General features: G+C 54.0%; 146 protein-coding genes across 146 annotated transcripts; 67 read left to right on the forward strand and 79 right to left on the reverse strand.

Annotated features, from left to right (window-relative positions):
- The first annotated feature begins 378 nt into the window (after positions 1-378).
- MYCTH_2308617 (uncharacterized protein) lies at positions 379-2,327 on the forward strand. The gene is made up of 4 exons (XM_003665124.1): positions 379-464; positions 647-1,166; positions 1,322-1,639; positions 1,774-2,327. Exons 2-4 carry the CDS (start codon positions 733-735, stop codon positions 2,204-2,206), a joined length of 1,185 nt encoding a protein of 394 aa, XP_003665172.1. The 5' UTR covers positions 379-464; positions 647-732; the 3' UTR covers positions 2,207-2,327.
- Positions 2,317-3,501, forward strand: MYCTH_2308621 (uncharacterized protein). The gene has a single exon (XM_003665125.1). It carries the CDS (start codon positions 2,449-2,451, stop codon positions 3,235-3,237), a length of 789 nt encoding a protein of 262 aa, XP_003665173.1. The 5' UTR covers positions 2,317-2,448; the 3' UTR covers positions 3,238-3,501.
- Positions 3,502-3,961: 460 nt separating this feature from the next.
- Positions 3,962-6,529, reverse strand: MYCTH_2308622 (uncharacterized protein). The gene has a single exon (XM_003665126.1). It carries the CDS (start codon positions 6,234-6,236, stop codon positions 4,173-4,175), a length of 2,064 nt encoding a protein of 687 aa, XP_003665174.1. The 5' UTR covers positions 6,237-6,529; the 3' UTR covers positions 3,962-4,172.
- A 2,136-nt stretch (positions 6,530-8,665) lies between these two features.
- On the forward strand, positions 8,666-10,480 carry MYCTH_2308623 (uncharacterized protein). The gene has a single exon (XM_003665127.1). It carries the CDS (start codon positions 8,842-8,844, stop codon positions 10,204-10,206), a length of 1,365 nt encoding a protein of 454 aa, XP_003665175.1. The 5' UTR covers positions 8,666-8,841; the 3' UTR covers positions 10,207-10,480.
- A 5,372-nt stretch (positions 10,481-15,852) lies between these two features.
- MYCTH_2308628 (uncharacterized protein) lies at positions 15,853-17,392 on the forward strand. The gene is made up of 2 exons (XM_003665128.1): positions 15,853-16,156; positions 16,258-17,392. The coding sequence occupies exons 1-2, from the start codon at positions 16,003-16,005 to the stop codon at positions 17,073-17,075; spliced, it is 972 nt and encodes a 323-aa protein (XP_003665176.1). The 5' UTR covers positions 15,853-16,002; the 3' UTR covers positions 17,076-17,392.
- Positions 17,393-17,809: 417 nt separating this feature from the next.
- Positions 17,810-20,048, reverse strand: MYCTH_2308630 (uncharacterized protein). The gene has a single exon (XM_003665129.1). The coding sequence runs from the start codon at positions 19,962-19,964 to the stop codon at positions 17,922-17,924; it is 2,043 nt and encodes a 680-aa protein (XP_003665177.1). The 5' UTR covers positions 19,965-20,048; the 3' UTR covers positions 17,810-17,921.
- A 1,380-nt stretch (positions 20,049-21,428) lies between these two features.
- Positions 21,429-22,999, reverse strand: MYCTH_88687 (histone 1-like protein). The gene is made up of 5 exons (XM_003665130.1): positions 22,778-22,999; positions 22,695-22,721; positions 22,503-22,525; positions 22,226-22,353; positions 21,429-22,171 (listed from the first exon to the last, which is right to left on the reverse strand). The coding sequence occupies exons 1-5, from the start codon at positions 22,868-22,870 to the stop codon at positions 21,873-21,875; spliced, it is 570 nt and encodes a 189-aa protein (XP_003665178.1). The 5' UTR covers positions 22,871-22,999; the 3' UTR covers positions 21,429-21,872.
- A 5,166-nt stretch (positions 23,000-28,165) lies between these two features.
- MYCTH_2308643 (uncharacterized protein) lies at positions 28,166-30,091 on the reverse strand. Its single transcript, XM_003665131.1, has one exon. It carries the CDS (start codon positions 29,954-29,956, stop codon positions 28,316-28,318), a length of 1,641 nt encoding a protein of 546 aa, XP_003665179.1. The 5' UTR covers positions 29,957-30,091; the 3' UTR covers positions 28,166-28,315.
- A 5,595-nt stretch (positions 30,092-35,686) lies between these two features.
- Positions 35,687-36,858, reverse strand: MYCTH_2112063 (uncharacterized protein; the record flags this gene model as incomplete). Its single annotated transcript, XM_003665132.1, has 8 exons — positions 35,687-35,872; positions 35,935-36,022; positions 36,060-36,121; positions 36,201-36,246; positions 36,355-36,428; positions 36,669-36,709; positions 36,768-36,788; positions 36,831-36,858. 8 exons carry the CDS (start codon positions 36,856-36,858, stop codon positions 35,687-35,689), a joined length of 546 nt encoding a protein of 181 aa, XP_003665180.1.
- A 5,993-nt stretch (positions 36,859-42,851) lies between these two features.
- On the reverse strand, positions 42,852-44,767 carry MYCTH_2308647 (uncharacterized protein). Its single transcript, XM_003665133.1, has 3 exons — positions 44,356-44,767; positions 44,176-44,293; positions 42,852-44,101 (listed from the first exon to the last, which is right to left on the reverse strand). Exons 1-3 carry the CDS (start codon positions 44,625-44,627, stop codon positions 42,944-42,946), a joined length of 1,548 nt encoding a protein of 515 aa, XP_003665181.1. The 5' UTR covers positions 44,628-44,767; the 3' UTR covers positions 42,852-42,943.
- Positions 44,768-46,154: 1,387 nt separating this feature from the next.
- Positions 46,155-47,865, forward strand: MYCTH_2308648 (uncharacterized protein). Its single transcript, XM_003665134.1, has 2 exons — positions 46,155-46,540; positions 46,592-47,865. The coding sequence occupies exons 1-2, from the start codon at positions 46,348-46,350 to the stop codon at positions 47,473-47,475; spliced, it is 1,077 nt and encodes a 358-aa protein (XP_003665182.1). The 5' UTR covers positions 46,155-46,347; the 3' UTR covers positions 47,476-47,865.
- Positions 47,866-50,776: 2,911 nt separating this feature from the next.
- Positions 50,777-54,914, reverse strand: MYCTH_2308649 (uncharacterized protein). Its single transcript, XM_003665135.1, has 3 exons — positions 52,673-54,914; positions 51,366-52,558; positions 50,777-51,184 (listed from the first exon to the last, which is right to left on the reverse strand). Exons 1-3 carry the CDS (start codon positions 54,498-54,500, stop codon positions 51,101-51,103), a joined length of 3,105 nt encoding a protein of 1,034 aa, XP_003665183.1. The 5' UTR covers positions 54,501-54,914; the 3' UTR covers positions 50,777-51,100.
- A 443-nt stretch (positions 54,915-55,357) lies between these two features.
- MYCTH_2308652 (uncharacterized protein) lies at positions 55,358-58,808 on the forward strand. The gene is made up of 2 exons (XM_003665136.1): positions 55,358-55,625; positions 55,725-58,808. Exons 1-2 carry the CDS (start codon positions 55,480-55,482, stop codon positions 58,684-58,686), a joined length of 3,108 nt encoding a protein of 1,035 aa, XP_003665184.1. The 5' UTR covers positions 55,358-55,479; the 3' UTR covers positions 58,687-58,808.
- Positions 58,809-59,262: 454 nt separating this feature from the next.
- MYCTH_2308654 (uncharacterized protein) lies at positions 59,263-60,059 on the reverse strand. The gene is made up of 2 exons (XM_003665137.1): positions 59,892-60,059; positions 59,263-59,587 (listed from the first exon to the last, which is right to left on the reverse strand). Exons 1-2 carry the CDS (start codon positions 59,983-59,985, stop codon positions 59,346-59,348), a joined length of 336 nt encoding a protein of 111 aa, XP_003665185.1. The 5' UTR covers positions 59,986-60,059; the 3' UTR covers positions 59,263-59,345.
- A 158-nt stretch (positions 60,060-60,217) lies between these two features.
- Positions 60,218-61,672, forward strand: MYCTH_2308655 (uncharacterized protein). Its single transcript, XM_003665138.1, has 3 exons — positions 60,218-60,409; positions 60,469-60,638; positions 60,778-61,672. The coding sequence occupies exons 1-3, from the start codon at positions 60,348-60,350 to the stop codon at positions 61,431-61,433; spliced, it is 888 nt and encodes a 295-aa protein (XP_003665186.1). The 5' UTR covers positions 60,218-60,347; the 3' UTR covers positions 61,434-61,672.
- A 550-nt stretch (positions 61,673-62,222) lies between these two features.
- On the reverse strand, positions 62,223-63,323 carry MYCTH_2112071 (uncharacterized protein; the record flags this gene model as incomplete). Its single annotated transcript, XM_003665139.1, has 2 exons — positions 62,223-62,662; positions 62,729-63,323. The coding sequence occupies 2 exons, from the start codon at positions 63,321-63,323 to the stop codon at positions 62,223-62,225; spliced, it is 1,035 nt and encodes a 344-aa protein (XP_003665187.1).
- A 452-nt stretch (positions 63,324-63,775) lies between these two features.
- On the forward strand, positions 63,776-64,920 carry MYCTH_116885 (uncharacterized protein; the record flags this gene model as incomplete). Its single annotated transcript, XM_003665140.1, has 1 exon — positions 63,776-64,920. Exon 1 carries the CDS (start codon positions 64,066-64,068, stop codon positions 64,918-64,920), a length of 855 nt encoding a protein of 284 aa, XP_003665188.1. The 5' UTR covers positions 63,776-64,065.
- A 51-nt stretch (positions 64,921-64,971) lies between these two features.
- MYCTH_2308658 (uncharacterized protein) lies at positions 64,972-69,750 on the reverse strand. The gene is made up of 2 exons (XM_003665141.1): positions 69,498-69,750; positions 64,972-69,436 (listed from the first exon to the last, which is right to left on the reverse strand). The coding sequence occupies exons 1-2, from the start codon at positions 69,614-69,616 to the stop codon at positions 65,284-65,286; spliced, it is 4,272 nt and encodes a 1,423-aa protein (XP_003665189.1). The 5' UTR covers positions 69,617-69,750; the 3' UTR covers positions 64,972-65,283.
- Positions 69,751-70,080: 330 nt separating this feature from the next.
- Positions 70,081-73,751, forward strand: MYCTH_2308660 (uncharacterized protein). Its single transcript, XM_003665142.1, has 2 exons — positions 70,081-70,443; positions 70,496-73,751. Exons 1-2 carry the CDS (start codon positions 70,207-70,209, stop codon positions 73,625-73,627), a joined length of 3,369 nt encoding a protein of 1,122 aa, XP_003665190.1. The 5' UTR covers positions 70,081-70,206; the 3' UTR covers positions 73,628-73,751.
- MYCTH_70818 (uncharacterized protein) lies at positions 73,689-75,085 on the reverse strand. Its single transcript, XM_003665143.1, has 3 exons — positions 74,754-75,085; positions 74,336-74,684; positions 73,689-74,253 (listed from the first exon to the last, which is right to left on the reverse strand). The coding sequence occupies exons 1-3, from the start codon at positions 74,860-74,862 to the stop codon at positions 73,872-73,874; spliced, it is 840 nt and encodes a 279-aa protein (XP_003665191.1). The 5' UTR covers positions 74,863-75,085; the 3' UTR covers positions 73,689-73,871.
- A 1,607-nt stretch (positions 75,086-76,692) lies between these two features.
- On the forward strand, positions 76,693-79,509 carry MYCTH_2308663 (uncharacterized protein). The gene is made up of 2 exons (XM_003665144.1): positions 76,693-78,211; positions 78,262-79,509. The coding sequence occupies exons 1-2, from the start codon at positions 76,759-76,761 to the stop codon at positions 79,374-79,376; spliced, it is 2,568 nt and encodes an 855-aa protein (XP_003665192.1). The 5' UTR covers positions 76,693-76,758; the 3' UTR covers positions 79,377-79,509.
- A 2,812-nt stretch (positions 79,510-82,321) lies between these two features.
- Positions 82,322-82,636, forward strand: MYCTH_2308664 (uncharacterized protein). The gene is made up of 2 exons (XM_003665145.1): positions 82,322-82,426; positions 82,479-82,636. The coding sequence occupies exons 1-2, from the start codon at positions 82,343-82,345 to the stop codon at positions 82,626-82,628; spliced, it is 234 nt and encodes a 77-aa protein (XP_003665193.1). The 5' UTR covers positions 82,322-82,342; the 3' UTR covers positions 82,629-82,636.
- A 1,330-nt stretch (positions 82,637-83,966) lies between these two features.
- Positions 83,967-85,872, forward strand: MYCTH_2308665 (uncharacterized protein). Its single transcript, XM_003665146.1, has one exon. It carries the CDS (start codon positions 83,981-83,983, stop codon positions 85,550-85,552), a length of 1,572 nt encoding a protein of 523 aa, XP_003665194.1. The 5' UTR covers positions 83,967-83,980; the 3' UTR covers positions 85,553-85,872.
- Positions 85,873-86,500: 628 nt separating this feature from the next.
- MYCTH_2308666 (uncharacterized protein) lies at positions 86,501-89,998 on the forward strand. The gene is made up of 3 exons (XM_003665147.1): positions 86,501-86,653; positions 86,825-89,025; positions 89,101-89,998. Exons 1-3 carry the CDS (start codon positions 86,535-86,537, stop codon positions 89,844-89,846), a joined length of 3,066 nt encoding a protein of 1,021 aa, XP_003665195.1. The 5' UTR covers positions 86,501-86,534; the 3' UTR covers positions 89,847-89,998.
- Positions 89,999-90,555: 557 nt separating this feature from the next.
- Positions 90,556-90,978, forward strand: MYCTH_2308667 (glycoside hydrolase family 3 protein). Its single transcript, XM_003665148.1, has one exon. The coding sequence runs from the start codon at positions 90,605-90,607 to the stop codon at positions 90,914-90,916; it is 312 nt and encodes a 103-aa protein (XP_003665196.1). The 5' UTR covers positions 90,556-90,604; the 3' UTR covers positions 90,917-90,978.
- A 75-nt stretch (positions 90,979-91,053) lies between these two features.
- On the forward strand, positions 91,054-91,367 carry MYCTH_2129052 (glycoside hydrolase family 3 protein; the record flags this gene model as incomplete). The annotated part of the gene is made up of 2 exons (XM_003665149.1): positions 91,054-91,235; positions 91,298-91,367. The coding sequence occupies 2 exons, from the start codon at positions 91,054-91,056 to the stop codon at positions 91,365-91,367; spliced, it is 252 nt and encodes an 83-aa protein (XP_003665197.1).
- Positions 91,368-91,448: 81 nt separating this feature from the next.
- MYCTH_116881 (general substrate transporter) lies at positions 91,449-93,789 on the reverse strand (the record flags this gene model as incomplete). Its single annotated transcript, XM_003665150.1, has 7 exons — positions 91,449-91,755; positions 91,856-92,537; positions 92,624-92,790; positions 92,856-92,935; positions 93,005-93,052; positions 93,164-93,362; positions 93,502-93,789. The coding sequence occupies 7 exons, from the start codon at positions 93,787-93,789 to the stop codon at positions 91,717-91,719; spliced, it is 1,503 nt and encodes a 500-aa protein (XP_003665198.1). The 3' UTR covers positions 91,449-91,716.
- A 2,179-nt stretch (positions 93,790-95,968) lies between these two features.
- Positions 95,969-96,794, reverse strand: MYCTH_2112081 (uncharacterized protein; the record flags this gene model as incomplete). The annotated part of the gene is made up of 2 exons (XM_003665151.1): positions 95,969-96,229; positions 96,318-96,794. The coding sequence occupies 2 exons, from the start codon at positions 96,792-96,794 to the stop codon at positions 95,969-95,971; spliced, it is 738 nt and encodes a 245-aa protein (XP_003665199.1).
- A 2,211-nt stretch (positions 96,795-99,005) lies between these two features.
- MYCTH_55803 (glycoside hydrolase family 61 protein) lies at positions 99,006-99,852 on the forward strand (the record flags this gene model as incomplete). The annotated part of the gene is made up of 3 exons (XM_003665152.1): positions 99,006-99,445; positions 99,508-99,604; positions 99,682-99,852. The coding sequence occupies 3 exons, from the start codon at positions 99,006-99,008 to the stop codon at positions 99,850-99,852; spliced, it is 708 nt and encodes a 235-aa protein (XP_003665200.1).
- A 472-nt stretch (positions 99,853-100,324) lies between these two features.
- Positions 100,325-102,820, reverse strand: MYCTH_2120042 (uncharacterized protein; the record flags this gene model as incomplete). Its single annotated transcript, XM_003665153.1, has 6 exons — positions 100,325-100,690; positions 100,724-101,149; positions 101,226-101,993; positions 102,045-102,335; positions 102,400-102,456; positions 102,728-102,820. The coding sequence occupies 6 exons, from the start codon at positions 102,818-102,820 to the stop codon at positions 100,325-100,327; spliced, it is 2,001 nt and encodes a 666-aa protein (XP_003665201.1).
- Positions 102,821-103,386: 566 nt separating this feature from the next.
- Positions 103,387-105,951, forward strand: MYCTH_2308677 (uncharacterized protein). The gene is made up of 3 exons (XM_003665154.1): positions 103,387-104,691; positions 104,742-105,055; positions 105,114-105,951. The coding sequence occupies exons 1-3, from the start codon at positions 103,520-103,522 to the stop codon at positions 105,716-105,718; spliced, it is 2,091 nt and encodes a 696-aa protein (XP_003665202.1). The 5' UTR covers positions 103,387-103,519; the 3' UTR covers positions 105,719-105,951.
- A 2,125-nt stretch (positions 105,952-108,076) lies between these two features.
- On the reverse strand, positions 108,077-109,995 carry MYCTH_2308679 (uncharacterized protein). Its single transcript, XM_003665155.1, has 2 exons — positions 109,327-109,995; positions 108,077-109,230 (listed from the first exon to the last, which is right to left on the reverse strand). Exons 1-2 carry the CDS (start codon positions 109,767-109,769, stop codon positions 108,261-108,263), a joined length of 1,413 nt encoding a protein of 470 aa, XP_003665203.1. The 5' UTR covers positions 109,770-109,995; the 3' UTR covers positions 108,077-108,260.
- Positions 109,996-114,085: 4,090 nt separating this feature from the next.
- Positions 114,086-116,051, reverse strand: MYCTH_2308681 (uncharacterized protein). Its single transcript, XM_003665156.1, has 2 exons — positions 115,454-116,051; positions 114,086-115,377 (listed from the first exon to the last, which is right to left on the reverse strand). The coding sequence occupies exons 1-2, from the start codon at positions 115,643-115,645 to the stop codon at positions 114,115-114,117; spliced, it is 1,455 nt and encodes a 484-aa protein (XP_003665204.1). The 5' UTR covers positions 115,646-116,051; the 3' UTR covers positions 114,086-114,114.
- MYCTH_2308682 (uncharacterized protein) lies at positions 116,052-120,027 on the reverse strand. The gene is made up of 5 exons (XM_003665157.1): positions 119,885-120,027; positions 119,470-119,815; positions 117,531-119,405; positions 116,722-117,473; positions 116,052-116,663 (listed from the first exon to the last, which is right to left on the reverse strand). The coding sequence occupies exons 1-5, from the start codon at positions 119,902-119,904 to the stop codon at positions 116,459-116,461; spliced, it is 3,198 nt and encodes a 1,065-aa protein (XP_003665205.1). The 5' UTR covers positions 119,905-120,027; the 3' UTR covers positions 116,052-116,458.
- A 124-nt stretch (positions 120,028-120,151) lies between these two features.
- Positions 120,152-120,850, reverse strand: MYCTH_2065824 (uncharacterized protein; the record flags this gene model as incomplete). Its single annotated transcript, XM_003665158.1, has 3 exons — positions 120,152-120,236; positions 120,293-120,553; positions 120,612-120,850. The coding sequence occupies 3 exons, from the start codon at positions 120,848-120,850 to the stop codon at positions 120,152-120,154; spliced, it is 585 nt and encodes a 194-aa protein (XP_003665206.1).
- Positions 120,851-121,449: 599 nt separating this feature from the next.
- MYCTH_2308686 (uncharacterized protein) lies at positions 121,450-124,436 on the forward strand. Its single transcript, XM_003665159.1, has 2 exons — positions 121,450-123,064; positions 123,121-124,436. Exons 1-2 carry the CDS (start codon positions 121,753-121,755, stop codon positions 124,266-124,268), a joined length of 2,460 nt encoding a protein of 819 aa, XP_003665207.1. The 5' UTR covers positions 121,450-121,752; the 3' UTR covers positions 124,269-124,436.
- Positions 124,437-125,018: 582 nt separating this feature from the next.
- On the reverse strand, positions 125,019-127,791 carry MYCTH_2308690 (uncharacterized protein). The gene is made up of 4 exons (XM_003665160.1): positions 127,496-127,791; positions 127,310-127,413; positions 126,532-127,192; positions 125,019-126,327 (listed from the first exon to the last, which is right to left on the reverse strand). The coding sequence occupies exons 1-4, from the start codon at positions 127,628-127,630 to the stop codon at positions 125,302-125,304; spliced, it is 1,926 nt and encodes a 641-aa protein (XP_003665208.1). The 5' UTR covers positions 127,631-127,791; the 3' UTR covers positions 125,019-125,301.
- Positions 127,792-127,802: 11 nt separating this feature from the next.
- On the reverse strand, positions 127,803-129,846 carry MYCTH_2308691 (uncharacterized protein). Its single transcript, XM_003665161.1, has one exon. It carries the CDS (start codon positions 129,622-129,624, stop codon positions 128,299-128,301), a length of 1,326 nt encoding a protein of 441 aa, XP_003665209.1. The 5' UTR covers positions 129,625-129,846; the 3' UTR covers positions 127,803-128,298.
- Positions 129,847-130,132: 286 nt separating this feature from the next.
- MYCTH_2308692 (glycosyltransferase family 71 protein) lies at positions 130,133-132,612 on the reverse strand. Its single transcript, XM_003665162.1, has one exon. It carries the CDS (start codon positions 132,218-132,220, stop codon positions 130,229-130,231), a length of 1,992 nt encoding a protein of 663 aa, XP_003665210.1. The 5' UTR covers positions 132,221-132,612; the 3' UTR covers positions 130,133-130,228.
- A 1,272-nt stretch (positions 132,613-133,884) lies between these two features.
- On the reverse strand, positions 133,885-136,600 carry MYCTH_2308694 (uncharacterized protein). The gene is made up of 4 exons (XM_003665163.1): positions 136,071-136,600; positions 135,329-135,967; positions 135,191-135,265; positions 133,885-135,116 (listed from the first exon to the last, which is right to left on the reverse strand). The coding sequence occupies exons 1-4, from the start codon at positions 136,102-136,104 to the stop codon at positions 133,966-133,968; spliced, it is 1,899 nt and encodes a 632-aa protein (XP_003665211.1). The 5' UTR covers positions 136,105-136,600; the 3' UTR covers positions 133,885-133,965.
- A 210-nt stretch (positions 136,601-136,810) lies between these two features.
- Positions 136,811-137,734, forward strand: MYCTH_2308696 (uncharacterized protein). The gene is made up of 3 exons (XM_003665164.1): positions 136,811-137,000; positions 137,077-137,229; positions 137,309-137,734. Exons 1-3 carry the CDS (start codon positions 136,842-136,844, stop codon positions 137,399-137,401), a joined length of 405 nt encoding a protein of 134 aa, XP_003665212.1. The 5' UTR covers positions 136,811-136,841; the 3' UTR covers positions 137,402-137,734.
- Positions 137,735-138,284: 550 nt separating this feature from the next.
- MYCTH_2308697 (uncharacterized protein) lies at positions 138,285-140,254 on the forward strand. Its single transcript, XM_003665165.1, has one exon. The coding sequence runs from the start codon at positions 138,808-138,810 to the stop codon at positions 140,056-140,058; it is 1,251 nt and encodes a 416-aa protein (XP_003665213.1). The 5' UTR covers positions 138,285-138,807; the 3' UTR covers positions 140,059-140,254.
- Position 140,255: 1 nt separating this feature from the next.
- MYCTH_2308699 (uncharacterized protein) lies at positions 140,256-141,193 on the reverse strand. Its single transcript, XM_003665166.1, has 2 exons — positions 141,165-141,193; positions 140,256-141,028 (listed from the first exon to the last, which is right to left on the reverse strand). The coding sequence occupies exons 1-2, from the start codon at positions 141,187-141,189 to the stop codon at positions 140,373-140,375; spliced, it is 681 nt and encodes a 226-aa protein (XP_003665214.1). The 5' UTR covers positions 141,190-141,193; the 3' UTR covers positions 140,256-140,372.
- Positions 141,194-142,342: 1,149 nt separating this feature from the next.
- On the forward strand, positions 142,343-145,963 carry MYCTH_55909 (uncharacterized protein; the record flags this gene model as incomplete). The annotated part of the gene is made up of 3 exons (XM_003665167.1): positions 142,343-143,417; positions 143,475-144,643; positions 144,701-145,963. 3 exons carry the CDS (start codon positions 142,343-142,345, stop codon positions 145,961-145,963), a joined length of 3,507 nt encoding a protein of 1,168 aa, XP_003665215.1.
- Positions 145,964-147,284: 1,321 nt separating this feature from the next.
- Positions 147,285-148,927, reverse strand: MYCTH_2067613 (uncharacterized protein; the record flags this gene model as incomplete). Its single annotated transcript, XM_003665168.1, has 4 exons — positions 147,285-148,275; positions 148,338-148,702; positions 148,775-148,810; positions 148,871-148,927. The coding sequence occupies 4 exons, from the start codon at positions 148,925-148,927 to the stop codon at positions 147,285-147,287; spliced, it is 1,449 nt and encodes a 482-aa protein (XP_003665216.1).
- A 1,378-nt stretch (positions 148,928-150,305) lies between these two features.
- MYCTH_54923 (uncharacterized protein) lies at positions 150,306-153,301 on the forward strand (the record flags this gene model as incomplete). The annotated part of the gene is made up of 3 exons (XM_003665169.1): positions 150,306-150,532; positions 150,652-152,637; positions 152,713-153,301. 3 exons carry the CDS (start codon positions 150,306-150,308, stop codon positions 153,299-153,301), a joined length of 2,802 nt encoding a protein of 933 aa, XP_003665217.1.
- An 898-nt stretch (positions 153,302-154,199) lies between these two features.
- On the reverse strand, positions 154,200-155,744 carry MYCTH_2308710 (uncharacterized protein). The gene has a single exon (XM_003665170.1). The coding sequence runs from the start codon at positions 155,628-155,630 to the stop codon at positions 154,284-154,286; it is 1,347 nt and encodes a 448-aa protein (XP_003665218.1). The 5' UTR covers positions 155,631-155,744; the 3' UTR covers positions 154,200-154,283.
- A 281-nt stretch (positions 155,745-156,025) lies between these two features.
- Positions 156,026-158,260, forward strand: MYCTH_2308711 (uncharacterized protein). Its single transcript, XM_003665171.1, has 2 exons — positions 156,026-157,820; positions 157,873-158,260. Exons 1-2 carry the CDS (start codon positions 156,249-156,251, stop codon positions 158,248-158,250), a joined length of 1,950 nt encoding a protein of 649 aa, XP_003665219.1. The 5' UTR covers positions 156,026-156,248; the 3' UTR covers positions 158,251-158,260.
- Positions 158,261-158,628: 368 nt separating this feature from the next.
- Positions 158,629-160,076, reverse strand: MYCTH_2315933 (uncharacterized protein; the record flags this gene model as incomplete). Its single annotated transcript, XM_003665172.1, has 2 exons — positions 158,629-159,822; positions 159,959-160,076. The coding sequence occupies 2 exons, from the start codon at positions 160,071-160,073 to the stop codon at positions 158,993-158,995; spliced, it is 945 nt and encodes a 314-aa protein (XP_003665220.1). The 3' UTR covers positions 158,629-158,992.
- A 487-nt stretch (positions 160,077-160,563) lies between these two features.
- On the reverse strand, positions 160,564-163,637 carry MYCTH_2308715 (uncharacterized protein). Its single transcript, XM_003665173.1, has 3 exons — positions 163,478-163,637; positions 161,692-163,389; positions 160,564-161,632 (listed from the first exon to the last, which is right to left on the reverse strand). Exons 1-3 carry the CDS (start codon positions 163,589-163,591, stop codon positions 160,868-160,870), a joined length of 2,577 nt encoding a protein of 858 aa, XP_003665221.1. The 5' UTR covers positions 163,592-163,637; the 3' UTR covers positions 160,564-160,867.
- A 261-nt stretch (positions 163,638-163,898) lies between these two features.
- Positions 163,899-166,306, forward strand: MYCTH_2308717 (uncharacterized protein). Its single transcript, XM_003665174.1, has 2 exons — positions 163,899-165,091; positions 165,252-166,306. The coding sequence occupies exons 1-2, from the start codon at positions 164,096-164,098 to the stop codon at positions 166,029-166,031; spliced, it is 1,776 nt and encodes a 591-aa protein (XP_003665222.1). The 5' UTR covers positions 163,899-164,095; the 3' UTR covers positions 166,032-166,306.
- A 1,113-nt stretch (positions 166,307-167,419) lies between these two features.
- Positions 167,420-169,828, forward strand: MYCTH_2308718 (uncharacterized protein). Its single transcript, XM_003665175.1, has 3 exons — positions 167,420-167,507; positions 167,568-168,016; positions 168,087-169,828. The coding sequence occupies exons 2-3, from the start codon at positions 167,653-167,655 to the stop codon at positions 169,535-169,537; spliced, it is 1,815 nt and encodes a 604-aa protein (XP_003665223.1). The 5' UTR covers positions 167,420-167,507; positions 167,568-167,652; the 3' UTR covers positions 169,538-169,828.
- A 4,148-nt stretch (positions 169,829-173,976) lies between these two features.
- Positions 173,977-176,556, forward strand: MYCTH_2308721 (uncharacterized protein). Its single transcript, XM_003665176.1, has 2 exons — positions 173,977-174,257; positions 174,801-176,556. Exon 2 carries the CDS (start codon positions 174,846-174,848, stop codon positions 176,262-176,264), a length of 1,419 nt encoding a protein of 472 aa, XP_003665224.1. The 5' UTR covers positions 173,977-174,257; positions 174,801-174,845; the 3' UTR covers positions 176,265-176,556.
- A 754-nt stretch (positions 176,557-177,310) lies between these two features.
- MYCTH_2095260 (uncharacterized protein) lies at positions 177,311-179,006 on the reverse strand. The gene is made up of 2 exons (XM_003665177.1): positions 178,548-179,006; positions 177,311-178,477 (listed from the first exon to the last, which is right to left on the reverse strand). The coding sequence occupies exons 1-2, from the start codon at positions 178,841-178,843 to the stop codon at positions 177,508-177,510; spliced, it is 1,266 nt and encodes a 421-aa protein (XP_003665225.1). The 5' UTR covers positions 178,844-179,006; the 3' UTR covers positions 177,311-177,507.
- Positions 179,007-180,399: 1,393 nt separating this feature from the next.
- MYCTH_2144787 (uncharacterized protein) lies at positions 180,400-181,460 on the forward strand. Its single transcript, XM_003665178.1, has 3 exons — positions 180,400-180,586; positions 180,641-180,711; positions 180,794-181,460. Exons 1-3 carry the CDS (start codon positions 180,412-180,414, stop codon positions 180,950-180,952), a joined length of 405 nt encoding a protein of 134 aa, XP_003665226.1. The 5' UTR covers positions 180,400-180,411; the 3' UTR covers positions 180,953-181,460.
- A 1,121-nt stretch (positions 181,461-182,581) lies between these two features.
- Positions 182,582-185,191, reverse strand: MYCTH_2315937 (uncharacterized protein). The gene is made up of 5 exons (XM_003665179.1): positions 184,795-185,191; positions 184,682-184,731; positions 184,501-184,624; positions 182,808-184,425; positions 182,582-182,655 (listed from the first exon to the last, which is right to left on the reverse strand). Exons 1-4 carry the CDS (start codon positions 184,984-184,986, stop codon positions 183,748-183,750), a joined length of 1,044 nt encoding a protein of 347 aa, XP_003665227.1. The 5' UTR covers positions 184,987-185,191; the 3' UTR covers positions 182,582-182,655; positions 182,808-183,747.
- Positions 185,192-185,466: 275 nt separating this feature from the next.
- Positions 185,467-187,184, reverse strand: MYCTH_2308733 (uncharacterized protein). The gene is made up of 7 exons (XM_003665180.1): positions 187,013-187,184; positions 186,895-186,962; positions 186,686-186,808; positions 186,501-186,612; positions 186,337-186,435; positions 186,155-186,280; positions 185,467-186,096 (listed from the first exon to the last, which is right to left on the reverse strand). The coding sequence occupies exons 2-7, from the start codon at positions 186,924-186,926 to the stop codon at positions 185,983-185,985; spliced, it is 606 nt and encodes a 201-aa protein (XP_003665228.1). The 5' UTR covers positions 186,927-186,962; positions 187,013-187,184; the 3' UTR covers positions 185,467-185,982.
- Positions 187,185-188,049: 865 nt separating this feature from the next.
- On the forward strand, positions 188,050-189,896 carry MYCTH_2308737 (aspartic protease). The gene is made up of 3 exons (XM_003665181.1): positions 188,050-188,456; positions 188,513-188,669; positions 188,740-189,896. Exons 1-3 carry the CDS (start codon positions 188,355-188,357, stop codon positions 189,672-189,674), a joined length of 1,194 nt encoding a protein of 397 aa, XP_003665229.1. The 5' UTR covers positions 188,050-188,354; the 3' UTR covers positions 189,675-189,896.
- MYCTH_2308740 (uncharacterized protein) lies at positions 189,897-193,069 on the reverse strand. Its single transcript, XM_003665182.1, has 5 exons — positions 192,566-193,069; positions 192,301-192,512; positions 191,902-192,235; positions 191,661-191,851; positions 189,897-191,601 (listed from the first exon to the last, which is right to left on the reverse strand). Exons 1-5 carry the CDS (start codon positions 192,926-192,928, stop codon positions 190,119-190,121), a joined length of 2,583 nt encoding a protein of 860 aa, XP_003665230.1. The 5' UTR covers positions 192,929-193,069; the 3' UTR covers positions 189,897-190,118.
- A 2,687-nt stretch (positions 193,070-195,756) lies between these two features.
- MYCTH_2308744 (uncharacterized protein) lies at positions 195,757-198,921 on the forward strand. Its single transcript, XM_003665183.1, has 5 exons — positions 195,757-196,060; positions 196,123-197,254; positions 197,305-197,766; positions 197,824-197,927; positions 197,980-198,921. Exons 1-5 carry the CDS (start codon positions 195,926-195,928, stop codon positions 198,298-198,300), a joined length of 2,154 nt encoding a protein of 717 aa, XP_003665231.1. The 5' UTR covers positions 195,757-195,925; the 3' UTR covers positions 198,301-198,921.
- A 246-nt stretch (positions 198,922-199,167) lies between these two features.
- MYCTH_2308748 (uncharacterized protein) lies at positions 199,168-200,794 on the forward strand. The gene is made up of 3 exons (XM_003665184.1): positions 199,168-199,342; positions 199,400-200,265; positions 200,351-200,794. The coding sequence occupies exons 1-3, from the start codon at positions 199,285-199,287 to the stop codon at positions 200,573-200,575; spliced, it is 1,149 nt and encodes a 382-aa protein (XP_003665232.1). The 5' UTR covers positions 199,168-199,284; the 3' UTR covers positions 200,576-200,794.
- A 271-nt stretch (positions 200,795-201,065) lies between these two features.
- MYCTH_2144795 (uncharacterized protein) lies at positions 201,066-201,810 on the reverse strand (the record flags this gene model as incomplete). Its single annotated transcript, XM_003665185.1, has 1 exon — positions 201,066-201,810. The coding sequence occupies exon 1, from the start codon at positions 201,780-201,782 to the stop codon at positions 201,066-201,068; it is 717 nt and encodes a 238-aa protein (XP_003665233.1). The 5' UTR covers positions 201,783-201,810.
- A 295-nt stretch (positions 201,811-202,105) lies between these two features.
- On the forward strand, positions 202,106-204,293 carry MYCTH_2315941 (uncharacterized protein). The gene is made up of 4 exons (XM_003665186.1): positions 202,106-202,212; positions 202,310-202,662; positions 202,722-203,094; positions 203,151-204,293. Exons 1-4 carry the CDS (start codon positions 202,185-202,187, stop codon positions 203,954-203,956), a joined length of 1,560 nt encoding a protein of 519 aa, XP_003665234.1. The 5' UTR covers positions 202,106-202,184; the 3' UTR covers positions 203,957-204,293.
- A 487-nt stretch (positions 204,294-204,780) lies between these two features.
- MYCTH_112204 (mitochondrial ATP synthase protein 9) lies at positions 204,781-206,268 on the reverse strand. The gene is made up of 3 exons (XM_003665187.1): positions 206,067-206,268; positions 205,636-205,976; positions 204,781-205,568 (listed from the first exon to the last, which is right to left on the reverse strand). Exons 1-3 carry the CDS (start codon positions 206,176-206,178, stop codon positions 205,563-205,565), a joined length of 459 nt encoding a protein of 152 aa, XP_003665235.1. The 5' UTR covers positions 206,179-206,268; the 3' UTR covers positions 204,781-205,562.
- Positions 206,269-208,027: 1,759 nt separating this feature from the next.
- On the reverse strand, positions 208,028-209,434 carry MYCTH_10609 (histone acetyltransferase SAS2-like protein; the record flags this gene model as incomplete). Its single annotated transcript, XM_003665188.1, has 3 exons — positions 208,028-208,377; positions 208,456-209,228; positions 209,274-209,434. Coding segments are annotated over 3 exons (1,284 nt in total), but the record flags the coding sequence as incomplete, so codon positions are not given.
- Positions 209,435-210,886: 1,452 nt separating this feature from the next.
- MYCTH_2095291 (uncharacterized protein) lies at positions 210,887-219,054 on the forward strand (the record flags this gene model as incomplete). The annotated part of the gene is made up of 4 exons (XM_003665189.1): positions 210,887-213,034; positions 213,101-213,988; positions 215,266-215,976; positions 216,361-219,054. 4 exons carry the CDS (start codon positions 210,887-210,889, stop codon positions 219,052-219,054), a joined length of 6,441 nt encoding a protein of 2,146 aa, XP_003665237.1.
- A 1,072-nt stretch (positions 219,055-220,126) lies between these two features.
- MYCTH_2308758 (uncharacterized protein) lies at positions 220,127-222,431 on the forward strand. Its single transcript, XM_003665190.1, has one exon. It carries the CDS (start codon positions 220,238-220,240, stop codon positions 222,113-222,115), a length of 1,878 nt encoding a protein of 625 aa, XP_003665238.1. The 5' UTR covers positions 220,127-220,237; the 3' UTR covers positions 222,116-222,431.
- A 27-nt stretch (positions 222,432-222,458) lies between these two features.
- On the reverse strand, positions 222,459-224,997 carry MYCTH_2308759 (uncharacterized protein). The gene has a single exon (XM_003665191.1). It carries the CDS (start codon positions 224,178-224,180, stop codon positions 222,936-222,938), a length of 1,245 nt encoding a protein of 414 aa, XP_003665239.1. The 5' UTR covers positions 224,181-224,997; the 3' UTR covers positions 222,459-222,935.
- Positions 224,998-225,225: 228 nt separating this feature from the next.
- MYCTH_2308760 (uncharacterized protein) lies at positions 225,226-226,777 on the forward strand. Its single transcript, XM_003665192.1, has 2 exons — positions 225,226-225,827; positions 225,898-226,777. The coding sequence occupies exons 1-2, from the start codon at positions 225,296-225,298 to the stop codon at positions 226,575-226,577; spliced, it is 1,212 nt and encodes a 403-aa protein (XP_003665240.1). The 5' UTR covers positions 225,226-225,295; the 3' UTR covers positions 226,578-226,777.
- Positions 226,778-227,692: 915 nt separating this feature from the next.
- MYCTH_2144800 (uncharacterized protein) lies at positions 227,693-230,052 on the reverse strand. The gene is made up of 3 exons (XM_003665193.1): positions 229,508-230,052; positions 228,118-229,445; positions 227,693-228,024 (listed from the first exon to the last, which is right to left on the reverse strand). Exons 1-3 carry the CDS (start codon positions 229,764-229,766, stop codon positions 227,881-227,883), a joined length of 1,731 nt encoding a protein of 576 aa, XP_003665241.1. The 5' UTR covers positions 229,767-230,052; the 3' UTR covers positions 227,693-227,880.
- Positions 230,053-231,502: 1,450 nt separating this feature from the next.
- On the reverse strand, positions 231,503-233,933 carry MYCTH_2308761 (uncharacterized protein). The gene is made up of 2 exons (XM_003665194.1): positions 231,961-233,933; positions 231,503-231,882 (listed from the first exon to the last, which is right to left on the reverse strand). Exons 1-2 carry the CDS (start codon positions 233,692-233,694, stop codon positions 231,625-231,627), a joined length of 1,992 nt encoding a protein of 663 aa, XP_003665242.1. The 5' UTR covers positions 233,695-233,933; the 3' UTR covers positions 231,503-231,624.
- A 921-nt stretch (positions 233,934-234,854) lies between these two features.
- Positions 234,855-236,023, reverse strand: MYCTH_2308764 (uncharacterized protein). Its single transcript, XM_003665195.1, has one exon. It carries the CDS (start codon positions 235,888-235,890, stop codon positions 234,940-234,942), a length of 951 nt encoding a protein of 316 aa, XP_003665243.1. The 5' UTR covers positions 235,891-236,023; the 3' UTR covers positions 234,855-234,939.
- Positions 236,024-236,396: 373 nt separating this feature from the next.
- On the forward strand, positions 236,397-237,132 carry MYCTH_2112126 (uncharacterized protein; the record flags this gene model as incomplete). Its single annotated transcript, XM_003665196.1, has 3 exons — positions 236,397-236,429; positions 236,707-236,945; positions 237,054-237,132. 3 exons carry the CDS (start codon positions 236,397-236,399, stop codon positions 237,130-237,132), a joined length of 351 nt encoding a protein of 116 aa, XP_003665244.1.
- A 987-nt stretch (positions 237,133-238,119) lies between these two features.
- MYCTH_2144803 (uncharacterized protein) lies at positions 238,120-238,904 on the forward strand (the record flags this gene model as incomplete). Its single annotated transcript, XM_003665197.1, has 2 exons — positions 238,120-238,202; positions 238,292-238,904. Coding segments are annotated over exons 1-2 (678 nt in total), but the record flags the coding sequence as incomplete, so codon positions are not given.
- Positions 238,905-239,149: 245 nt separating this feature from the next.
- On the reverse strand, positions 239,150-240,264 carry MYCTH_2315946 (uncharacterized protein). The gene is made up of 3 exons (XM_003665198.1): positions 240,089-240,264; positions 239,898-240,003; positions 239,150-239,832 (listed from the first exon to the last, which is right to left on the reverse strand). Exons 2-3 carry the CDS (start codon positions 239,943-239,945, stop codon positions 239,185-239,187), a joined length of 696 nt encoding a protein of 231 aa, XP_003665246.1. The 5' UTR covers positions 239,946-240,003; positions 240,089-240,264; the 3' UTR covers positions 239,150-239,184.
- Positions 240,265-241,390: 1,126 nt separating this feature from the next.
- Positions 241,391-242,887, forward strand: MYCTH_2308768 (uncharacterized protein). Its single transcript, XM_003665199.1, has 4 exons — positions 241,391-241,655; positions 241,770-241,838; positions 241,904-242,231; positions 242,326-242,887. Exons 1-4 carry the CDS (start codon positions 241,625-241,627, stop codon positions 242,696-242,698), a joined length of 801 nt encoding a protein of 266 aa, XP_003665247.1. The 5' UTR covers positions 241,391-241,624; the 3' UTR covers positions 242,699-242,887.
- A 669-nt stretch (positions 242,888-243,556) lies between these two features.
- MYCTH_2308771 (glycoside hydrolase family 47 protein) lies at positions 243,557-247,112 on the reverse strand. The gene is made up of 2 exons (XM_003665200.1): positions 244,360-247,112; positions 243,557-244,225 (listed from the first exon to the last, which is right to left on the reverse strand). Exons 1-2 carry the CDS (start codon positions 246,747-246,749, stop codon positions 243,919-243,921), a joined length of 2,697 nt encoding a protein of 898 aa, XP_003665248.1. The 5' UTR covers positions 246,750-247,112; the 3' UTR covers positions 243,557-243,918.
- A 1,401-nt stretch (positions 247,113-248,513) lies between these two features.
- MYCTH_2308773 (uncharacterized protein) lies at positions 248,514-253,775 on the reverse strand. Its single transcript, XM_003665201.1, has 3 exons — positions 250,874-253,775; positions 248,746-250,627; positions 248,514-248,644 (listed from the first exon to the last, which is right to left on the reverse strand). Exons 1-3 carry the CDS (start codon positions 253,602-253,604, stop codon positions 248,524-248,526), a joined length of 4,734 nt encoding a protein of 1,577 aa, XP_003665249.1. The 5' UTR covers positions 253,605-253,775; the 3' UTR covers positions 248,514-248,523.
- Positions 253,776-254,994: 1,219 nt separating this feature from the next.
- On the reverse strand, positions 254,995-257,369 carry MYCTH_55232 (glycoside hydrolase family 5 protein; the record flags this gene model as incomplete). The annotated part of the gene is made up of 2 exons (XM_003665202.1): positions 254,995-256,905; positions 256,986-257,369. 2 exons carry the CDS (start codon positions 257,367-257,369, stop codon positions 254,995-254,997), a joined length of 2,295 nt encoding a protein of 764 aa, XP_003665250.1.
- A 523-nt stretch (positions 257,370-257,892) lies between these two features.
- Positions 257,893-260,747, forward strand: MYCTH_2315948 (uncharacterized protein). The gene is made up of 4 exons (XM_003665203.1): positions 257,893-258,404; positions 258,456-258,647; positions 258,701-259,144; positions 259,213-260,747. Exons 1-4 carry the CDS (start codon positions 258,151-258,153, stop codon positions 259,874-259,876), a joined length of 1,554 nt encoding a protein of 517 aa, XP_003665251.1. The 5' UTR covers positions 257,893-258,150; the 3' UTR covers positions 259,877-260,747.
- A 1,140-nt stretch (positions 260,748-261,887) lies between these two features.
- Positions 261,888-264,885, forward strand: MYCTH_2308779 (uncharacterized protein). Its single transcript, XM_003665204.1, has 2 exons — positions 261,888-262,069; positions 262,127-264,885. Exon 2 carries the CDS (start codon positions 262,196-262,198, stop codon positions 264,815-264,817), a length of 2,622 nt encoding a protein of 873 aa, XP_003665252.1. The 5' UTR covers positions 261,888-262,069; positions 262,127-262,195; the 3' UTR covers positions 264,818-264,885.
- A 694-nt stretch (positions 264,886-265,579) lies between these two features.
- MYCTH_2308782 (uncharacterized protein) lies at positions 265,580-269,790 on the reverse strand. Its single transcript, XM_003665205.1, has 4 exons — positions 269,584-269,790; positions 268,016-269,520; positions 267,516-267,960; positions 265,580-267,457 (listed from the first exon to the last, which is right to left on the reverse strand). The coding sequence occupies exons 2-4, from the start codon at positions 269,171-269,173 to the stop codon at positions 265,653-265,655; spliced, it is 3,408 nt and encodes a 1,135-aa protein (XP_003665253.1). The 5' UTR covers positions 269,174-269,520; positions 269,584-269,790; the 3' UTR covers positions 265,580-265,652.
- Positions 269,791-270,856: 1,066 nt separating this feature from the next.
- MYCTH_2308783 (uncharacterized protein) lies at positions 270,857-272,027 on the forward strand. The gene is made up of 4 exons (XM_003665206.1): positions 270,857-271,166; positions 271,227-271,346; positions 271,435-271,629; positions 271,701-272,027. Exons 1-4 carry the CDS (start codon positions 270,986-270,988, stop codon positions 271,799-271,801), a joined length of 597 nt encoding a protein of 198 aa, XP_003665254.1. The 5' UTR covers positions 270,857-270,985; the 3' UTR covers positions 271,802-272,027.
- A 978-nt stretch (positions 272,028-273,005) lies between these two features.
- On the reverse strand, positions 273,006-275,242 carry MYCTH_2308787 (uncharacterized protein). The gene is made up of 3 exons (XM_003665207.1): positions 274,992-275,242; positions 274,637-274,923; positions 273,006-274,564 (listed from the first exon to the last, which is right to left on the reverse strand). Exons 1-3 carry the CDS (start codon positions 275,104-275,106, stop codon positions 273,329-273,331), a joined length of 1,638 nt encoding a protein of 545 aa, XP_003665255.1. The 5' UTR covers positions 275,107-275,242; the 3' UTR covers positions 273,006-273,328.
- A 1,135-nt stretch (positions 275,243-276,377) lies between these two features.
- MYCTH_2308790 (uncharacterized protein) lies at positions 276,378-278,080 on the reverse strand. Its single transcript, XM_003665208.1, has 4 exons — positions 277,838-278,080; positions 277,784-277,788; positions 277,167-277,728; positions 276,378-277,033 (listed from the first exon to the last, which is right to left on the reverse strand). The coding sequence occupies exons 1-4, from the start codon at positions 277,934-277,936 to the stop codon at positions 276,512-276,514; spliced, it is 1,188 nt and encodes a 395-aa protein (XP_003665256.1). The 5' UTR covers positions 277,937-278,080; the 3' UTR covers positions 276,378-276,511.
- Positions 278,081-278,984: 904 nt separating this feature from the next.
- Positions 278,985-280,857, reverse strand: MYCTH_2066622 (uncharacterized protein; the record flags this gene model as incomplete). The annotated part of the gene is made up of 3 exons (XM_003665209.1): positions 278,985-279,018; positions 279,076-280,593; positions 280,658-280,857. 3 exons carry the CDS (start codon positions 280,855-280,857, stop codon positions 278,985-278,987), a joined length of 1,752 nt encoding a protein of 583 aa, XP_003665257.1.
- Positions 280,858-283,709: 2,852 nt separating this feature from the next.
- On the reverse strand, positions 283,710-285,485 carry MYCTH_2308798 (uncharacterized protein). The gene is made up of 5 exons (XM_003665210.1): positions 285,242-285,485; positions 284,970-285,015; positions 284,822-284,851; positions 284,566-284,749; positions 283,710-284,496 (listed from the first exon to the last, which is right to left on the reverse strand). The coding sequence occupies exons 1-5, from the start codon at positions 285,283-285,285 to the stop codon at positions 284,357-284,359; spliced, it is 444 nt and encodes a 147-aa protein (XP_003665258.1). The 5' UTR covers positions 285,286-285,485; the 3' UTR covers positions 283,710-284,356.
- Positions 285,486-286,429: 944 nt separating this feature from the next.
- MYCTH_2308801 (uncharacterized protein) lies at positions 286,430-288,037 on the reverse strand. The gene is made up of 3 exons (XM_003665211.1): positions 287,644-288,037; positions 286,544-287,569; positions 286,430-286,487 (listed from the first exon to the last, which is right to left on the reverse strand). Exons 1-3 carry the CDS (start codon positions 287,855-287,857, stop codon positions 286,441-286,443), a joined length of 1,287 nt encoding a protein of 428 aa, XP_003665259.1. The 5' UTR covers positions 287,858-288,037; the 3' UTR covers positions 286,430-286,440.
- A 344-nt stretch (positions 288,038-288,381) lies between these two features.
- Positions 288,382-289,604, reverse strand: MYCTH_2135222 (uncharacterized protein; the record flags this gene model as incomplete). Its single annotated transcript, XM_003665212.1, has 3 exons — positions 288,977-289,604; positions 288,448-288,836; positions 288,382-288,392 (listed from the first exon to the last, which is right to left on the reverse strand). The coding sequence occupies exons 1-3, from the start codon at positions 289,225-289,227 to the stop codon at positions 288,382-288,384; spliced, it is 651 nt and encodes a 216-aa protein (XP_003665260.1). The 5' UTR covers positions 289,228-289,604.
- A 166-nt stretch (positions 289,605-289,770) lies between these two features.
- Positions 289,771-290,713, forward strand: MYCTH_2308806 (uncharacterized protein). The gene is made up of 2 exons (XM_003665213.1): positions 289,771-290,316; positions 290,489-290,713. Exons 1-2 carry the CDS (start codon positions 290,080-290,082, stop codon positions 290,606-290,608), a joined length of 357 nt encoding a protein of 118 aa, XP_003665261.1. The 5' UTR covers positions 289,771-290,079; the 3' UTR covers positions 290,609-290,713.
- A 698-nt stretch (positions 290,714-291,411) lies between these two features.
- Positions 291,412-294,772, reverse strand: MYCTH_2308809 (uncharacterized protein). Its single transcript, XM_003665214.1, has 2 exons — positions 292,486-294,772; positions 291,412-292,411 (listed from the first exon to the last, which is right to left on the reverse strand). The coding sequence occupies exons 1-2, from the start codon at positions 294,604-294,606 to the stop codon at positions 291,551-291,553; spliced, it is 2,982 nt and encodes a 993-aa protein (XP_003665262.1). The 5' UTR covers positions 294,607-294,772; the 3' UTR covers positions 291,412-291,550.
- A 1,655-nt stretch (positions 294,773-296,427) lies between these two features.
- MYCTH_2308812 (uncharacterized protein) lies at positions 296,428-298,550 on the reverse strand. Its single transcript, XM_003665215.1, has 2 exons — positions 297,909-298,550; positions 296,428-297,847 (listed from the first exon to the last, which is right to left on the reverse strand). The coding sequence occupies exons 1-2, from the start codon at positions 298,428-298,430 to the stop codon at positions 296,579-296,581; spliced, it is 1,791 nt and encodes a 596-aa protein (XP_003665263.1). The 5' UTR covers positions 298,431-298,550; the 3' UTR covers positions 296,428-296,578.
- Positions 298,551-300,593: 2,043 nt separating this feature from the next.
- MYCTH_103379 (uncharacterized protein) lies at positions 300,594-302,037 on the reverse strand (the record flags this gene model as incomplete). The annotated part of the gene is made up of 5 exons (XM_003665216.1): positions 300,594-300,643; positions 300,724-300,893; positions 300,982-301,016; positions 301,111-301,217; positions 301,341-302,037. 5 exons carry the CDS (start codon positions 302,035-302,037, stop codon positions 300,594-300,596), a joined length of 1,059 nt encoding a protein of 352 aa, XP_003665264.1.
- A 1,180-nt stretch (positions 302,038-303,217) lies between these two features.
- MYCTH_2308814 (uncharacterized protein) lies at positions 303,218-305,084 on the reverse strand. Its single transcript, XM_003665217.1, has 2 exons — positions 303,593-305,084; positions 303,218-303,500 (listed from the first exon to the last, which is right to left on the reverse strand). The coding sequence occupies exons 1-2, from the start codon at positions 304,799-304,801 to the stop codon at positions 303,339-303,341; spliced, it is 1,371 nt and encodes a 456-aa protein (XP_003665265.1). The 5' UTR covers positions 304,802-305,084; the 3' UTR covers positions 303,218-303,338.
- Positions 305,085-305,100: 16 nt separating this feature from the next.
- On the forward strand, positions 305,101-306,174 carry MYCTH_2308817 (uncharacterized protein). Its single transcript, XM_003665218.1, has 2 exons — positions 305,101-305,522; positions 305,582-306,174. The coding sequence occupies exons 1-2, from the start codon at positions 305,283-305,285 to the stop codon at positions 306,146-306,148; spliced, it is 807 nt and encodes a 268-aa protein (XP_003665266.1). The 5' UTR covers positions 305,101-305,282; the 3' UTR covers positions 306,149-306,174.
- Positions 306,175-306,379: 205 nt separating this feature from the next.
- Positions 306,380-307,768, forward strand: MYCTH_2308818 (uncharacterized protein). The gene has a single exon (XM_003665219.1). It carries the CDS (start codon positions 306,710-306,712, stop codon positions 307,562-307,564), a length of 855 nt encoding a protein of 284 aa, XP_003665267.1. The 5' UTR covers positions 306,380-306,709; the 3' UTR covers positions 307,565-307,768.
- On the forward strand, positions 307,715-309,736 carry MYCTH_2308819 (uncharacterized protein). The gene is made up of 5 exons (XM_003665220.1): positions 307,715-308,003; positions 308,065-308,349; positions 308,411-308,567; positions 308,636-308,807; positions 308,876-309,736. The coding sequence occupies exons 1-5, from the start codon at positions 307,864-307,866 to the stop codon at positions 309,535-309,537; spliced, it is 1,416 nt and encodes a 471-aa protein (XP_003665268.1). The 5' UTR covers positions 307,715-307,863; the 3' UTR covers positions 309,538-309,736.
- Positions 309,737-310,892: 1,156 nt separating this feature from the next.
- On the forward strand, positions 310,893-311,450 carry MYCTH_2308822 (uncharacterized protein). Its single transcript, XM_003665221.1, has one exon. It carries the CDS (start codon positions 311,236-311,238, stop codon positions 311,407-311,409), a length of 174 nt encoding a protein of 57 aa, XP_003665269.1. The 5' UTR covers positions 310,893-311,235; the 3' UTR covers positions 311,410-311,450.
- Positions 311,451-314,369: 2,919 nt separating this feature from the next.
- Positions 314,370-317,090, forward strand: MYCTH_2308823 (uncharacterized protein). Its single transcript, XM_003665222.1, has 3 exons — positions 314,370-315,169; positions 315,238-315,324; positions 315,388-317,090. The coding sequence occupies exons 1-3, from the start codon at positions 314,548-314,550 to the stop codon at positions 316,914-316,916; spliced, it is 2,238 nt and encodes a 745-aa protein (XP_003665270.1). The 5' UTR covers positions 314,370-314,547; the 3' UTR covers positions 316,917-317,090.
- Positions 317,091-317,893: 803 nt separating this feature from the next.
- MYCTH_2308826 (uncharacterized protein) lies at positions 317,894-320,433 on the reverse strand. Its single transcript, XM_003665223.1, has 3 exons — positions 320,037-320,433; positions 318,538-319,670; positions 317,894-318,424 (listed from the first exon to the last, which is right to left on the reverse strand). The coding sequence occupies exons 2-3, from the start codon at positions 319,549-319,551 to the stop codon at positions 317,984-317,986; spliced, it is 1,455 nt and encodes a 484-aa protein (XP_003665271.1). The 5' UTR covers positions 319,552-319,670; positions 320,037-320,433; the 3' UTR covers positions 317,894-317,983.
- Positions 320,434-321,758: 1,325 nt separating this feature from the next.
- Positions 321,759-323,210, forward strand: MYCTH_2120116 (uncharacterized protein; the record flags this gene model as incomplete). Its single annotated transcript, XM_003665224.1, has 1 exon — positions 321,759-323,210. One exon carries the CDS (start codon positions 321,759-321,761, stop codon positions 323,208-323,210), a length of 1,452 nt encoding a protein of 483 aa, XP_003665272.1.
- Positions 323,211-324,024: 814 nt separating this feature from the next.
- On the forward strand, positions 324,025-327,702 carry MYCTH_2308827 (uncharacterized protein). Its single transcript, XM_003665225.1, has one exon. The coding sequence runs from the start codon at positions 324,271-324,273 to the stop codon at positions 327,664-327,666; it is 3,396 nt and encodes a 1,131-aa protein (XP_003665273.1). The 5' UTR covers positions 324,025-324,270; the 3' UTR covers positions 327,667-327,702.
- Positions 327,703-328,358: 656 nt separating this feature from the next.
- On the reverse strand, positions 328,359-329,892 carry MYCTH_2308828 (uncharacterized protein). The gene has a single exon (XM_003665226.1). The coding sequence runs from the start codon at positions 329,781-329,783 to the stop codon at positions 328,377-328,379; it is 1,407 nt and encodes a 468-aa protein (XP_003665274.1). The 5' UTR covers positions 329,784-329,892; the 3' UTR covers positions 328,359-328,376.
- Positions 329,893-330,774: 882 nt separating this feature from the next.
- Positions 330,775-333,407, reverse strand: MYCTH_2308831 (uncharacterized protein). The gene is made up of 3 exons (XM_003665227.1): positions 333,072-333,407; positions 332,783-333,007; positions 330,775-332,725 (listed from the first exon to the last, which is right to left on the reverse strand). The coding sequence occupies exon 3, from the start codon at positions 332,313-332,315 to the stop codon at positions 330,798-330,800; it is 1,518 nt and encodes a 505-aa protein (XP_003665275.1). The 5' UTR covers positions 332,316-332,725; positions 332,783-333,007; positions 333,072-333,407; the 3' UTR covers positions 330,775-330,797.
- Positions 333,408-333,752: 345 nt separating this feature from the next.
- MYCTH_2308832 (uncharacterized protein) lies at positions 333,753-334,842 on the reverse strand. Its single transcript, XM_003665228.1, has 2 exons — positions 334,460-334,842; positions 333,753-334,352 (listed from the first exon to the last, which is right to left on the reverse strand). Exons 1-2 carry the CDS (start codon positions 334,731-334,733, stop codon positions 333,952-333,954), a joined length of 675 nt encoding a protein of 224 aa, XP_003665276.1. The 5' UTR covers positions 334,734-334,842; the 3' UTR covers positions 333,753-333,951.
- A 383-nt stretch (positions 334,843-335,225) lies between these two features.
- On the reverse strand, positions 335,226-337,115 carry MYCTH_108627 (uncharacterized protein; the record flags this gene model as incomplete). Its single annotated transcript, XM_003665229.1, has 3 exons — positions 335,226-335,782; positions 335,947-336,928; positions 337,083-337,115. The coding sequence occupies 3 exons, from the start codon at positions 337,113-337,115 to the stop codon at positions 335,628-335,630; spliced, it is 1,170 nt and encodes a 389-aa protein (XP_003665277.1). The 3' UTR covers positions 335,226-335,627.
- Positions 337,116-338,754: 1,639 nt separating this feature from the next.
- Positions 338,755-339,745, forward strand: MYCTH_54570 (uncharacterized protein; the record flags this gene model as incomplete). Its single annotated transcript, XM_003665230.1, has 3 exons — positions 338,755-339,390; positions 339,514-339,539; positions 339,649-339,745. Coding segments are annotated over 3 exons (759 nt in total), but the record flags the coding sequence as incomplete, so codon positions are not given.
- A 1,304-nt stretch (positions 339,746-341,049) lies between these two features.
- MYCTH_2308837 (uncharacterized protein) lies at positions 341,050-343,153 on the reverse strand. The gene has a single exon (XM_003665231.1). It carries the CDS (start codon positions 343,108-343,110, stop codon positions 341,233-341,235), a length of 1,878 nt encoding a protein of 625 aa, XP_003665279.1. The 5' UTR covers positions 343,111-343,153; the 3' UTR covers positions 341,050-341,232.
- Positions 343,154-343,853: 700 nt separating this feature from the next.
- On the reverse strand, positions 343,854-344,728 carry MYCTH_2112160 (uncharacterized protein; the record flags this gene model as incomplete). Its single annotated transcript, XM_003665232.1, has 3 exons — positions 343,854-344,203; positions 344,262-344,475; positions 344,522-344,728. The coding sequence occupies 3 exons, from the start codon at positions 344,726-344,728 to the stop codon at positions 343,854-343,856; spliced, it is 771 nt and encodes a 256-aa protein (XP_003665280.1).
- A 2,255-nt stretch (positions 344,729-346,983) lies between these two features.
- Positions 346,984-349,106, reverse strand: MYCTH_83595 (uncharacterized protein). The gene is made up of 3 exons (XM_003665233.1): positions 348,756-349,106; positions 348,310-348,640; positions 346,984-348,234 (listed from the first exon to the last, which is right to left on the reverse strand). Exons 1-3 carry the CDS (start codon positions 349,013-349,015, stop codon positions 347,569-347,571), a joined length of 1,257 nt encoding a protein of 418 aa, XP_003665281.1. The 5' UTR covers positions 349,016-349,106; the 3' UTR covers positions 346,984-347,568.
- Positions 349,107-349,863: 757 nt separating this feature from the next.
- On the forward strand, positions 349,864-351,369 carry MYCTH_2308841 (uncharacterized protein). The gene is made up of 2 exons (XM_003665234.1): positions 349,864-350,659; positions 350,794-351,369. Exons 1-2 carry the CDS (start codon positions 350,055-350,057, stop codon positions 351,239-351,241), a joined length of 1,053 nt encoding a protein of 350 aa, XP_003665282.1. The 5' UTR covers positions 349,864-350,054; the 3' UTR covers positions 351,242-351,369.
- Positions 351,370-351,512: 143 nt separating this feature from the next.
- On the reverse strand, positions 351,513-352,483 carry MYCTH_2120123 (uncharacterized protein; the record flags this gene model as incomplete). Its single annotated transcript, XM_003665235.1, has 3 exons — positions 351,513-351,800; positions 351,859-352,191; positions 352,238-352,483. The coding sequence occupies 3 exons, from the start codon at positions 352,481-352,483 to the stop codon at positions 351,513-351,515; spliced, it is 867 nt and encodes a 288-aa protein (XP_003665283.1).
- Positions 352,484-353,043: 560 nt separating this feature from the next.
- Positions 353,044-353,588, forward strand: MYCTH_2308842 (uncharacterized protein). The gene has a single exon (XM_003665236.1). It carries the CDS (start codon positions 353,224-353,226, stop codon positions 353,416-353,418), a length of 195 nt encoding a protein of 64 aa, XP_003665284.1. The 5' UTR covers positions 353,044-353,223; the 3' UTR covers positions 353,419-353,588.
- Positions 353,589-354,190: 602 nt separating this feature from the next.
- On the reverse strand, positions 354,191-355,324 carry MYCTH_2112164 (uncharacterized protein; the record flags this gene model as incomplete). The annotated part of the gene is made up of 3 exons (XM_003665237.1): positions 354,191-354,217; positions 354,499-354,974; positions 355,054-355,324. 3 exons carry the CDS (start codon positions 355,322-355,324, stop codon positions 354,191-354,193), a joined length of 774 nt encoding a protein of 257 aa, XP_003665285.1.
- A 679-nt stretch (positions 355,325-356,003) lies between these two features.
- MYCTH_95835 (uncharacterized protein) lies at positions 356,004-356,677 on the reverse strand (the record flags this gene model as incomplete). The annotated part of the gene is made up of 3 exons (XM_003665238.1): positions 356,004-356,036; positions 356,088-356,500; positions 356,590-356,677. 3 exons carry the CDS (start codon positions 356,675-356,677, stop codon positions 356,004-356,006), a joined length of 534 nt encoding a protein of 177 aa, XP_003665286.1.
- Positions 356,678-358,414: 1,737 nt separating this feature from the next.
- MYCTH_2308845 (uncharacterized protein) lies at positions 358,415-359,207 on the reverse strand. Its single transcript, XM_003665239.1, has 3 exons — positions 358,892-359,207; positions 358,764-358,836; positions 358,415-358,718 (listed from the first exon to the last, which is right to left on the reverse strand). Exons 1-3 carry the CDS (start codon positions 358,895-358,897, stop codon positions 358,594-358,596), a joined length of 204 nt encoding a protein of 67 aa, XP_003665287.1. The 5' UTR covers positions 358,898-359,207; the 3' UTR covers positions 358,415-358,593.
- A 106-nt stretch (positions 359,208-359,313) lies between these two features.
- Positions 359,314-361,218, forward strand: MYCTH_2308847 (uncharacterized protein). Its single transcript, XM_003665240.1, has 2 exons — positions 359,314-359,702; positions 359,753-361,218. Exons 1-2 carry the CDS (start codon positions 359,418-359,420, stop codon positions 361,046-361,048), a joined length of 1,581 nt encoding a protein of 526 aa, XP_003665288.1. The 5' UTR covers positions 359,314-359,417; the 3' UTR covers positions 361,049-361,218.
- Positions 361,219-361,848: 630 nt separating this feature from the next.
- Positions 361,849-362,046, reverse strand: MYCTH_2066278 (uncharacterized protein; the record flags this gene model as incomplete). The annotated part of the gene is made up of 1 exon (XM_003665241.1): positions 361,849-362,046. A coding segment is annotated over one exon (198 nt), but the record flags the coding sequence as incomplete, so codon positions are not given.
- A 1,022-nt stretch (positions 362,047-363,068) lies between these two features.
- On the reverse strand, positions 363,069-364,007 carry MYCTH_2308849 (uncharacterized protein). The gene has a single exon (XM_003665242.1). The coding sequence runs from the start codon at positions 363,851-363,853 to the stop codon at positions 363,152-363,154; it is 702 nt and encodes a 233-aa protein (XP_003665290.1). The 5' UTR covers positions 363,854-364,007; the 3' UTR covers positions 363,069-363,151.
- A 5,650-nt stretch (positions 364,008-369,657) lies between these two features.
- Positions 369,658-371,376, forward strand: MYCTH_2308851 (uncharacterized protein). The gene is made up of 3 exons (XM_003665243.1): positions 369,658-369,870; positions 370,029-370,636; positions 370,808-371,376. Exons 1-3 carry the CDS (start codon positions 369,817-369,819, stop codon positions 371,094-371,096), a joined length of 951 nt encoding a protein of 316 aa, XP_003665291.1. The 5' UTR covers positions 369,658-369,816; the 3' UTR covers positions 371,097-371,376.
- A 304-nt stretch (positions 371,377-371,680) lies between these two features.
- On the forward strand, positions 371,681-373,116 carry MYCTH_2308852 (uncharacterized protein). The gene is made up of 2 exons (XM_003665244.1): positions 371,681-372,484; positions 372,565-373,116. The coding sequence occupies exons 1-2, from the start codon at positions 371,933-371,935 to the stop codon at positions 372,988-372,990; spliced, it is 978 nt and encodes a 325-aa protein (XP_003665292.1). The 5' UTR covers positions 371,681-371,932; the 3' UTR covers positions 372,991-373,116.
- A 6,336-nt stretch (positions 373,117-379,452) lies between these two features.
- On the reverse strand, positions 379,453-380,111 carry MYCTH_83591 (uncharacterized protein; the record flags this gene model as incomplete). Its single annotated transcript, XM_003665245.1, has 2 exons — positions 379,453-379,873; positions 379,941-380,111. Coding segments are annotated over 2 exons (218 nt in total), but the record flags the coding sequence as incomplete, so codon positions are not given.
- A 15,217-nt stretch (positions 380,112-395,328) lies between these two features.
- On the reverse strand, positions 395,329-395,484 carry MYCTH_2031276 (uncharacterized protein; the record flags this gene model as incomplete). The annotated part of the gene is made up of 1 exon (XM_003665246.1): positions 395,329-395,484. A coding segment is annotated over one exon (156 nt), but the record flags the coding sequence as incomplete, so codon positions are not given.
- Positions 395,485-397,243: 1,759 nt separating this feature from the next.
- Positions 397,244-398,749, reverse strand: MYCTH_2308868 (uncharacterized protein). The gene is made up of 2 exons (XM_003665247.1): positions 397,610-398,749; positions 397,244-397,546 (listed from the first exon to the last, which is right to left on the reverse strand). The coding sequence occupies exons 1-2, from the start codon at positions 398,429-398,431 to the stop codon at positions 397,421-397,423; spliced, it is 948 nt and encodes a 315-aa protein (XP_003665295.1). The 5' UTR covers positions 398,432-398,749; the 3' UTR covers positions 397,244-397,420.
- A 1,177-nt stretch (positions 398,750-399,926) lies between these two features.
- Positions 399,927-401,854, forward strand: MYCTH_2140156 (uncharacterized protein). Its single transcript, XM_003665248.1, has 3 exons — positions 399,927-401,187; positions 401,309-401,565; positions 401,653-401,854. The coding sequence occupies exons 1-3, from the start codon at positions 400,374-400,376 to the stop codon at positions 401,719-401,721; spliced, it is 1,140 nt and encodes a 379-aa protein (XP_003665296.1). The 5' UTR covers positions 399,927-400,373; the 3' UTR covers positions 401,722-401,854.
- Positions 401,855-402,427: 573 nt separating this feature from the next.
- Positions 402,428-404,445, forward strand: MYCTH_2308872 (uncharacterized protein). The gene is made up of 4 exons (XM_003665249.1): positions 402,428-402,797; positions 402,914-403,052; positions 403,134-403,242; positions 403,357-404,445. Exons 1-4 carry the CDS (start codon positions 402,606-402,608, stop codon positions 404,210-404,212), a joined length of 1,296 nt encoding a protein of 431 aa, XP_003665297.1. The 5' UTR covers positions 402,428-402,605; the 3' UTR covers positions 404,213-404,445.
- Positions 404,446-404,593: 148 nt separating this feature from the next.
- Positions 404,594-405,142, reverse strand: MYCTH_2308874 (uncharacterized protein). The gene has a single exon (XM_003665250.1). It carries the CDS (start codon positions 404,847-404,849, stop codon positions 404,679-404,681), a length of 171 nt encoding a protein of 56 aa, XP_003665298.1. The 5' UTR covers positions 404,850-405,142; the 3' UTR covers positions 404,594-404,678.
- A 2,562-nt stretch (positions 405,143-407,704) lies between these two features.
- On the forward strand, positions 407,705-409,160 carry MYCTH_2308875 (uncharacterized protein). Its single transcript, XM_003665251.1, has 2 exons — positions 407,705-407,909; positions 408,042-409,160. Exons 1-2 carry the CDS (start codon positions 407,868-407,870, stop codon positions 408,963-408,965), a joined length of 966 nt encoding a protein of 321 aa, XP_003665299.1. The 5' UTR covers positions 407,705-407,867; the 3' UTR covers positions 408,966-409,160.
- Positions 409,161-410,553: 1,393 nt separating this feature from the next.
- MYCTH_2129148 (uncharacterized protein) lies at positions 410,554-411,805 on the forward strand (the record flags this gene model as incomplete). The annotated part of the gene is made up of 2 exons (XM_003665252.1): positions 410,554-411,130; positions 411,240-411,805. The coding sequence occupies 2 exons, from the start codon at positions 410,554-410,556 to the stop codon at positions 411,803-411,805; spliced, it is 1,143 nt and encodes a 380-aa protein (XP_003665300.1).
- On the forward strand, positions 411,783-414,490 carry MYCTH_2308878 (uncharacterized protein). Its single transcript, XM_003665253.1, has 3 exons — positions 411,783-412,667; positions 412,783-413,029; positions 413,176-414,490. Exons 1-3 carry the CDS (start codon positions 412,340-412,342, stop codon positions 414,473-414,475), a joined length of 1,875 nt encoding a protein of 624 aa, XP_003665301.1. The 5' UTR covers positions 411,783-412,339; the 3' UTR covers positions 414,476-414,490.
- Positions 414,491-414,946: 456 nt separating this feature from the next.
- Positions 414,947-415,315, forward strand: MYCTH_2129150 (uncharacterized protein; the record flags this gene model as incomplete). The annotated part of the gene is made up of 1 exon (XM_003665254.1): positions 414,947-415,315. One exon carries the CDS (start codon positions 414,947-414,949, stop codon positions 415,313-415,315), a length of 369 nt encoding a protein of 122 aa, XP_003665302.1.
- Positions 415,316-415,498: 183 nt separating this feature from the next.
- MYCTH_2308880 (uncharacterized protein) lies at positions 415,499-421,069 on the reverse strand. The gene has a single exon (XM_003665255.1). It carries the CDS (start codon positions 420,874-420,876, stop codon positions 415,609-415,611), a length of 5,268 nt encoding a protein of 1,755 aa, XP_003665303.1. The 5' UTR covers positions 420,877-421,069; the 3' UTR covers positions 415,499-415,608.
- A 328-nt stretch (positions 421,070-421,397) lies between these two features.
- MYCTH_33514 (uncharacterized protein) lies at positions 421,398-424,013 on the forward strand (the record flags this gene model as incomplete). The annotated part of the gene is made up of 4 exons (XM_003665256.1): positions 421,398-421,586; positions 421,643-421,966; positions 423,453-423,654; positions 423,712-424,013. Coding segments are annotated over 4 exons (1,017 nt in total), but the record flags the coding sequence as incomplete, so codon positions are not given.
- Positions 424,014-426,016: 2,003 nt separating this feature from the next.
- Positions 426,017-426,417, reverse strand: MYCTH_2129154 (uncharacterized protein; the record flags this gene model as incomplete). The annotated part of the gene is made up of 2 exons (XM_003665257.1): positions 426,017-426,301; positions 426,379-426,417. The coding sequence occupies 2 exons, from the start codon at positions 426,415-426,417 to the stop codon at positions 426,017-426,019; spliced, it is 324 nt and encodes a 107-aa protein (XP_003665305.1).
- A 353-nt stretch (positions 426,418-426,770) lies between these two features.
- On the reverse strand, positions 426,771-428,289 carry MYCTH_2129155 (uncharacterized protein; the record flags this gene model as incomplete). Its single annotated transcript, XM_003665258.1, has 3 exons — positions 426,771-427,493; positions 427,553-427,801; positions 427,852-428,289. 3 exons carry the CDS (start codon positions 428,287-428,289, stop codon positions 426,771-426,773), a joined length of 1,410 nt encoding a protein of 469 aa, XP_003665306.1.
- Positions 428,290-429,122: 833 nt separating this feature from the next.
- MYCTH_2112181 (uncharacterized protein) lies at positions 429,123-433,513 on the reverse strand (the record flags this gene model as incomplete). The annotated part of the gene is made up of 11 exons (XM_003665259.1): positions 429,123-429,233; positions 429,288-429,334; positions 429,393-430,478; positions 430,542-430,569; positions 430,635-430,659; positions 430,761-431,013; positions 431,069-431,218; positions 431,257-431,294; positions 431,555-431,578; positions 432,156-433,049; positions 433,122-433,513. The coding sequence occupies 11 exons, from the start codon at positions 433,511-433,513 to the stop codon at positions 429,123-429,125; spliced, it is 3,048 nt and encodes a 1,015-aa protein (XP_003665307.1).
- Positions 433,514-435,191: 1,678 nt separating this feature from the next.
- Positions 435,192-437,286, reverse strand: MYCTH_2095369 (uncharacterized protein; the record flags this gene model as incomplete). The annotated part of the gene is made up of 3 exons (XM_003665260.1): positions 435,192-435,978; positions 436,113-437,031; positions 437,203-437,286. 3 exons carry the CDS (start codon positions 437,284-437,286, stop codon positions 435,512-435,514), a joined length of 1,470 nt encoding a protein of 489 aa, XP_003665308.1. The 3' UTR covers positions 435,192-435,511.
- Positions 437,287-439,969: 2,683 nt separating this feature from the next.
- Positions 439,970-442,247, reverse strand: MYCTH_2308893 (uncharacterized protein). The gene is made up of 2 exons (XM_003665261.1): positions 441,790-442,247; positions 439,970-441,663 (listed from the first exon to the last, which is right to left on the reverse strand). The coding sequence occupies exons 1-2, from the start codon at positions 441,966-441,968 to the stop codon at positions 440,181-440,183; spliced, it is 1,662 nt and encodes a 553-aa protein (XP_003665309.1). The 5' UTR covers positions 441,969-442,247; the 3' UTR covers positions 439,970-440,180.
- Positions 442,248-443,155: 908 nt separating this feature from the next.
- Positions 443,156-445,877, forward strand: MYCTH_2308894 (uncharacterized protein). The gene is made up of 3 exons (XM_003665262.1): positions 443,156-443,656; positions 443,796-444,342; positions 444,509-445,877. The coding sequence occupies exons 1-3, from the start codon at positions 443,585-443,587 to the stop codon at positions 445,582-445,584; spliced, it is 1,695 nt and encodes a 564-aa protein (XP_003665310.1). The 5' UTR covers positions 443,156-443,584; the 3' UTR covers positions 445,585-445,877.
- Positions 445,878-445,940: 63 nt separating this feature from the next.
- On the reverse strand, positions 445,941-447,339 carry MYCTH_95817 (uncharacterized protein; the record flags this gene model as incomplete). The annotated part of the gene is made up of 5 exons (XM_003665263.1): positions 445,941-445,977; positions 446,098-446,296; positions 446,508-446,606; positions 446,959-447,167; positions 447,293-447,339. 5 exons carry the CDS (start codon positions 447,337-447,339, stop codon positions 445,941-445,943), a joined length of 591 nt encoding a protein of 196 aa, XP_003665311.1.
- A 542-nt stretch (positions 447,340-447,881) lies between these two features.
- MYCTH_108615 (cytochrome P450-like protein) lies at positions 447,882-450,148 on the forward strand (the record flags this gene model as incomplete). The annotated part of the gene is made up of 3 exons (XM_003665264.1): positions 447,882-448,284; positions 448,380-448,417; positions 448,529-450,148. The coding sequence occupies 3 exons, from the start codon at positions 447,882-447,884 to the stop codon at positions 450,146-450,148; spliced, it is 2,061 nt and encodes a 686-aa protein (XP_003665312.1).
- Positions 450,149-451,673: 1,525 nt separating this feature from the next.
- MYCTH_2308895 (uncharacterized protein) lies at positions 451,674-453,899 on the forward strand. The gene is made up of 3 exons (XM_003665265.1): positions 451,674-452,096; positions 452,283-452,789; positions 452,942-453,899. The coding sequence occupies exons 1-3, from the start codon at positions 451,912-451,914 to the stop codon at positions 453,891-453,893; spliced, it is 1,644 nt and encodes a 547-aa protein (XP_003665313.1). The 5' UTR covers positions 451,674-451,911; the 3' UTR covers positions 453,894-453,899.
- Positions 453,900-454,525: 626 nt separating this feature from the next.
- MYCTH_2135245 (uncharacterized protein) lies at positions 454,526-456,329 on the reverse strand (the record flags this gene model as incomplete). The annotated part of the gene is made up of 2 exons (XM_003665266.1): positions 454,526-454,981; positions 456,162-456,329. 2 exons carry the CDS (start codon positions 456,327-456,329, stop codon positions 454,787-454,789), a joined length of 363 nt encoding a protein of 120 aa, XP_003665314.1. The 3' UTR covers positions 454,526-454,786.
- An 883-nt stretch (positions 456,330-457,212) lies between these two features.
- MYCTH_56270 (uncharacterized protein) lies at positions 457,213-457,851 on the forward strand (the record flags this gene model as incomplete). Its single annotated transcript, XM_003665267.1, has 1 exon — positions 457,213-457,851. The coding sequence occupies one exon, from the start codon at positions 457,213-457,215 to the stop codon at positions 457,849-457,851; it is 639 nt and encodes a 212-aa protein (XP_003665315.1).
- Positions 457,852-484,646: 26,795 nt separating this feature from the next.
- Positions 484,647-484,909, forward strand: MYCTH_2066477 (uncharacterized protein; the record flags this gene model as incomplete). Its single annotated transcript, XM_003665268.1, has 2 exons — positions 484,647-484,794; positions 484,842-484,909. Coding segments are annotated over 2 exons (216 nt in total), but the record flags the coding sequence as incomplete, so codon positions are not given.
- Positions 484,910-497,369: 12,460 nt separating this feature from the next.
- Positions 497,370-497,711, forward strand: MYCTH_2066229 (uncharacterized protein; the record flags this gene model as incomplete). The annotated part of the gene is given in 2 exon segments (XM_003665269.1): positions 497,370-497,511; positions 497,530-497,711. Coding segments are annotated over 2 exon segments (324 nt in total), but the record flags the coding sequence as incomplete, so codon positions are not given.
- Between the last annotated feature and the right edge of the window lie 18,287 nt (positions 497,712-515,998).

The following is a 515,998-nucleotide window of genomic DNA, read 5'->3' on the forward strand; positions in this document are numbered from 1 at the left end:
GGCTGGGTGGGCGTGGATCACTCTCCCCGGTCCGGCTTCCCCCCCAATCCAGAACGCGCCCGGCCCACTTCGGGTCGATACCGCCCTACGCTAGCGTACATACAGCCGGTCCTCGGCCCAAAAAGGAGAGGGCCTGGAAGGCAGGCCAGCCTGTCGAGAAGCTTGTTACGCAGTAACTCAGCAGTGGACGCAGTAGTGTAAGCGCGAAACCCGCGAGAGAGATCGGTATCGGGGCAGCCACCGATCGGGAAGAGTCTCCCGGCCTCTTTTATATGGTGTGTACGTACATATATATGTACATACATACATACATACATAAACAGCAGGTAGTTGCTGGGTACGCAGCCGTTGTCGCCGCCGTTGTCGCACCCGGCCCGTCGAGCATCCACGCCCGGGCTACTCCCGATAGCTAGACCGCTAATTCCCCTGCCTGTCGCCATGGGAGTCTTTACTCTCGTGATCCAGTACAATTTTTTTTATTTTATTTTTTTTACAAAATTATCTTCCAATCTTTCTTTCTAACCTGGAGCATTTTGTAAGGAAACAAACATCGCTGCCCTGATGTCCCTTGCTGTGCTGCTATAGATGTTGCCCTGTCATTCTGCGTTTGATGTGGATGCTCGCTCATTCCTGGTCTTGAATTTAGCATCGCTACAACACTAAAGGGCCATTGCGCACTATATTAGCAGAGAAGAGGAAACGAGGCCGGCCCGTCTTCCCCAAGAACTCACCATGGCAGGCCTCGTTGAAGACGTAGAGAAGCAAGCCGCGGTCACTCCTCATCCAGGGACACTGGCCCCTGAGAAGATGAGCCTCTCAACCAAGGGAACGGGGCCCAGTCTCACCTGTTCCGACACGCAGTCCTCCATCGACACCGACCCCCTCTCACCCCTTCAACACGCCCTCGCCCTGCCCCTGGCCGCAGCCGAGGTTGAACAGATCCCATCAGACGACCTGGATGATGATGATGAGGAGGAGGAGGAGGAGGAGGATAACGATGGCAACCCCAATCACATCAGCAGGAGCAACAGCAACAACGTCAACGAGGACAATAAGGACCCCCTCCACCTCACCCGCACCCGCACCTCCGTCACCTCGGCTGCATCGAGACCTCTGGACTTTGAGGTCACCATCGAAGCTGACGACCCAGAGAACCCGCGCAACTGGTAATCCCTTCTCCCCCCCCCCCCCCCCCATGGTGCACATATATATATTATATATATATTATATATGTATATTAAACAAGGGGCAAGATGACTGACCAGGAGGCGTATAATCGGGTTACCATCCCGTTGAAATGAGGAATACAACCAACCAACAGGCCGCTCTGGTACCGCGCTTACACGGTGCTGTCGGTCTCGTACGCGACCTGGGTGGTGGTGCTCTACTCCACCAGCTACACGGCCACCATCCCGGGCATCATGGCCGAGTTCGGCGTGTCGAGCCGGCCCGTGGCCACGCTGGGGCTGACGACGTACCTGCTCGGCCTTGCCGCCGGCAGCGTCGTCGTCGCCCCCATGAGCGAGCTGTACGGCCGCCGCGTCGTCTACCTCGTCTGCCTGGGCCTCTTCGTCGTCCTGATCATCCCCTGCGGCCTGGCGACCGGCCTGGCCGAGCTGGTCGTCGTGCGCTTCATCGGGTAACGTCTTCCTTCCCTCCCTTCTCCTTCTCCCCGAGAGAAGCACCCCTCCCCCCTCTTTCTCCCCCGCGGCCCCCCCCCTTTTTTTTTTTTGTTTCCTAACTTTAAGGGTTTGGCTTTGGGGGGTGAAACAGTGCGGTTTTCGGCGCGGCCATGATCTCCAACAGTCCCGGCACCGTGGTCGACATCGCCGGACACGAGTCGCTGGCGCTGTGCATGTCGTGGTACAGCATCGCGCCGCTCAACGGGCCCGTGACGGGCCCGCTGATCGGGGGCTTCGTGTACGAGAACCTGGGCTGGCGATGGGGGAACTGGCTGGCCATGATCCTGGCCGGCGTCGCCTTCGTCATGCTCTCGCTCGTCAAGGAGACGTACATGCCCGCGCTGCTCAAAAAGAAGGCCGCCCGCCTGCGCAAGGAGACGGGCGACGACAGATGGTGGTGCCGCCACGACCAGCGCATCTCGACCCTGGATCTGCTCAAGACCAACCTCGGCCGCCCGTTCGTCCTGGCCGCGACGGAGCCCATCTTGTGGTTTTTCAACATCTGGTCAGTCAATTTTCCCTAACCCCTCCCAAATCAATCCCCGCCCCCTTTCCCCCCTCCACGCCCCTTTTTATTTTTTTATTTTTATTTTTTTTTTTTCGTCTCCCAAACATCCTCCCCCTTCGAAGCCATCGATCTCATGACTGAAGTCGGTCCGCCCGTCCGTCCGTTCCATCCAGGATCTCGGTCATCTACGGCATCCTGTACCTCTGCTTCGTAGCCTACCCGATCGTCTTCACGCAGCACCGGGGCTGGTCCGTGTCCATGACGGGGCTGGCGTTCGTGGGCATCGGGATCGGGACGCTGATCGCGATCGGCATGGAGCCGGTCTGGCGGCGGCTGATCAACGGGTCGGGCAAGCGGGAGGCGGACACGGGGCGGGCGGCGCCCGAGGCGACGGCGCTGGTCATGTGCATCGGCGCGCTGCTGACGCCGCTCGGGCAGCTCGTCTTCAGCTGGACTTGCCTCCCCGCGTCGATCCACCCGGCCGTGCCCATCGCGTTCGGCATCCCCTTCGGCATGGGCAACACGCTCTCCTTCATCTACGGCAGCAACTACCTGGCCGCCGCCTACGGCATCTACGCCGCCTCCGCCATGGCCGGCAACGCCGTCGCCCGCTCCGTCTTCGGCGCCGCCCTGCCCCTCGCCGGCCCCGCCATGTACGAGGCCATGACCCCCCAGTGGGCCGGCACCTTCCTGGGCCTGCTCGAGGTCCTGCTCATCCCCATCCCCTTCGCCTTCTACCGCTACGGCCACAAGATCCGCGACCGGAGCCGCGTGATACGCCAGATGCGCGAGGATAGGGCCAAGGCCGAGCGCCGCGCCGCCAGGTTCGCCGCCAGAAAGGAGAGGGCCGAGAAGATGACCGGGCTAGCAGCGACCACGACCGTGACTGCTGCCACTGCTGCTGCTGCTGCCGCCGCCACCACCATTATCACGACTGTGCCTACCAGCCCTGCCGCCGCCGCCGCCGCCGCCGCGGTTGCGATTACCAGGGAGAATGGAGAGGAGGAGAAGGAGCATGCCGCCGCTCAGGGGGCCAGGATGGCTTGATAATGTGGGTATTGAAAAAAAAAATGAAAGAAGAGGGGCGAAGAAGATGATGATGAAGGACAGAGAAAAAGAAAAGGAGGAAAGTGAAGACGGAAGAAAGCCTTTGTTCCCAGCATGGTTGGCGTTGGCTCTTATTATAATGTCTTTTATTTATACATGCATAAAGTGAGTGAGTTGTGGTTTGGCGTCGGGAAGGAGTTTGAATATGCATGTACTTTTCTGTTGGACATTTTTTTTTTTTTTTTAGATGCGGCAAGGGAAGCAAAAGACGATTGATTTGGTTGATCATGATAACCTTCTGTGAGATCGATATATATATATTTGGCGGCCGACTAGTGTTCCCTCTTCGGGCAATCAGACATGGTTACTGCCGCTTTCTCGAGCTAACAAAGCTCATTAATTCCAAACCCTGCAGGGGACGCTGCAAGGTGCACTGATTCATTGCTAATTAGATGCACGGCTCAGGGGAAAGGCGGTTATGCCCACTGACGCTGACGGGAAACCCTAAACCCCCATCCATCCCCATTGCCGGGGCCACTGTCGAATTCCACTGCCGAATTCGACTCCCTATGACAGCCCGGAAGAGCCTGTCGACGACTGTTTATTCCAGCCCATTGCAAACCTAGAGCAAAATAAATCACGGACAATGGAACCCATAAAGCGGAGAGCCCTTATCTCTCTGGCTGGACCAGACCAGGTCCAGCCTCCCCTCCCCTCCCCTCCCCCCCAAAAAAAATGCAAAGACGCTAACGACACGATGCCCCGGCCTGCAGGCAGATGCCTTTCCCCGTATAACCTCTCCCATGGATGATGATACACACACACACACACACACACATACACCCCCCGTGAGAACTCGATGCTAGACCCTCCCCCTTCCAAATTACCGTGTACGTACGTACAGCCACAAAAAAAAAAGGCCAAATATCACACAATCACATCGCCATGCTGGGCGTGGCCCCCTGAGTTGACGAGGGTGCACCAAGCGAGAGGAGGCTCGAGGCAGGCGAGTCCGTGCCCGTCTTGGAGGTGGTGATCTGGGCCAGCTTCTCGCGCTCCGCCTTTTCGCGGTCGCGCTGCTCCTTCTCCAGCTTCGTGATCCTCGGCTTCCGGACGGTGCCGCCTCGCGAGCCCGGCCCGCCTCCTCCCCTCCCGCGTCCGCTCCCCTCGCCCCTGACGGTGCCGCCGCCGCCGCGGCTTCCCCTGCCGCGCCCGCCGCGCCCCCGCCTGGGCCGCTCCTCCGACGCGGCCGGCTTCTCGACCTCGGGGATCAGCGGGCCCGAGTAGACAAAGAAGCCGTCCTTGCTCGCGGCGGCCTGCTCCTCCCAGAGCAGCTCCGAGTCGTCGACAAAGTCGTCGTCCTTGTCGTACTCGTCCTCCTTGAAGTTGCGCTTCTTCTTGGCCGGCTTGGCCGGCGCGCCGGTCCCGGTCCCGTTCCCGTTCCCTTGCATCTCGGCGTTGCTCTCGCCGGCATCGGACCCCTGCAGGATATCCTCGTCCATCTCCTCGGCGCTCGAGTCGCGGCCGCTGCCCGTCTTCTCGAGCGCGGCGGTAGCCGCGGCAATGCGCGCCTTGCGCTCGCGGCTGGCGGCCAGGCGCGGGTGCAGCGCGTCCCAGCCGTAGCGCTCCTCGGCCATGCGCATAAAATTGACGTACCTGTTGCACTCGCCCGGGTTGAGCGGGATGTGCAGCGAGATGTTGGGCGCCTCGGCCTCCTCGCCCGGGCGCGCCTTGCCGAAGTCGAGGATGGAGCGCTCGCCGCCGGGCAAGGGCGGGAGCGCGTCCTTGAGGCTGTTGAGCTTGGGGGAAGAAGAGGAGGAGCTGCGCGTCTTCTTTTGTGACTCGCGCTCTTGCTGGACGACCGCGGCGATCTTCTTGCTCGGCGCGGCCGCGGGCGGGGCGGCTGCAGGGGCGGCTGCCGCAGCGGCCGTCGGGGCGGCCGTTGGGCCGGATGACGTGGCGCTCGGTGCCGAAGCCATGCTAGTAAACGAAGTGGTCACTTTGGATTCCGGCTTGCTGGCCGTCGGAGGCGCCGGGGGAGGCGGCGGAGGTCGCCTGGCTTCGGTCAGGGTGGTGGGCTTGGCAGCCGACTGAGACGCGTTCCGGGCCACGTCGGAAGGTGAGGGCGGCATGGATGTCGAGTCTTGATAGCGCGGCTGAGACGTGGGGTTTGTGTAGGCGGGGCGAGGAGAGATGGCGCTGGGCGCCGGCTGGGGGTCTACCAGGCTGGCGATCGAGGGCGATGCGCTGGCCCGGTTGACCACCTGGGTGGGCGCGCGCGGCGAGCCATGGGGCCCCGTGCCGTAAGGGTCACGCGTCGCCACGGATTCCCTGATCGGGTCGTAGTTGCCCCTGATGGGATCAAACATCTGCCTGGCCGGCGGAGCGGGCTGCGGTTTCGGCTGGGGTTCCTCGTTGAGGAGGTTCATCATGTTCATGGACCCGGAGGCGCTCTCGCGCTTGGGAGCGGTGGGCGCGAACCCGATATCGGTGGGCGCAGAGCGCGCATCCAGGGCCATGCGCATTGGGGTGAGTTCGGTGATCTTGGTCTGCCGAGGGGGGCCCGAGGCCGATCGTGCGTCCATCTCGGAGTTGGCATCGCCGGCCTCGGTCGCTGCCGCCTTGCGCTTCCTCTGGACGGGAGGGGCGTTGGGGTCCTTGGGCTTCCTTGGCCGACGCTGCTTGGGCGCGTCGCCGTTGGTTGTGTTGGAGCTGCCGTCGGCGGGGGGCTTCGGCTTGACGGTGCTGCCCGGTTTCCGGCCGGGTTTCTTGCGCGGAAGACCGGCAGCGGTCAACGGGACGTTGGGGGCTTGTTCGGCGGGCTGGTGTTGCTGCATGATGGTGAATCGGGCTGCCGAGCTGGGATCGACGATGATCTCGTCCATCTCAATATTTGCTCGGCCGGCGTTGAGCACCCGCGTGGGGGACCCGGGCTCTGACAGTGCAGAGGGCGGTGACGATAGTGACGGCGACGAGCTGTAGTGTTCCTGTTGCTGCATTGCGGAATCTGATCCACCACTTGTTGCCATTCCTCAGCGGCTCGAATGCCACCAAAGAAGGAACAAGATCTCTCTGAGATGACCTTGAAAGAAAATAAGAAAGACAAAAAAGGAATAAAAACGGATCAATCCGAATAACCGGCACCCACCCACCCCCGGTTAACTACCCCGTTAGCCTGCCCGTAATTTTATCTTCTTTTTCTTTTCTTTTTTCTTTTCTTGTTTCCTTGACAATGGGCGCCCGGCAGCGGAGTGAAAGAGAGTCCAACAAAAGCGGCAGCAACTGCCCGCCGGCACAAGACGCAAGTATACACAGAAAGTCGCCGCCAATTGGCGGTGTTGTGGACGAGAAACACAGCTTCAGGGAGTCATGCAGCCCTCTGATAGGCCGCCTAATCTCCAAAAGGTAGAGAAAGTTGCTTGGGCTCTGCGGGGAGATGCAGAATCTCCGATGGTTGGCTGATTGGCCGATGGGGTCCGAGCGCCAGGGCCGGGAAAGGCAGCCGGGTTGTGACTTTGGGGGATCGAGCTGCAGTGTGGAGTGTGCAGCTTCCGAATGGCTTCAGAGATCGCGGAAACGCTGCAAACTCGACCGCGGGCGACGACCCAAAAAATAGGCAATAGAAACCCACGTGCGTCGATGCAGGCGATCAGCTTGGATAGATCAATTCAGCGGGCCTCGCTGAATCCGAATATGATGTTTGCGAAATGCAACAAGGGGGAAAATGGAGATGGTCGAGATGGGATTTGCACTCCACGAGCGAAAAAGTCGGTGGAAGTTGGGTGTGTTGGGAGGGGAAAAGAGGGAGGAAGAAAGAAGGAAAATTTGGGGTGCGAAGGGGCGAAGAGAAGAATGGGGATGGGCTCTGTTTTTGGCACTTGGATTATTTCGCAGCGGCCGAGGGAAAACCGGGGCTCTGGCCGCCTCAGACCGTCACGGACGCATGGGAAATTTTGGTCTGTAAAGAGGCGAATGAAAACACCAGAAAGCTCGCGGGCGGGCAAGCTCGACGGGCATCGCCGAGGGAGCCCAGGAGGGTTGCAGGGCAGTGGGAGTGGAAGGGTGGAGAGAGGAGAACGGGGGCCCCAACCTCTGAACAGGGGAAACAAGAATCACGACGAACAAACAACATCAACTGCCTAGGAGCCGCCGAACGGGATTGGGTCCTGAGCCAAGCGACGGCCGAGAAGGGAAATGGCATGGGAAACTGGGATCAGAGACGGACTAAAATGGACTTACGACCAAGCCGAAGGGCCTCTCTTCCTAGCTGTCAGCGGCGGGTCATCAGGTCGCGCGGTAATCTTATGTACAGTACGGTGCAGGAAAGCTAACGGAAGAACCAAGGCGCAAAAGAAGGGAAAGGGTGGAGGAGGGGGGAGCCGAGTGTCCATGGGATACTCCGTACCAAGTACGGATAGTCGTTCGTCAGCCGCGGATGCGAGTCGTGGATCCCTTCTGTCATCCGTCATCAGCGAACCATCCGACTGCAGAACAGGGCTGCACAAATCTTTTGCTGTTTTTCTTGGCATGCCCGGGAATCAATCTGTCGAGGGCATCTTTTTAAGGTATGACAGGGGTCTGGAAATGGGGACGTTCGTTCACGGCTTCGAGAGGGGTGGGTGGGGCGTCAAGCTTTCGAGCCGAGAATGGGGAAGAGGCTTGCCCGCCCGCCGCCGCAGGTGCAGGTGCAGGTGCTGCTGCACAGTCCACTGTTACACCACGAGGTACAGTACGTACCAGATACATCCCGCCGACAACCCCACCTCCGTTTCGAATCTGATGTGATTGGGGTGGTAGCGCTGCGTGACATGTCTGAGAAACTGCCTGTTCCACGGCGCCAAGAGAACAAAACAGCCGCGCTGCAGCAGGGGTGCGCTAGGCCCGGAGCACAGGGTTTTTTTTTTTAATTTTTTATTTTTATTTTTATTTTTATTTTTATTTTTTGCACGCAGCCACACCACACTTCGGGACATTTGGTCGCTCTGTCGCAATTGCAGCCTGGGCAATAAGAGGAAGACTCCCCGAAAAGCTAAAACTATACATCTTTCAAAAAACGATAGGCAAGCCTTTCTTGAAACCAAGCACCTATATACCTTTTTGATTCTTGGAGCTTGTAAAGTTTCAAGTATAGCCGTCTCATAAGTGTCTTTTGTTACCACTTTCAATGTACGGACGTATATTTAGTAAAATGAATAGTAGAGTTATTTAAAATGTTAGTTGATGCTCATCCCACCGTCTTCCCCACCCATTGTCAAAACAAACGGTGCATGTTTTGTTTTTGTGCACCTGCCTAGGTGTACTGTAATCCGTACAGTCCGTCTTGCAGCGTATTCTGTCATACTCTTTCGGCTTCGTCCGAATTCAGAGCTCAGCTTTCTGGAAGGATGCACGGACCTACCTGCAGCCTCTTCATGATCGATGCGGATCTGCGGGACACTGTGCTCTTCCGTGCCCCATCGCCGATAAGATAACAAGGCAAGGATTCACCGAGAGCAACCTCTTCTATTCACTCCGAACGTGACCGAAGGTGCAAGACAAAGCCGGAGCGTACGTGAGGCCCGACCTGGCAAACACACAGGAATCTATTGCAGTCAGAAAAGGAAAATGGAGGTCACTTTGGATGTCCTCGACGTCAAGGAAAGAGAAACCAGCGACGCTACCCCGCCAAGTTTCCCTACCGCACCTGCACCATCGGCCACAGGCTTCCCCGCGCACAAGAAACGAGTGTCGGCTTTCAAGCAGCAGCGGCAAAAAAAGCCCGCCGGTGCTTCGCCTGCCTCTACGTCTGCCGACCGTTCTTCTAAGCCATCAGGCCACGATGAAGCCCCCGCGAGGCATGCGACAACAACAACGGACGAGCGGCGAGCGATCGATGAGGAGAACAAGGCCGTCCTTGCCTCGATGTCGCCCGAGGAGATTGCAGAGGCGCAAAAGGAGCTCTACAACGGGCTAGATCCCAAGCTCATCCAGATGTTGCTGAGGCGCGCGAATCTCGATGAGCCGTCCGGGCCATCTCCCTTTGACGCGCAGCCTCCCGAGCGCTCACAGGATCCTGGCTCGCCGCCGCCGCCTCCGCCAGCCAAGCCGCGACAAGCAACAGTCGAAGACGCGCCCGAGGAACCACCTGCCGCCGGTCCGAAATCGCCTCCCAGAGAAGAGCGCGATGACAAGCCAAAGAAAACCGTCACCTTCGACGAAGATGCGCCGCCGCCGATGCCCCCGCCCGACCTCTTTCCAGTGACGTCCGCGGCCCGGCCCAAGCCCGCGCCCGCCCACAAGCCCACGCCCGCCCACAAGCCCACGCCCGCCCACAAGCTGTCGGCAGATGTCCCCCACAACACCCACTTCCCGCGCCCGCCGGCCGTGCCCGACCTGGACCCGGCGGACCCGAACTTCCTCGAGACGATGCACAAAAAGTTCTTCCCCGACCTGCCCGCCGACCCGTCCAAGCTCGCGTGGATGGCGCCCGTCCCGACGCCCGACTCGCCCGCCGACCGCGAGTCGCCCTACTACCCCGGCCAGGACTCGCTCCCCGTCTCGGCCCTCCGCTTCGACTTCCGCGGCGCCCTGCTGCCCCCGCGCGTCAGCCGCCGCATCCCCGTCACCAAGGGCCTGCACCACCACGGCGAGGCCCCCGAGGCCGCCGGCTACACCATCCCCGAGCTGGCGCGGCTCGCGCGCTCGGCCGTCCCCGCGCAGCGCTGCCTCGCGTACCAGACGCTCGGCAGGATCCTGTACCGGCTGGGCAAGGGGGAATTCGGGTCCGGCGCGGGCGGGAGGGACGGAGAGGAGGACGACCTCGCGTTCGCCCTCTGGCGCTGCTTCAAGGAGGGGAGAGTGATCGAGAGCTTAGAGCAGGAGGCCGGGCTGCCGGAAGGGAAGGGCCACATGAGCAGCAAGGCTTACGCGACCGAGGCCTTGTGGCTGTTTGAGAAGGGCGGGTGGAAAGAAAAGTGGCGAGGGTTGTAGTCAAGGAAGATAGAGAGCAGAGAACAGGACATGAGCATTTTCATGACGACATACAACCCAGCCAGCCCATCATCAGAAATCCCAGTCTCTATCCAGCCTCGTCTTCCCCCGTCTTTCCGCCCCTTTCATGGAGAAAACCAACCTCTCAGACCAAGAAGACGAAACAAAAAAAACCACCCAGATTCAATACGTTACCCAGCAGAGACGCATATCCTTCCTAACAAGCGACCCAAAGCAACCCCTTCCTAGCCCGAAACGCAAAACAGACAGACACACAGCGAGCAATTACCCCGGACGACGGATCGACGCAGGAGTAAGAGGATGATGCTAAATAGAGAACCCTCAATATTAACACGACTGCCAACACCATGGGCGGGTGGGGGGTAGGAAGGGGGGGGGAAACAAAACACCAAAACTCAAAAATTGCTTGTGTCATCATGGCATCCACATCTGTCTCTTCCATTGCCTGCCCACTTACCAAAGGCCCGACAGGTCTTGTTACAGATGGAAGGAAGACGGGAAGGATCCTTTGTGTGTATTCTTCATGCTCATCTCGGGCGATGCGGAAGAAGGATTGAAGGACGAACCTGTTGCTGTTGCTGCTGCTGCTGCTGCTGCTGCTGCTGCTGCTGCTGTTGTTGTTGTCCCCTCGCCTGCTGTCCATGTCCGGGCTGGTTCCGACCCTTGATGTAATCACGGTTCTCGATCGTCACGCTCTTGGTCATGTGGTTGACCTTGTACACGCCGACGAGACGGGAGGCCAACTCGAACATGTTGTTGCGCAGCGAGATGACGATGAACTGGGCGTTCTTGGTGCGCTCCTTGATGTAGTTGGCCACGATGGATACCTTTCGGTAGGGGCATGTCAGAATCTAATCATACCAATGCGCCGGGGAAAGAAGGGGAGGCGGCCGAGCCGAGTGACTCACATTCCTGAAATCCAACGCAGCATCGATCTCGTCCATGACGTACAGCGGCGTCGGCTTGTAGTGGTGCAGGGCGAACACTAGCGCGAGAGAGCTCAGCGTCTTCTCGCCACCGGACAGGTTGCTGATGTTCTTCCATGACTTCTTGGGCGGCATGACGCTGAACAGGATTCCCTCGCTGAAGGGATCGAGCGAGTCCACCAGCTCCAGTTCGGCGTTGCCGCCCATGGTGATCATCTGGTACATTTCCTTGAGCCGCAACGAGATGGTGCTGAAGCCTTCCATAAAGCCCTCGAGGCGTAACCTGCGGAGGTCGTCGCAGCGCTTCTTGGCTGCGTCGCGCTGGGCGACGGCGCTGGCAAGGTCTGAGGACCGAGCGGCGTGTTCTTCTACGCGGCGGCGGTATTCGGCAAGCACACCCAAGTCGACGTTGACATTCTGCGTCTTCTCCTCAAGCGCCGCAATCTCACCCAGGAGGGTCTTCTTATCCATGTCCGCAAGCTCGTCCTTGCTGTAACGCGGCAGCTCAAGCGGTGCCTTCCGGCGCTGCTCGTGGGCCGGCTGGGTCATGGTCGCATCTCCATCCTCATCCACATCCTCCTCGGCCTCGGCCTCGACTTCCGATTGCGCCGATGCGTCCTCCATTTCGACATCCTCATCGTCCTGCCGGGGGGTCTGCCGAGATTCAGGCCGTGCAGGAGCGGCGGAGTTAGTCGTCCCCGATTCTAGGTCGGCAATGTTCTGGAGCGAAAGCTTTGAGAGTTTTTCCTCCCAGTGGTACCGCTTCCGCTGGTTGTCCGCAAGGATCTTTTGGCTTTCCTCCAGCTTGTTACGCATCTCGATTTCCGCCGCCCGGGTCTCGTTCAGTTCGGCCGTCTTCTCGTCAAGCTCGGCCTTCATCTTGGCAAGCTCTCGCTTCTTAGTTGCCAGCGCTTCCTTGGCCTCTTCGACCCTCGTCTTGAAGTCCTCCGCCTTGTCTCCCTGGTTCTGAATCTCTTCTTCGAGCCTCTCGGAATCCCGAGTGGCAGCTTCAAGCTCCTTGGTCGCCCTGGCATGGTCCTTCCTGAGCTTGACTAGCTGCTTCTCCGCTTTGGCCTTGCGGACCTCGGCATTGGAGACCTCCTCATTATGCGACGCGATTTCCTCCTTCAGCGCATCAACCGTGGCTCTCTTGGCCCGGAGTTTCTCACCACCAATTTCCATGATCTTGTCTTGGAGGGCCTTGATCTCCTCCTCGACGCTCGAGGTTTCCTCATTGAGCTTCTCGATATCTCTGTTCAGCTTGGCGACTTCCTTCTCGAGAACGACGATGCGACTATCGTCGGTCTTGGACGGCTGGTGTTCTTTGGCGAGTTCCTTAACCCTGCGCTGGGCATCAGCCAGCTTCCTTGCCGAGCTTTCCACCTCGAGATTGATCTTTTGCATCTTGGTATCGAGTTCCGGGATCTGCTCCTTGAGGGTCCGTATCCTAGCCTCGAGCTCTCGCTGGCGCTCCTGAAACTCGTGGAATGCTTGCTCCAGCTCATCACGGTCTGCCTCAAACTTTGCGACCTGCTCCTTGCTGGTGCCGGAGACGAGCTTTGACGACATGAGGCCCTTCTTGACGGTGTTGCCGCCACCGGACATAGTACCAGACTTGTCGATCAGTTCTCCGGCCAAGGTGACCACGCGCCATCTCCTGGCGCCGTAGGCGATGCGGTTCGCCTGGGCCAGGTCCTGAGCCACGAGCGTATCTTGGAGGGCGTGGTAGAAGGCTGGGCGGAACTTTTCGTCCTTGGGCTTCACGAGATCAAACAGGCGTGGTGCGTTTTCCGGGGTCTGGATCGGGGATAGGTCGCGCGCTCTCAGCTTGTCCAGACAGATGAAGTTACCACGGCCGAGGTTGGTCTTCCTGAGATACTCGATGCATTGCTGGCCCGCCTCCACGGTGTCCGTGACGAAGTTGTCAAGCGCAGGGCAGGCTGTTGAGATGGCAACGTCGTACATCGGATCGATGGTACCTAGGTTGCCGAGGCGGCCGTGGAACCCGTCGATCCGGCCCGACTCCTTCATGCGCATCAGAGCAGTGAGAACGTTGCCCTGCGTCTGGGTAGCGGCGAGATTCGACCGGGCTTCGTCGGCCTTTTGCCGGGCGTTGGAGAGCTGCGCGCGCAGCTTGGGCTCCTCCTGCGCGAGCTTCTCCAACTCGGCGACCGCCCTCCTACCCTCCTTCTGCAGAGCCGCCTTCTCGGCCTGGCACTGCTTCAGCTCCTCCGCCTTTGCTGCCTGGCTCTCCTCGATGGCGGCAATCTTGGCCTGCATCTCCTCGAGGGCGACGGCGCCGGCGTTGGCCTTCTCTCGCAGAATGGCCATCTCGCTCTCGGCGACGGCGATCGCGGATTGCTTTTGGTTGATCTTTTCCTTCCAAGGCTCCAGCGACTTCTGCTTTGCGGCAATCTGGTCGGAAAGATGCTGCGTCTTGCCCTTCAGGTTGTCGCGAATGACGGCGAGCTCGGCCTCCTCCTCCTTGACGCGCTGCTCGAGCGCCGCAATCTCCTCCGCACGGGTCTCGATCTCGTTGGCGCACTGCTCGATCGTCTGCTCGGCTTCAAAGGCGGAACCCTCGGCATTTGCGATGGTCTTCTCCAGCTTCTTCCGCTTGTCCGCGAGGAACTTCCGCTTCTCGTCAAACTTGACGCGTTCTTGATCGAACTTGGTCATCTCCTTGATCAGGCCCTGCGTCTCCTTCTCTTGTGCCTCATACTCCCTGCTGCCCTTCGAGTAGCTCTTCTCCAGCTGCTTGATGATCTGCTCGCTGCCGTGGTGCTTCTCAAGCTCGGCATCGAGTTCGGCTTGCATCTGCCCAATCGCCTCCTCCGTGACGGCAATGTTGTCGTCGCATTCGGAGATATAGAGCTGGTATAAGGCAGACTGCTTCATGACAAGCTCGTTCTCGTCACGGATGTACGCCAACGCCTTTTCCTTCTTGTCCTCGAGGCTATTCTTCTCCTTTTCCACGTGCTGGACGCGGCCGCTCTTTTCCACGCAGACCTCGTTGAGGGTCTCCACCTCCGCAGCAGCCTCCTCAATAGGCGTCTTGTACTTGGATGTGCCGATAATGTCCTCCAGGTACTCGAGCAGGCCATCTTCATGTTCATTGGCGGCCTTTGGCTTCATCTGGGCAATAGACTCGACCTCGCCCTGGAGGATCAAGAAGCGTTTGTGGTCGAGATCCACCCCGCGGTCGCGGAGCAGTTGCGTGACGGTCGTGAAGTTGGAAGTCTTGCCGTTGATGTAGTACTGGCTCGAGTTGTTCTTGAACGCCTTGCGCGAGATGACCAGTTCAGAGTTTGGAATGACATCGTGGCCTCCTCCGGGCCGATCGAGGACTTCGCAGAAGTGCACGGCAACCTCGCAGTGGTCCAGGTTGGGGTACTGTGCAGAGTTGTGGATTAGGGCCGAGATCTTGCCCTGCCTCATCTTGCTGGCTCGGAAGCCAAAGACGAAAAGCAAGGAGTCGATGACGTTGGACTTGCCAGAGCCGTTGGGCCCGACCACGGAGGAGAAGGAAGCGTGAAAAGGTCCCACTTCCTGTCTGCCGGCATAGCTCTTGAAGTTGGTGAGGACGAGGTAGGTGATGACAATGCGGGGTTTCGGCCCAGTCTCCTCGACGGTAGGAATAGTCATGGTGCGCGACTTCAGCATAATGTCCATGGGCTTCTCAAGGATGGTGTCCATGGCCTTGATGGGCTTGGCGGCCGCCAGAACGGTTTCGTCTTCTTGGCGGCGCTGTTCGTTGGTTGCGGAGGCTGTGATGTCGGCAAAGGGAACACTATGGAGGTTTGCCGGGGACACGGATAGCTTCGGGGAGGCCTTTGGCGGTTGCAGCTCGGGGGTAGCCGACTTGGAAGCGCGGGGCGCCACGCTGCTCCGCCTGCCCTGGGTTGGCCGTTTGGCCGGGGCATCTTCCTCTTCGTCGGGCGCTGCAGCGGTTGTTGTCGTTGTGGTTGATGTTGTCGTTGCTGTTGATACTGTTGTCACCGCTGTCTGGTCGGGGTCAAACACTTCGCTGGGTTCAACGACGGAGGGGGCCGGTGTGGCGCTCTTCTTGGGCGGACGGCCACGGCGCTTGGGTGCAGGTGGTGGTGCCTGCGGGGGTGTTGGCGCCGGTGCCTCTGTTCTCTTCCGGCCGGATGTGGTGCGACGGGGGCCGGCAGCGGGCGCCGGCGTAAAGTCGTCACCGCTGTCGTCGGCTACTTGGGGCGCGTCGGGCATATCTTCGTCTGAGGACTCGACGATGGCGGTGCGCCGGGTGGCCCGCCGTGACGGTCGCGTCGACATGACTGCGGGAGGCGGGGATATCTGGAGGAAAAAGAAAAAGGGTAGTAGTGCAAAAAAAATAAAAAGAAAATGGGTACGTTACCGAATGAATGAATAAAAAAAGGTCGGACAATTGCGACCGCGCAACGTTTGTGAATCGCGCGGTCTCCAAATGGCAGGCGCGGAAAAAGGGATGCCGGTCGCTGCGTGCCCCGCTGCTGTGTTGACATTTGGCTGCGGTGATTGTAAACAACCAGCCACAACCTACGCCACACCGTTCGACCCCTCAACGCAGTGCGGCGCGCCTCGGTATTTGCATTCTTGTAATACCTGATCCGTATGCTGTACGGATTACTGCGTAGGCCAACACAGTTGTTCCAGTTATACGAATAACTAGCTAACCAAAAGGGTCGCAATCTTATCATTCAGCTGGCATCAATTGGAAAGCACACATAAAGTATCATTAGTAGCAGTGTACTGCACACCCCAAGCCCGAGAACCTGGGAGCGGCCCCAACTTTCCCTCAACAGCTGCTCCTCGAGGCACCTAATCCCTCAGCCAACAAACAAATATGCTAGACTTCACCCAATTTTCCGCGGCGTTTCCGACCGACGGCCCCAAGCCGTACGACCAGAATGGCATCCGGGAAATCGAGACCTTCCGCAAGTCGTTCGGCGGCGTCTTGTTTATCGATCGCGTCCTGAAGGCTCTAGGGCTCGGCGACAGTAAGTGCGCATTTTTCTTCCCCCCCCCCCCCCCCTTTCCTTCCGCATCCCCGCTCTGTTGTCCCCGCCTCCCCCACTGACGGGAGAGCTTTTACCTATAGCAGGCAAGGTGTACCCCCCCAAAGGCGATAGCGGCCTCCGGGCGCTGCACCAGCAGATCTGCGCCACCAAGGTTTCGCCGCACGCCAAGCTGTCCGTCTTCTACTACCTCCTCCTCGACTACGACGAGCTGCGGGGCGCGCGCTCCAACCTGGCCGAGGCGCTGGCCGAGGAGTCCGGGCTGCCGACCAACTACCAGCTCCTCATGCGGGGGCTGTGGCACATGGACCGCAAGGAGTTCAAGTTCGCGCTCGAGAACCTGGCGCACCCGTCGCTGCCCGCCGAGTTCGCCGACGACATCGTCACCGTACTGGTCCGTCACGCCAAGGCGGCGGCGGCGGCCCCCCAGAGCGACGGCGACGGCGACGACGACGACAACAACAACAACAACGACGACGACTACAGCCTGGCGCTGGCCTACTACCACGCGGCGCAGCCCGTGCTGCAGACGTCGGAGGCGCTCGAGCTCCTCTTCGGCGCGCTCGCACGCACCAGCGTCTCCGAGGCCCTCTACTTCTCGCGCCGGTTCCCCGACCACGCGCGCCAGCAGCTGTTCGAGAAGCTGGTGGCCTCGGTGCTGGACCAGGCCGCCGACGCCGCCGGCGCGCGCGGCAGGGAGCTGGCCAGCCTGCCGCTGACGGGCGCCGAGGAGAAGTGGTTCCACGACTACATCGCCGTCGGCGACGGCCGGAAATCTAAGAATGCCAAGACCGTCGCCCAGATGAGGCAGCTCGTCACGGGGAGGCATCGCGGCCCGATCCCGGCGGGCGGCCTGGGCGGCCTGGGCGGCCAGGGCGCGGCTGTCCGAGCAGCCCGGTAGACACCTAGGCTGAGAGAACGCGATCGTGGTTCTGGTGGTTTCCAATTATGCGTGCACCTGTACTATTAATAAAAAAAAGACGTGGGAACGGACGGCGGCATAGCGAACGGCGTTAGGGCGTTTTCTACCAATTACCGTGTTACGGAACTGGCAACCTACCTGCCTCTTACCTTCTTTTTTTTCTTCTTTTCTTCTTCTTTTTTTTTTAATGTCGTAGGCTTCATCAGACCTAAAAAGCACCAAGTCGGAAACGTGTCTCACGATATGTTGCTGCGGTATCGCCATCGGTTGTAGAAGTCTTTTACAGGGCAGGTGGCCGGTTTTTTTTTTTTTTTTTTTTTTTTTTTTTGGGTGGGGGGGGGGTGGGGGTGTGGGGGGAGGGACACATGTTGGTATTGTACATACATACAGGCTCATATGTGTTTCCCGACGTGTGTTCTAGGCGCCGGTCTCGACAGGAGTGATGACACCTGGATGGATATACACCTTCGCCATACACATGGCAGAGAGGTCTGCAGAGTACCAGCATAGGCACCCGACACTGATGAGAGTAAGTCTCGATCTTTCGAGCGTCGAATTCATCTTCAGAACGGCCGCGTAGCTGCCAAAGGAATAAAACCATGGTTATAATCGATATTTAAAATTCGCGCCTTGCTCGCCTTTCCATCGTTGTACATATATCTGATCTATGCCGCAGACAAAAAAAGCACCGACAAGAGGCAAGCTCGCCGCTTTGGGTCAATAGGACAACAACAGATCAAACCAACGGGAACAAGCTCAAAACAGAGTTTTAAGATCTCGGCATCTTCTCTTTCTTGTTCCGGGGTACGCTCTTCTTCCTTCTCCTTACCCAGCCTTCTCGACCTGCCCCCTCAAGGCATCCACCTCCCTCTGCAACGCATTTAAGTCCGCCAGTATTTCCCCGGCATGGGACTCCATCCCTGCGGGGCCCGAGTCGACCGACCGCTCCGCATCCGGGACGGGCTGCTGGCTTTCCGCCCATCCCGACGCGGCGGCAGCGCCTTCCACGCTGCTGCCCCTACTATTTCCCCGATCCCGATGTCTCGTTGGCGGGGGCGGCGGTTCCTTTCCCCGATTTCCGCTCCCGCTTGACCTCCTAGTCAAGCCCGACGCGTCGGGGGATGACGAGGATGGTGATGCGGGGACAGTCCTGCTCGCCGCCGGTCTCTTTCCGCGAACCGACGCGTTGCGTGCGGGCGGCGGCGGCGGCGGCACGGGCTTGGTGCCCGGGGCTGCGGTTGCGGGCGGTTGAGCCGGAGCTGGGGTGGAGCTGCCGCTGCCGTCGGGAGTGTCGTCGCTTACCGTGGCAGGTGAGGATACAATTGGGGCGCCGCCGGATAGGAAGATCGGTTCGCTATCCTCGCTTGGTGCGGTAGGAGAGGGTGGCGGAACGGCGTGCGAAATGGAGCCACGCGAGGCATGGCTAGGCCGCCGTGGCGGAGGTGGTGCCGGCGCATGCACGCCGACGCGGGCGGCGGCAGATGATCGGGATTTTGTCGAGTCGACAGATGACCGCCTGACTGGCAACTCCGGGTCGTCATGCTGGACCGCTGACACCGCGCCAGATGCTGTTTTGCTCCCTGAACGGACGTGGGGTTGTCGCCTGGGCGGCGGTGCCGGCTTCCTAGATGATTGCGTCCCTGTCACCACCGTCGCATGGGACGCGTTCGGCGGCGTTGGTGGCCTTGGTGGTATGACAATGTTGAGCCCCGGCTGTATCTCGGGCCCGAGCAGCTTGCCAGCCGCTTCGCGATCAGGCACACTGTTTGAGGCCTCTTCCGCGGGAGGCTCTTGAGACGCGGAAGAGAGTGACCTGTTGGCACTGTGCGGACTTGATGGGGACGCGGGAGTTAGGCTGGTGGTGGCCCTGCGACCCGGACTGGTCACCGGGCCTTGAGCCCCGCCTGCTGTCGGTTTTGACTCCGCGGCTGCCCCGGCCGGCCCAGGATTAATGAGCTTCCCGTGCCGCGAGCTCGGTGGGGGTGGCTTCTTCTTGGGATGGGGAGGAGTTGTCTGTACATTCGGCAGGGTGCTGGGCTGCACGCTGCTAACGGAGCCGCTCCCGTCGCTCTGACCTGCGTGCTCCAACGCTTCCCGGGACAATTGTGGCGTATCTTGTGCGACTTGTAACGTACCAGAGCTTGGGCTCCGCGGAGCAGAGGTTGCGTCTCTTGTTGTCGCACCATTGCTGTTTGGTGCTGGTGGGTGTTTGGTGTCGTGCTCGGTAATAAACGGCGACGCGGCCTGGGATGACGCTGCGCCCCCAGCTTGGCCCGTCAACAGCAACCGCCCGAAAGCGTCAACATCTAGAACACCCCTTGTTCCTGACGCCCTCTCAGGGCCCTTCTTCTCCGACCCCGCCGGTCCGACGTTTAGGTCTCTCAGGGTCTTTTCGAACGGGTTGGGCGGGGTTCGGTATGTTGGTAGCGGTTGAGGATCATCTTCTCCCTTATCCGACACGTCTGCCGAGTCTGTTGATGAGGCACGATCGAAAGGGTCCTCATGATTTCCAGTCTCGTCGCTGGGGCCGATACTGCTGTCATCCTCGTCTGAGCTGGCCGACGGGAACTGCTCGGGCACGCCGGACGAGTCGGGGGATGACGGGGGGGACTGCACGCGAACTTTCTTGACCACCTTGGGTTTCCGGAAGCTTGTCTCCGGGGGCGGTTCGGTGGAGGCGGAAAGCGATTGTAACTGGTGCCGAAACAGGTCTGCTGGCGGTAGATCGGGCTCTACGCCAGGGGTTGGGCCTGGTGACTCGTCAAGGTCGGCGAACCGTGGGACAGCCGCGGGTGGGGCAGCGGGCGCGGAAGACGCGGCTTTGCGGCGAAACGGATTGTTAGAGCTGAGGGACTGCTGTTGCGCCATGGCCGCAAAAAAGGACAGGGCCAGTCACGGATTCGGAGGGGATTGTTTGCGTGGATGGCGATTTGCACGGAAGAGTGCTAAAGATGGCAGCTAGGAACCCATTGCCGTCGGGTTGCGTGTTCTGATCCGGGGGCGGCTTCGCATCCGACTCGGCCGTTTCGGGACGGCCTAGAAAGCACCGCCGGTATGGCTCGATTGGTTCGATTGGTTGTAGTTGCTGGGACGTGGATCCGTGTCCTGCGGGCTTCTGCCAGCTGGTGTTTGCGATCGCTTCTGGAAATGGCTCAATGTTTTGATGCGTGGGTGCCCGTGCATCAGCCGTTTCGGGGCTTGCATTGAGCTCAGGTAGGCAATGTGCAACTTGGGTGCGGCGCGTACGTAAAGGACGGACGTACACTAAAGACCATGTCCCGCCCATCCCAGTTTGTCGTTGACGATGAGGTGGGGGGCTGAATCAGAGTGCCCGCTGCCTGAAGCTTCCCTGGCTGGGCACGGACGCTTGCGCAGGGCCAGCGCCGGGCCAGCGCCAACGCATCAAGCAGCCCCCCCCCACAAGGCCTGGTGCATCAGGTTGCATCCGTCAAGATGCGTGGCGGATCCACAGCGGGGCATTCGATAAGACTGCGGGCGCCCCACCTTGCAGATGAGGCTTATCGATCAACAGAGCTTCAACCGCAAACAAACAAACGGGCGGGAGCTCCATGGCCACCTTCAAGGAGAATGCCCAACGCAATGTTTGGCAGTGAGCGCGTTTTGAGCAACGAGTGGGGTCGGTAAGCAACACATACGGCCCTCGAAGCTGCCTCTGAGTTTTAGCAATGACAGCCATTGTCCGCGCTTTTGTTATTGCTTCTCAGGTCAGTCCAAGCGCGCTCCGACTGCTTTGCCCGATAATCTATTTGATGTTCCGCGATGGCCGCCTCCTCGCGAAACAATGAAAACAATACCGACGGGCCATGATTAGGGCAATACGCTACAACGTATTGGATAGTTAGTGTTACCAGACTTGGCTGAGTGTTATCCTACCTTTGTTCGGTTGTTTGCATGTACGGATTACATACAAAGGAAAGAGGAAGTAAACAGAGACGCGATGCGCCCAGGAGCTGCCTTGGCGGGGTGGTCGGAGATGCCGTTGTTGGGAAGCGCGGTAACTAGGGCCGTGGCACGCCAAAGTCTGCACACAAAACGAATGCCTTCCCCACCGGGGGGGGGGGGGGAAGGTGGATAACTGGGAGCCTCGCTTAACGGTGATTCATAGCGGAAAAACATTTGGTATAGGTATTGATTACAATCGACATACCCTCCTAGGAGGGCCCCTAAGCTTCGGCCCTTTCAGAAACTCGTGGTCCGCGTGATCCCAACGCCCACCGTTTGCCTCAAGTCTACTTCGCGCGCTGATCCGCCCTGAATAGTGGCAACAAGCCCATACTACTCGTCCGCCAAGGGGATGCGAGGGGGGCATTTGTATGTGCACGCCGATCTTTGGGGCAAACTCCAAACAAACCACGCTACCCAGAAGGGATAGAACGCGACAACCCAGAGCGCAAAAAAACGGCCAGTGCCTCCCCACCCCCTCCGCGCGCCAAATATCGAACGCGTCAGCGCCCAATGCTGTCCAAGATCATACCCGAAAACCGCCGGAACGCCAAACGAGACCAAAACCCAGACCCTCGCGTATCACAGGATAAAGAGAACATGATGAAAAGATGAAGACAGAAGAGCATCAAGCCTCAGTGGCCTCAGCCTTCTTCGGCGTCTCCTTCTTCTTAGCCGCGGCCTTCTTGGGTGCGGCCTTCTTCGGCGCAGCTGGCTTGGCTGCCGTCTTCGCGACGCGACCGGACTTGGTCTTGGTCAGGACGGTGGGCTTCTCGACGACAGCGGGGGCAGCCGCGGCCTGAATAGCGTCAGCTACCCTGAGCAGCAATGGTAAAAGCGGAGATGGAAGCTCCTGCTCACCTTCTTGGCCGCGGAGGCCTTCTTGGGAGCGGCCTTCTTGGGGGCAGCAGCCTTCTTCTCCTTGGTCTCCTTGGTCTCCTTAGCGGCAGTCTCCTTCTTGGGAGCAGCCTTCTTCGTGGCGGCCTTCTTCTCCTTAGGCTCCTTTGCGTCCTTGGTCTCCTTCTTGGCCGCTGCCTTCTTGGGCGCCGCCGCCTTCTTGGGGGCAGCAGGCTTAAGGGCCTTCTTGGCGAGCTTGGTGCCGCCGGAGGGACCTGGCGATAGTCAGTACACAGTAAAGACAAGGCGTAGCTTGGCGGGGCGCATACCCTTTGGCTGCTCAAAGATACCCTTCTCGACACCCTTCTTCAAAGCGTTGTTGAAGAGAGAGTCGAACATGGCATCGGTGGCGTTGATCTTGTTGTTGGCGCGGACATACTTCTTGAGGGATTGACGGCTGCGCGCGCGTTAGCACAATGACTGTAAGCTGCAAACGAAGTGGGTGGTGGGGGTGGCGGTGGTGGTGTGATGGTTGTTGCGACCGCACGCGCGCCGCAATGTTATGATGCTGGGGTTGCGACGCGTCAAAAGTTGAATAAGACTTACCTAGAACCGTTGCGATCCTTGAGCTATGTTTTTGAAAAGAAACATGTCAGTAAAATGTGATCTCGTCATGCCCGGGTCGCCAAACGCGCGCGCAGAGGCATGCGACAAGAGTCATGCGCGATGCCTCAATCCGCGGCGCCGACAGGGCGCCGACGCCAAATGCGCCGGAGCAAAGGGAACGGGATGAAATACCGCGATGATGGCATCAATGATCATGTCCTATGGTTCGTTAGTCACAGAACATAATTGCAAAAGCCGGTATCGTGGTTGCGCACCTGGTAGGTGTGTTGAGAGCCGGACTTGGGCTTCGGGGCGGCAGCGCCCTCGGCCTTGGTTTCGGTCTTGGTTTCGGTCTTCTTGGGAGGCATGGTGATTGATGTGTTGTAAGTGGGTCGGTTAGAACGGTGGATGAGGCTGGCTTGAAGTTGAAATGAATTTGAGGCCGGCTTTGGATGCGAATATCGCGTCGATGGCAATTCGAATGAGAAACCGGGAACAGGAGGGTGTGGGTGGGCGGTCGCGCTCGGGGGCGTGCCCCGGTGTTTATATGGGAAAGCGGGGGGGTTTACTGAGACGCGAGTGATTGCGCTGATTGCGCCTCCCGAGCCCGAGACTCCAGAATAGCTCCCGGCCATTTTTTGTCGTCCAACATGGCCCGTGCTTATACCTCAACTATACAAATTGACGGCTTCCTACCCAGTCTACTTCACTCTGTTCTCTCGACTGCTGGAACGCCTACATCGGTCAAGACTGTCTTCGCCCGCTCATTGACACACACTCTCTCAGCTCGCAGGTGTAATCCCCTCGGTCGGCGCAACCACTCAGATGGGACTCCATTCTCCAATGCAGGCTGACAGGGATAGAGGCCCAACCTTTGGTTTTTTTTTCTGATGCTATTAACTGCCGATTAATAGCTACGGAGTCGTTACCCTACTAGCGTCTGAGCATCAGTCAGATCGCCTTCATGATGTGGCGGCCCTCCTGTGAACGACTACACAAGACAAGCTGCACACTTCCATTTATGGATATCTGCTGAATCAACTTCTGGCAGTTGATTAGTTGCAAGGTTTTCCAACAGGTGTCGGTATTTTTCAAGCATGCACTTTGGATACGCATGAGAACTGTCCTGCATGTGCTCTGTTTTGCATAGCAGATGACATTGTTACAATATCAGGGCAAAGCTGAAGCTGCGAACGAAGCTGCTCGCAGACGCTGGCGATGACAATCATGGATGGGAGTCATGCGGGGAGACTTTTCCTGAACTGGCGATGTGGGTGCAAGAAAAGAGGTAGACCCTGGATCCTGCCAATTTTCCTGATTGGCCAGTCAAAAACGGCACCTCATCCACTTTGTACCTTCGATCATGTGCACCCATCACAGCTCGAGCTCTCCTCTCTGATCTCGACCTCCCCATCCCCCCTTGACCCTTCGGCTCCCTTCGCTTCTCTGTTTTCTCTCCCCCTCCTCTTCCGTACATTGATTGCCCCATCCGATGACTGGCCTCGCTATCTTATTACTTGTATAACCTTCGGCCCTAACATCGAAGTCACCCGAATTGGACACTGCTTTGAGGTTTAAAAATGCCTATGCGTATTCATTGTTTGTTGGGTCGCGTTTTCGCAATCCGCGTCGCCTGGTTGATGATAGATAGGTTTTTGCATTTGAGATAGCCCGCCGCAAACCCCTGCTTTCTTGCGTGAGAATGTGTTCTCTGCGTAGCCGGATTTTCGGGCTTCTTGATGCATTCTTATTTCTTCTAGAAGGCCCACGCTTTGGTCATGATACAGCCCCCAGTCTACAAAGTCACTCGTGTTACGAGCAAGGAGCAGCCGAGCGTCATGGTTGAAGCTATCCGCACCGCGACGAGCTTCTACCTTCATGTCGCCCAACATCAACAAACGCCAAGCTATCAAAACGTAGCATCAATCAATTCAACTTTCTTGGCTGTTTGACTGGATGGAGGTTTTTTTTTTTTTTTTTTTTTTTTTTTTTTTTGAAAAAAATTACGGCTTTATTTCCCAACATCCCCTTTTCAGTGTTGGGCATCTGCCGCATCGTTAACCGCTGTCGTGTCATGTCTGCCACCCATCACTGCGGGATTGGCCGCCCTAACCCACCCTTTCAGACTCGGACCAACAAGTTGCGAATGCAAGGTTCGCTGTTCGTAGAGTATCCATACCTTGCTTATCGGCCTTCTCGCCGTACTCGTTCCTGCAGGTGGTGACTTTAATCGCTTCATCACGCATTCATGGCTTGTGGTTTCGATGGCTAGGTACTGTACCTGATCCCAAAAGCAATAATGCCTGCCTTCCAGGTCACGCACCTCGTCGCTCACATATGCGCGCACAACACACGTCATTGCCCATGAGACTCGCAGCGCATTCGCCAGTCACCAACCCGGTGAGCCATGGGCATATTTCCATGGGCATATTTCCCCAAAGATCTTGTGCCTGCATCAGTTGGTCGCCCACGCCGCTTCTTTACATTCGGTTGTTTGAGTCAGCTCCAACCTGCGCTCAGGCCGTCCTTGAAACTACCCTGCGCCCACGTGCCGCCAATTTCCAGTGGTTATTCTCGAGACGGCCAGCCGGCACGCGCATACCTCTCTCATTGGGCTAAGTTTCGTTGAAGACGGCCAATGATAGCGATGGTCATCCCTTGCCTCGCACACTGATGGTTGCTCAGAGCCCCAAGGCCACGCGGAATCAGAGGTCGGTTAATCGTGCCGGCGCAAGACTGGAGCTTGTCCGTTGCAGACGTCAAGCAAAGCGTTGAGCAGCGAAGTGAGGGCCCAGAGGCTGGCAGCTATCCGCAGACGGTGTCTTCCGGGAGAACTGAGCATGGTTTGGGCGATAAGATAGCTTGGCTTAGTCAGACTTGAGTGATAACCGCCACGCACCACTGTTTGCGGTTACTGCCAAAGCTGCTGCGCTTGTTTCTCGACAGTTTTCGGTTCTTGGAAACCGTCCTCTTCCCTTGCTTCCACCGCAGGAAAGTTGATGCATGAAGGGCGGAGAGATGAGTTCGGGGTGGCTGTTGGCCGTCTTTATATTTGAAGCCTTCGCGACCACAACAGTAAACTGTTCCGAGTCAAGACGGCAACACTGCATCACTGCAACAGCCTTTTGGCGCAGCTGATGGTTGGTATGTATGTACATACAAGGATCCGAGTGCAATCCGTCGACCAGGACGCTTGGGCGCGAAGGTCTCAAACTATCGGCGCCTTGGTCTTGGAAGAGGCACAGCGGATGCGCAACGACTGGCACTCTTTGGTAGATGTGGCGAATGATGCGAGGCAGCGAGAGGAGCTCGCTGTTTTGGAAAAGTCATCATGACACGCCGCGCAGATGGTGTCCTAAAGGATGAAGATTGGTCAACGACCTTCAGTCTAAAAACACGCGACCAACGTTTGAACGCTACCAAGGGAGACTATGCCAAGAGCTAAAGAGAAGAAGAGAAGGGAGAAGAAATAGAAAGAGACAAATGATAAGAAAGGTACCAGTCAGGATTCGACTCCAAGGTTCTTTTTAATGTCCCATCAAGCGTTTCCCCCAGGGTCGAAAGGAACCAAAGTAGGTAAATTCAGTTTCCTCATGAAAAAGGAAGCGAGTTCTTGGTCATCGAGTTGTGTGCGGGGTAATAGGTAGCACTCACAACAAGAGGCAGTGAGCTGGTTTCTTCGCAGCGAGTGGATCGGCGAATCCTAACCTCCGTCCGACTTTAAATGCCAGTGATGGGAAAGAAGCTGTTGCACGACGAAACCAAGGAAGGGGACTCCTTATCCATCCGCTATGTTTACTTTGACAGGAAAATCTGCCGTTTTATCATGACCCACCACCTCGCCTCCTCCGTAGCTCTTGTGATGCATATGGTATATGCTCTCCCTCATCTGAGCCTGAGATAACTCTCAAGTGGTGCAGTGACTCATTATATGTGTTGACTCCGTCATCTGTGGTCCCAAACCTCCTGCGTCAGACATCTTCAAACAGGCAGCATCATTGTAGTTTTGCGCTTATATCATGAGAGAGGTGTTGAGAATTGGAAACGAGCGGCAGAAACAGAGAGGAATTCAACTAGTTAGCCAGCTTGAAGATAGCCGCTTGCACAGAGGTAGAGGCTCGATTCGCTTGGGGTGCCGGAGCTTTTCGGGAAAGGGTACCTACCAAGTCCCACTTTCGAACACGACACGTATGAAGAGAGAGGGCCAAAAGCGGTTTTATTACGTGTGATGAAGAATGGCTGTCCAGTTTCCCTGTCTGCAATTTCCTCGGTCACGCCAACCAACTCTGGATGATCGTGGAGGAGGCAATCTGGGGGATCCTGGGGGATGTCAACGCTATAAGCACGTCTCTGGAGGCTGTCCCGATTGCGGGGGCTCTCGGAGAAGCTGATAAATATTGAAGCGCTCTGAGCCTGATCTGCTATCATCTGCCAGAAGGCGGGCTTCAGCGATGTGTTAGTTAATGTGGCCTGATACCAGGGCCTCGGTGAGCGCTTCGGACGCCTCCGGGCCGAGCTGACCGGATCCTCCTCCAGCTCTGCACTCTGGTCCGACGCGGCGTATGAGAGGACGAACCTCTCGACCTAGCCGCCAAGATCAAGGGCTCAAAGCCACTGATGAAGTGCCCCTGATCGACAAGAAAGGAGCGCCGACGGTTCGAGTCGTAACACGAAGAAAAACGCTTCACTTACCTTTCCAGCTTCCCCCATCCCCCAATGTCGCGCGCCATCCAAAAAAAAAATGAAGTTTGTGTAATTCTACTATACTATTAATAAGCGAGCAACGCAGATGACAAGAATGCTACTGTGGACCACAAGGGAGCTCTTGCTACAATAGGCAAAGAATCGGGAACCTAACGAAAAGAGGAAGGCATGGAGGAATGGACGGCGAAACCTTCTCTGTTTGTGGAGGCCGTCTTTTCCTTTACAGCTTGTACCTGATGAAATCACGGTAGTGAACAGAAAGATAGACAGGTTATTCTAAGACTGCTGAGCCCTGCAACGTGAAAACCACCCAACCCCCTGTTGCCATTCTGCTTTCCTTTTCTTTCTCCTCTTTTTCTTTTTTCCCCTCTCCTTTCCTTTTGTTTCAGTTACTCCAGTTTCTTTGGAAGACAGGTGACACTTCTCTCGTCCTCGCGGAGGTGGAAAATAAGAGAAGAGTAGCGGGGGGTCGAGCATACAAGTCATCATCAATTCGCCCCATTAGACACACCATACTTCGGACTCTTCCATCAACTCAGTTCTTCGGAGACGTGCCTAACACTAAAAAGAAAGAAAGAAAGAAGAAAGCCAGTGTGACCAAATCATCTAAGCTAACTCCCTCCCTCCCCCCCCCCCTCCAAAAAAAAAAAAAAAAAAAACCAACGCCGGAGATGCATATACCCCTTTCTCCACCTAGTCTCCTACCATGCAGAATGACCCGGTAAAACTTTAGAAAAGAAGAACTGCCGTGGAGACCAAACCGGGAAAGACCCATATCCATTCCTGAAGCCGATTCGTTGAAGAACAGCACACAGATCGACAGTAAGCAGGACACATCATGGGTCAACAAAAACCGGATGAAGAAGCGTAGGTCACCGACTTGATCATCAGCACCCGAGTCGAACGACGACGACCAGAAGATCACTCCCTCTAGCCTCTCAGATCACTCTCCCTCCCTCCCCACCCCCTTTCCGCCGTTCATTCCCTTCTCGCACATCTCCCACTACTTTACTTGCCGTCCCTTTGTTCCTGACTACTTACTTCCCTCAGTCACTCAGGGCCATCTCCCCACCACCACTGTTGTCACCTCCCGAAACCCCTCAGAGCTCTCAAAAGAAATTCTTATTCAAGACGCCAATGGCCCTAGCATCCTCGTCGCTGGACCGCGAGTCCTGCCTGACCGTCGCCGACGGAGGCAACCCTGCGCCGGGCGAGCTACCCGCGCTGTTGATCCCGACGCCACCGCCGCCGACTGTGCCGGCGCTGCTGATAGGCTGAGCGCTGCTCGGCTCGGAGCTGCCGTGTGGTGGTGCGGGCGGCGGGATAGTCGAAGGGTGCAGGAGGGCCGACAGCGTGGGCCGCGTGCTCGCTGTGGTGGGCGTCGTTGTCGTTGGTGCGTGAGCTCGGCCGCTGCTGTCCGGCCTGCTGCTGCCGTTCGGGATGGGAGAGCCCGATGGCGCGTTGATGGTGGGGCTTGCAGTTGTGGTGGGTGGCGGCAGCGTTATCGAGGTGGTGGTGGTGGTCGTCGTCATCGTCGTCGCTGTTGCTGTCGTCGTTGTCGTTGTGGGGCTCCCTCCGTTCTGTTGAGGATGGGTGAGCTGGCCCGGGGCGGGCAGCGGGCTGTGTCGGTTGCGCGCTGCATCGATCGGGGCTAGCCGCGGCTCGATCTGGACGGCCTCCCTCGCCTTCGCTTGTAGATGCTGAGAACGGGGAGAGTCCAGAAGCGTGACCCGGGGCGGAGGCTGGGGGGATTGGTGCTGGTTCTGCGGGTATGGTGGCGGTGCTTGGATCGCTGCCCTGGGCGCAGGAAGTTGCGGTTGTGAATGCGGCTGCGCGTGTGAGTAGGATGGCGTGCTCGGATGAGCGGGCGCGTGCTGCGACGAATACGAGGGCGGAGGAGGTAGAGGTAGTGGGGTTCGTTCTTGGCTAGAATTCGATTCGGCGGGCGGATAGTGGTGATGCGGATGATGGTGCGAGGGCGGGGCGGGGAGGTACGGAGGAAGCGCTGGAGGAGGGTGATGCCCTTGAGGCGGCGGGAGAGCTGGCGGATACGAGTATTGACCGTGGCCGTATGGCGGCGTCCCGTCAGGGGAAGGTGGCCATGCGTGGCCCGGGTACGGGTAGTGAGAGGGGTAGCCGTGGGGAGGCTGCGGCTGGTGAGGAGGAGGCATGTAGGCCGGTTGCGGCAACGGTGCCCTTCCCGTCGTGGGCGGTGTTGTCTCAGTTAGGCTTGATTCTGGGTACATGCCCTTAGCCGGGACGATGTGCCTGAGCGAAGGGTCGGTTGTTGGTAGTGGTAAGTCGAGGGGCCCGCGAGCGTAGTAGGCTATTAGGTGAAGATGTTGGCCGGCGGCATTGGTGATACTGAATGATTGCTTCGTGAGCCCGTCCGGCTTGTACCTGTAGCCGTCCGGCTCCCCGTCGTCGTGATCTTCGTCGCTCCCACGGCCAGAGTCCGGTGTCTTTCCGGCGCCCCTCCTCCCGCCGAAGGCGTTGCCCCGTTTTCCTTCCATCTCCCTGTACGTCAGAAAACTGCCGGCGACGCGGCTCGCGCTCCATGATTTGCCATCCGTCCATCTCCGCATACCAGCCTCTCGCTCATCCCACACGAAGACGGAGCCGGACCGGATTGCTTGCCGCTCCTTTTCCGACAACCTCCTCTGCACCCGCGGAAGGAGTCCTAGTCTGCATGCTTCGAACAGTTTGATGGCGTCTGCGGGTGACCGCACCACGCCATAGTACGTTTCCATGTTTGGCAGCGTGCGAGAATTTAAGGCAGCCAAAACCCAGCGGCCATATGTCGACCGGGGAAACCTGTTTTGGGGGGGTGGGGGGTTTGGGGGGCTCGCCTCTATCGGCTCATGAGCACGATGAGACCTGAGAAGCGTGGTTTAATGATAGGCGTGCTCCAGGTATGAAGCCGCACGAAGTGCAGGGCTTATTGGGCAATCGCTGTAGGAAAAAGTTAGTTTTTCATTCTAGTGCAGTGAGAGACAATCTTCGAAAATAGCCCAGGCCAAAGCCGAAGTCAACTTGGGAGCCCATGGCATGGCAACGAGGAGGCCAAGATGAACAAGGCCCCAGCCACTTGGCGGGGGGATGGGAAACCAGCAGACAACTTTGGAGATCATCATAGCGGCCTCGCATGGGATGATCCGATGAAGCGGGTCGAAAAACAGCGGAGGCAGGTCAGGAGAAAAAAAGGCTTGAAGACGATGTTGAGAGCGGCCACCTAACGACGAAGAGATCGAGACGAGCCGGGGGACCAACGCAGGCTGTTGTCGAGTCGCCCTCTGTACTGGATATCGTGCTTCTCGACACATCCGCCATGTCCGGCTACCGGAAGCAAGAGTGAGAGAGAGAGAAAATAACGAAAAAGGTAAAAAAGAAAGGTTTGCATACCTGATATCAAATTGTTTCTCGTTCCTCTCTTGTGATTCTGTCTGGCCCCCCGTTGAACTTTACGCCGGATTACTTCCCGTCTTTTTCTTCCCACTTTGTTTTGTCTGAAACCCTGGAGCCGATGGGCAATGCGTTGTCCAGTGAGTTAGCTCCGGACGTGATGGAACAAATTCGGAGCGAGCGTTTGATATGGAGGTCGGGGCGGCGTTGCTGCGTTCGTAAGTTTTGGAAACCAGAATCGAAGGTCTGTTGCTGCATTCGCAAGATGCACGCGAGCCGGGGTCCCGATCCGCTTTAAAAGAGTGACCCGTGAAAATAAGGTCGACCGCGGCTAGCGGCTGACAAGGATATCGGCTGCAGGTCGATGACGCTGCAGCCCAGGGGGCGGGAATGTGGGAGCGCTCTCGAGAGGGAGGCGGCTCCAGCGGCCGGGGGGGGGTTTGCAGGTTCCTGCTCACTGTGTGCGACGAGCCGTGTTTACACTGTCTGCTGGCGACTCAAGCGTGTGCGCAGCGCAGTTCAGGTCGTGTAGTGTTGTGTACGTATGTACATACATACATAACGACATAACGCTCCGGGGTAGTACAAAGTAGGTAGGTAGCGTGGTGTTGAAGTCGGCAGGTGCATACACTACCAAGCAAGGTACCTTGCCTCTTGTGGTAACCTCACCCACACAGCTAATATTCACCAAGAGTAAGTGTTTCGTACAAACTAACACGTTTCCTTGGCGTTGAGCCGACTTGCTTTCGGCGCCTTCCTTGGCGACTCCCAACGGACTAGCTCTCGCTCAACGATCCGTTTGGCGGTCGCCCGTTGATTGAATCGAACAAGCCTTTGAGCCCCTGCGCCGTGCCGTCCGTCCTCCTCTCCGCAAAACCGACCTGAGACGAGGCTAAACAACGATTCGTACGCACCTTACATACCCGAGCGGTGGCCGTTTGCGAGTCGCCGAGAGGGCTGCCGGTCGAACGGTGCGCTCGGAAGGAAGAATGCTTGGCGACGAGAGACAGTGGAGCCGAAGAGCGAGGTTGTGTGGGTCGGTGCCCCGCCAAGGCTTCCATTCCGCTTTTGCAGTCGTGTTAAAGTTGGGACCGAGTCGCTTTCCGACTCCACACCCATTATTCAGCATCGATTCAGCATGGAAAACGTGCTATTCTAGCCGAGAATGGGAACCAAGCCCGACGCCTCTGCCCCAACCTGCGACCCGCAATTCCAGGTTTAGTGTAAGAGTCGGGTGTGTCTCGAACCAGCTTTGCTCCCCGAAAGCCAATGATGAAGATGCTAAGGGGCCGGGGCAGCCAAGCAGTGGAGCAGGCAAGAGCCAAGCCTTGGAAGGACAGAAGCGGTAAACTCGTCCTTAGCGTCCCCGCCGCTGTCGTAAGCTTATCAATAAATACTGTGTAGAATGAGGATCTCGACCGAACCTTCGAGTGTACCGAGTACACGCACCACACCACGCTGAATCCCTCCCCCCCACCCCCCCGGGCCCCCCCAAAAAAGCCAGGCATTTCGTACAGTACACTAGCGTACGCTTACTGGTGGTAGTGTACCGGGCTCAATACCAGAAAGCTGGCAACGAGCCGGTCCGGAAGGGTTTCCTCTTCTTATTGCTCGGTTCGTTTAGCGCCCACGTGTCCTTCTCCATCATGCTCACACTCGTTCTACTATGTATGTAAGGTATATATGTCAGTATGTACAGTACATTAGGTATGTAGTGCACGTACGTATAACATGCACTGTACGCTACAAGTGTGCACCAGCCTGAAGAATGCTGCATAGGGATGAGCATTTGGGACCAACAGGACTTGTTGGCCGAATCTTCCGTCTCTGCATTGTTCATCAAACTAAGCATTATCTTGTGAGTCACGGAATAAGAGATCAAGAATTGGGTTCTGACTGGGAACACAAGACCACCCCCCTTACACACCGTGTTACCCTTCCCTCCTCCTCCTCCTCCCCCTTCCCCTCCCAATTTCTGTTGGTCCCTTTTTTGGGAATCACATGGAGTCACGGCGCTCATGCCTGCCTCTTGTGGCGTCGAGGGGGCTGAACCGCCCCCAACTTCTCGGCGCCTCTCTACACTACATTACCTAAACTACGTACTGCGCCGTTTGTACGTACGCAGTACGTCCGTAAGCACCTCGTCTTCCCCCCTCCCCAAGAAGTCTTGGGAAGACAATAGTGCGGTCTTGGGGGGGAGGGGCTACCCCCCATGGAAGCCAAGAGGGCACTTGTTCGTCCGATAAACAGGGAGGCAGTGAGAAGCGGCTAGTGGAGGTGGGCGACCGGTGTCTTTTTTTTTTTTTTTTTTTTTTTTTTTTTTTTTTTTTTGCTTTCTTTCTTGCCTGGGAATGGAGCTGACCCTGCACTATCTCTTCCAGGCGCACCGTTCGCAACTATTTTCCCAGTTCATTGGAGCAGTGAGACTGTGTACGGAATAGTGTCGCGTAGTGTGCACTAGTGTAGTGTACATACTTGGTACGGATTAGTGTCGTATAATGGAGCGTTAGTGTACCCTTCGGGCGGATTATGGGGTTTTAACCCCGAGAGCTGTCGGGTGTTGTCCACCCCTCGTCAAGCTGAGGCATGGCGAGGGTGAGGGTGAATGAAACTAGAGTAACTACAGTAGTGTACGGATTACTCCGTACATACACTACACTAGTGTAGTCCCGTCATGTACTGGGCGCAACGTTTCCGCATCAGCAGGTCCCGGATAAGCAGGGGGAGAGGGTCAGCTTGACCAAGATCCCTGCATCCGCAGAACGGGATTGTCATGGAAATATAATAGGATTTCAAGCTTATTTCACGGCGCGCGCGTCGGAGTGCGCCCTTGGCGGGCTTGGCCCACCCCTTGTGACTAGTTCCTTGTGGAGAGAGGGGGGAGGATTTCGGTTCTGGCGGATCAGTCGGTCGGTCGGTGGCTCTGTTCGTACTGTAGTACTGTGTACGGATTAATGCCACACAACCAACCTACCCACAAATTTGGAAGTCCGGATTCCGTTCGATGGCCCACCACCACCACCAACACCCCGATGCTGAGCAAGCGACCGAATGGCGTGCGGCTCGTCTGATAACCCACTAATACTTGCTCTCGGATTTTCCAACCACCGGTTCCCCGGCTGGGTCTCGAAATGCATCAATGTCGAGAACCATTGCATTTTTTTTTTCCCTTTTTATTTTTCTTTTGGCGCACGCCACCCAACGGGGATAGTGTAGACCACACAGGAAATGATTGCCGTGGCTGTCATCCGTCATCCCGTTCACTGCTACTCTACATTAACTGTTCTCCATTACACTTCACACTACAATGCTACGGGTAGTGTAATCATTACGCAGTATGGAGCAATGAACGTCGCAACTACTGTCAAAGTGTGAGGCTCAACCGTGCCAACCATACCAACTCCTGTTTGGGACTTGGACCCTCCCGACTCGAGTTCGCACTTGGCGCACTTAGTCGGATCCTCTGTCGGTTAGTCCACTCACTGAGTCGTATTCGCTCCTCCAGGGGAGGGGCACCGCAAAAAAGCTCTGAAACCACGATCGGGCTCTACTACAGGAGCGGGATCCGTTACCCGACCTCCCCGGATACGCTTCCCTGATGAAGTGGAGGGGCCGAGCCCCTTGTTGGTGAAGCGCGAGGTGTGGTGTGGCATCAAAGGGCGTCTGTGTAACCCGACGGTATTTTTGTGCAACAAGCCAACAACCAAAAAAAACAGAGTCGAGGCTATTCTTTCTGCCCCGTCCGCCGCGATTTGCCTCGTGATTCGTTTGCTATTGGGCCAAGCGAGGTGCGAGGTCATTCGCCCAGAATGGCTGTGTCGGGTCAGAAAAAGATCCTCGCAGCATAGCGTTGCAGCCATGGATTTATTCTTCATCGCGGCCCTGGCATGCATGGGCCCAGGGCCCAGGGCCAAGCAGGACTTCTTTCTGAGAACTACAGAGTATGTAGTGTATACTTAATTAGTTGCAAGTTGAGAGATGAAAGAGGATTACCGATTACCCAGGATCGAATCTGACGGCCGGAAAAGTGGATGGAAAAGGTCGAACAAGTCGGTGTCTTGTCCATCACTGGTAGCCAGTCGTCAGTCCCTGTCGCAAAATTCACTGGTGCCTGATGCCCTTTTCATCCTACACGCCGGAGTCTGTAGGCATCCGTCTCGCGGATATCGTGTGCCTGGCAAGCCGAGCTTCGAAGAAGGGGGGATCCATCTTTTTTTCGCCGGTGCCTTGGATCCTCCAGACAACAACACACTGACTTGTTCCCGAGTCAACTGGACGAATTGACGGAAGGCGATGGAGCACGGCGGAGCTTTCGGGATCACGAAGTTCCAGTGATCCGTCCATCCACTAACGCTGATCCACCGGACTTGGAGGATTCTCTAGTGTATCGTCGGCCAGTTTTGCCTTGGCGCGCTCCCTTTCGTGCTGTTCGACGTGTATCCTCGTCCGGATACGCTCGGAAAGGCTGATAACAACGGACACTCACAACCCTTGCCTCGCAACGACGGGACGGGCTGATATTGCACCATTTACCAGTTTCCCCCCGGAACGCCAAGGCTCCCTTTTGCGGCCAACAGTCACCGGCCGCGACCCAAAGATTGGCTGGGTGCCACAACGTCAGCATCCCGGCCGGGGACAGCACACCCAACAAGCCAACTAGTGTATGTAGTGTACTGTATGTGATCCGCACACTAGCGAAGGGCGCAAAACAAATGCTTACTAGTAGTTAGCAAGAAGCTTGCCCTTTTTCGTGAACAGAAGATGATGGCCATACCCATGAACGCTAACCACCCGCATACCGTACGTATATGGGGTATCATACTGTATGCACGCTCCATCAACCCATGTTCGCACCTTATGTCATAGTAGGTATGTTTGTACACTACTTGGGTACGCACGTGTTAGATGAGGTTCGTGGTGGGGGGAAGAGGGGGGGAGGGGGGAAGGGGTTCTCGGGATCTTGGGGGGGAGGTGGGCGCTGTCGTTTGTTTAAGGTTAAAGTGAGCGAGACAAAACCAAAAATAAGCGCCGTCCTGACCTCTCTCTCTCTCCGACTCGGACTCGCATTCCGAGTGGCGTCATTCAACCAGTCGGCCAGCCAGCCAGCGAGCCAACTCGCGGTCAGTCAGCGTCGGAGACGAGAGAAGCTTCGGAGTTCTGACCACGTCCTGCCCAATAGACTTGATCGTGAGAGCTCCGGTGGAGAGAGTGTCGCGCAAGACGGTGCGATCCGGCGGTTGGCCTTGGGTAGTCGCATACATCATCTATTGTACCGGGTACGGTATGCTCTGTAAGTATGTATGTATGTTGTGTGTAGAGGGCGTACCGTACTTGCGCTTTCGTATTGCACTTTCTGTATGCATATCATCAGACGAAGAGGCACCTGGCCCAGCGACGGTGTCGTGTTACACGGGCTGGGTGTCAGCAGCATCACGGGGCAAACCAACGAACCATGTCCACACGGCATCTCGGACGTAAAGCGTGTTTCCAGGCGATTCCTGCGCCCGGCAGATCTGTTCCTTGTTGGAAGAGGAAGAAGTTCAGGGGCAGAGACGTTCCTGTCCTCGTGCCCCGGCCTCCAGCTTTGCTTACTCTGAACTCCTCGTTGACCATCCCCAACAAGGGCAGTACTGCGAGACTAATGCACGAAAGTGCGAGCAACAAGCATTTCTCGGCCCCCAACTCGAGGTTTACCCATGCCAGAAAAGCAACTTCGCTGGCGGGGGTGAACAGTCGTCTGACTGACTTAAGAACATCATCGAGAACAGACGAGGTCCTTCGCGCGCAGGTCGTGTAGTTTGCAGTGGTATGAATCGAGTACTGCTTGTATGCATGCGTGTATCTAATATGTATTTTGCACTACATGTCGAGCCTCCATGCAACCAGACGGCATGGGTGGCGCGCACGGGAGGGCGTTCTCGAGGCTCGATGTTGCTGTCGCAGCAACCACACCCACGGGCCAACACGCTCTGGCCGGGAAAAAAAGGAATGAGAAAAAGATTTTTTTTTTTTTTGGGGGGGGGGGGGGGGGGGAGGAAGCGAAAGGAAACCTACACATACTCGCTGGATATTCCAGGACTGCGTTACAATGAGTCGCTCAGCTACGGAGTACAGTAAGTACTCGAGTAAGGCTGGCGAGGTAGGTACGGATTACAATACATGCCCTAGGGTTCGGCCTACCTGGGCATGTACATACATACAGTAGAGTACTTACCTACACACCTAACCGGCATGCCACGATGCCTGGCATTGTTTAGCTGCCTTTGGTACGCGTATTGCACATCTCCAATGTTCTCTGGCGCAATGCGTCTTTGCCGACGATCTCTTTACGGCAGATTGCATCAAAACGGTGATAATGGCGTAGAAGTGAGATGAAAGCTGACGAGAGAATGAAGCGAATCGGACCGCATCAAATCGGACCGCATCAGAAACCTCATGAGAGCATGGAGCAACGTTGCTCCAAACGCGATATGTTTCCCCGATCCGAATCGGCACCGTTGCACTGCTGCTTGTGGCGAACTGCGTCTTGAACTGCGTGTTGAACTCTTGGGGGGAGAAGAGGACGGGGGTTGAACAATGACCCACGCTAATAAGGTTGAACAACCATGGATAACATACTCCGTACCTTACCTACTTTACCTTCACTACGTAACGTGGCGACGGAGCACCGAGCACGGATTACTCCTGCCCCACTACGTAATCCGTACAGTACTGTACACTATGTATGTCGGATATGCCGGGTATGTCGGGTATGTCACGTACTGTACATACGCAGTACATACATTACGCAGTTGTGCCTGAGGTCCTTGCAAGTGCCCGCGACGGCTGCTTAAGCTTAAAGATTGCTCACGCTGCGCTTGAGCGCCGACATCGTGCGGCTGGCCAAACCGAGCATGTCTTTTGGTTCGATCTTCATTTTTTGGTCGCACACATACACCATCTTATTTTCTTTTTTTCATTTTTTCATTTATATGTTTATTTATTTATTTATCTTTGAAGGAGGAGGAAAGATTCCCAAAGCCCTCGTTTCTTCCTCCTTCCCAAAATTCCTTGGCAGCGTGGTTCCAGGCCTCTACACCTACGCTAAACGCGAGCTAGCAAACCATTATCGCACTACATAAGTAGTACGCGGGGCACATTTTGAGGCGACATCATGGCCGAGAGAACGCCGCCAATGCAAGCCCGATGCGTCGTGCACCTTTACGCTCTCAGCCCGCGCAAAGCCTTCTCCCGGAGCGATCGATCATTTGCGGCAGCGGCGGCCGCTCGAACCAGTTGGTTCCGGCATTCCGTGGGGCTCTCCCGCCGGGTTTCTCTCGTGCACTGTACAAGCAAGAGTATTGCTCCCGCTCGCTGACGCGTCCCCGTATCGATATCTGCATGTTGGTTCATGGGCTGCAAATATCACATCGCGGCATAAAAAGAAGTTCTGAGGTAACCTTCTTCAACTGCGACGCCGGTTCGGGGTTCGGTGCCCGACCTGGAAGATCTTGCTCACAACCTGGACAGTGTTCAGACCAAACTCGCTCACGTTACGTACCTCCGTAACGCGTACTTGGTTCATTATTGGCTGCGAATCCCAGTGGGGCCTCGGTAAAATCGGATGAGATCGCCCAGGCCCGAAGTTTGTGCGACGCTGAGTTTCGCCGGCTATCCTGTTCCGGAGTTTGCCCTCCACGGCCAACGCCGGGGGTGTGTGCTTAAGGACAAATGATCAACAAACTTTATCAACAACAACCCTCTCTTGCCGCCGCCAAGCCGAGCCAAGAACCACATGGCCTGACAATTTTGTTGGTTGGGGACAAAGCTCGGGCGAGAAGCTCTCGAGATCTAGCCCGCCGCTGACTCCTCGGGCTTCGAAGCCAGATTCTCGGACTGGAACTGCGAGTCAAGGATGGCCAGCTTCTTGTCCTTCGGCACTTTTTTGGGGGGTGTCGCTTTCGTGCCCAGAGACCGGCCATCTGCACTACCGATTTGAACATCGCCGGTGAAATGTCGCTTTTCCCGCGGCCGATCGTCGTTGGTCCATCCCGTCCATGGTTGCACCGAATCTCGGCAGTGCATTAAACTACGCACTCATTAGTCAAAACTCCCCGATTTTGACGCACGATGAGGTACATACACTACACTAGTCGAGTCTTGTCTTAACCCTAGTGTGTGCTCGCGTGTCTGTTTTGGCAGAGCTGTGTGTAGGTGTACGGAGTACCGTGGTCGTGTTTGCACACTCCGCTCCGTCACAGCAATCTGTGAAAGGTTCATGGGAACAATCAGAGAGAAGCTTTGGTCCTTCCAGATGGTCGAGCTCGTTCGCGTGGAAACCCCCATACGACACGGAATCTTGCGCACTGGCTGGTCATTCTCTCCGTCCCATGAGAAACTCGGCTCGGTTTGGGCCGTCGAGAGAGCCAGCCCTCCCCCCGTTCCCTTCCACCTGCGTCCCCGTCTTGTGTCCGATGTGCCCAAAGATCAGCACATCGAACCACGCCTGGCGAAACCCACCCCGAATACACACAGTATACGAAACTGGGGACTTGGCAGCTCCTCGAGGTGACACAATACTCGATGCATTTCTTGTTGAATCATGGGGTGCGGGTGCGGGTGGATTTGGATTGTCGATCACCAGCAAGGGCATTGTGTCCCACAAGTTGACCCGTGTTTCATCCGCGGCCAAATGGCCAGTCGTTCGGTGGACGGGCCTTTGCCCTGGACCGGGATACGCCCCACAGAAAGGTCAAGACTGCCGTTGCCGACCGTCCGGCTTTACCGCGGACGATGGCGCCGAGGCTGTTTATTTTCAGGTTTGGAAGGTGGTAGTGCGTACCACCAACAGCGTACTTAGACTCTTCATCGTAGCAGTCGGGGCCCGCTCTCCTCCCGTGCCGGGTGGCATTCTATCCCACACCGAGATAACTACATACTACATACGCCGGGAGGCAAGGCGTGGGAGGGAGGAGAGACAAGCGCTGGCGCGATGCAGTGAGCTGGACGTCAAGCGGATGCGCGAAGGTCTGCGGCAAGCCTGGATCCATGGATCGTTTTGTATACGGATCCTGTCGGTGCGTATTCCTCCCTACTCCGTACCAACCTCCTTTTTTGCCTCACCCTGCCACCACGAAAGCTTGATTTGGACCATCCATCTGCCCCTTCTAGCAGCTTCACCTAACTACCACACATCCCGAGCCGTGACTCCCGTTGTGCTACCCATCACCAACACCAGACTGCTACTCTGCCATACGCCTCCGCCCGGAACATCCGGAGTACAGCCAGGTCGAGACACCCGCAGCCTTCAGCAAGCCCGGCCACGACACAGCTTGACGCTGGACCCAAGCGGGCCAAGCCCGCAACTGAGAAGGAGGCATCACGACATCCGTTCGGTCTGGGTAAGGTTGGACGATCGCGAATCGCCGCGCACGTTTAGCCTCCGCGGGCCGTTACATATACCTTAACAACCTTACCTGGGCACACATTGCATACTGTGCGGGGGGGATGGTATCCGTTTGGCCAAATGATACACAGTTTATGCATAGCGAGCGTGATATAACACCTCACACTCTGGATACCTTCTGGTTGAGAAAGCAAGGTAAGGTATCAATGCATCCGCCCCAATCATGGAGCATGGCGCTGTTCTTCTAGAAACCAAAGAGACAGGGCAGACAGAGACAAAGTGGGCTGGAGGGGGAAACAAAAAAAAGCAAAAGTGGCACAAAGAATAACGGTGGAGCGCATATCACCTCCTATCCCATACTCCGTACCCGTGACAAATAGGGGGTGAGGAACGTATCTGAGCATTCTCTCTAGGTATATACAGAGTATATCTGCCGAACGCGCTCTTAAAGCCGTTAACGCCGAACGCGCAACGCGCAAAAGAAGCTGTTGCATGCAAATTCGCCAGCTGGCTTAAGGGATAGGCGGTTGTCAACGATGCCACCGATGTACGGAGCCGTAGCGGTAGCCGAGCGTGTTGGCTGTTGTCGATGCTACCTTGGCGTGCCTTTGAGCGAGACAGCCAAGTCAGATTTCTGAAAATGCGGGCGCGGAAGCGGGAAGGGACGGGATCAGCCCGAAGATGCCGCTCACAGAGATGGTGGGACCCCCCCCCCCCCAAAAAACGAGGTCTCGCTCTCGGTTTGAACAGAGTATCCGCCGACAATGTGTCTTCCGATCGGATCTACCGCGGAGTATTGCTCTCGACTGCCCCCCGAGACAGCAGGGCGCTCGTCGCCAGAGCAAACCAAAAGAGGTGCCCCTTGTTTTGTTAATCTGTTAACAAGTCTTGGGCCGCTGAGCCGACACCCCGTTTCGCCCCAGAGAATAATCAGTCAGGCGCTCATATGCGCGGGATATTCGACGTACATACATTCCTGTACGGCACTTGCACGTCGGGTGTGCGTGTCGTTTTCCCCCGAAGCAAGGTTGCCTCATCCAAGGCGCATGTGGAACGGAACAAGAGGACCACTTTGCTTCACATGCCTGGTGGACGTACATGGTACTGTATGTACTATACATACCGGTCCCGGAAAACGAAGCAAAGAAAACTACCTGCCTAGACGCATGTGTTAGTTACCAAGGGGCATTTCGGACAACCCGCCTCTCCCGCATTCCGTCACGGTACCCGGGCAACAAGGAGACCGCCATCGCTCGACCCTCATCTACCTGGCCAGTAGGGGGGGGGGCCTAGGGGCCTACAATTATGAGTGAAAGTTGCGGGCCCCGGAGACACGGCACTGCGCGCCCACTCAGATATCTAGATAGATACCTTCGTATTTAGCAAACCTTGGAGGAAGGAACAATAACAGCCTGTAGAAGCATTCAAGATCAAAGAAAGCGTCCAAGAGAAGGCCTGTACGGGGGGTTTACGAACGGTCAGTCACCGGTCACCGGTCACCCAACCCAACCTCCCTTGTGACATCGTTCATGCCTATATTCTTTTCTATCTTTCTATCATCATCACCCATCACAACCCCTTCACGTCCGCTGGCCGCCCGCCACAGTTATGTCTCCCCGGATACGCTCACAGTTGCATCTCGGCCGAGATGGGTATCGCTATATGCTGCCTGCCGCTCTCTTCTACGCGTATCCCACAAGGATCTCGTCTATAAAGCGCGATCTGGTAAGGAGGCGCCATTCCCCCCCCCCCCCCCCCCGGGGGGGACGCCCACAACCTCGCACCGGGAACTCGTGGGCTCTCTCGGGCGGTGGAACAACCCCAACCGTGGAACATCCAAGGCGGACAATTTCGGATGGCATGGCCAACCACCGTGATTGAGGAGGGATCGATAGGTAACCGGGTTGAGGGGACGGGCGGATATTGAACAGCTCGTCCTGGTGAAGCTCGAGACCCGTCCGTCCGGTGGCCCGGAGAGGGGGGCGCACGCGCGCGCGGGAGAGAGCTCAGCGTTATGTGGTTTGACGCCATGAGCGGCCTTTCTGTGCGCGTAGGGTGGACGACCGCGTCGTCCGCGCCGGAAACTGTCTTTGTTGGGGAACTCTACGCAGTTTGGCGGCGGTAGCTCTCTTCGCTATCTGTAGAATGTATCTAGATTGCGATGGGCAGCAAAGAGGGGCAGGAGGTGGCAGACAGGCCTTTCTGTGTGCTTATACAGGCAGGAGAGCTTCCTTTGACACGGGGTTCTCCGAAGCATCTCGGGAGGGTGGAGGAATTGGTGGAGGAGTTGCTTCGTTTTCCAAAGTTTGTGTCGCCTTCGTTGAGTCCATGTTTCGAGTAGAATGAAGTAAAGATACGGGGAACACCTCCGTTGCCTTGTAGGCAGCAGATGGTCGAGTTCGTCTTTCGGGCAGATCTATTGGCTCTATCTTCATCAACAAAGAGTTGGTCATATTATGGTTATATTATACAGATGGGCTGGTAGCTACCCAAGGCCACCTTGTTTACTCCCCAGGGCCGAAACATCTCGGCTCGTGCATGCACGTAGCCGCGGTGAGAATACTGATCTGGCAGCATGTCTGTCATCTTGCCAGGATTCGTCGCGCCGAGGGGGGGATAAAGGCCGTAACATATCGGGACGGTAGCACACGGCCGAGTGTGAACAGTCGGGATCGTTGTGTGGGATATGCTTGCTGACTTGTCACCCCTCGGTGACATCATGTGTTTCGTACCAAATCTCTCGCCCGTTACAAAGGGAGATCGCATTCAGATCCGAACCATCAGACCACAGGAAGAGGATGCTATCCTCTGGCATGGAGATGCGGAGCGGTCTGTGTGCGACAAGAACGCTTCATCTGGTTCTATAGTGGCTAAGGAGTAGTGGGCACGGCAGAAACAGGGGAGCACGAGAGAGCCTTGAGAATCGTTGAGATGCTGCGCTTTCTTGTGTTCAACAGTCGCATCGCCCATGCCAGCGTGGGAACGCGACGATATCTCGGATTGTTTGGACACCGGATAGGTAGCTGAGGAGCCGGTCGAAGCCCACGCCGAACCCGCCATGTGGCGGGGAGCCCCAACGGCGGAGGTCAACGTACCAGTCTAGACCGCTCGAGGAGGATCCGTCAGAGGCCCCTTCTAGTGGTGGTTTAAGAATCCCATGCCGCTTCATCGCATCCAAAAGAGGATCCAGACGGTGCTCGCGCATTGACCCGCCGGCAATCTCACAGAACTCGGGTACCAGCAGATCAAAGCAATCGACGGTTGGTCCGGGCACTTGAGGAGATGCCGGTTGGGTTTCGCGCATGTAAAATGCCTTGATGTCTCGGGGATAGTTCGTGACGAAGACCGGCTTCTCACCGCCCCCAACGTACTCAGCAAGGAACTTCTCGTGCTCAGACTGCAGCCCGGCGCCCCAAGTCGGCTTGTGTTCAAAGAGATCGGACTTCTGCTGTAACAGTGCGACAGCATCTGAGTAGGTGATTCGAGGCCAGTCTTGACGTGTTAGGCCTTCCCAGCGGCGCCTAACCTCGTCGGCGGGTGCCAGATCCGAGCCGCTGTTGCGAGATCGGAAGAGAAGATCCCGGACCGTGGACGACTCGATAAGACTGCTGCTCAGGGAGCGTAGCATATCCTCGGCTAGATCCATGACCGGGCCAAGGTCATCCACAAAGCTCATCTCGGCCTCGAGCATGTAAAACTCGCTAAGATGCCTGGAGGTGTCGCTCTTCTCGGCGCGGAAGACGGGTGACAGAGTCCAAACATTGCCCACCGCCTGAGCAAGGGCTTCCAGATGGAGTTGCGTGGAGACGGTGAGATACTTCTTGGAGCGGAAGAAAAACGCTTGGGAGTTGTCCTTATTGCTGCCGGTCGCCGGAGCGTCGCTGGCTGGCATCACCGTGAAGACCTCACCGGCGCCTTCACAATCCGACGACGTAATGATGGGCGGATGAGTTTGGGTAAAAGATCGCGCTGCAAAGAATTGAGTCAAGGATGCGATAACCTCCGAGCGCAATCTCAACAGGACGCTGTTGACTGGAGTTCTCGGCCGCAAGTGCGGAACGGTACGGAGATATTCGGGGGTGTGGTATTTCTTCTGAATGGGAAATGTCTGCAAACTGTCAGCAACTGCGTTACGTTATCCCACGACCAAGAATCGGTTGGCAAGGACAGAGATTGGCAGACCTTTGCGTCGGACGGCCCCAAGACCTCGACCCGGCTTACATGCAACTCATGGCTCTGAGCAACTCCGGGTGAGGACACCCAGGAGCCGGTGAGACGGACGGCCGCGCCAACGGCCAAGCTGCGACGGCGGGTTCAGCAACAAGCTCTACCAGGACATTGTGTAATAGGGTATATGCTCACTCCTTTGCATCGTCCGCCTGGACGAGCGCTTGAAGCGGTGCAAGCGAAGATCCGTCGCCGAGCGAGACAAAACGATGCGTCTTCATGGACCGGACAGATCGGACGAACCCGTTGACGGTTACATCATCGACTTTCTCGGTCGGCCTCCACTGGAGGAGTTCGGCGACCGACCGGCTGGACCATTGAGATGCGCATTGGTGGAAGCTGGCGACGCGACGCGGGCCTAACGAACGCGAAACACTCGACGGCCGAAGCGCCAGAGCGGGCCGCATGGCTCCGAGTTCCCCCGAGCGTGCTTTCTCGGTGTAACGCTACAAATTTCTGAAAGGGGGGAAACTCGATGCGAATCTGAAATTTCCGGCAAAGTGAGGTGAAAGCCGTCTCCAAAACTCAACTCAGTTTCCGCACTGAAGGGCTCACTCGCAGAAAACGCGCCATTAAGCTTAAGCAATTCTCTGGGCTTGGCGCTTGGCGGTCAATCCCCCATCCACCTTCCCCTGTGGATCTTGGACCCGCATGACCCCACCACTGCTCTTGCCCTTCTCGAGACTTTGGGTTGCTGTAATTGGCTGTAACCGTGAACCCGCACCCATTTTCCCCCCTTGGCATATCAACACCACTGTCACAGGCAGGAAGGCGCTCTGCGGCCGTGTGTCTCATGCGGCAGCACCCGCCAATTCGTTGCAAGTGACTCCACCGCGGTAAGAGTATTGAGAACGCCTTTTGCTTCTCAGCCAATTCCGTATGCAGTGTTTCTCGAAAAAAACTGGTCCACGTTCTGAGCCCGCATCTCGCGCCCCCTTCCTTGGCTGGTATGTATCCAGCAAATTTGACGCTGGATCGAAGCCGAGGCAGGCGTTCGTCATTTTGCAGGATACGCCAAACATACCCAGACATGCATTTGTATAGCTTTTAGGCTTCATTTGTATCGGTTATTTCCGAAGCCGCGGCGCATTGCTTAATGCTCCATTGACATCATCGATAGAGCCGAGAACTCCTCCATCTCCCGGTCGGGACGCGGATCCTTTTAAAAGCCCCCGCGAGTTCGTCGACGGACTCGGCCACTCGTGAACCAAGTGGTTCAACCAGGTCGATTTTTTCTGGCTTGCTCTCGTCGGGGTTGAGCGCGACCGTTACGCCGCGTGCCGCAAGAGAGGGCAAGGTGTGTGCATACCAAACTCGAGCGACTATTGGTTTCAGCAGCTACCCGATTTTGGAGGGCTCGACGCTTGCACTAGGCGAGTCAAAAAAGGATTCATTCAACGGTTGCTGGCAGGGACCCGTCCCATGTCTCTGGTCCCAAGTGGCGCGGGAACACCAGATTGACCCAAAGTCAAGATGGCGCACCCACAGAGGTACAGGGTTCCAGCCTCGCTGTGCATTCTCAGGTTTTCCGAAGCTCGACACGGGAGGCAGCTCTTCTTTTAGACGGCTATGAGGCTGTTCATTCGTCGCCAGTGCTAGCAGCAAAGATGAGCTTTTTCTCCTTTCCACAAGGCGCTTTGCTCCGCGGTTCTCTGCCGAAGACGAAGAAGAGGTTCTTGTTTTGTCTGCTCGTGCTTGGCTGGGTGTTCTTCACAACAGCAAGCGCCTCGACCTTTAAACAACAGGCAAGCGCCCTTGTTTTAGTTGTCGACAGTAAAGCACTGAATGTCTTCTCAAACCCGGTTGCAAATAGATTTCTTTACGCACAGGGAACGCGGCACTCGGTAAGCTCGTCGAGCTGGCTGATGCGGCTCTCTAAAAAAAAGCATATAGCTTCATATCCCTGGCGGCTTTCCTGCGGATATAAAGCATCGGGCGGCTCCTCCCCCCCCCCCCTTCTCCCCTTTTCCCCCCACCGGGCCGCTCCTCCCAGCAGCTGGAACAGTCAGCAACATTCAGACTTGATCTTGGCCAAGCCCACACCCCTCAAGCCTCAAAATACTAACACACATCATCCACTTCCCAGTCTAGTTGAGCGTCCTCCCAATTCCGGAGCCGATTCGCGCGATGCCTTCTTCCGGCACCAAGTCCACCAAGCCAAAACCCTCCGAAGTTGCTTCCGAAGCTAAGAGGATCTACATTCCTATGATCAGGGACAGATACGCAGTGACGTGGACTACTTGCTCGTACATCTATCACCAGCCGCTGTTGCAAATCAACTTTACCGACCGGCCGTTAGATCTTTCGCCTCCTGTTTTCTGTGAGTATTGCCGCGTAATGCAGCGGTCGCGGGTCTAACATTCCCGCCTAGATGTTTCCGTCGGGGACCCGGTCGACACCGCTCTGAACTGGGTTGAGTCGGCACGTTGTGCCATAGCCTTCATCTGTGCCGCAAACGACAAGCGTCCCGGTGGCGATTGGGAGACGGGTGTGGTGGGCTACGAGGAGCGTTTATGCCGACGCAGCACCCTTGCGGCGTGCCTCGCAACCCCGGCGGATGGTTCTCCGGCCAACAGCCATTACCCGCTCCCGACATGTGCCGGGGTTCTGTCACAGCATGTCGGTGAGTCGGCTTGCTCGGGGAACTTTTCTGCTCGGCTCGTTAACCTGCCACACACAGTGGTATTTCGCGGGCCCCACGACAGATATGAGAAGCTGCCGACCGACCAGTGGCGGGCACTGCCTGTTGTGTCGGTCCCTCCGCCACGCTGGCCCAAGCTGACGCAAAACGGCACCAAGTACTCGTTTGCTGACGAGCGCGAGATGGTCAAGGAAAAGATGCGCGGTGCGCTTCGAATCTGCGCGTATAACAACTACAGCACTGTGGTGATAGGGAATTTTGGGCTGGGAAACGGCTACCGAAACCCACCTCAAGAGCTCGCCGAGCTGTGGCGGGAGGTTTGCCTCTATGACCCTGACCTCCGCGGTCGCATCCGCTGCGTGGCTTTCGTGTTTGAGGATCCCAGCCAGAGCACCACGCAGCTGATCCTGGACGACATTGCGAAGAAAGCCAAGGGCGGCGGTAGTAGTTCATCAGGCCGGTCCAAGACCAATGGTAGTTCAAGCTCAAGCTCATCGCCAGGAGGCTCGCCCGCAGACGTGGAGATTTTCTCTCGAGTTTTCGACAACGCTGAGATTCAAAGGTTCCTTGCTCAGCCGGATGCAAGGTACGGTCTAAGCAACTTGCTGGCATGATGGGCGTCAGCTCCACTATACCGTCAGGTTCTGGGCGTTCGGGGGATTCCAGAGACGGCTCATGGCTCGACGTTTGAATGGCTTGTTCGGGCATTGTTTTGCATTGTGTTGACTGATGTGTTGACTGATCTCTTTCTTGGCCTCGTCTCATCCCACCCACAAGATCAGCAGTCCAAGGTCCATTTTGATGATCACGGACAGGGTCTTACGTCCGGTTTTTTCCATTTGGCTGCTTCTGACATGCTCTTTTTTTTTTTTTCTTTCTCCCCTTTTCTCCCATTACCTTGGCATTTTTGTTTTCAACGATAATCTTAATGTACTGTATCGTCTGCCGGCTTCTGCCAAGCACGGTTCTGCCTCTTACCCATGTGCATCGAGCGCCAAGCGCGCTTGTTCACTGCAGGTTGGGGCCGTCCGAAAAAGCAAAAGGAAGAGACCGAGCCCCAGTCCCAAGGCTCGCCGAGGAACAGACGAGGATTCACGGCCCGAGAGAGATGACGTGCCGGCAAACAAAGGAAGCAGGCTAGCGTACGGATTACTCCGTAGTAGCGCACACTACTGCGAGTAATCCCGTCTACCACCCGCTCTTGTCCAAGGGAGGAGGAGAAGTGGGAGGAATCCTGGTGGCTGAGCTGCAAACATCCTTAATGTCTCGACTGGAGACAAGTTCACAAAATTCAATGATAACGGCCTGCATGAGGGCTGAAGCCGCGCTGCCGATGACTCGGCTCAAACGGGCACCCAGCTCCATATTCAGACGAGAAGAAACAGGCATCATGGGTTGTGTCTGGGGGCAAAATGTATGGCGCAGCCTCTCGTTGACGTGCACGAAACTCAAACAGGGGCCTCGAGCGGCCTAGTTGTTGCCTTGTTCTGAGGTGGTCGCAGACGTGGCAGCTTGGGCGAGCTCCTGTTGCTTCTTTCCTGACCCCACCAGTCCTGCCGACCTCGCTCACTGTGCTGTCAGGTCGGTGGGCTTAGTGGATGGAACGACCTGGGTCGTGGTGTGCTTTGCTACGACACGCTAGCCTAACGCCTCCGCGGAAGCGTATGCTCCCAAGAGGGGTCCGCGAGAGCATGCCCCAGAAGCTGCTCGGTGATTAGGAGAGCTGTCAGAGCCTGAACGGTATGAGATGCATATTGAGAACCAAGCACGACGTCCCACGGGATAAAAGCAGCCAGCCGCTGGTCTGATCGGGCCAAGGTGGAAAGGGGGAAGGTAAGAGACACCCACCCGTTACCAAGGCAGTTGGTGGTGACCGAGATCCGGTGGTGAGGGTGCGAGATGAGGCACGCAAGCGGGCGAGGTGTTCTTGTACAAACGCTACACCAGGGACACGCATGTACGGATTACACGTACAGTACACTACATACTGCGTAGTGTAGTCTGTATGTATGCAGACACCCACCCACTCACCTGGGGCCGTGTTTCAGTGGCGCCGGATGTTTGTGGTGCGGGACTCCATCTCCCTTCCTCCCCCGATCTATTAACCTACCCCCCATTTAGTGTACATGCTCCCCCATTCACATACTCCACCACTCACATACTCCCTTCCACATTTACTTTTGTGCACACTTCCCCGCGCCCCCTGCTTCGCTCCAATCAAGGCAACATGTCGCACATCTTGTAGGACTCGTGGCCACTTCCCGGATGCTTACATTCACAATACAGTCCTCGGGGCCATGTGAGTGAAGACGAGGAGGGAGTGGTGAGGTCTCGGGTGATGTTACACCGCAAACGTGGGCTGCCGATACCGTACTAGCATCCGTATAGCGGACAGACAGAAATACATTGTACGGTAATCCGTACACACATCGCGGACAAGTACATTCAAAACACAGAGTTGGGAGGTTTCCGCGGGAGATCGGGTCATACAGATCGTAGGTTGTACTCCGTGCACCACACCACAAACGCACCCTGCCATGGAGTGATCGGTTGTCTTGCTGTGTTTTTTTTCTCTCTCTACATCCTGCTACAGATAAGCATCCAAGAGGGTTTTCTCTTCATATGTCCATTTTCTTTCTTGTTCGTGGTTGGGTCGAGTGTTTTGGTTGTCCGGGTGGATTGAGGAGGCCGTATGAACATGTCCGCAATGGCGCACGCGCTCCCAGAGACACGCAAGGTGTGATATTATTAAGCCGGCCGTAACTGAGCATCGGATGGTGCCAAGAAACCGTTGTGGTCATGAGCTCAGGGGCGAAGTGAGATGCACTTCGCGCTCTTACTTCTCGTTGTGTTTCCGTGTCTCGCTGCCTCGCGATCTCGGTGTCTCTGTCTCTGTCTTCCCCCGTCTCACACACGAATGTAGTGTATGTAGGTCCGTAGTATACGGTATACACTAGCTTCCCATCTGAGACACTGTCTAGCTCATCCTTATCCCCCCCCCCCAGGAAGAGAGAGGGGAAGAAAGAAAAAGAATAATAGGATGAAAAAGTAAGTAATCAAAAACCCCTCAGGGGAGTCAGTATGTACGAACGTATACTAGTAACCATCAAGATGCAAGCCCTCCCCGGGGGTTTGTTTTCCTGTCTGCCCCCATGACTTTCATGCATTATCCACCGCCAGCCACACAGCATGGCCGGCACTGGGGCCATGGGGCGTTGCTTGACCCAGCAAGAACAGGTCCAGACCTGCAGCCCGAACATGAACACACACTCTCTCTCGGAAGATGGGGACGGGTTTTTGAAGGGAAAAAAAGTGACATGTCGCGCACCGGCCCGGGTCGCCCCTACGCTAGCGTTGTAAAATCACATCACGACGGGGTATGAAGGTATGAAACTAACTAGGTACAGTACTTTACAGGACAAGTCTCCTCCCAACCTCGACCGGATCCAACGACGGGTTTCCCCCCTTCGACGCGCTCCTCGTACATTGAGATTCCCGGAATAGGCGATACGGTTTGAGGATGGCCGGGAACAAAGTGAGATGAATGAGACGAATAGGAAGAGAAAGGGGAAAAAAAAGGTACCAAGGAACAGCGGAACCGAGCAGACGTGAAAATCCGTACTGTTGTATGTACAGTACATATCATATAGTCACGTACGGAGTACATCCACATGCGAAAGAAGAGGCGCCCGGCCGAAAAGCCTTCGGCGTTCCCCCTCCTCCCCCCCGGGGGGGCGTATGTATGTACTGTATGTATGGAGAAACGAGGGGGCGAAGGCGGGCTGCCGGTGGGTTAATCGAATCGAATCAAGTCAGGCAGACTTTAATTACTGAGAGTCCAGGTGAAACTAGCAGCTATTCCAGTGGGGCCGGTGGACAGTTGTGGCGGCCCCCGAGGGTCAATTAGGGGTCGAGCGCGTAGTGTATGCATGCAGGTATGTGTATGTACATACATACATATGGCCACACGCGAGACAAACATGGGGAAACCCGTGACAAGACGATGCGCCCCGCGATGCAAACCTCGCAAGTGTAGGGTATGGTATGGTACTAGGAGGGAGCAAGCACCCAGCAAACGTCCGATGGTATCACAATCATATCCGTATCTTGGTATCTCGATCGATCTGCTCTTAAGAGTCTGGAGACAAGCAGATGGACGTAATGTATGTACGTGTGTGTACTTTACCCGCTTTTCATCTTCCCCAACCCCCTTTTTCACCCAGCTCACAGGCTACCGGGCTACCAATACGAAGGCCTCAGCCCCGTAAAACTCGACAGCGCCGACGATTCGCTCGTGTCCTCCCGTTTCCTCTGGCCGGCCAGCTGTGTTACACATACCGTCAGCATTCGTCCGTTTCACTCTCGGGAAAAGGATAGAATAAGAAGAAGAAGAATAGATGCAAGGAAAAAAAACAAACTGAGGAATGAAGGAATGACTGAAAAAAAAAAGGACTTGAAGGAAAAAAAAAAAGAAAGGGGGTGGTGGGGTTTGGGAGGAACTCACCTCCAGCTGTACCCCCTTGTGCAGATGCACCAGCCAATCGACGTAGCTCTGCGCCTCGTTGTTCCGGTCCTCGACCAGCAGCCGGGCAAACTCGTACTCGGCGCCGTCGATCCCCTGGCGGGCGAGCTGGATGGTCAGGCCCTTGGAGCCGCGCATGGTGCGCAGGAACTCGATGATGTTGCGGACCTGGGCGTTGAGGTGGGTCTGCAGCACGGGTATGGACGACGTGTAGGCGTCGAGGCTCTGCAGGGACGTCTTGTCGTCGCCGAACAGGTCGGCGATGAGGTTGGGGGACGTCTGGGCGTGCATCCACAGCAGCGTCTGCTGGCCGTTGTCGACCAGGTAGACGCCGCCCGGCTCGACGCGCGAGAAGGACGCGCGCATGGCCGGCGGCATGCGCAGGTGGCCCGTCTGGGGGTCCGGGAAGCCCTCGTCCGGCTGCAGGTTGTGCAGGGGGATGATGCGGGGGTAGAGGTACAGGCCGAGCTCGAGCGCGCCCATGGAGCGGATCATGCGCATCTCGTGCACGCGCCGGTCCGTCGACTCGGAGCCGGCCTTGAAGGCGCGGCACTTGAGCAGGCCGAGCATGTACATGGAGAACTCCTTGAGCCGCTCGGGCATGACCAGCTGCCCGGGCGGGTGCGCCTGCGAGAGGAAGTTCTTCCGGTAGTTGGCGAGCACGTCGATGGCCCTCTCGGCGAGGCTCAGGCGGATGTCCTTGATCGTGTTGGACGTGGTGGCCAGCTTGGTCGACGCCTCCTTGGCGAGGAGCGTGTAGACGGCGTCCTGGTCGATGAACTTGATGCTGTCGCGGGCGTTCTCGCTGACGCCGGCGATCACGTTGATGCACCGCACCCTCCGCTGGCCCGACGCCGATGTGTAAAGTAGGGCGGCCTGGAAGTGCGTGTCGAGCTTCGGGTCGAGCTTGCCGTCGTAGGTGAAGGTCACCCCGAGGGCCTTGTCGGCATCGATGACGCCAATCTCGAGGTCGGCGCCGAAGGTGTGCTGGACAAAGTTGCCGTGGTAGCCCGACACCTGCAGCCCGTTGGAGCATCTGACCTTCATGAGCGCCTGGTAACCCGTCTCGCGCGTTACCGCGTGCTTGATCTCCAGCGCCAGCTTGGTGTTGTCTCGCGGGGCGATGAAGTTGGGGTAGTAGAACGTCTCACCGCCAGTGGTAGCAGACACGTAACCTTGGAGTAGTGAGGTGAGGTTAGTCAGAGCGAGGAGCACTTATTAAGAAGGGGAAAGCGTAGGGCAGGTTTTTTTTTTTTTTTTTTTTTTTTTTTTTTTTTTTTTTTGCTTACCGACTGTAGCAATATCCAGGTAGCCGCCCGACGGGGCGGCCATGAAGAAGTCGACGCCAACACCAACGGACACCATCTTCTCGGCCGTCTTCCTCCAGCCGGGATGCTCGGTGCTGAAGAGCTTCTTATCGGGCTCGCCGCTTGGATGCTTGCCGTCGTCCCGCAAGAACAGCCGGCCGGGGCCCCAGGTGGGAAGCGCCGACAGGGAGCAAAAGATCTTGCCGCCCGTCGCTTCCAGAGCGGCGACGGCCGCGTTGAGAGTCGACAGCAGCGCCGGCTCGGGGTTCTTGATGGTCGAGAACATTTGGGGCAGGCGAGTCAGCAGCGAGCTGATGACCGCCTTGGACTCGTACGGATCTACGAACAGGCCCTCGCCCAGGGGGACAAAGGGGTCTTCGATATCGGGCATGATCATCATCTGGGCCTGCTCCAGCGCCGGGCTGACGTTGTAGAAGTGGACTTCCTTGTCGTAGGTCACGAAGCCGACCTTGGCGCCCGCCGGGATCCGCCTCCTGACCTCGCCGTTCTCGTTCTCGTCCCTCTCGTCATCCCCGCCGCCGTACAGGGCGCGCAGGATGCCGTCGCAGAAAGCCTCGAGGAATCCCTTGTTGTACGACTCTTGGGTCACGTCGATCAGGAAGAGGTAGCGCATGCCGACGGGCTCCCTGGTCCAGTACTCCTTCGGCACGACGAACTCGACGGTGCCCCTGACGAGCTCCGGCCGCTGGTCGCGGTCGACGCGGACGCCCTGGGGGCTGGTTGCGCAGAAGTACTCGGGAGGCGTGTCGTTGGCGTAGCCGCACAGGTTGCAGACGAACTTGTTGCCGCCGGAGCGGAACATCATGAACGGGTTGATGTAGGCGCGGCACCTGTGACAGCGAGGCGGGCCGGCGTCGCCAAAGTCGAGCACGGGGATGTCGAGCTCGCCCGCCTGGAGCGGAGCCAGCGGCTGGAGGACGAGGCCCAGGGGCAGGCCTGTGCTCTTCAACCCGTCAGCCGTGGCGGGGATGTTGTTCAAGGTGAGGCGGGCGAACTTGGGTGAGGCGTTGCCCTGGTCGAAGGCGACGAAGGAGACGGTAGCCGGCGGCGGAACCAGTCGCTCAAAGGTAGGGTACACATTGCTGAGGAAGTACTGCTGGACCGAGTCGCGGGAGAGGGGCACGCTCGGCATCTCGTCGGGAGACACTCGGGTCTGCCCGGCGGCGGCAGGGACCATGCTCGGCGACGGCGCGGGGTCGGCATATCCGCTCCTGGCGGCGAACTCGGCAGGGGAGGCGGGGAAGGGCACAAAGGCCGGGCTGACGGGTGCCGGAAATTGGCTCATCTGCGGGGTGGGCGCGCCAGGGCCGTATCGGGAGGCGGCCGCCGAAGGATCGGCGTTCAGGTAGGGGGTGGCGGGCGTGCCTGCGGGGGGCATGCCGTTGAACGGCTGGGACGAGCCGGCGGGGGCCTCGACCGTGTGGTATGCGTGGCGGTCCTTCTTCTTCTTCCTGACCGTGCCGGTCCCTGCGCCGGTCCCTGCATCGGCGCCGAGGGTCATGCCACCCATCTGCGCGACCAAGCCTCCGTCCCCGGCAGGGGGCTGCTGTCCCTGCTGGGGGTAACCGCCGGGCTGGGGCGGCCCGTATCCCGGAGCCTGGGGCGGCACCAGGGAACCGGCCGGCGGAGGGGCGCCATAGTAGGGCTGCTGGCCGGCGGCTTGCTGATAGGGGTTCGGAGCAACGGGGGGTTGGAACTGCGGCGGGGCAGGTTGGCTCGTTCGGGTCGGGTCGTTGGGGTCGAGGACCTCGCCCTGGCCGAGGGCGTGGTACATGGAGTAGTCGGCCATCTCAGTCGCGATTCTCCCCCGATGGCTGTAGCCGGGTCAAATCGGCGAGTGGCGAGGGACGGACGACCTCGTTTGTCGGGCGGTGTTGGAGCAGTGTTGGAGCGGTCGGGAGCCACGAAATGCTCGCTTCGCACTGTGTCGTCGAGACTCGTCACCGGGGACCTTGTTCGGAGAAGATGACCTGGCTCATAATCAGAGACGCTTTGGGAACAATGCTTTCCCAAGAATCAGAATCCGGTGCGGTCGAGTGCAACTGAATTGCCGTTTGCGCCAGGTGGCCCGAAAGCAAGGTCTTGGGGATGCGGTGGCCGATCGAGTTGTGGATGCGTTCCACTTTCGGTGCTGCAGCTCCGTCGAGCTCCAGGCTGTCCTTTTTTGGTCCGGTCTCCTGCCCTTCTGGCCTCTGGCTCGGTCCTGGCCTTGGCTCGGCGCATTGAGCAAGGGTCTTCTTCCGTTGCGCTGCAGGGCGGCTCCTTCCCCGTCTCGACCGATGCGCATTAGGCTGCATTCGATCTCTGCCGTCTTTCACCGCCTTTTACGTACTAGTACTGTGTACGAAGTACGGATTAGTGTTAGGTAACTTTGCTGGAGCTTACTGACAGATGATTATTTTCATAGAAGCTTGGGCTTTGCTGGTCCCGTCGCGTGCGCCACTGTCCAACTTGACGCGACGACAAAAAGCCGGTTATTGGGGATTGAGCATCGATAACATACCTACCTACCTCACCCATTGACAAACTGAAATTTCCGGGGCTTTCTTGGTCTCCGGTTCAACCTCGCTCACTCACTGCTGACCCGCATTACGTTTGAACACCTGGAGCGCGCCCTTCTCGCTAGCCATTGCCACGCCTTGCACCGAGGTGATCGTCGTCGTCAAACCCGAAATCTCCAGGTCTCAATTGTGAAAAAGTTCTGGACCCAACAAGCCATGCCTCCTCAGCTCCGGTAGCGATTGATACAAAGCGACCACACCGCAGCCATGTTCACCTTCAGCCCGCTGCAGGGTGCCTTGACCGAGTCGGCAGCATCCCAGTCGCTCTTGGAGCTAGACGGCGGTGTCAAAGTGCTGGTAGACGTTGGCTGGGATGAGACCTTTGATGTCGAGAAGCTGCGCGAGCTGGAAAAGTACGTCTGTCGCATGCTGGGGGTAGCCCGCCCGAGCCGTTGCGTTTTGCGTTGCCGGAACAGAGAGTGAGAGATCGGTTGCTGACCTCATCGCCCCAGGCAAGTCCCCACGCTCTCGTTGATTCTGCTCACCCATGCGACCATCAACCACCTCGGCGCATATGCGCACTGCTGCAAGAACTTCCCTCTCTTCACACGCATCCCGGTCTACGCGACAAGGCCCGTCATCGATCTCGGCCGCACCCTGACCCAGGACCTCTACGCGTCGACCCCGATGGCCGCGACGACGATACCCCAGACATCGCTCGCCGAGTCTTCCTACTCGTATGCCCAGGCGTCGTCCGCAGACCACAAACTCCTCCTCCAGCCCCCGACGCCCGACGAGATTGCCCGCTACTTCTCCCTCATCCAGCCGCTCAAGTACTCCCAGCCTCACCAGCCGCTGCCGTCGCCCTTCTCGCCGCCCCTCAACGGGCTGACCATCACCGCCTACAACTCCGGCCATACGCTGGGCGGGACCATCTGGCACATCCAGCACGGTCTCGAGTCCATCGTGTACGCCGTCGACTGGAGCCAGGCCCGCGAGAATGTCTTCTCCGGCGCCGCCTGGCTGGGAGGCGGCCACGGGGCCGCGGGAGGAGCCGAGGTCATCGAGCAGCTGCGCAAACCGACGGCCCTGGTATGCAGCAGCCGGACGCCCGAGACGGCGCTCCCCCGTGGCCGGCGCGACGAGCAGCTGCTCGAGTCGATCAAGCTCTGCATCGCCCGGGGCGGCACCGTGCTGATCCCCGTCGACTCGAGCGCCAGGGTGCTCGAGCTTTCCTACCTGCTGGAGCACGCCTGGAGGTCCGAGGTCGCCAAGGACAACGAGGTGTTCAAGTCGACAAAGGTCTACCTGGCCGGCCGCAGCGTCGGCAGCACCATGCGGAATGCGAGGAGCATGTTGGAGTGGATGGACGACAGCATCGTGAGGGAGTTTGAAGCAGTCGCCGGCGGGACCCGGACCGGGAATAGCGGTGGCGGCGCCGGCAGCGGCGCCAAGGGAAAGGAAGCCGGCCCCTTCGATTTCAAGCACCTGAGACTGCTCGAGCGAAAGGCCCAGGTCGAGCGCGTCTTGCAGCAGGCAACAGCAACGGATGATGCCGAGCCCAGAGGCAGGGTGATTCTCGCGACCGACTCGAGCCTGGAATGGGGTTTCTCGAAGGACGTCATGCGAGCCATTGCCGAGGATCCGAGAAACCTCGTCATCCTCACCGAGAAACCGAGTCTCAACCCGGGCAAGCCGTCTATTGCCCGGATGCTGTGGGAGTGGTGGAGGGAGAGGAAGGACGGCGTGGCTGTCGAACAGACGAGCGGCGGCGACACGTTCGAGCAAGTGTACGGAGGCGGACGGGAGCTGGAACTGACCGACGCTACGCGGCAAGCGCTAGAGGGCACCGAGCTTGACGTCTACCAACAGTGGCTCGCGACGCAGCGGCAGCTGCAAGCGACATTACAGACCGGCGGCGCCGCGACGTTAGAATCAGCCGCCGACGTCGTGGACGACGCCTCGGAGACCACGACGGAGTCCGAGGAGTCCGAGACGGAGCAGCAAGGGAAAGCCCTAAACGTGTCCACGACGATCGGTCAGGCGAGCCGCAAGAAGGTGCTGCTCAAAGACGAGGACCTGGGCATCACCATCTTGTTCAAGAAGAAGGGCGTCTACGATTTCGACGTGAGGGGCAAGAAAGGAAGGGAGCGCATGTTCCCCATCGTAGTGCGACGGAAGCGGAACGACGAATTTGGCGAGCTCATCCGGCCCGAGGATTACCTCCGCGCGGAGGAGCGGGAAGATGCAGAGGCACAAGACGAGAGGCAGGATGGGCAGAGGGAGGAGCAGGGCCAGGGCCTCGGCAAGAAGCGAAAGTTCGACGACGTGGGCGCGGCCAAGGGAGGAGCCTCCGGAGCCAACAAGCGCCCTCAGCCCAAGCGCGCCGTCTCGGACGAGCCCGAGGCCGGCGCGCTATTGGACGGCCATGCTGGCGACGAGCTGGACGAGCTCGAAGACGAAGAAGAGGAGGCGGTGGTTGGGCCGGCCAAGCTGGTGGTCAAGTCGCAAACCGTCTCGGTCAAGCTCCGCATCGCCTTTGTCGACTTTAGCGGCCTGCACGACAAGCGCAGCCTCAACATGCTGATCCCGCTGATCCAACCGCGCAAGCTGATCCTGGTTGCGGGCGGCGAAGAGGAGACGCACGCGCTCGCCGCCGACTGCCGGAAGCTGCTCAGCGCGCAGCTCACGTCCGAGTCGTCCTCCCAAGCCGCGATCGACGTCTTCACCCCGGCCGTCGGCGCCACCGTGGACGCCTCGGTCGACACCAATGCCTGGGTGGTCAAGCTCGCCGATCCCTTCGTCAAGCGGCTCAAGTGGCAGAACGTACGCGGGCTAGGTATCGTCACGGTAACAGGGCTTCTGTTGCCTGGCGGAGAGATGGCCGTCCAAGACGGTGCGGCCGCGGAGGCCGGTAGTTCTAATAATAATAAGCACGGCAACGAGCAGGAAGAACAGGAGCAAGACGGGTCCAACAAGCGCCAAAAGCTCGACGGCACTCCCACGCCCGGCCCGGCCGAGCCGGACGGGACCGTCACCACCACCAACACCACCACCAACAAAAACAACAACAACAACACTTCCACCAGCGCATCTACTCTGGCTACGACGGACAAACCGGCGACGCTCCCGACGCTCGACGTCCTCCCGCCGGCCCTGGCGTCGGCAGTCCGCTCGGCCGCGCAGCCCCTCCACGTGGGCGACCTGCGGCTGGCCGACCTCCGGCGGGGGATGCTGGCGTCCGGGCACAAGGCCGAGTTCCGCGGGGAGGGCACGCTGCTGATCGACGGCATCGTGGCGGTGCGCAAGACGGCGACCGGGCGGATCGAGATCGAGAGCGTCGGCCTGCCGCTCGCGGCCGACGCCGGTTCCGGTTCCGGTTCGGGGGCCGCCGCCGCCCTGGCCGGGCTGGGCACGTTTTACGAGGTGCGGAGGAAGATTTACGAGGGGCTGGCGGTTGTCGCTGGGGCGTGAGAGGCGCCGCACAGAGAGAGAGAGTGTGAGAGAGAGAGTGAGAGAGAGGGTGCTGGTCCCTATACCGAGTTGGGCGGGAGAAAGAGATGGGGACTGGAAGGAACGGGCCTGTATGAGTTATGTGTAAAACCTTTCTTTTTTCTCCCCCTTGGTTTGTGATGATCATGGCTTAGGGAAGAAAGTCCCCGAGCTTGCTAGAAAGACAGGCCTAATTTCTGAAGTTTGGAATAGGCGAAATCAAGACATGAGAACGAGCTTCGGAGCTTTCTCAGGAAAGAATGCCGTCGACCAAGAGTTCACGGATTTGGGTCCTTTCGAATCCTCCCGGCGCTTACTGACCCTCCGCTATGCTCGATCGCCTGTGGCGTTTTGTTTACACGGAATTCTCGTCCCGGTGCAACAGTTGCCATTTCAAACTGACGCCCCAGACTTCGCGCGAGCAGGTAAGGTATGTACAGCTGCCTCACGGGAGTTGATTGAGAAAAGATGGAGGAGATTTTCAAGTGCGCCATATGAGGACTGGGAACTTCCAAGCCATGCCCCTGAAACCCGGCGTCGTTCTTGAATCAACCAAGCTGCTCCACACTGCTAGGGCACAGAAATGACAAAACCGCATCGGACCCCCTTTTTTTTTTTTTTTTTTAAAAAAAAAAAAACACCTAACCGTTCACGCCGGCCACCTTGCCGTCCTCGGTCCCGTCGAGGGGGGGGTTGTCGTCTCCGCCGGTGGCCGCCATCTCGCTGGCGTACTCGTCCGGGGTCTGGCACTTTGCGCTCCAGGCGTGGATGCGCGCGATCTCGTCCCGGAGCGCCGCGTTGACCAGGCGGTGCCGCTTGAGCGACGTCTTGCCGGCGAACTCGGGCGACACGATGAGCGAGGTGAAGGCCTGCCCGCAGCCGCCTGTCAAAGGAAAAATAAGCAGAAAAAAAATAGTCAGACGCGAGCCCCAAACAGAAAAATATAACGAAATAAAATAAAATAAACTGAAATAAAATAAAATAAAATAATAAACAAGCGGGAGAGGAGTAAAAACTCGCTAGTTTAAGCCCTGACTAGTCGGCTTGGTTGCTTGGTGCTGTCCTGAAATTCTTGAAATGACGTCAAGGGGAAGGGGAAGCGAAGCGAAGGTAAGGGAAGAGAAGGGGGGAAGGGGAAGGTGAGGGTTCGGGTTCGTATTTTCTTTGTATATAGATTCTGTTCTTACCGGACATGTCTTGGATCTCGACGTGAGTGACCTTGAGCCGCTCGGTGAGAGCAGCCCGGAGCGACTCCTCTGTTATTGGTGTCTCGGCCGCCATCTTTCTGGAGGAGGTGGTGAAGGTGCTGTGGTGGTAAGTGGTAGTGTTGTTTGTGAGGGGATGGATGGTTTGTGAATTAGTGAGCTCGGCCGAGTGCGGCACCCCGGCAAATTGGCAAGCAGCAAGGCGACTTGAAGAGTAGTTAGGGGTTAGGGTTATCTGGGCTCTTTTAGTCCCCCGTCATTCAACAAACCAATCCATCGATGATAAATAATATTTGCTATCAACTACCCTCTATTTATAAATAAATAAATAAATAAAAAGGCTTTCAGATGAGCCTTTACTCAAGGCTCTTGAGGTCAACAAGGCTTGCATCCTCGATTCTTGTTGCTCGACCGATTGTCCACACGAGGCCGTGCAGCATGGAACCCGCTCTGCAGAGCCCGCCCTTCACTCAGCTCGTCGTCAAGGCGATGCGGTCGCTGTAAGTCTCGGGGCGACGGTGCGATTTTGTGGGTATCACCGAGACTGAACAGGCCGCAGCTACCCCGAGGAGCTTGCCGACCGGGCGTGGGACAACGTTGGCCTGCTGCAGGAGAACATCGCCCTGCCCTCCGGTGCTGTTCCTTCCCGGGTGCTCCTCACCAACGACCTGACCCTCCGCGTCGCCGAGGAGGCCATCAAGAAGCAGGTCTCTGTTATTGTGAGCTACCGTATGTGTCCTTTTTCTTTTTTTTTCTTTTTTCTCTTTTTTCTCTTTTTTCTCTTTTTTCTCTTTTTTCTCGTTTTTCTCGTTTTTTTGAGCATCGCAGCATGGCTAACCACCCAGACCTTCTTCATCCCCCACAAAAGACCCCTTCATATTCCGTGGCTTGAAGTCTATCACGCTCGGCGACCCCCACCAGCGCATTGTTTTGCGCCTGGCCCAGCACAACATTGCCGTCTACAGCCCGCACACGGCCGTCGATGCCGTGCTGGGCGGCGTCAACGACTGGCTGGCCAGCATCCTCGACAAGGTCCCCGGCGGCACCAGCGACGTGACTGTCGTCCAGCCCGCCCGGGGCGCGACCGCGCCCTCCATCCCGCCGGGGTTCGACGGCGCCGGCTACGGGCGGCTGGTGCGGCTGCGCGAGCCGACGGACCTGGAGAGCATCCTGCGGGCGTACGCCGTGGCCCTGCGCATGCGGCATGTCATGGTGTCGCGGGTTGCTCCGGCGGCACCCATCCGCTCCGTCGCCGTCTGTGCCGGCTCCGGGTTCGACGTGCTCAAGGACGCCGACGCCGACCTGATCGTCACGGGCGAGATGACGCACCACAACGCGCTGCGCCTCAAGATGCTCGGCAAGTCCGTACTGACCGTCTTCCACAGCAACTCCGAGCGCGGCTTCGTCAGGGAGGTGCTGCAGCCCAAGCTGGAGAGGGCGCTGAGGGAGGAGGACGCGGTCGCCGAGGTGCTGGTGAGCGAGGAGGACGAGGATCCCTTTGAGATCTGGGAGGCCAAGGAGTAGGAAAAGAGCGATCCCGTTGGGGCGGGGGGGGCGGGGGGAACTGGTTCGGAGCACACGAGAGCTCTGCTTTAAATAACCAGGGAACTCGGAGAAGACCACTGCTTGACGGAGCGAAGAAAACAAAAGAAAGAAAGAAAGAAAGAAAAACCCTCGCGAGCCACCTCATTCATTGTATTTCCTAGTTTCCGGACGAAGCAGTAGACGTGGCTCAAGGTTGGGCGGCTGCCCGGGCCTCCTTGGAGCGTGCCAGAAAAAAAAAAAGGAACGGCTCCAAAAGGGTGTATCGGTTGATGATGTGTCTCGCTATTTCCACATTTTTCATGCGCAACCCGGCGTTCCTGGATTTGGTGGTGAACCTAGTCCGAGAAGATGGGGAGGATGGAGGCAGAGATGCTGCAATGTGCACTCGTACTCCGAAGGGTACATGCTATTGATCGAAGCCTTATCCGTACATTGATTTGGACTCACGAGAACCAGCGCGTACTTGATGGTTAAGCAACGAAACCAGTAGACACTGACTCACTCTGTTAGACACGAATGGCAGGCTTTCTGTTTGCACCTACTACTACCTTGATAAACCCAAGACGCATCGCTTTTCGAAAGCAAAGGGTATCTTCTTCCCAACGAACAATCCTGCTAACTTCACAGCAACTCGAGGTCCGTGATTCTCTGTAAGCCCAGGACTTAACATGGCGCAACCGCAATCTGACAGCAACCTCCCTCCCTCTTTACCCTATTTCCTCCTCCTCCTCCCCCCCTCCCCCCCCAAAAAAATAGAAAATAACCAGATTACGCGGTCGGGTCGCCGCCTTTATTCCCATCTGCTTCTACCGCTTTTCTCAACGCAGCATCGCCCTCCTCAATCAGCGCGGCCACGTCGTCCCCGCCGACCCCTAGCTCTTTCCACCGCACAAGCAACCTCCTCGGCATCTTCCACTCCCTCTTCGCTTCCTCCGCTTTCCCGTCCTCCACCAGCCTCCTCAACCGCCCGGGCACTTTGACCACCTCCCTAGCGAGCTCCCTGGTCCTCTCCCTCCTCGCCGCCTTCTCGTCTGCCTCCCCGTCTCCGTCCCCGTCCCCGTCACCATCACCACCGCCCCGACCGCTCCCTCCTCCGAGAGTGTCAGCCCGCGCCTGCGCGGCGACGCTGGCCCGCAGCTCCTCGCGCAGGTCGGCCGCGCGCCGGTAGATACCCTCGACCACGGCCTCGAGCGAAGCGGCCCCTACACCTACACCTACCCCTACCCCTACTCCCACCCCTCCCACCCCTCCTACCCCTCCCCCCGCCCCCGAACCCGGGCCCGAACCCGGGCCCGAACCGGAGGCCGAGTCGGAGGAGCCCTGCGCGCCGCGCATGCGCCGGATGGTCTCGGTGGCGGCGATGAGCTTGCTGTAGTTGTCGTAGACGAGCGCCTTGCGCTCGGCGTCGAGCGCGCGCATCTCGCCCAGCACCGTCGTGTAGGTCCGGAGGAGGTCGGCCAGCGACGAGGAGGCCAGCAGGTTGGCGACGTACGCCTGGGCGTCGAAGTCCGGGGAGTCGAGCTCGGACGGCGGGGTGGCGGCCGGGGTCGTGGAGGAGAAGGAGGGCGAAGAGGCGCCGCCGAGGTGGTCTGTTATCTCGACTGTTGGGGTTGACGGGAGGGGCTTGTTGTTGTTGTTGTTGTTGTTGTTGTTGTTGCTTCGCAGGTTGTAGTATTCGCGCAGGGCGGCGCGGTTGGCGCGTTTGTTGGATTGGGAGATGCTAACCGCCGACTGGTTCGGGTTGGGCGAGTTGGACACGGAGGCCGGGACATCGAGGCTGGGGCGGGAGGATGAAGTCGGCGTGATGACGGAGTTGGTGCGCCGCGGGAAAGGCCCCGACGGGTCTCGTGGAGATGCGATCGTAGACATGATGCAGGTATCGTACACGCAAAGGGAAAGGAAATGTATGTGGTATATGTGGTGGTGTTGAGTGGTGAGGTTACAATGAGATTTCCCTAGTCGGAGCTTAGGTTGTTGTTGCTGGCGATTGATCGGCGCAGTGGCAGTTGACAACTCGACCGACCTGAGCAGGGCAGAAAGTGGAGCTTCCCGCTGCGGTGGGTCGCGCCACAGGTCCGGGGGAGCGTTCCAGCGCTGCAGGGGCGCCCTCCCACAAGCGCGTTACCCCACTAAATTTCCCGATCTCGACCAGGGGGTTGAATGCCTCTGATTTGTTGCCGTCATTCAGCGCAACCAAGAAGCTTGGCCTCTTACATAATTATCGAATATTGCAGTTGGAGGGACCTACACAAGTATGGAATACAATACGATGATGTCTCTCGATCTGCCTAGATTCAGGGGCTGCTCCAGAAGCTGACGATGATGAATATGAGCACCCCAGTTAAACATCACTTGGTTTGCCTCGAACCATCCTCACTTTTTCTGAACACGGTGACACAACAAGAATCTCATCTCCAATCGCAATCTCATCTCGCAATTTGAGCTCACAACTTGCCCAAGCCCACTCAACCCGATTCCAACCCCCCTACGCTGCAACCCACCGCCACCAGACCAGCACCATTACAAGGAAGCTCAGCATTCGCCAAAATCGAACTTCGAATCAACTACTACCACCACCACCACCAACACCACCACCAAAACAAAGACAGACATGGACATCCCCCACCAACTGCAAGCCTCCCTCTCCACGACGAGCATCCCCGTCCCCTCGCTCGCCTGGCTCGAGGCGCTCGCGGGGGCGCGCAGCCCCGCGCCGCCGCTGGCCTCCCTCCTCGCGACGGCCCGCGCGCGCCTGCTCGCCAGCGACCTGACCGCCCCGGGCCTGCTGGACGCGCGGTACGCCGCCGCCCACAGCCTGCCCGCGCGGCTGGCCCAGACGCACGCCGGCACCCGCGAGGCCGCGCTGCCCCACGACGTCGTCGTCCAGGTTCTCGACGTCGAGGACGTCGCCCGCTCCCGCTGGGAGCAGGTCGAGGCCCTCGAGGCCCTCGAACGCGGCGAGGGCACCCGCGGCCGCGAGATCATCCGGCTCAACACCGCTTCTTCCTCTTCCTCCTCCTCCTCCGGTGCCGACGGCACCGCGGAGGGAGCAGAAGAGGAGGAGGAGGAGGAGGGAGGGAATGCTGCAGCCGGCGCAGGCGGGGGTGGTGGTGGTGGCGGCCGCGGTGGTGCCACCAGTACCAGCAACAACAACAACAACAACAACAGCAGCAGCAGCAGCAGCAGCAGCAAGAACGGCACGCATAAACTGGTCGTGCAGGACTGCAAGGGCCAAAAAGTGCACGCGATCGAGCTCAAGCGGGTGGAGCGGCTGGGCGTGGGCAGGACGTTCATCGGCGAGAAGATCCTGCTGCGCGCCGGGACCGTGTTGGCAAGGGGCGTGGTGCTGCTCGACCCGGCCCACTGCGTCGTGCTCGGGGGCAAGGTCGAGTCGTGGCACCGCGCCTGGCTGGACGGGCGGTTGGCGAGGCTGAAGGAGGCCGTTGGAGCCGACAGGAGGACGTGATTCAGGGGGTTAGTACACGAGAAGAAGAAAGACGAAGAAGCAGAAAAAAAAGGGAAAAAAAAAAGGGAAAGAAGATAAGAGACCCAGCAAGGTCATGGGCCGAAGGACAAGAAGTTGCCAGGAGGAGGCCAAAAGGATGGGAATAGTATCGGCAGAGGGCGACAGCGCGGCGTTACAGGCGGACTTGTGTTGCTCCGAGACTCGTTTTTTTTGTTCTTGATACCCATCTCCCTACATCAAAAGCTGACATGCACGAATCTATTCATGACCTCAGATCCCGAATCGCTGGTAACCCCATCGCACACCACGCTTTCTACGCGTACAGTATACATGCACACACACGCATCCATAGTCGTCGAACCTTCATCCCTTGACGACCTCACCCAACGCCTGCCACCCAGCCTTCTCCCATGGCGCAACCACAATCGCCCTTTGGGCATCCATAGCCCGGCCAGTCCCCGCATACGCCCTTGCCAGGTCCTCCGCCGCCACGTCTCCTCGGGGTGGCACCCCCTTCAACGCCACCCGCACCGCCATCTCGGCCGCGCTCTTCCCTTCCTCCCCTCCCGCCCCCCCGAGCTCCGCCCACCCATGCGGCAAGTGCGGGTGTAGCATGACATCCACCCTCGCCTGGTCCGCCTTGGCCTCCTCCTCCTCCTGTCCCTCCCCCTTGCCGAACGCCGCAATAGCCCTCAGCACCTCCCCGAGCTGCCTCTGGTCCGCTGGCGTCACGCCCTCGTCGCTCGCCCTCAAGCTCTGCAGCTCGGCCATGACCGCCTCGAGGCTCTCCTCGTCCTCGTCCAGGAGCGCGATGACACCCAGGAGCAGCACCGACTGCACGTGATGCGGCGATCGCTCAATGACCTCGAACAGCACCTCGCGCGCCCGCTCCCGCGCCTCCTCCTTGCCCGTAGCCCACAGCACCTGCGCCAGAACGCACGCCACGTCCGGGTTGCCGTCCGACTCCTCGATGGCGAGGTCGAAGCACGCCACCGCATCGTCGACGCCGTCGCCCTGTTGTTGGTAGTACTTAGCCAGCCCCATCGTCACGTGCGCGCTCAGCCGGACGCGCTTGCGCTCCTCGGCCGTCAGCTCGCTGCTGTCGTCGCCGTCGTCGGTGTTGCTGAGCTGGACGGCGAGCTCGGCCGCTTCGATGGCTTCCTCGTTGGACCCGATGGCGAGGTAGGCGCGGGCGAGGTCTGCTTTGGCGATGGCAAATCGCTTGAGGGATTCGGGCGACTCGGTGACTTCGTAATCCGATTCGACGGCGGCGCATATCTTTTCGAGGGTCGCAACCGTCCGGTCGTGCTCGTGGTTGCGCTCCTGGAAGAGGGCCGACAGGTGGCCGTAAACAACCTCTTGTGGATCGAGGCCTTGCAGCTGGCTGAGGGCGAGGATCGGTTGGACGAGCGATGTCACGGGCAAGCCGGACGGTGACTCCATGACGTGGTCAAACATGGAGATGGCAAAGTGCCGTCTGCTTGCCGTGGACGAGCTCTCCGAGATGTCCATGGCATGCGTGAACAGGCTGCGCGCTTCCTTCCGGTCACCGAGTAGCAGCGCCACCAAGCCCTGTCCGAGCCAGGCGTGTGCATAGTCAGGGTCCGCTGACTGTGCTTTCGTGAAGGCATCGTTCGCAAACTGGACGTCACCCTGGAGCAGTGCCAAGGTTCCGAGGTTCGTCCACGTGTGAGCGCCGCTCTCGTTCAGGTGCAGGCTGCGGACAAACGAGTGCTGCGAGACGGATGGGTTGACCACGCTGGTTACGACGCCAAGGGCGTTCCAGAATTCCGAATTGCCCGCTTCGAGCTCGATGGCTCGCTTGAAGCACGCGATTGCCGCTTTCAAGTACTTGGTCGCCTTCTTCCTCAGCCGCATGGGGAGACACATATGGGCCCGATGCTCAGCCCAGCCGAGGTTGTAGTATGCAACTGCCTGCGCGTGCGTGTCGTTGGCGGACACTTGTATGGCGCGTTTGTGGGCGAGTATGGTGGCATGCAGGACTTTGGTCAGCTCCTTTCCGATTTTGTTCTCGTCAGGGGTGGTCCCATTGACGACGGCGCCGACACCATCTCCTGACAGAATATCCGACTCGTCGACGCCGAGCAATTGCTGGACCGTGTCGGCAGGGAACTCGGACAAGCGGCCCTGAACGCTCGAGAACAATGAGCAGGCATCTCCCACGGCTTTCCAGTAGTTGAACGTCTCTTTAATCTCCTGTGGAGCCTGCACCGCGAATTCGATTGTCTCCACGGCAAGATCGATCGATTTGCCAAAAAAGCCCTTGTGCAGGCTGTCCAAAGCGTTGTCCACCGTGGCCTGCATCAGAGAAATTGCCACGCCAGCTTCGCCTGGACGGTCGGCGATTATACCACGGTAGAGGGTGATGGCCTCGTCAAAGTCGCCCAGCTCGCGGTTAACGTCCGCCAGAATGAGCTTGGAAAACCACGTCTCCCCGGGGATATTTCCACCAGCAGCCTCTTCTAGCTTCTGAGCGTTCAAGATAGCCTTTGTCGCTGCAATGTACCGTCCGGACCCGTGATAACTCTCGCCTAGCCCGACCCACGAGTGGTAGTCATCCGGCGAAATCCTGAGTGCTGCCTGGAATGAGACGATAGCCTTGCGGTAATCCTGCTTGTTGAGTTCCGCCACACCAAGGGCGGCAAAGGGCCAGCTGATACCTTTGCGCTTCGACCCAGGCGGAGGTTTGACCTTCCCCGAGTCAACCACTCTCTGCGCGACAAGCTCGACTCGGTCCCAGTCGCCGTCGTCTGCGAAAGACCGGGCAAGCCTCTCTGCCGATTCCACCTCGGATGCTGAGAGCTCAAGCGCTTTTTGGAAGCACCTGCGCGCCCTCTTCTTGTCCTTCGCGTAATCCGCGTAGTACTTGCCCAGGATCGTGTAGGCGGGCGCGTAGTTGAGATTGTTTTTAAGACAATCGAGGAAGTACGCGTAGGCCCCCGATCGACTCTTCCTTGCCGCCCTTGACGTGTCGAGGTTCCAGATACAGTATCCGATGCGGTATTGGGTCTGCGCGAGGAGCTCCTTGTTCGTCTGCCCTCTCTTCGTGAGAAGCGGGAGACAGCTCTCCAGCTCATTCCTACTTGTCTCGAAGTCTCCTTTCAGGGCTTTGACCCAGGCAGCTTCCGTCCTTACGCGAAGGTTGCCTGGGTCGCGCTGCAGTGCCCGCTCCAAGAAGTCAATGGCCTCGGTATACTCCTCTTCCTCCTCGTATATCAGGCCCACACCAATCATGGCGCCGGTTGAAGAAGGGTCGTGCGCCAGGACTTTGTCAAAAAGGCTCTTGGCCTCTTGATGGTGCCGCGGCGACTGATAGAAAATCAGCGCCGTGCCAAGATACAACGAAAGGGCGTCCTCAGTATTCCGGAACGGCAGTCCAGTCCTGGAGCGCTCTGCCTTCAGATGGTCGAGAGCCCTGCGCATAAGCTCGACGTTGCTCTCGTGATCCTCGATGTGCTGGTAGTATTCGCCCGCCAGCCGGAATGCGAACAGCGAGTCGGCGCTGCTGACACCCTCCATGATCATCAGCAGTCGATCGTCATCGGTTAGGGGAACATATGTCGTCGGCGCGCCTCCTCCTTCGTCGTCTTCACTCTCGTCCTCGCTCTCCGCATTTGTAGAAGACTTGGGTTGCTGCGCCGGCTCCTTGGGAAAGGGCGAGATGTCGCTGGTGAGGAAACCCATGATGACCCTATTGAGATCACTGTCCGGGAAGAAGGTACAGTATTGCCTCAGCACAGTGACGTCCCAGTCCCGTATATCCTTATGGTCCTGCCAGTTGATGGTGATGTCCCAGGCAAACTTGAACGGGTGCCTGATAATGACCATGTCATTTGCAAGTTTCTGGACTATGGCCGCTTCTCGTTCCTTTTGCTCGCCCGGAGGCCACGCCAGAAGCCTATCATAGCAGTATTGAATAAGCTTCTCCTCGTACGTTCGGCGCACATCGTCGTCGGTGGCCCAGTTGATCAGTTGTCCATAGATGTAACCCAGCTTGCTCTGGCTGTAGACCTCTCGTTTCACCTCAAGGGTCACCTCGCTAACTCGGGCGCCTATCCGGGTTCGCCGCTCGCCGATCAGAGTGTTAATCCGCTTCTTTTCGTCTGCCTCGACGATCTGGGCCTGAATCTCGTATGTCTTTGCCGGATGGGGGACGCGGCCCTCCAGGGCTGGGTAGATGGGGCTCTCGGGGAGAATCAGATCCAAGGCGTCCACATACTGGGCCCGCTCACCCTGTGTCCGCGCAAAGTCGATAAACTTGTCGACGACGTCTTGGCACTTGTACATCTCGTTGGCGTCACGGAAGATCTCGGCCAACTTGAGGGCAGCATGCTGATATTGTTTAAGTTTCTTTCCGCGTTGCCTCTGGTACAGCTTGATGAGGCCCTGCCATGCTTGGGGGTCATTGGGCTTTAACCTAGTCGCTGTGAGGTATGTGCTTTCTGAGCGGTCGAACTGGTTTGCCTTGTCCAGGGCGAAAGCGAGGAATATGTGTCTGGAGAGTTAGCACATGTTGCGCATCATCACCCTCGCAGAAGCTGGATGCATGTACATACGCTTGATAGTTCTTAGGGTCTTTCTGGAGAACATCCTCTGCAGCCTCGATAGCCTCAGTCCATTTTTGCTGCTTGATTGCCTCGTTGATCCCCTTCAGCAGGGCCTTGGTGCCTGACATCGTCTCTCTCGACTATGGAGTGAATATCCCGTCGAATCAGAGGGTGATCGGGAGATCTTGCAACGTCGACGGGTTCGGAGACTGTCCTAGTTTCTGATAGAAGTTCGAGAATAAACTGCTGTGGAAGAAGAAATGAGGTGGGGCTTTGGCAGGGAGTGACCTTGCTTTGGGAAAGCTTCGTGAACGTGATTCAGGAGAGTCGAGCCGAAACCAGACGGGAATCAAGGCCGACGCAGAAAATGCGCCTCATGCACAGTACCGTAAGCGCTTATGATATGTATACGTCAATTGATGCAGACATGTGTTTTGTCCGCCCTATGCAGCAGCAGCTCAAGCGAGTGGCTCGAGGTCTCGAGACCTTGCGATAGTGAGCTGTTGAGTGAGCATCATGATGTCCGGGGTGGGCTGGCGCCAAAAGCACCCCGCCAGATCCTGGTGGGGCGTTATCTTATCACACAGTGGGTCCGTCTTTATCGAAAAAAATATCCCCAGAAAAAGTCGCGGCAAGCAACGTTGACCTGACTTTTTGGCCGTGGAAGCTGCGTCTCTATGCGCCCAGCATCTTTCGGCACGACCTCGTCCCCCTAGCAATGGACTCGACACCGGCAAAGCGGAGGAAGCTTGACCACTCGCAAGATGATGCCGAGATCCTCTTGCAATCCGCAGCCTCAACCGGGATCTCTCGGTCTAGGGCCTTTATTCTCGAGACAGAAGAGCTACTAGATTCGGTGCGCTTGGATTACGAAACCGCTCTGGATGGCGCCGACAATCTTTTGCACCGGATTAAAGGCACGATTGAGGGCATTAAACCCCATGAGGCGCTCCCGGTACGAGAAGGAACTCTGCCACGAACAGGGCTCAATTGCTAACTGGCACCAGATCGCTCAAGCAGCGTCCAAGCTCGAGAAGACAACCAAGATTAAAGTTCCCTTCCCAGACCCGCAGCCGCAGGAGAACTCCAACTACAAGGTTGCATTTGCCAAACCAGCACAATTCAATGTTGTCGGTAGCTATGTCTCCAAGACGATGATCAAGACGCAAAAGGACCACGGCGTCGATATGGTGATCGTCATTCCCAAGGAGATCCTGCAAGAGAAGGATTATCTTCACCTGCGTTACTTCTACAAGCGGGCGTACTATCTGGCTGTCGTCGCCTCTTCGCTGCGGGAAGAATTCGGGAGTGAGGCCCAGTTGTCCTACGAATATCTCAACGGCAACCCTCTGTGCCCCGTTCTCGCCATCCAGCCAAACGTCTCGAAAGAAGCAGAATTGGAGACGTCGGGAAAAGGGAGGGTCTTGGATTTCAGGATACGGATTCTACCTTGCGCGCCAGACGGCTTCTTCCCAACAGCAAAACTCCATCTGGGGGCCACTCTCGTTCGCAAGAACCGCGATGGTGAATCGAATACTTCTGAACCCACGTCGTTTTACAACTCGACACTCGTTGCCGAGAGCTGCTTTCTGCCATACCTCAAGGTCCTCCGGCAAGCGGAAAAGAAATGCGCAGCCTTCAAGAACGCCTGCATTTTAGGCCGTATCTGGCTACAACAAAGAGGTTTCGGCGGGGACATTTCGCAGGGTGGATTTGGCCACTTTGAATGGGCGGTTCTACTAGCCCTCCTCCTTCAAGGTGGTGAGGCCAAAGCTCTCTCTCCCTCGCTCAGCGCCACCCAACTATTCAAGGCCCTCGTCCAGTTCTTGTCGGTGACCAACTTCGCCGAGAAACCTTGCGTCTTTGGCCCCGGGAAACCGGATCTGGAATCTTACTGTGAAGTCACCCCAATCCTCTACGATTCTGCTAGGCAACTCAACATTGCGTTCAAAATGGGTCCTTGGTCGGCTGCTTTGCTTCATCAACACGCGAAATGGACGAGAAGCTTGCTTGCTAACAGCTCGGTGGACCAATTCAATCCGACCTTCATTCTTAAGGCGGACATCCCATTACACAGCTTCGACCTGGTTGCGCGTCTGAAGATCGATGAGGCACCAGCAGACACAGGTGCGGACTCGCGGGGGCCAGCCTGGCAAGTCAGCAACAAGGCTTATCAGATCCTGAAACGGGCTCTGGTCGACAAGGAGATGGGGCAAAGAGCCCGCTTAATCCACATGCAAGTTCCGGCTTGCCACCGGTCATGGCCCCTGACTGAGGGACTCGGGTCGCAGGCCACATCACCAGTGGAGATAAGAATACTTTTTGACCCCATTAACATGGCGCGGACCGTTGACCGCGGCCCGTCTGCCGGACCAAGCGCCGAAGAAAAGAAGGCGTGCGAGAACTTCCGTAAGTTCTGGGGTGATAAATCCGAGCTCAGACGCTTTGAGCGTGACTCCATCCGGGAAACGCTCATTTGGACCTCGACCACGCCTTTCGGTATCTGCGAGGAGATCATTCGGTACATTCTCGGTCGGCACCTGCGCATTGGACACCTCCATGAGGAGATAAGCGTCTATGGCGACGGGCTTCCTGCCTTGTTATCCCTGAAGCCCGCCGACACAGCTTCGTTTAATGTGGCCAAGAAGGCATTCGGTGCCTTTGAACGCGATATTCGGGATCTGGATGAGTTGCCCCTCCGCGTCAGACAGGTCGCCCCCATTTGCCCGGAACTCCGGCAGGCGTCTGTCAAGACTCCAACATTTGGATCGTCAAAATCGGGCCCTCGGCCACTGGAATGCGTCATCTCATTCGAGGCGTCGGGCAAATGGCCCGACAGCCTTGTTGCCATCCAGCGGACAAAGATCGCTTTTCTCTTGATGATCGGCAGCCTCCTAGAGCGCAGCAAGCCCGGCGAGCTCAAGACGCACGTCGGGCTTGAGAACGCCAAGTATGAAACTGAGAATCTTGCCTTTCTAGACGTTATTTACGAATCTGGACCCTCGTTCCGTCTTCGGATACACAGCGATCTGGAGGAGTCGCTGCTAGAACGTCAGGTCAAGGATAAAACATCGGAGCAGTACCTTAGACAGCGGGCCACGACACTCCTCGCGACATTCAGGCGGCTATACACCAACCTACCTCTGCACAACCAATACATTTCCACTTGCGCCACGCGCTTCCCGGCCTTGTCACCGACGATTCGTCTCGTCAAACACTGGTTCAACGTCCACAAGCTGTCATGCCACTTTACCGAGGAGTTCATCGAACTCGCCGTTCTCCACGTCTTCCTCTCTCCATACCCTTGGGATGCTCCCTCGAGCATCAACACTGGTTTCATGCGAACCTTGTTATTCCTTTCCCATTGGGATTGGCGCTCAGAGCCCCTAGTGGTCGACACGAGCGGTGAGATGACGGCATCAGAAAGGGCATCGATCTCGACCCGCCTTGAAGCGTGGCGTAAGATTGACCCCAATATGAACCACACCGTTCTCCTTGTAGCCACCTCCCAGGAGCCAAGCGGGGTCGCGTGGACGACAGCAGATGGCCAGGCGAAGCCATCAAAAGTGGTTGCCGCACGGATGACGTCCCTCGCTAAGAGCGCCTCCCGTTTGATCAGGGAGCAGGGTGTGGAACTCGACCACCGGCGGTTGTTTGTGCCTTCGCTTAAGGAGTACGATGTCCTCATCCACCTGAACAGCAAGGCGTTCAAGAGCACGCTAAAGACGTATGCCAACATCGATCCCGAAGAGGAAGAGGAAGTCGCCCGGCCCAAATTCAAGAATCTTGACGAGCGGACTGGACAGGAGCCACTGCCTTTGGCGCAGCATCCTGCGGATCTGTTTTTGGAGCACCTCAATGCAACATACGGAGGACCACTCGTTTTCTTCCGTGGTAGTGTGGAGGACAACACCATCGGGGCGATCTGGAACCCACAGATGCAAAGGCGGAGTTTCAGGATTAACCTGCCGACTTCCTACAAGCCTGTAGCAGCAGGGAAGAAACAATCCAAGAGCGACGAACACGAAGATGATGAGGAGGCGGACTTAGTAGATGTCAACAAAGAGGCGATCTTATCAGAGATTGCGAGAATCGGGGCGGATTTGGTGGAAAAGATCGAGGTGAAAAGTGCATCATAATGAGCTGCCTTCGATGAGTGTACACTGAATAGAACAATCTCGGGGAAACCACCACAGAATTGCTTAGTGAACCACGTCAATTTGATCATCATACGCGAATCCCATCACACAAAATGCGAACCGTCTAGGGTATGAACTCAGCTCTCCAAACCCTCCTATCCCATACCAAAAGATACTCCGATTAGTATCCTCATATGACGGCGTCGATGTGCTTCGCTCTCGCCTCTTTTTTGGTGGTGACCGGCTAATGCACCATAGCCTCCGGCTGCTTGTGTACCGCAGGCTCGGGCCGGTCAACATCCATCTCATCACCCTCATCTCCCTCAACGCCTTCAGCGCCCTCAGCGCCCTCGCCGCCCTCTTGGTCGATGCCATCGTCCTCCTCCAAGATCTCTTCCTCGCTCTCGCCCTCAATGTCGACACTACCCTCGTCCGACAGGTCCTCTTCGTCGACAACACCGTCGGGTCCCTCTACGCCGTCCATCTGCGCGTCCCCACTGCCGTCGAGAGCCTCGGCCTCTTCTTCTTCGGCAAGCTCGTCGGCGCCGTACTCCTCTTCATCGGCGACGAGATCAGCCTCAGGCTGCTCCGGAGGGAACTCGGGAGGCGCCGAAGCTTCGGAATCCCTGTGAGGTCATCGTTAGCTTCTGTAACATCAAGGGGAATGGGGGGAGGGGGAGGGACAAGAGAATGCGTGTAACAGCATACCACTTGATAGCAAACCTCGTGACGCGTGGTTTGTTCGCGAGCACGTTGCGGCGAATCTTGTCGATCTCGGGCTTAGCGGGCGGGTTGTCGCGCAGCTCCTCGCTTTCGTATTCGTTGTTGACGTAGTAGCCGACGCGTACAAACTCGCGGCCGTCGTAGGCGCACGTCAGTAGGATCACCGTCACGCCGAGCAGCTCATCGATCGGGATGCGCTTCGTGTCAGGCGGATCCGCCTCGAAGACGAACTTGTTGATGCCCACGGGGATCGGCCCGACCAGCAGCGAATCCAGCTCCTGGTCGTAGTGGTCCGACTGCGCCGAGCCGACATACGTGAGTTTCCACTCGAGATCTGCCACGGGGGAGGGTTAAGTTAGTTGATCGGGCGTGTTGCGATAAGGCGAAGGAAACCCAAACGCACCCTTCTGCAGTGGCTCCAAGCACTCAAAGGTGATTTCGAACTCGTACTTGTCGGTGAACTTGGCGGGGTTGTTGATCACGTTAACCCCGAGAAGGGAGACGACAGACATCTTGGCGATAAGCGGTCGTGATGTGTGGTATTTCGGTTGATAATAGTGCGCAAGAGAAAGAAAAACCCGTGAAGCTGTTCCTCTGCAGAGACGGAAAACTAGTCTCGAGACACGAGTTTGGGCCGTTCGAGGCGCGAGGTGGTTGCGGCCAGGGAGAAGCGGTGTCTGAGGAAAGCGCTAGGGGAAATAGCCGTGTTTGTTTTGGCCGCCTTCTCACTCAAATATGGGACTCCGCGCTTTGAGGGGTCGCTGGCAAGGTGGGCTGCACACTTTTGGGGGGCCCTTCGGTCGAGGAGCAGTCGCGTTGCAGGGGTCAGGTCGCGTAAATTGAGCGCAGCCCAGAACGCGTCGATGGCGCCCGATCTTGCGGGAGACCCACAACTCTGAAGAATGTAGCTGGCTTAGCCGCAATGGTTGTGTACTCGTATGAGGAGCAGGGTGGCGTCCAGCCCCATTTGTGCCACACCATAGTGGGTCCGCCAGCTTCCCAGGCAAGAGCTCCAACCAGCTGTGGCTCCGGCCTCGTTTTTTTCCAGGCGCGAACCTGCTGCCGGTTGAGAGACCAGCAGAGCACAGCACAATAGCATCGCCGGCCATTGAGTAGGCTCATGCAATAGTGAATAGCATCTCCCACAATCAGCGCGCGGTCGCAATCGTTGCGATTACTACTTGATTTCATTGTGTGTTCGCGTCTTTATTCAAGCACAGCATGCAGCCGTCGCGTTTCCTTTCCACCCTTGACTAAAAGCAGTGTTCCGCCATCTCGAGCGAGACTGGAGCTCTTGAGAGAATCCGTTACGCCTATCTCTACAACCAAACCTCGGCTCCCCCAATCCACGGCGCCAACTCGATACCAGATCGCGATACCCAAGCCTCTCGCTCCACGCCGACGCAAACTCCAGCCGACACTGCAGTCGCCGACACTCGCCGCACCCCAACGCCGCTCCGCTGTCTTGACATTGTTGTCCTGATACATCGCTCTGCCTCCAACGAAAAGCGGACGTTCAACCGCGGCACTCCCTTGCGTCTGCGACCTGACCATTCGCCCTCTCAGGAGCACATCAGTCTACCTAGGCAATGGCTGAATACGATCCCGCTCACCAGGGCGCCTCGTGGAATGAGAATGGGGGCTATGAGGTGACAGTTGGCAACACTCAGGAGAATAATCCGCAGCATAGCACCGATCAAGATCAAGCAGAGTATTCCGTTGATTCGGCCCATCATGATCCAGGTGACGTCCCATCTCCTGGTGGTGCCACCGACGATGTGGGTGACTACGATCCCGAGTCAGTCACAGCTGAACCGGCTCCTGCTGCGGCGCCTCAGGTGTCTGCGAGCCCCTCAGCATCTACCGCGCCCCCCCAGCGTGCCGCTAAGCAAAAGCCGCGGACGGCAGGAGGCTTCCTAGTGGGAGACTCTGATTCTGAAGATGATAATGAGGCACCGGTTCCTGCATCGAGTGGTCATGTCCCCGACGCCGCATCACAGTCTTCTGTCCCACATGCTTCTCTTCAGCAGCATCCCATTGCTGCCAAACAGGCTACTGCCGCCTCGTCCACTGCAGATCCTGCCCCTCAGGTGAATGCTCCTCCTACCAATCAGCAGGAGAATGGAAACACCAGCGCTACAATCTCGGCCGCGGCTGGTCCAGCCACTGTTGACAAGATCGCCCAACTGGAGGAACGGGTCCGAGACGACCCCCGGGGTGCCATGGATGCCTGGCTCGCGCTGATCGCCGAATACCGGTCCAAGAACGACATTGAAAAGTCGAGACTGATCTATGACCGCTTCCTTGCGGTCTTCCCCCAAGCCGTAAGTCGATGCGCCCAATGTTGAGGACGTTGCAATTAGCTGATGTCGTTGAAACAGGCCGATATCTGGGCGGAATATCTCACAATGGAGCTCGACATGAATTACTTTCCAGAGGCCGAGCTTATCTTCAATAGGTCGCTCATGTCAACACCAAATGTTAATCTGTGGACCAAGTATCTGGACTACATCCGTCGGAGAAACGACCTCAATGATAGCACCGGCAATGCTCGCCAGACTGTCTCCCGCGCCTATGAATTCGTGATTGACAACATTGGCCTGGACAAGGATTCTGGCAAGATATGGGCCGAGTACATCCAGTTTCTCAAATTTGGACCCGGCACAGTCGGGGGAAGCCAGTGGCAAGACCAGCAGAAGATGGACCAGCTGCGCAAGGCGTACCAGCGGGCGATTTGTGTGCCGATTAGCAACGTCAATACCCTGTGGAAGGAATACGACCAGTTCGAGATGGGGCTCAACAAGCTGACCGGCCGCAAGTACTTGGCCGAGAAGTCGGCATCGTACATGTCCGCCAAGAGCGCGTACACGGCCCTCGAGAACATCACTCGGGGCCTGCAACGCACTACTCTCCCCCGCCTCCCGCCCGCTCCTGGCTTTGACGGCGATCAGGAGTACATGGAGCAGGTCGAGATCTGGAAGAAGTGGATCGCTTGGGAGAAGTCGGACCCTCTCGATCTCAAGGACGACAAGGAGCAACCGGGTCTCTACCAAAAGCGCATTCTCTATGTCTATAACCAGGCTCTCATGGCTCTCCGGTTCTGGCCCGAGATGTGGGTTGATGCCGCTCAATGGTGCTTCGACAATAACATCACGTCCAAGGACGGGAGCCCCACCGGACTCGACTTCCTCACCAGGGGTATTGAGGCAAACCCCGAAAGTGTTCTGCTCGCTCTGAAGCATGCCGACTACATCGAGTCTACCTATCCAATCGAGGAGACCGACGAGTCAAAGATTGCTCGCGGCAAGGCCGTTCGCGCTCCCTACGACAAAGTCTTGGACACGCTCTATGGCATCATCAAGCGCCTCAAGGAACGCGAGGCCGCGGAAATTGCCCGCATCGAAGAGGCTGCCAAGTCGGCTGGCGAAAACACCACCAACAACAAGTCTGACGACGATGACGAGGATGAGGATGACGCCGGATCCTCGGACAAGGCCCCGAAGAATAGCAAGGTAAGCGACCAACTTCGAGCTATCAAGCAGGGGTTCGCTGCGCAGACTCAGCTGCTCTCACGGACCATCTCCTTTGTCTGGATCGCCTTGATTCGCGCGATGCGCCGTATCCAGGGCAAGGGAAAGCCCAACACGGAGCTCGGCGGCATGCGGCAGGCTTTCCAAGATGCGCGCCATCGTGGCCGTCTTACCAGCGACGTATATGCTGCAGTTGCCCAACTGGAGTGGACCATCTACAAGGACCCGGCGGGAGGCAAAATCTTTGACCGAGGTGCCAAACTGTTTCCCGAAGATGAGAATTTCGCATTGGAGAACATCAAGTACCTCCATTCCCGTGATGACACCACCAGTAAGCAACCCACTTATGTGCTGCACTTGATCCATTCCTGACTTGCGTAGATGCTCGCGTGCTGTTCGAAACTGTCGTCAACCGCCTGACCCAGAAGCCTGAGCTTGTGCATAAGGCTAAACCTCTCTATGCCTACTTTCACAAGTATGAATCGCAGTTCGGAGAGCTGTCTCAGATCGCGAAGTTGGAGAAGCGCATGGCAGAGCTCTTCCCCGAGGACCCGAAGCTGGCTCACTTCAGTGCGCGGTATTCGACCGACAAGTTCGACCCGATCGCCGCTAGGATCATTGTGTCGCCCATGACGCAACTCAGGCCCAAACAGTTGATACCTTCGATCGAGAAAGGCGCCTCCGCTCAGGACTCCCCTCGTCCACCGCCTCTCGCGTCGCGCGCGAGTCCCGCGTCTCACACATTACCTGCGACAAATTCCCCAAAGCGACCTTTGCCCGCTGACGATTTCGAAGAGCCCCCACGCAAGATTCAGCGCAACGATTTCAGCGAGTTCCAGCGCGGCGCGTCGCCGCTTAAAGGTGCTGCCGGCCGCCGCCTGGACCAGCAGCGCCGTCTGCAGGGCCAAGGCGCTGCCTCATATGCCGCTGCGCCAGCTCCGATTGCTCGGGACATCACCTTCCTCCTGAGCCAGATCCCTCGGGCGGACCTCTACGACTTTCAACGCTTCAACCCTGCAAAGATGACCAACCTCCTGCGAGACACTCCGGTCCCCGAGTATACGGCTTGGAAGAGCATGCGTCAATCGTCGGAGCATACCGGTCAGTATGGTGGCTACCAGAGCCGCGACTCGCCTGCTCCCGTCGGTCGACCTCATAGCCCCTACGTCGGAGGAGACGGAGGCCGCGGGCGCATGCCGCCCGCGTCCGCCGTCCCCTACAGACAGGGCTCTAACCGACCCGGGTCTAGCGGTTCATACGAACCACCACCAGCTGTATACGCTCCAGGCCACCCTCCCCTTCCCCCTCAGGCAGGGTATGCGCCTCCGCCACCCGTTCAATACGATGGTGCAGCCGGGGCTGCTTGGCCGCCTTACCCGCCTCCGCCTGCCGCGCAACAGGGTTATGGTGGTCCTCCGCCGCCTCACTTGTACGGCCAAGCTCCGCCGCCCCCAGCTCAGGGAGGTTATCCGCGGTATCCGCCTCATCCTTACTAGGAGTATCCGCCGCATCCATAGCCGGCCAGGATGCAGTGTCTTCGTCCATACGAAGTTCATGGAGACGGCCTGCGTCTGGGGTGGGACCGTTATACCTTTTGTTGGATTCAGGCTGACGCAAAAAAGAGGGAGGGGGGATCTTGCATCTCCGAGTTCAGCCGGGCTGGGCTGTTTGTCCTGCGGCTATCGTCACTGCTGCCCCTTGTAACCACGAATGAAGGGGGGCCAGTGGAGATAGTACCTTTAATCATGTATATAACAGGGGTCATCGGCTATCTGTTGGCCCTCTTACTGGTAGTTTGGTGCATCCGGCGCTGAGTATGATGGTCTTCGGGGTAACTACTCTGCTGGTTTCCACTTTCCGAGCACGGGAAAGCGCCCATTGGTAAAGGAATGATTCAACTATCATGATTCGAAATAGCTGCTGATGGGACAGCAATACAACAAACGAATGGTTTCGCATGCGTCTTCCCGGGAACAGTCTCCATAGGCATTCGTTGGTCTCTCGGTCTTGATGCCGTTTGTCTCTGGTCATGGAATACATGCAGCGCAGGATTTCGGGCAACCACAGGTCAACCGGCAGGAGATGTTGACATAGATTATAGCATTGATCGTCACCCTGAAGGGAAAACAGCAGATGGCTTTTGAAAGGATTGGAGTTCGTGGCCCGTGATACAATATTATCTACATTCCCTGCACTATCGTGCTAGAATCCGTGATGGACTGACCGAGCACAGATGTAAATTATTATACAGTACGTCGATGCCCACAAACAGGCTTATATTGCGCAGGTGCACGTAGACGGATACACGAATACCCCTAGGTAAGGACGTGTAGTATATCGTAAAGAACAGGCCTGGCAAGGCCAAATGTTGAGTCCAGATAATGTGGAGATGAGTAGGTATCCATCCCTCTCTGTTTGCTCCTCCCTGGTTCTTTTGAGCACGTCCCGGGAAGACGTCTCAAAGTGTGCACAATTGGCATCGTCGGGCACTTGGCAGTGCTTCTGGTAATCACGCACAGGTAGGTGTAATAGTATGCCAAGTAAGACACTGTTTAGTTGTAGGGAAGTGAGTTGAGCTGAGATCAGCCTTGCCTGGGCACGATAGAGGCAATTTGTTGTTACCATGTCTTTTCTGATCCGAGTTAGACCCTGGCAGCCCAGCCAACTGAGAAGGCATCGCTCTGACTTCCTAGGCTCGTAAACTTCATGTTGTGTATCATCACCGTGAAGATATCGGTTTATTCGTGATTCTTTACCCTGACACGAGTGGTTCTCTACGTTCAGTGCCTATTGAACAGCCCGCCAGTGACCGGGCTTCCAGCCATTTTCCACGGCTATGAGTGCTTTGCTGGGGTACTTATCGAAAGTTCTCCCCTCCCCCCTCTTCTTCTTCTCTTGTCTTCTTCCAACTCGTCAATCTTGCAGCCCGAACCACCTACAGGTATCTCGAGCCTAGCTGCTTTCCTCTTCACTTGCGCAACCGTCAACAACTCCTCGACCTTATCACAGTCGTAAAGTAAGCACTCGAGTTCCATGGTTTTGCCCGCTTGCCGTTTCGACTTCTACCCTCTCCACTGCAACGAGAAATCGCGAGTCACTGCCGGCGGTGGTTTCTCGGGGGCTGTTCTTTCTTCCTTCCACTGCCTTCCTTCCTGATTATCGTTCAAGAGATCATCAAAGCGAAGCAAATACGAATATTCCTTCCTCAATCTCATTCAGACCGCAAACCCTGGCACGGTCATGCCCAGAACTCTGGCTTGACAAACAATCGCCTCAGTTTTACCAGTACTACACCCACTACACCCACGGGACCCCCGGGGTCTTCGGAAGCCGTTCTCTGCCTGCACTATCCAAAGTTAGCTCCTGCATTCTTCATTTCAGAGAAGGTGACCCTCTAAGTCTAGCACCAAGTACGATTCTTCCCCACTTGTTCTACCTTGTTCCTCTCCTCCCTCTCTTTTTTCCTTCTTCCAGATCCAGAACTTCGCCCGCTTCCTTCAGATCTCTCTTGATCAAACCTCATGCACCCTGGGCAACCCAAGTACTCTTATCCTCTCACACCGCTCTTACTGACGAAAAGAAGAGCCTCTAATCTGTTTTCGTAGCCGCAGAGCTTCTCGTCTGGTAGGTGACCTCTTTTTGTTCCTTATGGTGCCCCGACCTGCTAAAGAAATTCTAACCATTGACTCACAGTTCGTCAATACGAAACCGAGAGCAGACCTCGATTGGTATGTCACGATTTCCCTCTATCATCTATAATTTTCAGCCCACGCTCCAGTCGATGCCAGTTTCCCGATTTGAGTCATACTCCATCGCTCGAGGTACTTATTCTGAGCAACTGGTCCGCTTATGCTCTCATATCCTAAACAACCTTCGTACAGGCTTGGTCGATCACTTTCTCTCCGACTTGAATTACCTCGAAGCAACACTCAACTTCAGAAGCTGTGCTAACTGGAACAATCCAGTCCTCTGCAAGGATATACCCATCTCTTCCACGAGCAAATCGGTAAGTCCGGACCCCGTTGCCTTCTTTCTGTCGTTCCTTCCTCTCTTCACCTGTGTCGGCGCTTCCTAGAGTTGCCTGCCCACTTGCGCAAGCACCACCACTTTCATGGCCTTTCGTATTTATTCCTAGCTTCACACTACATCCCCTTCTTCCGCCTGCAAACCAACGGAAGTTTTCCATCTTTCCCTTCGCCACTCTCAAACTCCCCCCCCCCCCCAAAAAAAAACTCCCAACAGCGACCTTACCCTTCTTCGTTCCAGATCATCTACGACTAGAGTAAGTTGCCGTCTAGAGTCCTCGTTATCTTCCTGTCATCGTTAGCCCCTTTTCTCTTCCAGCTTGGTCGATCGTGAGAAGCCACGTTCATTTGCCTCATCCCCGGGAACCAAACAGTCGCAATCAGCCAGCTCATCAACCTTATCTAGCAGTCATTTTCGGCCCTGGCTAGCTGCCACAATGGCTAGCAACAAGCAGCGCCATGTTCTGGCGATTCCCGAGGGGATCAACAAGCGATGTGATCTGCCGCCCGAGGCGTACTTGGTAAGTTTCTTGTTTCAATAGTCCAGTCACTCGATGCTTATCTAGTCTTTAGAATCCCGACAAGGTCAACACTCCTTTTGCTGCCCGTCGTGGTTATAACACCTCCGGTCAGAACATCAACGTTTGCGCGAATCAGTTCCGCATCCAGAACGTCACTGGTAGAGACGTTTACCAGTACGACGTATGTATCTCGGAAAGGTGAACCAAACATCACAAGAAATGCACCGCTAACAGTTAGCTAGGTTGCCATCGTTCCGGAGCCCAAGGCTGCCATCGTGTACAAAAAGACCTGGAACACGAAGGCAGTTCAGGGCAAGCTGGCTCAGACCAAATCCCCCTGGCTTTACGACAATCGAAAGCTTGCTTGGTGAGTTGCCTAGACTTGCAGGATCTTGAATTTGTCGAGCGAAATGGCCAACATGTATCCACAGGTCAACGAGCAATATCCCGGGCTTCAAGTTGGAAGTTGACCTTGGCCTGGATGAAGGCCGACCCGGCCGCAGAAACAACATCGTCACCCTCGAGGTCAAACAGACATGCAAGGTCCGCTTGGAAGCTCTGAAGGGTTATTTGGAGAAGAAAATCGGCTGGGACAACACGGTTCTGGAGTGCATGAGTAAGTGGCAGACTTCCTCGTATTTTCTCCTTTACATTTCTGACATTTTAGGCTTTCTTGATCATGTTCTCCGTCAAGGCCCCTCGGAGCGCATGCACTTAATCAAGCGCACGCTCGTCAACGAATACTCAGAGACCAAGCGCCTCAATTCAGTAAATGAGGCCATTAAGGGCATCTATTCTGCGATCCGCTTGAACGACGTATGTGTTTTCGTCCTTAGACTTATCTTGGCCACGCTAACCACGCTATAGTCCTTGAGTTCTGGCGGCATTGGGCTCGGAATCAACGTCGACGTCGCCAATCAGACCTTTTGGGTTGGCCAGAAGTTCGAGATGCTGGCACGTAACTTTCTGAGTTGCATGGACCGGAAGTGGGAGAACCGTGAGTCCCCCAGAGCATGCTTTGAAGTTGTGATCTTTATCCATGGCCAAGGAGCTCACATCCACCAGTCGATTATGAGGGTCTGCGAAAGGCACTTATGCCAGTGAAGATTCCCGGGAAGAATGGTGACGCTCCGACCTGGGGCATGTCCGAGGCTTTCAAAGCGCTCCGTCGTTTGGCAAACATCCGCTTCGTGGTAAACCATCGCGGCTCATCCGATCCGCCCAAGCAGTACAAGGTCAAGGGCATCTTATTCAACCCCAAGTATGGCGAGTTCGGTGCCAATGCAAAAGCTGTAACTTTCGACAAGAAGATGCCGGACGGCTCCGTGAGGACCTATAGCGTCGCGGACTTCTTCATGCGACAGTACAAGACAAAGATTCAGCATTGGTACTTGCCTCTTGTTGAGTCGACAAATGCCGGACTCTTCCCCATGGAGGTTTGCGAGGTCCATCGCTTCAACCCTTATCCATTCAAATTGGACCCCAACCAGGTAGGCCCGATACAGCCAGTGTTGGCCAGAACTTGAAGCTCACAAGATACTGCAGACATCAGAGATGATCAAATTCGCGGTGCAGCGGCCCCCGCAGCGCCAGGCGCAGATCATGAAAATGGTGCAGAATCTGGAATGGGACAAGGATCGATATCTCTCCCACTTCGGCATCAAGATCAATCCGACCATGACCAAGATTCCCGCAAAACTCCTTCCCAATCCGGTCATTCAATATGGCAACAAGCCTGTCGACCCTAAGATGACAGGTCGCTGGGACCTTCGCGGCATAAGGTTTGCTGTTCCCAACCCACAGCCGCTTGTCTCCTGGGCATTGGTCATCATCGACAACTGTGTCGACAAGCCGTGTGCCGAAAATTTTGCCAAAACTTTCAGGAACGTCTACGCCAGCCATGGAGGTAGGATTGCGAACGATCCGATCATCCTGGCGCCCCCCAGGGGTACACCGCTCGAGGGCGTTGTTGGGGCTGCCTACGAGAAGTGCGGCACCAACTTCAAGGCTGATCCCCAACTCATGTTCTACATTTTGAGAGACAAAGCGGCAATCATATATGACCGACTCAAGGCGGCGAACGACTGCCAAGTGGCATGCCTGTCACAGATGGTACAGGCTCAGCACGTCCGAAAGGCGGCCCCCCAGTACTGTTCGAACGTCTGCATGAAGGTGAACGCAAAGCTGGGCGGACAGACCTCTAGGCTCGCCGTCAAAGCCAATCAGAAACCCTTGATCAACATTCCGACCATGATGATTGGTGTGGATATCTCTCACGGCAGCACGGCCGCTGGGAATGTCTCTACGGCCGCCATGTGCGTGTCGATGGATCGAGACATCGCAATCTATGATGCTGCTGTGCAGACCAACGGCCGGGGTGTCGAGATCCTGCAGCCCCACAACATGCACTCGATGCTCGGCCCGCTGGTTACCAAATGGCGGAAGAAGTTCAACACGGCTCCGCAGCACGTCTTTTACCTACGTGACGGCGTCTCAGAGGGACAGTTTGCCCACGTCATGGAATTTGAGATTGAGGAGCTGAAGAAGGTTTTCAAGGAGTCCATTGGCGTCATTCCCAAGGTTACCGTCATTATCGCGACCAAGCGCCACCATATTCGCTTCTTTCCGGAGCGGGGCGACAAGAACGGCAACTGCTTGCCTGGTACGCTTGTGGAGCGGGAAGTCACTCACCCGTTTCATTACGACTTCTACCTGTGCTCCCATGTGGCCATCCAGGGAACCGCCCGCCCGGTGCACTACAACGTGATTCACGACGAGTGCGGCTTGAAGCCTGATGACCTGCAGCGCATCTTGTACCATCAGTGCTACCAGTATTGCCGCTCCACCACGCCGGTCTCTATACATCCTGCGGTCTACTACGCACACTTGGCTGGGACTCGGGCTCGCCATCATGAGAACAAGTCGGCCAATGCTGAGCCGATGGTGGTGGATAGCAGGCATTTGGTATTGACCCGCCCAGGCCCAATGTCAAAGAGCGATAGCAGGACGGTTACCTCGCGCTCCGAGGATGATGTGGTTCCTCCCCCACTTCTGAAGGTTGGATGCGGCTCGAAAGCCCGTCCTTCTGCCATCAGGACTTTTGAAAACACCATGTGGTGGGTCTGAGGAGCCCCTACGGAGTCTATGCAGCAAGGGTTGGCGTGCTCATGCGAAGGATTTGAGGGATTGAGGAGGACGACTGATGATAACACGGTCTCTTGGCAGGCTGCGGATGGATGTTGTTTTGTTCTGCAGTGATGTATTCTAAGCTTGGCGGTGCCAGTTTCGAGGGCCCGAAGGCAGCGTGGCAATGCCCAGCGCCATCCTGAGGGCCCGAAGATGCTAAGCACATGAGTCCAGAGCGCAAAACAGATAGCAAACCCTCGTTGATTTACCATGACTCGTTCTCCCAATAGCACAAATCTAAGCTGCCATGTGAATCTGGATGTTCCGAGACGCAAAAGAGGCTCGGGATTCGGGAACTGAGAGCGAAACTGGAGCTGGCCAAAGGTGTCTGGGCTGGGGCAGCGAATGGATTCATATACGTCCTGTATGTATGTGCATACGCCTCGGCGGCCACGCGAGCAGTTTCTTTGTCAGTTTCTGACGCTATTTTGCCGTCTCGCAGTTGCCTCGTCGACTCAGCAGAATCACTCTGTAAACACGCTGCATATTGTCGACTGTAGACGGGCACATCGGCAAGGAAATTGGGGACCGAAGTATTCAGTACAGCTAAACACATCGCCTAAGCTCAATCAAAACAAACTAGGTGCCATCGTGGCTGGACGAGATTTGGAATGCGTATAACTTTAAGAGCTTATTTGACTTCAACAGACTCTTCACTTCACAAATTGGAAGATGCTGACATGCCCCTGATGAGATGCGCTGCCGAGCAACGGGCGCATCGGAGCGCACGGACAGCTCGCCGAGCCGGGATTCGGCACCCGGGGGGTGCTTGGTAGCGCGGGGCGGCAGGGATGCCCAGCCGTTTCACCCCACATGTCAGCAAACCTCACTGTGTACGGATTACTGTCGAAGCTCCCTTTTCGGTCGTTATCTTCTGACCAACCTGCCAACATCGCATTTTGGACAAAAAGAAGAAGAAAAAATGGCGGGCTTCTTGCGGGCTAAGCAAGCGGGTGTTCAGAAGGATCTTTCTGCAGGAATTGCCCCGGGGGCGTTCAAGCCTGATGAACAGGCTCGATATGGCATCTCTTCCCAGATCAGGTACGTTTTTGGAGACCCTTGTTATGATTTGATCGCGGGGCCCATGTCGTCATGCTTCCAACCTGAGATGCGACGACCACGACAACAACAGCGAGAATGGATAATCACCGCCAACTCTCACTCCCAACATCACCACTGGCTGACTTTTTATTTTTTATTTTATTGAAAAAGCTGCCTGACCTACGACCCGACGCAATCCCTCTTGGCCGTCGGCACGACAGCGTCCAAATATGGCCCCGCCCAAATCTACGTCTTTGGCGGCCGCCGCGTCGCACGCACCATCACCCTCAATCAGACCTCCGGTCTCTCGGCGCTGGCATCATCAATAGGGACCTCTGGCGCCGCCGCCCTCCAGCCGCCGCTCTCCGTCCGCTACCTCGCCTTCGTGGCCAACCGCCTGGTCAGCCTCGACAGCCACAACGAGCTGGCCGTGTGGGACCCGGATACCGGCCAGAAGGTGTGCAGGACAACGTACGGGCGCGCGTCGTGCGTGACGACGGATCCGGGCCTGGATTGGGCCTTTGTCGGGTCCGAGAACGGCGGGGACGTGTGGGCCTTTGACCTGGACCGCGGGACGCCCGCCGCCGGGTGGAGGCTGGGCAATCTCTGGAACTCGCCCGAGCGGCCCGGTGCGCGGACGGGCAGGCCTGTCTCCGCCTTCGCGGTCGGGGTGGTCAGCCTGCAGCTGCACCCGAGGGATATCGGCAAGCTGTTGATCGGGTATACCACCGGGGCGGTGATTTACTCGTTCAAGCAGAACGTGGCCACCAAGTTCTTCGAGTATGTCGTCCCCGCGCGCGCCAGGGGCGGGAACGGGATAGGCACGGAGAAGGAGAGGAGGCCGAGGCTGGTGCAGGCTGTTTGGCACCCTTCGGGAACGTTCGTGCTCACGGCGCACGAGGACGGGAGCCTGGTGTTCTGGGACCCCAAGGACGGGAGGCTGGTTGCTGCGCGGTCGATCTACCACACGAGAGTCAACGAACCGGGGGTCAATGTAGAGAAGAAGCCGACGCCGCTGGTGCCGTTTGGCAAGATTACGTGGTGCTGCAAGCAGAACCCGGACGACACGGCGCTCCTGATCGCGGGCGGGCAGGCGGTGGATGAGGAGGAGAAGGGCCTGACCTTCCTGGAGCTCGGGCCGACCCCGATCTATGCGACGTCGTCGTGGGAGGCGCTGGCGAACCATTTTGAAGGGAAGAGGCGCCTGACGCTGCCGATACCACCCGGGGCTGCCGTGGCGAGCTATTGCTTAGTGCCGCGATCATCGCCCTTCTTTGACGGCGCACAAGACCCGATTGCCATCTTCACCATGCTCACCTCGGGTGAGATCATCACCTTGACTTTCCCGTCGGGGTACCCCATCAGCCCGACCAACATGCTGCACCCGAGCATGTTGTTTGTGCATCCGTTCGTGCAGAAGATCGCGGTCAGCACGGTGCCGAGGCAGAAGTGGCTGGCGCTCGTCGAGACGCGCAATCAGGGAGGACCGTTCCTGCTGGGAGGTGCCCCCGCACCAAAGAGGAGACGGGTTGGTTGGGACTACCGCAACATCATCCAGGTCGCCCACGCCGACAGTACGATACGGATATGGGACGTTGGCCACGACGACGACATCGAGAACCAGGCTCAGCTGCAGGTGGACGTCGCTCGGGCGCTCGGACGCTTCGAGGATGTCAGCGTCACCGCCCTTTCCATGGCCGACGCCACCGGGGAGTTTGCGGCCGGCACAAGGACGGGAGAGGTGGTCATTTACCGGTGGGGCGGCAACAGGTATTATGGAAGAGACGCGACCAAGCCGCTCGATCCTAACCCCGGCGGTCTGACGGACATCTCGTCGCGCGCGGAGCCGTCGCTGAAGGAGGGCCTGCAGCCATTCGTCCTCTACGAGATGATGCAGGGCCCGGTCAGCGTGGTCACCGTCTCGGACGTGGGGTTCGTTGCCGCGGGCTCGGAAGGCGGCTTCTTCAGCCTCATCGACTTGCGCGGACCGCGCGTCATCTTCCAGGGCTCGCTGACCCAGTTCATCAAGGAGGACAAGCGGTCCTCATTCCTCAAGGGACATTCCTCCAGAGCATCTGCGACGCTGGAGTTTCCGACGGTCATCGAATTCGGTGTGTTGACTCTGGAAGGTGACGGTTATTCGAGCATTGCCTGCTTTGTAGGGACGAACCTGGGCCACGTGGTGACCTTCAAGATCCTCCCGTCGGGACAGACGTACACAGCGCAGTGTGCTGGCGTGACAAAGTGCGGCGGCGACAAGGTCGTGGGGATCAACCCGCTGAACGTGGATACCGCGCAACCAGCCAGCGCGACGGGGCTCGCAGTAGCCGGTCTGAGGGAAGGGAGGCAAGTGAATGGTGTCTTGGTAGCCGGTAAGTCTGACTGGTTCGGTCACTCTCCGCGCTTCTTGAAACGGTTCCGACTGACGAGAAAAAAAAAACACACAGTGACACAAACCGAGATCCGCGTCTTCAAGCCAGCGACCGCCAAGGGCGCCTCCAAGTCTTTCGACGATCAGCTCTGCGACGCTGCGCGCGTGACTGAGATCCCGCATGTTGGCGTCGCTCTCGTAGCAGTCTTCAGCGACCGCACGGCGCGCGCCTACACCCTGCCAGGCCTCAAGGAGATCGGCCGTGCCACGCTGTCCATGCTCGACCCGAGCCGCACCATCTCGGCGGTCATCTCGCGCACCGGCGAGGTCTTTGGTTGGACCGGCCCGTCCGAGATTGCCATCCTGTCAGTCTGGGGTACGGGGCAACCGCTGCCGCCGTCCCGGGATACGCTCATCAATCCGGAGCTCGTCCTGCCTCCACGCCCGACAATCAGCAACCTCCAGTGGATCTCGGGCACGCAATACGTCAGCCCGACGGATCTCGACTTGTTGATCGGCGGGGACGACCGGCCGCCGAGCAAGCGGATGATGGCTGCGGCGGCGGCCGAGCGGGGGATGGCGGGCGGCGCCGACAGTGCCGGCACCGGCGCTGGGGGCGCCAGGGCCGGGGCGAGTCAGGAAGGCTGGGGGGAGTATCTGAGTCGGCAGCTGAACGAGCGTGCCGAGAAGCTGACCATTGTGGATGACGCCGTGAATCGGCTGCAAGAGTCCAGTCAAGGATGGGCCGAGGGGGTGAACAACTTTGTCAAGAAGCAGAAGAGGGATCTATTGATTGGCGGGGTGAAGAAATCATTGTTCTGAGGCTCAAAAAAAAATGCGCGCGGGCTTGGTCCGAGCAGTATAATTAATGAAAGGGATAGTTTTGATTTGCTTCTCTGGAGGACTGGTTTCCTTCCTGGACGGAGTGTATATCGAAGTCTTCCTTTGTCGAGACTCCCTCTCTCACAGCTCGGGTTAGTTGTTTGCAGAGGCATTCTCAACTTGAAGACTTATTCCGGGCAGCTTTATACATGGTTTTGAAGCCAAGCGGCCATCGCTGTCCGGTAATCAAGTACAGGATGTACTTGGTTTCCAAGCCTGGGAGTGGTGGAACAGAAGAATGCGGGAATGATCGTCCCCGAAATCAAACACTATGGATGAATCACTGCAACTATCCCAATTCGCGAAGCACATGCTCGTTTCACGGCCGGCAGACCGGGTTAACGGCACATCATGATGGAGTAGCCGGTGTCCGGGCTGCGGGAATGAAAGCTACCATCCGTCGCCGGGCACAAAAAAAAAAAAAAAAAAGGCGTCGGGGTCAACCGCCCCGAGCGCCTTTACGACCGCTATTTGAGCACCTAGATATGATACCGGCCCGAGTCCAGCATTCCGAGCAATCCATCCATCACCAACTGCCAATGGCCCGGGGACATGAAAGATGACCCAGCTCTCTCCCAAGCTCACCATGGCCTCCGCCAAGGGCGTCGTCCTATCATTGTGCCTCTCCGTCTTGTCCGCGGCGGTCGCAAACACTGCGGACACCCCTTTCCTCGGCTATCCCTCCCCGTGGGCCGTCGATGCCGAACAAGCCGGACCCGTCCTGGGCCGCCGCCTACGCCAAAGCCATCGACTTTCTCTCCAGCCTCACCCTGACGGAGAAGGTCAGCCTCACGACGGGCACGACGGGATGGCAGGCGGATCGTTGTATCGGCAACATGGGGGGCGTGCCCCGCCTGGGATTCTCGAGACTCAGGGGCGAGGCGATCGGAGCCGAGTTCAGGGGTAAGGGAATCGATGTGATGCTCGGGCCGGTGTCGGGCCCTCTGGGCAGGTCGCCGCAGGGAGGAAGGTATTGGGAAGGGTTTGGGTTCGTCTCTCTTCGTCCCTAGGGTATGTTGTCCGTGTTCCTGTTTTCTGACGGCTGACGGCCTCGCAGCCCCGACCCCTATCTTGCTGGTGTCGCCATGGCCGAGTGAGTCCATTCGGGGGATTCAGAGCCGCGGAGTGGTGGCCACTGCCAAGCACTATGTACATCCTCAACGAGCAAGAGACGTACCGAGGGAGTGTCGACGTGCATGCAGATCGACGACCGGAGTGTGCGTGCGAGAATGAGTGGACGTCCAACTACCTGCTCAAGAACGAACTGGGCTCTCCGGGGTTCATCATGTCGGACTGGGGACCTGGGCATCCCTTCGCGGTTCCGACGAGGTCGAGCTGGAGCCGGGAGAGACCAAGATTGTCACCTTCAATCTGACGCGGAGGGACGTCAGCAACTGGAACGCCACCATGCAGCAACTGGGAGATCACGGATCGGGCAAAGACTGTCTTTGTGGGCTCTAACGTGAGCGAGGGACATACACCTGAGTTCGACACTGCCCGCGCCCAAAGGGATGTCATGGAGGCACGGCTGAGCCCATCATTGTATATACAGGATGAACGGCAACACACGGCTCTCCTGAATTCTTGGTATTACAACAACATCATCATCATCAGGTTGGCTGGCTGTACATAACAATTCTCCCGCCAACAATCCCAGCCCACCCGGACCAACGAAGCAGCTAGACCCAAAGAAATAATGACTGCGCACATTTGATTAATAATCTCGTTCAAGTCACCCGCTCATGTGGGTATATCATCACCCAACTCCTTCCTCCTCCTCCTCCTCCTCCTCCCCCCCCCAAAAAAAAATTCAGTAGGTGTAACGGAAACCAGGCTCATATGTATCGTCCTGTGAACAGAAGAAACAATGATTAGTCCACGCCCCAACATTCCCTCTCCAAAAAAACAGAACAGAACAATGACAACAAGGACGAGGATGTCCGACTTACCGAATCACACTCGAGCGGGACCTCGCCCCGGTCCGCCTTCTTGTTGAGCCGGCGGAATTCGAGACTGAGCAGGCCCACGATGACCAAGGTGAGCAGCGTGGTGGCGATGCAGGCGTACAGGCCCGGCTTGTAGCCCGGCTTGTCCTGGTTGCGGAAGACCAGGCTCCCCGCGATGCCGCCGATGCCGCCAAAGGAGACAAAGGTGGCGCTGCAGAAGGCGCGCTTCCACTGGCCCCGGATGTTGTTGGCCTGGTACGACATGGCGGCGGGCACGTTGGCGTTGGCGCCCGCGGTGACGAGGAAGACGCCAAAGTAGCGGACGGCCGCCTTCGAGTGGAAGCCCATGAGCGGCAGGCCGATGATGCACAGCAGGCAGTTGAAGGCGACGATGGGCCCGCGGATGCGGTACCTGTCACCGGCCCAGGCCGTGGCGAACATGACGATGCCGGCGAAGGCGTAGGGCGGCGCGACCAGGCATTGGGACGCCCCGATGCTGAAGCCCATGTTCTCCGTCAAGATGAGGGGCAAGAAGTACGCCAGAGCGTACGTGACGGTGGTCGTGTTGAAGAAGATCATGGCGTACGCCCACACCTTGATATCCATGCCGGCACGGAGATACTTGGCCAGCGAGAAAGGTTGTGGCTTGACGTCGCCGCGGTCGGCATTGACGCGAGCGCAAACCCTGAAAGAGAACCAACCCCCCCGTGTTAGCGAGAGACAAGGACAGACGACCAGGGCTACTACTATTCTTTCTCTCTCTCGACTTACCATTCACGCTCCCTGGCACCGAGGAAGCTCCAGTTCTTGCGAGTCGCATCGGGAAAGTCGACCAGCAGCCAGTAGCCGGCTATGCCAAGCAACACGGTTATGATGCCCTCAATGATGAAGATCCACCGCCAGCCGTTAAGCCCGGCGAGCCCGGCCATTTGCATGAGCTGCCAGCGGTTAGTTAGCCTGGTGCATTCGAGCCTCAAGAGCCAAGGGGTTGTTGCCCACTCACCCCGTAGGCCAGAATACCAGCAAAGGCAGAGGCAACACAGCCAACGAGGTAAAACACCGAGTTCCGCTTGCCAACCTCATCTGTCGGGCCGTCAGTCCCAAGCGCTCACCTTATTTCGCTTCACGATCTGGTGGGGAGGGGATGCTTACACCTCGTGTACCAGGTACTCAACAGGTATACACAGCTCGGGAAGAAGCCTTTATTCTCGTCAGTTTGACACCGGAGTTCGCACAAGGAGAAGAAGGGCCCGCGTGGGGGGGGGGGGGGGGAGGAGGAAGGACGGGGCCAGAGAGGAGTAATAAACCCACCAGCCTCTAGGAAACCAAGCAGCACCCGCAACCCCGCCAGCTGCCCCCAGTGGTTCACGAAGCCCATGCCGATCATGCACGAGCCCCAAAGGATGGTGATGGCGGCCAGATGGATCCTAGGTCCAATCTTGCGGACGATGACCGTCGATGGCGGCTGAAAGAGGACATACGTGATGAAGAAGACGAGGGAGACAATGCTCTATTTCGATTGCACAACCGAGATGGACCAAACGTCAGCACACATTGAACTCTGTGCGAGATTCCCCCAAGTGGGGGAAACCGTCCCTAGAGGTCCATCTGCCTATCGAAACTACCGAATAAGTCAAAAGAGAACTTACATATCGGTTCTCGATCAAGACCAGATCCACACCCATCCCCGCAATGTTGGCAGCGCCTAGGTTGGTCCGGTCCATCAGGCTGATGCAGTACATGGCGCCGACGGTCAGCACCAGCCGGCGATCGACCTGGCGGATGATCTTCCTCTGCTCGGCCGGGGAGAAGCCAAAGTCGTCGGCCGCGAGGGCTCCGCTGCCGACGACGGCCCCCTTGGTGGCATTGCCGATATGGTCAGAATCGGCGGCCTCGACGTTCTCGAAGCTGACCTTTTCCTGCGAGGACGAGGCCATGGCGGGTGGGTGTTTTGTTGGTTCGCTTCGTCCCGCGAGTCGAGTTATGTTGAATGGTGTAGTGAGAGAAGAGAGGACAAAGACGGAGTTGATCTGCGAAGCCCAATTCCCTTGCTACAGAGAGAGAGAGAGAGGGAGGGAGGATGGCAAGACGGACGAAGAACGGGAAGGACTAAGAGTGGGAGAAGACCAGCCGAGGGGTGTTTGGGGTATAAATGCTCGACGTATCTCTGTATCCTACGCCACTTGACGTGGGACCTGGTGAGAGCAAAGACCCATCGCGTCTGTAGCGAGAGAAACATAGTCGTCGTTGCTCTAGGCATGGGTTGTCTTTCCGTCTGTAATCCGTACTAGTACATCCCAGGCTCCCCCCTCCTTGTTTCTTTACCCCAACCTGTCAACAAAGAGGGGAGAATCAAGGCAGCCGTCATCCAATCACACCCCCCGATGCTAGGGGAGCATTTCCTGCGTACCATTAGTACCAAACCCTTTTGCATGTACTATGTAACTTCTCTCTCCCGCGAACCTGCCCGGCTCTGCGGCCAAGAACGGGCAAACGCTACGCCTCGGTAGTGCTAACGCACGCGCGCGGGCAATCTATCCAATATTTCCCTTCCCAATCCATGCTCTGTAACTGACACAGCTGGCCCCCGTATCCCGCTAGGTCGAGAGTCGGGACCATACGGTTCAAGACGGCATCACAGGAGCTGGGCCAGACCGGCCAAGCCAAGACTCTTCCCCGCATTCTTGGGGTGGAATCGTCCAAGCCCAGGCAAGCCCTTAAAGTCGCCTCGATGGATCCCGACGTGGAGGGCCCCATCGTTCGATGGAGAGGGAGAGAGGCGTGACAGGGTGCGCTGATAGGCGGCCGAGGCGGCGACCTGGACGATTTGCCAAATGCGGGTGCAGTCGCCGCTGCTAGACAGGGAGGCGTGCTCTTCCGCACGTGGGAGAGGAGGCGCAAACTTGATGCTAGCTGTGCAACGGCGGTCGAAATGCGTCTTGGCAATCTGGGATCCCGACTCGCTGCGACAGGGGTCCGGTTGGTCGGTAGCTCGAACTGCCGCGGGTCTCTCCGCAAACGCGGGGAACGGATGGGGTCTCGGGAGTGGAGAGGCTCGAGGGGAGGGGAGACGAGCTCGGCGGGGAGGAGAAGACGAGCTGCAGATGATGCAATTCTCCGCGTCTGGGGTAATGGATATGTGGCGCCCAGATGCACGCTAAACCAGACGGCTTGGTCGTCGGCCCCAGTGTACGTACGAGTATAGTACAGTACATACTCAAGTACGCTAGTGTTCTATAGTGTACACTAGGTGGCTGTGGCGTTCTTGTCCTTCTGCAATTATGTGAGACTAAGCAAGCACCAGAAACGTTGGCAGCCGATGCGCCGAGTCCTGGCTTTTCTTGCGATTGGGCCACGGCAGCTTGCTCAACGGACCTTGCCGTTGCACCTTGCACCTCTCCCAACGATCTTATCGCGTGTCTGGCCTGTAGCGCAATCAGCAAGTGCTCCATTTGATGGCCTTGCAGCAGTGGATCACATCCTAACGACTAGGCGGTTCGTAACTATAACCCTCCTCTCGGGTTTGTTGCCCTCCCGGACCTCGGTTCTATCCTAAACTCGTTAGACCGACGGGCGGCTTCTTGCCTCCTTGGACCTTGACCGGCGGAAGTTGCGACTCCTTAAGAACGATTCGAGGCCAAAGGATGTGGAGGATGGAAGAATGCGGAATAGGGGTTCCAGCACAGCAGCTCCCTCAGTAAGAAAGCGTAGGGCATGGTGTCTGGCCAAGAGCGACACGAGAAGGTCACATCAGCAGATCCATCCAGTTCGTCAGGTTCCGTATCTGTAAACACACACCTTGTTGCATCGTGACTTGTCTGCTCTTGAGAATTCCATACGCTTCATCGAGTTTTCTCAACACTGGTTGATAATGGACAGTGTAGATGGGTCTAGAACACGATCAGCAACTCCGTCAGCTGGGAACGTAAGAGTATGTAACAATGCGATAAGCGTCGTCTCTTCCCGACACGACGGAGACCAATGGATTCACTTCCCGTGGGACCGGCATGACAAGGAGTCCCGACAGCAATACACCCTAACAAACTTAGAGGCATTTGCCTCCCCGGGAACACCCAAATAGCCAGCAATGCTACCTCTTAGCCACGCGATCGGTTCCTAGCGCATGGCGCCAACGTCATCCCTACCAGCGCCGTTTCGATCAACCTCGGTAGCCGCAGTCCCGACCTCGGTTGGGACTTTGTTCTCAGCTGCCCTTGGCGATTCTTCTTGGGTATTCTCAATCGTGTTCGACTCCCAGGACCGATCGATCTGAGCTTGGGGTTCGCCTTGCTGTGGACGAGTCCAGACGTATCGGTTCTCCCGCGCTTCCTTCATGCTGGCTCTGTGGCACAGATCGTCCCGGGAAACCTGACAGTCCTGAGCAACGACGGTTTCTAGCTCATGCTCTCTGATCTGCCATCCCTTAGGAACGAAGGCAATTTGTCTTAATTTGATCTGGTCGTACCCGGACCGCCAACATAGCTGTGCAGGACTGGACAGCGTCGACAGCTACGTCTGGAGTAGTTTCCGCGCTTAGACCGCCTTCGCCGACTCCGTCGTCGTGGTCGTCATCGTCACGATCGCTGTTTTTGTCGTCACTCCCCAGAGCAGAGGCACCATCGAGGGCAAACTCTGGGCGATACTCCTGGCATTGTTTTGGGCACTCCTCATATGGTGCGGCGGAGACGGCCCCCGGGCCCTTGAGGATGTTGCGATCAATGAAAACTTCTCGACGACTCAATTCCTGCTGAAGTGAAATAGTGCGACTTTGCTCGACGCCAACCTCCGCTACTGCATTGTCCAGCTTACCTGCAAAATCTCTGGCTCGTTTCCGCGACTTCAAAATCTCAACGACGCTTGCAACAACTGCTGCGAATGCTATGGCCCCGAGCACGCTCACCGTTATGATTTGCGTTTCACTCCAGCTTTGTACTGTCTGCATTGTTTGACCTCGTCCGATGCGGAGGTCGCAGTCAGCTCGGGGCCGTTCTCGTTATGTGGATTTCCAGGTAGAAAAGACGTCAGTTGCTGAAGTCTGTGCCGCGAAACAGCTGAGAAACCGAGGAAAGGAGAAGTGTTCCATTCCATCTCCTATATACCATTCGTGAAGTTCTGTTAACAACAGGTTCTGATCGCTATTTGCCGCTTGGTCTTTGTTCCGTTCGCTGTTGCTTCGAAGGAAGCTATTCCCTGCCTTGCAACAGAGGAGGTATGTACAAGCACCGAACAATGAATTGTGCTGGAACAGAAGGTGTACTGTACTCGATTCTCGGCCGTTCGGTCGATTCATTGCCACACCGTGCATGGGCCAAACCGACGATGTTCCAGACAGTCCGTACATGGTACCCAGGGGCCGTCTACAACGTGCAGCAACCTTGTTTCTTCCGAAGTGCGTGTCAGGGCCTGGCAACACTATAGAAAGCAAATGAGTGAGTTCTTCCCTTCAGGACGTTGTTAGGTACTCGGCAGATATATTCGGCAGGTTCATACTCGACGACGCAGACCAGGCCGCCTCTGCCGATATAATACATACTTGATACATTCGGTGAATGGGACTTCGAGTTTATCGATCTTGCCCTGAGGTTCCTGTTCTCCAGGTTCGGTTATGTAACGATAAACAACACCTTTCTTTCAACACCTTTGTGCTGCGTCAATGGCGAGGTCGACTATGTCATTGCTTGCCGGGCAAGGGTGGGTTTGTCTCGCTCACTGACCGGTTTTGCGGTGAAAGCCCGACACGCCTCACGCTTGAGTCCAAGGTACAACTCAGTATCAGTCAAAAAAAAATCCAACAGGGAGGAGAATGGATGCTGAGCCAAGCAGGACTCACTCAGGCGGTGACTGCTTGAAAGAGGGAGGCAGATCGAAGGAAACGTGCTACTAGTCTTTGATCTTCTTCAGGATCTGCTTGATGGCCTTTGCCTTGGTCTCGGGTTTGGGTCAAACGTCGAGAGCTAGATCTCCTGATCAACAGATAATCGCTGTCGAGCGTTCCTTCCCAGGGGAACCAAAAGGTCGGATTGTGGAATGTGGAAGGGGGCAGAAACACATGCGATTTGCCCACCGCTCCCAACCGTCATCGCTTCTGCCCAGGGACCTCAGGCACAATACTACCACTCCAGAACGATGTTGGCTGATGGTTAGCGAAAATGCAAATGCGTTGGAAGGGGAGCGACGAGTGCAGAGCTCCAAGCCTTCAGACCAGGAGTACTCCGCAACTCGGAAACAAGGGAGGCACTCCCGTCGACATGCCCTCCTTCCTCACACCTCCCGCTTGCAGTTCGCTGAAAGGAGAAGCACCTTCCTGCCCTCCTCTGCCTCCAACGTCAGGCAGCATGCCTGCCCCGCCCCTATAGAGAGTCGAGCCTTCCGGAAGCGGCGCATGAGAAGAGCGAAACCGGGTTGACGGCTAGTTGAACCTCGACCCGACACCGCCTTCCTTGCGCAATCGTGGACCGTTCCAGTGTATGTTCGCTCCTGAGGCTCCTTACTCCCCGGAAACAAAATCAGATCACCCGAAATAGTAGAGATTGCACAGGCGCAACGTGCTGGTTTGGCCCACTCATTGCCTCGTCAGTGGCTCGTTTGACTTTACCCCAGAACACAAGCGGTGATGATCGTCGTCGAGACGGCAACAACTTTCTATCTCGCCGAGATCAGTCCCTCATCAGCGCACGGAGAAAACCATCGAAAAACTTTCGCGCTTGCACAGATCTCTCTAATGTTCTCCGAGGCCTGCTGATCCCAGTTGCTCGGGAATAGATAGAAAATGGTGCGATCCGAAGCGCGTGGGATGAAGCATACTTCTCATCTAAGTAAATGAAACCCGCGATTCGGAACGCCTCCCTCCGCCCTCTCAGGCCCAATGCAACCTTCAAAGCGTCAGTGTGCGGGAAACCCCAGACGCCAGGCTAGACGGCATCATCACAGGGTCTCCGGCAAAGAGGGCATTAGCGTACACTATGCATGGCAAAAGGGTTGAGGACTTCTTCCCCTTCGAAAGGGGAACGCGGACGGGAATGCGAGTTCATGAGTCTCTCGGGACATATATATCTCGGCCCCCTTCCCTAGCCATGAGCACTGTTGCCGGACTGTGACAGGAACCACTTGGCAACTACCACACCTCCTCCAAGGAACAATAAACCACCACACAATGAAGGCCCTCTCTCTCCTTGCGGCTGCCGGGGCAGTCTCTGCGCATACCATCTTCGTCCAGCTCGAAGCAGACGGCACGAGGTACCCGGTTTCGTACGGGATCCGGGACCCAACCTACGACGGCCCCATCACCGACGTCACATCCAACGACGTTGCTTGCAACGGCGGTCCGAACCCGACGACCCCCTCCAGCGACGTCATCACCGTCACCGCGGGCACCACCGTCAAGGCCATCTGGAGGCACACCCTCCAATCCGGCCCGGACGATGTCATGGACGCCAGCCACAAGGGCCCGACCCTGGCCTACATCAAGAAGGTCGGCGATGCCACCAAGGACTCGGGCGTCGGCGGTGGCTGGTTCAAGATCCAGGAGGACGGTTACAACAACGGCCAGTGGGGCACCAGCACCGTTATCTCCAACGGCGGCGAGCACTACATGTGAGTCCTTCCTCCGAGAGAAGACCAAAACTCTCGACTATCTCGCTGACCCGTGCAACAAGTGACATCCCGGCCTGCATCCCCGAGGGTCAGTACCTCCTCCGCGCCGAGATGATCGCCCTCCACGCGGCCGGGTCCCCCGGCGGCGCTCAGCTCTACGTAAGCCTCTGCCCTTCCCCTTGATTGAATCGGCCTGCCCACCCCCCCTTTTCAACTCCGACTAACACCATTGCCAGATGGAATGTGCCCAGATCAACATCGTCGGCGGCTCCGGCTCGGTGCCCAGCTCGACGGTCAGCTTCCCCGGCGCGTATAGCCCCAACGACCCGGGTCTCCTCATCAACATCTATTCCATGTCGCCCTCGAGCTCGTACACCATCCCGGGCCCGCCCGTTTTCAAGTGCTAGAGTGGCGGCAACAGCCAGCAACCCGGCCTGGTCGTCGAGCGCAGTCCCGACGTCCATCGGATTTGGGGAGTCGGATTGGTCGACATGCTGGGTGGATGGATGGATGCATACATAGTAGGGGCGGTGGCTGCGTATATGACTTCTCCTTTCATAGTCCATACCTTTGACGTGAATGAACCCAGCACCCTGGACGGCTTCTTACCCGCATTGACGAGTTGAACGTTCATTGTCCCTCTCTTACCGCTAGCACCCAAGTATCGAGGTACGGCCCTAGTTAAGTGAATGGCCACAAGCCTGATCGAAAGGATGGCCGCTTGTCTTTCAGCACGATCAAAACGATCAAAAGAGGGCCGAAATCAACCTCCGTGCTTGACTTTCCAACTTCTGTTTGGTTCAAGTGTTCTTTTGTTTTCTTTCTCTCTCTCCCTCTATATTTCCGATAATCGCCCTCATTCGTCCTTTTCTCGTAGTTTCAATTCCTCCCCAGGTCCCGCCTTACCCTCCACACTTTACTCCCCACCGCGCGCTTCTGGCTGCCATGCAACGCCTCCACCCACGGCACTTCCTCCCCGCCTTGCCGCCCGTCTCCCTTCCCTACCACCACCACTACCTGCGCCTGATCCTCGCCGGCGCGCTGGCCTTGCCCCTCCCCTCCCCCCTCGCCGTCGCCCTCGCCCTCGCTCTCGCCCTCACCCTCGCTTTCGCTTTCGCTCTCCGTCTCCGACCCCGACCCAGCAGCCTCCGATGCGCCCGCCGCGCCCTTGGCCCGGGACCGGCACAGCCACTCGCTGTACGCCCAAGTGGGCGTATCGAACCGCCCGGCGACCAGCACCAGGTCCTCCTCCTCCCTCGGCCACCGCGCCGCACCCGCGCGCCCGGATCCGGCGAGGACGTCCTCCACGTCCAGCGGCGTCAGCAGCTGCAGTTCCTTGCGGGCCGTGTCGACCCCGCGCAGAAGGACCAGTCCGAGGAGGCGCGAGTGCCGCGGTGAGAGGGTGCGCGAGTGTGGGTTGGGGATCAGGGGCAATTGATCGTCGTCGTCGTTGTCGTCCTCCTCCTCCTCCTCCTCCTCTGCTTCTTCCTCCTCCTGCTGTCTCCTTCTCCCCGCCCTTGACGGGGGAGCGGGCTCGTCACCGCTGGCCAAGGTTGCCGGGCGGGGACGAGGGTAGTGTAGATCCCGCAGGGCGTCGCGGGACTCGAGGCCGACGAGGGCGAGGACGGTGCCGTTGATGGCTTCGGCGAGAAGGCTCGGCGCCGGCTGGTGGTCGTAACAAAGAATGCCGAGTATGCCGCGGTTCTTGCCCCGCGTAGCGGACACGCCAGGGGCGGAGATCCGTAATCGGGGTGGAGTCCCAGGTTGGGTAGGGCTGAACTTGTGGTGATTGCTGCTCCTGAATGCTGGGCTGTCGCTTCAGGTGGAAGTAGGACATTGTCTGCATGGTGCGGAAGTGAAGAGGAGTGCGGGAGGAAAGCTCGCTGGACTGGGAGGGAAGAGTGGTGAAGGGAGTAGAAGGGGTAGTGGTGGCGCACGCCGCCCGGAGGCTGCTGACCGTTTCCTCGGGTCCGTCTTGGGACATGTATATGACTTCGGTCGGGCGAATGGACGTGATCAGCTCGGTGAGGATGTCAAGGCCTGTGCCTTGAATCCAGCCGGGTGTGTTGATCAGGAGCGGAGAGTTGGCGTCTGGACCTCGCTGATATTGGGCGAAGAGATCGAGAACGCATTCAATAAAGTGACCTGGGTCTAGAGCAGGGGTGACGGACGCGATGGCGTGGGCTCGCAATTGGCCTCCTGAGGGTGTGAGAGTAGGATGACAGAACGCCGGCGACAGATTAGGCGTGGCAATCCTGACCAGGGAGATGACTCCAGGCGGTGAGTACTCGGGCTGTCCGGGATCGATGTCGAGAACGGCCACGTTCGTCCACGGCCTGTTTTTCACACCTCCGCGGTCCGTGATGAAGCGGTTCGTCAGTAGTCGCCCGAATGTTGACTTCCCGGATGACTTCGGCCCACAGAGAAAAATGACGGGAGTTCCTTTGCGTTTCGCCGTCACCAGCCCCGAGAGCTTCTTGTTCCACTCGGGTGGCGAGGTGAGTTCCTGCAACACGGCCCTCTTAGGAACGTCCTGGGAAGTGTATATCTACCGGAGTCAGCTAACAGACAGAGGGGAGACGTGTGGGGGGTTGCAGACAATTTGAAAGGTTGCAGAAGGTTTGGGCCTCGGAGTCGATTTCTCCCGGGCACTCTCGTTCCAGAGTTTGGCGAAGACGGGATTGAGCGTTGCCAACTGTCTCAGCTCTTTGGCAGCAGGATGAGACCGAAGTTCGAGTACGGTGTCGTCTGTGGTCCGGAGAACAGGCACAGCATGGCAGTGGGGAGCATGAACCCATTGAATAGGGTCAGACGGGGTCAGGATGGCTCCGGCAATCGTAGCTTCTCCCTCGCAGACCTTGACGCCGTAACTCCCAAGAATAACAAGTCGCTATCGGTTGTCAGCGGGGACCACGAGCGCATGAGAGCCTGTTCGAGATTGGTGAATGGCATACCTCTCCGTCGCGCGTTGTCAGTATCGACCGGCCACCGCTTTTCCTCTGGAAGTTTGTCTTGTTTGGCTTAAAAGACGAGTGCTGTCTAATGAGCATCCCACCGGACCCGGGACCAGGCGTAGAGGCTCTATTTCGATTTAGCATCGTTCGAGACGAGAGCTCAACACCGTCACCCAACTTACCCTGACCCCACGTCTCCCGCCTTCTCGCCTACAACTCCCTGCGTTTGCTTCGCAACCCCCGGTCCTGGCTCGTTTGGAGACTGAGATTTCCTGCTGCGGCCCGCCACGGACCGCGCCGACGGAGTTCCGGTCCTTTCCGGGTCAACCTCATCTTCGGTCGCAGGCTCAGAAACAGATCCTCCCTTGTGTTTCGCTGCTGCCAACTCCCAGAGTTGCTGCCGTGCAGCAAACGCGCTCATCGCTTAGCTGAGTCAGCATAATGGCGAGGTCAATTATCTGAAGTTGTTCTTTCGCGAGAGGTTTTCGTACCCGTTGGCGTTGAACTCCCGCCACCATCCAACTTTCTTCTTTTATTCGTAGCCATCTCTCTCCTGCGAATTACCGACAGACGGTCTCTCCGATTTCCGTGTTCCAATTTCCAGTCTAAAACCTCCCAACCTAGAAACCGAACAGAGGGTGGTAGATCAAAAATCGCTAAATTCAGGCATTGCCCGGCTTACGGGTCTCGACAATCTCGACCAAATTCAGTTGCGCCGGTTGGAGCCGCCTTTTTCGCAATCTGACCGACAGGCTCGAGTTGCCCGCTCTCTTTCTTCTCTTTGCCGTTTGGCAGGTATGTTGAAATGGCAAGCCGATTCTTTTCCTTCCACACCCCCCCGCCAATCAACTTTCTTGATGCTCTTTGTTACACCGACCCCACCAAACCCCCACAATTCCGTGCCTGCAGGGATCATGCAGCTGTAGCCAGAAAGCTTATCGTGAATTTTTTTGGAGGTCCCAAGAAAAAAAAAAGCGGCAGGAACAAAAAGAACAACCATAGCTTTTCCTTGTGTCGCTTGTCCTTGCGACTTTCTGTTACTGTTCTACCACACCCTCCTTCATCTTGGGGATTTTTTTTCAGAACTTTTTCCCTACCATCACAGCTAAATTTGTGCGCAATGGCAGGGCCCCGTGCGCCTATCGGCACTCTATCACAGCACGCCGCCGCCGCCGCCGGCCTTGTGCGCGGCATGGTACCCAAGATGTTTGGCCGTACCGATCCGAAGCAGGCTCGCAAGACCGAGGAAATCACAGAGAGCGATAGCACCAGCGACAGCGACAGCGACAGCTCTACCCATAGCGATTCGGAGACTGACGAGGCCGTGAGAGAGGACACCAAGAACTGGGCAGACAAGTTGAAGGCCAAAAAGGCCGGGTCGACGCCGACGCCGGCTAGCAAGCCGGTCAAGGCCGCACCTGTGTCCGCTGCGTCGCCTAATGCGAAGTCTAGCAGTCGCGCCACCAAATCGGACATTAAGAAGTCGTCATCTTCAGATTCGTCCGCTAGCGAGAGCGACAGCGACAGCGACAGCGAGAGTGGGAGTGACGAAGGGGACGACAAGATGGCCGTCGATCCGAAATCCGACTCAGAGGTGGTTAGCAAAAAGACCAAAAATGGAGGGCCCAAGGTCAAGGAGGAGGTTCAGTCCGGCTCCGATAGCGAGTCGAGCGACGAAGAGATGGGCGACTCCGCCCCGACCGAGAAGGCGGCTCCGTCGCCATCCAGTTCAGAGACGAGCGCCAGCGAGGATGAGTCTGATGACGAAACTCCTGCTCCTGCGACCAGTTTAACCCACAAAAAGGACGCCGCCGCAAGAGCAGTCTCGTCTTCCGACGAGTCGGCCTCTGAGAGCGAGAGTGAAAGTGAGAGCGAGAGCGAGAGCGAGAGTGAGAGCGAGGTCGAGAGTGAGAGCGAGAGCGAGGTCGAGCCGAAGTCTACGACTAAGGCAGAAAAGAAGACCCAGGATGAGAGCGAGAGCGCTGGTGAAAGCGACGGCGGCAGCGACAGCGACAGCGACAGCGGAAGCGATGAAGGCACAAAGCATCCGCAGAAGTCCCTGGCGAAACGGCCGCAGAGCCCTAGGCCCACCGCAAAGCAGGCCGCGAGCGCCAAGCAGCCTGTTCCCACCAAGTCAGCCAAGTCGTCAGCTGCCATCAATGGGGCTGCAAAGAGCAAGGAGTTTGTCAGCGAGTCCGATAGCTCAAGCGATGCCGAGTCAGGCGATGACTCTGATAGCGAGGGCACAGCGCAGTCTACGACCGTTGAGAAGCAAAGTGGGAAGAACTCAGTGTATGTTGACTATCGTCCCGTGACTCTTCTGTTTGCTAACAACTATGTAGCCAAGCACCACCCCGGGAGATTATCTCGCAGGGTTTCCACCTTCGTAAGGCTGAGGAAGATGTCGATGCAGCCGAGGTTGCCCGCGCGTTCAAGAAAGCAAAAGCCGAAGGCAAGCAGATCTGGTACTTCACCACCCCGAAATCTGTGCCTATCGAAGTCATCCAAAAGCACGTCATCCCCTTGGACAAGGTTCATGCTGGCAAGGCCATCTTTGCCCACGACGGAGCCGAGTACACTGGCCACTTCGAAGAGCCAGTGAACCATGCTATCAAGGTCCTTATTCCTGGCAAGACAGGCGCCAAATATGAGACACGTATGTCGCACTGTTGGGAGTGTAGAGCTTATATATCATCTGACTAACTTCTAACCAGTCAATCACTCGGTTGACCGAGTCCTGCACATCACCCGTGTGACACGCCTCGGCGAGGAGGGCGCGGACGAGTCTGTTCCAGCCACCACTTCCGTTTCATCTCCCGCTCCGGTGTCCCAGGGTCCTCGGCCGCAGCCTAAGGGGCTGAAAGCCCGCTATCAGCCTTTTGGCGTCACCAAAGTCAGTTCTAGCGCCCTCGGAATGGATGCTTCGGACAACGAGGATGTCGAGATGGCGCAGGCACCGCCGCTTACGGCCAAATCTGATACGCCGAAGGCTGCAAAGAAGCGCAAGCATGGGGATGTTGATAAGGGAGCCAACAAGGAGGAGTCCACTTCCACGCCCGCCAACAAGCCCAAGAAAGCCCGAGTTGACAACTCCGATACCAAAGCCTCTAAGGATACTCCTGTTGTACACCCTTCCGTCGCGTCAGCCTCGACAAAGACCACTGAGCAAACGTCCCCTTCCAAGAAGAAGTCGAAGGGGAAAGACAAGGCAAAGAAAGATGGCCCTGCTTCTTCGGAGACATTGACCGGCGAATCCAAGAAACCCACCAAGGTGACGCCCATCTTACCTCCTGCTATCCCCGGCGTGACGAGTCCTTAGGCCGGCTCTCCAAGCCAGGGTGCTATGCAGCAGGGCATGCGCGCGATGAGCGTCCCTCCTGAATATCAGTCCATGTCAGCGGCCCGCAAGGAACGGGAGGCCGCGCTAGCCAAGAGATCTTGCACACCCAGTACGCCGACAAAGACACGGATTACCTCGTGGACTCCGATTCCCATCCCTGGTACGAGCACACCTCGAAAGGTAATCCCCTCACGCCAGTGGACTCTGAAGGATCCCTTTCACAATCCGGCTCGACCCAGGAGCACCGCGGTAGCGGAATCGAATATATCGACGGCCAAAGCCCCTGGTTCCGGTAGCAACGCACACCAGAAAGCTATTTCACGACAGCCAGAACCCTCGAAGAATCCGTTCAATAACCCGACTGGGCTTAGCACCACAGGTTCCCCAGCCACTCCTCAGCCGCTCAAGGGCATACTGAAGACGCCGGACCGCGGCCAATACCCTGATGGCAATAGCGCTCAACCGGGCGTCCAGGGCAAGTCCTACAAGAAAAGCAAGAAGCACAAAACCTCTGGTGTTTCTTGGGGTGGGGATATCAAGCACAGCCGTGCATCTTCTTGAGGTGGTCATTCCTTCATCATCAGGGTTGACCTGTTTCGGTTACGTGGTTAAGAACCTCGATCATTTGGTCTTTCGTTCTTCTTCTGCTCCGGCATACACCGGATCGAGGTTCGGTGCCGTTCATTTCTGCGCAACACTCGGGGGATAGCTCTGGTTGCGCCCTGAGCAGCACCTCGCCAAGGCACCATGAACGCCCTCAAATCGCTAGCTTTTTCTCTTTGCTGCCTCTGTAATCACACGAGTCTTGTACGACTACCTCTCCGGGCACTTTAGGCGCACTCGGAATTTCAGGAGATTCCTGGCTTATATGGAGACCAGGCAATATGTGGATGGGCATCTTGAGGGTAACCTTGGAGGCGTGGTGTGTTCCGCTGGTCCAGTTGCCCGCGATTCACTAGGACAGGATGGATTCTTAATCTCCGCACACGATACCCGCTGGGAAGCCAGCCGAGATTGCTGGCTAATTCTTCCTACGGTAGTGAATACAACATGGTTAACAATCCTTCCGCTGCAGTTGAACTTACAAGAGTAACTACGTGTCTTACCACTGATCTCAACTGAGCAAGACTTTTTCGGTTTTGTGAAGTACATACAATTCGTTGCTCGACTTTGGACTGCCTAGAGACTCGAGTCTTCCCTGTCCCTTCTCTCAACTTGGTAGACATTCTGATTCCCCTTGCGCGTTCTCCCAGCCAAATAGCCCCTAGGCCAAAACCCAAACCGGCAGCCGGCCCTTGTGGAAGTCGATCCTTGCGCGAACCCCAGCCCCGAGTACCATCTTGCTGGACCAGGGCTCAGATTTCATAGATTTTGGACCTTACAACAGCTTTTCTCTTTTTTGTATTCACTCTCACGTCTCGGTCTTTGCGCATGCTTGTTCAGTTGAGGGAAGAAGGAAAGAGAGAAAGGGAGGAAGGGGTTGGGGGCGCGCTGAGGAGATTGTTGCTATCAAGCAGAGACGCCTTTAAACACAAGCATATCACAATCACACCAGCCCAGTAAAACACACACACAATGCAACGTCTTTCATTATTATATTCGGTTCATCCAGCTTCTCTCATCTCCCGGCTTAGAATGCTGGGTATCAACCGCTAACGAAACCATGGAGACAGGGGGGGTTGAAACAACCCCCCTTCTCTGCTCCTCCTCTGCTGCTGCTGCTTTCGCGCACCTTCTTCAACAGCCGCCATTCAGCCATCCAACCGGCTGAACTCCTCAGGTTCTGTGCATAATCCAACGCATTATCATTACCCATTTCTTTCATGGTCCCTTTCTTCACCAACACCCATTCCTCGTACCATCTTCTCCCTTCCACGACGTAGATGAGAGACCAAGATATTATAATGTAACCGCTTTCACACGTGTCCGCTCAGGAAAAACTGGGCTGACCGGCTTTGCCTGACCAGGTCCCGTACCGCTTGATGTTTCCCGAAAAAACCGGTCTTTGAAGCTCCGTAGCCATGCCATGTCCCATTTGTCCGACGGTCAAGATCACCCCTCAAGCCGTTGACTGAAAAAAAAAAAAAAAATTTCCACACATCGCGCATCGCGCGATGCACATTATATATCATATGCCGACTGCGCCTTGCCATGCCTTGCCATATAAAAGCGAAAGATGCCCAGAAATATGGGGGTATATAAACGCATGAATCTGCCGTACGTTCGTATAACGACCGGATAGCGAGTGCCGTGCCATGCGTGAACTCTATAAAACGAGAGGGGGGAGGGGGGGTATTGTATAACCATTAAAAATATGTTAGGGGAAAAAAACAAACATTTGCCCTCTCTGTCGACGCAGCGCAACTGTGATTAGGTCGAAATGATCAATTGACCAAGGCTGAACTGGGGCTCTCGGAGAGTGCCCGGCTCACGACGCTATTAAGGTCTTGGAAGAGCGCTTGAAACAAGGTAACCGGGTTGGACGCTGCTCGAACGAGGAGCGATGGATGATCATGCCCACTCAGCGCGCAACAAAGATCTCGCATGCGTCGCCCTCCTGGGGCTGCGCGAGCCGCACCTTGCTCCAGACATCGTAATGGTCGTCGGTTGGGGTGGTTGGGCTCAGGATGCCCGGGGTGGAGTTGCTGCTGCCGCAGAGCGTGTCGCCACGGCTCATCGAGTCAAGGCTGGAGCTGCTGCCGAGAGTCCACTCGTCGCTGTCGCTGCTTCCCGGCCGGCGGGTGCTGAGCAAGCCTCGGCCTAGACCGTACTCCTCGTCGATGACGCGTGGTCGGTCGCCGAACTCGACGTACTCGTACTCCCAGCGCGTGGTCTTATCGAGTTGCGGGCGGGGGAGGAACTTGGTGCGGGCGATGTAGTAGGCGGACGCGGCGAAGATGCCGCCGCCGACGAGGTCGATGGCGTAGTGATGGTTGAGGTACATGGTGGACCACGAGATCCAGACGGCGTAGAAGATGAAGAAGGGTCGGAATCGCGGGAAGCAGTACTGCATGAAGAGCGCCTCCAGGATGGCGTCGGCCGCGTGAAGGCTGGGAAAGGCGCCAAACGGTAGTGGCGCGGTGGTAAAGCTGGTCGTGTACATGTCGACCCCGAACAGCTCGTCAACGCGGCGTAGGCCTGCGGGAGAGCCTTGCATGCCGTAATGCGCCGGCTCCAGGCCGTGAAGCTTTTCATACCAGGGCGGAGTGCAGGGGAAGATGAGCTGGATGGTGACGCCGAGCATCGACATGTAGCCGAAGGCGCGAGCGAAGACGGGAGTGGTACCCGGAGCGGCGAAGAGGAACATGAAGGCGCTGCAGATGGCGGGCAGCGCGAAGTGGCCGATGCCGTAGGGCAGCCATGCTAGGACATCGAGGACGGCGTGGGTATGCGCCGAAAGGATGTTGGAGAGGTTGGCTCCGTACAGGATGTTCTCGAGGGCGGGGAGCACCTTCACCCAAATGTGCGGCCGATATTCGGGGGCAATAAATCTGGAGGAGTCAGCGTCATCCCCCAGAGCTCCCGCTCAAACTCGAAGCGGCCCGGCTTGCTCGGAACGTTCGCCCAAGAGGTAACCAGAAGCTTACCGGCTCGCAAAGAAATAGAGTAGGTATGTCCATATTGGCAACGAAGGCAGAAAGAACTGCTGGGTGATGGGCATCAGGAGCAGCAGCCCGAGCACAAGCAACACCCCGATCTTAATGAGGGGGGCCGGCGGCAGGATCGCCAGCGAAAAGAGAATGTACCCAAGAGTAACGAGGTGCTGCAGATCCCATAGAGTCCACTTCCTCGTCCTGAGCGCCCTCAGCGACCTCTTGATGTCGAACGACGTCTGCAGGCGGGTGATGTCACCGGCGTGTTCTTGCCCCCTGGAAACCCGTAGGTGCAGGCGGAGCTTCCGGGCTGAGCGATACTTGTGCGGTATCGGATTGAGCTGCGCTAATGTGCTAGGCCACCGGAGGGGCAGCAGCTTTGGCTTCATGGCTGGCGCTTGGGCGAGCATGGCCGGGAACTCCTGTACGGCCTCCATGGCGGCGACGGCAAGAGGAGAGAAGACGAGAAGACGAGATTTGGATAATAGAAGGTTGGGTGGTTATTATGGAGGGAATCCCGAGCGCCGTCCGACGGAACGAACGCGGATGATGGCCGTTCCGTGGTAGGAGGCAAAAGGGAGGAGTTGGAGGAAAGGCGGCGGGTTCGAGGGAGCTTCGGGGGTTTCGGGGGCTCGCTATTCTCGCTGCAAATGCATACTTCCCAAGTCCGAGCCAAGCGCTATTACAAGTGGCTGACCAGACGAGGGCTCGCTCAAAAAAGAAAGAAGCCGTGATGCTGGGAGCGTAAAGACAAAGATTTCTTTGTTGACCTCTTCGCTGGCGAGAATAAGCAACCCGGAACGCGAAACGGAATATGGCGGCGGCGGCGCTGGTGAGGGCAGTTGCCGGTCGGTCGACTGCGTGGGCCAAGAAAGCGGGTAATCGTGCTCATGAAGGCGGGTACGGCGCGGGTGGGTGTCGACTTGCTTTCATATGCAGGCGCTAAGAAGAGTGAGCGACTGGGCGAACAAACGCCAAGATCCAATGTCCGTGCGGCCCCTGGGAAGAGCGGACATCATGGATTTTCCGACAAGTTGGAGCTGATGGATGGAACCGGTCGAGGAAGTGGGTCACGCACTCGGAGGATAGCCAGCAGAAAGAACCCCGACCAAGCTGCGAGTTTGGTCGCTATTAGAACAGTACTACATAACACCACGCTAATGGGCGGAAAAGTCGGGCGCTTGGCGCTGATACGCTTTACTAAGCCTCAGCCGTTTCGAAAACCCATCCTTCTGCCAAACGCATCATTTGTGTAGTTACCGTATCGCACTGCGCGAAATGCTCTCCGACGACACAGTCATTCGAGAGACCTACTCTCGGATTCGGAATCACTTTGCATTGCAGTAACAAATCGGTAATGGGCGGTATCACTGGGGGTACGGAGTACAGTAGTGTACACAAGCAACTCGACGACTGAGATCGGCGGATTCGGCAAGGCGACTTGCGGAGCCGCTCCACCAACGGGAGCTCGGCATTGCGACGGCGCGCCCTGCTGTCGCGTGATGCTTTTCATTGTCGCATGGAGTGTGCCGCTCCAGCATCACAAGACAGGCGTTGAAAATGCTTTAAAAAACGGTGAATGTCGACCATGCGACATCTCTGCACGGCCAATGGCAGGATTGCTGCGCTTGCTGATGGGACCCGAAAGCCCCGGTTTTATGGTCGCTTTCTTCAGCGCATGCGTTCGGTCCCGTCGGTTTGTTTTACAAATATCCAAGGACAAACCAAGGACAAAGCTCTTCGCCAAGCCCTGCAGGGAGCCTGCGCCCCACGCTGGCACGGGAACTGCCCCTGCCTCCCCGCTCTCCCTTCCCGTCGCATATTTCGCATCGCGGCCTAACTGGTGGGCCGCCCCGTCGCCTAAATCCATCCGAGGCTGGCCTTGAAGTGAAGTGTAGCGTGCACGGATCCCACACAGCAATCTGCAGCGTAGAATGCCCAACCACCTCAACAAGGGTGTGGTGTTCATTCGCCCGCGCGGTTTCCGCGTATAGACTCGGTTGATGGTCCGCTAGTTACATAGTAGTTGCGCTGTGCCTTGCTGCTGAGACGCTAGCCGACCTGGGAGTCAGGGCCGCCAAGAGGGACATGGATACCAATCACCGACTGCCTTATGCCGGGCGCTGTCAATTCGATCCCGGCCGCGCCGACCAAGAATTTGAAATCTTAATCCGTACTCGGAAAAGGCTCGTCAACCCAAACCGACCTTTGGGGTTCGGTTTCGCAACGAGGATCCAGTTCGCTATGCGAATGATCGACCGACGCTCTCTGCACACTACACAGTCGGTAAATATACAAGGTACGTATACTAATCCGTCATCCGTACGCTACACAATACTTGGACTGCGCCCAAACTTTCGGTTTTCCGCATTTGTACTTCGTACAGAGCCTTGCGGTGGCGTTGACCGGTGGCGTTGATAACGAGGTGTCATCACATCTCACTTCCGCGGGTGACGGTAAATTTCAGGGCCGCCGCTAATTATTTCTGGCCAATCTCTTCTGGTGAAGTTGTTGACGAGCCCTGTTGACGGCTCAGGTACGGATAGTTACTCGGCGGCACGCGCAAATCCTTCTGTGGCCTTGTTTTAGTTTCGGGATTACAACATGGCTGAGAAGCACCTCGGCTAGTTTGCACTAATATATTCCCTAAAACACACAACTCGCAGTGTGCCCACAATAACCCCTGCGAGGTTCTACGGCGCGTGCCGCTGTGTCTTTCGTTGAATGTGATAACTAGCAGAGTACGTCACAAGCAACTTCCGCGACATTGTTCTGGGCCCAACCATTCGGTGATCGTCTGTTGATCACGGAGAATTAATCCTGATCTACTGAATCTACGGGATATATGCACCTCTACCATCCATTGATCAGAAACAAATAAAGAAAGACTTTTCATGCGCATGAGTAATAACTAGGTAGAAAGTCCACATCGTGAAGCGTGCTGGCAGAAGAGAGCCCAGTTCGGACATGGTGTATCTAGCTGCCCAATCAACAAAGCCAAGCAGGCATCCCTCAAAGCATTGGTGGGTCTGTCCGCTAGTGCAAGGCCCAGACGTTGGGGATCGCGATGTATCCACGCAGAATCGACCATTAGGAATCCAGGGCCGCGAAAAGTCTGTCTTGCAATTTTTTTTTAGTTTAATTTTTTTCTTTCTCTCTGTGGAGTACTCAGTACAGAGTACTTTGTCATGTTCTGGACCTACTAGTAAGGTATTTACTTTGGCATTATCACTATGGTGTGATCTCTATGACTACATTCGTCCAGACCACATGAGGCACTCCTTAGGTAAGCCCAAGTAATGTATCCGTACATCCACCTCTGCCGCAGATGTACGTTAGCGCTGAGTGGTGTCAAAAGAGATCCGTCACAATACCCAAGCCTATCCTCCATCCTTACCTCAATTACCATGACCTCCTGACAAAGATGCCCTTCCTGCTTGTACAGTACGTAATAAGACACCAAGCACTTCGTTGTCCTATGGCAACTGGAAAGAGCGAGTGTTCATTTCCGAGGCTTACCGGGTCTGCCGGGTCTGCCGGGTCTGCCGGAGTGCTTACGCCCCACATTAGAGGCCCCCATCAGGGCCCTCCTTGCCCGATCGGATTTCGGGGTTTCGCTCAGGCGGCACGGACATTTGCTAGAGTCCGGTCTGGCGAGCTGCCCTGTCGGTCCAGGCACCTGTCATGCGTAACCTTGGTTCCGTTTTCCATATAGTAGTAGTTAGTGCTTACAAAGTAAGGTATGAATCGCGAGTGAACCAAGCAATCCGGATAGGCCGGCTTTCCGGGTTTGATTGGTCATAGGTCCCGGTATGCACTGACTCTAGGATCGGGTATTTGTACTGTATGTGTCTGTTATCTGTGACCATTTGGTGATTACGTTTGGCGTCGAATGATGAACGACCAGAAGAGCCTTCCAAATTACGCTGCTGAGAAAGGGGAGCTGGGAGGCGCTTTCTCGTTCCATTCCATCACAGTTGGCCATTTCCAAAGACGACTAAATTATTCAAACGTTGGGGTAATGTCCATGATGGATGGAGACCATAAAATCGGAGGGAAACCGGAACTGGTCAAGTTTCCCCGTTGCAAGAGAGGCCCGCGAGATTGGTTGAATCTGTTTGACGTCTGACCCCCCAACCCCATATTGGTCCCGCGAAGACCCTCCATTCCAAAGCTTAATCCCAACCAACAGTTTGTGGACAATCGTTGCATCTCAAAGATTCGATCGTCAGGGGGATGAAGAGATAAAGATGTACTCGTAATTCGTTATCGTGATAATATGCTTCAAAAGCGCCAAGCGAACAAGGCGAAGAGATATCGCGACAAAAGAAGATAACCACCAACAACAGAGCCAAACTTAAGACATAGAAATTTTTTTTCCCTTTCCGCATGTCCGTAGTAGACCTGAGGATAGGCAGGCAAAGAGGGGAAAAAGAGAAAACTCAAAGCCCCGATTCCAGATCGTGACCTTTCCACACTACCTTGTCGCGTCGCTCATAGGTATCTGATCAAGGAGGAAACAGCTTGCGTCGTCCACCGTCATCTCCTAACTCCAGCTTCGCTCCCGACGAACAAGAAACCAAAGGGCGGCACGAGCTCGTGCTTCCGGGAAGCATCACATCTTCCTGTCCGGCCTACCTCAGGAGGCTCGAACCGGATGCTGTTCTAGCTGGATATTTTTTTTTTTTTTTTGGGGGGGGGGGAGGCCTCGACATGAAGAAACGGCAACAAAGTCTCTCCAAAAAATCCCCCCCCCCCCCCCCAAAACCACTACGAGGTCCGTCACCGACGGCTCCCGCTACCGTTCCACAATCCTTTACTCGTCTCCACCACCCGGTTCGCCTCGTTCCCAGGGCGCAAGCTCGCCGGGACCGCATGCGCAGGTGGGAGATGGCCGCGACCTTCTGGCGCTTGTTGCCCCGCCTGTTGCGAATGCGGGGCGGGCCAATCGTCCATCCTGACGTCCCCGTCCGCCGTGCTGGCGTCCGCGCCCGTGGCCGACCCCTGTGATGCCTGCGCCGTCTGTGTGTCGTAGCCGCCGTCCTTGCTCTGGCCCTCCTGCGCCTGCCCGATCTCGATGCCGCTGTCGTGATTTCTCGGCTGGGGGGCGTTCTCGTTCTGGCTGCTCTTCTGATCCCGGTTATTTTGGTTGCTGTTGTTGTTGTTGGTGGTGTTGCCGTTACCACTGCTGGGCGGCGCTGCCCTCGCCGGCTCGCGGCTTCGCACGCCGTTCATGAACCCGGCGGCCTGGCCCTCGCGCAGCTTGTTGATGGCCCGGACGGTGTCGATCGCGGCGTGCAGGGTGCGGCGGGCGTTGAAGTTCTTCTTGACGGTGGGCAGCAGGTTGGTGCCCTTGTCGTCGCCTTCTCCCACGCGCGCCCAGCCGGCCACGAAGGGGTGCTGCAGCGCCTCGTGCGCCGTCATGCGCTTGGCCGGGTCGATCGTCAGGCACCGCCGGATGAAGTCCTTGGCGCTGTCCGACACCCCGCGCCAGTACTCGAGCGGCGTGAAGCTGTAGTCGGCGTTGAGGATCGCCTGCATCTCTTCAAAGTCCGAGTCCCGGTCGAAGGGCGTGTAGCCGCAGAGGAGGAAGTAGGTGATGACGCCCAGTGCCCAGAGGTCGACGGGCTTACCGTGGCCTATCTTCTTGAAGATCTCGGGAGCCATATAGCCCGGAGTGCCACAGGTGGTGGTGAGCACGTGGAACTGCTCCTCGTCCATGATGCGGCTCAGGCCGAAGTCGGCAATGAGAAGGTCGGCATTGTCCTCGGGCGTGCGGAAGAGAAGGTTCTCGGGCTTGAGGTCGCGGTGGACGATGCCGTGATCGTGCAAGTAGGCGACGGCGGACAGGACGGCGCGGATGAGGTCGGCGGCATCCGCCTCGTAGTACGAGCCCTTGCGGCAGATGCGGTCGAAGAGCTCGCCGCCCAGGGCGAGGTCGGTGACGAGGTACAGGTTGTTCATGGTCTCGAAGTAGTCGACGAGAGTAAGGATATTCTGGTGGCCCATCGACACCTTCTTGAGCACCGCGATTTCGTTTCGCACCTGTCGAAGCAGCGTAAGCGCTGACTTAGCGAACGACAAGCAAGCTCGCCTTGTTTCGAAAAGATGGCAGACATACCATGTGCTCCCTCCCGGCCATAAGCCGCTTGTTGATCACCTTGGCCGCATAGTAGCGCCCCGTGTCGATGTGGATGCACTCCTTGACGACCGAGTACGACCCCGCGCCGAGCACCTTTCCGACCTTGTACCTGCAGGGCTGGATTTGCGGCTGCTGCCGCTCGCCAGCAGCTTGGGCTGCTACCGTACTCATGGTCGTCGGTGATGTCGTTGTCTCACTCGGACCAGAGGACAGCTGCCGCGCTCTGGTCGCTCGGTCGCCGGTGTTTCCGATATGCTGTCGACAGGGTTCCGCTCCCGGATAATGGGTTAAAATGTGTTACCTTTCCGGAGTTTGCGTTGTTATGGACGTTCGCTCTGATGAAGCTGTAAGCCGGTCGCTGATCAGAGGGTGATAAGCTTTCGTCGGCGCTAAAGTCAAAAGCTTCCGGGAAGGCGGTCAAGAAAACTTGCGAAAGTGTCGGGCTTGTTGCGTGTTTGGACACCGACAAAGGGTCGAGCCGGTCGCTTTGACAGGGTCCGGAGCTGTCGTGCGGGGCACTCCGCAACGCAGCAAGGTCCGCGATACAAAAGTCCCGCCCCTTCACGTATCGGTCAAGCACCGCTGAATCCAGAATTCTTTGCGCGGCACGGTCGAAGAACGCCGGCAAGAGCCACTCAAAACAGTTCAGAGAGGAGAAAAGAGTTTTTCAATCAATCCCAATCTTACCAAGCGTCTTAGGTCGCAATTGTTAACTTTACGTGTTGTTCATCAGCCGCACTTTGATTTGCGATATTGCGAGTTTTGCCCTCGTCTCGGAGCCAATCACGGACCGACTCTCCGCTTCAGGTATGTTCCGAATCCTGCTATGTACAAGCCCATGGGGTCGCTCCTCCGGCACCGACCGAATATGCCGCAGTAATATTCACTTAGGAGAGCCAGATGAGAAGGCCGTAGGCCTGGGTATCTTGTTTAGACAATGGTAGGAAAAAACAATCCTATATCTTACCAACACATAGAATCGCTTCACTTCTTTTTCTCCCGCTTCGCCTTCTTGGACTTGGAATGCCCCTTGTCACCTCCCTTCTCCTCGTGGCCATCCGTCTCCTCCACCTTGCGCTTCGCCTTCGTCTTGACACTCACCATCGGAGCGCCCTTTCCGCTCTTGGCCGCCCGTTGTACTCGTCTCTCCGCCTCTTCCCATGCCGCATCATCGCCCTCGATCTCATACCTGGTTCGCTAGGTTAGCGTTTGAACGAAATAGACGGACTAACTGACAGGCTTCTTACTGGTCCAGCGGGAGAGAGTCAATGAGCTCCCTCTGCTTGGCTCGCAGCTCACTCAGCGCCTCGTCGCCTCCCTCTTCCAGCTCGTCCTCTAGTCTGGTTTCGAGAGGCGTGTACTTCGTGTCAATCACCTCGTCGTCGTGAATCCCTGTCGCGTTTTCTCGGCTCACGCCGACCTTGTTCGCATCCGGCATCTCGGCCTCGACGGCTCCGGCAACCAGCGAGTTTAGGTGAGACGTGATCTTTCGCATGATCTTGATGAAAATAGCGAGAACCTGCGAAGCCGGCAGTGACAGCTCCTCGGCAACAGTCTCAACCTCTTTCCGCTGCATTCCGATGGCCAGGAGAATAGCCTGTTGCAGGCCACTCAGCTTGGCGCTTGACTTCAACCTGCCGCTGAAGTACAGCTGCGCAATCGTGGGCATGAGGTCCAGAACAACATGGTAATCGAGCAACCCATTGGCGTAGGACTCCAGGCGCTTGAGGTCAAATGGCGTAAAGAGCGCGTCCAGGTCGCTCTTGGTGATTTCAGTCGGTGTTGCGGACGGATCCAGCTGCGCGCCAGAACTGGCAGATTCCTCAATCGTCAAGGCAAGGATGGACGGGAACTCGCGGAACTTGTACGAGAGGAGAGACAGGAAACGACGATGGAAGTCATTCGCAAAGGCGCCGAGCCAGCTCGGGTCGTTCCCGTCTTGGAGAGGCCGAATCATGACGCACGTGTGTTCGCCCGTGAGTTCGTTGGCAGTTTGCCGCTGTTTCTTTGTCAGCCTCCAGCATCAGCCAGCCGAACGAAGCGAGAGAGTACTTACGAGGTAGACCGGGGCAAACGAGGCCCGCTTCCAAAATTTGTGCAGCGGCTGCGTTAAGCCGTAGCTTACACCCACGTAGTCGAGCTTCTCAGGTCGACGCTCCGCCAGCTTTGCGAACAGCGGCGGCAGCTCGTTCATGTCCCGAACTTTGATCTCGTCAAACAGACTAGCCTGAGCAAGCTCAGCATCCGTGACCCTGGGAATCGACTGCGGCACTGTGCTGCTGCCTTCCTCCGAGAGGTCGGCGAATTTGCCCTCGTAGTAGTCAATCAGCAGTTGCAGCGCTTTTGAGCCGTACCCCATCGACATATAATCCGGATTCGTTGCTATCCGGACCACACGAGCACCCGACAGGGAAGCGAATTCGTCGTCTTGGAACTGCTGGCTCACCAGCCACGGAATCAGATCACCAGCAGGTTGCTGGCCTCTGCTCAAGCTCTTCAGGATGCTCTCCTTGCTGATCTTCCCTTCCAGGGACACTTGAATCACACACAGGGGTTCTGGCAGGCGACCTTCAACAATCGGGCCCGTGAGAACGAAAAGTTCGTGGGCTGGCGCATCGCTCATAAGCTGCAGGTCGTTCGGCGAGTTCTTGTAGTGGCTTGCAACGTAGAGCGCAACCATCTGCTGCAGAAACTTTTCAGACACCGGATGGAAGGAGAAGAGGGTGTCGCGGTTGACGTGTAGCAGCTCGCATTGCGAAGGGTCCGGACACCCCTGCGTGCTGAGCTTGGATTTCGGCAGTGTGGCATCTAGGCAGAGAAGCATATTGAGCCATTTCTCCACCTTATCTCCCTGGGCGTAACGGATGGGCTCAGAAAGCGTGATCTCCTTCAGCGACCGACCGCCAACTGAAGTTGTCTCCTTGGTTGCCCGTCCGCTCGATCGATCGATCTCGACCGAGCCGCTGCCGTTGGAATTGGCGCCCGCCCTGGATTGCTCCCTCAGCTGCTTGATGAGCTTCAACGACAGCGACCGGCCCGTCCCTTCGTAACCGCTGATTGTAGAGGCCATAAACACCAGGTACGGCCCCATGAGCTTCTTCACTAGGGGCAGCGGAATAGCCGCCGCTTCATCAATCACGACCAACTCGGCCTGTCCGAGCACATGGCTGTCCTGAGGCCGGATATACTGGATGGTCTGCCGATGGTTCCTGTGGATGTTGACTCGAACAATAGCCTTGTTGAAATCGGGATTTGTTGACTGGATGATGGAGTAATCGGCATGGTCTTTGTAATCAAGCGCGTCAAAGCCCTTGAAGACGAATTCGAACAGTGTCTTCAAATTTTCGGGAGATGGCGAGGTGATGAAGATGTTGCTGTATCCGTAGGCAACGGCGGCTGCAATGGCAACGCCCATAGCGGCAGATTTACCTCGGCCACGCGCTGCGGTCAGGGTAACCGTATTCCGGAGAGTCTTCTCGGCAATGGCATCCACAAACGTAAGCAAAGCCTTCGCCTGATCTGTCGTGCGGGCCAACTTGACGAGCGACCCGATCGGTTGTGTGTCTTGGAGGGCCTCCTTCATCTTCTCTAGCTCCTGCGCCGCCGCACTCTTGGGTTCGTCCTCATCAGGTGGCGGGAGTGGCTTCACGCCCTTCCCGCCTGATATCGGGAGAACGTTGAGCTCGTCGTCAATCACCAAACAAGATTCGCAACTACCGAGGGACAGGATGAAGCGCTCATTGAACCTCGCTACAACGTCGTCGTGGGCCTCCGTTCGGTACCGTGAGTGGACGTCCATGGAAAGAGTGTAGAGCTGTTTCAGGCTGCTCATGCCCTTCAGCAAGAGCACCACTAGGCCTCCACCCTCGACTGTCTCGATGGTCCTGGCGAGAATATTGGGTGTTATAGCCTCGAAGTCTTGAAGAATGCACTACCCTTACTGTCAGCTTTCTCGGTTTCCGACTGTAGCCCCGGTAGCTACATTTGAAACTAACCATGCCATATGTGTTGCCCAGAATCTTGTCGGTTTCCTTGTAGTAGACATATCGAATGTCGTGAAGCGAGATGAAGAGCTCGAACGGGTCTTCGGAATTGGGTTCGCGAATCCCGCGCTTGATTTCCTTCTTGATCTTGTTCTCGCGCTTCTTGCGGTGACTCGTGAAGCCGAGGAGTTTGTTCTTGTATGCCCATAGAACCGACTTGTTCTGCCTCACGTCCATGCTGGACATGATATAATACAGGTGGACAATGGCATCCTTGGAACGGTCGCCGACCACGACGAAGAAGCTGCGCTTTTTTTCCTGCAGGCCATTGCGGATGAGGGTCGGAATCCGCGAGTCTCTGTATCACAGAAAATGTCAGTTTAGGAAACAAAGTCTAGTACATTACTCTCGGTCCTATTTTGCTTACACTGTCTTTTGTGCCGGCATGGTCGCAACTGTTCGCAGACCTGCAATCTGAATACTGCGGACGGTTGCGATAGAGGGGCCCGAAAATTGCTGCGATAGTGATTCGGGTTCAATTATTTTTCTTAATTCTGCCGGGTGGTATGGCTTAATGGATCCACCGCTGGCACACCGCCTACACTAGTGTGGTATGTACTGTATGTACGGAGGTATGTACAGTACACAACATACTATGTAGTTACGGATTACATACTGCAGCACCCCCGTCGCATCAATCATCAAAGCCTCTTCGGAATGCTTTCTTTGACTTTTGCATCTTCTTCGCCTTCACTCGGGCCTCGTTGGCGCTCTTCTTTCTACTTCACTCTCAGCACCTGATAGCCGTGTATCTTACACCTGCGGGGTTACTTACAGTGCTTCATATTTTTTGGCCGTCTCTGGGCTGCTCTCACCAGGCACCGTCTTGCGATACAACTCTTGGAGCTCCTCAAACAGTTTCCGGCGGTTTTCATCAGCATTCGCACTGCGGCTTCTATGGGTCTGAGCCTGTATCGTGAGGCAGTCACTGCGTCGAGAGTAATACTTAGATTCCCGAACACCGGCATGCAGCAACTTTGGCAAGAAGCCCAGCAATTGGGGAACAGGCCATGTGGTTGTTGCCTTGGTTTCAGTCCTGGCAATTGGCGTCAATACGTCTCTACCGTGCTAGGATAGACTGCTTTGGTACAAACTTGTTTACATGCTGCCCACCAGGGCCACTAGATCGTGAAAAGGATGTGTTGCCCTCGGGCAGGCTGCTGAGCTGGAACGACTGGTGCCATTTCCTTGCCTCAGCCAGTTGCTCCTGATCGAAGGTTGCATCAAGAGCTCGGTGGACAAATCGGCGAGAACCAGGGATGATGGTCCATGCGTTCCACGGCCACCTGCTCACCAAGTTAGCGGGCGACTGAAGGACATGGTGAGCCAGCATCGTGTCCGTGGTTCGTCAGACTTGCGGATGGTGTCGCTGAAGCCACCAAAGAAACCTGGTTGATCACTGAAATGCAATGCCGGATACTGGATAGAATACTCGGTACGGATTAGTCCGTACATTGGATAACGTTAAAACACCGCTAAACTGAATCAGGCAAATAGCCGAGCAGCGCAGAGGCTCGCGCTTCCCATCTGCGGGGCGCGCAGAAGTCGAGAAATTTCGCCAGCCAAGCCAGCCTTGCATCCCCACATCGCGCATGAGCCGGCACTTCCATCATGACTGCCCGTAGACCTGCTCTCATTCTGATCTTTCAAAAAGTTTGATCAGCCCTTTCCCGCTCCCACATCCACACATCGAATATTGCCGAGCAATAATATTATCAGCGGCCCTTTCAAACAAAAGTGTTTCGGCGCATTCTGGGCATCGTGCGCGTTCCCTTTGGGCCCCTCAAAAGCCAGCAGCTGCCAACGCTTTCTTCTCATCGCGATTTATCGCAAGGCTGCTTCCAGTCGGCAAAACAATATTCGCGGCATCTGTGCATCGCGCCTCTCGCCCGCGCATAGTGTGAATCGCCGCCCAGTTTTGTGTCTGCTGACCACGGAGATTCATCGCCCCCCTTCACCCATCACAACTTCCCGAGTGGACCGACTTTGTTCCACCCAACAAAGGAGTCTGGCGCCTGCGTGTAGAGCCATCGGTCATCGCACTTGATGCCGGAGCAATCACCACAAGTAGTGGCTGCCGCCAACCTGAGCCCTATCTCTCCGATCCCCATTTCCAGCCAAACCGCCATCCCAGACACAGTGGTCCCGGCCCTTCAAGACCAAGCAGCCACGATTGACGAAGCAGCTAAGCCTGCCACCTCCTTGCCTGTTCCTCACCACCCCCAACCAGTGACAATGGAGCCAAACCCGGGGCCCAGCGAAATTTCCGACACAATAGTGGTTGGTGGGGACTACTCTGATGAGTCCCACGACGAGAGCGACGAGAGCATCGACTATGGCGAGGGCGAGGAGGGACAGGAACAGGAAAAGGTCGAACCAGAAGCGGCCAACGATGACTATGCCAAAACCTTTGATTCACCCACAGCTCAAGAGGATCTAAATGAGGCTGAAGAAGTTCAGCCAGATGTATCATTGGCCTCAGAATCCATGACTAGTCCGCCCGCGCCTGACCCTGCAGCTGTCCCTTCTGATCACCCGCCCACTCATTCGCCGGCCGTGTCCCGCATAAACGGCGAGGTTCAATCCTCGGGAGACCCTTCGCCGTCCGAGCAAGCCAACAGGTCCGAAGTCCCCTCCGATCCCTCACCCACCGCGCCGAACACAATCCCATCCTCTGCGGCGCCTACTTCAGCCACTGCCGCCGAGGAACCTGGCAAGGAATCTCCAGCTGCCCCTGCTCCTGATGCAGCCCCGCCTACCGCTGCCTCCGCAGCTCCTGCGTCGACAGATGAAGATGATGCCGCCGCTGTTGACATTCAGAAGCTGGTAGACGACATCACTGCTAGAGCCGCCGCCACAGCTTCACCCCCTAACGCGCCAGCGCAAGCCACCCCCGTTAGCACCCAAGCTCCTACGGCGTCCTTGCCCGTATCTCATCCTCCCTCACTACCCCCCAAGCCTTCTCTTCCCAACCCGCCAGCCAACTTGCCCGCCATTCCCCCGGCACACTACTCGTTCCAGTCAAGAGGTCACAATGCTCCTCCAGCCCCAGCAATGCCGATGACTCTTGCCAGCTCTGGTGCATCGCATGGCGCGCACGCTGCGAATGAAGGCGTTTCCTCCTTGCCCGCGCCGCCACCGGGCAGCTTTGGCGCCCCGCCTGCTCATCACTTGCCACATAGCGGAGATGCTTCTGGCAACTACCATGGCTCGTCTATTAAGCAGCTCTGGGAGCAGTTCCTAGCAGACGAAAAACGATACACATCGGAGGCCAAGTGGGAAAGGTTTCCGGAAGGCTCGCGGATTTTTATTGGTGAGTCCACAATAGCGGCACCTTGCCATGGACCACTCGCTCACCACGGTTCAGGTAATCTATCCAGCGAGAGAGTCTCGAAGCGAGAGGTGTTTGATGTGTTCCACAGGTTCGGCCGGCTAGCGCAGATCTCGCTCAAGAGCGCCTACGGCTTCGTCCAGTATCACACGGTAGCCGAGGGGCAGGCCGCTATGCAGGGTGCTCAGGGCATCGAGCTCGGTGGCCGGAGGATACGTGAGTCATCATCTGCCCGTCGCTGGCCTCGCACCGTCTGTCTAACCGGTTGACAGATCTCGAGGTCTCACGCACCCAGAAGAAGAAGGATGACAGGGATAGGTCGCCGGACCGCCGGGGTCCGCGAGGTTCTTACGGGAGCGAGCGCTTCGACGCCGGCGATCGCGGCTGGAAGCGGGATGACTATCGGCCGGGGCGCTCCCCATCACCACGCCGGGGCGATCCTCGGAGCAGCCGAGACGGCCACTATTCTCGGGACCGTGAATTCGGCAGTTATCAGCGCCGTCGCTCGCGTTCGCCTGCGCGCTTCGGTCGGTACGGAGACGACTCGTACAGGCGCAGGAGCCCCAGCCCTCACCGGCGAGCGCCGTCTGACGGCGACCGGTTCGACTTCCCTCGACGCTTCGGTGCCGATGTCCCTGATGTGCAGATTCTCCTGCTACAGGAGGTCTCGAGAGATTTCGTCGGCTGGGTCCAAAGAGCCTTCCATAACAAAGGGCTGAAGACCGATGTCATGTATCTCAATCCTCGATTCCCTCGGGAGACGGTGGTGCAACGGCAGGTGGTCGAAGGCGTGCATGCCATTGTCGATCTCGACTATGGGGCCCAGACAAAGGGCAAAATTCCCATCCAGGTTTTCATCCGATCCGGGGGTAGCAGCGTCCGTTTCGAGCTGTACCAGGATGTTGACCCGCCAATCGCCGCAGAACTAGTGATGAGAGAGAAATCGCAGTCCGCGGCACATCTCGGCCAACCACCGGCGCCGTATGCGCCCAACGGCTACGGTCACCCTCCGCCGGCACAAGCGCCTCCTGCCGGCTACCCGTATCCGTATCCTCAGCACGCCGTTCCTCCTGCGCAGCCTCCAGCAGCTCCAGCTCCCGACCTCGCCAGCGTAGTCGGCAACCTCGACAACTCGGCCCTTCAAGCTCTCTTGGCATCACTTCAGACTCCCCAGGCCGGCGCACCCCAGACAACGTATCCTGGAGTGGCTCCCGCCGCACCCCAAGCCCCTCAGATCGACGTGAACGCGTTGCTGAACAACCTCAGGAGCGCGGCCGCGGCACAGCCTGCACCACCACCGGCCAGCTACGGAGCCGCGCCCGCTTACGGCGCACCGACGGCTCCTGGTAGCTACGGCGGCGTGGATCCAGCACAACAAGTCCAGACAATTATGGAGCAGCTGAAGCGAGCTGCGCACTAGGGACTACGTGATACCCGGAACGGCAGTCCGATGGCTCCAAAAGGTTTCTCTTGGAGATTGCCGGAAGTTCTATGATTCTGTGGGCAGTGGCACCTGCGATGACTTGTCAAAATAAAGAAGCCGGGATTCTCGGATTGTACGCGCAAAGAAGATAGATTTAGCGATGTTTTTTCAGCTTCTTTGCTCTTTTTCTTCTTCTTCTGCCGTCAACGAGAGCGGGCAGGCGCTCACATATGAGAGGAGGAGTGAGAGGTATGGCTGTCCGCAATAATAGCATGTCGTCTTCTCGATTGACGCTCGAATCCGGGAAGCTGCTGCCGAGGTTTGGAGTTTGAATGGGTTGTCATAGTCGTTCGGTCAAATTTGTTCGGCTTATGCCGCAGTTTCTTTTCCAGCAAACCACGCTGAGATATGAGCTATTCGAAACCGTTGAGGTCCAGGTGGCGGTCAGGTCCGCGGATTCCTGGTGCACGACCGTGGGCGACTTGTCAAAGTAGGACATAATCAGAGCCATGTCCGCCCTTGAAGCTGTGTCCATTGAGGGGAGAAAAGGATGGAACCGGGCTCTTGGAGCTCATGCTCGTTGATGTCCATGCAAGCATAGTTTACACCAAACTCGTCGTTGGGTCGGATTGTTAGAGATGGGTCTGCTTGGACTCACAGAGGGGACAGGAGCGAATGAAGTTTCCAACATGCTCTTTTTTTTTTCTTTTTCTTTTTTTTTTTTCCCCCTTTGGACCGTCACTTCTGATCTGGATCGCCAAACGGGAGCCGCACTCCGGCGGCGAGAGGGAACAAGAACTTTGTCTGATGGGCATTTCGCTTCTGGGCCATCAACGGGTGGCCTTTTCGGGCTGGCTTGCTTGCGAGACTACATACAAGGGGCGATGCTGCTGCCACACAAATGAGCAGAAATACATGTCTCTAGCGGCAGTGGATTATAATGCCCTGCGACGGCGAGACGAGTCGCCATCATTCGGGCTCTCCATGTTGGCCCCATCAAGCATATGTTTTTTTTGGGAGGGGGGCCGAATCACAGCTCATCGCCGTCGATGCCCCCTTCGACCCCGCGCCCCTCTCCTCCCGTGCTCCCGACGACGAACCAGTCCTTCACGATGGCCGTACCGTCTACCACCGTCTTCCAGACCTCGGGCTCGCAGGACTCGGGCTTGAGCACGTAGCACCTCGGCTCCACCATGTCGGGCGCCGCGTTCTTGACCGCCCAGGCGTCCCGCAGCCCGGCGGTGACGAAGTCATCCCCGGCCCGGACCCTCCCCGTCGGCAGGTCCAGCCCGGCCATGGCCCGCCGGAAGATCTCGTACCCGGCCTGGGGCTGGTACGAGGGCACCTCGTGCCCGGCCTGGAACACCCGCGTGAAGCTGAACCGGCCCACCTGTCTCGTCAGCCCTCTCACCACTACTACCTCCTCTTCCCCGCCTCCGGTGTTGCCGCCTCCGGTGTTGCCGCCGTCGCCGCCGCCCTTGCCGGAGACGACGACCAGGGGCGCATACCCGGCCGCCGCGAAGACGTCGCGCCGAGACCAGGGCACGGCGAGGCTGACCTTCTCGCCGCCGGCCCAGTTGCACGACGGGTCGCGGTCGCCGTAGACGAGGTGGACCTTGACGCCGCCGCCGGCGCGGCGGTCGAGCAGGCCGGCGAGGGCGTCGAGCTGGCCGCCGCGGAGGGGGTCGAAGGTGGCGTCGAAGGCGCGGTTGACGGGGAGGGAGACGGCCGTGTGGTTGACGGGGACGCCGAGGGCGGCCTGGACGTCGGCGCGGGCCAGGAAGCCGTGCGGGTGCGGGGGCGGGAAGGGGTCGGCGCGCGGGTGGGCGAGGTCGAACGGGGCGCGGCCCGACTGGCGCGGGAAGGCGGCGGCGAGGACGTCGTCCAGGACCGACCGGACGGCCTCGCACCCGGCCGCCGGCGGCGACGACGACGACGACGACGACGCGAGCGACTCGGTGCACGCCTGCATCTGCTCGCGCCAGCCCGACGGCCGCGTCCAGTTGTGCTTGAGGGCCGCATGGAAGGTGTCGTTGTAGAACTGGATGCCGTAGCTCTGGCGTTGGGAGAGGAAAAGTTAATAGGGCGGCTCTTATATATATATATATATATATATGTATTCTTTATCCCTTTTCTTCTTGTTTCCTTTCCCGTTCCTTTCTCGTTTTTTTTCTGTTCTTTTCTTTTGTTTTCTTTTTTTTCTTCGTCCGTTCGTTCCCTTTTCTTTCCACCGAGAAAGCTGAAGGAGCGGATAACTTACATTATTGTAAGGATAGTCGATCAGGCTCTCGGCGAGGATGGGCCAGTCGACGGCCCCGTTGATGATGCCGAGCGTGTCGAGATGCAGGTAGCGCCCCTCGAGCTGGCCGTCGGCGATGCGCTCGTTCTGCTGCTGGAAGAAGCGGAAGAATGCCGGGCCGTACGTGCCGCCGTAGCTCTCGGCCCAAAGGCTGATCCTGCCGTCGTCGGACCGGTAGTGCGGGAACTCGAACAGCCAGGTCTGCAGGAAGTGCCACATGGCGTGGGCCGAGAGCTCCGTCGAGTTGGTGACCTGGGACGCCTTCTGGCTCCCCACGGTGCCGATCCGGAAGGTGTTGTTGGTCCGGGGGATGTGGCCGTCGGTGAAGTTGGTGGGCGTGATGATAGGCTCGGAAGGGTCGTCGACGTCGAGCTGGACGGTCACGTTGGTGAGCACGTCGTACGAGAAGCCGGTCTGGACGGGCTGGTCAATGTACAGCATGTTGGCCTCGTTGTTCCAGCTCCAGCGGTTGAGGTAGGTCGTCTTGGAGTCGGGCCCGACAAAGCAGGGGCCGTTCTCTTCCAGCAGGCCCATCATGGACGAGCCCCCGGGCCCGCCGTTGAGCCAGATGGCCAGGGGGGCATTGGCCGGATCCTTGCGGGCTTCAAAGAACCAGAAGAAGCTGGGGCTCGTCAATCAGATGCCGCCCTTTTACTTTTGGGTTTGTATTTTTTTTTTTTTTTGGGGGGGGGGAGGGGGGAGGGGGGCAGGAAGGGGGGAGAGACTTGGCCATACTGACGTGTTGATGGGGTAGTCTTGGTCTGCCCCCTCGATCAGGTTGGGCGGGAGGTGGACGTATCCCGAGTACGACTTGACCCCTGGCGTAGTCTCGCAAATGCCGGGCTTGTTATTCTCAGCTTTGGGTTCATCCTTTTTTTTTGGGGGGAGCGCCCTAAGAGAGTACAGGGGACACGGGTAAACCGACCTCCTTGAACGAGATGCTGACGTTTTTATAGAACTTGGACTCTATCACGGTGATGCCCTCCCTCTTTGGCGGGAACTGTGCGTGAGCGCCAAACCCGAGAGCGAGGGCGAGCAACGTGCTGCCCTTCATCGTCATGACTGTGACTCGGGCTCGAGCATCTGAGACCCGGCCTTGTTTCTTTCTTTCTTTTTCTTTTCTTTTCTTTTTCCTTTTCTTTTTCCTATTCTGTTTTCCCTGCAAACGGCAGAGTGTTGGACCTTTAAATCCTCAGTGATGAAGAGTCGAAGCAACTTGCTGACGACTCGAGACGCGTCAGACGACTACCGAGAACAGTAGCCGATTACCTGCCTATTCCGGAAACCCGTTGCTACCTCAACATTCGAAGCTTGTTCCTCCAACGCATTCTGGTGATGTCTTGCACGCCGAGTCGCGAGTACGTCACGCAGATCGTGCTGCTGCATCGCTGTCAGGGCAGCTACAAAGTGCAGGCAAGTCTATTATTTTCTATATGTCTTCCGGCCTGCCGAGTCCTGGTGTGTATGTGTGCGTACCGTAGCCCCGAGATACCGTGATGCACGATGCACGATATGTTCAGTACATGCAGTACGGAATCACACACCCAGTACGTGCACGGGAGGGCGGGAGGTTCCTCTCACTCTCCCCTCCTTCAGAACGCCTCTATTTACGTCCGTATTTCCGTATATTCCCCCCAAATCCCGTACATGCGATCCATGGTAGCACACACACCAGAAGAAAAAAAAAGGTATGTACACACATCACTCCGGCCGTCATGGGTACCGGATTCAAGCGACATCCTCCTCCCTTTTCGCCTCCTGCCACTCGCTATCCCTCACCAACAACAGCCTCCGGACCGCCCGCTCCCTCCCCTCCCCCCCCAGCCTCGTCGCGTCGGTCAGGCGCAGCCACCTGGCCAGCGCCTCCCTCAGCTCGGCCTCCCCGCGCCCCAGCACGTCGATGCCGCGGTCGGCGCACGCCAGCCTGACCTCGTCCCCCACCAGCGCGGCGGCGCCGCCGGCCCGGATCAGCAGGGCGTCGTCGACGGCCAGGAAGCGCAGCCGGCGCAGGACGCGCGGGCGCAGCACGAACGCGGGCGTCCACGGCCGCACCGTCAGCCCCAGGACCTTGGCCATGACCTCGACGGGCACTTCCGCATCTTCTTCTTCTTCTTCTCCCCTCCCGCTCTTGCTGCTGCTGCTCTCCGCCACCGCCACCATCCAGCGAGCCGCCTCGGCCCTGCCCTCGGCCCGGCGGGACTCGGCGGTCCGCAGCAGGCCCTCGACCTGGCGCGGGATGCGGCAGGCGAGGGGCACGGCGCGGGGCAGGGCGAGGACGGCGAGGGGCGTCAGCTCGCCGCACACGAGCAGGATCAGCGCGAACAGCGGCAGCCGGCGGATGTCGTGCCGCCAGCGCAGGCGCAGGTGCAGGTGCGCCCGGGTGCCCGGCAACGGAGGCGGAGGCCGGCGATCGGCGCCGGGTACCTCGCCCGGTGTCGCGCTCTGCGGATCATCGGGCGAGGCGGGAGACGGAGGAGAATGGGAAGAGGAAGAGGAAGAGGAAGAGGAAGACGGGTAGAGGAGGCGGGTGTTGGTGAAGACGACGTGGCGGAGGGCGGTCCTGTAGAACTTGAGGTAGGCTACGCCCGTCGCGTAGAGGTAGGAGAGGCCCGGGCGGGAGAAAAGAGGGGGTGCCGGGTCGGGTTTGCTGGGGAGATGGAGGGGCGGCGGGCGGGTGGTGGGAGGAGGGTTCGCGGCCGCGGCCGAGGGGGCGAGCACGTCATGATGCGGGGCGGCAGCGGTGATGCCGGCGGTGATGCCGGCGGTGGGGATCGTTGTCGTCGCCGTTGTCGTCGCCGTCGTCGCCGCCGCCGTCGTCGTCGACGTTGCTTGCGCGGCTACTACCGTTGCGGCGCCCGGATCGTGTTGGCGTCGATGCTGCTCGGGCGAAGTCGAGGTGTGGTTGCGTCGGCGCTGGCACTGTCGCGGGGTCGCTACGACGAGATCCTTGGGGTAGCAGCAAGTCGGAACGAGAGCGCGCGACGGGGCACGCGGTTTCGACGGCGGCGAGGCATTGGCGCGCAATGCGTTGCTGAGAAGGGCGCCGCGCCGCATTGGGTCGGCCGTGGTCCGGAGGCAGCGGCAATTCGAAGGGGATGGCCGGGAGGGCGAAGGGTCGTGGAATAAAAATGCCAAGTAACTTTCGTTGCATCAATGAATTAATAGCTCCGTACTGTACTTCGTAGCACTGTTGTACATACAGTACATACATAGTAAACTGTCAGGCCCACTGCAGCAGCGTGTGACGCGCATCACATCACTAGTGTAAAACTGGGGGCCAAGCTTGCTAACCTGAAACAGCAATGACTTGGCAAGACCTTTCACTAATGCAAGTTCTTGTATTTCATGTTCCTGCAGGATAAACTCGTTCACTTCAATTAAAATCCACCGTTTCTCTCCTTTTCTATTTCATGGTCAGATCCGTGTGTATACGCCATGACCGCCCTTCCTCCCCTGCGACGCCCACGAGGAAAGCCACCCAAGAACTCCAAAAGAGAGAGAGTTATCTCCAGAATACCCAGATCACAACCAACCCCCCCCCCCAACCCCCACCCCCTCTCCCCTCCCCAAAAGAAAAAAACTAAGATTGAAAATAAAATAAAATAAAAAGAAATCAAGAGCACAACACTGAGATAACCTCCGGGAACGCCAGGCAGAACTATACGTACAGCTGTTGGTGAATATCGCGCATGTGTGCGCACACGCGGCGCAGCCGCTCGAAGCGGGCGACCAGGCCGGGCTGGCAGTAGACGGCCATCGTGTCCTCCCAGAGCAGCTTCTCGGCGTCGCGGCCGAGGCAGTCGGCGATCCAGCCCGGGTCGCCCCAGAGGCGCACGTACCGGCCCTCCTCGTCCGTCTCGACCAGGCCCGACTCCGGGTCGAGCACGCGCGTGAAGTCCGGGTTGACGCCGTTGTGGTGGAAGAACATGACGTGCTCGCGCCGGCGGCGCTCGCTGCCCCCGCCCCCCTTCTCCTTCTGCCTCTCCAGCGCCGGCGTCAGGTCGCCAAACCTGTCGAGCGCCGTCGTGTCGGTGAGGAACGCGTCCTCGTCCAGCTCCTCCTCCTCCTCCTCTTCCCCGTTCTTCTTCTTCTTCTCCTTCTTCTTCTTCTTCCCCTCTACCTTCTTCTCCCTGATGACCGTCATGACCGCCGAGCCAGAGCCAGTGCCGGTGCCGCTGTCTGGGGAGAGCTCTTGCTGCCGTCCGTCGGTCCCAGTGGCGGTTCCATTCTTCCTCCGCCGAGCCTCCTCCTCCTCCTCCCCCTCCAGGACGGCCGTGAAGGCGCGATAGTCGGCCATGGGGTCCTGCTGCATCATGAACATGCCCCTCCACGCCTGCTTCGCAGACCGCCCGTGCACGAAGGGCAGCTCCTTGACGTCGTAGTAGCCCTTCCGGACGCCGACGCCGGGGCGCATCCACGCCGTCGGCGGCCGGTACGCGCCCTTCTTGCGCAGCGCCTGCAGCACCAGCGCGGCCTGCAGGAAGCTCTCCCGATCGCCCTCGCCGGCGCCGCGCTGGCTGAAGATCGGGTAGTAGTGGTCGGGCCCGTTGTAGTTGTAGTAGGCCGCGAGGAGGAGGGTGTCGGCGTGGCGGGCCTTGTCGTACGCCATCATGCCGCTCTCGGGGCTGGTGCGCGCGGTGACGGGCGGGACGTCGAGGTCGCCGGCGATGCGGTAGAAGAGCGGCGACGTGTTGGTCACCCAGAAGTCGGGCCAGGTGACGAGGCCGGCGGACGCGAACGGCTCGGACCTGCGGTCGAAGATGGCGTCCGGGCTGCGCACGGGCAGGCAGTCGGCGTCGAGGAAGAGCACGTTCTGGAACGAGGACCCGACGATGGAGACCACCTTCCACTGGAACCGCACCAGCTCCGGCACCGGGCCGCGCACGCCGCCCCAGGTGTCCTCGAGCGACACGCACCGGGCGTCGAAGCGGGGCATCGTCTCGGCGCACAGCCGATCGACCCAGGGGGACGACGAGTCGAGGAAGATCTGGATGGGCAGGCGCGAGCCGGCCCGGCGCGCCATCAGGACCAGCGAGACGGCCTGGCCGAAGGTGGCGACGCCCGTCGTGGTCACGATGCCGGTCGTGTCGGCCTCGTACGGGAGGTGGCTGGCGAACTCGGCGAGCTGGTCGACGAAGCCCGCGTGCGACGCCCGGAACCGGGCCACGTCGTCCTCGCTCAGCTCGATCAGGTCCGGGCGCGTCGCGTTGATTCCGGGCGCCCAGTTGATGCTGGGCCCCGGCTCGCCCACTCTGACCGGCCCCGCCGTTACGCGGGTGCTCTCGAGGCGGCCAAAGAACTCGGCCCACCAGCCGCCGACATCATCATGGCGGCCGTCGCCGTTGTCGTCGTCGTCCTCGTCGTCGTTGTTGTGGTGTTGGTGGTGCTGATGGTGTTGCTGATGGCGGTGCTGATGGTGGTGGTGGTTGTAGTTGGCATACGGGTGGCGGCCGAAAATTCTCGTCGGGGCGTAGAAGTCGTCCTCCAGGCAGAAGAAGCGATAGGCGAGGGAGGCGGAAACGAGCAGCACCAGGAGGAGGCCGGCGACGGCAAACTTCGCTTTGGATCCGCGGAGAAACAAGATCCTCAGCGCGAGATGGCGGAGGAACGCCAGGCTTCCTTGAGAGCTTGGGGCACGCATCATCAGCATATCGGCCGTCGCTGATCGCTCAGTGTTGCGAGAGTTGGTCGCAAACGCCGCGGCGGCGCGCTGTTTCGACGTGATCTTCTCGCTGCTGTTGGCCTTTCGTGTTTCCAGGTATGAGGGGCATGGCAGGAATGGGAGACGAGATGGATCGTGAGATACGACGACCTTGGGCTATACTACACTACGATACAACACTAATTTGCTGCGCCTCGGCGCAGACCTCTCTGGTGAGTTCCTTGGGCAAACTCGTTTCCGTCTGATCCGCCGCGGGCAATGGCAAACAGGGCATGTGCGCGCGAGCGCGCGAGAAACGGGTCTTAGAGCGAAGAAGGAGCAAGAGCAAAAGCAGGCAAGACCACACCTTCCATATCGAGAAAATAGATTCGAGATTCGGCATGAATCACCTCGGCTCTTTGAGCTTCTCAGCTGTTTGAACTTGGCACAGCCATCGCCCAATCGTGGGATGGGACGGAAGCAGGTATTAGAGGGTTGCCTCTAGGAGAGTAGTAACCTCGTATGTGCAGAACCCACCGTGGGAATGAAAAAATGAAAAAAATAACTACTGTGTAGACCCCAGACGCCCGATGGCGCCATGGCCGGGCTCGTCCTCCGCCGTAGTGTAATCTTGACGTTGATGTCTCAAAAGTACGGAGCGTACTCCGTAGGAAGCTTACCATACCCTTGCTGCGCCCCACACCCCCGGCCCTCGCAGACTGCTCGCCCGTAACAGAACCAACCGAGTTGGTTAGTTGGCGATAAAGCTGTTGGTTTGTTGGTGATAAGAGCGGTCTGCGAGGGCCTAATAATCCGTACATATGTACATACGTGGCGGGTGCCTACGACAGTAGGGTAGTATTGCCAGTTTTGGTGGGGGACGGTCTACAATGGCCAGATATGTGGGCGCGTCACCAGTACGGAGGTAACTACTATAGTATGTATGTACAGTACATACATACTATGGTAGTAGTGGAGAGGTGGTTTGTGTGATATACCCCGCCCATTGACACAAACCTCGTGTTGCCAATCGCTAGGCCAAGAAAGTGAGCATTGCCCAATCAGAGTCATGGAAGGAACCCGATAGGGTAGGGCGGTCCGCGCCGTCGTACGCTAAATCCGTATGTACGGATTACTGATTGTCAAAGTGTGACTCGTATTGCGGACAACGCTATTGGAGTCCTGTTAGTGTACGGATTACCCTGCCTCCGTGCTTTACTGCTGGGTATGCCAAAAACTCCCTCCACGTGCAAGATGATCGGCCAAGCCTGGCCAAAGGGGCAATATTGCGTAATCCGTAATTGGAGAGGCCTGTCCCGACGCTCCCGTGTAGCTTCGGTGAGGGCCGTGATATTGCTGCAAACCCTGGAATAACATGCATTGATAACGGAAGGAATGGAGGAGTCATTCGGCCGTTCAATTCCCGCTCGGGCAGAAAAATAACGCAACACGCCCAACATCTCCCCAATCCGGGCTCGCAAAGATGTAGCACATCGCCAGGATGCAAAAGATTGCGAAGTACTGTAGTTGTCGGATGTATGAACATCTTGACTCTCGGCTGTGGCGGTATATGGGTATGTGCAACGCAGTGATGACAGCTTGGTCCTTGAAGTAGCAAAGCCAAGGCCGGGCCGTGTCCGCGGTACTTGACTCGCGCAGACTCAGAAAACCAGTGGGGGAAAGAAAGAAAGAAAAGAAAAGAAAAGAAAAGCGAATCCAACAATTTCAACGCGGAAATTCTCCGTGCTGCTCCATCACAGAGCAGCCTGCACCTTCGCCGCCCACTCCTCGTTCACGGTCTGGTAATCCTCCGGCCCGTAAGGGCTGAGCACCTCGGCGAGCACGCCCCCCTTCCGGTACGTCTCGAGCCCCAGGTCGCGCAGCAGCAGATCGAAGTACGGCACCGCATCGAAGATGAAGCTCGGCGCGCGGCTGCTGCCCCAGTCCACAGGATACCGCCACCGCCCGAACCGGTTGTGCAGCAGCGCCTCGCGGCGGAGAGCCTCGAGATCATCCCCGCCGCCGTCGCCGCCGTCGCCGTCGCCACCGTCGCCGTTCAGACCGGCGGCCGGGCCCGCAAGCGGCAACAAGCCCCGAAAGTACGCGCCGACCCAGAGACCCTGCAGGTGCGCCGTGATGACGTTGCTAAAGTTGGACACCATCCCGACGAAGGCCACGTCGCGAGTGCGCAGGAAGCGCGCGGACGGCGGCACCATGAAGCGGTGCAGCACGAAGGGGGCCAGCGGCGTGCTCGGCGTCACCGCCTCGGCCGTCCCGACGCCCGCCCGCTCCGTCAGCGGCGTGTACGCCCGGTTCCAGACCGGCTGCTTCCGGAGCCGGGGGAAGCGCTCCAGGATCTGCGAGTCGGCCTGCTGGATCGCGCCCTGCTCACCCGCGAGGTCGTCTGTCACTCCGGGGGCGCTGTTGCCGTTGCTGTTGCTGTTGTCATAGCCGTCCGGGATGTGCGGCAGGCCGAGCTCCTTGTCGATGCCCTCGGGGAGAAACCGGATGGGAGGGACTTGTTTCCAGCCCGTGTTGACGAGCAAGGCGTCGGCTGCCAGCTGGACGCCGTCCGAGAGGTGCACCTTTCCAGGGCTGAGACGGGTGATTTCGCTGATGTGGACGCGGATCTTGCCGTCCCTGACCAGCTGGAAGAAGTCGGTCTCGTAGTTGAGGATGCTGAAGCTGGTTCCCGCAAACATGGCGTCGAGCCAAGGCTTGAGCTTGGCCGTCTCGGGGTGCGAGTCGAATCGGTTCAGCGACTTGACGTCGCCGCCGAGTATGCTCCAGAAGATGTCGACAATCTTCCGGCCCAGCGTGGTGCCGTGCAGGAAGTTGCGGATCCGGACGTAGCCGTCTGCGCTGCCCCAGACGCAGGGACTGAACCAGGTGAGGGCACGTATGTCTGGGAGACGGAAAACCGTATTAGCGCTAATGCTCGGATTTGAGGGCCCCCGGGGGGGGGGGGGGTGGTCGTACTGGCAAGTTTCTCGATCCATCGCTTCAGCGGCGTCACGTACGGCGGCGACATCCAACAGGGCCCGTGGCCGGATGCTGTGCGAAGCAGTCAGTCAGCTCCTGCGCCGCTCCCCTCCCAGCCGGCGCTGCTGGACTTACACCGGATGACCATGTGCGTCTCCACGCCTGCAGTTGCGTAGGCATAAGCGGCGTCCCAGGCAGACTTGGTGCCGCCAAACACCACGGCCGACTTGGCGGTCTTCAACGTGTCGCGGTTTTGCTGGAAGTGCTTGCCGTGGAATACGCGACCGCCGAAGGTCTCCTGCCCGTCGAAATGCGGGAGGAAGGCCTCCGAAGTCAACCCCGTGGCGACAATGAGCCGGCGCGCCTTGACACGCGTCTGTTGCTGCCCCTGGTCGTCGCCCGTGCCCGTGCCTGTGCCCGTGGAGGCGACGGTCAAAATCCAACCTCCTCCGGCCTCGTCCACGTGCTCGGCCGACAGGACCCTCGTGCGCAACCGAATATGGTCGGCGATACCGAACTCGGCTGCATATGCCTTGAGGTACTCGTGGATGGCTTCTCCGGGAATATGGCTGCCGACGGGGACTTTGAACCTGGCGGTACTCATGGGAAAGTCGGGATATTCGTAAGTCCCCAAAAGGTTGTTGCTCCTGAGGCCCGGATACAGGCGCTCCGCGGCCCAAGTGCCGCCCAGCGTGGACTGCCCGTCAAACACCACCAGCGAACTCCCCGGGTTGGTGAAGCGGTATTGCTTGGCCGCTCCCAGCCCGTACCATCCTTCCGCAGACCGTGGTCAGCGTTCGTTCAAAAGTAATTTGCGGTGGTTCGCGATGTTCGCGATACCACCGGGCAAGTTGTCAGCATGGAGTAATCAGCTCACCGGCACCCACAACGACGCAATCGAAGGTCTCCATCGCGCCTTAAGCCCAAGAGTCGCGTCTCGGGCTTCCAGGCCTCGGGAGTCGGAGAGGTTTCGTGCCCTTCAACGGATACCCTTCAACGGATAACCCCGCTCACCGTCAGGGGCTCGCGATTTGCCCACGAACTGTCTCATAACATGTACCGCAGTACTATCTATGTAGGCTGCGCATTCCCTGCCAGGTGCTGCTGCTGCGATTGGCGCTCGAGCGAGTGCAACGCTGAGCTTCCACCCATGTCCGGCGACTCCCTTCCGGTGCTATCGGTGCTCCGGGTGTCATAGCCGGGGTTAGGAAGTGTGGACCATCGTTAGAAAGGGAAATGGGAAAAGGGAAAACGCGCGAGGCTTTCCAGTAATTATCTCGATTCTCGCAACCGTAGACATTCTGGAGTCGGTCGCTCATTCTGAAGTAACGGGGGCTCCGTCTCACTCAGGTTGCTACCTTGTTAAATAGGAAGGCGACCATCAAAATAAAGATAACAACATTCGCGATGATATCGTTCCGTCCGATTGGGAACCTAGTCTGTTGGAAGAATAATTATAGAGTATGACATGCGTACACAGTAGTGTCTGGTTCCGTAATGTGTACTAGTATGTACTACGGAACTTCCTCTTACCGTGGTTCAGCCCCACTAGCCTAGTGTGGACAACCTTTGTTTGGTACATACATACCTACTCCGTACCAAGTAAGTATTCATCCTCAACAATCCACCAACCAACCCCGCGACCAAAATGGCTCCCCCAGTAGCAGTCCTGACGGACAAGGCGCCCAAGCCGATCCCGCAGCTTTCTCAGGCGGTCAAGTACAACGGCATGGTCTACTGCTCTGGCTCGCTCGGAGTCGACCCAAAGACGTCGAAATTCGTCGAGGGTAGCGTCAAAGACCGAACGGTGTGTGCTGCCATGCGTTCGCTCGACCCCGCGCTCGAGTCCATCTGCCAAGCTGACCGGATGAGTGGGTGACTAGCGCCAAGCACTCAAGAACCTCTCCGCCGTCCTCGAGGCGGCGGGGAGCAGTCTGAAGAACGTGGTCAAGGTGAACGTCTTCCTGACCGACATGAGCAACTTTACGGCCATGAACGAGGTTTACGACGAGTTCTTCGTATGGGAGCCGAAGCCGGTAAGATTAAGATGCTTCCATCCTTCCGCGGACCTGGCGCCTAGGTTTCGGGCCGAGCTAACCGAACTTGGCGCCGAAGTGCCGCACTTGCGTGGCTGTCCACCAACTTCCCTTCAACAGCGATGTCGAGATTGAGTGCACCGCCTTCGAGTCGGTCAAGGCGCGGCTGTGAGTGGGAGAAGAGCAGACGGCGGAGTCGATTTGACAAACTCGGCCTGCTGGCAGTTCGATCCTAGGTGCGCGAATGTACCGTACTGTATGTATTTTCATACATACGTCCACCGGCAACCCTTCTAAGGAAAAAAAAAAAAAAAAAAAAACACCAGAAGAACTTTGGAGATCAAGACGAAGTAAATAAAGTACAATGCAGATAAATAAGCAGGAACGTATGTGCATACCTTCGCGAGGAGATCGTAGGTCCTGTCGGGCGGTTTATTTCTGACAACAGAAAACCGTCATTAACTGCAGGACGTGCAGGGTTTCTTTTGTATTCCGTACTGTAGTTCTAAGGAATATTCCAAATTTTGTATTCCGTACTGTAGTTCTAAGGAATATTCCAAACTATTTTCCCCTTGACACAATGTCGCTGCAGAAAGCTAACTGATACCGTAACCAGCGCCCCAATTAATCTTCGCAGCCGCCCCCCCGTTTTGTTTCGCGCATGCAGTGGCCTGTTACATACACGACACTCCGTACATTCATTTACTTGTACATATATACGGATTACACTTCAGTCCCCAGGAATCAGAGAGCTAGGCACCGACCCTAACGCGCCCTGGGAAGTCGCTAAGCCTTTTGCTTCCCTTTTCTTCCTTTCTTCCCTTTTCTTCCTTTTCCTCCTTTTCTTATCAATCCAGGCTGCTTTACGGGGATTAGCTGGCGGCGCAACATGGCTTGGCTCAACTATCATTTTATCGACCTGTCCCCGGACGAGAAACAGGTCCGCCGCCAGACTCTCAACAAGTACGCCCTCTACTCCCAGGCTTCGGCGCTGATTCCCGTTGTCGTTATCCTGCTATCTAGATTGGCCCAGCGGGCGTTGAGCTCCGGGTCATCTAAAAAGCAGTATGCGGCTGTGCCTAGTTCTCCGGTCCAAAAGCAACAGCGGACAAGCAGCGCGGGGACGTGGACCTCTCGAGCCAGGAGGGTGCAGTGGTGGTTGAACGAGGATGTTGTGATGTCCGGGATAGTCTTAGGTCAACGCGATCGTATGTGCTACGCCTCTCGAGTGCCGGCCCATTCCCCTCTCCGCTACGTGAAGGCTAGGTCTGGTGCCGGTTCCATGAGACTAACGTGCAAATAGAATGGCTCATTGGACTTCTCTGGATGGCCTGGCTCCTACTTCTTTGTGTGCAGGAAACCGGACAGGGTAAGATGCTGGACCGGCCTGCCCTTGAACAGTACGATGAAGACACGCCTTGACTGACCTCTTCAGATTACCTGCACCTGACCAAAAGATTCGGCGCCATTGCCGTCTCGCAGTGGCCCCTCCAGTATCTCTTGGCGCTCAAGTCCTTGAACCCGGTCGCCTACCTCCTCCGATCCTCTCACGAGCAAGTCAACCGTTGGCACAGGGTCATGGCGAGGGTCACCACCACGCTGTTATGTCTTCATGCTGCCCTGTACTTGAACTTCTTCGTCCAGACTGGCCGTCTTCACCGCCTGGGCGATCCTGTGGTTCTCTCCGGCGTCATGGCCTTCGGTGGCTTACTCCTACTCGTCTCAGCAGCCCTCCGGCCCGTCCGTCGTTTTTCATACCGGCTATTCTTCATCATCCACGTAATTGCCGGAATCATTGTGCCACTCCAGCTCCTGATCCACGCTGCCCCGGCTAGGATGTTCCTGTTTGAGGCCCTCGCGGTCTTCTTCCTCGACCTAGCCTCTCGAAAGCTCGACACGGTGACGGGTTACGCAACAGTGGAATCCATTTCGGACACCAATCTTGTCAGAATCTCGACCACTGTTCCTCGCTCCAAAGTCAGCCGCTATCGCACTCGTCCCGGTTCCCACATCTACCTAAGCATCCCGGCTGCAGCTTGCAAGGCGATGGGCGCCGCCTCTGCGTCACGTCTCCTCTATGGATTTCTCTTCAACCCCTTCACGGTGGCTTCCGTGGACGAGAAGAACGGCGAGGTGACTCTGGTTGCGCGCCATTGTGGTGGGCCAATGACTACAGCTTTGAGGCGGCTCGCGCGAGCAACGAAACCGAGGAATCCCGACAGAAGCACAGACGAGGACAAGGTGCTGCTGTCGATTGAAGGCCCTTACGGGGCTGCTGGCCGCCTTTCTCAGTTATGTGCAGATTTTGACCGGGTTCTGCTTGTTGCCGGCGGCATCGGAGCAACCTTCACTCTCCCGCTATACCGCGCCATACTCGAGAATAACCCGGGTGCGAAGGTAGAGATGGTGTGGGCGATCCGCAGCGCGGGCGATGCCACCTGGGCCGCGACGGGGAAGGAAGCCCAGACTCTCATCAAGGACGACAATATCCACCTCTTCATCACCGGCGAGACCTCTGCCGCGGGGGGAGCCGAGGCTCGGAGGCAAACAAGCGCCATTAGCCGCACCAATGGGGAAGCGGACGGCGAGGTAGAATTGATTGCCATGTACAGTGATGGTCGCCGCGGGCGGTACGCATCCCAAAACAACAGAAAGCGTCCTGACCTCCAGAAGATCGTCGACAACCTATTCAAACATGGCCAGGATGAGCGCGTGGCGGTGCTAGTGTGCGGCCCCGACGACATGGCCAGGGAGCTGAGGGCGCACCTTGGCGTCTGGGTCAAGAAGGGACGGTCAATCTGGTATCATAAGGAGGGTTTTGGCTTCTAGAGAGCGTAAACGTTAGTCATACATCCCCTACCATGGGGAGCGCCCAACCAAGGTCGCCTCATATCCATGCAAGCGGCTTCATACTATCATACCCGCTGTTCCCCATACATGGCGTTCCCCATACATGGCTATGCCCAGCAACGCAAACACCGCTTTCCCAGATCCCAGCCAACCCAAAGCCGAGAAAAAAAATATAAGGAAAAAAAAAGGAGTGATATGATATTGCAGGAACGCCAATGAGACATTGCAGGCCTCCATCCTTACATTCTGCGCAGGCGCAGCAGCCCCATGATTGTTGTAGCCTTTGTTGGGAATCAGTCCGAGCGCTTTTTGGCACCAGCATTGTCTCCCCCCGTCTCGGCATTCTTCCCGGACGCCGGCGCAGAGACACCAACGTCGCCCGCGTCGTCCTCGTCCCAGGCATCGACGGCATTCTCGTCCCAATTGTCGACTTCCTCCTCCAGTGTCGTAGCCCGTTGTCCCCCGCCCGCGCCGGCAGCACCGCTCATCGTAATCACACCCTCCTCATGCTCCCCGGAGGCGGCCCCAATCCCCGGACCCTCGCCCAGCTCCAGGTCCTCCGCCCCTCCGGCTTCCCCAGATGGCACAGCCGCATATTTCCTCCGCCTCTTCCGCTCCAGCATTCGCTTGTGGTACCACGAGCACAGGCCCAGCCCGGCCAGCGAGCCCACCAGGTTGGCGACAATGTCGAAGAGGTCGAACGAGCGGCCGTTGGGCAGCACGGCCTGGATGAACTCGGAGCCGATGCCGAGCCCGGCGGTGCACACGACCAGCGTCAGGTGCGCGGTGCGCCGCCGGGTGGTGTCGATGACCCAGTAGAAGACGATCGTGAGAACGAAGAAGGTAAGCAGGTGCAGCACCTTGTCATTGATCGGGAGGGTCGTCTCGTCGAGCTGCAGCGATGAGAGGCCCGCGTAGCCGGCGAGGAGGATGAGGAGGACGAAGACGCCTGCGTGTGCGAGGTCAGGTAAAGGTAAAGTCGGTTGTCGGGTGTCGGGTGGGATGGGATGCGGGCATGCCGAGCGTCCCTCGGGGAGCCTTTCCCGCCCTCCTCAACCCGAGGGTTCAAGGGCGCAGAGACGCACCTGCAAAAGGTAGCCGTATCCTCATGGCGTGAGTGACGTGCTTGCTAGGTTTCGGTTCGGTGATCGAGTGGAAATGACCAGCATGCAAATCGGCTCTAGACGTCACAGATGCCTTGCCGTCATTGTCATTTGATTCCGTTTCTCCGGAAATACGTAACTGCAGAAGTGGGCGACGAATGTTTCACGATCGGTTTGGGGTGATGCAGCGAGGTGCTTCCTCACAAGGCTGCCACTGCCAGCGGAAGCTCCAGCCCCACCTGCAAAGCGAGAGAACAGCAGAGACCTTGGTGCAACTAAACCGTAGCTTGGGGGTGAGTACCCAGGCACGCCAGGCTTGTAGCATCACCCGCGTGGCAGCTGATATGGGGCGGCCTGGGGCAGAAGTGGGGCCACTCTGAACGCAGTCGATCCTTGGCAGAGGCTTCCGTCAGCCCAGCCCGATGCTGCCCTCTCTTTCTCTCAACCCTTGCTCCGGTCAGCACCGCATCAATGTGTAAGCCAACCTTCAGTCCTTTGTTGAACGCTTCAACGGATGATCGATTATGGGAATACGGGGCAAGTGCAGTCATCGATCTTTGAATTGATGCAGCTGGTTACTGTACTCGGTTTATTGGCATTTACGCATCAGAGGAACCGCCGCACCTTGCTCGAAGCATATCACGTGACTTCATCATCTGCCTCGTCCGCGCAAGAGTACAAGCACCGACTGTCAAGGTGCACCGCTCAAACGTCCAATTGGGCGACAAGGTTATCAAAAGTGCTGTCAAGAAGCAAAATTACGCATCAGAAGACGTCACGACCAGTATTCGGCTCGGAGGGAACTCGCTGTCAGCAAGGCGACAAAGGGTAACAGCCTCCTATCCAGTACCTCTAAGTTACGCAGCATCAGCAACAGGAGCCCCCCCCCCCTTGTCCAGAAACGGCAGAAGCCTGCTTCCGAAGTCGACTTCACGTCCAACTCCCCCCAAAAATCGGCCATCCCAAAATCCATCGGCACGCAACCACGACATCGCCGATTGTCTCCAAACTTGGCCGACCACCCCTCTCGACGACGCGCTTTCTGCCCATGTGACTCTGACGCCCTGGATTGCCCCGGTTCCGGCTGACTACGAGCGCGTTCCCGGCGCATGGCGACCGAGCGACGAACCCCCTTCTAGCCATTCCGGACCCGGAAAAAAATGTCCATGACCAACGGCCAGCCCGCCTGGCACACGCCGAACTCCAGCCAGGCCAACGGCAGCAGGATGCCCAATGGCGTTGTGGACGATGGCCCGACGCAGACGCCGAGCGACAACCCACTCGCGCTGATGCCTGAGGCATCCGACCCCGACGATGACCATCGACGCGCTCACTTTGCGAATCTCTTTCGACGCGCCGAAGAGAGACTCGCGCTCCTGTTTGGCGACAATGGCGAGTACAACACGGCCGGTCTCGAGGCCCTCAAGCGGCCCCCCACTCCGCCCGCCGCCCTGCTGCCGCCGCCGGCGACAGACCACACTCCGGCCCAGGAGCCGCCGCGCAAGAAGGCGAAGCGCGTCATCGACGAGGACGACTACGGCGACGACGACGAGGACGAAGACGAGTCAAGAGAGAGCGGCCCCAAACCGGAGACCGTACAGTCCAAACACGCCAATGACGACGGTGCCAAGACGCTGCTGTCCCCGGCCAAGTCTGGCACGCCGGTCCCCTCCAGTCCGTGGCCCGGGAAGCAAGGCGACAAGAGTCGCCAAGATGGATCGCGCACGCAGGCAAAGTCCTCCGAGGATGCGCGCAAGGAATTGGAGGAGGCGCGCAATGCGACCGAGCTGGCCGCCAAGCAGAGTTTCCACACGCTCATCTACACGCTCGAGAACGACCGGACGGCCATGCTTGAGCAGCAACAGCTCGAAGAGTCCGAAAAGCAGCTACAGGCAGAGATGGACAAGTCGAACAACAACAATACGAGCCAGCCGGGTCAGAACCACGGCTCGCTCAGTAACACAAACCTCGGCGCCTCGAGTCTCACGTTGAAACACCTTATAGCGCGGATAGACATGAAGCGCGATCAAGTGCGCGCGTCCGACGCCGAACTCCGGTCGCTCATGAACGAGGTCCGCAAGAACAGGAGCAAGTGGGCTAGCGAGGAGAACGTCGGGCAGGAGGAACTCTACGAGGCGCTCGAGAAGGTGCTCAGCGAGCTCAAGGCGCATACTGAGTATTCTACCCCGTTCCTGAACAGGGTGAACAAGAGGGATGCACCCGACTACTACAATTGTGAGTTGCCTGCATAGCTCTCGTCCGCCCCGAACCCTCATCTGACAGCCGCCGCAGTCATCAAACAGCCCATGGACCTCGGCACCATGACCAAGAAGCTCAAAGGTCTGCAATACAAATCCAAGGCCGAGTTCGTCTACGATTTGAACCTCATCTGGGACAATTGCCTCAAGTACAACCAGGATATGGGCCACCCACTCCGCCGCATGGCCAATGGCATGCGCAAGGAGGCGGAGAAGCTCATCCCCCTGATTCCGGACATCGTAATCCGGCCAAGAGCAGAGGTAGAGGCGGAGGAGCGCCGCAAACAGAACGGCGGCGAGGATGACGCGGGCGACGATAGCGACGACGAGCCGATAATGTCTTCGCGGGGCCGCAAGGCCGGCACAAAAGGGGCCAACAAGTCCCGAAAAGCCCCATCCGATCAGAAAGAGGGTAAAGAGGGGACCCCAAACGTGGAGCAGAAGCCGCTGCTGCAGGTTAACGGCATTCTCGCCAAAGCCCAGCGGGAAGGTTCCGAGGTGGACAGCAGCACCGGCTTGGGTACGCCACCGATCGGCGGCTCTCTGACGCCCAGCGGTGCCAATGGCCAGTCCGGTGTCAGCAATGCTGATGCCATGGACATCGACGGCCCATCGTTGGATGGTATGGCCCTCGGTCAAGCACTGGGAGAGGCGGCCGAACAAGTCTACGAGGACGAAGCGTACAAGATTTGGAAGCAGGTCACGAAGAAGGACCGAGCCTTGATTGCCAAGGAGCGCTACCAGCTGTTTGCCGGCAACAAGCTCAACCCGGACGAACCCGCCCTCCTGAGGAGCAAGGCCGGGATGCGTCGCTTCCTCAAATCGCGAAGGGAAGCCGAAGTCCTCGGTATCATCCACGGCTCTCATCTCGATGCTTCGGCCACGGGCTCTAGCGACGGGGCCAAGGCCCCGGAGACGCTCGCCGAGGGCATGGAAGAGGAAGGCGAACGAACAGTCCCCTCGTACTACGAGCCGCAAACCATCATCCCAGATATCGACCCAAAGCTCCAATGGGTGGAGGACGGCGAAGGGCAGGTCATCAATCATTTTGAGGACATGCTCCGACTGATCCCTCCCGGCCACTTCACCGCCCCGGAGAGCCGCCTCACAAACAAAATCGATGCCAATATACGGCAAATGCAAGAAACCCGCAAACTTTGCTCCAAGATCGGGGTCATCAAACAGATGCAGATCCAGACTCACGTAAGCTGTCGTCCTTCCGCGGCTCAACGTTCCGAGCAGTTACTAACACCAAAGTAGGTGTATACTAACCAATTTCCGAAATACAACCCGGAGCCATTCGTCGAGGCCGACATTGAGCCCAGCTTCATCGCAGGTGAAGGCCCCGTCATGGCGCCGGAAACCTGCAGGTCAGCGATGCAGCGCTCCGTGGCTAAGATCTTTTACCATGCCGGATTCGAGGAGCTGCAGCCGTCAGCACTCGACACAATAACAGACATAGCCGGCGACTATTTCCAGAAGCTCGTACGCACTTTCAACGTGTACCGAGAGGTGGAGAAGAAGCCGGCCACCGGAGTCTTTGCGGAACGAGGCGCGCGCACCCAGCCGCGGTTCACGCCCGAGGAGGTGATTTTGCACACGCTTAACGAGAATGGGCACGATCTCGACTCGCTCGAGAGCTATGCTCGTGACGAGGTTGACCGGCTCGGCAACAAGCTCGGCCAAATTCATGAGCGCATGAAGGCCCACCTTGCCGACCTCCTCCGTCCGGCCCTCACTGACGCCGGCCCCGACGGCTCTGGTGCCTTCAATGACGGCAGCGAGCAGTTCATCGGCGGCGACTTTGCAGAGGAACTCGGCGAGGATTTCTTCGGCTTCAAGGCGCTCGGTCTCGACAAGGACCTCGGTCTGGAGACGCTCTCGGTGCCGCTGCATCTCCTCCAGTCACGAGTCCGCAGCCAGTACCAGATGCAGACCCAGACCGTCGGCGGCACCACTGCCGCAGACCTTTTCGATGCCCTGCCGCCGCTTGAACCCGTCACGCGCGAGTCGATCGAGAACGAAATCGGTCTGGTGCGCAACTTCTTCCTCGCCAAGCTGCATGCCAATAACAACGCGCCGCTGGTCGAGGACGAGGACCTCCCTCCTAAGCAGCGCCGCGCCCGTCCACGCCTCGGCGCCACGGGCAAAATCGTCTCGCCGCAGAAGCGCAGCCCCAAGGAGCAGCTTGCGCTTGCCAAGAAGAAGAAGAAGCTCGAGTCCGGGTCCGCGCAGGTGACCGATGGCGCCAACGCTGCCGGTGCCAATGCCGCGGGCAACAAAGCGGGAAGCGTCTCACCCGAGAAGAAGAAGACGACGACGCTTAACGATGCCAAAACCGGACCTGCTCCCCCTCTTCCTCTCCCTCCTAGCTCTTCCCAGTCGAGTGCGCCGGGAGGTTTGGCGGTGCCGATGCAGAGGCAGGACACGAACACCACGGACGGCGGGGCGAGCCAGGCGACGGACAAGGATGAGGCGGGAGCGACAGGCATGATGAGCCCGGAGAGCCTGGAGCAGCGGTAAGAAGTGTCGTTGCTTCTCATGTTTTCCACGAGGGCAATTTGGGGGATGGATGGAACCTTGAGCTCTAGTACCCTGGCCAAAGGGCGAGACGGAGACAAGAGTCGAGCCTAGGCGCCGGGGGTAGGAAGTGGAAGTGGGAGCTCGATATTAATTTAAAGATGGAAGTTGGTTTTCTTGTATTCCCCCCCTTCCTCCTCTTTTACCCGTTCTCCTCCTTTTCTTGTACGTCCGAGTGCGTTTGGGTGGCATGACTCTTTTTAAGGTTCCGGGGCGGGGTTTAGGTCTGGGCCGGGTTCTGGGATGGATATGAACTCTTAGGTTCGCAGGATTAAATGCGGTTCCGGCGCTCATCATTAGCTGCTCTCTTCCTTTCGTTCGTTCCCGTTCATCCGTTAGATGGCAAACGGAACGATCTCATCTACCAATCCTAGAGTCTGGACCGGACGTGGGGCAAACTACGACTCGAACGACAGCAGTAGCAGGGTTATTGCAAGCATCATCACTTTGTGCTCTGGGGGATGGTTCTTTCTTGTCTTTTTTCTCTCCTTTCAAGGTGTCCTTTTCGTGTACATATTATGTATATATATATATATATAAGGTTTTCCGCTGGTCATTGATGGATATGTTCATACATCGGGTAAATGGGTATGTTGCGTGGACCTATACATGTTGGTTGGCCCATCCTTAAAACTGTTGACGGTTGGGGAAATACTCCCAGCCCAACATCATTCTGTCTTCTTTTTTGGCTTGTTTCCCAGGATGTCATACATTTATTGCGTCCTCTGAATCTACAGGCAATGGCTCAATTTACAACCCTGCAAGGCCGAGTGTACTCCGTAATAAGGAGGCGAAATGTTGCTCAGTGCGGCATACTAACGTCACCGCAGCATCAGACAAAAAAATTCAGTTGCAACAGGCATATTGAATTTCGGGTATAGCCGAACCGCGTTGAAGCAGCCTCCGAACAAAGCATAACCTAGGTATAACCAGACTCCCCTCCGCCCGGTACCGAAACTGGTAAGTTGATGACCATGACACCCATGATGCAAACGCCCTGATGAAATGACTTGCAAGATGAGTGATTTTTTTCCGATTCCCGTTTTGCTTCTTTCCCATGGACCCATGAATCGTTGAGATCGCCGTCCCAGTGCACCACCTTTTCTAGATGCAGACCCTTTTTTTTAAAAAAAAATAAAAACCAGAAAACCATGGACAGCCCAGTTGGCCCGTGCAAATGTTGAACAATTGTAAGCATGAAGGGTAGCACCACATGTGCTGTGGAATCGAATCCCTGGCGGTACAACCTGTTAATTTTTTTGGCTTAGATGCCAGCATCCATTCTCCAGCCCTCAACGGGGAGGGGGAAGGTGAGACTCCATTCGGAAATCTCCTTCTTGAGCTCGTTGATGCGGGCAACTTCGCCGCTAGCAACCTTGAGCTTGAAATCCTTGAGTTTGTTGGCCTCCTTTGGCAGGGAAGCCTGGACTTCCTTGCAAATCTTGATGCTCTCGTCGATGTACTGCGCGACGCGCTCAAAGTCGGCCTCACCAAAGCCGCGGCTAGTCATGGCCGGAGTGCCGATACGGAGACCGCCCGGGGTGAGGGCGCTCTTATCGCCGGGGACGCTGTTCTTGTTGCAGGCGATGTTGATCTGCTCGAGGACAGCCTCGACACGCGCACCGTCAAGCTGGAATGGGCGGAGGTCGAGGAGCACCATGTGCGAGTCGGTGCCATCGGACACGAGCTTGTGGCCAAGCTCCTTGAACTTGTTCTCCAAAGCCTTGGCATTAGAGACAACCTTTCTCTGGTACTCCTTGAACTCAGGGCTAGCAGCCTGCTTGAGCGCGACAGCCAGTGCGGTGATGGTGTGGTTGTGAGGGCCACCCTGGTGGCCGGGGAAAACGGAAAAGTTGATCTTGTCCTCCAGGTCATAGAGAGTCTCCTTGCCAGTCTTGGGATCGACGGAACGGACACCCTTGCGGAAGAAGATCATGGCACCCCGGGGCCCGCGGAGCGACTTGTGCGTGGTGGTGGTCACAACATCGGCGTAATCGAAGGGGGAGGGGATAACGCCAGCGGCGACCAAGCCGGAGATGTGAGCGATGTCGACGACCAGATAGGCGCCGACCGAATCAGCAATCTTGCGCATACGGGCGTAGTCGATGAGGCGGCAGTAGGCCGAAGTACCGGCAACAAGAATCTTGGGACGGAAAAGCTGCGCATTCTTCTCGAGGGTGTCATAGTCAATGATGCCGGTCTCCAGGTCGACACGGTAGGGCATGGTCTCAAAGTAAGTCGAGACGGCAGAGATCCTGCGAGGAAGGGCTGATTAACGACCGCGTCAATGGTGTGATTGACTCTGTGGCTTGCTTACTTCCGCTGGGGAGTCTGATAGCCATGGCTCAGATGGCCACCGTGGGGCAAGTCCAGACCCATCAGCCTACCATGAGGAGGCATGAGGGCCTGGTAGACTTGAAGGTTGGCAGGGCTGCCGCTCAAGCACTGGACGTTGACACCCCACTTCGCGCCATCGAGGTTGAAGGCCTCAAGGGCACGCTTTTGGCAGAGAAGCTCAATTTGGTCAATGTGCTGGTTACCGCCATAGTAACGAGCGCCCGGATAGCCCTCGGAGTACTTGTTGGACATGGGGGAGCCCAGGGCATCGAAAACAGCGCGAGAAGTGACGTTCTCGGAGGCGATAAGGATGATGGACTCGCGTTGCCGCTGGATCTCATTTTTCTAGACAAAACGTTAATTGCGAGCTAGACATGTTGGCAAAGAGAAGAGATTGCTTACCATGATTTCGGCAACCTCGGGGTCGGACTCGAGAAGCGACTTCTCGAGCATCTACAGGCGGTGAGTCAGTCAACGGTAAAATTCGGCGAGATAAAAGAATCAGCAACGAACCTGCTTGTGCGACTCGGACAGCGCGTATGTCGCGCTCTTGGCGTTGCTGGCAGCCATTGTAATTGATCTGGAGGTGTGCAACGAAGATAGGGGAGGTTCAAGAATGGTCAGAAGGAGACTCGGGAAGGATGGAGAGTTCTCAGGGACGGAAGATCTGACGAGGTGATGAGCCAAGCTGCTTTTGTGTGGGGGGCGGGAGCCCCCGAGTCGGAGACTTGGAGGGGCATCGGAGCAAGCAAGAAAATTCAGGACCCCGCAGTTTTTTTCCTTGACAGCATCAATTGCGGAGCGTTCAGCGAAAGGGAGCGCCCGACGAAACCCGAATCGGCAACCGAGCGCGATGCCAAGGCATATTATGAGCTTATCGGGAAGATCATGCAACTACCCGGCTTAGATTGCAGCGATCTCGGTCGATTTCGTAACATAGCAACGGATTAATGGCCGAACACATGCAGTAGTGTACAGATTATGGACATGTGTACTAACTACATATTCCGCATATACTGCAGTGGTTCTGCGCTTCCATTCCAATTCAGGCTTTCCGGTCAGCGCTGTAATGCGAACGAACGATTGTCTTTGGGCCACAGCAGTTAGAGAATCTTTCCTTCTACAACAATTATTGGTTTCCTATCTCTACATAGTAGTTCATTTACTACTTTGGTTTGTAACTCCTCCATTTCTACTACCTATCTTGTCGTTCTCTCATTGCCAATTTGAAGCTGGAGTCGCCGTGAATCCAGGCTTTGAGTTTGATGTGCGAATTCGTACTCCGTACTAAAGTAAAAACGTTAAGAGGAGTTACTGAAGGTAAACAATGGGCCTTGATTCATATTCTGAACCATTCAGACGAACTGGAAATAAGGGACGTCCACAATGTGGTCCTTCTGGAGATTTGAATTGCCTAGTGCACATTCCTGGACGAGAGCAATGTGCTGATACTTTTCAAGTTGAGCTTATGTAAGTATCAGCTTGTGAGAGAGCGAGATCACGTGCAAGAACGGCATGGCGCAGCGCCCCACTAATTGCCCCGAGCGTCGCTTGCCCAGACTAGCCTCGCGCTGGCTTTTTGGAACCAACTCTGGCAACCGCAGTCTCCGTCTCTCCTCTGCACTCTGACGCCTGTCGCTGCAGCGAGCAAATGGCCATCGGATGCCGCAAACCGAGTTAATTTTCGGTTGTATTCGAACCTGGGCATTGTCTAGTCATCGCGTGCAACCGTTTTGGAACAATTTTTTCTCCACCATCCGGGCCAACCGCCGTCGTCAAAACTTTTTGAAGTTGCAAGGGACGGTCCCACGCAGCAGCGTCCTCCCTTTCGACGACGCGAATCGCGACAGACCCAGCCAAAACCACCGCGCCAAAACCCCATCCCACTTCGCACCTCCCACCTCCCGGGGTCCGACCTCGACGGCCCATCCCGCATCCCCCGCCAGCCATGGCCTCACCCGCTGTCGCCATGGCCCAGGTCAACGGCGTCTCCCCATTGTCGCGTCCAGACTCTCCCGCTTCAATCAATTCATCCACGAAGCGGAAGCGCGAATCAACCGACGATAACGAGGCCGACCTCAACCGCGGCGACCCGCCTAAGCAGCCTGTCAATGGCGTGCACGCTTCCGAGGGTCGCAAATCCCTTGTCCGTGATTTCTACAGGGTTTTGGAAAGGTATGCGCCGCGTCGCTGTCGACCATTCTGCTGCGTCGGATGTCCAACTGCACACGCTGCTACCTGCTCTTTTCCTGCCGTTTCTGTACTGACTTCATCCACCCTAGACACGACACGAGCAACCCATCGCTTCTCAAGCGCCCTCTTCCAGATTCACTTCCCGATGGCGAACCGTCCTCGAAGCGAGCGAAGTCAGAAGACGGCACACCCATCAGCATCTCGGACAAGGTGACACAGGACGTATATGAGGTGCTGGATGACTTGGTCGCCGACGTCGTTCACACTGCAGATGCACAGGTCAAGGAGCTCGAGACTGCAGGGACGCCGGGAGATGCAGACGTGCTCGCTAAAACGATCGCATTAAAGACCAAGGCGCTCGAGCTCTACAGACAGGAACTAGCATACCCCAACGTGCCGCGGCCGATTCCCGGGAAACAGACCTTCGGTCGACAAGCGCCGGCCACAAGTGGCCTGGTCCTCACAGCAGTAGGAGCTGCGCCAACACCGAGGCCGCTTTTTACCAGCCTTCAGCGCGATGCAGCTAAACCTTTGGCGGAAGCGGCTCTACCCCCGGGGGTTACCGCTACCAAGGTTCTGTCTGAAGCAAATCTGTCGGGCGACAAGAACGGTCGCGTCCCTACGCTGGGAGAATTGTTTCCTTCCCCCCGAAACCTGCCTCCGCTCCAGCCACCAAAGGCGCCCAAGACGGCCACGAAAAGCAATGTACTGACTTTCTACCACCCCGAGCTAGCGGAGAAGTCCAAGTACCGGTCTGGCAGTTACTTCTCTTCAAGCATCTCCGTGGGTCACTGGCTGGATTATAGCAATGCCACACCAACAACACATGCCAAAACAAAACAAAGAGAGCGGGCGCAGAGCCTGGCAGGCATCAAGCCCTCCACGACCGAACTAGAAGTGTCCGAGCTGGAGACCCTCTTTCGGGGGGCTTTCTCCTCTTTTGCACCTTGCAAAGACGACACAGGCGCCATTGTCCCCTCAGGTCAGCTCAGCCGCATCTGGTGGCAGCGTGTAGGCCGGCGAAACTTTGCGAAGATTGCCGATGCGGAGGAGCCAGAAGAGGAGAGTGAGAATGGCACAGCGGCTGACTCGGCCGTGGCTGTGGAAATTGATGAGGAGCGCGTGAAGGAGGCCATCGAGAACTGGGATGAGACTGCAATTGACCCGAGCCTTGACCATGTGTTGGGCAAGAAATCCGAGCAAGAAAAAGAGGTGGACGACCTTCTCGAGGAGGTCTCCGATTTGATCGAGACACTTGCCTCTTATCAACGCAACCGCAACCTCACCTTGCCAACCAGTCAAGACCGTTACTCAGCTGATCCGGTCAATGGAGACATGCTTCGGAACGGTAACCTCTCTCATCAGCCAAGCGAGGAGGAAATGGCAACCTACGAAGCACTCAAGGCTCAGTTGGCCTTGATCATACAAAACCTGCCGCCATACGCGGTCGCCCGCCTCAACTCGGATAAGCTCGGGGAGTTGGCCGTGAGCACCAAGCTCGAGATCCGCTCCGACGAGTATCGTGGCGTTATGGAGGAGGATGAGCCGACGCGGCTTGCCCGGTTGGCCGCGCAGGCCGCGACGTCCAACCAACGTCAAGCGCACAGGACGCCGAGCGTTTCTGGGCCCTATGCTAATCATCAGTATCAAACACAATTCACACCATCGGTCCGCCCCGTTGGGACCACGCAGCACTTCCCGCAGACGCCCTCGCGTCCGCAGGGTAATGTGTACCAACGCGCGCCATCCAGCGTTCCCATTTCCCAACCTCACCAACAAGTGCAGCCCCGAGCCGCGCCCGGCACCCAATTCAGACCGATGTATGCACCCCAGCTCGCCAAGGCCCAGGGACCCTACGGCCACTCCAACATGCCACATCAATTCGCTGGTACGCCATCACAGCCACGAATGCAGCAACATGCCAATTACAATATGGGGCAGCCTGGCACGCCCAGCCACCGCTTTCCACAGGGTTATCCTGCTGGTTATCAACAACAGCAAATCCAGCCGCATCCTCAACATGCGCAGCACTCCCCACACCCGCAACATTCTCCACACCCGCCGCCTATGGCGCACCCCCAACAGCCGTACTCGCCTTACGCTAATGGCGGGCAAATCCCCCGAACCATATCGCCCCAAATTCCACAAGCGCACCAGTACAGCCAATCGCCAACTCCCCCTCAGCAGCATCAACAAATCGTCCGCCCGCCGTATGGGAGTCCCGGTCCGGGCATTCCTCCGAATGCTGTCCCCCGCCAATACGCTGCCGGCTCACCCGGCCCCGGCATGATGCCGGCAGGTGGCGGCGGCAATGGTGCAGGGGCTGGCAGGTCGAACCTCACTGGTTTTGCGACGGTCATGCCCGAGGTGCAACAACGGCAGCTGATGGAGCAGGCGCGTGCCCGCGCCGACGCTGAGCAGCGCGCCAGTGGACACATGGGCAAGGTTACGCAGGGCGAGGTTGTCGGGTTGGCGGGAATTGGGCTGGCGGGTCATATGGACGTGCACAAGGTGGCCGCGGCCAAAATGCAGATGGGGAATAGTGCTAACAACAACGGCCATAGCGTGTCGCCTAGTCCCAAGGTGGCGATGGGGGCGACCATGCAGGGACATGGTCAGGGCGGAATTAATGGCGCGGCTGCGGTTGGTACCGGACCTGCATCAGGAACCGGCGGCCCTATGCCAGCCCAGGCCGCGCCGGTGCCGGGGACTGCGGGTCTGCCGCCGCAACAGGGTAAACCTGTTGCGTGATGGCGTGCGTGGAATGTTGTAATAGTAAAAGGCTCCTCTCGGAAGGGAGTCATGGTTCCGTCGTATTGTAGTGGGAATGGTATGCCTGGCTACCCATCTGGCTGCTTTATACCAGGTATTTTTTTTTTCTAGACGGCAAGCGAGAACCGCTGGGAGTGGAGAGGCAATAGGGTGGATGGGGAAAAGGGAATCGGCGATGGAGGGATGGTCTGGATGTTTTACTGGATGGCATAAGTAGGACGGGATCTGAGGTGACTGGGGAACAAACTGGAGTTTGTGAGCGGTTGGTTTTCGTTTTTTTTTTTTTTTTCCTCCGAGGAGGCTTTGGCTTGCTTTGGTTCTGACTTGACTGATTCGACCCGATGTGGGCTGAATGCGCCTTCCTGCCATGGGAGACACCGAGAGGCGGATTGAAGTTCATTGTGGCTCTGTTGTACTCTTAACTCGTTTTTGAGGGTCTGGGTACCTAGACTAAGTGGGTGGATCGGCTCCGGTAACCTGAGAAGAGAGTATTTCGGTTCCGGTGACTTTGCTCCCGGTTGGCTTGGGGTTTTGATCTCTGCAATCCTGTTGGTGATAGATGAGGTGGAGGCCTTTAGACAATAAACACGTTTTTGACAACCCCTCAGGCGCCGGCCGTCTTTTGACTCTTTGAGGTTGTCCCAAAACACGATATGCATGATTATTGGAGGTCTTTAGTTTAGGTCAGGCAATTCGGGACGAGCAATGTCTGGATAAATGAGGATAATCCATCAACAACTGCGTCGCGTGAGCAATATCTTCAGCAGATTCTAGGACGAAGTCAAAAGTGGAGAGCTGTTTGATTCGTGTTAACATCTTGGTACTTTCTTTCTCTCTTTTTCATTTTTTAAAAGAAAAGAAAAAAAATAACAATACCAGTAATTCTGGCAGAGCAAGTAAAATCTGAGTTGGGTATCATCATATTCACATGGCTTTCGGCCAGCCATGCCGAGATATTTTTTCAGTTCGAGTCGGCCTGTGTCCTCTGCTCGGTTGTTGTCTCCTGCTTTTGCAAATCCGCCCTGAGAGCCCTCAGTTCAGCCAGCAGCTCGTCGTGGAAGACGTCGTAGCGCTCCATGTACAGGCGGCGCAGCTCAAAGACGACCTCGATGGCGATGAGGATGATGATGATCCACTCGAGACGGGTGCTGTGGGCCTCACTCGACATCTTCTCGCTGATGTCGAGCACGCCCTGGGCGACGCCGACGACCTCCTGGGCGTACGTCATCTTGTCGTTGAGCGTCTTGATGCGCACGCCCACGTCAAGCGCCTTGCCGATCTTGGCGTAGTACGTCTCCAGCTTCTCTTCGGTGTCCCAGAAGATGTCTGGGAGCGCGTCGGTCAGGTCGTTGTAGTGGTTCAGCTGGCTGCGGAGGTTGAGCAGCTCGCCGGCTTTCTGGAGGATCATGCCCCGCGAGAGGGGCGCGTCGAGGCCTTGCGAGAGCCGCTCGGGGATGTGGCGGGTGCTCTCGAGGTAGCGGGTCAGCGAGCTCTCGAGCACGGCGAGCTTGGTGCTGCGGGCGAGGCCGGAGGAGAAGGCGATCTTGGCGAGGGTCGTTTCGAGTCGGTCGCCGGCTTCGACCTCGCGACGGGTTCCCAGCACGACCACGTCGCCGCTCACCCGGCTCTGCTCCTGCTCCGGGTCGATGACGAACTCGAGGTCCTCCTCTTCCCTGTCCTCAACGAACGGCATCTCGGCGGCGGGGAGGAGATGCTTGGTTGCCAGGGTGGTGACCACGTCTGGCGGGAGGCCCCAGGTCACGACGGTACCGGAGGGGAAGACGAAGATGTCGCCCGTGTTGAAACCCCGCGCGTGCACGACCTCGTGGGCATCGAAGCCGCTACCGTCCGGGTCGAGCGAGAAGCCGTGGTTCTTGAGGATGTCCTCGACTTTGTCCATGTCGAAGGACTCGGCTACGCATACCGCGCTGATGGTGGAGCTTCCCTCGGCCCCGGATTTTTTTGTGTCGGTGGCGGGCGGAGGCTGCTTTGCCGGCACGCCCTTCTGGGCAACGATAGCAACCCGGTGCAGCGAGTTCTTCAACGGAAGCTTGCGCCTCTTCTGGGAGGCCTGGCTCGCCGTGATGGTGTCGTCTGCGATCCGGGGGGCCACGGAGCGTGTGGCCGGTTCGCTTCCATCTTGCTGCAGAAAGACGTTGGAGGTGAAGAAGTTCCGACGGCGCGGGATCCAAGCGGCCGGGGTCGGGTGGAAATGTCGCTGGCTGGGACGGGGCCGGGAGGTGGTCGAGGAAACCGAGAAACTGGCACTGCGCGCGGCCGACCCCCAATTCGGCAGTAAGGGTCTCATGTTGGCGCCATTGAAGGGCGATTGACTTTAGCAAGTCAATCGCTGAGTCGGGCCCGTTCGGTCGGGCAATGGGGTGAATCGTTGCCGCGCTGGCGATGGCCGGTTCATCAAGATAGTGTGCGTAGAGAGGGAAAAAAGATGACCGGGGCCGGGGCCGGGGTCGCCGGCAGGCAATCATGCGTCACCGGCTCGATGTAATATTACGCATTGATACAATACGGTGTAACTAACCAAAGTTTCCAACAAGATCCACAGGCGAGCTGTAATCCGTACATACGTGCGGAAGGTACTGTAGGTAGGTACTCCGTAGTTACCTACCTTAGTTACTCTGTAGTGTATAGTATGTATGTACGCAGTAACTACAGTACTGTGGTACTTGGAGCTTCCCTCATCAGGAACGAACGGGGTCTGTAAAGTATCTCCCATACAAATGATAATTGTACCTTCCTCGGCTCCACATCCGCCGAGCTTCATGAATACCCGAACAGCGAAGTTGGTAGTAGAATGACAACGAACAGACTGGCCAACCGTGTCCCCGGCAGCCACCACTAACCTCGCGCGAACACAATCCCTCGAGCTCTCCCCCGATCCGTCCCCCGATCCGCACCCGCACCCGCCATGGAGCCCGACATCCGCGTCGAAGACTACCTGGACGACAAGCTACAGTCGACGACGGACTTCGAGCATCTGGACACGTTGATCAGCAGCGTCGAGTACCAGCGCAGCCAGCTGCAGTCGCAGCTCGACGATGCCACGCGCGAGCTCGACGAGGCCCGCCGGTCCTCGGCCGACCGCAGCGCCGCCCTCGTCGCCCGGATCGACGAGTTCCAGAAGCTCCAGAAGAGCATCGACGTCCGCCTCCGCATCATCGCCGAGTCCGACGCCCCCGACGAGGCCATCCGCCGCCTCGAGCCGCCCATGGAGCAGCTCCGCAATGTCGACCTCGCCTACCGCTACCTGCTGCTGCTGCAGGACGTCGAGGCGCTATGCCAGTCCGCCCGGTCGCACCTCCCGCAGGACCCCAAGGCCGCCCTGGAACCGTACACCAGGCTGAAGCAGCTGGCGATGCGCCTCAAGGAGCTTCAGCGGCAGGCCGACGGCGCCGCGGTGCATCTCGTCACCCACGTCGCGGCCGCGGCCGACAAGCTGTGGGACGAGATGAAGCAGACCATGTGGGACGAGCTCGAGGCGGTGCTGGCCAAGCGTGGGTGGCCGAGCGTGGACCCGGACTCGGACGCGGACGAGGAGTGGCTCCGGTGCTTTGAGAAGCTCCTCGACCTGCAGGTCCCCGAGGTCCTGTACTCGCCGACCACCGTCAGCTTGCTGCCGATCGACGTCATGGCCCAGATCTTCGTCAAGGAGTTCCGCTTCCACTTCCTGAGCGACAAGCCGACCAGCAACCCTCAGCTCATCACCGCCCACTGCTTCCCGTGGTTCCTGGCCCTGGTCGAGAAGTGGGAGGACTTCCTGAGGGACAACTTCGGCTCGATACTGGCGTCCAAGTTTGGCGAGACCGAAGCAGCTCGCCAGATGGTCTACATGGACCCGGTCTGCGCCTTCATTACCTCGATGCTGCCCGTCATGAGGGAGAAGATCGCCCTCACGATTGCCGAGACTTCCGGGGACACGGTGTTTCTGAGCAGCCTGCTCTCACAGCTCATGACCTTTGACGAGAGGCTCCGGTCCGGTTTTGCCTACGACGGCGGCGACACCGAGGAAGGATGGGCCGGCTTGACGTCGGAGGTGCTCAGTCAGCATTTCAGGACGTGGCTGGAGGCCGAGAAGAAGTTCGCTCTGGAACGCTACCAGACGATCATGTCCACACCAGACGCGAGGAACATCGATTACGACTTTGCCGCCGCCGGGAAGACCAAGCCCACGTTTGCCGCCGTGCGCGTCACAGACCTGCTGCGGTCCGTCACGGCGCAGTATGAGCGGGTCAGGCGCTTTTCCCACAAACTGCGTTTCCTCGTAGACATCCAGCTCACCATTCTGGATGAATACCACGATCAGCTCCGGGGCACGCTCGAGGCGTACCTGAGCATCACCTCGACTGTCGGGAGAGCGTTCGGCGTGACCAAGGAGCAGCTGGCTGCTCTAGAGGGCACTGGCGCCCTCGAGACGCTCTGCAAGGTCTACGGCAGTGCCGACCATATCGTGAACGCGTTAAGGGATTGGAGCAATGAAGAGGTGGGCGGTCTCCCGTTTCTGCTTGTCGTTCCCGATTGCTGACCCGTCTTAGTTCTTTGTCACATTGTGGGAAGAGCTTCAGAGCCGGGCCAGGGCTGCCGAGGACCAAAGTAACCTTGCCGGCGGCATGAGTTACGACCATGTTAGGGACAAGACCTCGGCCGCCGTTGGGAAGGAGGAGGACGGCGGCGTTCTCTTTGATGAGACCATCGCCGCGTATAGCCAACGAAGAAAGCGGGCCGAAGAGTTCCTCTCCGAAGCACTCGTCGAGTCGCAACGAAAGGCATTCAAGGCGTACCTCCACCGTCCGCAGTGGAGCACCATTGCCGACGATGCTTCCGGCGACCTAACGGTCACTCCGGAACTGGATGAGCCTCTGCGGGTGAGCTGCCTCCCCGGGTTTTCTCTGACAAGTAGCCAGCGCCGCTGACCAAATCAAGCAGGTTTTGAAACGCGACTTGGATTTCCTCCAGCGCGCCCTGGGGACGGCCGTCTTCCGCCGCGTCTGGCGCGCCGCACTCGAGAGGCTGAACAACACGCTGTGGAGCGACGTGTTGATGAGCAACAAGTTCACCGCGTCCGGGGCAGCGCAGTTCAGCCGCGACCTGCAGGCCATCTCGGCCCTCGTCGAGCGATATATTCCCGACGGCTCAAGCGCGCTCGGGAGCCTCGGCGACGCCCTGCGCCTGCTGAACCTTCCGCTCGACGCTCCGGAGGGCGGCATGTCGCTCAAGCGAGCAACAGACATGGTGTTCACAGACAATACGGAGGCGAAGAAGGCGCTGGATGAGCTGGAAATCGACTCGCTGACCTCGGCCAACGCGAGGCAGATATTGCAGCGCAGGGTAGAAAACGCCGAATAAGCGGCAGGTATCCAAATATATACAATGTTTATGGTGGGATTATTCTTCCCGAAATGGTATCTTGTGCCCTCTCTCTCTCTCTCTCTCTCCCCCTCTCTCGCCCTGCCCTTGGCTCGGACCCCGGCGCCTGTTTCCTTCAAGCAGCCGTCCTGGCCCCGTTGAAGGGTCCTTCCCCTACTCTCTAAACCGATGCACCCATCCATCCATATCTAGACCGATGTCCTCGACTCTCCGTTCACCCAAACCCAAACCCTGGGGTCCAACTCGTTGAAGTGTTCCTTTCCTCTCCTTCCTATGCGCTCTCCCCATTTAGTTGATCGCCCGCATCGTCATCTCGACCACGGCAAAGGTGCCCGCGGAAACGGGCATGGCACGCAGCAGGGTCGGCCCGATACCCTTCCAGAAGCCCCTCATGCCCTCGGCGCGCCAGGTCTGGGCGAAGCAGTCGCGCATCGTCTTGTACCTCTGGTCGGGCCCGAAGCCGTCCGTCTGCATCTTGCTCTTGACCACGTCGAAGGGGTAGCTGCCGAGCCAGAGGGCCTCGCCGGCCAGGCCGCCGTAGAGGGCGACCTTCCAGTTGGCAATGTCCTTGCGCTCGATGCCGTTCCGGGCCGCGTCCGAGTTCATCAGCCACTCGAAGGTCAGGAACCACACGCCGTACGCCTGGGCCTCGCGCAGCACCGTGACGGCCGAGCCGCGGTACAGGCCCCGCGCGACGCCGCCGCCCCCCCGGCGCGCCGACAGCTGGCGCACGCAGTCCCACGGCCCGCTGTACAGCCGCGCCGCGCCGTGCGGCTGCGTCTGCAGCCGGATCCGGACGTGCTCGATCGGGCTCGACAGGACCGTGTTGGCCACGCCCGCGAAGGCGCCCGCCGCGTAGTACTCGCCGTATCCGAGTTGGGGTGCCGCCGCCCCCGTCCCGGCCGTCCCCGCCTTGCGTTGCTCCAGCCAGCGGCGGGCGGCGTGGAAGGCGCCGAACTGGATGGACACGCACGCGCCGATGCCGAGGAGGGGCGTCAGGGTGCCCTTGTAGAAGGCCAACGGTCCCTCGTTGCGGTAGATGGACGTCGCGGCGGCGAGGGCCGAGGGGTAGGCTTGCGAGGTCTGCAGGCGGACCTTGACGATGTCGAAGGGTTGGCCTATATTTTTCCAAAGAAAGAAAGACATCGGGGAGAGAGGAAAACATGTCAGATGAGATGGGTTGCGCGAAGGAGGTTTAATCAGGCTTTACTGTGTAGGTGGAAGGGGGAGGCTAAGAGGGAAAAGAATCCGTACCGATCAGCACCTGGGCAACACCGCCGGCGGCGCCCGAGAAGAGGTCCTTTGCCGTTTGCACGGCCGAGGACGAGGACGAGCTGTGGCCTTCCATGTCGGCTGCTGAGTCGGCCATTGTGCTTTTTCGGACCGGGGGGAAGTCGGGCACGTGGAAAAATCAAAGAAAGCTGCGCGTAGCGTCGTCAATGCACAGCTTTTTTTGCCTTGCGCCCAATGAGCCGTGTAGCAGCCCGGCCGTCCCTTGAAGAAAAAAAAAAAAAGGTCCAACGTGAAGTTTGGCGCAATGTCCCGTGTTGCCCGCCCGGTGTCGGCACACGCCCAGCTTATCTATAGTATCTCGGGTTTATACGCAGTAATCCTATCGCTGATCGGCGGGGTGTGGGACCTGTACGCAAAAGGCGGAGGAGGGTGCCCCGGGGACCTGAGTAGCGGTGGGGCGTTCTGGACCAGGCCGATGGCGTGCTTGCAAAACGGTCAAATGCATATCCCATTATCCGGGCCAGTTGATTCTCCTTGTCGGGCAAAGAGTGTACTTATGCACATACGCAATACGGATTAGTTCAACTAAGGCCATTGGTGAGGACAGCAGCATTGGAAGAAAAGGCACCGCAGATAAAACTCGTGGATCCGTACTGGAACATCTCTTCCGTTCCAAGCTGGGAGCAGGGCCCTAGGGTTGGAAAACAGGCGAGTCGAGATAGCCGTTTGATCCACCCTCTCTTAGTGGTTGATATAAACACTAGCCCTGAGCACGCGATATCGCTGTGGCTGCTGTGATGACTGTACTAGCACTCAGGACCCCGTGCTTTTTTGCCCCAGCCCCAGGCGGTGTTGGCAGGGAACAAGATGACTTTACAGCCATTTAACCATCCTCGGCAGCGTTGTATAAATTTAAGCATGGGCGCTCTCTCACACCCTAGTCACGTAACTCTTCTTCTCTCCCAATACCCGTGCTTGCCCCTCCGCCTCAATCTGAACGGCCTCCTTCAGCTTGGCGATGACTTCCGGCTGGCCGCTAAACGCCCTCTCCAACGTCTCCTCCAGCTCCCTCTCCACTTTGCCCACATTCTTCCCCCCGAGCTTGCTGCTGCTGCTCCCGCCGCCAACACCCCTCGCGTCGTTGAGTACCCCCGCCCACCGCCTCGTAAAAGCCACGATACTCTGCCTCAACAACCCGTCCAACTGCTCATGCGCATCATCCACGGCAACCGGCGCGGTAGTACCCACCCTGGGGGTACCACCGACAGCAGGAGCCCCAACGCGGCCCCCGCCAGCAGCACCGGCAGCCGACGCCGGTGAAGACGACCACAGCGACGACCCGGGGATGTAAGTGCTCAAACTCCCGAAACTGCTGAGCAGCCCGCCGAGAAGGTTGTGCGGGCGGAGCGTATCCCAGATCTGCGTAAAGTGCTGCATGTTGCCGCTTCCTGCGCCAAGAAATGCCGAGGAGGATGTGGCTTGGTTGCCGCGAACGTCGCCAATCTCGAGCGTCATGAGCTCGTTCTTGAAAATGAGTAGGTTCTTGATCATGAAGAGATCCGGATCGGTGCTGCCAGGGCTAGGTTTGGCGGCGGCGGCGGCGGCGGCGGCGGCGGATTTGAGGCGACCTTCTGCGCGCTGGAGGGAGGCAATGGACTCCTTGATAATCCTGAAGACCACGGGACTGTTGCGCTGCTTGAGGGTCTCTGTTAGATCAATGTGCTAGATAAGCAGAGGCTCACTTGCGAACTTACACATCGCTCCTTGGGCATGGATTGGTCAAACAGGACGAGCAGCTCGAGAGCTCGCTTAACGGGAGGGAAGGCGTTGGACGCCATGTCGCCGTTCGTGACGGGCCCAATCTTGAGAGCTTCCGGTGGGACGACGGCCCGGGTGATCGACTTGGCAATCTCGGCCTCGAAGGCGGCGTCGGTGAAGGCCCATAGGTGCTCGGCGAGCAGTCTGGCCGCGAGCTCTCGGCAGCGGCCCACAAACGGTGTTTCGTCCTCGTCGTACTCGGGGAGCAGGTACTCACTGGTAATCCATCCGACGAGGTTGCAGATTGTTTGCAAGTCGCTGCCTTGAAGGACCGCTTGCAGACTCGCGGCGATAGGGGCCACGTTCGCCCCGGTGAGCACGGTACGCTGCGATTTGAGAACTGCAAACGCAGACTGGGCGTCTGTGGAGTAGTGCGGGTCGATCGAGAAGATGTTTCGGAAGAGAGTGGCTTCGCTGTCGGAGCGCTCGAAGGACTGCTTCACAAAGTTCCTCGACGCCGTCTCTATCGAGTCGTTGGCTTCGGCCCTAAAGACGTCCAGGTCATGCTGAATGATCGGCTTGAAATCGCGCTCCCTAGCAGCCCAGTAGGAATGGAACAGGTTGTTCGCGGTGTTGGCGTAGATGTCGGCGTTGGGCGTCGAGGATGGCTGGCCGTCCTGGTCGTAGGCCTTCCGCACCACGGCCTGGACGTTCGGGATCAACGAATACGACTCGAGCACCATCTCCTCGAAGCGACCGTAGGCAAGAGCGTGGCGTGCCGACTCCGACTGGGTCGCTCCAACTTGTCGGGATATTTCGGTAGATACCTTATTCAGGTGGTTGACGAAGCCCACCTCGAGGAGATGAAGCGCCTTGGTGAGCAGCGCTTGGTACCGAGCAAGGTACGACTCGGCGTCCCGGTATGAAGACTGTGCCATGTCAGCCCGCTCATGTGTAATCCCAGAAGGGTGTGATTGACTGACGTTTCTGGTCATGAACTCTATGCAAGAGTCGAGAGTGGACAAGATCTCGGCGAAGCTGCCACCTTCGACAAGCCGCCCGGCTCCGGGTGCGTTGAGGCGGCGGGTGGCAGAATCCAGGTAGGTGTAGTATTGGAGATCTGTCCCGACAGCCTCGGCCAGCGCTTCCAGGCGCTTCTTTTCCGCCAAGAGACCGTCGCATTGCGCCTGGAACGAGCTTGTCTGATCGTCGACCGCGCGGAAGGAGTGGCAGAGCGACTCGAGGACTTTCAGAGCCTTGTCGGCGTCCGCCACAAGGGTGCCAAGATGCCGCTCGGTCATGGCCAGCTCGTCGTGGTAGAGCCTTGAGAGAGACGTCAGCAAAGGGCCACGCGGCCGACAGCGGGCACCGGGTTGTCCCACGAACCAGTATTCCTGCTGGCTCGCTCGTATGAGTTCCTTTCCCAAAGTGCCATTGTAGTCCTCCTCTTCCTCTGGCAGGCTCGCTGCCGCAGAATCCGGGACCGCCAAAGCCTCCCAGCTGCGGTCGCTCCGCCTCCTCTTCCTCTTCTTCTTGGGTGCATGAACGGCCAGCTGCGCCCTCACGATGTCGTAAAAATCCGAGTATGACTTGGCGCGCCGCGAGAGCGTCGGCTCTGGTGGCGAGGCGGCGTCTTTCTGATCTTCGAAGAGCGTTGGTAGGGGTTCCACAGCGCCGGCATCATCGGCCGTGTTCTGGTAAGAGCAAAGAAGTGTGTCAGTGCCCATCTGGCCAACACAACGAAGCACGCATTGACACGCTTTTGGGGTCGGGGACACCCACATTCGGCTGCTGCGACAGCGATTGCTTCCGTCGGTGGCCTGCAGTCTGAACTACGAAAGCCGGCTGGTGCTGTGATAACTCCGGCACAAAGCTGTACCAGGAGTCTTCGTACATTTTAAAGACGCTGGGCGGGTTGGACCGATGCTGCTCTCTATCTGCAGCAGCCGCGGATATGAGCAGCACCTCTTGGGGCCATTGAGCTCGGCCAGTGGGGGGCGTTTCCGCCGGTGGGTCTGTCCCCAATCCGGGGTTCGCGCACAGACCAAAAGTGGATGATAATTACTGCCAAGGACGGATTAGGCAGTTACCGTACGTACCGTACCGTACCTACCTTACGGAGTAGTGTACCTTTCACTACCGTAGCTCGGACCAGGGGGCAGCTGCTGACGCCGAGGCCGAGAAGCTCTTACTCGGAGCTCTCTTAACCACCAGTTGTGAAAAAGGCAAAGGACCCGCCTGCACCAGCATCTTCAACGCCGAGCTCCACATTCTTCAGCTGTCAGATCCAAATCCTTGGCACTGAGGCGGCCCTCGACGGCAATCAATGATTGCACCGGCAATGGCAGGGGCTCCAGGTACATACACTTAAGTGATTGATGATCAGAGAAGAGAAGCAAAATGTTTAAGACGGCCTCACCCTTCTTGACACGGACTGCCTTCCGGCAGCCCTCGTCACTTCGAACGCTGGCAGCCACGTCGGCGCAATGCGCACGCTACTCCAGCTCAACCGGGCCGACCCAGCGCGTGAGCGCGCGCGCTGTTGGCCTGCTGACCGTTGCCGTTGCCTCCGGCGCCGGCACCCTCTGGGCTTACCCGCGCCTCTTCGGCGAGCCGCAGCCGGCCGGCCCCGCTCAGCCCGAGGCCGCCGAGATTGTCTACGAGAAACCTCGGAAGAAGGCGGCTGACAAGGAGGAGAGCCGCGAGCTTGTGAGCCCGCAGCATGTTCAGGTCAAGAGGAGCTGGGAGCACCCCGGCGTCTATGCCTGGGGGTCCAACGCTGGGAAGGTGGTTGCGCCAGACTCCGACGAGACCGTCATCAAGACACCACGGCGGATCCCCTACTTCGACGGCAAGCTCCTTCGCGATCTGAAGCTTGACCGTGACTTTGGCGTCGCTGTCACCGAGGAAGGCGACCTCGTTCAGTGGGGCACCGCCTTCTCCAAGGACGCCGTAACTCCTACCGTCACCCTCAAAGGCAAGGACCTGTCCAAGATCGCCGTTTCGCGCGACCGCATCATTGCGCTTTCGTCCAACGGATCCGTCTACTCCATTCCCGTCGCCAAGTCAGACCAGGAATCCGGCGAGAAGCCCACCAGCAAGTCTTGGCTACCCTTCTGGTCCTCCGAGGCATCCATGAGCTACCGATTGCTCACTCCCCCGAGCCTGGGCTGGGGCGAGAAGGTCATCGACGTTAAGAGCGGACAAGAGCATTGCCTGCTCTTGACTTCCAAGGGCCGTGTATTCTCGGCCGCCTCTAGCTCGGAGGAGTTCCCTTCCAAGGGACAGCTCGGCGTCCCAGGCTTGACCTGGCACACACGACCGGCCGGTCCTTATGACCAGCCGCACGAGGTGAAAGCTCTGAGCAACATCAAGGCCATCGCAGCAGGCGCATTTGTAAGCCACCTTTTATGCTATTTGCTTCCCTCTCCTTCCTCTAGGATCGTATCGAGATGCCCTTGCCCTCCCGAAACTGTCGTTCTGCTCCCGAAACAGTCTCGGCAGGTCGGGGCCCGGATGAGGGGGAACTAAAGTCTCTAACAATTGTTGTTGATAGCACTCGCTGGCTCTCGATGATCGAGGGCGCGCCTTCTCGTTCGGGGACAACAGCAGCGGCCAGCTAGGGTTCGAGACCGACATCGCAGCCATCGTCGACAAGCCTTCGCTCCTCCCGGTGCACAAGCTCTACAGTGGCACGGGCCTCGTGCCCAAGGTCACCTCGATCGGCGCGGGAGGGCATAACAGCTACTTCACCGTAGACGCCACCAAGACCCAGGGCCAGGACGCCCAGGAAGTTGGCCGGACCGTCGCAGACACGTGGGCGTGCGGCGCCGGCATTTACGGCGGGCTGGGCACGGGCAAGTGGACGCACGTCTCGGCCGTCCCGACCAAGATCAAGGCGCTGTCCAACCTGTACGAGTACGACGAGGCGACGAACCGCGTCACGCCCATCCGCCTGGCCCGGCTCGCCGTCGGCAGCACCCACGCCTGCGCCGTCCTCGACAACCTGACCCGCCTGACCGCACCGCGCAGCTCGACGTCCGGCTCGGACACGGACACCAACTTTGGCGCCGACGTCCTCTGGTGGGGCGGTAACGAGCATTACCAGCTGGGCACGGGCAAGCGGAACAACGTCAGCGTGCCCGTGTACATCGCTCCGCTGGACGGCGGGCGGGCGGGAGATGCGGACAAGAGCGGGGTTGGCGAACCGCCGCGTTTCCAGCTCACGCCGAGGACGACGGTGCGGCTGGGTGAGGGAGGGAAGGGTCGGAAGGCTAGCGTCGAGCAGCGGATCGAGTGCGGCCGTTTTGTCACGGCCGTCTACTCGGGGGCATGAAGAGAAGGGGGGAAGGGGGGGGGGTTCCGTCAAAACTCGTTCTTGAACAGGGTTGCCCAGGAATCTATCTTTGAAACGGGCGAATGGGATGGCGCAAGGTTGATTGTGATGTACATTACAAAAGGCACGGAGGGTTCTGGGACAAGCGCCCCTTAGTTATTCGTTTTTTTCTTATGTATTTATCATCACCGGAGAATGCAACTCCCCCTTTTATTCTCTAATTTCAAACAAAAGCCGCGACAACTCTGATACGTGTACACTTCTGAATATTCATCAATCCACCTCATGCTCTTGTTGAGCGGTAAGCCGAATGTCTAGAAAAGAGAATTGTCACGTGTCTTTCGATTTTCTGAACCGATAGGCCGCATTGCGTTCTTCCCTCCCTCGTTGCAGCCTTTGATTTAATTACGCAGTCTACTGGATATGCAGGAACAAGGCGCGCCTACTGAGGATCACAAGCTCAATGCTAAGCTGGAGCTCGGAGCCTGGTTGGCGGTCCCCTGAGCGGCGCGTTGGCTGGAGGGGGGGTTGTCCTCAGCCCCAGATGCGGGCGGGAACCATCCGCATGGTGCGGTACCACGAGCGTAATCAGCGTAGTGCAATTCGTGGTTATTTTGGGATCTCGGTAAGCGCCACGGGTTTGCCTTCACCTGCTGCTGCTGCGATTAAAGTTTCCGAGATGCCGCGTTAGTCATACACTATGTCTTTTTGTCCATCGCATGTATGAGCTTTGTTCTTCGATCATGCTTATCCTCCAGTTTGCTCAACGTTTCGGTTCAATACATGATAAGGTAGCGTTTTTTACGGAAGGAGCAGATAAGATACACTAGGTCCGGGTAGCTATTCCGTAGTTCATCCTAGCCTGCGCTGGACTTCCCAGGTTGTTGGGAAGCACACGGGATATGGGTTTCAGTTGGGGCAATCGCGGCTAAGTGGGGGAAAGGCTCTTTGAGGCACGGTGATTGGGTGGGTCACCTGGTAGCGGGCGGCCCGGTCCCCTGCGTTGGTGGAGGTGACATCGCTGTGGATTACCGGAGAATCGCTTGACCATTCCAGCGGGTGCGCCATCCCGAACGGGACGCCCTGCAAGCACTTCTGATCGTCTCATTTCCCCCTTCGATCCCGCGCTGGGCTGTTTTTGGGAAACGCACGCGTCCTAAAAAATACCCATGCTTGTTGTGTATGCTGTCGGACCGGATTTGGACGATCTCCTAACCTGAGTGAGAAACTGCCCGAAAGTTCGGCCTGGAGCCTCTGAATGGTGCAGTTAGCGAACTCGTGCCCCTTCTTCCGACTGAAATCGACCTCGCTCCCCGATCTTATTACACGCAAAGGATCGACAACTCCGCATTTCCGTGCATCTGCATTCCGCACGTGCCCCTCGTCTATTCTCCCGTGCCGGCCCCGGGGGATCGGCATGCTTCTCGGTGACGCATAACTCACGATACTTCTACTTCATCCAAGACATCGCTTTGACCGCCCTTCCGAGGCGCGATTTCTGAACAGGCTGCATCGCCTCCGCTGCCGCGTCCTTGCCACCTTCCCCTCGCAATCCTGTATCATACACAGTAGCCCCGCGGTCGCATTCGTCGAGTCACGACGCAGGATTCGGGAGTGCAGGATGACCAATCTTCCCCGATTTCACCGGCGCAAAAAGGATGTCGCCCCGCCGACCCTGATTACCAGCAACCTGCCGGGCAAGTCAACGCCGTCTTCGGCCGATCTACCGCCCAGTTCGCCGAAGCGGTCTTTCCAGAAGCTCAGTCGTTTTAGAGTGTTCCATCGCTCGTCGGGCAAGCGGGCGCGCGACTCGCCCCCGGCGTCGCTACCACACTCCCCGGCTGGCGCACCGGTGCCGCCAGCAGACTACACCGATGGCCGCCCGGTGTCCCCCCTGTCGCTAAAGATGGAGGCAGCGAGCGACGAGGTACAGAAACCGGCCAAACAGTACAAGATGCCTGCGTTCCTGGATTTGAGTGACGAAGGTGGGTTCTGTCCGGCTTTTACCCCATGCGCTGTCACCCGCCTCCCGGCTGACTCGGCGGAAAATCGCAGAGATCGAGAACAGGTTCTCCGAACTTGTATGGCGCGAGCGTAACCGGCTCATGCTCTCGGTCACCAACCCGTCGCCCGACTTCCGGTGGGCGCGCGTGACGGGCCCGCACCTCAAGACCCTCGACCGGTATCTCAACATACAGCCGTGGCACAACAACCGGATCAAGCTGCGGGTTCCCGAGGGGCACGTCGACTACGTCAATGCCTCACCCATCGTCCTCGAGCCCTTGCCGTGTCCCACGCCCGACGGCCGCCCGGGCCCGGTCCGCGAACCGGACCGGTACATTGCCATGCAAGGGCCTAAGCAGGCGTCTATGGACCACGTCTGGAGGATGCTGGTGGAGCAGCTCGAAAGCCCGGGTGTTGTGGTGATGCTGACGGAGACGCACGAGGGGCACTTGGAGAAGTGCTTCCCGTACTTCCCGCGCAGCAAAGACGACCCGCCCGTCGAGGTCAACGAGCGAGACGAGTTCGGCGACGGGTTCCGAGCTACGGTGCGGTGCGAGGGCATGGAGGAGACTCCAGCCGGCGACGCGATCGAGCTGCGAAAGCTCGTCATCCGTGTCCATCCGCGGCCAAGGACACCGGCTCAATCCGAGCCCAGTCAGGGCAATTCCTCCTCCCCGACAGAATCTTCTTCCCAGCAGACCGCCGCTACTACTGAAACCAACGAAGTCTCGCCTACGGACCAACAGCAAGAACGGGACCAGCAACCGAACGCTTCGGGGGAGGAAGGGTCTTACGAGGAAAAGATTATTTACCACTTTCTTTACAAGAACTGGCCCGATTTTGGCGTGCCTTCCCTCGACGACCTCGATTCATTTTTCACGCTGATGCGCCTCTCGCGCGAGAAGAACGCCTCTCCGCGAAACCCGCGCGTCGTGCATTGCAGCGCCGGCGTTGGTCGCTCCGGCACATTCATCGCGCTCGAGTATCTCATGCGCGAGCTGGAAGCAGGGGTCCTCGAGGATTGGGACGAGCGGGCTGCCGGCGCCGGCGCCGGCGCCGGCTCGAAGACTACACCGTCTCCTGGAAAGAAGGTGGATGAGAAGGAGGAGGAGGAGGAGGAGGAGGAGGCGGTGGAGGAGGAGCTGGACGGGGGAGAGGAAGGGAGGGAGCGAAGCAGCGAGAGCGGAAGCGGCGAGACGGAGGGCCCGGAACTGCAGCCGCAAGGGCAAGGGCCGGATCTAATCTTCGAGACGGTCAATTCGCTCCGGGAGCAGCGGCGCGCTATGGTGCAAGCCGAGTTGCAATACTTGTTCATCTATAGGGTTCTGAGGCAGTTGTGGATTGAAAAGTACGGACCCCCACAGGCGGACGGGCAGGAGGAGGGAGAGGAGGGAGAGGGTGGAGGGGGCAAGGAAGTGATGCCGGGTGCCGATGGGAAAGGTGATGGAGATGGGGAGCGAGCGGCTAAGAGGTTGGAGGTTGACCCATCTACTGAGCAGTAGAGAAGGTTTGGCGGCCGGCGAGTTGGGGTTGGTATGGATAGTTGCTGCTGTCTTCCTCTTCCTTCTTGTCTTTTTTTTTCTTGTCTTTTTTTTTTTCTTCTCTAGCTTGACCGGGAATATTAATGCATAGAGGCTACATGGGGCGGTGGCATATAGGTTCGTTGACGAGATGGGTTCCGTGGGGTAGGCGACGGGCGGGTGGCATAGAAGTCGAGCATAGATGGATCATGAATATGGCTCCATTCTAACGACATTTTCTTTGGCGTGGTTCTCAGTTTAGCATACAACGTCAACGGCGTATCAACTTGCTGCCGAGGGATTAGTGTCACTTGACTGAGTCTGGGGTTAAGTGGCAATACATTGGGGAGTTCTAATTGTTTTGCTGCTCATGGCGAGTCCTCCGATGACTTATCCCATTCTGTTGGCCATCTTACCCAGAACACCGAGTCTTCCCACCCGCAGCAGGCTATGACGCCTTTTGCTTCCTTTCCAGTCTACGAGCAAAAGCATGGGTTGGCGGGCTGTAAGATGAGGTGTTCCGCAGAATCTTTTCTTCCCATGTAGGTATGGATTAAGCTTCAATGCATCCTCCCACGAATCATAGCCATGGACGGCATTTCTGTGTCGGAGGAGTTCTCCCCGAGTCAGTCACTCCTTTTAGAGCAGGCCTGCTTGGGAATATCTCGGCGGGAAATTCTGAAGCCTCTCCAAAGGAACCTTATACTACTACCTTGACATGCTCATATCGAGAAGACCCTCCGTGTACGGAGGGTCATAGTCGAATACGGAAGACGAAATGGACAGGCGGAAAAGCCGGGCATCTTACCCGGTGGCTTGCAGCAAACTCCCCTTGCAGTCACAGACAGACAACCATGGTTGTAGTTCAGGCACACATCCGCCTGGATCACACGCCCAATAAGGGCATCGGATATTGGTGCAGAGGCTTGCCTTGTTACCTCTTTCAGTACAAAAAAGAAAAAAAAGAAAAAGAAAAAAACTTCGTGTTCCAACAGTGGTGAGTGGATCAATTCAAGAGGCGGCCGCTAACCTTACTATGTGGCCCTGTCCCTTGAAAGTTGAATCGGATCGCTCTTTCTTCACGCTGAGGAGGGCCGTATCAACCCGTTACTGCAGGACTTTTGACTGTGACTGGGAGGCGCTGTGTGATTGACAGGTTGGCTTCGCTGACCGCTAAACACAATCGGGTTCGACTGGGACGTCTCAGCATTCCCTGTTCCCTGCGCATCGATCAACATCTCAATACCTGCTACGTACGCCGTACCTTATGCTCTCGGACATAGCAAGTGTGCGCTAGGTTAGTAGTGCCTTCAAGGCTGTTTACAACCCGGACGTATGTAGGCCTCCCAGACATCGCACAAGGAAACGGCACTCTTAAGGACTGAGGTGTTCCTGATAGAGGACCCCTACGATGTAGTGTAAAGTATCTAGATGGATTAGCTGCCGTGGTCCCACCATGTTCGGCACGGCTCGCCTCGAGCTGTGTCTCGCAATCCCAAATTTCCCTCGGATGGTGTCGTCACTGACCGCTAAGTGGCGCGACACTTCCGCATAATCATGTCTTGCCTTTCTTTCCTTTTTCTGTTTTTCCTTTTCTTGTTTTTTCCTTTTCCTTTCTTCTTTCTGTTATTTGCGTGGCTTGGCTTACTCATGCCGATACCGGTAAAGAATGCTCATATGGGACTGTGTACCTACGAAGCAGGTACCTTACCTAAAGAACATGCATTTCGCAAAATAATTGTTCCAAACTCCGTATACCCACCCCTTACCATCGAAGAAATACTGTTCCTTCCAGGCTCGCAAATAGAACAAGCTCTGTAACGGTAAGGTAGCATTACCGTGGCGCTAAACACAGCTCGGCAGGTAGTGCACACTAGTCGAGGTCGAGAGGTGGCAGGAACGGCCCACTCAAAGCATGTAGTGTACGGACCGTAGTAGGGCAGGTTCTCGGGCCGTTACGGCTAAAATTGGTCTGTCGAGCCGTTGCGCTAGTTAGCGTTGATGCCGCATGTGTCATCGCTTGTTTGACCACGCTCGGCAATGCAACAATGGGCGAGTGGTCAGATTGCACAAGTGTGCCAGATTGTGTGCATTTTTACCATGCGGTACCACCATTATGTAACAAGTACGGAGTACGGATTACTCACAGTACGTACCAAAGTACAAAGTGTATGTGCTCGGTCATTTCAGCTTACGCCAAAGACACAGGAACTTTGTTGGTCGAATACCTTCATCATATGACTACTCCGTACGGTATCGCCCAATTGAAAACAACAGTCTCCCGTTTGACCGACGGAGAGTCCGGTAAGGTGGCTTAGTGTAGGTTAGGCAAGACGGGGCAGTTCTAGGACAGGTTTAGGCCTTGCACAGTAGTGTAAAAGGGTTGGAACAACAAGGGTTTTGAATTGAGGCATGGACCCCGGGTGTGTTGGGTGAGTTGCTAGACAGGGGGGTTGATGGTGACCTCGGAGAAAAAAAAAAGAAACACATGAACATACAGGGGAGGGGCGGGGGGATTTAAAAAGTGAAGAATTAGTTGGAAGCAAGAGAAATTGCCGAAAAGAGAGGAAATTTGAAAGAGAGAAAATGGTAAAGGAGTCTTCAGACGGAGGGAGCGCGAAGATCCTTAGGACAGAAAATCCAGAGCCCCGGCTCTCCTGAGGAAGTCTCGTCGTCCTCTCACCAAACTTTGTCCTGCCACGTCCTGCATTCCGTACGCCGCAAAACGGCAGGGAGCAACGGATACACTAGAACTCTCAGCAACGGTCTCACGGCGTCCACGGGCCCATCCGTCTCAGCATTCCAATTGCGCAGTAGTGCGCGGCCCCCAATCCCGCCTTGCCGGTCACAGCCAGACTTGGTCACTCAAAGACCTCGTGAACACGGTGATTGCACGGCAGTCGGCTCGGTGAAGGCCGTCGCACAATTCGCAGCTTGGAGCCTGCCAAGTCCGCACTCCTGGGGTGCCTCCAACCTGGCGGCTCGAGCGGGGTGGGGCAACACGCTGATTCCCACGTGGGGACCCAGGCGTTCAGGCGCCAAATTCGTCCTGTTAGTTACTATGTACTCCGTACAGCGGGCGTCCGCTCCGGGAGATGAAGGTCTCTCACCCTGCACTTGTCTCCCTTCGCTGCCAGATCGGGCCAGGCGTGAGCCGACCCAGCGCTGCGATTTATCCTGCATTCCCGAGGGCCGAGATTCGGCTTTCTTGTCAGCGTAGACGCGATGAGGGGAGATGAGCAGCTGCAGAAATAACGATCGCAGAGAGCGGGTGATGTGATGAAAATCAGGGTAAGCTGCATCGAGGGACGGTGCAGGGCGGGTGCAGCCATCCGAGGGCCTAGCCTGGCGCGGAAATAGTAAACACTCCCGTTGGGAAGCTTTCATCCCACCGTGGTTGCTTGGAGGACAGCCACCAAAAAAGCAAGGCAGGGCCAACAAGCCCACAGCGAACAGCGGAAAGCCCTTGCTGTTTGTCCCATTGCCTACACTCGCTCGCCGTACCCCAGCCCTCATTCTCACATTTGGGAGCTCAGTCCGCAACAGGCTACGGCGGATAGCGGTTTCCAGGGCAGTTTGACAGGAGCGGCGCTGAGATGAATCTCATGGCCCGATTCCTTCACTAGCATTGCTCCGAAGGGCAGGCTCCATCAAAAAGGTCGCAGTCCCCAATTGCCCCACCGCGACAAGTACGCTACTAGTAAAGAGAGCGCGCGCACAACGGTCCGGGAAGGCCGGGATGGCCAGATTAGGCAAAGTACTAGGTAGCGCTGGAACCCACAGTGGTGCTTTCTTTTCGTTCTGGAAGGATTCTTTAAGAGGACCCGATCAGCCCTGCAGTCAAGAAGGTCTTCCAGACCTCGCTTCTCGGGACCTTGGTTCTTTGGTCGTTGACCTCAATCCAGCACGGCTCCTCTCGACATTTCGGAGTATCCATTGGCCTGCCAGCCCTTGGGTCAGCACGACGGTGCATTTCTATTCTCGACATCTCAGCCCTTTCTTACACAGTCGAGTATCTGGGTTGTGAAGTTGTTCCCACCACGGGTCCCTTCAGCACGCTGCGCCGGGCGCAGGCCACACAGGGCGGGGCATTTTTTTTTTTTTCCATCGCTTGGCCGGGATTCTGCAGGCGCCGCCATGGCTCGCGATAACTCGTTCCGAGGTTATTGAATCCTCGTCCGAATCCCGAAATCAGCGCCGAAAAGAAGAAAAGCAGCCGGAACCGCACCTGCGGCTTCTCAGCGCGTGCATCTTTGGGGAAAACTGGAGAGGCACGAGACCAGGCCTTCGGATCTGACGTGCAGCAATTCAAGCAATCCTCAAGCGAACCTAACCAACCCCCCTCCCACAGTCATTGGAGCGCATTGTGTAGTCTGGTCATTTCGCGCTCTCGACTTCCGAGGCACCGACTTGACTGACGATTGCCGTTCGCTTCATTGAGCGTCCGGCCGCTGATTTACCGCCTCGAGACTCTGCGCGCAACAGAGGCCCCTCCTGATCCTTATTGCGGCTTACCCCATCCTGGTCCGATCCCGTCGCAACCCGACCGAGCGCTGTCTGAGGGAGGGAAGCATCCATCACGGATCCGGGCGAGCGAGCTGTTTGCCATCTTCTCCCGGGCTTACACCTATCAGCGATCCGACTCCAACCGAGAGAACAATGACGATTATTCAATAACGCTGCCCCGATCATGACGTCAATTGTGAGTTTGGTGTGCCCCTCCCCCCTCCCATCCCCCCTCGTTCCTTCTGGCCCTCCATACCTTCCACACAAGGACATGGATGCGGCAACGAAAGGGAAGGCGTCAATCAGTCGTTTGGTGGGCCTTGTCGCACTTTTCCCAATGTAACCCCGACACCCTCACCGCCTCAGATCCTGCCCCTTGTTTTCGGGCGAGTGCGTTCGACAGGCGCAAGGCTGCCTGCTGTACCCGCACGTCGGCGCAGCTGGGCCCCGGCATTGTCCAAACGTCACTGAGTGCGGCCCTGTGATCTGAGCTCGAGACGCTCCCACGTGCGGCGGTCCCGAGGCGTTGGATTGGGGCTATATCTGCGCAGCGCTTGGTGCTCGGGTCCAAGTTGAACCCGACCAGGCTGCATCCCGTTCAAAACGGCCCTTTCTCCCCCTTCCTTGTTGGCCTTACCATGATGCGCATGCGCACGAACCCTTCCCCTTTTCAAACATACCAGATTCCATCCAAAGCTTGGAGGAGATGCGACACATGATGCTAATCTGCCCTTTGCAGCTTTGTTTAGCGCACTATTGTGACCTCCATGGGCCGACGCCCCTGATGGTCACGGAGGGCCTTCCAGTCCCTTGCAGCATCTGTGACGAGGCTCCTCCCGGTCCTGCCTCTTCGCGCGACAAGTCTGACCCAAAAGCCCCAAGTTCGGGCGAATCTTCACATGTAGCCGCCATCACGGAAGCCCTCCGCCGCATCAACTTCTCCGAAGCTCAGCGGAGCTCGTCTGAGCCTGTCACGGAACAGGAAGCCCAGTCCCGCCGCGCCTCCATACGGCAGGCGGCTCGGGCAGCTGCTGCCTCAACTACCGGCTCTGCCATCGAGACCCCTCCTCAGAGCCCGTGTCTCGCCCCAGGCCCTGGAGCGCAGCAGCAGAAACCGCGACAGGATTCTGGCTTCCGCAGAACCTACGACGAATATGTGACGCGGCGCGCCGGTCCATGTGACAACTGCGCCCTGACTTTACCTAAGCGACAGGAAAATGGCAAGGACGTAAGCACGGGGTCGCGGCCTGACCGAGGTCCTACCCTGAGGACGCGAGCTCCATATGCGCGAGTATTTACAGGAGTCGATAACCATATGTCACCGCCGACGTCCCGGTCATCCTCGTCGGCCCCGTCTGAAGACGAGTCCGGCAACCAGCAACGTCCACCATCCCACCGTCGAACCGGGACTGGCCTCTCGGTGACCTCTCGTTCCAGCGGCACCTCTGACAGCGCGAGTGCCAACTCGCACATGCACTTTCTCGACTACACGTCGACTCACGAGCCCCTTGCGCCCGAATCCTTCTCCCTTGTTCGCGCATCGTGTTTGCGCACGCTGTCATTGGAGACTCTCCCCCGCGCGCCAGCGACAAGCCCCGCTGCCGCCGGAGCTACCATGCCCACCCCAAGCGGCTCGCCAAAAAGCCCGGCCTATGTCACGACTCACAGCATCGGCTCGGCCGCGTCAGGTGGTTCAATCTTCTTCGGCGACCGAAAGGTCGGCTATACCACAGCCTACATCTTCCGAGTTCCCGACGTCCATGCTCGCGGGCACAAACGCGTCTACGCCTTCTTGGCGCTTAGCACGCACCCGGAGCCCACTGCCGTCAAGACTTTTACCTTTCTTTCTTCCGCCTTTCGGGACATGGCTTCTTGGATCCAGGAACTCGCAGAGGCAGAAGCCGAGCGCGCCCTTGCCGAGTCGACCGGCTCGTCAGGAAACAGCCCGGTCGCCCCCGGCCCGGGATACGGGAGCTTCCACTCTGAGCCGGTCGCGCCACCCGTCTCTGGGGGTAACAGTAGCTTCCTGACGGGAGGCATTGGCGGCCTGTCGCGGCGAATGGGTGGCGGCTTTGGAGGCTCCGGGGTTGCTCTCAAACAGCGCGGACTGGCGGAGCTAGTCGGGCTGCCCGACTTCTTCATCGAGCTGCATGCCAAGTTTGTCCGGTTGTTACTCGAGATTGGAGTTATGGTTGGGTCGTGAACCCCAGCAAGCCGCAGCGGACAACCTCTGTCCTGTCCTTTGGAGGATTTGCGGCGGTCTCGATGATGGAGGCAGGCAGCACAACACTCTGCCATGCTCCCTGCTCCACCTACTCTGCCTGCTCCGCCTGCTTCGACCGCTTCGACACAACAACAAGCCTTCACTTCTACCTCACAACCTTGTTAGTAGAAGGTTGGTTTTGTGCAAACCACCTACCGCGCGGCCGAAAGATTTGCATCACAATTGGAACAAGCACTGGACTGGGTCATGGATGCTGAGTCGATGGTTGGTTCCACGCCCCGGCTCCCGATCCTGGCGCCTCTTCTCTATGTGCTACAACCTTGAACAATCACAACACGAGGTTCTCAGCTCCAACCTACTATCCCAAGCAACGGGACACACAAATCTCAACATAATCACGGGTTTAGACGGATATCAGGCGCTAATAGAAGGCTGAGGCTGGATGCGGGAATGGACTACTTGCATTAGGGATACATGCATTTGGGAGGGAAAGGGATATCAGTGGGACCTGCATTGATCGTCACATAATTCTGCACAGAGGGCGTGGCTGATGTCGTTCTTCTATGAATATCCAAGAACAAGAGGGAGACGAGCGAGCAAGGAGGAGTTTGGTCTGGGCAGCCGGGTGGCCTGTCGTTGTCGTCTTCCTCCATCGTTGCTGTCGTGCTCTTTTTCTTTCTTTGCTTTCGAACGCTGATACCCAGAGGAGCGGGAATGGGAGGGGAAGATGGTGCGGTTTTGATGGCTTCTGCTCGGCGGAACGAGCCGCTGTTTGTACTATATAATCTCTAGGGCTGCTGACGTTGTCGGCACCAGATCAAGATTCGAAGTATGTATGTCATGTTCTGTTGTGTATAGAAGAGATAACCGACAGGCCTGTCACGCTACTGAATGCAAGGGGAACGTCCGGTTCTGACGAGGGAAACAAGGCCACGGGTATATTGAATCAAGGCGGGCTGGACTCTTTTGAATCTTACCAAGGTAAGGCCGTGCAGGCGTCCCCGCTCATGGCCTCGATGACCGATCAAAGAGCAAGCCGATTCGTTCTATGGTTTGCTACAGCGTGATCCGGGTGGTGGTTTTTCTTTTTCTTTTCTGTACATGCATGCCGCGATCCACCTCCCCACGGCTTGTTGTCGTCTGGTATTCCGGTCCCCTCTTTCCAGTCCAGAGCTCATCTGATCCCCTCACCAACAGGGACAATCGAGTGGCCGTCGGTCGTCTATTTATAGAAATCGAACTTGTTCTCGTCGCTCGACCCCTTGACCTGGCTGCTGTAGGCATCCTCGAGATCAGACTGGATGATGTTGTACCGGTTCTTGCGGACGGCGCGCAGGCCGGCTTCTTGCATGATGGCGGCGATGACGGCGCCGCTCAGCGGGTCGTTGCGCACAATCAGGCTGTCGAGATCGACCTCGGGCGCAAGGCTCATCTTGCTGGCAATGGTGGTGAAGATGAGACGGCGCTCGCGGCGGTCGCGCAAGCTGGGGAACTCGATCTTGCGGTCGAGGCGGCCCGGGCGGAGCAGGGCAGGGTCGAGCGTGTCGGCGCGGTTGGTCGCCATGATGACCTTGACGTTGGCCGTCTGGTCGAAACCGTCCATCTGATTGAGCAGCTCGAGCAGGATGCGCTGGACCTCGCGGTCGGCGCCCGTCTGGGCGTCGAAGCGCTTGGTCGCGATGGCGTCGATCTCGTCAATGAAGATGATGGCCGGCGCGTTCTCGCGCGCCATCCGGAACACGTCTCGCACCATCCGCGGTCCCTCGCCGAGATACTTCTGCACGAACTCGGAACCGACCACCCGGATGAAGTTGGCCGTCGTCGAGTTGGCGACAGCCTTGACGAGCATGGTCTTGCCCGTGCCGGGGGGCCCGTACAACAGGACGCCGCGGGGCGGGTCGATGCCGATCTGCTTGTAGAGGTCAAAGTGTGTCAAGGGCAGCTCGACGGCCTCGCGGATCTCCTGCTTTTGCATGTCCAAACCGCCGACGTCCGCATATGTCACGTCGGGCTTCTCGTCGGCGTTGAGCATGGCAATCGACGAGTCGGCCTCGGGCGGGAGGATGTCCACGAGCGCGTTGGAGTGGCGGTGCAGGGCAACCGAGGAGGACGGCTTGAGGAGCTCGCGATCAAGCGTCGACAGGATACGGACGACATAGTTGGACCCCGTGCTAGACTGGACGATGCCGGTGCTGGGAGCAGGGTTAGGCAAGCGGGGTTGTTGGCGGTGCGGTTTTGCGGAGCTCGAACGGGGGGACTCACTTCTGATCGATCGCTTCCATGAACTGACCGATGACTAGAGGTACGCTCTGGATGCGCTTGATCTCCTCCTGTGCCCGGACCAGTTCCCGCTTCAAGCTCCTCTGCTCATCCTTGATGTATTCTTCCTGCAGCTGGATGTACTCGAGTTGCCGTTGCAGCCGCTTCAGCGTCGCGTACTCATCGCCGCCTTCTGTTGGCACGCCCTCGAAGTTCTCGATACTAGGGATGGTCGAGGTGGTGTTCTTCTTGAGCGGCTGGGTGCTGTTGGTGGCGTTCTCGACCAGGACGTCACCCATTTTGACTGCTGTCTCGGCCTTGGCTGGCTTGTGTATAGTATTTAGCAGGGTGCGAATGACTGACGGACCGGGATCGATGCGGGATTTGTTGGCGTCAACGAGATCGGTGCTGTTGATTTGTGGTGCCTGCAATCGCAGATTCGGCGGTTTGTGTTGAAGTTGCTTCGGTGCCGTTCTGTCGCCTCGTTGCGTGCGCAGTCCAGCCTAGCCTGCGTTATCTTGGCGGTAGCCAAACAGTGGCTCGTCATCTGCCCGGAGCCTGAAGGCTGACCCACACACCGGTTTCCTTGTCAAGGTGAGGCGGCAGGTAGTGGTCCGTGCTTGTGCAGAGATCGGCCTTCCCACACTGTCCAACTGGTGTCGTGCGTTGTGGAGAAGGTATGGTTTATACTCCTTACAGTAGCACCTCACATTCATAGCAAAGACCACTACGGTAGTAATACACCTGCAATCTCTACGGTTTTCCGTACACACATACAGTACATGAGGCTTGTGGCTCGCTACAAGCACTCCTCGATAGCGACGTCCGTCTCATCAGCTGGCTTCCAGACCATATTGGAATGCCGAAGATCAAACTGATGTGGAGTTTCTTAATACGTCGAGGTACCCGCCATCGAATTGGGAGAGGATTGGCTCTCGTGATCTGCCTGTAACGTGAGGAGCTAGCGTATGAGTACCCGATAAGGCGACTGGGAAGTATCCACATGCTATCGCTCGGCCGCTGCGTGGTGACTTGTAGTTGTGCACTTCCTCATTTACGACCTTGATGGCTAAGCTCAAGGTCTATCCAATTTCCGTTGCTGCATTGCCTTTATTACCATTCATCTGTACCGATTTCAACGTAGCTAGGCTTGCACTGAAATTCTAGGTACAAATCCATACATACCTTACCTTTGTTGGTACCTTATGTACGGATTACATGCGTAGGTAGGCTCTGCAATCCCACGGCGAAGATCAGGGCGGGATGATGCCACCGTGAGCTGCGTTTGCTGTCATGACAGCAGCGCATCAGCCACCAACCGGCAGCAGCAGCAAGTGCTGGGGTCCTGGACAACGCCCGCGGGGAATGCCATGTGGTGAGTGACTCTGCCGCTTCCGTTGCAAGCATTGGTTGGTCCAACGGTCGTGCGCCTTGCCCGCTCCCTCACCACGCCCCAGTCCGTCTTATTAGTCACTAGTGTAGGCCGGAGATGTTGCCGGCCAGGGTGCTGCCTCTAGGCCTGGTTCCTCTCCACCTGCCTCTCAATCATCCAAAGCCCAGGCCATCCCTTTCCTTCTTTCCTACTCTTCCCTGCAGTCTGCATCTACCCCAGATTGTCGAAGCCCGCGGCCAGGAAAGTTGTCTCACTCCCCACCTCAGGGTCTGTCTCCAAGTTGCTTGTATTCCCAATTCTGCAACACCTGCCTGCCTGAGTTCATGGTCTCATCTCGCCGTGTCGCTCTGCACGTCCGCCCGGCAGCAGCAGCAGCACCAGTCCTATCGCACGCAATCGCCCATCGCCACTCGTGACTGTGACCCTCTCGACGCATTTGCAACTTCACACACCCGCTGCCACCGATCATCATCAATGGAGAACAACTCAACGTCCATCACTATTCCCGAACAACGCCATCGGGCGGTCCACGCCGAGGCCGGATCCTCGCCGTCGTCATACTCGAGCTCGCCGAGCTCCTCGCCAGAACCGTCGACCAAGGCGGCACAGAAGCGGAAGCTACTGCATACTAGACGACCGAGCCTGCTGAGTCGGTCGCCTTCTCTGCAGGAAACGTGCAACCCCCAGCTAACGTTATTGGCAGGCTCGGCCTTCACCCAGCAAGAATGCACGACCATCAAGATCGGTGACGATCCGGAGGGGCCTATGCGACTGGTAAGCTTGTATCCTGACGGCTGCGTGATATTGTGCTGCCGCCGAAAGCTGCACAATCATCGCTCACATCCATTTTCTCTAGATTACCTACCTCTCTTCCGACCAGGGCTTTGTCTGGAACCCCGAGATCTTTGTGCCGTCGTTTTGTGATTACGACTACGTCCCACTCGAGCAACGCCGCGATCCCGTCCATGAAATCTACCTGAGCGACGAGGAGATCAAAAAGATACTGCCGCAATGAACAGGTAACATGGCGCCCCCAGCCCAGAGCAACGAGTGCTTTGGTAAGGAGCCCATGTACATCACGTCATCCGGCGGCGAATAGTCGCGATGCGGGTCAACATTTCACTAGCACCAGTTTCTCCGGAGTTGAAGGCGTTGATCTTGAAAACCGGGCGTAAAATCATCCCTCAGTAGAGATATTCGACCAACTTGCTGTACACTACTTCATGGTGTTGAGGTATCAGTCTACCTGGACGGATGGAGGCCAATCGCTGGCACACCGAGTGCCATCACCACTTTCAAATTTGCATTCAAGGATTTGTGAACGAGAGCAGAGGAGTTTTGGAACAGATCATGGGTACGGGAAACGGGTTGTCATTTATATCCAGAGAGGAGTTCGTTGATTCGGGCGTTCCCATCTCATTTCTAGCAGCATTACCAAAATCCACGTCTGGGGGGCCAAGTCATTCGAGACAAGCTATCCAAAGCGTCCAGCTTCGGCGTAACCCTTTGTGTTGTAAATGGTGACCTAAGCAGACCGGTAGTTATTGTATTGCCCATGTCTTGCCTTTCCAAGTCGCACATTGACACCGGGTATCTCGATTTCATTTTCCACAGTCGTCATCTCGCTAGTGGGCAGGTACCTTAGTATGGTACATACATACATACCTTATGTACTGTACCTATGTACTGTACTGTACATACATATGTACATGACATAAATTGGGCTTGGGTGACTCCTCAGCGGTTGGCCTTCTATAAGTCATCGACCAGCCTCAGTTGACACGGGACCCAAATACTGCGGTGCGAGGCTTATCTGCTGACGGGTGATGCCGGAGCGCCTGCGTTCCAAGACAAGCGGCACTATGTCCCGGATCAGAGAAAGTCAAACTGCAATGGGCCCATCTGGAAAGAGCATGCAAAGCCAGACCTCATACCACACCAGCACCAACAACAGTAAGCGTGGCGTACCGGGCGTTCGAGCGAAAAGATACCGAATGCAGCGTTAGTCCCAACAGAGGTCCAGCATGTTGCCGCCTGGAATTGTAACATCTCAGCTTCCGGGGTGCAGCGTCCCTGCGTCATGGGCATGCAACTCGCACCGGCCAGCCAACATTGCTCCCGTGCATCGGTGGTTCCCTGATCTGACCCTGAGATGGCGAGGTAGAGCCCCACCACTGACCGCATCCGGCTCGGGCAACCCCACACCGATAAGTTCGTGCTGATAATCGTGGGGCAGTGCACGGGTGTTTCTTTGCTGTGGTATCGATAAGCCAACGCGTCGCGATCACGGCATCGCAGCATTCTTTACAAAGTGGTGGATTGTACAGACAATCCATACATACTTCGAGAGATCGAGGACGCCTTACCCCGGTTAGCAAACCCATTTCTCTGCTATGCTGGGGAAGTATAATATTTTTTTGGAAGAACTCGAGGATTCTAATCAACGGATTGGTATCAACACCTTCGTCAACCAATACCAACACCTACTAACGAACAACTGGCGAATTTGAAACCCCCCCCCCCCCCCGTGTTAGAAAGATGGACGAACCCGCGCACCGGCGCATCGAGCTCCAGTCACCGGAGGATTTGACCTATCTAATTGACAACGTGCGGCGCGCAGCCACAGATAGCATCAACGCGGCCTTCCCGCCAGTAGACAACCCACTCGACGACCAAGAAGACGAACTGCGCAACCAGATTGAACAGCTGGTTAATGACGTGAGTCAATATTCCCTCCCGGTCTTCCTCGTTTCCCCGCGCTTCACATTTCTCCTCTTATCCTCTTAAAAAGAAGAAAAGAGAGGAGAACAGAAAAACACGCCATACTAACACTTTGTCGACGCCGGCGCCCGACAACAAAAAAATAAAAGTACATCATCCGAACCTTCACTCTCGCCGCGCCCAATCTGACAATCAACGGCCTGCCAATATCCGACCCCTCGCGCTTCCTCGACCGCGGTGGCGGTGGTGGCGGCGGCGGCGGCGGTGACGGCGACGAGCCCCAGGTGCAGTACGAGTACGAGCCGTTCGACCCCCGCAAGCGCGACCGCATCGAGCAGCTCATCTCGGAGGAGGAGGACCTCCTGCGCGGCATCGCCCAGCTCAAGCGGCGCGTGCCGCAGTCGACGGCGTCCAGGTGGGCGGAGGCCACGGGCGCGGCCGTCGTCGCCGACGAGGCGGCCCTCCAGGCCGCGTGCGAGAGGGTGGCCGAGGAGGGCGCCGTCAGCGGCAAGAAGGCGCTCGAGGGGATGGGCCCGCTCGAGAGGCAGGCCGACGTGGAGGCCCGGTTTGGGGATGCGGTCGGGACGCTCGGGAGGTTGAAGAGGGATATGCCGGCCGTGGTCGCCAAGATGGAGAGGGCCAGGGTTGCGGCCGGCTATGTGACTGGGAGTAGCGTTGGGAAATGACCAAAAAGGAACGAGCCCTTTTGCCGAGCTCTCATTCCTTCCACTCAGGTGTTCCGGCGTTTTGGCGTTCAGGGGAAGGGGATGGGGGAGGGCGTTTTTTACATCGGGACAGGCTATATGTAGAGTTGAAAATTCAAGGCCATACCAGGCATTCAACTAATCTATCTATTGTGTATCCATGCAAATGGCTAAAGTATTACCAAGAACACAACAAAGTCTACGTGTCACACAGTGACGCCCACAGAAACTCTGCAAAGATCATGGCTTCCCCCTTGCTGCTGGAACTCTGCTGTTCCAGCAGAACAAGCGGTAGATCTTGTTGGACCTGAGACTCAAGGACCCGCTCTCCAGCCAGCCCGCGCCATCCTGTTCAGACGCCCAGCCTTGTCTGGCTGCTGATTCCCTACGCGGCAGCCGGAACAGCAGCGTCCTCCTTGGCTGCGTCGGCAGCCTCGGCAGCAGCAGGCGCGCCAGCATCGGCCTCGGTGCCCTCCTTGGCCGCCGCGGGCTCGTTCTTGGCCGCGGCCTCGGCTTCCTTCTTCTTCTTCTCCCACTTAGCGGGCCTGGCCCACTGCTCCTCGCGCCACGGACCCATGTCGCTGAGATGGCACCCGCCCTCGCACTCGCACGTACCGCCAAACTGCTTGGGCAGGTTCTCGGCGGGGATCTGGGCGAGCAGCTCCTTCTGGTAGTTGCTGCCGAGCACATGGATCTTCTTGACCGTGACGGGGTCCAGCCAGCCCTTGACGACGCTCCAGACGGTGCTGAAGCCCCAAGGGGTGTTGATCAGGTACAGATGGCCGAGGCGCTCCGGGTAGTAGTTTTGGCTGAGGGCGCTGGCCTGCTTAACGTACCCGTACACCTGCGGCGCCTTTGCCAGGCCGACGCCCTTGAAGTCCATGATGGTGCAGCAAGTCTCAAGCAGCGTGCCCGCCTTGCGGCTGCACGCCGGCAGCCGCGGGTCCGCCACCCGCTCGTACTCAACCGCCAGGTTTGTCAGCATGCGCTCCGCCGTCGTGATCTTGTACATGGCCGTCAGGTCGATCCCTCCGAGCTGCTCGATGTAGACGGGGCGTCCATCCTGAATTGAATAGCGAGACGACCGTTAGATTGAGCGCCGGGTAACGAGCACTAAACTGGGTCGAGATATGCATACCTTGTCGGTCTTGTGGTAGTACTGGGGATAGTACTTGAAAACCTCCTCCTTCTCGGGGTATTCCCAAGTCGGCAGCAATTCGTCGAGCTTGGTCTCTTGCCGCCACTTCTCGCATTCGATGAACCTAGCATCATTCCGTCAATACCCACGCATCGACACCGCCTTCTTTCAAATTGCTTACATGGTCTTGGCCAGCTCAACATCAAACTTGCGGGCACGCAGGAAACGCAGCTACCACATTTTGTCAGTAGCCGTCCCCAGCCGATATTGTTCTCTCCGAGCGTTCAATCATACCAGCGTGAGCGTGTCAAGCCGCTCCTTGTAACCCTCCGATTCGAGGAGCAGCCTCAGCTGGTGGACCTGGGCCTGCTGTTGAGGCGTCAGGTAGCCGGGATGCCCGCTCTGGGGGGTTGGGGCCGTAGTCGGGTAGTCGTAGTCATCGTACTTGGGATCGAGCTCCAAGGGTGCGGGTGCGGGCTCAGCCATTTTGTACGCGTCTGTTTAACCGCTGGTAGGAGTTGTTCCGCGATGAAAAGGACAGGGTGTAGGTAAAGGGGAAGTTGCCCAGGACTCAATTTCCCCGCTAGTTTTGGATGCCGTCTGTGGAGGTGTCTTGCGGGTTTCAAGACAGGCGCCGAGCGTGTGGATAGGGGCGAAGAAACCGGCGGTTCGTGGCAAAAGAAAGGGCTTGGGGAGTTGGGGGAAGGGTGCAGAGTGTTGACGGGTCCTGAAATAGGTCAAGGGGCCCAGCGCCGTTGATTTTTTGGCGCGGGTGACTGGGTGACGGCGTGCTAGGGGGGGGGGTTGAATGTTGCGGTCAATCACTCTCCACTTGGCCAGCAAACGCCCCGCACAATGGTCGCCTAGCCCCTCGGGCTCCCCACCGTCTGGGCGATCTGGAGATCTGGCATCCCTTTACAGAGTACTATGGACAAGTCGTATAAAGCGCCTGACAACGTAGGTTGGCCGGGGCCGAACCCCAACGCTTAGCGATCGTTAAGCTTACTCGACCGAGCGGCAGTGCCGCACCTGCTGCTGGCTGAAGTCGGGCAACAAAAGGACTCGGCCGCCTCTGCCGCCCTCGTCGGCCCTGCCCAACCAACGACACGCCAGGAACGCCTCACAACAGAAGGTTTCAGTCCGAGTCTATATAACGCAGACCTCTTTCCTCCATAACGTCACGATTTTTGTTTACGAAAAAAGCCGTTTTAGAACTTAAGGGCTCTTCCCTTTTTCTCCTTCTTCTCGGCTCTAATGTGTTGCGTGCCGAGGATTGGCCCTTCAGCATTGGCACTATCCATACCGGGCCTTCCGTCCAAACACACTTGGCAATGCAGTTGTGCCAGCGACTCGGTCTTTTGGGACGATGAATACTAAACAGAGACAACCGCCACCGGGACGGAAACTATCTGGAAGCAGAGACGCCTGCCGCAGTCCCGTGCGACAAGGGACAAACCATGAACATGGCCTTCCAGATTCGCCTCAGCTCCCGGAGTTCTGAGAATTTTTCCCTTTCCCTTTCTCCTCCTCCTCCTTCTCCTTGCGCTTTTGCACGACATCCCAGTTGTATACCCTTGCTACCGCGACTTCCATCGTCTGCCCGCGGTTAGCAAAACTTCCTTACCAAAGCAGCTTAAGCGCAAGGCTGGCTCACCGTTATTTGCTCCCGCAGGAAGTCCAGGTCCTCCTCGCAGTTGGACAAACTCTGCTTCGCAGCCTGCAACTTTGACTCAAGGAGCGCCTCGGCCTCGTCGATTGGGTAAGACAGCATGACGTTGGCCTGCCAAATGTCAGCCTCTAGAAGCACACTCCCACTCTCGTTGGAAAGGTTCCTACCCCAAGCCACAAGTAAACCTCGTCCGTCGGCGGTATCTCGGCCTTCGCATAGAGAGTGTCGTTCAATTCGAATGTTGTCTCTATCGGATCAGATTCGCCCTGCCACAATCAACCGCCGATCAGCACCATGGCCGCTCATCGAGAGTGGCAACGCCTCGCCCTACCGTCCTCAGCTTCAAAAAGCGGACAGCCTCCAGCGTTTTCCGAATGTCGGGCATTTTGTCCTTTAGTCCCGCTACCCTCCGCTGCAGGTTCTGCTCCATGAACTGGTATTTCCTGCACGCCGACCACGTATCAGCCGAACGCCGTCCGTCAAGGCTGGATTTCAATCTTAACCGGGAGAGCTCACGCAATCATCTCTTGGAACCGACGCAGCGTCGGCTCAACATCTGCTCGTGACGTGACATAGTCCTCGACCTTGTCGACGAATGGCGCATACGGAATGCCACGAGGATTGGAGGGTGTGGCGTCCCTGTCTCGTGCAGGTGGTCAGTCAGCAATAACAGCCAGAGTGCATATGCTAGAATGGCGCCCGCGGGGGAGGGAAAGTTTGGTTACCTTGCTGCTGCTTCCTTGTCTGTGCTCGCCATCTTGGACAAATTCTCACATGTTGCAGTGGAAGGATACTGCAAGCGACTGTTAACCCGAGCCAACGGAGTGACGTCGGGTTTGGTACCTAGTTTAGGTCAAGCCGTTCTCAAGCTGCTGGCCAAAAATTCATGGCGGGGTCGAGTGGGCAGCGAGGTACTCCTCGTAGGGAGCAAGGTGAAGATGTGGGGTAGCAGGGGTCGACGCTACAAAGTACTTTGTATCCGGATTGCTGTGTGGTACGAAGCGCCCGTGTGTTGGATGCTCTCTGTATGTACGGAGTACTGTACCTTTCTCCATGCGCTGCCCCATTCTCTATTTGGTTGCACCTGCTTCGTTCGTAGTGTATGTACAGCAGTACAACTATCTACGACACCTGCACTGACTAGTGCGTAGAATTCTTTAGTTTCTCGAGTACGGCGCTAACGCTTCGCGCAGCAAGCACCTTCTTCTGATTGTGTTACTGTGCTCAAACCTCGCCAGCCAGCTGCGGTGCTCCACAAGCCCGGCCGTGCCCAACCGCCATTTGCATCCCGGTCCCATGAATCTGTGGACGACCCATCCCTCTCTGTACCGCGTCGCGGTATCAGCCCAGAATGATAGCGGGAAGACAAACGCAGTGATTCGGATTACGCTCGCAGGAAATGGGGGGAGTAGCTTGATAGCTCTCCACGGCGAGGGTGTCTCAGGCTGAGGTGTCAACTAGTTGTATGTACACTCAGGACGAGGCATTCTGCGTTTTGAAACACCAATCTTCCAATACCGGAGGTGTTGTATGCAGGATCACTTGAATATGTTTGCACCCATTATTACTGTACCTGGATGATTCGGACAGGGCGAGCATGATTGGTCGCCCCGTTTTGTCACCGCATTCGCAGCGTCGGCGGGAAGCAGCCACGTAGAGCACTGCCAAACGTTTCAAGAGACACCCCATATGGAGTAAATTGGAGTAATCTGTATCCTTCAGAGCCGTCAATCAAACTATTGTTTCTCAGCAGGATGGCCCGTTGCTCATGGGGGATGTACCCTGGTAGGTAGTTCGTTGTTGATGACTTCCTTGGATGAGCCTGCTGCGCATGAAGGTGCCGGGGCCCCAGGTTGGGTGCCTAAAACTAACTGTAAACAGACGCACGGTGGCGACGACGTAGCCGAACCGGTGTAGCGAGCTTTCCCCGGCCACTACGTAATCGGGGCGATGCACTGCAGGAACACCTCACACCTGACCTACCCCCTTCGCCTCCGCATCCGTCCCAACCCGCTTCCCCAACCTTTCCATCAACTACTTCCGAGACTCGACATCACCTTTTCGCGTCGTGTCTCATCGTCGTTATCATCACCATCGGCGATAGATTTGTTCGCTTCGATCGTCGCATCGCCTTGACTTCCATTCGTCCTTCACGCCGACCGACCGGACCAGACAGTCGCCCAAAATGAAGGATGCTTTTTTGCTGACCGCAGCTGTGCTGCTCGGCTCCGCCCAGGGAGCAGTTCACAAAATGAAGCTGCAGAAGATCCCTCTCTCTGAGCAGCTTGTACGTCTGACCCCGTTCAAGCACGCGTCAGCGGCTACTGACCTTATCGCGTCCAGGAGGCGGTTCCCATCAACACCCAGCTCGAGCATCTCGGCCAAAAATACATGGGGTTGCGCCCACGTGAATCTCAAGCCGATGCCATCTTTAAGGGCATGGTTGCCGACGTCAAGGGCAACCATCCTATTCCCATCTCCAACTTCATGAACGCACAGTGTATGTGACGCCACTGTGGTGGCATGGATGGCTCGTCCTCAATTCGGAGACTGACACTGGAGCACCCTAGACTTCTCCGAGATCACGATTGGAACACCCCCTCAGTCATTCAAGGTGGTCCTCGATACCGGTAGCTCCAACCTGTGGGTTCCATCAGTCGAGTGCGGCTCGATTGCTTGTTACCTGCACTCGAAGTATGACTCATCTGCCTCGTCCACCTACAAGAAGAACGGAACCTCGTTCGAGATCCGCTACGGGTCAGGCAGCCTGAGCGGGTTTGTCTCTCAGGACACAGTGTCCATCGGCGATATCACTATCCAGGGCCAGGACTTTGCCGAGGCGACCAGCGAGCCCGGTCTTGCCTTTGCCTTTGGCCGTTTCGACGGTATCCTTGGCCTTGGCTACGACCGGATCTCAGTCAACGGCATCGTCCCGCCTTTTTACAAGATGGTCGAGCAGAAGCTCATCGATGAGCCCGTCTTCGCCTTCTACCTGGCCGATACCAATGGCCAGTCTGAGGTTGTCTTTGGCGGTGTTGACCACGACAAGTACAAGGGCAAGATCACCACCATTCCGTTGAGGCGCAAGGCCTACTGGGAGGTTGACTTCGATGCCATTTCTTACGGCGACGACACTGCCGAGCTTGAGAACACTGGCATCATCCTGGACACCGGTACTTCTCTGATCGCTCTGCCCAGCCAGCTCGCCGAGATGCTCAACGCTCAGATCGGCGCTAAGAAGAGCTACACTGGCCAGTACACCATCGACTGCAACAAGCGCGACTCCCTCAAGGATGTCACGTTCAACCTGGCTGGCTACAATTTCACGCTCGGCCCCTACGACTACGTTCTCGAGGTCCAGGGCAGCTGCATTTCTACCTTTATGGGCATGGATTTCCCGGCTCCTACTGGGCCACTTGCGATCCTGGGCGATGCCTTCCTCCGGAGGTATTACTCCATTTATGACCTTGGCGCCGACACCGTCGGTCTGGCTGAGGCCAAGTGATTGAAGGATGGGCGGCAGGGAAAGACGATGGGTAATACGGGGAGTCTGGGAATCGGGCTTTGGACTGTGGTCTGTATCTAGTTGCTCAAGAGAGTTGTCGTTTGATTTTGTTATAGGATCTGTCTAGGAACCTTAGCAGGAGTGAAATTTTTTCGTGTACGAGCATCGGCGGGCTGAAGTGGTTTGATAACAAGTCTGGACTTGAGTACGCAGGCAGTTGCACAATCTGCTTCGCCGAGGAGAGCAAAGGCGTCCTCTTTGAAAAAGCCTACCTACGCGTCACAGGGGTATAATTTTTTGAGTTTGACCTACGCCCTGTCCCATACCAACCGCGTCCCAATCCCCGTCAACCCTTGCAATGTCATTACCCGTGGATGTATCACGTAGCAGAAGCCGACATCCCACACGCTTCAACCTTCCTATCCAGACAATGACATGGTAAGCTCATTTTTTAAAGGTCGCCGTCCTCCCTCCCTTCACGTGATTCATTTTCCTTGCGCCTTGTGGCGCATCCCCTGACTTCATGCCGTACGGATCAAAGGGTGCAAACTTGCCCCGCACCTCTTTTCTGCCGCCATCATCATCACCATCATCGCCGTTTGTCGCCTGCGCAGCATGTAGCACGGACGACGCCTTGCTGTAGTCAAACGGCTCCTGCTCGGCATCGTCATCATGGCCTTCCTCCTGTTCGCCCGAGGTCTGTTCGTCGGCTGCCGAGGTCGCGGCGGAGGCAGATGTCTGCTGCTGCTGCTGCTGCTGCTGCTTCTGGGCTTTCTTGGCGGCTCGAAGTGCCTTCCTGGCTTGAGCCTTGAGTTCCTTTGCTCCCTTTATGTCTCCGTTTTGAGCCAGTTGCTCTGCCAAGAGCTGAGCACGCTTGAACTCTTCTCGAGCAGCCTTCTTGGCTTGTTTCTTTGCCTGCTTGGCGGCCTTGTCATCACCACCCTCAACTTCCTGCTCGACACTAGGAGACTTCGGGTGGTCTTTGCCTGCGGAACTATCTCCACCCATCTCGATGTCGGAAACTGCTTCGGCTTCGGATGCTGACTCAACATCAACATCCCTAGACTTCCGCTTTCGACCAGCCTTCAGAGTGAAACCTTCTTCTTCGAGAACAGGGAGACCCTTGGTGTCTTGTTCAGCGACACGCCTGGGTGACGGTTGGTTGGTTTCCGGCAACTCCTCCTTAATAGCACCAAAGTCAAACGTGTACAGCGGAATCATATCTTCCTCGCGTATCGGCCGGGCCTTGGACGTCCCGTCTAACGACGAGTTGAGCGCCACATCCCCCCAGAGCTGGGAGCGGTCACATTTCAGTTCTTCGATGCTGAGCGGCTCACTGTCCTCTGCCGCGGCAGCTGCCACCTTCCTGACCCCGAGCGAAGTCTGAGAGGCGCCTGATGACAATTCTCGGAAGAACTGAAGCATGGTGGGGCCGTTCACACCCCTTGCCCGAGCTTCTTGAATAACCTGAAATAGCTCCTCGAGACGACCTTTGAGCCCCCGTGCGTTTGACTCCAATAGACTCCACAGAGCCTTCATGTCGGTGGGAATGATGCGTGCTATGTCGCTGAGGACCTGCTGGGTCATAATGAAGAACGGGCTCTCATCTTCCTGGCGGGCCACATCATCCCGCCACTTGTGCACCGCCTTGTAGACGGCGAACTGCTCGCCGTTGTACAGCGTCGGTGATTTGATCAAAGTATTGTACCAACCCCGGTTGCCGGCTCCAGTCTCAGGGTCACAGACGGGGTGCTCGTAACGCTGCAAAGACACCTCCTTCGACTTCTGAATAACACGGTCGATCGGGTTTCCATCGGGGTTATTCTGAGAGGCAAGCTCGGCAAGCTCGTTCCGCAGCATGTCGTAAATGTAAAGCAGGAAGTGTGTGTCTGATCGAGCGTAGTAAAACATCTCTTCGGGGAGAGGTCTGCCGGGTTAATCTCGTTAGTCAAGATGCTTGCATCGAGAGACTGAGCACGAGCTTACCTTATCCGCCAATCCGCAAGTTGATACTTTTTGTCCGCGTCAAAGTCGGCGAACTTCTTCAGTAAGAACGCCAAACTCTTGCCTGCATACCCGAGGGTGTCGCTGGCATAAAAAGTATCAAAAAGGCCCACTATATAGAGCCCAAGGTCTCGCTGGAGCCAGATGACGTCCATAAACGCGCCATGAAGTACCTAGCGCTGGTTAGCGGCACGCCGCTCCCGATTCTTCCGTGCTTGCTCACCTTGACAATCTTCGGGTCCGCGAAAACTTCGTTGAGCACCTCGAGCTTGTGTCTCCAGGGAACCAGTGTGTCAACTATCCAGTCCTTCTCTCTTGTGCTGATTTGCATCAGCGATAAAAGCCCTGCATAAGTCCTGAAATCATGATGCTCTAGATCGACAGCAATCTCGGTTGCCTGCTTCAGTTCTTGCAGCATCTCCAAAACCCCTTCGTAGGTGTCGACCCAGATTGCCTTCGTCGTCTCCATCGGCAGATACTTTATGGGCTCGCAGGACCGATAGACCTGTTCGGGATATTGCATGTTGGTGATCTCCTGCTCGTACGGATGCTTGTACCTGCAAATGGTCAACGTCTTCTCTAGTTGCAAAACGCGTGAAGCTATGAAATGAGGCATGCGTACTGGGTGCGGCCTTCTTCGTCGACAAAGGTGTCAAGACTCGTCTCCAGCGGAACACGAGCGTGAGGTTTGCTTGTCATTAGAGGCTTCCATGGTCCCGAATCAAAATTGTCTATCTTCCTTTCGAAAGCGTTCTGGGGCTTCAAGATATTGGCACGCTTCATCGACCAGTCGAGCCTGCTGGTGGTCGATCTCGAGCGTTTGAGCTCTCGGCCCTGGAGTTGGTCAGTCAACGGCGCGACAGATGATAGAAACTAAGCGCTCGTACAAGTTCGGCAGTCGGCGCATCTTTCCTCTTAACCAGACCCGTGTACTCGTCCAGGCAAGTGTCCGACTTCTCCAAGAGCGAGTCAATCACGTCCACCACGCCTTTCCATTGGATCTCTACATCGTCCACATCTTCCAGCTGAGGTTCCCGTTGGGAGGTGAAGTTGCTAGCCGACTTAAGGACGCCGCGCGCTAATCGCAGGATACGTTCCGTATTCTGATCGAGGCGAGTCGCGACCGAAGGGTGGACTGTCCGCTGAAACTGGAGGTCCTCGTTTGCGAGCGCGTTGACAGACCGTGTTACCGTGACCAGCGCAGAATGAACGGTGTCCCGCAACGACTTGAGGTCCTGAGATGACTCCATGATACTCGCGATGCCGGCGCCCAGGAATCTTATATGGCGGAGGCAATTGGCGACACGAGTGCTTTTATTCGGGGAGTCCCCATTCTCGATCCGCGCCTGACCTAGGAAGGGAACTTTTCGAGGGCCCGCTTTGTCTGGGACTGATTCGATAAGGTACCTGACGAAAGTTGCAGCAAAAGCAGACACTCAGTTCGGCCAATCAAGTGTGTTATTTATGCAGTGTGGGTACAATTGATAAGATAAGCTTTGATGCGGCTACCATACTGTAGGGTAGGAGTGGTGCAGGCAGTTGACCCTGTTTCTCACAATCTACGGAGTAGTGGAGCGCAAAGTACTCCGTACTACAGAGTACGACTCGGGACTTGCATCCGGTGAATCACACCTGGAGCTTAGATGATCAGTAGCGCAGAACTCAGCATCGGTCTCGATACATGACATCCTTACAAGAGCGTTTGCGAAGACAGACACCATAGCTCATCCAGGCATCAACGTCCAAGATGTCTCAATCACTCGCGCCAGAGTGCAACGAAATCAAGGAGTGAGTGAACTTGAACTATTGCATGTCGTGATCAGGCTGACAACGGCTGCTTACGAAGACGCTACGACACTTGCTTCTTGAAATGGTACAGCGAAAGTAAGTTTTTGGCGGTTCTCTTCTTTTTTGGTGTGATCTTTTGACACTTATGATCCATATGGGCAGAATACCTCCGTGGGATCGGCACGACAGACAATAATGAATGTGCTGGCTTGTTTAAGGAGTACAGCTCCTGTTTGAAAGTAGGGTGGCTCACATCTTCCACGAAATACGCTACTTCTTCACAGGGCTGATGGGTCTGTTCACTAGGGAGCACTCAAGGAGCGCGGTATTGATAAACTGCTGGATGAAGCTCGGGAAGACAATAAGGATAATGATGCAACGTTGATGGGGAAGAAGAAATGTAAGTGACCCCGAGTCTCGAGCCGGTGAGTGATAAATCTGACGGGCCTTTGCCTCTAGAGCGGAAGCATTCCCGAGGCATTCCATACCCCCAGCCTGCAGTCATCTGGCCTGCAGAAGTTCTGTACGATTATTGTACGCAGTATTTGTGTCATCAACGTCCATACGCGCATCCACTCATCCAGAGTTCAGTCATGTTGTGTCTCTGGTAATCCTGAAGTGTAAAATAGTTCGAATCAAGCGCTTTGGATGGGCTTAGACAAAACAAGCATTAATATAGGGGTTTGTTAGAAAGATAAACGGTGAATGGGACGGAAAAGTACTCTACAACAGTTGCAACATTTTCATCGAGATGACATCGACATGAGATTCCAGATGAAGTACTCCTCTCAAATTTGTCTAGTAGGACCAGCTCCTGGCAATATTATGGCCTTGGGGAAGAAACACTTACACTCATTGCTTGCGCAGCTCTAATTAAGCAAGCAGTAAGTGAGCGTCATGACTGGTCCGCGGTTTGCCCTAAGCAATCCCGTCTACAAAGCTCTGTGTACGTAAATTGCTTGAATTGGTAGATTGCATTGCGAACTCGTCTACTAGCTCAGATGCCTCTTGGTTATATGTATTGTCAATTAATGCAACGGGCAACATAATCAAACCAATTGGTTCGTTCAGTTAGGAAGGCGGCCATCAGGCTAGCCGAGGAGTATCTTGGTTCGAGAGGCCGACACCTCACCTTAGTCACGAATGTTTGTAGAATATGTAGTCACGAATGTTTGTAGAATATGTGCTAGAACTATTATGAGTAAATTGTCATCGTTTCTAGGCATTTCTTCCAACAGGGCCACCGCCCCCATAGAGGAGGAAACCAAGAGGTCATTGATATACTTACAGCCATTCCTCCCAGGAACACAAGAGCAAGTCTGCTGGTAGTTTGCAGGATGAGGCGTGCAGCCAATTGAATGAAGGAGATGTCCCTCGTATTCTTCACTGGTCTCTGAGCTCTACCTGTTGTTGCCGTGCTACATTTCTCCTCATGCCAGGCATGGATGCGCCTTTGGCCTCCTAGATCTGCAGGATGTAGGTTCGAGCAATTTCAGCCTTTCCGCAGTCCAAGCTAGGATGCCAAAGCCACTTATTAAGTAATACCCAAGTTCTTCATCGAATCCAGGGCTTCGGCTACCAGTACTCCCGAATAGGCAATACACTACCGTAAGGTACGGAGTACTACCATCATTTATACCATGTTTTTACGAGAGTGCAGTGGGCCAGTGAACATCCTACTTAGTACGTAGGACCCACCCACCAATCTCCACAAACTCCGGATTCGCACGCTAAGTGGAATTCAAGGTTCTGGACCTCGGGGTTTCAATTCCCCTTTCACACTTGGATACTGTGAAACGCAAGTGTTAGACCACGGTCGAGCTCACCCTCGCTGCTCGATATACCTGCGCCGACGCCGAAACGTGGGTTCACCAACAGTCGCGCCGGCATTTCGTCCCCAACCATCGGATCGCCTCAGCCTCTGCCCGGAATGCTCTGGCCATAGCCCACAGCGCGATTCTATGCACCCCTTCTCCATCTTGACTCTTGGCATCTTTGTAGCTGGCTACATCACCGCTCGATGGGACCTCGTCACCCGTCTCTATGAGCTTGCCATTTTCGCCTGGAACTACGGAGTGGTCGTAAGCAACGGCCCCCCTCCCCCTCCCCCCTCCCCACCTGGCGGCGACGCTGCTTCTGCGTTTCTGCGCCGAACGCCTTTCTGCGCCGAACGCCGATCGAATTCTGACGAAGCCTTCTCTTGTGCAGACACGCGCCGCCAAGGGCTTTGTCGTGCTCAGCCTGGTTTTCCTCAGCATATTTCTCCCGGTGGAGCGGCTTGCGACGCGAGAGGGGGACCTGGTACGACACTGCATTTCACGCGCCTTGGTCAAGCTTCCAGTTAGAGCTGACTGCCCGTTTCAGCATCCGCGCTCGACTTCATCCGGCATCTCGGCCAGGGAGCAACTCAGACGGCGGGGTTCTTTTTAGCTGATTCGACTGCGCTCTTGCTGTCGGACATGCCAGATAATGATGGTCTGATGCGCGTGTTTTGGCCGGCCGATCTGCCGCGGTCGGACCTGAAGGGCGTGGTAGTGGGGTGGAGGAACTCGGCTCTGGACGTATTTGTGCTGGCCATCCTGGAAGAGGTCGAGGTGTGTGCGCGTAGGCGAACATTGAGGACAGTGGAGGGTGAGATTGCTGACTCAACCCCTAGCTTCGGAATGTCGAATTCGCCCTCAAGATTGGCACGCTCCTCCGCAACGCTCCCCATCCCGTAAGCCGCATCTACGAGCTGTGCGGCCAGACATCGATATGCGTCCTCGGCCTGTCCAACACCCCAGACTCGGTCGAGATTGATCCGTCATGGATACGCGTCACGGTCGGGCCCAAGCGCCGTGTCCCTGCCATCACATGTCCGCGAGCCTCGAGCATTCAGCTGATCCTCTTTGAGAGACCGAATCCCACTAGAATGCAATATATTTCCCTAAACCCAATCGAGTTGGCTCTTGACGACAAGCACGATAGTTTCCGGCAAGATGTGTCTGATGGAATTGAAGACGATGACGAGAAGGAGGAGCGCAGGAAGAAGGAGCAACAGAGACAGCTCGTCGAGAAGCTGAAGCAGCATTCAATCTTTAAGCGTGTGCCTTCCGAGAAAGAAAAGGCACTCGCCAAGATTGTGAACCAGATCAACTGGTCATGGGAGCTCGAGAAGCTGCTCCAGAAGAACGTTTCTCGCATTGGCACGCGCCCTAAGCGGAGTCTTAGTGTCTCCGAGAGGGTTGTTGAGTCAGCAACGACGGCGCGCGACATGATGGTGGTGTGGATGTGGGATCTTTTTACCGTCTACGTTTGGCCTGTCATCAAACGGGTCTTTGTCATGGGGCTATTGGCCCATCGGATCGCCGCCGAAATGCTCTTGCGGATCCTGGAATGGCGGGCGCAGCCAAGGTACGCCGCCCTGAAGGACATCTCTGCCACCGCTCAGCAGGTCGAGATTCGTCTGCAGCAGTTCTGCTACTGGCCGATGCAGTATGTCACTCTTCGGTTGAGGAAGAACGACTGGGAGAGCGTGACAACCAGCCACCCCGACTACATCCGCTTTTATAACAGCCTCTGGCTTGTGGCCAACGATGTGATCATCGGCATCGCTCTGGGGTCTTACATCATTGATAACGCCGGCTGGGTTGCTGAGGAGGTCAACCAGCTCCTCAGTCAGTACACGGTGGACGCGCTGCAGAGCAGCATCTCCTGGCTCATGGGATGGCCCGCCGGGTTGAAGCTGAACAATGAGCTAGGGGCATTCCTCGGCGACTTGTTTCTATGGGTCATTGATTATTGGTCAAGTAAGTCCCTCTCAGCGAGTCAGGAACAGGATATCGCTGACCAAAACCAGGCTTCATCGAGGCTCTTCGCCCATATCTGCCTCGCATCATCTGGTTCATAGGCTTCTCGAGCTTTGCCGGAGCAAGCATGCCGATAGCCTTGTTTTCGGACCTTCTCTCCATCCTGACGGTGCACATCTACTCTTTTTACCTAGCCTCGGCCCGAATCTACCACTGGCAGCTGAATATCCTGATATCGCTGTTCCACCTGTTCAGGGGCAAGAAGCACAACGTCCTCAGAAATCGGATCGACTCGTGCGATTACGATCTTGACCAGCTGCTCGTTGGCACCATCCTCTTCACTCTTCTCTTCTTTTTGCTACCGACTGTGGTGGTGTTTTACCTTAATTTTGCTATCGCACGCATGGTGATCATCTCGCTCAAGGCCGTCTTCGACACGATGCTGTCTTGCTTGAATCACTTCCCTCTTTTCGCGCTCATGCTTCGGATCAAGGATCCTGGGAGGCTTCCTGGTATGTACCTGTGTTACAAGGCCGTTTGTTCGGGTTAGTAGGCTTACTCGACGGCAGGCGGGATCCGGTTTGAGCTTCGAGATACCCAAGACTTCAGATCACCCATTACTATTAACTCGCCCACACAAAAGCTGCCTTCGACTTCAGTAATATACCTAAAAGTGAGCTACTCCTGACCTATCGTCCAACGTTCACCGAACTGACCGCAGGCAGTCCGTTCCCCTGAAATTCAAGGCCATGTTCCACCAATACTTTCAAATGGGACAGCGGATCCGCAAACACTATCTCTCGCCGCGGGTGTTGCTCTGTCTTCTCACCGGAAAGTTTGTCCCGCCGCTGAACCGCAAGAACCTGTACAGCCTCCAGTACAGCATGCTACCGGCGCGGAGAGCGGGTGTTATGGAGATGTGGAACGCGGTCAATTCGCTGCCGGAGTCCAAGAAGCGGGGGGCGCCGGTGCATGTGCCAATCCTGGCGAACGGGAAAACGTTCCCCAGCAATTATGGCGGGGGGAGGTCACGAGGTTATGGGTAGAGCCGGTAAACACGGTTATTTACATCGCACTAGAACGTAATAAATGGGCGAAGGCATTGCTCTGATCAGAGGAAACCTCCTGAGTGGTGAATGGTCGCTTCTGCTGTAGTTCTGCCAGTCCAACAATCTTAGAGGGAAAAAAAAAAAAGGGAGGGGGAGGTTAAACTCAGATAACAACTGATCCTGTTGCCCCTTGGGCACCTGTAGCTGGCAAGCGATCGGCTGAGGAGCTCCAAGTTATATTTCGGTTGTTCTCAACAAGACTGAAGAGCTTAGGTACGACTGCCGGGCAATGAGCTAACAAACTCACCATACCTGCCACTTTTCCTCACGTTATGGCTAACATACGCAGCATTTGTATGAGAGAGGCCGGTACCTTATGCAATTCACCGATGTAGAAATCTTGCGTTACCTAGGTACCTAGGTACCTATGCAGCGCAGCGGACCTTGGGGAAGCAGCATCTCAGCTCCACAAACGGAAGAAGCACGCGCAACCATCAAACCCCTTCCTTTTCGTCTCGTGTGCTCAATCTCCAAAAATCAGAACGCGTTCGCCCGCGTCTAGATCATGGCTGGACCTGGGACTAGCTTGACCCCGCGATCTCTCATCTAGTGGCCCCACTATATACTCTTCTGCTGCACCTTTAATGCAACTCTAAAGACTCCAGCTACATACACAGCAAACGACGAAACAATCGTGAGATTTCCATCTATAGATGCCCTGATTTCTGTAAGGTTGGATGTTGCCACATCCTAGCTCCTTACGCGCCCAAGAGTGAATTTCAGCGTTGGCGAAGTTTAGGGCGCTTCTCCTCACGGGCGCCAAGCTCGCACTTGTAAGTGGGAATATCCCTTTTTCTCCCAACAATAATGGGATCTTTCCTTCTCCTTGTGTGATATTCGGCATGTTGCTAAACAGCAATAATCATTCAGTCATTTTTTCGGCACCTGAACCCTTCCTCCCCGATTTACAGTCTCTTCAAAATGAGTTCACAGGACCCCAAGGAACGCTTCTACCGCCAGTTCCAGACTTCAGTCACGAGTAAGTTCTGGGCATCTAGCTCCTTGATTCAGCGTCTCTAAACAAGTACACACCAAGCCATCCATGAGCAGATCAACCAGCTCTCTTCCTTTGCCAGCGTCGGCCCTGAGCGCCAGGATGCTGTCGACCACATTCTGGGTGGCCTTTCCCACCTCTCCAAGGAGGTAGCCGATGCCACTGAATTCATCCCAGCCCATGATCTGCGGATCTACTCCGACACCGTGAAGTCGCTCAAGGACCAGCTCAATGAGGCGCAGGCTAAGTTGATGCCCAAGAACCGCTTCCAGTTCAGGAAGCGGCCCGAGAACAGCGACGCTGCCACGGCGAAGCCTGACACTCGTCGCCTGGACCTGACCGCCAACACCAGATCGTCCACGGATGTCGCATCCGCACAGACGGAAGCTAAGGACACCATCGGCGCGCTCCCGGCTTCCTCGTCGCTGCCGACCAGCAGCAAGAACTACAACGCCGAGATCTCTCGCGACGACGCCACAGCTAAGGGCGTAGGCGTTCGCAAGCCGTCCTTCTCGGCGGCCCGCGACGTCCACCTGTCCGACCACATCCGCGTGCACATCACCCTGCCAGCCTCGGCCTCTCGTGCCACCTCCTCCGGCACTCTGACGGACCTGCATCAGTGTGTCGTCGACATGACCCTGCCCACATCGAGCAGCACCACCGGCAGCGGGCCCGGTACCCCCTTCGCCAGCCTGACCCTCAAGGACATCCGGAGCAGCGCCATCGTTGCCGGCCACGTCAACGGGCCGGTCCACGTCACGGGCGTGCGCGACAGCGTGGTCATGGTCATTGCGCGCCAGGTGCGCATCCACGAGTGCCGCAATGTCGTCTTCTATCTGCATTGCGTGAGCAGGCCGATTGTGGAAGACTGCACGGGTGTGCAGTTCGCGAAAGCACCCGAGATCTTTGTAAGCTTTGCTTCTCCCTCCCCCCTTTTGTTTTCGTTCCAATTTGAAAGCGATGGCTGTGCTAACATGGCGTGCGTCTGTGTAGCTGACGGAGAAGGAGAAGAAGGAGGCCAACCTATACGACCAGGTTGACGACTTCAAGTGGCTCAAGACGTTCAGCTCACCCAACTGGAGCCTGCTGCCTGACGACCAAGTCGTGCCGGAGGATGTTTGGAAAAAGGCCCTCGATGGCAAGCCCGGTACGCTCATTGACGATACGCTCCGCATGCTGGGCGTTGAGAAGGGTCTCGGCGCTGGGAAGGAGACCTAAGGAGCGGGGATTTGGTGGGAAGAGATGCCTCGTCGGGAAGTCGTTTATACCGGGGAAGGTGGTGTGTGCTTTGCTCCCTCTAAGGGAGAGAGACGTTTGGTCAAGAGCTCGGCGTAGCTTTCGTACACAATCAACCATGATTTCTCGCACCGGCTGTCTCTCAGGCCGTCTTAGTTACTGCTGCCTGTCTTATCCCAGCATTTTGTCAAGGCCATCATCTAACATCTCGAGTCATAGATACCCAACACCGACACGTGGGGTGTTTACCGCACGCCCCTCCCCTTTGCGGAATGAATCAGAGGTTTTTTTTTTTTTTTTTAATTCGGTCTCGGATAAACCAGTCAACGGACCACCAACTCCTAGAACGATGCTGCAGAATCAAGCTGGTATCAACCCGCCAATTGTAGCCCCAACGCCATGAATATGATCGCCTATGTCTTACCCATCCCCATTCCACACCGCACCCAGGGCCCTCTCTTAAAACTTGTCCTCACTCAACCATCCTCTCCCCCGCTCCGGCCTGCCCATTCCCATCCCCCTCCTTACCAGCGCCGCGACCGCCATCGTCGACGTCCACATCCCCCATGACAACGACCCCCTCGCTCTCCTCCCTCTTGGCCTTGACGAAGAGCAGCCCGTCCTCCTGCGTGCGCGCCAGCCGCGCTGCCTGGTTCGCCCGCCGCTCTTCCAGCGCCCGCGCCTCGGCCTCCTGCTGCGCCAGCGCCCGCCGCACGCCCCCCAGCATGCGCACCGCAGCCCGCGCCCGCTGGAGCTTGTGCTTGAGGTTGTCTGTCGCGAAGGGGAGGTCTTTGACGGAGAGCAGTTCCTTGTCGCCGGACCCTGGGCCGGACCCGGTGGTAGTACTCTGTTGGTTCGGGTTCGGGTTCGGGTTTGCTGCTCCTGCTGTTGATGACGATGCGGCGGCGGCGGCGTTGGCGGCGTTGGCGGTGTTGCTGTTGGTTATGATATTGTTGGATGATGAGGGGTTCGGGGTCGGGACCGAGGTTGGGAGAGGTGTCGTGCCGGTTACGCCGCCTTGTGGCTTATTGCCGCCGCCGCCGGCGGAAGCTGCTGTCGCGCCTGTCGCATTGGCACCGCTGGGCGAGCTTGATTGCTGTGCGGCGCGCAGGCGCGTGATGATTGAGGACAGCTCAGTTACCACGTCAACGGCATCGGGGGAGAGGCCCGCGGGAAGGTGTGTCGCCATTGTTACGGGGCATTCAGGAGAGCCGCGGAGAGATCCTATGCTGAGTAACTAACAAGATGCCCGCCCCCCCCCCCCCGCAAAAGATAAGACGCGTTCCTGCTGTTGGTGGGTTGGATGTCGGGTTTTGGGTGGGGACCGGAGGCAGCACCACCACTGATCGCTCTGTTATTAGCGGCGCGCTAAGCTGGTTTAAGGCAAAAACCGTTCGATGCGGTACGTCAGGTGGGGGGACTTTCCAGGAACACAGGCCCGACCTACCCCGCCATCCCGTCTCAACAAGTCTGGTCAACTTTTTTCCCTACCTATCTCGGCTGACTTCCTCAGCCGCACCGTTTTAACTGCCACGGATTTTTTCACGTCATATCAAACAAACCCCGAGACAAGGCTCCCCACAAGACAACAATGGCTCCCGAACACAAGGCCTGCCTGAGTACGTCCCGCCGCCCAGACTACGTCCTGTTCGCATGTTACGTCCTGATATACCTCGAGGCGGGATGGCTGATCATGATGCTTCTGCGGTCCTCTAGTCGTGATTGACGGCTGGGGTATTCCATCCGAGGATTCGCCCAAGGATGGCGACGCCATCGCCGCCGCCGAGACCCCCGTCATGGACGAGTTCTCTAAGAGCGCCACCGGCTACACCGAACTCGAGGCCTCGTCGCTCGCTGTCGGCCTCCCAGAGGGCCTAATGGGCAACTCCGAAGTCGGACATCTCAACATTGGAGCCGGCCGCGTCGTCTGGCAAGATGTTGTTCGCATCGACCAATCCGTCAAGAAGGGCGAGTTTAGCAGCAACGATGTAGTCAAGAAGGTCCTAGAGGCGTCCAAGAACACCAACGGGCGCCTTCACCTCTGCGGTCTCGTTTCCCATGGTGGTGTGGTCAGTACCTGGATACCTGTGACGTCGCCAGAGTTCTTAAGAATGCTGACTGCCCGTAGCACTCGAAGCAAACCCATCTCTACGCCCTCCTCAGGGCTGCTAAGGAGGTCGGCGTTCCCAAGGTCTTCATCCACTTCTTCGGAGATGGCCGCGACACCGACCCCAAGTCCGGCGCTGGATACATGGAAGAGCTGTTGTCTACGATCAACGAGATTGGCACTGGACAGATCGCTACCGTCGTCGGCCGGTATTACGCCATGGACCGCGACAAGAGGTGGGAGAGAAACGAGGTTGCGCTCCAGGGCATGGTCCTAGGCGAGGGCGAGCAGAGCGATGATCCGGTCAAGACGGTCAGGGAGCGCTATGAGAAGGGCGAAACAGACGAGTTCCTCAAGCCCATTATTGTCGGCGGCGATGAGGCGCGCATCAAGGGTGAGCGCCCCGTCTTGGCTTAGCATGGCGAGTCGAGATGCTGACTATTTATCCAGACGGTGACAACGTCTTCTTCTTCAACTACCGGTCCGACCGTGTTCGGCAGATCACCCAGCTCCTGGGCGATGTTGACCGCTCGCCTTTGCCCGATTTCCCCTACCCCAAAGTTAATCTGGTCACCATGACACAGTACAAGCTCGACTACCCGTTCGAGATTGCTTTCAAGCCCCAGCACATGGGCAACGTCTTGGCCGAGTGGCTTGGCAAGCAGGGCGTGGAACAAGTCCATGTCGCCGAGACCGAGAAGTACGCTCACGTCACCTTTTTCTTCAACGGCGGTGTCGAGAAGGTCTTCCCGCTCGAGACGCGTGACGAGTCGCAGGACTTGGTGCCCTCGAACAAGAGCGTCCCAACGTACGACAAGGCCCCCGAGATGAGTGCCGATGGAGTCGCCGAGCAGGTGTGCAAGCGGTTGTCGGAGGGGAGGTTCCCCTTCGTCATGAACAACTTTGCCCCTCCGGACATGGTTGGCCACACTGGTGTCTACGAGGCTGCCATCGTCGGTTGCGCTGCGACTGACAAGGCAATTGGCAAGATTTACGAGAGCTGCAAGAAGAATGGTTACATCCTCTTCATCACTGCCGATCACGGTAATGCCGAGGAGATGAAGTTCCCTGACGGCAAGCCCAAGACCTCGCACACCACCAACAAGGTCCCTTTCATCATGGCCAATGCTCCTGAAGGCTGGAGTCTGAAGAAGGAAGGCGGCGTCCTCGGAGACGTGGCCCCGACTGTCCTTACTGCCATGGGTCTGCCCGTGCCTGAGGAGATGACGGGCACAAACCTGCTCGTCAAGGCATAAATAAGCTTGGGAGAGCTGGACGGGAGATGGCTACGACGGCAAAGAAGAGATTCGAACATACATCCTACACCTAGATGATAGACGCTCGGCAATAGACCGCAGGAAAGGTACCCCGCACAACCCGATCTGATACACTCAGCAAATGATCGTCCCGAGTCCTCGGCGTGCTCGGTGTGGTACTAGCGCTGATCCCAGCAGCGTCAGCAGGCTGCGAGGTGTTCCAAGAAATTGCCGCCGCGCAAAGTGTACCACACATATGTTCTCCGTAGCGTGTACTTCCCCCGTCGACTTCGCCTTTGGACGTCCTCGTTCCATGGGCAACGATTTGGAGACCTCCATTACCAAAAGGTTCCATTGCTACCCTCGGGTCTCAAAAGTTCCTTGTTCGCCTCCTTAGCCAGGCTGCAACTCAGTGTAACACAGAGGCGCACGGTGGTAGTGACACCCTCCGCATGCCACCCTCCCCAGGTTTGAAATGCGGGGGATGACCGAAACCATGCAGGATGCTGGTTCCGAAAAGAACCTTCTCAAAGTATCCTGCCCGCATTCCTTCGCAGCACAGATACCTTGACATGGACAAATCACCTGACACCCCGAGTCGCACTTCCTTGCCTATTGCATGAGAGCCGTGAGGGGAAGATCGAAAAGGGAAACAGCGGCTCGGGAAAAGGGCGACCCCAATGCTGGAAATAACCCAAAGGGAAAAGGGCGCGCACGCAGTCGCAACAAATAAGAGGACGGCTCCCGGCAATTATCCAACTTCAACCAATTCTCCTCCTCTTCCCCCATTTCCTCTTGTTTTTGAGCGTGGTACACATGCAGACATCTTCGATGACAACGACAGCACCAACAATCCGCATGAACAACGGACACGCGATGTCAACAATTTGATGTGCCTCGAGTACTAGCGCCCATGGTTAACGGGGAGACGCTTGCAGCGGCCCAAGTGGGCTCGCGGTGGAGCAAACAATCGCGGACCACGTTTCCACCGGGAGACTCGCGTGCCAGAGTGGAGCAGCAGTCGGTGAAGTGGTCGAAACCTCCCAAAGTTAGGTTTGGGTTCTTCGCCTTTCTTTGCTCATCTCTTCATACAGACTGCGTCCCCTGCCACCACCCATTCTTTTCTTTTCTGTTGACATCTCAGCAAGGCGTATGCCACTGCCAGTGCAGGAGTCAGAGCAGGTGAATGAGCTCAACAGAACGTCCCGGCGGGCTTCGACATGGTGCACCTGGAAGGGAGTTTCTGAGACAAAAGTGAAATTTTTGTGATGGAGTTTCCCCCAGTAAACCCGGAGGGAAGAATCGCCGTGGGTAATGTACAAGGTTATGTCGGCAGTGCCGACAGCAAGACGGTCGGATCGCCCTGGAAGTTCTCCCCGATCTAGGTCTATATGGCCCCATCTATGTTGATGCGATTCCCCGCCATTATCCCATGCACACTTCCGTCCGTTTCATCAGTCCACGCGATGCGATCAAGTCGCAGAGACCTATGAACCTCTCGTACACACCAACCCTCCGATCTCGTCCCCACGTCCCCATTATGTACAGGCAATCGACCGCTCCGAGCGAGGTATCGACGCCGATCCCATTCGATAGAGGGATGCGTTTAGGTCTGGTCGACGGTTAAAATTGCGATTCAGGATCCGCTGGAAGCTTGTTGCTCTACGGATAATACTTACGAACTTGGCCATGAGGGCAACCATGAGGTCGAAAAGACCGATGGCTTCGACGAAGGCGAAACCCAGAATGGCGTACGAGAAGAGCTGGCCACGGAGGGCAGGGTTGCGGGCGACGCCGTTCAGGAGGGCGGCGAAGACGAGACCGATACCGATACCGGCACCAGTCAGACCGATGGCGGCAGAGCCCATACCAATGTTCTTGGAGACCTCAACCATGGCCTGGGCAATCTCGGAGGAGTAGGCACGGCGCTGGACAGCGAAGGCCTGGCGGGTGGTGGCGTTGATGATGGACGACATCTGCTGACGCTTGACGGCCTGGAGAGGAGAGGACTTGCTGGCGACTGCGAACGCGCGAGAAAAGTCCCGTTAGATTGCTGGTCCGGATCATGATCGCCACGGTGCTATAGCCGCGGCAGGCACGCCAAACTCACCAGTCAGGGTCCGCTTGCTGGTGTTGGCAAGCGAGACACGAGCGGCCGGGCGAGCGGCCTTGGTGGCCATCTGAGAGGCCAGTCTCGAGGCGAGCACACGGGTGGAGGCCATTGTGACTGATGGGAAGAGTAATGCAGAGAATGCAAAGACGGGTCGGGGAGGATTGGCGAGATGGTACTCTTGAAGGTTGAGGCAGAGGCGATGGCTCGACTGCTGAGTGGGAGAGAGAAAAAGAGGAGGAAGGGAAGAGCGAAAGTGAAAAACAGGTGGTCAGCTGGGGAAGCGGAACCTCGGGCTGGTCCGGGCAACGGGCTCGAGCAGCACAACCAAGGGACGTGAGTGGCCAATTCGATGCTCGCTGGCGCAAAACTCTCCACTTGGAGCTCACGGTGGGTCACGGCTCCAAGCTGGGACAACAGTCGCGGGAGAGGGAAAAATTTGCTGCGGCACTTTAGGAAATGGTCGGGCAATCTCGGACGCGGCGCGCACAGGAAACCGTGGTCGATCGACCCCCCGTGGCTGAGCCGCTCTTTTCGGCCTGCTTCCTCCAGCAACAACTTCGATTCTCAGCCTCAATTGCTCCTGGTGGACACAAAATACGTGGGCCCCAACAATGGTGGAAGCCATCGCTGTTCCGTTTAGCGCTCCTTGGGAGCTCCTGGGGCTTTGGATCTGGCGGGCAAACTGAACATTGGCCTGTTGTTGGGCGTCGCCGAAAATTTTCAAACCGGGTGTGAAGTCTCACGCAATGAGGCTCCCGTTTTCCTTACCAGGGTGTCCTGAATGCCCCCACGCAGCCCCCACTTGGAAGAGAAATGGCCGATTGCCAGTCGCCAACATCGCGGCACAGGTTCCACAGATAATCCACCGCGACATCAGGGGCCGGGGAATGACGACAGGATGAGGAAAAATGCCTCTCTCCGCTCTTCCTAGCAGGACTCCGTACTCTGTCGAAGCTATCACTTGAGATTGACAGGGAGTCAATTTGCACAGAGAGCATGCAGCGGTTCTTGAGATCTCCTTGTCAAATGACGAATAAAGGAAAGTAGAGAGCTGGTTCGCGAGTCGATGTGACTTTTTTCAAGCTAATCTTTTTCACGGACCCGAAACCGTGTTTGCGAAGGTTACACAGCGTCTTCCAATGCGAGTGCGGGTCGGATCTCCCGGCGCAATTCGTTGTGGTGATTGGCTGCTAATGTTCCGGACCGCGGTACTCTGTATAGTAATCCGTACTTCCGGTTTGCCGGCATTCGTGAGCTGATCGTCCTATGGCTTCCAGCCACCGGGTACACTCACTACCACACAAATTGCTGTGGCTGATAACTAGTTTAAGTCAAAAAGGTGAGATTCGGGGAACAGATGATTTCTTGGCAACCTGCCTCCTGTCCATCAATCTGAATCTGGTACTCCGTAATCCGTCGTCCGTACTCCGTACTACATAGTACATACAGTTGGCTCGCTACCGACGCGAGTATACAAATGAATTACGCGACCCAGCTTACCCGACTCAATTGCGAAGTGTTTTATTTCGCAGAACCTGGAATAAAGCCCTGGAAATTCGAGTTACAATTTTTGTTGCCTTGATTGTTCATTTCGACAAGGTTCAAAAACGTCCACTCGAAGTGAACTGCCCGCTCCTGAAGGTTGGGTTTGCCTGCGTCGTCAACATTCTTCATTTGCCTGGGACCATGGCATACGACGGAGAATTCCTATGTAGATTCTTGAATTAGTGACGTTTGACCAACTCCCGAACTGGATAAGTCATTACATAGCGCTGCAGGCCCATGTTCACATAGAGATAGGGGTATAGTAACCAAACCGGTTTCCTCACACGAGACTCGATAAGTGTACCGCCTGACACCCAATGGCCAACTTTAAGATCGAGAAAACCTCCATCACAAAGCACTCTGTTCTCAAAACACAACGTTCAAACAGGCTCCTCCAACTGCGCCGTCCTTCCCTTCAGGGCGTATCCCTCCACGAACCCGTCTGGATCACAGGTCCTCTCGAGGCTAATCTTGTTCGTAGCAACCCACTCCCTGACGGCAGCCTGCGAGATGCGGACCCTCTGCACCACTTGATCCGGCGACGAGGACGCCGTTTCCGTCGTGAAGGCGCCGGAGCCGTTTGGGTTGGCGCTCTCGTCGGCCCTCTTCGGCGCCTGCACCTTCGAGCCAAGAGGGGGCCCGGCTCCGGCATCTTCGGCCAGCCCCATCTCCCGCAGCACCGACAAGCAATCTTCAGGCGCAATCCATGTCGCCCGGCTACAGGCTTCGATGTCCACCACAATCTCTTTGTTTCCCTTCTCTTCTCCATTTGCGCCACCACCACCACCACCACCACCACCGCCGCCACAACTGTCAGCATCGCTACCCGTAGTGTCGGCACCAGCACCAGAGAGCCCCAGAATCCACCGACATATTTCTCCGGCCCAGAATCGCTTGTATCCTTTCTTTCCGAGATCCGAGATGGGCTTCTCGGGCCCGCCGAGCACGCCTTCGCGGCGGGAGATCTCGTACGAGACGCCCATGAGCAGCGAGCCCAGGCCCTTGCGCTGCCAGGGCGGGAAGACGAGGATGCAGGCGAGGTTGTTGTTGTCCCAGGACATTTTCTCCTTGGAGAAAAAGCCGACAATCTGGCTCCTGTTCCGTACGGGGGCAGGCCTTACTGACCGCATCTCGGGATTGGCGGTGGTCGGGGATGTGGCTGCGGGGGAAGGGGCCGAGGGTGGCGGGGTGTAGACGAGGAGAAAGTAGTTGAAGCCGGTGACGTCGAAGAAGACCGACTTGTTGTCGAGGAAGAGCTTGGCGAAGAGGGAGAGGTTCTGGCAGAAGAGCACGTCTTGCTCGCCGTCGACCTCCCGGATGCTCCATTCGCCCTCGTCCTGCACGACCTGCTCGACCAACCTCTGCCCAACACTGCCGCGCTTGCTGCCCCGTCCCTGCTTTGGCGCCGGACCCGCCGCCACCAGCACCGTCCGCTTCCCCTTGGGGTGGGTGTAGATCAGGCGGCCCGGCAAGTACCCGCGCCTCTCGCACCAGCGGACGTGCTTCCACCATGTGACCAATTCCTTGGAATACTTGAAGCAGCGCGGACAGACGTACAGCCTGTCTAGCATGGGCGGATGGTGATCGCGGTCTCGACGTCCGTGTGTTTTCGCGCTTGTCGTGTCGTCCTTGCCGTCGTGGTGTTGGTGCGCCGCTAACCCGCCGCCGCCGCCGCCGCCGCCGTGGCTCTTCGTCTCCTTGCCGCCCTTGGTGCTGTTGCCCGAGCTGTCGCCGAGTACGTCCTTTCCGTAGTATGACGGGTACCATGCGCGGAAGCAGATGTCGCCCAGCACAACCTTGTCGATGTTGCGGTCGGGGCGCGGAGTGCTGTCGGCCCCGCCAGCGGCGCCGCCGGGCCTCTCATTCGGTTTCGAAGCTGGGTTCTTCTGGCCGAGTTGACCGACTGAGGTGGTCATGATGATGGGCTTGTTGCGACCAAGCGAGACGGATTGCTGGTGGGGCACGAACGCATCAGCTGTCGACGAGCGGGGTCCATGCCTCTTGGGCATTGCGGCCGACAGCGATGGAGCGGGCCGCGAGGCCGCCGCCGCCGCCGCCTGTTGCATCTCAAGGTGTGTCATCGGGAGGGCCGGGGTAGAGGCGGGATGGGCGGCTTGTTTGGCGTCGGAGGTATTGGGACGAGAAGGACGGGGAGCAGCTTGTGCTTCTCGGCTGGAGCTCCGGCGGGTCGAGCGCGTCAACAGCTTCGGCGGCAACTGATCGCGCTGTTGTTGCTCCGAGTGTATAAGCACGTTTTCCTTCCCACGCGGAGAACTAGTGGGCTGCAAATGGTCGGCGGGTTGGCCATTGGCATCGGTGCGTCGCCGTCGGCGTCGCGGCTCGGGGTCTTGGGGAGCCGGGAGCGGGGGTATTGAGCTTTGGCGCGTCGCTCGGCGCTGCGTTGTTGCGGGGGCGGTGGCGGCAGCAGCAGTGGCGGATGATTCCTGTCCCCCCGGAGGACGTTTTCTCTTGAGGTGAGCCGGCATATGTGTTGGCGACGCTGGGCCTTGTACCAAGTGCCGGTTGTTGTCCAGTCGCACAAGGTCAGATGTAAGACAGGTACGGGGTAAATCCGTGGTTATCTCTAGTGTAGTGTAAGATGGGCGAAGCTACAGGGGTTCTCGTGCGACTTTGGGGAACTGAGCACACCCAGAAACCGCATCGAGTTAGTGTAGGCGGCATTCCTCTCCGTGCCCACTTTCGCGCCCCTAAGGGTGGGTCCAGTTGTCAAACAGAGTGGGGCTCCACACTTTTAGCGTCGTGGATTTGGATGCGAAAGTTCGAATGCTTCATCGTGTCCCATGTTCCCGCGACGGAGAGGTTGAAGGACGCGACTGGTGGTGCTATCGCGGCCAAAGCTACTCAATGCTCTTGCTACGATGAGTGGCAACTAGGGGCAATGCTGAGCGCGCGAATCACTGCCTTGAGACGGGCCGAGAAATCCAGAGCGCTCGTTCATCTGGTGCGTCGTCGCATGTGCTTTTTTTTTTTTTTTTTTTTTTTTTTTTTTTTACTTTTTTTTGTTCCCGTTCAAGCTGTTGACTTCAATTGCTTTCTAGCGGCTCAGCTATACAACCACAAGTTCTCGTTGGAAATCGACCGACTACGATGGCACCGAATTGGCGGCGCAGGCCCGACCTCGACAGCCGGAGCAGTCTTACGTCTACAAGCGCTACGCCACAACCATAGCCAACGCAGCGCCACCAGGCGACGGGTCAAGATGCTACCGAGACGCGTCCGGGAGATTTCCCGGGCCCTTTGAACCGACCAGGATGGTCAAAGCTGTCGGTGCCCCGCAAAGACAATCCTCAGAGGAAGACGCATTCGACGAGATCCTTGGAGAGACGAAGGAAGATGCAATCACGTCGCGGAATGTCCTTGACGATCCACTGCCTTGTGTGAACGGTACAGGAGAGGGTGGGCGGCCATTTGAACACCCGCGAACGACGCCGGACCGAGTGTTTGGGACCACAGCAGGCAGGATTACGAGCGACGCAGCGCCAGAGAAGTCAAGACCGCTTGAGAACACAGACCACGAGTTGCCATTCTTGCAACTTCCGACAGATCCGGTCAAGCTGAAAGCGCTTCCGACAGGCTTCAGCGACATGACGGAGCAGGAGCAGCAGGAAGAACTCTGGATAGTGCACGCAGAAGAGCGTCTTGGCAAGGAGTGGGAGCTGGAAGACCCTGGCAAGCATGCGCCGTATAATCACGACTATCCGCCTTATTCGCCCTCCAAGGTGATTGGATTGTTACACCGCTGGCGCGACCGTGCATGGACTGCTCAACAATGGAGGCTCGCACGGGCTATCGCCGGTAATCGTAGCCTGCGGCTTCCGGTGCTGACGGCGCAGGCCTTCCTTCGGCGACACACCCTTTTGGCTCGTCGGCGCGGCGTGGAACTGAAGATAGAGCGGTACTTGGGCGGGACTAAAGAGTGGAAGGCCCGGCTGGCCGAGCTCGAGAGCCAGACTGGCGTCTCTGAGGCCGACATCAAACAGTGGCTCTGGATTCTCTCCCCCGAGAGCGGAGATGCCAAGATCCAGAGGTTTCTCAAAAGCAAATGCCGCAAACCCCTGTTCCTCCTGCAGCTGCTCCTGGCCAAGGACAAGAAAATTCATGAGCCGGCCACCTTTCTCGGGCTGCTGAAGTTCATGAGGGAAAATTACGTCTTGGCTGACCGCCCGCAGGACGAGCTGAATCACCCGGCGTACAAAGGGCAGGGACGTGCCGTGACGTGGTGGCATTATCTAGTCTTTCTCTACCGGCTCGTGTGGCATTGCCGGGAGGGGTGGCCTGCGGCCATGCCCTTGCTCGCTCGTCTGACGGCCGATTACATCGGCACGATGCGCCTGGATAGTAAAGCACGGGCGTTGACCGGATACCAGGCTCGGTCACTGGTCTTGAACAAGTCGCTCCGGTACTTTTCCTGGCCAGCACGGGTCCGCCCCATCGACCATATGGAGCATAATTGGGCCGCACAGAGACATCTCCTACGGCTTGCGGCGACCGCCGAGCCGCCTCTTGTCATGGACCAAAACGGGTACCGAGCTGTCAGGGCGGTCCTGATCGCCTTGCGTAAAACCAAGGGCGAGGCGAGAAATGCGGACCGTTCAGCACAGACATGGCCACCGTACCGGCGCACCTTGGACGGGATAGACGAGCGCCGGGACCCAGAGGACGACCTCAGTAGGAGTGCCAAGGCTGGCATTCTCGTCAGAGCGGCGGGCTACAGCGACGACGTCGTCGACCGAGCGCTGAGCGCCCTTGGCGGGTCGACGTTCGGTCAGGCTCCCACAATACAGACCAGATCACTCCCTCCCGCGTTCTACTCGGGCAGACTGGCCAGTCATAATATTTTTGCCGAGTGGGCTGCGCAACTGCGGGCGACAAGAAACGCCAGGGAAGCCTGGATAGTGTTTGAGAACCCGCCCGAACCGGGACTTCGGCCGACGGCGCAAATCTACGGCGAGATGTTCGAAAAGCTCTATGCCCGCCCAGCATCGGAGTCACCAGCGATCCGACCAGGGGATGTGAGAGAAGCGTTCCCCGTGTACGACGGCAACCTAAGCGAATTCGAAATCGCCAGGCTCACGCCCCCAAGTCCCGAGGAGTTGTACGACCTCATGCTGCTACAAGACAAGCTCAGGCCGACCGGCTTTTGCCTTGCGGTTCTCATTCGCAATTCGCCTTCGAGGGCGACGGCATTGCGATATTTGGGCGACAGTCCATACAAGCCCTGCATCCAAGCGCTCCGCGTACCTGCTTCACGGGCGGACGCCGAGAGCTTGAAAGCGCTGTCCGAACTCCCGCTCAACATATTCAACGCCTGGATTGCCATGCTCTGCCGCCTCCATACCCGAGCGCCGCAGGAGAAGAGCGCCAGGCCCGACTCCCAACCAAATGCCGAAGGTGCGCACGTGGCGAATAACGCGAATGCGAAAGACAACGGCGAGCATGAACGGCGGTCCGGCGAGGTGTCCCAGGGCGGTTCGATCCCGGAGGCCATCACGCTCGCAACGGCGTTCCAGGCGCACAACGCCAAGGCGGCGCACCATGACCGGCAGCCCTGGCACACCATCATGCAGGCGCTGGCGGGGCGCAAGATCCTCTACAGCCAACGGGGCGCCGAGTTCAACGTTCTCGAGACGTTGATGACATTCCTACGCATCTACGAGCGGACTACGGCATCCAAGGGCATCGACCCGGTCGCCTTTGAGGCGCTCTGCCTCATGATTCGCAAGGCGCTGAAATTGATGACTTTCGAGAAAGTTGAGGGCGGCAAAATGGTCCCGCGTCCGTACATGGCCGACACCGCCGTGATGGAGAAGCTGCTCTGGAGGGCGCACCGCCATGCGGTGAAGACGTTTGAGATGCTGACATCGCCCGTTCCCGACGAGCGGCTAGAGGGAGCCGATGCACCTTCTGGACATGCCGTCGGAACGATCAATGAGGAGGAGGAGGAGGATGATGATGATGATGAAATGGAAGAGGCTGACGATTGGGCGACGCCGGGGATGCTCCGCTTCAACGTGGTCGGACGCCCCTTGCACAAATACATGCTAGCGCTGGCGTGTTGCGGCGACCACAAAGGGATGGTGCGGCTGATGGACTGGCTGCTGGACGGGTGGGACCAGGAATACATCCGCGAGGAGGCCAAGACGTCGCACAACCTCGACTACCACTACACGATACGGACGATCGCCTACTTTGCCGAGATGGGCAGGGAGCTGGTCGAGCCGGCCGAGCTGGACCGGCTGAGGCAGCGGCTGGAGGACATGCGCTGGGAAAAGGGGTGCACCTGGTTCTGGCCTCAAGAGGGCTGGCAAGGGCCAACGGAGGAGCAGGCTCTTCCCGAGCTGGAGACGGACTTGGTGGTCATTGAACGCTGGCCGCGGTTGAGGCAGATGATTAACTCCACCGACACGCTGGAGGAGGACCCCGAGTGAGATCAGGCCGATGGAGAGAGGCTTCGGCTGGTTGTACACATGCGCATACATGTACAATTCAAGGTTATGTAGAACGCTTGTTACAATTAAAGGCGTATGTACGGAGTACTGTACTACAGTAGATGCCTTCTGCCCTTGGCCCTGCTAAATTTCGCGTGTTGTTCCTGCTTCTGCACCCTCGTCCTTGTCGGGACGGACCCAAGAAGAGCCCATCTGGAATGTGGAACCTTTTCATGAACAAGAGTCTCATGGGGGTGACCGTGCTAACTTTATCCAGACTTCTTTGTTCGCTCTGTTCCTAGTGTAGGACCCTGCACCCTCTCTAACCGCCGATTGGCCAATTCCGTCTCCTCGTTCATTCCGACCCCTGTCTCCTCGGCGCGTCACCAATGCGCGTTTGCTGCGCGCCTCTCGTTTGGCAGCAGCCACTTTCATTGTCGGTTTACGCTCCGGTGTTCCCATAGTCCATACGGAGTGCATGGCCGCGACTCCAAGTTGAGATTGTTGGATTAAAAAAAATAATGAATCTCTACTATTCCTATTATCACTGTCGCTTTGGTGCTATTTTGCAGCTCGGTGCTGGCCAGAAACAAGGCGTTATATGCAACAAATACGGAGTAGTGGATTCTTCTTCTTAGTCCGGGGTCTCCTCTCCATTCCCCCGTTTGCAGGCATTCTCATTCCTTTTCTTTATTCACTTTCTCGAAGGTATTCTTCTCACCCATTCATACCTCCACAATACCCCTCACTCACTATTACCGGCCAGCACCATGTTCAGCCTGCCTTCAGGCTGGGTTGTTCTTAGGCCAGGTTCTTAGTTTCTGGCTCTTGGAAAAAATTCTTCCAGGAGAGCAGCTCGTTCCTTGGCCTCATCCGATATCACTTGCGACGAGAAGCGAAATCTACGATCATCACAGTCTCTCTTTATCAAGTTTGCAGAGCCGATGAGTGCATCGGTAACATGCCCAGTCGAGGAGCATGATCCTCTGGGCCAGACTCGGGCTGGACCCGATCCGTCACTGCGACTCCAAGGTCAAGATTGGGAGGCAGCTCCTGCGGGGACGCCGACAATCCACGCCCTCGCTCTCGAGTCTGACTCTCGGCCCTTTGTCGAAAGTCAAAATGAGGGGGTTGTCCTTGGGCTACCACGGGGGCAAGGCCAGGATCCTCCGCTGCCAGAGTCATCACGAGCCTCCTCCCAGACCCTCGCCGATCAGGGGTCGGTCTCGTCTGGTTCCGCTGCGTACGAAGTTTGCCGCAGCAAGCACATTCGTGTCGACTTGCCGCCGTCCACGCTTGTCCACCCAAAGTCTCAGTATCAAGGCTACGTACCGCCATTACCACCCACCCCGGAAAGTGATGCAGTCCTCTCGTTGCTCGAACTCGCCGGGTCTCGAAAGAAGAAAGGGTTTGCCGAGATTGAGCTCGAATCTTTTAGTTTCTACATCAACTCGGCCGTATACCCTTACGAGATGCGACCGCTCCAGCACATGGCGACGAGAATTGGGCACGACCAGTTCTACTTTGATGGTGTGCTTCGCGTCGGTGGCACCAGACACTACGTGCAAAACGTCGAGGTCTCGGAGCTGCCCATTGGGAACTATGGCACCGAGCATGCCACCGTTCGAGGGCAGATCTGGGCTCGGTCGAGGCTGAATTCGAAGGCGGATGTGTACTACCTCCTGACCCAGCCGAGCAAGGAATATGACCGATTCTACGCACCGTTTCTGTGGGTGGCTGACTTGGCCAAGCATGTTGTGGACTTCTCGGCCGCCATGATAGACCGAGGCCGCCCCGTTCAGATCAACTCTTTCAAGGCGCACTTCATGCGCTGGTTGCGCCGGACACATGGCAACTCGCCAGAATTCCGGCGTTGGCGGGCACAGCATCCGAGCGGTGACTATCGCACATCGGTCGCCGCGAACATTGACTTCATTTGGAAGGAGGTCAACGGCGTCCTGGGACGGAAAAAGGCGCTCTCGATGCCCTTGTTCCAGGAGACCGTCTTCTTCACAAGATACAAGCAGACTGTCTCGCGGCCGCTCCCGATGGTCGTGCAGGGAAGGGAGAGCGCGGCCCCCACCATCGTGACGCCGTACGTTAAGGACTGCTTCGGGCACATGGTTATCGGCAAGATCTTGAAAGCTATCAAGAACCCGATCGCTCGTGCTAGGATCCCGGTACGGCAACATTCGGACATGTCAGGCGAGAGGTCCTCGGCACTTCCCGACAGGCTCCCATCGAGCAAGCGGACCCGTACTAGTGAAGCCTGCTTCATCCCGCTAGACGCCATTGAGCGAATCAGAGTCGGTGACACCATCTCAACGCCTCGCGATGGAGAGACGACAGATACCAAATGGCGCAATATGGCGTCCAAGGGGGCTGCGAAGGACGACAGATGGTTTGGCCTTGTTCAAAGAGTCCACGTTGCGAATGACGGGTCCCGCAGCTTTGATGTTACCTGGTTTTATCGGCCGGTCGAGACGCCGTGCTGTATGATGAAATATCCCTGGCCGAACGAGCTATTTCTGTCCGACCACTGCACCTGTCAGGAAGGCCACCGCTCCCGAGTCAAGGAGCACGAGGTTCTGGGTGTGCATAATATTGACTGGTTCGGCAGCCCGGAAAAGGGCGGCGGAGGAGAATTCTTTGTGCGCCAAACTTATCTCGTCGAGGACCGCCGCTGGGTGACTTTGCAGAAAGCTCATATGGTATGCTCGCACGGCCGCGAGAAGCTCGGTTGCAAGACGGGCGATACTGTCCTCGCCGTACTCTCCAAGTCACCGGAAGCCAACGCTGAGCCGTACGAGGTGGTTAAAGTCTTTAGGCAAGGCGATCATCAGTTCGTGCGGCTGCGGAGGCTCCTCCGTCGTTGCCAAGTCGACCCGCAAGCCGACACCGCCCCAAACGAACTGGTCTACACCGATCAACTTGTGGTGGCCAAGCCGGACAAGGTAATTGGGAAATGCGCCATCCGCTTCTTCAGGCCGACGGAGCAAGTACCGACCCCCTATGACAGGGGCGGCACCGGTAATCTCTTCTACATCACCCACCGTCTTGTCTCCGGGGATGACGGAGGTGAAAAATGTGTGCCCTTTGACGGCGACTTCCCGACTTCTCTCCGGCAGGGCTTCGACCCTGCCCAACCAGTCCCTCGCAGGCTCAGAGGCATGGATCTCTTTTGCGGCAGCGGCAATTTTGGGCGAGGACTCGAGGAGGGTGGAGCGGTCGAGATGTTATGGGCGAACGACATCTGGGACCGGGCAATCCACACCTATATGGCGAATAGCCCCGAGCCAAAGTCAATCAAGCCCTTTCTAGGTTCAGTTGACGACCTGCTCCGGCGTGCGCTACAAGGAAAATACGCGGAAAATGTCCCACGGCCAGGCGAGGTCGAGTTTATCTCGGCCGGCAGCCCCTGTCCCGGCTTCTCTTTACTCACGCCGGACAAAACGACGCTCGCACAGGTCAAGAATCAGTCCCTGGTAGCATCCTTTGCGTCCTTTGTCGACTTTTACAGGCCGAAGTATGGGATTTTGGAGAACGTAGTGACCATCGTCCAAGCCCGACACAACCGGTCCCAGGACGTCCTCTCGCAGCTCTTCTGCGCCATAGTCGGCATGGGTTACCAAGCCCAGCTCGTACTCGGCGACGCTTGGTCTCACGGGGCGCCGCAAGGCCGCAGCCGCGTCTTCCTCTACTTTGCGGCGCCCGGCCTACACCTCCCAGACGCGCCCCTCCTATCCCACTCCCACTACGCTGGCGTCAACTCCCGCGGCCTCGGCGAGATGTGCAACGGCGAGCCCTTTGTCAGCCGGTCCTTCCAGCCGACGCCTTTCAAATACGTCAGCGCAGCCGAAGGCACGTCCGACCTGCCCCTCATTGGCGACGGGAAGGCCGAGCCCGCCGTTGCTTTCCCAGACCATCGGGTCTGCGCCGGCCTGACTCCCAAGCTGCGCCACCAGATCGCCGCCATTCCGACCCACCCGTACGGTATGTCCTTTGCCAGGGCGTGGCACGGGGGCGACGGCGTCATGACGCTGGCCGACAGGGCCCTCTTCCCGGCCGACGGCGCTCGCGTCAGCCCAATCTCGCAGGGATGGCGCCGCGTCAGGCCGGGGGACGTCTTCCAGACGGTGACCACGCGCAGCCAGCCGACGGACGCGAGGGCTGGCACGGGCCTGCACTGGATCGATAATCGGCCGCTGACGGTCCAGGAGATCAGGAGGGCGCAGGGATTCCCGGATCAAGAGGTACTGCTGGGCACATTGGCAGACCAGTGGAAGTTGGTGGGCAATAGTGTTGCCCGGCAGATGGCGCTGGCGCTGGGGCTGCGATTCCGCGAGGCATGGGCTCGCAGCTCTGCCACACTGGAGGGGAGAGAAGGGAGCTCAAAGGCGAGCGCCAGTGTGGGCGTCAGCCTTGAGGGGACGCCGGTTGTGGATGCGGGAATGGTGAAGCGGACCGGACGCCGTCCGAGCACGCCCCGGGAGATTGTCGACCTCACTGCAGCGGTCGAGGATGAGCCGAGAGCAGTAGAAACGGATAACGAGCAGACACAGTGCGACTTTCGCGAGATTATCGACCTCACCTTGGCGCCAGATACGACTGAACGAGCTAGCCGTCGTCGCGGGGGCTCGCAAGAGCTATCAGCCAATATCAACACGATCAGGAAACGGCGTCTGTCCCAGCGTCAGCAGGCAGCACCAGAGGCACGATCTTCAAAAGTTGGACGATTAGAAAGCAGGGAGTCGACGCCGGCTCCACCACGACTCACGGCACCCGAGCCCAGGCCTATGCCGGGTGGTGGTAATGATGTCCGGGCACGGCTGGCAGATCCCCGACCCGTGGTTCCGCCGAGCCCGGCCGTAGAAGGGGAAAAACCAGCAAGGGCAGGCCCGACAATTGTTCGACTGTGGTCACCGGAAGAGCTAGGAAGCAATGAACCAGGGCCAAACGGCGACGACCTCCATCAGTTTACTGATTATTAGTAATTAAGTCGGATTGCATAGCTTGTGTCAGCAGAGTCTAGATTCTGCATTTCGGTGGCAGCATTGAATTTTGAAACATTGTGCGAACAAAACTGAGAGATTCAACCTCCAAACGACCGCAAGTGCAACACTCTTCTCTCTCCGAAGAGTAAGATGCATATATTTTAAGGTAGGCACGGAGTGCGTAGAGACAGAAGTCGAGACCACGGAAACCCCATGCTTCTTGCTACAGTGGTCTCAGCGCTTGCTAAGGTGGGAAATTTGGTTGGCTGTCATCTCTCAATTCCGCGCCTGCCTTTCGTAGCCAGCCAATTAGAACCCGCCCGCGGTTGCCGCAAGGGCGATCCAGAAACAACCACCAAAATGCACGGAAGGTAGCCTCAAGACGAGGCGCTTACACCAAACAAATAGTGAACATCGAGAATTACGAGGCAAGGGCACATAGCCCGAGGGGCCCGTCAAACATGGCGGCTTTTCAAACATCCCCAGGTTTCTGTGAGGCGATTGGATGCGGATCAACGCGACCATGGCGGCCGCAGGCACCCCCGTCATCTCGCATGCTGAAGAAGCACACCATGCTCCCTCTCCCAGGTCCGAGGGACAAATCCTGACCGTTCGACTTGCCGCGCCGCGTCGGCCGCCTGACGCGCTTGGGTAGACGGGACAATAGCTCAAAGCTACCTTAGCACGGACAGCGTTGCTGTTCTTTTGCGACGGCGACCAGGAGACGATGGAGTCATCGTTCAGCGGTCGCTCTTCGGAACTCTAGTCATTTCTTCTCCCCTGCATATCTTTCTTTCACCTCTCCGTTCCCCTCTCTCCTCTACCAGGTCCGTCGCGGTCATCCAGTCGTTTTCCCTTGTCCATATCTTTTGGCTGTTCGTGGCCGGGTCCTTTTTGTCACCATTTGTGTCCTTTGTCATTCACATTGCCCGTGATTGTTCCAGGCTGGCTTGGTGATAATCGCCAACTGCCAAAGAACGGATACTTCTTTTTAATCATCCCGCGACAGCAAACCTCTCTTTTTGTTCTCCTCATTAGTCTTATTTCTCTCGTTCTTGTCTCGGGCAGGCCCTCTCCGCAACAGTCTTGACGTCTTTCCCCCTCTTCCCGTCATCGGCTTCAGAAAGGGAAACACACGCAGACACACACTCATACGCTCATACCCACACGCGCAGCAAGGATGCGTACGACAACACTGATATTACACGCCCTGTCGCTCGTCGCCTCCGCCGATGCGGGCCCTCTGAGGAACCAATCATGGCGACGGGCACAGGCACTCAGGATACCAAGACAAGCAGAATCCGGCTCCGAACGCGTGGCGAGTAATTCAACAGAGAGCGCTTCTCCGTCGCTGCCGGCAACAATAACGACTACTACCGACGCCGAGTGCTCCGACATTCCTACCTTGTCAGCCACGTCATCGCTGTCGTCGTTGTTGACATCCATTGTATTCTCAGAAAGCTCCACCTTTGTCACTCCGATGATAACGGTGAATCCAACTTCTTCCAGCTCAGAGCGTCCACTCTCAGGCGGCCTCGGGTCTTCAACGTCCAGTGGGACACTGCTCCACAGCGCTGTCGAACTTTCCCTCACGAGCACGACGACCGGGAGGCCTGTGGTGACCTCCTTCAGACAGGATCCAGATGCATCGTCCACTTTGTCGTCGCTTACAGCGCCCGAGAGCTCTGATTTGTTGTCAAGTATCAGCGCTACCACTGGCACGCTCATCTTGGGTACCGGGTCCGGCCAGGTTTCATCGACTTCTGGCTTCTTCTTGAACTCAACGGCCACGGCGACTACCTTGGGCTCCGCCACGATCACAGGGCTTCCCAGTTCTGCCGCTCTCTCTTCCAGCTCCTCCTCTACGGCCCCCGTCGTCACAGGGTCGCCCAACCCGGACATCCCGACAGTATTAGAGCCACCGCCGCCAGCGACTACCACTGTGTCGCCGGACGTGTACCAGCGCAATATCGAGGAGGCGCGTGGCTACAACAAAATCTTTGCAACCCTGACGGAACAAACCGCCTGCAGTCAAGGTCAAGTCGCATGTATCGCCGGGGGGGTCGCCACCTGCGCCGAAGGTGGTACCTGGGATATTGCCCCCTGCCCGGAGTTGGGCACTGCCTGTCTTGCGATGCCCATGAACACAACCGATGGCGCGGTTCTGGGCTGCACCGACGTTACCCTGGCCAAACAAGTTCTCGAATCGATTCCGGATGCGCTGCTGCCGGGCTCGTCCTCCACCGTGTCGGCAACGGCCTCGACTACACTCTCAACCTCAACCGGTTCGTCAGCCGATGCGTTGCCCACAGCTAGCTCGACCGGCCGTAGAACCCGCACATCCATCGTTACCGTCACCAGCGGCATCGAGACCGTAACGGTGACTGTCGACCCCAGCACCACCGCCGAGTCGTCAGTGCCCAGTACCCTCTCCCTCTCTCAGTCGCCATCCTCGGAGACCAGTACCACGTCCAGTTCCGACACAGCGGTCATCCAACCCATCACCCGCACCGCAGTCATAGTAGTCGGTACCGAAACGGCAACCATTACCTTCACGATCGATCCGAACATCCACCCAACAGCATTGCCACCTTCTCCCGACGAATCGACCACCTCCCAGGGACCACCCTTTCACAAGAGTCCCCCCGGAAGCAACTTCACTGTTCCCTCTATTGTCTTCACCACCGTGCCCCATTCGACAACCACCAGCAGCACTACGACATCGTTGTCATCGTCGACGTCGACCCGCGAGTCGCTCGTTGTCATCCCCATTGAGAGTACGACCGCCACAACCACGACAAGTGCCACGTCGGTCGAAACGCCCACGGAAACTCCCACAGAGACAGAGATGGAGCCTCCGGTGTCTACAACAACAACAACAATGACCTCGACGCCCGGCTCGGCGAACGGCGCAGTCGATGGTCCCGTCTCAGTGACAGTCACACAGCTCGTGACAGTGACGGAAAAGGAGAGGGTGACTACCACCGATACTGCTACTGTTACTACGACGGTGAGGCTGGGGAGCGTGGTGGTTGTAGATTCAATTATGACTAGATAAGCCATTGTGCGCTTGTTTTACGCTGATGATCTGCAAAGGCCTGGGCTCTTTTAACTGCATTGCCCAGACATAAGAATGGGGGAATCGAGTATGGTAGGTAATTCATGTCCACGACTGCCCATACACTCTCAGCTATTCTGTGGTTCGGATTTTTATTATTCAACTCGTCGTTATGTCTCCTTTCTGGCAGCGTCTGAATTATGTGGCACTTGAGTCGCTGGGCGGCGAGAATATTTAATTGTTTTGCGAAGTCTTAGCTGTACGGATTACTCCTTGCATTTATAGAATCAATAAGCTGAAGTTGATAGCAACCCACCTTCAAACTTCCAAATGAGAACTGTTTCGCTAACGTGGTCTAACTACGGCGGCCACACTCTCTCACCGGGACACGGCGAGGTTTAGCCCATGTCTGTGGCGTAACCGTGATCAGAAGGAAGCCCTGTACGGGGTACACTTGTTCACCAAAGCTGGCAGTTCAGTTCACTCGCTAGGACATACAGAATAGCGTTTCCGTGGGTATTTGAAAGCGAGTACAGCAGGAGACCCAGACATGCCATCTCTACCAAGCAACCATTTCCACACAAAAGCCATGCTCCCAACGCCATGCGACCGCGCCCCAGCAACCCCGGGTATGTTATGTATACCTGCAAAACGACCCATATGCCATGCCATGCTATGCCATGCCACCCCATGCAGTAGTGAGTCGTTAAACTGTTGTGAGAGCTCCATGCGGAGCAGCCCCCCCCTCTCCCCCCGGGGGTACATGCCACACAACCCCGCCTGCTTGCCTGCCTGCCTGCTTGTTTGCTTGCTTGCTCGTTCACCGCCTCCTCCTGAACCGACTGTTGTGCGCCGGCCCGCCCTTGGCCCCCGAGTTCCGCAGCTTGAGACGCTTGAAGTTGGCGTGCGCCGTCGCCTTGACCTTGCGCACGGCCCGCCTGACGACGCCTTCGCCTTTGTCCTTGCCGTCGCCGTCGCCGCTGCCGCTGCGGCCGTTGTTGGTCTTGTTGTCTTTGTCTTTGTTCTTGGCCGTTGCTGACCGAGAGTTCTTCGTCTTGGACTTGCCTCCTCGCTCCTCGTCCTCGTCGTCGTCGTCAGCGGCGGCGGCGGCGGCGGCGTCAAAGTCAGCGTCCGAGGCGGAGTCGACCTCCGAGAGGCGCAGGCCGTCGTCACCGGCTGCTGCAGCGGGCTCGGAAGAGGCGTCCAATTGTGTCTCGGGCACCATGTCGTCGACTTCCGCTTCGTCACTTTCGTCTTCAACATTGGCCTGCGTAGGCCGTTTGGTGCGGGTCGGCCGCATCTTGACCAACCGGGTGGTGCGCTTTTGGCCGCGCTTCTTGAACTGCCGGAGGGGTTGTTGCTGTGCTCCTTTCTGTTCCTCCTCGTCAGGGCTGTCGTAGAGTCCTTCCTCGTCGAAGCCCGACAGCAGCCCAACCGCGGGCTCCGTTGTTCCTCGAGCGTCCGCCTTACCGGGCGGATCGCGGCCCAGTTGGACCGCCGCCCCCTGGCTATCCTTGGTCCCGGCCCCTCGCTTCCGCATCGTCTTGTCAACAGTGAGAGGTCGATCGATTCCCCCGCCACCGCTCGAGCCCGCCATCTCCATCTCCCGCAGAGCCTCCTCGTCGTCGCCAAAGGCTTCCTCTTCCATCTTCCTCAGGTCGGCAACCACGCTGCTCAGGCTCCGTCCAAATCCCAGCTTCCGCGGCAGCCTCAGCGGGCCGATTTTTCTCCACGCCTCCTCCTCCTCCTTCTCCTCGTCCGTTCTGCCGCCGTCGTTGGCGGCCCCTTCCTCCTTCTTCTCATCGATGCGCGCAAGGCCCGTTCTGCTGGCTGCCGCCGCCGCCGCCGACATTCCGATCGAGACGGTCCGCCGGCGCAGGAAGGACGGGGTTGCGTTTGAAGGTGTGGCGTTACCGTTGGGCTTCTCCTCGGAGTTCCGATTGATCGTCGGGGTTCTGAAGGGCGCGTTGCCGTTGTCCTTCCTGCTGTGGAGGGCCGCTGCAGCCCTGGCTGTGGTGCGCCTGGACTGCGGCGTGGTGGCGAAGCGGGCAGAGGTCGGCGTCATGGCCGTTGATGGGATCGCTGTTGGTTGGGGGAACGCATCATTGGTACATCGTTTACTTGGAGTCGCCACGACGGGGTGGGCGTCGGCAGTTGGGGGGCCCGCGGAGGACCCCGATGGGGTGCGACCGAGCAGGTCGAAGAGGCCCAGGACGCGGCCGTCTTTCTGCGGAGTTGGGCTGATCGAGGTCGGCGCCGCTGCGGCCGGGGTAAGGGACGCTCGATTCATAGAGGGGGTGGCGGCGGCGGCGTGACGTGCCGAAGGCGTGCGAGTACCGGCCTCCACGGCGTCGGACTGACAAAGGTGCGTCTTCTTTGGCGTCTGGGCCGGCTTGGATCTCTTGGATGGGGTCTGGGGAGGGAGAGCAGCGTCGGATTGGGTCCGCTTGCGCTGCTGGTGGCCGCGGGCGTCTTCTACGGGACCGGACGGCGGGGGCGGGAGCTTGCCTGCGAGTATGTCCCGTAGCTTGTTGTACTGTTTGTATTTGTGGGCTGCAGTCCGCGAAGCCGTCTGTCTTAGCCGAAGAGAGCACGCACGCATCGAACGAGGCGGTGGGCATACGTACCAATGTCTGGCCTTTGTTTGATGTCGTCACGGCCGGGCTTCTTCCCGGCGTGCGCAATTGCCCAGTCGCTCTCCCATTTCTTGAGCTCGGCCCGCAGTTGGAGGCACTGACTCTCATAGGCCGCCCTGGCCTGCTCATCCATTGTTTTGTGCGGCATCGAGCTTGGGTTGTGATGTTGTTCATGAAGGACGGGGTCCAATCGCTCGGAGGAAGACGGAAAGGAAAAGGTGCAATACTTCGAAGGACAGAACCCCGTAACACGACTTTGAGTTGAGTGGGTATTAACATTCAAGACGCGTTCTTAATCGAGACGCGTTTAATCATGGGCCCCACATGAGATCATGCTTGGCGCGAACTGCAGTGGTAATTACAGGTAAGGAGATGTAACCGCCCCGCACTCACAGGTGGTTACACTACAAGGCCACAAACTCGGCAACACCAGGGCACCATGATCAGAGTGGGGCATGTGCATCTTGACATGGACCCGGGTTCACGATGCGCCACCACAGGCTCCTCTCTCCCAGAACATCGACCATTGATGTCTCGGGAGCCCATGGATGCTGGAGCAGCTGTTGACGCGCCAGAAGATATCCAAGCTCAAGTGCTGAATGCTACACTTGCCGAGATCAAGACAAGGCGACTGGGTTCCGCGGATTCCGACGAGTCTCGCGATCGCGATCGCGACTGCTGCGTAATCTGCCTTGATGCCATTTCCGATCCCTGTGCCGCCCTCCCCTGCGGCCACGCCCATTTCGACTTTCTCTGCCTCGTGAGCTGGCTTCAGGAACACCCAAATTGCCCGTTATGCAAGGCCAACGTCTACAAGGTTCGCTATGCGGACGACCAGAAAGCCGAGGCCTTCTATCGCGTGCCCAACGCGCCCAGGACTCGAAATGACGGGGGAGGCGCCCAAAACAACAGCACAAACTCCTTAGACGCCACAATACGAAGGCGAAGATTCGCCTCCCAAAGCGGGCTGCTGCTGCTCCGAGAGAGAGAGAGACGGCCGCCGAGACCGCCTCCCACTGTGGACGAGGCCATCCAGCGGCGCCGCTACGTCTACCGACACCAGCTATACTCCCTCCGTAAGCCCTTTCCCCCTCCCCGCGCTGCGCTACGTTCCCGCCACGGATTTCGACTAACCCCCCAGAGAAGACATAGGGTCCAACCGCATCTCCCGGTACCGCCCGCACCCGACCCCGGCCCAGTTCGCTTCCACCCCGCACCTCGTCTCGCGTGCCCGGCTCTGGATCCGCCGCGAGCTCCAGGTCTTTTCCTTCCTCTCCTCCTCCTCCTCCTCCACCAATGACGAGCCCGATCCCGCCAGCACCGCGACCAGCACGAACCGGGAAGATCGCCGCCGCCGCAACAACGCCGAGTTCCTCCTCGAGTACATCATCGCCATCCTCAAGACGGTCGACATACAGGGCAGCGCCGGCCAGGCCGAGGCGATGCTCGCCGACTTCTTGGGGCGGGACCACGCGCGCCTGTTGCTGCACGAGCTGCGCAACTGGCTGCGCAGTCCGGCCGTGGGACTCGCCGCCTGGGATCGGGAGGTCCAGTACCCCGAGCCCGGCCCCGACGCTCCTCGGGACGTCGTGAGTCGTGGTGATAGTGAGGACGGCGAGAACGATAACGGTGATGAAGGCGGTTCCGCCGCCGGTGAGGACGAGGCGGGAAGATGGTGGCGGGACCGTGGCGGGGATCATTGGGTGGCCCGCCGGGGGGCGCACGCAAGTCCCGTAGGGAAGAGGAAGAGGCGAGCGAGTGGAAAGCCAAGGGAAGGAAGGGTGAGTCGAGCTCGAGCTCGAGGAGATACGCAAGGAGGTGGATGAGAGCCCAGAGGGCCGCGGATAATCAGCACGACGACGATTGGTTTTTTTTCCAACACACCGCGTGGTGGTCAGCGCGAAATCAGCGGGCGGCCGGTTACGGCTGTGTCCGGCCCTTCTCGTTGCTGAGAGAAGTGAGAGGACGAGGTTCGAAAAAGCTCGCCTCCGGACACTTATGCCAATTCAAACGGCGGAATTCAGCTGCGCGGATACCGTTGGGGTCCGTAGAACCTAAGCTGGAAGGTTCTTGCACGGGTTGCCAGAATCGACTTCCGCCCCCTATCCCCCCCAACCCCCAACCCCCAACAGCAGCCATGCGCGTCCGGGTCTAGACAAATGGCTAATTAAATGCTCAACCCTTAACCGTGCATGCTGCAGGCGAGGCGTGGATGCCGGACGGACGGATGAGGCCAGGGTCGCTGAGCTCTGAAGTGCTTCCAAGGTTTTGGAGGATGAGGCCGATTCGAGTACGGTTTCATCCACCATGGGGACTCGAGCACCGAGCGACCCTCTCACGAGAGGACAAAACTTGTTTGAATAGAGAGGGACCAGTTGCTGTCCACATCGGTCCCGTTCTACCTCGGAAAGTGAAAGCACGGTATGGAGGCTTGAGCCAAGGGGGTCGGCCTTGTAGATGCGCCAATCTGCATTCGTCTCATCGCCCTCGTTGCTGGGGGAGTATCCTCGGCTCTCTCTCCCGACGCTCAAATCCCATCCAACTCTGTCTCCCTAGCTTGATAACGAGTTTCGAACGTTGTAGTCTCAAAAAAGAAGAAAATTTACTATCTGACCCTAGCAACCCACCAACCGCAGAGCGGCATGGTGCTGATGAAGTCAAGGTAACACCTACGTAAACACGACGACGGTGTCGATCCTGCAAATTCCTGGTCACGTTACGCTTGAGTGGTTCAAGTCCTTCTCTATTCTCCTGCTTAATTAACGCTGCTGATTGTTGGAATCTATGCAGCCCAGCAATTCATCTAGTCCAACTGAAATGGCAGGACAGCAATCCGCAGATGCCATCGCCACCAAAACCATGATGCAGCATCTCCATTCCTCTCAAAGCAACCTGACCTTGATGTTGCCTATCAAGTACCGGTCATCGTGACCACGGCCATGATAAAAGGGAGCTGGGCGTTCCAGGTCCATTGAATCTCCGTCGTATTCTTCCTACTACTGCCCTCAATCAACCTCTCAGCCCTCTCACTCTCTCCCACTCCCCCTCTTCCCTTCGGACATAAAGTTTACAGAGAACCCAAGGGTGATGGAAAAGTCAGGTGCATAATGGCACGGTTGGTTGGGATAATTACATGCCCTCGAACTCGCCGCCGAGGTCGTCCTCGTCCAGATCACCTTCCTGAATCTCCTTGGCCATCTCACGTTCGCGCTCACGGGCCTCCTGCGCATTCTTAAGCTCAAGGCGATGTTGGTTCATGGGGAATCGCATGGCCTGGAAGAGTGAAAAAGATGCCGCGTTAGTAAGGCGTGACCGATATAGGATGACGTGTAGCGGGGTAAGAAACTGTATAGATAGAAAACATACCTTGACGCTCTCGTCGTGCAACGCCAGACACGCGCGGATGCGGTCGTGGAACGCCTCGCCCGGCTCCCGCGTGGCGTACACGTCGCCGACCTCTTTGCTCTTCATGAACCCCCGCTCACGGTCGAGCGTCGCTTCGATGACGCCGTCGCGGATCGCCTTGGCCACGATGTACTCTGCGCTCTCCTCGGAGCCCAGATGCAGGCGGATGCAGATGTCGCGCAGCGAGATGCGGCTGTAGCTGAGGCTCATCATGCGAATGCCCGTCTTAATCACGTTTTGGCGGAGGCGTAGAATCAGCGTGTAGGTACCGTCGCGGCGGAATGCATCGGCGTGCTCGGCAATGATCGTCTCAAAATCCCCCAGGTTGCCGACGCGGACGGCCTGAACGAGCAGGAAGTAGGGGCGCAGGGCCGTCTCCATGTTCGGCTGGCGAAAGGTTGCCCGGTCGGGAATGTCGCCCATCAGCAGCTCTACGACGAGCAGCAGCTTGGTAGCGGTTATGCTGAAACCGAGGGCGCAGGCGCTCGAAGGGGCCTTCCGCGTTGCGGCCGTCAAGTGCTCGTGGGCTTCAGTGTAGCGGAGCTGAATAGCACGCGTGCGGCCGAGGTAGTAGAGGAAACGGGCAACCTGGTTGTTCGCGGCATTCTCGGGAAACTGCGTGTGCGAAACCAGGAGGTCGGCTTGCGAGATGTGCGACGTGAGGAGGTAGTTTCGAAGTAGGAGAACGATGACCGTGGCTTGTGTGTCGACGTCTTTGCGCAGCACAGCTGTCCGGAGAGCAGCCAGAAGAGTAGGTCGAATCGACACGATTGGCGACTGAAGAGACGGCGGCAGCGGAGCAATCTGCTCAGCAAACAACGAGTAGTAGAAGTAGACCTTCGCGGCGAGACTATCGAGAGTGCGGCGGTTGAGGGACCGGATCTGGTCAACCAGGAATTGAGAGAACTCGAAGCCTTGCTGGTGCTGTTTGCTGTCGTGCAGGAGAACCTGTGTGAGAATACCGAGGAAGACATCCACCTCGGGAATCACCTCCTTGGCCTCCTTCTTCGCGCCATTCTTGCTAGACGGCTTCGGCTCGCTGTCGACCTCCATGTCCGGTCCGAGCTGCTGACCGAGGGGCACGTCCGACCGGCCGATGGCCAGCAACATCTGCCTCGCGACATTTGCGCTCGCCGATGACGAGGCGTAAGTCTCGGAGATGGCCTGGGCGAGGATATCGGGCGTGAGGCGCTTCCTGATCGACGAGATGGACCGCAAGGCCCGCAGGGAGAACCGGGCGTCGAAAAGGGCGACGGCACGGTCTAGGAGGGCGAAATTGCTCTTGATGTCTGTGGAACACGATCCCTGGTTAGTATCGGCGGCCTGAAGCAGCAGATGGCGCCGGGCATACCGTTGATGGTCTGGGCAACGGGGTCGACCTTGGCCTCGCCTTCGGCAGTCTTCTCCGCGTCGTCCATGGCCACGTCGCCTTCGGCGTCGTTCGGCGGCGGGACCGAGGACTGCTTGGATGATTTTGACGGAGGCACCACCACGGTCATCTCGTCGTCACCTTCCTTCTTGCTGGCCTTCTTGCCCTTGGGCTTGAGGTCCTTGCCCCCGCGGTAACCGCCGTTCTCGACGGGCTCTTTGTCAGGTGTTTTGCCGGGCATGTCCGAAAATCGACCCGAACGGTAGAGCTTCTCGGATGCGCTCCCGCCGATGAGAGACAGAAGGCGCTTGAGATGGAACACGGGACGATCGCGAGGCGCGGCGGCGGCTTGTTGGCGTGGGTCAGGTGGGCAACCCGCCCCGAAACTGTTTGTTGGAATGCGGACGGTCAAAGGTCGGCCCGGCGAGCGCGAAGACGAAAAAAATGCCTGGAGCGCAGGTGCAATGTGCTACAGGCACCCAGAGTTACTATCGCCGCGGTGGATGGAATTTGTTGTGCTAGGGTTGGCGATGGGTGGTGCAGAAATGGAAGACTCCGAAAGCTCGAGGGCAGTCGGAGATTGGGAGCTGGGAGGCAGTCGCCAAACGTGACACGAGCAGCGGCACAATGGGGGGGAAGGTAGGTAAAGGTACCCGGCTAGGGAGTGGTACCTTAGCTTAGCGGCATTTCCCTGCGTTTAGAGAAGTAGAAGCTCGGGCCGCAGTACCTTCCGTGATACGCTGCGCCAAAACTGATGCGCCTGCAACAGGGCAGCGGGCAGTGGATGCGGCTCGCCTCAGGCCCACTTGGGCTGAGCAACCGCTTTGTGACGTTGTCGATTTGCTGCCTGTTGGTCCCAGCTTCTTCGCTTGCTCTTGTTGCTTCCGCACAACTCAGCTGGGGCCTGACTCGGGCAGCAGCAGGAACCTGGAAGCCCTGATTTCACTGCCTGGAATAGAGGGTCTTTGCCAAGCAATCATAGTCATTCCCCATCGAGGGTCTTCGTCGCTTCACCTCCAACAGAGGGTTTTTCAGGCGCCGCAATACATACGGATACGCTACGGATAACAGGTTCGCTAACTTAGTGCCGTGGCTTCCTGGGCGAACAACTAGAGTTTCTTTGCAGTCTGTCAAAGCGCAGCACATGGACCAGAACACGACCGGAGAAGTGGAGGTTGCCCTAGCTAAGGTATTTAGATCCCAATATCCTGGCATTTCAAGGCCCCATGCCCATCGTGGCCGCCGAGCGTGTATGTACTGTACATACATACACAGAGCCTTGATTACGCCGCTGAAAGATATGAAAATAATAAGCTTACAAGCATTTCGCAATGCGGAACATATCAAACAACCTGTTCAGGGGCAGTGCCAGAACGTAATTATGCGTAAAGACTGTTCATCACCCATTCGCTGGTAGAGTAACCCCGGGAGACGCTCGAACTAGACGACCAAGGAGTACTACCAAAAAAAAAAAAAAAGGGGGGGGGGGGGGGGGGAGAGAGAGAGAGAGACAATACTCGTAAAAGGCGGTGATAATAGGAACGTCAAACCATCTCTCCTCTGGGGCGAACGGGTAAGGAGTGAGTTCAAGATCATGTATGAAAGCATGCTCGTGCTATAGAGAAGGATTCGTGTCTCAACTTGGGTTAAAGGCGAAAGGAAAGCACTAAACAGGGGCTGTCAAAATACTCTGTGTAAAACATTTCGAATTCGTCGCCACTCAACATAACACCAACCAGATACGAGATAATTCCTTCAAAAAAGACCGAGCCGTGACAGCCAGGCAGCAAAGAAACGAAAACTATCATGCCGCGACGAGTTTGTTCATCCGTTGCAGAGAATATCCCGCTGTTCATAGCCCACCCCGTATCCGTTCCATCCAAACGCCAGATGCTATAAGTGCAAAGGAAAAGCCGGCGTGTCCCCCAAATATTCGAAGCAAAGAGCGAGTCCTTTGCGCCCGCTGCCAGATCAACCCGAGCTGCTGAGAAGCCAGAATGCCGATACCAGAAATAAGTCCCCCCAGAATACACCAGGGTAACCGTAGCACGATCCCCGAAGCTGGTGCGGGAAGCGAGAGAGAAAGATAGAAGAACCAATCAAATATCACTCTTGCCGGGGACAACCTTGGCAGCTTGCACGGCGCTCATCTTCTTGATCCACGAGCTGTTGGGCTGGATCTTGCGAACGGTCCTCAGCTCCTCGCTCGAGTAGCCGGGTATGCGGATGTTGTAGGTCCGCTCCAGCACAAGCTGAATGTCGCGGATCTCGAGCACCTTGGAGCCTCGCTCCTTGGCATTGCGGCAAGCCTGGTGGAGGACATTGTCGACAAACGAATCGGCCATGCTGAGGACAGACTGGTTTGTGTCAGCAAGAGAATATAAAACAGAAGAAGCATTTCCGACCACAAGAATCAAGTATTGAATTCTACTCACCTCCTCTACTTCTGGAGTCAATAGGTTGCCCTCTTGGCCCTCGGCCGTACCACCGCAGACCTGGCGCACAAGCTCGTCCAGCTTCTTCTTGTTGAGTATGCGCTCGCCCTCGCCCTCGAGCTGATATGCCGGGGTCTTGGGAAGCGCGGGCTGATTCATGACTCCGCCTCCGATGCCGCCGCCACCGCTGTAGGTGGGGCGACCGGCGCTGCCAATGCCTCCAATGTTAGGGACGGGGGTCGGCATTTGGGCGGCCTTCTCATGGAGCACCTTTGGAATCGGGAGTTTAGATTGCAAGTTGGCTTGCGGGGTGGGCTGCGGTTGCGGGGGGTGCGCGTGGGAATGGCCTTGCTGCTGCGCTGCGCCGATCACCCCAAGTCCCGGGGCTTGGTTGCTTCCGGGTCCGGTTGTGGGCGGTGCCGGAATCACACCGGGGCGCTGCGACGCGAGATTGACGGCAGCAGCGTGCGTGAGAGGTCGAATATTGGCGTTCGCGGTCGTCGGGGTGGCCGACTGCGGAGTCTGGAGGCGGGCGGAATTCTGCGTCGGCGTACCCGCGGACGGTATCCCACCAACAGACGCCGCCGCGGCGATGGCCGTGTTGAGAGGCGTAGGAAGGGCGGCTTGCGTCCCGGGTTCGACTTTGACGGGCGCCGCCGGATGCTGGATTTGATGAGGCTGTTGCGATTGGGGCTGCGAGGAAATCGGTTGCGCCGGAGGCGCTTGGGTGACCGGAGACTGTTGCGCCTGTGCGGGTGTTGCCGGACCTTGTGACTGGTGCTGGGGGTGCGGTCCTTGCTGCGCCGGCAGCGCATTCACCGCACCTGGCACACGGCCGGCCGCCAACTGCTGTTTTTTGGCAGCCTCAATGGCCGCGTTGACAGCAGCGGTCGAGTTTTGCATCGAGTTTGCGGGAGCCGCGCCGGGCGCTCCATTGTTAACTCCAGGGCCAGGCTGGACGGCGCCTTGCGCTCCTGCAGTTTGTGGACGCTGCTGGTTTGCGGCGACCGAGGCGCCATTCTGTGCTGTCCTCTGGTTACCGCCGATACCATATTGCTTCCGCACGAGATTGGCGAACGAGATTGCGTCGGTATATTGCTTCTGAAGTTGCGCCTTGCGATCCTCCAACTTCTTCCTCTCTTCCGGCGGCAGCGCCTGGTTCTCCTGCAGGGTCTGCTCGATTGACTTGGTCGCGCTGCGGGCATTATCCATCTGCCACAGAGCCCGTGCGTACTTCGTCTTGATCTCTTCCAGCCATTTCGCCTTGTCCTGAACGTTGGGCGGAGCCTGGAACTGAATCTCGTTAAGGTGGCTCACGATATGGGGAGGCAACGTTCTCGCTTGGGCGGCCGCAGCCTGAGGAGCAGTTGCAGGTGGTTGGGAAGGAGGATTGGCCATGGAGCCGGATGGCCCACTGCCTCCCTGAGCAGCGGAAGCTTGTTGGCCATGCTGCGCCGACTGAGCTTGGCCGGGCTGCTGCAAGGACTGCTGCTGTTGCTGTTGCTGTTGCTGTTGCTGCTGTTGCTGCTGTTGCTGGTTCTGTTGTTGTTGAGCTTGGCGACGCTGTTGTAGTTTTTGCGAGAGCATCCTTCCGAATTCGGCAATTTTCTTCTTCGCATCCTCTTGTTGAGGAGACCCAGGCGGGGCGGTGTCGTGCATTTTCCAGAGGCTAGCAAGCCCTTTCTCGTATTTGATCTTTTCCTCCTCGCCGAGATAGGCGATCCCGCGCATCATCTCGGGCCGATATAAAAGGGTACCTTGCTGTCGGTTCGGTTGGCCAGCAACCTGGGCATTTTGAGCGGGCGCCCGACCCGCCAGGCCTTGACCTTGGCCTGGTGCTGGGTTCATATCGGCCAGTTGAGAGATTGTATGTGCAGGTTTCCACGTGTTCACGCGGAGGTATGGGAGTTAAGGTATTGGTGCGTTTCGACGTCGACGTCGCGATGCGGGAGAACCCCGTTTGAATCAACCTCGTTTCCTGAAAGGCGCCAGCGATGATTCGTCGAGTGTTGGGATGCACAGACATGAAACCTTTGTTGGGAGGGGAGGAAACGGTCGAGGTCGACGCGTCCTTTACCAAGCAGAAGGCGTTCGGGAGTTTAGGTGGGTGGAGTCGAGCCGGCCAGGCCAGGATTTTGTGGCTGGGTGAGCATAAGTTCTCTACATTGATTGGACAGCCTCGCCAAACGCCTGCCACATAACCGCCACAAGTACTCCGTATTGCTCAGCCTTGCGCTCTGGCTCCCCGCTGACCGTTCAATGGATGCTCTCGACACACCACTTCGCGAAGTCGAGGAGTGATCTGCGGCCCGGTGTCTGTATTCCGTACATTCAAAGCGCCATGCATTTGAGCATACCGTTTTCTCTCCGTAAAGCGAACCAGTCCCGGATACATTGGTTTTGAGCATAGAATCGCCGTCTATGGCAACAGTCTATCACTCCGAAAAGAACCTGTACAAAGCGAGGATCCATTCCCAAAGGTAACAACAGCGCCCCTCACCCGCCAGCCAACGGTTCAAACCAGGAGCGTTGAACTGAGCATGCCGCCCAACCCGTCTGCCCAAGATCCACAATCCCACCTCTATCACATATCATCAACCGTAAACGTAATGTGAAGCGCCACATCCCAGTGTCCATGAGTGGAGAGGCAGTCCCCGGTGGATATCCGGCCGCTGCCATGATGAAGTCGTGTTGGAGCCAATTGGAAGAGATGCCGGTCCAAGATGCCGCCCGCCACCCGATATACATGCACTAAATAGAACGCGATGGTCGTCATCACAGTTGTTGTTGTTTTTTTCTTTGCATCTCATCAACTCATAATCGTCGTTGTCACCAATGGCCGTCGTTATCGTTATTGGGGTATAGGTTCGAGAATGGAGATAAGGTCAAATAAAAGGCTTGTCATCATGCCGAGCCGCGCCGAAGGTTACCCACGTTGTCACGGTAATTGGAGAATGAAGCAGTGGACAGCCGGCGTTATCATGGAGAATCAACCTCCATGCTAACGTATTCATAGTAGGGAAGTTCCCGCGCGAGCGACTCGCCGATGAAGATCTCGTCCTCACTCGAGCCCGGCTCGTCGAGCTCATCGATCCTTGGCGGTGGCGGGTCTTGGAACTGTAGGCTCCGCCGGTCACCAACTCTCCGACGCAGGCGACGTGCGCTGGAGCCAGCCTGCTCGGCGTTCAAGAAGGACCTGATGTCCTCGCGGTCCGTGTCACTGCCGATGCTTTCGCTGATGGTCCGCTTGCCGATGCTGCCCGAGGTCATTCGTTTGTGCCGGCGTTCAGCACGGCGCTTCATGAGAAACTCGTGATACTCTTCCTCGTTCAAGCTTATGTCCGAATCGTCGCTGCAGTTAAGGTTGTTCAGGTTGTACATCATTTTCTGGTCAATCTCGGGCCGGGTTCGCGAGGTAGAGCGGCTCCGGTCGGATTCGGCGTACTCGATGGCCCAGGGCCGAACCATGTCGACCCGGTCGTTGTCGTTGTCATCAAAGTCGCTCAGCTCTTCGACGTCAAAATTGCTTTGTGTCACCACGCGGCCCGTCCTTGCTGGCGGCGTCGGTGGGGCTGCAGCCGGTCGCCGCTCCGTGGCCGCCGACGGGGAGAGGCCGGCTGCTGCATTGGAAGCCTCCGAAACCTCGGAATCTTCCGACTCCGAAAGCGGCTCAGAGGATGAGCTGGTGGAGCGTGGAGAGAGCTGTTCTGGGCGGATCGAGGGCGGATGGCTAAAATCTAGCCCGTTGACCGCTGTCCGGCCGGTCGACGGTGGCGGCGCCATTGGGCGAAGAGGAACCTTCCGCGACCGTTCCTCAGGCCGGGGGCTGCTCTTGCGGCCAAAAACGGGAGATGCGGTCCTGGGGGTCTCTGGCGGTGACGATGGCCCCACGTTTTGGGAAATTTTCGAATTTGTCGCCGCTGGCCACATCGTCTGCGGCTTTCAACTGCAGCCCGGACAGATTCGGTTGGGCTTCGACTTCCAATAATTGCGTCGTCTCCCGAGGGACAAGGATCTTATCGATGGCCCTTGCGCCGCGAGTGTGGGGTAGACGGGATAAATGGCGGGGCAGATGGAGAGTGAAGGAAGAGAAAGAAAAAGAAAGAGAAGGTGTCGGGGAATCGCGCAAGATCAGGGCGTCAGGACCCAAAGAATAAACCTCCAGCACGGAGAAGAAGTTGGGCTTCGGTTGCTTGTCATGATAATATCGTGCGGACTCTAGGCAGTGTTGCGTGCAGCGCAGGCTGATTCCCGATAGTGCTTTGGGGGTGGGAGGGGGGTGGATGAAATCTGAGCACTGAGCAGATGGAGTTGAGCAATTGGGATGACGCGGGGGGTGCTGCTGGAGAGTGGGCGAGCAGCGCTGCGCAAATCGTTGGGTGGTGCCACGGCTCGGATGTGCGCCGTTGCGCTGCTCGTTGTCGGTGCGCAAAGCAATGGCTGCAAAGCAATGGCTGGTCCGAGCCTTGGTATGTACAGTACGGGCAGCTCTAGGGCCGGCTTGTCGGGAGAGCGGGGGATGCCAACTCAACCGCTGTGACGGGCAGTCAGGACCTCAAGTCAAGGGCAGGACCAGAACCGCGGTGGCTCCCACAGCGTTGCTCTGCGTGCGGCGGATTGTTGTTCCTTTTGGCCTTTGTTACAATGATGTCTTCCAAGCTCTCCAAACTCTCCAAGCTCCGAGACGGTCAAGTTTCCAGGATCACAAAGCACAGTTGGGCACCGGACTGAGGAACCGTCTTATAGTTTTGCCAGTCACTTGCGCAGTGTCTTGGTGCAGGGTTGTCAAGCCCTACCAACGCCGCCGGCGGGCCAGCCGGGAAAGGAGCAAGAACCGTCGGCCAGTCCCTTCAAGAGATCTCTCTGGAGCCAAAACCTCGTTGGCCGGACGCGGTTCGGAGGCATAGCGGCAGTTTGGGCAGCAATGCTCCGGTACCCCTGACATGTCCCTGGACGACAACGGCCGCAAGCGAAAGCTGTATGGGGTAAGGAGCCTGCAAGAGCGACTCAGCGGGAAGAGGACGAGGAGCGACGCCGGCGGTCAGCGCAACGCACCTCAGAAATCATGGTGACTTACTTCATGCTGTGTCAAGACAGACCATGGTGGCTGTTGAGTTGTCCATCGTGTCAGCAACTGCGCAACGGAGCAGACGAAAGCTGGTGGTTCTTTGATTAAGCCAATAGCGAATCAGAAGCCCAGCCGCCACCGAAATAGCCAGCTTTCAGTCTGAAAATCTGCAAGGTCTGTCCCAACTGGAGCCATGCCCAATGAGGAAGGGAGACAGAAGGAGGGAAAGAAGTGGGCTAGTGTACCAACAGCAAGGAGTAAGAGCTGGCAGAACGGGAGCATGCCCCTGATAAAAAAAAGTGCGCGAGCACCGTTAAGCATACAAATGATACGCGCATCCAATGTTGTTGCCATTCCATTTCGCAAAAGCACAGTCAGATTCACTCAGACCATCGAACCTTTTAGCTAACTATGTTCTGCCATCTCTGGAAAGTGCGGTCCAGAATAGAAGCTTGTGGAGCTGCAGATAGTGTCCGTTGGGCTCTCAGGAACGCGCGCATCTTGGGCGTCCCCTGTTCCATCGTCTATCCTCAGTCTGGGAAAGACAAGAATTATTCTGCGGCCCCCGCTCAATCACAACAGTTAGGTCTCTCGTTCGATATAAGCTGTATGCATTAGCGGCGTGTCAAATATTGAAAACATACGGGAAAGTGTTGCATTGTGGGCGCAGGAATACGTCGCAAACCAAATTGGGGCAGGTAAACAAGGAAGTGAAAATAGCAGCATCAACCTAATGAGTCCTACTAGTACAATACATATCCAGGTACCTTATGCAGGTATCAGTTTGGATTATAGCTTCCATGGTATGCGCAAGATGAGCTCTCTCTAGTCCGGCCCAGAGCTCTCGGTATGTATCACTGCCACGTGATAGGCGGGGTAATTGAGTGGTTGCGGACCCTCTGCGGAGGATGGATTAGACAGCTACAGCACACTACATACGGATAGTACAGTACCTCAATGCTGAGTCTTGCGCTTGTGGGACAGTACTTCGTACGCTACGCAGGATACGGGAGGAAAACACGCCAAGACTTCAAGGACCCAACAGTTGAGCAACGGCCAACTCTGTACCATCTACATTACCATCCTTACGGTGACCTTAAGCGGCCATCATGTCACTCCTTTCTGCGCATTTGGAGCAAATCTCCATATCGTGTCGGGGCATTGACAGTCTCCCGTAAGCCCGGCTACCCTACCCAGCTCCGGAACACGCAAGCCTTGCACTCAAGTAAACAGACGCGTGCTGACCGCAAGCCCCGGACATAGGTTCCCACCACCCAAGATCTTCACCAATGCCCTCCTCTCCAAACCGGACATTACCTCTCTCATTCGCGACACAGAAGCCCACGAGCGCGCCCTGTTCTCCGTCCCCGCACCGCCGCCGCCGACTCAACAAACAGCATCAGCATCAGCATCAGCAACAGCAGGCCGCCAGAACAAGGCCGAGGCCCCCAACCCATCGTCCCGCCGAAAGACCGTCTTCAACGTGACGGGAGGAGAGGTTACAACCGGCCCGCCGTCCAGCTCGTCCCGCGGCGCGGGGCTCGCGGCACGCCGTAACACGGCGGTCGCCGCGGTCCTAGGCGGCGACTTGCACGCGCAGATCGTCCGCCGCGGGGGGCAGCAGCACCAGCCGGGACAGCCGGGGGCGGACGTCGACATCGAGGTGCTCCTGCACGGCGCCGAGAAGCTGTGCGCCGTGTACGCGTTGCCGGGCGCTCTGGAGCGGATCCCCGCGCTGCGCCAAAAGTATGCGCAGCAGAAGGCGACGCTGGCGTATTACGAGGGGAAGGTGGCGGAGCAGCAGGAGGCGTTGGAGCGGATGAACCTTGAGAGGGCCTTGGACGAGGACGAAGGGGAGGGGCAGGAGGAAGAGAAGGAAGGGGGGGAGGAGGAGGAGGAGGAAGTGGGCATGACGGAGGAGGATCTGAGGAGGGAGGAGGAAGAGGCCAGGCAACTGGAGCGGAAGAAGAGGGAGTTGCAGGCACGGTTGAGAGCTCTCGAAACTGACCTAGGTGGCCTACTGAACATCTAACGGGGGCAGGGACGGGGGGGGAAACGGAGATGCGATCCACGCATTATCGTCGCTGCGCCGAATGGGAGGCCTGAATGCGGGTTGCACTTGAGAAGAAAGGTCAGTCAGTTTCTATTTGATCTCGCTAGCAGCTCGGCCCTTTGGATGACTCGATGCTGACATCCGGAGAGGACTTCTTGGCCCGGGCAAACACCTCAAGGAACTTCTGCGGATCCTGAGCGCCGTTCAGTTCATAGCGGCCGTTGATGGTGAAGTTGGGGACACCATGTATGCCTTTCCGATAGGCGTCCTCCACTTCGCGGTCCACTTCCTCGCCGCCCTTCCCCTGGTTCAGCCAGTCCCGGACCTCGTTCTTGTCAAGCCCGGCCTTCTCGCCGACCGCGACCAGCACGCTTTGGGACGTGATATCGGCGTCCTCCTCGAAGTGGCTCTGGAAGAGGGTCGAAATGACTCGGTCCTGGACATCGCCCGACTTGGTCTTGGCTAGCTGAATGAGCCGGTGGGCGTCACGGGTGTTGCCGACTCTGCCCTGCAGCGAGAATTTGATTCCCTCGGCCTCGCCCACCGCCCTGAGGTGTGCTTTTATCATCGCTGCTCGCTCAGGCCCGTACTTCCCGGCGAGGTGGTCGTTGAAGTCGACACCACTCTTTGGAAGGGTTGGGTCCAGGTAGAAGGGATGCCAGCTGATGTTGAAGGAGTCATTGGCGCCGCCGGGTACGTCTCTTTTGTACAATTCGATGGCGCGCTCTAGACGTTTCTTTCCAACGTAGCACTAGTGCACGTAGATGTATGAATCAGCAGGTGGGAACCGCGCAATCGCAGGATAAGAGCACTCACCCAAGGACAGATCGCGTCGGAGACGATCTTGATGTTGAAATTGGTCATTTTTTAGAAGTGGGTTCTGTCAATCGAGCGTACTCGCTATACGGAGCAGTGTGTGCTACTTTACGAAAGCAGAGCAGCCAAGGTGAGAATCAGTTGCTTCGACCTTCCGAGACTGCGGATATTCATGCCTCCTTAAGTCGTACCTCAATCGCATCATTAGGAGCCAGCTGCGGGCATTGATGACAAATCTCCGAAAGCCCGGTTTTTTCAAACTCTCCGATAGTCACCGAAGCTGCGTTTCGTGCTCTTCCAGCAAGCAAGTCTTAATGGCCCCTTAAGACCTCACGAGGAACTCACCGTATTGCGTTCTTCAATGTCGGTATCTCGCGTTGATGGACAGCAGCAGCTAACGGAGTCCCGAGGTCAAAACAATCTACATACTTGGATTCCATTAACAGGCAGCTGAGGTAACACCTGAGTGAGGTAACGGGGGTCGGCAATGCATCCGATTAACCGGTGCGCCCAAAACCCCGCGCAGAGGAACTGCGGACCACGGCGATGTGGACTCAGGAGAAGTAATGTATATACAAAGATGACAGCAGAAGAATTGCAAGCAGGAAGCTCAGAGGAATTGATCATACTCTACTCCGAATTGACCGCAATGAATTTCAGCTTGCAAGCGAGCCGACGAGCGAGTTATGGGTAGTAAGCGATTCGGGACCCTGGCAAGCCAATGCGTCACCAAGCGTCACCAAGCGGGGCAGTCTGGCGGACCAGGGTTGGTGGCTGCAGCCTGCGCCGCTTGTTCCTGCCGCCAAGACCCGGCGCCAGCGCAAGCTTGGCGCCAGTGCCCGGCCAACGAGGTTAAAGTAAATAAAAGTCGGTGGTTGGGACAACGGCATCAGGGATACAGCCAGTCGCCCTGCGCCTTCCACACTCATTAGGAAAATCGGATGGCGGGCTAGATCTCTGCGCCAGCTCGAGCTTGTCTCCTGTTTCTCTTTTCGACCGCTCCATCGTCCGGACCTACCACTCCAGCCACCGACATTCGTTCCGCAGATCGAGCTGCTGAGGGAAGTCGTGAGGTGAGTAGCTCCTGCGCACACTTTCTCTTTTCCCACACTGCATACCAGAGCGTCCGCCGGTACGCACGTTTCCTGCTTTCCCGCTGTTGCATTCCGTCGCCCTAACGCTCGTGTGTCACGCATTGCAGTTCGGAACAGCCAGCCCAAGTCTGGCGAGTGACAAAACTGGTAAACCGGTGTCCCATCACCCGTCACCCAAAAGTCACTCGTCTTAATATCCTTGTCGGCCAAAGCAGCTTGACTTGTCCCGCCAGGACTGGCGGCGCTGGCGCTCTCCTTAATCTTTGCTGTGAATAGGTCTTGTCGTCCCGCTCGATCACCCGACCGATCGATCGTCGGCGAATCCTGGCGCTGTCGCAACTCGCCTCCTTGCCGAGACGACGCGAGACATCCCCTATCAGGACAGGGCGAGGCGAGACGCGAGGAGAGGCTGCCTGTCGCATTCCAGCGCAGCGACAGCAAGTCCGCCGTCCTTGGCCTCTCGGCACGACGACGTCCCATCGCTTGCCTCGATCGGGCGCTGCCGCCGCCGGCGCTGTCCAGCCCCGGCCGTCACTCCGACGAAGCTCGCGGAGGACCGGTGCGGGTTCCCGGAGCGGCATCGCGCACTCGGATAACGAAACTTAGACCAAGCGCACTCTAGGAAGAATCAAGATGGCGACCAGATTCCAATTGGGGTGGTATCGTAAGTAAACAAGTTTTGAGCTCCTATCCGTGGCTCTAGGGCGCGCGCGCGCGGCGGTTTACGGCTTCTGAATCCGCGGGAAGCATTCCTGACTGACCATCCGTTCGACCACAGGCTGGGTACCATTCCTGGGCTATCACCACGTGTTGATGATCTTGATAGCGGTGGCGATAATATTGTTGTGTAGGTTTCCTCGTCCTGTAATACTGCTCTCGCTGCTTTGGTTACTGACGCTAGCCCTCACCCAGCTCTCCTGCTTGCCGGATGCTCTTCTTCATCACCCCTCATCCCCGATATCTTCCTCCTCTCGCTCTACTACATGCGCTACACGGCCACGCCCGATACGGCACAGGTCGACTACAACGTCCATAATGCCATCGCCGACATTGTGGGCGACGCTCGGCTCCAGGCGCGCGTGGGCTTCTTCGGCATCTGCGTGAGCCCCGACGGCGGGTCGTGGTTGTGCAGCAACAACGCGACGACTCTAGCGAACGAGGTGTCGCTCGATCAAGACCCGCTCAACCTCATCTGGCTGGCCAGCCAGTTCAAGGACATGATTGTCTTCCCCTACCTACTGTACGCATATCCCCCCCCTTTTTTTTCCCCCTTCTTCTCACCTTCCGCGGGAAGGAGCTGAGAAACTGACACCACCGTCTCTCCGCGGAAACAGCATCATCGCAATCATCTTTGCCTTCATCTGCCTGTTGCTCCTCGCTACCTTTCCCGGCTGGCACGAGGAGGAGGACAGCGAGGGGTCCGAGCGCGAGGTCAAGCCGTTCCCCTCGCGGCCCGTCAGCCAGGTCGCGCTGGCCATCATCTTCATCTCGTCCATCTTTGTCCTGGTATCGGTCCTCTGGCAGCACACGGCCTCGGTCGCCGCCAGTATCATCGCGCAGGACCTGGCCAACGGAAGCGTGCGCTCGGGCGTCGGTACCTCGGCGATGGTCATGGGCTGGTTCAGCTTCACGCTGCTCATCATTGTGACCATCGGCCTGCTGGTCATGATATTGAGTATGCAGGTGCTGGAGCATATCATGGATTAATGATTGATTTTTTTAAATCCTTCCCGTCTTTTTGCGACGACGATGACGACAAACGACGACGATGGCCACGAGACGCCATAGGATGAGACAGGGGATCTTGTTGAGGGCGCGTGCCATCTGTGCTGGCATGCAACGACTGGAACGAGTTATTGGGTTCGAGGGATGAAGAAGATGGGGGCTACGAGTCCATGGATGGTATGAACGGCTGTTTTGTGTTGTTTATGGTACATACGACGTGGCTGCTGGAGCCAACCGGTTGGCTAGCGACGACTCTGAACGACGGATGTTGCGCCCGCACAGGGGTTGTTAAGCAAATTGGGCATATTGCGGGGGAGGGGAGGGGGAACTTATTTTGGCGGCGGAGAGGTACGGCTAAGCTATGATATTGGTGGACAGACTTGTTTATATGGAGCATGTTCGATTGTTTCCCATTTTCTTTGTTTTTGGTGTTTTCTCACTTTCTCCATCCATGTGTGCGTATATATATACTGGGGAGACGGCACGAAGCAATGCATTGGAGGTCTCTGTCGTTGATGGTGTCGGTATATAGCGAGAAGCGAGCGATCATAAACAGGGATGGAGTTTGATCGATGGCCAGGTGTCTCTTGATTTTCTCCAACGTTGTAGTTAGGTGAAACATGTGAGCTTCGTGTGTACCCTTTGCGCCTCGAGGACCACATGTAATGCCTCAAATGTGCTCAACAAGTGAACATCTATTGACAAAAAAGCCCCAAGAAAGCAAACTGATCAAATCGGGCATAATCAAACCGGAGACATTAGACTGAATAGGCCGACCATGCAGCAATATACCAGGAGCGGAAAAGAGGAGAAAGCCAAAAAAGAAAAAAAAAAAAAAAGGAAAGAACATGAAGGAAATAGAACAAGGTTTGTGGGAGCAAGAATGACAAAAACACTTCCTAATGGCTCAATATTTACTGCCTAATTAAAATAACCAAACCCCCATAAACGCCATTGCTCGCCATGCCCAGTTGCTATGATCAGCGGAAGACCGTCCTCTCATCCCATACCCCATGCCAAGATGCGTATATGTATATAATTACAGGCTTGCTTGACGGGTCGAACCAACATCCAACATCCTTTCCCCAACTATTGGACAGAGGGACCTATTTCCTCGGCATAATATCCTTGCCAACCTTACCGATACCCTCCCATAAAAATTTGACTATTTTTTTTTTTTTTAAAAAAAGACGGCAACCACGCTAAGTTGGGCGTTTGAAGGGATGCGCCTCGGTATTCAAGACCCAGTTGTCCAACGAGATTACGTCGGGGGTCTCAAAGAGCAGGTAAAAGTACTTGAGCGTCTCGGCGAGCCAGAAGCTCTCCATGTTGTCCTCCATGTCTTTGGCGTTGCCGGGGTCCTTAGTGGTCACATCGCGGATGGCGCTGTGGCCGGCCTCTGTCCGGGTCGCGCCGATAACGGCCTCGAACATGCGCCACCCCTTTTCCTGCCAGGACGGGTCACCCGTGATGCGGTACATGTACCAGACGGACTCGATTGCCTCGGGCCTATGGTAGACAAGGCGTTAGTCAGTCAGTCAACTTTGGATGAAAGGGTGGTTGAGAAATGTCGCCGAGGTGGTTTTTTTGGGTTTTTTTTTTTGGGGGGGGGGGGGGGGGGAGAGGTGGTGAACACGGCTTACCTGAGGAGGTACCGCTTGTCGGTGAGGGTGACGAAGCCCGGAGGGATGCGCTCGTTCTCGATCCGCTGCGCAACGTATTCTTTATGGGTGACTGGCTTCATGGGTGCAGGAGGGAAAACAAGCTTGTCGCTTCTCATGGGTTGCTGGTTGTTGGAAATGCCTTGGTTGTCGGAACGGAAATTGAAACCGTCAGGAGATTTGTTCTTGTCGTTCTCCGTTGGTTCGGCAGGGAAATCCCCCGAATCACCATATTGTGCCGTCTCCGCAGCAGGCTTACTCTGCGACTCGACCTCACGTGCCGGCTCCTCGGCCTGCTTCCGCAGAGCGTCCTCCTTCTTGAGTTTCTCCACTTGCTCCTTCCACTCGGCCAGCTGGGTGTAGTATTCCTCCATCTCGGCTTCGCGTTGCTCCGCCCTGGGATCCAGAGCCGTGTACCACGCCGCTTGATCGTAGTGACAGTCGTCCCTGCTCTTGCAGGGCAGGACGCGCGCATACTCGGGCATGACACCAGCGGGCATCACCTCGTACGCCCACACGCAGCCGTCGGCGAGCTTCTTGGCAATCTCGACATCTTCGGGGCGGTCAAAGATCTTGCCACCCAGGCCAAACATGCCACCGAGGAAGCAGGTGAGGTGCGTGACCTCCCACTCGTACGTCAGCTTGTCCGCGGTGCCGTCGGAGGAGTAGGCCTTGGCGGAGAAGAGGATGTCTGGGTCGCCCTCGGCCATGGGACGGAAGAGCAGATACTCCTTGACGGCATCGACCGTCTTCTCGTGCATGGTGCGGTACTTGGGTTCGAGGCCACCCAGCATGAGATATTGCTTCGGAAAATACTCATACGTGGAGTCTTGGCTGCCGCCCATGCTGTACGAGCCCGTTCCCCAGCTGGTTCCCGTCAGGGGCTGAGCGGCGCAGTCCCAGTTTGGGGGCAGTTCCTTCGCGTTGAGCGAGGTTTGATCTCCGCCACGGGGACCATCTGTTCGCTTTTGGGGCCCACCATAAAACTCCGTGGTGATGCTGCCGATGCCCGTGCCCAGGGCGGAGCCCTCCGGACTCTGAGCTTCGTGGTGGCCCGCAAGTGCACGCTTCAGGTCATCGGTGCCGTGCTGCACGGTTGCGGCGCCACCGGCCGGCGTCGCTGAGGAGGATGACGGCGGCGGAGCGGTCCTATTGCAGCCAGAAGCGTCCAGGCGCTCGGGGAAGATGCCCGGGATGGCCGTGCCGTTCTCGCGGTTTTGGAGGTCCTCAAAAGCGTCGGTGATGCGGGCGATTGCGTCGTAATACTTGTTTTGGCCGGTAAGCTGAGCTAGGCGGGTGAACTCCATACTCATGGAGCCGAGCTCGGCCACGCTCGCGCTGGTGGAAGCCCGTTTCGGTCTCTCGGCGTAGTCCGGCTTCCAGTTGTAAAAGAGGATGGGCAAGCGGTTGGGCGTGTCGAAGACTCCCATCAGGATCTCGGCAAGTTCGACCGCCTTGTCCAAGAGCACGCGGTATCGGGGGTCGTTGCCCGTTACGTCGTACGCCCCAAGAAGACCGCCCAGATAGCGGATGATGGTCTCAAAGACGGGGATTTCCTCGCGGTAGGGCGTCGTGGTGAAGTCAATCCCCCTCACGGCGTCCACGGCTTCGTCAAACTCGTCCTTCAGGCCCATGATCCAGAGGGTATCGAGAGAGTCGACAAGGGTAGCGGCCCAGCCGCAAAAAGGGTCCCTGGACCTGTTGGAGACGGGCATGAGCTCGTCGTGGTTCCAGGCGTACTTCTTGTAGCCGGTCCAGGCGTGCAGGGCTTCGGCCCTGACCTTGGCCAGGCGCTGCTCGCGCTTCTCCTTGGCCGCGGGCGACTCTTGGGCAAACGAGACCTGCACCGACGGAATGGGCTTGGGATTTCCCGTGGGAAGCGGAATGAGCGACTCCTCGGGCACGGGAAACCACTCGTAAGGCTTCTGCCAGTGTACGACGGCGGAGGTAGGGGTTGCCGGGTCCAGGACCCCGACGTCTTCGGCTTGCGCATCGTGATACCCGTCGTGGTGGGTGGGCGGCTTCCTCTCGGGCACGACGGCGGCAGGCTCGGTAGGAAGGCCGTAAGTGCCTTGCTCCTCGTCGGCCTCCTTCAGCTGCGGGATCCGGATGGGCTCCGGATCCGGCAATGGCGAAGCGCGCGGCGGAGGATCGTGCGGTGGGGGAACGTGAGGCGGGGGACCTTGGTGCGGGTTGGGTGCGGGCGGCGGTGGAGGCAGAGGCTCGGGTCTTGGATGGGTGTTGGGACTCGTCTTGCCGCGCCACGTCTCCCTCGGCTGGTCCCATTGCGAGTTCTTGGAGACGTGGTAGAGCAGCACAGTGATGACGAAGGCGCAGATGAGCACCACGCGGTGCCGTCTTGGGCGAAACATGACGGAGACGGGATCGACTAGCCCGCGAGAAGCCCCGATCGGGAAATCGGGAAATGCAGCGCTCGCGCAGGTCGGTACTTGAAAGTGGGAATCTTCCTAGCTGGGTTTCGGAAGTCGCATGGCGGCGTGCTGCTCACAAAACACGACTTGGAGGAGACGATGGGGTCTGCGCGCAGACCTTCCACTGGGAGAGACGAGAGAGAGGGAGAGAGAGAGGGAGAGAGAGAGAGAGAGAAGAAGAGGAAGGGAAGGAACGCATGCAAGTTGGGGTATGTATGGAGGTACTCTACATAAGGTAGGTACGGTACATACAAGAGAAGAAGCCGCACTAGCCAAGACTCCCCGAGGAGGGGCGGAAAGCAATGGCAAAGGGTGAATGAAAAGGAGCGGACCAGGCCCTCCCGGGATGCGGTGCACTACTGTGTAAGGAGTGACAGTGGCTATCTGAGACATAACAGTACTCCATACTTGGTTGAGGGAGCGCCATGAACGCTGGATCGCGCCAAGACGGCGTTCTTGTCCCACATTCCAACGTTGGTCATTGGTTTTTCTGGTCTAGAGTCTTGGCATGTGCAGGGGGGGCGAGCGGAGCCGGGGTTCACGCCCAACAAGGTTGGTCCAAGTGGAGTAATGGCAGGGCTTAAGTTCCACCCAAAGCTCCGGTTAGCTTACTAAATACGGATTACATAGGCACAGTAAGTGTAGGAGCTCCTGGCGAGAATTTGATGGTTACATATGATCTCTTCCCCTTACTAAACTACTCCTACACTACACTACACTACAAGTAGGAGCTGTCCTCTTGAGCTGTTGCTGGAATCCGTTGGCTGTCTCGTCATGTCGAATGTAATCCGTGCACTCTTCTCCCACACTTCGTCGACTTGTGTGCGAGCGATGCAACTGCCGGTTGCATTGGCCAGATTGGAGAGTGCGGGGGCCGTCATCATCTGGAAAAAAAGAACATGCCTTTTATTTAGCCTACCTACTGTCACGGTAGTACTCGGAGCTCCAGCCGCCACAAGCGGACAGATAGGTCCGGGTAACTAACTATCGCAGCTACGGATAGTGTAGCTCGCAACTTGTGGGGTAGAGTTGTGCGAAGGATAACATGCGTGATGATAGTGCAGTATAACTACACTAGTGTAGCGTACGCTGCATGTGCATACAAAGCGCAAACAAATTACTACGTTACCTTACAAATTCCTCATCCCGATCGAGAGAATCTCGTCTCTTAAGCGACTTGTCGTCGTCCATTGCTCGCAACGAAACTGCGCCTCCCGCTTCTTTCGAGTGAAACTGCTTGGTATTAAGAAGGGAAAGGGGTTTGATATTCCCGAACCACGAATAGCGTGGGTGGAACCTGGAACCCATGATCTGACGCAAGGACAACCCTTGAAATAGCAGACGCAGGGACTTGCGGACCCAGCCGGCCACCCCGTTTCGGGAGGATTCCAGTTAAAGTGGGCTTAACGTGCCGAGCGCCGGACAGACCGTCCTCCAATACGAGAAACACCAGTGCTGTGCTGTGTGCTTAGGTAGGTATTGCTGGCGACAGCTACCACACTCAACACTACTACTGCATGCATGAAATTCAAAATCATTTCCATCGAAACTGCCTGTACCCGACAACATAACAACAACCTTTGCGTCCCATGGCATGGCCTCCGTGGCAACCATAACCACCACGCTACCATGCCCTTCCAGCGGACACCAGTTCCGCTGTTCCTCTTCGTCCAAATCATCCACACAAAACAGTAGCACAGCCTCCTCCATGCCGCTACAAGGCATGCCTGATCTTGGCGTAGAGCTCCGTATCGTAGAAACTGTAGTTGGGATCGTGCTCGCAGAACGGATGCTGTGAGAGAAGCACGTCGGCAGTCGGGCGGTCCGTAGGATCCCTATGGGAAGATCCGGTGTTAGCCTTTCTAATGGGGACAACGAAAGAAGACGAGGAGAAAAAAAAAAAAAAAAAGAGGAAAGGATAAAGAGAACAACGTACACGGTAAAGCAGTCCAGCATGAAGGCGATCGCAATCGGACTGATCTCCTCGCGAATGTCGTCCGGAATCGGCGGCGTCTCTCCGTTGGCAATCTTGTAGATAGCACCGACCGCCTCGTCCTTGCTCCACGGCCGGCGCCCGGCAAACATCTCGAGCACCACGCACCCGGTTGACCAGATGTCCACCTTGGCGCTGTACCCTTCCCCCTGCGACCGCACCACCTCGGGCGCCATCCAGAACACCGACCCCTGCATCGAGTTCGTCTTGTCATTGCCGTAGATGTTGTCCGTCTTCTTGCTGATGCCAAAGTCGCTGATCTTGCACGTGCCGTCCAGGTCCAGCAGGATATTATCCGCCTTCAGGTCGCGGTGCAGGATGCCCTCTCTGTGCAGGTACGCCAGCCCGGACAGGGTCTGCCGCGTCAGCGAGGCGACCACGGGTTCCTCGAACTTGCCGTGCTTCCGCAGGCACGAGCCAATCGAGCCGCCCGATATGTACTCGAGGAAGATGGAAATGCTGCGCTCCTTGCGCTCGCAGCCGAGGTACTGCACAATGTTGACGTGGTCGAGGTGCTGCATCGTATCGATCTCGCGGTTCAGCGCCGCCACCAGCTCCTGCATCTTCTTCTGGTCACCCTGCGCCGCCTTCGGGTTCACTTCGACCTCCTTGACCGCCAGGAACTCGCCTGTCGTGGCGTTCATGCCCAGGTAGACCCGCCCGAACGTGCCCTTGCCGATGAGCTGGCCCTTGAACCAGCGGAACGTCGTCTGCCGCTTGGGAATGTTGTCACGGTTGCCCTGCTGCGTCGGTAAGTTGTCTTGCGGGATCGTGCTCTGACTCAGGGCCATGTTGAGCGACCCGCGCTCGGGCTGGATCTGCACGATATTGGCGTTGAACATCTTGGTGCTCTTGCGCCGCATCAGGTTGGTGTTCCTATCACCAGGCCCCGTCCCGGCCCGGGAGTTCAGCGGTCCCGAAGCCTGCGTGTACCGCTTGCTTGCCTCGTGCGCACCGCGAGCAACTTCCCTGATCGACTTCATGCGTCCTAGCCCACCAGAACGGCGCACGCTCCGACCCGCCAGCGTCTGCATCGACGTGGGTCGTGAGTCGAGCGCCTTGAGGGTTGACTCATCGGACCCAAGCGTATCGCTCTCGTTGTAGGTGGAACCAGCTCGGCCGGCCCCGGAGGCCAGGCCAGCGGGCAGCGGAGGGATAGGCGGAACAGAAGAGGACGCTCCCGCGTTTTGCTGCTCGCTCTCGTCTGCCTCGTCGATGGGTGAAGGCCCCTCCCCGTCCTCGAGAACTGGCTGGTCAACGTCAACATTGGGGAAGAAGTCCTCGAGATTGTTGATAAGTGCATCGGTAGGCGGGCGGTTGGCCCAAACGTCCTTCTCGATGAACGACTTGCGCCTGCTCAGCTTCACTTCGGGGTCATCAATCTGCGACGACCGGCCGTTTGCTCCGTCTTCTTCACCGTCGGCCGGCGTTTTGCTGTCGCCACTGGACTGCGGGGACTGGAAGGCGACCGATACGGCCTTCCGAGAGCGTTTCGTGTTCACCCGCAGACTTGGCCGTTTACCGCTGCCGTCGGACTCGCCGCCTTCCGCGGATGCTCCCGTCTTCCGGGACGTAGCGTTATTGCGTGCCGAGAGGGGAACAGCAAACAAACCGTCGTCGGAGTCATCTCCGGAGTCGTCGCCGGCCGCGTTCCGGTTTTCGTTGCTGTTCTCGTGGAGGGTCGAGGCTTGCGAGAACCTGACGTCGTTGCCTTGGAAGTCCGTGTCGGGCCCGTGCGACTTGCGCTTCTCGCTGGTTGTGGTCGCGAGGGCATGGCTTGGCTCGCGAGAGCTTGGGCTGACATCTCCTGGCGATGGAACACGTGCTGATCGATGAATCTTAGCATCACCTGTCCCTCCGCGGAATTGGTCAGGGCCTGGAACCGCTCCGGCGAAACCCCGGTTGTCAGGACCGGGGTACGGCGAGTAGTCCGGAACCAGGAACGGCACATTCTTAGCACTCCAGGTGGTAGAGCCCGGTGACCCCGGAACGGGTCCGGTCTTGGGACTACTCTTGCCTGAGCCGGAGCGTGTCCGCTGGCCGAGATTAATGGTTGACAGAGCTCACTCACCTTGAGCATTGGCTTCGGTGTTTGTCACCGGCATCGACGACACCCGGTGTGGCGACAACCCTCTGTGACCGCTCGGGGTGGGGCGTCCGATACCAGCCATCCGCTCCCCCATGCCTACCAGCAGACCGTGAATACCGTCCTCTGGATTTGGCATGCCTGGTCGTTTCCTCTGCTTCTCGAATGCGACCTCCTCGCGCAAGTCGGACGACGCGCGTTTCGGACGGCCGCCGCTCGTATTACTATCTTGCGACAAGCGTGTGCCGTGGTTCTTCCTCCGCGATTCTGCCCGGAGAAGCGTAGCCGACGGGTTCTCCGGGGGCGCCGGGGCCTTGCGCTGCGGGAACAAGGTGTCCACCTTCCGATCCTCGTACGGCGATACTCTGGGGACGTCAAAGTTCACGGTCCTGCCTACAATGCCGTAGGGCGTTTCCGCAGACGGGCTGCTCTCCTTGGCGTCAATCATTTGCCTACGCTTCGCGAGATACTCCTCCTGCTTCCGGAGCTGTTCCGCCCTGTATTGGATGGCCTCGGCTGTCAACATCTTGTCGTCTCGCTCCCTGCCTTCGAGCGGTTCTTGTTTCGAGGTGGCCGCGGAGGAACCGGACCGCTGTCGCCCGTCCTTTGCATTGACATCCCCTTCCTCCACAGCGACAGGCCCATTCCCAAACGATGTTGTCGCAGGACTCCCATTCTGGAACATGCTCGGGCGGACAAAGAATTTCAACGACCCGACCGAATCCCCAACATGGGTTTTGGTGCTTAGTAGCTTCGCATCATCAAGTGGTTCTTCGTCATGCTCGAATCTTCCCAGCTCTGTCAGATAGATTTGAGCACCGTCGCTGCTCGGAAGGCCCAGGTTGATACAAATAAGTTGTCGCAACTCGGAGGGCGTCCCAACATCAGTGACGTCTACCATACGGTAATTCCAGCAATCGGCAGTTGCAAGTATGAGGACGCGCCCGCTGCCAGCCCGCTTTGAGGCCGGTCGTTCCTGCGAGTTCTCGCCCGCGTTACTATGGCGGCAGTATTTGCAGACACTCGGGCTGGTTGGCGAGTCATGGTCGTCAGGCTTCTTCAGGCCCTTAAATATCGACGAAAAGAACGAGCTGCCTTTGGCGCTGCCCGGAGGATCTGTCCCTGCGCTTCGGTCACCGGTATCCTGCGGCGAGTGTCTGTTGCCATCTTGGCCGGACCGCTGACCGTGTTCGTCGGACCCGCGGGGCGCGTTCACCAGGTCACCAAGGCTAACCCCGTTCTTGAGCAACGCTGCCGCATCGGGCGGGACCCCAGAACCGTAGATTGCGGCGTTTGAGGATATCGAGTCAGTGCTGTTGCGCGAACGGTGGCCGAAGCTGCTTCTATGGGGGGAGGCGGAGACGTTCCCTGCGGTGGAAGAAGGAGGGAGCAGGCCGGACTGAGGAACGGGGCTGCCACCGGGGCTGTCCCTTCCCAGCAGGTTAGACTCGCGGAGGGAGCCGACCTCGCCGGACTCGCTCGGGTTCGGACTATGACGGCGGGCAATCGCGGTATCGATGTTCTTCATGAGGCTCCTGTGGTTCGATGAGTCCGAGCTCATGGTGTTGTTGGACGTAGGCATGGTTGCTGACCGCGACTGCGAGAATCTCCTACCGCTGAAGCCGGGACCTGGGGCCTTGATCGGAGTGTTTGGGGACTCGGCCGACTCGTTCGCGGTACTAGGCACGCCCACGGCACTAGAGGACGCTTTGCGAGCGTGGCTGGCCATCACCATTGACGGATCTGGCGGACGACCCGTGACGACGCTCCGGATCAGCCGCCGCATTCTCTTACCCTCTTCTCTCTCCCTAGGCTGGTCCCATACGCCCCCATTCTTCGGGCACACCCTGGCCAGCATCGGGTACACTTGCTGGTGCATCATGCCAAAGTTTCCGCGACCGCCATGGCTACTCCCGAGCTCCAGAAACTTCGCGCCGTGGATATCGAGGAGCTCGAAGGTCTCCTGCCAGTCTTTGGAGAAATTGTTTGCCCGTAGCCATGCCAGGACTCTTTCCAGCGGCCACTGAGCTGCGAGCTCGGCCGGAACTGACGATGTCCCGCCGCTGGTATTGGGCCGCGCTTTCGCACCCATGGCCGCAGCATACAGCCCGTCACGGCCCGACGTCTCCTCCAACGGTGTCGCAGCGGCCGAGTCCATCCCGGTCTGGCCCGAGTGGGTGCCGTCGTCGGGGATCCACAGCCCCGGAATGCCCACGCCCTCCCCGTAGGTATCTTTTGTCGGAATGTATGTCGCACTCATCTGCTCGCTCGGAGGCGGTGGGGGAGGCACCGTAAGATTGGTCTGGCCAGACGACATCGTCGTGGAATTGGCGGCAGCGATGGCCTGCGCATGCGTTTGCGCGTGAGACATTGGGTTATAGGCCTGCAGCCCGGTGTTGCCGACGACCGGCGGGGGAGGGGGGACGTTGAAGGCCGTCCGCCCGTCGTAGGCGCGACCCCACTGCCCGTGCCATGGCGCGTTGCCCAAGGCGCTGGGCGGTCCGATGGCGCTCGACGGAAATGTAGTATTTGGCGGTGGCCCCGGGGGCGGTGGGAGTAACACATTGCCGCCGGTCGTGGGGGCACTTGGGTACCGAGGGGGCGGAGGGGGGATGGCCATCATGTTGCTGATTCCGACGGGCGGCGGCGGCGACATGGGCGGAGGCGGAGGGGGCACCTGGAAGGGACGGGTGTCCCGTTGGCCATTTTGATACATGGCTAGCAGCCACGCTCACGAAGCAAAGGGCAGGAGGGGCGAGAGCGAGTTATCGGTGCTGTCGCAGGGTCGAAAGCGGTGCGCGGTCGGGGGGATCTGCAAGGGCCGAGCGCGCGGGGGAAGCCCGAGTCGGTATCGACGAAAGTCGGTGCAGACACAGGCGAGGGAATTAGGATAGCTGATGATCGAGACTAATTCACTGATCCGTGCAAACACGGAGGAGACGGGAATGATGGCCGCCGTGACTTGTTCTCGACGGCCCCGGGGCGCACGGCTGGTATCGGACCACCTTTGGAGCGGCACAGGTTAACCCAGCTTAGGCGTCCCTGCCCAAGTAGGTAACTAGTTTAACGTAAGACTCTCCGGTGCGGTACCCCGGAGATGCGGGCGCCAAAGCTGTGAAGGGCGTTGGGTAACAGACACAATGAAACGAACGAAGTCTACCGTCCAGACTTCATTTCGAGGGAAATATGGGATGGCGGCATGACAGCTGTGAGAGCGGGAGCGGGAGGTGGGCGTGGTCAGGTTGGTGCAAGCCGCCGCCTGCTGCTCCTCTTTTTTGCTCGGGTGCTCTTTGTCGTCTGCGCGTTCCTCGTTTCGGGCCCAGCCCAGGGTCTGGCGGCGGCAGTGGTTCGGTTTTGTGATACAGCTGCCTGCACCCTGCAGCTTCCTGCTTTGAATCCTAGAGGACTCGGCCAATCAACTGGGCGCATGCCTTTAGCTCTCGCCCACCCATGGCTCATTAGTGGTGGGGCTGCAGTGCCATTGTAGCAAATCACCCCAAATCCACACTCTCTGCGTCAAGACCAGACATGACGGCGCCGCCATCTTAAAGTCCAAGGGGCATCAATGCTCTGCCTCGGGTGTCAGATACCCCTCGAAGTCAATACAAGTACGCTTTCTAAGGAGTCAAATCCCCACTCGAGGTCGCCGCGGTTTCTTTACCAATAGGTATATTTGAGATCTGCACCACCCAACGTGAAAGCCGGATTCCGACTCTGTTGTTCCTGCAGCCCATTGCGATATATATTCCCGCGGAGTGTGTGGCACATGCGACGGTAGTTTCGCCTCGTGCAGGTTGCCAGGCCGACGTATCGGTGCTCCTCAAATGCAAGGATTGTTTCTCCTAGATCCTCTTGATGAATTGCGGTCGATCTGAGGGGCGGAATCCTTGGATCCATCGCTTCTCAATACCAGCTACGAAATTACGGAGTACCTGAGCCTCGGACATGCCCCAATTCCCCCCACATAGCCCTACTGATGATAATGCTGTGTGAACTACGACCTGAAGCCGTAAGAAGAAAAAAGAAAAGGAAAGGAAAGAAAACAAAAACAAACCACCAGACGCATCGCTTTCTGCGCTACCCGCAGTCCCGTAGCGCTAAGGACCTTACATGGCCGTGCAACTGCTCCATGCCCCCTGGTTACATTGCTCGTAATAACCCGTATCCTCGGCGCTCTCTCCGATGTTGTGCTTCTTGATGACCCCGGAAACCCTCAAGGTCTGCTGCCCATCACCATGCCACCAGCGCAGCCGCTGGATGAGCACCGTCTCCTCCTCATCGCTGCTTATCTCCCACTTACCCGAGCTCACCTCGACCGAGCACTCGTCCTTGGGGAAATGGTACTCCGGGAGGAACACTACTGTCGGCGCCTCCGGATCTGCCACTCTGGGAGCTTGGATCGTCAACGTGAAGAGGCATTTTCGGAGATCGAACCCATAATCCGTTATGACTCCGGCCGTAGCGACCGGCGCTGGCCGCACGTACGCCTCTGCTGCACGGTAGCCCGGGGAAGCCGTGAGTTCGGGCTGACGCGAGGTAGCCTCTAAAGAAATGGAAGGATTTGTGATGGAGCGTCTGAGGTTAGCGGGTGTAACACTCTCGTCGTCGTCCAACTCTTTCCTAGCAGCCGGTGTTCGTAGGTTCGAAGTCGAGTCTTCGAGGCTTGGGATGCGGGGGTGAGCCGAGAGTGGTAGCAGCTTATCATCGACCGAGACGATGGAGAGATCTTCGCCATTCCACTGATCTCCCTTTTCGTGATCGTTTGAGGCCATGTATAGCCAAAGGGTGTAACCTTCCAAGCCGGCGGCCTCCACTCCGAAATGATTGGCGTCCATAGCAGCCGATTGACTCGAGTAGTCGCCCGTCTTGTATGCGTACTTGTCATCCATATCGTACGGAATGCCGAATTCCGTCATCAAACATGGGTGGTTCCCCATGCGATCGAGACCCTCCTTTCTCATGGCCGCGTGTTGGTCTCGGAAGCAGTTCCGGATTGCCGTCTCCCCCAGCTTCACGGCAAGGGCTGGGTGCCAATACCGCCCGCGGAGCACGCCTATCACGTCCACGTTCCAATTCCGGTTCCATTTCTTGGTCATCAAGGTGATGCCATCGTACCAGTGAGGGGAATAGACTAGAAATGGATCATCGCCGTCCGGGGTGTCTTTGATGAGTGGTGGAAGTTCCATGGTGGGACCTTGCAGAAGAATGATGGCGTTCTTGTGTACTGACCGGACCGTGTCGCGGTATTTTCGGAAAAAATCCATAAAGTAGGTGTTGGTGAAGTAGGAATAGTCAATGGTTTCCCCCGTTGCCGGATGCTTCGCAAAATAGTCCTTTCTGAGAAGCGTGTCCGTCGACGGGTCCCAGACGCCATGCTGTGCCCAGATGCACTCGCCCAGCTTCCACCCTGGATCTCTCTTGTAGCCGTACCGCGACTCATCATAGCCTTCTGGGAGCCAGGCAACCTCGCCATGCGGATCAACAAGCGTGCGCCCCACCCTGTAAGGGCCAAGTCCCCCCATGTCCCAGGTCTCGACCTCGACTGCTCTCCCAGACCCCGTAAGCATGGTCTGCCATATTGTCGGGCAAGTTCCTTTTTTGAGGGCCTGCTCTTTCGGTATGACACTGATGTCTTGGTAGCCTATCATGCCTTTATTCGGCTCGTTTAAGCTCTCCCAGCCAAACACCACGTCGTTCTCGATGTCGCCGGCCTCGTGGATGCGCTGCGCTAGATGAGCACAGGCGCGGAGGAAGTGACCCTGTAAGTAATCTTGAATGTTGACCCCGTCGATGATACACCGTGGTGCAAAGTCTCTCCCGGCAAAGAATAAGGTGAACATGGTGGCCGCGGCCAGGCGGTAGTAGTTTGTCGACCAGATCATCTTGGGAAACGCGTCGGGTTCTGGGTAGGTGTTATGGACGATGGCGGCCTCTGTCGCCGCAAAACTCTGGGGGTTAAGCCCAGCTGCGTAGAGCGTCCACATGGGAGCGCCCGAGCCTCCCGAGAAACGAGACCACTAGAATCACACGCGTCAGCTCCTTCGACCTTGTGCCCTGCCCATATCGCGAGCCGGCGGGCAGGAGTCAGAACACGCACCACATCCTGATGCGGGTCCATGAAGACATAGAAACCGTAACTTTTTGCCGCCCTCAGCACCTCTATTGTTTCGTCTATCCATGCCTCATCGTAGATGCCCGGACCGGCGGCTTCGATAGCCTCCCAAGTGAAGACATAGCGGATGGTGTTGTACCCGCAGCGCTTTAACCGCGAAAAATGGAGATGAGCCTCCTCCTTGGAAAAGGGCCGGCCGACGAAGCTGACATTGTCTCCATCGAAGAAGTCTTCTGGCACGTGCGACGGCTGGTTGGGCTTGCTGGGGTACTTGGCTTCGCCGGCGACGTTGATGCCTCTGAGAAGGACTTGCCTGCCGTAGCCGTCGCGGAACTTGCCGTCTTCGATCGTGAGACGGAGGTTTGTCATTCTCATTGACCGAGCAAGGTTTCGTGTGATCCAGGGGTAGGGGTGGGCGAGCGACACGACACGAGATCCGTGGGACGGAATCGGAGTTGGAAGGCCGCCTCCGGCGGGTTGAATGACGTCGAACGGACCAAACAGAGGTAACAACTCGGTGACACAGAGCTGCACCGACCGCCAACAGCACCTTTATCGCGGGCCTCCGCAAAACAGTCTTCGAGGACAAAAAAAACGGGAACTCGACACCAGAGAAAAAGGCCTTGTTTCCTGGGGCCTGGACAGCAACCACCAAGATGCCCGGTATGAGTAGTTGGCGGAAGGTGCTGTTCATCTGATTACAGGAGAAGGTCCTCTAAAGTAGCTGATGTTCGGGTTAGGGTTGTAGAGGACAGGGTCCAGGTTACATTTCTTAATTCATAAGGCATGGAGAAACCTAGGTACTTCCGTGCTTGGCAGTTCTCCCCAGGCCGCGCGCGTCAAGTGCCACTTTACGCGCGACACGGTTTCTTGGTCTTGGCGCGTCTTGAACGCCGTATCCGTACTCTGCGAACCATCTCGAGAGCAACAGCCCAAGGAGCAGGAACATTGAACACGAACGACTCTTGAAACCGAAGACCGTTGCAGTTTTCGATTCAGGCTCTACCTCTCTACTCGTTCAACATCCAACATCCTGAAAACGGGGCCTGAGGTCGCACAAGTACGAAGGAGACCATACCGCATTCCGAGACGCCCGCTGTTGGGCCAAACGGCACCGCTTCGTCAAGTCACTCAGATGGAAAGAGAAGCGATGACGACAGCAATAGAAGAGGACACTGTCATGGTCGAGGCTGGGGAAGTTCAGGGTGTAGCAGATCCGGCTTCCATGCAGGCAGTGGAAAAGTCTCTGGCCCAACCCGCCGATGACGAGGACATGGGTGTAGAGATCAAGCAGGAGAGCAAAGCGGAGGTAAAGCTGGAGGATCTCTTTGACGGGATTGACTCGGACGACGACGAGTTTCCCACTTCTAGCAACCATCTGAACAGCCAGGAGCCTGGACACGCGTCAGTTCCACCCGCTCCCCAAGTCCACGGCGAGTGCTAACTCCAAGCCAGCGAGAACAACGCTCAGGACACGTCTATTGAGCTCTTACGCATATACTACCAGCGCTTCTTCCCTTGGCGGTACATGTTCCAATGGCTGAATCACAGCCCGGTCCCCACCAAGGATTTCAAGCATCGCGAGTTCAGTTTGTGGCTGCACAACGACGCCGTCTTGCGGTATCAGTCATTTTCCACTTCAGACCTGTTAGTGGACCATGTTCCCGCCTCTTTGATTGTTTGTTGACCTTTCTGAACAGATTCCGCAAAGACGTATTGCGGCTGATGCCGAGACGTATCGAGATCGGACCTGTCTACACGGCGGACCCCAGAGATCGCAAGACTTTCCGGACCGCGAGCGCCTTCCAGCCGATAGCGAAGGAGCTGTGTTTCGATATTGACTTGACAGACTACGACGACATCCGGACGTGCTGCGACATGGCTAACATCTGCCACAAGTGCTGGAAATTCATGATCATGGCCATCAAGGTTATCGATACCGCGCTGCGAGAGGACTTTGGCTACAACCACATCCTCTGGGTGTACTCGGGTCGTCGTGGTGTCCATGCATGGGTCTGCGATAAACAGGCAAGGACGTTGGAAGACAAACACCGAAAGGCCATCGCTGCCTACTTGGAGGTGGTGACCGGCAAGCAAGGTGGCAAGAGGGTTAATCTCCGTCGGCCGTTGCATCCCCACCTCTCGTAAGTTACCGCCCGCCAGTTGATTCCCCTCCGGGTGACATAGTTGACACTAACCGATCACTCCACAGGAGGAGCATCGACATTCTCAAGGACCACTTCCAGAAAGACGTCCTCGAGACCCAAGACCCCTGGAGAAGCCCCGAAAGGGCCGAGAACCTCCTCCAGCAGATCCCCGACCACCAACTGCGCGAAGCCCTCCGCAAGAAGTGGGAATCCTCTCCGGGGCGCTCATCCACCGCAAGATGGGCCGACATCGACGCGCTGGCACAGACCAACGCCAGCGCCGCGTTGGACCCCAAGGAGCTGCTCGACGCCAAGCAAGACATCGTTATCGAGTATACGTATCCGCGTCTCGATACGGCTGTTTCCCAGAAGCTGAACCACTTGCTCAAGAGCCCCTTCGTCATCCACCCGGGAACCGGGCGTGTCTGCGTGCCCATCGACATGAACAATCTCGACGGGTTCGATCCGCTCAACGTGCCGACGCTACAAAGGTTGGTAACGGAGATTGACGCGTGGACCGAAGCCGACGGCGCAGCGATGGGAGGGTCGGGGGGTAGTAGCCAGGAAGTGAAGCCCGTTCAGGACTGGGAGAAAACGAGTCTGAAACCTTATATTGAATATTTCAGGTCGTTTGTTACTGCGTTAATGAAGGACGAGAGGGAACCCGGTGTGAAGAGGGAGCGTGAGGAGGATGAAGTTCAGGTCAAAGTTGAGTCGCTGGACTTCTGATTAGCGCCCTTATATGGGTACATACACGCGGACATGGTCTGGGTTTGGGATATCTGCGGCGGGCCCACCGTCCACTATGTGAGAGGAACTGTCGCATCAGGCTGTGTTTCTTTAACGCTATCGATATGGGCGATGACTTCTCTTGGGGCGCGTTCCGCCCATCCTACTACCCTCGGTTGCTTGGCAGCAATGTCGTGCCGCCGTGGTTTTCACTCCGATGATTCAGGCCTTGGGCAACCTGATTTGTTCCGGACACTGTCTGGTCCCCTGTCGGCGTTTCATCCTCGTGACTGCTATGCTCCTCGCCGTAACTACCCTCCCTGTCCCCTTTATCCTTCACTGCTGAGCTTTTCGCCGCGTCATCCTTCAGCGTCCCTCCTTTACGTTTAGGGATCACTTCTAGGAAAGCCTGACCCCAGTCACCACATTCCAACCACTTAGCCATGATTTCTACCACTTGATTTGTAGTCAGAACAAAGCGGCTCTGCATGGCCATGTATTCGCCGATAGGAAGCTTCGCCGTCCGGACCTTGAACTCCTTAGCCCGCTTGTAGCAAAGCCCCTTTTCTCTGTTCTTGTCCACTATTCCACCAATGACATAACTGGTATTCGCCTCTAGCCTGTCAAGCGTATATGGCGATTCCGACGTGAGGTAGACAACGGATCGATCTACATCCTCGCCTTCTGGCTCAGCTTCGGTTGTAGGGTGTGTTCCGCCACCGTTGTTGTCAGAAGAGCTGCCCTGCCCGCCATCGCTGGGCTTGATCAGATCGATTATTTCGCCTCCTTGGAGCCCGGCCATTTGTTCCTGAGCTTTCTTCGCAGCCTCCTTGAAGTCGCCCTCGTGGAAGCTCACGTTCTTCCAATTGCGATGAGCATTCTGAAGCACCGTCTCGAAACGCTCCTTGAGCTTTCCTTTCCAGGAGCTGAAGTGCAGGCATGCCTGGTACTTGGCTTTGCGGTTCATCGCGTAGGACCGGACTAGCTGGCTGGACAGCGACACCAGCTCCTGCTCGCGCATGTACTGCTCAAAATCGCAGTCAATGATGAACGAGACAGGTACCGGGCGGTATTTCCAGGGCTCTCTTTGCGGCAAGACCGTCGCGGGGTCGATGCCGGCTGCTTTAGCCTCGGCGATCTTGGCTTCTCTTTCTTCACGCTTCCGAGCCTGACGTTCGTGCCGCTTGTCCTTCCGTTTTGCCCGCCGCTCCTGCTTGTATTCCTCCCACTGCTGTTTCCGTCTTAAGCGTTTGAGCTGATTCTTCGACAGCGGTTTATCCCCATTCCCCCCCGCCTCTCCATCCCCCCCGGCGCCGGACTCGCTAGCTGTCGGTTCTTGACTCTCACTTGCTGGCGAGCTTCTTTTCGCAGGCCGCTCAAGCTCGTTTTCCGCCTTCCGCTTGCCATTGGCGCCAGACAGAGTGCCATTTTCGGTTGCTTCTCCGGAATCTGGTGCTTCGGGCATATCCGCATCCGCAGCGGCGTGTGGGCTTTCGTCTGTCGCCATTTTCAATTCATCATAAGGGAAGAAGGGAAACGACGTGTTTTCGTAAAACCTTGGACGTGTGGGGTCCCCGAGTTCCTCGACTCTTGCGGGTGGTGGTGCCCCACCCCACTTACCTAGTGTATCCAGTACTGTAGCGTACTTGTACAGTACTGTACCTACGAAGCGTATTGGAACGTTCCGTACGTACAGAACATACGTGGCACATACAGTACTTGTATTTCGCATATTGTATGTACATGACGAATAGGCGGTAAGGCCCAGTGTCAATCGCGCTGCGTCGCGTCTTTCGCCGCAAACTTTAATTGAGACGCGTCTTCCAACTCGGACCAGGGTCGTCCTGTTTCCTTAGGATCGGAGGAGCCAACCGACCGCATCCCACTATCGTCTTTCTCCTGCAATGTCAACGTAAAGAGGTGTATGGAGTTCGATAAAACCAGGTTACAATTAACATGTCCTCACGACCAGAACTTAAGGTTTGCAACCCACATCTTCCCAGTCTCTTCCCATTTGCAACCTCTTGCTTCGAGCGCTGACTCGACGATTGCAAACTTCAGGTCGACGATGAACACGGCTTTATCCGGTTCTTTAAGTCTCTTCCGGTTGTAGATGACGACGTAGTCCGCATCTTCGACCGAGGAGACTGGTACACTGCACATGGTGAAAATGCAAACTTCATCGCAAAGACTGTCCGTTTCCGCTGCGCACTGTTTCCATTCCTACCCGCCGACTGACTCTTTCGGCAGGTCTACAAGACTACTTCGGTCGTACGACAGCTCGGGCGCAATGACAGCACCGGCTTGCCATCCGTCACCATGACGGTGACCGTCTTCCGACAGTTCCTCCGTGAAGCCTTGTACAAACTAGGGAAACGGGTCGAGATTTGGGCGAGCCCCAACGGGCGTATGAATTGGAAAATCGTCAAGCAAGCCTCCCCGGGAAACCTCCAAGACGTTGAGGAGGATCTGGGAAGCCTTTCCGAGGCGGCGCCCATCATTCTGGCCGTCAAAATCTCGACAAAGGCATCGGAAGCTAGGTCTGTTGGAGTATGCTTCGCCGATGCGAGCGTCAGGGAGCTCGGCGTCAGCGAATTTCTCGATAACGACCTCTATTCCAACTTTGAGGCTCTCCTGATTCAACTTGGCGTCAAGGAGTGTCTGATCCACATGGAGAAAGCGGACAAGGAGAAGGATCCGGAGCTAGCGAAGCTAAGGCAGATCATCGACAACTGCGGCATCGCCATCTCTGAGAGACCGGCTGCGGATTTCGGCACCAAAGATATTGAGCAGGACTTGGCGAGGCTGCTGAAAGATGAGCGGTCTGCTACCTTGCTGCCGCAGACTGATCTGAAGCTTGCTATGGGCGCAGCCTCCGCCCTCATCAAGTACCTTGGCGTCCTGCACGATCCTTCCAACTTCGGCCAGTACCAGCTCTACCAACACGACCTGGCCCAGTTCATGAAACTTGACGCTGCTGCACTCAAGGCACTGAACCTGATGCCGAGTGCAAGAGACGGTGCCAAGACGATGAGCCTGTTTGGGTTGCTTAACCACTGCAGGACACCATTAGGAAGCAGGCTGCTGGCGCAATGGTTGAAGCAGCCCTTAATGGACAAGAGCGAAATCGAAAAGCGTCAGCAACTGGTTGAGGCGTTTGTCAACGACACGGAACTGCGCCAGACGATGCAAGAGGAACACTTGAGGGCCATCCCTGACCTCTACCGCCTGGCGAAGCGATTTCAACGCAAGAAGGCGAACCTGGAAGACGTTGTCAGAGTGTATCAGGTGGCCATCCGCCTTCCCGGCTTCCTGGGCACGCTTGAAGGGGTGATGGACGAAACCTACCGCGACCCTTTGGATGAGGCTTACACCAACCAGCTTCGAGGATTGTCTGACAGCTTGGCAAAACTGCAAGAAATGGTGGAGACAACCGTCGACCTTGACGCACTCGACAACCACGAGTTCATCATCAAACCAGAGTTTGACGATAGCTTGCGCATCATCCGGAAGAAACTCGACAAGTTACGAACAGACATGAACAGAGAGTTCGCCGATGTGGCGAGCGACCTGGGCCAGGAGAGGGACAAGAAGATATTCCTCGAGAACCACAAAGTTCACGGCTGGTGCATGCGGTTGACTCGGACCGAGGCTGGCTGCATTCGGAATAAGTCCCGGTATATGGAGTGCTCGACACAGAAGAACGGCGTCTACTTCACAACCAAGACCCTTCAAGGGTATCGTCGCGAATTCGACCAGCTATCTCAGACCTACAACAGGACTCAAAGCGGTCTTGTAAACGAGGTTGTCGGGGTGGCTGCGTCCTATACTCCCGTTCTTGAGAGGCTCGCCGGCATCCTCGCCCATCTGGACGTGATCGTTTCCTTCGCACATTGTTCCGTGCATGCTCCCATCTCCTACGTGCGGCCCAAAATCCATCCACGGGGCGAAGGTCAAACGATTCTGACGGAAGCCCGCCATCCCTGCCTCGAGATGCAGGACGACGTTCAATTCATTACCAACGATGTTGAGCTGACGCGAGACAAGTCGTCTTTTCTCGTCATTACCGGTCCCAACATGGGTGGCAAATCGACATACATCCGCCAGATTGGCGTGATTGCTCTGATGGCCCAGATCGGCTGCTTTGTGCCCTGTAGCACAGCCGAGCTGACCATCTTCGATAGCATACTGGCGCGCGTAGGCGCGAGCGACAGCCAGCTCAAGGGCGTCTCGACCTTCATGGCCGAGATGCTCGAAACGGCCAACATCCTCAAGTCGGCGACGGCCGAGAGTCTCATCATCATCGATGAGCTCGGCCGCGGCACGTCAACCTACGACGGGTTCGGCCTAGCGTGGGCCATCTCAGAGCACATCGTCAAGGAGATCGGCTGCTTCGCCCTCTTCGCCACCCATTTCCACGAGCTGACCGCCCTCGCGGACCAGTACCCGCAGGTGCGTAACCTGCACGTCACGGCGCACATCAGTGGCACCGATTCGTCGTCTTCCAAGAAGAAGACGGGGACCGAGAAGCGCGAGGTCACGCTCCTCTACAAAGTCGAACCGGGCGTCTGCGACCAGAGCTTCGGCATCCACGTGGCCGAGCTGGTGCGCTTCCCGGACAAGGTCGTGCGCATGGCCAAGCGCAAGGCCGACGAGCTTGAGGACTTCACCTCGGCTAAGCAGGACGGCGACGGCAAGACTGCTGCTACCCCGACGACGACGACGACGACGACAACTGCGGTCCTTGCCGGCGCAGAGTACAGCAAACGCGACGTTGAGGAGGGTAGCGCCCTGCTCAAGGACCTGCTCGTGCGCTGGAAGGACGAGGTTCGGGCCGGGTCCATGTCCAAGGCGGAGATGGTTGCGCGGCTGAGGGAGATGGTGGGGAAGGATGAGAAGCTACTGGCGAACCCATTCTTCCAAAGCGTCAGGGCGTTGTAAACATATGGGTAGGCCGGGACTCGGGCTGCTCAACAGCATCCTTTGGTTGGGTGGGTATTGCGGGATATTAATGGAAGGGATTGCTCAATGAACCAGCGGAATGTCAGTCGGCATAATAAGCAAGGGACTTGAATTCTAGTTGCTATTCTGTTTGCTGGGCGTTAAGGACGAAGCAGGGTGTATAACCAGAAAATTGGAATTCTGTAGCATAATGAGAGTTCTACCTTCCAGCTTCTGTCTGCCTGTGCATACATGTAGGTGTTGAGAGTCGACAGTCTCGGCATGGGATGCTCAGAACCTGTATATACTGCCCCGGCCTGTGCATGTTCAAGACGTAACTCTAGACACCAAATGAATGACACTTCCTCTTAATAAGCCTCGCCAAATACCCCGAGAGCAAACGGGGGGGTTAAGGCAGGCAACGAGTTCGGAGACTAACTAAGCTACAGGATACAGGGCCACAAGATAACCGCCAAAAGATGTCGTCTACACTGGATGACGCCAAGGTCAAGACACCAACCAGCAACGCAGTGCCTTGTGAGAATGCCGTTACCTAGTCTACCAATAGTTCCTGTACATACATGCCCTTGCCTCGGCCTCTCAGCGTCACACTCAAAACACGAAGTATCCGTCATCCTTTCCGGATGCCTGCCTATTTCGCCCCCGAGTGTGATGGACTCGCACTATTAGCATCCCAACGCAGTCCAGAAGCATGCCCGCTTGTTCTCGACGAGCTCCACCGCCGATACTGGGAAAACAGAGCCCTCTGACGCTATACAGGCAGGACCAATGTCCTCCAGGCAACAACGCGATAGCCGACGCCTTGATCAACCTTCTAAGGGTTTGAGTACGGAGGCGGCAGCATCTCCACGTCTTCCCAGTGCTCAATGCTAGCCATGACATTGTCTTCCCCGTCGGCCTTGACGGCACCCAGACTCGACCTCGGCCGCGGTGGCACAGGTGGCGGAGCTTGCGGTTGACGGCGTGGTATACTGACGAGATTCTGGACCTCGTCGGCCTTGACATATGCGAGGTAGTAGGGCTCACCTTTGGTGTTGAGCTCCCCGAAGACGAACTCGGCTGGGTGCACCGAAACCGTGGTGTCGTTGTACTTCCGCCAAACATCTCGCTCAAAGTCATGGATCCATACCCAATAGTGCCCGGCAGAGGCAGAAGATCCTGCGTGGCACACCACTGCATGGAGGCGGTAAGCGACGTTTTGAGCATCGCTGAAGAGTCTGTCTCGCTCGGTAATCAGACGCTCCTTCTCTTCAGCCTCCTCGGCCGCAAATCTTTCCCAAAATTCATCCAAGTCTGACGGGGGAAATGTTGTGGTTGCATCGCTCTTTGGGGGCGGGTCTGCAGCGACGGTCAGAGAGAGATCGGGCTCTTCAACGCCGTATTTATTCGCCAACCGCTTTAGGTCCGGATCAAGGGCGAAGAAGCTCTGAGTCTCGGGTTCGTCATTCGAGACACCAACGCCATCAACCATAGACGAGGATGGAATCTGATACCGCGTATCCAGACCCCCAAGGACCAGAAATCCATCGATCTCCTCTTCAGTGAGCCCATCATCCTGAGCGCCGGCCTTTGAGGGACGGCCTCCAATCTGCGACTGCTGTTTCGCTGTTTCCAGACGCTTTTTTGCAGGGGTTACCATTTCGCTCAATCTTGTTTTGATGTCCCACTTCCTCTTTCTCCTTTTGAAGAGAGAGGATTGAGTCTCGGCGGTATGCATGAATCGATCGAGATACAATGTCTCGGGTATGGTGATGGGGTTGGAGTTCTTCCGAACGCCGTCGGATCGCTGGATACATACGTGAAAATGCGGCGCGGGCCGTTCGATGGTGGTGAAAGATAAGAGGTTGCCCGGTAGGGGCTCAATGTCGAACGAGTTGGCCAAAGCATCGTACAGGTCCAACGTCCCGGATTGAGCAGGATACGCTGTAACCCAGCGATCAGACCTGGTGGTCCGGTTCCATTCCGAGTCACCGATCTTCTTGCGGTTGTCGATGAAGGTTGAGAAGAAAGCCTGCTCGATGGGATCTGGCGGGGCTGCAGAATTGCCGACGGTGGAAACCTTGAAGGCGGCTCGCAGGTGGTCGATGGCATTCCCCATGACCTCGTCAACGTCCATCTGGTCGGACCCAACATTAGGCTTGTCGAGTTCTACGGCGAGCTCCTCAACGGTGAGCTTCGACATTTTCACCTCAGGTTCACTCGTTCGGCTGATAGTCTGCGGTTCGCTTGCTGGTCTGTTGGAGCCACCTGCTGCCGATGTCACTGCGGCCGCAGCAGCTTTCTCCTTCAAATCCTCCTCCTCGAGTGCAAAAATTAGAGGACTTTCTCCGCTGGATTGATCGACCAGCGTCTCCGAGCTTCCGGAACTTGCGGCGTCGGATTGTTCAACTCCTGCCATGGGCGTGTCTTTGGCTTCTGTGACAGCACCCTTGGCTATACGCGGCGGCAGCGGCGGCGCATCATCGTTGCTTGCACCTGGGACAGCTGTGGGATCTGCTGACTGTGGACGGAGCTTCTCGGGCCTCAACAAGGCAGCGTTGGCAAGACGTTGGCGAGGCGTGATCGAGTTTTCCGCAGAAGCATTTAGGGAACGGAATAGGGTGCTCAGCTCACGCGCGACTGAATGAGTGTGGTTAGCATCGAACAACAGTGTTGCTTCAGGAAGATTTGGCCCTACACTCGTGGCCAACGAAGGCTCGACCGGTCTCCAAATCAGTCCGCCTCTGATCATGGCCGGTGTTGCTGCTGCTATCCGTACGTAAAAGATTGCTGAGATTCGCTTCGGTCGGTTCTAGGGCAGGGAAGTCCGTGTTCAATGCCAGATCCCTGACGGCATTCACAGAGTAGAAATATTGCAGTATGCTATTGAGGTAACACGTGTTGCGAAGGTTGGCCAGCCCGACCGGCAGCTCCAGATCCACAGCGTCACTAGCGTGGTCGGACGCTGAGACCGCAGCGCCGACGTGCTCAGTGCCGGAAGAAGTTAGTTGAGACCGCCGAATGGACCGTAGCTCGGCCAAGACGCTCTCGAACTCAGGACGGTTCGGGTCGTCCGTTCCCCGGGAGAGCGAGATCGCATCGAGAGCAAGAAGGAGAAGATCTAGTTGATCCATGTCCGAGTCCTATAACATGATTAGCATTCCGCTCTTCGGTCGAAACGGGTCGGCGCAGACGTACGGAGGATATACTTTGTGCCATGACTGCAATGCTGTCCATTGGCCATCCCGGTTCCACGCGGAGAAACTGACAAGCTTCCTGCAAATCCATCGGCTTTCCAAAGACCTCGTTCCTGATCTCATCACTTTGGCGGTCGTTGGCGATCTGGAGCAGGGCGAGTCGGTGGTCGGACTTCTGCGCAGGAGACTGGTCCCTATAGGTCCTGTACACGCCAATGAAAAAGGCAGGATCCTCAGGGCAGGACTTGGTGAGGCCGAAATGAGCGTACGCTTTCTCAACCGGGCTCGCGTTGGGCCCTCCGGCGGCGGCCTCCTTTTGCTGTCTTGCGAGCAACTCCTGGTGAGTGAAGACAAACATCTGGAGTTCCTCGGACCGGCGACCGGCGAGGGTGCCGAGCGCTTCCAAGTAGGTCGAGGTATTTTCCGGGTCCAACTCCGCCTGCCGACTGTACGCGAACTTGAGAAGGGCATCGTCGGCATCGACCGGGGCACCGAGCGTGGCAAAGTGTCGGGCCTCATTTTCGATCACGGGGAGGGTGCTAAAACAGCGGCGGCTCTTGTCACACCCCAGCACCTTCTCGAGTTCGTCGCGGGGTGCCGGTGAGACGGGCATGACCGTTGGCTCGCCCTGCGCAGGTGGTTTACCAGCAAAGACGCTCTGCACTTCGGACCTCACATCCTCGTAGAAGGCCCTAGAGGATCCGATTGGTGTTTTGCCCTCGGGGGGCGGTAATCGCGGAGGGATCCAGTATGACTCGTTGGTATTTGCGTCGTGGTCCTCCTCAAAACCGAGATATCGGAAAATCTCGTCGCAATCCCGGCCAAACTGGACCTGGAATGTCTTGTTCCGGAACGAGATCCTTTTACGGGGCCCTGTACCGCTCTCTTCCAGTATATTCTTGATATACTGATTCAAGGTGTGGAGAGCTGTTGTCCTATAATGTGTCTCCTTCTCTGTGCCGACATCTGCATAACGCTGTGGGTCTTCCTCCCTGGCGGCCTTGAGGGACTTCCTGATCCTGTCCTCATCTGAGATCATCTTCAACCACTCCGGCCTCAGCCGGGGCAGAGAGATATCCAGGCTAACGACAATGCCACAAAGGGTGCAGACATACCGAAACCTGCCCAAAACAGAGCTCTGTGTGGACGGCCGGGACATGGCAGGCTCCAATGCAGTAGTATCCCATTCAGCTTCCTCAATACGGAAGTGGTGCTGCAGGTGTGCCGTGCTCTGCTCCTGAAGAGGGGGAGGGTAGATCCGGAAGACAAAGTGGTAGCGGCAGTGACTGCACATACAGGAGAGCAGAGTCCTGCCTCGACCCTCTGGATCGTGTGCCGCGACATAGCTCTGAGAGGGCAAGGACACAAGGTCGTGATCGGGACCCCCATCGGGACGATGGGGGAAAACACGTAGCGGGGGGCACTCGATCAGTGGTTCGCCGTGCTTGCCCTGCAAAGGACAGCCGGCGAGCCAATCTTGGACTAGCCGGGAGGCCAGCCGTCCGCCTGAACATCGATTAGATCCTAGGCTCAGAAGAAGGAGGAAAGGAGCTTTGGCAAGTTACTCACCATTCCCGGAAGGACTTGGCCCTGGAGGTTGCACCACTGGTGATGGCGAGTTAGCAATGGTGTGTGATGTGCCAAGAGCCAGCCTTGCGATCCCGGCTGTAACTTGGTCGGCAGGCATGACGAGTGACAAAGAGAGAAGGTGTACGGAATACTGAGCCGATGACGAAGAAGCGCAGCCCAAGACGGGCAGAGAGAGTGGGGTGTCTGATTACTTTTTGAGAAGCCGAGGGGGCCGGCGATCTCAGTGCTTCTCTGAATGTCCTTCTGAAATGAAGAGGATGGATCAAGGACCCTTTGGCGAAGAATTCGAGGACGTGGATTAGGCAGTTTGGCGCACCACTGCAGCCGCGGTTGGTTGGGAGAGCACAAGGGGGCAGTGAATGGATGATGAGTGTGAAGATGCGGGGCCAGAGGCAAGGCCTCCGGTCGCGTTTGGAACCGACTTGTCGCTGGGAAGTTTGAGCAAACTTTGCTTGTAGATTGCTCGCATAGATGCAAGAGACAGACCTTGGAAAAATAAACTCCCGAGAAAGATACCAGCCGATATGCTAAACCATCACATTGAGTGTGGCCGTTGCTGCCGCTAATGGCCGAGGGGAGGGTGATCGGGTTGCAGTAGGTTGATCGCTGAATAGGCTGGCCAGCAACGGGCAGCACCTCGCTAATAACTAATGGAGCCTGGAAAGAGAACAAAACATGAATTGATACCCTTGTCGCCCGGTCGGTTGAGTTAGCTCTCATGCACGGATGGATAGGCACAGACGAGGTTCGCAATTTGGGCGGATAACGAAACGAATCGCCTTAAACTCCCAGGAGCCTGGGAAGTTGCCTCGTGGTGGTTCGTACTCCGCGACTTCCAAGACACTGAAGCACCACAAGATAGCTTGGAGACTTAGGTAAGCGCCACTGGGAGGGTTGGTAATTTTGCCCGGTATCTAACGTTTTTTGAATAGTGTATGTACAGCGCAAGTGGACTAACGTTAGATTTGTGTGACTTGGGTAATCTCCACAAAACAAACAGACTCATTGTCCATTTGTATGTACTACTTCACCCTGCGCTGTTGCCTTCCTATTGCTCTAGATGGGTGAGGTATTCCACGGCCACAAGCTAAACCAACGCTGTACTGCGTACGTACAGTACCAAGTAATTACGGAATACCGACATCCACGCTTCAAGATGACAAGACCCCACAGACGCTTGCCGAGCGGTGCAGCCAATCATTTTAAACCAATGGCAACCCTTGAAGAGCTCGGTGATGGCCCCAGCTTCCGACTCCAATTCGAGCCGTGAATTAACCGTCAGTCGTCAAATCGAACTCAGCTTGGTCCTCTACTCGCGCAGCTCAGTGTCTTGCCCCCCCCCCTCGCCCTTCACTGCTGCTACCACCACCAGCCGGCAACAATGGCGCCGACCGGGGACGACGGTTACCATCCCAAGGATGCCATTCATGAAAGCATCAACCAGGGCTTGATGTTTGGCGGCGCCGGCCTTCTCTTCGCTGCCGTGAAGAACTCGCTCGCGAAGAACAACATCGGCCCGTGGACCACGTTCACCAGGAATGGCGGCATCATCGCGAGCTTCGGTATGCCTTTCTTCGGTTGGTACGCGCGGGACCTCGTCGCGCTAATCTGAAGTCAACCAGCTGCCGCCGGCGCCGCCTTCGAGTTCACCCGTTGCGCCTCTGCCAATCTGCGCGAAAAGGACGACTACTGGAACCACGCGGTCGGTGGCTTCTTTGCGGGCGCCGCCGTGGGCGTCAGAAGTAAGGGCGCATCCAATGAACTCTTCCCACACACAAACACACACACACACACTATGGAGTTGCTGACATCGGGGCCCCCCCTTTTCAGCCGGTCGTATGCCCCGTGTTCTCGGCTACGGCGCCCTCGCATCCGTCGCCCTGGCTGCATTCGAGTATACAGGCGGTACTCTGAAAGGATACTTGAATCGCCATGACGAGGACGAGTATGAACGAAAGGAGATGATCCGCAAGAACAGGAGGAGGCCAATCGAGGAGACGCTGGCTGAGATCGGAGAAGGCAGAGGCAAGTACTTAGCGTGGCTCGGGCGGCCGCGTTTCAGCTTCCTCGGTGATGGTTAACTAACTCGTTTCCAGGTATCAAGCCTCCGGGGTACGAGGAGCGGAGGCGAGAGAGGATCAAGGAGAAGTATGGCATCGAGATCCAGACGGTCAGCGCGGACCCCGATGCTGCGTGAGCGGACGCGGGGGTGGCCTGATGCGGGCTGTGTACAGTACATATAGCACAAGAGAGACTGGTGCTAGCCACCTTAGGGAATGGGAAGCTGTGCCATACACGTGGGTTGTTGCCGGAGTGCTCTGTTTCGAGCCACCCTTCCCCCCCCGCGTGTGCAAAGGTATGAGTCGAGTTCCCTCATCACAACAACCTTCCAATTTCCCACAATATGATGACATTTTCAAGAGGCTGTTTATGAACAGCTGTCATGATTATTCCAAATCACCTACATTGTTCTATTTCTGACGTCCACCACTCTCATTTAATGTCAGCTTGCTTCGGTATTGTTCCAGATTTGCTGACAAATGCGGGATTTTGCTAGGTATTGATTGACCTCTAGTTCTGGTACCTATGCTGTCGCAGGACGCCATCCGGTTCTGCTCCCGATGTCTTTCTAGGAGGTGTGACTTTTTCTTCTGTCTTCCCCAACCACACCCCTTGCACATGATGATATTTCAAGAGGCTGTTTATGAACAGCTGTTATGATTTCACTCAATCACCTACATTGTTCTATTTCTGAATCTTTAAAGTCACTGCCCTTGTCGTTGTTCAGACTTAGTCTCTCTTCATTCGCTGATATGTGTTATATATATAGGTGAATATTCTCCTGCGCTGGTCATAGCATGCTTGCTCTTCCACGCTTCTCTTCCCATATCTCTCTGTCTTCGTTGCTGCAATTGCAGTTCACCTGGCAACCATACACCAATTCTCGGTTTTGACTAGTTGACTAGGGGAACTCCTACCATCATCAGGTGAACCCACCGTCTCCCCGTTATTCATGCCCGACTCCATGCCAAGCTCATCGGTAGAATTTCTCCTGTACCGTCTTCTCTACGTTGGTCATAATCCTGCAAAGTCTTGAAACAGCCAACTCTGTGCTCAATTAGTTGTGAGTTGTGATGGCGTACAACGGCAAGGGTTAACCAGGTGTTTTCTTAAACTTCTTGGGGGCCCCAGCTTCCCGCTTCGTTTCTACCCTTACAAGCATCCATTTCCTTCGCTCCTTAGCGGATAGGTGTAACACTTGTTCTCCGTAGTGCCGGCGCCGGCCACTTGTTTCCGAAGCTCAAATAGTGATTCTGACCGCATAAAGTCAAAGGTTTACCTGTACAGTCTTTCTATTGGCAACCCTCCACCCAACCCACAGGCAACTACGAAGTGAACAAGCGTATACTCGGTTGGGATCACGCAGATATCCACACTATCACGGTGATAAGCGTTTGTCGAGAGGCAGAAGGATAAGAATCGACGATCAAGACAGTTAACTATCCATAGTCTTCTCCGTTACGCCAGTCTCTATCGGCGATGCTATTGTTGTCATACTACATAGAACGACCGTGAAAGAGTCGAAAAATAAAAAAATAAACCCCGATATGACCACCGTAAGAACCAATCCGACCAAACAATGGTTGCACAAGCTGGTACAGCTAACCAGAAAACCTCTCCTCTTTTCCCTTTTCCGTATTACGCGCCCAACTCATAACTTCGTCTACAGCTTCATACCCAGCATCTTGGCCACCCTCATGCTCTGCCTGATGCTCAGGTCGAGCATGATCTCCTCACTGCCACCAGGGATGGCATAGGCACGGACATCACGGTACAGGCGCTCAACCTTGCCGCCCTGGCCGCCACGTGAATACGAGAGACCGCCGAAGATCTGCGAGGCCTCGCGGGCGCAGAACTCGAAGGTCACGGTGGCCTGCGCCTTGAGGCCAGCGATGGGGCCGCCCAGGCGCAGCATGGCCTCGGTCTCGCCCATCTTCTGACACTGGTAGATGATGTTCTCGAGCCAGTTGTAGCTGGCCTCGATCTGGCGGGCCATGTGGGCGAGCTTGAGGCGGATGACGGGGTGATCGATGAGCTTCTTGCCGAACGTCTTGCGCTTGTTGGCGTACTTGACCGACTCCTCGAAGCACACGCGCGAGAAGCGCAGGCACTGGATGATGATGCCAATGCGCTCGTGATTAAAGTTGGTCATGATGACGCGGAAGCCCTGGTTCTCCTTGCCAATCAGGTTCTCGACAGGCACCTTGACGTCCTCGAACGTGATGTAGGTGGTGCCGCTCGACCACACACCCTGGCAGTCCATGCGGCGGGTCGAAACGCCGCCAAAATCGCGCTCGATGAGCAGCAGCGACACGCCGTTCATACCGGGGCCGCCGGTGCGCACGGCAGTGGTGAAGTAGTCGGCCCAAATGCCGTTGGTGATCCACTTCTTCTCGCCGTTGACGATGTAGTACTTGCCATCCTCGCTGAGCTTGGCCTCGCAAGTCAGGTTGGCGACATCGCTGCCGGCATCGGGCTCGGTGATGGCAAGGCAGATGCGCTTGTCGCCATTGAGGATGCCCGGGAGAATGCGGTCGACCAGCGACTTCTTGCCGAACTTGACGAGCGGCGGGCAGCCAATGCCAAAGCCACCGATGACGTTCCAGACGAAACCACCCGAGCCGGTCCGGCTGAGCTCGTCGGTGAGGAGCATCTCGTGGAAGAGATCCCACTTCTCGGGGGGGACCGACTTGATAGGGTTTTGGACATAGTCCTTCTGATAGTGAGTGCCGAGCAGGCCGGCTAGGTAGCCGCGGCGGCCCATTTCCTTGTAGATCTCGGCTGGGACCTCCTTCTTCTCATCCCACTCGGTGATGTGGGGCTCAATCTCAGTCTCGATCCACTCGCGGACCTCGGCTCGGAGCGCAGCGTGTGTCTCGTTGAAGTACGGGGAATGGTGCTGCAGGTGTAATTGGTCAGCGCTTGTTATGGAACCGCCTCTCCCGAGTCGAGACTCTGAAGGTTTACTCACGCCCTGGTACCAGCTGGGATCAGCGAACGGAATCTGCAGGCCGAAAGGCTCGAGAGCCTCGGCTTCCTCTGCAGGGGCGGCAGCAGCGGCGGCAGCAGCCTTGGGCTTGGGCGCCGCCTTCTTAGGGGTGGGCGCCGGCGCGGGAGGAGCAGCGGGCTTGGGCTTGGTGTCTAGGGAGCCGATTTGAAGCTGCTTCTGGTACTTCTTGAGGATGCCCTCGTTGTGGTATTTCCAGAACTGCTTGGACGCATCCTTGCCGGCAACCCTCTGGAGAATCTTCTTGCCGCCTGTATTCAGATGCTTGGTCAGAACTTGCGCATCACGCGTTCGAGTTCTGTGCTGAGTCGCTACCTACCCGGATGGTCGTCCTGAAACTTGGTGAGATCATAGACGTCACCGTCAATTACGATCCACAGGGAATCGGCCTTGTTGTGCGACGCGACGTCGCTCTGAGTGAATGTCTTAGACATGGCTGCGGATAACACAGTATTATTCTCTAGGTGAATCTCGCAGGCCTTGTGCGAGGGGTGGAAAGGAAAAAAAGGTGAGGCTTCGGAGGGAAAAAAGAAGGAAGCTACCTATGAAATAAGGAGGGCTTTGGAAAGCTTATTAAGAGAAGTTGGCGGGAGAGGGAAGGTTGGTTGGAATGTGTGTCCAATAAAGGGTCGGTCCTGCACAATCACATGCGAACAGCCATCACTGACACGGGGTCGGTTCCCTGCACTCCGAGAGACACCAGATCCGGGATCCGGGACACATGCATCTCCATTTTGGACTCCATAGCCCACTAACTAACTGGTGATTACCGATCCTTCAACGGCAGTAAACCCCGTCTTCGGTCCGCCAAAGTATGGGGTAGACCGCGGAGGGTCAGACTAATTGGCGAGCCCTTGATTCGCGAACTACTTGTATGTTGTTTCTGCACGTTGTACATACACACAGTACATACACACTGTATGTGTTGTATGCCCTAAAGCCGTCCTTGTTAACATATTCCTTCCTACCTATCTACTTTACTCCTCATTAGGAAGTCATGGGCCGAAAGTTCGAAGAAATCAAACTGCTGCGTCGCATGGCAGGACATTGTATCGACAGAAGCGCCCGCATCTCTCTGGAGGGGCAATCTGGGGTTTCCTTCTTGAATGTTGCATGTGACAGACGGCGTTTTGGCCCGACCCGCAAGCACCGCTAGGTACTCCGTAACGACCCTCGGCTGATGTCATGTTGTCCTTGGCCAATGGTTGTGGGGAATAGTAATCCATGCTACGTATCAGCCGAGGCAAATACCAACCCTTGTCACATTATCTCTGAAGCAATTGTGGATATGCACGCGACTCGCGCGGGCCGGAGCATCAGAAGCGCCCTTTGAAGGCTCCGTTAAATACGGATAGGGGCTAAAAGGAAGTGGGAGGACCACGTTACCCAGTGGATTTTGGGGGTTGATGGGGAACGTACGGAGTATTCATACGGAGTAGCGTACGAGCACATAACGCAGTGCAGATGTTCTCTGCACGCACGCAGGACGAGAGAATTACTGGAAGCAATGCCGAGCAATGCCAGACATCACCGAGCTGCATGCCCAAGGTACACTTTGGCGCAAGATGCATCTGTGAGCCTTGCGAGTATATTCTGCGAATTTCAGCGGTAGCAAGATGGTTTCTTCGTGCCCATGTGATCCGTGATATCGGATTTGCAAGAGTTCCTGACTATTGCCCTGACCGCAACACCACCAACGCCGAGCCCAAGTGCGATCCTCTCCCGACTGTTAGAAAATCGAAAACGAAGCAGAATGAAGCTACAAAACGGATCGTTGATAATAAGACAGGCGCGCTCCTCATTTCGAGAACCGGCATTGAGACCAAGTTGAGGCGCCTCTCAAACAGCACCACGCGGCTTCGCCTTCGACTTTGCCTTCTCCTTCTTCTCCTCCTTGAGCTTCTTCTTCTTGGCTTCGTTCTGCTCTTCGAGCTTGCGCTTGTGCGCGGCCTTTTCCTCCTCGGTCTTGGGTAACACCTTGAAGAAGCCTTCAATGCGCGATTGCTGCGAACTCTTGAGATTCTTCTCGAGGCGCGCGCCACCCGCGCGCACCCGGTCCTCCGAGAATCCCTTTTCGTGCACCAGGAATTGCACCAGCCCCTCGATGTCGGGCTTCTCCCACTTGAAGTCGCACAGCGGGTCGTCCGCCTGCCGCACGTCAGGCGAGAAGAAGAGCTCGCGCGCGTCCTCAAACGGCCAGTCGTCCGGTACCGTGTAGCGGCCCTTGGGGTCATTCTTCATGAACTCAACGACCTTTTCCAGGCTACCGTGTTCGCGGATCAGTTTGAGCGCTGTGGACGGGCCCACTTTGGGGATCGGGTCGAGATAGTCACAACCGAGCAGAATGCAAAGATCGACAAACTGGAACGACGAGAAAGGAAATTAGCATCTGAACATCTAAAACGATAGATGGGATAATAAACAAAGTACAAGATATTTTTTTTTTGGGAAGAAAAGAAAAGAGGCTACTTCAGGAGCCATCGGGGTCACCAACCTGCTTCCTGTCCATGTTCAGGCCCTCCAAGACTTTGCTGACATGAATTTCTTGAATCGGCTCCTTGCGCTGCTCGCTGAAGGTAAGATGACGCAGCAAGATCGGGGCGTCAAAGCAGAGGGTATCCATATCCTCGCTGGCGGCAGCGTAGACCTTGCCGGCGCGCGCTAGCACCGCGCATTGGGCCTCGGCCTCGGTGGGCGCGACGATGTAGGGGACGCCCATCAGCTTGAGCAGCCGCTGGCACTCGGCGTTGTGTTCCTTCGTCACGCGCACCGTCCTTCGTGAGAACTTCTCCACGTCTTCGGACGTACCCGTCTCCTTTGCCTCCTCGAGCCCCTCGGTCGCCTCCTGTTTCCTCTGGAACCGCCGGGCCAGCTCGCCGGACTTGAGCTTCGGCGGAGCGCCGTCGAAAACGTAGAGCGGCTTGATCCCGTTGTCGACCATGCGAAGCGTGCGGTAAAACATTCCCATCAGGTGTGACGTCGTCTCGCCGCTTTCGTTCATGAGTTGTTGGCCGTCTGATCGCACGGCGATGAGGAAGCTGTAGATGCTCATTGAACTATTGTCCGGTTAGATGAGGCCTCTTGCGCATCGGATTGTATGCTAGATCGTACGCATCCTATGATCTGTTAGCCTGAAAGCCAGAAGTCGCCGACGGAGGAACTTACAATTGCGACCTTGCGGCCGAACTGATTCTTGATGTCGCCTTCCTTGATGGCATCCGGAGCTTCCTCCTTGATGATGGAGAAGAGTTGTTTTATACCCATCTTTACTGCGTGTCTTACGCTGGTGACAGTAGCCGAAACCGCTCTCTCCGAAAAGATGGGTGAAAGTAATTGTCGTTAATAAATAGGTATTGGAAAAGAAGTTGAAGGGACGGCAAGTAGGGGAAGGTAGCAGGCGCATTCGTGATGTCACAGGTTTGGAGGTCCAAACGCGACCCGTTCAAGGGCGTGCGACGCGCCTTACCGCGAATTAAAGTGGAGCCCATTACACACGCTCCCAGCCCGCAGCGGGGTTGAAACTCTTGCAAGAGATTGAAGAATGCATGATGTGCAGTGTCGTGCACAGAAATACCGAGATATATAATGAATGCTCGAATCGCTAGTTGTACGCGTGATGCTCCCTTACAACGCCTGAATTGCATGCGCGTCTATTGCAGAGGATGACCGAATGCAGGAAAGGCTCAGAATATCCTCGAACTTCCGTCTCGTATACCCTTGTATGTACTGTACTTGAGGGGTAGATAGCAAAACCAAAGTGAATTCGCAAAAAAAAAATAGATGCCTTGATACAGAAACAACTATTTTAGACAGTTTATATACCAAAGATGTTGATCCGTGTCTGCTCCCTGCCATAGGCATTTATCAGGCCCTATTAAGCCGTGATTCAACCACTGTATGGAGAAAACAGGCGATGGCGACCGGGAGATTCAACACAAGCTTCAAATATAGACCCGAAGTAGCGAAAAAGCGAGCGTGTCCAGCTCAAGCGGCTTTGATGGGGGATACCCTGTTTTCTTCGCTGTACGTTTGCCCTGGCAGAGGGGCCGCACCCGGCATCGACGTCGTGAGATGCCGCAAGTGTTACATGACCCAGACGTCGACAGACCAACAAGCTGCTGTCGTCTTCGCATATGCAGAGTAAACGAGCCTGTGGGCTCAATTGCCGGCGCTGCTGGCGTCCTGCGCCCCGTTAAAAGAACGGAGAACAGAAGCGGGGAGAAAAAAAAAGAGAGAGGGTAAAAGCCTTCCATCTTTTTTTCTTTTCTTCCTCTCGAAAACGGGTCTCGCGCAGCTTGAGGAAGAGAGTGGTTCAGAAATTCTCCTTGCCCCAAACAAAGTTGAACCTGGATCATTTGTCAGTGGGGGCACTCAAGAGCCTACAAGCTAGGGATTCGACTTACCCAGGCTCGCTGTACTTGTTGCACAAGATATGTAACGTGCTTCCCAATCCCTTGGGACCACAGAAGAACACACCGGCCTCGGAGGGACTGTGTAGCTTCCTGATGCCTCTAAAGATCATATCCCAGTTAGGACGGCCAAAGTTGGTCGGTGAGCGCAACCCGGTAATCGTGTCCTTGTCGGCGTTGGCATCGTTGATCATGATGTTGGTGGCATCGTCGACCTTGATCTTGGCAGTCAGGTAGGTGTGAATCTCGATACGGTTATCCACGTCTTGTGCCTCGATGGCAAGAAGCAGGGAGCGGAACCACTCGAAGGAGCCGAAGTCTCTGCAGATCCAGAAAAAGTACACCTTGCTGAGCCGCGTCTTTTTCTGCGGGTAGTTCATCCGGTACCAGATCGACTTGAGGATGGAAGCGAACGGCGTCACGCCGATACCAGCGCCGCACAGGATCGAGATCTCATACTTGAACACGTCCTCGGATGCCGATCCAAACGGCCCGTCGATGTAGACTCGGGGAAGCACCCGCCTCAAAGCCGGATCCACCTCGTTGTTGTCCTGGTCGACGCCGACAACCTTGGACGAATCGCTCTTCTTCTTGTCGAACTCGCACCCGAGGGTCTCGGCAACCGCTCGCGTGAAGTCGCCCACGACGCGCATGTGGATCGAGATGTAATCCTCCTCGGGCGCGCTGGTCAGGGTGAACGGGTGATACTGCCACAGCGAGACGGCGGGGCAGCAGAAGAAGATGTACTGCCCGGCTCTCGTCTTTGTGTTTTCCTTCTTGATCTGGATCTCGCACACGTTGCTCGGGTGCTGGATGACCTTGGCGATGTACGTCTTGTGCCGGCCGCGGATCTCGCGGGCAATGCGCTCGGCGAGGTAGGCGAAGCCGCCGTACATCCAGTATTGCCAGAAGACGCCGATAGCCGAGGCGCCGGTCGAGACACAGAAGGGTGCGAAGTCGGACTGGATCATGCAGAAAGCGCCGTGGATGGACCAGAAGAAGAAGAAGACGATGAACATGTGGTGCGTGTACCAGAACCGCTCGTAGTTGGCGCGACGCGTCTTCTCAACCGACGTGATGACCATGCCCGTCAGGGCGATCAGCATGACGTATCCCGTCCAACCGGGACCCGAGACCAGGTTGGCCAGCAGGAATCCGTAGAAGCCGAGGTTATTCTTGGCGGCGATCTGGGCAAAGTTGTTCCAGTGGGCAATCGTGTGAACCCAAGAGAAGAAAAAGATGGACCACGCCGTGGTGATGTGGAACGTGATGTTCTTGTCGAACTGGATGATGCCGTTGAGCGGGGTCTGCCTCGCCAGCGAGATGAGCGTGCGGCAGACTGGGAAGAGGATCAGGGCGACATCGACGTGGAGGACCAGGGCAGAAGAACGGGCAATCATGAACGTCGGCCCAAACGTATCCCGCGCGACCTGGAGGCTGTCCTTGAGCGAGTAGTGCACGAAACCGAACGCGAACACGGTCGCGTGGAGCAACATGAACACGAAGACGAAACTGCGGCGGCGATTAGCCCGAGTGCCGTGCGGTGTAGCGGACAACCTGGGAGGGCAAAACCTACATTCGGCGGTACCCTTCGTTCACCATCCACCGATCGAATTTCTCCCTGGGCGTCAGTTCTTTTTGCTTCTCCTGCGTCATCTCGCCGGACAGCAACATGCGGGTGAGCGGCGTCCATCGTGACCTTTCCGACGGCTTCGTCGACCCCCCGCTACCCCAATTGCCCCCGCCGGAGCCGCCGTATCCTCCGTAACTCGCCATCTCGTTGCCTCGGGTGTTGTGGTCGCAACTCGCAAGCACGCTGGGTCCACCCTTTTCCCTCGGATATTTCCCCCCAAAACCTCGTTCCGAGATTTTGGTCTCTTGTCCTCAATCGTCTTCCTCGAGCCCTCCAGCAGGCAGTCAATGCCCGAGGCCCTGTGTCAATCCAGCGACCAAGCCGTCGGTCGGTGAAGGGAAAAAAAAGGTGTCTACGAAGTAGTAAAAAAAAATCGGACTCAGAACCTGCTGAACCGGCGAACGATATCCATCAAGATGGCGTTCGAGAAAGAGAGTCGTCGAATAGCAAAATTTAAGGAGCGGATTATGGGAGCCTGCTGTTGCCACGGGAGGCGAGGCGGTGATGGTCAGTCCAAGCACCTGGGAGAGATGGGCAGCACCGACAGAGAAGAGTGCAGGGAAAGAAGGGACGGGGGGAGATGGTCAGCGGCTCGGGCGCGGCGGGAGGTAGGGTAAAGTGATTAAAGAGGCGCCAAGCGATTCAAGCACCCGGAAACATGTTGCTGATTCGCGTAGATCATACCTGTCCACAAATGCCTACTCGCGGCGGCTTCTGTTGCGCAAACGAGGGGGGCGAAAAAAAAGAAAAAGTCGAGAAGGCACAGTTTAGGCTCGTGCCAACGCAGAAGAGCGCAAGAAACGAAGAGAAACGTGGGTCTCGAGGAGCGAGGAGGAAGCGACTGGCAAATGACTCGAAAAGGGGCAGGCGCTGTTGACGAGACGGTCCTTTGCCGTGAACAAAAGCGTTGGAAACAGTGGGACCCTCCTGGGGGGGCCTGTGTTACACCTCGTGTCTGGCAACGAGGGGGGAGAATGGCATGCGCAAGCAGCACTCCTGTGCGTAATCCGTACACTACGGGGAAAGTGAAGACGCCATCAAGGGGCAGGGACGCCTGTTCACGGGCAAGATTGGGAAAGAATCGAATGAGATCCCATGTCGTCGAAACAAAAGCCCTGCTGCGAAGGTTGCAATGGACCTGGGGGGAAGGACAGGGAGCTGCGAGGCTCTGCTGCAAACGAGCCATGTCCGTCGCGTGCGAGGGTATCGGGCCTGGGCAGCCCGGTTCGCTCCCTCCACAATCCGACCTTTCTTTTGGGGCCAGGCCCGGCTGTTGTCTGCGAGGCCTCAGGTAACTAGCTGACTTGCGACCGTTTGCCGCAAATTCGGCTGGTGTGGACGTAATACTACCAATTGATAGTGTATGTGCATACATCACCCGGGACATGGCAACGGAAGAGACCAAGAGGCGCCCTCGTACAACATCTCATCCATCTCAAAGCCTCGCAGGAGCTTCGTTGTTTCTGGGCTTTTTTTCAATGATGACGACGACCTGCCATCGGTGTCGAAAATGACTGGGGTCATAGACTTGTCAGGTGGGAACGAGAGATCAGACCGATCTCTCGGAGCGACAGGGAACTGAGGGTGGGTAATGGCGCCATCTTTGAGATGGACAAGCCCAGGGTTTTGCTTCATCTTTTTTCCCCGTCCGCCGCTGCGTACACAGTAGAGGCTGGCGAGGCGCTGCGTCTGGGATATCAGCGCTACGTTCATAGGTGGAGCGGGAGGTGGTTTGCCAAGACCCGGTTTTGTGCGACTCGAGGCCTCCATAAGCCCCTCTCTGATTGGTCAGAAGGTGGCCAGGGAGGCCGGCCTGCGTTGCGAGTTACTGTTTCGGCCAAGGATCCTGATACACACAGGCGGCGGTTCGCCTGGCCTGGCGCCAGCCAAACGTCGCACTCCGGCAGTGCTTCAATGCTCGACCAGACCCCCAGCAAGATGCATACAGACGTACTACGTATTACGGAGCACTCCGTACTGCGCCGTGTGCCAGAGGTTGTGTGGGGGAGGGGAGGGGCGAAGGTAGGGCTAAAGACACGACTCGATCAGCAGAATGGACCCATGATGGTTTGTGGGCTGAACCGAGACAAAGCTTTGCGGCGCCTCCATGAGGGAGTCTAGACTTAGTTATTAGCCACAGCTCTCAGCTGTGGCACATTCGTTCGGTCAGGAGGTGCCAGTTACATTTTGCAACTCTCTGGCTGCTCCTTGTACTGGCTAGGCACTGTACTGTACCTGGATAAAGATGCGGGAATTCAACATCGTATGTTGAAGAAATTATCGTGTACTTAGCGATCTTGTTGGAGTGTGATTGTGGTGCCGTCATCGACACCGCCCTTGGGAGCCATACGTTTGTTTAGGTGTGGCCATTCCAAAATTAGCGGCGCCTATTTATCCCTGAGCAGATCTCAGGCTTCCCAGATCGCCGGCCGCGGGCTTACACTAGAGGTCGGTCATCCTGGGGGCCTTGTGATCCCAACATGAGCACGGCACGTAGTGTACCCATTACATTATAGAGCGCTCCGAACCTGTCCATGGACGGATCGCGTTCTATCTGAGGAGGATGGGCTGGCATCCTCTCGGTCATTACATGATCATCTGGTCAGCGTGCCGACCAACAAAGAAGACTCATCCGGTCCTTCACGCAGCATCGTCTCCCCTCTCCACTATTATGCCCTCCGTACGGCTACTCGAGCGCATCTGCCCAGCAATCTGCCAATGCTCCTTGGAGGGCAGAGTGCCAGCCAACCCGATGGCCAATGTACCCAGCTGTCTGGCCGAGGTGGCGCAAGATACCCACAGTGTTCCGCGAACGAAGTGATCGAGGAAAATGGATCGACATAGGAGCTAGGTGAGGCTCATTGCCAGGTCCAGGTGGGTTGCGGTGCGTGAGATGCTGTGCCTCGCCTGATAACGAACCGAGATATGTACGAAGTAGTTTTTTATGTCTCTTACCAAAGCAAACTCGCTAGGGGAGGCGAAAATGCTGCTTCCAGACGGTGCAAACTACAGTCGTGTGGTTGACCTGAGGCTGATCAGCTTGGAGGCGCCTTACCCTTATGCGCCCGAGCATCTTTTGGGTCATGGCAACGCAAAAGGTTGCAAGTTACGGCCATCGAGTAGACGCTGCTACGTGTTGCGCCAGCGAAACTTCGATGAAATCAGCCGGCAGCTAGACTATTACTGAGATCAACGTAGCAGAAGGCACTCGCAAGTAAACCAAACAATTATAGTTCCAGGTCTCTAGGCCCAAATTAGGGGACGACTGGAGTGCCAGGCGGCTCAACAACGCGCACATGTTCCACAGGCAATTGAGATGATCCGCCGACGGCAAATGTAGTGGTCGAACTCTTCCGATTTCCAGGCTACATGATGCAGTATGAATGATGGAGGCGATGCTGCCAGCCTGTGGTCCCTCTGGCAAATTAATATCGCTCCCATCGATTCCCCATGTTAAACCGTTCCGCGGGTATACCGCGCCCTTATTCAACAAAGACGCTGTCCCCGCCGCGGAGTCCAAGAGGCAGAGATCCCAGGTCCAGAGACCCAAGCCGGCCCGTAGACAACGCGAAGCGCCCGGAACCCGGTCCGATCGACGATCGCATTCAAACCGACGCTCCCTCCCCCACCCGGTCGTAACTGCTAAACAGCATACTTCCGGGTCCACTCGCGGGCTGTCTGCTCATACTTGGCTCGGTCCGTCTTGTATACATGAGCGATCTCGGGCACCAACGGGTCGTCGGGGTTCGGGTCGGTCAGCATCGAGCAGATGGAGAGCAAGACTTAACAAGGAAAGTTAGTGTTTTGTGTCTCGGAGTATGGCAACACACGCGAATCGGCCAATCTCGTACCCTTTGAGATGGTCAATGCCGGGCTCCACTGGTCACGGAGAATGTCGAGGCAGATGCTGCCGTTTGCGTTGATGTTGGGGTGGTAGATCCTCGTATTGAATTGGACCTTTGGAGGCTTGAAGGGATAGTCGGTAGGGAACTGGATCTGGAGGAAGAAAACCCCGCCAGCGTACGGCGAGTCAGCCTGTTTGGGCGCGTTAGCCTTGACCATGCTCGGGAAAGGCGACACACTGAGCAGTCAGAGGTCAAAACTTACAGGACCCATGATTGTCGCTTGCCAGTGGAACTAATCAAAGAAACGTGTTAGCAGTGAACGATAGAGTCAGGATATGTCGATAGTAGCGCGTTATATGCGGCGGGCATTTTGTTGTTTTCGTTTGAGTTGGGGGGGGGGGGGGACCTACGAGATCCTCGCCCGAAGGGCCGGCAGAGCACGACGAGGGCGGATCGCTGCATCAAGTTAGCAACCGCCATCACATGGAGAACAAGTTTATCGAAACGATGAAACGCATCTTTCGATTCCTGCCACGGCGACCGGTCTCCCAAGGTTGGGGTCGCGGACCCCGCCCTTTGTAGCCCCACCATGGCGGGCAATCGAATGACGGCACTTCAGGGTGCCCGCAGGCTCGGCGGACAGGGAAGCGAGGGAAAAAAAAAGGACACAAGGGAGACATACCGGCCGAGGTCAGTGAGTTCCTTGTTAATGCGCTTCAGAGCCATGTCTGGGGATATGTGATGTGTGTTTTGACGACGGGGTTCGACGTCGAGAGCCTGGGGGCGCGCTGTCTGTATTTGAAGGATGTCAGCACTTTGGCTGTGGAAGGACACAGAATCCAACTGAAATGATGCAGCGAGCGCCTGTAGTGTGGCGAGAAAAGTCGGGTGCAAAAAGGGCAAGCGCAAGAGATGCAGGCGGGACGTTTTACCAGTTAACAGCAGATGGAGCTTAAGAGAGTGTTGAGTAGGATCGCCGATGAGAATGACGAGAATCCGAAGTTTGGCGAAGGTTCGTTAGGTTGCAAGAAGGAAAGTGAGGGGGGGAGGGTGCGGGTCGACAAAGGACGGGTTCAAGGCCCCCACTCTGCCCAAGGCTGAGCCCAGGCAATGTTGGCCAAGCGGATTTTCAGGCAAGAACCGAGCTGCTGCTGGGGTCGCCGAGTTGACGCCCAATCGCCAATCAGCGCTCTTCATTAGTTAGTGGGTTTGGTGGTTTGCTCACGCGACGCCATTCGCCGGGTGACCACACTGACTTGACGGCGCCGCCGACCATTAACACGTTTGCGAGTAAGTCACGAGCATGACTGTTAGTAGCAAAGTCACTGATACCGTTGCAACCCGAGCGACCCGGAAGAGCATCAAACAAGGACTCGATGTCGTTGCCACACGGTCAGCCTGGGGACCGCGTTTTGTATACGCCAAGGCATCCACGGAACACATTCCGGTGTAAATACGGATCATATGCATACATTGGCGATACCGTATCTGATGGGAGCCAGCGCACTCTCTGCCTTCTCCAAACTTGCAAAAATATGCATCTGCATGCTCAACTCAACTCAACACACACACAAACACACACAGCAGTGGCGGATCAGCAACCCGGTAATCCTCCAACTGATCCAAAGACTTTTTCGAGGAGAAAGCCTCTTTCAGGATCATTCTCCAGCCATAAGCTCTGGCAGCCGTAAGGTAGCGGGCTGTCTTCGGCCCTTGGTTATGCGAGCCCTGCTCGTCCGTAACCGGGAGGGCCGATGGCGAGCAAACCGGGTGCTCTATATTATCTCGTGCACATCTCTTGGACATAGATGTACGTACATGCAGCAGCGCACGGGCCCCTGTACCTTCAAGCATCCCTAGACGGAAGAGCCGGCCCAATATCTAGACAAAGGCCTGAACCCCAGTAATGGCCCGGCCGAGAATGAGGCCTAGTCTCGTGCGTTAGCTCATGAGGTCTCAAACGTCAGCAGCTCCCTTGACTCACTGTGAATGTCGCTCTGACCCTCGTAGGTCTGGGTGACATAGAGGTTCGCAACATGGCGGCCGATCATGTACTCGTCGCTGACGGCGTTGCCGCCAAAGATCTCCTGCAGGACCCTCGCGTTGTGGAGGGCCCTGTCGCAGTTCTGGCGCTTGATCATGCTGATCATCTCGGGCGTCGCCTTGCCTTCGTCCTTGAGCCGGCCGACCTGGATGGCCGCGAGAGTACCGTAGGCGGCATCCGTGGTCGCATCTGCCAGTTTCTTCTGGATTAGCTGATATTTGGCGAGGGGGTTGCCCTTGAACTGCTTCCGCTCGAGCGCATAGGCCCTGGCCCGCGCGATGCAGTCCTCGAGGGCGCCGATGACGCCGAGGGCAATGCCGTATCGGGCGCTGTTGAGGCAGGTGAAGGGTCCCTTGAGGCCCTCGATATCGGGAAACATGTTCTCCTTCGGAACGGGACAGTCCTCCAGATGGATCATGCCGGTAATCGAGGCGCGGAGTCCGGTCTTGTTCTTGATGGCGGGCGTCTCCAGCGTCCCGGCGGGGCACTGCTTCCTGTCGACCAGGAAGCCGCGGATCTTGCCCGTCTCCTGCAGCTTCGCCCACACAACGAGCACGTCGGCGATGGGCGAGTTGGTGATCCACGTCTTGGACCCTTTGAGCAGGTAGTATCCCTTCTTCTGCGGGTGCTCGCGCGCGACGGCCTCCATCGAGCCAGGGTCGCTGCCGTGGTTCGGCTCGGTCAGGCCGAAGGCACCGATGATCTTGCCCTTTGCCATGGCGGGGAGATACTTGTCCTTCTGCTCGGCGGAGCCAAAGTCATTGATAGCGCCCATGACCAGCGACGACTGCACAGACATGCTGCTCCGGTACCCGCTATCGACGCGTTCCACCGCCCGAGTGATCAGCGCGCCGGCGACGGTCGAGACACCAGCACAGCCGTATCCGTTGATGGTGGCACCGAGCAGGCCCAGCTCGCCCATCTCTTGGAGGATCTTGGGATCATAGTGTTCATCCCGGTACGCCTCTGGTATTCCATGTCAGTCTCGAAGGGGTCAATAAAAAAAAAAAAACATGGTGCAAAAGGCCGAAGCGTCTTACGGAGCACTCGCGGCAGCAGGTGCTCCTGACAGTACCGCTCAGCTGTTTCCGAGATGGCCAGTTCCTCTTCGGTCAACAAGTTCCTGGACCCGAGCGGGTCTTCCCAGTTGAACTGCGGGACGGCAGGAGTTGATGAGGCATAAGTCCTAACCGCGTGCGATGGGCGATGGACAAGAGCCCTCGTGGGCAGTCGTCGCAGGAGGAGACGCGACATTGCTGTTAGAGAGATGTTCTGCGTACGGGATGCTTGTTCTGTTTCGTGGTATTGTATCAATGCTTATTACCAACAAGTGTCAAGCCAAGCATTCCCCCGCTCATGCCTCGGGATATCGCGAGGATCGCCGTCATCGGGGGATCGTTTTCCAGCGCCGTCGTGGAGACGCGGTGGGCGCTCCCCCCTCCCCCCCCCCAGTGCTAGCCGGCTTTGTTCGGGTGTTGTTGACCGAGATGAACCGGCCGAGAAGGGTTAGGGTTACGTCTCACCCAAGCCGCTCATCACGCGGTGATGTCTGTCTCTCCCTCATGGCCCGCTGGCTGGGCAGATATAAACTCGGGAGATGTTAGTAGTGAAGAACTTTCTTCAAGGATGTGGCAAAACTGGATTTTCCTCCTCAAAGTCAAGCGATTACTCAACCGGGAGAAGGAGAGATGATACAAAGCCGCATACCCATACATATATACACATACAGACCGGCCAACCCCCTTCCCTCTTTTCCCCATAACGCCGTGCGATGCTCTCTACTTGAACACTGCTGTCCGAAACCATGCGAGGCCTGGTGTGTCCCGCAGTCCCGCACTACCTACCCGTGTCAGCAGGCAGGTTGACCATCTCGTACTCCCCGGCACCGCCTCTCCCTCTCCCTCGTCCTCTGCCCCGCGTAAAGCCTGCCTCCTCCTCGTGCCCATCCGCACCGCTTTCCCCGCCGTCGCCATTGTTTCCGCCCGTCCCCCCGGCTGTCGACGCCGCGCCGCCCCCTCCAAACGATATCGGCTGCAGCTGGCGATAGCGACAGCCCCACGTAGCCAGGGTGACCGACACGGCGCTTGCCACCGCCATGGCGAGCCACCACCCCTTGTGCCGCGGCAGCTGTCCCGAATACAACGTCACGACGACGAGATGGATGGCGTGTAGGGACAGCGCGAAGTCGAGGACGAGTTTGGAGCGGCCGACGAGGATCACTATCGCGACGGCCCTGTAAATTTGCGTTTCGAGAGTCAGCTATCTTTCCCACGAGGTCCGTGAGAGGGGGGCCGCCGGGGGGGGGGGGGGGGAAGGGAGGCGAGGAAGAGGATAGTGGCGCCATGCGGGCAGCCAGGAAAGGAACAAACTTACATCGCCAATCCCCCATCCAGAACCCACACGAACCCCATCAGCCACCCCTGCGTCGTGTCGCCGCGCACGGCGTCCCAGCCAAAGACAAGGTCCAAGCTGAACTTGGTGCCCGCTATTAGCACGGTAAAGAGCATCAGGATCAGTGCGACGGCATAGTACAGCCCCTGCAGCGCGGCGATCTGGCTGAGGATCTTGAGCGGCGGGAGCTCGGAGAGGGCGCCGGGGCGCGGCGGCCGTCGCCGACGCGCCATGAGGTTGCTGTGGTTGGAAAAGGAGAGGCCCGAGGGCGTGCGGTTCCTTGTCGTCGACTACGAAGGTCTCGAATCCTCGTACTGCGCAGTCGATGGGTTGTGTGGACAGGAGCGGACCGGTACCGGTCGAGGTTGTAGGACACAACTCTTCGGGAGACGGCTCGTTGTCGCGCGCAACTCGGTGTCGGCAGCGACTGATGGGCGGGGCGCAATGGAAAAGGTTGAGGGTTGCCTTCAGCGTCCAAGGTCAAGTGATTGTAATTCTTGCAGGCGATGCGATGCCCGATCAGTCCCTGCTGATGGTTCGCGCCATGAAGCATGCCTAGAAACCGTCTTGCTGGACAGAGCGACATGCGCCAGGGCAATGACTGCCGTTCGTTACCTGCAGCCCTCTCTGTAATGTCCAGACACTTTGCACGTAAGGGCAGGTAATTTCCAGCGGACCAGGGCCACCAACCAAATACGGAACACCTAATCAAGGTGTAGTGTAGTTCAGCAGGCCGGCCCCACCGACCCACTCGGTCTCAGCTTCCCGCTCGCAGCCCGGAAAGCGGGACATTCCGAATTCGTTCGAGGCTTCGGAAGCTCTGTCAAGCTCGAATAAACGGCTGCGTACACCAAAAAAAGAAAAGGAAAAATACGAAAGTCCTGAATCAAAGTCAACGTTCCCGCCAACGATATCCCTACCTATCCAGTACCTACTCCGACCGCGAACGCTCGAACCAAGCAAAGCACCTTGAACTCTCTTCCCCGGTAGCTGTTCACCCAGAAGAGAGGCACGGAGCAAAAAGACCGAACGGCAGACGATTCGACCGAGACAACCCCTCCTTCTCTCTCTCTTCGCGCCAAACCATGGGCCTCTTCAACATCTTCTCCCCGTCCGAGGAGGAAAAGCGCGCGGCCGAGGTCCGCACGGGTGCCGTCGCCCCGACCCGCGCCGAGCGGCAGAAGTGCTGGGCCGCGCGCGACGCCTACTTTGCGTGCCTCGACGCCCACAACATCGTCGACGCGATCAAGGACGACAAGAAGGCGGCCGCGGCGTGCGGCGGGGAGGGCGCGCAGTTCGAGAAGGATTGCGCCGCCCAATGGGTGAGTTAGTTTGATTGATTACCGCTATTGTTTATCTGCTGTTCGCTGGGCGGTGGCGGAGACCTGCCTGCCTATGGCGGGCATGGCGTTTGTTTCTCAGACAGACAGACAGAGAGAGAGAGAGAGAGAGAGAGAATTTACTGACACAGGCGCCTGGTTTGGCGGGCGGCAGGTCACATACTTCAAGAAGTGGCGGGTGCAGGACATCCAGAAGAAGGCGAGGCTGAAGGAGCTCGAGGCGCAGGGGGCGAATAAGATGGACGTGCAGACCGAGTTCGCCCCTAGGAGGTGATCCAGGACACGGTCTTGCTGCTGGCTGGTGCTGTGCGAGTTGCACAAGACAGGCAGAATGTATTATACGATGTAATATGGTCTTCTTGCGCATTTGGGATGATCCTCTGAATACTCGGCGTCGGTTTGGATTGGGTCTAGGCAACACTGTTGAACATCTCAATACACTAGAGATTAGAGTCGGGTCTTCCGTATCTGGGGATTGCTTGGGCTACGGTTTCTTAGCCGACCGAAACCCACGAGGACAATATCCCAAGTCCGACATCATATTGTATCCGTACCTGGCCTTCATCCGAGATATGCTCCTCCTCTCAAAGACCATCTGACCAAGGAGCAAGAATAACATCACACGATAGCACGTTACGGATTGATCACACAAAGACCGATAGTCCCGATGTTGGAAGTCCTGGGTGACCAAGAATATGTCCATTGCCCACAACAGAGGTCTAGTTGAATGACTTGCTAGTGCGATTCTAGCGACAGCCTGTCCCGGCCATGGGTGATTAGAGGAGAAGCGAAATACGGATCCAACCGACATGGAAAAGAGAAACTGGTGTGAACATAACCGTATAGGAAAGAAAGACAAGACTGACAGAAGAAAAAAAAAAGTACAGGACAAAGGAACTTGCGTGGTGTGTATGCTGCTTGATGCTTCGTGGTATCATGTTGTGTGCAATGAGACAGATGTTGAGATGAAAAACCACCGGGCTCGTACAGTTCCCACCATTCACCTTTCCCTTTCCGCTTCCAATGCCGAGCTTCTCTCTGGTGTAAATCGTCCGGCTATTCTACCGGCGCGGATCTTGCCCAAGACCCGACTGCGCACCATTCTTTGCAGAAGTCGAGGTCGAACTTGCTCCCACTCCAGCCGGACGGGCTGCGCCTCCAACACCGATGGTTGTTGTGGCACCTCGCCCCGCTGCGACGACTCAACATCATCGCACTACGACGTGGATTGAGCACGAGCCGAACCCGCCTTTGGAAGGGGCGGCAACGCCTTGTCGAGGCTTTCGCGACTGAGCTGCTGTGGTATGCTCAGGGACTTCTGGGACCCTCCGAGACTGCGGGGGCCGCCGTTGCTGCCGTTGCCGCTGCCAATACCGTATCCACTATCGGCACTGTTCGGCTTCGCTTGCCCGGTATACCCATGCCCCGTCTTCGGCGGAGTTGGTGGAGGCCGTGCGTTCATGTTGCTGCTTCCCTTGCTGCCACTGCGGCTGCCAAGGAGCGGGTTTGCGAATCCCGGTGCCAGCTCGTCGCCCTCCTTAGCGGGGGTCAATGGCCGGCCCTCGCTTTCCGTTGTGAGGCTACTAACGTGACTGTTTCGGCTGCGGTCTCCCGTTGATGTGCCCTCAGCCGCTTCTTCCACGACGGGAAGAATAGTCGTCTCTCTGCGCTCGGTTGCCGACGGACTCCCATTCTGGCTGGATTTGCCGGGCCCCGCGTTGTTTGAGGTAGGAGCGGTGATGGTCGTTCTGAGAACCCGCTCCGGTACGTCTTCCTCTGTCCCAGCTCCCTCCCAGGCTCTCGTCTGCTGCGCTGCCCGGGTTTGGCCCGGTGGCGAAGAGGTGGGGGGTAATGGAGGCCCGCGGCTCGGGACAGGGGGGACTGCAGCAGCCGATTCGGCCGCGAGCGCAGCATCCCGCTCTTGCGCGGCCCTGGAAGCTTCTTCTCGCGACATGGTCATGCTCGAAATAAAGTTGATAAACCGCTCGCCATATTCTTGGGGCGGGAGGGCCGAAATCTGACTGCGATCACTTGAAAGGCCTTTCCAGAAGTGTTCTATCTTCTTGACGATACCGTACTAATAACGAGGAAGTTAGCTCAGTCCAGTTAAAGCGTGAGAGAGTCCTGCGGAGGGAAGGGGGTTCAGCATACATGGGTGAGGCAGTCGATCACGCCCAAGTAGTAGATCTCATCTGCTGGAGCATTGTCCTCATGCGTCGCCCTAAAGCCACCGTCATCCTGGTTGAAGATAAATCCTGGCCGGCCCTGGCCTTCCTCGAGTTCATCCGGCATCCGGCTGCTGGTCTCTCCCATCGGCACGGGCTTTTCAGACTGGATCATTTGGCGCAGCTCTCGAGCCTTGCGTTGGTTTTCCAACTTGGAGGGCGTCCGCATGAGAACTGAATGAGGGTCGAAGTCTTCTGAGGCACTGTTACTCCCGCCCGGGTTGAAGACGCGTAGCGTTTTATCCCGCAGATTCTCCTCGTTGCCCCTCTGGAGATCGTGGATGCCTATGAGCAAAGAGTAATCCATAATCTGCAATCTTTGCAAGAGCCGCACATCTTTGTACAGTTGCTCCAGGAAGAGTTGTCTTTTTTGGAGGCCCAGCTCGAGATTTCTCTTCCGCCGGAGCCAGTTCAGATCCTTCAGGGTGGCCCTTGGATTGTGTTCCAAGTCTTCTTCCTTGTAATCCCGACCGATAGTCGAGCCCTTCAAGTCAAATGTTTGGTGGATGTCCCTGTGAGGCGGGAATAAGTTGTTCATGACGACAAAATGGATCTTTCTCCCGTACGGCATCTTGACCCGGTGAAGTCCGTAGAACTGTGAAAGGAGCGTGTTGGGGTTTTCCTTGACGTGTTGGTAGTAATCCTTCAAGATCCTGCGGAGGAACTTATGCTCAGCGTGGTGGATGGTCTTGATGATGTACTTGTAGTCCCGGGAAAAGTAGAAAAAGCTCCCGCTCTTTCCCGGGGACCCGAGTTCTGACAGGATGTACTTTCCGGTCAGCGACATGAGGTAGTCGGCAGGATCCAGCCGGAAGAGGGCGCGCAGGTGGCGAAACACCCAAGGGGCGTAATCCTTGAACTTGAAGTCGTACTTGGCTGACGGGACCAGCTCGTTTCCGGCGATATCAAAGGTGGACTTCTGCTTCACGTCGAAATCGGCGTCGGTCAGGGGCCGGTCGAGCTTGGCATTGGTTCGTGAGACGGCCACGCGGATGCCAGTCAGCATGTTATAGGCCGTCACCCAGTTCGCGTGCGTCTCGTCAACCTTTGTCCCGACCAGCACCCTGTCGTCATCCTCGAGCTCCCTCCTCCTCCTCTTACTGGCACGCTTCTGTCTGTACGCCTCTGCCCAACGCATGGCGTCCTCGTCAGGGATGACCTCGTCCCGCGGGCCATCAGAATGCAGGGAACGCGTGTTTCTCCTCGCCAAGCTCAGAGACGCCCGGCGCCCACCAGACGGCGTGATGGTCGGCGAGAATCTGCCGCTTGAATAGGCGGTGTCAAATCCGTCTCGCGAGCCGCGCGCGGATGACGTCTTGGGCACTTCTAGGGTGTGCCGATGCTTGATCCCGGGCGTGGGAGGAGACTGCAACTGGCCAGACGAGTTTGGCTGGTCGTAGATGGGAGGTGAAGAGTATCGATGGGGCGATTTCTGATTTCTCTGGCTCGAGGCTGCGCTCGCCCCGGGCGCAGGCGGGCTGGCGGCAGGGACGCTCGGCGAGGAAGGCCCACCGTCAACCGTGCGAACGTCGCCTTTACCGGCAGGATGCAAGTGCACTTCAACACTCGGTAGTGACTGTGGATTGCCGTTCTCGGGTGTGGCGCGTGGAATTCCGTCGCTCAGCTTTCGGCCCTGCAAATCATCGCCGGCCCCCCTATTCCCCGAGTTTGGGACCGTCCGATCGACGAGTGTTGCCGAGTGAGTAGATTGCAGCGATCTTCGGCTGGCAGACTCGACACCGGCCACACCATTAGGTTCTCCGCCAGAAGGTCCATTCCGTGACGAACTCATACTCCGTGGGCCGGATGAGTCCTTGGCAGCCCGCTGGTCCGGTTCGATGGACGTTTCGGATGTGCTGGATGAAGTCGTCGAGTTGGCCGAACTCCCGCCAAAGCTCTCGTTGGACGTGTGCGAATGCGGCTGGCGAACCATTTGTCCATGGGCTTTCGGTTGGGTTAAGCCGTACTCGACGGCCCGGTCGAGGTGCACAACACCCGAGGACTGCGAGTCAATTGCCGTGTTCGCGTCCGACACGAAGGAGGGCATTTCGGGGCCGGCGATGGGGGTCGGGATGCGCTCGGCAACTGTGACTCCGTCGGCGAAGGTCCAAGATCAGGCCCGGCCGGCAGCTGCAAACATGCTCGGGGAGGCCAAAATTGAGTAGCGAATTGATAAATGAAGGTTCGGCGCGATGTCGTCGTCGGATAGGGTCATAAAGGGGGGGAGGGGAATGCTCGGCTCTCTGGCGTGTTGTCGTCAGGGTTGCGCTTGGCGGTCTAGTTGTTTCTGGGCGGCGGGACGTTTAGGAACCAGGCGAGCGGAGCTGGAACTGAGGTCGCTCGTTGGTGATTTGCCCAGTTCTCTTTCCAATCAGCGGCATCAAGAAAACTCGTTGAGATGCGTGGCAGCGGGCAATTGCGACGGTATAGCACCGCCTGTATCATTCGACGTGTACGAAGTGTGGAAAGCAGAGCAGCGCGGAACGGCAACAAGGGAACGCTCGTTCGCGGTGGCTGTGGTGACCGGGGCCAAGGGACGGGCTCGGGGGTTGGAACTTGGCGCAGCTGTGAGGAGAAATTGTGTGGGCCGACCTTGCCCAATTGAAGCTCCGCTGACAACAAGGAAATGGAGCACAGCGCATGGAGCCGGACCACCACCCGCGGTATGGCATTTCCAGTTGGCAGGGCAGTTACGGGGCGCAGGGCTTCGGGTAGCAGCTGGGTAGTGCCTTATTAGATACCGAGCGACCTACCAAAGGTTACACTACCTTAGTTAGGTACGCGACTTTAGTGCGTTTGCAATGCGAGAGCACGACGGAAAATGTACTCTTGAAGTAGAATAACCTCACATACCACCTACCTTTCTCGACTTGTTATCAGTCAGGCATGATAACGTTATGCTCTCGTTTTGCTTTTCCTCTTCATTCCTCGGCGACATAGATTGTCGGCCTCCTTTTTTTTTTCTCTTCATTTCATCCTCGTATCGCCTCCCATCAATCAGGTACGCACCGTGCTTCCTTGCGAACCACGCAGTATCGTCGGGCACCTCCTTGGCAGCGCATACAGGGGCTGGAGATTACTGCGGATTAACACTAATAACACACTAGAGGTAACCAGTCAGCTGGTTCATTCTCGAGAAGCGAAGCTTTTGTTGAGGAACGTCTCTGCCATAGCTATCCGTCTAATACCCGATTTCGCTGGATTTTTGGATTGTTACCAATGCCAAAATAACGGACAAGCCTGATTCGGCCGTTGCTTGATTTTCGAACCTCAATTTGCAGGGATTCATTTCGCCATCCCCCTGGTTCCGGTGCCTGGAAGGAGAGGCCTCTGCTGATTGCCCCACCCAGAATCGGAAGGCCGGCAGCTCGGCTGTTCCACCTTGTGTCGTCACTCTTCTCGCTGTTGAGGAGATGGGCAAGGGTAGGCTACAGTGGCACTGTAACAGACCAGTGCCTTGCTCTGGGGACAGACATACGTACTGTATGTACATATATACAGTACATACATTCACGAGCAAGTAATCCATAACTACATGTTTGTGAAGTGATGCGGGGGTTTGGTTGTCCACGAATATTTAGGACATCCTCCACCTTCAGGTTTCCTTCAGGTTTCGCACATCAATTCAATCTCCAGTTTTTACTCGCAGCTACTCCCAAACAAGGCTCAGCAAAACTGGCAGACAGCGTGAGCCCTGCAAGAAGCAGTATATCATAAACGGGAGAGGACTGGTTACAACGGTGCAGCGCAGCGATGAACATCAAGTACCCTGAGGTCTAACTAATGATATTACTGTCTCTAGGATTAACTACAGCGTACAGTATCAAGTCATCTTGGAACAGACGTCTCATTCATCACTCATCAGGTCCACATCAACACCATCCGGGTATCGGCAGGAACATCAACAACAGCCGGACGCCACCGCGCTTCCCAGTGCCCAGACCACGCATGAGAAACCAAAGAAAAACAAGGAAAGAAAAAGAGAAAAAATCAAAAGGGCGCCACCACCTACCCCACACTTACTCGGTCCGCCGCTCGACGATCGGCTGCCCCACCGGCCTGCCCATCACGAAGCCGGAGTTCGGCCCACCAAGCTGGAATACTCTCTGGCCGCGGACCCAGGTCTCGCGGACGCGGCCGGTGAAGGTGTGGCCCTCCCAGGGGGAGACGCGGTTCTTCCAGCGCATCTCGGCCGCGCGCAGGGTCCAGACGTCGGCGTCGTCGAAGACGCACACGTCGGCGTCCATGCCGGCGCGCAGCCCGCCCTTGCGGTGCGCCAGCCCGACCTGCCGCGCCGTCGCCTGGGAGCACATGCGCACAATGTCGACGACGGACGGCGCCCGGTCCCCGCGCGCCGCCCGCTCCGCCGCCGTCGTGTGCAGGATCGGCAGCCCGAGGCCGACCGACGAGATGCCGCCCCACGCGGCGAGGAAGTCGCCTTGCTCTTTGGCTTCGGCTGCGCAGGCGGCGGGGGATCCTTCCGCCGCCGCCGCCGTTGTGGCTGCGCCGGGCGTTTGGGCCCCGGGAAGCAAGTCGACGGCATCCTCATCCTCATCCTCCTTTTCCTTTTCCCGTCCTCGTGCTCGAAGTTCTGCTTTCGCTTCTTTCTCTCGCCTCCTCTCCTTCTTCGCTCCCCCCCCTCCAATCCCCTGTTCCCCTCCTAGCTGCGGCACCTCGATGCCAGAGTCGGCGTGCCGCACGGCCGGCCGGGGCCCCTCCTGGTAGGCGGTCTGAAGGTGCGGCGGCAGCAGCTTGAGCTCCGGCGTGCACGGGGAGTGGTCCGAGACGATGGTCTTAATGCACCCGTCGGCGTCGGTGATCTCGTCCCAGAGCTTGTCCTGGTTCGTCTGCGCGCGGATCGGCGGGCAGCACTTGTGCCTGGTGTCGCCGTCCGGGATGTCGTCGGACGCGAGGCCGAGGTAGTGGAAGCACGTCTCGGCCGTGATGTTGATGCCGTCCTGGCGCGCCTTGCGCAGGACGGGAACGCACTCGGCCGCGGAAAGGTGAACAATGTGCAAGTGCAGCTGCGGGGCCAGGTGGGCCAGCGACAAGATCTGCTCCACGGCGGTCGTCTCGAAGACGGGCGGTCGCGAGTCCAAGAAAGTGCCGTAGCTGCCCGGTTCGCCGGCGGGCTGGGCCGGGGCTTCGGATTGCTGCGCTGCGTCTCCTTCGGGGGCGGCAGCCGGAGGGACCATCTCGGCGTGGAACATCAGCGTGGTGGGCGTGCCATTCAACGTCTTCATTGCTAGTGCAATGTCACTTGGCGACACGGCAGGAAACTCCTCGACCTGGCTGTTGGGTCAGTGATCCATTCAGCTCAATGTTTTGTCTCCCGTCAGCGAGACTCACGCCTGAGTCGATGAGGAAGCCCTTGAAGCCACGGACGCCGGCTTCTACCAAAGGGAGCAGCTCGTGAGCATTGCCGGGGATGACGCCGCCGTAGAAGCCAACGTCGACCCAGCACTGCCCCTGGCTAGCAGCGAGCTTCTCCTGGAAGCCCTTGAGGGTGGTTGTGGGAGGGATGGCATTCAATGGCATGTCAATGACGGTGGTGACACCTCCGGAGGCCGCAGCCTGAGTGCCCGTGTTGAAGCCTTCCCACTCTGTGCGACCGGGCTCGTTCAGGTGCACATGAGCATCGACGAGCCCCGGGAGCAAGAGCTTCGGGCTATAGTCATGGTATAGGGTCTCCGGCGGAAAGGAGCTCTGAGGGAGGACCTGTGAGACGACGGAGAGGATCTTGCCAGTGGCCGGCGAGATGATTATCGTTGCGGGGGTGAGCACGAGCGAGTCATCCGGAAGCGTGATGACGGTCCTCGTCGAGGCCAAGACGACGACGGGCTCATCGTGGGAGGGGGTCGGGACCGTCATCTTGAATAACGGGCAGTGCTCTCAAACGGTGGCTTCTCGGGGAAAAGAGGGGAACGAGAGAGGCGCTGATAACGGTGATAGGTATGGGGAGAGACGGGCCTACGATCGGAAGGACGAAGTCCTTCTTCTCTTCGTCTATCGGGTGGCTCGGGCAAAGTGGGTAGGAGTGAGTTGGAACGGGGGAACAAACTGATTCATTATCGACGTCGGGAGCGCAGATAAGCCGAGCGGGAAAGAGGTTATGATGGGACAAATGAGACAGGTGGGTAAGGGCCCAAGAGATAAAGGAAGGTGGCCCAAGAGCGGCCCTCCCGAGTTTGGCCGGCACACGGTCTCCGTTTTCAACTTCTCCGACCGATCCAACGCAAAGGAAGATATGTGGGCTCAAGGAGTCTCGACGCAAGAGAGAGCCCCAGAGAGGCCCACCGGCCCGCAACTGACCTCGAAATACACGTACACAGTACAAGCCTTCCAGGGGCTCGTAAAACGCACACACACATACTCGTACACACACGCACAAACACACACAACCCCCCCCCCCCCCCAACCCCCGGCACGGCGAGGAAAAGAAAAATAAGAATGCTGGCCGTCCTACATATTCTGTTCTGAAATTGCCCATGCGGCCTTCCGCTGTTCAAAGCGTCACCTAAGCCCGTTGTCGGATCCCAGCAACTGGCTTATCCGGCAACGGTCATTGGCCGGGCTCTCAAGGCTCGGAGCCAGCCGCTCTCCGAACAGGCAATTGGGTCATACCACCAGAAGCCAGCCAATCACGGTGCCGTTGACAAACAAAGCGTTATCCCTGTTAAACGCTTTGGACTTTGCCGACACCGCCCCCTGTTTCCTTTTTTGGCGACCATCCGAAGCTATCGTGGTTGAGATGTGAGATTTCCATCGAGTAACGATCGAGTAACCTGGAGAAGCCTGCAATTCTGATTCGCCACCACAGCCCACCTCAGGTCCGTTCGGGGTCCTTCCCATGCAAAGAAGCAACGTAAACGGGCGCTCTGCAACGCGTCATGTTTGTACGTTATACCTCCCTAACAAAGTATTGTATTGGAATAGACTAACTCTGGGGGAAAGTCTCATCCGCAACAACGCGTTTCCGCGGCGCTGCTCCATTAAAGTTGCGGCGGCACTCGCGGAACAAGACTCGGCCGATGGCCTCCCACCATGTCCGTGTACTAATAATAAGAAATCCAACAAAGAGCGGTTTGTGGGGAGTGGGTATTCAAACCAGCACTGACCACCGAGTCAAATTTTCACACGAGGCCGTTTGGGGCGGAAAAGGTTCCACCCAGCCCCGGGGCGCCGGATGAAATTTCTTTGCCCCACCGCGGTTTGCCCCGGCCCCGGTACGGCGGGGAACTCGGTGTTCGGGTTATCGGTATCCACAACCTGGCGGCGCGAGAGACATCTGCTCACCACCCGCCTAGTCTAGACAGTTCGCTCACCGAGTCATGGAAAGTCCTCTTCGTGTTGCCTTCTGGTCCTCCAGCATCAACTCTTCAATCTCCTTCTATTGCGGCCCCTCGAGTTAAACCGATCGAGACGGCCTGTAGAGACGTTCGAGTAACGCGGATGGAAGCCCTGAGCCCCCATGGTAGAGACACGAGCCATCAAAACGCGAAGTCACGAGGCCTGCTCCAAGCGCTAGTGGAAGTAGACGAGGGCAGCTCTCCAACACTGCATACACAGCGGCTCCGCGCAACACGTGTTCTCGCAGTGGCTTTCTCCTCTTAAGGCGCAGTGATTCCTGAAATTGGGTTGATTGTCTGTCGTCCAGACCAGGACGGACGGAGGACGTCTTTGACACCCGGCAGCTGATGGGTCTTAGGTACGCCTACTATACGGTACTGCCATTGGACGGGTTCAACAAGCAAGACATGCGGAAACGTTGTCACAAGGTCGCTAATAGGGGGTGGCCGAGCCCCTGCTGGGCTTTGCATTCGGCTGTTACGTAAAACGTATAAGCCCGGGCGGAAAACGGAGGTCAGTTGACTTTTCCTAATTTAGGGGGCTTAGCTCCGTAGAAGCCCAGGACACATCCATGCACCTCAAGACTCATTTGCCTGCTACTGCGTACATAGTATGTACATGTGTGTACAGACATTCATTCCAAATATGTACGGAGTATGTTTTCGGGGCTCAAAATACGAGACCTCACAGCCGTGCCACCTCATCCGGGTTCTTGACCTCGACCAAGAGTTTCCCTGTTCAAAAGGTTAGCCGTCCGCCCGTCCGCCCTCGGTTCATCCTGTCGTTTCGTGGTTTATGGTTCTCGATTACGTACCGATGTTTCCGCCCTCGAATAGCTGCTTGAACGCCTCTTCGGACGCTGCGACGCCGCCCTTGATGATGGTCTCCCTCCTCTTGAGCTTGCCCTCGGCGAGCCACCGGCCGATCTGCTCCCGCGCCGCAGGGTACTCCTTGGCAAAGTCGAACACGATGAAGCCCTGCATTCTGAGGGAGCATGTTAGCCCTACTTTTCTCTTTGAAACCTCTCCTCCCCGGCGGGGAGTGCCTGCAGAAGAGACTGGTTGAGTCTTACTTGATCCTCTGGCTGATGACGCTGTTAAAATTTTTCTGCAGTCGTCATGTCGTTAGTTTGGGTCCTGTGCCATCGTTCTACATCGGTAAGGGGCCAGGGAGGGAATTTGGAACATCCAAGAACACTCACCGGCCCCGACTTGTTCTCCGCGTTGTACTGAGAGATGCCGCCGCACATGACGAAGCGGGCAAACGCGTTGGCCCGGCCAAGCGCCATATCGAGTTGCTCGCCTCCGACTAACATACCCCACTGTGTCAGCATGTATTTTTTTTTTATTTATTTTTTTTATTCGCCGTTTATATCCTTCACACACATCCGTCTCGGAGAATAAGGGTAGCCGGGAAGAATGTTCTTTTTACCGTTGTCAAAGAAGACGTCGATGAAGTTGGGGGTGGCCTTCTTGAACTTGGCCTTGAAGTCCGGGTCCTTGTAGTTAAGGGCAACGTCCAGGCCGAGCTCCTCGGTGAGCCACCTGCACTTCTCGTCGCTGCCGGCGATGCCGACGACGCGGGCGCCGGCAATCTTTGCGATCTGGGCGGCCACGCTGCCGGTGGCGCCCGCGGCAGCCGAGACGACCACCGTCTCGCCGGGCTTGGGCTCGCCGATGCGGAGCATGCCAAAGTAGGCCGTCATGCCGGTCAGGCCGAAGACGCCCAGCAGGTCCGTCACCCTGGCGCCGGCACCGGCGCGGGCGAACCCGGGGGGCGCGGGCTCGACCTTGTCCTCGGACACGATGCCGACCTCGCGGATGCCCATCAGGGCCGTGACGATGTCTCCCGGGCGGGCGCGGGCCGAGCGGGAGGCGAGCACGCGCGCGATGGTGGCGGCGCGCATGACCTCGCCGATCCGCACGGGCGGCACGTACGAGCGCCGGTCGTCGAGCCAGCCGCGCATGGCCGGGTCGAAGGACACGTACAGGCACTCGAGCAGCAGCTCGCCCTCCCGCAGGTCCGCCTCGGTCGGCGCCGGCACCCGCCGCTGCCGGAACGTCCTGCCGGGTACGATCGCGCCCGTCGGCCGCTCGGCGAGCTCGAGCTGCAGCGACTGTCGTGCCATTTGGTTGGCGGCGGCGGTGGCGGCGGCGGCGACGGTTAAAAAGCTGACACTGGAGTGGTTGTGGGCCACCTAAAACAAAGTATATATATAGGTCAGGTACTGTACCCGTAATGTAAGCCGTAGGTATGTACATACCTTAAGGGAGGGTGACCTGTAAGGTAGGTAGTTCTAAGTACCTCCGTAGGTATTGTTTGTTGATAACCTACTTTATGTCCCTGTATCCAATCACGCAACCAAGGCGTCTAAGGCAAAGGGGGGGGGATTTGGGGGTTTAATGTAATGTAGCCGTAGGAGGATGGTGTAGCGTGAAGGGCAACACCGGCCCAGTCCTCAATGGTTCGTCGGCGGCAGTATTTCGTACTTGTAGTAGCGTTGTTCAAACCACTGCACGTCGCGTACCCGAGGTACAGTACAAATTGCATGAATTGGAGTAACTACCCTACCTAGGTAGGTACTTTTGATATTAATAATCCCCCCAGGGGCGAGATGGAGCAGTTTCTGGGACAGATCGCACCGCTCCGCTCTCTCGACTTCGTAGTGTATTTTACTTTGGGCGGAGCCGAGCCGAGGTTGGCACTGAACCCGGGCCCCCGAGCCTCGGGACCTTGCAGCACGTTCCACAACCCCCGGCGCACCTTCCTCTGGTTGTAGGTACTCCGTATGCATGTCCAATCCTCAATACCGGGGGGTACAGTGTACTCCAAAAGTACCGAACCTAATTTACAGACAGGTCGAGTTCCGCCTGGATGGGTAACATGTCTGTGGAACCCTTTCCCGGACATCAAGGCTACCGAGTACCCTTATTAGTTATTAGTAGTAGGAGTACGGAGTACTTACTGCTCCTTGTGTCGCCTTACCCGCAAACTACGGCGCTCGATTCCAGGATGTGACGTCGACGGAGAAAAAGGTACAGGATAGGATGGTGCAGATAAAACCCAGGGGTATACATTTCGAGTTAAAATATCCAACCACACGGAATGGCATCGGTTTGAGCTGAATTCGAGTGATGTATCGTCCCATCCTGATAGCGCCAGATGATGCATTCTCCATCGTACACATTGCCAGCCCCTTGTCCACAGTGAGAACAAAAAAAATGAAAAGAGAAAAGGCGATTGCAAAGTCTCAAGGCCCGTCTCTGCCGTACACCCAGCCCCATGGTATGCACTTCTAAAAGTATACTCCGGACCCCGCACATCTCTCTGGCGCCCTGCAAAAATTACAACCAGGCGAATCATCGTGTTAGTACAGCGTGGTCAATTCGACTCGACCCTCGTTAACAGATTATTTTTTTTCCCTGTCTTTCACTTCTTCCGCTGTAGCGTCTTGACAGCCATCTCGACGAGGCCATCCTTGGCCTCGCTCTCCGGGAACAGGCTGAGGGAGGCGATGGCCTTATCGGCATAGTCCTGAGCAAGAGCGCGCGTCTGCTCAATGCCGTCACTTTGCATCACCAGATTCCGTGCCTACAGATATATGCCTTGTTAGCACGTCCCGCCTTCGGCTTCCCCCCCCCCCCCCCTCTTCAAGAAAGGCCGGCCGCGTCTCAATTACTCACCCGTTCAACATCGCCTTCTTGGGAAAATTTCCTCCCCACCAGTGCCCCGAGTTCCGGTATTGTCTTCCAGGCGAACAGCAGCGGGGCGGTCGCTAGGCCCAGTTCCAGGTCCGCGCCGGCGGGCTTGCCCAGCTCCTTCTCGCTGCGAGTGTAGTCGAGCATGTCGTCCACCAGCTGGAACGCCAGCCCGAGGTTCTTGCCATAGTTGTACGCCGCGTCGACCGTCTGCGCGTCCGCGCCGCCCAGCAGGGCGGCCGCGCGGCAGCTCTTGCTGATCAGGGACGCCGTCTTGAGGTACGTCTTTTGCAGGTAGTAGGTCAGGGTGTCCTCGGACCATTGCGGGTTGGTCTCGTCGCGCGCCGTGTTCTTCAGCTGCATGAACTCGCCCTCCACCAGGTTGGCGATGACGGTGGCCAGCAGCTCGATCACCTCGGCGTGTCGCAGGCGCGCCAGCGCAACCGACGCCCTCCCGAGGAGGAAGTCGCCCGCCAGCACGGCCATCTTGTTGCCGAACTCGAGGTTCGCCGACGGCGCCCCGCGCCGCGACACGGAATGGTCGATGACGTCGTCGTGTAATAGCGAGGCCGTGTGGATCAGCTCCGTGATCTCGGCTAGCCTCCGCTGCGACGGGAGGATGCCATCGGCGTCGGCGAGGACCGGCTCGCTCTCGGCGCCGGCGGACGGGTTGTAATCGGCGAGGATCGACAGCGGGGAGATGGAGGTGTCGATGGCGGCCGAGGCCTGCAGGGTCGCCTGTTGGCGGTGTGGCGCTTTGGGGCAGAGCGATGTTGCCCGCGACATCAGCAGGACTATGAGCGGCCGGATGTGTTTCCCCTCGGACTGGGTGTAGTACTTGGCGGCGCGGTCGAGCGAAGGGTGGCCGGAGCCGAGGAGCTTCCTGATGTTGCCCGTCAGGAACTTCATCTCCTTGGCCACGATCCGGAGGGGATCGATGGTGGGCAGGTCGCCCTTGGTCGCCCTCGTGACGGCATTCGAGACGATGTTGCCGGCGACGGAGACGGCGGCCGCCCACGCCGACGGCCGCGGCCGCCCCGAGTGGAACAAGACCCTAGACTGAGGTGACCGGCCGTCGAGCGACACCGCCCCGAGGCACTCTGCGCACGTCGGCCGTCGTATCCGCGCAACCCGGCCGACTCGTGTGGCGCTTCCGGCTCCGCGAACCACCGAAACCCCCGCCCCTAACTGCATTTCCTCGCGCGTTCCTCCTCGGATAGAACCAATGGACTGCCAAGCGTCACCGTTCGGTCGTCTCGCGCATTTGGGACGAGATGGAGAGTTGGGGGTGGAAAGAAGCGCGCGATTGGACCACAAAATCGTCTCTGGCCTGTTCGTTCCCCCGTGGATCCCGAAAACTTCCTTGCCGGCAATTTCTGGAGGCGGTTTTTTTCTTTGGCGTGGTGTGGCTAATTTTGTGGGGCATCTTTAGTGGCCGGAGCATGCACTTGGGCACCGGTCACCTTGCGCGTCTGGCCATCTTGGCGCTGTGGGTCGACCTTGTCAGCTCTCGGACTCGCCCTGAAGGACGGCTGTAGCCTTGTGAAGCATCGCCAACAAAGTACGGATAGTTTTGAGAGACAAGAGAATTGCCGTCATCCACAGTTCCATCGCTTCCCAACTGGCCCGAACCCGGCGCTGTCCGGTATTGGCCGATAAGATGGTCTTACTCACGATGACCCCTAGCATCGTTGCGGGACTGCAGGCACTGAGCAAGGCAGCAACCGCGACTCTGGTGCAAAACGAGCCTGAGCCGTCGCTTGGAGCGCCTGCCGTCGGCAACCCCGTCTCTCATTCACAAATCGTGAATTTGTGGAAAGCTCTCAAGGAGGCCGGACATGGAGAGTACACCCTGGAGACGCTCCTGAAAGGCTCCAAAATCTACGTTCTACCGCCGCCTCCGAAGCCTGAGCCAGTGAGTTGAGCCCTCTCTCCGGCAGACTCGAGATATCTCCCAGGCTAACACCGCTGAAGTCGAATGAATACAAAGAGCTCATGGCACGACTCCGCCGGGAGCAGGACCAGAGAGAGTACGAACGTATGACGAACCCGCTGCCGCCAATGGGAACATTTTCCCAACGGTACGTGAATGGCGCAAGCATGGCTCAGTCGTTCGCTGCCGTGAATCGACCGAGTAACCAGGCAGACATGGGTGACGATGATGTCACCTACGGGGACGTGCACCGCCAGTTGATGCTCATCCTGAATTTCGTTGCGAGTATCCTTGGGGTCGCCGCCACGCTTTGGATCGCGGCGAGGTGGTGGAGCACGCCTGCGCGACTGTTCTTGACCATGGCCGGGAGCCTCGTCGTTGGCATCGCCGAGGTCGCCGTCTATTCTGGTTACATATGGCACCTTAGTCAAGCTAAGAAGAAGGACAAAACGATAAATGAGGTCAAAGAAGTCGTCCAGACTTGGACCGTTGGTGCCGAAACCAAAGCCACTGTGGTTGGCGGGGAATCTCGGGACGAAGACGCAACCCTTCGAAGGCGGCACAAGGATGTAAGGAAGCGGAGAAGTTCCTGCAACACTTCTGATTAGCTGCAACATAATTGATCTGGGACGATACATTTTTATTTATTTTATTTTTACTTATTTATTATTTATTTTATTTTATTTTTTTTTTCACGATCTTCATCCCGATCTTAGCGCATATGTTCTGCTATGACCTCTTGCTGTTCCCTGTTTATTCAGTACGCACATGCAGGATGGGGTGCGGAATCCAGAACACGGCACTCACCGTACATAGTAAAGACTGCTGAAAACGCGTGTCCGGACCGCCCAAGAGCCCCACGTCATTACACTACGCGGGGCGTTCGGCCGGCGCGCGCTGAGCGCGAATCAGACGCGTCAAACGCGACGCTTCACACTTCTAGTTTACGACCTGCTGCGGGGACAACTTTGGCCTCTAAACGAGAATCAATCGACAAAACCGGCTAGCGAGACATCTTCATGACTTTTTAGTACGTTGCCTTTAGACATGCCAACAGCATATTGTATTTAATCTCTAGTTCGGCATTCTTCTTCTTCTCTCAGCGCGCCGATATCCGTTCCTTTCGTGCTTCCATCGTGTCAACACCCAAGACCTGGACCGCCCAGAGCATGTCGACATGTCAACTCGACCACGTCATGGACTCTCCCTGGGCAACACCGACGGCGGTGTCCCAGGGACGCAAACGTCCCCTGCGAACCTATAGTCGACGAACGATCCAGACGAGGGCGCAGGAGCAGGAGGCGACGCAAAGTGACCGAGATCCTACTACTATGATGGCAAACTCAATACCAGCGGAAGTGCCTGATCAGCACCCAGTGCTCCAATCTCAATCCGAGGCAGAACGACCGGCAGAAGCCAAACGGCCGAACCGCGGATCAATTCTGGCGTATTTCCGTCCCGTTCTCCCGAGCACAGACAAGGCGTTGTCAAAAGTCGCAGCTTTTGGGACCATTGAGCCTCCTCTGACACCGCGCATCTCTCCGGAGTTGAGAGGAGCAAACCCCCGAAGGAGACTGACCACGCGGCCCCAGTTCGGCGAGGTGGGGGAGGTTTCAAGAGATGATGTTGGGAGGCCGATTAATGTTGGGAATGTGAACGCAGTCGAGGGAGCAGAAACCGATGGGGAACGCGACGAATCTGCTGACAATCCCGACTGCTCCCTTGGATCACCTCATGACCCACCGACAGAGGCTTTGGGCGAGCTTCCAACCAACACCCTAGGCCGGCATGACTGGACAGTCGGCGTCTCGACTGACGGGCGAGTGAAACCGAAAAAACGAGCGTACAAACAGCCAGTCAAAGACATGATGCAGACGACACTGAGCCTGTCGGTCCAGAAAGAACCGGGATTTATATTGTGTGGCGTTTGCGACATTCTGTACAACCCTTTCAACGAAAAGGACAGGAAAGAACACAACCGGCGGCATGCGGCCTCTTCCCGAAAAAGGAGGAAGACGGCATGACGATGGACTCAGACATCCACTCGATATTTTCTGCAGGCTATAATGCGTGTTTGACTCGGCGAAAGCGGCTGAAAAAGAAACAAATGACCCGTCGTTTTCAGCAGTGGTGGGATTGTCTTATCCTGTTGCTCAGCTGACTTAGGCCTGCGGTGTCTCTCGCGATCTGAGAGCTTATTCTTATATGGCACTCGGTTCTCGCCGGACCCGCCGGACCCTTCAGCGATGCCTTCGTTTCCTTGCGTTCTTCGTGGGCAATCCTTTCTTGCATTCACTCGGCGGACCGTCGAACTCGGGGCGAGATGGGTCTTCAGAACGACGAGATGAGGCTTCAGAACGGCCAGACCGGGCTTGAGAACGGCAAGATGGAGCTCAAGAACGGTGAGAAGGGGCTTAAGGACGGTGACCATGTTAATACCCCAAATGGGCACCGGAGCGACAGGTAAACAAACACTGCTGCAATAACCCTTCATTGAGCCTCAAACGTTGACTGGTTGCTTCAGAGGACGGACATGTGTGCCTTCCGACACCCGCGACTATGGAGCGTGGCTGGGCCAAATTCTTGACCACATTGACAAACATGGAGAGCAGGAGCTTCTTCCTGTGCTGCAAGAGTTCAGAGAGCTTATCACGTCGGATCCCCGCTTCTACATGTACTTCACAGGGATGTGGGAAGAAATCCCGGTCAAGGAGCCAGATCCGAAAAATCCAACGGTGCAGCCTCGGATCCGCGACTACGAGCAAATGTTGCAGGTTATGAACCATGTGCTTGTGGCAGCACCTGAGTGGTACGCCGCCCCACCCTTGACCCTGCCTCACGGTGCCGTGGCTGAGATGTGTCTGAAACAGGACCCAGGCAGCCGCGAGCGCCGGCCTCGCCGGCGTACCTCTGGTGGCGATGTTCGACGAGGCCATGAGCACCCCGAGTGGCCATGCTGCGTTCCTGGATCCTGATGTCAACCTCATGTTCAAGAAGATCCTCAACGCGTGGGGCAAGTACCTGCAGGTATGCTCATACCCTTGCCCAGGAACTCGCACGCCCGGACAATTTATGCATGTCTAAAACCGGATCAGACTCCGGAGTCCGTAGAGGTTCTGGGCGATCATGAAAACGGCTGGTTCTGCCAAGCGGCGTTCAAAGAGCTCCTTGAGGTCGCCAACGCGCCCTATAACACCTCCTTCAGGTTGGAGGAGTTATACAAATGCGATCCGTCGAAGGAGCACTTTGGGTTTAAGTCATGGGACGGTAAGTTAGCATGCGCCGGTCAGTCGCAACTACAGAAAACCCCCCTGTTGACTTGGGAACATCTCCAGACTTCTTCACCCGCCAGTTTCACGAGTCGGTGAGACCAGTCGCCTCTCCCGACGACGACAATGTCATCGCGAGCCCTTGCGAGTCGACCATCCTCAACATTGCCTACAACTCCAAGCTGCGCGACAAGTTCTGGATCAAGGGGCTGCGGTACTCGGTCGCCGACATGCTCGGGCACGACCCTCTGGCAGAACATTTCGCCGGCGCGACGGTCTGCCATGCCTTCTTGTCGGCCATGTCATACCACAGATGGCACGCGCCAGTCTCGGGCAAGATCAAGCGCTGCTTCGTGCAAGAGGGCACCTACTTTAGCATCTCGCTGTCCGATTTGTTCGCGGACGGCGGCGATGCCAAGGGCCACCTCGCGACGCAGGGTTACGCTTCGGCGATGGCCACGCGCGGCATCGTCTTCGTCGAAGCCGACAACCCGGCGATCGGCCTGGTGGCGTTCATCGCTATCGGCTTGACGGAGGTGAGCACGTGCGAAATCACGGTCACGGAGGGCCAGCGCGTCCAGAAGGGCGACGAGATCGGTATGTTCCATTTCGGCGGGTCGGCTTGCTGTCTGCTCCTCCAAAACGGAGTCCGGGTCAGCGGATTCCCCGAGATCCGGAGCCCGGTGAACGTGCCGGTACGAGGACGTCTGGCGGTCGTCCAGCCGTGAGGTGGCCAGGGTGACTGTTGTTTTCATTAGTTTAGTGCGTGGAGAGTGTGCAAGTTTCTGCTGGAAATAATTATAGATAGGCGGATGAACGAGCGCAGACACAGCTAGCTGTCCAGGCTCATCTTGAAACGGAAGGAGAGAGGTCTCTCTTCTCTTCTCCTTCCCCTTTTTCTCCTTCTTCTTCTTCTTCTTCTTCTTCTTCTTCTTCTTTTTTTTTTTTTACGTTGTTTTCTTGAACACATATTCTTTTACCCTCGCTTAAGTCAAAGTTCTAGATTTCAGGAGAATCAACACAGTTCATTTCTACCCACGTTTGATTCAGATTTGACAATGTCTCGAGGCAGAGGGATAATCGGTGTGACAGAGGTCGAAGCAAGTGTCCCAGGATGCTTGATTGGCTCTGACCCCGCCGTGGCGCCTGGCCGTCACTGACGAGGCCAGCTTTCGCGTGGCCTGTCGTTGATGAGTGAGCTCGTGGGATTTCCTGTGGGGCTTACGAAAAACCACACGGCGATGGGTCGAACCAGCCCGGGTCCAGAGAAGGTACATACAAATTCGGGTATACACAATACCGGTATGCAACGCTTCACACACCCGCACACACTGCCTCTGTACAGAGCGTGTATGTACATACATACATACACCATCTCGCTACCGGGGAGGCGGTAAGCATCCACAAACGCACCGTGCGTAGGGGAGGGGGTTGGGGCCTGAGAGAGATGGGCGGACATCACGCTCGCTAGGCGGGGCGGTGTGCTTCGGATGTGCTGGGATCATGAGCGAGATGAGATCGAGTACGACGCCGGATGGGAGGGGTGGCACGGGTCCCTCCCAAGTTTTTACTCTCGTCGATGGGTTCCGGCCCCTCCCCGCCCCTCCCTTCCCTTCCCTCCTCCTCCTTCACCCCTCTTCCCTCCCAGCGTTGGTCAGAGGGAGGGACGACGAGAGAAAAATATACGCGCATATAGATCGCATGCGATGCATATGTCGTGTACCCATTAGCCCTCTTCACTGAGACCTTTGCAAGGCGAACAGAGGCGGTTTCACAGTCTGACGCACTCCGGCGGCTCGACTCGTTGTTGCCGGGCCCGGGAAGTTGGTTGAGGTTCCATTGATACAGGACGCTCCACCACCTTTCAGACATCACTCTTCCAGTGGCTACGTTGCTCGTTATTGTGTGCTGCGTAGTGTATGTACTGTATGTAGGTATGTACCCAATACCAGGGGTCCTACACTAATGACTTAGGCTGCTGATGGTCAAGAGGTATGTATGTGTGTACTTGTTCATAATAAGCGTTGGAGGGAGCGGAACTGAAAAGAAGAGGAAGAGGGAAAAAAACCAGTCGGTCTCTTCTCTCTCGCGCTCGACCCACTCGTGGATCTCTGATCCCCTTCTCGTTGTCCGATGAGCACCGTAGTGTACATTCATTGATTGGACGGCTTACGTGGAGAGTCCGCAAGTGTGGTAACGTTAACCACAATGGACGACTTGTGAGAATAATGAGGCTTTGCGCAGTCGTCTTTGGAGGCTCCCTTTCCTTGGCGTGTTGCATTATGCCAAGACATTGCTCTCGTTCGGCGGATGGATCAGCGCAGGACCCCGTCAAGCACGCCACCCCCACTCCCAACACTCCAGCGTTGAAGCTTTCTACGAGTACATGCTGCAGATGAGAAACGACCCATTCAAAGCCAAGCGATATGCTTCCTGACCAGAAGCCGAAGCAGGCCGCACAATACCGCGAATCTCTTGCGGATCCCGCTGACCAACGGGGTTTTCGGGTTTTCGAGGTTGCGTCGGCTGCCAGAAAGCTGCCAGAACCGACTATGACCGACTTCGGAGAGCTCGACTCTTTGAAAGAGGATGCCGAATGAGCTGTCTTGTCATAGGTACCAGAACCCCCCCCCCTTTCAACATCAAACCCAGTACGTAAGGCAAACTAAGGGTCAGAACGTATGTACTGTACCTGAAAATGTAGGGCAGGTAACCTTGGCTTGATTTAGCAATGTTAGAAGAAGTCTGCTTGTCATGTGCCAATGTGGCTGGGGTGACTAAAGCGGCCTGATAATTCCAATTAACTAAGCGAAAAGATAACCAATCTCCCTCAGACCATGCCAACATGGGAACAAGCCTTGAAGCTGGAGTACTGCAACTAACAATCCGCTCAAAACTTTTTTGAAATGGGAAGCGAAACATCAAAGCGAGAAAACGGCAGCAAGGTCCCACTATGACGACATGCGGCTGGTGTTCCTGCCCCACCGAAATAGGAGCGCCCGTTTTTCGTGTGTGCGTGTCTGGCGTCCAGAGAGTCGCCCCTCCCGGCCACGATGGAAACAGCACTGGCAACACTGTAACCTGGCGGCCAGCGAGGAACAAGGTTTACACTACCTTTTGTGCAGCCTATGGTCTGGGCCGTGGTATGTATGTACATACTCTACCTCTTCTACTCTCAGCGCAGACCGCTGGATGGAAACTATTCCTCCCTGTTGCCGGACTGGGCGCAACGGCCAGCTTTACGCACATTGCGAAGTCGACCAGTTAAGTGAGGTCCTAGCAGAGTATGAGAGTGGAGAGCCGGCGGATCGGCATGCAGCATGCTGCCTTCTGTATGTATTCCGTACAGTATTGTATGTATGTATGTATGTATGTATGTACATACGTACGTACGTATGTACATCCACCGGCAGTACCCTGCGAGTTAGTACAGCATCTCGATCAGGCTACTTACATATGTGTAGCACCCTAAATAAAATTGACTCGGGAGGCTGGCTAGCACGGCTGGGCCGCTTATATGGTGTGAGCGTTGGGCACACATGCACCCCACAAAAGAGGACGTCCCTTGATTTCGGTCCCGCGGAGCACCATGCAGCACCGGGGGCGTGCAGGTCTGAGATGGGAGATCAGGCTGCAATCGCTGTTGTATAGGCAAGCCCCGTTCGTTCGTCATGCCCAGCAATGCCGTTGTCTGCAGGAAACGGCTGTTCTCAATAGAGAGACCCGGCCACGAGGAAGGTGGGTAAACATAACCGCCCGGTCACCATCATGACCTACGTCCTGCCGAATAGTAGCTAATTAAGGTGAGCGAGCCCACCTCGTAGCCCCTGGTATTGGAGGATGTTTGCCATAGACGGCTACTGAAGGAGAAATAAACCGTTGCCAACAAAAGCACAGCCAACAGAAGCGCAGGAGTCGAGTACCAATAAAGAAAATGCCTACGAGCATCTCTGTTCACAGGATAAGCGGGGGCCCCATTTCGCTTCAAAAGCACCGAGAGAACATTCGGCGTTCGTCTGGCATGCTCCCTTTTCAGCGAGTTACATATGCACGGGGGGATTCGGGCTAGCGGACAACCTCGAAACTTGCCGTGGTGACATCATTAAATGGTCGCCCAAGAAAAAGAAAAATTGACGGAAATCATGCTCTCGATCCGCTTCGCCAAGGTAATCCTGCCAGATGTTTCCCGGCGAACGGCTCGCCCTTTGACTCTTTTCGAGTGGCCAGTAAACACTCCACTAATCTGGCCTAGTGTGTGTATGGATGTTCCGAGACATCAGGGGCTATTTTAGACCTCCCGGCGATCCGCGAGACAAAACTGGACGAACACAGTCCTCGGGGGCACCCTCCGTTGTCCCTAGGTTGGGGGGTTAGACGCTGGACTGTCATGTTCTGATAGTGAAACATTTTGGCCCGAGGATGCTAAGTCGATGCAGGCGTGCAGCTCTTGCAGGTTGCAGGGCCGTGTCGTCGATCAGTAGATGGCCACCGCAGAATCGAGACGGGCAGGCGGGAAGGCGGGAAAGTCCCGGGCGGAGGAGGGGGGGTAATCTGCCAAGCGCTGAGCTCCACTGCGACGGGTGATGGCTCTTGGCGGGGCGCGTGCTTTCTGAAGATGGAAGGAAGCTAGGGTGCGGGCGGAAAGAGCACAAGCCCCACATCTCCCGCATTTGTGATCCTCGTCAAATCTCCGCCCCTCTCTCTCTCCCCGCGCCATCCCGCGTCTTCGACGCGCTTCTGCACCAGCTTGCACGGTTTTCTGAGGAAGGCATAGGGAAAATGCCGGGATGCCTTTCTTTGTTCTGTTATACTCTAATATTCTTTTTGGACACACCACTATCCCTTTTCCTTTTTTTTTTTTTTCAAGAAAAGTTCGTAGCTGAAGAGGAACCGGCCGGGATGTTTGCCTCACGTTTCCCTCAGTTCAGCCTCGACGTTCCTTTTGCCGGGATCTTGAGGAGGGGCATTGGCCGGATGGACCCCGTGCTCTGAGACGGGACGATGGCACGGTGGAGAAACCAAGCTGGACGGAACCCATGGCTCAGCGCCTCCATGCAACAAGACCCCGGTTTGCTGCCGAAGATGGACAAGGCGTGGGCGTTGCACGTTGCTCTTTTCAGCAGGCAGAGAGCCCTGCGAAGCGCCGGCCGCTCCCCACGAACCTTGCTGCCTCTTGCAAATGTACTGCGATGTGCGCAGTGCACATACATACATACAGTACACAATACGCGGGGTTTCGAACGACGCCTCGCCGTGAAGCTGACTGTCAGTCAAACTTGGAGTAGGGCCCCGCCGGGGAAGAGGGGGGGGATGTTACGGGAGGAAGGCGGAATGATGGGGTCGCGTTTTGCTAACTCTCCCTTGTCTCTCAATTCTTGCATTTCTCTCTCTCGTTTTTTCTACTCCTCTTTTGATGCTTTCTTTCTCCGCATGGACCATTCCGTAGCCTTTGGCATGCCCCCGAGATATATCTGATCGGCGAACCAACCAGGCTGGGCGCCGCTGGCCCCAAAGCGGCTCTCCCCACCCTGCGCGGCTGCAGTCATTCGCCTTAAGACCCAGCGGCCGTCTTCCAACCGGAGTCGCCCATTCCCCCCTTGCTTGTCCATACCGCTGTGTTGGCATGGTCTCGCTATTGACGAGCGATGAATTGTCTCCTTTCCGTCGGTCCAGGCAACGGGGACCTGAAGTGGTCGGATAGCCATAGCATCGACTCGGACGACGCTCGGTCAGTCGCAATGCCCTCGCCTTGGCTGGGCTCTCGCTCGACGGGGTCCAGCTCGGTCTCAGCCTCTTCTTCGAGCCTGGGGTTCTCCCACACCGGCCAGCTTTCGCCCATCAGCAACGGCGTGGACCTGCCCTGTGGAGCTGTCCACGGCTCCGCCAGTCTCGCCTCTCCGTCTCAGTCTCCCTCGGTGACGGCCACATCCCGTCCGGCATCGTCGTCTGTCCAAACCCCCGCCTGGCCGCCGCCAGGTTGTGTTGGCCCCGAAAACCCCTCTCCACTTCCCGGTCCCGAGGAGCGCTACGATGCACAACACCGGGATGCTGCTGCCTCAGAAGGGGGGGACGTAGCCGAGGTTTTGGTTCCCAAGCTGGAACCGATGGAGGACGATGACTTCTGTATGAATGACTTCCAGGAGGCTCCTTCGCCCTTCGCTACCCGCGCGCTCCCCGGCCACCCACCGCAAGAAGAAGCCTTGGAACACTCGAAGCAGAAGAGACCGAGGGGACGACCACGGAAGCACCCGTTCGTACCGAACGTCGTCACACACAACAAGATCACCAAGGGTCGGTCCAAGACGGGATGCTTGACCTGTCGGAAACGGAAAAAGAAATGCGATGAAGCTAAGCCACGATGTAAGCTTGTCTTCGCTGATTCGCGAGCAGTCGCGTCTTTCTGGATAGGCTCCTTACCCGCTTCACAGGCATGAACTGCGAAAAAAATGCAGTTGTTTGCGAGGGCTACCCAGAGAAGCAGATCTGGAAAAGCGGAAAAGAAAGGGCCGAAGAGGGTACGGCAGTGACCACCAGCTCTTCTTTTTCTTATGACAGCTCTCCTCTGACCTCAGACGCAGAACGCCTCAGGTGCCGGGGCTTCCCGTCCATCACCATGCGCCCCCTCTTCCACTGTCTCGAGACGGTCGAGGACAGGATATTTTGGAAACATTACAACGAACACCTTAGCGCTGTGCTGACCGTCGAGAGCGAGCACAAGAACGCCTTCAAAGACATGATGATTCCAATCGCGGTGAAGCACCGAGGGTTGATGCACTCCATCCTGTCCCTGGCGAGCAAGCACATCGACTACGAGACGCCATACGGTCTCAACATCCTGAGGAACAATCCCAACACCACCCTCGAGGCTCTGAAACAGCGCTCGTTCTACCATCACCAACAAGCGCGGTTCAACATGTACCGGGACATTGATGCGGCCAGGAAGGCACCGCACACGATCGACAGAGTTTCGACCGAGGCCCGGTATGGCCAAATGCTTTGTTTCCTCCTCGAGGCTCTCGTCGAGGGCGACTCGAGAAGTGAACACAGGCCGCATCTCCAGGCTTACTGCAATCTTATCTCCAGCTCACCACCCGAGGACTCCCCCTTCCTGTCCTTTATTGCCGAGGTCTTCCAATACTACATATTCGCCGCCGAACTCATCCCCGGCCTCAATGGCCACGCCGCTCGTCGCCTTGAGCCTCTCCCGCCGTTTCCCACCATGGATAAACCCCGGTTGCTCGGCGTCGCCGACGGCCTGCTGAATTACCTGTCCCAGATCACCGAGATCCGCAACACCATTCGGAGCAAGATGATGGCACAGGTGGACCTAGCCGTTGACTACCAAGTGCTCTATCAAGGCAGCGAGATCGATGGCGCCATTCGCGATTTCACAACCTATTGGCCCCCCGGAGACAGCCGCCAGCAGGTCACCCTCCTGTACAAGCAGATGCTGTGGATATACCTCAACCGGACCGTCCATCTGCCATCTTCGACGCCGTCGTCCATGGCATCGTCCTCGACATCCCTCTTATCGAACAATAGTCAACCTTGCCATGGCCGGTATCCGGCCTCGGTGGTCAATACGCCTCCGCAATCCGCGTCAACCAGTTGCGCCTCCTCTCCCCAGCTCACCGCCTCCGGCCATGAGTCAAACCATAGCGATGGCCGACCGAATTCGCGCCTGGGCCCGACGTCTCGCCCACAGGGCAGCATTGCAGCAGACAGCGGAGTGACCGCAGCCGGGCGCGACAACCGAGCGGAATCCCCTGCCCCAACCCGACAGCCGCCGGACCTCGATCCTGACCTCGCCCAGGCCGTCGAAGAGTCACTGAATCTGTTGGAGTGGTTCAAGCCTAGTGACCCTTGTCAGACCCTCCTTCTCCTCCCGTGCTTCTTGGTCGGGACGGCCTGCTTCAGGCCCTCACAGCAGCAGCGCGTCCGTGCTGCCATCAGGGCCGTCAAGGGCTACACTGGGCTGCGGAACGCAGACTGCGTGCTTCAGCTCCTCGAGGAAGTCTGGCGGCTCATGGAGGCCGGCGACTGGGTCGCGGCGTGGGACTGGCCTGGAGTGGCCGAGAATCTAGGACTGGACTTCATCCCTGCATGAAAGGGTGTCCCAAGGATGAAGGAGGTGTGCTCCGCAGCATTTCCCTCGCTTTATGGAGGAGCAAAGCCGCCCGGCTTTTCCTCCTTTCTTTCTTTTCTTTTTATTTTTTTTTTTCGAGATCACATCATCTTGCAGAATTGTTGCGTAGCTGCAGGCAGCCTTTCCTCTGTCAATGCATACTCCTGCCCGACAGAGCTGACGAACTTTTTGGTCTTCTGTACTAAATACTCCTGGACAGTCTGGTTGTCCGTTTTCTTTTTTTTTTTTCCCACTGTCTTTCCTGATGATTATACCTTCTCGGCGGCTACGGTACGGACAAGGGGTTGTGAACTTTTTTTTGAACTTGGATGGGAAAACGCAAGAATCAATTGCCGGACCAGCAGTCTGAATTCAGACGACGGAGTGGTGCTCGAAAGAATAGGGGAAATTTTTTTTTTTTTTTTTTTTTGGGATCCGGGGGGGTTTGCCAATTTCGGGTGTTTTGGGCGTGCGGGTATATGGTATTGGAAAGAAGGAATGACTTTATCTCAGAAGAAGTTTTGTTTGAAACGGATCGATGAAAGAGAACTATCCTTTCCTGAGCTTAATTTACGGCGTCCACATCTCAAGGGAGAAGCAGCCTGCTGGGAGGCGAAGGTGAACCGTCATCAGCACGGGCCGTTACGACTTGGCGTCATAAGAGAGTGTTATGCTGGGGATATAGGATTCGTCAAGCCACGAGCATCATGTTACCCAGCGTTAACGGGTAATCTGCTGTTTCGGCCTTCTCTTGAACGTTCCTCACTCTGTCTCGCCCCGGATTTCTCTTCTCGGTATGCTTTAAAAGGGCGAGACCCATCTCGGCCCCGCCCTCTTCCCCCCTTGAGCGCTGTCTTGTTCCGCTCCATCTAAGTAAGCCTTCAAAAAAAAAAAAAAAAAAGCCTCCATCCAGGCGGTGTCAATTCCGATCGTATCGTACGCGAACGTATGTACATTGCAACCGGGGGTACCGAATCATATATTGTTTTGTTTCGTGCCCTTCGAATCGCCCGCGAGGGAGTAACTTTATCAAGATATAGCGGATTCGATCAGTTCTTGTCGTCATCGCCCGTGGCTTCCTCTTCTTCCTTCTCCCGTAGTGACACGTCAATGCCTCCAGGGATCTTCCGTATCTCATACTTCCCGCCGAGGACCAAGTCCTTGGCCACAAGCTCCCGTGTGCGGCCGAGGCTCTCGATGGCGGCGATGCGGTCGATGGTGCCCTGGAGATGCTCGCGGAAGCCGGGCTGGGAGACGATCTCCCGGAAGGCGAGGTGCATGGGCACGGAGCTGGCCCGGACCTGGGCGTCGCTCGTGATGCTAAACAGGTTCAGGCGATCGAAGGCGCGCACAAAGTCGACCCGGGTCATGATCTCCTGGGCCTTGTAGAGCGGAAACGACGGGAGCACGTGGCCCACCACGGGGTCGTACGTCGTCTCCATCTCCTTCTCCTTGTCTACCAGAGCGGCCGCTAGGACCACCGCGGCCGCCTGAAGTGAGAGGGATAACAGATTAGCACAGATAAGGAATGGGGTAAAAAGAAGACAAAAGAAAAAGAAACAGAATATAGAATAAAAAAGGAAACGAAAAAAAAGAAACGTACAGCCCACTTTTGCTGGTCCATGACGTCGTCGTCCATGTCTTTTCCGAGGATCCAGCATTGATTCAAGAACCAGGTCTTCTCGGTCTCCTTGATCTTGTCGCAGGCATCCAGCATGTCGTTGCTCTTGGCCACGCGGTTCAGGAAGTTGAGTCGGCCGCCGACGCGGTTGTAGACCTCCTCGAGGATCTCGGACGGAGGGTCCTCGTGGAAGTAGCGCTGGCGGTAGTTCCTGAGGGCGGCCGTCGCCTGCGCCTTGGGCAGGTCCATGATGGTGAGGACGTCCATGCGGGTCGCCAGCTGCTTCAGCCGCTCGTAGACCCAGTAGTCGTCGCTGTTGAAGACCATGGTGACCAGGTGCGCGGCCGCCCACTGCTCGGCCCGCTGCTGCAGCAGCTCGATCAGATCCTTGCCGTCTTCGTCGTCCCTGATCAGGTGCATCTGGTTGATGATGACGACGAGCGGGCGCCCGACCTTGGCCCGTCTGCGGAGCGCCACCTTCTCCAGCTTGTTGAGGGCGCGCTCGATGTCGAGCAGGGCGGTGGTGTCCCTCGGCCCGCGCTCGCTGAAGTAGCCGCCGATGTAGTCCTCGTGGAACTCGTAGTCCAGCGCCTTGCCCAGGCGGATCCTGAAGATCTCGAGATCGGCATGGGCTTCGAACATGGCCACGCCGTCGCCGTCGATCTTGCGCATCGCTTCCAGGAGCATGCTGCTCTTGCCGGTGCCCTTGTCCCCGATGAACAGGTGGTAGTGACCGACGCTGCGGCCGGCGACGATGTCGTCGACGATGGGCTGCTCCGGCCGCTCCACCCAGTGGGTGGCCGCGGCCGTCTTGGAGAGCGGGAGATCTTTGCCTATTGCGGCAAGCTCTAGGACGGGGTCGCCGGGCTCAAAGGCGTTGGCCATCTTGTGAAGCACCATGTACTTGTAACCCTTATGGTAAGCATAGGCGGCTAGGCCAAAACCGGCTCCGAGGACGATTATGGAGGCCAACGAGGTGGCGGCCGCCTCCAGCATTTTCGACAGAAGAGAAGGTTGGGCATCCTGTCCCGGGGGCGGCGGTGGCGGTGGCGGCGGCGGTGGTGGTGGTGATGATGATGATGATGATGATGATGATGATGAGCCATTGTCTGGCTCTGGGCTAATGTTAGCAACAAGTGGTCGAAAGCCACGTTAAGATTCCGCAGTCGACTGAAATGGTGGCGACGGGAAGAGGGCCTTGTTGACCGGAGTCCTGGTCATGGCTGCAATGCTGTTGAAAGCAAATGGCATCCGCGACAATGGCCCAGGGGTTCGGTTACACGACAAGGTCGGGTGCTCATTGAGCCAATCAACACGGAACATGAACAAAAAAGTCTACGGAGTACTTGTATACCTGGGGAGCAGAGGTTCACCCGCAGCAGCAGTTCTCTCTCTCTCCGCAGAATGATGGAGTTGCCTAAGCTCCTGAACTATGCTTGGGGTAATGAGAGAGAGAAAAAAAAAGAAGAACGCGAACATACCGGGCGGTCGGATCCGCTCACTGGAGAACGGTCTCCAAAGTCTTGGTGCTGCGCATCGGACTGGCGAACCTGTCGCAATGGCGATGCGGTGGCCTTTTGCAGTCGTTAAGACTGAGCGACTCACCGCTCTTGCTAAAAACATGCTGCAAATCGGTAAAGGTATCTTGGCGAATGAGAAAAGAATTAAAAGACCAGGAACTTCCTCCCACATGAAACCAAGAAGAAAGAAAGAGACAAGGGCTGAGTGAGCGACTGTGAACGAATTGATAACTTGAACGAAGGGAATGGAATGGAGCGAGCGAAACGGCCAGTTCTTGCGCCGCGCGGCCGAGGATGCGGCGTTTGTGAGGGCGCCGGCGCGGTCACTCGCTGTTGGGACCGGGATAGATCCTTGAACAAGCGCAGTTCGTGGCAGCTGAAGCTCCAGGTTAGCGCTGTCTTGGCTAAAAAGGGTGGGACTGCACTTCCGGTGGAAAAGTATGCCAACTGTTGACAGCTGCCATCGGTTACCTGGGTAGCCCCTGAGCCCCTGGGCCAGAAAATAAACAACAGTCTAATGTTTCAACACATGGTACGGAGTATGGCAAGGACCTAACACATCTGAGATTTGTAACTACTCAATTTTGTGGTAAATGACCTGAATGATGGGATTTCTACTTGGACTTACTAAGCCTGTCTAGCATGCTGTACAACTCATTTAATTACCTTGCACTTTAACATTAAACAAGAAGCAAGGGAATCAACACGAAGCAATCCTACGTCTTCATAATAAAGGATAGAGAGAGAGAGAGAGGGAGGGAGGGGGTAAAATGACAAGCAAGGAACGGGAGGAAACAAGCCTCAAAAGGAAGGAGAGGGTTTCGCCATCTTGTATGGATCGCCGAGCGAGGCACAAATGATGAGGTGGATAGCATTTACAATGTATTAATGTTGTTTATGCTTGTATGTTTTCCACTGTTAAATTGCTATCCTTGCAAATTCGAAAACCTTTTATCCTCAACGAAAGGTAGGTAATCACTTGTGTTAGAGAGTTAAATATAAATATTCATCGTACTAGTTCTGTATCTGCACCGAATACTAACATAGGTATGTCGATTTGCTTTTAGTAGTAACAAGAAGATTGACTTGCCAACACTCTTTATTGATAATATCTTCTTGGAGGTCTGAAGTAACTGGAAATACTAGATAGGCTATTAACTACAAGCTCCTTAGACTCCGAAGGAGTCTTGTCAAAACATAATTGTTACCAGTTGTCCCGGTGAGACTGAGTAACTCGTGATGACCAGCTGTCACCTCTACCGTCCGAACTCTGTGTTGCTCGTCCGAAGTCGACGCGTTCTCTCTCCTGATCTTGCCAATATGACTGCACAAACCATTTTTCCACCGCCGCAATTCCTGGTTGCCTTTCCTTCGAACATAGCTAGCAGTCCTGCGGTCGATCGTTCTGCCCTATTCTTTTCCCACCAACTTTATAACTTCTCTTTGCACGCAATTGATTAAGTCTTTATTACCAGACACTACCAGGAGTCAATCATTGGCCAGCTTCGATGGAGTGAGCAGCGAGCCCTGTTTCCCTTGAAGCGTTCAAGCTGGTGGGTTCTTCTCATACTTTCCACGTGAGGATCACGAATCTACAGTCGCGCGGTATGTTATTGGGACTCTGCTCTTAAGTATACAGCTTTTAGGGATACTAAGGTCTTTAGGAGGATATAGCGAGACAAGATGGGCAGAGGCGACCGGCGCCTCCCCCGGCTTACACAGGAGGAACTGGCCAATCCTTGTACACGAATCTCGCTCGATGGGGTCGAGGTGCAGCTGTGGCAGGTCGCGCACATCTACGGCCTTAGTTATGAGATGCCCAGCCCATCTCTGAGAGGAGGCGCTTCATCTCAGGACTTCCGGTCCCTACCTTCGAGGGAGCGCGATGAAGGAACCGAAGTTCCCGGTGTTCCCGGTCCTCTGACAAGCAGCGGCCGCAGCAATGTGAATGAGAGAACGCCTTTCACAGACCTGCCAATTGCCCCATTAAGAATTTCCCCTAGAAGAGGAGTACAGCAAAGGATTCGGTGCCCTGCAGAGTCCGACAGCAGTCGTCACGGCTCCGGCACACAAGATATCTTGCGCCTGATAGATGAATTGGTGGATGAATGCTGGTCTGATGGGATAGACAAAGAAGAAACACAGGACAAGACCGCCGTTCCACTCGCAACACTCTCTGATCCTGCGCCGAGAATCAAAGGGGCTACATGGGCGGATCCTTCGTTCCCTCCACCCGCGCATCCTCCTCCCGCCAGGCCCTTGCCTCGGGTTCCGGAACAGCCAGCAGGGAATATGAACCCCGGCGCGGGTGCGCACCAGGCTCGGCGCTTGGCTGTGGTGCCGCGCACGACACCGGGAATATCATCCCGACATTCCGGAAAGTTGACAGAGAATTCGGACCCGAACCGTGACAACAACGATGACGACGATGATGACGACGACGACGCGGACTCAGAAAGGACAATCACTCCACGCGCATCTCGACGGCAGCTTGTCGCCGCTCCACGAGAGCGAAACGTGTCGATGCCCAACCCGTGGCCGAGCGCTCAACAGCCGGCTGCCGTCCATTCGGCTGGACGAGCCGTCTCTGCCTCGATCCTTCGAAATCGCGACGAAGTGCATTACCATCCTCTCCCGCAAAGGTTTGGTCCAGCTCAAGCTCAGTCAAAGCAGGTGCGGCCGCCGTTGCCATTGCGACATCCGCTCCCCGACTTCTTGCTCAACCCTCCCAGCTTTTTGCAACACCCTCCTGATCTGTCGCAGCAGCCTCATCTCCCGGAAAACCAGGGTAACGCAGGAGCGGTTGCGAGACGGGACCCACGGTCGAACAAGTCCGGATCTACTTCGAGCCCGGCCGCCGCATGCGCATCAGCGCCCAGAGCGGCAATGCCTACCTCGGACGACGAGGTGGCTGTGACCTCGCGCTGGAGTTCCGACAGTTCCGACAGCGAGGACGAGAAGGAGTCCAAGATGAAGAGGCTGAAGAAAGTTCTCAGCTTCTCCAAGCTGCGCCCCAGAAAGTCGAGCTTTTTCCAGAAGCAAACCGCAACCGAAGCTGGCAAATCCGCAGTATCGGTTGGGAGGTCCACATCGGGCTCTTCGGGGTCCCGCAGGGGCAGCAAGACCGAAAACTAGTTAATCAACAGGTGATTGGTGATTGCAAATCCCGTCAGCAACTCGGGCTCTTCTGCATTGCAGAATATCAACCCATGCTGCAGTAATAGGTCTCAGACGCCTCTCAGCAAGATGCTGGCGGTGCCGTACCCGTTCCATATCAAATCCACGCTGTTTTTCCTTTTTTTCCTTTTTCCTTTCCTTTTTCTTTTCCCTTTTCGTTTCTCTTCCGGCGGACGGCGGGAGAATGGAAGATGGCAAAGATGCTGCTCACGGGAATCAACAAAGTCTGGGGATATCGCACTGGTCGGTCTTCGATGGTTATCCTCAATTAATTTTGCCTAGGTAACATCCGGCACGACTGTTTCATGGCTCCCTCCAAAAGTGCAATGATATTCTTATTCTTGTTCATGTCAGCGGTTTTGCCATTGTCTTTAACAAGCGTGATGCTAATGTCAACGAGCTGCACGAGATGACTGATAATTAGTAACACTTCAAGCGCCTGCAGTATAATTAATACGGAGTACGGTACTCCCTTTGTGCTTTCCGACACAGTGTGCAGTAAGTTTGTGATGTGTGTACTGCACAAATCTGGATCAAATCGCGAGGTACTGGACGCATATCAAGCAAGGGACGTATGTGTCCGTACATACAGTTCCATGTTGTTGAATGATCCCTCTTATGAGACCTGGCCGTTGGTATCAGTGGGTCCCCAACTTCGATTCTCTCCACCTTGCCGAGATAGCGTAGAGAAGTGCAGTGGGACAGCGGCCCCATGAGGCGATAACTTTATTGTAGAGTTCCCCACAATTCTCCAACCAAGAAACGCGTGACAGGACTTCAACGCCAAAACTCTCGCGTTTCTTCCCCACCGAATTCCTTGATCGGTAGCGTATTCCATACGACTGCCTACCGTGCACACTACCTACCTTTCTGCCCAATTAATTCGGTTGCCGGCTCGGTTGCCGCCTCGGTTGCCACTGTCCTCCAGTCGCCATTCGGTTGCCCTTGCCTCCATCACATATCCCATGGGCCGCGGCGAAAATTTGCCTGCTTGATATTACCGGAAAGAACATGCACCATGGGTAACGAGTCAAGCAGGCCCGAGCAGCTCGAGGGTAGGTCTCGCTCCCTGTCTCCACTTCCGCGGGACTATCAGCTTTCGCCCGACGCTGCCGACAGCTTGTCTGCTCTTCCGTCAACAATGCCCGCGTCGCTCCAAGTTGCGAACGAGGGCTCAGGCCCTCCAGGCGCACCTGGCTCGCTTGCCTGGCATCGGCGGCGGCGACGAGCCCGTGCCCTCTCCCCAGAGTTGCCTCGCGCCTCACCTCCGTTTGAGTTGTCGGACAATGAGCACCCGGCTGACGATCAAGAATTCCCGCTTACGGCTCATGCGGTATCTACGGCAGAGCTTTCGCTGCCTGCGACCCAACCTACCCGTGTAAAGTCAAAGCGCGCCAAAAAAAAGTCTTCGGAGAAGAAGAGGAAAGCCGAGCTCAAGGAGGCAGCCAAAGCCGCACATGATGAGGCCGTTAGGGTTGAAGCGGCAATTCAGGATCACAAAAAGCGCAGGCATCGTTCAACCGCACCTTCTCCCTTCCCCCCACGGGACGGAGAGCAGGCGACCGGCGACCCCGAACCCTATAATGAGCTGGTGGAAGCGACCTCTCCACGAAGCCAGTCACTGAAGCATTCCCGGCTCAGCAAGAAGTACAAGGGGCTGGGGACGGAGGTCACTACGGGGGACGGCGAAGAGGAAGCTACGACTGTACATGGCCGCTCGATATTCGACCTCGAAGGCGACGACGACGCCCCATCAAGCGCGCGGCCACAAGGAAAGCGACCCCGGCGAGATAGCGATTCCAAACCACGCAAAAACCGGAAGTCATCCCGGTCCTCGAACTTAGGACTAGATGATGGCTTGGAGGCAGGGCGTTCGGAAGAACCTATCGACAGACTGGCTCTGGAAGGCACCAATGCTGATTTCCAGCTTGACCGTGGTGGCGGTACTGGAAGGGAAGGAGAAACAGATATGACGGAGGCGGCGCGCTCATCATCACCTGTGCTCGAGGAACGCATATCCGCCGACGGTGCAGCGCGTCGAGCATCAACTACTTCCAACCATGGTTCTCAACGTTCAAACTCCGACTCTGGATACGAAGAAGCCGAGGTTCAAGGCATGCCTCAGCGAGAACATGAAGGGGATGCCCTAGAGCGTAGAGGCTCGCCACAGCTGCGAGGTGATGACCATCTCGCAGCAGGTGATCAAGCGAATCAAAATGACGATGACGAGATCTCGGTTGCGTCTGACTTGCACCGTTCACCTGTCGCATCCCCGACGCCAAACTCACCCGCAGACGCGAATGTCGCAAACGGAGAGTTGAACGATGACGCAGTCGAGAGTGCTCCCTCGCAGCACGACTCTGACACAGCAGTGGCTCCGTTCGAATCGGTTGCCAAAACCTCAAGTTCCCGTTCTAGCGCCAAGAGGAAGACAAAGGTGCCATTTTTTTCTCGCGGAGAGGAGGAAAGTGCGCGTACAGCTGCTGAACCCACCCAGGATGCCGCCACCTCTCAAGAGCAGTCAAGGCGGCGGCCAGGGGCCGAGTCACCAGTGCCAGGCGAGGCTGACCCGTCAGATACTGCCCGCAAGCCGAAGCCCAAGAAGCAAAAGCGACGGCCCGAGGCAGAGACTGCGGTGGCTGCCAACGAACCGGATGCGCAGGCTCAGCCGGAGGGATCACGGTACAGGACCGGCCCCCTTTCGCAAACCGAGGAGAACCAGATCACCAGAGCGATGGAGCGGTTTCGGGAGAACGAGGGCTTGACCCAACAAGAACTCAACCAGGTGATCCACGACAATCCCCAGAAGAGTGAGCGGCCAATCCACCGTCAACTCTGGGCCACGATACAGGATGCATGCCCGACCCGACCCCGGAGAAAGTTGATCGAGTGGTGCAGACAACGGTATAACAACTGGGCAGGGCGGGGTACCTGGACCCCAGAACAGGACGATGAGTTGGTGGACCTGGTCGCGAAGCACGGGAAGAAGTGGAGCTACATCGCGGGGCTGATCAATCGCTATCAAAAGGACGTCCGTGATCGATGGAGAAACTACCTGGTTTGCCGCGACACCGTTAGAACCGACGCGTGGTCCGAGGGCGAAGAAGAGAGGTTCCGCGAGGTGGTGGAGAAAGCCATCGAGAAGATTCGGGAGGGAGTCGGGAAAGACAGCAAGAAACCAGCCGAGGCGCTCATCAACTGGCTCGATATCAGCCAAGCCATGGGCTACACCAGGTCCCGGCTCCAATGCATGGAGAAGTGGAAGAGGATGCGCGCAGCCGAGCCATTGCCCGACACAGTCCCGACTGTGTTACCGCAGGGCAACTCATGGCGCCTAGAAAAGGCGCGCGAGGATCTACGGAAGATGACAGCAGAGGACAAGTACCGCTTGATGTGTGCAATCCGCGATTCGGGAGTGGAAACAGACGCGAAAATCAACTGGAAGCCGATCATCAAGGGCACGTTTCAGGGTGTGTTTGAGCGGACGGCACTCGTCGTCACATGGGGGAGGCTGCGGAAGGCAGTGCCGGACTGGGAGACCAAGACAACGCGCGACTGTGCCCAGTATCTATGCGAAATGTACGAGAACGAAGGCCACTTTGGCTCTTCTGAGATCGCCGAAACAGCCGAAGACGAAGAAAACGCGGCCGTTTCTGCCAACAAGAAACGACGAAAGGGCAAGAAAGTGGTTCGCCCGACGTCCACAGACGACGAGATAGCGCCGAGTCTCGAGACAGCGACGACCGGAGCTCAGTCCAAGGAGGCTGAGATCGTACCATCTACGATAAACGAGGACAACGATTCAGCATCCAGAGGATTTCTCCCGAAGCGTGGCAACAAGGGGAGGAAGACAGCCACAGATGCATCCACAGATGCACCATCGGAACGGACCGGAGATGCTGCAGATCTGGATGTGCAGACAGAAGAATCTGCCCCCGTAGAATCGCGCACCGACCCATACAGCGGGAAGAGGCCACGCCAGGCGGAGAAGGAACAGAGCCCGGAACTCAACAGTGGACAGGCAGAGTTGTCACCCAGTATAGAAGCCCAGGCTGCCCGGTTCAGAAGGCGCGAGAGAATAGGGAGTACGGTGGAGAGGGGGAGCGTCAAGGGCAAGGGCAAGGGCAAGGAATTTCGGCCACTGGGGTCTGAGACCAAGGCTTCGAAATTTTCGAAGAGGCAGCGTCGCGCATCTCTGTCCGATGTGGAGGATATTGAGAGCCCCAAGCTCAAGAAACGAAAGACGCTGAGTTCGTCTTCAAAGGCAGAGGCTGATGGGATCGCTTCGCCCAGGACCAGGGAAGACAAGGCACCGGAAAGCTATGGGAAGTCTTGGAGCGTCATCAGCAGTGACATGGATGATATGGAGGATATCCCCGCGACATTGCCTGTGTCGAGCCAGGCTGCGCATTAGCCGACATTGCAGCTAATTGCTTGGGATGGATGGGCATTGCTGTCGGGTCTGACGTTGTTGTACGTGGAATTCTAGGAGACTTTAAGCCACGAGCATTCTTGGAACAAGAAGGTCTGCGGACTCGGTGTGCTCTTGGAAGATGCGCAGGTCTCCGCCCAACTGTCAATTGGAGCCCGAATTTCCTCCCTGTTCTTGGCGACAAATCGCAATTTGAAAATCCACATGCTGTTCCGGGAACAGCATGTCAGTTGGGCAACTACAGTCATTGTGAAACGAGACTGGAATACGCCCGTATCTGTGACACCGCCGTTATGATACACTGGTGAGCAAACGCCATCGATCCCAAAGCCAAAGTAACCGATACAGCCAACCCACGTTTGATCCCACAAACACACCCGCGACAGAACAGAAGACCCAAGTCGCCACTCTTTCCATCTCTTTCCAGGTCCCGGTTGGTTGCCCTGACTAATATAAGAGTCAACGAGAGAGGGAATCGAGGTAACTTAAAACAGAAGCCAGAAGAGAAAAAAAAAAAAAAAAGAGAAAAGAAAAGTCAAGCATCCATGTCAGCCTTGCGGCTGTTCAAGAAAGAAGGGGGCAAAGCTCAGTAATCGAGCATCCCCTCCACCCTTCCCCCCCCCCCCCCCCCCCCCCAACAACAACAACAACAACAACAAAAAAAAAAAAAAAAAACTCCCGGCCTTCCTGGTCTAACGATCCTCGAAAAAGAACTTGCCCAGTCGTTCCCCTCCCTTGGTGCTCCCCAACGCAGGACTCCGGGCTCGGCCCTGCCCTCCCTCGTCCTGTCTCTCGCGAACCAGACACTCCGCAGGCTCGCGCGGAGGTGTTGACGTCAGAGACGGTTGCTGCGTTTGCGCGGTGGCGTGAGGTGGATGATGTTGATGTTGACGATGATGGCGATGATGCGGGCGATGCTGCCTCTCGCGGAGGGGTTTGTTGTTGTTGTTGTTGGTGTTGGCGGCGGTAGTGGCGTGTGCGGGGGGCACGGGGCGGTCATCCGGCACGGGCCCGCTGGTGGTTGTGTCGACAAAGACGTCGTCGCTGTCGTCGTAGTCGTTGTCATTGTCGTTGTCGTCGTTGTCGTTGTCGTCGTCGTCGTCCGCTGCTGCTGCTGCTGCTGCTGCTGCGTCGAGCGCCACGCCGTCCATCATGCGCGCCTCCCGCCTCTCGCGCACCGCCGACTGGCTGACGGGTGTGTCCTCGCGCTCCCGGTCCGGCTCCCACGACCGTCGCGCAGCCTCCCTGCGCCCCCCACCGCCGCCGCCATGGTGAGGGTTGGGCGACGCGATGGCGCCCTCGCTCAGCCCGGAGCTGCTCCGCTCAAGGCCGCACGCGCCGCCTCCACCGCCGCCGCCGCCGCCTTGGGAGGGGAGCGGGCGGCGGTGGTAGATGGGGCCGGAGACGGTGCTGCCGGCACCCTCGCCGAAGCCGACCAGGCTGGCGGTGCCGTCGTCCGACATGCGGTCCTCGAAGCCGCCGACGCTGCGCGACGTGAGGTTGTCCAGGTCCTCGTCCATGGCGTCAGCGTCGGTGTCGGGGCCCATGTAGCCGCTCGCGCTCGCCGAGTCCATCTCTGTCAGCATGTCCTCGTCGTGGTCCTCCTCGCCCAGCGTGGAGGTGTCGGCGCCCGTGTCGGCGGTTGTGGCCGTCGTGCGCCCACCGACGCTGTCCGTCGCGCTCGCCGATCCGACCGTGCTGACCTTGGTCACGGCCACGGGTTGTCCGGCCGCGTCGAAGTAGGCCGGGGAGAGCGCGGCGGCGGCGGCGGCGACGGCGTTCGCGGGGGACCCGGAAGAGGTCGTGATCGCGTGGGGAGAATGGGCGCTGTGTTGCTGCTGCTGCTGCTGTTGTTGTTGTTGCTGCTGGTGGCCGAAACCCGGGGGCGTGCCGCGGAGGGTCGAGACGCTCGACAGGCCGGTCAGGCGGCTGATCCGGTCGGCGCGCTCGGCTTCGAGGCTATTGGTGGATGGACTGTGTTGGTGCCCGCGGTGATGGAGAGCGCCGCGGTGGCCATCTTTGATAGCAGTTGTGGATAGGGCGGAGAGAGAGGTGGTCGTGCTCGTGGGTGTACCACTGAACGGCGCAGCGAGGGGCATGGGTTAGCAAAGGGTCGCCTGGGCTGCGGGGCATGCCCTAAACCATCTGGACGGGTGGGAAGACCCACGGTATTTCGGAAGGGGTATCTGGATGTGATGGCGGTTGCGGGAGGTTGATCAAGGTCGGCTGTGATGGCTGTGATGGTTGTTGCGACATTGTTGCTCAGGTCACGGTTGGATGGCGATTCGGAGAATAAATGAGGAGCTGAAGATTGTCAATGGCAAGCGTGGCCCTCAAAACCGCGAGGAAGTCTTCAAATTCGATCGGGAATCGATCGCGGGGTGGACTTCGCAGCCGAGCTAATATAAATTCGCGCTTGTTTAGTCATGAAGGGCCATCCTTGAAGGCGCCACGGAGGCAGTGTCAGGAGGGGGATGTAGTGGAGGGAACTTACCCCAAGATTGCTTCAATCTTATCTCGGTTTGCAAAGCGTATCCACCAAGGTTCGCGTACCCAGGTAGGTTCTCTTTACAGAGTACCTATCTTATTCTTGTAAGAGAATTGCATGATCTATGTATATACAGCGCGGTATACTAGTATTGTGCATTCACAAAACTCAACAAAGAGCAGCTGACAAGCCGGAATGGAAAGTGTTGCCTGCCCTTCCCAAACAGACCTTGCATGAAACGCGATAACAACGAACCATATGCGGGGAGGATGACGTCGCGTGCCGGGACCAGCAAAGGGCGCGTCTCCATCATGCAGACCCACTTCGAAACTTTACGGATTACGGATACAGTTTGGGGGAATGGGGGCCTCAATCAATGCGGGGGGACCCAGCTCATCAAACCCGAGACTACCAACTTTCTGCAAATCGGGTAGGGGAAATGGGAGTGAGAAGATGTTACCAATCTTGCTTTGGGAGTCTCATGCACCTTTGCTGAAGATATCGATGGACAACACGCCTGCTAATTACCATCACCTCTTTCTTCGCTTCTTTTTCTTCAGGACACTCGGCTTTGATTGAATTCGACCTCCAGGAGCGAATTTGCCGTGCTGCCGCATTTTCCCAGTCAAACGCTCCCGTGAGAGGCGCAACAAGAACCCAGGCTCCCACCCTCGCCTCCCAGGGACAGCCCGTTCATATTCTCTTGTACGTCGTCCCCCGGCTCGTTCAGACTCACGCTTCGGTTCACCTCTTGCCTGCTGGGCGGCACGTCGATGGCCGGGTTCCGGTCGAAGAAGTTGACCGGCCTCAACGTGACCCGCAGCGTCTCCGCGGGCATGACGGGGAAGTCCTCGACGCGCGGGATGTGGTTGATGCCGAACTGGACCCAGAGCACCGGGTCGCCTCCCTTGAGGCTGTCCTTGCGGTCGGCCCAGCTGCGCACGCCGTTCCCGCCGCGGCTCTGGTTGGTGTAGAGGCCGCCGGCGTAGAGCTCCCCGTCCGCGTAGCGGGTGACGTAGATGCTGTGGTCGGTGAACTCGGCGCGCCTGTAATGGAAGCTGTCCCTGTCGGCCAGGATGGGCTGCATGGGTGGGACCACGACCTTGTACCCGACCGCCGCCCCGTTGACCGGGTTGTGCACGGCCGGGTTAATGATCTTGAAGGTGCGGTTCTTGGTAGTGTCCAGGTCGAAGCCGCCCGACGTTTCCACCTCGGTCCGCTGCACCGTGTATCCCACGCCGTGCGGGTTGAGCTTTGGGTCGCGCGGGATTGGCACCGCCTCGTCGTACACAATCGAGTTGCCGTGCCCGGCAATCATGGGGTCGATCCGGAGGCTGAAGAAGTGCTGATGGAATCCGCCGAGCACTCCCGGGTGCACGACGGTGCCGAACGGATGCGGCGTTGCGGTTAGGTCGCGGTCGACAGGCTGCGTCGACAAGATCCCCGTGGCCCGCGCCTCATAGGCGAGATCCCCCGCCGTGTTGAAGACGAAAGAGAGTATGTACTCGTAGTTGCTCACCGTCAGGATGGTCTGCAGCACCAACTCGCGGTTTCGGACCACGACGGCCCGGTTCGTTCGGTAGTTGGTGTGCTTCCACAGGATGCCCGCATCCTGCTCATGGACGCATATCACGTTGGGCATGCGGATAGGCTCTCCCTTGCCGTTGACCAGCACTCCGTCGATGTAGTAAATACTGCCCAGGCAGTCGCAACCCAGTTGCAGGTTGTTGGCCATGATGCCGGCCCCAACGTCTCCGAGGTCGAACGCCGCCTTGCGATGGAACGGGTTCCGCGGGTCGGCGTAAGGGATGCACATGTCGGACAGGCTGAGCCGGTAGAACAGGGGCTTGTTGTCGTAGTGCACGTCGTAGAGGACCATGCCCTCCCGCTGATTGAAGCCGACCTTGAAGTCCCACTTCTGCCAACGGATCAGGCGGCCCAGCTCCGAGAAGTGCTCGACCGAGAAGGACGCTGCTTCTGGTTGCGTGACACGCAGCGGCTTGAGGTCCTTGCGCAGCGTTTGAGCCTCGGGGATGTACTCGCTAGGCGGTGCCGGCTGCCACGGAGCCGGGGGCTTCACCTTCTCATCGTGCCCCGTGGGTAGATAGTCGATGCGGACCAATTCCAGCGTGATGGGGTCCATGACGGGGGAGAAGGGAAGAGGAAAGGCGTAATGGCAGCTGTCCGGCTCGGACGGGTTCTGCGGATCCCGCATGTACAAGAAACACTGCATGACTCGCTTGTCGTCGTAGAACTTGCCCTCCTTGACACCATCGGCACCTGATACACAAGAACGTCAGCGAAGCCTAAGCTCTTATTAGATCCTCGCCTCGCAGTGGTCGTACCATAGAGCCACGGATCCGACACCACCACCGTCCCGGGAGGGAGTTGAAGTTTGGCTAATTCCGCTTGAACCTCTGGGTGCGCGAGCAACGCCTTTTCTACCGCGATGATCTCCTCTCCGTCTCCGTTTGGATGCGTAAACGGGCCTAGTTTGGCATTGGCTTCGACCCTGCCTGTGGTGATGTTCACCACCGCCTCGTGGAGGTTGTGCTAGAAGCCAGCGTCAGTAAAAACCCCCCCACCCGCGCCAGGAGACCAAGAACTGACTGTTCCCCTGAGATAGTAGACCACGAATGCCCGCCGGTCTATGCTGCCCGGATCCTGCCCTTCTCGTTCCGCAGCCAGATAGGGGGCCAGTTGAGCTTTGGGAGGTTCGAGCAGAGTCACGACCTTGAAGTGGCAATCGATGTTGTCCGGCCAACATGCACGAATAAGTGCCGCAGTCTGAGTAATCTCCTGTGCCGTAAGAGGACCTAGCGGATGGGCCCGAGGCTGCGAAGCATGAGATGATTCCTGAACAATAGCGCCTTTCATGGCCAAGGCGTCCCTGACTTACCTCGGGCCCCTGGCGAGGACTTGAATGACCATTCATTTGTGCTGATCTTGAAGCTTTAAACTCGCGAGTTCGAAGCCGGGACTTCGATGCAAACGAAGGGTGTGACTCCGTGGGCTAAAGAGATGAAAGGAGGTAGCAGCGTCGGCCCCAGGATAAGGTAATTAAAGGATAACGATTTGAACATAACCAAAAGAAGGCAGTAGAGAGTAAGTCAAAAAGAAAAATTCAATTCTGATCGAGGCTAGATTGGTCAATCAAGAACAGCTCCTCTCGGACCAGAGTGTTCAACAAGATCGGAGGTAAATCGCGCGGTCAATCAGGTAGTTTCCGTCGCGTAGTCCTAGAAAAGAGAGGCATGAACATTATAGATTCCTATCGGGAGGGGTAACATTCCTCGGCGAGAAGCTGAAAGCGGTGCTCGCCTAGTGGTCATCGGGCCACTCGAGCTGCAGATAACCGTCTCAGTGTAGTGGGACGCCGTCCAGTCAGAGAAGAAAGTTTCGGTTTGTTCCATCGTTGCTATCAACGAGAATCCGGCAGCGGATTGGGGGCGTGGGGTTGCCGCACTGCAGCTCCCGTTTCAGGTACATACATACGATCTTTTGGTCACCGAAGGCCCCGGCCTGAGGCATGAGCTCTTGAACACCTTGGGGTAAATATTAATTACCAAAGAGGAATGAATCTCAGGCAGGGGAAGGTGGCTCTGACTTCCCCGCATCCCCCACATTGATTCACGACGAAAGCGAGCCTCTGAAAACGATGAATGGGGTTTCCAATTTAATATCTTGGTAGGTAGCCTGCGAGTATCTCGGAGACAGCAGTCTAAACATTGGCAGGGCACAGGCACGTGTCGTTCGTCCTGGTTGCACACGAAAACAATCTAGCGGGTTACTCTCCAGGATCCCGTCTCGATCAAGAGCCGGGAATACCATCTGTGCAGCAACTCTATCCAGCCGGGCATCGGCCCCTGGATCCCCTCCACCTTGATCCTGCTGTTGAAGAAGCAGCTCTTGAGTGCCAGCACCGCCTCGCCGCGCTCGCGATCGACGGCCGCACCGATGGCGAACAAGCCATCCGAGTCCCGAGGGTTCGGGTTTCTCGGGGAATCACCGCAGCGGACAGTGATCTCGGATGGAGTCTTTTCGACCACCTCGAAGTGGTCGGTGAGCTGGGTGCCGGGCTCATACGTCGACCGCGCGAGCTGCTCAACGGTCCACAGCTGACCGGCGGTGGCGGGCCCCTGGTATTTGCGAGCAAGGTATGCGCGCTGGAAGCGGTAGCCTAGCGTCTCGGTAGATTGAGAATCAGAGAAAAACGTTGGTCAGCGACCCGATGGTTGCGATCTCACGATTGCGTCACCCCCCCGAATCTGGTCGTGTTGTGCTCACCTATGCCGCTCCAGACCCCGCGGCAAAATTCAAGCGCGAGATCGCCATCGCGCTGGAGCAGCTCCGGCTTGATCTTGCTGAGTGGGATCCGCTTCAGACAAACATCCTGCGTCGACGCGTTGTGATGGGTGTTGAATTGGGCGTAACTCTTGGACCGCCACAGCGGGTCGTCCGCCGGAAGCGGGCTGACGATGGTCGTCGAGAGGCCTAGGTAACCCAGTGCGCCGGCCCCGAGCCCCACAGTCCCGAGATTTACTTTCTTGATGATTCCCATGACTGCCCGATGGAGTTGAGCGCGATGAACAAGAGACAGAAGACAGGAGGTCAAAACAAAAACTCTGGAGATCACATCACGGCGCCGCAAAACAAGGGGTACAATGGGGTATTTCGCCTGCTACCTTCCTCGCTCTCATCGCTCTTTTCGGCTGACGAGACCCGCTGGCGCCCGGCAGAGCTACGTCATGATTGGCTACGCATCGTCGAAGTCCATATCCACATCCAAAGCTCCGGAGTCGGGTGTTAACGTCGGAATTCTCTTCGTAACGGCAGACAAAAACCGTTAACCAAGATTCAGGACCCACTGCACATCCTCGTCACTTTCCCATTCCCACCCGATTGATCCCGGAGATGCTGATGATATTTAATTAGGAGGCTAGCTTGTGGCGCAGGTTCAACTATGCGATAACTGTACATACCTCACATAGTAGATGATTAATATGGTATGTATGTATGTACGGAGCATGTAGAACAATTTCCAAAGGAAACTGCGTAAATACTTGGTTGTTATGAAGTGTGGAGCATTCTCCAGATCTCGAAATTTTTATAGCATGATTACTTGAATATCTAGCTTCCCAGTCCCGAAAGTACCCCCATACGCGTATGGTACCTCTGCCATATCCCATCGCCGCTAAGCAACACTGACAACCGTTTCCCTCGTCGACGATTCCAGTCCGCAACTCTAGCCCGATATCCCCGTAGATTGACCATTCCCTCCCTCCCCCCCCACCCCCAAAGATTGAAGGAACACCACCATCCATCCGAACCAGACCTTGCATGATAAACGCGAGACCAAATCTAGAAACGGGCCGAAACAGAATGTAGGGCAAAGACACGGGCCCTGAGTGATTAAATCGCTCGGAAAAGAAAGACAAGAGGCCACCGACCTCGGTTAGTCTACGGGCATGCTGGCGGCTGCCCGGCTATGGCGCCGGAGGAGGTCGGGCATCTCGCCGTCGAGCAGGGTTTCAAGGCAGTCGTCGATGACGCCACTGTCGCTGATGTTTTGCGCGCGGGTCCTCCGGAGCCAGTACTCGAAGGGGCCACCTGGCGTACCCGGTTCGTCAGCAAAGAAGCCACAAGCAATTTGGAAGTTCAATGCAGAAGGGGAGTTAACCAAAGGGTCTGTAAGGCTCCATCTGTGAGGCACCAAGAAGGGGAGAAGTGACCCGTTGGAAGCGGCGGGAGGGATCGGGCGGGAAGGCACGTACGATTGTGAGAGAGAGCTGCGCCAAGCTCGACGCATCGCTCGCTGGGCGTGTGCTCGCCATGCATTTCCGTAAAGTGGGTGATCATCTTGGAGATGTCCTTGAGCGGCCACTTGCACGGCGCCGCCGGCGACCGGCCGGACCCGGCCAGCAGGTACTTGGGGGCCGAGCAGAGGCGGCACTTCCAGAACCCGAGGCGCTGCAGCGACGTGTTTACGCTGCCGTCATCTGTGCCCGGCCCCGCCACGTCGGAATCGGGCGACGCCATCTTGGCCCGCTTGACGCCGCCCCCGGATTCCTCGTCCGCCGACCCCGCCGCAGGGCGCTTTGAGCTGCCGGCCGCCTGAGACGGCGTTGAAGCCACGCGCCGGGCCGGAAGCATACCGCTGTCGGCCCGATGCTGCCTCGCGCTGGGGCCGGTGGTACTACCGGTCGAGTAGGACACGGCGCCGGCGTTGCCGTGGGCGGCGCGCGAGGGCCGCTTCCGCGACTGCGCCTTGATGATCTCGATCCGGTGCTTGCAATGCCGGAGCTGGTGGCCGAGGTCAAGGGTGCGCAGCTGCAGCGTGCGCATTTCCTGGGGCGTCAGGTCGGCCTCCTCCAGCTGCGATTTGCAGTACTCGAGGTCGTACCGGTAAGCCAGAATGTCCTCGTTCAGCTGGCGCACCGTGATCTCGTCGAGGTCCGAGAACTCGTACTCGTGATAGTAGTCTCGGCCCGAAGCGGTTGTTCCCGCCGCCTCCTGGCTCGCAGCCGGAGCAACCGTGTGCCCGTTGATGTTGCTACCTTCCATGACGTCCTTTTCTCCGTCCTTGCCGGTGTGAATGGGGATGCTGGGTCGGACACCCTCGTCATCAGGGCCCGCCACCTCCCCCGGGCTGCTACGGGCAGATTCCGTCTCTCTTCCCGGACTCCTCTCCGGCCCAGCAGGAGTTCCAGCGGCTACTGTGATGCTATTTCGAGGACCTGACTCTGCCTTTGCCTTCTGCGACATTCGTCAGCCCAGCCAGATTCTATCGCGTGCGTCATTGGCGGTACTGGCTCCAGATATCTGCGCAGGGAAGAATGCGCAAAGGGCGTTCTGGTGTGGAAACCAGGAGGAGATGGCAGTTCCAAGGCAGGAGGAATCAGAAACACACCATTTCACCAGTGCGCTTGACTGTGGGTGCCATGGGATGGCCCTCGAAATGAAATTTGGTAGCTGATCTGCCGTTGACGATTTTGATTGATTGGGCTGAAAATTGATGATTGAAAGGGAAAATGGAGGAAGGAAGGGGTGGCGTAAGAAGATGGGAATTGGAAGATGATGCGGAGATTGAAAACTGGGCGAGAAAGGAAAATGAAAAAGGAAGGAAGAAGGAATAAGAGAGGCTAAGAAAGGTGGATGGAGGAGTGTCGAAGGATGGAGGGGAAGAGATGGAGACCTGCCTTTGTTCTTCCTCTTTCTTTCTTTCTCATTTTCCTTTTTTTTTTCTTTCTTTTCTCTTTTTCTCTTTTTCCGGCCTCCTGCTAGTTTTATTGGCTGAGGCCGTTCCCCACTGCGGCCTCTCAACCCTGTGATTGGACAAGATCAATCAGTGTAGCGTGACTTTTTGGTTAGGATGCCTGTGCGAGGCAAGCGATCCATGTGCCAAACTTTGATGAGATGTCTATTCGTGCTTTGTGAGCTGGGCTACTTCAGCTACGCCAGTTACGCAAGCAGACTGGAACAAGAAAGAGATGGTCCCGAGACAAGATTTCGAGAAACATCTTTGTCCTAACTACATCCATTCCTAGGCGATTGCCAGTAATTATCAACGCCAAGTGGCCGACTAGGGTATCCGCTGCCACTCTTTGACACTTTGAGAGGACCATGATCAATGAATTAGCCCGTTCCCTGATATATACGCGTATTGACGGCGTAGCTAATTCGGTCGGGCACGTGCTTGTAACTCCTAGCCGGGAACGCATCAAACCACACATTGAATTCCCTAGGTGCACACCGGAAACCGGCCTTGGGATATAGAAGCAATATTAGGTGGTCTATATGTAATTATGTACGCACTGTGTAAACATGTTTCTTACAATGCATATTGCATTAAGCGACGGAAAGTCTAATTACAAGAAGAAGCTAATGTTAGTATTAATTATAGTACTTTTTTTATTATAGGCACTTTGACCCAAAAGAGAAGAGAGCTAGAAAGTGCCCAAGTAAAACTGAAAAGTTAATAATCTCTAAAACTCAGTGAACGAGGACCGAAAGCACTACCACTTCAGGTATGTACTCTGTATGCACAGCAAGAAACTCTCCTGTTAGTACGAGCGCCAAACCGTGAACCGGATAAATATAATGCTATATCGATTTCAAGGCACCCCTCCCTATGAATCCTTCAAGTTTATCCGACGGCTAGTCGGAATCTTTGGATGCAACTTTGATCTCAATACGCTGAAAATCAACAAAATGACATGTGTTATGTCTCCCACGCCGAAACAGCGCCAGGTGAAGTACCTATATACGTAGTACTGAACGCAGCAACTAATTACTTGTGTCACGAGCTTCTCCAGTCACGCTTCCAAAACAAACGAACCTCGGGGTTGCTTTCAGCAAGTCCGTGGAGCACGCTTGGGCCGTGTTTCCTTTCCTCTTTTTTTTTCCCTTCTTTTCCCTTTTTTTTCTCTTCGTCATGGCAAGACCGAAGAACTTACTTCCGTGGCGCGATTACCCAAAGTCTCGGCTCTTCCCGTTCCTTGGGACCCTTCTTCTCTCCGCCAGCCTACAGGCAACGGTAGCCTTGAGCTCCTCGGCTGTGATGAACCACACTAGAGACTGGGACAGTCTGTTTGCGGGACGGACACGGAAGTTGGTCGCTGGTTACACAGCCACAACATGAAAACTGCCCGCTCGCGAGTGACTGGTCGCCTTGGTCATATCAACCCTTCTGTCTCAAGCCCGCCACAGAGGAGGACGAACCAGCGCCGGCAGACTGCGTCTTCACGCTCACCGCGTTCCGAGGCAACCAGGGGATCAGCTTGATCACCACGCCCAATCTTGCGGCCAGCATTGCCACCAACCTCGATGACTCGCGGGTACCACCTGGGCTCAGATATCAGCTGGCGGACGTGGGGCGTGGAAGAGGGCAAACTGCAGCATATGAAATTAGAGACCTCCCGGGACGGGGAAAGGGAATGGTCGCGAAGCGCAAATTTGCAGAGCACGAGACGATCATGGTCGGCTATCCAGTACTCGTCGTCAGGCTGGATTTTCTGAACGGTGATGGCCTCACCGACCGAGGGAAGCGAGTCATGATGGAAACAAGCGTGAAGCAGCTTCCACCAAAGCAGAGCTGGGCGCTAAAGTCGCTCGCACGGAGTACTGGTGGCGAGCCCATCCTCGATATCATCCGCACCAATGGGTTCGGGATCGAGATTGATGGGGTTCAACACTTGGCAGTGTTCTTGGATGGTTCGGTGAGTTCGCCTCTGCCTGACTTTCCAGACCAGGGCCGTCATCTCCCAGAGCCCCTTGATCGGGGAGCGATCATGTTTTTTTTTTTTTTCGCCCGCTAACGCAAGACGGTCATCATCTTGAAGAGAGTCAACCATAACTGCCGGCCAAAGTGAGTGACTATTATTATTAATTAACTAGTATTACCATTCACTCCTCTTTATTGCGAAGATGATGGCACTCGAGGACCTAATTCGCAAACTGACGCGAGATGACCACAGTTCCTTTTGGCGATACAGCGGTAGCAGCATAGCCATGGAAGTCGTTGCGCTACGCGATGTTCGGCCTGGCGAGGAAATCGCACACAGCTGTAAGTGAGATAATTACAATAATTATTACAATGTCCGTACGGCGCAGCGACACGGCATCTCACCAGTGGCAGACGCGCCGCTCGGCTACACATACGAGGAGCGCAAGGCGGTATTACGGGCCTGGGGGTTCCAGTGCCGGTGCGCGCTATGCTCGGCATCGCACGAAGAGCGAAGTCTCTCGGACTGGCGGCGCGAACGCCTGCTGGAGATCCACAGCACTCTAAACCATGCCGAGGAACTCGGCAGCCAGCGGGTCCGCGATCTCGTGGCCGAGGCTGTGAGCTTGATAGAGAAGGAAGAGCTGAAACCGCAGCTCGTCGAGTATTATCAGCAGTTTGCCAAAGCGTACATGGCGCTCGATGACCTTGAGAGGGCCCGGGAGTTTGTCGCCGAGACCGACAAGATGTGGCGTCTGTATGGAGGGCAGGAGCATGAAAACATCGAGGGCGTGCGCGCCTTATGGAGAGCTTTGGAGGAGGCCGAGCGGGAAGCCGAGGAAGAAGAATAAGAAGCAGGTCGAGTCTGGAACACGCACGCGAGGAAGCTATCGCGTGTTTCGGTCAAGGTCAAGCTTTGTCAACCTCACGTCGAGGTCCAGGGAGGTCCTTTGAAAACGAGCACCGGCGACGTCTTCTTCATTCCGAGAGTTGGTTATGGCGACGGGTGTTTGCCCTTCTCAGTTCAAAACTTGTATAACCGCCCATGCATGTTGACTTCTTATAATACCTAGAGATCAGATTGATGTGTTAAGTAATTATATCGAAGTGTGACAACCTCGAGACACTGCTACCACGCAGAGCCCTGGCTGCGGTGACACATTGTGCCATTGATCGAGTAGAAGGAGAGGTCGCTGAGAGCTCTCACTACTTGACAGGGTCACGGCGGCATCGAGCGGTGCACATACCTGGTAAGCACATCACTTTTAACCAGGAAGTACAGTATCACTCTTCCAAATTGGACTATTAAATAAGTAGTCAGGCCACTTATTAGATGCCAAAGGAGGGCGGTCTCCGCTGCCTCTATGCACGGGAGGAGCCAATTTCCGGGCAACGTCTTTTCTCCCTGATTTCAGAAGCTGTTACTTGTTTACAGGAAGTGAGAGCTGGCATTGAAAGGTCCGCATTCGCGTCGTTGCCAGCGCCAGGATTACCAGTCGTTATTACTTCTGCATTGTAGACTGCTTCAATAACATCTCAACCGCAGAGCCACGGGTAAATCTGCAGACCTTTACACAGCTCGTGTGGCGATTCTTCTCTTCGCACTCGTTCCGGCTCTAGAGGATCATAAAGTCAACGTGAACCAGGGGCGCCCCAAGAGATAGCTAGGTATCTTGTAACAATTAGAGGATATGGCCGGGTCAAGGCTAACGCAGTGTGGTTTTAACCACTCGAGAATGTGGTCAGGGCGGCAATCACGAAAATTGAGTGGGTATCCTAACCAACAGTCTCTTCATAATGTATTACACGGCGGTCCCCGGGAGAAGGCAATCGCCAATCACCTGCCCTCTAATCTCGGCAAGTAAACGTCTTCGATCCTTGCTCTCAACACCCTCTCGGCAGAAGCGGGATCCATCCGCTGCTCGGTGCCAGCCCGCATCATCTTGCCGACCAGGAACATGAGCTTCCCCTGCGGGTAGGCTTTCGCCTTGCCCTGCTTGAAGCGCAAGAACTCGCCCAGGACCTTGTCCTCGCCCTGGACGACCTGGTCGGCAAGCTGGGCATACTCGTCCTCGGACAACTCCTTGAACCACAGCTTGTCCGCATCGATCTTCTGCGTGACGCTGTCGGCCGTGACCTCCCCGCGGAAGGCGTCCCAGAGCAGCTCTTTGGCGACCTTGGCCGTGATCTCTCTGCGGTGCAGGTGTGCCAAGATGGCAGCCAGGGCGGCCGACGGCACGTTGCACTCGCCTTCGGGGGTCATGCCGAGGTCGGAGGACAGCTCGGTGAGCTTGCCCAGCTCGTGCAGACACCAGTTGGCGGCGAGCAGGGCATGGCGCTGGTCGGACGCGGCGCCGGTCTTGTCGAGCCCGAGCCGCGCCTCCAGCGCGTCGAGGACGTTGTAGAAATACTGGACCCGGGCGCCGTCGTCCACCGTGGTGAGCGAGAGGGCGTCCTTGGCGCTCAGGCCGTACCTGCCGACCAGCTCGTCGATCTCGGCATCGGGCAGGACGCCCATCGACGAGGCCAGGTGGGCAACGAGGTCGTCGCCGATGACGACCGGGCCGAGGTCCGGGTCGGGCATGTACCGGTAGTCCACCTCGCCCTCCTTGCCGCGCAGGCGGCGCGTCTCCGTGCTGCCCAGGGACCAGCCGCGCGTCTCGGCCTCGACCACGCCGCCGGCCTCCAAGACGGCGATCTGGCGGTCGCGCTCGGCAATGATGGCGTCCTCGACGGCCTTGAAGCTGCTCAGGTTCTTGATCTCGGTGCGCGTGCCCAGCTTCCCGCCGGCGGCTGCGTCGTCGGTCCTCCGGACCGAGACGTTGACGTCGGCGCGCAAGCCGCCGGCCTCCATGCCCGAGACGCAGGCGTCGACCGAGGCGAGCAGCATCTGGACCTTGCGCACGAGGGCGGCGGCGGTGGCGGGATGGTGGATCTGGGGCAGCGTGATGATCTCGATCAGCGGCAGGCCGACGCGGTTGAAGTCGAGCCAGTGCACGTCGCCGGGCTGGGCCGTCGTCTTGGCCGTGTCCTGCTCCATCTGGACCTGCTTTATGCCGATCTCGACGCGGTCGCCGTCCTCGGGCGCGATGCCGTCGCGAGCATGCAGGACGACGCGGCCGTCGCGGGCAAAGGGGTGGTAGTACTGCGTGATCTGGTAGCCGGCTGGCTGGTCCCAGTGGAAGTAGTGCTTCCGGTCGAACCGGCTGATCGGCTGGATGGCGCAGTTCAGGGCCAGGGCTGCGCGCACGGCGGGGATCAGGACCTCGGGTTGGAAGAGGGGCTGGGAGCCCGGCATGGCGACGTCGAAGAGGGCGACATGGCTGTTGGGCTTGTCGTTGAACGAGGTGGCAGCGGGCGAGAACAGCTTGCGGGCCGAGTTGAGTTGGGCGTGGATTTCGATGCCGACCGTCAGCTCCCACCCGGGGACCGTCTGGTTGTCCGCTTTGTTCTTCTTCTTCTTCTTCCCCGACGCCTTGAGGGCCTTGGCCTGCTCTTTCAGCTGCTTGCGGAGGGGCGTGATGGGCGCGGCAGTCGCACTGGGAGGGGCTGCTGTCGCCGTCTCGGCGCTCGTGCCCAACGATCGACCTTGGCTACTTAGACTCGTTTGGCGCACAGGTGCAATCCGGGAAAGGCGAGAATTCAGACAGCCCCGGCGGCTGAACCGGCCCGTCAGCAGGTATCTGCTAAGTTCCGCCGTCGAGATCCGGCTCATGGCTGGCTTCAGTCTAAGACGTCGAGCAAAGCGGTTGCTCGAGTTATTACTGACTGACGCGACGGAAACGCTCCCAATGAAAACGGTTGCAGACCGCGTTTGCGCCAAGCTTTCAATTCGGCAGCTGTTGACAGTTGGCTGCCCGTCTTGGGCTGTCTGGCCTCCATCTTCCTTCCGTTTGCGGGTCGGCTCTCTCCTCTACTTTACGGAGTAGTAAGGACCCAAAACAACCCACTGGCCGCTATTTAAGGTAATTTAGCGTGCCAAAAAGTCCAAATGCGAGAGAAAAGGCACCCTGTCTTGCAACGCGACAAGAATCGACCAGCACTGAAAGATGAAAAGAAGTACCAGACTGTTCAAGGTTACGTTGCTAGCCACGCAGTGGGTGAGTGCGTCGCCGTTGGGGCCATACCAATTTTCCAATCTTCGGTCCTTGAGCATTGTTAATTGCGATTTTTTTTATTGGGCAGCGAACTTTATGCTGCAGATGATAGTACGTCTAATTAATTATTACAATCGTGTACAAGCCCAAGTCTAGTCCAATATATACAAACAGAAGAGGATCCCGTACCCCCAAGCTCCCCGACCCGGTCTATCTCTCTCAGTTCACAGTTTAAGCCTGTCCGAATCCCGAATCCAAGACGAATAATTATATAAAGAACCACCCTCGCCAATGGAAACTAATTACTCGCAACAGATATCACCTGGGGTGATTAGAAATGAGAATGGCGTCTCTCACTCCCTCATATCCCAGATTCCTCCTGGTCCCAGATGGGCGTCCAGGCCACCCAGGAGTCGCACGTCTTGCGGTACATCCAGGTACTGCGGTCGTCTGGCGGGATGCGCGACTGGCTCTCGACGAACTCGAGCGCCAGGGCCTGGCTGGCGTGCCAGACGATGTGGCAGTGGACGAGCCAGGCGCCCGGGCTGTCCAGGCGGAAGGCGATGGCGAGCGTGGAGTTCATGTTCTCGTACACCACGCCTCCGCACATGTTGGTTACGTCCAGTGAGAGATGGGGCACGGTCTTGGCCGGCGGCTCGTCGAGGCAAGAATCCGACAGTGTGACGGTGCTCTCCGACTCGGTCGGCGGTGCTGCTGGAGTCGTAGCGCACGATGCCCATGATGTCGGCCGCGTTCCCGTTCCGGGCACAGTCTGTGTTCCAGCCGGACCGCAGCCAGTAGCTTCCCGGCTCCGCGTTGGCCTCGCTGATCACGTCGTACCGCTGCCCGATGGTCAGCTGGACGCTGTCGGTCTTGTAGGGCACGATGGGCACGAGATCGTGGTCCACTACCTGCAGGCCGTGCCCGTCGATGCTGAACTCGAACACGCCGTCGACGGCAACGTTGATGAGCCGGAACAGGTACTTCTTGTTGCGCTCAGACCATCTAAAACCTCTTGCCGCCGCCCACGCACCTGACGTCGCTCTCGCCGGTGCAGTTGTACGAGTTGGTGCCGTTGATCAGGCCGTTCTGCATGACGGGCGCTGCGCCCAGCCTGGCCACGTGCCAGTGGATGCTCGTGCCGTTGGACGCCATGTTGTTGGTCACATGGATGGTGACATCGTCGCCCCAGTCGGCGATGATGGTCGGCCTGGAGACGGTGCCGTTGAAGGTCATCATGCACGTCCGGTTGAAGCCGTCGAGGGAGCAGGGCCCTTCAACAACAGAGAGCCATTTCTGTCCTTGGGCGGACCTCCAGTGTCGGGAACGACTTCGTAGTAGTTGGTATCGATGTTGTAATCTCCCCAGCAGTTCCGACACGTAGGCTTGTTTTCACACGCCGCCTGTCGTGGCTGCAGGAACGCCTCTGGGTCGCGCCCGAGGGATATTCAGGGCGAGCGAGCTGCTAAGCGTTGTAAACAACGTTAGGAAGATAAGAGTGGTTGCCTCATCCTGAATCACAGCAATTATCCGTCCTCAAATCAATGTCGAGAGGCAGAAAGAAGACCCCCTTTTAGGCCCTCAAAACTGGATTAAGCGGTGTCGTCGATGATCAGGGGCCCTAGACGCCCATGCGGCACTAGCATCGATAGTTAGGTACTCATACTTGGACCAAACCGTCACCGCCACGGCACTGCTTGCCCAGGAGAACGGTACGAGGAGGTAGTACATGTAGAGTAATCAGTGCAGTGATTAGATATGTACGTACGGAGTTCGAAGTATGTACATACATACATACCGACGTATCCGTACTCACCCTGAGTGGGTCAAGTGGCAGGTTGTGGCGCGCTGATTATTGCCTATACTACGGACTACATTACCTAGTGTACGGATGGGTTGAATTGTGGTGATAAGACATGTTTTTGGCGCACGTGATGACCACACGAGAGACCTGGTACATCGCTGTTAAACACGCGGCCCGCGTACCCGGGATCCCTAATTATTCTACCATCTCCCTTGCAACAGAACACTACGCAAACATGCTGATTCACAGCATTTGTTGCCGAGAGAAATTATTGTCTATGCCAGAGAAATAGCAATAATTCCCCGATGGTGAAGCGCTTAACCCTGTAATCGGGTACAAAGGTAAATACGCACCTTAAGCAAGTAAATATGTATTAAATAATCCGTAATTACCTACGTAAAGCACGTAGCATTCTAAAACGTTTCTCTCTCAGAAGGAAGATCACGAGCATTCCATGTCAAGGACAAAAATAAAGTTATAACCTAATCGAGACAACAATCTCTGTCAAGGCCGCACGAGGCAACCTCGAAAGGCCGAAAAGGAGGATTGGCTACTGGGATCACTTGACCGACTCTAACGAAGTCTAGGAGCTCAGGAACAGGAAAACAGGGCTGAGCGATATTGTTACAGTACTCCGTATATGACTGCCAGTGGGCCAGATCTGACCGACCCACCAACAGGGATAACGAGCCAGGGTCAACATATATTTAGACAGCTTCTCTGAGTGCCTCTGGCACTTAGAACAATCAACGCTTTTATCACCTACTTCTGCAGACCGTAGCAGTTGGTCCAGGAGTACCGCCCACGGCGCGAATACCGCTGTGGTGTCGTACCTTGCAGCCTTTCTGAGCTGTACTGATTTGCAGTCACCGAGCTGTAGCAGATATTCGAACAGAAGCTGGCAAACGACACGGAAATCAGACTCGGATAAATAAGGGGGGGGGGGGGGGGGAATGGTCAGCATGACAAACTCCACGAAACTAGCATCCCAAAAATAAACAAGTACGAGAGACACAGGCTTTCTGACTTGCTTAGTGTATCTGTCAGCTGGTATTCAATAGCGAGCAACACACGGCTGCTTGCAGAGGTGACATAATAAGGATGTCAAGCCCGGGAAAACACAACTCATACAGCCAGTTCGTCGCCCAATTTCGGACGCGCTTCATCTTTGGCGGGACACAAAAAGACGGAAAGAAAACAGAAAATGGAAAGAACAAGAAATGTGAAGGCGCAGGTCCCAGCTTTTGCGACCGAGTCGTGATCAAACTAGGCGATCGAAAGAGCGACCGGGCGAATCAGGCGTAGACTTGGATTCGGAAGCGCCCGGAACGGTGCCGTCGAGCCCGTCGTCTCCGGCGTTCGCACAGGCAGATCGAGACATCCTCTCCGCAGTGCCGGCAGTGGTAGGCATAGCGGTGGGAATAGTGGCATCGCCAGGTATAGAAGGTGGCGTATCGCTGGCAGATTGGACACCAGTCCATCCACTCGATCCAGTCGCGCGGTTGAATCATTGTTAAGAGCGATCGTATGGGCACACAGAACTTATCTCCTCGGATGGTAATAAATGAACGTAGTTGCGAGGATAAGCCGACCAAAGCAAAAGAACGACAAACGCGACGCTTTTGAGAGATGGTGGCTAAGCTAATAATTGGATAATTATCGAGAAGTGAGTTCGGACGAGGAAGAGAGAGGTTTAAACGTTGCATTCTCTATTTTCTCTTTCTCGGATGCAGTCCACCCCTATTATACTTGGATTTAAAACTTGCACCTGAGAGTGTGTCATTCATCGCAGCTTCTTGTCGAACTGGGTTTTGAGCCGCTGAGTCCCAATTACAACCCCCTCCTCAGAGAGTAATTGCGTCTGACCATGCCGCCGAGGGGCATGATATTTAAGAGGCGTTTTCCCATGAGCTTGAGTTGTTGCGATCAGCTGCCGTCACTTGTCACGCAGCTTGATCAAGGCGGAGTGGACAGCGCCCACGTGGGAGTCAAAAGAGGGCCACACCGAAAGGGCAGGCGACCAATCCTTGGCCCCGCGTGCCTATTAAATATCAGCAGGCCTTAGCCCCTTCAAACAATCAAAGGTAGGCACAGAGCGAACTAATTGCCTGAGAGAACCACGCGACAAAAAATGTGCGAAGGAAGGAATGATGAAAAAAAAAAAACGTGAAAAAGAGGAGGGAGAGAGAGAGAGAGAGAAAACAAAGCATATAAACAACGAGGCGCAAGCTGAGCTGGCATCGCCAATCTATCGCGCTGCCATCCACAGATCTTAGTCCCGGTTTCTGTGTGACGGGGTGGCGAAGCCCAGGGTGCGATCGGCGCCGTTCCAGACGGTATAGTAGGACCGGAGCCAGGGGGTGCCGAAGATCCAGGCGGGACGGCCGCGGATGGGCTCGCGGGCGACACGCTCCGGGTCGGTGAAGACGCCCTGGCAGATGCCCGGGCGGCCGGGGAACTCGCCGACGTTGACGAACTCCCTGCGGACGGCGGCGTCGACGTGCCGGTCGGCGCTGCCCACGCGGAAGACGACGTCGCGCGCGGCGCGGTCCAGCACCGCGCAGGGGGCGCCCCAGGCGCCGCGGTCGTCGAGCGGCCGGATCTCGCCCGACATGCGCCCGTACAGCTCCCGCGTCGTCTCCCGGTCCGGCGTCACGATGGTCGCCCCGCCCGTGTCCACCAGCGCCACGGCATCGGTCGAGTTGCCGAGCGGCGCGGATCCGCCGCCGCCGCCGCCGCCGCCGCCGACCGCCACCACCACCCGGGCCCCGCGCACATCCACCACCCACCGCCACCGCGACGCGGACAGGGGCCAGTTGAGCGGGATCTTTCTCAGCGTGCCGGGCACGTACTGCGACCGGTCGACGCCGCCCAGCGTGAGCACCCCGGCGCGGCGGCGGTCCGGGACGAAGGAGAAGCTGAACTCCGGGCCGGGAAGCTGGCCGCTCCGGACGAGGTTCCAGAACACGGGCGCGTATGCGGTCGCGTTGCCGCCCGCGGTCGGGTCCCAGACGGCGTACGGGGTCGAGCTCAGGCCGAAGATGCCGTCGGGCGGCTGGTCGCGCAGCCCGGACGAGTAGTTGTCGCACATCATGAACTCGCTGGGCGCGCCCCGGCCGGCCATGCGGACCGTGTCGGTGACCACGGTGCAGTTGGCCCCTTGCACCTCCGGGCTCGAGATGGTGCCGCCGCCCGGGCTGCCAAAGGTGACCTCGCCTCTGTATCCGGGTAGCGGCGAGAAGGTGCTGGACCGGTCCGGGTCGTAGAGAGGATGGTCGCCGCAGGTGGTGCAGTTTTTGTGGGCGATCAGCATCAGCGATGCGGCCGTGTCGAAGATGAGTTTGCTGTGGAGCGGATTATTAGTGGGAGGCCGTTACGAAAAAAAGAAGGAAAAAGAGAGAGAGAGAAAAGAAGAAGAAAACAGGGTCGTCTGCTAATTAATCAGCGGTTTCAACGTACAACTTCTGGGGCGGAGTGCCGACCGTGATCTCGCCGTACCACTGCAGCTCCGTCTGACCTTTCCTCCACACGGAGAGGTCAATGTTAACAGGCCGCCCGTGACCTCGCCGATCCGAGAGGTCGCCACTCAGTTGAAACGGCGACAGGTGTTGCGGTGCCGGGCCCGAGTGTTCCAAGGCTCTGGGGTGTGCTGCTCCCAATGTCACGCCGACATGGAGGGCGAGCCACACCGGGAGTAATGGGAGCATCTTCAGGATCATGATAAGTTCTCAAAGCTGGATGACGTGTTGATCTCCTTTGGTAATATTGCCAGTCAACTTCCCTCTAACTTCACCAGGAGCAGACTGAGATGGCAGGAATACCTAATTATCCCCGACACTTAATCAATCAGTGAGCATAATATAGGGCTCTGATTTGCCCTCTCTCGGTTTGTGCAACCTCCTAAAATGCCACCGACACATCGGAACAATGTCAACAGCGCTATTATCAAATTCGCGTGGCATGGACCACAGTTTTCGTGCAGTCCTAGCGAAATAGGCCGGAGCTGGATAATGGCAACGCGTTTCCAGCAACAATACTAGTGGCCGGAATGCAACCCAAGATGCAGTTCAAAAATCCGGTGAAACATTGCCCGCTGTCCCTTCCTCCTTCCACCGCCAACTGCATAATTCGTGCATTCATTGATCCAAGGACCAAAGAGTGGCCCGGCCATCCCGGTGGTCAATGGAGGCCGGGGAGGTGCGGCTTGCTCCAAGCTATACGGCATACCGTGTTGCAAAATGAAGCTGCAAACCTGAAAGCTGTAACTATCCGTCAGTCTCAGTTTACCTACATGCCTCCAAGTCAAACAACCACTGAACGCTGTACGGTCTCTCGGGGGGTGAACAATGCGGATTAGGAGACAAAGAAGCAGCGACCTGAGGAGTCGGCAGTTCCAGTACGTTGACCTGCTAGAGCTGATTCAGTGTACTTTCCATTTTATTGGATCAATTAGAAATAGTTGACACATAATTACTTGACGACGAACAGTCATAAAGTGAGGAATGTGATGTCCTCAGGAAGGCGCGGGCCGTTGGCTTCGTTCCCTGGGTGAGAGCACTGCAGCCTGCCCAGACTGACCCAGGCACCGGCAAAACCCGGACCCACAGCTGATCACACGCCAGGAACACAATCGGAACATGCAATCCCCCACTCGCTTCAACTCACCCGCCCGTCATATCATTCGATGGCCTCAACTTCGTCTGTAACGCTTGCAGACGCGAAAGACATCGTCCCAGGTAGTTATCGGATCCTGTCACAATGAGTGCTGCCGAGAAGGAACCAGAGAACTCAACCCCGGCCGGAAGCAAGGCCGCTCCGGAATCGGCGCCAGCAGCGGAAGGGACCGATGCTACTCCGAGTACCGCACCCGCTGCCAAAGCGCCGGAGGCCTCGGAGACTCCGGAGGCCCAGACGGCCCCGGCAGCCCCGGCCACCGCTACAGAAGCCGCCGCGTCCGCGCCCACGTCCGAGGAGAAGAAGGAATCCACCCCGTCGGAGACGCCCATTGGTCAGCTATGGGCCGCCGCAAGAGCAAGCGGGCACCCGGAGATCTGGGGAGTGACGCTTGCGGACCCCTCCAGCCACGTGCCCACCCGCATCGTCCTGCAGAAGTATCTCAACGCCAACGACGGCGATCTGGCCAAGGCCAAGGACCAGCTGACCAAGACCCTGGAATGGCGAGCCAAGACGAAACCCTTGGAGCTGGTCAAGAAGGTCTTCAGCAAGGCCAAGTTTGACGGACTGGGCTACGTCACCCGCTACCAGGAGGACGGGTCCGGCGAGCCCGAGGGCAAGGAGGTCTTCACGTGGAACATCTACGGAGGCGTCAAGTCCATCGAGGAAACCTTTGGGAAGCTCGACGAGTGAGTATTAATTATCCGCTCCGATCCGCAGCCCTCGACGGTGCCCGAGGTGGTGGGGTTGCCGGACAGGCGCGCCTCGCTGACAGTGCCCGCCGCCTTGCTTATCTGACTAATAATCATAATCATCCACCTAGGTTCCTGGAGTGGAGGGTCGCGTTGATGGAGCTGGCCCTGCAGGAGCTGGACATCGCGTCGGCGACCAAGGAGATCACGGCCGAGTACGACCCTTACAAGATCTTCCAGGTGCACGACTACAAGTCCATCAGCTTCCTGCGCCAGTCGCCTCAAGTCAAGACGGCGAGCCAAGAGACCATCAAGGTGTTCGCCCAGAACTACCCGGAGCTGCTCAAGGAGAAGTTCTTCGTCAACGTGCCCGCCATCATGGGCTTCATCTACACCTTCATGAAGCTCTTTGTCGCCCCCAAGACCATCAAGAAGTTCCACCCCATGTCCAACGGCCAGACCTTGGCGGCCGAGTTTGGAGACAGCAAGGTCTCCAAGCTGGGAGAGAGGCTGCCGCCTAACTATGGAGGCAAGGGAGCAAAGCTGGAGGAGCAGGGGAGAGGGCCATTGCTAGAGTGATAGATATGCCTTGCTGCCTGCGCTTGAGATGTAGTTGGCATCATTAAACCATAAATAGCGTCTTCTCAAATCTCAACTCGTTATTTTGTTTGCCGGACTACATCCCGCTGGGATCAATTGTAAGTTGAATAAAGGTCGAGAACGTGGCTCGCCTGTTCCAAGCGGATGGAGTCTTGAGCAGACCATGACTCATACACGGTAATTAATTAGGGGTAGCAACCGTTGACACCTGAAAATTTGGAGAAGGCAGCCAAACATATCAAGAACTCCCTTATAAAATCTCTACATGGTGGGCCAGCCGGTCGAATAGCTCAAATTCCATACGCTCAGCAGCCTTAGGGCCGGCCTGGATCTCTCCCATTATATCTGAGCCTGGCGGGAAATCGTGTTCATAAGCAGGTTCTCCTATCCCTCTCATGTTTGTAAGGACCGCCTGGCGGAAATGCCAGCGGAAGAGCGAGTCCGGCGGACGGCGGGGATCGTCGAGCAGGCGACTATCAAGGCTTTTCCCAGCCAATTGCTCACAGTCCTTTACAAAATAGATAATCTTATATCCGTTCTAAAAGTTTATTATGTTAGTAAGAGTAAAATATGTAAATAATAATGAGGAAACTTACATCAGGATTAATAGAGAACGTATAGTTGTCGAATAGTTGATGTAGATCACTTCTGAGGAGGATACCATTCTGTACAGAGTTGATCTTGCCCCCTTGAGGTGGATCAATTGTAATCCAACGGCTATAGTTGTTCTCTAGCCATTGTTGTTCGTATGCCAGTGGGAAGATATGTGCGGCTTCAAATCCCCACCAAAATCCATCTACAGCTCGAGCATTTTCGACTTTCGAAACAATACAACGACCGTCGCGAGCTTGGACTTGTTCTATAAATGATTGTACTCGAGTGCCCGAAGCAATAGAGCATGCTCGTGTATATACGACTTCGTTATTAACCTGTAGTAATGTTAGAAAAGACTTAATAACTAGTAGATAAACTAACCTCGACCTCGTCTGCAATAATAAAATAATCTCCGGGGAGAAGGGGCTGGTTATCTCGTAGGACTTCGTCTCCATGTTCGTTTTGGACGACATAATCACATGAGGTAATGAGAATGTCAAGCATTTGGCGAAAGTCCGTATTGGTAATGCCAGCTGTAAGGACTAAGCCACCTAAGGGAATGCGATCTTCATTGTCGTTCAGATCCCAGACGAACACGTCACGGGAACGAGCTCGCTTGCCCGACATTTCTGCGGCGGGTGGATGGTCTGGGATGGTTACGGAGGAACGGTTAGATGGATGGTGTGGGAGATGGAGATTTTCGGTTCGCTTGGCTTCGGGGCTGACTAATGGCGGGGTGGGAAGTGGGGCGCCAACAGGGCACATGTTGTGCTCGAACGCATCCCTCTTGTTTTCCTTTTAGCTCCGTTGGTTGAGCGTGGTGACTCGCCGCTCCAGAGACCACCGATTGCGCCAGGGGAAGTAGCCTTCGATTTGGTTGTAGCCCATCCCGCTGTTGCGCAGCAGAAGGAGGAGCTCGTCCTCCTCGGGGAGCCACCTCTCGGCCCTTCGCCGCGGGGCGCCGCGCCGGGCGTACCGGGGCGCCGGCGGGCGCCTGGCAGCGATGTTGGCCACGAGGTGCTGGATCCGCTGCTGGGTCGCGTAAGGCAGCGTGCTGATGTTGACGTCCTCGGTTGCGCGGATCCGCGGCCGCGCCTGCTGGTTCCCCGCGGCGGCGGCCGCCGCCCCGTCGCGCCGCTCGGGAACCAAGTTGACCGGCGCGCCCGAACGAGGGCCCGAGTCATCATCAAGGATATCGCGATCTGTAATTATTAAACGTTAGCGCTGTTCTCGCCGTCTGGAGGGCAAAATGGGGCAGAAAATTAAGCGCAGACTTACCGTCAAGAGTCAGATGAGGAGCGAGTCTCTGTATATCGCCCTCCCTCTGGGCGAGCCTCACCCGGAGGTACTCGCGCTCGAGATCGTACATGTACTCGTGGTTGAATGGGCATCTGGGCGTGGAGCAGGCCCATTCGTTGTGGTGTTCGCGGCGCAGGGGCAGCTTGTACGTCGTGAAGCCGTTGCAGTTCGCCGGGTCGTCGCAGGTATCGGTCTCGCTCGAGTCGGCGACCACGCCGCAGCCAGGACAGGTTCGACTGAGTCTGAGACACATGATGATTTAGGGGAGAAGACTGAAAATATCAAGGTTGCTGCGTAGGTTTGAAGCAAAGGGGCGGACCAGACGCAAAACTGTTAATGGAAGCGTTGAACGAGGAAGGTGTGCAGCACAACAACTGAACTTGAGAAAGTCGAGGCGATTAAACTGGCTGGCTGGCTTCCTCCAACCGGACCCGGCCGGGCCACATTTGAATTCGCACTGGTGAGCCTGAGAAGCCGTGTTTTTGCGAAGCCGTGGGCATCATTACGAACAGGGGCACAGACACGGCTGGGGGTACGAGTCTACTCAATAAAGACTATGATAAAGTTTAACTATCTTCTCTTTATCTCCGAACCATGCATGAAAGAAAAAGACTGCGCCCGAGTCCTGGGTACAATCAATAATAGAACAGAACTGGATTCTCAAGATGTAAAAAGATCTCCGGAAAAGGAAAGGGGGGGGGGGGGGCAGCGGCCTAACGGTTGTCATGGTTGCTTTGTCTTTGAAAAGACAGCCGGAGGTGGAGGAGTGGCAGAGCATCAACACACCGCTTGGGAATTTGAACCAACGAGAGATCTAGGATATAATTAGATAGTGACTTCATATAGTCCTGATCATGAAAGATCAAGAATGGGCCGTATGAATCACGTTTCCGTGACGAAGATAGTGAGAACACACTCGGATAGTCTAATTGACTCATCGCCCATGACATCAGATTATGGTTCTCCTAATTAGATCTTACATATACTCTCGCAATGTCATGTTTGAAACCACCTCCTTCGGAGTAATTCGTAGTATTATTTGATGTACTCTACCACTCGCAGCTGCCAGCCAGGGTAGTCCAATGTCATACAACGCAATTATCCCTTCGCTTATTTTTGAGCAGCTCCGCGTCCCTTTAATATCACCAGACGGGTTGCGCATGCATTGTGGGTGTGTCGAACCAAGTAGTGCTGCCATCGGGAAGAACAGGTTTGGAACTTATTAATTAGCTCTTCTAATGCCCACGAGGAAAGGGAAGGAAGAAGACGGCAGAAGATAAAAGGAGGAAAAAAAAACACCATTCAACACATCTTTCGTGATTAGGACACGAGTTAATACTGACCTCGGCAATTTGACGGTACGACACTTTGTGGGCGCGGAGGATTTCCAGGAGCTCCTCTTCTTCCTCGAGCCACTTCGACTTCTCCGGATGGGCGTCCGCATGGAGCACAATTCTCGAAAGCAGTTTGCCGATGCGGTCTCTCGTCGGGCTGTCAAGGCCGACCGGCATGCGACTGCCTCGGTGTCGTGGCCGGGCGGTGCCAAGGTTGTCTCGCCGAACCCCCTTTGCTCCATGGTGAAGGGTACCGAGCCCTCGGCCCAGGGGACGTGTCGTTGGATCCGCGGGTTCGGTCTTGACAGGGTAGCTGCCACCCTTACTGTTATTATGACGCCTCTTCACACACGGTTTCGCAGATGGATAATAAATTGAAGGGCCGGGCTGTAGGTTGACAAGGCCCCCGGACTCCGCATTGGCAGGTTTTGTGTCCGTGTCTGCCTCGCAGTCCTCCATCGCCTCATCTCTCTCATCATCCGTGTCTTTGAAAGAGTTAATTAGTCTTTGGGGCGAGAAACGAGCAAAAGGCGGAATGATGAGTGATCGTTCACTTCGACATACCGTACAGTTCGTCGTCGGCGTCGCTGCTCGTGTCGTTTCGCGCCTGATTCAATCGAATCTGCTTTATCTCCTTGGCATCGCGCTCCTGGCTATCCCTGCTGTAACCGCAGTCCGGAGTCGTGCAGTACCAGCCGGGATGGAAGTGCTGGGACTGCATGAGCCGCTCGACGAGGACGCGGTCCCAGCAGCTGGGACCATGCAACCGCAACGTGGTCGTCTGGCCCGAAGGAGCTCGGCAGGAAGGACAGAGGAAGACGATTCGGATGCACATGGTAGAAAACAAGAAGATGACGGATGATGGATGATGGATAATTATGATGATGATTGATGGTGGTGGTGGTGGTTGTGGTGGTGGAGGATGAGTTCAATGAGAGAGTCTTGGGGGCAGAGACAAGCGATGTAAGGAGTTGGGAGGTTGATGCCAGTCAGTCTTCGAAACTGAGTTTCCCACAAGAACTAGAGACTTAACAGACCGCGGAAGAAAAACGATGAGCAACGCGGTGATAGAACACGCGTCGAGATGGGATGGAAAAACAATCTCTATTCGGTGTCACACCCGGGCGCAGTTTCTTCGCGGCCGCGTCATAACTTATCCCTCGAGTAAACTAATTCGCAACCCCATGATAATTAATTACATACTCCTTCAAATCATAATAAACATCAAGTTCGAGGCTGTGCTCAACTCTTGTCTTGTTTGATCCAACAAAAGTCTCGATCATGCCATGGTGGTACCAACTCCCTAGGTAGGTGACCTTCACTCTCAATTTCCATCTTGTCCAGCCGATCACCGGCACCGCCCTTTCGTGGATCCCAATGTCTTCGGAGAGGAAGAGGGTCTTCAGGCCATCTTTTCTGGCTGTGACTGGCGATTCTTGAGCCATACAAACCGGGAGCGGCACGCATTGACAGAATGACGAGGCAGGTACGACTGAAACGCGTAATTAATCGAATTATTTGAAGCTGTGGATCAGCTGCTGTTGCTTCTAGTAGATCAAGGCTTAATAGTTGAATTGTTGGAGGAAAGATGCACTTACGGCGACGCGGTGGTAGGACAACTCGCTTTCCCGGAGAATCCGCAGGAGCTCCTCCTCTTCGGGGTACCACTTTTTGGTCTTGTCGTCGGCCTCATACGAGGCGATCACGTCGCGGAGCTCTCGGACTCTTGCCGCTGTCTTGGGGCTGAAGTGGGAATCGGTAGAGTCCGTGTCGACGGCGGACAGGGCCGGTTCATCGGCGATGGCTGCCACCAGCTCTTGTGTGGGCAGTTGGTGTGACAATGATGGCTGCGATCGGGGTGATGGCTGCGGCGAAGGGACCCGCGATAGGGGTGCCGCATTGTCCCTTACAGTGTTACATGTCAAAGACGCGTCGCAGGTCGCATTGGCCTCGCCCTCCGAGACCTCTCCCTGGTTCTCTTCTTCCGCCGCGTGCCCAAGGGGCGCTGAAGCTTCAACTGGTTTGTTATGGCCGTCTAAACGGATCTTGCATGGTCAGTGACTCACATCTTCTGATCGCACCTGCATTGCCCGGGCTCACCGTTGTTGTCCTCGATCGCCCCTTCGGCGCGAGGTGCTCTGCCCGCCCGGTTTGCCAGAAGAATAGCATTTTCCTCGGCCTCGGCCATGCTTTGGCTTTTCTTGCTGTAGGCGCATTCTTCGGTGCTACAAAACCAATTCTCGAAATGTGTTGCTTTCATGTACCGTTCCAGCTCGACAACATCGAGACAGATGCTCCCGTTATGGGTGCGTACGATGGCCGACTTGCCGCAGGGAGCCCTGCAAAAAGGGCAAATGTACCGGATGACTAGGCACATCCTCTTGTTAATACTGTAAGGCGCAGGTGGGATATCCTACAACACTTGACATTTAATTATCGCAGATGGAGAAGGAGGGGCAAAAGTGCAGCGAAATCTAATTGTTGGCTGTGGAAAGCGATGGAGGTCACGCGTGGGAGTCGAAAAGCAGCATGAGGGAGAAGAACGGGCTCCAAGGTCGTGGGAAAATGGCACTGAGGTGTGTGAACCCGGCACTCAGGTGCGCAAACTTGTACATGTTCAGACCGAACAATGAACTGGTTCACGCTTCACCAGCTGAATTGGCAACCGTACCTACGTAATACTTCTCTGTTCAATACCATCAACAGGTCATCACCATGGCTTATAGGAGCACCATACTCCTTCGAGATGCTTAGTAGCCCTATAGTGCTCGTTCTTTAAGGCCAGGGACACTTTTAACTACGTAGACATATCTAATGCTATAGTGAGCTAGTAATCAGACTTTTGCTCGTTGCCGACCTTCGCTACCATTACGACAGTTCTATTTTTGTTTGAATTGGCTTACTCTTCTAGATATCTATCTACAGTTTAAAGGCGGCACTAAGGGGTACTTAACGACTATAGCTCTAGACTATAGTTTTCGGCTAAACTCGGGAGAGTATAGACTGTTTCGGCTATGACGTACTACCCCAAGTGTCCCCATACAAAGAGACAGATTTACCAACAGCTACGAAAAAGGGATGCTCACCGAGCAAGACACATCAATACCGATCACTAATAGGACGTCGGGTCACCAAAATCGTAAATGATCGAGGCAGCACGTTTCAAACCATCATCTACATAACGTATCTCCTACCACTCGCGCTCTCGTGCTAGCCCGGCCCTTAAGGCGCGGGCCTTTTATCGGCCTCTTGGGATTCGGAGTTCCCCGACCTCTCTGCGATAGGTTTTTCCTATGTCTCTTCGGTTTTGGCACCCGTCTCTTCGGCTCCTGTATCGAAGGTACCGTCAGACTAACTTTGCGCTGCATCTCGTCGAACATCTTTTTTGTCTAGTCAAAGACATTGTCGTGCTTGAACCCCTTGGCATGGAACAGACGACGGAAAAGCCTACGAAGGTATAAATAGTCGGGCCTGTCATGGAAACCTAGGGACCGGGTATAGTCAATATATATAGCAAATTCTCTAGGGAGAAAGCCGTCAGAGAGTACTTCGCCTGATAGGCTCTCCTTCTTTTCCTTGATCTTTTTCTCCTTCTCGTCTGCTACGGCCTTTAGGCCTTGCCACGACAAAGAGCTGTAGGCGAAATATATAAAGATATATCTAAGGGACTCTAGGTCGTCCCCCTAAGACTGTTCTTCCCCGTGATTTATTTAGTAAACAAATAGATAGGATTGTAATTAGGTACCTACGGCGGCCATTGTGGTTATTAATGCTTGTATACCGTGTCGTACCGCCTAGTAGGAGACCCTCCACATTCTTGTAACGCTTAGTGTCGGAGAACTCCTTGGTAAGGCCAAAATCAATAGTATAGAGGGTGTTTCCCTACTTGCCAATCCCTATCAGGAAGTTATCCGGCTTGATGTCACGATAGAGGAAGCCCTTTAAGTAGATATATTAGATTCGGGAGATGGCCTAGTCGGCGATAAGGAGGATAGTCTTAAGCGAAAACTTTCGGCCGCAATAGTTAAACAAATGCTCAAGCGACAGACCAAGCAGGTTATAGACAAGCGTATAGTAATCGCATTCCTGCCCGAACCACCGTACTTATAGGATGCCGACCACCCCAGACAGCGCCTCGTATGTCTCCTTCTCGCTTCGGAGCACCTCGGGGTTATCTCGAACGTGTGTAAGCTTTATAGCGACCTCCTCACCCAATTCGAGATCGGTTCCTAGCAGGTCAGCGATAGTCGGAGCAGCAAGGGACAGCGGCATACCAAAATAAACGAGGCCGAAGCCTCCTGCGCCGATCCTGCGGTCAACACGGTACCTGTCGCCGATAAGAATGTCCTGGAGGGTATATGAGCAGTCTCTACCGTACAGTAGAGTAGTAGGAGACTTATACCTTCATTGTGAAATGGCAGCTGAAGCAACGAAGTGAAGGAAGCTGCTCGAGGCCGTATGCCACCGTTGCATCAGCACGAAGTGCGCCATGGGCAAAAGCGGCGAGACGCAGAACAAGGCCCACCCCGCTAGAGCAGACGCGAATTCCCCGTACTACTCCCCGCCCAATTCTTATCTTTTGCTCTACAAACACAGACCAAGCGGATACATACATACAATACCTAGTGCCCTCCGTATATGGTTGTTTCGGCTTCCACCCGCGCCGTCTTTAGTCGATTACCCCGCAGCCTACGCCGTATCCCTGCTACACAGCGGCTAATGGTTAACTGATGTCTTCCCCGAGTGCGACACGCTCGAATGAGTTACGCGTTATCCCGCAGGCAACAACGCGTTCCGGCCCAATCATTCTGCTGCCGCGCACACCAACCCAACATGTCCTGTAGTGCCAGCTCAGTGATAGCTCTCGAACGCGACCTGAATATCCCCACGGATTTTCCCTCGATACGAACTTCCTGTAGTGGCAGCTTATGGCGAGAGCACAACCTCGAAAGAGAGCCCGCGCAGACGACCTCTCGCAAGAGCACTGTCCGAACAAGAAGATCAAGTCGAGAGACAGGCTTCACGGGTCGTCGAACTTCCCGCCGGAATTCTGGGACAACCTGTCCAAGATCTGGCTCACCCCGCGCGCTCTGCGAGAACTCGACCGGCGGAACAGCACTCGGGCCCCAGAACCCGCGATGCCTGTAGTATATACCACCGATCTTGCCCGGTTTGCGAGACACGGCGGCCCAGATCTTCGCCATCTTTGGGGGGTACGTCTGTATTAAGCTGATCCGTAATTGACGTTGGCTAAGTGCCTTAGTATCCCGAACCGAAGAGCGCCGTACGTACCATTTCTTGCAGCCGTTCCATAGCATCATCCAGCCAGCGAACAAAGTCGACGAAGTCTACAGAAGCAACAGATGTGTCTTCGAGAACCAAGCCATCATCAGCATACGACAAGAACTTCGAGCAGCACCTTAATGACAACAATGTCTATCTACACGGTCGGAAGTCGAAGCCGAATAACAAAGTAGACCTGTACGAGTCAAGACTATCGCTTTCACCGTCGAAGTTCTCCGATAGCGCATTTGAACGCTTCCAGGACGAACACGATCATCTGGGTTCCGAAGGAGATGTTATGCGCAAAATAATTCCGGTCATAAGTGGCAGCACGAATATTCATAATAGTGGGGAAATGCTTTTCAACAATCTGGAATCGATCACTGACGGCACTATGGGTGACGTCAAACCCGACTTCTATGATGGGGCTTATTTTGGTGACATCGATGCAGCGGTGAGAAATGACCTGAATAGTCTAATAATACCTTCAAACACGAACGCAGCTAGGCGCCCAATAGCGCCGAATTTCTTTCTCGAGGCTAAAGCCCCATTGGGGCGGGCGGACGTCGCCAAACGGCAAGCGGGCCTTGACGGAGCCATCGGCGCCCGCGCGATGCACGCCCTGCAGAACTACGGCAAGGAGGAGCCCGCCTTTGACGGCAATGCGTACACCTACAGCTCGACCTACCACGCCGGCACGGGCACGCTCAAGCTGTACGCGCACCACGTCACGGCGCCGACCACGCCGGGCGGGCGGCCCGAGTACCACATGACTCAGGTTGATGGCTGGGATTTGACGGGAAACATCGACTGTTTTCGGCGAGGAGTGACCGCCTTCCGGAATGCGAGGGACTTGGCGAAAGAGCACCGCGACAGGTTCATCCAGGCAGCTAATGCAAGAGCACGCCAAACCGACACGGAGGCGCTGTCTGAAGCAGAAATCACAGTCGCTGTGGCAGAGCAGTATGAAGACTCAACTGCTGACGAATCCGTGGACTGTGAAGACTATGTCGAATCACAAGCTGTCGGCACCGAGAACCACGCTACATCCCAGGACGTCGGCGAGGGGCTGACTCTTCCCGAGTACCTTCACGAAGAGGAGGAAGAACCCAGCCAGCAGCCTACGTTGCTTGGTGCTGAACCGGCCATGAGCTTTGCTACAAGCTTTACGTCGAGCTTTACCGTACAGAGCCAAACCAGTTCGAAGCGGAACAGAGCTTCTAACAGTCCCCCGTCGAATTCCCGGCCGCGCAAGAAGCACGACCCGGCCAAGTAGGACTCGGCCAAGAAGCGGACACGCCGTAGTGCGCCTCGACGAGCGGCTGGGTCTTCCGCGCAGGGCTCGACATCTTCAGGATCTGCCTTTATCTCTATCGCCGCTAGCAGGACCTAGAGGTGAATTGTCAACCTCCGGGACAACTTCTTCCACTCCTTTCCTGTCTTCAATCCAGTCATTCGGAGGGTTGATCTGCTCGGTTGACCTGTCAGTCCAGTTTCGGTCAGCTGGTCGAGTGGAACTTACCGCGGTAGATGGAGGAGCTGGAGGACCCGTTTTCTTATCGGAGTCACCGTTATCCGACATGGTAGGGATTCCTCCGACAGTGAGAGAGCATTCCCTAGAGGAGTTCCTTACACTCGCCTGGAGGTCCTCGAAGTTCGTAGGAGGTGAATGGAGACAGGTAAATGCTGGTCGATGGTAGAAAACTAGATATATTTATTGCGTTGCTAGTAATAATAGAGTTCTTTGACGGGAAAAGAGAGGCATTCTTATACTTTCCGGCCGCTAGGCTTAGATTTAATCTTCTTAGGAAACTGGTAATTAGGGAGTGCTACCCGGACAGTGTATGAAGAGGACTAATCTAGAGTCTGCTTCGTCGGTACAGAGCAAGCCAAACAGGGGAGCATTGTCTGTCCCACACACAATCTGGTTAAGCAACCAGACGCGAATATTACGTGTGAGCACTAAACGGTTGGCTGAGCCGGCATCCGCTCGACGGCGGCAGTTCCTCAAGACCGGCACGTTTAGGTCAGTGGTAAAAGGCCGTTGGTCTACGATCGGGGGACTGGGCACCAAGGCTACTTTTTCTCCGGCCGGCGAACTCTCAGACCAGAAACATAATGCATCTGAGAGTAGAGAACTATCACATACGACCATACCCGCCAGAAAGCACGGGATCCCGTCCGCTCTCCCTTAGTTAAACTGGCGAGGGCCCGATTAGTAGTTGGGTCGGTGACGACCAGCGAATCCCGGGTGTTGTATGTTTTTTTTTGCTTCCTGTTTACTCCATCACGAGTCTTGGCAAGTGTTTTCAGAGTCCCCCTGCTTGCTGTGCAACTATCATTCCATGAACATGATTTCCCACCGGACAGTGCTCTCTTCACATAAAAACTGATCAAACCATTGCCATGTAACAAAGATTGGATTCATTTCCATCTCTTTTTTTCCCTTCTGCCAGTTCAATATACCCTTGGAAGAGATCACGGCGGACGCGCCCGCGCTGGCAGTGCCTCGCTCAGTCCAAGGGATTCAGATATGAAGTGTAAGGTAGGTAGGTACCCAGCTAGGGAGGGATTGGGGTGGGTAGGTAGGTAATTAGATAAGAACTCTAACTCGGCTTGTCTTGGGCTTTGACAGGACCACAACCCCCTCCCCCCCCCCCCTTTTTTTTTTTCCTTTTCCTTTCTTACCCAGCCCCTGAAACCACACGGCCCGCACTTTGCATCATCATCAACTCTCGTCGTCGTCCGTCTTGGTCATTCATGCTCATCAAGACGAAGCAGACCGGGACCCCGAGACGACGTTCCAGCCCTTCTTGACGACTATGCCGCCGCCCGCCGAATCGGACGTCGTCGGCTGCCTGTTCTCCGGGGCGGCGTCGGCCTCGTACCTGAGCGAGTCGGCGCCGACGGGGCGGAGCTGGATCTCGGACGAGTCGTCCTGGAGCTCCTTGAACCCTTCCTGCTGCCGGCCGCGCCCGGCGCTCCGGAGGGCGGAGCCGGCGCCGCTGCCGCTCCCGTACCGCCGGCGGCGGCTGTCGTGCGAGTGCGCGTGCGCGTACGACGACGACCCGCCCGTGCCGCTGCCGCTGCCGCTGCCGCTGCCCTTGCCGACCCCACCGCTGCCGCGCCCGATCAGCGGCCGGAGGAAGGGGACGCAGGCGACCGAGAGCGCCCCCGACGGCTCGACGCCCGTGAAGATGGTCGCCAGCACGCCCGTGTACGTCATGTCCTCGAAATACAGGTGCGGGAGCGTCGCTTGGCGGTAGATGGTGACGGCGCAGGTCCTGGAACCCGGGGGGGGAGTGAGCGAGTGTGTTCTTAGAGAAGAGGAATGAAGAAAAAACAAACGGGGAAGGGGGGGTTGGGGGGAGAAATTGACTCACATCCACCCGACGCTAAACATGCCGACGACGACGACTTTCTTAAACGTCTTCATCTGCAGCCGGAGAATAAACGGAACGGGCAGCAGCAGGATGACGGCCTCGACGATGACGTTGATGATGCCGAGCCAGATGTAGAAGAGCCGGTTGTCGCCGCAGGTGCCCGGGATCGTCTTGTCCCAGTTTTTGGCGATGGGGCGGCAGAGGAGAAGGGCGCCGAGAATGCCCCCCGTGTTCCAGAGGATGATGAGGAGCCCGACGACGCGGCAGGCGATCTTCATCCTGGGGACGGGGATGACGTTGGCGTACATGAACAGGACCGACAGCTTGCTGAGGCAGATGGTGAAGTTCCAGATGATGGGGAAGGCCAGGATGCACTTGAGGAAGAGCACCAGCGTGTCCATGCCGAAGCGGAGGACGATGTCCTGCCCGTGGAAGCCGAAGCCGCCGCGCAGCACCATGATGTACATGTCGACGTGCAGACCGATGGTGAAGAGGAGGGCGGCCAGGATGCACACGTCGCTGGCGTCGAGGCGTCGGTGGATGATATGGCCGGCCCAGAAGCGAAGGCCCACGAGGATCGTCGGGATGACCATGGCAAAGGCCGAGGTGACCAGCATGGCGACTTGCCTGCTATTTTCGATGGGGATTGTAGGTCCTCGCCACTGAGGAGTTGGAGGAGCAGCTCCTGTCGAGTCCATTTTGGCTTATTGGCGCGGCCCTGTCTGGCGATGGCGCGACAGAGAGGTCAGGTCAGTTCGAGTCGGGTTAGGAGAAGGACTGGACGGGACGGGACAGCGATGGATTATGGAACAGAAATCAAGGACAAACTGTTTAAATGATATCGAACAATCCCATATTGTAACTATCACTCTTCTTTCACCTTTCCACCCGTCCCACCAAACCAAAGCCAAGTGTCCTTGTCCACCCTTCCTTGTCCATCGCATGTACTATATATATCTATTGTTTTCGTTGTATCGCCAGCTCTGAAGACCCGAATAGAACACGCCTTCCAATATACCATTTGACCCGAACCCCGGACATTGATCGGCGGTTCCTTAGCATCACTAAAGAACTCGTCGTCTTTGGGAGTGAGATCCTCTTTTTGGAACGGCTAAAGGGTATATTAGAGAGAGGCCTTGATTATATATGTAAGGACATACCATTCAGGATCTGAGGATCACTTAAGATAGAACAGCTATCGGCGGTGTTTAAGAGTAGGCAAGGCAGGACAAGTCCGGGACTAGCAGTAGCAGTAGAGGTTTGCTTTCAAGTGTCTATTAAGAACGTTCGCGGAGAAGGCTTCAGGAATCAAGAAATACCTCCCTATAGCACCTGAGAGGTTTGGTATGGAGGTTGCTACCCGAGAAGAGTTCTGTAAATTGCTCCCTGACCACGAGGAATCGGGCATAAATGCAGGTGAGTATCCGGTGGAAGCCGGTGGTTTTGCCGCGATCTGCCACCCTACCTGCTAAATTCCACTTGGTGGGGTAGCTTCCCGATAATTAGGCAGAAAGGGATGTGGGTTTAGCGAATGCGGGTTAGTGAAGGTATGTGGTGGACTGGGCCCACCAGGGCTCTAGCCCTACCGAGGTTGCAGCCACCCACATCTTCCTACAGGTTGGCTCTGGACGCCTCCGTCCTTCTTCCTCAAGAACCATCGCCAACTACGTAGCAGAGATACGAAGATCGTCAGTTCTATCCGCTTATCCACCTACAAGAAGGTAGGTTAATGAAGATAGGTTGGTAAAGGTAGGTTAGTAAAGGTAGGTTAGTAAAGGTAGGTTAGTGGTTGGTTAGTGAAGGTGGATTAATTGAAGGTAGGTTTATAAAGGTAGGTTAATGAAGGTAGGTTAATAAAGGCATCCGTAGCCTAGATAGCTTTGCGCTTATAGGCTATACCAACGATACTCGACTTGTTATTAAGGCCAAGTATGCCCTTGGCCCACATCCAAGGGCATGTCGAGCAGGGGAGAAGCAGACTGTTATCAGCTAGTAACCCTAATCACGCACTTCGCGGAGATCGCTTACAACCCGGTAAGGTAACAATCATGACGATTCGTGATACATACCGCAGGAGTAGCCACACGCCCTGACAAAACGGCCTACGCAACCGTATTAGAAGCTGTATGGTGTTCCGGAACTAGGGAAAGCAGACCATCGGTCAGGGCGATCCAGTCAAGATGCTAATTATATATATTGGTTCGCGTAGATCGCTCTACGGTAGAGAAAACGATCTATATCGACTGGGGATCCATGTCTGCATATACGTCTACCTAGTTTCTATTGCTAGATAGGGACCAAGCTGAAATGGCCACGACGTTTTAGTGGTTAATGGCTACATTCTGATGTACTGGCAACGTAAAAGTGCCTGCTTCTCTTATATAGTCGGCTACGATGGGAACCGGGGAGTGGTAAGGAATTGTCAACGGCCGAGTTACATTAGGGAGCAAAGGCAAGTATCGACGGAGTTCAGTTCGGAAGCGCCTACACACCTCCGTCAGTCGCCTAAGCAGTCCGTATCTAAGCTTACCAGTCAGCAGGTATAAGGATGCCCTATTTCCTATCAAGAACTCCTACTTAGTCTGGGAATACCTGTTTATTTACCATCCAGTAGATAAAGAATACTTCTTTTCAAGAACTTTACTACCACCTTAGTACTACGTCCGATCCTTTCTTATGTAGCTTTGGGTATTATAACCGCCGTTGACAGATCTAAAGGTTTAGGCATTCTATCTATAGGTTATCTAAGGATATATACTAACGTAATGCTAGGGGCAGGCTGTAATCACAATCAGGAGTCCCTCATTCCTCAAGGAAACGCTCTAAAGCAGCGGAGCGGCTATAAACCTCGTAGTCTGTGTACAGCTATCTAAACATATCACGAACTCAACCACCCATTATACTCAAGAGCAGACAACAAGGTAGGCACTTTCTAATCCAGATCTTCATTAGACCCCTCCAGAGATTTATACTCCTCGGGAAAGGGGTATATTAAGAGATCGTTAATCCCTAAGATTTCTATAGAAAACATGTTAAACAACTCCTCGGATCTGACTAGCAAATAGAAGAATAACGACCAGCCTTCTCCTCCTCCTACTCCCCGTTCTAATTCTCCCCTACCCCTTCCTCCTCCCACACCACCACCAAGCCCTGGCGGTGATTTCATGCAATACCTTGACGACAAAGCCGCAGACAAAATAGGGTTCCCTAAATCAGACAAATAAGATACCATCATTTCAGAACGTAAGCTATAAATCAGCGAAGGTCCACCCTAACAGATATCTGGTACGAATGCGAACGTATATGGAAAAGCGTGAAGGATTGTTAGTACATCTGAAGGTGGTATTCTTAGGTTTACCTTTAGCTATCTTGTTATTCTATACAGATTTGTGGCTAGGTTTGGACTTATACTAATAAAGATAAATGGTTCTTTAAGCTAAGTAATAGATATAAACCGGTTATAGGCTTATATCGCTTAGCTAAGTTTTATTCTTATCTGCTCTCTTCCTCTTGGTTATTTGAATAAGCGACTTTGTATAACGTAAGCAAGATGCCCTTATAACCCTAACCTAGGATAAGAGCCTTGTTTACACTTTTATCAGACGTCTGGTAGTAATAACTTATAAGGTGCATTTTTAGTCCTAAGCCAAGTTCGACAACAGCTCTAGAGCTTGCACGACAACCGATATTTAATGTTAGCAATTTCTACTCAAATATCTTCAGACCTCTAATACAAATTGATTTTTGCTATTAATATATATCTCATCAAGTCGACAGACGGTTTCCGGAGTCGCGTTACGAAAGCCGGTCTCAGGAACGAAGATCTAACCCTGAAAATGGAAGGTCTACGGGCCGTGCCATTAGAAGAACAACGAGAACTACTACGACCGGAGATCGCGGAAGTTGTCAGGGCATACAACACCGAGGAAGACAAGGTAAGCAAAGTCAAGAATGCCTCATGGGGCGCGTCATGTTAACTAGATGTAGCGAAGGTGCATTGAACAACAGGCGAAGTCCCGAGGGAAGATTCTCCGTATACGGCCACAGCTGGGACTTATCTATCTGGAAGGGGCCCTACCTGTAGATGGTCGAGTTCATGTGGTTATAGTTGTCCCACCGCCTCTCGAAGCGCCAAGTGATGGGGCAGTAGTCGCAGACAGATGGCTCCAAGCACACGGAAAGCCTTTCGAGCTCAGCGTAGGCAGGACCTCCTTAGAGCACTCGACACACCTACCGTCGTCGTTGGCCTAACTAACAACGATCGCGTAGCGAAGAAGATATCGCTCAGAGGCAAGCGGGACTGCCGGGTCGCATGCTTGACGGAACAGTCAACTAATTATTATCCTTCTCTCCCCTCTTCTTTCTCTCTCCTCCCCTTGACTAGGTTTATGGACATCGGCTGTGGTCTGGAGTACTTGTGTGTGGTTAAGTAATTAAGAACAAACGGCAGAATGCCAGGGGCGCCGAGATGGATCATCATCCCGGTTATACACTTGTGATGGACTTCATACACCACACTACGCAGTATTAGGTTGTAAGGTTTTACTTCTCCCTACTTTGGGTACAAACGGGGGCTTTCGTTGGTGGATGTCTGCGAAAGTTGGCAGCCGTGGTCGATTTCGGCGCGCCGCAAAAGGTTAATTACCTGAGCATGGATGAAACTTATGCTCGCCAACAAAGTTGGGTATCCCTTACGGAGTAGAAGAGAAAAAGAAAGGATGAGAGCAACTTCTCGTCCCAGATTCGTGGGTCCCTGTAATGAAGGAGATTGGAAAACCCCCCCCCCCCCAAAAAAAAGCCACACCTGGAATGATACCGTAAGAGAGACCAGTACGGAGTAACGTGTTTGGGTTGCGTCGCACTCAGCCGGGCACCTCGCCTCGGCAAGTGGGAGAGAAGAGGGGGGGGAGGAGGAGGCGCGGGTGGGTGGTTACCAAGAGCGAAAGCAAGAAAAAACAAATCACGTCACCTCACTCAACTCCCAGGCCACCCCTTGTTCGCATGTATTCAAGGTATTCCCACCGCCGGCTAGCTGTTTGGTTTCTCGACCCCGTTAGTAGTGTGTATAAAATATAGAGTGTTTATTATATCCATGCACCAGTGTAAACAGAAGTGCGCAACAGCCGCTCTCACTAAAGCTCGAGGGTCCTGTGCGGACAGTTACCGAACGCAGCAGGTACTGTACTGTATGTATGTAGTGTACATACATGCATAGATATGTACATACATATGGACAGTGGGGGGCAACGGAACGAATGCCGGGAACGTGAGGCCGGTTCCGCGGGGGGGCTCCTTACGTTGTCCGGACAAAAATCGTGCCGTGTACGGATTCGGTTCTCCCACCACCCGTGCGCCTCTTCCCAACACCGCGGGCCTTGGGGGATCCCCTTGCGGAGGTCGAGGAATCCGGTAGGCTGGGGAAAAACGGGTTGTGGAGTCCGAGAGACTAATTAGTGTACTGCGTACTAGTGTATGTATGTACGTCGACGAGAAGTGGGTTGTCGAGTCTCCAAATTGAAAATCATATCCTTTATTGATACGATTCCAAACAGAAGGGGGGAAGGAATTGCCGATACAACCAATACCAAATAAGGAAATGTTAGAGGGCGGCGAAATCCCGGGCTGAGCAACAAACCAGACAGCGGAGACAGAGGACGAACACCAGATAATTAATGTACAGATCCGTACTTGCTACTACGCTACGCAGTATGTATGTACATAACTTCGTAGGTATGCTGACAAACAGTACTGTGCACCAAGGACTCGCATATCAACATGACGAATCTGGTACGATCAGCGCACCATCAGGTCCCTGGATACTAGTGTAGTAATTCCTCTCGAAGTAATCCGGAGTGTCTGGCGTATGCAGTCGACTTGAGGATTCGGTCGCCATACGGAGGAATATATGTAGCCACACAGCGCGCGAGGCATCAGGGAACGTGAATTTCATTCTGACAAGGGACTTGGTCGGTTGCGCCGCCCGGTGTGTCAGCAGGTGGACGGGTGGCGTGGTAATGCTTTGTCTCGGGGGAAACCACGCCATTTCATTTCGCAGTGCCCTTTTTGGTTCTCGTTTTTTTCTTTTTCTTTCCTCACATTCTGTGATGTTGGAGTGGAAAATGGAAGGAGTGGATACTTTATACCCTGCCTCCCGCTTCTCCCCTTTCCCCCTCTAAAGTGGACCGACAAGGGAGAAAGCTCCCGAAGGACTCGATTGCAGCGGGCAATCGCTAACCCATGTCCCTTGTCAAGTAGTGTATTGCAACCCTTGCAGACTTGGGAACCTGTGGGATGGAGCTTGCACCTAGTGTATCTTCGCTACCATTATCGGGTCGCTGCAGGCTTCGGATGGAGCGGGGCAGGTATCCCCGGACCTCCGCAGAATCTGATTTGCTACCGGAAGGGCAACACGGCGAACACGGCGATGTGCCGTCCATACTAGTACGGTGCCAGTGTACAACAGTACTGCGGTAGCATAGTGTTTTATGTTAAGTACTATTAAGTAACCCGTAGTGTGAAAACAAGCTTAATAAATCTTGATCCCGCTGCAGTCGAGACCCGGCGTTCTGGTTCCCAATAATTATACCCCATTATAATACCTTTGCCGCAGCTTCGGTGTCAGCACTTAAAATCCAGAGCAAACCAAGTAATCACACCAAAAATGGGATCTGTTGAGCCGAACGCGGCTAGAGTCGCCATTGTTACCGGTGGGACGGTTGGTCGACCCCCTTGCTCTCCCTCGTTGCCCCATCTCCCCCCTCTTCCACCTCTTCCTCCTCTTTTCCTTCCTCTTTTCCACCAGGCTTGCTTCGCGGTGCATTCCCCAGGGACCACCAGAGCTGACAAAGGCGTCGATAAAAAAAACGTCCAAAGAGCGGCATTGGGCTCCTCCTTTCCCGGCATCTGCATGCAAAGGGCTGGCGTGTTGCCCTCGTCGGGCGACGGGCGGACGTGGGCGCCCCGAAGACGGCGCTTCTCGACCGCTCGGGCGAGAGGGCAGTGTTCGAGCAGTGCGACGTGTCCTCGTACTCGTCCCAGGCGGCCATGTTCAGGTCGGTATGGGCCAGATGGGGGCGGCTGGACCTGCTGATCGCCAACGCCGGCAACGTCGACCACGGGTCGTGGTACAACTTTGGCGGCCGCGGCGCCGGCGTCGACGACCTGCCGCCCGAGCCCGACAGCAGCTGCACGGACACGCACCTCAAGGGCGTCATGTACGGCACCCGGCTGGCGACGCACTTTATGCGCCACAACAAGCCCTCGCCCGGCGGCAAGATCATCGCCACCAGCAGCATGCTCGGCCTCCATCCCTGCCCGACCTTCCCCGAGTACGGGGCGGCCGAGGCGGGCGTCATCCAATGGGTCCGCGTCAGCGCGCCGCTGCTCAAGCTCAAGGAGAACATCACCATCAACGCCGTCATGATGGGGCCCGTCATCACCCCCGTCATGCCCGGGTTTGCTAAGGCCTTCCTGCCCGAGGAGTGAGTGAACCCCGCCTCCCCCTCCTCTCCTTTTCCAACAATTTTTCTTGGTTTTTATTTTATGTTTTATTTTTTTCATTTTGTGACATTTGTTCTACATTTAAATTTTCTCCTTTTGAACCAGTTGCTGACCCGCTGGGCCTCTCTCTCTCTGCGCCTGTGTCCTTGCAGGCTTGTCCTCCCCAGCACCATCCTCGAGGCGTATGACGTCTTCATCGATGACGCCGAGAACCAGCGGACGGGTGAGACGGTCGAGACGGCGCACGACCGGCTTTTCTGGCACGAGATGCCGGAGCTCAAGGCCGGGAAGCTCAATGTGCGCAACATGGCCGTCTACGAGCCGTGGTTTGCCGCCATGCACGGCGAGAAGAGCGGGCTCGAGAACGCGCTACAGGGGCCGCCCGAGGGGAATGCCGAGGATGCTGGTCGCGCCGAGGAGTTGGCAGTGGGCATGAGGTAAGAACGAGAGTGAGTGGTGTTGAGCATTGCTCCCGCGAATGGGGGTTTCGATTACCGAGTTGAGTTGGTAATTAGTGGGCACGAGGTGGGAAGTGAGTGGCAATGAGGACTGCCCCCGCGCGAATTCGGGGTGTTTCGTTTCCGAGTAGAGTACGGAACAGTTCTTGTGATGAGCCTAGTCTAGTCAAGCTCTCGAGTCGCACCAATTCGCTCGGCATCAACGCAAGCGGCTCCATGGGGCCTAGTTAGTGTAACGGTGGGAACTTACGACTTTATGACCACGACTGGTGTGGCCGTGGGGGAGGGAGAGACCTACCAGCATGGGATGGATTCAGGGGGAGCCCTTCGCAGGATACAACCCACACACCGCACATAGCCCAGTACACGTACTGTACACAGTACACTACATACGCTACTCCGTACCTAGGTATGTATGTACCTATCACTTGCTCAGTAAGCAAGGGTTCGAGCAATGGCGGAATTGACCGTCAACCCCGCAGTCCAAGACCCTCACATAAAAGCTCTTGATTAGTGTAGCTGCATGAACTTGTGTATGTATGTATTGTAATCCGTACATGCAGTAGTGTTAGGATGCGCACCTTGCCTAGTTACCTGCCTACGTAGGTATTAATCAACTTACCGACACTTATTACTTAATTATTCAGCTTTGCAGCTTGCCCGATCCGCAACCTCATTCACTTCTCCCATCTCACCCTAGCCTATACATAAAAGATTGCCCCTGTCACTGACGGCCCCCAAGTACGTGGCGTTGCGTTGCGTTGCTTCGGGTCCAAGCAGTTTCTCTATTCCCCGACTTGAAGGATAAGGTTGGCTTCCATGTCCGACGTCAAGATCATTGCGGTGACGGGCGCCACCGGCGCCCAGGGCGGCGGGGTCGTCAACATGTTGAAGAAGACGGCCGGCTGGCGGGTCCGGGCCATCACGCGCAAGCCGGAGAGCGAGGCGGCCAAGAAGCTGGCGGCCGACGGGCTCGTCGAGGTGGTCCGCGCCGACTTCGACGACGAGGAGTCGCTGGTCCGGGCCTTCGAGGGCGCCGCCGCCGTCTTCGCCGTCACCAACTGGTGGGAGGCCCTCTTCTCGGGCAAGTCGCAGTGGGAGGCCGGCGAGATCGAGGAGCGCCACGGCATGAACCTCGCCCGCGCCGCCGCCCGCACGCCCACCCTCGAGCACTACCTCTGGTCCACCCAGCCGAGCGCGAAGCGCCGCCTCCCGGGCCGGCTCGAGACCCCGCACATGGACTACAAGGCCAACGTCGACGACCGCATCAAGGCCGAGCTGCCCGACCTGGCACGCAAGACCACCTACCTCTACTTTGGTTACTATCCCCAGAACATGGCTTACTTTCCCCTGCTCAAGCCCTTTCAATTGGTCAGTCACTTCTTTCTCGTCATTCCTCTCTCTCTCTCTCTCTCTCTTTCTTCTCGAATGCTAACACAATCTCCATCCAGCCCGGAAACGGCCAGTACGTCCAGCTCTTGGCCACCGATCCGGAGGCCAAGATCCTCCTGGCCGGCGACATGTCGATCAACCCGGGCATCTGGGTGCGGCAGGCGCTCGCGACCGGCGCGCCCGCGTTCGGCCGGTACGCCAACGTGGCGCTCGAGCGCTGGTCGTTCCGGCAGATGATGGACAAGTGGTCCGAGATCACGGGCAAGCGGGGCGTCGTCGTCCAGGTCACCGAGGAGGCCTGGACCCGGCTCTGGGGCCCCGCCGGCACCGAGCTGGCGTGGCAGTTCAAGTTCGGCGAGCTCTGCGACCCCTGGGCCGTCCGCGACGACTTCATCTCCCCCGAGGAGCTCGGAATCGGCCCGGACGAGGTCGTCGGTTTCGAGGGTACCATCAAGGGGTTGGCCAGCCTCGGCTTGTTTGACTAATTAGAGATGTGATGTATTGAATTAATTGTTAGGTAATCTTACCATATCTCAGGTATATCTACTTAGATAATATCGAGATTTGAGGGAGATGCCCGATTACAGCAAGGTTTTTTTCGTTGATGATTGGCCCTTGGTTAATTCACACATGTCTGTTAATTATAGTAATTACGCCACATGCTCGAGGGCGTGTCGTTTCCGCCCTGTGACACAACGCCCCTCAATTCAAGCCTACATATGTCTCTAACCTCCCATCACCTGAGGTAAGTCTCTGACGTGTTCTCCGAGCAAAGGGAGGGAGCTAATACACGTCTAGATAATGACCAATAATTAATTAATAATTATACCCTAAGATTAATACATGCCGAACGCAGTAGGAGCTCCGGGAGCGTTAAAAGCAGTCTACAGTAGGTGGCTATACAAAGGAGACAGTGCCTTATTAAACTATCTACAAAGGAGACAAAACGACTAATATTTATAGACAAAGGAACTAGCCAATACGTTAGCAACGACGCCTCATACGCTATGGCACATATATAGCTAATACTCTTAGAAGCTCTACAGCTTCTGACACACCCCTTAGTTAAAGGCAATATGTCACAGAAATATATATACAGGACACCGCCTGAGCCGCCTTCCTCGGCAGGCCAATAAGACAACAGGCACGAACAGACTAATCAGGAAAGGATCACGCTTAGCAAAGTGATCTATACACTACGGGATTACCAACATAGCCGTGATCCTGACAGCAAAGGATCACTAAGTAAAGAGTAATCCCAGGATTATATATATATATAGATAGTCACTCATTACAGTAGACTCTAGGAGTTTACTAGTAATAGTAACTTACAATTATAGTACTTATACTAAGTATCGTTATTAACTACCATAAAAGATAACTCTAGTGTTATTATAAACCCTTTAACTTCACCAAATCCCTTAGACAACCTGCCTACTTGTCCTGCTCAATCTACCTTCGTCTGAACCCTTTTAGAAGAAGTCTAAGTTAGGTTCGTTACACGTTGCTATTACTCCCTTTGTTCTATTATAGTTTAGAATAGAGGTAACTTTGACCTCGATATCGACATAGTTACTAACGTTACGGCCGAATAGCTGCTTGCTTAGCTTGGTTAACTCTATTAGCAGATCTAGGAGTTAGACTAGAGAGATAAGGCTGCTTAAGCTCGAATTAAGGAACTCGAGAACGGCAAAAAGCACTTATAGAAGCTGGTTAACAAGGCCTATACCAAAATCAAAGCACTCGAGGGCGCTAAAGTAAGCTATATTAAAATTAAACTACCTAGTAAATATAAAGGAACTAAGGAAGATCTTGTAGGATTCCTAATAAACCTTTAATCCTACTTCTGGCTTAATGATAACAAGTTTCCGGATAATAAAGCTAAAGTTCTCTATATAGCTACGAGACTAGAGGGTAAGGTATTTAGATAGTTTAAGCCTATATAGAATGACTACCTTACTAAGGAAGATAAAGATAACTAAGACGTATTTATATAGGTAGTCTTTCGATCCTATAACTGTTTTAAAGAAGAGCTTTAAAAAGTTTTTAGTAATAAAGATAAAAAGATTTATATATAAGAAAGACTTATTAATCTCTAATAGACTAAGTTAATAGCCTCCTATATTATATAGTTTAGATAAGATATACTTAAGTCTTAGCTTAATAATAAGATATTAATATAATTATTTCATAATAGCTTAAAGGAAAAGGTTAAAGACAAGCTATATAAGTATAATTAGCCTAAGACTCTAGATAAATATATTATATAGGCTATTAAAATCGATAATTAACTCTATATATAAAAATAGTAAAAACAAGGCTAAATAAATGGAACTATAATTAAGGCTAATAATAAGAAAAAGCAAGCATATATTAGTACCTTATATAAGATATACCCTAGAGCTATAGATATAGATATAGTATAGAAGCAAGACTAGAAGAAGATAACCAAAGATAAGCCTAATATTACCTACTATAACTATAGAAAGAAAGGGCACTATAAGCAAGAATATCAAAGCCTAAAGAAAGAGTAGAAAACAGTCCCTAAAAAGGAAATTACGGTTATCGACGAAACTACTAAGGATATTATCAAGGTAACGGCTATAGGCTACGAAGATAAGGGTAATAATACGGATAGTCTTAGACACGATAGCAATAGTAAAGACGAACAAGCACTATACTCCGAACTAGTCACTATAGACCTAGAGATAGGTCTTGCTAAATGGGATATGGTAGGAGAGTATATACTACTAATTTCGATTCTCCTAGCCTTAAGGTAGTAGGGTTTTACGGTTATATAGAGGTAGGATAGATTATAGACAACTAATACCTAAGGAATCGAAAGACCTAGACCTAATGTTCTATTCCTTTAGGAACGAATTAAATAGTACTATAATAAAGTTTTCCGGCTTAATACGGAACTACGCGAACGGGATAGACGCTTAATTCGACTTACCTAGTAGAATAATAAGATAAAGGACGAGATAAGGGAACTTTGACGTATCGTAGAAACTATTAAAAGAGAATAGCCTATATATATAATAGGCCTAATAGCTATACTAAGTATTTTAACAACTAGTAACTTAGTAACGATATATGGAACCTAGAATACTAGTTTATACGCGCGAACCGTAGAAAAGATAAGCGTATATAGGGAAGCTACTAGAAGAAATACTCCTACCATAGTATTAGAGTACCTATAGTCTATATATAATAGGAAGGATTTAGGAAAGAATTCTAATACCTCCTAGGCAACGCTATATAACTATACCCTTAATACAAGGCATATACGCAAGTGCCCTAGTTCTAGTATATAGTATACAAATGCTAATATTACTTCCGCGACAAATTCGAAAACAATTACTAGCCGACCCGATAAGGAAATGAGGACGGAAGCCTCTGCCCTATAGAATAGGTCTACAATACAGGAAATAGAGCGGCTAAATTGCTCTAGAAGATCGAAGCCTATAATCTAGAAGGCATTACGATAGTTCTAAGACGAGCCTAGCCTAGGTACTACAGAATAGGACGAGATATATAAGACTTATACTAGAGCAACAATTGCCTCTATCATATAGATAAAAAGAAATCGCGAATTCGGGAGCTTTAGATAAAGCTATAGCATATATGACGAGAAGTAGAATAGACTTAATAGTAGAAAGCCGTAAGTACTTAATGGCTTACGGAAATAAATATAATCAACGAAGCCGCTATTAGCCAAATAACTAAAGAGGTTAGCACTGACCTAGGAAACGGGTTAGGGCTCTTCGAGGGGCCTAGAAACCATTAACGCCTGTATAGCGGCAGGTAGTAGTATAGTATAGGAGGAACTAGCGTAAGAGACCACTATATCAAGACCTCCTGGTAGAAACATAGGAAATTACTATAATCTTTAGACGACAGCAATAAGATAAGCGACTATGGATAATAGTATAATAAAAATAGCACGAAATGCTTATACTAGTAGATAGTAGAGTAGAGATAAACCTAATTTTGCCGATGCTTATAAATTAGCTATAGATACCCTAGAGAATAAAGCAAAAGTATAGTATAGTTAAAGGGCTATTTCTAATATAATAGATATATAAGAAGACCAAACCAATTGATATTATTATAGTAGGGAAGACTATAACAGTTATATTTAGTATTATAAATATAGGTAATAATAAAGATATGATATTAGGGTTACTATAATATAAAGATTATAACCTAGATATTAGCTAGAAGAATAGTAGCTACCTATAACCCTAAATAGAGTTATATTCGACTAGCAAGATAGGGAGTATATAAGGATTATAAGCAGACGATGCTCAGGGGAAGGCATATCCTATAGATCTACCGCAAGAGACAAGTAATAGTAGGCAGACTACTATAGACTCTAGAAGAAGCGATATAATAATACCGACATTATAATAAGAAGAACAAGCTAAACTACTAATAGCTATTCCCTCCGTTAACGAATACAGAGCACTATAATTAGAGTAATAGGTTAAGATAGGAGAAATCGCTAGTATCGCTATAGATAGAACCAAGTTCGTATACTATTAGAAAACTAAGAGACGAGACAAGACTAGGGAAGTACCAAAAGAATACAAAGGACACCTAGCATTCGAACTAAAGTATCTAGAAGGATTACTAGAACACGGCCTATAGGATCACAAGATCAAGCTTAAAGAAGGAACACGACTAAAGTTCTTTAAGATTTACTATACAAGCCAGATATAGAATGAAGAACTTAAGCGATATTTAGAGGAGAACCTTCGAAGAGGATATATCTGCCCGTTGACATTGCTAGTAGGCTACCTAATCCTATTTATACCTAAGAAAGACAGAAAGCTATAGTTATATGTCGACTATTAGTAACTTAACAAACAGACTATAAAAAATCGATACCTATTACTACTAATCTTACGGCTCCGAGATTAGTTAGCAGGAGCCTAATATTTTACGTGTCTTAACTTGCTATTAGCCTATAACTATATATAGATTAAAGAAGGTAATGAGTGGAAAACGGCCTTTAAGATACCCTATAGTTACTACAAGTACCTTATCATGCCATTTAGACTTACAAACGCGCTAGTAACGTTCTAAGCCCTAATTGATTAAGCTATCCGACCCTTTCTCGACAAATTTACGGTATATTATCTCGACGATATACTTATCTTCTCTAAGACGATAGACAAATACCGGAAGTACGTGAAAGTAGTACTAGACACGCTATACATGTATAAACTATTAGTTAATAAAGAAAAGAGCAAATTCTACGTTAGGAAAACGGTATTTTTAGGATATAAGATATCCCTAGGACAAATTCGGATGGAACCTTTAAAGGTTAAAGCTATTAAGAATTAGCTATGACTAACGTTAGTCACGGAAGTATAAAGCTTTATCGGATTTGTAAACTTCTACCGAATGTTCATTAGGAACTTTAGAGCGATTATATGACCTTTGTATGAACTTATAAAGAAGAACACTAAATTCCAATGAAAAGAATAGTATAAGCAGACATCTTAAGCCGATAAACGGATCATACAGAAGGACGAACGGAAATAATACTATTGTTATTTAAGGAACAAACAGACGGAACACTATATTATAAAACGTAGACACCTATAAGAGATGATCCACTTGACTTGTTCCTAGAATGTTATATAATCTTTCAAGAAAAAAGGATTAACGAGACATAGTATTAAGTAGCACCTAGACCAGTAGTACCTAACGGAGTAGAAGAAAGAGATAGGAAACTCTAGTACCAAGGCAAAGTATACATCTATAACAGGGATTAATAGCTATAAATGATTTAAGAACTCTATAAGTCGAAACTTAGAGGACACAAAGGAGTTATAAAGACTGTCGCATAAGTCAGGAAACACTATAACTTTCTATAGTTAACGGTATAAGTTAAGGAAGTCATATAGAACTACGACATTTGTAATCGAAGCAAAACGGTACGATATAAGCCGTATAGGCTACTTTAGCTACTGCTAATAGCTGACAAACTATAGAGTTTAGTTACGATAGATTTCATTATAAAGCTACTAAAATCTAAGGATATAGCTATAGGAGTAATCTATAATAATATTCTTACTATAGTAGATTGCCTAACTAAATGGGTATACTTCTTTCCCTATAAGGAGTCCTAGATAGTAGAATAGTTAATAGATGTAATCTATCGGCAAGTTATATTAGTATATACTTAGCCATAAGAATAAATCACCGACAGAGACACTAAGTTCGTATCGAAGTTCTAGTAAGCATTAATATAATGATTAGGCGTTAATAACAAGCTATTAACGGCATATTACCTATAGACTAATAGATAAACGGAGCGACTAAACCAGGTTATTAAGTAGTATCTCCGCTCTTACGTTAACTACTAGTAAGACGACTAGGTCATGCTATTACTAATAGTATAACTCGCTTATAATATAACGCTAATAGAAATAACTAAAGTTATACCGTTCTTTGCGAACTACAGATATAAAGCAGACCTTAGGTAAAGACTAGAGGTTATAGTGCCGAGAGCAGTAGTTAAAGTAGAACAAATATATATATTATATAAAAAGCTTAAAACGGAACTCGAGTTTGTCAAGACTAGAATAAAGAACTACTATAATAAATATAGGCTTAAGGGACCTTGCCTAGAGAGGGGAGACAAAGTCTACCTAATCATATAAAACTTATAAACCAAATAACCAAGTATAAAGCTAGACTTTAAGAAGGTTAGACCCTTCATTATTAAAGAACGAATTTCGACATCTAACTACCGACTATCGTTACCGTTATCTATATAACTATAGACAGATATTTTTTATATTTCACTTCTCGAACTAGCACTAAAGAACGCCAAGGTTACTACATATATTGAAGTAGAGGACGAAGAGGAAGAATAGGACGTCAAAGAAATTCTAGATTTATATATCATTAATAAGGAACTATAGTATCTAGTCAAATAGCTTAATTTCGGATTAGAAGATAACTCATAGAAACTAATTAAGAATTTAAACTACCCTAAGAAACTAAAATAGTTCTATCGGCAGAACCCGGATCGGCTAAAGGCAAACCTAGGATAGAACCGAAAACAGCGCCCTAGTTAATAACGTCGACGCTACCATTAAGCTACATACCTAGAACCGCCTCCAATTCCTGCTGCCCCACCTCTTCTAATTCATCTAAAGACGCAAGACCTTGGCGAACTATCTCCGACCCTCGAGATAACAACAATCGCTTCTGACGACGAATACGGTCTAAGCGAGCTGGAGACTTGTCTAGACGACACTATGCTATTATTAACGAATCGCGATCGGTATGGAGAGCCTCCTTAGCATCTTGTTCTAATCGGTCGAGGCGCTTTGACTTGTCTACAATATAGGATACTATAGAAGTTAGTATAGGAAAAATATACTAATAAGGGAATATAGACAAGACAAGACTAGAACCCTAGAACCGTCGTATAACCTCCTATAATAAACGTATTCGCCATAACAAGAAGAGCTCTCTATTATATAGCAGTAGAGGCCGCAAGAAAAATAATAGAAACAAGGTATTACTTCGAACCCTAGCTCGTTAATAGCAGCAACTAAGGTAATATGCTCCTCGGTTTTTATAGACCTTTTTATCGAACGCTTTACTATATAAGGTATATTATTAATAGTATATAGAAGGAAAAGGGGAAAAACGGGATATAACTTACTTAGGGGTATTAGCGCTATTTGAAATGGCCTAAGATAGGCTTTTAGGTCGAAAGCCTTAAAGAAAGGGCATCGTGTCACGGAAATATATATATAGGACGCTACCTAAGCTGCCTTCCTCGGCAGGCCAATAGGACAACAGGCACGAACGGACCAATTAGGAAAGGATCACGCTTAGCAAAGTGATCTATACACTATAGGATCACCAATATAGCTGTGATCCTGACGGCAAAGGATCACTAAGTAAAGAGTGATCCTAGGATTATATATATATATAGATAGTCACTTGTTACGGTAAACTCTAGGAGTTTACTGGTAATAGTAACTTATAATTATAGTACTTATACCAAGTATTGTTATTAACTACTGTGAGAGATAACTCTAGTATTATTGTGAACCCTTTGGCTTTACCAAATCCCTTAGACGACCTGCCTACTTGTCCTGCTCAATCTACCTTCGTCTGAACCCTTTTGGAAGAAGTCTGAGTTAGGTTCGTCATATAATAGTCGTTTAACTACGCTTTATGGTAATACTATTCTTAGTGTTATATCCTTTATTACTCTTACCTCGATAGCTCCTTTAGGGGCCTGCCTTCTGTATTCGGAAGTCTGAAAGAGTCAAGTATGGTAGAGCGATTCCTTTGAAGCTATAGATCAAATATAGCCATTATAACCGTAGTAGCGATAGTATTACTAGTTTTAATCGTAGTAATAATAGGATAGCGCCTCCTACGCTCGAATCAATAGATGACTTGTCAGGTACGCCTATTACAAACACGGCTACTACTAGTAGGTCGACTCCTGCTCCTGTAATGCCTTAAAAGCGTAAGCACGCTAAAGCTTCTAAACTAGCTTCCAAACCGTAAGTGTTCCTGTTGTCCCTACCGGTTTTGCCGTTTCCCGGCGCTTTACTAGTTATGTTAGGATCGTTCGAGCTGACTAAATATAGCGATATCACTGCTAGCGAGCTTTGCGAGGTGCCCTACGGAATGTATATACGGTCGGCTCTAGTAGGACGTTCTTTCGGCAAATGTTACGATCATTCCGGTGCTAGCTCCTACTATTACTATTATACCTACTATTCCTATAAGTGTAAGGAGATATATACTAATCGCTTATATATTTAATAGCTCTTATAATATTTATATTAATTATAATGGTAGTTTTGCTTCTTACGTTAGGTTAGTAAAGGATTTGCTAAAGGCTCTATTAGATAGAGCTAAGGCTTCTATAAGTCCCTAGATCCTAAACCTCTACCCCTAATATATAGGCGAATCGTTAATAGTTATATATAGGATCTTAAGAAGTTATATATAGTCCTTCGGAGTGACCTAAAACGTACTAGTATAAACGATATAGAGGAGTACGAGCTTGATAAGGCTAAACTTACGTATTTTACGAAGATCGCCTGCTTAGTATACGATATCTTCTACTAGTTAGGTAAGATCAAGGAGGCTTATAATACTTACGTTAGTACGTCCGATGACACGTTAAGTGCTTGTCACGATTTGGCTGCATAAGGCGACCCGGCAAGGCGCACAGAACCAATCAGGAACCACAAGACCTAAGGACCAATCAGGAAGTGATCGCAGTGATCGCACTTCGATCAAGACGAGCACTTGGGTAACGATCGCAGGATCGCAGCAGCGATCGCACGATCAAGACTCAAGGGGGAAAGGACAAGGAAATTGTATATAGTCACTCGTTCTGGCGAACTCTGGGAGTTCACCAGTGGTAACAATCACAATCACAGTACTCATACCAAGCATTGCTGATTACTGTGAGAGACAACTCTAAGTGTTGTTGTGAACCCTTTGGCTTCACCGAATCCCTCAGACGACCTGCCTGCTTGTCCCGCTTCACCCACCTCCGTCTGGACCCTTTCAGAAGCAGTCTGAGTTGGGTTCGTCACACGTTGTTACCACTCCCTTTGTTCTGTCATGGTTCAGAACGGAGGTGACTTCGACCTCGACATCGACATGGCTACCAACGTCACGGCCGAACAGCTGCTCGCTCAGCTTGGTCAACTCCAGCAGCGGATCCAGGAGTTGGACCAGAGAGACAAGGCTGCTCAAGCTCGAATCAAGGAACTCGAGAACCGCGAAAAGTACTCGCAGAAGTTGGTCAACGAAGCCTACGCCAAAATCGAAGCGCTCGAGACCGCCAAGGCGAGCCGCATCAAGATCGAACCACCTGGTAAATACGGAGGAACCAAGGAGGATCTCGCAGGATTCCTGACAAACCTCCGATCCTACTTCCGGCTCAATGACGACAAGTTTCCGGACGACAAAGCCAAAGTCCTCTACGCAGCCACGAGACTAGAGGGCAAGGCACTCAGATGGTTCGAGCCTACGTGGAACGACTATCTCACGGAGGAAGACGAAGACGATCGAGACGCGTTTACACGGGCAGTCTTCCGATCTTACGACCGTTTCGAAGAAGAGCTTCGGAAAGTTTTTGGCGACAAAGACGAGAAGATTCATGCGCAAGAAAGACTCGCCAATCTCCGACAGACCAAGTCAGCAGCCTCCTACGCCGCACAGTTCAGACAGGACATGCTCAAGTCTCAGCTTAACGACGAGGCGTTGATGCAACTGTTCTACAACGGCTTGAAGGAAAAGGTCAAGGACGAGCTGTACAAGTACGATCGGCCTGAGACTCTGGATGAATACATCGCGCAGGCCATCAGGATCGATGATCGACTCTACGCACGAGAGCAGCAGAAACGAGGTCGAATGAACGGAACCACGGTTAAGGCCAACGACAAGAAAAAGCGAGCGTACGTTAGTACCTCGTACGGGACGCACCCCGGAGCCATGGATGTGGACGCAGCGCAGAAGCAGGACCAGAAGAAGGCGACCAAAGACAAGTCCAATGTTACCTGCTACAACTGCGGAAAGAAAGGGCATTACAAGCGAGAATGCCGGAGCCCGAAGAAAGAATGGAAGCCAGTCCCTGGAAAGGAAATTGCGGCCATCGACGAAACCACCAAGAACGTCACCGAAGTAGCAGCCACGAGCTACGAAGACAAGGACAGTGACACGGACAGTCTCGGACACGACGGCAACGGTGAAGACGAACAAGCACCGTACTCCGAACTGGTCACTGTGGACCCAGAGACAGGTCTTGCCGAATGGGACATGGCAGGAGAGTATGCGCCGCCAATTTCGATTCTCCCAATCTTGAGGCAGTGGGGTTTCACAGTCACGCAGAGGCGGGATGGATCGTGGACAACCGACACCCAAGGAATCGAAAGACCCGGACCCAATGCTCTATTCCTCCAGGAACGAATCGAATGGTACCGCAACGAAGTTTTCCGACTCAACACGGAACTGCGCGAACGGGATGGGCGCTTGACTCGACTCGCCCAGCAGAGCGATGAGATGAAGGACGAAATGAGGGAACTCCGACGTATCGTGGAAACCATCAAAGGGGAACAGCCTGTGACATATGATGGGCCCGATAGCTACGCCGAGTACCTTGACGATCAGCAACTCAGCAACGATGTGCGGAACCCAGAATACCAGTTCATGCGCGCGAACCGCGGAAAAGATGAGCGTACGTGGGAAAGCTACTGGAAGAAACACTCCTATGTCAGCACTGGAGTACCTACGGTCCACGTACAATGGGAAGGATTCGGGAAAGAGTTCCAATACCTTCCAGGCGACGCCACGCGACTGCACCCTCGACACGAGGCACATGCGCAAGTGCCCTGGTTCCAGTGTGTGGCACACGAATGCCGATACCACTTCCGCGACAAATTCGAAAACAATCACTGGCCGACCCGACAGGAAAACAGGGACGGAGGCTTGTGCCCTGTGGAATGGGTCTACGATGCAGGAAACAGAGCGGCCGAATTGCTTTGGAAGATCGAAGCCCGCGATCTAGAAAGCATCACGATAGTTCCAAGACGAGCCTGGCCTAGGCACTGCGGAACGGGACGAGACACATGGGACTCGTGCTGGAGCAACGATTGCCTCTATCACGCGGACGAAAAGAAATTGCGAATTCGGGAGCTTCAGATGAAGCTATGGCACGCACGACGGAAAGCAGAACGGACCCAATGGTGGGAAGCCGCAAGCACTCAATGGCTCACGGAAATGAGCACGATCGACGAAGCCGCTATCAGCCGAACAACCGAAGAGGTCAGCACTGACCTGGGAAACGGGTCAGGGCCCTTCGAGGGGCCCGGAAACCATTAACGCCCGCGCAGCGGCGAGTGGTAGCGCAGTACAGGAGGAACTGGCGCAAGAGACCACTATACCGAGACCTCCCGGCAGAAACATGGGAAATCGCCGCAATCTTTGGACGACGGCGGCAAGACAAGCGGCTGTGGATAACAGCACAGTGGAAACAGCACGAAATGCTCGCACTAGTGGACAGTGGAGCAGAGATGAATCTGATTTCGCCGACACTTGTGAATCAGCTGCGGATACCCTGGAGAATGAAGCGGAAGCATGGCATAGTCAAAGGGCCATTTCCGACGCAATGGGTACGCAGGGAGACCGAACCGATCGACATCACTGTGGCAGGGAAAACCACAGCAGTCGTATTCAGCATCGTGGACATGGGCGACGACAAAGACATGATATTGGGATTACCATGGCATGAAGATTACGACCCGGACATCAGCTGGAAGAATGGTGGCCACCTGCGACCCCGAATGGAGTCGTATTCGACCAGCGAGATGGGGAGCGCGCAAGGATCGCGAGCGGACGATGCTCAGAGAAAGGCATGTCCTACGGATCCACCGCAAGAGACGGACAGTGGCAGGCAGACCACTACGGACTCTGGAAGAAGCGGCATAACGATACCGACGTTGCGACAGGAGGAACGAGCTGAATCGCCGATAGCTGTTCTCTCCGTTGACGAATGCGGAGCACTGCAATGGGAGCAGTGGGTTGAGACAGGAGAAATCGCCAGTATCGCCATGGACGGAACCAAGTTCGCATACTACCAGAAAACCGAGAGACGAGACAAGACTGGGGAAGTACCGAAGGAATACGAAGGACACCCAGCATTCGAACCGAAGCATCTGGAAGGATTACCAGAACACGGCCCATGGGATCACGAGATCAAGCTCAAGGAAGGAGCACGACTGAAGTTCTTCAAGATTTACCACACGAGCCAGACACAGAACGAAGAACTTAAGCGATATTTGGAGGAGAACCTTCGAAGAGGACATATCCGCCCGTCGACATCGCCAGCAGGCTACCCAATCCTGTTTGTGCCCAAGAAAGACGGAAAGCTACGGTTATGCGTCGACTATCGGCAACTCAACGAACAGACCGTGAAAAATCGATACCCGTTACCGCTGATCTCACGGCTCCGAGATCAGTTGGCAGGAGCCCAATATTTCACGCGTCTTGACTTGCCATCGGCCTACAACCACATACGGATCAAAGAAGGCGACGAGTGGAAAACGGCCTTTAGGACACCTTATGGCCACTACGAGTACCTCGTCATGCCATTTGGACTTACGAACGCGCCGGCAACGTTCCAAGCCCTGATTGATCAAGCTATCCGACCCTTTCTCGACAAATTTGCGGTATGTTATCTCGACGATATACTCATCTTCTCCAAGACGATGGACGAACACCGGAAGCACGTAAAAGCAGTGCTGGACGCGCTGCACGCGTACAAGCTATCAGTCAACAAGGGAAAGAGCGAATTCCACGTCAGGAAAACGGTGTTTCTGGGATACGAGATATCCCCAGGACAAATCCGGATGGAACCTTCAAAGGTTGAAGCTATCAAGAATTGGCCACGACCGACGTCAGTCACGGAAGTACGAAGTTTCATCGGATTTGCGAATTTCTACCGAATGTTCATCAGGAACTTTGGAGCGATCGCGCGACCATTACACGAACTTACCAAGAAGGGCGCTGAGTTCCAATGGGAAGAGCGACATGAGCAAGCATTCACGCAGATCCGGAATGCCATTACCGAAGATCCGGTACTGGTACTGCCAGACCCCAAGAAGCCATTCGAGGTAGAAACGGACGCTTCAGACTACGCCATCGGAGGACAGTTGGGACAACGAGACAAACAAGGGAAGCTACATCCTGTAGCCTTCTTTTCAAAGAAGCTCGACGGACCACGTCTCAACTATCCAATCCACGACAAGGAACTACTTGCGATTGTCGAAGCTTTCAAGGAATGGCGACCATACCTCAGCGGCACGATTGAACCGGTACAAGTATATACGGATCACAAGAATTTGCGATACTTCACGACGACGAAGGAACTCAACGGACGACAAATACGATGGGCAGAATTCCTCGCGGAATTCAACTTTGAGATCCGCTACAAGAAGGGCAAAGAGAACGCACGAGCGGACATCTTAAGTCGACGAACGGATCACACGGAAGGACGAACGGGAACGACACCACCGTTGTTCAAGGAACGGACAGACGGAACGCTGCATCACGAGACGCAGACACCCGTGGAAGATGATCCACTTGACTCGTTCCTCGAATGCTGCGCAATCTTTCGAGAAGAAAGGATCAACGAGGCACAGTATCAAGCAGCACCCGGACCAGTGGTACCTGACGGAGTAGAAGAGAAAGATGGGAAACTCTGGTACCGAGGCAAAGCGTACATCCACGACAAAGGTCAACAGCTGCGGATGATTCGAGAACTCCACGAGTCGAAACTCGGAGGACACAAAGGAGTTACGAAGACTGTCGCACAAGTCAAGAAACACTACGACTTTCCACAGTTGACGACACGAGTTAAGGAAGTCGTACGGAACTGCGACATCTGCAATCGGAGCAAAACGGCACGACACAAGCCGTACGGGCTACTTCAGCCACTACCAACAGCTGACAAACCATGGAGTTCAGTTACGATGGACTTCATTACGAAGCTGCCAGAATCCAAGGACACGGCCACAGGAGTGACCTACGACAGTATTCTTACTGTAGTAGATCGCCTGACTAAGTGGGCATACTTCTTTCCCTACAAGGAGTCCTGGACAGCGGAACAGTTGGCAGACGTGATCTATCGGCAAGTTGCATCAGTGCATGCTTGGCCGCAAGAATGGATCACCGACAGAGACACCAAGTTCGCATCGAAGTTCTGGCAAGCGTTAATGCAACGATTGGGCGTTAACAGCAAGCTGTCAACGGCATATCACCCACAGACTGACGGACAAACGGAGCGACTAAACCAAGTTGTTGAGCAGTACCTCCGCTCTTACGTCAACTACCAGCAAAACGACTGGGTCATGCTGTTACCAACAGCACAACTCGCCTACAACACGACGCCGACAGAAACGACCAAAGTCACACCGTTCTTCGCGAACTACGGATATGAAGCAGACCTTAGGCAAGGACCAGAGGTCACAGTGCCAAGAGCAGCAGTCAAAGCAGAACAGATGCACGCACTGCACGAGAAGCTCAAGAAGGAACTCGAGTTTGTCAAGACCAGAATGAAGAACTACTACGACAAACACAGGCTCGAGGGACCTCGCCTAGAGAGGGGAGATAAAGTCTACCTGATCGCACGAAACTTGCGAACCAAACGACCAAGCACGAAGCTGGACTTCAAGAAGGTCGGACCCTTCGTTATCAAAGAACGAATTTCGACATCCAACTACCGACTATCGTTACCGTCATCTATGCGACTACGGACGGATGTTTTTCATATTTCACTTCTCGAACCAGCACCAAAGAACGCCAAGGTTGCCACGCACATCGAAGCAGAGGACGAAGAGGAAGAATGGGACGTCGAAGAAATTCTGGATTCACGCATCATCAACGGAGAACTGCAGTACCTGGTCAAATGGCTTGATTTTGGGCCAGAAGACAACTCATGGGAACCAGTTAAGAACCTGAGTTGCCCCGAGAAACTTCAGCAGTTCCACCAGAGGAACCCTGACCGACCGAAAGCGACGAACCCGAAACCAACCCGAAATCGGCCAGCAAGGACGGATCCAAAGGAACTTCAGGATACACGGCATCCCAAAGCTGTCCGAAATCGGCGGACAGGCGAGATGGGGTCGAAGAAGACGCAGTAACCCCAGAAGCTTCCGCTGCCACCGCCGCCGCAGCCTCCTCACGTTCCACTCGCTCCAACTCCTCCACACTGTCGATACCCCGAGCGATAGCCCTCATCATCTTCTCAAACCACATTCGCTTCTGTTTCCGGAGACGAAGGACCCGCTCCTCAGCAGCCATAAGCTCATCCTCAAGTTTTTGATGCTGAGCCGCAATAGACCGAAGCTGAGCAGGAGAAACGCCAAGAACGTCACAATTCGAACGCTTGTTGCGAACGCACTCTGCGCATCGAGAAGAATCGCTTTTCGAAACCTCGCACGAACTAAGGCCTTTGGACTCGCACGGCGTACAAGGACGCATCGTTAAAAGATTATCCGAGGAGAGAATCGCGGCCAGGAGATGGTTGGCACGAAGAGTCGACGCAGCAGGTTTAGATTTCGACTTCTTTCTCACACGATCAGCCATCTCGACAACATCGTGGGAAGGCAAAGGAAGGAAGAAACTGGGAAACGCAATTACGTACAGACAGGGGATGATGGCGCTATTTGAAACGGACCGGAGTCTTTCGAGGACGAAAGACCTGAAGGAGGGGCATCGTGTCACGATTTGGCTGCATAAGGCGACCCGGCAAGGCGCACAGAACCAATCAGGAACCACAAGACCTAAGGACCAATCAGGAAGTGATCGCAGTGATCGCACTTCGATCAAGACGAGCACTTGGGTAACGATCGCAGGATCGCAGCAGCGATCGCACGATCAAGACTCAAGGGGGAAAGGACAAGGAAATTGTATATAGTCACTCGTTCTGGCGAACTCTGGGAGTTCACCAGTGGTAACAATCACAATCACAGTACTCATACCAAGCATTGCTGATTACTGTGAGAGACAACTCTAAGTGTTGTTGTGAACCCTTTGGCTTCACCGAATCCCTCAGACGACCTGCCTGCTTGTCCCGCTTCACCCACCTCCGTCTGGACCCTTTCAGAAGCAGTCTGAGTTGGGTTCGTCACAGTGCTATATTATTGCCTGGCTAGGATAAAGGCAAGGGCAAGGCTATTAATCCTAGTAATGGCTAATAGTAATAGATAGGGAGTATTAGGTAGTATTTTATTTGGCGAATTTGACTTATTTTCTACCCCCTAGTTATATAAGCCTATAACTAATATCTTAAAGATTAAGAAAAGCCCTTTAACGCTCGAAGGCTTATTAGCTAAGTCATTTAATAAGCCTATCTACTAGTATCTAACTAATTAGTAGATATATAGCTTTAAACGTCCCTTTCGCTACTTCCTAGTATAACTATATATTATAGATATCTATATACTATAGGCAAGTATTAATATATTCGTTCTTAGCTATTACTAGTCGAATAGTTTGCTAATTATTATAGTAGATATTCTAGGGTTCTCTAAGCTTAAGATCAATATCTATAAATAGCCTTTTAAATGCTATAGCCTCTCTTACTATAAAGGAGAGCGTTAGAAGTTCTACTTTAGTACTTAACGTTATAATAGTATTCTAGCGTAACGCCTTCTACGCGATAAGACCTCTAAACAGGAAGAAGATATATCCTTACGACGAATACTATATATCTAGATTATCTACGTATAACACGTCCCTAGCAATTATAAGCATCGAACTATCTAGCACTTGCTTACCTCTATATTAGATTAATAGGTAAGAGCTCCTAAATAGATATCTTACTACTTGCTATACCTTTAATAAGTGGTCTAGTCCTAGGTTAGTCAGGTATTAAGAGAGTACTAAACAGATATATATAACGTCTAGATATAGTATAACTACGTAATATAGGATCAATCCGATAAGCTCCTAATACTCTTTGATCCATATACTAGTAATACTCCCTTTAAACTTCTTAAGTTCTTTACAGCTTAAAGGAGTTAGCTCGTACATACTAAATATATCTAGTCTATATCTTCTTACTACCTTTCTAATATATTAGTTATAGACTAACTATATCTTATATATAAGTCGGTCTCGAATCACCCTAATACTAAGGAACTAATCGACATTACCTTACTTATAGATATTATATTAAGCTTTAATTCCTTCTATTATATACTCGGCTACTATAACGTTACTTTTATAAAAGAAGACCAAGAAGTCGTCAATATAGAAGGTTAAGATAACTTATTTATTATAGCTTAAGAAGAGGCACTTCTCTTTACCTAATGGTTCTATACCTAGATCTGATAGCGTTTTATAGAACTCCTTATACTATAAGAGTAGTAAGTCTCTCAAGCCATATAGAGCTCTTCGTAACTCTACGTATTTCCCTAGCTACTTGAATCCTTCTAGCAATTCGCAGACGATAGGATCGTCTTCTGGTTGTTCGGCGTTAAGGAACGCTTATATTATATCGAACTACTTGACTTCCAAGTCAAAGTACGTAGCGATCGCTATTATTATACGGAACGATTACGCTACTAAAGTAGCTATATACGTACTTTCCACTAAGCTAATATCTTATAGATCTCCTTATATATAGATCCTTGCCTTATATTTCTCTAAGAAACCGTCCTTATCAAACTCATACACGAAGACCTATTTTAACGGGATAGGTCGCGCTTTTGCCTGCTCGTATGGTACGATCTTCTACGTTCTCCTACTCTCTAAGTTACGTATCTCCTCGCGAGCCGTATCTTTAAACTATTATCCCAACAGGTAGTTATATAGGTCTCGCTAGTTAGTAGGAATATAAGTAAGATCGTTAATATACTAATATAGCTTATTTAGGGCTACTCCGAGATATATAATATCCTTTTATTATATAGTAGTAGCAAATACCATATATATTGTTCTTATACTCTAGTCCTCTAGGTAAGCTTCTTACTAATTAGGTAGGTAGGTCTTATAGAACTATTGCTAGAGTTCCTTCATTACGTAGATAAAGGAGTAGTAATAATTAACCCTTTCCTTATTTTATAGCCTTTCGCTTAACTAGATAAGGTCCCTAGGCTCGTAAGCCCTCCTCCTACCTCTATCTCTCCTTATAGGAGGTTGCCGAATAGCTTCTCCTTTGCTTCTACCTTCTAGAGGATACGTTAGCTAATCTAGACTTCGCTTAACGCTCTGCTCCTCTAACCTAGCTAGGTATAATATATTAGTAGTACCGTCCCTAGCTCCTAGCTCTTCCGTCCACTTGTCGTGTACGCTAGATTCTTCTATAGAAGGTATTCCTTTATTAGATTCGATAGCTCCCCTGCTCTCTCTAGCATCTAGTTAGCTAGCTAGTAACTGAGAAGGCCCTAATTTAAACCCTCCTACTTCCTAGTAGATATCCTTTTTACTAGCTAGTATAGGGCAAGTCACCGAGGGCTTAGGCATATATTCAGGGGTTAAGAGTCCTCTAAAGCTCTCTATCCATTTGGTAAGTTCGTCTATTGCTTATGTCTCTACCATAAGAGTCTCTAGAACTAATTACTCGCTTACAGGCTATATATCAAAGAGCTCCCTTACCCCTAAGTCTTAACCCTATCAGAGAGGTTAGCCTACCGCCGGACTCTCTTATAATAAAGGTAGCTAAGCCACTATAATAAAGTCTTCTACTAGTTACTAGGTCTATTATAACGCTTCCTAGAGAAAGTCAGTATCCTAGGAATCTTTGCTAAGATCGAACTAATTAACTTCCTAGCTCGCTACCGCTAGTAATGACTTTGTCGGCTGCTCTTTGCCTAGACGGTAGAAAGTCTTCTTATTAAAGCGAACGTTATAAGTTATAATGACCCTATCAAGCTTAGGTATCTAAACGCAATAGATATTAGATACACGATATCCTATAAGATACCCTATTAGCCTATATAGCACTACCTTAAAGTCCTTTATACGTTACTCTACTTCCCTATCCTTATAGAGAATATATACCTAGCATCTATATATAAAGATGCTACTCTAGTCTAGGTATAAGTCACTAGTTAACGTAATTATTAAGCCAGGTTTATACTAGCGAAAATACTATTTAAACTAGCTATAAAGCACTTCGTTAGGAGTTCTAAACAAGTAAGTACGGCTCGGGCTTATCATATATAAGTACGCTACCACTTATACGCTTTCTAACCAGAGCTTTATAAGGAGATTCGCGTTATTAAATATCTTAATTAAGCGTAAGATTAGCTCTTGCCCTACTTGCTCTACTAGTCTATTAGGCTTATAGGTATACAAAGGTAAGAGTTCAAAATTAATACTACTTTCTATAGCCTAAGTCCAGTAGCGTATTAGTATACGCCCTACTAAACTAATCGTCGTAGTATCGTTATCCTACTTGATCTTATAGATAGCAAGCCTATATTAGCGTCTTACCTAGCTCTCGAAATTCTATATAACTCCTATAATCTAGTCTAGCGACTTTGTTATTAAGAGGAAAGGGAAGAGCTTCTTACTATACTTATTAATAATTATAAGTAGCTATTACGATCTATTAATCGCTTTAGGATGGTCAAACAGATCCTAGGCTACTTGCTAGAATAGGTATATAGACTTCTACTTAGGTAATATTTTCCTAGAGATAACCTTACTTATATAAGTATAAGTATAGCTCTTATACTTAATATATACTATCCCCTTAATAAAGACGTTTCTAGCGTTATTAACAAGCGCTTTTAACGCTTCTAGTCCAAGGTAGCTAGCTCTCAAGTGCCAAAGATCCTTAGTGTCCTCTCTCACGGTAGGTAACGCTCGTATCTAGGACCTTCTACCGTACGTAGTAAGTACATTCTATAAGGATATACAAACGTTTACAATACCTGCTTCACTAGTTAAGACATAGTCTAGGAAGCTTAAGTAGCAAGAAAGTAGCTTATATTCGAGGAAGGTAAGATTATACTTATATTCTAACTTACGAAGGATGACGTTATTTTCTAGTGTTCTAAAACGTAGAGAGCAATCTAAGCTATAGTACTAAGTGCCTACCTTAAGTAATAGAGCTTCTAAGACAATATTAATATAAAATCCTTTAACGATAGTAATATCCTTAAGCGTCAGGCTCTTAGTATACAGTCCATATAGTCTATCTAGAACGTTCTTAATTACCTAAGTACCCTTCCTACTAATAAGAAAGGTTATTATACCTACTTTAATAAACTTAAAATCCTCTACCTTAACGAATATCCTAGGTAAAAGGAACTTCTTATCATTAATTAGGTAGGTCGTACTATATAAGTCTAGTAAAGTGCTTTCTAAAAGAGGATAATATTATAAAGTAACTATACTAAACGCTCTATAGTAAGTCAAGAGCTCGCTAAGTAGTTAAGGGCTAATAATTAATATATTAAAGGAACTAGGGTATCCCCTAATTACTTAAAATAGGATAGCTCCCCCTACTTAATAATAAGTTAATTTTCCAGTCTAGCCTACTTTGGCTTGTCAAGCTCTTAGCAAATCCTCTTACACTCCTTATCAGAAAGGTACAAGCATTACTCGTTACTATAGATAGCTTACTTAAGCACGTAATGGTCCACTAGATCCTACAGATATCTTAGACGCTTATGAGGATATCTCGTATTATACTATTAACCGCTATAAGAGTCTCTATATAAGTCTCTACTTCTCTCCTTACCACTCTTCTAAACTATAGGAAGTATTAGTATATAAGTTATTAAAAAGATTCTATACTTCCGAGAGACTCTAGGTTATATATCGTTATTAATTAGGATCTCGGCTATCGTAATAAGGGTACTAAGCTCTGGAAGTAGCTATCCTATACCATTAATAAGCTCGATTTCTATCCTCTTATTTGCTACCTAGGTTAGTAAGATATATATAGTGATAGTATCAAGAAAGGTATAAAGTCCTTATACGCCCTATACTTCTAGGATATCATATTAAATAGCTCGCTAGAAGGCGACATTAAAGTTACAAATCTAATACTATAGATTAACTCCTAAACGCTTAGCTATATTAAGACTAGTTATATATCATATAGTAACTATTATATAGAGTATTACGATAGATAGTATAAATATAGAGTAAAGTACCTAGATAATCCCCTTAATAAGGTTAATATCCTTCTTCTTATATACTTTTATAGCTTTATAGAGTTTAGAATCTATAGTATACACTAGCTAGTATTATAGCTATCCTATCCGCTTACTAACGTCTATAGCATATACGATATCCTTATAAAAGGAGTCTTATAGTCATACGAATTCGGCTACGATAGCTATATTAGAAGGTATTAAATCTATAGACATCAAAGGTAACAATCCTTCTTAGAGCTACTCCTAGGAAGCTAGGATAAGGTTATCTCTAGCTTACTTACAGGTTAGGCACTATAGAACTTCTAGATCTAGCTTACGGTCGCCGTCAGGGTTAACGAATCCCTATATACTAGCAAATTCAGCCTATAACTATAGTTCGATATACTACAAGTTCTAGGAACTAGGCCCTATAAGGCGCGTAGAAGTCTCGACTAGGATCTCGGACATAATAGACAGATACGTCGTCGAAAGTATATTAAAGCAGGGTAAGAGAGTTTGTAATAGAAGAAGCTACCACTGATATTAAAGATACGTCGGCAGAGGAGCAGTCAAGGCGCCGGGCTCATAACTGCCGAACGTAGTGGGAGCTCCGGGAGCGTTGAAAGCAGTCTGTAGTAGGTGGCTATACGAAGGAGACAGTGCCTTGTTAAACTATCTACAAAGGAGACAAAACGACTGATATTTATAGACAAAGGAACTGGCTAATGCGTTGGCAACGACGCCTCATACGCTGTGGCACGTATGTGGCTAATACTCTTAGAAGCTCTACAGCTTCTGACAATACATCTAATCCTCTGTACAGCCTGTTGATGCTATAATTATTTCTGCCCGCCCTCGGTGCTCTTTTCCTCGAAAATGGCTCTCAGATGCAGATATATCGTCATCGCCATGTAGTTATCCATTTGTGTAGAGGTGGGTAGGGAGACTAATTAAGGTAAGTAAAAATGGCCATATTAGCTAGAAAGGGCTGTGATTTTGACGATTACCGCAAAACGACAAATGAAACGAGGTAATCAACCAGCTACAAACTTACTTTATAGGAACTCCCAGGTACGGGCCTAAAGCGAAGGTGCAGCGAACCGTCCACCACAGTCGGGGTATCTTCTCTCTGATCCGTTCAATATCAATTGATTTTGAATGCCACCCTAGCATATACGACCATACCCGCCAGAGAACACGGGATCCCGTCCGCTCTCCCTTAGTTAAACTGGCGAGGGCTCGAGTAGTAGTTGGGTCGGTGACGACCAGCGAATTCCGAGTGTTGTATGTTTCATTTTTTTCTGTTGTTTCCTGGGTTTCAGTTAGACCCCTGTTCTTCTCTTAGCTAGCATATAGCCAGTTTTCTTGGACTTTAAGGTGCCGTTTTGTAACATGTGTTCGTATATGTCTGCAAAACCTGTGGGTCACTACGATAGGTAGAATCATTTCCACGTATAAATATTCATTAGAGGATGCCAAGCAAGGCACTTGACTAAGTTGCAACACTAGAGAGAACTGACTACCTGTTAATGTCCATTATGAACATTGTAGGCTAACTCTACACTTCTATGTCCAAGCCGGACAGCGTTCCTCTTTTTGTAGGGGGAGGGCCGCGCTCTCCGACGCTGAATTACTTAAGCCATTATACCCAGGGTAAGTTAGTTCCTAATTATAGCAGCAAACATTGAAGTCTAGGAGCTATTTTGATGGTTAGCAATGCGAGTCTCGATGAGCGTTGACTGCAACTCGGCCTTTCGCGGGTTGTGCGGTGTCTGGAAAACCTAGGACTGTATAGTGTCAGGCCGTGAGTTGGGAGGTGTCGGCGTAGGAAGCTTAACATCCCAGGCAGCTTGGAAAGCATTCTCTCTAGATTGTATGGTATATAGCCAGTACTGGCAGAGCTGCGCTATAAGTTCTTCTACGTCGTAGAGGCGAAGAAGGTCCCACAAAAGACGTAGAGGAACTCGAGATAGCTCACATGGCTGATGGGCATACGTATTGAGTCCTAGATTTGGATATATGGTGCCCCGGCACATTAAGAACATCTACTTCGCCATCGATCAGTTGCCGCTATTAAGTTTGGATTTTGCTGCTCCACCATTTTCTGAGCAACATGGCTTTCCCAGGATTCAGCTGCCTTGCTGTAATCAGGGATGCCGATTGTCGAAGGAGACAGCGAGTCAAGCAGTAGGAGATAGCAAGGCGATGCTCCATGCACCTTATCCCCAGTCTCCTGAAAGCGGGGGCGCTAGATCAAGCAGGAATCTTTGGCGGATTTTTTTGTTGTTGTTGTTGTTGTTGTTGTTGTTGTTGCCTGCGGACTCAATCTCGGAAGCAGAAGCATTCCATCCCGAAGGTCATGACACCTTGTCACAGGATGTTGAGAGATCGCTGTCGAATGCACCAATCTCGACACGGTGGTAATTGTGGATGGAGACTGAGCAGGATAGGTACGATAGCTTGCCCTGTCGCGAGGTCAGGACGGCCCCTCCGATTGCGGTCGTCGAGTGCGTGATATTGGAGAGTTCTCTTCCGCGTTCGACCCATGGTTATCTAGGGTCCATTATTGTGCAGAAGATGGATGCTATTGCCGTTCTTGCTTCCCGCCTGTCAGTGCCTTGGACGATCGACGAGGCCTGGACGTAGCTAGCAATGGCCGCCCCTGACGAGCGGATTCCGAAACAAAAATTTAGAGAGCTTCTACCAGTGCCTCCGGCACTTGACGGTAATCAACAACCATTTATCATCACCACTTCTGAGGACCATACGAGAGTTCCAGCAGTGCCTGCCACAGCGCTCGCACCGCTGTGGTTGACCATACTTGCAGCACCACCAGCCGTGCTATAGCATGGGCAGTGAAAGACTGGAGTGTGTGGAGACAACAAGGGCATCCGTCGGCGGCGACCAAAGGGCGACAGAGTCTCTACCTGAGTTTTATTTTTTAAAAAAAAGGAAACCGATGATCTGGAGAGATTCGAGAGGACATAAAAGCTCAGACGACACTCTGCCTCGTTGTTCGTAATATAGCCAACTCTATGCGTAAACGAATGATAACACACTCCACAACCAACCCAAATTGCCGCTGTCCAGCGAGGTCGAAGCGCGAACTCAAACTGATGCCGCCCGTCATAACTCGTCTCGTCGTAAACTCGTAAGCTCCAGTCTACTACTGATTAAAGGAGCGTAATGCACGCCGTCTATACACAGGTACACATTAAAGGGGTCGTTATCCGTCAGTCATGGTCGTCGTCTAATCGCACATGAAGGTTTCGCCCGTAGGCTGGCCGTATAGCGCCTTATCGGAAAAGTAGTTGGCGGGATATGGCTCGTCCACGCACTTGCCGCCTCCCGTCGGCCCGACGTGGGGACAGTGAACCTGTTACTGAGGTCAGTTTTGAACGGCTTCGTTGAGCGTCAGACGTTGGGATTTTGGACTCACATCAGGTCGCACCTGCGTAAGCACCACGTGGATGCTCCGGCAGACGATGTTGTCGCCCCACGCCTCGTCGTACGAGCCGTAGCTCTTCTGCGACAGAGCCGTCATGCACTCCTCGACGCTGCTCCACTGCGCGTTGGGGCCCTGGCACCTCGTCTGAGTGGCGCCGCAGATTTGAGCAATGGCGGAGGCACGGGATTGTGGGTCGTCGGCGTTGGCGGCTGTGGTGGACTCAACCCAGGTGTTCAGATTCGGGATCCAGGCGTCGTACTTGAGCACTGCGCCGTGCTCGTCAAAGCGCCAAAACGCGACTTGCTTCAGCGGCGGCAGTGGCTTGCCGTGGTCGGCGCAGCCTGGGTTCACGACGCTGCAGTACAGGTAGACGACCGAGGCGGCGACGTCGCGGCACTGCGAGCTGAACTCGGTGATCTGGTAGCCCGTAATGGCTGCCTTCGCCGGGTTGCCCTGCGGTAGTGGAGACAGGGCAAAGAAGTACTCGACCGACTCCTCAAAATCCGTGAAGTTGCCTACCGGGTCGACCCGCCCGACCACGTTCTTGTTGAAGAGGCCATTGGGGACGCCCGCGCCACCGGCCTGGAAGATGGGAAGTTGGTTGGGGTAGACAGTCAGGTTGTAGATGCTCGAGATGGTCTTGAGATTGCGTCGTGCATAATCGCGCTGAGGCCGCTGGCTTTTGAAGTGCGGCAGCCACTTTGTTGGCGTTGGCCAGGCGTGTGCTTGCGGGATCGTTACTGATATTAATATGAGATGGGCTTGCAACAGAGCCCATGCGACTGCGACGAACGTGAGGTTGAGCCGGAACATCTTATCTGCATGGTGGTTCGGATATTTCATCGTTCCAGTCTAAGCCCACCCTGCGCGAGGGCATCCGAGGACCTTAATAAATACCTCCTCGCCCGGCCTGTGTTGCAAGCCCGTCGGCATGGCGCATCAACTGCCAATGTTGATTTTTTCCCCAATCCCTGTGCTGGACCCAGTTCATCGGCTCGGCAACGTGGCGGTCAACCATGCCATTCGGGGCGGGCTAACCCCAAAGATAACAAGATCGCAAAAGACGCAAGCGGGGGGGGCTCGTCATTTTTTTTCCCCCATGGAATCGGTGCAACCTAATCCGAGAGGGTAAGGAGGACGACCAACCCCGGACCATTACCCTAATTGCATACAACCATCGGTAGATGTTACCGATGTGTCGGACTGGTATTCGTGCTCCGCAACGAAGGGTGCATTGAGGTCCAAGGAACTGTATGCAAAGCCCGCATGGTCCAGCGGCCGGGTGACGTGTTCTGGGAAAGAAGCTGGTCGGGGTTCTTCGAACGGGGCCCTCTCAGCGAACCAAAAGCGCCGGGACCGACAGCGAGGGCCGACCCGGATTTGTGGAAGGGCTTGACATCATGGCATGCGGGCTGTGGGCTATTGCCATGGCAGGGCTTGAAAGGTTAAAGGCGTTTCCGAACACGAGGCCGCCGTGGTCGTTGATGCCCGGCCTTGTGTGCAGCCTTGCTTGATGAATTGATGTTGGTTGACATTCCTGCGGGATGTGGAAGTGCTGTGTTGGGCTTCAGCGGAACTTTGTTGAAAAATTGTTAGCCAACCTAGCCCAAGATAGCAAGAAACCTGAATGGGGTCGGGTTACCTCAGCTTCCAGGTCGGTGACCAGGTGATAAGAGCCTGAGGTTTGCAGGCCTCAGGTAACAACCATCTGCCTCTGAATGAACAGAAAGAGAAGTTGAAAAAAATACGTTGCACAGCGACGCATAGAAATCCGGACGAATTCCCGGGAAGCGGCGAACCTGCAAGCAACACCGGGGGCCATGGAAGCGAACCATGCGATTGCGTGCAGCAGCGTCGCAAATCCCAGCAGCGCCCAGATGAGAGCTCGACTCGATTGACTGGAGAGCTCTGAACCGAATCCGAACCAGAAGGCGGATGCATGGCTCGGTAATGCTGTTGTTATATTCAGCTACGCTTGCGAGACGACCAACAAAATCAACATACCCATCCCGCGACCAGAAAATAGGCTCCCTCGCGCGTCTGCAGTAATTACTCGTGCAATTCGGTCCTCTGCCACTCTCATTGGCGGTTTGGGGTCGCCAGACGAACCAATGGGAATCGCGATTCCATCACGACGGCGAGGGACAAGAACGAGCAGTGGCGGCTGGCTCCAACCTCTGCGGCCAGTCAGGCACAGATTCAGGGCACCCCGCAATCTGTGCCGGCCAAGCACTGGAACGTCGTCGAGCCTATAGCAACCACCAGATGCCAAGGGAACGTGTGACGGCGGCAGCCGAACCCGAGACTAGGATGGCGTGCCTTTCCGTTGGCCAGAGCCGCTGTTCTCGGCACTCGAGATACCCCTATCGTCCCCGGTCAGCGACTCAACTAGTCCACGCTTAAAGGCCATTTATTGTCCATTGTCATGCCATGTTGCAGTTTTGGCCTCCGCTCCGATCCAGCCGGGGGGGGGGGGGGGACCAAAGTTGATAATAACGTGACAGCCAACAGCGCTCACTCAACCCCGCCGCCAGGGGCGTCCGAAAATATCCCACGAGACATACAAAAAGGTACCTATCCCTCTGCCCTACAGGGCTTCGTCCGGGTTCCTTGGTTGTTTGTGTCTTGAGACTTTGACCGTCTTGGCGACCGAGACTCTGGAGTTCTAAGACGACGAGAGGGTGTCATGCCAGACACCGAGACACCCGCCTTCTCCGCCGCCATAGAGACGGGGCCGAAGCCAACGTGACCGACGATGGCGTCCGCCGAGTCCGGGACGACCGACGACGTCCTCCCGCGCAAGTCGCTCCTCATCCTCATCTGGGTTTGCTTCTCGGCCGCTTGCCTCTTCGTCGCGCTGCGCACCATCATCCGCGTCCGCTCCCCCGCAAGCACCCGCCGGCTCGGGCCCCTCGAAGACTGCTGGATCTTCCTAGCCCTGGCCGCGCTGCTCGCCCTGTGCGTCCTCGAGACGATCCAGCTCCCCAGCCTGTACTACATCACGAGCGTGCTCTCGGGCGATCTAGAGCTCATGTCGGCCGAGGGGGTCATGTCCCACACCAAAAACTACCTGCGTTATCAGTTCCCCATCGTCATCCTCTTCTGGACCGTGCTCTGGTCCGTCAAGGGGGCCTTTCTGGCCCTGTACTGGCGTCTCTTCCGCGACCTGACGTGGTACCGAGGAGCGTGGTTCGTCCTGACCGTGTTCACCGTGCTCGCATACGGGGGTTGCGTGACGACGCTGGCCCTGTCGTGCGGCCCGGATGTCAGGAACTTCTTTGGCTTCAACACGTGCGCCGGGCCCAAGAACGTGTGGTCGAGCAACTTTAGCGTCTACTTCAGCACCGCCGTCGACGTCTTCACCGACCTGTGCATCATGGCCATGCCGCTGCGCCTCATCTACAACATCAAGGTCTCGCTGAAGCAGAAGCTCGGTCTCGTCTGCGTCTTCAGCCTGGGGTTCGTCATGATCGTCTTTGCCATCATCCGGGCAAACCAGAGCCTGGCCCAGCAGGGCTTCGTCAACCTGACCCTACTCCTCGTCTGGTCCACGCTGGCAGCGTCAATTTGTAAGCACCCCCCCCCCCCCCCCAATCTTCCGCGCTTGTTTTTCTTGTCGTCGTTCTGACGCCTCCCTCCACTTGCCTACCCCTTTGACAAGGACAGAACTGACTTTAGGATCTCCCACAGCTGTCCTTGTCGGAACCCTTCCTGCACTCAAGGTGCTGATTACTACCCGCGCCCGCGCCTCCGAGAGCCGCTCGGGCGGCGCTTCCCGAGCGACCCAACCAAAACATTCCAGCTTCGGCACGCACAAGAGCGTCAAGAGTGCCAGGAGCGTCGCGCTCGGCTCGCTCAAAAGAGACAGTAGCAACGTGAAGTCGGTGGCCGGCTCCGGTTCCGACATTGCCGAGTCGCAGGAGGAGATGTTGGCGCAGCGAGAAATGGTGAGCCCCCAAGTCATGACCGTGTCGTGAGGATTATTTAATAATTCCAGTTTGCGATGTTAGACTAACCCTAATTGCCGACCAAAGACAACCTCGTACGGTCAAGTCCCACGACCGTCCCCCGTCAGTTATCATCAGAGATTTCAGAATCGGTAGATTTCGTGGCACAATGCCAGGCTGGGGGTGGGAGGTTTGTTTGGGGGAGGCGGCGTCGACGGTTAGATTCGTTTCCTGGGCACCCGATGTCCAATGGTAATTGATAATATAATATAATGTTTTTGTGTTCTACAGTTTTGGTCTCTTAAGCATTATTACCGCAGGAAAGACGGTTTAAACTAGGCATGTACATACCTAATACAGCCATGCGAAAACGGCATGTCATCCGTGCATAATTAGGTAAGCATGTCGGCGCTGCGGAGCAACTCGCCTTCTTTCCATCCTTCTCTCGTCCACGGTATGACAAGCTAGGATAACCAGGCAGGTTTGGACCCCTCAAGCTTCTGACATAATCATCTTAATTATATCTGCCGATCGGGAACTTGCAGTCCCATCACTTCCTCTATTACCACCTCAACTGGACCTGTCATTCACTCATTCTATAGTTATTATAACCTATGGATTAGTGGCTTGCTTTCAAGTATGGCATCTATCGCGATGTTGAGCATCTGATATTCCGATTTTCTGATTACTTATACGCAAGAAGCGCGGTTGAATGATGCGGAGAAGCTTAGCCGGGGACCGATGCTGTCCAATTGGAGGGTCCGAATGGAATTCTCCACTGGCATTGAAACCGAGGTTGTTCAGAAGCCGAGCAACAAACCCGCCAAGAACGTTTACTGTTGTACTATCCGTATGTATTATTATTATCCGTACTCCCGTCTTCCAGCAAACATCAGTTCCTGCCCTACTAGGGTGCCCGGCGGCGACGTCGGCTTCACACTCAACGAAGGAGAAAGTCGGGGCTTTTTACATTCAGTTCTTGGGGGGGCAAAAGCATACTCTCATTCCAAACTCTAAATCCTGGCATTCTGTCGAGGAAGATGCCAGAATTTTTCCGTGTCGTCGAGCACACGGTCAGTTGCTCTCATTCGCGCGAGTATGTCGGAGCGACCGCGAATGGAGACGCCGACAGGCCCCAACTCGCCGTCAAACAATACATCCCGCTCGACAACCCGAACCCGCAACCAGGCGATGTGACCATCATTGCCGCACATGCCAACGCATTCCCCAAGGTCAGCAGTCTTGCTGTGATGTCAACTGTCAACTTCATCATGATGCCCCTTGATCATTTTCAACCCCCCCCCCCCACAACCTCCTTTTCCCATTCTGACCATATTCCCAATTTCAGGAGCTATACGAGCCGCTGTGGGATGAAATCCACAAGAGGATAACAAAGAGCGGTATCCGCATCCGGTCCATCTGGATTGCCGACATGTGGAATCAAGGGCAGTCCGGGGTGCTGAACGAGAAGATTCTCGGAAACGATCGTATGTACTCACCAATGACTCCCCGGTGGGCGTGGGGATGGGAACCACAAGGAACAGCAGCGAAGCTAATTTACTCCGCAGCTAGCTGGTTGGATCACACCAGGGACCTGGCCAACCTGATCAACCTGAAGCGCGATGAGATGCCGCACCCCCTGGTCGGCATCGGCCACAGCATGGGCGCCGCACAACTGTGAGCATTCCCCACTAATTACTCTCCCTCCCTGGTCCTCGGTAAGACTGGCGAGAGAGCGGTTCAGAACTCAGATAATAACCAACTCTTGATTTCCCTTTGTGAAATTAACAGCACCCATCTCGCCCTGCAAAACCCGCGCTTGCTGCACTCGCTCATCCTGATCGACCCGGTCATCGAGACGGGCACCACGGGCCTGGGGCCGGCCCGGGCATCCACGTGGCGGCGCGACCTGTGGGACTCGCGCGCCGCCGCGGCCGCCAAGTTCGCCCAGTCCCCCTTCTACCAGGCCTGGGACCGGCGCGTGTTCGACCTGTGGGTGCGCTACGGCCTGCGCGACCTCCCGACCGAGCTGTATCCTTCTTCTCCCCCTTCGTCTTCCGGGAATGCAGCAAGCGGCGGCGGCGGCGGCGGAGGCCCGCCCGTCACGCTGACAACGACCAAGCACCAAGAGCTCTTCACCTTCCTACGGCCGACCTACCGCGCGGGGAGCGACTTGCGTGATTGGGCAGGCCACGACGGCAACGACTCCGACTCCTCCTCCCAGAAGAGCCGGTACCCGTTCTACCGGGCGGAGCCGCGACAGGCGTTCGAGCGGCTTCCGGAGCTGCGGCCCGGGGTGCTGTACGTGTTCGGGGCACGGTCGGACATGTCTGGGCCCGAGGCGAGGCGGGCCAAGATGGCCCGGACGGGGACCGGGGTCGGGGGCAGCGGCGGGGCGGCGCGGGGCCGGGTGCGGGAGGCGGTGCTGGACTGCGGCCACCTGGTGGCCATGGAGAAGGTGGCCGAGTGCGCCGACGCCGTCGCCGAGTTCCTGCCCGGCGAGCTGGCGCTGTGGCGGCGGGAGCACGAAGCGGCGGAGGCGGAGCGGAGGAGGAGAAGAGAGGCCGCGGCAGCGGCTGGCGGCGGTAGGAGGGAGGAGATGATGATTGACGAGCGGTGGGTGAGGGAGATGAAGGCCAAGATGTGAGCGAGTTCTCGTCTCCTAAGAGAGATGGTATGATGGTCGTTGTCTTATTCCCAATGAACGCTTGCTGGATAGCGAAGAGGCAAGATACCTATAGTTATTACTCTTCTTTTTTTGGCATTGCATATTGTTAACTAGACGAGAGGCGCATAAATTGAGAGCAGCTAAACAGCGAAAAGACGAATCTGTCATGATCATGATGAGGAAACGTTCTGGTTCGAAGAAGGGCGGTGGTGGTGGTGCAAAAGTAGGTAATAAATAATGCTTATGCGTCTTCAACTCGGAACATTGTTTCAATTTCCACTCTATCTTGTGTCCTAACAGCGTCTTCGCATTTTACTACTAATACCTCACGTCCGATATCCCCAGGACAACCTGGCTCTTCCGCACCTAGCACGACCCCGTAGAGCAACTAATAATACCTACCTAAAGGTTGTTAGGTAATCACGTGGCCAACAAGGCGCCCATATTACCGGAGCCTCTCGGAGGCATCCGCCAGGATGACCTCAGCGGCTTTGGCACTGAGCACCATAGTCGGGCAGCTCGGGAACGCGCCAGGGACGGCGGGGAAGGCGCTCGCGTCGACGACGCGGAGGCCTTCGACACCCCGGACGCGGAATTTGTGATCGAGCACGGCCATGAGGTCGTCGTCGGCGCCGATGGCCCAGGTCGATGTCGCGTGGTGCGAGTAGGCCTGGAGCTTGATATACTCGGCCTGGGACTCGTCGGAGCACTTTTGTCCGGGCAGGGGTGTAGCTCGTCAAAGGGCAGGGCGGGCTCGCCAGCGGCCCGCCAGGCCTCGCGTAGCAGGTTGGCGGCCTCGACCAGCTCCTTCAGGGTCCTCGTCGCCGCGGTCGCGGAAGAAGCGGAAGTTGATTTCGGGTCGATCCTGCGGGTCGGCCGAGACGAGACGGACAGAGCCGGCCTGGGACTTGGGCGCCAGGTGCACCAGGGCGCACTCGTACTGGGTCGGGCCGTGGTAGGTGGGGAAACCGGGGCCAGAAGCCCTCAAAGGAGAAGGCGCCGCACCAGGCGAAGATGTTACGCCTGGCGGTCGGGGCCGAGGGTGTGCGTAGGAGCAGGGTGATGAGGCCCGAGTCGATTGGGGCGGCGCCCAGGGCGAGCAGGGAACCCTCGTAGTTATCGCCCAGGTTCTCGCCCACGCCTGGAAGGTCCTTGACCAGCGTGATGTTGAAGCGGGCCAGCTCCTCGGCCGGGTCGTCCGAATGCTTGAACCAAAAGTCCCAGCGCGTCAGTTCGTCGTTGGCCGCCTAGTTGAAGTTGGCAATGTCGGTCTAGGTCGGGTTGTCGCCCTCGTCCCCGCCGGCCTCAATCCGGAGCGTCTTGTGCCCGGCTCTTGCGAGATCGACCTCGGGTCCTGCGCGGGAGAGGGAGGAAGGGGGCAGGGGGTCGGGGAATCCGTCTGGCCGTCTCCTTCTCTCCAACGGCAACCGATTATTATGTCATCAATCTCGGAAATTGAACGACAGCTGATAGTTTCTTTTTTTTTTCAGAATCTCATCCAAGTGAACCACTGTGGTCTGTTGGGAGAGCTCAAGCGGTTGCAGCGGGCGGAATTTGCTTGTACCGATCATTGGCCTGGCTAAATTACCCGCAGGCCGAAAGGCAGGAGCTCCGGGTCCAGTTCGAGTTACGATCCTTTTAGTCCCTTTTTGTTTAGGTGGCAGTCCATGGCAGGCACCTTGGCGGTTCCGGGAAATTGGTCATGCAGGAGGAAGACGCATTGTTGTAATTATGTACACCGCACGCACTTTCATACTCGTAAACTAAGAATTAGACAGATGGGTCAGCTCGACGGCTTGTTCTTCGATTTTCATGGTGTGGTTGCATGGTATGGAACGAACCACGCTTTCGCAACTGACACGAACCTGTTCGGTAATGACGCAGCCTGTGGAGTTGGAGTTGGGTTGGAGGGTCGATACCTGGAACGATGCGGAAGGCCTGACCCGGATAATGGGAAGTCCGAGGTTCAAAATCCAAGGAGGGTAACCTCAGATATCACAAGAATGTAGGAGTAGAGGTAGGCAAGTGATACCAGGAAGCCTTCCCAACTCGGGGCTGATTATTAAATGGAGTGACCTGAGGCTGCGTGGATCGGACTGTCCTTTCTCCTACCGTCGCTGACTTGAGATAGCCCCTCGTGATTGTAACCAGGGTAGGTACGTAAGTGTGGCAGGCTCGCATTCACAGGCTTGAGCATGCCCGTCGGCTAAACAAGCACACCAACCTATCATACAGCCTTGGCTTTCAACATAGGAACTCCAGGTTCAGAAACGTAACAAAGACAGTGGGAAAAACGCTTTGAGATCGAGTTTATGGATTAAATTTGAGGATATCCTGATTGCAAGCCGCTATCCAGCTTGGGAGAGGAGATTATGGGTGACACTTCCAGCAAAAGACCTTCGATTGTCTGCCATTGCCACACAATCATTGAAAGAAGAAGAAAAGAGTGCCAGGAAAAATAGGAACAAAAAAGAAAACAAAGGAAAGAAAAGTGGAATCTCGTGATGAAAGTGTTTTAATTAGTAGTTGCTACCTCGAATACCAAGATTGCCCGATATGGAGGACTGATGCAGTACGTTGTCTACGGACGCGTCCATCATGTAAGGTTGGATAAGATAAGCCCTGTGGATCTGGCAAACGGGCTGGCAAACGGAGTGTTCTTTGTTCCTATCCTCTACTTATACAGAGCCACAGGGCCAGCAAACGTAGGAAGGGGACATCGCACTTTTGAACTATTTACAATACTACAACCTTTTCCATCTATTGGAACCACCATCTTCTATCAAGGACGAAAGACAAATGATTGGGCAACCCACGGAGGTCAGTGGGATAGTCTCAAGTCTGTGACCTCGGACTTTGGAATGCTCCGATCGGCTCTCCCCCACTAAAACTAGTAGGTATATCACGAACTAAAGACAAAACTCGGCGAAGCAAGGTTAAACGCCGCAGGATTTGTGAAGGCAGACCATTTTCGCCGAAGATTGAAGGATTCAGCGACATGGTACATACATATCTGGCACAATGCAGCTCTTCTAGCGATCAAGATCCTTCCTAGCGCTTGTTGCCAATAGGAGCTGGGGTGGGCACACGGATTTACCGGCTCTAGTAGAACTACAACTTTGGAACGCTACACAAGGCGCACCAGTGACGCACTGCTCGGACGGATTGCTCTGCCGGCTCGGAGATATTTGAGATGCGAATTATCAAGAGCGGACTCTCTTCATCCCCAATAAGAGACCGCGAATTGCGTAAGCCGGCCTTTATGATCGAAACGCCGGTCACGCGTGATCGGAGTTTCCATTTGCCTCATAGAAATGTATCTCCGGGGCTTAACACCGGGCTCCGCGAAAATGCACTTTTGATTCTATCGGGGCGAGGTGCATCGGGATTGCGAACATGGAAGCTGGGACTGGAAATTCTATTAAAGTCCAAGCTGGTGATCCCGTTTAGGTTCTGCTCGGCTCTTCAATCACCGCAGCCACACCCGACGGAAAACCTAACCCAAGGCACATAATTACTTAATTAATAATTAAGTCTTCGACGGGAGTTATCAGAGTCCTTCAACCCAGCCTCTTTTCCAGAGCCTCCACGCAAAATTCAACGAATTAACAAACCTCTTTCGAGAGCCGCCACCATGTCTGCTACTGACCCTGTCACAAAAGTCGCTATTGTCGGCGTAAGTTCATCATCCCCTACCCCTCGCCCCCCCACCCCACACCCCCCCCCCCCCGGGGACCTCACCAGGTACTTGCTCTGCAGTGGCACATTCTCACACGAGTCTGTCTCGTCTTCCCTCTTCTACTACTAGGCATCCGGCCGCATCGGAGGCGCGTTTGCCCGGGCGTTACTTCAGGGCGGCAAGCACACTGTTACGGCCTTGACCCGTAAAGGCAGCAATGGCGAGATCCCCGAGGGCGCCAAAAAGGTCGAGGTCGACTACGACAACCAGGACTCGATCGTGGAGGCGCTCGTCGGCCAAGAGTTCCTGATCATCACCCTCGGCGTGAGTGCACCCCCAGAACTACACAGCAAGATCACGGATGCGGCGGGTAAGGCCAAAGTGCCGTACGTCATGCCCAACTACTACGGCTACCCGCACCACACCATCACCGGCAGCACCGACATCTACACCAAGCTCTCGCTAGAACGGCTCAGTGAAGTCACCCGCAATGGCTTCTCGACCCGGGTCCACATGGCGTGCGGCTTCTGGTACGAGTGGAGCCTGGCGCTCGGAGACCCGTGGTTCGGCATCGACATTGCACAGCGCAAGGTGACCTTCTTCGACGACGGCAAGCGGCCCATCACCGTCAGCACCTGGGATCAGTGCGGCCGCGCCATCGCCGCCTTGCTGAGCCTGCCTCAGCGGGGCTCCTCCCCTTCACTGGCCGACTTCATCAACGACAAGGGCGTGCTGGTCGAGAGCTGGCACCTCTCGCAGCGCGACATGCTCGACAGCGTGCACCGCGTGCTAGGCACCACCGACGCCGACTGGCAGATCACGTACGAGCCGGTCGAGAAGCGCCTCAAGGACGGCGAGGAGCAGATGCGGAACAAGGACCTCCGCGGCTTCGCCAAGGTGCTGTACGGGGGCATCTTTGACGCCTCCAACCCCGTCAGCAACTACGTCGGCGAGGCCAACCCGATCCTCGGCCTGCCCAAGGAGGACCTCGATGAGGCCACCAAGCGGGCCGTCGACATGGCTTTGAGCGGCTACAACCCGCTCGGTTTGTGACCAAAAAGATCCAGAACGCGGAGAAATCATAACTGGTATCCAGATGGGAAAGGGACATGTTGATAGCACGTAGTGTATAAGCGCTCTTGGTGTGTTCTCGTGATCCCCCCATTGACAAATGTGATTTACATTTGCTATTGGATGCTTCAATCATAACCTACCACCCAATGTTCCGTGAGTCAGGCCACTAGTAATTAGACATGAAACTCTGTTGTAAATCTCGGAGGCGTACGGATTTTACCGGGTACCTCTAATGGGGATGTCGTTATGCACCTTATGTACATATCTACCCGCACGATATTAACCTCCAGAGTCTGGGTTCGCCGGGTCCGCCGGGTCAGCCAAGCTTTCCGGCACTCTCTTAAGAACACCTCCTCCGTATAGAACCCGCAATTCTGTTTATCTAAAATGACACATGGGCTTACAATGCATAATGGCTACCAAAGTGGGCCCGTACCTTGTCGAGAATATAACATCCGTCACTTTGGCTTGGTTCTGTAAGGTAGTTTTGTCAAATTATCGTGCCGCCCAACGATGTGAGTGGTGCTCACGATAGCGTAGTGGTGTATGGTGTTGACAGGGCATGCCCTTTTAGTGTGTGGAGAAGACGGAAGAAGAAAGATGCAGATCTCGTTGTACGGAGTAGCGTCGATCGTACGGATCCTTAAGTGTAATTATAGACCTGCATGACCCCTCATACTACGTCTTCCGTCCCATAATAAACCACCAGGGTACTCAATCCTACTCACGAGGATTTCGGGGTGATTGGTTGCAACCTGCTGTTGCGTTGCCATTCACGGGTACTTCTCGTACTTCCCTGCTTCAAATCAGTCCCACCGACAATTTCCCTGACCGCACCTGGCGTGAGGGCATGCACGTTTGGGGCAATTGGAACGATGTCTGAGCTGAGACGGTTCAGCTCAGGAGAAGACAACGGACTGAGCGCGATTGATATGTCTGGAAAGGGACGAACCGGTTGTTCCTCGTTCCCTCCCCTCCCCAGACACCTCTCTCCCGTTGTTCTTATCCGCAGTTTTCGTTCCCACCTTCCCCAAAGTCCAGCGGGCCTAGACCGCCCCAAGCGCACAAACGAAGATGGAGTGTCAGCACTAATGTAATGTCAGCTACTCGCCCATCAGCCAACGCTGATTGGGTGGTAATGCCGTAGTCGCTGCATCAAAAAGTCGCAAAGCCATTTTTTTTTGTTGTTGTTCTTTTCGAGGTCATCCCCAGCCAAGCCATTTTTCTGGGGGGACGAAAGGAAGCACTTCGGGACTTTGCAGCCTCCCCAATTGCTGGCTCTCGGCGGGGGTAGGGCCGCACGCTACACTAAAACAACCTTAGCGTAGATAGAAGAACATGACGAAGCACCTTAACATGATCCTGGGTCTTTCCACGTCGCTTCTCTAGTCAAATACCTACCCTAAGCCCGACTAGCTTCCCCGTTTTCTGCGAAGCGAGAACTTACTTTAGCGACGCTAACGAGGACTGGATCTGTCCGTCGGGACCGGTTGGCAGCGCTCGGCGGCCCGAAGAACAAAAAAGCGGCCCCACTACGTTAACTACCATTTTCTGTGTTCTGTGAATGATGGACAAGGCCTCGGACCGGACACGGCGACAGCGCGCTCTCGGGCCGCGGCTGCCCAATCTCGCGCTGGTCGCCGGGCTCTTCATCAACCCATCATCCCCCATCGCCCCGGCCGGCGCTGCCGCCGCTGCCGTCGCGGCCAGACAATGTCTCCAGGCTCCCGCGGCTCCCGCGGCACCCCGGTCTCCCCGGTCCCTCCCGTCTCCGCTCCAGGTACGCAACGAGGGCGAGCACGTAGTCCTCGCCGACTGCGTCGACACGGCCGGCGTGCTGTCTTCGCAGATCGCCTACTTCCCCGGCGACCCGGGCCCGTCGCCCCAGGACGTGGCCGTGGTCGAGACCAAGGAGGGCCAGACGGCGCTATGGGTCAACGACAACACGTCGGCCCTCTTCACGACCACGGGCGTCACCTTCACCGCCCTGATCGGCCCGCACGTCAAGGACGGCGAGTTCGCCGGCATCGGCAACAACGGCTACGGCAACTTTAGCTGCTACCAGATGTACAGCAAGGACCTGTACAAGTACGCCAAGACCACATGCTCGCAGGTGTACCTGTGCGACCACAGCGCTCCGCCCGGTAAGTTTTTTTTAAAAAAAAATAATAATTATTATTTTTCTTATTTATTTTGCCCAACTCAGGCAGAAGAGAGAGAGTGGATTAAAGTGTGCTGACACGGTTCATTCAGCGGGCTGGGTCTGGGACCCGTCGAAGGGCAGTAGTAATAGCATGTCCCACGGCACCATCATCGGCATCGCGGTCGGGGTCGTCGGCGGGGTGCTCTTCCTTCTCGCGGCGGCTCTGGCCATTTGGTATTTCCGGCGGTCGAGGGGCGGGCGCGGGGGCGCGGCTAGCCGCCTCTCGAGCAAGTTGCTCAGGTCGGGCACCTCTTCGACCGCGGCGGCATCCTCGGACGCGGGCGAGCCCAAGTCTCAGACGCAGACGCAGACGCCGATGCCGACGCCGAGCGAGTTTTCGTCGAGCCAGCACCACCAGCCCGTGGTGCAGAAGATAACCGGCCCTTACGAGATGGATGGCCGGTACCGCGTCGAGCTGGCCAACGACAACGGCAAGTACGAGATGGACCCGCACGGCCACGGCAGCGCCGAGCTCGATCCTACGTCCAAGCAACAAGAACACGCGACACCTTCCACCCAGAACCAGGTGTCACCCGTCACTCCCGCGCAGTCAGATTCCCTGCTGCAGCATGGCGGCTTCCCGCCGAGGTCTCCACCTCCGCAGTATGCGGAATGAGCAACCGATTGCTGCATTGCGCGAACGGGCAATGGGAACAGGAAAAAACAATTGGGAAACAATTGGAATGATGGGTATTCTTTGCATTGCAGCTGGGCATAAAGTGATCCCTTTCTCAGGATGGGCCCATCTACATTTCTTACGCTTCAGGCGCTTCCGCTCTCTTTCTCTCTCAGTGGACTGCTTTCGCGGTGGACTCCGTCGACTCTGGCAGAATGTTTCGCATTGTGGGCAGAACTGAAAGTCGAGACGGGAAGATGGCGGGGTGATAGCGAAGAGGCGGGGGTCGCGAGGGCCGATGAAGGGTGCGGCCCGCCGCGGCATTATCGATCCACCTGCCCCACCAGATCGGCTGGCTGGTGCCTGCTGTGCCTGCCTGCTCGCTATTCCGAACCCTTGCAGGAACCACCTACGGAGCGAGCTCACACCGACCGCTCCGCTCCGCTCCACCGGAACTGCGCTCTTCCGTTCTTTCACAGACCCAGGCCAACAACTCCTTTTACACCCCCCCTTTCGGGGACGCGCCAACGGGCAATGACGGAGACGACACCACCCGCTGCCGGCGACCCCGCGGATGTGCCGCCGCCACATCCCAAGTATTATCGCTCACCGGCAGCATCCCGCCGCGCAGTCCGGCCGCTGCTGCTGCTCGTCGCCCTCGTCAATCTCGCTTGGAGCCTATACCAACTCCCCCTGAGTCGCGTGCTGGAGAGCCGCTTGTGCCGGGAACACTATGCCGCCCGCGATCCCTCGGTTCTGCGTCCGGACGGGTCCGTCCCGGAGCAGCTCTGCAAGATCGACCCGGTCCAGCAGCCGCTTGGCCGGATCCAGGGAATGACGGAGGCGGCCTGGGTCGCTGGTGGTACGCAAAGCTTAGCCGGACACCGTTACCTCCGGACTTTTGTTTTTTTTTATTTTTTCAGAACTTGGCCGTAGAATACAAAAGTGGTATGCTAAGTTAACTATGTCTACAATAGACTTCTTGATGACCATCCCGCTCGTTTGCCTCGCAGATCACCTGGGACATCGCTTTGTGCTGTGGCTCAACCTGGTCCCTCGCGTCTTGCTGCTCGCCTGGACCTTCGCCGTCGGCTACTTCGACCATGCGCTCCCGGTCGACGCGATCCTGGCCGCTCCCGTCTTTTCTTTCCTCGGTGGCGATTGCGTCTTCAACTCGATTGTCTACGCCATAGTTTCGGACTTGGCAGATGACAACGTGCTTCGGTATTAACATCACGTCCCCTTCCCCTGTGTGCCTTTGTCACTACCGTCGCGAACTCATACTCAAGCCACCTACCTAACTTACTTCACCCACCCACCCACTTACTTGAGTACCCATTCCCTGGACGCTGACACACCGGGCCCGGTAGCGCGACATTTTTCGGCTATGTCAACGCCGTCTCCTCCATCTTCTCCTCTCAACTGGGGCCCGCTCTCGCCTCGGCCACCATGAGCACTCTCCTGTGGCTGCCCCTCTGGCTGGGCATCGCCATCTTGCTCCTCGCCATCCCGGTCATCTCCGCCCTCCCGCTCCCGTCGACGAGGTCCTATCCCGGCAGCGCCACCATCACCGGCATCGTCGACGAAGAAGAGGCGGCCGACGACCCACATCACCACGCCACCCCTCTCCTCGCAGCAGCGGCAGCAGCAGCGGTAGCAGCAGGAGGAGGAGGAGGAGGAGGAGGACGAGGGGGACACCCGCACACGTCCACCCTGCGATCCCTCGCCGCGCGCCGCGTCGGCGCCCTCCTCGCCCTGCTCGCGAGCCCGACCCGCAGCCTGGTCCTCCTGCTGTCCGTCTTCTTCCTCGCCTCCCTCGCCTCCTCCGACACCAAGCTCCTGCCGCTCTACATCTCCAACCGCTACGCCTGGACCTTCGCCTCGGTCGGCTACCTCCTCTCCGCCAAGGCCCTCTTCAACTTCTTCCTCCTCTGGGTCGCCGTCCCCCGCGTGCTGCGCTGGCAGCAGCAGCAGCAGCAACGGCGGAAGCAACGGCGGAAGCAGCTGGGGCGCAGACAGGAGGGCACTAGGAGGAGGAGCAGTAGTAGTAGCACTGCTACCACTACTGCTACCACTCCGGTTGCTGTTGGTGGTGGTGGTGGTGGTGGTGGTGGTGGTGGGAATGGTGATAGGTCTGGATCTTTCTCGTCCAGGCCCTCAACGCCCGACGAGCTGGACACGGACGCGGACTGGCGGGACGTGCTGCGCAACGCCGAGACCTGCCTGTGGCTCTCGGCGGCGGGGGCCTCGTGCATCGCCGGCTCGCCCAGCATCGGGCTCCTGGTGCCCTCGCTCGGGCTGTACGCACTGGGCATCGCCCTGCCCATGTTTACCTACTCGCTTCTGAGGGCGCCCGGCATGGGACTGGTGGGGAAAAGGGGCGGGCGGGACCGGAGCCGGAGCGGGAGCCGGGGCCGGGGCCGGGGCTGGAATCGGGGTGGTGGTGGTGGCGGCGGCGGCGGCGATGGAGAAGAAGGGGGGGACGGGCTTGGCGCGCCCGTCTTCTCGGTCGTCATGTTGGTGAGGACGCTGGGGACACTGGTTGGCGCCGTCGTGATGCCCGCTCTGTGGGTGACGGGCTTGGGCGTGGAGATCCTGCCCTTACCTTACGTGGCGAGCGCCTTCTTCTATGCCATCGCCGCGGTCGTAGTGAAGAGGATTCATGTATAACAAGGGAGTTGATGTTGAACTGCACTGCATTCACCACGCGTCTTCCTCCATCCTGCTGGAGCGAAACCTGGAGTGATGCCCCCCTCCGGTCACATCCAGTTGTCTTCTCGCCTTTGCCTTCTTGGAGTGACGAGTAGTCGCGCACCCGGCTTCTGGTCTCAGCGAAGTCAGCGGCACATCTTGTCGGACGTTCCGGCAAACCTCTGGCTCTCGCATCTCATGCAGGCCCAATCCGAGGTCCGCACTGTTTGGCGTAATTAGTACAAGGCCTGGGTTCATGATGCAGGATAATTGAGACAAGATGCGAAAGGTCTCTGGCAATGATTCGTCGGCTCGCTTCAATCTCGAGCCGTATCAGAAGATCAAAACAAGTACCGGACGCCAGAGTGACGGTGCAATGGTCACTCCTTCGTCTGATAACGCCGAATTGCGAGATCTCACAGCCGAGTCGCGCGCGAGAAGTATAACAGCATGACGAACGGGGTCATTCTGGCCCTCGCCGGCTTCGGCGCCGGGCTGACCCGCGAGCTGGCCGCTCGCCCGGAGACGGTGCACGTCGACAGCCTCGTCCTCCTCCCCGGCGAGGTGCGCAGCCACAGCATCTGCCGCGGGGTGCCCCCGAGCGCGCCGATCGCCGACCGGTTCGGGGGCGGGACGCCGTCCGCGAGGTGGACTCGGCGCTGCAACGGCTGGGGGACGAGATGCATCCGGCGTTGGCGGCACGGGATCGAGGCCGTCCTGCTACGGATCGCGCCCGAGGCGGCCAGGACGAAGGGGTTGGTGGACCAGCTTCGCTTCAAGAAGGAGGCCTGGAATGAGTTCCTTGCGAAAAACCAGTGAGCTGTTGCTGAGCGCTTGTTTCCACATTACGAGTTGCGTCTCTTTTTTTTCTGCTTCATCTGTAATAAACTCCGTATCCCTCCTTGATCCGTCCAATCTTTCCATGCTCAGAGCTCCCCATGTCTGATATGGGGTGAACCGCAAACTTGTCGCACACGACGCGCGCCACTCCCCCCCCCCCCCCACCCCTTTTCTCGGATGCTAATTCTATAATACAAAAAACAAACAAACGTCTACCCGAGCGCCTGCCATACCCATGTTACCCTGCCCATCGGTCGCTAACAAGTGCGTCCCTATCGCTTTCTTGTATCCCTGCCCCTCTTTCTACTCTTCTTCTTATCCTTCGGCAGCTCCAGTGGCGTGCTCTCCAGCGCCTTGGTCATGAACCGCAACATGTAGTCGTCAATCGTCCCCATCCGCTCTCCGAATGCATTGTACTCCATCTCCTCTTCCACAACCGCTTCGTCTGCCGATCCTGCGAACAAGCCCAGCCCAGACTTGCCAAGAGCAGACGCGGGCTCTGTGGTGCCCTCCCGTGGCGTGCCCTGCCCGACGCTCGAGATTCCAGAAGCTCTGCCCGAGACAGGCTGTTGCTCCAAAAAATCGGCATCGTCCTGCCGGATCTCTTTCTCCGCCACGCGGGCGGCTGCGACATCCTCCTTGTCCTCTGCCTGCTCCAACACGCGAGCCGCACTGCGAGGGTTGGCGCTCTCAACGCCGCCAAGCACCCTATCCATGGCAGCGTTGGCAGCAATGTCGTCCTCATTAGCGACCACCTCGCCGTTGGTGTTGACAACGTCCCGCACCGAGAGCTTGTTGAAGTAATCGGTGGTGAACTCGCCCTCCTGGATCACAACATCGTCCAACATCTGCTTCTGGCTAGCCTTGCGGAGGATGTTGGCCTCAATCGTGTGCTCGCTAACGAGCCGGTAGATGTGCACGTCACGCGTCTGCCCGATGCGGTGGCACCGGTCCTGGCACTGCTTGTCCATGGCCGGGTTCCAGTCCTGATCGTAAAAGATCACCGTGTCCGCACCTGTGAGATTGATGCCGAGGCCGCCGGACCGGGTCGAGAGGATGAAGCAGAGGATGCGAGGGTCATGGTTGAAACGATCCGTGAGGATCTGGCGTTGTTCTACCTTGGTCGCGCCATCCAGCCGGAGATACTTGTGCCCGTGAATGTTGAGGAACCGCTCCAATATGTCGAGCACTTTGGTCATCTGCGTAAAGATCAGGGCGCGGTGCCCTCCGGCTTGTAGTCGGCGGAGGAGCTTGTCTAGTACTTGGAGTTTGCCACAGTCGTACTGCAGGAGCCGCTTGTCGGGGAACTGGATTGACAACCGCATGCGCGCTTCGTGCCACGGGTCCGGAGGCCGCTCTTTGGGCATGTAGGGTGCATATTTGACGGGCGCTGACAGACGCAGATCAGCCTCCTCGAAGGCCTGGACTCCCTTCTCCCCCAAAAGTAGCCTAGTCATGTCCCCTGTCACGACGGCGGGGGTGACACAGGCAAACTTGCTGATAATTGTCTCCATGGAGTCAGCACGCTGTTGGAGCGTCGGGATGGCGTTGTGCAGAAGAAAAGAGTCTTCTTCAAACCAGCTCATAATCTTCTGGGGCACCTTGGGCCGCTGCTTGTGTGGTCGACGGTGCGTATCGAGCGTCAAGAGTTCAGTAAGTCGCTTGCCGTAGATGGGCCGTTGCTGCCGGCGGAGTGCGTTAAGGTAAACACAGTGTTGCAGTTCCTCAAACCGACCCCACCGTGCGGCGCTCTCCAGGTACACCAAGTTGGACTTGACCGACGCGGGGTCTAAGGCATGGTACGCATTGTTGGCCCGCACCTTTTGTGCCTCCCTGAGATCGTGAAGTATCCGGTGAGTGCTCAGTTGATATATTCGGTCCGCATCTGAGGTCGACATTCCCTCATACTCCGTGGGAATCATGTTGAGGAACTTGAGGCTCACGACCTCCATCCCCTTGACGGCCAGAAGCTTTTTCTTGACGACCTGCTCGTGGACTTCATACTCCGCCGCAACCGAGCGCGGCATGCGGAACGACGTCATGATGGGCCGATCGACGAAGAGATCAGGGTGATTGCAAACCTTCCGGAGCTGCATTAGGCAGTTGATGATCGACATGTAGTTCCCAGAAGCCAGGGTCTCTCGTGTGTCCGCGCGAGACAAGAAGCCATCGTAGAGCTCGCGCTGGCGTTTGGAGAGTCGGCAGAACTCGACGTGCTCATACTTCGCCGGCATCTGCTTCTCCACATCCGACTTGAGTCGGCGGAGAAGGTAAGGCCGCAGAACTTTGTGGAGCTTGGAGATGATGGCGCGTGCTTCATCGTCTAGTTGTTCCCGCCCGCTCTCGAGAATCTGCGATTCTGGCCTGGAAAACCAGTTGTGGAACTCCTTAAGGTCAACGAAGCCACCTTCGCCGTTCTCGGGCGGCGCTAAGAAGTACAACAGCGACCACAGCTCTGTCAAGTTGTTTTGCAGTGGCGTGCCGGTCAGCAGAAGACGGGAGTGCGTGTTGAAGCCGAGAAGAGTTTGCCACCGCTGAGACTTGAAGTTCTTGATGTTGTGTGCTTCGTCGAGGATCATGTAATGCCACCGCCTCCGTCGGAATACTTGTTGATCTTGAAGAACCATTTGGTAAGACGTGATGCACACATTCCACACATCGTCGTTGGTCCACCCTTGGCGTTTCCTCTTGCGCTCTTCCTGATTGCCGTAGTACGTGAGGATCTTGAACCCTGGACACCATTTCTTGAACTCCATTTCCCAGTTGAGCATTACACTCGTTGGTACAATGACGAGGTGAGGTCCCCAGACTTCATGATGACAGGCGAGATGTGCCAGAAGTGCAATGGTCTGAATGGTTTTCCCTAAACCCATTTCATCGGCTAGGATCCCGTTCGTATTGTTGGCGTACAGTGCAGCAAGCCAATCAAGTCCCAGGTGCTGATACTCGCGAAGTTTCCCGCGCAGGAGGAATGGTATCTCCGTCCTCGGCGCTGTTGGTTGCGGCGACGTCGATCTGCTGTCCGTCTTGGGCACGTTCAACAGAGACACTGACGTGGGCGTCTCGACATCCGTCGGCTTGGTGACGTCCGATGCTCGAGGGGATTGGCTCCGGGATGGACTATGCCCGTTTGTGATCGGCTCGGTCTCCGGACTGTGTTGTTGTATTGTCGGGATAGCATGATCCTCGGCTTTTCCCGAATCCTCTGGAGGATCGGTCATGGGAAGATCCTCCGCGGAACGCTGTTCATCATGGGATCGAGTCTCACATACCGTCGCGAGCGTTGTCGGCTGTGTCGTTTGGCCATCGTCTGTAGGCGGCTGGACACCCTGTGGTATAGCCCGCGAATGTTCGTCGCCTAGGATTTTTGGAAGCGGCTGGGAAGGAGGTCCGTCGTTGGTTGGTCCCTGTTCCGCTTCGCCTCCAATTGCCGTATCAAGCGTAGGCTGCTCGTTCTCTTTCTTCACGGCAGCCTCGTCATGGACGTTCTCTGCAGCCTCAGGCCCCGGTGTAGCTTCAGCGTCTAGCATCTGCACGTCCTCCTTGTCTTCTGTCTGTTCAGAAGCAGCAGCCTCAGCCTGTAGCTTCTTCAGCTCCGACTTTCCAAAAAACAGTCCAAGAAGCCCAGTAGGCTCGTCCTCAGATTCATCGTCGTCATCACTGCCTGAGTCGTTGCCCTCCTCTGAGGACTCGTCCTCTGAGGACCCAAGATCATCATCCATGTCAATTGATTCGTCACTGGTGTCATCGTCATTGTGTCCTCCATCGGCAGCTTCATCGGCAAGGACCCCTCTCCTGGAAGCACTGTTGTTTCCAATCAGATCATCCAAATCTGGCAGGTTGGCGTATTTCTCCCGTAACTGCTCCTGCGTGAGCCCCTCATCAGACAACTCAGATTCTCCGTCCTCTTCGTCGTCTGAGGAGGACATGTTATCCTCGTCATCTTCGCCCTCCGTCGTTACGTCGCCAGAACCGTCGGAATCGTCATCCGAGCCAGTTTCGTCGTCGCCGTCGGAAACCATGTCGTCAGTGAGGCTGTCGTCCGAGAGTTCCTCCGTGTCAAAGCGGGCTTGCCTGGCTTGCAACTTTTGCTCCGAGAGGTTTACGGCCTGATTCAACGCGGCTTTGACCCTGCGCTGTTCTTCAGCCTCCCAGTCTGCCAACCGCCGGCGGTTGACCTCGGCTTTGACATTCTCCCAAGTTCCCGATATGACCTTATTGACTTGTCGCCATTTCAACTTGTTCTGCTCCAACTCTTCCAGTTCGATCTCCTCCGCTGTCTTTGGTTGTGGATTTCGTCGTATCCACTCGGCTTGGCAAGCAATGGCAAGTCGCTTTGCTGTGGCTCTGTGTCGCTGCTGTTCAAGAAGCATCAGCTTTCGAAAATTGGACATCGCCTTTGTGAGATGGTCCGCGTGCGCCCACTGCCTTGGCGGTTCTTCCTCAGGTTCGGGCTCGAACACTGAGCACCTCTCCCCGGAAAGGATACCACCGGGTTCTACCTCCTTCTCAACTCGGAGGATGAGTCGAGCGTCTTCCCTCAACGACTCCTCCGTGTACCGCGGACCATCCTCAGCTGCCACGAAGAGCCCACCCTCCTCGACTGGTATCTCCGCAGCGCGCTCGAAAAACTCCTCGAAACTGGGGCCGAGCTTGGGACGGAGATTTGCCTGATCCCGGTGGACAAGCGGGATCGTCGTCAACGGTGGTCTGACTCGCAACTTGATGCGGGGCGTCGTGCGAGTCCCGCTAGGAGCCGTATCCTCGCCATCATGGTCGACTCGGCGGAGGTTACGCGTAGAACGACGCGTTCCGAGAGACTGCTTCGCAGGGGTTGCAGGGCGTTTGGGGGAGGGAGAGCGCCGGCGGCTGCGCGCACTCGATTTCGAATCCTGGGCTGCAGGTTTGCGTTGAGGCGTCCTGTTAGCTGGCGACTTGGGCGGTGGTTGTTTGCCCGAAGAAACGGCACGTTTGGCGACGGTCGCGCTGTTAGGCGTCGAAACACGGTTGCTACCGTAACCATTCGTCGCAACATTACGGTTCTTCGTCGGGCTAGAGTGCTGGTTTTGCAAGACCTGTCTCGTTATACGTTTGTCACTGGGCTGCAGCTCCAGGGGAACGGCATTGATTCTCCCCGACTTCCGTCGCCCATCGTCCGTCACAAATGTCGATGGTCCATCGGGTTCTATTTTCTTCCACGGCGGCGATTCGGGTTTCGGTTTGCGCACCGTGTTATTCGGCGTTGCGCCGCGTATCCGGCGCCTTTTGGCCGGGGGGCCATCGTCTGTGCTGGTCGCCTCACGCGCGTCACGAGTGCCGCTTCTTTCCTGAAGTTCGGCTTCGGCGTGCCGTTCTGCAAGGTTTTCAGAATCTTGCCCGTGCTTGCCGAATCCGTTGTGTGGATTGTCGAGCTCTCGTTTGACGGATTCGGCGGGATCAGGGGTCGTGTTGGATGGCGGTTGCTCGGGGTGTTGACTATTGTCGCCAGAAGCTGCAGGCGGAATTGCGTGTGTTGGGCTGGGTGACGCGATCTCTGTCATAGTAACAAGGGGTACCGCGACGGAGAAACGGCCGAGATCTCGACGAATCTGGCATCTGGCAGGACGAAAATAGGGTCAGGAAAATGCTGAAACCTAGAAGTATCTTGTCTCAAGTTTTGGGCATGACCACGGCTCTGTGAGGCTTGCTACGGGGTGATTTCTGTTGAAAATCCTTCTTGTCAGCAAAACTTTGCCAACCGACAAAAAATTCCCACCGCCCCCCAAGCCTGAACTGAAGGCGAGGCTCGCGGCGGACTGTTGGCCGCGCAGTTGGTGCCTGAGGTGTCCACAGCAGCTGTTCTGCCTTGGCAGTTGATAGCGGCGAAGTGGGGCGAAATGGACCAATGAGAGCTGCCATCAACGCACCCCGAACTCAAACCTCCGTAGCTCGCGGGTGCGACTGGCAAACGACATCATCACACCTTCCCACCGACCGATTGGCATTGCGGCACCACCAACGCCAAGGCATGTCTGATACGTTGTGATCGCAGCAGAATGTGTGCGAAGCTAATTGGACACAGATGCTGACCTGCCGCATTGTGCGGGCGTCGCCCATCCGAGCGACTGCCCTTCCGATGGCCGCGCGACGACTCCCTTTCATCCAGCAACGAACCTTCCTCCCCCAGTCCATGGTTGGCAAGAGCAAGATCGATGAGAAGTACCCCGACTCGGACTATCCGACGCTCACGGATGCGGAGGACCCGGACATGGTGCGCTGGAGCAAGAAACAACGCGGTGCGCAACATTGACTGACAATTTCGCGCAGAACGGTGGCTACATCAACCCCCCTCGTATCAAGCGTCAATTCCGTGATCCTCACGCCGACTGGTGGGATAAGCAAGAGCGGAGGAACTTTGGCGAGCCGGTTCACGAGGATCACGATATTCTCGGCATGTTCTCGCCTTGGGAGTACACATGGATTGGTACGGGCAAAGGCCTGTTCCAGATCGGCGTCTTCGTGGCGGTCTTCCTTAGTGTGTGCTACGGGGTCAAGTTGACGTATCCGGACCGGGTCAGCTACCCACGCGAGTTTGAGGGCGGGCTGGAGAGGGAGCTAGGCGGACCTGGTGCCGTGAGGGTAAGTCAGGCTGTAGCACCCTGTCGACGCGAACTGGTGCTAACTAGTTCACTTAGGCCAGAATGGAGGGTGACGAGGACCCGTAAATATTGTTGTGAACAAAGCAGTGTATATCCGAATAGCAAGAAGCTGACTACGTCAACCGAAGTCCTTTTGTCTCCTGGCAATGCAACATTTCAGCCTCGGATGTCTGGGCTAGAGTTGTTCCCGCCCTATCTCTCTCTAGCCTACCGTCCCATCTGTTCTTTGCCACAAGCAAGCGGGCGATTCTGATTGCTGACCTCACGGGCATTGGTTCAGAGAAGGTCCCGGCGTGTTCGCCCAACGTGTGTCAGGGTCCAGGCGGGGCTAAGTGGGCAATGGGCAAGCAGAGCGCACATATCAATGGAAGAGCACTTCCAATAAAGTACCGCTAAAAACCCAACCGCCCGGAACTCCGCTGGGACATCATTGGGTCCCATCCGCACCTGCTCTCTCTCACTATCGAACACTTAAATCCAGCCCAGTGCAGCCTCCATTCCCCCGCCATCCCGACATCTGCCAGCGTTGCCCAATGCTCCCTGGGTAGTAGGTAGAGCCAATGGATAACACGAATGAAGTACCCCTAATGCATAAGGTAGTAAGTTATATCGCAGATCGGGACCGAGAGCTTGCGGAAGGGGGCATTCGTAACCTGAGCAGTCGCGATCCTGTCAAAAACAGAAGGAGCACACTTAAACAAGCATGTGCTTAGGCACGCCATGCTCTCACTTGCTGCCTGACAATGGGCTCTAACACTGTCATCCAGGGTGGAGGTCTGCGGCTGGCCTCGCCCGCTACTTTTGGAATCGTTGCCCACCACGCAACAGGACGACGGCATTTTGGTTTTTTTCCCCCTTGTTTTCCCACGCACCTTGTTTTCTGTGACTCCTTGGCTTACCCTTTCGTCTCTTGGTGCAATCCTCCATTCTCATCTAGCAATTCTTAGTTACGCTGTCCCCGTTCGCTGGAGCAGTCAAGCCAACTCTCTGACCAGCAGGATGCGCTACGACGACTGGGATGTCATTCTATTCCCCGCGGGCCGAGACTCAAAAATACCATTCAAGGAGTTCAGGGTCGCCTGCCATGTCGTTCCTGACCTCGAGCTGGCCCACATCCATGGCGCTGTGGGCATTCCCGTCATGACTTGCTTTGTTCCGAGCCTGGCGCCAGGCACCGCATTTCAGATATCCATCCACTGCTGGCGCAAGCCCAACCTTAGCCAATTCACTCGTGCATATAGCAAGCACACGGAGCTGATCAAATTCGAAGCTCGCATTCTAATCGATGGACGACTGGTTGCGTGGGTTTCCGTACGATGACATGGACATGGGAATGAGAATGCTAACCAGGCATTCAGATCCACCGTCCTTGATCGTGAAGTCAACGGCCCGCATCTAATTACGAGCACATGTGGTCAGTTGCCAATACTCCTATGACGACGATGAAGCTCATACCATGCTGACCCAGCGCGGCAGAGTTCACCAAGACGGGCGAACTCGAACGGCTGAGGTTCCCGCACTTTCGCCGCGAACTGCTGTACCAAAACCACTGGAGACCAGGCGACGATATCGGCCGCATCAAGCTTGTTATAAGCGAAGGATTTCCTCGAGACTCGCTCTCAGCCCCGATTGAGCGAGTTAAAAACGTCGTGGCGTTCTCGTTCCAGCATGCTCCGTTAGGTGAGCACACATGCTGGAGTTTCCATCGGTTCAGTTATTACTGACAAAGGGTCGCAGAAATACTCGAGAGCAATGCCATCGCCTGGCCAAACCAATCCATGTGGCAATGTTCAGGACTTAACCCGGTGATGCCCGTACCCACGTATCAGTTAGAGGACGGGCCGAGCTCGCATGCGCATTCCCCTGGCAGGAATTCGCTCCCGCTAAGGAATCTTAAGAATCCCGGGCTCCCAGCGCAAATTACGGTCAACAACGTTTTCCAGAATCAGACAGGGACTGATTTTCTCGGCAACCCGCCCTTTCAGATGCCATATCTCGGATCTAGCACTACGGGATCTGCCAATACACCCTCATATCCCGATCCTTTCACCGATTCGGCGTATCTCAACTGGGCTAACGCACTCATGAACGCTCAGACAGCGGATATGTGGGACGGGGCGTCAACGTGGCCCACGAGCGGGCAGGGTCAGAGGCAGTGTCCCTCGGACACGATCATGCCTGATTACGTTCCTTCGCAAACGGCAGAACCAATGCACATCTCGGGGCCCAGCTTGGAGGATGAGCCGATGAGCCTAAAAGTTCCCACAAACACGCCCACCGGTGAGGCGGACGAGGGGCAGGACCCTCCGCTTCAAATGAAACAGCCCACCGTCCTACCATCCGACTTCGCGTCTTCCCTCACGCGGTCGCTCTTGAACCAACCATTTCCGCTTCCCGTCCATCACTGCAATCCTGGCCTTTCGGCGACGGACTCGAAACCAAACAAAGACAGGCAGCAGGCGTCACTCGGTCGAAGCAACGCTAGGGAGACCACAGCTTCCGCCTCAAATTCGTCGTCGTCCTCGTGTGGTGAATTCGGCTGCATAGGAACGAGCATTGGAAGCGATCATAGCGGCACCTCGCTGCCCAGCCTGAGTAGTTCTGGCCCAACAGAGCCGAGCTCGTCCAGCGGCCAGAGCAGCAGCGGCGCCCTCGGCAGTAGCAAGACAGTCAATAACGGGACCGGCAGCACCGCCCCTAAACGTTCGCGAAATTTTACACCCGCTTCTGTCAAGGCTATTGACGAGGAAGAAGAACCACGTCGGGCAAGCCCGCACGCCAGGCCTCCGGGATACGGCGTGATAGACATCCTCGGCGACATCGGCCAATGATTGGCCTTCGGTTCATTGGGATGGTGTTATTTGGAGCAGTTGGACCTCTTGGCCCATCGAGCATGGTTGCACGGGGTAGTCATTAAGTACGGCGGGACTTTAACGAGTATTTTTTTTTCTTCTCGAGTTAGCCGGTTCGTACCTTTGAAAGTTTTGTTAGTTTGTTCGGCTTGTTTGGCCATGCAGAGGGCTACCCTTACTCGCATGTAGTGTTCTATCAAGTCCCAGCAGCAAGGGTTACCGATTCAATACGATGGTTGTTACTTAAGTACTTGCTTAATTACCGGCGGGATCAGGGAGAGACCTTTCTTCCGAGGCTCAGCTCATTGCCACTTTGAATAGGACTGGATGAGATGATTCGGGCGAGTGTGGGCATCTCTGGCCAGGAGCGAACGAACCTAACAATGGGAACTATTCAAATGGGCTCCTGCCCTGTACGGATGCGCGGTGTAATTATTAATGATCGGCCTCAGCGTCAGCTGCCGCAAAAAAACCTTCGAGTTGCAATTCGGATTCGCTTTACGTTTGAGTGGCCCCTGAGAATCACATTCCTCTTTTTTTTCCTCTTTTTTTTTAAAAAAAAATCTGAGCACAGACCTAGTTCAAATAGCACCTTGTTAGGCGCAACCAATTAATTAACAAGTGAATATCAAAAGTTAGAAAGGGTCCGAGAGTGATCATGACGAATCGACTAGTGAACGGCTTATGAGGACTCCGTTAGCCAAGGCAGCCAAGGCTTTGGGTGCCAAGAACGCAGAGATTGCATGTTTAAAGGCCTGGGCCAGATTGACCACTTAATTAACCAAGGAAATGGAGGCTTACGAGCCACAGGGCCGTAAGAGGTTGGAAAGAGAATGCCAACGATAAGGTTTGCAAGGATTCAGGATATTATCCAGGCTAAGGAGAATTCCATGAAGTCCACCCCAGGAAGAAAAAGAGGAGAGGAAGCCGAGGAGATGATCGTCTGTGGCTTGGAGACTATTCGCGGAGCGGAAGAGGAGTAGAATCATCAAGTTTGTATGTAAATTGCTCGCAGTTGGATGAGCTAAGATGCCTTCCATCCTGGTGGTGGTGTTGTTGGTGGTGCTTTTTGTATAGTAGTTGTGTATAGTTGTGTATAGTTGTGTATAGTTGTGTATAGCGAAGCTTCTTTGCCGGCGGGAAAGAAGTGTTGAAACCGCCATCGTCGAGATCGTCATTAGACTCGCTAATTATCGTTCGGGATCAGGATCACACTTTTCCGGTGACCTCCCAACACTACCGCGTCGAGAATCGTGCGCATCGTGCTGCTGCTGCTGCTGCTGCTGCGGCGGCGGCGGCGGCGGCGGCGGATGTAAAGGAGCCCGAAAGATGGCTGCAGAAGGGTCACTCTTCCGAACTTGAAGACTCTGGCTCGCAGCCTCGGTGCCCGCCGCCACACGGGGTTCGTAAAAGATCTTGGTTGTCGAGGCAGACTGCTGCCATCGCGCGCTACCATTGATACTACGCTGTTTGAACTGCAGGAGATGTCAAGGGTAAAATGGGGAGAACAATTTCCGGGAGTATTTGGCGTTCGAATTAGCTACCTTCGTACTTCTAGGGTATCGGGGGAACGAGCGAAATATATCGACATGCGCGGAGAGGGAAAAAAGGGAGGGGGGGGGGGGGCACAGACTCGACTGCACAGCAGGCAAGAAGCTGGACATACCCCCCCCCCCACCCCCAACGCCCTATCTGCTCCACAATCCCAACAGGATCGTAAGGAACATGCTCAGTCGTGAAATGCCTTGTATGTGGTTCCCATGGGGTGCGGGGGCCCGGGACGAGATGTCAATTCACCGATGCCTTGCAACTCTGCCAATATCGACTTTTTCGGTGTTGGACAACAAACTTATCTTGAGACCCAATTTCGCCGTGAGTTGCTCAAGACGCTGGGCGCTCCCGAGCAATCTTCCCATCGTATCGGGCCTCGTTGGACTCTCAGGTTCAGTCCTCGGGCTCCGGCTCGGGATCCTGGGGATGGATTATAACATGCACGCCCCGGGATCGAAGGCCCGCGACCGTCTCTCGAAACTCGCGCACCTCATCCGGGGACGGCGGGGACGCGGGGGACGCGGAGCTCGCGCACGCCTGGTCGGTGATCTCGATCCTCGCGAGGCAGGGCAACCGACCGTCGAGGACGGCATCTAGCAGCCCCCGCAGCGACGAGACCAGGACGGCGGGCCCGCGGATGCGGAGCTCCCGCAGCGACGGGGGCAGCCAGGAGGCGAACACGCCGGGCCGGCGCCGCAGCTCGTCGAACTCGACCGCGTCCGTGCTCAGCTCGAGCAGCTCGAGCGCGCCGAAGTGCGCCAGCGACTCGGGCGCGGGCGCGGGGAACAGCCGCAGCGCGCGGGGCACGTGGTAGGTCAGCTCGCGCAGCGTGCCGGCCCAGCGCGGCCGCAGCGCCTCCAGGATCTCCTCGAGCTCGAGCGACGCGATGGTGAACTCGGGCGCCGCGCCGCCGGCACCCCCCGCCGGTCCCGGACCCCAGCCCCGGCCCCGCCGCCCGTCCTTGCGGACCGTGACCCGGGCGAGGCGGTCGCCGAGGGCGTGGGCGAGGTTGGCCAGGCCGCGGCGGGCGACGCCGCAGTCGGTCAGGATGAGCTCCGTCAAGTTGGGCAGGCGGGGCGGGTTCGGGATGGGGGCGCGGCCGCTGAGGCCGCGGAACTGCTCCGACACGTCGGCGCAGCCGTCGCAGTGCAGGACCTCGACCCTTCGGACGGCACGGCCCGCAGCAGGTAGACGGCCTGGTCGAGCACGAACTGGTGGTCGCGGTCGAAGGCCCGGAGGGTCAGGCGCCTGAGCCGCAGCCGCGTCAGGTGCTGGACCGCCGACGTGTTCCACCGCTTGAGCGCCTGCTCGATGACGAGCGAGGGCGGGCCCAGGAGGTGGAAGGAGGCGCTCGTCAGGTTCGGCGCGGAGTGGAGCAGCAGCGAGGCGAGGGCGGCGAACCGGTCGCCCGCCGTGCCGTGAACCTCGACCACGCGGGCGTCCAGATGTCCCCGATCCCGAGGTTCTCCTCCACGATCCCGGCGATCTGCTGCGAGTAGGCCATCTCCCCGGCCTGGTGCGGAGTGGTGACGACGACCTCGGTGACCGTAGATCCCAGCTCGGCCCGGCCTACGAGGGCGCGCACCAGCAGGTAGAGGTCCGAGGTGCGAGAGGCATAGACGCGGCCGAAGAGCAGCGGCCGTACTATCTCCCGCATCAGCCTGCACGTCCGGCTTAGCCTCGCCAGCGCACATTGTCCTTCGCGGGCCCGGATCGCGACGTCTGAGGAGCCGTCGTCCTCGGCGTGAAGGTACCAGCAGAGATTGGTGCATATCTCGGTCAGGAGTTCAGAGGGGAGAGTCATGAAACTGGCTCGTGCAAGTCCCGGGAGATGTGACGACGGGGGCCGCTCCTCCGCTCTTTCGAGAGAGGTTGATGCTGTTGTCGGTTGCTTCTCGAGGATATGGTCCATTCTTGATTACGAGCTCTCAGTTTGTCAAGGTCCGGACTCCCAAGTTGCGGCTGCGTACAATACAGCCCTTCAGGTAGTATTAGTCCGTACAGATGACTGATTGGACTTGGGTCCCACCTGGCGCCGAAAGAAGCCGGGATAATTTTATATTAATATGTCTTGACAAACTGTGATTGCCAAAGTGTCTGTCTTGATACTGTTTCGAGGACAGGATGCTCAGTCATATGCGAACTGCGGACCGCAGCGAAATGAGGTTGTGTGTACGGAGTAGAGGCTAAATCTGAAAGGGTAATAAGCCGTCTTGAAGCGCATGGTAATTAATTAATTAACTTGCTTGCTTTGCCAAGTCCACCCACCGTCTGTAATCTGAACGCAGACAAGCCAATGCGCGGAGAATCGGTGCAAGCCGACCAGCCAAAAAACTGAGAGTGTGCGTGTCTCCCCATGCAGAGATATATTCTTTTGAGCCTACGAATCTAAACCAAGATGACCTCCCCTTATCCTGAACGCCAGCCACGTCTATTCTATGTGTGCGTATGCATGGAAATGCTCCTTTACCCAGCAAAACCCCGAACTCCAAGGCCAAATCTAGGTCGCCTTGTAATATATAATAGAAGCGCGGGGGGAACACTTTGCGACCCTATTTCTCAGGTACGGGGCGACCGATCTTGGCCCTCACCTGCTCTAAAGAGAGAGAATGTCAAACTAAACGCCGCCTGACGTGTTCTCCAAACAAGCCCAGAATCCCCACGTGTTCCCGCTGAAACCGTAATCCCCCGACCGGAGCGTCTCATAACTGGATCATCAAGATCGTTTGCGTGTCAATGTCGTGTCTATTTGGTCCCATTGAGGACAGCGACGGTCTTGAATGGCTCAACCGGCTTCTGGTTGAGCACCTTGTCCAAGCAGCCCGCGCTCGCGGCGATGAAGCCGAGGTAGGGTCTCTGTTCGACGGTCAGCTAGACATGACTGTAAGAGAACAGGTCTGAGAAACATACGCTTGGGTGAACGACTTGCGACTGGTACTCGGCGTGGAATTGCGTCCCTGTTTGAAATTTTAGCATCTTATGCCAGGATTCACCCATTTGGCCGCATCTACGCACCGACGAAGAAGGGATGGTCCTTGAGCTCAAAGACCTCCATCCGGTCGCCCGTCTCATCCTTGCCCACAAAGTGAAGGCCCGCCTTCTCGAGCGTCTCGACCAGTTGCGGGTTGATCTCGTACCGATGCCGATGTCTTTCTTCAATGACCTCGACACCTCCGTACAGAGCCCGCGCGCGCGACCACTCAGTTCCAGGCTGGAAGATGGTCTTGCGCAGACCCAGACGCATCGTGCCACCCATGTTCTGCTTGTCAAGCTCGGGCATGTTGACAACCACGAGATCCTTGGCCTGGGCGTCGAACTCCTCAGAGGTGGCCTCGGGCATGCCGCACAAATCACGCGCGAACTGAATCGCCGCAACCTGGAAGCCCAGGCAAACACCGAGGAAAGGGATGTTATTCTCCCTAGCCCACTTGGTGACCCTCATCATCCCCTCCGTGCCGCGGTGACCAAACCCACCGGGCACGATGATGCCCTCGGCCGTGGAGACATCATGCCATGCCTTGTGGTACTTGGCTTGTGCCGCTCCGCCCCCAGTCGTGGGCTCGAGATCCGACGAGTCAATCCACATCAGGTTGAGTTTGCGACGGATTCGCATGGCCGAGTGTTCCAATGCCTTGACGACAGAAAGGTACGCGTCCTGACATCTGACGTACTTGCCCACAAGCGCAATCTTGACCTCCTCCTGGTACGTAGGCGTAACGACCGACGTCCACAAATCCCAGAGAGCTTCTCCTTGTGCAACCATCTCGGGCGTGATGGTCAGTTTATCCAACGCCAGCTTAGCCCGGAGCTGCCGAATGAGTTCCTGCTCGCGCAAGAGCAGGGGCACCTGGTAGATGGTCGGCATATCGCGGACAACGAGAACTTGGTCCGCCTCGACCTGACAGTGGAGCGCGAGCTTTGCGACGGTAGACTCGGCAAGGGGCGTCTCGCAGCGGCAAGCGACGATATCGGGGATCAAACCGTGGCTGCGGATCGACTTGACGGCGTGTTGTGTCGGTTTCGTCTTTTGTTCCCCGTGGACTGTAGGAACGTACGAGACGTGGATGTTCATGAAGTTGCCACTGCCGGCCTCGTGGCGCACTATTCTCAATGTCAGCCGATCTCGAGCAACGGAGAATTGTTTTGTTCCTTCTTCCAACATACATTGAGTGAGAGCCTCAATAAACGGCATCTGCAACTGTGTGAGCGGCCATGTCATATCAAATATCACGTAGCCGCAAATGACCGTTAACTTACGCTCTCGATATCACCAATTGTGCCGCTATTTGTTGAAAATCAAGTCAGCCACCTCCTCACGTGCTTCATACCTTACAATCGCCGCCAAGGGGTTGAAGAAAACAATTATACCAATCGGGAACTTACCCGAGCTCGATGATGCACACGTCAGGTTCCTCGTTCGAGCCGTCGACGGGAATCTTAGACACGCGCCTAATCCATTCCTTGATCGAATCCGTCACATGGGGAACGATCTGGACCGTTTTGCCGAGATAGTCACCGCGGCGCTCCTTCTGAATGACGTTCAGGTAGACCTTGCCGGTCGTGATGTTGTGGTCACTGGTGAGCCGCACCGAGAGGTACCTCTCGTAGTTGCCGAGATCCAGGTCCACCTCGCCGCCTGTGGAATGTTAGCATCTACGGAACCTCCGCCCCGGAGTTCGTTCTTGACTTACCGGAGCACAAGACGAAGCATTCGCCGTGCTCGGCAGGGGCCATGAGCCCCGCATCAACCGACACATACGGGTCAATCTTGATGCAGCTGACGCGCAGGCCGAGGGTTTTGAGGAGCTGCGGCCGCACACGAGTTAGAGCCAGGTGGCAAGCTAGCAAAAAGTGCACGCAGGGTTAATTATCTACGGACCAGGCCCGTGGACGAGGCGATGATGCCCTTCCCAACGCCTGCCGTCGGTTAGCCACTTCGCTATCCCAGGAATTGCGGAACGTGCCGCGGCACGGTCGGTATACCTGAAATGACACCGCCGGTAACTAGGACGTAACGCATCTTGGTCGATTTGTTAGGTTGCAGCGGCGGGGAAGGGAGTAATCGGTTCGATAGCGTTGACGGTTGGCGGTGTGAAAAGGGAAAATTTTGACGCGACGCGATGAGAGGCGAAGCCAAAAATCTCGGGTGCGGGGCAGAGGGGTTGCCTGGAGCCCACCCAACCAGCAGGGTCTCTTGTGCCCTGCTCTCAACAAGTAGTGTACTGTGTAGCTCCGTAGTTATGGATGGTACAGTACGTTCCGTTTCAGCGCTTCCGGCAAAGGAAGTCGACCTGGGGTGACGAGATATTTGGCAATGGTTGACTACGGTTGTAACCCTCGACAAATACCTGACTATGCCCGTGCTACGATAAGGGGAAACTCCAATTTGGCCCAGAAGAGAGCACTTCATCTGAAAGCAACCAAATTGTTATCGTGTCAAACTTTGCCCCCCAAACATCTTCAAAGGAACAGTTGCTTTACCCCACCACCGAGTCCACTGTGCCGCGACGGGCGCTAATGCATCAAGCGTAGGCGGGGCAGAAATGCGGGGCAACTTCCGGACAAAGAAGGCGGTCAAGCGATAATTGATCCAAAACCTGCCAAACTTGGGGCTCATATCTACATAGTACCCATAATCCCGGGGACTTCTTAACTCGAACGACTCCAACTTGTGGCATCGTCAACATCTCCTTTACCATCCCACAGTGCCTGCCGAGGCCACGCACAGATTGGTCTTTGTCTCTTTATCCCGAACTTGAATTTGTCGGGTCTTCCCACGTTGTCGCGACAATGCTGTCCAAGGGCTTCCCTTTCTCGACCCAGTCGACCAACGCCATCAAGGCGTCATGCTCCGCATCCTCGAACCCCGGCACCGACCACACCCCGCTCCCTATCAGGCCCGCCTGAAATGCGCCCCCGAAGTTCCACGGCGCGTCTACGGCCGTCCCGTAACAATGTCCCATGCCGGGCACGAGAAACAGCCTCATGAAGTCCTCCAGGCCGCCCAGGCCGCCCAGGCCGCCCAGGGCATCCAACGTCCGATTCCAGTACACGCCGGTCCCCTTTGTCGGCACCAGCCCGTCCGCGAGCCCGTGGTAGATCACCACCTTTCCGCCCCTCTCTCGGACGGCCCCCAGCGCGGCGCAGTCGTCCGCCGTCGCGTTCCCGGGGTCGTGCTCGTCGGCGTAGCGCACGACGCTCTCGTTGAAGGACGTGCGCCAGTCCCACGGCGGGGCATCGCTGCCGCTGCCGCCGCCGCCGCCGCCGCCGTCGTCGTCGAACAGGAAGTCGCGCGCGTATCCGATCCCGTAGGGCACCGGCTCGGAGCCGTTGAGGATGAGCAACCATTCTCCCTCCGAGGAGAAGGTCAGACCCGGATGAAGGAGCTCGTTGTTGGGCGGAAGGGTCCAGTCGCTGTAGACGTTTCGGGCGGTCTCGAGCTGAGCCGGGCGGAGACAATCTGCCTTCCCGGACGTTGGGGCGTTCTTGGCCCCGTTGTCTTTGCCGCTGCAGAGGAGAACAGTCAGCTCCGGGGCGCACCGATCCGGGGTGCTGACAATGCCATCCTGCACGCCGTCGGCCAGGTCGCATTGCCGGATGACTTCGTCTGCGATAAGGGCGGTGTCGGCAACGGAGAGGTGTTTGGGGTCGGTTACGGGAAAGTTGTACAGGCTGGCTTGGGCGACGTAGTTGTTGAGGTGGGACGTCCACCAAGGGAGCATTCAAAGGGTAATAAGCGCTCACATGTCCAACCAGTTGATGCCACCCGCGAAGCCCCCGTTTCCTACCACCAGAAACCTCGAGTTCCACTTATCTGGCAGAAAGAGGCCAAGCCGGTAGCTGCTCGTCGAAGAGCTCCTCACCCGAACGGTAATGACACACAATGCTGGAAGACCGGTCGGGTCTACCGAGTATGCCACGTTTGCCTCGCCCTCGCCGTAGCTCCCGCCCTCCCGGACCACCGCGACCTTCTCAAGGGTCGCATCTGGAGGGAGCACATCACCAAAGAACACTCGGTTGCAGCGCAAAGCCTTTTCCGGCAGCCGTGGCCCGCGCGACAGACCAAATGGGGCTGCGAGCATGTTGAAGGCGAGAAAGACGGCAGTACTGGCAATAAGCGCTGAAAGGCGGGCCATGTTAGCATCACATATAATATCTGCTATGCTCGTCTTGTCCAAACGCAGTCATGGAGTATTCCCCCCCCCCCCCCCCCGAGTGTAAACCGGGGTCCTGGTTCGTGGGAAAGACGTAGGTATATCTACTCGTCGTCATATGAGGACCGGGCACTCACCAGTTGCGAGGGCCCATCCCGGCGCCGTCAGTGCGGATCGCCTTTTTCTGGGGACATGCGCAAGCTTGGTCGGTGCTGATACCTCCTTCGGATGGCGCTTTCCGGACCGCCTTCCAGAGACGCCGGGCATCTTGAAGTGCAGGCGCAATTCCAGGTTCGTTGGTCGAACAAGTGCCTTGTTAGTTAGTGTGCCTCTATCGGGCGCCTCCGGCGACTTCCACCACAGCACTCTACACAAGTCAGAAGGTGGTGGGGTGAGAATACAGTCCGAGCATGGTCTGTGGAGGATCCGAGATATTATGTTCTTGCCTGCACGGACTTGTGACCTGAGTGTTGGGTGCTTCTCCCAAAAGCACGTCACCTAATCCGATCCGCTGGCCCAATCCGAACCCCGTAAGCGGCTGTGATTCTAGCAAATAATATCGCAAGGGATGTTCCTGATCTCAATGCACCGCTGGAACCACTGGAACCTCTGATGCAACAAGGCATCAGATCTTGGTCTGGACGAAGAACCGTACTTGTGATATCTTCGGCCAGACTAGTCCGAGGGCTAGGTTGAATTGTCAAGCCTATTATCAAGTCAACAATCCACTCGTAAGTCCAAAACAAGGTAACACACATTGATAAATAAACAAGTGGTGATTAGGCGACAAGAGGTCCGAGATCCCCCCACCACCATTTCTTCCCTCCCAGAAGAAGATAAAGCGGAAAAAAATAAGGGTTGGGAGGCTGCTAGGGCGCGCGTGTGTTACAGCGTCATTCAACGCTGAGCATGATGTTCTGGTCTGAAGGAAGGCGAGGCGACCTATTGTGTGGGGCCAGGATCATATGAGAGCGCTAGATTGTGACCTGTCAGGACCAAGCTAGTTGTGAGAGATGCAGTGCCCGGTATGGGATGGGAGTTGTAAGTGGTCCGTTCGGAGCATAGAGTAACAATACCGCGAATGCGGGTATGGAGGTGTCTGCCTCTTGACCAGTTGGCTTTAATTAGGTGCTAACTATCAACAGAGGCGGGTTGTGATTAATTAATGTACATACGCACATGTTCTCTTCATTCACTGCGTCCTGATATTGCTATCATTGCATTATTATTACCGCGAAGGCGGCGTAATTCCATGTAGGTGTGCTAGGAGACAGACGCAGGTAGTGCAGGGTAGTACAGGGTTAATAAATATCGAGTGACTTTGACAAACGCTTACGAACAGGAAGGCGAGGAGATGGGTAGAAGTCTCGGGTCGGCGAATTCTAATGTGAATTTGTATCATGTTAGTGGAAGGCCAGTCAGAAACCCCTATGGTCACCCAGAGACTGTTCGCTCGCATGTAGCAATAATCATGTCCAGATCAGCTCCAAAGCAGCGGAGTCTTGATCGGACATCTGAGAAATTCTTGCGGAACCTCCGATGCGACCATTCAGCGAAGACATCACATTCGAAAGCGCACGTCGAACCTGAATTCAGCGAATGGGCGTCCTTCACTTGTCGCCTTGGCCCAAGGCGAGTCAATATGCCTTTGTATCTGATTAGTTATCAAAAATCAGCAGGCCGAGAACGGATATATTATGTTGGCACAATCCTGGGATCCTTGATACTAATTAATTACTATTTTCACTCGACCATGAGCCCGATCCCAATCAAGAAGACGACAGTGAAAGAAGAAGGAACCGTGGCCATGATTAATTAGGCAGTGAGAGTCCCTGACTGTGCCCACAATAGCATCCGCAATCACAGAAAGGACCGGAACGAGATCCCCTCTGACTCGGCTGGTGGTGACTGAACCGTAATTAATGATTAGTGAATCAATCAACAACACCAGACGCGCATTTTTTTTGGTTGAACACAAAATTATAGCTTGTACAGCCGAACCTCCTGGCCGCCGCTCTCCCTGAGCAGCTTCCTGTTTCTATACCCGTACAGGACCCTCAGCCCGAGGGCGCCGAGGGCGACGAGGAAGAGCATGGCGGCATTGGCCCAGTGGCCGGTGGGGTAGCCCCTGGCGGCCTCGTCGGCCTTGTAGATCCAGACGCCGGGGATCTGGCCCATGCCGGCGCCGAAGCTGACGTTGATGGCGATGGCCAGCCCCACGGACGCGGTCGAGTGCACGTTCGACGTGAGCCAGCCCAGCAGCGGGGGGATGCAGGCGAAAGAGCCGGCTGTGGCGACGATGAGGCAGCCGTAGCGGTGGAGGTAGGCGTCGGGCGGCAGCAGCGCCGACGCCATGAAGCCGACGCCGCCGACCAGGGCCAGCGCGGCGCTGTGAATGCCGCGGGCGTTGAACCGGTCGGCCGAGTACGAGACAACAATCTGCGTGACTGTATAGGCGCCTTGGTCAACCGGGTGTTCCAAAGCAAATGGAAAGAATGACAAAAAATAATTTATGATAACAGTAATGACAATAGCAAAACGGAAAAGGAAGGGGGGGGGGGGGGGGGGGGGGAGAACGCACCATATGCGGCGGCCCAGGGAGGAACCGTCATGAGCTGGGCCTGCAAGTCCTTGTAGCCCAGGCCGGCCGTGATGGACGGGGTGAAGAGCGAGAGGGAGCTGAAGGGGAGGGAGACAGCAAAGTAGATGATGTAGTGGCCGTACAGCCTCCAGTCGGTCAGGGTGGCCTTGGCGTCGGCCCAGGTCATGGTGCGGTGGCCGGCCTTGCTGCCCTCGACGCGGAGGCGGTCGATGGCGACCTGGCGGTGGCGGCCGGAGAGGGATTCCTCCGGGTAGTCGGGCAGGAAGAACCAGACGAGCAGGGCGGAGGCGCACGAGGGGGCGCCCTCGATGAGGAAGAGCCAGCGCCAGGCGGACCAGCCGCGGGCGCCGTTCATGTGGCCGATGGCGTAGGCGATGGCGCCGCCGAAGGCGCCGGCGAGGGTGGCGCTGGCCAGGATGAAGGCGACGCGCACGCTCCGCTCGTCGGCGCGGTACCAGAAGGTCAGGTAGTAGACCAGGCCCGGGAACAGGCCGGCCTCGGCGGCGCCCAGCAGGAACCGCACGCCCGCGGTGGCCGAGAAGGAGCGGACGCCCGACATGCCCATGGTGATGGCGCCCCACGAGAACATGAGGAAGGCGAGCCAGCGGGAGGGGCGGAGCTTCTTGAGCAGCACGTTGGACGGCACCTCGAACAGGGCGTAGCCGACGAGGAAGACCATGAGGGCGATGTTGAACTGGCGCGGCGTCGCCCCGATCTCGGTCTGCATGTCGTCGCCGCTCGTCGAGTTGAGGATGCGCGCGTTGCCGATGTTGGACCGGTCCAGGTAGCAGAGGAAGTAGATGGCCGCCGAGAGCGGCAGGATGGTCAAGTCCTGCCTCCGCAGCAGCGCCCGCTCCTCGGCGGCCGTGTAGCCGACAGCGGCGTCGGCGGGCGTCTTCTGAGCGTCATTCAATTATCAGCCTCAAGTCCCAGGTATTATCCTGCGTAAGATAATTAATGCTATTATATGAGACCATTCAGATAACAAGGTGCCTGACTTCCTGGTGTTCTGTTCTTCTCACGGGACCCCGGCCTAGGATAGAGCTCGGTAAGGAGCGACCGGACCTACCTCGTTCGTCTCGGCGTCAAGCTCGGCCTTGTGCGCAGCCGCTGCCTTTTCGGGGTCCGTTTCGTGGACCGAGTCTGATGACATTGCGACAGATTTTCCTTTTCTTTTTCTTCTTCTTTTTTTTCTCTTTGTCCTCCTAATACTTCTTTCTTCCTTCCTTTTGCTCTACCCCGAGTCGTTTCCGAGACTCAGGATGGCCGCTAGCAACGCTCGGTGATGATGGGCTTGAGAGGCGTGGGCTAGAGAATCACCGAAGCCGGGCAAGCTTTTCTCCCCGCGCGCCTATGAATTTCTGGAATAGAGTTTGCGGAGAAGAACATATTAAAGGGAGGAGCTGGAAATGCTTGTCCGGTGGTTGGGAAGAGAAGCTGAGAAAACCGCAAGGATCGGCGGACCCTGGCGCCCAATCCCTCCTCGGCCCCAGTGACCCCAACTTAGTGTACGTAGTAGAGCTGCTTTGACCGCACAACAAATTCACCAGATTTGGCGCGACCTTTGTCCGTTAGCCAATATTTTTTTGTAAAAATTGAAATATACAGATCGAATAACCTTAAAATTTCCCCATCAACAGCAGCCGAATTAGAGTACCGAATGCGGGGGATCGGAAGCTTCCATGCTGTTTTTTGCGAGTTCCTCCTCACATGGTGTGTGTTGGTGTTACATTGACCTTCCTGTTTGAGCAGAAGGAGCAGTTTCCAGGGTCACTCTGGACTGGGGGGCCTGTGGAGTGCGTCTTGTTTGCTAGCACTAGGCAGGGTATATCTTTGGGGAAACAACAAGCCGGGGAAAAGGGCGGGGAGCTTGCCGAATTTGTGTAATCCGTACAAGTGTTCACAACCCTCACAACCCTCCTCGTATTCATCGACAAATCTCGGCCTCGTGGTATCACCCCTTTGGTCTGAAGATTTGTGATGTTTAAGAATCTTCGAAAGGAACCAGTTACGTCACCTCACTCTCGCTCGCCGAGGAGGCAGGTTATGGCAGGGCTAACTCCCCGGGTGATTGGGGTGGTTAATTAGATGTCTTGTGCTGGGTAATTACCTAATTCGCGTCGCGCAAAGACTACGAGTTGTGTTGTAATTCACTCCCCTTAGCTGCTTTCGCGCAAAGGTATCATCTGAAAGCGAAGGACCCCTGGAGCAACAAGGGAATGTATTTAGTGGCATTCTAAGGTATTCTTCCATTCGAGTAATAGCTGTTCTGGGATAATAACAAGAACATATTAGAAGAGAGAAAGAAACAGATCATGATTCAAAAGGAAGAACAGGTTTGAAATGCAAGGATCAGGGAGCAGGTAGGTAGATATATCTTGGTATGCAGTGGATGAGGCGATGAGCAAAGAGACAGTCGCGGTGACGGTTGAAAACTCAAGTTCAATCTCGATTCTCATGCTATTGTTGCAGCCATGGGAAGGTCAGAGGGTCACAACTCCCGTGCCTGATGAATTCCTCTCAGCAGATTCCCGATGATATGAATCATGTCTCATCATCCTCTTGATTTCAATCATCATGGTACGTTCCAACTTGTAGATGTACGTCCAAGTCAAATATGATCCCGTGACACATTATGATGCAGTACGTTGTCTACGGACGCGTCCATCGTGTAAGGTTGGATAAGATAAGCCCTGTGGATCTGGCAAACGGGCTGGCAAACGGAGTGTTCTTTGTTCCTATCCTCTACTTATATAGAGCCACAGGGCCAGCCAACGTAGGAAGGAGACATCGCACTTTTGAACTATTTTGAACTTACCAACTTTCTTCCATCCATTGAAACCACCATCTTCCATTACATTAGAACCTATACACTATTACCTAATTAAGTACCTATGTATATGAATGAGCACTCGTGGATTCAATCTGAACGGTACCTAACCAAGCGAGAACGCTTAGGAAGCAGAGTGCGTAAACACCTGAGTATAGCACGGCTTGGTTTTAGGGGAAAAACATGACCTATTACTTGGGTAGTTAGGTAGGTGCCTGATTATGCTTCATGTAGGTCGCATATCCAACCCAAGCCAGTTCTTAACGCGGTTGTTGCTCTTTGATTTTTTTTTTTTTTTTGGCGCTCCCGCGGGCAATCTCTCCCAAGACTCTGGGCTGTGCTGCTGCAGGCTCCAGGCTGCGAGATTAACCAGACGAGGGAGAGAAACCGGACGGGTGGGGGCGAAGTGGCACGAAGTACCCGGCTTCTCGGGACTCCGTAGAAGGGGAGCCAATACGGGGCGGGGTCACTGCCGAGCGAACCTTTTCTTCCCCGTCTCTTTGCTGTTGCGAGGGGTGGAAACTTGAAACGGGCCGAAGCAAGGAATCGTGCCATACAGCCGGCGCAGAGTTGCGGCACAGCGGCGGCTACACTGCACTCGGCGTGTGGTACCGTATGTATGTACAGTACATACATACATACATACACTAGCGTACCTATGTATGTAGGTAGCTAAGGTAAGGTATATATGTATTTGTACGGTAGTATCCGCAGCACATGGCCAAGGTAATAGTGAGTCAGCCGAGCGCCGGGCGCAGGCGGCACGGTCCGACACACACCAGGGAAGCGGTTCTCTACATACACTAGCGTGGTAACGACCCTCAAGGCCTTACTTTGTCCTTCCCTTCTCAATGGAGGGGAGGAGGTGTCAACGTAGTTCGGGAGCGGGGGCAATGAGAAGGCAAGGTGTCTAAGACGTAATTATCTACCTTGGTAGGCATGCCGAGAGAGTATCAGCGCCAAAAGAGATTGCTAGAATACCTACATACCTAGGCAATCAGAGGCTGTGGAAGCCGCAAACAGGTCTCTGGATTACGTTTGAACCTGTCCCGGTCTCAAATTTTTTTGAAAAAAGAAATACGAAATAAACAGGTGATGATTAATTATTTTTCATTCCAAGTATGGTACACAGAGCACCCAAGACGCATAGCAGCAACGAATGCGTAGTAGTACACAAGACCAGGGCAGGAGGAAAGGAAGATGGCCTGTCCCCGTTCTCAGAGGGCGCCCCGGCCGCCGGCCGAGATGTCCTCGGCGACGATGTTCATGGCCTTGTCGGAGCCCGAGTAGACGACGCGCCACTTCCGGCGGGGGTCGCGGGGGCGCAGCTCGACGGGTATGTCCTGGTCGATGACGGGGAATCCGGCCTGGGCGGGCGAGTTGTCCCAGGTGGGCTCGACCCAGCGGCCGGCGACGGGGACGACGTCGAACTGGAGGACCAGCAGGGCGGCCAGCGAGAGGATCTCGGTGCTGGCGAAGTGGCGACCGGGGCACAGCACGTGGCCGCCGCCAAAGGCCCGGAAGGCGACCCGGTTCGGCTTCTTCCTCTTCTTGTTGTTCCCCTGGGCGCTGCCGCCGCCGTCCCCCGCGGAGGGCGGCGCGAACCGGCGGTGGTCGAACTGGCGCGCGTCGTCGCCCCAGGCGTCCGTGTCGGTGTGCTGCACGGGGGCGGGGATCATGAGCATGGCGCCCTTCTTGAGCAGGGTGCGGCCGCCGTCGAGCGAGACGTCCTCGAGCAGGACGCGCGGGCCCGGGTTGACGGCGCGGAACCGGAGCGTCTCCTGGAAGGTGCTGAGCAGGACCGGGCAGGACTCCTTGATCCGGGCCAGGTCGATGGAGCTTACGAGCGTTGGGCCGTCCTCCGCCTCCTCCTCCTCCCCCTCCACCACCTCTTCCTCGACCAGGGCCTCCAGCTCGGCGCGGACGTCGGCCAGCACCCGGTCGTCCGACACGATCTGGTAGAGGACCCAGAGGGCGCAGGGGGTGGTGTTGCCGAGGACGGCGAAGGTGTTGCCCAGCTCGCCGCGGCCGACGTCGTCGAGAGAGAGGCCGAAGAGGTCGCAGTGGTGCTCGACGCGGCGGCGGACGAGGCCCGAGGCCGTCTTGTAGCCGCCGCGGCGCATGTAGTCGATCATGGCGCGGGCGGCCACCTCGCGGGCGGCGTGCAGCTTGGGGAACAGGAGCCAGGCGAGCGGGAACATGGACATGGTCAGGAAGCCGGCCTCAAACGTCTTCCAGGCGTCGGCCACGGCCGGGTCGCGGTACGGGTTCTCGGGACCCCAGACGGCCTCGGTGGTCGAGTCGACCATCATGCGGCGCGTCCACTCCCACAGGCCGACGACCACCTTGCCGGGCTGCCCCTCCTCCCCCGCCGCCCGGGCCCTCAGCCGGGCCATCTCGTCGACGTAGATCTCGATGGCGCGCCGGTTGATGGCGTCGAGGTCCGGGCCGGGCGCCATGGTCGGCATGATGTAGCGGGGCCAGCTCGTGCTGAAGCCGTGCTCGCTCGTGAGATCGCGCTTCATGATCTCGAGACCCTCCTTGCTGATGCCCACCACGTTGCCCGCGTCGGCCGCGATGGCCGCAAAGCTGATGACGCGCCATTGCTTCTGCAGCACGGGGATGAGCTCGGTGGCATTGACCACGTAGATGCGCTGGAAGGGCAGCCGCAGGGTGTAGATGGGCAGCCGTGTTTCGTCTCTTGGGACCCTCTGTGTTAGTCACGAGTCCAGTCCCTTGTTGGGGTGGGGATGCCGGTTGGATCTTGTCGTGTGGGGGTAGAAGAAGGTGGTGGGGGGGGGGGGGGAGGGGATGGGGAGGACCAACCTTAGGCGGATGTAGAAGCCCGCCTTCTCCCGAATCATGCCAATCAAGGGCTGCACAAATGGGATGTCGGTCAGGATGGCCGGGGGTTCCCGGGCATCCTGGGTGAGGGTTAGCAAAACCCGGAGGAAGACGTAGGTAGCAGCGAGACCGCCCAGCACCAGGCTGACCGTGGGCGCCATGATTGATTGGGCAATTGTCAATGTGCGAAGCTCGTCTGATTTTTGGAGTGGACGATGGGGCCCGGGACTGAAGGAAAGGGCCCAACAATTGGTGCACTAATTAAATGGGGATGAACTTGTAGATTGGGGTGTGGCCCATGGGAGAACCTCGAGGGGAGGAGGGGTGGAGGGAGAGGGATACACTAAGCACGGGAGGAGTGGCGTGGGTAAAGGATGGAGACGGAGGCGGCGGGGGATGCCTCTTTGAAACACAAGCGGAGAGAGAGTTAAGAGCGATGGAAAGTGTAGGAGGGGGGGACGAGCAAAACCGCCGCTTTTGAAATGTTGTCAATTAATTGAATCAGCTGTTCCAATGCGGAAAAACCGGCATTCCGGAGCTGTTGGTTCCCCAACGGACCAACAGAGCAAAGGGTGAACAGAAAATCAAAATAAGAAAAAAAAAGTGACAAAAAGTGCCCAGGGTTTACGTCTGGGCCCAGTGTGTGTGTGTTGGTGTGTGTGTGTGTTGGCTCCAAGAGCGCGCGTCCGGGGACAAGGAAAGCGAGAGCGGAATAGCGACGCGGAAAAGAGACATTGGCAAGCGGATGGGGCCCCAATGCTACGTCGATCGGCTCGACAGGGACGGGCGGGAGGGATAGGAGATGACTGGGTGTATCATTGGACAGTCAAACGCCGCGCAGGTACCAACACGCTACACTAGCGTATGGGCTGAGTGCACGCAACACAGTACCGTGCCGCACACTTATCGTGCCGAACTCTGTTCTTCCTTATTAGCGGGATTACTATAGTACCTGCGTGGTATAGTGCAGAGCACGTGTGCGAAGGTAGCGTACTTTAGCATAGTACATACATTACATTACAAGGTATTATTACGCACCTTGCCTCGAATAATAGCAAATGTACCTGAATTAATCAAGGTAGTATGTGTTGCTATACCCTACATGGTTACACAACCCGCTCAGAAAGAAACTGACTGCGCCGCACCTCCGACGCTTCGTCACACCCTGCGCCACATGTACCTCGAGTGGTGCGACGATGATGGCATGTGGTGTGTAGCAATGTGCTGCTCATCCTCAGCTGGTGTCACATTGCGTCTCACTCCCAAGAGAACGAGCTGCCTTTAGTGTGTAATTAGGTAGGTTCTCGTGGACGAGACTCCTCTGCGCTGACAAGCGGAGGAGAAGGGGGGGTGGCTAACTTTCTTGGTCAGAGAAAGAAGCGGGCGGCAATGTTCCGTCTTGAGGATATGATTCATGATCCATGACCAGATTGACCCTCCGTTCTCGCCTTGGTCTTCTTCACTTTCGGTGACATGGTGTCTTCTCTCCTCGGGCTTGAGCATTCACCATAAAATCAAATTAATGACGGTCTGGTGGATCGGATCTCTAGATACCCAGTACCGCTCTTCTCCTTCTCTCTGTTGCTCGAGTCCGAGTCTCCCCTGTCTTCCACGGCCCGGTCAAATCTTGAACATCACTTAAGGCCTTCATATTCAGATCTGTACCTCTTACCGAGAGAACAGCACCCTGGATCCCAACAACAACAACAACAACAACAACAAAAACAGAAAGAAAGGCAAAAGAAAATAAGGGGTAGAGAAGAAAAGTTTCAGCCAAATGGCGGTCGATACGAGCTCGGCGCTCTTTGCGCCAACGGGCAATGACAACATTGCCCCGACCCCCTTTTACGTAGGTGGCCGCGGACCAGACTTGCAGCAGCAGCGGCAGCAGCAGCGGCAGTCTCGCTACTCCCAGCTTTCCGTCCGCCATTACATCAAAACTTCAAAACGGCTTGCTAACTCTGGCATTGAATCAAATAATTAATTAGGTCCTGAACTGGGTCTTCTTCGTGCTCTGCGTGGTGGCCTTCGTGATGCGGGCCTACGTCCGGTACCTCTGCTTCCGGAGGCTGGTGCTCGAGGACTACCTGATGCTGGTGGCGCTGGTGCTGCACTGTGCCGAGGCGGTCCTGGTGCAGCTCTACGTCGGGTACATGTACGACGTCGAGGCGGTCGAGAAGGGCGACTTCTCCGTCATGGGCCCGGACTTTTTCCCGAACTCCAAGAAGGGGTTCGCCGCCCTGGGCGCCAGCGTCAACATCACCATCGTCGGCGTGCTCATCATCAAGCTCAACTTCCTCATCTTCTTCAAGCGCCTCGGCACCTGCATCCGCAAGTTCAACATTGCCTGGTGGGCCGTCACCTTCTTCACCGTCGCCAGCGCCATCACCCAGATCGGCATGCAGACCTTTGGCTGCTTCTTTGGCAGCACCGACTACATCTTTAGCGAGCACTGCGCCGCCGAGCCCGCCCTGACGCGCATCTTTGCCAACGCCATCTATTCGGCCGTCGTTGATGCCGTGTCCGACGTGCTAAGTACGTTTTGTTTTCTCTTCTTTTCTTTATTTCATTTCTTTTATTATTCTTTCTTTTTATCCACTTCCCCCCCTTCCACCCCCTAATTTTCTCTCAGTCAAAAAAAAAGAAAGTAGTCTTGATTTAATTACGCGCATGATACTAACGGGGAGAAAACAAAAAAAAGTCGTGTGCTTGCCCGTCTGGATCCTCTGGGGTAGCGGCATCACACTGCGCAAAAAGCTCGCCCTGACGTTCGTCTTCAGTCTCGTGTGGCTCACCATCGCCATCACGATCGTGCGGGGCAGCATCTTCCACAAGCAGTACAGCATGGCGGCATCGGGCGAGGGCTCGCAGATGCAGAGCGCCACCTTCACCTGGTTCTGGTTCTACACCGAGTTCAGCGTGGCCTTCCTGATCGCCTGCTTCGTCTCCTTCCGCTCCCTCTTCGTGCAGCGGTCCAAGCAGGCGAGCACGCCCCGCCAGCAGCAGGAGTTGCGCGAGAAGGCCTACCAGAGCGCCCTCCGCCGCCGCGCCGACCGCAGCTGGCGCGCCCGGTGGCACTACCTGCACGAGAGCCTGCTCGACATGTGCAGGACCCTCGAGGGCTGGTCCGGCAGCGACGACGAGACGCTCCGCAGCCGCGGCTGGTTGCCCCACGTGCCGTCGGGCCTCATGACGGTCGACTTTCAGGACGACGACAACTGGATGAGGAAGAGGAACTTGAACAACACCGCTATTAAGTCTACGGACAAGAATAACAACAACAACGACAACAACAACAACAACAACAACAACAAGACCGACGACAACAACGGCAAGGCCGCGCAGGACACAATAATCAAGACGGTCACGACGACCATGACGACGACGACGACCATGAGCACGCTCCGGGAGGAAGAAGAAGGGGTAGCAGTAGAGTCGCCGTACGACCCGTACCAGGAGAACCCTCCGCGGTACGATCTTGAGCAGCAGCAGCAGCAGCAGCAGCAGCAGCAGCGGTATCTCCGGTACGGCCTGTATCCCCAGCATCAGCAGTACTCATATCCCCGGCAACAACAACCCCAGTATTATGCGCAGCACCCGCAGCACCCGCAGCACCCGCAGCACCCGCAGCAGCAGCAGGAGCAGCAGCAGCAACAGCAACAGTATACTATGGATACGCGCCCAGGGTCGCTGCACAGCGAGGAGATGCTGCTGCAGGAGCCCGAGCCAGCCCACGTCAGGCGGGGGGGTCTGGGGCCCGTGGGGATGGCGCGGTAGCTTTATTATGCTTTGTGACCTGTTTTGCGTTTTGTTTTATTTGTCCTTTTCCTGCTATTTTCTTCTTCTTCTTCATTTTTTTCTCTCATTGATGTGACAGGACATTCTGTTGGGGAATGGGCGATGCAATGGCAGCATGGGGAACGGCGGATTGGGCTTGTGGGCGTGGTTTGGTTTGGCGTGGCGTAGGGTGCTGAATTCATGAATTATTACTAGGTATCAATCATCACTTGCTCGGTGTTGTCGCAGCTTTTTTCCAGGCCCCTTTGTTCATGTGGTGGATATCGATTTCGATTGAGCAGGCCGTCGGGCGCGTGCATCACTATTGCAGCGTCCCCCCCTCTCAACTTCCTCTCCTAGACGCCCCAGGAGACATACTGTGTAATTCCTTGCCTACCTCAGATAAGGTACAGTACCTAATCTCTATGGCCTCTCTTGTCCGAGGGCTTCCATTAGTCAATCATCGCACGCCGACCGTTCCCGGGTTCAGATGATCAATTGGTCCTTACTTACACCGAGGAACTTCGCCAGAGGGACGGACTCCACAAGAACCGAGAGTCGACAAGAAGGACGCCGTAAGGAATGCTCGTTCCGGCCCGGCATTCACGGAAAACAGATGGGGGCCCGAGCTGGACAGAGAGACGGGTGCAGCAGGCAACGCACGGGGTTGGTTGCGCGAGATAGCCGCCGAAGGGTTGCATTCTTGCCCCGCCTGAATTACAGAGCAGTGGTGTATTCTGTAATACAATCATTACGAGGCAACTAGCGCACGTGGGCGGCGCGGCGGTTGTTTTGGGGGCTGCTCTGGCTGCCGCACGACTCAGCAGCATTCAGCACTAATGCTGCCTCGGGGTGGCACGGCCGGGAGAGCCGCAAGCGCCATCAATGTGACGCGCGTTAGTAATGCATTAGACCCGGCGTACCTGAATGGTAGCGCGGCAGTCCTAAGTCGTTCAGGTGATCCGCCGGGGGCGCCGGAGCAGCAGCACCGCGCTGCGCCGCACCACAGTCGCCCGGTCTAACTATCCAAGACCACTAATACTCCGTATGGGGTAGTATCACAGACCCCTGCGCGGTTACACAACCGCGGACAACAGCCGCGGCGTCGCGCGAGGCACCCTCGGTCTTTCGATCTCTCGGTCGTCACTTCGACTAGCGCATCTCTAAACGCGGAAAGTCGGCGGCTTTTAGGTTCTCCTTTCCCTGGTTTTTAAAGGGACCAGCAGTATTTGTGGGGAGCGGGAGGGAGGGAAGAGAAGGTATGTGCATACCTTTACAATTAGTCCCTTAAATGATAGGTTGGTCGCAGGCTGTTAAGTGGCAACGCGGGGAACCTACCTTGACTACACTACCAGGTACTACCCACCTACCTACCCACCTTCCCAAGCAGGCATCGTGTCTTTGCTGCCTGCCTCAAGTTATTGGGCCGTGCTGGCGCTGCGCCGGTCGACACTGCGCCGCGTTGCCTCCGGAGGGGTGGAGAAAGATCGCCGAGAGGGTCGAGTTCGAATCGGGCGGGTCTCGGCTTCTCGTTTGTCTCGTCTTGGGAACGGGGTACGGGGCGGATCGTTGCCACGCCGCAGCTGTCTCGCGTAATTATGTACATAATACGCTCAACATATACGCCGTGACCTAGTTCAGCTCGGGTGATACAAAGCGGAGAGAGTGAGTGCGTGTGTGTGTGCTACGCCGCCTCCGGCAAACGCACACTCGCGCCCAGTCTTCCCTCTCACACCCGAAATTCTGGCTCCGCATGGCTCCCATGGCAATGCAACTGTGTCCCCTGTCTCTGTCCCAACCATGTGGCGCAGGTACCAGGTATTTGAACCGAAACTGCATGTGCAGGCGCGGCATGCGTGTTAAACCCTGACGTCGTATAGTAGGTAGGTAGGTATCGGAGGATGTTGCGATGGGGACGGGGCACGCTCTCGTTTCACAGCCTGATCGGTCGCAAGTTGTTCTTTGGGGGGGGGGGGGGGGGGGGAGGCGCGGCAAAGATGGGCTGGTTCGTATGACTTGCTCCGAGAGGAATGGAACGGAGAATGGGAGGAGGCCAGCAGGTGTGTTTATAATTCTCTCCCTCTCTTCCCCCCAGGTTGGAAGCCCTGCATGAAACAACAATAAGAACAGCAACATCGGCCTCCCCGAGACCCAAGTTCCAGTCGATCCTTTCAGAATCCTGCGGCCAGTTGTTTTTGTCTCCTCGCCGTTTCTCTCTGCTGTTCCTTTTGTACACTTCCTCGGCTCCACAGGAGTGGACTTCTCCTTCAAGGGGGAGAGAGAGAGAGAGAGAAAGCATGGCTCTCCTCGCGTTGATGCTCTGGGCTCCGCTGGCGTGGCTGGCGGCCTGGACGGCTTACTCGTGGTATTGTCTGTACTGCAACTACCAGGAGGCCCGCACGCTCGGCGTCCCCGTCCGCGTCATCCCGATCGACCACCTCAACAAGCTGTGGCTCCTGGTGGACAAGCAGGTCGTGTCCCTGGTCCGGCGGCTGCCCGGCCCGCTGGGCAACAACAGCTTCACCCGTTTCAACTACCGCGGCTGGCACGAGGATGATGGGCTGCGGGCCCACGACGAGATGGGCGACGCCTGGGTGCTGGTCACCCCGTGCCGGAACTGGCTGTACCTGGCCGATCCGGATGCCCTGATGAGCATGTACCGCCGGGGCAAGGATTTTCCTCGCTGGGTCGAGATTACGAGTATGTCGATCTTAAAAAAGAAAAATCCTCTCTTTTCTTAAGCTGTTTTCGAATTTTCTGACATGGCAATCCAAATCCCCTTTCGAATCACGCAGAGATGCTGGATGTCTTTGGAGGGCCCAATATCGCAACGGTAAGTGCTCTCGAGTTTGACACATTAATTAATTAATAATAAAATATAAACATATCGAGGGGGCACCTTGGCTAACCTACACCTTCTCTCCTTGATGATCTATTATCCCAGGCCTCGGGAGACGAGTGGCGGCGGATCCGCAGGATCGCCAACTCGGCCATGAACGAGCGGTGCAACGCGGTGGTGTGGGACGAGTCGGCGGCGCTGGGCGAGGCCATGGCGCGGTACTGGGCGTCCAAGGGGGTCTTCACGAGCGTGGGCGAGGACTCGCGCACCGTGACGCTGCACGTGCTGGCCAAGGCCTGCTTCGGCCAGTCCTTCCCCTTCGAGGGCCACGACGAGCGCGCCCCGACCAGCGCGTCCGCCCGCTTCCGCTTCTCCCTGCTCACCGTGATGGAGAACGCGCTGCTGATCCTGGCCCTGACCCCGCGCTTCTTCACCTGCCCCTGGCTGCCCCTGCCGCCCGCCTGGCGCCGCCTCGGCGCCGCCTGCGAGGAGTTCAAGAGGCACATGGCCTCCTTCTATCGCCGGGAGCTCCGCGCGCTGAGGGAGGAGGAGGGGGAGGGGGAGGGGGAGGGGGAGGAGGAGAACGGGGAGAAGAAGAAGACGAAGCGGGACTACACCCTCATCGGTGCCCTCGTCCGCGAGTCACGGGGACGCTTGGGGAAGAGCATAGATGAGTCAAATCAGGACTGGGAGAAGCAGCTACAAAAGGATGAGAACAGCAAGAAAGAGGAAGGGGAGGAGGAGAGTTGGGAGGAGGAGAGTTGGGAGGAGGGGGCTGGCCATTACGGCATCGGCACCGGCAAGGCCACCGGCAAGATCGGCGGCGGCGGTGGCGGTGGCGGCGGCATGACCGAGGACGAGATCTACGGCAACATGTTCGTCTTCAGCTTCGCGGGCCACGACACGACGGCGCACCTGCTCACCTACGCCGTCTTCTTCCTGGCCGCCAACCCGTCGGTCCAGTCCTGGGTGGCCGCCGAGATCCGCCGCGTGCTCGGCACCCGCCCCCGCTCCGAGTGGTCCTACCACGGCGACTTCCCGCGCCTCCGCCGCTGCCTCGCCGTCCTCTACGAGACCCTGCGCGTCAAGACGCCCGTGTGCGAGGTCAAGTGGACGGCCGGCCGCGCCCAGCAGCTGCCCCTCGGCGTCGGCGGCGGCGGCGGCGGCGGCGGCGGCATGGGGGTGGGGGTGGGCGGTCCGAGGAGCATCACGGTACCGCCCAGAACCCTCGTCGTGCCCAGCTACCTGTACGTGCAGAAGCACGCCCGCTACTGGGGGCCCGACGCCGCCGAGTGGCGGCCCGAGCGGTGGATCGCCCGGCGCGACCAGGTGCTCACGGCGGACGGCCAGCTGACGTGCCACGCGGGGAATGATAATACCCGGTTCAACAACGCCGCCGTCGCCGATGCTGGTGCTGGTGCTGGCGACGGAGACGGCGACGAGATCCTGCTGCCGCCGCCGTCGCGGGGCAACTTCCTGGGCTGGTCCGAGGGCGCGCGCGACTGCCCCGGCAAGCGCTTCTCGCACGTCGAGTGGGTGGCCTTCCTGGCCGCCCTGTTCCGGGACTGGAAGGTCGAGCCGCAGCTGCGCGACGGCGAGACGTTTGCCGAGGCCCGCACCCGCCTCCTCGACTTTGTCGAGGCCGACACGGGCTACGGCGGCCTGCTGCTCCAGCTCTTGCACCCGGAGCGCGTGCCCCTCGTCTGGAAGCCCAGGGAACCCTGACAGGATGTTAACAGGAGAGAGTTGTTATTTTTTCTTTTCTTTTCTTTTTTCCGCTTTCCTTCCCTTCCTTTGATCTCTTTTTATTCTCCTTCTTAAGAGGTGGTGGTACAAGATGACAGTATGAACATACGAGAGATACCCATTATTTTACGCAACATGATGGAGGGGGGAAATCAAAGACAGAGGGGGGTTAGATTGAGTTCTCTTTTAATTGTAAATGTTTTAAGGTACCTACTATTCGTGGCTGTAGCATTTAAGTAACTGCTTTTTTAACTATTTAAGCAGTCACTCGCTAGCATGATTTCTCCGTCTCTCTGCCTCAGACAACTTAGACACATTTCAGTACTGCAAATTGATGGATAGGTTGTGGTATGAAATCACGGAGCTGTGAACTAAAGACTAACTAGATCAGAGCAAAAAACGAAACAACTTAGTCATGTAGAACTACAGGCCGTGGAGGTTAATAGCGAACTATCTCTGGGGTCTACGAGCCCTCTGCCTCCTTACCCCAAAGTAGGAAGGAAGGCACTGCAAGAATCACGAGTTCGGAAAATGGCCGGCCGAATTCCTCTGTTCCCTCCTCCGCTCGCAAGCAGCCCGGAAAAAGGAAGTGGCGACGGAAAAATAAGTAAATTATTAAGATTAATAACCAGTAAAAACAGCAGAGGAACCACGCTGAAACATGATCTTTCAGCGGCTACTAGCGCCCTGGCTAGAACACGCAGCCGTGTCCATCCTGGCATAATTACGTGCAGGCAGCAGCCCTGCGGCTTGGACCTACGCTCAACCAGGTATGTACTATACATACCTTAATTAGGTATAGTACCTACCTAATTAAGGAACCGCGTTGTTAGACTGCGTATAGGGAGGGGTACTCGGAGCACTCCCTTTGCAAAAACGAATAATACGCGTCTTGTCTGATAAGTGTCACTAGCGTGCGGCGTAGCAGTAGGGTGGGTGGTGACTGTTGCAAGTGCCGTGCCGCCGTGCCGCACCGCGCCACAGCAGCAGGGTGAGACTTGGGACGACACGGGGCTCACCACCTGCCCCCTTTAGCGTCGGTAGGTCCGGTTTTAGCACCAGCGGCACTGTAGGTAGCACAAAGGGTGCTGCCTATCACACAGCATGAAGCGCGCTAACGGTACGATACGAATTCCATACATCCTCGTAAATACATAGGATACATTTTAATCTATACATCAGGGACATCCCTTGTAATGTGATTACACCTTAGTTTAGTTTAACTCGGACACCTTAAGACGGGACCTGACGAAGAGTGGTGAAAGTGGAACTTCTGTGCCGCAGCACCCCCTCCGCTAGCCGCCACAATGCAAGTACCCGACGCTAAGTAGTGTTTCGGAGCATAAAACGTGCTCATAGGTTCGGAGATGCCCTTGGCACTGGCCAGTACTGGAAGTAAGGCTGGCTGAACCTGCAGGCCCTCAACGGCTCCGAATCAGCCCTTGCTTGATAAATCACCTCACCAACCTACCCACTTCGGTAGGTATGTATGTACATACATACTCAGCTACCTTACATAAGGTACTTCACCCATCTTAATTCCGAACCCTCCATTCAGACAGCAAAGCGGAGTGTGGTACAATTTTTTGTCTCATTCCTCCTGGTTCTTCATCTCATGTTCTTGCTGTTTTTTTGAATAATTAATTACCCACCAACCTTATTGACCTAATTCCTTCATTGATCTCGTTCACAATCTACGGCTAGGAAATATTCAATTAGATACCTAGTCACAGCATCCCCAAATGGCTCTCGTGCTAGTTCCCATCGCCGGCGCAGCAGTAGTTGCCCTGGTCGTCTTTCTCCTGGACCGCCTTCTCAACCTTCCGCACGACCCCCAAGAGCCGCCACTGGTCCGGCCAAAGATTCCCTTGATCGGCCATGTAATTGGGCTGCTACGCCATGGGACCAGGTATTACTCAATGATTGCGTATGTATTTGGCGAGCCTTCGGTTTTTTTGGTTATTTTTCTTTTCGTGTTCGTTCGTCTTCATTTTCATTTGTTCTTTCGATTAATTAGTTCCCCCTTCTTCCTCACAGAGGAGATCCCCCCTTAAGGATCATCCTGGCTTTCCATTCTCGCAATCAACCCAAGCGCACGCTAACATGCCCGAAGAGAGGAGTGCAAGCAGCCCATCTTCACGCTCGGGGTGCCCCGCGGCAAGATGTACATTGTGACGTCCCCGGGCCTGATCGCGGCCTGCGACCGGCGGTCCAAGGTGGTCTCCTTCGCCCCCTACGTCGTCGAGTTCGGCAAGCGCATCCTGGCCGGCAGCGAGCACAGCGTCCGCCTGCTGTCCGAGGACCTGCTCGAGGAGAAGGAGGAAGCCAAGGGCTCAGGTGGCGACGGCAGCAGCAGCAGCAGCAGCCTGCGCCCAGAAACGATGGCGGCCATGCACCGGTCGCAAGCCCCCGGCGAGCACCTCGACGCCCTGATGCGCGTCGCGCTGCGGAGCGCGGCCACCCATATCGACTCCATCATCGGCGATGCCGCCGCCCAGGGGGCCGCTGGCGTTCCTCTGTTTGGGTGGGTGCGCCAGTTCATGACGAGGGCCGGCACCGATGCCGTCTATGGCGAAGAAAAGAATCCGTTCAGGGATCCCGAGGTTGCGGAGAGCTTTTGGTAGGTAATTATTCTTCCTGCTGTTCGTTTCCTTCTTTCTTCCCTCTCTTAATATCTCGTTCCCTCGTTTCCCCCTCCCCCCCCTCTTTCTTTTGGTCCTCCGCGAGAATCTACCTACTCAAGCAATTACATACTCTAACGCGTTGCTCCAGGGCGGTCGACAGGGACTTTGCGCTTCTCGGGCTCATGGTGCTGCCCGATCTTCTCGCACCCAGAGGGAGCCGGGGGCGGAAACGGTTCTTCCGGGCCTTCCGCGAGTACTACGCCTCGGGCGGGTTGGAAACGGCATCCTACCTCATCAAGGCGCGCTACGAGGTCAACAAGAAGTACGGCGTCTCCGACGAGGACATCGCCCGGTTCGACCTCGGCGTCTGCACGGCCCTGCTCGTCAACACGGCGCCCGCCGTCGGCTGGACCCTGTGCCACGCCTACTCGGACCGCGCGCTCCTGGCCGAGCTGCGGCGCGGTATCGACGCCGCCGTCTTCCCGGGGGGCGCGCCCCAGACCGCCGCAGCAGTAGACGTGACGGTCAACATCTGCGAGGTCGCCGAGGCCCTGCCGCTCCTCGAGTCGTTCGTCAGGGAGGTGCTCCGGGTCCAGAGCAACAGCGCGTCGGCCCGGTTCGTGCTCCGGGACACGGTCCTCGACGAGGGCGGCGGCGGCGGCGGCGCGGGGGGCCGCCGCTACCTGGTCAAGGCGGGCTCGTTCCTCGGCATGCCGTCGGCGCCGGTGCACAGCGACGAGGCGGTCTGGGGCCCGACGGCGCGCTCGTTCGACCCGACCCGCTTCCTGCCGGAGAGGCAGAAAGAGCGCAAGGTACCCGCCTCGGCGTGGCGCACCTTTGGCGGCGGCAACGCCCTCTGCCCCGGGCGGCACCTCGCGCTGCGCGAGATCATGAGCGTCCTGGTCATTATGGTGCTGAGGTTCGACCTGGAGCCGTGCGAGGACGGGGGCCGGTGGGAGATGCCGGCTAAGAGGCACCACATCTCCACGAGCATCCTGACGCCGGTCGACGATATCCGGGTCAGGGTCCGGCCGCGGAAGGAGTTGGCGCGCGTAACGAGCTGGAACTTTGTGTGGGAGCCCACCGCGCCCAAGGAGTAATTAATTAATGAATCAAAATTGTAAGAGATGGCGAAGAAGACCACGGAAGAAGGGTCGCCATGAATGAAACCCAACCCAATGTACCCGGAGCATGTTTTGTTGGATCCCGTCGACGGCTTTACGTGATCCGTGACAAAGAAAGCTTGAGGGTATGTGCGGATGCTGTAAATACTCCAGGCAGCATTTACGGAAGGGCGAAAAAAAGGGGGAACCAGGAGGATTCCAGAGAGTCACGGACCCAATGTTATCTGCCAACCGAAAAGAGACGAAGAACCGGGAGAGAGCCGGAGGGGACAAAATGTAGATGCTGGTGTCCCAGGCATGAGAAAGGAAGGGATGAGAACGAGAACGAAGACGGAGGACACCAGGATCTATTGTTCCAGCAGGGTGACCTAGATTAACCTTAGATCTTTTCTCAACATTTATAAGTCTAGTCAGGTAAAAAAAAAAAGGGGAATTACAACCGAGACACCTTGGTATTCCAGCCGTTTGCGGCATCCTAGCCTGACTTCTAGCCCTTCTAGGTACGCAGCCACGTTCAAATGGTTCCACAGCTCCTGCCCAGCCAGGAACCTCCTCAAGTTCTCTACAATCAACTTCTCGGCGCCTTGCGGCCTGCCACCCACTATATGAGGCGATAAAATCAAATTCCGCGCCTTATTATACAGCTTGTTCCCGGCGGGCAGCGGCTCCTACTCAAACATATCCAGTGCGGCGCCTCTAAGTCTGCTTAGACGGACAGGTCCAACAACAACCAGAAACCGACGTAGCAGACATACAACACTCCTTCCCATCTGACCAGACAGTGGTTTCGCTTGGAAGGTGTATAGCTGTGGCGCGGAGGGTCGCCACCAGCTCAATATAATTACTTCGGTAGCAAGTCCAGCCGCTCCTTATTCAATATATACCAGGTGCTTAGCGGCACCTGGCAGTCGCGCATTTCGTAGAAGCGCCAGGTCGCGTTTGAGCAGCAGGCCCAGGGTGTGCTCGGCCACGGTGCGGTCATGCAGGCCCGACCCAGTCGTCACCTGCACGTGGGCTGTATCGAAGCCGGTGGCGAGTACGTCGTTTGGCCCCGCAGGTAGCGACTAGATCTAGGGTAGCCGGGCCAGGTTCTGGGCGGCGAACGAGAGGTTGGTGGGCCCAATTGGCCTAGGTAATGAGCATTTCGGTATTCAGGAGGTCGGGCGGGAGCATTGCCCCCTTGGTGTTGTAATTAGACGCGTAGCGTGATGGTAGGGAAGCCTGATATAGCGGCGATGTCGAGCTTGAGCATGTTGGGGTAGAGAAGCTTCATCTTCGGTGGTTGCGAACGTTTTTGGCCTCGAATATGCGTGGGCTCAGCTTGTTGTGGTGAGCTGTGACGGGTTGACGGGTTGACGCGTAATAGACAAACAGGGATCGTCACAGTGGCCTCCCGCGAAGTCCACACGATTTTCCCGCCGACTTTGGTCGGTTTTTGTTCTTTTTGTTTCATAAGCTCAGGTTTTGGGCTAGGGATCCTTGCCCGAAATCCGGGGCAAAGAACAGCGAGTCAGGCCTGTTTCGCCAATGAGCAGCAGCGACGCAAGACCAATTAGGCAGGTTAATCACTTTACAGATGCGCTGCAGTCCCACGTGGGGCCGACAGCAGAGCTAACTTAGATCCACAGACCCCTCATCCAATTAGAAGCTATGGGCCGCCGTTGGGGTCGTCGGTCTAGCCTTGGCCGTCGGACTTCACCGGGTCCTTCAGAAACCGTTCCCTCGGCGGCGGGCCCTAGGTCACATAGCTAATTAATAATGTCTCTGCTGTCTAGCAAGGTGCTTACTCATGCCATCACAGCAAGTGTGTAGGAAAGGATGGAAAACTACATCCGTATAGAAATCACTGCTTTGGTGATGGTGGTTCAACAAAGGCTTGATACCTATTCCCAGACTGTCAAATGTGATCTATATACAGCGCTGACCTTAGATATGAGATGAGGTAGGCGCCCGGTAGGCAGACATTTGCGATTACAGCCGCCTAGGGCCATTGCGCTGCAACTGTCCGTCCTGCCAAATATGAATAGACAGGAGCGAAACGCCGATATAAGACCGGGACCACCTTGGCGAGTCAAACTCTCTTCCTTCGGGAGCGCGTTACACTCGGGAGATGTTCGCGGGAAAGCCCCCTATGCCACCATAACTTTCCTCAGCCAGCCCACGACGCAAAACATTCACTAGACCCCTGCCCCTGTTAACGTACCACTACTTCCCTTTTACAGTACACGTGGATCTTAAACGTACCGAAGGATTGGGGATCGGCATGTCGACTAGACCAAAACAACCACCACCACCACCACCACCACCACCACCACCACTACCACCACCGTCATATTCACCTTCCCCGTTTCCATTCTGCGGAGGAAGACTGACAGAAGGAAGCCGGTGGTGCAGCCCAATGCCGAGGAGCATCAGGATACCGTGTCGGCTACAGATGGGGAAGTAATGACTCGTGAGTGTGAGGCGAGGACATTGAGTTTGCGTATGAGGCACAGAAGCATGGAGGTGGTAATTATTAGATGCTTTGAGGGGTGTCTGTGAGTGTATTAGTGTAAGCGTAAAAAGTTCCGCAGCCACGGTGCGGGTGATAGACAGACTGCAAAAAAGGTCCTCTGAAGCTTGTGCGTCATTTTTATTCCGTTTTGTCATTATGTTTCCTTTTTGTTTCGCCAACCTCTACGGAGTTACTACCTCCCTCCTCCCTCTTCGGCGGCTTATAGAAGTAACGTTAACGCTGGGAACTTTGCATGCCAGCCCCTGAATCGCGCACGAGTCCCTGAGGCTCCCCCGGATGCTCGAGCTCCACTTTCCAACGCGGCCAGTTGTGGTATCTGTATCTCAGTAAATGCCCTCGCACCTACCTTGATGGGCAGGCTACTGCTACGGCCGAGTGCCGTGCCGAGTAAAAATATGATTACAGATGAGTTCTTTGTCCCAAAGGCCAACGGCAACTCCGAAGGATTTCTCGACGACCACCAGGTGATCCACTCTGGGCAACAACAGATCTGGTTCACGCCGGGGATGGCTGCTTCACGACAGAAGGGTCGGTGGATTGAGCATACATCCACAATGGCATAGCTTGGGGTAGGTGTGCTTCACCTAAATCTTATAATAAGGCACGTTCTCCTGGCGATGTTCCAACTTCCGCACCATCATCCAGCACTCGCCTTCCAGTGCAGATATCAGGGTCCCAAAGCCCCCAGCCTCTTCGAGCTATCACTCCCTACCTACCTATCTACCTATCTACCTACCTACCTACCTTCACGGGTATCACAGCTTGCCCACCATCGACAACATGCCCGCGCTCTCCCCTCTTCTTCTGGCCGGGCTGGCCACGCTGGTCTCTGCCGAAACCCGCGGCATCACGCCGCACGACATGTACAGCTCTTCTGTCGGCGTCCTCGGTTGCAAGATCGACACCAACCGGGTGGCGTACTGGCCCATGGCCGTAGACTGCGACAACATCTGCGTCCGGGTCACGTACAACGGCCGCTCGGTCGACCTCCTGCGCATCGACCAATCCGGCGGAGCCTACGACATCTCGTACGACGCCTGGGCCTATCTCCAGACCGGCCAGAGCGCCGCGCAGAACCCGATCACCGGCGGGGCGGTCAACATGCAGATCGAGACCGTCTCGGCCGACAACTGCCTCAAGCACCTCAAGACCGGCGGCCTTCCGCTCTCGGCCTCCAACAGCATCAACTACGTCGCCAGCTGCCTCGGCCAGCCCAACAGCTGGGTCGCCCAGCACTACCAGCTGTTCAACATCCAGGACCCGGTCTGCCACTGGGGCTGGGATGAGCAGTGCAGTCTCAACCTCGCCGTCAGCAACCAGCCTACGTGCCCGCATCAGCTCGGCACCACCAATGGCCGCCTGCCCGATTCCGTCTTCAACATTCAGTACGGCACTGGGAAGACCGTCGCTGCTCCTTGAGGGGGGGAGGGCTTGGATAGATCGGAGGAATGATCTGTGAAAAATATATCACGGAACGAGCAGAACAAGGTACAAAGGAACCTCGGTAGATGGCAAGTAATTATATAGTTACCGCCCGGGAGAGCTCTAGAAACTCTCCCGTAAGCAATAGAATTACGGGATCTCTCTACTATCAATATTACAATCATTATAGGGAATGATCTAATCGTTATGATCCTTTTGGCTTCACCGAATCCTCAGACACTTGTTAAATCCCTAGCCTCTATGATAGAATAAGTGGGTTATTCGTAAAATCAAGATAGCTCAATAATTAAATGTCTCTTAATGATAGAAGATGTAGGTTAAGTCGGACCCCCTATATTCTAAACACCCTATATTCCAAACACTTGGCAAATCTTCGTAACTACACCTACCTATCTTCTTTAACCTTCTATATAATCGTCTATTTAACCTACCATAATATAGGAAGCCTCTAATTCTGTACTTTCTAACCTGCTCTCTTTAGCTATAGAGCCCTCTATATAGCTAGCTTTAACCTAGGCCTAGTAGATCTATTTAATTATAGTAAACTGCTTGTTCGGATCTATAACTACCCTATTCTTTTTTTAATAGCTAAACTACTTCTAACTATATCTTTAGATCTTTATTTTACTAGTATAGCTAAGCTAATTTAAAGTCTTTCTAGTTAAATATTTTTAACCTTCCTAAATAGAAGCTTATATATAAAGAGGTATTAAGTCTAAATAGCTAGGTTAACTAGCTAATTATATATTATTATTATTATTAGTTATAACGAACCCAACTTAGACTTCTTCTAAAAGGGTTCAGACGAAGGTAGATTAAGCAAGACAAGCAGGCAGGTCGTCTAAGGGATTCGGTAAAGCCAAAGGGTTCTTAACAACACTAGGGTTATCTCTTACAGTAGTTAACAACGGTGCTTAGTATAAATACTATAATTATGAGGTTACTATTACTAGTGAACTCCTAGAGTCTACTAGAACAAGTGACTAACTATCTAATATACTTGTCTAGTTCCCTTATTCCTAAGTGTTCTCCCTTAGGTTCTAATTATATAATTGCTACTATGTTCCTTTGATCATTGTTTAGGTGCTTGCCTTGATCGAAGTGTGATCACTTTGATTACTTCCTAATTGGTCCTTAGATCTTGCGGTTTCTGATTAGTTCTGTATGCCTTATTAGGTCGCCTTATATAGCCAAATCGTAATACGATGCCCCTCCCTTAGGTCTTTCGTTCTTAAAAGACTTAGGTCTATTTTAAATAATGCTAATACCCCCCTCTTTACTTATATATAGTTATATTCCTTAGTTTCCTTTTTCTCTTTCTTTTATAGTACCATTAAGATGACTAATTGTATAAGAAAGAAGTTAAAGTCTAAGCCTGCTACGTTAACTCTTTATACTAACTATCTCCTAGCTACAATTCTTTCCTTGGATAATCTTTTAACGATATATCCTTGTATGTTATACGAGTCTAAAGGCCTTAGTTCGTACGAGGTTTCGAAAAGTGATTCCTTTTGATGTATAGAGTGCGTTTATAATAAGCGTTCGAATTGTGACGTTCTTGGCGTTTCTCCTGCTTAGCTTTAATCTATTACAGCTTAGCATTAAAAACTTAAGAATAAGCTTATAGCTGCTAAGGAGCAGGTCCTTCGTCTCTAGAAATAGAAGCAAATGTGGTTTAAGAAGATGATAAAGGCTATTACTTAGGGTATTGACAGTGTAGAGGAGTTAGAGCGAGTAGAACGTGAGGAGGCTAAAGTGATAGCAGAGGCTTCTAGGGTTACTATACCCTTTTTAACCCTGTCTTACTTGTCTGCCGATTTCGGATAGCTTTAGGATTCTATATATCCTAAAGTTCCTTTAGATCCGTCCTTGCTAGCCGATTTCAGGTTAGTTTCGGGTCTGTCGCTTCTAGTTAGTTAGGGTTCCTCTAGTAGAACTGCTAAAGTTTCTTAGGGCAATTTAGATTCTTAATAGGTTCCTATAAGTTGTCTTCTAGTCCAAAATCGAGCCATTTAACTAGATACTACAGTTCTCCGTTAATAATATATAAATCCAGAATTCCTTCGACGTCCTATTCTTCCTCTTTGTCCTCTACTTCGATGTATATAGTAACCTTGGCGTTCTTTGGTACTAGTTCGAGAAGTGAAATATAAAAAACATCCGTCTATAGTCGTATAGATAACGGTAACGATAGTTAGTAGTTAGATGTCAAAATTCGTTCTTTGATAACGAAGGGTCTGACCTTCTTAAAGTCTAGCTTTATACTTAGTCGTTTAGTTTATAGGTTTTGTATAATTAAGTAGACTTTATCTCCCTTCTCTAGGTAAGGTCCCTTAAGCCTATATTTATTATAGTAGTTCTTTATTCTAGTCCTAATAAACTTGAGTTCCTTTTTAAGCTTCTTATATAGTATATATATCTATTCTACTTTGACTATTGCTTTTAGCACTATAACCTCTAGTCCTTGCCTAAGGTCTACTTTATATCTATAGTTTGTAAAGAACGGTGTGACTTTAGTCGTTTCCGTTAGTATTATATTATAAGCGAGTTATATTATTAGTAATAGCATGACCTAGTCGTCTTACTAGTAGTTAACGTAAGAGCGGAGGTATTACTTAATAACTTAGTTTAGTCACTCCGTTTGTCTGTTAGTTTGTAGGTAATATACTATTAATAGCTTGCTATCAATGCCTAATCGTTATATTAACGCTTGCCAGAACTTCGATATAAACTTAGTATCTCTGTTAGTAATCTATTCTTGCGGCTAAGCATATATTAATGTAACTTGCCAATAGATCATATTTACTAACTGTTTTACTATCCAAGACTCCTTATAGGGAAAGAAGTATATCCATTTAGTCAAACAATCTACTATAGTGAAAATACTATCGTAGATTACTCCTATAGCTATATCCTTAGATTCTAATAACTTTATAATAAAGTCCATTATAACTAAACTCTATAGTTTGTCAGCTATTAGTAGTAGCTAAAGTAGCCTATATAGCTTATATTGTACCGTTTTGCTTCGATTATAAATGTCATAGTTCTATATAACTTCCTTAACTTGTACCGTTAACTATAGAAGGTCATAGTATTTCTTGACTTATATAACAGTCTTTATAACTCCTTTATATTCTCTAAGTTTCGACTTATAAAGTTCTTAAATCATTCGTAGCTATTAATCCCTATTATAGATATATACTTTGCCTTGGTACTAGAGTTTCCTATTTTTTTCTTCCACTCTATTAGGTACTAGTAGTCTAGGTGCTACTTAATATTATACCTCGTTAATTCTTTCTTCTCGAAAGATTATATAATATTCTAGGAACGAGTCAAGTAGATCATCTTCTATAGGTATCTACGTTTCGTAATGTAACGTTCCGTCTGTCCGTTCCTTAAACAACGGTAGTGTTGTTTCCGTTTGTCCTTTTATATAATCTGTTCGTCGGCTTAAGATATCTGCTCGTACGTTCTCTTTGCCCTTCTTATAGCGGATCTTAAAGTTAAATTCTGTAAGGAATTCTGCCTATCGTATTTATCGTCTATTAAGCTCCTTTATCATTATAAAGTATTATAAATTCTTATAATCTATATATACTTATACTAGTTTAATTATATTACTAAGGTATAGTTACTATTCCTTAAAAGCTTTAACAATTATAAGTAGTTCCTTATTATAGATCGGATAATTAAGATATAGTCTATCGAGCTTCTTTAAAAAGAAGGCTATAGGATATAGCTTTCCTTATTTATCTCGTTATCCTAATTGTCCTCCGATAATATAGTCTAAAGCGTCCGTTTCCACCTTAAATAGCTTCTTAGGGTCTAGTAGTACTAGTACTAGATCTTTAGTAATAGCATTATAGATCTATATAAATGCTTACTCGTGCCATTCTTCCTATTAGAATTTAGCGTTTTTTTTATAAGTTTATATAAAGGTCGTATAATCGCTCTAAAGTTCCTAATGAACATTTAATAGAAGTTTATAAATCTAATAAAGCTTTGTATCACGGATAAGCACATAGACGGTCCGGCAGGCTACAGCCAGGACACGGGACATTCTAATAGCCAATCACTTAACAGACTAATCAGAAGACTATTACTACTAAGACTAAGGTCTTCACTAGTAATAATAATATATCACTATCGATAACACGGAATCACAGAGTAAAAGGAGAAATAGTACTAGTAATAACTATTAAAGAGGGACAGATAATTATATATATATAGCTAGCTAGTCACTCGTTATAGTAGACTCTAAGAGTTTACTAATAATAGCAACCTATAATTATAGTACTTATACCAAGCATCGCTAACTACTATAAGAGACAACTCTAGTGTTGTTATAAACCCTTTAGCTTCACCGAATCCCTTAGACGACCTATACACTTATCCCGCTTAATTTACCTCTATCTAAACCCTTTTAGAAGAAGTCTAAGTTAGGTTCGTCACACGTTGCTATTACTCCCTTTGTTCTGTCATAGCTCAGAACGGAGGTGATTTCGACCTTAATATCGATATAGCTACTAACATTACGGCTAAATAGCTGCTTACCTAGCTTGGTTAACTCTAGTAGCGGATCTAGGAGTTAGACTAGAGAGATAAGGTTGCTTAAGCTTAGATCAAGGAACTCGAGAACGGCGAAAAGCACTTATAAAAGCTAGTTAACAAGGCTTACACCAAAATTAAGGCACTTAAAGGCACTAAAGCGAGCCGTATTAAGATTAAACTATCTAGCAAATATAGAGGAACTAAGGAGAATCTTATAGGATTCCTAACGAACCTCCGATCCTACTTCTGGCTTAATAACGACAAATTTCCGGACGATAAAGCCAAAGTCCTCTATATAGCTATAAGACTAGAGGGTAAGGTACTTAGATAGTTTGAGCCTATATAGAACGACTATCTTATTAAGGAAGATAAAGACGACCGAGACGTATTTATATAGGTAGTCTTTTAATCTTATAACTGTTTTAAAGAAGAGCTTTAGAAGGTTTTTAGTGACAAAGATAAGAAGATTTATATATAAAAAAGACTTACTAATCTCTAATAGACTAAGTTAGTAGCCTCCTATATTATATAGTTTAGATAGGATATACTTAAGTCTTAGCTTAATAATAAGACATTAATATAACTATTCTATAATAGCTTAAAGGAAAAGGTTAAAGACGAGCTATATAAGTATAACTAGCTTAAGACCCTAGACAAATATATTATACAGGCCATTAGGATTAATAATTGACTCTATATACAAGAGTAGTAGAAACGAGGTTAGATAAATAGAACCACGGTCAAGGCTAACGACAAGAAAAAACGAGCATACGTCAGCACCTCGTATAGGACGTATCCTAGAGCTATAGATATAAATATAGCATAGAAGTAGGACAAGAAGAAGACGACCAAAGATAAGTCTAACGTTACCTACTATAACTATAGAAAGAAAGGACACTATAAACGAGAATGTTAAGGCCCGAAGAAAGACTAGAAACCAGTCCCTAGAAAGGAAATTATAGCTATTAATAAAACCGCCAAGGATATTATCGAAGTAGTAGCTATAAGCTACAAAAATAAGGATAGTAATATGGATAGTCTCGGACATAATAGCGATAGTAAAGACAAATAAGCACTATACTCTAAACTAGTTACTATAGACCTAGAGATAGGTCTTGCTAAATAGGATATAGTAAGAGAATATACATTACTAATTTCGATTCTCCTAGCCTTAAGGCAGTAGGGTTTTATAGTTACCTAAAGGTAAGATAGATCATAGACAACCGATACCTAAGGAATTAAGAGACCTAGACCTAATGTTCTATTCCTCTAAGAACGAATTGAATAGTACTATAACAAAGTTTTCCGGCTTAATATAGAACTATACAAACGGGATAGACGCCTGATTTGACTTACCTAGTAGAGCGATAAGATAAGGGACGAGATAAGGGAACTCTAACGTATCGTAGAAACCATTAGAGGAGAACGGTCTATAATATATAATGGGCCTGATAGCTACGCCGAGTATTTTGATGACTAGCAACTTAGCTACAACGTATAGAACCCTAAGTACTAGTTTATATACGTAAACCGTAGAAAGGATAAGCGTATATAGGAAAGCTATTAGAAGAAATACTCCTACCTTAGCATTAGAGTATCTATAGTCTATATATAGTAGGAAGGATTTAGAAAAGAATTCTAATATCTTCTAGGTAACGCTATACGACTACACCCTCGATATAAGGCATATATACAAGTGCCCTAGTTCTAGTATATAGTATATAAATGCCAATACTACTTTTACGACAAATTCGAAAACAATTACTAGCCGACCTAACAAGGAAATGAGGACAGGAGCCTCCGCCCTATGGAATAGGTCTATAATGTAGGAAACAGAGCAGCCAAATTGCTCTAGAAGATCGAAGCCCGCGTGTGACGAACCTAACTCAGACTCTTCTAAAAGGGTCCAGACGGAGGTAGATTAAGCGGGACAAGTAAGCAGGTCGTCTAAGGGATTCGGTAAAGCCAAAGGGTTCACAACAACACTAGAGTTGCCTCTCATAGTAATCAGCAATGCTTGGTATAAGTACTGTGATTGTAATTGTTACTACTGGTGAACTCCCAGAGCCTACCAGAACGAGTGACTAGCTATCTAATATACTTGTCTGGTTTCCTTATTCCTAAGTGTTCCCCCTAGATTCCGATCGTGTGATCGCTGCTGCGATCCTTCGATCATTGTTCGGGTGCTTGCCTTGATCGAAGTGCGATCACTGCGATCACTTCCTGATTGGTCCTTAGGTCTTGTAGTTCCTGATTGGTTCCGTGTGCCTTGTCGGGTCGCCTTATACGGTCGAATCGTGATACGATGCCCCTCCCCTAGGTCTTTTGTCTTCGAAAGACTTAGGTCCGTTTTAAATAACACTAACACCCCCTGCTTATATATGGTTATATTCCTTAGTCCCCCCCCCTCTTTCTCTTTTTTTTTATAATGTCGTTAAGATAACTAATCGTATAAGAAAGAAGTCGAAGTCTAAGCCTACTACGTCGACTCTTCGTGCTAACCATCTCCTAGCCGCGATTCTTTCCTTAGATAATCTTTTAACGATACGTCCTTATATGCTATGCAAGTCTAAAGGCCTTTATTTGTACGAGGTTTCGAAAAGCGATTCTTCTCGATATATAGAGTACGTTCGTAATAAGCGTTCGAATTATAACGTTCTTAGCGTTTCTCTTGCTTAGCTTTAGTCTATTACGGCTTAGTATCAAAAACTTGAGGATGAGCTTATAGCTGCTAAGGAGCAGGTCCTTTGTCTCCGGAAACAGAAGCGAATGTGGTTTGAGAAGATGATGAGGGCTATCGCTTGGGGTATTGATAGTATAGAGGAGTTAGAGCGAGTGGAACGTGAGGAGGCTAAAGTGGCGGCGGCAGCGGAGGCTTCTAGGGTTACTACGCCTTCTTCGACCCCGTCTCGCTTGTCCGCCGATTTCGGATAGCTTTAGGATTCCGTGTATCCTGAAGTTCCTTTAGATCTGTCCTTGCTAGCCGATTTCGGGTTAGTTTCGGGTCTGTCGCTTTTGGTTAGTTAGGGTTCCTCTAGTGGAACTGCTGAAGTTTCTTAAGGCAATTTAGGTTCTTAACTAGTTCCTATAAGTTGTCTTCTAGTCCGAAATTAAGCTATTTGACTAGATACTATAGTTCCCTATTAATAATGTGTAAATCTAGAATTTCTTTGATATCCTATTCTTCTTCCTTGTCTTCTACTTTGATGTACGTAGTAACCTTAGCGCTTTTCGGTACTAGTTTAAGGAGCGAAATATAAAAAACATCTATCTATAGTTATATAGATGACAGTAACGATAGTCGGTAGTTAGATGTCGAAATTCGTTCTTTGATAACGAAGGGTCTGACCTTTTTGAAGTCTAGCTTTGTGCTTAGTCGTTTGGTTTGTAAGTTTCGTGCGATTAGGTAGACTTTGTCTCCCCTCTCTAGGCAAGGTCCCTCGAGCCTATGTTTGTCGTAGTAGTTCTTTATTCTGGTCTTGACAAACTCGAGTTCCTTTTTGAGCTTTTTATATAGAGTATATATTTGTTCTACTTTAACTACTGCTCTTGGCACTGTGACCTCTGGTCCTTGCCTAAGGTCTGCTTTATATCTGTAGTTCGCGAAGAACGGTGTAACTTTGGTCGTTTCTATTGGCGTCGTGTTATAAGTAAGTTATACTATTGGCAATAGTATGACCTAGTCGTCTTGCTAGTAGTTAATGTAAGAGTGGAGGTACTGCTTAATAACTTGGTTTAGTCGCTCTGTTTGTCTGTCGGTCTATAGGTGATATGCCATTGATAGCTTGCTATTGATGCCTAATTGTCGTATTAACGCTTACTAGAACTTCGATACGAACTTGGTGTCTTTGTCGGTGATCTATTCTTATGGCCAAGCATGTACTGATGTAACTTACCGATAGATTACGTCTGCTAGCTATTTAGCTGTCTAGGACTCCTTGTAGGGAAAGAAGTATGCCTATTTAGTTAGGCGATCTACTATAGTAAGAATACTATTATAGGTCACTCCTATAGCTATGTCCTTAGATTCTAGTAGCTTTGTAATAAAGTCTATTGTAACTAAACTCTATAGTTTGTTAGCTATTAGCAGTGGCTAAAGTAGCCTATATGGCTTATGTCGTGCCGTTTTGCTTCGATTATAGATATTATAGCTCTATACGACTTCCTTAACTCGTGCCATTAACTATAGAAAGTCGTAGTGTCTTTTGACTTGTGTAATAGTTTTCGTAACTCCCTTATATCCTCCGAGTTTTAACTTATAGAGTTCTCGAATCATTTGTAGCTATTAGTCTTTGTCGTAGATATACGCTTTGCCTCGGTACTAGAGTTTTCCATCTTTTTCTTCCACTCCGTCAGGTACTACTAGTCTAGGTGCTACTTGATACTATACCTCGTTGATCCTTTCTTCTCAAAAGATTGCGTAGCATTCTAGGAACGAGTTAAGTAGATTATCTTCTATAGGTGTCTATGTTTTGTAATATAGCGTTCTGTCTATTTGTTCCTTGAATAACGGTAGTATTGTTCCTGTTTGTCCTTTTGTATGATCCGTTCGTCGACTTAAAATGTCTGCTTATATATTTTCTTTGCCCTTCTTATAGCAGATCTCGAAGTTAAATTCTGTAAGGAATTTTGCCTATTGTATTTGTTGTCTATTAAGTTCCTTTGTTATTATAAAGTATCGTAGGTTCTTATAATCTATATATACTTGTACTAGTTTAATTGTACCACTGAGGTATAGTCGCCATTCCTTGAAAGCTTTAATAATCGTAAGTAGTTCCTTGTTGTAGATCGGATAATTAAGATATAGTCTATTAAGCTTCTTTAAAAAGAAGGCTATAGGATGTAGCTTCCCTTGTTCGTCTCGTTGTCCTAATTGTCTTCCGATAGCATAGTCTGAAGCGTCCGTTTCTACTTTAAATGGCTTCTTAGGGTCTAGTAGTACTAGTACTAGATCTTTAGTAATGGCGTTACGAATCTGTATAAATACTTGCTTATGTCGCTCTTCCCATTGGAATTTAGCGTTCTTCTTAGTAAGTTTATATAAAGGTCGTATAATCGCTCTAAAGTTCCTAATGAACATTCGGTAGAAGTTCGTAAATCTAATGAAGCTTTATACTTCTGTAACTGACGTTAGTCATAGCCAATTCTTAATAGCTTTAACCTTTAAAGGTTCTATCTGGATTTGTCCTAGGGATATTTCGTATCCTAGAAATACCGTTTTCCTAACGTAGAACTCGCTCTTTTCCTTATTAACTAATAGCTTATATATATATAGCGTGTCTAGTACTGCTTTTACGTACTTCTAGTGTTTGTCTATTGTCTTAGAGAAGATGAGTATATTGTCGAGATAATATACTATAAATTTATCGAGAAAGGGTCAGATAGCTTAATTAATTAGGGCTTAGAACGTTGCTAGCGCGTTTGTAAGTCTGAATAGCATGACGAGGTACTTATAGTAGCTATAGGGTGTCCTAAAGGCCGTTTTCCACTCGTCGCCTTCTTTGATCCGTATATAGTTATAGGCCGATAGCAAGTCAAGATATATAAAATATTAGGCTTCTGCTAACTGATCTCGGAGCCGTAAGATTAGTGGTAATAGGTATCGATTTTTCACGGTCTGTTCGTTAAGTTGCCGATAGTCGATGTATAACCGTAGCTTTCTGTCTTTCTTAGGCATAAATAGGATTAGGTAGCCTGCTAGTAATATCGACAGGCGGATATGTCCTCTTCGAAGGTTCTCCTCCAAATATCGCTTAAGTTCTTCGTTCTGTGTCTAACTCGTATAGTAAATCTTAAAGAACTTTAGTTATGCTCCTTCCTTAAGCTTGATCTCGTAATCCTATAGGCTGTATTCTAGTAATCCTTCTAGATGCTTCGGTTCGAATGCTAGGTATCCTTTGTATTCTTTTAGTACTTCCCTAGTCTTGTCTTGTCTCTTGGTTTTCTAATAGTATATAAACTTAGTTCTATCTATAGTAATGCTAGCAATTTCTCCTGTCTTAACCTATTACTCTAATTGCAGTGCTCTGTATTTGTCAACGGAAAGAACAGCTATTAGCGGTTCGGCTCGTTCCTCCTATTGTGATATCGATATCATTGTACCGCCTCTTCTAGAGTCTATAGTGGTCTGCCTACCATTGTCTATCTCTTATAGTAGATCTATAGGATATGCCCTTCTCTGAGCATTGTCCGCTCGCGATCCTTGTATGCTCCTTATCTTGCTAGTTAAATATAACTCTATTTAGGGTCGTAGGTAGCTACCATTCTTCTAGCTAATGTCTAGGTCGTAATCTTCATGCTATAGTAATCCTAATATCATATCTTTATCGTTACCTATATCTACGATACTAAATACGATTGCTATAGTCTTCCCTACTATAGTAATGTCAATTGGTTTGGTCTCCCTATATACCTATTATATTAGAAATGGCCCTTTAATCATACTATGCTTCCGCTTCATTCTCTAGGGTATCTGTAGCTAATTTATAAGTATTAGCGAGATTAGGTTTATCTCTGCTCTACTATCTACTAATGCGAGCATTTTGTGCTATTTCTATTGTGCTATTATCTATAGTCGCTTGTCTTACTGCTATCGTCCAAAGATTATAGCAATTTCCTATATTTCTGCTAGGAGGTCTCGATATAGTGGTCTCTTGCGCTAGTTCCTCCTATACTATGCTACTACCTGCTGCTACGTAGGCATTAATGGTTTTCGGGCCCTTTGAAGGGCCCTGACCCGTTTCCTAGGTTAGTATTGACCTCTTTAGTTGTTTGGCTAATAGCGGCTTTGTCGATTATGCTTAATTCCATAAGCCATTAGGTGCTTGTAGCTTCCCACCATTAGGTCCGTTCTACTTTCTGTCGTGCGTACCATAGCTTTATCTGAAGCTCCCGAATTCGTAATTTCTTTTCGTCTGCGTGATAAAGGCAATCGTTACTCTAGTACGAGTCCTATATATCTCGTCTAGTTCCGTAGTACCTAGGCCAGGCTTGTCTTAGAACTACCGTAATGCTTTCTAGACTACAGGCCTCAATCTTCTAGAGCAATTCGGCCGCTCTATTTCCTATATTGTAGACCTATTCTATAGGGCGTAAGCTTCTATCCTCATTTCCTTGTCAGGTCGGCTAGTGATTGTTTTCGAATTTGTCGTGGAAATGATATCGGCATTTGTATGCTATACATTAGAACCAGGGCACTTGCGCATGTGCCTTGTGTCAAGGGTGTAGTCGCGTGGCGTTGCCTAGGAGGTATTAGAATTCTTTCCCGAATCCTTCCTATTGTACGTAGATCGTAGGTACTCTAGTGCTAATATAGGAGTGTTTCTTCTAGTAGCTTTCTTATATATATTGGTCTTTTCTGTGGTTTATATATATAAACTAGTATTCTAGGTTCTATATATTGTTACTAAGTTGCTAGCCGTCAAGATACTTAGTATAGCTATTAGGCCTATTATATATTATAGGCTGTTCTCCTTTAATAGTTTCTATAATACGTCAGAGTTTCCTTATTTTATCCCTTATTCTATCACTCTAGTAGGCAAGTCGAATTAAGCGTCTATCCTATTCGTATAGTTCTATATTAAGCCGAAAAACTTCGTTATAATACTATTCGATTTGTTCCTAGAGGAATAAAACATTAGGTCTAGGTCTTTTAATTCCTTAGGTATCAGTTGTCTACGATCTATCCTGCCTCTACGTGACTATAAAACCCTACTACCTCAAGGCTAGGAGAATCGAAACTAGCGGTATATATTCTCCTGCCATGTCCTATTCGGCAAGACCTATCTCCAGGTCTATAGTGACTAGTTCAGAGTATAGTGCTTGTTTGTCTTTACTATCGCCGTCGTGTCCGAGACTGTCCGTGTCACTGTCCCTGTCTTTGTAGCTTATAGCTATTACTTCGATGACGTCCTTAGTGGTTTCGTCGATAGCTGTAATTTTCTTTCTAGGGACTATCTTCTACTCTTTCTTTAGGCTTTGATATTCTCGCTTATAGTGCCCTTTCTTTCTATAGTTATAGTAGGTAATATTAGACTTATCTTTGGTCGTCTTCTTCTAGTCCTACTTTTATATTATATTTATATCTATAGCTCTAGGGTACGTCTTATACGAGGTACTAACGTATACTTGCTTTTTCTTATTATTAGCCTTAACTATAGTTCCGTTCATTTGACCTCGTTTCTGCTGCTCTCGTATATAGAGTCGATTATCGATCTTGATGGCCTATATAATATATTTGTCTAGAGTCTTAGGCCAATTATACTTATATAGCTTGTCCTTAACCTTTTCCTTTAAGCCATTATAGAATAATTATATTAATACCTTATCGTTAAGCTAAGACTTAAGCATATCCTATCTAAACTATATAGCGTAGGAGGCTGCTAACTTGGTCTATTAGAGATTAGTAAGTCTTTCTTATATATAAATCTTCTTATCTTTGTTATTAAAAACTTTCTAAAGCTCTTCTTCGAAATAGTCATAAGATTAGAAGACTACCTATATAAACGCGTCTCGATCATCTTCGTCTTCCTTAGTAAGATAGTCATTCTACGTAGGCTCGAACTATCTAAGTGCCTTACCCTCTAGTCTCGTAGCTATATAGAGGACTTTGGCTTTATCGTCTAGAAACTTGTCGTTATTAAGCTAGAAGTAGGATCAGAGGTTTGTTAGGAATCTTACGAGATCCTCATTGGTTCCTCTATATTTGCTAGGTAGTTCGATCTTAATACGCTTCGCTTTGGCGCCCTCGAGTGCCTCGATTTTAGTGTAGGCCTCGTTAACCAACTTTTGCAAGTACTTTTCGCGGTTCTCGAGTTCCTTAATTCGAGCTTAAGCAGCCTTATCTCTCTAGTCCAACTCTTAGATCTGCTACTAGAGTTGACTAAGCTAAGCAAGCAGCTATTCGGCCGTAACGTCGGTAGCTATGTCAATATCGAGGTCGAAGTCACCTCCATTCTGAACTATGACAGAATAAAGGGAGTGGTAATAACGTGTGACGAACCTAACTTAGACTCTTCTAAAAGGGTCTAGATAGGGGTAGATTAAGCGGGACAAATAGGCAGGTCATCTAAGGGATTCGGTGAAGCTAAAGGGTTTACAATAATACTAGAGTTGCCTCTTATAATAATTAGCAATGCTTGGTATAAGTACTGTAATTGTGATTATTACTACTAGTAAACTCCTAGAGCTTACTAGAACGAGTGACTAGCTATCTAATATACTTGTCTAGTTTCCTTATTTCTAAGTGTTCCCCCTAGATTCCGATCGTATAATCGCTGCTGTGATCCTTCGATCATTGTTCGGGTGCTTGCCTTGATCGAAGTGCGATCATTACGATCACTTCCTGATTGGTCCTTAGGTCTTGCGGTTCCTAATTGGTTCCGTGTGCCTTGTCGGGTCGCCTTATGCGGTCGAATCGTGACACCGCGATCTAGAAGGTATTATAGTAGTTCTAAAACGAGCCTAGCCTAGGTACTATAAAATAGGACAAGATATATAGGACTCGTGCTAGAGTAACGATTACCTCTACTACGGGGACGAAAAGAAATCGCGAATTTAGGAACTTTAGATAAAGCTATAGCACGTACGATGAAAAGCAGAACAGACCTAATAGTAGGAAGCTATAAGCACTCGATAGCTTACAGGAATAAGTACAATCGATGAAGCTACTATTAGCTAAATAACTAAAGAGGTTAGCACTAACCTAGGAAACGGGTCAGGGCCCTTCGAGGGGCCTAAAAACTATTAATGCCTATATAATGGTAAGTAGTAGCGTAGTATAGAAGGAACTAGTATAAGAGACTACTATATCGAGACCTCTTAGTAGAAATATAGGAAATCGCTATAATCTTTAGACAATAGTAGTAACACGAGCAACTATAGATAATAGCACAATAGAGACAGTATAAAATGCTTGTACTAGTAGATAGTAGAGCAGAGATAAACCTAATTTCGCTAACGCTTATAAATTAGCTATAGATACCCTAGAGAATAAAGCGGAAGTATAGTATAGTTAAAGGGCTATTTCTAATATAATAGGTATATAAGGAGACCGAACCAATTAACATTACTATAGTAGGGAAGACTATAGTAATCGTATTTAGCATTGTAAATATAGGTAATGACAAAGATATAATATTAGAGTTACTATAATATAAAGATTATAACCTAGACATTAGCTAGAAGAATAGTAGCCACCTATAACCCTAAACAGAGTTATATTTGACTAGCAAGATAGGGAGTATACAAGGATCGTAAGTAGACGATACTTAAGGGAAGGCATATCTTACAGATCTACTATAAGAGACGAATAGTAGCAGGCAGACCACTATAGACTCTAGAAGAAGTGGTATAACGACACCGACGTTACGATAGGAGGAACGAGCTAAACCGCCGATAGCTATTCTTTCCATTAACGAATACAGAGCACTATAACTAGAGTAGTAAGTTAAGACAGGAGAAATCGCTAGTATCGCTATAGACGGAACCAAGTTTGTATACTATTAGAAAGCCGAGAGACGAGATAAGACTAGGGAAGTACCGAAGGAATACGAAGGATACCTAGCATTCGAACCGAAGCATCTAGAAAGATTATTAGAGTATAGCCTATAGGATTATGAGATTAAGCTTAAGGAAGGAGCACGATTAAAGTTCTTTAAGATTTACTATATAAGCCAGATATAGAATAAAGAACTTAAATAATATTTAGAAGAGAACCTTTGAAGAGGATATATCTGCCTGTTAATATCGCTAGTAGGCTACCTAATCCTGTTTATACCTAAGAAAGACGGAAAGCTACAATTATACATTAACTATTGGCAACTTAATGAACAGACTATGAAAAACTAATACCTGTTACTACTAATCTTATAGCTCTAAGATTAGTTAGCAAGAGCCTAATATTTTACGCATCTTGACTTACTATCGGCCTATAACTATATATAGATTAAAGAAAGCGACGAGTGGAAAACGGCCTTTAGGACACCCTATAGTTACTATAAGTACCTCGTCATGCTATTCGGACTTACGAACGCGCTAGTAACGTTCTAAGCCCTAATTAATCAAGCTATCTAACCCTTTCTTAATAAATTTACGGTATGTTATCTCGATGATATACTTATCTTCTCTAAGACAATAGACAAACACCGGAAGTATATAAGAGTAGTGCTAGACGCGTTATACGTGTATAAGCTATTAGTTAATAAGGAAAAGAGCGAATTCTACGTTAAGAAGATAATATTTCTAGGATACGAGATATCCCTAGGACAAATCTAGATAGAACCTTTAAAGGTTAAAGCTATTAAGGATTAGCTACGACCGATATTAGTTATAGAAGTACAAAGTTTCATTAGGTTTACGAACTTTTACCGGATATTTATTAGAAACTTTAGAGCGATCGTATAACCTTTGTACGAACTTACTAAGAAGAACGCTAAATTCTAATAGGAAGAGTAATATAAGCAAGCATTTACGTAGATCTGTAACGCCATTACTAAAGATCTAGTACTAGTGCTATTAGACCTTAAGAAGCTATTTAAGATAGAAACGGATGCTTTAGACTATGCTATCGGAAGATAGTTAGGATAACGAGATGAATAAGGGAAGCTACATCCTATAGCCTTCTTTTTAAAGAAGCTTAATAGACTACGTCTTAATTATCTAATCTATAATAAGGAACTACTTATAATTATCGAAGCTTTTAAGGAATAGCGATTATACCTTAGCGGTATAATCGAACTAGTATAAGTATATATGGATTATAAGAATTTATAGTACTTCACGACAATAAAGGAGCTTAATAGACGACAAATATAATAGGCAGAATTCCTTACGGAATTTAATTTTGAGATCCGCTATAAGAAGGGCAAAGAGAACGTATGAGCGGATGCCTTAAACCGATAAACAGATTATACAGAAGGACAAACGGAAATAACGCTACTATTAATTAAGGAACGAATAGACAGAACGCTATATTACGAAACGTAGACACCTATAGAAGATGATCTACTTGACTCGTTCCTAGAATGTTACGTAATCTTTTAAGAAGAAAGGATTAACAAGGTATGGTATCAAGTAATACCCGGACTAGTAGTACCTGATAGAGTGGAAGAAAAAGATAGGAAACTCTAGTACTAAGGTAAAGTATATATCTATAATAAAGATTAATAGCTGTAAATGATTTAAGAACTCTATAAGTCGAAACTCGGAGGATATAAAGGAGTTACAAAGACTATCGCACAAGTTAAGAAACACTACGATTTTCTATAGTTAACGGTACAAGTTAAGGAAGTTATATAGAACTACGACATCTGCAATTAAAGCAAAACAGCACGATATAAGCTATATAGGCTACTTTAGCCACTGCTAATAGCTGATAAACTATAGAGTTTAGTTACGATAGACTTTATTACGAAACTGCTAGAATCTAAGGACACGGCTACAGGAGTAATCTATGATAGCATTCTTACTATAGTAGATCGCCTGACTAAATAGGCATACTTCTTTCTCTATAAGGAATCCTAGATAGCCGAATAGCTAGTAGATATAATCTATTGGTAAGTCGCATTAGTACACGCTTAGCCGTAAGAATGGATTACTAATAGAGATACTAAGTTCGTATCGAAGTTCTGGCAAGCGTTAATATAACGATTAGGCATTAATAGCAAGCTATTAATAGTATATTACCTACAAACTAACAGACAAACGGAGTGACTAAACTAAGTTATTAAGTAATACCTCCGCTCTTACGTTAACTACTAGTAAGACGACTAGGTCATGCTATTACTAATAATATAACTCGCTTATAATATAATACTAACGGAAACGACTAAAGTCACACCGTTCTTTATAAACTATAGATACGAAGCAGACCTTAGGTAAGGACTAGAGGTTATAGTGCGAAGAGCAGCAGTCAAAGTGAAACAAATATATATACTATACGAGAAGCTTAAAAACGAACTTAAGTTTGTTAGAACTAGAATAAAGAACTACTACAATAAATATAGGCTTGAGGGACCTTGCCTAGAGAGGGGAGATAAAGTCCACCTAATTATACAAAACCGGTAAACTAAACGACTAAACACGAAGCTAGACTTTAAGAAGGTCGGACCCTTCGTTATTAAAGAACGAATTTCGATATCTAACTACTAACTATCGTTACTATTATCTATATAACTACAGATAGATATTTTTCATATTTCATTTCTCGAACTAGCACCAAAGAATGCTAAGACTGCTATAAATATCAAAGTAGAGGACAAAGAGGAAGAATAGAACGTTAAAAAAATTTTAGATTTACGTATTATTAATAGGGAACTATAGTATCTAGTTAAATAGCTTGATTTTAGACTAGAAGATAACTTATAGGAACTAGTTAAGAATTTAAACTGCCCTAAGAAACTAGAATAGTTCTACCGGTAGAATCCGGATCGACTAAAGGAAAACCTAGGACAGAACCAAAGACAGCGCCCTAGTCGATAGCATCGATAGCATTATTAATTTATAACGAGGGTATAGTAAGCGCCTCTTGCCGCTCTTACTGCTTAACCTCCTCTAACTCGTCTAAGGTTAATAGACTATACGCTACTATATCGGTACCTTTCTTTACCAAAAACTCCTTCTGCTAATAAAGACGCTAGAGCCGTATAAGCTTTTTAGATAACTCGCGCTAGGCTTTTTCTGGATAGTATTAGAATTTATCTAGCTTAAGTTTAGTATAATGTTTAGCATCCTTAATATAATGTTGCTCTTAGAGAATATAATCTACTAGAACGAACATTAGGAATTACATTTAAAAAAAAAAAAAGGAAACGTGCTTATAGGAAGAAAGCGGTATATTAGAGCTATTACAAGAACGACCTCGACAAATACAGGCTTTGTAACGCTTTATACATACGATCATCTTATAGACAAGACCTTGCAATGTGTACTAAGAGCAAGGTATAACGACAAAACCGTTCTTAGTAATGTTCTAAGCAAGGGAAGCATGGTAACGTGTAGAATATAACTTCCGTTTCTTTATCGGCATTTTGTCAATATAGTAACTATAATGTAGAAACAGGAAGAATATAGTACTTACAAGCGAAGGGTTATTAGCGCTATTTGAAATGGCCTAAGAGGGCTTTCGGGTCGAAAGCCTTAAAGGAGGGGCATTGTGTCACGGATAAGTATATAGACAGTCCGGTAGGCTGTAGCTAGGACGTGGGACATTCCGATAGCTAATCACTTGACGGACTAATTAGAAGACTATTACTACTAAGACTAAGGTCTTTACTAGTGATAATAATATATTACTATCGATAATACGGAATTACGGAGTAAAAGGAGAAATGGTATTAGTAATAACTATTAAAGAGGGATAGATGATTATATATATATAGCTAGCTAGTCACTTGTTATAGTAGACTCTAGGAGTTTACTAGTGATAGTAACCTATAATCACAGTACTTATACCAAGTATTGCTAACTACTGTAAGAGATAACTCTAGTGTTGTTATAAACCCTTTGGCTTTACCGAATCCCTTAGATGACCTGTACGCTTGTCCCGCTTAATTTACCTCCGTCTGAACCCTTTTAGAAGAAGTCTGAGTTAGGTTCGTTACACTTTGTACTTCTATAATTAACGTTAATTATAGCTACTTCTTGATAGCTTTAACCTTCAAGGGTTCTATCTAGATTTGTCCTAGGGATATTTTGTATCCTAAAAATACTATCTTCTTAATGTAAAATTCGCTCTTTTCCTTGTTAACTAATAGTTTATACGCGTATAGCGCGTCTAGCACTACTTTTATATACTTCTGGTGTTCGTCTATTATCTTAGAGAAGATAAGTATATCGTCGAGATAATATACCGTAAATTTGTTAAGAAAGGGTTAGATAGCTTGATTAATTAGGGCTTAGAATGTTACCAGCGTATTTATAAGTCCGAATGGCATAATAAGGTACTTGTAGTGGCTATAGGGTGTCCTAAAGGCCGTTTTCTACTTGTCGCCTCCTTTGATCTATATATAGTTGTAGGCCAATAGCAAGTTAAGACGTATAAAATATTGGGCTCCTATTAACTAATCTTAGAGCTATAAGATCAGCGGTAACAGGTATCGATTTTTCATAGTCTATTCGTTAAGTTGCTAATAGTTAATATATAACTATAGCTTTCCATCTTTCTTAGATATAAATAGGATTAGGTAGCCTATTAGTGATATTGATAGGTAGATATATCCTCTTCGAAGGTTCTCCTCCAAATATCGCTTAAGTTCTTCGTTCTAAGTCTAGCTTATATAATAGATCTTAAAGAACTTTAGTTATACTCCTTCCTTAAGCTTAATCTTATAATCCTATAGGCTATATTCTAGTAATCCTTCTGGATACTTCAGTTCGAATGCTAGGTATCCTTTGTATTCTTTTAGTACTTCCCTAGTCTTATCTCGTCTCTCAGTTTTCTATAAATATACGAACTTGGTTCTGTCTATAGCAATACTAGCGATTTCTCCTATCTTAACCTACTACTCTAATTGCAGTGCTCTATATTCGTTAACGGAGAGAATAGCTATCGGCGGTTTGGCTCGTTCCTCTTATTACGATATTAATGTCGTTATACTGCCTCTTCTAGAGTCTATAGTAGTCTGTCTGCTACTGTCCGTCTCTTACGGTAGATCTGTAGGATATGCCTTCCCTTGAGTATCGTTTGCTTATGATCCTTATATGCTCCCTATCTTGCTAGTCGAATATAACTCCGTTTAGGGTTATAGGTAGCTACTATTCTTCTAGCTAATATCTAGGTTATAGTCTTTATACTATAGTAACCCTAATATTATATCTTTGTCGTTACCTATATCTACGATACTAAATACGACTACTATAGTCTTCCTTGCTATAGTAATATCGATCGGTTTGGTCTCTCTACATACCTATTACGTCGGAAATAGCCCTTTAACTATGCTATACTTCTACTTCATTCTCTAGGGTATCTATAGCTAATTTACAAGCGTCGGCGAAATCAGGTTTATCTCTACTCTACTATTTACTAGTATAAGCATTTCATATTATTTCCATTATACTATTATCCATAGTCGCTTATCTTACCACCGTCGTCTAAAGATTATAGCGATTTCCTATATTTCTACTAGGAGGTCTTAATATAATAGTCTCTTATGCTAGTTCCTCCTATACTATGCTACTACTTACTACTATATAGGCGTTAATGGTTTCTAGGCTCCTTGAAGGGCCCTAACCCATTTCCTAGGTCAGTACTAACCTCTTCGGTTATTTGGTTAATAGCGGCTTTGTCGATCGTACTCATTTCCGTAAGCCATTAAGTGCTTATAGCTTTCTACCATTAAGTCTATTCTACTTCTCGTCATACGTGCTATAGCTTCATCTAAAGCTCCCGAATTCGCGATTTCTTTTCGTCCGCGTGATAGAGGTAATCGTTGCTTTAGCACAAGTCCTATATATCTCGTCCTATTCCATAGTACCTAGGCTAGGCTCGTCTTGGAACTATCGTAATGCCTTTTAGATTATAGGCCTCGATCTTCTAAAGCAATTTAGCTGCTCTATTTCCTATATCGTAGACCTATTCTATAGGGCGTAAGCTTCTATCCTTATTTCCTTATTAGGTCGGCTAGTAATTGTTTTCAAATTTGTTATAGAAGTAGTATCGGCATTTGTATACTATATATTAGAACTAAAGTACTTATATATATACCTTATATCGAGGATATAGTTATATAGCGTTGCCTAGGAGGTATTAGAATTTTTTCCTAAATCCTTCCTATTATATGTAGACTATAGGTACCTTAACGCTAAGGTAGGAATGTTTCTTCTAGTAGCTTTCCTACGTATACTTGTCTTTTCTACGGTTTGTATATATAAACTAGTATTCTAGGTTCTATATATCATTACTAAGTCACTAGTTATCAAGGTACTTAGTATAGCTATTAGGCCTATCATATATTATAGGCTGTTCTCCTCTAATGGTTTCTATAATATATTAGAGTTCCCTCGTCTTATCCCTTATCTTATCGCTCTACTAGACAAGTCAAATCAAGCGCCTATCCTATTTATATAGTTCTATACTAAGCTAGAAAACTTTATTATAGTATTATTCGATTCGTTCCTAGAGAAATAGAACATTAGGTCCAGGTCTTTTGATTCCTTAGGTATTAGTTGTCTACGATCTATCCTACCTTTGTATAACCGTGAAACCCTACTACCTCAAGGCTAGGAAAATCGAAATTGGCGGTATATACTCTCCTACCGTATCCTATTTAACAAGACCTATCTCTAGGTCTATAGTGACTAGTTTGGAGTACGATGCTTATTCGTCTTTACCATTACTATTGTATCCAAGACTATCTATATTACTACCCCTATCTTTGTAGCTTGTAGCCGCTACTTTGATAACGTCCTTAGTAGTTTCGTCGATAGCTATAATTTCCTTTCTAGAGACTATCTTCTACTCTTTCTTTAGGCTTTGACATTCTCGCTTATAGTGCCCTTTCTTTCCATAGTTATAGTAGGTAACATTAGACTTATCTTTAGTCGTCTTCTTCTAGTCCTACTTCTATGCTATATCTATATTTATAGCTCTAGGGTACGTCCTATATAAGGTACTAACGTATACTTGCTTTTTCTTATCATTAGCCTTAACTATAGTTCCATTTATTTGACCTTGTTTTTACTACTCTTATATATAGAGTTAATTATCGATTCTAATGGCCTATATAATATATTTATCTAGGGTCTTAGACCGATTATACTTATATAGTTTATCTTTAATCTTTTCCTTTAAGCCGTTATAGAATAATTATATTAATACCTTATTATTAAGCTAAGACTTAGGTATATCCTATCTAAACTATATAGTATAAGAGGCTATTAACTTAATCTATCGGAGATTAGCGAGTCTTTCTTATATATAAATCTTCTTATCTTTATCGCTAAAAACCTTCTAAAGCTTTTCTTTAAAACGGTTATAGGATCAAAAGACTATTTATATAAATATATCTTAGTTATCTTCGTCTTCCTTAGTAAGGTAGTCATTCTATATAGGCTTAAACTATCTAAGTGCCTTGCCCTCTAGTCTTATAGCTATATAGAGGACTTTGGCTTTATCGTCTAGAAACTTATTATTATTAAGCTAGAAATAGGATCGAAGGTTTATTAGGAATCCTATAAGATCCTCCTTAGTTCCTCCGTATTTGCTAGGTAGTTTGATCTTAATACAGCTTGCTTTAGCGCCCTCGAGTGCCTTGATTTTAGTGTAGGCCTCGTTAACCAGTTTCTACAAATGCTTTTCGCCGTTCTCGAGTTCCTTGATTTGAGCTTAAGCAGCCTTATCTCTCTAGTCTAACTCCTAGATTCGCTAATAGAGTTAACTAAGCTAGGCAAGCAACTATTTAGCTATAATGTTAATAACTATATTAATATTAAAGTTAAAGTTACCTCTATTCTAAACTATAATAGAACAAAGAGAGTAATAGCAACGTATAATAAACCTAACTTAGACTTCTTCTAAAAGGGTTTAGACAAAGGTAGATTAAGCAAGACAAGTAGGCAGGTCGTCTAAGGGATTCGGTAAAGCTAAAGGGTTTATAATAACACTAGGGTTATCTCTTATAGTAGTTAATAACGGTGCTTGGTATAAATACTATAATTATAAGGTTACTATTACTAGTAAACTCCTAGAGTCTACTAGAATAAGTGACTAACTATCTAATATACTTGTCTGGTTCCCTTATTTCTAAGTGTTCCCCCTTAGGTTCTAATTGTATGATCGCTACTACGTTCCTTCGATCATTGTTTAGGTGCTTGCCTTGATCGAAGTGCGATCACTTCGATCACTTCCTAATTAGTCCTTAGATCTTGCGGTTTCTAATTAGTTCTGTGTGCCTTGTCAGGTCGCCTTATGCAGCTAAATCGTGACATTAGTCCTATATTGCTATGCTAATAAGCATGCTAAAGCCTCTCTAGTTATATATAAAGGAAACTATACCTAATAGGATAGATAAAAACCTCTATCCTGCCTTTAACACCTAATCTAGAATACTAATATACTATAAAGAAAAGGAGAAGTAGCTAAAGTAAGCCTATAAAGGCCTTACTTCCCGGTTTAGCCTCCTTATAAGGCGATATTCTAGAAGCCTCCCTAGGTCTATTAACTACTATAGAACCCTCCTTACTAGCCTACGGTTATAGGCCCCTATACCCTATAAAACGAGGTCTAGGTCTCTTTATAACTATATTTCCTAGGATTCCTATATCTAGCTTCTTAGTAGGTTTAAGCACTAGACGACTAGGTGCTCTATAGTCTCTCTCCCCTAGCTATAGGTATAGTAAGGGATATTAACCCCTGGGACTTAAACCCTAAAAAGGAAGTCATAGAGGCTAATAGCCCCTATATAGGCCTATACTAGTAGGGAGCTCTAGGTCTTTATTAGGCCGTAGTGCCGTTATAGGCCTTCCCTTATGAAAACTAGGTATAGGGGGTCCTTGTCTAATACATGCTATATCCTCCTACTAGCTTAGTTAGCCTTCTAATAGTTGCTCTAGCTAGCTACTATAGCTAGTTCTATAGCCTATAGCCTTCCTTATAAGGTTTATGGGGGGGGTAAACCCCCTCTATAGCCCTTTCAAACCTATTACCGGACCGTCGACCTTACTACCTCTAAGGCTATAAGCTTTAGCTCCTAGCCCCTTGCCCTAGCCCTTCTTTTCCGGAACCTCTAGCTTAGCCTATTATAAGCCTATTAGATAAGAGCCCTTATAGGGACCTAGGTAGCCCCTAGGCCTATCTTAGTCTATAGAAGTAGTTAGTCAAGTTTAACTTCGAAGTTAGCTAGCCTCTTATTAAGATAGAGGTCAAGGGGTAGTACCTAGGCTTCTATTTCGAGGCACTAGATAAGGGTAGCCTTATAGGCCCTAGTGATTACTTAAAGGGCCTTATATTAGGCCTTCGATAGCTCCTTAGTAAGGCCTTCTAGCTTGCCCCCTAGCTTAATAGGCTTATAGAAGTTCGAGGCCCTATAGGCTAGGGCACTATGGATATACTTAGTATAGACCTTATAGGCCTATAGGAAGCTAGGGCCCTAGGTCTTTATAGCAAGCCTAGTTAGGATAAACTCCTAGGTTTCTAGCTACTTAGCTACCTTTATATAATAGGGGCCTTATTATAGCCTCTAATCTAGCTAAACCCTAAGGAATCTAGCTAACGTTGATAGGGCTATAGTAGTAGTATCCCTTCCAGGCTATAGGAGCTCTAGTAGTTATAATTACTATTTCTAGCCCTTATTAAAGTAGATAAGTTTGTATTTTTCTAGGGCAAAAGCTATACCTTAGGTCTTTACCTACTATAGATAGGCCTTCTAGGCTCTCTATAACTAACTATTATAGGCCTCCTTAGCCCTGCTAAAGGCTAGAAGGTTAGTATCATTAGCAAAGCCTATTAAACTAACTATAGGGCAGGCCTATCGAATGACCTAGTAGAGAGAGGCTATATAGAGGATAAATAGTATAGGGGAGAAAGGTAACCCTTATAAAACCCTAGCCCTTATTACTATATCCTCTATTTCTTAGCCATTAAAGTAAAGGATAACTACTCTATCCTATAGCTACTCCCTAACCTAGACCACTACCTACTTTAGGAAGCCCTAGCCCTATAGAGTGGCTGGTAGCTAGGTGTGGTTAACCGTATTAAAGGCCTTTAAGATGTCGAGCTATAGGAGGGAGGTAGCTGCATTATACCTCTAAGCCTCCTAGACCTAAGCTATAATGAGCCGAATAGCTAGCTCTATAGATCTATATTTCTAGTTATCTATTTATTTAGCTAGGAGAAGCCTATAGGCCTCTATAATAGCGGTTACCTTCTAGGTAACTATAGCCTCCAATACCTTACCTACTATTAGTAGGAGTGCTATAAGCCTATAGTTACCTGGGGTAAAGTAAGCCTATAGGGGTTTACTAGGCTTATAGAGGACTACTATTTTAGCCTTTTTAAACTAGGCTAGGAAATAGCCAAGCTATAGGCTCTCTAAGGCTAGTATAGCTAGTATCTAGAAGAGTAGCTACCTATAGGCCTTTAATAGACCTATAAAGAGGAGGTCCTCCCTTAGGGCTTTCTATTTGCTAGTAAGGGCGTATCTATCTATATATTACTATTCTTTAGCAGTCTAGTGTAGATTTGTCCTATTATTTTAGGAGTTCTGACTTTAGGGGTTAGAGCGCTATTATTATAGGGTATCTCCTATTAGAAGGTTTAGGAATAGCTTTACTAGGTATACTTTAAAGGAGTAAGAGCGGTAGACTAAGTTTATATTCGATCTTACTAGTTATAGGAAGACTTAAAGGAAAGGAGGAAGTCTTCCTAGATTAGCTACTTAAATGGAAGAGTCATCTTTAAGGAAGTTATCTAAATAGAAAGGCATGATCAAGGATAGTAACCTTAGGTACTATTCTTCTTAATAATTTAATAAATACCTTAATTAGAATCGCTATTTTTAATGCCTCTTATATCTAGGTATATTAAAACCTTGTTAGAAAGGATACTATTAAAATTGCCTTAGTTACTAAAGTTTGGAAATCTTACTTCAGACTTAGAAGTTAAATGTCGTACTATGACAAACCCAACTCAGACTTCTTCTAAAAGGGTTCAGACAAAGGTAGATTGAGCAGGACAAGCAGGCAGGTCGTCTAAGGGATTCGGTGAAGCCGAAGGGTTTATAATAACACTAGAGTTGTCTTTCACAGTAATTAGTAATGCTTGGTATACGTACTGTGATTATAGGACAGGTTGCTATCACTAGTGAACTCTTAGAGTCCACCGTAACGAGTAACTATCTATATATATATATAATCCTAGTGATCATTCCTGATCACGGTGATTGTGAGTGATCGTATGGTGGTGATTACCCTAATCACTGGTAAGCGTAGTGATTACTATGCTTCCTATGTTGTAATTGGTCCTTTCGTTCCTTTGACTTGATTGGCCTATTTGTGCTAGTGGCTTAGGCGGCATTTATATATATATTTCCGTGACATGATGCCTTCCCTCTAAGGCTTTTGACCTAAAAGCCTTCTTTAGGTCGTTTCAAATAGCGCTATTATCCCTTGTGTTCCTTGTATGTGTTTTTCTCCTTAGCCCCTTATTACCCTTTATACTATTAATTATGCCGTCTAATGTGTGTAGATCCCTAGTATCTATTTATTATAAGCGTTTAGCTTAGTTTATTTCTAATTACGGGTTTATAGTGATAGCGTGTTCCTATTGTATAGAGTATAACCAAGTATATAAAATGATTGAAAAATCTTGTCGCTACAAGGCTTGTATACGTCAGGGTCATACTTATAATGGTTCCAGCGTTCTAGTTTCTTCTTGTAAGTTCCTATTTCCTTGTGAGGGTACGTCTCTAATCGTAGCGTAGTAGATCATATTATATACGAGCAACGTCGTTTAAAGGCTAAAGAAAAAGAAGCCAAGGCCTTGCTATAAGAATATTAATATAAAGCTTTTAAGGCGTTAGCCTATCTAACTCGGGTCTATAAATAATAAGAGTTCCTAGTAGAGAAGGGAGCAGATATGGTTATACGGGGTTTGTCAAATCTAGATAAATTAGAGGTAGTAGAACGGTAGGAATCGGGGGCCGTTGTATAACTTAATGGTAGTGTCGACGTTATTAACTAGGGCGCTGTTTTTGGTTCTATCTTAGGTTTGCCTTTGGCCGATCCGGGTTTTACTAATAGAACTATTCTAGTTTCCTAGGGCAGTTCAAATTCTTAATAGGTTCCTATAAGTTATCTTCTAGTCTAAAATTAAGCTATTTAACTAAGTACTATAGTTCCCTATTAATAGTATATAAATCTAGAATTTCTTTGACATTCTATTCTTCCTCTTTGTCCTTTGCTTCAATATATATAGCAACCTTGGCGTTTTTTAGTACTAGTTCGAGAAGTAAAATATAAAAAACATCTATCTATAGTCGTATAGATGATAGTAATGATAGTCAGTAGTTAGATGTCGAAATTTGTTCTTTGATAACGAAGGGTCTGACCTTCTTAAAGTCTAGCTTCGTGCTTGGTTGTTTAGTTTGTAAGTTTCGTATAATTAGATAGACTTTGTCTCCCCTCTCTAGGTAAGGTCCCTCGAGCCTATGTTTGTTGTAGTAGTTCTTTATTCTGGTCTTAATAAACTCGAGTTCCTTTTTAAGCTTTTTATATAATATATATATTTGTTCCGCTTTGACTGTTGCTCTCGGCACTGTAGCCTCTAGTCCTTGCCTAAGGTCTGCTTTATATCTGTAGTTTGTAAAGAACAGTATAACTTTAGTCGTTTCTATTGGCATTATATTATAAGCAAGTTATACTGTTAGTAATAGTATGACCTAGTTATCTTACTAGTAGTTAACATAAGAGTAGAGGTATTGCTTGATAACTTAGTTTAGTCGCTCCGTTTGTCCGTTAGTCTACGGGTAATATGCTATTAATAGCTTGCTATTAACGCCTAATCGTTATATTAACGCTTACCAGAACTTTAATACGAACTTGGTATCTCTATTAGTAATCTATTCTTATAGCTAAGTATATACTAATGTAACTTGCCAATAGATTATATCTACTAACTATTTAGCTATCTAGGACTCCTTATAGGGAAAGAAGTATACCTATTTAGTTAGGCAATCTACTATAGTAAGAATACTATTGTAGGTTACTCCTATAGCTATATCCTTAGATTTTAGCAGCTTTGTAATAAAGTCTATCGTAACCAAGCTCTATAGTTTGTTAACTATTAGCAGTAGCTAAAGTAGCCTATATAGCTTATATTATACCGTTTTGCTTCAATTATAGATATTATAGTTTTATACGACTTCCTTAACTCGTGCCGTTAACTATAGAAAGTCGTAGTGTTTCCTAACTTATACGATAGTCTTTGTAACTCCTTTATATCCTCCGAGTTTCGACTTGTAGAGTTCTCGAATCATTCGTAGCTATTAATCCCCGTTATAGATATATACTTTACCTCGGTACTAGAGTTTCCTATCTCTTTCTTCTACTCTATCAGGTACTAATGGTCCAGGTACTACTTAATACTATACCTTGTTAATCCTTTCTTCTTAAAAGATTATATAACACTCTAGGAACAAGTTAAATGGATTATCTTCTACAGATGTCTACGTTTTGTAATGTAGCGTTCTATCTGTTTGTTCCTTGAATAATGGTAGTGTTGTTCTTGTTCGTCCTTCCGTATGATCTGTTCGTTAGCTTAAGATGTCTGCTTGTACGTTCTCTTTACCCTTCTTGTAGCGGATCTCGAAGTTGAATTCCGCGAGGAATTCTACCTATTATATTTATTATCTGTTAAGCTCCTTCGTTGTTGTAAAGTATCGTAAATTCTTATAATCTATATATACTTATACTAGTTTAATCGTATTACTAAGGTATAGTCACTATTCCTTAAAAGCTTTAATAATTATAAGTAGTTCCTTATTATAGATTAGATAATTAAGATATAGTCTATTAAGCTTCTTTAAAAAGAAGGCTATAGGATGTAGCTTTCCTTATCTATCTTATTATTCTAATTATCCTCCGATGGTATAGTCTAAAGCGTCCGTTTCCACCTTAAATGGCTTCCTAGGGTCTAGTAGTACTAGTACTAGATCTTTAGTAATAGCGTCGCGAATCTATATAAATGCTTACTTGTATTATTCTTCCTATTAGAATTTAGCATTCTTCTTAGTAAGTTTGTACAAAGGTCGTACGATCGCTCTAAAGTTCCTAATAAACATCTGGTAGAAGTTTATAAATCTGATAAAGCTTTATACTTCTATAACTAATATTGGTCGTAGCTAATTCTTAATAGCTTTAACCTTTAAAGGTTCTATCTAAATTTATCCTAGGGATATCTTATATCCTAAAAATACCATTTTCCTAATGTAGAATTTGCTCTTTTCTTTATTAACTAATAGTTTATACACGTATAGCGTGTCTAGTATTACTTTTATATACTTCTAGTATTCGTCTATCGTCTTAGAGAAGATAAGTATATCGTCGAGATAATATACCGTAAATTTGTCGAGAAAGGGGCGGATAGCTTGATTAATTAGGGCTTAGAACGTTATTAACGTATTTATAAGTCTAAATAGTATGACAAGGTACTTATAGTGACTATAGGGTATCCTAAAGGCCGTTTTCTACTTATTGCCTTCTTTAATCTATATATAATTGTAGGCTAATGGCAAGTCAAGATATATAAAATATTAGGCTCCTGCTAACTAATCTTAGAGCTATAAGATTAGTAGTAACAGGTATTAGTTTTTTATAACCTGTTCGTTAAGTTACTAATAGTCGACGTATAACTATAGCTTTCCGTCTTTCTTAGGTATAAATAGGATTAGGTAGCCTGCTAGCGATGTCAACAGGCAGATATATCCTCTTCGAAGGTTTTCCTCTAAATATCGCTTAAGTTCTTTATTCTATATCTGACTTATATAATAAATCTTAAAGAACTTTAGTTATACTCCTTCCTTAAGCTTAATCTTGTAATCCTATAGACTATACTCTAGTAATCCTTTTAGATACTTTGGTTTAAATGCTAGGTATCCTCCGTATTCCTTTGGTACTTCCCTAGTCTTGTCTCGTCTCTCGGTTTTCTAATAGTATATAAACTTAGTTCCGTCTATAGCGATACTAGCGATTTCTCCTATCTTAACCTACTACTCTAATTATAGTGCTCTGCATTCATTAACGGAGAGAATAGCTATCAGCGGTTTAGCTCATTCCTCCTGTCGTAATATTAGTATCGTTATGCCGCTTCTTCTAGAGTCTATAGTAGTCTGCCTACCACTATCTATCTCTTATAGTAGATCTATAGGATATGCCTTCCCCTAAGTATTGTCTGCTCGCGATCCTTACGTACTCCCTATCTCGCTAGTCGAATACGACTCTATTTAGGGTCGTAGGTAGCTACTATTCTTCTAGCTAATATCCGGGTTATAATCTTTATACTATAGTAACCTTAATATTATATCTTTATCGTTACCTATATCTATAATACGAAATATAACTATCATAGTCTTCCTTACCATAGTAATATTAATTAGTTTAGTCTCCCTATATACCTATTATATCGGAAATGGCCCTTTAACTATATTATACTTCTACTTTATTCTCTAGGGTATTTGTAGCTAATTTATAAGCGTCGGTAAAATCAGGTTTATCTCTACTCTACTATCTACTAGTATAAGCATTTCGTACTATTTCCATTATACTATTATCTATAGTCGCTTATCTTACTACTGTCATCTAAAGATTATAGCGATTTCCTATATTTCTACTAGGAGGTCTCAATATAGTAGTCTCTTACGCTAGTTCCTCCTATACTACGCTACTACCTGCCATTATATAGGCATTAATAGTTTCTAGGCCCCTCGAAGGGCCCTGACCTGTTTCCTAGGTTAGTGCTAATCTCTTCGGTTATTTAGCTAATAACGGCTTCGTCGATCGTGCTCATTTCTATGAGCTATTAAGTACTTATAGCTTCCTACCATTAAGTCCGTTCTACTTTTCGTCGTATATACTATAGCTTTATCTGAAGCTCTTGAATTCGCGATTTCTTTTTATCTACGTGATAGAGGTAATCGTTGCTCTAGCACAAGTCCTATATATCTCGTTCTGTTCTGTAGTACCTAGGCTAGGCTCGTCTTAGAACTATTGTAATGCCTTCTAGATCGTAGGCTTTGATCTTCTAGAGCAATTCGGCCGCTCTGTTTCCTATATTGTAGACCTATTCTATAGGGTGTAAGCTTCTGTCCTCATTTCTTTATTAGGTCGGCTAGTGATTGTTTTCGAATTTGTTACGGAAGTGATATTGGTATTTGTGTACTATATACTAGAACTAAGGCACTTGTATATATACCTTATGTTAAGGATATAGTTATATAGCATTGCTTAGGAGGTATTAGAATTCCTTCCTAAATCATTCCCATTGTATATAGACTGTAGGTACCCTAATGCTAAGATAGGAATGTTTCTTCTAGTAGCTTTCCCATATACGCTTATCTTTTCCGTAGTTTATATATATAAACTAGTATTCTAGGTCCTGTATATCGTTACTAAGTTACTAGTCATTAAGGTACTTAGCGTAGCTATTAGGCCTATTATATATCATAGGCTATTCTCCTTTAATAGTTTCTATAATATATTAAAGTTCCCTTGTCTTGTTCTTCATCTTATCGCTTTGCTAGGTAAGTCAAATTAAGCGTCTATTCTATTCATATAGTTCTATATTAAGTTAGAATACTTCATTATAGTACCATTCGATTTGTTTCTAGAGGAATAGAACATTAGGTCTAGGTCTTTCGATTCCTTAGGTATTAGTTATCTATAATCTATCCTACCTCTATATGACTGTAAAACCCTACTACCTTGAAGCTAAGAGAATCGAAATTAGTAGTACGTATTCTCCTGCCGTATCTTATTTAGCAAGACCTATCTCTAGGTCTATAGTGACTAGTTTAGAGTACGGTACTTGTTTGTCTTTACCATTGCCGTTATATCCGAGACTATCCGTGTCACTACTCCTATCTTCGTAGCTCATAGCTACTACTTCGATAATATCCTTAGTAGTTTCGTCAATAGCTGTAATTTCCTTTCTAGGGACTATCTTCTACTCTTTCTTCGGACTTCGATATTCTCGCTTATAGTGCCCTTTCTTTCTATAGTTATAGTAGGTAACATTAGACTTATCTTTAGTCGTCTTCTTTTAGTCCTGCTTCTATACTATATCTATATCTATAACTCTAAGGTATATCTTATATAAAGTACTAATATATATTCGCTTTTTCTTGTCATTAGCCTTAACTATAGTTCCGTTTATTTAACCTTATTTCTACTACTCTTATATATAGAGTCGATTATTGATTTTAATAGCCTATATAATATATTTATTTAAGGTCTTAGGCTAATTATACCTATATAGCTTATCTTTAACCTTTCTCTTTAAGCTATTATAGAATAATTATATTAATACCTTGTCATTAAGCTAAGACTTAAGTATATCTTATCTAAACTATATAATATAGGAGGCTACTAACTTAATTTATTAGAGGTTAGTAAGTCTTTCTTATATATAAATCTTCTTATCTTTATTACTAAAAACCTTCCAAAGCTCTTCTTCGAAACGGTTATAAGATCAAAAGACTACTTATATAAACGCGTCTCGGTTATCTTTATCTTCCTTAGTGAGATAGTTATTCTATATAGGCTTAAACTATCTAAGTACCTTACCCTCTAGTCTCGTAACTATATAGAGGACTTTAGCTTTATCGTCTAGAAACTTATCGTCATTAAGCCAGAAGTAGGATCAGAGGTTTATTAGAAATCCTATAAGATCCTCCTTAGTTCCTCTGTATTTGCTAGGTAGTTCGATCTTGATACGGCTCGCTTTGGCGCCTTCAAGTGCCTTGATTTTGGCATAGGCCTCGTTAACCAATTTCTATAAGTGCTTTTCGCCATTCTCGAGTTCCTTGATTCGAGCTTGAGCAGCCTTGTCTCTCTAGTCTAACTCCTAGATTCGCTAATAGAGTTGACCAAGCTAGGCAAGCAGCTATTCGGCTATAACGTTAGTAGCTATGTCGATGTCGAGGTCGAAGTCACCTCTATTCTAAACTATAATAAAATAAAGGGAGTAATAATAACGTATAACAAACCTAACTTAGACTTCTTCTAAAAGGGTTTAGACGAAGGTAGATTAAGCGGGACAAGTAGGCAGGTCGTCTAAGGGATTTGGTAAAGCCGAAGGGTTTATAATAATATTAGAGTTATCTTTTATAGTAATTAGTAATACTTAGTATATGTACTATAATTGTAGAATAGGTTACTATTACTAGTGAACTCTTAGAGTCTACTATAACGAGTGACTATCTATATATATATATAATCCTAGTAATCATTCCTAATTATGGTAATTGTAAGTGATCGTATGGTGGTGATTACCCTGATCATTGGTGAGCGTAGTGATTACTATGCTTCCTATGTTGTAATTGGTCCTTTCGTTTCTTTGATTTGATTAGCCTGTTTGTGCTAGTAGCTTAGGCGGCATCTGTATATATATTTCCGTGACACATACTTAAGTAGACATTATAGTAGATAGACTTACTAAAGTTATTTAGGTTATATTCCCTTTACTAATAGACAAGGGATTACCTAGTCTCTTTTTTAGTTATAACGTTATTAAATACCTTAAGCGTTTTAAAAAGGTTTATGAGATCTTTAGTAAAGATAATAGCGATAAGATCTCTTACTTTGAATAGTAGTATATAAACAATCTTCGGGAAATCCTAGACTAGTAGCTAGAGTTAAAGAAGAAGGATTAGGCTACTTTCGAAGCTATTATTAAGGAACGCTAGAAGTGGAATGACTCTCACTAGGAAACTTCTACTTAAGAGCTAGAGCGTCTTCTAGATTCCTAGTATATAGATTTGGCTAAGTCTATTTATAACTACCTAGAGTATGTTAACGTCCTACTTACCTAAGTACTAAAGAAGAAGAAAGCGGTCTATTAGTTATTAGCTATCTAAAAGGTATAGGATAGATTTCCCCTTGCTCTCTAGACTAGCCTTTAGGTCTATAAGAGGGGTGATTCGTAGGCTGACGACATAGAGTAAGAAGACTTCTATAATTTTATATAGGAGTGTCTATATAAGGGAGTTAACGCTAGGTTAGTATACTATAAGTTAGATTTAAAAGGAGGAAAGGTCAAACTATAGGTAAGCTAGACTGTTAAGAAAAGTCCTTTGGCTCTCTAGGCATAGGAAAGTCCTTTAGGTTTGTCTGCCTAAAGGGACACTGCCTTTGATAAGATCGTCGACGGGCTTACGGATGCCTTATATAAGCTTTAGATCAACAAGGGCAAGGTTGGCTATAAATCCTCGGATAGGGGTAGGCGTTCCTATGACTAGACGGACGACCTGAGCGATGACGAGATCAAGGAAATCTAAACCTACCTATCGGCTACTTAAGAGTCTTAGTAAAAAAAGAAGAGTAGCGGATTCTAGCCGAGTTTAACCTCGGCTATACCTCGTAGCTACTACTACTATAGTGACTAGACGTACTTTGCCTATAGGTATCTAGTCCTAGTAAAGGATATTTATAATAGTCTTATCTATCGGCTCGGTTTTAAGTAGATCTTAGGTAAGAGAGATCTTACTCTTTTAGAAAGCTAGTAAGTCGAAATCCTTAGTAAAGATATAGCTATTATAGCTAATTAGGAGACCTAGTAGCATATTATTTACGTTTATACCTCTCTTTAGCTAGATCTTCTTAGTTAGAATCCATATTAATGGTTTATAGAGAGTTACTAAAAGGAATATAGCTAGGAGTACTATCCGGATCTAAACCTTATTACTAATAAGGCCTTCCTTTAGTATACTAAAGGCTTATACCTACTAGAAGTAATCGTAACCTCCCTTAATCGCCCTACTAACACTAAGAGAGTTTCCCTAGAGTTAATCTACAATTACACTAAGGCTAGGGAGATCAATTTCTGGATAGATTGTAAGTAAGATAGATATATTCTTGTCTAATAGGTGAAACAGACGGCGTCTTAGGCGGACGACTCCGTTTTTGCCACCGATTGTAAAGGCTTACTAACGGACGTATTACGGTCTGACTAGATAGCGATATAAGCTTTTAATGCTATCAAGTTAGAGGTTAATAGTAAAGATATTTCTAATAAGGATAGTAATATAGTAATTATAGTATAGAGTACTACCTTTATAAAACGCCATTTTATAGAAATAGAAGATAAGCTAATATAGGATCTTATTAGGTGAGAGGGAACTAATAAAGTAAAGACTATTTAATTACCAAAAAGGAATATAGAAGCAAGAGGAACTAACTCTCTAGCTATAAGCTAGGGGGTTATAGCTACTACTAAGAAGGCTACTAATCTAGCTAGTAAGGGAGCTCTCCCCCTAGCTAGATAGAAACAAACTATTCGCTTCAGGGAATTAGAGAAATCGACTAAGGAAAATATAATCTATAATATACTCTCTCTAGTTAGTAAGGCTCTTTAAGCGAAGATACTTACTATTGACAAGGTCTTAGGGATCTCCCTAGCTGTGACGAACCCAACTCAGACTTCTTCTGAAAGGGTCCAGACGGAGGTGGATTGGGCGGGACAAGCAGGCGGGTCGTCTGAGGGATTCGGTGAAGCCAAAGGGTTCACAACAACACTTAGAGTTGTCTCTCACAGTAATCAGCAATGCTTGGTATGAGTACTGTGATTGTGATTGTTACCACTGGTGAACTCCCAGAGTCCACCATAACGAGTGACTAGCTAGCTATATATACACAATTGTCTGTCCTTCTTCAATAGTTATCACCAGTACCACTTCTCCTTTCACTTCGTGATTCTGCGTTGTCGACGGTGACATGTTATTATCACCAGTGAAGACCTTAGTCTTGGCGGTGATAATCTTCTGATTGGTCCGTCAAGTAATTGGCTGTCGGAATGTCCCGCGTCCTGGCTACAGCCTGCTAGGCCGCCCATGTGCTTATTCGTGACACTAGCGTTTAAGAACACGCTAATTACTTTCCTTAAGTAGGATTATAAAAGTCCTTAGAAAGTAATCGAGTATAAGGGCTCGGCTATTCCCTTCCCTAATAAGCCGGCTTTATAAATAAGAGGGAGAGCGCTATAAGAGGTTAAGACATACCTTAGCTATCTAGGTAGATAGAGTAGCATTAAGGGAGAAGAGTCTATAATTACAGTTTCGGCATTTCTGGGGGTTACTAATGATAGCTAGTAGGCCGTCGTAACGGACGGTTTCTAAAGCGATTACCTTATTAGATAGCGAGACTAGCTAGATTTGGAAGAAATCGAAACATCTTTCTAGGCTCTAATCCATACGCTCTCTACTAGCTAGAAGATCTAGATAGGTATACTTATATAGATATATATACTACTAATGCTCTATTATAACTTTAAGGATCTAAGGGGTAAGAAGGTACTTACTCTAATTAACACCAGATCTAATTATAATATAATTACCCTTAGCCTAATATAGGGATACTATCTCCCTATATAGATGATGATGGTAATTTCCTAGGGTCTTTATAATAGTAGGCTGTTTACTAGGGAAACGGTTAATACGATGATCTTAGGGGCTGTCTCGATCTATAAGTATTTCTTTATTTTAGATAGAGATACTAGTAACTATTAAATCTTACTAGGTATACCATTTATCTATAATATAAGCCTGATATTTAATTATAAAGCTGGCTATCTAGTTATAGCGAATATTATCGCTAAGAATAAATTAATTAAAGCGTTAATTATCTCGGATATTATAGCTAAAACGACGTTCGAAAGAAAACATTAACTTATAGGGGACGAACTCTAGCGTCTAGTCATAATAACTACTGCTACCCCCGTACTCGCCAGTATTTAAGATAGTAAAATTCTACTTAGATTTCTTAATGATCAGGCTAGTAAAGCCATTTTTAATATAATACTAAGAATTTCTTGCCTACCTCTTATCGATGTACTTACTAAAGTTTCGACATTTTGTCTTATTAGATAGGACACTTCAAAATAGAGATACTAGAAAACAGAGGGCGAAACGGACGAGCCTGGCTGTCTAGATAGATAGAAAATGCTTAGGAAACTTACGTCAGAGGTTAGAAAAGGGTTATAGGAGGTATAGACGTTTACTATACGAAAGTCCGTAGCTAGAAAAGTTCACCCTATAGATATAGCCACTAGCGATAGTTTGGTACCTAATGGTGACCCTAACTAGTAGGAACGGTGCCTAGAGGAAGCTACTAAAAAGATAAAGTTTAGGTTAGAGTAGGATAGCTTTATTATACTACGGTTTTTAGACCTAGAGCCTAGGACGTAACTTACTACCGAACGGCTTAATATGCTACTTATATCTATAGGAAGCTTTCTATCTAACTAGGAGAAGGAACTCTTTATATAGGTCCTCTAGAACTAAGAGGCTACCCTAGCGTAGGATTTTACTAAATATAGGCAGATTTACCCTGATATTATCCTTCCTTAGGTTATCCGGACTATTCCTTACATAGTATGGTAATCAAAGAGTATCCCTATCCTAAAGCCGTTAATGCCAAAGGTTATTAACCTCCTAAAGTAGCAGATCTAGCGTAGGATTATTAAGTCTAGCTATAGGAGCTACTATAATAACTAGTTCCTAGTCCTTAAAAAGAATAGTAGTCTCTAGCTAATCAATAACGCCTAGAAAGCTAACGTTATAACTATATAGGATGTATTCGTACCACCGGCTATAGAAGAATTTAGTAAGGACTTTGGTGGTTATAAAGTTATCTCCCTCTTAGATCTGTTTTCTAGGTACGACCAAGTTAGCCTTGACGAAAGGAGCTAGGATCTTACTACCTTTTAAACGCCTATTAGCCTCTTCTAGATATATACCCTCCCTATAGGCGGAACGAACTCTATTACCTAGTTTTAGCGAGCGATGACCTAGATCTTCTAGAACCTAATTCCGGATATCTGTCGTGTTTACCTAGACGATATCTATATAAAGGGACTACGGTCTGACTATAACAGGGAAGAAGTTGCCCCTAGGTTGTGGAAGTTCGTAGTCGAACACCTCTAAAACGTTAATATAGTTCTCCTAAACGCTAAACTTGCTAGAGCTACCATTATAGCTAGGAAATCCTAGTAGTACCGCCCGTAAGTAGTGTTACTTGGCTACCTCTATACACCCGAAGGGCGACTACCTAATAATGCTAAAGTTACGAAAATCCTTAAGTAGACTTCCTATTCGGATTTAAAGGATATTTGTACCTTCCTAGGGATCGTTAGCTACTACCGGATCTAGATAAAGCACTTTGCTACTATTACTCGGCCGTTATACGACCTGATAAAAAAGAATGCCTATTAGGAATGGGGCCCTACTTAATAGCAAGCTATAAAGGAACTCTAAACTCGAATGACCACTGCCCTAGTCCTCGTACTACTTGTTTTTGATGACCCTAGATATAGTTAGATATACCTGATGACCGATGTAAGTCTTTTCGGTTAGGGAGGAGTCATTAAACAAGTCGGCCCTAACAAAAAGAGGTACCTATACCGGTTTAAGAGTAGGATATAGTCTAAGGCAGAGAAACGGTATGACCCTATCAAACGGGAGCTCCGTAGACTACTCTTCCTATTGAAACGTTTCTAATAGTACCTCTTTAGCGTTCACTTTATCGTAGAAACAGACGCTCTTGTCCTAGTTTACTAGTTAAACGGTACGGCTAGTAATGTACCTAGAGCCTTAATAATACAGTAGATCGTATAGATTTAGCTGTTTAACTTTAAAGTTAAGCATATTCTAGGTTCTAAAAATGCTATTACTAATAGGCTTTCGTAGAAGCCTTCTAGTCTATTTAACCAAATAGAAAAAGCAAACAAAGAGGATATTGATGATTAGGTTAACGTATAAATCTATACTAACCGTATTAGCGATCCTTCTAAACCTATAGACCCGAACCTTAAGGAAGGATACTCTAAATACTCTAGAGCTATCGTATAGTACTTGGCTACTCTAGAAAAACCTATGGCCATCCGACCACACTAGCGGTAACGTCTGTTTAAGAAGGAAGCGCTTAAATATTTAGTAGATAAGGGCTATCTGTTCCTTTGGCTAGTAAACGATACCTAGAATCTTTACCATATAGTAGATACCTTAGAAGAAAGGCAACGAATTTTCTAGGCTTGCTACGATAAGATAGGCTATAAGGGTGGAGAAGCTACTTACTAGAGGGTTACTAACTATTATTACTAGAAGGGAATGTACGCTAACATAGCAGAGTAGATTTGTACCTACCTAGAGTATTAGGCATAGGATGCTAAAAGATTTAAGGAGGTACATTTATATTCGGAACCTTCTCTAATCCTATTTACGAAATGGTACTTAGATATCTAGTTTATGCCCTCTAACCAGGGGGAGAAGCCTTATTTCCTCCTCGAGGTACGTAACGATCTTATAGGATTTATAGAAGCTGAAGTCCTACCTAACAAATTAGCTAGAGCGGTAAAGAACTTTATTAACTATAATATTTTTCTTCGTTAGGAACTCCTAATAGTTATAGTCGTTAATAGGGGATCTAAATTTAAAGGGGAAGTAAAAGCTATCCTAGAGGAACTAGGGGTAAAATGTATTATTATTTCTCCCTATAACTCTAGGGCTAACAATATTAATAAGGCTAGATATATACCTATTATAGCTACCCTAGCAAAGATAACCGTAAAGATTAGAAAGAACTAGTAACAGCTTCTTCCCTACGTCCTATATACTGACCGTACTACCGTTCGAAATAGCTATAGCCGCTTACCCTTTAACCTTATCTATAACTACGATCCTATCAGCCCAATCGAAAACGATATTCCTACCTAGCGAATTCTTTACTAAGACTCTATAGCCATCTAATTAGACAGAGAAAATCAAGTAGAAGCCCGTCTACAATTATTAGAACCCTATACTAAGGTACTACTTAATATAGAATTCGATCTAGAAGTTACCGCTAAAAAAGTTACTAAAGCTAGACGAAAAATGGCTAAACGCTAAAACGAAGCCTACTACTATAAATTTAGAGCCGAGAATACCTAAGTCAAGGTAGGCGATCTTATTCTAGTATATAATAACATTCGGCAGATCGATATAAGCTCGTTTTGAAAACTCTAATACTAGTGGCATAGTCCGTACTAGGTCCGGGAAGTCAGGAACAGAAATACCTATTACCTAGAGACTCTTGACGGTATGACTATATAGATACTATATTCTGTAAACTGTATTAAGAAGTTTTTTAAGCGGGATAGAGTTTAGCTTAAAGCCGACAGATCTGACAGTTTTCTAGGCAAGCAGAACCCCTAGAACTAGGAAGTAGGTTCTTTGCTACCGGAAGCACTTAAAGAAGTGGTAGTAGAAGAGGAAGCTCCTAGACAAACTAGGTAACTATAACTAAGCGACCGACTTACTAGATCTAAAGCCTAAGAGTAACGACAGCAACGACAGGAGCTTATAGTCAAACTGACTAGAGGGAAACTACCTAGATTTTGACCTTCGAGCTATTAATAGAAGTACAAGTTAACCCCGTTTGATTTTACTTCTATTTACTCTTTACTACCTAAACCCCTAATTACCCCTTTTCTATACTACCTTTACCTCTTTTCCCTAACTCCCTAATTCCCTACCTATAAACGCCGTTTACCCTATTTATAAGCTACCTATTAATTCCTAACTATACTATCTAAATCTGTTGAAATTAGAGAGCTCTTTTTCTACGTTACTAGCTAGATATTCTTTAGCTAGCTATTAAGGTCAAATTTGGCCTAACCTGTAAGTCAAGGGTTAGGATCTTAGGAGCTATCGTTAACTATATCTTCTTATAAGCACTTCTTGTCACTCTAGTAGCAGTTTCCGTACCATCCATCTAGGACAGGACCTATTAAAATATAGCTATAGAATGGTCATATAGCGTAGATGGTGATAGGCTTCTTGTTCCTTAGAGGGGTGACCTTAGTTATCGACCTTTGGTAGGACTATTTATAGGCCTAGTACGGTGCCGGATTCCTATATCCCTGATTAGCTCTTCTTCTGACTAGAGGGAGGAAGTTATTCTTATATGTCCCTAAATACCTGGATGAACAACCTAAGAACTTAGGCCTAGTAGGTAACTATAGTGTGAATCTACCGACTAAATAGACCACTATTATTGATTTCCGCGAAAACCGGGTGTAACCGCTTTGCCAGAGCTCCCTTATGGGTATAGAAGAATTCTATATAGGTAGGAGCAAGTCTTAGGATTCCAAATATCTGCTCTAAGGCGTCAGGATTAGGGTTTAGCTCCTAGCAAATGTATAGGACTACCTATATCTTAGGGTGCTTAATAAAGAAGAATCTATAGTACAAAAGGAATAATTCGTACTAGTACTATATTAAGGCTACCTCTAGGTAATCTAAAGGCATTAAGGGATCTTCTAGGTAAGCTACTCTCACTACCTATATAAACTTAGGAGGTACTAGGAACCGATTATCCTAGGTAGTCGTCAAATCTACCGGCCGGTTAGTTATCAAGGGAAGTATAGGCTTAGTATTTTTGTCGATTTCTACGTCTTCCTAGACAGAGGATTTATATCTCCAGCGCTTAACTCTTTTGGTAGATATAGTGGTCGAACTTACTTACGGGAGCTTATAACAAGTTCAAAGGGGAAGTAATATAGGAAGAAGTAGTACTAGCCGTCTAAGTAGAGGAAGACGATTATAAGCAAGAGTTAGTTAGAAAGGTAGAAAAGCAGGAAGAAGTTTAAAGAGAAATAGGGGATACTTATCCTTTAAACGTTTAATAGTTAAGGTACTAAAACTACTAGACTTCTATTTAAAGAAGGCACGCCTAGGCTAGAATAACCTATTATATAATAGGTTATACTCCTTTATTATTACGAGATAAAATATAAGTCAAGGTCATTCTTTAAGATTATAATAAAGAATGACCTAGTTATATAGGGGCTAATATAGTTATCTATTAGATAGCACTAGAACTAGTAAATATAGCCTAGAATAGCTAGATAAGGAAGGTGTCTAGGAGGAACTAGAAAGTCTATAAATACCCCTAACTTAACCTTCTTCTCCTTTCTCTTTTCTATAACTAATAACTATAAACTACAAATCGCCAATTTACAAAAACGCTAAATAAAATGTCTTCTCTACCTAGTCAGATAGCTAGGTACTATTAGGCAAGTATTCTACTAAGCGATTCTTTTCTAAATGTTGGTAGTCTAGGTTTTAAGCGACTCTATGTAAGTCTCCCGATGGAAAACATATATAGGGACAACGTTAGAGAGTTAGATCGAAGAAGAAGAGAAGGATTAGTTCCTCTCCCTCTGACTAGAAGGCCAAACTAACCAAGTACAGGACTACCTTTACTCCTTCTAGGAGAGGACCCTAAAACTCCAAGACTCTTTCTTTAGTACCTCCTTACGACTTAGGTTCCAAGGGAAGAAATCGCTAACTACCTAGGGAGCGGCAATACCTAGAAGCTCTTTAATGAACTATATACTAGGCCTATTTCCTACCCTAGGGAAGTAGTAGCTAGAAGGCTAAAATAGCTTACAAGTCCTAGTCTTAAGACTAATGAGTAGATCGTTATTACAGATAAGCACATAGACGGTCCGGCAGGCTACAGCCAGGACGTAGGACATTCTAATAGCTAATTACTTAACAGACCAATTAGAAGACTATCATTACCAAGACTAAGGTCTTCACTAGTGATAATAACATATCACTATCGATAATACAGAATCATAGAGTAAAAGGAGAAATGGTACTAGTAATAACTATTAAAGAGGGACAGATAATTATATATATATAGCTAGCTAGTCACTTGTTATAATAGACTCTAGGAGTTTACTAGTAATAGCAACCTATAATTATAGTACTTATACCAAGCATCGCTAACTACTATAAGAGATAACTCTAGTATTATTATAAACTCTTTAGCTTCACCAAATCCCTTAGACGACCTATACGCTTGTCCCACTTAATTTACTTCTATCTAAACCCTTTTAGAAGAAGTCTAAGTTAGGTTTATCATACGTTGCTATTACTCCCATTGTTCTATTATAGCTTAGAATAGAGATAATTTTAACCTTGATATCGATATAGCTACTAACGTTACAGCCGAATAGCTGCTTGCCTAGCTTGATCAACTCTAGTAGCAGATCTAGGAGTTAGACTAGAGAGATAAGGTTACTTAAACTTAGATTAAGAAACTCGAGAACGGCGAAAAGCACTTGTAGAAGCTAGTTAACGAGGCCTATACTAAAATTAAGGCACTCGAAGGCGCTAAAGCGAGCTATATTAAGGTCGAACTACCTAGTAAATACAGAGGAACTAAGGAGGATCTTATAGGATTCCTAACGAACCTCTAATCCTACTTCTAGCTTAATAACGATAAATTTCTAGACAATAAAGTGTGACGAACCCAACTCAGACTTCTTCTAAAAGGGTCCAGACGAAGGTGAATTGAGCGGGACAAGCAGGCAGGTCGTCTAAGGGATTCGGTGAAGCCAAAGGGTTTATAACAATACTAGAGTTGTCTCTCATAGTAATTAGCAATGCTTAATATAAGTACTATGATTATGATTGTTACCACTGGTAAACTCCTAGAGTCTACTATAACGAGTGACTATTTATATGTATATATACTCCTAGGATCACTAGTAGTCGTAGTAATCATTTATACTAGCTTACCTAGCTCATATCGTAAGCTAGTGATCCTCTATTAGGATCATTTCTTGCTAAGCGTGATCCCGTCCTGATTGGTCTATCATTCCTTCGGCTTGATTGGCCCGTTCGTGCCAGTGGCTTAGGCAGCATCTATATATATATTTCCATGACACGATGCCCTCCCTCCGAGGCTTTCGACCCGAAAGCCCTCTTTTAGGCCGTTTCAAATAGCGCTAACATCCTTTCCACGTATACCTTGTAATTTTTCCCTTTTCCCATACTGCTAGTGACTAACAAAATAGCAGATCGTGTTTCTAAGCACCGATCCTCGAAATCCCAATAGCGTGCCACGCTTGCTTCTTTTATTAATTCTTCTAGTATAGACGTCATACCGTGTTTATAGTGTTTTAAGCAGAACTTGGCTTATCGTATGGCGTCAGGCTCTTCTCGCTATAGCAAGTGTATATGTCGGGGTCGTTCTTGCGATAGTTCCGACGTAGCGTCTACTTATTTGTAACCTAGTTTATTACCTTAATGTTCGTAGCTAATTCTTTATAATAATAAAGATTATATCCAAATAAAAGTATATAGAACAAGAAGAGGCTGATGCCGAAGAGGCCCTTTTTGTCCTTTAGACTTAACTTTAGACGGCTATCGGTCGATTAGCTCGTCTTTATCGCTAGAAACGTTTCTTGAAGGAGCGGGGTTCCGAGCTATTTCGTCGAGGTATATAGTCTCTAGAGGAAATAGAGGCGGAAGAACGGAGGGTACGAGAGTCCGAAGCACGTGTTATTAGTAATATACGGTCCTAGGGTGCTAACGTCCCGTTTGACTAGTCTTCTTTAGGCCTGGATTTGTCGGAGGCCGACTTGGCCGTTTTGTCTAAGCTAGTGCCTACGGTCGATCCGGGTTCTGCTAGTAGAACTATTCTAGTTTCTTAGGGCAGTTCAAGTTCTTGACTAGTTCTTATGAGTTGTCTTCTAGTCTAAAATCAAGCTATTTAACTAGGTACTATAGTTCCCTATTGATAATATATAAATCTAGAATTTCTTCGATATCCTATTCTTCTTCCTCGTCTTCTGCTTCGATGTATATAGCAACCTTGGTGTTTTTTGGTACTGGTTCGAGGAGTGAAATATAAAAAACATCTATCTATAGTCGTATAGATGACGGTAACGATAGTCAGTAGTTAGATGTCGAAATTCGTTCTTTAATAACGAAGGGTCCGACCTTCTTAAAGTCTAGCTTCGTGCTTGGTCGTTTGGTTCGTAAGTTCTATATGATTAGGTAGACTTTGTCTCCCCTCTCTAGGCAAGGTCCCTCGAGCCTGTGTTTATTATAGTAGTTCTTTATTCCAGTCTTGACAAACTCGAGTTCTTTTTTAAGCTTTTTATATAGTATATACATTTGTTCCGCTTTGACTGCTGCTCTCGGCACTGTAACCTCTAGTCCTTACCTAAGGTCTGCTTTATATCTGTAGTTCGCGAAGAACGGTGTGACTTTGGTCGTTTCTGTCGGCGTCGTGTTATAGGTAAGTTGTGCTGTTAGTAATAGCATGACCTAGTCGTCTTACTAGTAGTTGACGTAAGAACGGAGATACTACTTAATAACTTGGTTTAGTTACTCCGTTTGTCTGTCGGTTTGCGGGTGATATGCCGTTAATAGCTTGCTATTAACGCCTAATCGTTATATTAACGCTTGCTAGAACTTCGATACGAACTTAGTGTCTCTGTTGGTGATCTATTCTTGCGGCTAAGCATATACTGATGTAACTTGCCGATAGATTACGTCTGCTAGCTATTTAGCTGTCTAGGACTCCTTGTAGGGAAAGAAGTATACCTATTTAGTTAGGCAATCTACTATAATAAGAATACTATTGTAGATTACTCCTATAGCCGTGTCCTTAGATTCTAGCAGCTTTATAATAAAGTCTATTATAACCAAGCTCTATAGTTTGTTAGCTATTAGTAGTAGCTAAAGTAGCCTATACGGCTTATATCGTGCCGTTTTGCTTCGATTGCAGATATTGTAGCTCTATATAACTTCCTTAACTCGTGCTATTAACTGTGGAAAGTCGTAATGTTTCTTGACTTATGCGATAGTCTTTATAACTCCTTTATATCCTCCGAGTTTTGACTCGTAGAGTTCTCGAATCATCCGTAGCTATTGACCTTTGTTATAGATATACGCTTTACCTTGGTACTAGAGTTTTCTATCTTTTTCTTCCACTCCGTCAGGTACCACTGGTCCGGGTGTTACTTAATACTATACCTCGTTAATCCTTTCCTCTCGAAAGATTACGTAGCATTCTAGGAACGAGTCAAGTAGATTATCTTCTATAGGTATCTGCGTTTCGTAGTGTAGCGTTCCGTCTGTTTGTTCCTTGAACAATGGTAGTATTGTTTCTGTTTGTCCTTCTGTATGATCCGTTCGTCGGCTTAAGATATCCGCTTGTACGTTCTCTTTGCCCTTCTTATAACGGATCTCAAAGTTAAATTCTACAAGGAACTCTACCTATCGTATTTGTCGTCCGTTAAGCTCCTTCGTTGTCGTAAAGTATCATAGGTTCTTATAATCTATATATACTTATACCGGTTTAATCGTGCTGCTAAGGTATAGTCACTATTCCTTAAAAGCTTTGACAATTGTAAGTAGTTCCTTGTCATGAATCGGATAATTAAGACGTAGTCTATCGAGCCTCTTTGAAAAGAAGGCTATAGGATGTAGCTTTCCTTGTCTGTCTCGTTGTCCTAATTGTCCTCCGATGGCGTAGTCTAAAGCGTCTATTTCTACCTCGAATGGCTTCTTAGGGTCCGGTAGTACTAGTATTAGATCTTTAGTAATGGCGTTACGGATCTACGTAAATGCTTACTCGTATCGCTCTTCCTATTAGAATTTAGCGTTCTTCTTGGTAAGTTCGTATAAAGGTCGTGCGATCGCTCTAAAGTTTCTAATGAATATTTGGTAGAAGTTTGCAAATCCGATGAAACTTCGTACTTCCGTAACTAACGTCAGTCGTAGCTAATTCTTAATGGCTTTAACCTTTGAGGGTTCTATCTGAATTTGTCCTAGGGATATTTTGTATCCTAGAAATACCGTTTTCCTAATGTGGAATTTGTTCTTTTCCTTGTTAACTAATAGTTTATATATATATAGTGTGTCTAATACTACTTTTATGTGCTTCTAGTGTTTGTCTATCGTCTTAGAGAAGATGAGTATATTATCGAGATAACATATCACAAATTTATTAAGAAAGGGTCGGATAGCTTGATCAATCAGGGCTTAGAACGTTGCTAGCACGTTTATAAGTCCGAATGGCATGACGAGGTACTTGTAATAGCTATAGGGTGTCCTAAAGGCCGTTTTCTACTTGTTACCTTCTTTGATCTATATATAGTTATAGGCCGATGGCAAGTCAAGACGCGTAAAATATTAGGCTCCTACTAACTGATCTTGGAGCCGTGAGATTAGCGGTAACGGGTATCGATTTTTTACGGTCTGTTCGTTAAGTTACCGATAGTCGACGTATAACCGTAGCTTTCCGTCTTTCTTAGGCATAAACAGGATTAGGTAGCCTGCTAGCGATGTCGATAGGCAGATATATCCTCTTCGAAGGTTTTCCTCCAAATATCACTTAAGTTCTTCGTTCTGTGTCTAGCTCGTATAGTAAATCTTAAAGAACTTTAGTTATGCTCCTTCCTTGAGCTTGATCTCGTGATCCTATGGGCCATGTTCTGGTAATCCTTCTAGATGCTTCGGTTCGAATGCTAGGTATCCCTTGTACTCCTTCGGTACTTCCCTAGTCTTATCTTGTCTCTCGGTTTTCTAATAGTATACAAACTTGGTTCTATCTATAGCGATACTAGTGATTTCTCCTGTCTTAACCTACTGCTCTAATTATAGTGCTCCGTAGTTATTAATAGAGAGAACAGCTATCGGCGATTCGGCTTGTTCCTCCTATTACGATATCGATGTTATTATGCTGCCTCTTCTAGAGTCTATAGTGGTCTGCTTACTACTATCTGTCTCTTGTGGTAGATCTATAGGATATGCCTTTCTCTAAGTATTGTCTGCTCGTGATCCTTATATACTCCCTATCTCGCTAGTCGAATACGACTTTATTTAGGGTCGTAGGTAGTTACTATTCTTCTAGCTAATGTCCGGGTCGTAATCTTCATACTATAGTAACCCTAATATCATATCTTTATCGTTACCTATGTCTACGATACTAAATATGACTACTATAGTCTTCCCTACTATAGTGATGTCGATCGGTTCGGTCTCTCTATATATCTATTACATTAGAAATAGCCCTTTGACTATGTTATGCTTCTGCTTTATTCTCTAAGGTATCCGTAGCTGATTTACAAGTGTCGGTAATATTAGGTTTATCTCTACTCTACTATCTACTAGTATAAGCATTTCGTGCTGTTTCTATTGTGTTGTTATCTACAATCGCTTGTCTTGCCGCCGCCGCCTAAAGATTACGGCGATTTCCTATATTTCTGCCGGGAGGTCTCGGTATAGTGGTCTCTTACGCTAGTTCCTCCTGTACTACACTACCACTTGCCGTTACATAGGCGTTAATAGTTTTCGGGCCCCTTGAAGGGCCCTGACCCGTTTCCTAGGTCAGTGCTAACCTCTTCAGTTGTTTGGCTAATAGCGGCTTTGTCAATCGTGCTCATTTCCGTAAGCCATTGAGTGCTTACGGCTTCCTACCATTAGGTCCGTTCTGCTTTCCGTCGTACGTGCTATAGCTTCGTCTGAAGCTCCCGAATTCGCAATTTCTTTTCGTCTACGTGATAGAGGTAATCGTTACTCTAGCACGAGTCCTATATATCTTGTCTAGTTCTATAGTACCTAGGCTAGGCTTGTCTTGGAACTATCGTGATACCTTCTAAATTATGGGCTTCGATCTTCCAGAGCAATTCGGCCGCTCTATTTCCTGTATCGTAGACCTATTCCATAGGGCGTAAGCTTCCGTCCTCATTTCCTTGTTAGGTCGGCTAGTGATTGTTTTCGAATTTGTTACGGAAGTAGTATCGGCATTTGTATGCCATATACTAGAACCAAAGCACTTATATATATACCTTATATCGAGGGTATAGTCGCGTAGCATTGCCTAGGAGGTATTAGAATTCTTTCCCGAATCCTTCCTACTATATATAGGCCATAGGTACTCTAATACTAATATAGGAGTATTTCTTCTAGTAGCTTTCCCATATACGTTCGTCTTTCCCACGGTTTGCTCGTATAAACTAGTATTCTAGGTTCCGTACGTCGTTACTAAGTTACTAATCGTTAAGGTACTCGGCGTAGCTATTAGGCCTATTATATATCATAGGCTATTTTCCTTTAATAGCTTTTACAATACGTCGGAGTTCCCTTATTTCGTCCTTTATCTTATTACTCTATTAAGCAAGTCAAGTCAAGCGCCTATCCTATTTACGTAGTTCTATATTAAGTTAGAAAACTTCGTTATAGTACTATTCGATTCGTTCCTAGAGGAATAGAGCATTAGGTCCGGGTCTTTCGATTCCTTAAATGTTAGTTGTCTACAATCTATCTCGCCTCTACGTAACTATGAAACCCTACTGCCTCAAGGCTAGGAGAATTGAAATTAGCGGTGTATACTCTCCTGCCGTGTCCCATTTGGCGAGACCTATCTCTAGGTCTATAGTAACCAGTTTAGAGTATGGTGCTTGTTCGTCTTTACTATTGCTGTCGTGTTCGAGACTATCCGCGTCACTGTCCTTGTCTTTGTAGCTTGTGGCCGCTACTTTGATAACGTCCTTGGTAGCTTTGTCGATAGCCGTAATTTCCTTTCTAGGGACTGGTTTCTATTCTTTCTTTAGGCTCTAGTATTCTCGCTTATAGTGCCCTTTCTTTCTATAGTTATAGTAGGTAATACTAGACTTGTCTTTAGTTGTCTTCTTCTAGTCTTGCTTCTATGCTACGTTTATATCTATAGCTCTAGGGTATGTCCTGTACAAGGTACTAACGTATACTCGCTTTTTCTTATCGTTAGCCTTAAGTGTAGTTCTGTTTATTTGACCTCGTTTCTACTACTCTTATATATAGAGTCGATCATCGATCCTAATGGCCTATATAATATATTTATCTAGGGTTTTAAACTAATTATACTTATATAGCTTGTCTTTGACCTTTTCCTTTAAGCCATTATAGAATAATTATATTAATGCCTTATCATTAAGCTAAGACTTAAGTATGTCCTATCTAAACTATATGGCGTAGGAGGCTACTAACTTAGTCTATTAGAGATTAGTAAGTCTTTCTTGTATATAAATCTTCTTATCTTTGTCGCTAAAAACTTTCCGAAGCTCTTCTTCGAAACAGTTATAAGATCGGAAGACTGCCTATATAAATGTATCTTAGTCGTCTTTGTCTTCCTTAGTAAGATAGTCATTCTATATAGGCTCGAACTATCTAAGTGCCTTGCCCTCTAGTCTTGTAGCTACGTAGAGGACTTTGGCTTTGTCGTCCGGAAACTTGCCGTCATTAAGCCGGAAGTAGGATCGGAGGTTTGTTAGGAATCCTATAAGATCCTCCTTAGTTCCTCTATATTTGCTAGGTAGTTTGATCTTGATACGCTTCGCCTTGGCGCCCTCGAGTGCCTCGATTTTAGTATAGGCCTCGTTAACCAACTTCTATAAGTACTTCTCGCGGTTCTCGAGTTCCTTGATTTAGGCTTAAGCAGCCTTATCTCTCTAGTCTAACTCCTAGATCCGCTGCTAGAGTTGACTAAGCTAAGTAAGCAGCTATTCGGCCGTGACGTTAGTAGCTATGTCGATGTCAAGGTCGAAGTCACCTCTGTTCTGAACTATAATAGAACAAAGGGAGTGGTAATAACGTATGACGAACCTAACTTAGACTTCTTCTAAAAGGGTCTAGACGAAGGTGAATTGAGCAGGACAAGTAGGCAGGTCGTCTAAGGGATTTGGTAAAGCTAAAGGGTTTATAACAATACTAGAGTTGTCTCTTATAGTAATTAGCAATGCTTGGTATAAGTATTGTGATTGTGATTATTACTACTGGTGAACTCCTAGAGTCTACTATAATAAGTGACTATTTATATGTATATATACTCCTAGGATTACTAGCAGTTGTGGTGATTATTTATACTAGCTTACCTGGCTTATATTGTGAGCTAGTGATCCTCTGTTAGGATCATTTCTTGCTAAGCGTGATCCTGTCCTGATTGGTCTATTATTCCTTTGGCTTAATTAGCCCGTTTGTGCTAGTGGCTTAGGCGGTATCTGCATGTATATTTCCGTGACAATAAAGCTAAAGTCCTCTACGTAGCTACAAGACTAGAGGGCAAGGCACTTAGATAGTTCGAGCCTATATAGAACGACTATCTTACTAAAGAAGATAAAGACAACCGAGATACATTTATATAGGCAGTCTTTTAATCTTACAACCGTTTTAAAAAAAAGCTTTAAAAGGTTTTTAGTAATAAAGATAAGAAGATTTATATATAAGAAAGACTTACTAATCTCTAATAGACCAAGTTAGTAGCCTCTTATGCTATATAGTTTAGATAGGATATACTTAAGTCTTAGCTTAACGATAAGGCATTAATGTAACTATTCTATAATAGCTTAAAGGAAAAGGTTAAAGATAAGCTATATAAGTACGACTAGCCTAAGACCCTAGATAAATATATTATATAGGCTATCAGGATCGATAATCGACTCTATATACAAGAGTAGTAGAAATAAGGTTAGATAAACGGAACCGTAGTTAAGGCTAACGACAAGAAAAAACGAGTATATATTAGCACCTCGTATAGGACGTATCCTAGAGCTATAGATATAGACGTAGTATAGAAGCAGGACAAGAAGAAGACGACTAAAGATAAGTCTAACGTTACCTACTATAATTATAGAAAGAAAGGACACTATAAACGAGAATATCGAGGCCTAAAGAAAGACTAGAAACTAGTTCTTGGAAGGAAAATTACGGCTATTAACAAAACTACTAAGGATATTATCGAAGTAGCAGCTACAAGCTATGAAAATAGGGATAGTAATATAGATAGTCTTAGACACAATAGCGATAGTAAAGATAAATAAGTACCGTACTCTAAACTAATTACTATAGACCTAGAGATAGGTCTTGCCGAATAGGACACGGCAAGAGAATATATACTATTAATTTCGATTTTCCTAGCCTTAAGATAGTAGGGTTTTATAGTTACCTAGAGGCGAGATAGATCGTAGACGACCGATACCTAAGGAATCGAGAGACCTAGACCTAATGTTCCATTTCTCTAAGAACGAATCGAATAGTACTGTAACGAAGTTTTCTAGCTTAATACGGAACTGCGTAAACAGGATAGACGCCTAATTTGACTTACCTAGTAGAGTAATAAGATGAGGGACAAGATAAGGGAACTTCGATATATCGTAGAAACCATTAAAGGAGAACGGTCTATGATATATAATAGGCCTAATAGCTACGCCGAGTATTTTGATGACTAGCAACTTAGCTATAACATATAGAACTCCAAATACTAGTTTATATACGCGAACCGCGGAAAGGATAAGCGTATATAGGAAAGCTATTAGAAGAAACACTCCTACCTTAGCATTAGAATATCCATAGTCTATATATAGTAGGAAGGATTTAGAAAAGAATTCTAATACCTTTTAGGCGACGCTACGCGACTATACCCTTAATATAAGGCATATATACAAGTGCCCTAGTTCTAGTATATAGTATATAAATGCCAATACTACTTTTACAATAAATTCGAAAATAATTACTAGCCGACCTAATAAAGAAATGAAGATAGGAGCCTCCGCCCTGTAGAATAGGTCTATAATACAGGAAATAGAGCAGCCAAATTGCTCTAGAAGATCAAAGCCCGCGATCTAGAAGGCATTATAGTAGTTCTAAAACAAGCCTAGCCTAGGTACTATGTGTCACGGAAATATATATGCAGATGCCGCCTAAGCCACTAGCACGAACGGGCTAATCAAGCCGAAGGAATGATAGACTAATCAGGACGGGATCACGCTTAGCAAGAAATGATCCCAACAGAGGATCACTAGCTCACAATATAAGCTAGGTAAACCAATATAAATAATTACTATGACTAGTAGTAATCCTAGGAGTATATATACATATAAATAGTTACTCGTCATAGTAGACTCTAGGAGTTCACCAGTAGTAATAATTACAATCACAGTACTCATACCAAGCATTGCTAATTACTATAAGAGACAACTCTAGTATTGTTATAAACCCTTTGGCTTCACCGAATCCCTTAGACGACCTGCCTACTTGTCATGCTCAATCTACCTCCGTCTAGACCCTTTTAGAAGAAGTCTGAGTTAGGTTCGTCACACGTTATTACCACTCCCTTTGTTCTATTATAGTTTAGAACGGAGGTGACTTCGACCTTAACATCAACATAGCTACCAATGTCACAGCCGAACAGCTGCTTGCTTAGCTTAGTTAACTCTAGTAGCGGATCTAGGAGTTGGACTAGAGAGATAAGGCTGCTTAAGCTCGAATCAAGGAACTCGAGAACCGTGAAAAGTACTTGTAGAAGTTGGTTAATAAGGCCTATGCCAAAATCGAGGCACTCGAGGGCGCTAAAGCGAAGCGTATCAAGATCGAACTACCTAGCAAATATAGAGGAACTAAGGAAGATTTTGTAGGATTCCTAATAAACCTCTAATCTTACTTCCGGCTTAATGATGACATATTTCTAGACAATAAAGCTAAAGTCCTCTATATAGCTACGAGACTAGAGGGCAAGGCACTTAGATAGTTCGAGCCTATGTAGAACGACTATCTTACGGAGGAAGACGAAGACGACCGAGACGCGTTTATATAGGCAGTCTTCCGATCTTATAACCGTTTCGAAGAAGAGCTTCGGAAGGTTTTTAGCGATAAAGACAAGAAGATTTATATATAAGAAAGACTTACTAATCTCTGATAGACTAAGTTAATAGCCTCCTATACTATATAGTTTAGATAGGACATACTTAAGTCTTAGCTTAACGGTAAGGCATTAATATAATTGTTCTATAATAGCTTAAAGGAAAAGGTCAAGGACAAGCTATATAAGTACGATTAGCCTAAGACTCTAGATAAATATATTGTATAAGCTATTAGAATCGATGATTAACTCTATATATAGGAGTAATAGAAACAAGGTCAAATAAACGGAACTATGATTAAGGCTAATGACAAGAAAAAGCGAGTATACATCAGTACCTTATATAGGACGTACCCTAGAGCTATAGATATAGATATAGCGTAGAAGTAAGACTAGAAGAAGACGACTAAAGATAAGTCTAATATTATCTACTATAACTATAGAAAGAAAGGGCATTATAAGCGAGAATGTCAGAGCCCGAAGAAAGAATAGAAACTAGTCCCTAGAAAGGAAATTACGGCTATCGACGAAACTACTAAGGACGTTATCGAAGTAACAGCTATAAGCTATAAAGATAGGGACAGTGATATAGATAGTCTCGGACACGACGGCAACGGTAAAGACGAACAAGCACCGTACTCCGAACTGGTCACTATAGACCTAGAGATAGGTCTCGCCGAATAGGACACGGCAGAAGAGTATGTACCGCCAATTTCGATTCTCCTAGCCTTGAGGTAGTAGGGTTTTACAGTTATATAGAGGTAGGATAGATTATAGATAACTGATACCTAAGGAATCGAAAGACCTAGACCTAATGCTCTATTCCTCTAAGAACAAATCGAATAGTACTATAACAAAGTTTTCCGACTTAATATAGAACTACGCGAATAGGATAGGCGCTTGACTTGACTTGCCTAGTAGAGTGATAAGACGAAGGACGAAATAAGGGAACTCCGATATATTGTAGAAGCTATTAAAGGAGAACAGCCTGTGATATATGATAGGCCTGATAGCTACGCCGAGTACCTTGATAATTAGTAACTTAGCAACGATATGTAGAACCTAGAATACTAGTTTATACGCGCAAACCGCGGAAAAGACGAGCGTATATAGGAAAGCTACTAGAAGAAACACTCTTATCTTAGCATTAGAGTACCTATAGCCTACGTATAGTAGGAAGGATTCGGGAAAGAATTCTAATACCTCCTAGGTGACGCCACGTAACTATACCCTCGACACGAGGTATATACGCAAGTGCCCTAGTTCTAGTGTATAGCATACAAATGCCGATACTACTTCCGCGACAAATTCGAAAACAATCACTAGCCGACCCGACAAGGAAATGAGGATAGAAGCTTACGCCCTGTAGAATAGGTCTACGATATAGGAAACAGAGTAGCCGAATTGCTCTAGAAGATCGAAGCCTATGATCTAGGAAGTATTATAATAGTTCTAAGACGAGCCTAGCCTAGGTACTATAGAATCGGACGAGATATATAGAACTTGTGCTAGAGTAATGATTGCCTTTATTACGCGGACGAAAAGAAATCGCGAATTCGGGAGCTTTAGATGAAGCTATAGTATATACGATGAAAAGCGGAGCAGACTTAATGGTAGGAAGCCGCAAGCACTCAATGGCTTACGGAAATGAGTATGATTGATAAAGCCGCTATTAGCTAAACAACCGAAGAGGTTAGTATTGACCTAGGAAACGGGTTAAGGCCCTTCAAGGGGCCCGGAAACCATTAACGCCCGTGTAGCGGCAAGTGGTAGCGTAGTATAGGAGGAACTGGCGTAAGAGACCACTATACCGAGACCTCCCGGCAGAAATATAGGAAATCGCTACAATCTTTGGACGACGGCGGCAAGACAAACGACTATAGATAATAGCATAATAGAAATAGTACGAAATGCTCGTACTAATGGATAGTAGAGCAGAGATGAACTTGATTTTGCCGACGCTTATAAATTAGCTATAGATACCCTAGAGAATAAAACAAAAGTATAGTATAGTCAAAAGGCTATTTCCGACGTAATAGGTATATAAGGAGACCGAACCGATCGATATCACTATAGTAGGGAAGACTATAGCAGTCGTATTTAGTATTATAGATATAGGTAATAATAAAGATATAATATTAGGGTTACCATAGTATGAAGATTATAACCCGGACATTAGCTAGAAGAATAGTAGCTACCTACAACCCCGGATAGAGTTATATTTGACTAGCAAGATAAGGAGCGCGTAAGGATCGCAAGCAGACGATGCTTAAGGGAAGGTATGTCCTATAGATCTACCGTAAGAGACGGACAGTAGCAGGCAGACCATTATAGACTCTAGAAGAGGCGGCATAACAACATTGATATCGCGATAGGAGGAACAAGCTAAACTGCCAATAGCTATTCTCTCCGTTGACAAATGCAGAGCATTGTAATTAGAGTAGTAGGTTAAGATAGGAGAAATCACTAGCATCGCTATAGATGGAACCAAGTTCGTATACTATTAGAAAACCGAGAGACGAGACTAGAACGGGGAAGTACCGAAGGAGTATAAGGGATACCTAGCATTCGAATCGAAGCATCTAGAAAGATTACTAGAACACGGCCTATAGGATTATAAGATTAAGCTTAAGGAAGGAGTATGACTAAAGTTCTTTAAGATTTACTATACAAGCTAGATATAGAATAAAGAACTTAAGCGATATTTAGAGGAGAACCTTCGAAGAGGACATATCCGCCTATTGATATCGCTAGCAGGCTACCTAATCCTGTTTGTGCCTAAGAAAGATAGAAAGCTACGGTTATACGTTAACTATTGGTAACTTAACAAACAGACCGTGAAAAATCGATACCTGTTACTACTGATCTCACGGCTCCGAGATCAGTTAGCAAGAGCCTAATATTTTACGCGTCTTGACTTGCCATCGGCCTATAACTATATATAGATCAAAGAAGGCGACAAGTAGAAAACGGCCTTTAGGATACCCTATAGCCATTATAAGTACCTCGTCATGCCATTCGGACTTATAAACGCGCCGGCAATGTTTTAAGCCCTGATTGATCAAGCTATCCAACCCTTTCTCGACAAATTTACAGTATATTATCTCGACGATATACTTATCTTCTCTAAGACGATAGACGAATACCGGAAGTACGTAAAAGTAGTATTAGACGCGCTATATACGTATAAGCTATTAGTTAACAAGGAAAAGAGCGAATTCTATATTAGGAAGATAGTCTTTTTAGGATATAAAATATCCCTAGGACAAATTTAGATAGAACCTTCAAAGGTTAAAGCTATTAAGAATTGGCTACGACCAACGTTAGTCACAGAAGTACAAAGCTTTATCGGATTTACAAACTTCTACCGAATGTTTATTAGGAACTTTAGAGCGATTATACAACCTTTATACGAACTTACTAAGAAGAACGCTAAATTCCAATGGGAAGAGCGACACAAGCAAGCATTTACGTAGATCTATAACGCCATTACTAAAGATCTAGTACTGGTACTACTAGACCCTAAGAAGCCATTCGAGGTAGAGATAGATGCTTTAGACTATGCTATCGGAGGATAATTAGGATAACGAGACAAATAAGGGAAGCTATATCCTATAGCCTTCTTTTCAAAGAAGCTCGACAGACTACGTCTCAATTATCCAATCTATAATAAGGAATTACTTACAATTGTCGAAGCTTTTAAGGAATGGCGACTATACCTTAGTAGCACGATTAAACTAGTACAAGTATATACGGATTACAAGAACCTACGATACTTTATAATGACAAAGGAACTTAACAGACGACAAATACGATAGGTAGAATTCCTTACGGAATTTAACTTCGAGATCTACTACAAGAAGGGCAAAGAAAACATATAAGTAGATATTTTAAGCCGACGAACGGATTATATAGAAGGACGAACAGGAATAACACCACCGTTATTTAAGGAACAAATAGACAGAACGCTATATCACGAAACGTAGACACCTGTAGAAGATGATCTACTTAACTCGTTCCTAGAATGCTACGTAATCTTTCGAGAGGAAAGGATCAACGAGGCATAGTATCAAGTAGCACCCGGACTAGTGGTACCTAACGGAGTGGAAGAGAAAGATAGGAAACTCTGGTACCGAGGCAAAGCGTATATCTACGATAAAGACTAATAGCTACGAATGATTCGAGAACTCTACGAGTTAAAACTCGGAGGACACAAGGGAGTTACGAAGACTGTCGTATAAGTCAAGAAACACTACGACTTTCCACAGTTAATGGTACGAGTTAAGGAAGTCGTACGGAGCTACGACATCTGTAATCGAAGTAAAACGGTACGATATAAGCTATATAGGCTACTTTAGCTACTGCCGATAGCTGACAAACTATAGAGCTTGGTTACGATAGACTTTATTACGAA

This window comes from Thermothelomyces thermophilus, chromosome 5 (genome assembly GCF_000226095.1).
Source record: "Thermothelomyces thermophilus ATCC 42464 chromosome 5, complete sequence".
Lineage (NCBI taxonomy): Eukaryota > Fungi > Ascomycota > Sordariomycetes > Sordariales > Chaetomiaceae > Thermothelomyces > Thermothelomyces thermophilus.

Excerpts from the sequence above, each read along its gene's own strand:
- MYCTH_2308893 (XM_003665261.1), bottom strand. The coding sequence starts at position 441,968 with ATGGCGCCCACGGTCAGCCTGGTGCTGGGCGGTCTCGCTGCTACCTAC. Across the intron at positions 441,664-441,789 it reads GGCTTCTACATCCGCCTAAG|AGACGAAACACGGCTGCCCA; the intron begins GTTGGTCCTCCC and ends GAGGGTCCCAAG.
- MYCTH_2308826 (XM_003665223.1), bottom strand. The coding sequence starts at position 319,551 with ATGCTGGAGGCGGCCGCCACCTCGTTGGCCTCCATAATCGTCCTCGGA. Across the intron at positions 318,425-318,537 it reads TGGACCAGCAAAAGTGGGCT|GCGGCCGCGGTGGTCCTAGC; the intron begins GTACGTTTCTTT and ends CTCTCACTTCAG.
- MYCTH_2308733 (XM_003665180.1), bottom strand. The coding sequence starts at position 186,926 with ATGGCGAGCACAGACAAGGAAGCAGCAGCAAG. Across the intron at positions 186,613-186,685 it reads CGGTTCCAAGAGATGATTGC|GAAATACCAGTTCATGGAGC; the intron begins GTGAGCTCTCCC and ends GTCGGCGTGCAG. Across the intron at positions 186,436-186,500 it reads GCTTTTTGAAGCTGAGGACG|GGCGAATCTGATCCGATAGA; the intron begins GTAGGGCGAGGC and ends TGATTGTGGCAG.
- MYCTH_2308690 (XM_003665160.1), bottom strand. The coding sequence starts at position 127,630 with ATGACGATGAAGGGCAGCACGTTGCTCGCCCTCGCTCTCGGGTTTGGC. Across the intron at positions 127,414-127,495 it reads TCAGCATCTCGTTCAAGGAG|CCCGGCATTTGCGAGACTAC; the intron begins GTCGGTTTACCC and ends GAGAATAACAAG. Across the intron at positions 127,193-127,309 it reads CAAGACTACCCCATCAACAC|CTTCTTCTGGTTCTTTGAAG; the intron begins GTCAGTATGGCC and ends GACGAGCCCCAG.
- MYCTH_2308697 (XM_003665165.1), top strand. The coding sequence starts at position 138,808 with ATGGCGAGGGTCACCACCACGCTGTTATGTCTTCATGCTGCCCTGTAC.
- MYCTH_2308768 (XM_003665199.1), top strand. The coding sequence starts at position 241,625 with ATGGCGACCAGATTCCAATTGGGGTGGTATC. Across the intron at positions 241,839-241,903 it reads GGTGGCGATAATATTGTTGT|CTCTCCTGCTTGCCGGATGC; the intron begins GTAGGTTTCCTC and ends GCCCTCACCCAG. Across the intron at positions 242,232-242,325 it reads ATTGTCTTCCCCTACCTACT|CATCATCGCAATCATCTTTG; the intron begins GTACGCATATCC and ends CCGCGGAAACAG.
- MYCTH_2308783 (XM_003665206.1), top strand. The coding sequence starts at position 270,986 with ATGGCGCCGACCGGGGACGACGGTTACCATCCCAAGGATGCCATTCAT. Across the intron at positions 271,347-271,434 it reads CGCCGCCGTGGGCGTCAGAA|CCGGTCGTATGCCCCGTGTT; the intron begins GTAAGGGCGCAT and ends CCCCCTTTTCAG. Across the intron at positions 271,630-271,700 it reads TGAGATCGGAGAAGGCAGAG|GTATCAAGCCTCCGGGGTAC; the intron begins GCAAGTACTTAG and ends ACTCGTTTCCAG.
- MYCTH_2308649 (XM_003665135.1), bottom strand. The coding sequence starts at position 54,500 with ATGGCCGACTACTCCATGTACCACGCCCTCGGCCAGGGCGAGGTCCTC. Across the intron at positions 52,559-52,672 it reads CCTGGATATTGCTACAGTCG|GTTACGTGTCTGCTACCACT; the intron begins GTAAGCAAAAAA and ends CACTACTCCAAG. Across the intron at positions 51,185-51,365 it reads ACAAGGGGGTACAGCTGGAG|CTGGCCGGCCAGAGGAAACG; the intron begins GTGAGTTCCTCC and ends TGTGTAACACAG.
- MYCTH_2308759 (XM_003665191.1), bottom strand. The coding sequence starts at position 224,180 with ATGACGCCGACCTCTGCCCGCTTCGCCACCACGCCGCAGTCCAGGCGC.
- MYCTH_2308874 (XM_003665250.1), bottom strand. The coding sequence starts at position 404,849 with ATGGCCGTGCTCGATCACAAATTCCGCGTCCGGGGTGTCGAAGGCCTC.
- MYCTH_2308682 (XM_003665157.1), bottom strand. The coding sequence starts at position 119,904 with ATGCCGGCACAAAAGACAGT. Across the intron at positions 119,816-119,884 it reads ATGCCGGCACAAAAGACAGT|AGACTCGCGGATTCCGACCC; the intron begins GTAAGCAAAATA and ends TCTGTGATACAG. Across the intron at positions 116,664-116,721 it reads GACTCTCTCCCGCTGGACCA|GTATGAGATCGAGGGCGATG; the intron begins GTAAGAAGCCTG and ends CTAGCGAACCAG.
- MYCTH_2308823 (XM_003665222.1), top strand. The coding sequence starts at position 314,548 with ATGCCCTCGCCTTGGCTGGGCTCTCGCTCGACGGGGTCCAGCTCGGTC. Across the intron at positions 315,170-315,237 it reads CGATGAAGCTAAGCCACGAT|GCATGAACTGCGAAAAAAAT; the intron begins GTAAGCTTGTCT and ends CCCGCTTCACAG. Across the intron at positions 315,325-315,387 it reads AAAAGAAAGGGCCGAAGAGG|AACGCCTCAGGTGCCGGGGC; the intron begins GTACGGCAGTGA and ends CCTCAGACGCAG.
- MYCTH_2315946 (XM_003665198.1), bottom strand. The coding sequence starts at position 239,945 with ATGACCAATTTCAACATCAAGATCGTCTCCGACGCGATCTGTCCTTGG. Across the intron at positions 239,833-239,897 it reads CCGACGCGATCTGTCCTTGG|TGCTACGTTGGAAAGAAACG; the intron begins GTGAGTGCTCTT and ends TACGTGCACTAG.
- MYCTH_2308790 (XM_003665208.1), bottom strand. The coding sequence starts at position 277,936 with ATGGGTATAAAACAACTCTTCTCCATCATCAAGGAGGAAGCTCCGGAT. Across the intron at positions 277,034-277,166 it reads TGAACATGGACAGGAAGCAG|TTTGTCGATCTTTGCATTCT; the intron begins GTTGGTGACCCC and ends TCGTCGTTCCAG.
- MYCTH_2308717 (XM_003665174.1), top strand. The coding sequence starts at position 164,096 with ATGTTTAAGACGGCCTCACCCTTCTTGACACGGACTGCCTTCCGGCAG. Across the intron at positions 165,092-165,251 it reads CCATCGCAGCAGGCGCATTT|CACTCGCTGGCTCTCGATGA; the intron begins GTAAGCCACCTT and ends TGTTGTTGATAG.
- MYCTH_2308849 (XM_003665242.1), bottom strand. The coding sequence starts at position 363,853 with ATGGACTCGACAGGAGCTGCTCCTCCAACTCCTCAGTGGCGAGGACCT.
- MYCTH_2144787 (XM_003665178.1), top strand. The coding sequence starts at position 180,412 with ATGGAGAACAACTCAACGTCCATCACTATTCCCGAACAACGCCATCGG. Across the intron at positions 180,587-180,640 it reads TAGACGACCGAGCCTGCTGA|GCTCGGCCTTCACCCAGCAA; the intron begins GTCGGTCGCCTT and ends CGTTATTGGCAG. Across the intron at positions 180,712-180,793 it reads CGGAGGGGCCTATGCGACTG|ATTACCTACCTCTCTTCCGA; the intron begins GTAAGCTTGTAT and ends CATTTTCTCTAG.
- MYCTH_2308822 (XM_003665221.1), top strand. The coding sequence starts at position 311,236 with ATGCTTCCTGACCAGAAGCCGAAGCAGGCCGCACAATACCGCGAATCT.
- MYCTH_2308696 (XM_003665164.1), top strand. The coding sequence starts at position 136,842 with ATGGCTCCCCCAGTAGCAGTCCTGACGGACAAGGCGCCCAAGCCGATC. Across the intron at positions 137,001-137,076 it reads GTAGCGTCAAAGACCGAACG|CGCCAAGCACTCAAGAACCT; the intron begins GTGTGTGCTGCC and ends GTGGGTGACTAG. Across the intron at positions 137,230-137,308 it reads TCGTATGGGAGCCGAAGCCG|TGCCGCACTTGCGTGGCTGT; the intron begins GTAAGATTAAGA and ends TTGGCGCCGAAG.
- MYCTH_2308868 (XM_003665247.1), bottom strand. The coding sequence starts at position 398,431 with ATGTTCCGGCTCAACCTCACGTTCGTCGCAGTCGCATGGGCTCTGTTG. Across the intron at positions 397,547-397,609 it reads TTACGCAGGTGCGACCTGAT|GTTCACTGTCCCCACGTCGG; the intron begins GTGAGTCCAAAA and ends CCTCAGTAACAG.
- MYCTH_2308812 (XM_003665215.1), bottom strand. The coding sequence starts at position 298,430 with ATGACGGTCCCGACCCCCTCCCACGATGAGCCCGTCGTCGTCTTGGCC. Across the intron at positions 297,848-297,908 it reads GCTTCCTCATCGACTCAGGC|GTCGAGGAGTTTCCTGCCGT; the intron begins GTGAGTCTCGCT and ends CCCAACAGCCAG.
- MYCTH_2308837 (XM_003665231.1), bottom strand. The coding sequence starts at position 343,110 with ATGAGCCGGATCTCGACGGCGGAACTTAGCAGATACCTGCTGACGGGC.
- MYCTH_2308623 (XM_003665127.1), top strand. The coding sequence starts at position 8,842 with ATGGAGGTCACTTTGGATGTCCTCGACGTCAAGGAAAGAGAAACCAGC.
- MYCTH_2308718 (XM_003665175.1), top strand. The coding sequence starts at position 167,653 with ATGACCAATCTTCCCCGATTTCACCGGCGCAAAAAGGATGTCGCCCCG. Across the intron at positions 168,017-168,086 it reads CCTGGATTTGAGTGACGAAG|AGATCGAGAACAGGTTCTCC; the intron begins GTGGGTTCTGTC and ends GGAAAATCGCAG.
- MYCTH_2315948 (XM_003665203.1), top strand. The coding sequence starts at position 258,151 with ATGACGACAGCAATAGAAGAGGACACTGTCATGGTCGAGGCTGGGGAA. Across the intron at positions 258,405-258,455 it reads AGCCAGGAGCCTGGACACGC|CGAGAACAACGCTCAGGACA; the intron begins GTCAGTTCCACC and ends ACTCCAAGCCAG. Across the intron at positions 258,648-258,700 it reads TCATTTTCCACTTCAGACCT|ATTCCGCAAAGACGTATTGC; the intron begins GTTAGTGGACCA and ends CTTTCTGAACAG.
- MYCTH_2308660 (XM_003665142.1), top strand. The coding sequence starts at position 70,207 with ATGGACTCGACACCGGCAAAGCGGAGGAAGCTTGACCACTCGCAAGAT. Across the intron at positions 70,444-70,495 it reads AACCCCATGAGGCGCTCCCG|ATCGCTCAAGCAGCGTCCAA; the intron begins GTACGAGAAGGA and ends AACTGGCACCAG.
- MYCTH_2308845 (XM_003665239.1), bottom strand. Across the intron at positions 358,719-358,763 it reads CTTCGGCCTCGTTTATTTTG|GAACCGATCTCGAATTGGGT; the intron begins GTATGCCGCTGT and ends CTGACCTGCTAG.
- MYCTH_2308818 (XM_003665219.1), top strand. The coding sequence starts at position 306,710 with ATGTCGACATGTCAACTCGACCACGTCATGGACTCTCCCTGGGCAACA.
- MYCTH_2315937 (XM_003665179.1), bottom strand. The coding sequence starts at position 184,986 with ATGGCTGAGCCCGCACCCGCACCCTTGGAGCTCGATCCCAAGTACGAT. Across the intron at positions 184,732-184,794 it reads GGCTTGACACGCTCACGCTG|CTGCGTTTCCTGCGTGCCCG; the intron begins GTATGATTGAAC and ends AAAATGTGGTAG. Across the intron at positions 184,426-184,500 it reads ACTACCACAAGACCGACAAG|GATGGACGCCCCGTCTACAT; the intron begins GTATGCATATCT and ends TATTCAATTCAG.
- MYCTH_2308894 (XM_003665262.1), top strand. The coding sequence starts at position 443,585 with ATGGCGGTCGATACGAGCTCGGCGCTCTTTGCGCCAACGGGCAATGAC. Across the intron at positions 443,657-443,795 it reads TTGCCCCGACCCCCTTTTAC|GTCCTGAACTGGGTCTTCTT; the intron begins GTAGGTGGCCGC and ends ATAATTAATTAG. Across the intron at positions 444,343-444,508 it reads TGCCGTGTCCGACGTGCTAA|TCGTGTGCTTGCCCGTCTGG; the intron begins GTACGTTTTGTT and ends AACAAAAAAAAG.
- MYCTH_2140156 (XM_003665248.1), top strand. The coding sequence starts at position 400,374 with ATGGCGTCCGCCGAGTCCGGGACGACCGACGACGTCCTCCCGCGCAAG. Across the intron at positions 401,188-401,308 it reads CACGCTGGCAGCGTCAATTT|CTGTCCTTGTCGGAACCCTT; the intron begins GTAAGCACCCCC and ends GATCTCCCACAG. Across the intron at positions 401,566-401,652 it reads TGTTGGCGCAGCGAGAAATG|ACAACCTCGTACGGTCAAGT; the intron begins GTGAGCCCCCAA and ends TGCCGACCAAAG.
- MYCTH_2308798 (XM_003665210.1), bottom strand. The coding sequence starts at position 285,285 with ATGGCTCTGAAGCGCATTAACAAGGAACTCACTGACCTCGGCCG. Across the intron at positions 284,750-284,821 it reads AAGCGACAATCATGGGTCCT|GCTGACTCGCCGTACGCTGG; the intron begins GTAAGTTTTGAC and ends GCGCCCAAACAG. Across the intron at positions 284,497-284,565 it reads GGCATTGACCATCTCAAAGG|TCTTGCTCTCCATCTGCTCG; the intron begins GTACGAGATTGG and ends TTCCTTGTTAAG.
- MYCTH_2308664 (XM_003665145.1), top strand. The coding sequence starts at position 82,343 with ATGGCTAGCAACAAGCAGCGCCATGTTCTGGCGATTCCCGAGGGGATC. Across the intron at positions 82,427-82,478 it reads TGCCGCCCGAGGCGTACTTG|AATCCCGACAAGGTCAACAC; the intron begins GTAAGTTTCTTG and ends TCTAGTCTTTAG.
- MYCTH_2308832 (XM_003665228.1), bottom strand. The coding sequence starts at position 334,733 with ATGGGAATCATCAAGAAAGTAAATCTCGGGACTGTGGGGCTCGGGGCC. Across the intron at positions 334,353-334,459 it reads CGGGGTCTGGAGCGGCATAG|GCTACCGCTTCCAGCGCGCA; the intron begins GTGAGCACAACA and ends CCGAGACGCTAG.
- MYCTH_2308787 (XM_003665207.1), bottom strand. The coding sequence starts at position 275,106 with ATGTCTAAGACATTCACTCAGAGCGACGTCGCGTCGCACAACAAGGCC. Across the intron at positions 274,924-274,991 it reads GTTTCAGGACGACCATCCGG|GCGGCAAGAAGATTCTCCAG; the intron begins GTAGGTAGCGAC and ends ATCTGAATACAG. Across the intron at positions 274,565-274,636 it reads ATCCCAGCTGGTACCAGGGC|CACCATTCCCCGTACTTCAA; the intron begins GTGAGTAAACCT and ends TTACACCTGCAG.
- MYCTH_2308880 (XM_003665255.1), bottom strand. The coding sequence starts at position 420,876 with ATGACAGAGATCGCGTCACCCAGCCCAACACACGCAATTCCGCCTGCA.
- MYCTH_2308654 (XM_003665137.1), bottom strand. The coding sequence starts at position 59,985 with ATGGCGGCCGAGACACCAATAACAGAGGAGTCGCTCCGGGCTGCTCTC. Across the intron at positions 59,588-59,891 it reads CGAGATCCAAGACATGTCCG|GCGGCTGCGGGCAGGCCTTC; the intron begins GTAAGAACAGAA and ends TTCCTTTGACAG.
- MYCTH_2308737 (XM_003665181.1), top strand. The coding sequence starts at position 188,355 with ATGAAGGATGCTTTTTTGCTGACCGCAGCTGTGCTGCTCGGCTCCGCC. Across the intron at positions 188,457-188,512 it reads TCCCTCTCTCTGAGCAGCTT|GAGGCGGTTCCCATCAACAC; the intron begins GTACGTCTGACC and ends TATCGCGTCCAG. Across the intron at positions 188,670-188,739 it reads CAACTTCATGAACGCACAGT|ACTTCTCCGAGATCACGATT; the intron begins GTATGTGACGCC and ends GGAGCACCCTAG.
- MYCTH_2308667 (XM_003665148.1), top strand. The coding sequence starts at position 90,605 with ATGCCGAACAAGCCGGACCCGTCCTGGGCCGCCGCCTACGCCAAAGCC.
- MYCTH_2308677 (XM_003665154.1), top strand. The coding sequence starts at position 103,520 with ATGGCAGGGCCCCGTGCGCCTATCGGCACTCTATCACAGCACGCCGCC. Across the intron at positions 104,692-104,741 it reads CAAAGTGGGAAGAACTCAGT|CCAAGCACCACCCCGGGAGA; the intron begins GTATGTTGACTA and ends ACAACTATGTAG. Across the intron at positions 105,056-105,113 it reads AGGCGCCAAATATGAGACAC|TCAATCACTCGGTTGACCGA; the intron begins GTATGTCGCACT and ends ACTTCTAACCAG.
- MYCTH_2308841 (XM_003665234.1), top strand. The coding sequence starts at position 350,055 with ATGAGTGCTGCCGAGAAGGAACCAGAGAACTCAACCCCGGCCGGAAGC. Across the intron at positions 350,660-350,793 it reads ACCTTTGGGAAGCTCGACGA|GTTCCTGGAGTGGAGGGTCG; the intron begins GTGAGTATTAAT and ends TCATCCACCTAG.
- MYCTH_2308806 (XM_003665213.1), top strand. The coding sequence starts at position 290,080 with ATGGGCCTCTTCAACATCTTCTCCCCGTCCGAGGAGGAAAAGCGCGCG. Across the intron at positions 290,317-290,488 it reads AGGATTGCGCCGCCCAATGG|GTCACATACTTCAAGAAGTG; the intron begins GTGAGTTAGTTT and ends GGCGGGCGGCAG.
- MYCTH_2308771 (XM_003665200.1), bottom strand. The coding sequence starts at position 246,749 with ATGTTTCGCCCAAGACGGCACCGCGTGGTGCTCATCTGCGCCTTCGTC. Across the intron at positions 244,226-244,359 it reads GACAAGCGGTACCTCCTCAG|GCCCGAGGCAATCGAGTCCG; the intron begins GTAAGCCGTGTT and ends TGTCTACCATAG.
- MYCTH_2308666 (XM_003665147.1), top strand. The coding sequence starts at position 86,535 with ATGGCGGGCTTCTTGCGGGCTAAGCAAGCGGGTGTTCAGAAGGATCTT. Across the intron at positions 86,654-86,824 it reads GGCATCTCTTCCCAGATCAG|CTGCCTGACCTACGACCCGA; the intron begins GTACGTTTTTGG and ends TTATTGAAAAAG. Across the intron at positions 89,026-89,100 it reads GAATGGTGTCTTGGTAGCCG|TGACACAAACCGAGATCCGC; the intron begins GTAAGTCTGACT and ends AAAAACACACAG.
- MYCTH_2308828 (XM_003665226.1), bottom strand. The coding sequence starts at position 329,783 with ATGCCCCTCGCTGCGCCGTTCAGTGGTACACCCACGAGCACGACCACC.
- MYCTH_2308842 (XM_003665236.1), top strand. The coding sequence starts at position 353,224 with ATGTACTCGTGGTTGAATGGGCATCTGGGCGTGGAGCAGGCCCATTCG.
- MYCTH_2308694 (XM_003665163.1), bottom strand. The coding sequence starts at position 136,104 with ATGGAGACCTTCGATTGCGTCGTTGTGGGTGCCG. Across the intron at positions 135,266-135,328 it reads GACGCACATGGTCATCCGGT|CATCCGGCCACGGGCCCTGT; the intron begins GTAAGTCCAGCA and ends TGCTTCGCACAG. Across the intron at positions 135,117-135,190 it reads ATGGATCGAGAAACTTGCCA|ACATACGTGCCCTCACCTGG; the intron begins GTACGACCACCC and ends TCCGTCTCCCAG.
- MYCTH_2308628 (XM_003665128.1), top strand. The coding sequence starts at position 16,003 with ATGCTAGACTTCACCCAATTTTCCGCGGCGTTTCCGACCGACGGCCCC. Across the intron at positions 16,157-16,257 it reads GGCTCTAGGGCTCGGCGACA|CAGGCAAGGTGTACCCCCCC; the intron begins GTAAGTGCGCAT and ends TTTTACCTATAG.
- MYCTH_2308761 (XM_003665194.1), bottom strand. The coding sequence starts at position 233,694 with ATGATGCGCGGGATCGCCTATCTCGGCGAGGAGGAAAAGATCAAATAC. Across the intron at positions 231,883-231,960 it reads TGACTCCAGAAGTAGAGGAG|TCTGTCCTCAGCATGGCCGA; the intron begins GTGAGTAGAATT and ends GACACAAACCAG.
- MYCTH_2308679 (XM_003665155.1), bottom strand. The coding sequence starts at position 109,769 with ATGGAGGCCGTACAGGAGTTCCCGGCCATGCTCGCCCAAGCGCCAGCC. Across the intron at positions 109,231-109,326 it reads CTCTATTTCTTTGCGAGCCG|ATTTATTGCCCCCGAATATC; the intron begins GTAAGCTTCTGG and ends TGACTCCTCCAG.
- MYCTH_2308773 (XM_003665201.1), bottom strand. The coding sequence starts at position 253,604 with ATGTATCAAAATGGCCAACGGGACACCCGTCCCTTCCAGGTGCCCCCT. Across the intron at positions 250,628-250,873 it reads CACCGAAGCCAATGCTCAAG|CACGTGTTCCATCGCCAGGA; the intron begins GTGAGTGAGCTC and ends TTCATCGATCAG. Across the intron at positions 248,645-248,745 it reads ATGCTGGACTGCTTTACCGT|GGATCCTACGGACCGCCCGA; the intron begins GTACGTTGTTCT and ends ATCTTCCCATAG.
- MYCTH_2308758 (XM_003665190.1), top strand. The coding sequence starts at position 220,238 with ATGCGTACGACAACACTGATATTACACGCCCTGTCGCTCGTCGCCTCC.
- MYCTH_2308692 (XM_003665162.1), bottom strand. The coding sequence starts at position 132,220 with ATGCTGATGATGCGTGCCCCAAGCTCTCAAGGAAGCCTGGCGTTCCTC.
- MYCTH_2308699 (XM_003665166.1), bottom strand. The coding sequence starts at position 141,189 with ATGAGGATACGGCTACCTTTTGCAG. Across the intron at positions 141,029-141,164 it reads GATACGGCTACCTTTTGCAG|GCGTCTTCGTCCTCCTCATC; the intron begins GTGCGTCTCTGC and ends TCGCACACGCAG.
- MYCTH_2308663 (XM_003665144.1), top strand. The coding sequence starts at position 76,759 with ATGGAGCTCGACATGAATTACTTTCCAGAGGCCGAGCTTATCTTCAAT. Across the intron at positions 78,212-78,261 it reads TTCCCGTGATGACACCACCA|ATGCTCGCGTGCTGTTCGAA; the intron begins GTAAGCAACCCA and ends TGACTTGCGTAG.
- MYCTH_2308831 (XM_003665227.1), bottom strand. The coding sequence starts at position 332,315 with ATGGACCCCATCACGCTGGAATTGGTCCGCATCGACTATCTACCCACG.
- MYCTH_2308872 (XM_003665249.1), top strand. The coding sequence starts at position 402,606 with ATGCCAGAATTTTTCCGTGTCGTCGAGCACACGGTCAGTTGCTCTCAT. Across the intron at positions 402,798-402,913 it reads ATGCCAACGCATTCCCCAAG|GAGCTATACGAGCCGCTGTG; the intron begins GTCAGCAGTCTT and ends TCCCAATTTCAG. Across the intron at positions 403,243-403,356 it reads AGCATGGGCGCCGCACAACT|CACCCATCTCGCCCTGCAAA; the intron begins GTGAGCATTCCC and ends TGAAATTAACAG.
- MYCTH_2308764 (XM_003665195.1), bottom strand. The coding sequence starts at position 235,890 with ATGTGGCCAGCGGCGACAAATTCGAAAATTTCCCAAAACGTGGGGCCA.
- MYCTH_2308648 (XM_003665134.1), top strand. The coding sequence starts at position 46,348 with ATGCCTTCTTCCGGCACCAAGTCCACCAAGCCAAAACCCTCCGAAGTT. Across the intron at positions 46,541-46,591 it reads TCTTTCGCCTCCTGTTTTCT|ATGTTTCCGTCGGGGACCCG; the intron begins GTGAGTATTGCC and ends ATTCCCGCCTAG.
- MYCTH_2308665 (XM_003665146.1), top strand. The coding sequence starts at position 83,981 with ATGATCAAATTCGCGGTGCAGCGGCCCCCGCAGCGCCAGGCGCAGATC.
- MYCTH_2308819 (XM_003665220.1), top strand. The coding sequence starts at position 307,864 with ATGGGTCTTCAGAACGACGAGATGAGGCTTCAGAACGGCCAGACCGGG. Across the intron at positions 308,004-308,064 it reads AATGGGCACCGGAGCGACAG|AGGACGGACATGTGTGCCTT; the intron begins GTAAACAAACAC and ends TGGTTGCTTCAG. Across the intron at positions 308,808-308,875 it reads TGGGTTTAAGTCATGGGACG|ACTTCTTCACCCGCCAGTTT; the intron begins GTAAGTTAGCAT and ends GAACATCTCCAG.
- MYCTH_2308878 (XM_003665253.1), top strand. The coding sequence starts at position 412,340 with ATGACGGAGACGACACCACCCGCTGCCGGCGACCCCGCGGATGTGCCG. Across the intron at positions 412,668-412,782 it reads GGCGGCCTGGGTCGCTGGTG|ACTTCTTGATGACCATCCCG; the intron begins GTACGCAAAGCT and ends TGTCTACAATAG. Across the intron at positions 413,030-413,175 it reads GCAGATGACAACGTGCTTCG|CGCGACATTTTTCGGCTATG; the intron begins GTATTAACATCA and ends CGGGCCCGGTAG.
- MYCTH_83595 (XM_003665233.1), bottom strand. The coding sequence starts at position 349,015 with ATGATCCTGAAGATGCTCCCATTACTCCCGGTGTGGCTCGCCCTCCAT. Across the intron at positions 348,641-348,755 it reads GGCACTCCGCCCCAGAAGTT|CAAACTCATCTTCGACACGG; the intron begins GTACGTTGAAAC and ends TCCGCTCCACAG. Across the intron at positions 348,235-348,309 it reads TGAGCTCGACCCCGTACGCC|CTTCCCGGCCCGGAGTTCAG; the intron begins GTCTGGGACCCG and ends CGGAGCGGCCAG.
- MYCTH_2308740 (XM_003665182.1), bottom strand. The coding sequence starts at position 192,928 with ATGGAGTCATCTCAGGACCTCAAGTCGTTGCGGGACACCGTTCATTCT. Across the intron at positions 191,852-191,901 it reads CGGACCCGAAGATTGTCAAG|GTACTTCATGGCGCGTTTAT; the intron begins GTGAGCAAGCAC and ends AACCAGCGCTAG. Across the intron at positions 191,602-191,660 it reads CTTGCGGATTGGCGGATAAG|ACCTCTCCCCGAAGAGATGT; the intron begins GTAAGCTCGTGC and ends TTAACCCGGCAG.
- MYCTH_2308681 (XM_003665156.1), bottom strand. The coding sequence starts at position 115,645 with ATGAGTACGGTAGCAGCCCAAGCTGCTGGCGAGCGGCAGCAGCCGCAA. Across the intron at positions 115,378-115,453 it reads TGGCCGGGAGGGAGCACATG|GTGCGAAACGAAATCGCGGT; the intron begins GTATGTCTGCCA and ends CTGCTTCGACAG.
- MYCTH_2308655 (XM_003665138.1), top strand. The coding sequence starts at position 60,348 with ATGGAACCCGCTCTGCAGAGCCCGCCCTTCACTCAGCTCGTCGTCAAG. Across the intron at positions 60,410-60,468 it reads GTCAAGGCGATGCGGTCGCT|CTACCCCGAGGAGCTTGCCG; the intron begins GTAAGTCTCGGG and ends AACAGGCCGCAG. Across the intron at positions 60,639-60,777 it reads CTCTGTTATTGTGAGCTACC|ACCCCTTCATATTCCGTGGC; the intron begins GTATGTGTCCTT and ends CCCCCACAAAAG.
- MYCTH_2308809 (XM_003665214.1), bottom strand. The coding sequence starts at position 294,606 with ATGCCCTCCTTCGTGTCGGACGCGAACACGGCAATTGACTCGCAGTCC. Across the intron at positions 292,412-292,485 it reads TGATCGACTGCCTCACCCAT|TACGGTATCGTCAAGAAGAT; the intron begins GTATGCTGAACC and ends CCTCGTTATTAG.
- MYCTH_2308895 (XM_003665265.1), top strand. The coding sequence starts at position 451,912 with ATGGCTCTCGTGCTAGTTCCCATCGCCGGCGCAGCAGTAGTTGCCCTG. Across the intron at positions 452,097-452,282 it reads AGGTATTACTCAATGATTGC|AGAGGAGTGCAAGCAGCCCA; the intron begins GTATGTATTTGG and ends ACATGCCCGAAG. Across the intron at positions 452,790-452,941 it reads GAGGTTGCGGAGAGCTTTTG|GGCGGTCGACAGGGACTTTG; the intron begins GTAGGTAATTAT and ends GCGTTGCTCCAG.
- MYCTH_2308814 (XM_003665217.1), bottom strand. The coding sequence starts at position 304,801 with ATGCAGTTAGGGGCGGGGGTTTCGGTGGTTCGCGGAGCCGGAAGCGCC. Across the intron at positions 303,501-303,592 it reads AAGAAGGCGATGTTGAACGG|GCACGGAATCTGGTGATGCA; the intron begins GTGAGTAATTGA and ends ATATATCTGTAG.
- MYCTH_2308779 (XM_003665204.1), top strand. The coding sequence starts at position 262,196 with ATGACGGTGACCGTCTTCCGACAGTTCCTCCGTGAAGCCTTGTACAAA.
- MYCTH_2308621 (XM_003665125.1), top strand. The coding sequence starts at position 2,449 with ATGACGGGGCTGGCGTTCGTGGGCATCGGGATCGGGACGCTGATCGCG.
- MYCTH_2308691 (XM_003665161.1), bottom strand. The coding sequence starts at position 129,624 with ATGCGGCGCGGCGCCCTTCTCAGCAACGCATTGCGCGCCAATGCCTCG.
- MYCTH_2308851 (XM_003665243.1), top strand. The coding sequence starts at position 369,817 with ATGGGATCTGTTGAGCCGAACGCGGCTAGAGTCGCCATTGTTACCGGT. Across the intron at positions 369,871-370,028 it reads CCATTGTTACCGGTGGGACG|AGCGGCATTGGGCTCCTCCT; the intron begins GTTGGTCGACCC and ends AAACGTCCAAAG. Across the intron at positions 370,637-370,807 it reads AAGGCCTTCCTGCCCGAGGA|GCTTGTCCTCCCCAGCACCA; the intron begins GTGAGTGAACCC and ends GTGTCCTTGCAG.
- MYCTH_2144800 (XM_003665193.1), bottom strand. The coding sequence starts at position 229,766 with ATGCCCGGCAAAACACCTGACAAAGAGCCCGTCGAGAACGGCGGTTAC. Across the intron at positions 229,446-229,507 it reads CGTTGCCCAGACCATCAACG|ACATCAAGAGCAATTTCGCC; the intron begins GTATGCCCGGCG and ends CGTGTTCCACAG. Across the intron at positions 228,025-228,117 it reads TGCACGACGAGAGCGTCAAG|GCCATGCGATTCCCCATGAA; the intron begins GTATGTTTTCTA and ends TCACTCTTCCAG.
- MYCTH_2308744 (XM_003665183.1), top strand. The coding sequence starts at position 195,926 with ATGCCAGATAATGATGGTCTGATGCGCGTGTTTTGGCCGGCCGATCTG. Across the intron at positions 197,767-197,823 it reads GGATCCTGGGAGGCTTCCTG|GCGGGATCCGGTTTGAGCTT; the intron begins GTATGTACCTGT and ends ACTCGACGGCAG. Across the intron at positions 197,928-197,979 it reads CTTCAGTAATATACCTAAAA|TCCGTTCCCCTGAAATTCAA; the intron begins GTGAGCTACTCC and ends GACCGCAGGCAG.
- MYCTH_70818 (XM_003665143.1), bottom strand. The coding sequence starts at position 74,862 with ATGTCTGTCGTCTCCCTTCTCGGGGTTAACGTGATCAACAACCCCGCC. Across the intron at positions 74,685-74,753 it reads CTTGGAGCCACTGCAGAAGG|ATCTCGAGTGGAAACTCACG; the intron begins GTGCGTTTGGGT and ends CCCCCGTGGCAG. Across the intron at positions 74,254-74,335 it reads ACGAGGTTTGCTATCAAGTG|GGATTCCGAAGCTTCGGCGC; the intron begins GTATGCTGTTAC and ends ATGACCTCACAG.
- MYCTH_2308852 (XM_003665244.1), top strand. The coding sequence starts at position 371,933 with ATGTCCGACGTCAAGATCATTGCGGTGACGGGCGCCACCGGCGCCCAG. Across the intron at positions 372,485-372,564 it reads TGCTCAAGCCCTTTCAATTG|CCCGGAAACGGCCAGTACGT; the intron begins GTCAGTCACTTC and ends ATCTCCATCCAG.
- MYCTH_2308817 (XM_003665218.1), top strand. The coding sequence starts at position 305,283 with ATGACCCCTAGCATCGTTGCGGGACTGCAGGCACTGAGCAAGGCAGCA. Across the intron at positions 305,523-305,581 it reads CGCCTCCGAAGCCTGAGCCA|TCGAATGAATACAAAGAGCT; the intron begins GTGAGTTGAGCC and ends ACACCGCTGAAG.
- MYCTH_2308721 (XM_003665176.1), top strand. The coding sequence starts at position 174,846 with ATGGTCACGGAGGGCCTTCCAGTCCCTTGCAGCATCTGTGACGAGGCT.
- MYCTH_2308782 (XM_003665205.1), bottom strand. The coding sequence starts at position 269,173 with ATGTCCCGGCCGTCCACACAGAGCTCTGTTTTGGGCAGGTTTCGGTAT. Across the intron at positions 267,961-268,015 it reads TGGCACAAAGTATATCCTCC|GACTCGGACATGGATCAACT; the intron begins GTACGTCTGCGC and ends ATCATGTTATAG. Across the intron at positions 267,458-267,515 it reads AGCCTTCGTTGGCCACGAGT|TCGCGCGTGAGCTGAGCACC; the intron begins GTAGGGCCAAAT and ends ACACTCATTCAG.
- MYCTH_2308630 (XM_003665129.1), bottom strand. The coding sequence starts at position 19,964 with ATGGCGCAACAGCAGTCCCTCAGCTCTAACAATCCGTTTCGCCGCAAA.
- MYCTH_2308652 (XM_003665136.1), top strand. The coding sequence starts at position 55,480 with ATGTTCACCTTCAGCCCGCTGCAGGGTGCCTTGACCGAGTCGGCAGCA. Across the intron at positions 55,626-55,724 it reads AAGCTGCGCGAGCTGGAAAA|GCAAGTCCCCACGCTCTCGT; the intron begins GTACGTCTGTCG and ends TCATCGCCCCAG.
- MYCTH_2308710 (XM_003665170.1), bottom strand. The coding sequence starts at position 155,630 with ATGAGACCCTTACTGCCGAATTGGGGGTCGGCCGCGCGCAGTGCCAGT.
- MYCTH_2308658 (XM_003665141.1), bottom strand. The coding sequence starts at position 69,616 with ATGTCAGGCACCAAGGCCCTGCTGAAGGGGATCAACGAGGCAATCAAG. Across the intron at positions 69,437-69,497 it reads GACCCTAAGAACTATCAAGC|ACACATATTCCTCGCTTTCG; the intron begins GTATGTACATGC and ends CTAACTCTCCAG.
- MYCTH_2308711 (XM_003665171.1), top strand. The coding sequence starts at position 156,249 with ATGGAGCCCGACATCCGCGTCGAAGACTACCTGGACGACAAGCTACAG. Across the intron at positions 157,821-157,872 it reads GGGATTGGAGCAATGAAGAG|TTCTTTGTCACATTGTGGGA; the intron begins GTGGGCGGTCTC and ends GACCCGTCTTAG.
- MYCTH_2308847 (XM_003665240.1), top strand. The coding sequence starts at position 359,418 with ATGGCGAGAGCACAACCTCGAAAGAGAGCCCGCGCAGACGACCTCTCG. Across the intron at positions 359,703-359,752 it reads ATCTTCGCCATCTTTGGGGG|TATCCCGAACCGAAGAGCGC; the intron begins GTACGTCTGTAT and ends TAAGTGCCTTAG.
- MYCTH_2315941 (XM_003665186.1), top strand. The coding sequence starts at position 202,185 with ATGGCTCCCGAACACAAGGCCTGCCTGA. Across the intron at positions 202,213-202,309 it reads CGAACACAAGGCCTGCCTGA|TCGTGATTGACGGCTGGGGT; the intron begins GTACGTCCCGCC and ends GCGGTCCTCTAG. Across the intron at positions 203,095-203,150 it reads CGATGAGGCGCGCATCAAGG|ACGGTGACAACGTCTTCTTC; the intron begins GTGAGCGCCCCG and ends CTATTTATCCAG.
- MYCTH_2308760 (XM_003665192.1), top strand. The coding sequence starts at position 225,296 with ATGGATGCTGGAGCAGCTGTTGACGCGCCAGAAGATATCCAAGCTCAA. Across the intron at positions 225,828-225,897 it reads ACACCAGCTATACTCCCTCC|ACATAGGGTCCAACCGCATC; the intron begins GTAAGCCCTTTC and ends CCCCCAGAGAAG.
- MYCTH_2308801 (XM_003665211.1), bottom strand. The coding sequence starts at position 287,857 with ATGTCGCGTCTCCTCCTGCGACGACTGCCCACGAGGGCTCTTGTCCAT. Across the intron at positions 287,570-287,643 it reads CCTGCTGCCGCGAGTGCTCC|AGGCGTACCGGGATGAACAC; the intron begins GTAAGACGCTTC and ends ATGGAATACCAG. Across the intron at positions 286,488-286,543 it reads GGGTCAGAGCGACATTCACA|GCCTCATTCTCGGCCGGGCC; the intron begins GTGAGTCAAGGG and ends GCACGAGACTAG.
- MYCTH_2095260 (XM_003665177.1), bottom strand. The coding sequence starts at position 178,843 with ATGGGTGACGTCCTGGTCGAGAACGCCACCAACAGCACCCAGCCGCTC. Across the intron at positions 178,478-178,547 it reads ATGGAAGCGATCGATCAGAA|CACCGGCATCGTCCAGTCTA; the intron begins GTGAGTCCCCCC and ends CCCTGCTCCCAG.
- MYCTH_88687 (XM_003665130.1), bottom strand. The coding sequence starts at position 22,870 with ATGCCTCCCAAGAAGACCGAAACCAAGACCGAAACCAAGGCCGAGGGC. Across the intron at positions 22,526-22,694 it reads TCATTGATGCCATCATCGCG|CTCAAGGATCGCAACGGTTC; the intron begins GTATTTCATCCC and ends TCAAAAACATAG. Across the intron at positions 22,172-22,225 it reads TATCTTTGAGCAGCCAAAGG|GTCCCTCCGGCGGCACCAAG; the intron begins GTATGCGCCCCG and ends GACTATCGCCAG.
- MYCTH_2308617 (XM_003665124.1), top strand. The coding sequence starts at position 733 with ATGGCAGGCCTCGTTGAAGACGTAGAGAAGCAAGCCGCGGTCACTCCT. Across the intron at positions 1,167-1,321 it reads CCAGAGAACCCGCGCAACTG|GCCGCTCTGGTACCGCGCTT; the intron begins GTAATCCCTTCT and ends ACCAACCAACAG. Across the intron at positions 1,640-1,773 it reads GTCGTCGTGCGCTTCATCGG|TGCGGTTTTCGGCGCGGCCA; the intron begins GTAACGTCTTCC and ends GGGGTGAAACAG.
- MYCTH_2308875 (XM_003665251.1), top strand. The coding sequence starts at position 407,868 with ATGTCTGCTACTGACCCTGTCACAAAAGTCGCTATTGTCGGC. Across the intron at positions 407,910-408,041 it reads CAAAAGTCGCTATTGTCGGC|GCATCCGGCCGCATCGGAGG; the intron begins GTAAGTTCATCA and ends TTCTACTACTAG.
- MYCTH_2308622 (XM_003665126.1), bottom strand. The coding sequence starts at position 6,236 with ATGCAGCAACAGGAACACTACAGCTCGTCGCCGTCACTATCGTCACCG.
- MYCTH_2308686 (XM_003665159.1), top strand. The coding sequence starts at position 121,753 with ATGGAGCCAAACCCGGGGCCCAGCGAAATTTCCGACACAATAGTGGTT. Across the intron at positions 123,065-123,120 it reads GCTCGGTGGCCGGAGGATAC|ATCTCGAGGTCTCACGCACC; the intron begins GTGAGTCATCAT and ends ACCGGTTGACAG.
- MYCTH_2308715 (XM_003665173.1), bottom strand. The coding sequence starts at position 163,591 with ATGTACGAAGACTCCTGGTACAGCTTTGTGCCGGAGTTATCACAGCAC. Across the intron at positions 163,390-163,477 it reads CGCTGTCGCAGCAGCCGAAT|AACACGGCCGATGATGCCGG; the intron begins GTGGGTGTCCCC and ends TGCTCTTACCAG. Across the intron at positions 161,633-161,691 it reads CCATGCCCAAGGAGCGATGT|CAGCGCAACAGTCCCGTGGT; the intron begins GTAAGTTCGCAA and ends GAGACCCTCAAG.
- MYCTH_2308647 (XM_003665133.1), bottom strand. The coding sequence starts at position 44,627 with ATGCGGCCCGCTCTGGCGCTTCGGCCGTCGAGTGTTTCGCGTTCGTTA. Across the intron at positions 44,294-44,355 it reads CAGGCGGACGATGCAAAGGA|CTTGGCCGTTGGCGCGGCCG; the intron begins GTGAGCATATAC and ends CCGCCGTCGCAG. Across the intron at positions 44,102-44,175 it reads TGGGGCCGTCCGACGCAAAG|ACATTTCCCATTCAGAAGAA; the intron begins GTCTGCCAATCT and ends GACAGTTTGCAG.
- MYCTH_2308643 (XM_003665131.1), bottom strand. The coding sequence starts at position 29,956 with ATGGAAACGTACTATGGCGTGGTGCGGTCACCCGCAGACGCCATCAAA.
- MYCTH_112204 (XM_003665187.1), bottom strand. The coding sequence starts at position 206,178 with ATGGCCTCCACCCGTGTGCTCGCCTCGAGACTGGCCTCTCAGATGGCC. Across the intron at positions 205,977-206,066 it reads CAGCAAGCGGACCCTGACTG|TCGCCAGCAAGTCCTCTCCT; the intron begins GTGAGTTTGGCG and ends GCGCGTTCGCAG.
- MYCTH_2308827 (XM_003665225.1), top strand. The coding sequence starts at position 324,271 with ATGGGTAACGAGTCAAGCAGGCCCGAGCAGCTCGAGGGTAGGTCTCGC.
- MYCTH_2308748 (XM_003665184.1), top strand. The coding sequence starts at position 199,285 with ATGAGTTCACAGGACCCCAAGGAACGCTTCTACCGCCAGTTCCAGACT. Across the intron at positions 199,343-199,399 it reads GTTCCAGACTTCAGTCACGA|CCATCCATGAGCAGATCAAC; the intron begins GTAAGTTCTGGG and ends GTACACACCAAG. Across the intron at positions 200,266-200,350 it reads CGAAAGCACCCGAGATCTTT|CTGACGGAGAAGGAGAAGAA; the intron begins GTAAGCTTTGCT and ends GCGTCTGTGTAG.